At 43.2% G+C, this 576716-nt stretch overlaps 4 protein-coding genes, 2 long non-coding RNA genes, 1 other non-coding gene and 4 pseudogenes across 34 annotated transcripts; 6 read left to right on the forward strand and 5 right to left on the reverse strand.

Annotated features, from left to right (window-relative positions):
• The first annotated feature begins 69773 nt into the window (after window positions 1-69773).
• LOC120097231 (small nucleolar RNA SNORA17) lies at window positions 69774-69904 on the forward strand. The gene has a single exon (XR_015639188.1). It is a non-coding gene; the product is annotated as a small nucleolar RNA SNORA17 (small nucleolar RNA).
• Window positions 69905-98023: 28119 nt separating this feature from the next.
• LOC148001010 (ribosomal protein uL24-like pseudogene) lies at window positions 98024-98484 on the reverse strand (annotated as a pseudogene).
• A 46420-nt stretch (window positions 98485-144904) lies between these two features.
• Window positions 144905-145341, forward strand: Rpl36-ps13 (ribosomal protein L36, pseudogene; annotated as a pseudogene).
• A 35241-nt stretch (window positions 145342-180582) lies between these two features.
• Cdca2 (cell division cycle associated 2) lies at window positions 180583-227171 on the reverse strand. Of its 13 annotated transcripts, none has more exons than NM_001431437.1 (15): window positions 226619-227171; window positions 225809-225872; window positions 225547-225720; window positions 223843-223997; window positions 217545-217695; window positions 215772-215938; window positions 214262-214337; window positions 207054-207262; window positions 205663-205732; window positions 204944-205179; window positions 203724-203799; window positions 202096-202181; window positions 200944-201075; window positions 184741-184912; window positions 180583-182301 (listed from the first exon to the last, which is right to left on the reverse strand). In NM_001431437.1, the coding sequence occupies exons 2-15, from the start codon at window positions 225870-225872 to the stop codon at window positions 181121-181123; spliced, it is 2949 nt and encodes a 982-aa protein (NP_001418366.1). In that variant the 5' UTR covers window positions 226619-227171; the 3' UTR covers window positions 180583-181120. The 13 variants fall into 13 exon arrangements, with proteins under 13 accessions (NP_001418366.1, NP_001418367.1, NP_001418368.1 ...); NM_001431438.1 differs by having other exon boundaries at window positions 226613-227124; NM_001431439.1 differs by lacking the exon at window positions 226619-227171 and adding an exon at window positions 226211-226543.
• Kctd9 (potassium channel tetramerization domain containing 9) lies at window positions 226750-254471 on the forward strand. 12 transcript variants are annotated; one of them, XM_087586328.1, is made up of 12 exons: window positions 226750-226930; window positions 236751-236872; window positions 238558-238601; window positions 240991-241087; window positions 241558-241744; window positions 241932-242060; window positions 245577-245644; window positions 245752-245847; window positions 246547-246696; window positions 249819-249924; window positions 250590-250723; window positions 252494-254331. In XM_087586328.1, exons 5-12 carry the CDS (start codon window positions 241717-241719, stop codon window positions 252608-252610), a joined length of 828 nt encoding a protein of 275 aa, XP_087442454.1. In that variant the 5' UTR covers window positions 226750-226930; window positions 236751-236872; window positions 238558-238601; window positions 240991-241087; window positions 241558-241716; the 3' UTR covers window positions 252611-254331. The 12 variants fall into 12 exon arrangements, with proteins under 12 accessions (XP_087442454.1, XP_087442451.1, XP_087442459.1 ...); XM_087586325.1 differs by having other exon boundaries at window positions 241686-241744; XM_087586326.1 differs by lacking the exon at window positions 226750-226930 and adding an exon at window positions 226969-227242.
• Window positions 253699-261300, forward strand: Gnrh1 (gonadotropin releasing hormone 1). Of its 2 annotated transcripts, NM_012767.2 has the most exons (4): window positions 257091-257121; window positions 257921-258062; window positions 259654-259749; window positions 261102-261299. In NM_012767.2, exons 2-4 carry the CDS (start codon window positions 257922-257924, stop codon window positions 261141-261143), a joined length of 279 nt encoding a protein of 92 aa, NP_036899.1. In that variant the 5' UTR covers window positions 257091-257121; window position 257921; the 3' UTR covers window positions 261144-261299. The 2 variants fall into 2 exon arrangements, with proteins under 2 accessions (XP_087441110.1, NP_036899.1); XM_087584984.1 differs by having other exon boundaries at window positions 253699-258062; window positions 261102-261300.
• LOC103693653 (uncharacterized) lies at window positions 257522-260313 on the reverse strand. Its single transcript, XR_015638899.1, has 2 exons — window positions 260044-260313; window positions 257522-258015 (listed from the first exon to the last, which is right to left on the reverse strand). It is a non-coding gene; the product is annotated as an uncharacterized LOC103693653 (long non-coding RNA).
• Window positions 261301-264338: 3038 nt separating the features above from the next.
• Dock5 (dedicator of cytokinesis 5) lies at window positions 264339-443305 on the reverse strand. 4 transcript variants are annotated; one of them, NM_001372012.1, is made up of 52 exons: window positions 443024-443245; window positions 391968-392051; window positions 376048-376088; window positions 369764-369819; window positions 367792-367888; window positions 355081-355229; window positions 351892-352027; window positions 350129-350286; window positions 348495-348576; window positions 345387-345516; window positions 342575-342647; window positions 338099-338241; window positions 335401-335526; window positions 333793-333917; window positions 332509-332607; window positions 330854-330926; window positions 329914-330017; window positions 328735-328918; window positions 325554-325651; window positions 325228-325317; window positions 323791-323891; window positions 321219-321353; window positions 319471-319582; window positions 318616-318686; window positions 317988-318094; window positions 315269-315405; window positions 312620-312715; window positions 308744-308842; window positions 305807-305901; window positions 304178-304256; window positions 302366-302466; window positions 299901-299959; window positions 299357-299511; window positions 297985-298070; window positions 295287-295446; window positions 294399-294439; window positions 293675-293765; window positions 291132-291251; window positions 288585-288674; window positions 286838-286942; window positions 285350-285491; window positions 284025-284106; window positions 283364-283448; window positions 282547-282633; window positions 279918-280094; window positions 278480-278563; window positions 277476-277613; window positions 275303-275469; window positions 271245-271413; window positions 270232-270370; window positions 269464-269564; window positions 264339-268847 (listed from the first exon to the last, which is right to left on the reverse strand). In NM_001372012.1, exons 1-52 carry the CDS (start codon window positions 443064-443066, stop codon window positions 268743-268745), a joined length of 5607 nt encoding a protein of 1868 aa, NP_001358941.1. In that variant the 5' UTR covers window positions 443067-443245; the 3' UTR covers window positions 264339-268742. The 4 variants fall into 4 exon arrangements, 3 of the variants coding, with proteins under 3 accessions (NP_001358941.1, XP_087441901.1, XP_087441902.1); XM_087585775.1 differs by lacking the exon at window positions 376048-376088 and having other exon boundaries at window positions 443024-443305; XM_087585776.1 differs by lacking the exons at window positions 315269-315405; window positions 345387-345516; window positions 348495-348576; ... (6 more) ...; window positions 391968-392051; window positions 443024-443245.
• Window positions 443306-472882: 29577 nt separating this feature from the next.
• Window positions 472883-473765, forward strand: LOC148001011 (large ribosomal subunit protein eL8 pseudogene; annotated as a pseudogene).
• Window positions 473766-523746: 49981 nt separating this feature from the next.
• LOC148001012 (uncharacterized) lies at window positions 523747-528550 on the forward strand. The gene is made up of 2 exons (XR_015638335.1): window positions 523747-524299; window positions 527120-528550. It is a non-coding gene; the product is annotated as an uncharacterized LOC148001012 (long non-coding RNA).
• Window positions 528551-566497: 37947 nt separating this feature from the next.
• On the reverse strand, window positions 566498-567017 carry Rps16-ps5 (ribosomal protein S16, pseudogene 5; annotated as a pseudogene).
• Between the last annotated feature and the right edge of the window lie 9699 nt (window positions 567018-576716).

Below are 576716 nucleotides of genomic sequence, written 5' to 3' on the forward strand. Positions count from 1 at the left end.
GTTGAGGCATCTTTTGGGTATATGCCCAAGAGAGGTATAGCTGGATCCTCAGGCAGTTCAATGTCCAATTTTCTGAGGAACCTCCAGACTGATTTCCAGAATGGTTGTACCAGCCTGCAATCCCACCAAAAATGGAGGAGTGTTCCTCTTTCTCCACATCCTCGCCAGCATCTGCTGTCACCTGAGTTTTTGATCTTAGCCATTCTCACTGGTGTGAGGTGAAATCTCAGGGTTGTTTTGATTTGCATTTCCCTTATGACTAAAGATGTTGAACATTTCTTTAGGTGTTTCTCAGCCATTCGGCATTCCTCAGCTGTGAATTCTTTGTTTAGCTCTGGACCCCATTTTTTAATAGGGTTATTTGTTTCCCTGCGGTCTAACTTCTTGAGTTCTTTGTATATTTTGGATATAAGGCCTCTATCTGTTGTAGGATTGGTAAAGATCTTTTCCCAATCTGTTGGTTGCCGTTTTGTCCTAACCACAGTGTCCTTTGCCTTACAGAAGCTTTGCAGTTTTATGAGATCCCATTTGTCGATTCTTGATCTTAGAGCATAAGCCATTGGTGTTTTGTTCAGGAAATTTTTTCCAGTGCCCATGTGTTCCAGATGCTTCCCTAGTTTTTCTTCTATTAGTTTGAGTGTGTCTGGTTTGATGTGGAGGTCCTTGATCCACTTGGACTTAAGCTTTGTACAGGGTGATAAGCATGGATCGATCTGCATTCTTCTACATGTTGACCTCCAGTTGAACCAGCACCATTTGCTGAAAATGCTATCTTTTTTCCATTGGATGGTTTTGGCTCCTTTGTCAAAAATCAAGTGACCATAGGTGTGTGGGTTCATTTCTGGGTCTTCAATTCTATTCCACTGGTCTATCTGTCTGTCTCTGTACCAATACCATGCAGTTTTTATCACTATTGCTCTGTAATACTGCTTGAGTTCAGGGATAGTGATTCCCCCTGAAGTCCTTTTATTGTTGAGGATAGCTTTAGCTATCCTGGGTTTTTTGTTATTCCAGATGAATTTGCAAATTGTTCTGTCTAACTCTTTGAAGAATTGGATTGGTATTTTGATGGGGATTGCGTTGAATCTGTAGATTGCTTTTGGTAAAATGGCCATTTTTACTATATTAATCCTGCCAATCCATGAGCATGGGAGATCTTTCCATCTTCTGAGGTCTCCTTCAATTTCTTTCCTCAGTGTCTTGAAGTTCTTATTGTACAGATCTTTTACTTGCTTGGTTAAAGTCACACCGAGGTACTTTATATTATTTGGGTCTATTATGAAGGGTGTCATTTCCCTAATTTCTTTCTCGGCTTGTTTCTCTTTTGTATAGAGGAAGACAACTGATTTATTTGAGTTAATTTTATACCCAGCCACTTTGCTGAAGTTGTTTATCAGCTTTAGTAGTTCTCTGGTGGAACTTTTGGGATCACTTAAATATACTATCATATCATCTGCAAATAGTGATATTTTGACCTCTTCTTTTCCGATCTGTATCCCCTTGATCTCCTTTTGTTGTCTGATTGCTCTGGCTAGAACTTCAAGAACTATATTGAATAAGTAGGGAGAGAGTGGGCAGCCTTGTCTAGTCCCTGATTTTAGTGGGATTGCTTCAAGTTTCTCTCCATTTAGTTTAATGTTAGCAACTGGTTTGCTGTATATGGCTTTTACTATGTTCAGGTATGGGCCTTGAATTCCTATTCTTTCCAGGACTTTTATCATGAAGGGGTGTTGAATTTTGTCAAATGCTTTCTCAGCATCTAATGAAATGATCATGTGGTTGTGTTCTTTCAGTTTGTTTATATAATGGATCACGTTGATGGTTTTCCGTATATTAAACCATCCCTGCATGCCTGGGATGAAGCCTACTTGATCATGGTGGATGATTGTTTTGATGTGCTCTTGGATTCGGTTTGCCAGAATTTTATTGAGTATTTTTGCGTCGATATTCATAAGGGAAATTGGTCTGAAGTTCTCTTTCTTTGTTGTGTCTTTGTGTGGTTTAGGTATAAGAATAATTGTGGCTTCGTAGAAGGAATTTGGTAGGGCTCCATCTGTTTCAATTTTGTGGAATAGTTTGGATAATATTGGTATGAGGTCTTCTATGAAGGTTTGATAGAATTCTGCACTAAACCCGTCTGGACCTGGGCTCTTTTTGGTTGGGAGACCTTTAATGACTGCTTCTATTTCCTTAGGAGTTATGGGGTTGTTTAACTGGTTTATCTGTTCCTGATTTAACTTCGGTACCTTGTATCTGTCTAGGAAATTGTCCATTTCCTGAAGATTTTCAAATTTTGTTGAATATAGGTTTTTATAGTAAGATCTGATGATTTTTTGAATTTCCTCTGAATCTGTAGTTATGTCTCCCTTTTCATTTCTGATTTTGTTAATTTGGACGCACTCTCTGTGTCCTCTCGTTAGTCTGGCTAAGGGTTTATCTATTTGTTGATTTTCTCAAAGAACCAACTTTTGGTTCTGTTGATTCTTTCTATGGTCCTTTTTGTTTCTACTTGGTTGATTTCAGCTCTGAGTTTGATTATTTCCTGCCTTCTACTCCTCCTGGGTGTATTTGCTTCTTTTTGTTCTAGAGCTTTTAGGTGTGCTGTCAAGCTGCTGACATATGCTCTTTCCTGTTTCTTTCTGCAGGCACTCAGCGCTATGAGTTTTCCTCTTAGCCCAGCTTTCATTGTGTCCCATAAGTTTGGGTATGTTGTATCTTCATTTTCATTAAATTCTAAAAAGTTTTTAATTTCTTTCTTTATTTCTTCCTTGACCAGGTTATCATTGAGTAGAGCATTGTTCAATTTCCACGTATATGTGGGCATTCTTCCCTTATTGTTATTGAAGACCAGTTTTAGGCCGTGGTGGTCCGATAGCACGCATGGGATTATTTCTATCTTTCTGTACCTGTTGAGGCCCGTTTTTTGACCAATTATATGGTCAATTTTGGAGAAAGTACCATGAGGAGCTGAGAAGAAGGTATATCCTTTTGCTTTAGGATAGAATGTTCTATAAATATCCGTTAAGTCCATTTAGCTCATGACTTCTCTTAGTCTGTCGACATCACTGTTTAATTTCTGTTTCCATGATCTGTCCATTGATGAGAGTGGTGTGTTGAAATCTCCCACTATTATTATGTGAGGTGCAATGTGTGTTTTGAGCTTTAGTAAGGTTTCTTTTACGTATGTAGGTGCCCTTGTATTTGGGGCATAGATATTTAGGATTGAGAGTTCATCTTGGTGGATTTTTCCTTTGATGAATATGAAGTGTCCTTCCTTATCTTTTTTGATGACTTTTAGTTGGAAATTGATTTTATTTGATATTAGAATGGCTACTCCAGCTTGCTTCTTCTGACCATTTGCTTGGAAAGTTGTTTTCCCGCCTTTCACTCTGAGGTAGTGTCTGTCTTTGTCTCTGAGGTGTGTTTCCTGTAGGCAGCAGAATGTAGGGTCCTCGTTGCGTATCCAGTTTGTTAATCTATGTCTTTTTATTGGGGAGTTGAGGCCATTGATATTGAGAGATATTAAGGAATAGTGATTATTGCTTCCCTTTATATTCATATTTGGATGTGAGGTTATGTTTGTGTGCTTTCCTTCTCTTTGTTTTGTTGCCAAGACGATTAGTTTCTTGCTTCTTCTAGGGTATAGCTTGCCTCCTTATGTTGGGCTTTACCATTTATTATCCTTTGTAGTGCTGGATTTGTAGAAAGATATTGTGTAAATTTGGTTTTGTCATGGAATATCTTGGTTTCTCCATCAATGTTAATTGAGAGTTTTGCTGGATACAGTAATCTGGGCTGGCATTTGTGTTCTCTTAGGGTCTGTATGACATCAGTCCAGGATCTTCTGGCCTTCATAGTTTCTGGCGAGAAGTCTGGTGTGATTCTGATAGGTCTGCCTTTATATGTTACTTGACCTTTTTCCCTTACTGCTTTTAATATTCTTTCTTTATTTTGTGCGTTTGGTGTTTTGACAATTATGTGACGGGAGGTGTTTCTTTTCTGGTCCAATCTATTTGGAGTTCTGTAGGCTTCTTGTATGTCTATGGGTATCTCTTTTTTTAGGTTAGGGAAGTTTTCTTCTATGATTTTGTTGAAGATATTTACTGGTCCTTTGAGCTGGGAGTCTTCACTCTCTTCTATACCTATTATCCTTAGGTTTGATCTTCTCATTGAGTCCTGGATTTCCTGTATGTTTTGGACCAGTAGCTTTTTCCGCTTTACATTATCTTTGACAGTTGAGTCAATGATTTCTATGGAATCTTCTGCTCCTGAGATTCTCTCTTCCATCTCTCGTATTCTGTTGGTGAAGCTTGTATCTACAGCTCCTTGTCTCTTCTTTTGGTTTTCTATATCCAGGGTTGTTTCCATGTGTTCTTTCTTGATTGCTTCTATTTCCATTTTTAATTCCTTCAACTGTTTGATTGTGTTTTCCTGGAATTCTTTCAGGGATTTTTGTGTCTCCTGTCTATGGGCTTCTACTCGTTTATTTATGTTTTCCTGGAATTCCTTCAGGGATTTTTGTGTCTCCTCTCTATGGGCTTCTACTTGTTTATTTATGTTTTCCTGGAATTCTTTCAGGGATTTTTGTGATTCTTTCAGGCATTTTTGCGATTCCTCTCTGTAGGCTTCTACTTGTTCTCTAAGGGAGTTCTTCATGTCTTTCTTGAAGTCCTCCAGCATCATGATCAAATATGATTTTGAAAATAGATCTTGCTTTTCTGGTGTGTTTGGATATTCCATGTTTGTTTTGATGGGAGAATTGGGCTCCGATGGTGCCATGTAGTCTTGGTTTCTGTTGCTTGGGTTCCTGCGCTTGCCTCTCGCCATCAGATTATCTCTAGTGTTACTTTGTTCTGCTATTTCTGACAGTGGCTAGACTGTCCTATAAGCCTGTGTGTCAGGAGTGCTGTAGACCTGTTTTCCTCTCTTTCAGTCAGTTATGGGGACAGAGTGTTCTGCTTTCGGGCGTGTAGTTTTTCCTCTCTACAGGTCTTCAGCTGTTCCTGTGGGCCTGTGTCTTGAGTTCACCAGGCAGCTTTCTTGCAGCAGAAAATTTGGTCTTACCTGTGGTCCCGAGGCTCAAGTTCGCTCGTGGGGTGCTGCCCACAGGCTCTCTGCAGCGGCAGCAACCAGGAAGACCTGTGCCGCCCCTTCCGGGAGCTTCAGTGCACCAGGGTTCCAGATGGTCTTTGGCTTTTTCCTCTGGCGCCCGAGATGTGTGTGCAGGGAGCAGTCTCTTCTGTTTTCCCAGGCTTGTCTGCCTCTCTGAAGGTTTAGCTCTCCCTCCCACGGGATTTGGGTGCAGAGAACTGTTTATCCGGTCTGTTTCTTTCAGGTTCCAGCGGTGTCTCAGGCAGGGGTCCTGCCGCTCCTGGGCCCTCCCCCACGGGAGCCCAGAGGCCTTATACAGTTTCCTCTTGGGCCAGGGATATGGGCAGGGGTGAGCAGAGTTGGTGGTCTCTTCCGCTCTGCAGCCTCAGGAGTGCCCACCTGACCAGGCGGTTGGGTCTCTCTCTCACCGGGTCTGGGAGCAGAGAGCTGCTGCGGGCCGGGATCCGTGGGTGTGGGACTTCCGGTAAACACAGAACGTGCCCGGTCCTAGAGAAATTCTGCTTCCGTGTGTCCCAAGCTCACCAGGCAGCTTTCTTGCAGCAGAAAATTTGGTCTTACCTGTGGTCCCGAGGCTCAGGTTCGCTCGTGGGGTGCTGCCCACGGGCTCTCTGCAGCGGCAGCAACCAGGAAGACCTGTGCCGCCCCTTCCGGGAGCTTCAGTGCACCAGGGTTCCAGATGGTCTTTGGCTTTTTCCTCTGGCGTCCGAGATGTGTGTGCAGGGAGCAGTCTCTTCTGGTTTCCCAGGCTTGTCTGCCTCTCTGAAGGTTTAGCTCTCCCTCCCACGGGATTTGGGTGCAGAGAACTGTTTATCAGGTCTGTTTCTTTCAGGTTCCGGCAGTGTCCGGAATGTAAAGATTTAACTCTTTATATGCGTTATAAACATATAATAATTAAGCAATACTTAGTGGAATCAATATTTTCTGCTTTTCATTTTAATCCTGAAGATAGTATTCACTACTCACCAAGTCATGTAGAGTAGCCACATTCTACTTCCTGTCACAGTGTTCCTCCTCAAATTCTACTTCCTGTCACAGTATTCCTCCTCACATTCTACTTCCTGTCACAGTGTTCCTCCTGACATTCTACTTCCTGTCACAGTGCTCCTCCTCACATTTTACTTCCTGTCACAGTGCTCCTCCTTACATTTTACTTCCTGTTACAGTGCTCCTCCTCAAATTCTACTTCCCATCACAGTGCTTCTCCCAGCCTTCCAGAGTTCATTTATGTCCCATTGGATTTGTTTAGCTTTCCAGGAGTCACTCACAAATTAAGTTCCTATTTCCCACTAGACTTATGAATGTCCACTTAATATAATAAAACATATCCACTATGCTCATTATTTCATTGTTTTTAGAAATATCCTATTCAATGTAATATGTTTTACTAGTCCTTTGAGAATTCATGCACGTATGTAATGCATTTTGATCATATTCCTACACACACACACACACACACACACACACGTGCACACGCGCGCGCGCGCACACACACACACACACACACACACACACACACACTTCTTACTAACTCTTCCGAGATCCACTTCCACCTGCTTCTCCCAACATCTTGCCCTCTATTTTTTTTTAATAACCTTTTGGAAAATCTTGATATTCTTCCACTTCCTGCTTCTCTCTAGAAAGATTTTCTTTTAGATATGTTCTCCCTGTAAACCTCTTCACCCTAATACCAAGGACCCTTTCAGTTATACCCTGAGTTCTTTCCTGGACCATGCAGTCTCTATTATTCATCCTTTCTCCAGGGACTAGAACACAAATGGCTTCCTGTGATTGTCAGGAAAATATGAATCCTCTAAAATTGCACTTTCTATAGTTTGTATTTTCTCTAGACAAAATAAAGAATCACGAATGAGTATGAGGTCCAGGTTACAAATATCTTTACCTCAAAAAATGTGAGACAATTTTATGCCTTACTGGTTGTTTTTTCAGAGAGATTTTTCCTAATCTTATATTTCTAATGTTTAACCAACATTCATTATTTCTATTATCTTATTTTAATCTGTGAACACACACACATACTTAATGTAGTTCCATGTATGGCAAATTAGCTAACCTTTGCTCTTGAAGAACATTGTAGTAATTACGTTTTCATGTTTTCCTGGGGTTTCTACCTGGTCTCAGCTTCCTCTGAGCAACATATTTTTCCATTTATTGATGTCTTTTCCATATTGTTTTTGTTGCTGTTTTTGGTGGGTTTGGTGGTAGGTTTTGTTTATTGCTTGGTTGTTTTTTAGGTTTTCTGTTTGTTTTTGTGGGGGTGTATTTTTGTCGTTTAGGTTTTGTTTTTGTTTTTGTTTTGTTTTGTTGAGACAGGGTTTGACTGTCTAGCCCTAGGTTTCCTGGAACTCACTCTGTAGATCAGGCTGGCCTCCAATTCTGAGAGATCCTGGCTGCCTCTGTTTCCTCTGTGCTAGAATTAAAGGCATGTGCCACCATCGCCTAACTTTCACATTGGTTGTAACGTGTTTATTATCATTTTAATTAGACTTTCAGAGGAGGCTGGGTGAGATAAACTCAGTATGCTCAGTTTGCCTTGCTTAATCAAGAGTTCAGTGGTAGCATTTCAAATTGGTGAGAAAAGTCTTTATTTATTCAATCAGTAACATGGAAGTGAGTAGGAAACAAATTTGGATTTCTGTGTACCATTTATCAAAAGTGAATATTTCAAGTCAAAAGACTAAAATATGTATAAGTATGTTAATCCAGTCTTTTGATTGTTTAAAGGATGCTCTATAATCCAAAACACATGAAGGGAATTTACTATCTGAAAAACAAAATAAAACAGCTTATAAGCAGTTCCACATTTGTTTCTAATATATACGATCAACATATTGACACACAAGAAACTTCAATGAATGGCACAGAAAAAGATCCCAGTTTTAACGCAGGCAAAAGACACAAAAAGAGTGATTCATGGAAAGGAATATAAATGATAAATAAAATGATTATACATGTTACAACTGGAGCTTTCTGATTAACACTGCATAGTTTTGTCCTAAGGGCTGGTATTTTTTTTTTCCTTAAGGTTAATGGCAAGAGCCAACTCAACACAGGATAAGGATTACTTTCTGGCCAGTGTATTTGGCTCATCTTCCTACAGAGCAAAATGCTAATCTGTCTAGTAATGGCAACTTAGCATGACAGTCTATTGAATTTTAAATGTTTAATATACCCAATAATAAAAAAATCAATTTCTAGAATTTTTTGGTTTAGGAAATTATGTGTGTACAAAGGTTTTTCATTACAAAATTATTGGGGTTATTTTGTTATTTACACTCCATCTCAACTGCAGGCCCACTGCCCTCCTCCTCCCCTTCCAATCCCACCCCCACCAACCCCTCCCCACACTATATACCCCTTCTCCTCAGAGAAGGGGAAGCCTCCCTTGGATGCCACCCCCCAAAATTATTATTTTTAACAATGATTGTTTTATGTGCAGTGGTGTTTCATGTGCAAGTATGTCTGTGCTAGGGTAGCAGTTCCTTGGAACTGAAGTAAAGACAGTTGTGAGTTATCATGAGAGTGCTGGGAATTGAACCTAGGTACTCTGGAAAAGCAACTGAAACTCTTTTTTTTTTTCAGAGACAATCATTTTTTTTATTAGATATATTTCTTTGCTTACATTTCAAATGTTATTCCCTTTCCCTGTTTCCTGTCCATAAGTCCCCCATCCCCTCCCGGTCCCCCAAACGGGTATTCCCCCCATCCATCCCTCTTATTGCCCGCCCCCGTATTCCCCTGCACTGGGGGTCCAACCTTGGCAGGACCAAGGGCTTCCCTTTCCACTGGTGCCCCAACAAGGCTATTCTCTGCTACACATACAGTTAGGACCCTGGGTCAGTCCATGTATAGTCTTTCAGTAGTGGTTTAGTCCCTGGAAGCTCTGGTTGGTTGGCATTGTTGCTCTTATGGGGTTGCAAGCTCCTTCAACATTTTCAATCCTTCCTCTAATCCCCCCCAAAGGGGTCCTGTTCTCAGTTCACTGTTTTCCTGCTAGCATTGACCTCTGTATTGGACATGCTCTTGTTGTGTCTCTCAGGAGAGATCTATATGGCCCTTTCCACATGCATTTTTTAGCTTCATCAATCTTACCTAGTTTTGGTGGCATGTGGGGCAGGCTCTGAACGGCTGTTCTTTCAGTTGCTGGTCTAAACTTTGCTTCCATATCCCCTCCTATGAATATTTTCCCCCTTTTAAGAAGGAGTGAGAGCATCCCCATTTTGGTCATCCTTCTTCTTAAGCTTCCTGTGGTCTGTGGATTGAGTAATTCGAGCTTTTGGGCTAATATCCACTTATCAGTGAGTGCAAGTGTGTCTTTCTGTGATTGGGCTACTTCACTCAGGATGATAATTTCTAGTTCATTCCATTTGCCTATGAATTTCATGAACTCATTGTTTTCAATAGCTGAGTAGTACTCCATTGTGTGGATGTACCACCTTTTTTGAATCCATTCCTCTGTTGAAGGGCATCTGGGTTCTTTCCAGCTTCTGGCTATTATGAATAAGGCTACTGTGAACATAGTGGAGCATGTGTTTTTGTTGTATGTTGGAGCATCTTTTGAGTATATGCCCAGGAGAGGTATAGGTGGGTCCTCAGGTAGTGCAATGTCCAATTTTCTGAGGAACCTCCAAACTGATTTCCAGAATGGTTGTACCAGTTTGCAATCCCACCAACAATGGAGGAGTGTTCCTCTTTCTCCACATCCTCGCCAACATCACCTGAGTTTTTTATCTTAGTCATTCTGACTGGTGTGAGGTGGAATTTCAGGGTTATTTTGATTTGCATTTCCCTGATGACTAAGGATGTTGAACATTTCTTTAGGTGATTTTTGGCCATTCGATATTCCTCAGCTGAGAATGTTTTGTTTAGCTCTCTACTCCATTTTTTAATAGGGTTATTTGGTTCTCTGGAGTCTAACCTCTTGAGTTCTTTGTATATTTTGGATATTAGCCCTCTATCTGTTGTAGGATTGGTAAAGATCTTTTCCCAATCTGTTGGTTGCTGTTTTGTCCTAATGACTGTCTTTTGCCTTACAGAAGCTTTGCAGTTTTTTGAGGTCCCATTTGTCGATTCTTGATCTTAGAGCATAGGCCATTGGTGTTTTGTTCAGGAAGTTTTTTCCAGTGCCCATGTGTTTGAGATTCTTCCCCACTTTTTCTTCTATTAGTTTGAGTGTATCTGGTTTGATGTGGAGGTTCTTGATCCACTTGGACTTAAGCTTTGTACATGGTGATAAGAATGGATCGATCTGCATTCTTCTACATGCTGACCTCCAATTGAACCAGCACCATTTGTTGAAAATGCTATCTTTCTTTCACTGGATGGTTTTAGCTCCTTTGTCAAAGACCAAGTGACCATAGGTGTGTAGGTTCATTTCTGGGTCTTCAATTCTATTCCACTGGTCTATCTGCCTGTCTCTGTACCAATACCATTTATGGTACAGAGTTTTTTTATGACTATTGCTCTGTAATACTGCTTGAACTCTTAACTGCTAAGCCATCTCTCCAGCTCCATCATTACAAAATTATAAAAGAAAGTGTTGTTTTTCTTTCATTCTTTCCTTATTTATTTATTTATTTATTTATTTATTGGTGGTGTTGTGACTAGGGATCTTATGCATAATAGGCAGACATCTTTTTTTTTTTTGGTTCTTTTTTTCGGAGCTGGGGACCGAACCCAGGGCCTTGCGCTTCCTAGGCAAGGGCTCTACCACTGAGCCAAATCCCCAACCCCTAGACAGACATCTTTAAGATTGTTTTTCCCTCCCCTCCTTTCCTATATCTCCTCTCCTTCCCTCCAATCCCCTTCTCTTCCCTTCCCTTCTTAGAATCCCATTTCTTAGGATCTCTAAGATCCCTACAATACAGTCCCAGCTCACTAGTCTTTAGTCTTTTAAGAACATTATTATAATTGAACACTTTTTTTGCCATAGGAAAATGTTGGTTATATAGTGCAAATGAAACTAATAGAACTACTTTTTTTTCCTAACAACATAAAGCCACTCTGACAAGGAATAAAAGCATTTGTTCATGTGCACAGGGGAAATGTGTTCTCTATTCTCACCTCCATGAAAAAGCACCTGACAAGAGAATCTTGGGGAAGAAGGATTTACTTGGGCTCACAGTTTTGGAAACTATCAGCCCACCACACCAGGGAAACACAGTGGATGGAGCAGATAGATGGGTCTCCTCACATATCAAAGGATCAAGGAACAGCAAGTTCAGACTTGGAGAGGGCTCCAGCTATAGCCCTCAAAGGCCCTGTCCTGGAAGTCTACCGGCAAGGCCACATGTCTCAAAGATTACCCTCACCCAAAAGACAGCCATTAACTGTGAATCGCCTTGAAACACATGAGCCAACCACAGAGAGTATTTCTAGAATGTTCTAGAAAGAAGCTCATGGAACTCGGAAGATTAGCTCTCTCTGGACCTAGGGCATTTAACTTTCTTAAATTTATCATCATTTTTGGAATTTCCCTAATTGGAAATGGAATGTTCCTTTTTAAATTAGCAGAGAAATGAAAAAATTTAATAAAAATGCACTTTATCTAATATAGCACCATGGTATAAAATACTTAGGAATAAGCTGAAGAAGAAATATGAAGAGCATATCTGAATAAACTTTAAGGGAAGGACACAGGAAAGATTTAGGTCAGGATTCCATTGAGAAATACTTGACTATATGGGAAGCTAGTTGTTAAAACAGTCCTTTATAGAGCATTCTTTTGTCTATTCACAAAGAACGTTTTCTATTTCTTGTTTTTCAGTGAAGTCCCTGGGAACATTGAGACATAGGGAAAATTTACAAACTCAGAGTGAAAACAAAAATGTATTGTCTTTTCGGAGAACGACCTGAAAAATTTTAACAAAAGCTCCAACCTTAGCTTGGCATGGTACACATGCTGATAACTCTAATTGTTGGGAGCCTGACGGAAGAGGAGAAGTTCAAGGTCACCCTTCACTACAAGCTAATTTCTAGGCCAGCCTGGGATATTTGCAAACATGTGTATTAGTTGTTTTCCAGTGGTGTAATAAACTCAAGGCAACTTATAGAAGGAAGGATTTAGTTGAGTTTACCGTTCCAAAGCATAAGAGACCATCACCATCATGGCGGGTGAGCATGGCAGTTGGCAGGGCTAGCAACAGGAACAGCGAGCTGAGAGTTCACATCTTGAACCAGAAGCTGGAAGCCAAGCACGTGAATTGGGAATGGTATGTGACTTTTGAAACCTCAAAGCCTGTCCCCAAAAGACCACACATTCTCCAGAAGCCTCTCCAAACAGCACCACCAAATGGGGACCACTTTCCATCCCCCACAGTCAGGTTCCCTTATCATAATGCAAAACACATTAGTCCAACCTCAGAAGTCCCCATAGTCTTTCAGTCTCAAACATTGTCCAAGTCTCAAACACTGTCTAAAGATCCGAGACAATCTATTTACTGTAATCTTCTGTAAAATCAAAATGCAAATTATATACATTCAACATACCACAGCACAGAATACACATTATTATTCCAAAAGAGATTAATAAGACATAGTAAGAAAATAAAAACAAGTTGGAAACCCAGTAAGGCTTGCCCCCAATCTTGTAGTTATTTGTCTGCTGCTAAACTTTAGATGGTTCCACCCTTCCAGCTTTGATACCTCTTTCTTGAGCTGTTTCCACTTCCTGTGTCTAGCTCTTCCTGAAAAAAAAAACTTTTTTAAAAAACTTTTCATTGATTCTTTGTGAGTTTCACATCATGCACCCCAATTCCACACATCTCCCTGTCCTCCTGTATCCACCTTCCACCCTTGCAACCTCCCCAACCCACGCCCCCCCCAAAAAAAAAGGAAAAAGAAAAGACTCTCACCATGGAAGCTGTAGTATATCAGTGTGTCCCACAGTATATCCATTTAGCCAACCGTCTTTAAATGCAATGTCCATTGCAATGAGTCATGGGGTCTGGTTCAAGGCCTCTGGCTTGTGCTAACTACCAATACTGGATCCTTATGGGGATTCTTCTCAGATAGTCTGTTGTTCCCATGTCATGGAGACCCTGCAGCATTGATTCTGTAGAACCAGCCCCTTCACACACTCCAGCAGTTTAGAGATAGTGTGATGGTTTGTATATGTTGGCCTAGGGCGTAGCACTATTAGGAGGTATGGCCTTGTTGGAGTAGGTGTGTTACTGTGGGTGGGGTTTTAAGACCTTATCCTAGCTGCCTGGAAGTCAGTCTTCCACCAACAGTCTTCAGATGAAGATGTAGAACTCTTAGCTCTGCCTGCACCATGCCTGCCTGGATGCTTCCATGTTCCTGCCTTGATAATACTGAACTGAACCTCTGACACTGTAAGGCAGCCCCAATTGAATGTTGTTCTTATAAGATTTGCCTTGGTCATGGTGTCTGTTCAGAGTAGTAAAACCCTAACTAAGACAGATGAGATAGATATTGGAGTGGAACAACTCAAAGCCCTGGATCTGGGCCCTGGAGATGGCTGTGTTCATCAGCCCAGCAGCTCTCCTGCACCCACACCACCAGGACAAGCTCTCTGGTATTGCCCCGGCCAGCTTGCAAGTGCTACAGCTGGCAAGGATCTGGGCCAGCTCTCTTAGTCTCATAACCTCAGGGCTGTCTGCAGTCGTCTACTCTACCAGGGCCATCTTTTCTGTGCTGCCAAGGTGAGGTGTAGGCTGCTCTCCCCAGTGCTGTAGCTGGCAAGGATCTGGGCCAGCTTTCCTACTCTAATGACCCTGGGGCCAGCTCTCCCCCAACCACAGCCCCACAGCTTGTTGGGGTTGTAGAGAAGGTATCTCTCCTCAGCCCATGCCATCTCAGAGGGGCCAGCTCTCCCTTGCTCACAACCTCCAGACTGGCTTCCCCATCTCACCCCCAACCCTCCCTATTCCCTATCCTATACATTCCTCACCCCCTTACATCCCCTAAACTTCTTACTCCCCCACTCCTACAACCAGGGTCAGCTCTACTGTGCTGCTCAGGTGAGGTGCACTGCCTCCTCTCCCAAATGCAGCAGCCAGTGAGGGGTGGGGCCTGGAAGATATCTTATGGGTCTGGTATTATCAACATCTTGAGGTCTCCAACAAATCCCAGGCTTCAGTTCCAAGGTCTCATACAATGGCCTCTCAGAGACTCTTGGCGTCTTGGGGTCATTCTCTCAGGGACTCTTCCACACATTGCATGGTAGCAGTGGCTCTCTGAAACCATGGGAAGAGATTCTATTACCTCTTTTCTCCTTCAGACATCACCACAAAGATGACACTGCGGATCTTGGCTATTACTTGGGATGAAGCCTGACTCCCTTGAACCACAGTAGTGGCTTACTTGGTTTGTTGTTTTCTAAGAACAGAAAAGTCCCTAGGCTTTTCCCTTTCTCCATTTGGAAGCTTAGCAGGGTGGGATCTAACCCTGAGTGCCACTGCCTGTATTCCAGTTCAGAGCCAGTTTCTCTTATTCTTAGTCTCGTTCAGAGACAGTCTCTCTTACTCTTCTTATTTTCAATATGAACCTTGGCTGCAACAGTAAGTTTCATGGAACTCTTTTTCTCTTCCAACTATCCATTTTGTATGTCTTTATGCCCCCACTTGCTCCTTTTTATTACAGACATACATAACAGTTGTTAATTGCAACCACACTAAAACTTCAGCATTATGCTCCTTTAACAAAGTTTGTTACTTTTCAATTTAGCCTAAGGCAAGTTCTCAGGACAAGGACAGAAGGCAGCAGATTCTTTGGCAAAATATCACAAGAATGGCCTCCAGCCTAGCTACTGTTAAAGTCTTTGCTTCCCTCTAAAATCTCTTGAGCTGATTTTCTTCCCAAAGTTCCAAAGCCTTCAACATTCTTCAAAACAAAACAAAACAAAAATAACTCAGCAAGGTTCTTCTGAGCCATAGCCCACTTCCTGGCATCAACCTTCTGCACTAGTCACTTTTCTGTTGTTGTGATAAAGACCAAGGACAAGGTAACTTATGGAGAAAGGGCTTATTTAGGCTTTTACAAATCCAGAGGGGGTACCATTATGTTAATGGTAAGGAAGGGTGGTGGTAGCCGGCAGGCATGGTGTGGGAAGAGCAAGCTTCTGGAAGCAGGAAGCTCAGAGGACAAACCTGGAATGGCCTGTGCTTTTGAAAGTCCCACCCCCAGTGACACATTTCCCCATGCAAGGAAGCATATACCCCTAATACTCCAAACAGCATCCCCGACTGATGCCTGACACTCTGGGTGACATCTTATTCTAATTCCCTCACCCTGTGTGAAAACAAACAAACAACTGGTGCTATAATTTTCGCATCAATTCATCCCTGTACTGGCTGGTTTTGTGAGTCAACCTGACATCGCTGGAGTTATCATAGAAAAGGAGCCTCACTTGTGGAAATGCCTCCATGAGACCCAGCTGTAAGGCATTTTCTCAACTAGTGGTCAAGGTGGAAGGACCCAGTCCATTGTGGGTGGTGCCATCCCTAGGCTGGTGGTCTTGGGTTCTATAAGAAAGCAAGCTGAGCAATCAGGGGAAGCAAGCCAGTAGGGAACATCCCTCCATGGGCCTCTGCATCAGCTCCTGCTTCCTGACCTGCTTGAGTTCCAGTCCTGACTTCCTTTAGTGATGAGCAGCAACTTGGAAGTAAGCTGAATAAACCCTTTCCTCCCCAACTTGCTTCTAGGTCATGATGTTTGTGCAGGAATAGAAACCCTGACTAAGACAATCCCATATGAAGAACTTGTTTTAAGAAATAGTTTTTGAACTCAGGTGACAGCAAATGCTGGCGAGGATGTGGAGAAAGAGGAACACTCCTCCATTGTTGGTGGGATTGCAAACTGGTACAACCATTCTGGAAATCAGTCTGGAGGTTCCTCAGAAAATTGGACATTGAACTACCTGAGGATCCAGCTATACCTCTCTTAGGCATATACCCAAAAGATGCCCCAACATATAAAAAAGACACGTGTTCCACAATGTTCATAGCAGCCTTATTTATAATAGCCAGAAGCTGGAAAGAACCCAGATGCCCTTCAACAGAGGAATGGATACAGAAAATGTGGCACATCTACACAATGGAATATTACTCAGCTATCAAAAACAATGACTTTATGAAATTCATAGGCAAATGGATGGATCTGGAAAATATCATCCTGAGTGTGGTAAACCAATCACAGAAGAACACACATGGTATGCACTCACTGATAAGTGGCTATTAGCCCAAATGCTTGAATTGCCCTAGATGCACAGAACACATGAAACTCAAGACAGATGATAAAAATGCGAATGCTTTACTCCTTCTTTAGAAGGGGAACAAGAATACCCTTGGGAGAGAATAGGGAGGCAAAGATTAAAACAGAGGCAGAAGGAACACCCATTCAGGACCTGTCCCACATGTGGCCCATACATATACAGCCACCCAATTAGACAAGATGGATGAAGCAAAGAAGTGCAGGCCAACAGAAACCGGATATAGATCTCTCCTGAGAGACACAGCAAGAATACAGCAAATACATAGGCGAATGCCATCATTACACCACTGAACTGAGAACGGGACCCCCGTTGAAGGAATCAGAGAAAGGACTGAAAGAGCTTGAAGGGGTTCGAGACCCCATATGAACAACAATGCCAAGCAACCAGAGCTTCCAGGGACTAAGCCACTACCCAAAGACTATACATGGACTGACCCTGGGCTCCAACCTCATAGGTAGCAATGAATAGCCTAGTAAGAGCACCAGTGGAAGGGGAAGCCCTTGGTCCTGCCAAGACTGAACCCCGAGTGAACGTAATTGTTGGGGGGAGGGCGGTAATGGGGGGAGGATGGGGAGGGGAACACCCATATAGAGGGGGAGGGGGAGGGGTTAGGGGGATGTTTGCCCGGAAACCGGGAAAGGGAATAACAATCGAAATGTAAATAAGAAATACTCAAGTTAATAATAATAAAAAAAAGAAATAGTTTTTGAGAAATATAATTGATGATTTGTGCATGTGTATTTTTAACCAATAACCTTATAATAAAGAAAACAAATAATCAATGCTAGTTGCATTAAATCTATAGAATATCTAAACTGTGTCATATCTACACATGCTAATATAATTGGAAACTTGAAGATCTCTAAAAATTTAAATTACATTAAGAGAGTCATCTTTTTATTTGTTTTTGTTTTGTATTTTTTTTCCATTTGGGTTTGGCCCTTGGTAGGAAATCTACACAATATATGCAGTCAGCACTAATTGTACCAAATGTTTTTTGTTTGTTTTTAATGAGGACACCAAGTTGAATGGGTATGGAGTAAGAGGACAGGATCAGTAGACAATTTTCAAGACTCAAGTCTTTGTTTCAACCATATGGATCCTGGGGGTCAAGTTGATTTTGTCATATTTGGCAGTGTGTACCTTCTCCCACTGAACACTCTCATTGTCCTCTTGAAGAGTCAAGATGGAGTCAAGAAAATAGAAACCAAGCAATGTATTCTTAAGAGACATAATTGATTCTTACAGAATTGCTGACATAGATTTAGGAGAAATGAAAAACAATGGTAATCTCGAGTCATCCAGCCCATCGGCCCAAACCAACTCATCTTGTTACCTCCATAATGCATGCACCATAAGGTGGCAAGCTTCTTAACTCCAATTGACCTTTGACCAAGAATTTCGATCCCCAAATATGAGGAACTGGTAACCTCAAATTTAAAAAGGTCCAGGAGGTAGCAGAAGTCCAGCCCCTCAGTGACAGAGATGTGAGATATGAGTTCCCTAGCCAAGCTGTGCCTGGACCCCATCTCCCCATATTATGTTGGGATTGGAAGGAACCAAACAATAAGCTCTACTCCCAATCCTAGCAGCAATCCTACAATGGGACCAATCTAAGCTCATCCTAGAGGAGGTCCAAAGGGAAGTCCTCAATAGTTCTCTCTATGTAGTTCCTGAAGTCACACACCGCTGATAAATCCCATTAATGGTGGCCATACATTTTTTTTCCGGGTCTCCAAGAGGACCTGGATTGCTTATACCAACAACTTAACCAATTATGCTGCTTCTGAGTTGTTTGCACCACCGAAGGCCCACTCCTTTGCGTTCTTGGGTTTGCCACACCCCAGGTGTTCATCTTTAACGGAAAAGAGGGCAGTGCCTGTTTAAATCTAGATTCTGGGCTTCCCTGTGAGCAGTGAGCTGTCTCTATTTTTACTTAGTCTATTCTGAATGAAGCATTGCGGGCTCTAGGGAAGTTGGAACTTCAGCCCTAATCACAGGGAAAAAAACCTTAAGAAATTCAGTGCACAAGGAGACATTGCCGTGAGTCATCTAGAAAGATCTGCTTCCTGAATTCTGCTTCTTGTCTGGAACCCTAACTCTGCTTGAGTCTTCAGAATCACAGAGGACTAGACCTCTTTTTTATGAAACAAAGTCTCTGTATGGCACTGGGAGAAACTTATTGATTCTGTGTCTAGCAGTAACTAGACGAAGTTTAGCCATGGTAAAAAATAATAGTAACAACAATAATAACAACAACCACCACCTTCGGGGAGGGGTCGGGGGAGACACAAGGAATCTAACAACTGGTACAAATCCTGGTCCCTCTGGTCAACTACTCTACTTACAACCATAGCTGGGCCATTAATCCTTTTGCTCCTGGACCTGGGGAAAGTCCCTACTAGAGATGGTCTCTGATGGATTAGATCTTTGTTCCCACTTTGGATTCTAAGGTCAGAATGATACCACAACATGGCATCGATTGTGATAAGGTCTGGGGACCTGTTACATTCCCCATGGTTCTAAGGGCATGAGTTAAATCTTGGATTCATTTTAGGGCAGCAGATTAGATCCTCTTGTCAGCACCAGTTGTTTAACATAATGTAGTCTCTGATTTACACAGCCAAGTAGGCAGCAGAGCAAGCCCCTAAGTGTACTAACCTTGCTTTTTGGTTTCTGTAGTTTCACTTCTTGCTAACTGATGTAGTTTTTGTGCCTAATGGGCAAAGAGCAGTGAGGCTCAGGGCTGCATGGTTTAGGCTAGTTCCCTGAGAACCCTGAGGCCAGTAAATACAGACTTCCTATTGGCTTTAAGAACCTAAATGTTCTTCAAAGAACATCTCAACACAACATCAGGTTCACTTTCAAATATGCAGATCAAACAAAAACAGATTGTTCTACCTCAGAGCATTAGGTTTTTAAAGAATTAAGTGGAAGACTCTTAAGTACTGATATTTTTCATCAAAAAACATCTGTATAAGGCCAAAGAGACTGCTCAGCAGTTAGGAACACTTGATGCTCTTGCAGAAGAACCAGGTTTTGTTCCCAGCTCCAAGATGGTGGTTTGCAAGCATCTGTAACTCCAGTTCCAGGAGACCTGACATCCTGAGCTCCACGGGCACCAGGCATGTAGGGGTGTGTGTGTGTGTGTGTGTGTGTGTGTGTGTGTGTGTGTGTGTACAGGCAAATACTTGTATACAGACAAAATAAAATAAAGAGTTCTGTTTTGGTTTTTTGTTTTCTTTTGTTTTTTTAAATGGTGTTCCTACTGAAAGGGAAATCCCAGCAGCAAATATAGAGATATCAGCAACAGAAAATGGTCAACATTGTTAGCATTTCTTCTAGGCTCTGTCCCACAATCACCTGGCAATAGCCAGGTATGCCTAACTCACTATAAAAGGGGCTACTTGCCCCTTCCTCACTCTCTTGCTCTCTTGCCATCTTACTCTCTTCCCTCATTGCCCCTTCTCTCCCCATTCCCCTCTCTCCATGTGTTCATGGCTGGCCGCCTCCTCCTCCTCTTCCTCCTCCTCCTCCTCTTCCTCCTCTTCCTCCTCTTCTTCCTCCTCCTCCTCTTCCTTCTTCTTCTCTCTCTCTCCCTCTCTCTCTCTGTCTCTCTCTTTCTGTCTCTCCCTCTCTTTCTCTACTCCCTCAACTTCCCTCCCCATGCCATAAATAAGCTCTATTCTATACTATACCTGTCCTGTAGCTGGTACCTCAGGGGAAAGGGATGCCTCAGCATGGGCCCACAGAGGCACCCCCTTCCCAACTCCCCCAACCCCCGCACCATACCTCACTCTACCAAACATATCCCTGGCTTTCTTTCCTTTTTTATAAAACACAGAAAAGAATAGGTGCCTTCTCAGTGTGTGCTGTGTTAAAGGTTCTCCATTGACAATCCATGTTGCTAGGAACTCCTTGCAGTGGAAGAATAGACTGCAGGAGTAAGTATGGGTGTTGATGGGCATACCATGCCAGCTCTTCACTAAGTTAATAGTGCGGTTACTGTCTACCAGCCAATGATCTTTATTTAGTCCAAGTTTACACATCTCGGGCCAAGACTAGGGTCAGGTGTTAGAAATTTGCAGACTGCTACACAATGAGGAAGAGGACGAAATAATAATGTTCTCTGTTCAGAACTAGGAAGCAGCCATATTTGCAGACACCCTGCAAGTTATGAGACAATTGTTTGTGCTGTTGTGAGTTCAGAATTCCCTTTCCTTAGAAAGATACTGAGATATAAAGAAGTTAACACTTTAAGGCCAAAATGACATCTCCCTATTGACTTGAAAAAGACAATTCAAGAACAAGAAAATTTTAAGCTTTAAGCTTAGAATCAAAGATAAGTTAATGTGATCCTTCTAAAGTACACTGTTTATTCGGTACAGGAACTAAACTGATAGAAACCGAGGTCCAGCAGATTAATATTTAGCACATATTAAGAAGACACCTGTTCTTCTAAAGCTGTGGTGACCATGTGTTGCTGACGACTCCGTGGTCAGGATGAAGGCATGACACTAACTATGGAGGAAGGGTTATAGTCTTTCCTGGACACTAGGCTTTCGTTTCCTCTATCAGGGAGGAAATGGAGAAAGTTTATACAAGGAAAAGAAAGACCAAGGTAAAAGAAAACCAATCAAGTCTTCTAACTCTGTTATCATGCAACTTTTATGGAGAAATGATTCTCAACTGCTATGAAAAGAAAACTCTAACCCTGGAATCAACAAATTTTTACCAAGACGGAAGTCGGGAAGCAAGCAGGAAGGAAAGAAAGAAGAAAACAGGCAGAAAGGAAGAGAGGAGGGAGAGAAGCAGGGAGAGAGGGAGGGAAAAGGAGGGAAGAAAACGATATAATCTGAGAATACAGGCTCACTTGGACTACAGTGTGCACAGCAGGCTTTTCTTTCCCACAGATAGCAACAGGCACCCTACTGAGACACTGTCTGTGAGTTCCTAGCTAACAGACATCCTGGGGCCAGGATCTCTCACCTGAGTGAGTGAGTTTATATCAAAAGGAGTATTGGTGGTCGCACATCCTGCTCTCTACCTCCTCCCCTTCCTTCTTTCTGGGAATCAGAGAGCGATGAAGCAGGCTTGTACTGTGAAACCATCCCTGTCCTTAGAAAGGGCCATATAGAAGCCTGGTTTCCTTTCTTCAGAATCCCCACCATACTGTCTGTCTCTGGTACTGGGGCCTAAAAACACCCCTTAGAGCCTCCGCCATGCTCTTGTCTATCCGTCTGTCTTTCTGTGGCATTAATAACTTTTTAATGAATTCATTCCCTAAAAATCTGTCTCAGTGTTTCTCTTAAACCCTCCCCACCAGAAAAACCCTTCAGGAAACATTAACTTGTTTAACTGATTTACCACAGGCTAGGAATGGATAACCAGATTTTTTTCAGATAGATTATTAATGCTGACATTTTGCCAAAAGAAAAAGCAAGAACCCCGAAACTTGGATCATCTTTGTCATTTCTGTTTTGTTTGTTTTTTTGGTTTTTTTTTTAAGGTGAGAAATGACATGTCCTGCTATTCCTAAAATCAAGCAGTTGCTAGAGTATCAGACACAGATCTAACCTGGGCCTATACGACTTGGGAAGCTGCGTTTATTCCATTGCATGTTGGTGTGGCATTAGAAAGCTAAAGCCGGGGCTGTGGGCTGAGTTTGGGCAAGAAGACAGCTTCATGGGAAGCAAGATCTGACCTGAGCCTTGGAAAGGGCTCTGATGTGATCAGATAGCAACCACTGAGGAGTCCATTAAAAGTGGTGCCTCAAGCAAGCACCATCTCCTTCTCCAGTACAATGTCTGCCCGCACACCGCCATGCTTCCCGCTATGAGAATGATGGACTAAAGCTCTGAAACTGAAAGCCAGCCCCAATTCAGCATTGTCCTCTGTAAGAAAAGAGAGTGTGTGATGGTTTGTGTATGCTTGGGAATGGCACTACTAGGAGGTGTGGCCCGGTGGGTGTGGGCTCTAAGACCCTCACCCTAGCTGCCTGGAAGTGAGTCTCCCACTAGCAGCCTTCAGATGAAGATGTAGAACTCCCAGTTCCTCCTGCACCATGCCTGCCTGGGTGCTGCCATGCTCTCCGCCCGCTTTGATGATAATGGACTGAACCTCTGAACCTGTAAGCCAGCCCCAATTAAATGTTGTCCTTATAAGAGTTGCCTTGGTCATGGTGTCTATTCACAGCAGTAAAACCCTAACTAAGATAGATAGATAGATAGATAGATAGATAGATAGATAGATAGATAAAACTTTATAGCTTTAATTTCACTAGATATAAAGAAATGAAAAATTAATGTCCACCTTCAGAAGTTAAAAGTAATAAACAATAAAATAAATTCAAAGAAAATAGAAAGACATGATTAATGGAAGAACAAATTAATGAAGACTCCCTTTCTATTCAAAAAAGCTAAATAAATTAATTAATTAATGAATTAATAAAATCAATAAAGCTGACAGTCTATCCTTTGAAACTAAAGATGGAATTTGGGGTAGAGGGGGCTGGGGAGGTAAAACTTTTCAAGGAAATAAGAAAATCATAGATGAATAATATTATAAACTGCAAAAAGGACTGTCAGTATAATGTACTAATATTTTTAAACTTACATAAAATGGGAATTCATAGAAAAGTTTACATGACTACAAGTTATGACAAAGTTGAAGATGTTAAAAATCTACATTTATTAAAGACATTTAGACAATGAATTAAAAAAAATTGCCCACACTAAAAGTGCTAGGCCTGGACTGGAGAAATGACTCAGTGGTTAAGAGCACTGACTCCTCTTCCAGAGGTCCTGAGTTCAGTTCCCAGCAATCACACAGTGGCTTACAACCATCTGTAATGGGATTGGATGCCCTCTTCTGGTGTGTCTGAAGACAGTTACAGTGTACTCATATAAAGAGAATACATTTTTTTTAAAAGTCCTAGGCTTAGGTAATTTTAGAGGAAACTTCCATAGACCCATCCTAACAGTAAAAGGATAATGCAGAGAAAGAGTTCTTATTTTAATCCTGCGAGAACAGCAAAATTCTCATTCCCTGCATGGGTTAACATGTTTAGAGAAAGAACTACTACATTTATGAATAAAAACACAGGCCTTGCAAATGGGGGGGTTTAAAATAAATTCAACAATGCATATACACAATTAAAGTGGAACCAATTAGGACTTAACATAGCAAAACGAGTGGTTTTAATAATTTAAGAAACCAGGGCTAGCAAGATAACTCAGCAGGTAACGATGCTGGCTGCCAAGCCTGACAACCTGAGCTCAATCCCTGGAACCCACATGGTGGAAGGAGAGAAACAACCCTTATGTTCATCCTCTGTTCTCTACACGTGTGCGCACGCGCGCGCACACACACATACACACACACACACACACACACACACACACACACACACACAAATAAATAAATCTTAAATAAATCCCTACATAAGGAAGTTTTTTTTAATTATATCATCTGGTGATAGATATTTAAAATGTACCCAATAGGCTCCAATACCAACATATTACAAACTCTAAGTGAAACTAAAATAGAACTTCATGTAAGCAGATAAATGATTTAATATTTTTAAAAGCCCCAGAACAAACATCACCCTAAATTAGAAAACTCCAGAATTATTTTCTTTATGATCACAATATCTTACTATGTGTAATATTGAATAAGCTAACTTAACCAATGCACTGAGGCATAGAAAAGGAATTGCAAAAATTGATGATGGAACACAAACTTAACAATGTTTACAGATTTCATTAAAAAGTCAATCTTTTAAATTACATAACTGGTTAAATTGGCTACTGTATAGATGGTTGATCATATTTTTGTGTGTGTTTGCATCTGTTCATCTATAGTCAAAGGCTACTTGCAGTTTTTGACAGTGAGAACAAACCAGAAAGTCTAAGTAAAGAGAAGGTAACTCTTACAATAGCCTCGGAGAGTGTGAATAATCAAGGACTAAGGCTAAATAACCGCAGGAAATGAGAGATGCTACAAAGTAAACAAAAACACAATGTTTTCTTACACTGAGAAGTTCACTATGGAAATTACCATTCCAGGCTGAGGTATAGATTCAATGCAACCCCTATTAGCAGGACAAGATTCGGTTGTAAGAGTGTGGAAATTTTGATAACATGATGAAATGTATGTAAAAAAGAAAGTAATGTGGATATTTTTGAGTAAGAATTATCAAGAGTGGGCACATGTCTTCTTCAGAGAGTGGGGATGATGAAACTCAGGTCATGCATGAAGTATCATTAGCACAGAAACAAACAAAGCAATTGCAGAGTAAACTGGAAGAACTAGAAAGGATTAGGAAAGAAAACTGCAGAGTGGTTGATCAATGGAGAGAACTAAGACTTGTTTAATAGCACTGAGATCATATATATACATATGCACATACAAATGGGCATGCACATGTAAACACGCACACACACAAACATATACATATATATCTGTAAGTCACTGAGAAAAGCAGTTTGTAACACAACAGTGGGTGAAAGATGCAAGCAGGCTTTCCAGAATAGGATGTCACTGATCCACGTTAAAGTTCATCGTTGGTGATCTAGGAGATGTCAATCAGGGCCCCACTAAGGAGGAACCATTAAACACCCACTTAAATAGTTAAAAATGCCAAAAACCGAGACCTCACCGCCTGGTCAGGTGGGCACTCCTGAGGCTGCAGAGTGGAAGAGACCACCAACACTGCCCACCCCTACCCACATCCCTGGCCCAAGAGGAAACTGTATAAGGCCTCTGGACTCCCGTGGGGGAGGGCCCAGGAGCGGCAGGACCCCTGCCTGAGACACCGCCGGAATCTGAAGGAAACAGACCGGATAAACAGTTCTCTGCACCCAAATCCCGTGGGAGGGAGAGCTAAACCTTCAGAGAGGCAGACAAGCCTGGGAAACCAGAAGAGACTGCTCTCTCTGTACATACATCTCGGACGCCAGAGGAAAACACCAAAGGCCATCTGGAACCCTGGTGCACTGAAGCTCCCGGAAGGGGCGGCGCATATCTTCCTGCTTGCTGCCACTGCAGAGAGCCCGTGGGCAGCACCCCACGAGCGAACTTGAGCCTCGGGACCACAGGTAAGACCAAATTTTCTGCTGCAAGAAAGCTGCCTGGTGAACTCAAGACACAGGCCCACAGGAACAGCTGAAGACCTGTAGAGAGGAAAAACTACACGCCTGAAAGCAGAACACTCTGTCCCCATAACTGACTGAAAGAGAGGAAAACAGGTCTACAGCACTCCTGACACACAGGCTTATAGGACAGTCTAGCCACTGTCAGAAATAGCAGAACAAAGTAACACTAGAGATAATCTGATGGCGAGAGGCAAGCGCAGGAACCCAAGCAACAGAAACCAAGACTACATGGCATCATCGGAGCCCAATTCTCCCACCAAAACAAACATGGAATATCCAAACACACCAGAAAAGCAAGATCTAGTTTCAAAATCATATTTGATCATGATGCTGGAGGACTTCAAGAAAGACGTGAAGAACTCCCTTAGGGAAACACAGGAAAACATTAATAAACAAGTAGAAGCCTACAGAGAGGAATCGCAAAAATCCCTGAAAGAATCTCAAAAATCCCTGAAAGAATTCCAGGAAAACACAATCAAACAGTTGAAGGAATTAAAAATGGAAATAGAAGCAATCAAGAAAGAACACATGGAAACAACCCTGGATATAGAAAACCAAAAGAAGAGACAAGGAGCTGTAGATACAAGCTTCACCAACAGAATACAAGAGATGGAAGAGAGAATCTCAGGAGCAGAAGATTCCATAGAAATCATTGACTCAACTGTCAAAGATAATGTAAAGCGGAAAAAGCTACTGGTCCAAAACATACAGGAAATCCAGGACTCAATGAGAAGATCAAACCTAAGGATAATAGGTATAGAAGAGAGTGAAGACTCCCAGCTCAAAGGACCAGTAAATATCTTCAACAAAATCATAGAAGAAAACTTCCCTAACCTAAAAAAAGAGATACCCATAGACATACAAGAAGCCTACAGAACTCCAAATAGATTGGACCAGAAAAGAAACACCTCCCGTCACATAATAGTCAAAACACCAAACGCACAAAATAAAGAAAGAATATTAAAAGCAGTAAGGGAAAAAGGTCAAGTAACATATAAAGGCAGACCTATCAGAATCACACCAGACTTCTCGCCAGAAACTATGAAGGCCAGAAGATCCTGGACTGATGTCATACAGACCCTAAGAGAACGCAAATGCCAGCCCAGGTTACTGTATCCTGCAAAACTCTCAATTAACATAGATGGAGAAACCAAGATATTCCATGACAAAACCAAATTTACACAATATCTTTCTACAAATCCAGCACTACAAAGGATAATAAATGGTAAAGCCCAACATAAGGAGGCAAGCTATACCCTAGAAGAAGCAAGAAACTAATCGTCTTGGCAACAAAACAAAGAGAATGAAAGCACACAAACATAACCTCACATCCAAATATGAATATAACGGGAAGCAATAATCACTATTCCTTAATATCTCTCAACATCAATGGCCTCAACTCCCCAATAAAAAGACATAGATTAACAAACTGGATACGCAACGAGGACCCTGCATTCTGCTGCCTACAGGAAACACACCTCAGAGACAAAGACAGACATTACCTCAGAGTGAAAGGCTGGAAAACAATTTTCCAAGCAAATGGTCAGAAGAAGCAAGCTGGAGTAGCCATTCTAATATCAAATAAAATCAATTTTCAATTAAAAGTCATCAAAAAAGATAAGGAAGGACACTTCATATTCATCAAAGGAAAAATCCACCAAGATGAACTCTCAATCCTAAATATCTATGCCCCAAATACAAGGGCACCTACATATGTAAAAGAAACCTTACTAAAGCTCAAAACACACATTGCACCTCACACAATAATAGTGGGAGATTTCAACACACCACTCTCATCAATGGACAGATCATGGAAACAGAAATTAAACAGAGATGTAGACAGACTAAGAGAAGTCATGAGCTAAATGGACTTAACGGATATTTATAGAACATTCTATCCTAAAGCAAAAGGATATACCTTCTTCTCAGCTCCTCATGGTACTTTCTCCAAAATTGACCATATAATTGGTCAAAAAACGGGCCTCAACAGGTACAGAAAGATAGAAATAATCCCATGCGTGCTATCGGACCACCACGGCCTAAAACTGGTCTTCAATAACAATCAAGGAAGAATGCCCACATATACTTGGAAATTGAACAATGCTCTACTCAATGATAACCTGATCAAGGAAGAAATAAAGAAAGAAATTAAAAACTTTTTAGAATTTAATGAAAATGAAGGTACAACATACCCAAACTTATGGGACACAATGAAAGCTGTGCTAAGAGGAAAACTCATAGCGCTGAGTGCCTGCAGAAAGAAACAGGAAAGAGCATATGTCAGCAGCTTGACAGCACACCTAAAAGCTCTAGAACAAAAAGAAGCAAATACACCCAGGAGGAGTAGAAGGCAGGAAATAATCAAACTCAGAGCTGAAATCAACCAAGTAGAAACAAAAAGGACCATAGAAAGAATCAACAGAACCAAAAGTTGGTTCTTTGAGAAAATCAACAAGATAGATAAACCCTTAGCCAGACTAACGAGAGGACACAGAGAATGCATCCAAATTAACAAAATCAGAAATGAAAAGGGAGACATAACAACAGATTCAGAGGAAATTCAAAAAATCATCAGATCTTACTATAAAAACCTATGTTCAACAAAACTTGAAAATCTTCAGGAAATGGACAATTTCCTAGACAGATACCAGGTACCGAAGTTAAATCAGGAACAGATAAACCAGTTAAACAACCCCATAACTCCTAAGGAAATAGAAGCAGTCATTAAAGGTCTAGCAACCAAAAAGAGCCCAGGTCCAGATGGGTTTAGTGCAGAATTCTATCAAACCTTCATAGAAGACTTCATACCAATATTATCCAAACTATTCCACAAAATTGAAACAGATGGATCACTACCGAATACCTTCTACGAAGCCACAATTACTCTTATACCTAAACCACACAAAGACACAACAAAGAAAGAGAACTTCAGACCAATTTCCCTTATGAATATCGACGCAAAAATACTCAACAAAATTCTGGCAAACCGAATCCAAGAGCACATCAAAACAATCATCCACCATGACCAAGTAGGCTTCATCCCAGGCATGCAGGGATGGTTTAATATACGGAAAACCATCAACGTGATCCATTATATAAACAAACTGAAAGAACAGAACCACATGATCATTTCATTAGATGCTGAGAAAGCATTTGACAAAATTCAACACCCCTTCATGATAAAAGTCCTGGAAAGAATAGGAATTCAAGGCCCATACCTAAACATAGTAAAAGCCATATACAGCAAACCAGTTGCTAACATTAAACTAAATGGAGAGAAACTTGAAGCAATCCCACTAAAATCAGGGACTAGACAAGGCTGCCCACTCTCTCCCTACTTATTCAATATAGTTCTTGAAGTTCTAGCCAGAGCAATCAGACAACAAAAGGAGGTCAAGGGGATACAGATCGGAAAAGAAGAAGTCAAAATATCACTATTTGCAGATGATATGATAGTATATTTAAGTGATCCCAAAAGTTCCACCAGAGAACTACTAAAGCTGATAAACAACTTCAGCAAAGTGGCTGGGTATAAAATTAACTCAAATAAATCAGTTGCCTTCCTCTATACAAAAGAGAAACAAGCCGAGAAAGAAATTAGGGAAACGACACCCTTCATAATAGACCCAAATAATATAAAGTACCTCGGTGTGACTTTAACAAAGCAAGTAAAAGATCTGTACAATAAGAACTTCAAGACACTGAAGAAAGAAATTGAAGAAGACCTCAGAAGATGGAAAGATCTCCCATGCTCATGGATTGGCAGGATTAATATAGTAAAAATGGCCATTTTACCAAAAGCAATCTACAGATTCAATGCAATCCCCATCAAAATACCAATCCAATTCTTCAAAGAGTTAGACAGAACAATTTGCAAATTCATCTGGAATAACAAAAAACCCAGGATAGCTAAAGCTATCCTCAACAATAAAAGGACTTCAGGGGGAATCACTATCCCTGAACTCAAGCAGAATTACAGAGCAATAGTGATAAAAACTGCATGGTATTGGTACAGAGACAGACAGATAGACCAGTGGAATAGAATTGAAGACCCAGAAATGAACCCACACACCTATGGTCACTTGATTTTTGACAAAGGAGCCAAAACCATCCAATGGAAAAAAGATAGCATTTTCAGCAAATGGTGCTGGTTCAACTGGAGGTCAACATGTAGAAGAATGCAGATCGATCCATGCTTATCACCCTGTACAAAGCTTAAGTCCAAGTGGATCAAGGACCTCCACATCAAACCAGACACACTCAAACTAATAGAAGAAAAACTAGGGAAGCATCTGGAACACATGGGCACTGGAAAAAATTTCCTAAACAAAACACCAATGGCTTACGCTCTAAGATCAAGAATCGACAAATGGGATCTCATAAAACTGCAAAGCTTCTGTAAGGCAAAGGACACTGTGGTTAGGACAAAACGGCAACCAACAGATTGGGAAAAGATCTTTACCAATCCTACAACAGATAGAGGCCTTATATCCAAAATATACAAAGAACTCAAGAAGTTAGACCGCAGGGAAACAAATAACCCTATTAAAAATGGGGTTCAGAGCTAAACAAAGAATTCACAGCTGAGGAATGCCGAATGGCTGAGAAACACCTAAAGAAATGTTCAACATCTTTAGTCATAAGGGAAATGCAAATCAAAAGAACCCTGAGATTTCACCTCACACCAGTGAGAATGGGTAAGATCAAAAACTCAGGGGACAACAGATGCTGGCGAGGATGTGGAGAAAGAGGAACACTCCTCCATTGTTGGTGGGATTGCAAACTGGTACAACCATTCTGGAAATCAGTCTGGAGGATCCTCAGAAAATTGGACATTGAACTGCCTGAGGATCCAGCTATACCTCTCTTGGGCATATACCCAAAAGATTCCCCAACATATAAAAAAGACACGTGCTCCACTATGTTCATTGCAGCCTTATTTATAATAGCCAGAAGCTGGAAAGAACCCAGATGCCCTTCAACAGAGGAATGGATACAGAAAATGTGGTACATCTACACAATGGAATATTACTCAGCTATCAAAAACAACGACTTTATGAAATTCGTAGGCAAATGGTTGGAACTGGAAAACATCATCCTGAGTGAGCTAACCCAATCACAGAAAGACATACATGGTATGCACTCATTGATAAGTGGCTATTAGCCCAAATGCTTGAATTACCCTAGATGCCTAGAACAAATGAAACTCAAGACGGATGATCAAAATGTGAATGCTTCACTCCTTCTTTAAAAGGGGAACAAGAATACCCTTGGCAGGGAAGGGAGAGGCAAAGATTAAAACAGAGACTGAAGGAACACCCATTCAGAGCCTGCCCCACATGTGGCCCATACATATACAGCCACCCAATTAGACAAGATGGATGAAGCAAAGAAGTGCAGACCAACAGGAGCCGGATGTAGATCGCTCCTGAGAGACACAGCCAGAATACAGCAAATACAGAGGCGAATGCCAGCAGCAAACCACTGAACTGAGAATAGGACCCCCGTTGAAGGAATCAGAGAAAGAACTGGAAGAGCTTGAAGGGGCTCGAGACCCCATATGTACAACAATGCCAAGCAACCAGAGCTTCCAGGGACTAAGCCACTACCTAAAGACTATACATGGACTGACCCTGGACTCTGACCTCATAGGTAGCAATGAATATCCTAGTAAGAGCACCAGTGGAAGGGGAAGCCCTGGGTCCTGCTAAGACTGAACCCCCAGTGAACTAGACTGGTGGGGGGAGGGCGGCAATGGGGGGAGGGTTGGGAGGGGAACACCCATAAGGAAGGGGAGGGGGGAGGGGGATGTTTGCCCGGATACCGGGAAAGGTAATAACACTCGAAATGTATATAAGAAATACTCAAGTTAATAAAAAAAAATGCCAAAAACCAGCACCAGAGAAAATGTGAGGTCATACCATCTCCATACAATGCTGTAGGAGTAAGCTGACAAATACATTGTGAGAGAACTATCTCTAACACTGAACATTCATGTGTCTTACAACCAATAACTTTACTCCACAGCACACCCCAAGAGAAAGCCTTGCGCATCTACAACATAAAATGCACACACTACTCATAGTAGCAAAAGCCTGAGCCAATTGCACATCCTCTTAACAGAAATGCAGGTGAGTAAACTGGTTCATCCCCATAAGGAAGAGCACAGAGCATCTAGAAATATACATTACTATAAACAGTAAGTTTCAAAAGACTTCTTCAAAAATTACATTTACTGTGATGTCATTTTTATCAAATCAAAACCAACAAAAACTACATATGTGAAGAGATGTACTGTATATGGATTCTTATACAGGACAAGCAAAGCCATGACATGACATGACTCAACATGGGAGACATGCTATCACGTGGTACACAACAGAACAGGAAGGGACACAGGACTAACTGGCTATATGTGGGTCATATTTAACATCCTGACTTTAATTCTGAGCTGTAGTTTCAGAGATGTTTATTGCAAAATAGAAGCTACCAAATAAGTAGACATTGGGCCACCTAGGGATCAATGTTGAAACAGTAACACAAACTCAAGAGAATTACCATCCCATTTGATCATAAATAGGAGAGAATTAGGAGGCTTTATGAGTCTGTGAACAGTTGTAGCCACGAACTCTGAGATGAAGGAATCATTCTACATCTGAACAAGTAGGCCTTTTGGCCATACCACAGTGTGGCCAGTGGAACAGAGAATGTATATTTTCAGTTGCATTTAATGTGAGCTCAATAACTTGGATTTTAAACAGATTCATGGTTATGAAGGACTTTTGGTAGGGGAAGAACATAGTAAAATTCAAGGATTGGCAAGAAAGTTGGCCTGACTTAAGTAATCAGAAGTCTCCAAAAATAAAATTGACCGAAGGCATAAGTTACTAATCTTGTGGGAAATCCAGCTCAACATTCCAAACGACGTAGCATATTCTCTTATTTCTTCCTACTATCTTCCTATCCAGAGGGTATGAAAGCTTTTCAGCTCATACACCCAAACTTCCCACTTACAGTATCCATCCACCCATCCACCTACCCACCATCTGCTCTCATCCACTCACCCACCCATTTATCCATGCATCCACCACCCACCCACCCATCTATCCATCCACTCACCCACTTACTCATCCATCCATCTATCCATTCACCCACTTACTCATCCATCCATCCATCCATCCATCCATCCATCCATCCATCCATCCACTCACCCACTTACTCATCCATCCATCTATCCATTCACCCACTTACTCATCCATCCATCCACCCATGTATCCATCCATTCACTCATCCATTTATCCATCCATCCACCCATTCATTCATCCATGTATTCATCCATCCATCTACTATTTATCCACCCAGCCATCATTTAATTTTATCCCATTTCAGTAAACAAGCAAGAGTCTTGACAAACAGGCCAGTTCCTTTTCTCTCTCTCTTTTTTTCAATTACTATTATTTGAGCAGCAACTGCACATTTGAATGTAGTTGCCTCCTCTTGTTAATGGCATCCTTCAATCACCGATTAGTAGCTTCCAAGGGAGAAGATTAGAAGTGCCAAGGGAATTGCTCACTCCAACCAGGAAATGTGGGGGTTTTAGTTCAAACAGGATTCGAGGGAAGCTGGTAAGCAACAGCTGAGAAGATGAAAGATCAGATCAACGCCTCCCTTTGAAGTAAAGCCTCCTCAGACTGAGAATAACAGTCTTCATTACTGCCAGAACTCCAAGTGGCTGCTCTTGCCACATGCTTTAGGACGCATCATAAAATCCATAAAAATATCAACAAGATGCTTTCAAGTGACACAAAACAGCTAGAGTGCCCTATTTGCAGGGACACTGCTGTTTAAAGGCAATTTGCTGGATTGCTTTCCATCTGGGACCAAGGCAAGTGCCTTCCCATCTCTTTCTCTTCCCCTCCCTTTCTTGCTTGCTCCCTCCCACCCAGCCTCAAGTAGAAACTATGATTTTTAATGTGTCATTCCTGTCTTCCTTTGAGGGCCAGAAAGAGAAAATGAAGCTTTTCTTGGCTTGCTTCTCAAGTCCCCTCAGAGATTCACAGACAAAAAGATTGCTTTGGGAAAATAATAATGCCAAATGAGCATTAAAATAATAAATGGGTTTTCTGGAAATTAGGTTCTCAGAGGTCATGCAATTAAAAGTTAGGAGGAAAACACACCTCAGGCTTGATTGGAGGAGACAACGAAGAGCCAGGGCAAATATTTCCACCACACTTAAAGTTTCATTCAAGATTTTAAGTGTGGGAGCAAGTTGATTAATCTATTTGCATACTTCCAGGATTTGATAACAAGCCAGAATGCGGCATAATTTCATAGGCCTTGATTATTAATAATAATGCGGAATGTGATTAGAGACTGAATATCCAGGGGTCACAGCAGGGTGCCAGGCAGACATGAGTCAGCAAGGCAACATTATTTGAAAAATAACAAACAAAGGCTTTTCCCACCTGAGATGTGTAGATGCCCTTCAATTCCCTGACTATGGATCTGTTGACCTTTGTTGTCCCAGTTAAAATCGAGGGACTTATTTCTTCATATGGGCTTCATCTTCATGTGGGCTACAAGAAAATTCAGGACGCTTGGCCACAAACTGAGCTCTCTTCAGGGCTAAGTTTATTCATGTCTCTGTCAGTGAGATTATTTACAATATACGGTCATTGTGTCTTTTCACAGCAATAGAACCCCTAACTAAGACACCTGAGCACTCTTTCACTGACCAAGTGAGTCACCTGGTCAACCCTGACACCAATGGGGCCTGAGCATCACTGGGCCCACATAGAAGGCAGCAAGTACTATGTACTAGAAGCTCCATGCAATTTCTTCAACCTACACTGGGCCTTGTACCTCTTCCTAAACTCAATATCAACATTGGATCCTTACATCAATCAGACATACTCTTTAATTTATGGTCTGATCCCCAAAAATCTTTCTTCTTAAAAGTAAAAAATTTTGAAGAGTAAGATGCACTGTCCAACATACTTGACATTCAAGCTCTTGCGTGTTTTATCAAAAACCAAACTCCCAGCCCTAATCTTTGGCTTTCCCATCCTCCAACAAATGTCTTCACCTGGGAGACACATTTCTGAACTTGGCTGACAAGAACTCCTGGGCTGGCCTCCTGTCCTGGACACAGCTTGCCTCTTCATGAACCTCTCTCTTGTCATTGTCATCTACTGCCATTAATCCTTCTTTACCCTTAAACACCACTTGCCCATAGATGCACAGGATTTGAAATATGTAAGGCCCTTAAAGAGAAGAACTTAGTTCAGCACTTTCTAAAGCCAAAGCTCATACTGTTTTAGACATTTTGTCCCTCTGGCAAACAGGTGCTTGAAGAGACAGTGAGAAGCTACCTATGTGAGTTATCTCTCTGGGTTATTAACAATATTCATTAGCAAACTGAAGTTTCTGAGAGTTTTTTAAAGAATATGTGATTAAATATTAATCATTTTTATAACAAATGAATGCATCATAATATATATCTGTGAAATAAATTAGAGTGTGACCAATAATGTTATAACTGGGAAATAAATTAATAATTTATTCATAATTAATGAATTATTAGACTATTAGAATTTGTATTCCTGAGACAAATTTACCTCTGGTTAATGCTCTATACAACTATTATTCCCTACTACTCTCTTTAGAAAATGTTGATGCAAGCTATACCCTTCATGTTGTAAATCATATTACTGAGACCCAGAAGAATCTGCTGGTTTGTCCAAGATCACCAAGTAACTGTAGTTGAATGGAGAGAGATTCAAAATTCAATTTGGGGACTATTTCTTTCATGTAACCTGGTATTTGAAAGTAGATAGCCAAAAAAGTAATTTAGAACACCAATGTCCTCAGGTATGAGGTGAGGGCTATGCTCCTCTGTCTTAATGTTCTCATGACTGAGGTCATAATTAGTCTATAATTTTATACAGATGCATTGTTATTGCACTTGAGGATTTGGGGCTACATGTATACCTACTTTGTAGACTACAAGCCCTGTGATCAGTATCTTACCCCATTCTGCCTTCCAAGGTTTCCCTTCTGTTAGTCACATTTCTCTTGTGTCACCTTGGCAGCTGAAAGTTATTTCATGTCTGCGTCATTTTCAAGGTATATAATGTACCTTCTTTCTTCACAGCTTCAAGCACAATGAGATGTACACAGGAAGTGTCTGTAAAGCAATAAACTGAATTTTTCCCTAAAGCCACTTGGAAAATGGTATTCAGTATACAGAAAGCAAAAATTATAAAAAGGCACTAGTTCCTAAGACAGAACGCAAGACAGTCCATTGCCCTAAGACACGTGTATCCATGCAAAAGAGTTTCTTTAAAAAAGGAGATAATTTAAAGTTTGACCTATGGAGTAAGGGAATAGGAATGGAGGGAGACTTTTTTGGTTCCTTTTCTAAAAATTTTTAATTGTATTTCATGAAAAGTCTTCACAATGTGAACCCTCTATATATAGCTCCAACATACTTTAAGTAAATATACATAAGCATGTATATGTTCTATAAAAGATTCATGTTGACAGCTATAAATCCCAGGAGGGTTGGAAAATATTGAGCTTTCTTGTTTCCTTGGGAAGATATGAGTAAATGTCTATTTACCTCAACTAGAGAACTGAGAATAGACCAGAGAAACAGATCCACCCTAGTGAATCAGTGAGTTTGTTGGGATTATTTACAGGAGCATGGTGACACAAAGACAGCTGCATCACCAAAATGTCATCCTACTATGGGTGACAACCCAAGAAAAGTGCATCCCCAGGGCTCCCCTGCACAATTTGCAGGCAGTTCAGCTGTTTACAGAGTTTGCTAGTCACAGTCATCCTCACTCCTTACATAACCTTTGCCAAGGGCCTTATGATCCTTGAAAGCTTAGCAACTTTCTGAGACTTGTAAGTTTTGTTTACTTCCTGAGCCTTGTAAGTTTCTTTCCAGTTTGTAGGAAATAGCTCAAAACAATGACAAAGGGGCCGGAGAAATAAACTGATTTAGCGAGAATAGAAAATCAATGTTTAGGGGTCTGGGTACATAGTTCTGTGATAAAGCACTCTCCAGTGTGTACAAGGCTCGGTCTACAAAAACTATGTGGTTCATCTGTTATTCTTACACATGTATGAATTACGTTGTTATGGGGAGAAGCATCTTATCTCAACTACTTAAAGCCTGTCTTGTCTCTCTTGACACTTTGAAATGCTCTAAAATGTATGAATAAAGAGCATAGCCAGACAGATTAACATTTTGATGGGAGGCTTAGCTCCAAACCACATAGAAGTCAGGCACAAGGAAGGAGAGTTGGAACACCTGCTGCCCTTTGAGTCCAGGAAACAAAACCCAGGTCTATCTTCTTACAGGCAGATGGGTATCCTACATGTGTCAGCTAGAGAAAAGCTGAGACTCCTGAGGTAGCAACCATTCTGCTGTCTATACTTCAAGAACTCTACTAATAAAAAGTTAATTCTAAGACAAAGAGGTGTAAGTGAGTGACAACAGCATTTACTAGCTGTTCCTCTAGTCCTCCTACTAATGTGCCTTCAACCAATAATCTTGCCCAACAGTCCTACTCCGCTAACTCAAGTTTATCTGCATCATAACATTCTGCCTTTGTGTGGGTGGAGGTGGAGGTTACTCACCTCCTTCCTTGTCAAAGGGCCTAACAAAGTTTTTTGTTCGCTTTGAGATGGCATGCAATTCAGCTTGGTGCCCAGAATCCCCAAATTTCTGGAATTCCCAATAATGGATAGAAGTTGGAATAAGGTAGCAAATCTATTTTAATTATAATATGTCCTAGAGGATCACAAAGATCCTCTTGCAGCAGTTCTCAACCCAGGAGTCATGACCTCTTTGGGGAGCAAATGACTCTTTCACAGGAGTCACATATGACCATCGGCTAACACAAATATTTACATCATCATTCATAACAGTAGCAAAATTATAGTTATGAAGTGGCAGCGAATGGCTGGGGATCACCACAACATGAGGAACTGGAGTAAAGTGTCACAGCATCAGGAAGGTTGAGAGCCACTGTCCTATATGGTCAAACTGACCAGCTGATATTTCCAAGTAGGCTTCACTGGTATCAACCTATTCTGGCAGTGAACATTGCTAGTGCCAGAATAGAGTCAGTCACCCCACTTCCTAGAGAAGATGAGATGAGTCCAGTACTCAGAATTGTGTTGTTATCTTGACATTGGCATTGAAGAACCTGGAAATCCTTAAAATGTATTCACCCCAAAAATGTGTCAAGCTAGTGTAATATTAACCAAAGGCAGTAAATTGGATTGATTTCAGGTTAACTGGCTGCTCTCAATGACAGTACACTTGGCAAGAACAAGTCTTAGAATTGTTAGGATGAGAGAGAGACTGTACAGGTGAAGGCACTGAGCCATAGCACAGAAGCTGATAAAGGTCACACGGCCATTCAGTGGCCATGGTTAGCCTAGACCCAGGTATCTGTTCCTGGTTCGAGGTTAATAAAGCCAAGAGCAGGTTCTTCTGTTGGATCCGGGGATATTTACGTAGCTTGGGTTCTGGGCTAAAGGGCTATCTCACCCCATAGTGCTCTTCTGTCAGTCCCCGAAAATGGAACATGAAAATGGATTTGTTCAAGTGATAACCCTGAGATTCTAAGCCTTAACACCTTTTAAAATGAACAAGTGACACAAGGCCAGGTAGGATGCAACCTCTGCAAATGAATTAATTAGACTTTTCAAAAAGAGCAAGCAGGCATGCTGTGGTGTTTTATTACAGTTTCCTAAGTGGTAATAGAAAAGGAATCACTTGATTTTAAATTCTTTTCCCTGAGGTATATAAGAAACAAGCAAGACAGAGACTCCCCATCCCACCCTACCCCTGCAAAATGATTTGTTATTCTTGTTTAAGAGTCTGTACTCAGAGACCCCCAAACTTGCTTTGAGAAGTTGAAAGGGGAAAGAACTTGTAGGGTGGAGAGCCCTAGCCATTCTATACTTGAGAAACGTGGAACATCCTCAGACAGTGCTGTGCTTCTACACTACTGTGGATCAGAAGGATGAATCCCACATGAGGAAGGCACCGAGCTTGACCCTGGGACTACCTGCTGGGTAGCCTACCACCTCCTTCCATAAAAAGCTTGGTCTTGGGAATGTGTGATGATAATCCTGATTGTCAATTTGATTGGACAGAGAATCGATGAGACCTGTTAGGTGCACTTCTGGGTGTGTTAATCAGTAGCTGGGGTGACTGGCATATAGGACAGCAGCTAAAGGGAAGAGACCTGAATGTGGGCAGAAGAATCTGGTAGGCTGGAGGAACCAAGGGAGCAAAAGCAAGTGGAGGAAGAAACCCACTTGCTTTGTGCCCCTCGGCTTCCTGGCTGCTTCAAGCTGAGTAGCTTTGCTCCACTCCAGGGTCCCATCAATGGAGCCAAATGATTAAGGATGTGGTTCAAGGATTCCTCTGAAACCAGGAGCCAAGATGAACCCTTTCTTTCATTTCCTTGGGTGTTTTGTCACAGCAGCCAAAAGCTAACTAAGAAAGTCAAACCTGAGTCTCAGAACAGCATTCACATCCTTGCCCACATATGCCTTATGTGCATAACCTGAAGGTAATTTCACTTTGCATTTTGTCACATGAGTTCAGGTGAAGGAGTCTCCTTTTATGGCATCATACAGGCTCTGAAAACGTTTCAGATTTTGGAGTATTTCCAAAGGATGCTCAATCATATAAATTGACAAAGGCAAGTAAGACTGTCTACCATTCAGGAGATGGTGCTAGACTCTGTCAATAGCCTCAGGTATGTAAGAAACGGGGAAGGCAGGATCAGTAGCAAGACACAGATACATGAGGACATACCATGCTGTCTATCAGTCAGTCCCCAAGGTGCTAGGACACACATTCAGAGATGAAAGCACTGGCTGTCACCTGTACAGTCTCTCCCTTGATACTTGTCATGCCAAGTCATGCCCTCCACTTGGGACCCCAGGTGTAAGCTAATGTGGGTCTAGAAGTCAGTCACAATTTGAGTTTGACATCATGGACTGACCGTGAGCAAGTTACTTACTGTTTATTCTCTGTGTGCTTCCCTGGCCTCATCTGTAAAATGGGGTTACAACAACAGCCACCTCTTGGGTTTCTCCTAAGGACTCATTGAATAGACACAGAGAACCGTCATGATGAAGCCCACATGAGAAATGTTTCTCTCTGTGGGGCATGTAGACCATGCTACCAGATAGACCATGCTACCAGCCAGAAGAACTGGTAAAGTTGGAGGAGGTTCAAAAACCCTGGTGAATCTCATAAGTGAGGATGGAAGGCTTCGGAACCAGCTCCCAGCCAGGCTCTCCCTGTCCTGGAACACATAGCCATAAAACCCAATTGAGAGAACCATGACAACGGGTCATGTAGCATAAAAACCTAGAATTCTCCATGCTAATGAGGTATCTAGAGAGGTCCCAAGTGTTTAGCCAATAAGCTCCCCTTCTTGGGCATCCCTTCCTAAAAGAGGTATTTAATCCCTAAGTAAGACATGCATTCACATCCACCATGAATAAAGCAGTTTGGAAAAGTAAGGACTGTCTCCTTCATCAAGGATCAAGGTTCTAATGTGAGGGTGGGAGTGGGGTCTTCTTTGTAAAAAGCCACACCTAAATCTCCAAGACAAAGTCTTCTTTCTTCCAGCTCCTCTGTACTCTCAGAACTCACTCAGAACCAAACTGGATTTCACCCTGGCCCTGGCCCAGGCATCCTCTTCTTGCCTGGCATGTAGGGGAAGCCCAAACTCACCGTTCTCAACTCCTTGAGGTCCCCAGTGGTGTCTGGGCACACGGGAGATTGAGAACCACAGTATCCTTCCCAGCCACTGCTGTTTCTCATTGGGGAAATACTGCCTGGGATCCCCTATCTTGGACTCTGTGTCTGCATTCCCTGAGAAGCACGCTGGCAGTGCTCTGGCATCCCAATGATAAGGCAGACACACAGACCGACACTTCTCTAGGTGCAGGTGGTCCTCTACTTACAACAGGGTCATGTTACCAATAGAAGATGTTATAACTTGGAAAATCATTAATACACCTAGCCTATGGGGCAACAGACCTAACCATCTTAACTAGATGCTATGTCTGGGAGCCCCATGTCACCAGAAAACGTCACATACCAATATCTCAAGAAAAGCTAAAAATGCAACGTTAGGTTTCTACTGAACTTTGAAGTGAAACCTTCAAAGAGGTTTGCACTGTTGTGAAGTTGGAAATTTCTAAAGGTCACCATCAAGAGTCAGGGGCCATATATACTTGCTTTGGACTGGCTGAAGAATTTGTAGAACCTGACAGAAGAGAGAGGGTAATAGAAACAGATGGAGAAGGTTGTATTGTATTGTAGAGGGATTTGAAGGGCACCTCATAGGGTCAAGTCACAAGAGTATATTGTGGTCAAATGGACACACGTACACACAGACAAAGTGACAAGCCCACACATAGCCCCACCCCTCTTTGGTACAAGGGGAAAGGAGAAGGAAGAGGAAGAATCCTGCATCAACAGGGCACAACAAAGACACTGAAAAAGAAAAAAAAAAGCAAAAACAAAAATCTTCTGGAAGTGATTGCATTTATCTGAAAGTAATTAGGTAAAATTTTACCATGGGCGAAAGAGAGCTTAAGAGCTAAATCCAGCTCAATTGCTAAGGAAAAAGAAGTTCTGTTTTGTACACTGAGTTTGTGACTGCGCATGTCATACCCATGAGCAGGAACAAGGTTCTCACCGTCTGTCTGACTTCAAATCCTGCAGCCCCTTCCTCTGACTGACCTTTTGCCCTGACTGCTCCTCTCCTCCACTCCCCCCTACCCCCAATCATGTCATGGTAGGGGGTAATGCCCTTCCTTTTGAATCCTAAAATGGACCTAAGATCTCTTCCTCTAGTCTAGATTAGCAGTGGGTCCTACAGAGCATTCAAGAATGGTGACCTTGAATGGTGACCCTAAATCTCATGAATAACGTACTTGTGATGGTTCCAAACTTCATGAAAACAGAGATTGAAACCAGATTGCTTTTCCTAGGGATTAGAACCCTACCTATTTTGCAGGGATTTGTAATGCATAAATGAGGTAACATTTGCAAAGTATCAGGGATTGGTGGCCAGATGTCCATGGCAGGAATATGTCTTGATCACTCCTATTCCTTGAGGCAAGGTCTATCAATCAACCCCAGAGCTCGCAGACACAGCTAGTCTGGCTAGTCACTTTGCTCCAGGTATAGATAGGTTTACACCTCTCAAGACTAGGGCTATGGGTGGCTGCCTTGTTTGCCCAGCATTTCTGTGGCTCTAGGAATATGAATTCTAGTTTACCCACTTTGGTGGCAGATGCTTTAACCACTAGGTCATCTCCCGGTCCCTTATTTCCATCTTAAGTAATAAAAGAAAAGGCTGGCATGGTGGTAAATACTTATAATCCTAGAATTCAGGAGACTGAGACAGAAAGATCCAAGTTCAAGGCTAGCCTAGGCTATATAATGAGACCTGGTTTTATAACAACAACTAATAATGATAGTGGGTCTCTGGAGAACATTATTCCTTTGCAATAATATCTTTTTATTCTAAGATACATGCTCATATAGAAGTGCATAAAGAGATCTCTGAGCAAATGAATTTACACTTACCTGACTTGGGAAGGCTCAGGTGAGCTATAATAGAAAGTCTTTCCCCTGTAAAACTGATGAGCTTTGGAAGAAGGTTCTGGAAAGATGTCAGAATTCCCATTGCAAGGGCATTCCAGAATTACCTCAAATTTTGGAGACTGTCCCAAATCATCAGTTCTTTTTTAGCATCTCAAATGATTCCATTGTTATGGCAAAGTCAGTACCCTGCACACACTGTTAACTACCTGCTTCTCAAAGTGTGTTCTTGGACACCCAAAGTCACCATCTCTCTGGACATGCCTGTTTGAAACAGAGTCTCTGGCCTGGCCAACATCTGCCAAATCCGAATCTGCAGTGAAACATGGCTTCTGACACAGGTTCTACCTCTCAGGTTTATATTGTGAAGCTCCACGGAGCCCACACACAGCAAGACGTGCTGGAGAATGCTCTGGCTGGTAACCAGGAGCTCCTGTATCTCTGGCTGCAAAACCTTTGGCAGTCACTAGACCTCAGTTTCCCCTCTGGCAAAACAGGATTTTAGGCTAGACAGTCCCCAGCTTTATTCTGAGTAGACACACGTGGCTTTCATCCAACCCGCTTCAGCCTTGTGCAAGCCTCTGTCCCTCCCCCCCATCCCCAGCTGGGATCCCCAGGGCGTCCTGCTGAGGAGTCCAACCCAGGAGCGACTGAATCTGGCAAGGGCTAAAAAATTAATTCCCTTCAAATCAATAATTTGCAATTAAGCATGGAAGACACTAAAGCCAGGGGGGGGCAGGCTTCTGGAAAGAGGACAGCTGAGCACTCTCTGCCTTTGGGAAGGGGGTGGGGCAAATCCTAGCTCCAAGCAAACAAATGAACATTCAGTTCCATTGTTCAGAAGGAAGTGAGCAAGTGGACTAAGTGGAACTTGAGGAATGAGAAAACAATCAAGATGTCAGCAGGAGTCAATGCCAGGAGCTAATTTGGTTTCCACTGGGCTCCTTGCTTATACAGTTCCGGTGGCTCAGTGACCCATCTCAGGACTCCAGGACACTCTGAAAGTCTCTAGATGAGGGCTTCACAGTGTGCTGGCTGCAGACAGCACCCAACTCTTGAAAGAATTGGAAACCTGCCTGAGTTCCCTCCCTATCCCCAGCAGCAAGTGTCAGACCAGCCTGGGCGAACGCCAGGCGGGCAGTGCCAATGTGGAGTGCAGAAGACAGAAGCAGGCAGCCTCACAGAGCCAGGATTGCATGGTGTTTGATGCTACACAGTGATAGCTTCAATCCAGGGCTCAGAGCCATCCTGTAGGTCTCTAGAGATGTGCAGAGAAATGCTGAGATTCTTGAAACAAAATTGAAGAGTACTTAATGTTAGCAGTAAATGAGTGCTATGCAGGACTGTGGGTGAGGGGTAAGGTGAGGTGGGGGTAAGGGTTGAGGTGGGGGTTCAGGGGAGAGTTGGATGGGTTGAGGGTTGGGGTGGGGGTTGCCGTGGGGTGAGAGTGAAGGTGAGGGTGCAGGTGAGGGTTGGGATTGGGTGGAGTGAGGGTTGAGGTGAGGATGGGGGTAGATAGGGATTAACAAACAGCAAGTGCTGCAGCTCTGAAGAGGCAGGAAATTCAATGCATAGGGACCGGGAAACAAAACACAGATCTTCTGCATTTCCCCCAAACCACAGTAAAATGAAGGCAGGGATACCATTTTTTTTTCTCCTGTAAGTTAACAAATGACTCATCTGTGAGTCGTTAGGAGTCAGTAAGGCTCCAGAACAGAAATGACAAGAGAAAGGGATAACATTTATTAAGACCTGCTCTAGGGGCCTAGAAGATGGCTCAGTTGGTAAAGTGTTTGCCTTACAAGCATCAGGACCTGAGTTTGAACCCCAGAACCCAAGTAAAAAGCTGGTCATGGTAGCATACGCTGTAATCCCAGCCCCGGAAAGATGAAGGCAGGCAGGTCCTTGTAACATAGTGGTCTGGCCTGTCTAGAATACTATACAAGTTCCAGGCCAGTGAGGGACCATCTGAAAAGGATGTGGACAGTGCCTGACCAACATGTGGCTGATCCCCAGCCTCTACACTCACAAATGTACACACATGCCTACACACACACACACACACACACACACACACACACACACATGCACACACACACACACACACATCTCCACAGTTACTATAGAATCTAGTACTCTATAGGAGCACTTGCCCTAGTCCGTTCCCACTGAGAACTAGGGCAAATGCTAGTCCTTCCCCACAGTACTTGAAGACAAACTTGAGCATTGGCCTTCTTTTCCGGCAATTGCTTGCTCAATTCCAAAATACAAATCAAGCTCTGCTCTTTGTAAAGCATTCATTTAAACATGGAGTTAAAACAAACAAACAAACACTCCTGTGAGACAGAGACTCCATTTAAAATCTAGTCGGGAAAGCAAAATGTGCAAGTGGACCGCTAGGCTTACTATGGTGAGTGTTGAGCATCAAATGGGTGGAGGAGCAGGACACTAAAGGAAGTTAGAGTCAGAAGAAGGCTCAGGGGCACGAGTGTCAAAAGCCAGTGTAGTTTGACAGGCATAGGGAGTGGGAAGGCTGCTCTAGCAGCTAGACAAAAAGTAGGAGAACAGGGAGGGGAGGGGAGAGCAGACAGCTGGCTGTGTGAAGACCACATTTCCCTACGTTTAAAATGGTATTTGAATGAAAAAAAAAGAAAGGAAAAGGAAAACATGACTGCTCTTAGGAATGTTGTGGGAGGGGTTTACTGTAGAAAAAAGGGAGAGCACAGTTAAGAGGTGGGGACATCCAGAGTGGACATGACCAGACTGACCTGTGCCATGTGGGGAGACAGAAGGAAGGGAAGGGAGAAGGGAGAGAGGGGAGCCAAGTGCAGCAGCCGGGAGGCCCAAAGGTTCAAAGACAGCAGGTAGCCAAAATAGTTGTATTATACAGGGTTGAGCAGTCTATCCTCCAAGGCTGGAGAGTTCAGGGTAGGGGGCAGAGTATGCCAACCATGAGGGCCCTGTAACAGACTGAGGTACCAGGAGAGCCTAGTGGCCAGCATCTGCTTTGACATATTAAAGAAGCACCTCAGCCATTTGTCCTGGTTTGAAACCTAATAATATTAGGATGATCTTAAATGAGAAAAGTTAACTCTGAAGACCCGTGAGTCAAATCTTTTCAATTCTGAAAGTATTTCTAGCCCTAGAGTATCTTTTAAGGAAACTTGTAGTACCCAGTCACTCAATAGGCTCTTGCTCATCCGCTTGGATGGGCCATCGCAAGGTATCACTGGCTCAACACGTTCCTGAGATATACACCTTCTCCAGACCAAGTCTTTCACCAACTACGTTCAACTAGATCAAGGCTACTGCTCTAGTATTCACCAAAGGCTTTCTTGAGAAGGCTCCTAGGCATTTCCTTCTAATTAACTGGAGTTGCTTCTTTTGCTGCCCGTGGAACCCTGAGGTACCATGTCTTACCTGCACGTCTGCCCAAATCCAAAACCAGTGTCGCAATAGGGAAGAAGAAAGAAACTGGACCAGAAGCCACCACCCTCTATGGTTACGTTCCACAACTCTTTCCCTGATTGGATAAAGAACAAGGTAAATGAGACCTCTCTATTCTACCCCCTCTTCCCTCTAGAGAAGGAGAGACGTTCCATCTGCAAAGAGAAAGCCTTCGATGAAGTGCTTACACTCCAGAACATTCTATTAGACCGCTGTGGTGGATGAAGTGTTGACTGGAACAGAGGGTCACAGGGTACATGAATGTTGTCTAAGCATCCATGCACCCATGTTGTGAGGTGGTCCAGGTTCAAAGTCCATCTTCTTTCCTCTCTCTTCCTCCTCCTCCTCTTCTTCCTCCTCCTCTTCCTCCTCCTCCGTCTCTCTGTCTCTGTCTCTGTCTCTGTCTCTCTGTCTCTGTCTCTGTTTGTCTCTGTCTCTCTCTCTGTCTCTCTCTCTGTCTCTCTCTCTGTCTCTCTCTCTCTGTCTCTCTCTCTGTCTCTCTCTCTCTCTCTCTCTCTCTCTCTCATTAATCAGCTCCCTGCTCACCTCTGAACCACTTTCTTCCTCTGATTGTTTCTACTAAGATCCCACTGCAGAGGTGAGTCCTGAGATTTCTATGTTGAAATGAGAGCAAACAGGTTCGCATGAGAGGCCCTGACTGAAATAAGCAAAATAATTTGGAAAAGAGACTTAAGCTGGTCATTGGAGTCCTACATCAGGGCTTGCAGGAGAACGGATTGGTGGTATAGGTCAAGGCAGAATTGCAGTATTTCTGCATACACTAACCATATATAACAGTGACTGTTTTCCAATACAGTACCTTAATGAGAGCCAGCCTCCATGATGTCCCATACTCACCTGAAATAATCAACTCCCAGGACATTGAGGAAAATAAGGGTTCTGTGCAAATCCTGTTCCCAATACACTCTGTTCCACCTCAGTGACTGAGATCACAGAAACACAGACACACACACACACACACACACACACACACACACACACACACACACACACGCCTCCCACAAATTAGATTGAGACATTTCTGGAAAAACAATCCCTGGTCCTGTTTCCATGGAAGCAATCTCGAGTCCCCAGTGGCAGCAAATGGCAGGCAGCCGGCGGTAAGGGAGCTCCTGGGGCCCGCTGTGGGCCTTGTCTTCTTTGCCAAGCCAGCAGAGTGGTCTGTAGGAGAATGGGAAGCAGGGCTGAGCCTCACCACCAACCCCAAACCTCAAGGGAGACAGTGGACCCCAGCTGTGCCCCCTCTTTTGGGGCAAATGTACATCTGGGCATTCCGGGCACAGCTCCAGCCAATCAGCCAGGCTGATCCCCCTTCAGCTCACCACAAAAGACCGCTCACTCAGAGCAGATGGCTGTGCTGAGCCTGTGCCTAAACCAAGATGGAGGCCACCCATGGGGCTTGAGCTGTAAAAACAGTCACTGCTCCAAGCAATACTCCCTGACTTGGAGAACGCCCCTATGCTCTCTCAGCTTCCAGAGTGCCCTAAATGTGTTTCATGCTCTACTGGTGATACACAGGACAAGTTGAGGTAGCTCATAGAAGAACAATCTTTTAGGTGTTTTGGCTACATAGTGACAATGCCTATTTTAGAAAAACCATGATGTATGATTTCATGGGTAATTACAGCTTAGTTTAAAACCTAAGGAGATGTTAATGAAATTTCTCCATTTCTTAAAATTAAATAAATGATAGAGTAGATATTTATAGATATGGACAAAAAAATAGGAATATGCACAAATAGGACTGGTGAAGTGGCTTAGCCAGTAAAGGTGCTTGCCACCCAGTCTAACTACCTGAGTTCAATCCCCAAGACTGACTTTCAGAACCTAATTCTGAAAGTTGTCCTATGACCTCCACATGTGCTCCATGGTAAAAGTAATTATGTATGCATGCACACACACACACTGTCACACACACACTGTAAGAAAAATAAAATATTTTTAAAAGATTTAAAACTGTGTAGAAATAAAACTTGAGAAATTTAACACTCAATGTTCTCTTTTAGGGCCAGACAAATGTCTAAAAGGAAAAATTCTGGAAGTGACAGGGTGCACATGGAAGCAGAACAGGGAGGGGATCCTACCAAGCAAACTCTTCCTTAAGGACAATCAGGGTGGGCCGTCTTACACAGTCCCCAGTGTGGTTCCCAGGACTTTGAAGAGACTCTTGACAGCTATGCCAACCTGGATGCACACTTGATGGACCTTTAGTTCTAACCAGGGTCACTTTACCTAAGCTAGTGTCTTAGTTACTTTTCTATTGCTGTGATAAAACAACATGGCAAAGATCATTCATACAAGACAGGGTTCATCTGGCTAATGGCCCTAGAGGGATGAAAGTCCATAATTTCACAGTAGAGGCAGCTGATGGTAAGAAGCTGGAGCAGGAGCTGAGAGCTCACATCTCAAACCACAAGCAGGAAGCAGAGATTATGCACTAGAAATAGCACATGGCTTTTGATATCTCAAAATCTGTTCCCAGTGACAGGTTTTCCTCCACAAGGATATAACACCTAAATAGTATCACCAGCTGGAGGCAAAGTTTTCAGATGCCCAAGAATGTGGGGCACATATGGTTGAAACCACCACATTGCACTTCTTAACCCCTATAGTCTCACAGCCATATCATAATGTGAAATGGACTTAGTCCAACTTCAAAAGTTCCCCAAGTCTTTCACTGTCTCAACATTAAAGTCAAAATTTCCCTCTGGGACTCAAGACAATCTCTTAACTGTAATCTTCCATAAAATCAAAATGCAAACTATATACTTCCAGTGTACAATGGCACAGAATAGGCATTACCATACCAAGAGGGGAAATGGGGCACAGTGAGGAAATACTGAACCTATGCAAGACCAAAACTCACGAAGGCAAACTCAAAGTCCTATAAGCTCCGAGTCAAAGGGCTTAGATCCCTCTACCCCTCAAACTTGCTCCCTGACTCTCAGGTGGGCTGGTTCCACACCTTATGTGAAGTTTCCCTTAGATAATATCTCACAATTCAACTCCCAGGTTGGGGTAGAACCAGCATTTATACATCCTTTCTAGGAGCAGAAAATGTCGTAGGTCTTTTTCTTTTATAAGTTGAAAGCTTAGTGGGGTAGCATCTTCCTTTTCTTGCAGATCAACATACATCTTGGCAGAAACACCAATCTTGCCTGTGTCCTTTTCCTCTCCAAATTGTACATTTTGTATTCCTTTCTACCCCACTTGTTCTTTTTCATTTTAGACTTCATAGGAATGATTACTAATAACCATTGGGCAGAGCCAATATTAGGTTGTCTTGAAATCTCCTCTACCAAAGGAATTAGTCTATTACTTTTAAATTTAGTCTCAAGCAAGTTCTTGGGACAAGGGCAGAAAGAAGCTACATCCCTTGCCAAAATATCACAAGAATAGTTTCTGGCCCGGCTCCTATTGTTGTTCCCTCTGAAACCTCTTAAGTTGAACCTCCAGGGTCTGCATCACTCTTAGCACTTCTCTCTTCCAAGTTCTTATTATGGTCGTTCATCAAGCCCTGCTTACAGCATTCAGTTGCCTTTCTAGTCTAAAGTCCTAAAGTCTTCCATATTCCTCCAAAAACATTGCATGGCCAGGTTCTTCAGAGAAACATCCCACTCCCTGGCACCAAGATGTATCTCAGTTACTTTTCTGTTGCTGTGATAAAACACCATGACCAAGGCAACTTATGGAAGAGATGCTTTATTTGGCTTATGGTTCAAGTGAGATAATAGTTCACAATGGTGGAGTTGAAATAGCAAGCCATTGGAGGCTGGAGCAGTAGCTGAAAGTTCACATCTCAAACCATAACCAGGAATCAGAGAGTTCACTGAAAAAGCTCCATACCTCCTAAATCTACCCAAACAGTGTCACCAACTGGTGACCATGTATTCAGATGCTTGAGAATATGGGGGACATTTCATTCAAACCACTACAGTCAGTAATCTCAGCAAGTCAGGCCACACAAAACAGAAGGCTACTATTGAACCCTCCCCTGGAGCCAGCTTGAAGCCCCTCTCACACCTCACATATCACTTCCAAAAGGCAGTCATCTCCCAGCTATGACTATACTCCTCAAGGCTTTAACACATCCAAAATACTACAGCAATAAATGTAGAAAGGAAAGAGATGCTTCTATTCCTTTTTTTACCTCCACCCTGTGTCGTGTAGTGGTTCAGGGCAGTAGAACATGGTACCACCCACTGAGGGGCTTAATCACGGACTTTATTTTCCTCATAGCTGAATTTCTGAACTCAGGGAGGCAGGATACAAGGGTTCTAATGAGACCTTCTTTATGATTTCTAAACCGTCAACCTCTCTGTGTATCCTTATAAAGCACAGAAACAGCAAGCTCTCAGGTGCCTTTTCTTGTAAGGACACAAATATCCTCATGAGGGCCCCATGTCATAGCCTCAGAGAAACCCAACTATCTTCCAAAGGCTTCTGTTTGAGACACTGGGGTTGGGAGGCTAAAGTTGCAGAGTACGTGTCTTCGGAGAATACAACTCAGGTCATAGCAAGTGACTTTTCACCATCAAGTTCTCATTGTAAATCTTAAAAATAAAAGCAAAAATGACAGCACTATGACTCACTAACTATGTGAATGCACTACAGATCTACAAAATCAATATTGCTCTTCCCACCTTTGCAGCATCCAGGCTGAAACTCAGAGGCTAAATGACCAGGAACCTGAGCAGCAGCAACAGCTCTCAAACCAAGTCTCTGTCTGGGACTCCAAATCTTGTTCGATTATAGCCCTTCAGCTGCCTCCCTTTCCATGTTCTTCCTCAAGCTCCACTGTGTCCTAACTGCCTGCTAAGACCCCTCCCTACTTCCTTTGTGCATGTATTCAGAGGGATCCCCAGAGACGCCATCAACCTGAACCCCTGTAAAAGGCCACTTCCTCCTAACACACCCTGAACATCTGTGAAAACAATTTCTTCTCAAGCCCACAAATGAACCTCATAATAAAAACTCACCATCCAATATAGCCTTAACAAATGTCCTGATGGCATTTTAACTACTGGAGGGACCTGGTGATGTTTCTTCCTTAATTGTTCTGGGAAGGTGCCTGCCTCTGTTGGATAGTCTATCTACGAGACAGTGGGACTTTATTTTTCCAGGTCGGACAATTTCTTTGGTCTTCAGCTCTCCAGATTAGACTATGTTGCTGCAATAGACCCCTGATATTGAGCAGTTAAGTTTATTTCTCACCTATAAACAATCTATTCCAGGTTTAGGGGACTTCCGAGGCAGCTTCCATCCAATGGTTTCCACGATTGCCCATGCTACAGAAAAGATCGTGGAGATAGCATGTGTATAGCAGCTCACACCACACTGTCCACAGCAAGTCAAAGGCCACCTGTGTTCTGGTGATGGGAGACCCAGAGTCATAGGAGAAGTACAGACCCTCCCAGATTTCTTCTGGGCACTTGGTTAGGAGGATGGAGCACTGTCAGCAAAGGGGCTTATGGGTAAGGGATGTGGGTTAGGAGATGGGGTGTAAGAGTTTGAGTCTCTGGGACATTATAGAAGCCACTCCACATCTCTGAGTGACAGCATGAGGAGAACACTTCTTGTAACAACCTCACAGTTTTGTTGCAGTGGATAATTTGAATCAATGAAGATATTGCTCCATTTTTTCCCAAGCTACTCTTTCAAGTCTTATCTCTCAAAGAATAAAACAGTAGCAGAACCTAAAAACTGAGACAGTTTTGGCACCCTGAGGTCCCTATTGCAGCTTTCCCATCCTCCATAAAGGTGTCTGATACATCTGAGGTCCAGACAAGCCAACGCTAGGAGGGTGATGTCGTTCTGAGTACCCTTGTGAGGGGCACTGGACCTAAGAGCACCGTTCACTGTAGTGTTCTTTACAAGAACAAGTGGTTTTTATGCAAAGTATATGCTTCTGGTTGTTTGCCTTCTGAGATAGTGTCATGCTATGCAGACCAAGCTGGCCTCTAACTGCAGTGATCTTCCTGCCTCTGCCTCAGGAAGGGCTGGGGTTGCAGGTGTAAGCCACCCATGCCTGTCTAGTAAGATTTTTTCATCTCCTTAGTTGTTGGAGTCTTCCCTCCTCTTTTTCTCCTTTCAAGTTCTTAGCATGCTCAAGTCTCCCAGCCTTCAAAGTGCCTATGCTCCAACCTTACAGTCTCCCACCTCGCACCTCCCACCTCCGCCATGTTCCATACAGACTTTGCCATAAAACTTCCTAGAAACAAGGCCACACATGTGCCCAGTCCCATTCCTATCTTCCTTTCACTCTTCACGACACTTCTAACTGAACCTACACTCCTACCGTCAGTGGGAAAGGACACTGGGAAGGTCACATGTCCCATCCATTACATTTCTGTTCACCCTCCCTCACAGGACTGACTCCATGTGCACCATTACTGCTCAGGCTGTTTCTGTACGATGCCTCTGCTTACCTGGCTCTGTTGCTGAGACTCCTCTTGCTGGTCTTGCTCCTTCCCCCCCTCTACATCCTATTAAGCTCACCTGTTCCTGGCTTGAGTCACAACCTTACCCGTCTCCCATGTCACCTCGTCTCCATGCTCTGCTTCTGCTCTGGCCTAGGACCCCAATCCCCTCTTGTGTATATTATTCCCTTAGCAGCTTGACAGGTCTTTCTTCATTCAGCTATAATATCTACTTTTTAAGGCTTGTAAGAAGAAAATTAATTTATTGATTTAAAGGAAGTAGTATGGTTCTGCAGCTGGCTATATACTAAATATTGTTCCTTTTTCTTTTCCTGATTAATACACTGTCTAGTTCACTTCTCTAGACTTGATGGGCCACCATTCACCTCTAAAATCCTTCAGAGTTTCTCCATGATTTCAAACTCTAGACCTCATACCCATGCCAGACTCTCACACCACTTTTTCATCCCTATCGTAACAGATGGTTTGCTGTTCCCCAAGTGTGCCACCAACAGTCAGGTGCTTGATCTCCTCTGCCAGGAATCTCTTTCTTCTTTTCATTGCCTTGAAAGTGAACCAACCAACAAATGACCTTTTCTGCCTCTCCACATATCTAGTAAGCATTAATTCCTTTGAGAAAGGTTTCCCAACCCAACATTCCTAGCCCAGATTCTCTGGTCCAGCAGTTCTCACTTGATGGTCGAAACCCCTTTTGGGGATCGCATACCAGATATTCTGCACATCAGATATTTATGTTGTGATTCATAACAGCAGCAAAATTACAGTTATAAAGTAGCAGCAAAAATGTGTATGATTCAGGGGTCACCATAGCATGTGGAACTGTATTAAAGGGTTGCAGCGTTAGGAAGGTTGAGAACCAGTGCTCTAGACTGACCCTTCTCCACATTGGCTCCACCTTTGTCTCTTCTTAGCGGTGTAAGTTGGGTAGCATGACTAGATCAGTCAGATCACAATTAGAAAGACAGATCACATCCCAGGACTCACAAGGGGCTTCTTCCGGAAGGGGAGCACTCCAGAGCTAATTCTTTCCTGCTTCCTCCCGCCCCCGAATCCATCTCTAGTTTGCATCCCACTCTGCTCCAGCATTCCAGAGGAAATGATGTCATTTATAAAAGGATAACAAACACCCATTGATAGTGAATGAAATGGTGTTCAACCATAATGTGTAATCTGATGATTAAACATAGTCATGAAATTTGCTGTTGGTCTGTTTCAATATAGAGTCTTAAGTTATAGCTGTGGCTGGCCTGGAAATACATAGGCTAAACTATCTCAAACTCGTAGAGCTCTGCCTGTGTCTATCAGTATTTATAAAAAGGTTGAAGTCATATTATGTAATTAAAAATATTTTAAAAAGTGATTCAAGACTTAAAAACAAACAACAAAAACCACCACGGCAGAATCACCCTGGAACAGATAGGTCAGTAAGACTACATCTAGTGCTGAAACCACAGAGCATGAGGCCTATGTGTTTGAAAATGCGACAGTGAAATGTATTAGTTTACATGCTAACACAAAAACATTAACCTGTGAGGCTGAAGAGGTGGCTTGGCCACTAAGAAGGCTGTTGCTCTTCTAAAGAACCTTGGTTTGGGTCCTAGCACTCACATGGCAACTCACCACCAACTGTTAACTCCAGTCCCACAGGATCTAGCGCCCTCTTCTGGACTTCTCCAGCACTAGGCATGCATGTCCTACACAAACACACATGAAAGCAAAATATTCATAATCATAAAATAAGAATACATTTCTAACTAAAAATAAATTGTAAAAGATATCAATTGAAAGATTAAAAAACACAACATAGCATGTGGCAGTGATCTAACCTCTTTACACAAATTTCACAATCACCAACTCTATGCTTCCTGGCTCTACTCTATAAACATTTGCAGATGCTTTCTGTCAAAAATAGGACCACGAAAAGCCAAGCCCTGTTCACGCTTACATCAACAATGCTCTCACTGCTGATAGAAAAAATCAACTCGGAAATAGGTAATGCCAAACGGGAGGCTAAGCATCCTCTTGAATAACAAGAGCCTGGCTTCTCCTCTCCCTTCCCTCTCTTAGTCACACACACACACACACACACACACACACACACACACACACACACACACACACCTTTCCTTAATAATTCAGAGTTTTCTTTGCATTCTTTCTCCAAGCTCAGGCCTCAAACTATTTTTTTTTCACTCTATTCTTTCCAAGATATACTTTTATCACCATCTCAAAGGAGCGTCACATGGGAAATTTTTAGTTGATAGTTGATTCCACTATTTATATGGATTAGAGGTCACTAGCTTACTAGAATATTTTCCTGGTTTCTAGTTGTCCTGTGAGGGGTGGGTTTTCTGTTCTGTGTTAGTTTGAGTCTTTTCAAAGAATAAAAAAGAGACATACAGGTGACCTTTTATGAAGTCACTAGTCTACTAGATGTACAATCCTCACTTTCTCACTGGTAGAAGTACCCTGCCATGGAACCGGGAGGAGGAAGGGCAGGGCAGCTAGTGGGAAAACATCTCATTGGATGAAATTTCTAATGTGTGATATAAAGGCCTCTCATTGGCTAAAGGTTGGTGGCGGCCTTCCCCAAACGGAGCCCAGAGCATAAAAACTCTGCAAACTCCTCTTGGTGCCAGAAGATTCTGAAAAAGACTCGGTTCTCCCTTTCTAATGTGTCATTAATAATGCATGCGTTGCACTGACATTTCTCCAGCAGGGGGCGCGACCTGGGCAGAGAGCAGAGGTGGGACTTCGTGAAGCTCGGTGGTAGAGCTTCCTCTAACTCCTGACTATGCCTTTCCTCTACCACCTATGCTTCCCAAACGATACTGAAAAAGTACCCAAAACCAATCAAACAAACAGACAAAACCCCCAAACTCCTTAATGTGGCGCTGTCTGAAGCCAATAGAACTTTTTTTCCCTTAAAACTCCCAGTACCCTAAGGGTAATACTTTGCCTCTCTCTGTATCCACCTAGAAAGGTATAGATATTATGTATATCTACCATCTCAATGTACAATCACCACGTGATTTTTTTCCCCATTACGAAATCTCTGTGGATTTTTTTTCCTTGATATTCTGGAGAGATGAGCGCCGAGGATGCGGTCGGTCGCAGCAGCTGTTGGGGAAATATTGCCTCCTCTTTGTTCTGAATGCTGTTTAAACATTGGCAGGGGGCCTCATTAAAGATGAATCGTTGAATTAGCAAGTAGCATTGTAGCTTGAGGAGGCAGCATGTGCTCCTGTGGTGAAAACAGATTTGCACAAAGGAGGGAGGTTTAGGGGGTGTGGGGGTGGGAGGTGGACAGAGGATGAAAAGACAGAGACAGAGCAATGTCAAGTGCTTTACAATGGCTCCCTAGCCTGCCCACTGCAGCAGAGAGGCACCAGCCATGCAGAAAAGATCCCCGGCAGAGTCCCATCTTTTTGGGGTTGTGAATGTGAAGAGGAGGCCCTTTGTAAGAGGGCAATTGGGTTACTCATAACATTTTCCTTTCTTCAGATTGTGGTGAATGAGTGAGTGCCCTGTGGCCTGTGATGATGGAAACCTTGGGTACCAACAGCCCTTGGGCTTTGGAATGCCATCAGCATTAGTTAGCCAGTGACTAACTATCCCTATTCCATGTCTTCAGTCACAGAAGCAGCAAACAGGCATGAGCAGCTTGCTTGCTTTGATTTTTTCTTTTTCTGTTTTAAAGTCCTTTCTCACATTCATGAAGGTTTCCATCTGATTTGGAACTTAGAGATAAAGCAGACAAGCCTCGGGGACTCCTGTGGAACTGACTGGTCCCATTCAGGAGGTGAGCATTACCAGGTCTCTAGAGTCTGCGTCTCACCCACCAAGTAGGCTGTATTGTGAGTGTGTGGTTGCCTGCGACCCTATTCTTTCTCCTAAATTCTGATGCATTGGGTTTTGGGAAGAGGAAAGAAAGAGAACAGAGAGCAGAGAAATAAAAGGATATAAAGTGATATAAAGTCTACTACATGTCAGTCACTGTGCTAAGTGCAATGACCCAAAACATATTAATTATCTACACTAGTAGCCCATTTTACATGTAAAGAAACCAAGTCTCAGAGAGAATACCGTGCCTTCAATGGCATGGCTGATAAACCGTCCAGCTGGAATTCAAACCATATCTAACAGACTGCAGACTGGAATCTTGGATCTGCTACTCTTAATGTGCTTTTGTATACGAGGTAGGAAAAAGGATTTGTGTGTGAGAGTCAACAGTCTAAAGTGGGACTCTGAAAGGCTTCCTCTCCAATTAACTCTCCCCGGGGGAATTTAAAAAGTTCCTGGATCCTCTCAACTTTGTGTTTTGTATTTGTTGTGATGTCAGATGTATCATCTGAGTGCTATGATGAAACAATGTACCCTCAAAGCACACAGGTTTCAATCACCTTGGTCTGCCCTCTCTGAGATGTATGATCTTGGACAACTCACTAGCCTCTATCTCACTTCTGACACTTTTAAAATGGGAAGATGAAGGGTTAATTTTTGAGCAGGGCAAGAAATGACTAAGGTATTAGTGAGGGTGTTTCTATCGACATTTAACTGATGGGGTGGAAGGAAAGACCTGCCCTGGATGTGGGAGATACCACCTAACCGACTGAGATACTGTACTATATAAAAGGGGAGAGCAGAAAGCCAGCACTCCCTTTTCTCTGCGTCTTCATCTGCCCAGATGTGAGCAAGCTGCCTCCTGCTTCCATGACTTCCTGCTGTGATAAGCATAAACAAACTTTTCCTTCTTTAAATTGCTTTATCAGGCCACAGCAACGAAGATACAGTAACCAATTTAGGTGGAGACCATTATAAAATACAGGAGAGAAACCTCTTAAGGTTCTGGCTCGCAGTATGAGGGTTACAGTCACAATGGTAAGAGGAGCGTGAAGACAGGATACGCATGGCAGCAGAAGTGGGCAGCATCTGTCTACTTATTACATGATGCCAGTCATGGAGCAGAGAACTTGGGCTCGCAATGGAACGGGCTCTAGCCTCTGTGATCCACCCCACCATGAACCACTTCTTCCAGCCATGCCCACTTCCCAACGGTACCACAGCTTCCCAAAACCACCACTAGGGACCAAGTATTCAAACACACAGTCTCTGCGGCACTTGCACATTCAAAGCATCAAGTGTTTATCTATTTAAGGCTGGCACCAAGTAAACAACCAACTGAAGTGTTGTTCCTAAAACCTCAAGGAAAAAAAACCCAAACAAAACAGAAACAAACAGTAGCAAAACAAGAACAAAAACCAAAAAACCACAATGACAGGCTCGGGCTGTCGTTCTAACTGGACAATAGACACAGTTGAAAATGTTTTCTGTTATAACTGAGATAACAAACATCAGCAAATCAGAATGTCAACACAAAGAACAAACAAACAAGAAGCACTATATTGTGCACAAACACATGTGTTCATGTATGTGCAGGTACACATGTGAACCTGTGCACAGGGAGGTCTAAGGACAACCCTGGGTGTCATTATTTAATTACGTGATTTCTTCCTTTTGCATTTCCTTTTCTCAGGCAGTGAAGTCCAGGGATCCAACTCTCTCCACTCCCATCCTCCCTCTTCTGGCTCTGGGGTGATAAGAGAACACAGATCCCTATGCTTGCTCCGAAAACACTTTACTCACCGAGCTCTCTTCCCAAACCCCAGGAACCATTTTTAATAGTACAGTACACACTTAGAAATTTGGCTGTGGTTATGGAATCAAAAAAGGTGATCATTTGCTGTAGTCTATCTGGTTCGCAGAAGGTGGCAAGCATCAAAATGGTCCTCCATCAAGAGCTACTAAACGTTAAAGATGTCCTCTGATTTCTTAACCTGAGAGCCTTTCATCTCACTGTGCCCAGTTCACAGGTGATTATTTGAATTTGCTGTGTTTCAACTCGTGCTTGCCCATCTCTTAATTTGTACCAAGTATAACAAATCCATGGTTTGTCCACTCAGAGAAAGGAGACAAAAACAGCCAATCACCTAGAAGAAGAACCTAACGAATCATCTGTCTTATTCTTTAAAGATTTAACAGTATACAATTTTATAGCTCCAAAAGCATGGGGCTATTACCCTAACCAGGGGACACGGAAAGGCAGCTGGAGCATCCTGGGGCCAGGACGAATTCTGGCTTCAGGCTGGTTGTTTGGATGAAGGCCGCGTTTTTCATAAACTGACACTGCATGCATGACATCTCTAAACAGACAGGCCCTCTTTAAGGAGGTTTTGTTTCCTACCGTACCACATCCTGCCATTCCTGTACTTTCTCAGGTTGGGTCATAAGAAAAAAAAGTACTAGAAACTATTGATTTCTGTTGTGCTAAAGCCCCTGACATCGCGGTGCGATGAAGATATTGCTGTGGACCCTGCGAGCCTCTTCATGCTTCTCTTCTACTTATGAGGGTCTCTACGGACGGTATTAAGGATATTGTAGTTCCCACTCTCTGACTGTGGGATATCAGCAGGGTCTCTCCTGTGTAAAGAATAATTATCAGCACTGCTGTTACCTCTAGTAAGTGTGTAATTACATGCTCAGTTCTGTGGGCTCTAGGCTGTGCAATTTTAAATTATACAATAATGTCAAATTCTCTCCTGCTCTCTCGCGCTTTCTCCCTCTCCACTTTTTCTTTCTTTCTTTTTTTTTTAAATTGAAATGGGAGGTGGGTTTTCAGGTTTTGGGTTGTTTTTTTTTTTTAACAGAAGGGAGAGTGTGAGGCGCTTTTCCAGCTAGATTAGCAGATGTGTCAGTGGGTGAGAAGGGAAGGTCACACGCTGCCTCTTCATGCCTGGATACTAACTTAATGGAGGCTCTCAAACCAAGATGGATTTGGAAGATAGGAAAAGAGGAGAAACTAAGGCAGAGGGGGATTTAAAAACTGCTGGTGGAGGTGGGGGTCCTAGGAGGAAGGAAAGAAGGAAGGGGAAGGAAGGGAGAGAGGGAGGAAGAGAGGGAGGGAGGGAGGGAGGGAGGGAAGGAGAGAGGGAGAGAGGGAGGTGAAAGTTGGAAGTGTGGCCCAGAAGTGATAGAGTTATCAGCAGGGATAAACAGGCATTGGCTACAGTTGTCTTATCATCCATCCCTAGCCTGAAGTTAAAAGACTGAAGCCCAGAGAGAGCCACGTGAGTATTCGGTTCAGTCAGTCACACCTCTCAACTGATGAAATTAGCCTGAATGTGGTGAAAAACCAGTCTTCAAACAGCATGTCTTAAGTGTGGACCTATCGAGCTGTCAACCCACCTACCAGCTCTGTTGGCCACCGCCATACTGTGGATGCCCCTCCCAGGGGTGGGTGTGCTCTCCTGCCCCCATTCCTACCCCTGGAACCATCCAGAGAGAGCTCTTGATCCAATACCTAACTTACAGATATTTGTTTCACATTTTACTTAGCCTTCCAGGGATTGATTCTTCAAGAAACCTTTAAACATGTGCCGTGAACCTCCATTCCCTACCATATCCTGGATCCCCCATTCCCATCCACAGCTCCTGCCTCACAGCAGCACACAGCGGCATCACCCCATCACTGGAACCTTATATGAAAGACCTCTACGCAATCCCATCTTCTCCTGACCACAGTGGGTGTAACTTCTGCACCTGTCACTCTGTCTCACCTCAAGTCCTGACCATTCTGGAGTTTCACAGAGAGCAGTTGCTATTGTGTACATGCACACCCCACTCATTTCTCAGACCAGTGAAACAAGACCGAAAAGGTTACAAAGCTGTTTGGTGACAGGTCCAACAGAACCCAGTCTTCGTGTCATCAGTTCACCATGCTGTTTGGAGACCACTAGGGTATGACAATAATTTCAAGCAACTAAAAAGAGGTCTACCTGCTACCAAAGTATAGTTTAAAACTAGCATAAAAATTATGGCTTCTAACATTTTCAGGCCACCATCAACTATTCATTTGATCCTCCCAGTCACCAGTGGAGGTAGGGATTCTATTCTCTCTCTCTCTCTCTCTCTCTCTCTCTCTCTCTCTCTCTCTCTCTCTCTCACACACACACACACACACACACACACACACACACACACACACACACACACACACACACAGAGAGAGAGAGAGAGAGAGAGAGAGAGAGAGAGAGAGAGAAACTGGGGCACAGAGAGGAAAAAGTAATTTACCCTGGCCCCTAGGTAGAGCCATGACTTGAACTCAGAGCAGCCTCACTACTGTGTCTCCATGTTGAACTTCTGTGCTTCGGGCTTCCCACAAGAGACATCCGTCAGAGTGTTGCTGATGCTTTAGGACGAGTTCACAGCCTTCAGTGATCATCTGTCTCCCCTCTGTCCTGCTCTCTTCTACCACAAAATGGAACTGAACATTTCTCTCAGGCGTGGTGTCAGATTAATTTTCAGCTGAGGCCACGTTAAGCCGGTGGCTGCCAAATCCTCCTGAATGACAAGGACTCATTGAGCAGCACAGCTAAGGTAAGGCTTCCCTCTCAGAAGGCACAGCCTGCCATCAGCCCTCACAGGCTTCCTCCTCACAGCTCATCTATAAACCTTCACCCGAGACAAGAAAACTGCCTCAAGAGATCACCAGCAAAAAACAGCTCTGGTTATATACTGAGTTTTGGAATTCACTCATCACGTTTTGTGGCTCTGTAGGTCCCCATGGCTTCTGTGGAATGTGCTCGAGGTGAGCAAGCAGAGCAGGGCAAGTATCAGTTGAAGGCTGTAAATAACCCCCTGTGTTTGAATAGATGTTTTCATTTCGTGGTATTTTTACTTGTATTATTCCAGCCCATTCCCAAGGAGAGAAGTCTTCTGTTTCTATTCCTCTCTACCTCTACCTCACCACAATCTTTTGCAGAGAAGAGAAACCAAAATATTTAACGACTTGATCCAAATCCAAAATGGAATGAAATCCCAGACCTCCAAACCCTGCTAAGCACGGAATAAGAGTAATAATCAGCATGGACCTGAGAGGAGCATTCTGCAGCTTCTTGGGTCCTGCCAACCCTGCTGTGCACACTGAAGAAGAATGATTGATGTGTGGGGAGACAGATTGTACCTCCATGGTGAAGATGGTGTGGTCTTCCCAAAACCCCAAGATAAATGCTTTCCCATGATCCCATTGCCCTAACACAGCCTTTAGTCAAGGTCTTGCTTTGAGGAGCTCCTGTCATCTCCAGTATCAGAGAACTTGCCTCCTCCAACTTGCCATCTCTCTGACTTACTGAGATCATGCCGCTTCCATCTTCACAGCCAGAGTCACTCAATAATCACCTCACATCTAAAATGGGAACATGGAGCTGATCCACGTTTGCTCAGAATTCTACACAAGACGTAGAAGCAACACCAAAGTGGTGGGGGACAACATGTTTCTGCCCTCAAGAAAGTTGGGAGATTATATGACCACCAGATGAGAGCCTTAGGAGACCTGGATATAAGAGCCTTATTTCCAGCCATGCCCTCCAGGAGGGTGATGACCCCTTGCAGCAGACCTGGGACTCTAGTCAGGAATCCAGATCCCAAGAGAATAACAAATCGACAGACCAGAGCAGGCCTGAAACCAGTCACCCTTCCTTATGGAGGCAGATGTACTAGTAAGTGTCGTGACGTGCAATACATCCTCCATGGGTGCTCACACCACAGAGGCTCTCAGAGAGCTTCCTGGTTCTTGGCCCTTCGTCCTTCTAGCACTTGGGTCTTTAGAGATTGATGGCTGCTCTACTTTTTGTTCTCTCCTGGAAAGACAGAAGTCCAGAGATGTTCAGTCACTTGGCAAGGTCACACAGCTAATTAGCCGCTGAGAGCTGAGATGAAAACCCAAGTCTCTGGACTCTTAATCCACTTCTCTTCCCATGATGGCCTTCTAATTTTTCCTTTGAATGAGATTTAAATTAGAAAAGAAGTGACCTACGACCAGTCCCATGATGACCAGTGCATTTGTCTCCTCAACACTGCCAGGCATTGCTGTTCTGAGACTGGTTCACTCCTTAATCTATGATTCCTGTGTTTCGTTTTATAAAATGGGGCAGAAGACTTGTCCCAGTTAGTAATAGGATTGCCATTCAATAGCATTTCAGGCTGCTTCTCTATCCATGGGATCGATGAAAGTTTTGTTTTCTCATGACTCTGGAAAGATGAAACAGAGGTGCCATCTAGTTGTAGCTATTGTGTGACTTTCTGGGAAAATGCCAAAAAAAAAAACAAAACACCCAACCTCCCATCCCAAACAGGTCACTTAGAGCACCACTGAGTTCACTGTGGTTACTTACAGGGCAGGAGCAAACCAAAGGCAGATGCATCCCCTAAAAAGTCTCCTTAGCCATGGCAACAACTTAAAAGCTGCACCCAGGAGCTCACCTTATTAGATACAAACAGCTCAGTTATCAGAGAGTATCTCTTCTCTCCAGAAACTTCCACTGCTTATACAATTTAAGGAGGGGGTGTGGCCTTGTGTGTCCTGACAGTTCAGGAACTTTCTCAGATTTGTAAGTTTTGTTTCCTTCCTGAGTCCTTGCATAACGTTTCAATTCAGAGGAATAATTACCAACAAGGCAGGGGTGGGGTGGTGGGGTGGAGGCTATCAAAAGCAGGCTCAACTGATCCACTGCCGTGGGAGTCATCTTTGAATCTGGCTTTGCCACCTTGACCTGTGGAGTATATCTGTAACTAACTTACCCTGTCTGCCCCAGAGTCTTAGTTTCCCTCACTACTAAATGTTGATGTGAGTCTCTGCCCTGCTAGCTATGATTTTAGGCCTGAGGATTGTTTTGTGTTTTTTTTTAAGAAATAGATATTAGACCACAGTTTTCTTTCCCTGTGGAGCACCTCAGTCTCTGTCGATGAGCTCAGAGAAGCCTGAGGAGCAGCAGCATCCTTGGTGGCTGCAGATCAACAGAGGGCCATCTATTCCCAAAGTACGTGAAGACATTCAGAGATGGATCTCAGCCTTGGCTTTATTCCTATCCTTCCAGAAAAGACCAGAGATCCTGTAGGAAAGGGAAGAGAAGAAATAATAGAGGTTTAAGTTGGCAGATGGATTGTAGGGTAGAGCATAGGACAATGGGAAAAGAGATAATTAACACTAAGAACATTTGGTGGAAAAGCTACATGGAAAGCCTCAGATAAAGGAAACTCTCGCTCCAATCCTGAGGACACCCACCACCCCACAAACACACAGGACTCAGTCTTGATGTAAACAAGAGGTTTACTCAGGATACCAGTGCACTGGGGCCCCACAAGGCCCTCACACAAGAGGGACGTGAAGAACCTGGAACAGCAAAAACAGTCTATATAGTCCCCACAAGGTCACACAGCTTCATTAGCTCAGCTATTTTGGTGCCAAGGATATCTGACTAGGCAGATGTTTTTGTCCTGGAGTTCCTGGGACAAGGCCTCAACCATATCAGCGCAGCTATTCCAGTACCAAGGATGTCTGACTTGACAAATGTTTTTTCGTCCTGGGGTTCTCAGGACAAGGCCACAGCTATATCATCTGTTCTTGTGCCTGGGTAGCTTCTTGGAGAGTGGGTGGGAATGTGCTTTCTGTACTTTCTGGTCTAACGTCTAGGGCCTAAGCAGAGGCCAACTTAAAATTTTTCATTTTTAAGAAATGGCTGCACTAATGTCAAGCAGGGATCTTTCAGTATAAAGCCAGAGCTCCCACCCCCCACCCCAAAGAACAACAACAGTCTAGGGGTGGAAAAATTAATCTCAAACTGTTGTCGGGTGTGTTCTGAAGAGTCAACAAATGGTATAGATATTGACACGGCTCTTGGTTGCCCACCAGAAGAACTTAACAGGAAGATTGTGCATAACACTACATACTTTAGCCACAGAACAGAGAAATAAAGTTGGTACAGACTGGGAAGCCTTTTCAATACAGTCGAGCTTTCATAGTACCAGGAAGTGATATCTTCAATAGTTTTGTCCAGCTGTGAACTGTATGAAAACTACAATGATGACCAGTGTGGCACAGATGCTATGGGGAGCAACCAACCAATTTCTGATTGGGATTAAAACCTGTTCCTCAGGTGAAAACATACGTCTAATACTATAATTCGGCTCAAGAACTCATGGCCAGGGAGCTCACAGGCCTAAGAGGTAAACCTACGACTATTATTTTGATATGTGGGGGTAGTATTGAATTGCCATCTAAATTCATAGCTCTTGGCTCTCATCAGAGAAGTGACTTAGTGCTGTGAATGGCAGTTAATTTGAAAACTCCCAATTGATCCAATTGTAATCATACAGAGAGCATGTGTCAATGAACATGTCAGCCACAAATGGGACATTAACTTCACACCCCTTCTTCCCAAGACTCAGGGACCATCAAAGAAGAGGGGAGCAGAAGAACTGTAAGGACCAGAGGTTGGGGAGAATTGGACTGTGTAACAGAATGGCTTATACTCAAATTCCCAGAAGCTATGGTTGCCTGGACAAAAGTCACACAAGATCAAACTAGTCAATGTTCCAGCATGGAGTGGGGAGGAGCTCTCAAGTCCCCCTTCTAGTGCAGGAAACACTGACACTTGATGGCTTCTGAAGGAGAATCAGTTTTCTTTAAGGTAATGGCCCCTGGAGGCTCGATCACACTCCAATAGATAGCCACACAGCCATGAATATGTGGGCTTCACAAATTGCAATCAGTGACTTAGTCATAAAGGAAAAAAGAAGAGGATCATCAAGTCGGGTAAATACGATCAAAAAACCTGTATGCATGTGTAAAATACTCAAAATTTAATAAAATATACTAAAAAAGGAAAAGCTGTTTTAGGTGTGAACTTCAACAGCAACTGATGATATTTTCAGCAGAAAATACCTGTGAATTTGGTAACGGTTGTGTCAGTTTCTATCAGGATGTTTTATACAATCTTACCAAAACCCACAGAAACAGATGAGCACGTTAAAAGTTAATTCAGGCTCTTTTCTTTAAAATAATATTTAAGCGTGTGTGTGTGTGTGTGTGTGTGTGTGTGTGTGTGTGTGTGTGTGTGTGAATGTATGTCTGCCTGTCTGTCTGTCTTCTGTGAGAGACTATGTACACACAAGTGCAGGTGACCATGGAGACCAGAGGAAATCTGATCCCCTAACTAGAGTTAAAGGCAGTTATGAGCCATCTAACATAGGTACTGGCAACTGAACTCAGGTTTTCCTGAAGAGCACTATGTGCTCATAATCACTGGGCTCTCTCTCCAAACCCAATTCAGATTCTTGGCTACATGCCCCATAGGAAGAGTATGTCCCCATCTGTTAGGTGACTATTCCTGAGGAGTCAAGAACAAATATCTACTTACTCCGGACAAGAAACCAACAACAGACCAAAGTGTTGGTGCCACCAAAATCCAACTTGGTGAACTAATGAGTTTTACTATGATTACTTATAAGAATATGGGTAAAGGATTACTTACAGGAGCAGAAATGACTCAAAGATAGCTGCAAAACAAAAACTCACTCCAGTGTGAGTGACAGTTCATGAAAGCTGGAAACCTGAAGCACAATGAACAACCTCGGGCAGCTCCAGAGATTGGAGAGTGTCCTTTGTTAGAAGCTCAGGTGATCTGAGACACTGCTAGGCAGCTCAGCTCACATGACAGTGACTCTTAGTAATGTTTATTACACACATATTCTTGGAGAAGGAGGAGGCTACTGAATCTATTCAGTTTCAGGGTCTTCCTGGAGTTATTTTGTGTTGTTTACTTCCTGTATTAATGGAGGCTCCCTGCAGGATGAAGTGTTTCAACTACCCCTGGAACATCCTGCTCTTTTACCTCCTGTACTAAAATATTCTGTTGCTTCAATTTCTTTAACATCAGTGATTCTCAACCTTCCTAAGGCTGTGACCCTTTAATACAGTCCCTCGTGTCATGGTGACCCCACCCCCAACTATAAAATTATTTTTGTTGCTACTTCATAACTATAATTTTGCTACTGTTATGAATTGAAAACAACTGGTATGCAAACCCTTTGAAAGGGTTGTTCGACATTCCCAACAGGGTCATGACCTACGGGTTGATAATTATTGCCTTATATCCTATACCTGAATACATTCCCCTTCAAGGTGGAAGATTTTAGCCTCAGAGGAAACTTCTACAAAGTACTCCTTACTACAGATGTTCAATGTGGCAGCTGCTTACAGCAGGAACTCACAAGGTTTATTTAAGGGTATTAAGTCACTAAAATACTTGGAGGCTTGGCCCCATATTCCTCATATCTTGGGACAGTGTGCTGGATTAAGTTTGAGCTTAAAGGCTCTTGAAATCTGATTAGAATCAGGTTTTAAGGATTTGTTTCACGTCTCCATTCCATCCGGCTAGCACTTAGTACCAGAGCATGTTCTGTGGGAAGGAACACCAGTCTGTGGCATTTCATTGGAAAACATCTTTGTGGCCTCAAGTGATTTTTTTCACATACTTTTAAATTTACTCAATAAATATTTATTCATTTGCTACTGTGTTCCAGGAATTATTTGAAGTGATGGACCGACTTCTGTACAGCACCTAAACATGTCTGAGAAAGGCAAACGAGTGCAGGCAAATTTAAGTATGCTCATCTGGCCTTCAGGATGCTGGTGGAGAAAAGCTATCCTACGAACCATTGTGTGGTCGGTTGGCTTTTCAAGGCTAAACGCAGCTTGCCAGACAGAACTCTATAGCATGGGGGGAGAAACCACAGGGACACGGGGGAAGAAAATCATTAAAGAAAGAGAAGCATCTTTCCTTCTACATGGAGCCTCACCGGGGGAAGCAGGTCACTAGGGGTAGACCTTGAGGCTTTACAGTTCGTCACACTTCCTGTTTGTGCTGTGCTTCTGAGTGGGGGTGCAGTGTGACCAGCTGGCCTTCCACTCCTGCTGTCATGCCTTCCTTTCCTGCTACTATGTCTTTCCTACCCTGACAGGCAGACTGTATCCCTCCGGAACTATGAGTCTAGCAAGTCCCTTCTCTCTTAAGTTGTCACAGCATTTTATCATGGCAAAGAGAAGCTAAGACAGTCTCTTCCTTTTGCATGGTCTGGGACAATTTCTGCACCCACCCCTGCCTCCCACGCCATAGGTTTTCACCCCCTGTCTTAGAGTCTTACATTTATTATTTTTTATTTTTGTTTGTTGTTATTTTTGCTTGTTGGCTTTTCTATTAAATCTGCTTGCTTGCAGCCATGACGAGTCCCATCGTCTTTGGTGCCCACTGTTCTAGATTTCTTTAGGGATTTCTGCCCGTCTGCTCCATCTTGACGGTGGGCTTAACCAGTTCTGTACTCAAGAGTCGCAGGGCTATGGAAAGCCTAGCATGTCTTAGACCACCAGGACACTCAGCCCACCAATTCTTCAACTGTCATGTAGCCATTTAAATTCTCACTCTGCCTTCTGGGGCAAGTTTTCAAACACAGGCTAAGCTGTGTCTGCTCAGCATCCTCCTGGGTTGCTGTTCTACACTAAGGTTCTCTACCCACCTCTCCTCTCCTCTCTACCACTCTGCAGTGGCATAAAAGTTTGCAATAGAGCCCCGTCCTTTGTTCAAAGCTCTTTCTAGTGATTTAGTGATACATCCTCTCAGGAAACACTACTTGTGTGCCTGTACCTCTGTGAATGTAGGTATGGCCGACAGAGGGGGATGGCAGGTGTCTTTCCCAACTGTTTTTTATCCAATTTCTTATTTTTATGTATGTGTATTACTTTTGAGACAGGATCTGTGCAGCCCTAGTTGGCCTGGAACTCTCTTTGTATACCAAACTGGCCTCAAATTCAGGGATCCACCTGACTGCCTCCTGAGCTCTGGGAATAAAGGTATGTGCCACCATGCCCAACCAAAGGTACCAGAACCCCCACCCTACTTTGTGAGACTGGGTCTCTTACTGAGCCTGGATCTCACCAATTGGCTGGACTGGCTGGATAACAGACTCCAGAGATCATCAGTCTCTGCCTGGAGAGCACTAGGGCCCCAGATGTCTGCCACCATGCCTGGCTTTTACATGGGTCCTAAGGATCTCAACTCTGGTTTTTCTGCTTGCATGGCAGGCATTTTCTCCACTGAGCCATCTCCCTAACCTTGTAAATTAGACCTTGCCATGAGTATTTATGTAGAGACAAAAACATGTCAGTGGTTTCTACAGTCACTGCGTGTCAGAGCTTATCCCTGCTGACTGTTGGTAATCCCACTGTATGCATCGGGAGCCTGAACACAGGTGGCCAGGAGCAAAACTGCATTCCCATCCAGATGCCATCTCTAAATGCCACCCCCTAGCCCCATGACACTATACATAGTCACCTGCTGGGATGGTGCTTTGCTGCAAGGTTCCAGCATGCCGAGCCCATTGGGATATAGACACCATCCCCATGCTCCCTCTTTCTAAGCTAATTCTCAACAGAGTGAACTACTGTCTGTTGCTCATGAGAGACTGTCAAGCTGCCACAGTGACTTCCCAGGAGAAATCCCAGGGAGTCCCACTGACTTGTGTATTGAAAGTGGGGTAAGAGAACATTCCCAGGGAACAAATTTGTAATTGGGAAAGAAAGAAACAACCAAAATGTTCTTTCTAAACTCACATGCCTTGTCATTAAATGTCTCCTGGGGGACAAGGGCAGAGAAACCAGGACAGATTTGGGGAAAGGTTGGTTTAATTCTTTTTATTTCCTCATTACAGAAGTTGACTCGTTCTAAGTCAGTGGAGAGATACCATTGTTAATTGCCAGTACAGCCTTGCTCGTCATGGTGTCCCTTCCACATGTCAGTCTCCAAGAACAAAGTCATAGAGAAGAAGAGATTGCACACTAAGAGAAGACAAAGATTCCCCAGCCTGGACCATCCTTGTAGGATGGTTCACTGAGGGGCAAGGAAGTGGTAATTGAGAATACTTATTAGGACTTACAAATAATTGTTCCTATGGATTAGAGAGAGGGTTTATTGTTGCCATCTTTCTCACTTAACCATATTTTGAAAAACAGAATGGTGGAAGCAAAGATCAATGGCGAGGAGGAGGGCCACAGCTTTGCCCAGGACCAGAGTTGGAAGGGAGAGCAAGGAACATGCCTGAGAACTCTTGTTTTAGAACCACTTCTTGGGACCAGAGAGTTGCCCAATAGATAAAGTTCTTGCTTCAGAAGCAAGAATTTGGGGACAATCCCCAGCACCCACAAAAAAAGCTGAGCATTGTTAGTAGATGTTTATAAACCCAGTGCTGGAGGGGATAGAAACAGAAGAATCTCTGGGACTCACTGGCTGTACCAGTCTAGCCAAATTGGTAGGACCCAAGGTGGACAGTTCTTGAGGAATAACATCTGAAGTTGACCTCTGGCTGCCACATACACATTGGATCACATTCACTCATACATGGTCATTTATACACACACATCTATCTATCTATCTATCTATCTATCTATCTATCTATCTATCTATCTATCTATCTATCTATCTATCTATCTATCTATCTATCTATCTTCTTACCTAAGCATAAGGACTCACAGTTGTAAGCTTCACTCAAGAGATAGTAGAAGAAAGAATGACACCAGTTCAAAGCCAGGGCTATGGTGTTAGACTTTTTCCCAATGCTTCCTTCCTAAACAAACAAACAAACAAACAAACAAACAAACATTCCACTTCTTTTCCTAACACCAACAGCAGTCTTCCTGTAGTTCTCAAGCTTGGTTAGAGTTTATATTTTGGCTATTAACTTCTTTATTTCTTAATACATAAAAAATTACAAGAAGAAATATCCATCAATTTCCTGCCTCTAGAAGCATTGCAGGGGTGGCTGCTCTGTCACTGTGCATCAGTAGGTGGCAGAGAGAAGAGAGGCTATGTCTACACCCAGTGTTGTGACCTATGAACATCTGAATTATTAGTAGCCTAACATTCCCTGAACAAATTGAGTCTGAGATAATCACCAGTCTGATGCCAGAGGACTGGAAGAGCACCTAGGACGGGGATCAAGCTGGAGACTAGAAGTACCCTACCTGGGACTGTGAACCTGGGTGGGGGTTAGCCTGCCACTTGGGCTGGCAGGGTGAGGAGTGAACTGGAGACATTAGACCTGATAGGGCCTGGACAGGGAGTTAGTCTGATATGACCACCAGTTTGGCACTGCACAGGCCTGGGGGCCCGGGGGCCATGTCCTAGATGACCCCTGCCTGATGCTATAATGCACGAGCAGGGCCTAATACTTCTTAGACTACTCCTGAACTGAGCCCTGACACTCAGAGATCCCAGTTGCCATTAAAAGGAACAAGTAAGGGGTGGAGAAATGGAAGAGAAAGAGAAGGACATGGACACAATGAAGAGAGGCAGAACTGGAGACTCAAGGGTAGTGAGGAACAGCCTGATGTGAGTAGCCAGTGATGCCACCTGGGACCAAGAGTCTGAGTCCATGGCCCTGCAGCAGCAGGGCTCTGTTACCTTCAAAGACAGGAAGATATCTCTGGTCTGAGCTGCCACCTAGTGATGTCTGAGGTTGGGCAGAACTGGCCCCACCCCTCACCTGGGCAGCATAGGAGAGCTATCTTTGAGGGTATAAAAGCAGGAGAGCTAACCCCAACCCTAGTCAGCTGCAGTACTTGGGAGAGCAACCTGGAAATTATAGGAGTTATGGGTAAGCACCCCCAGACACACCAGGATACAAGCATAAGAGAGTTGACCCTACAGGGTCATTAGAGCAGGAGAGTTGGTACAGCCTCTGACCTGCTCCAGCACTCTGGAGAGCAGGCCCTGCACCTCACCTGGGCAGCATAGTAGAGCTGACCCTGATGGCAAGGGTGCGGGTGAGCTGGCCCCAAGGGTATGAGCATGGGAGAGCTGGTCTCCACAACTTTTCTGCCATTCACTGACATAGGTGAGGGAAAGATGCCCTTCCCCCAACCCCTTGCCACAGAAGAGATGGCCCTGAGGCCATCAGAGCAGGATAACTTTCCCTAAACCTCACTGGCTGTAACACTCAGGAGAGTAGGCCTGACCTTGCCTGGGCAGCAGGGTAGAGCTGGCCCTGGCTGCAGGGGTTGCTGGAGAGCCAGCCCAAGAGCAGGAGATCAGGAAAACGCACAGGCTGGCCAGCTCAGATATCTCTCAGGTCCAGATCCAGCGCAGTGAATTGTTTCATCCTAACATCTAACCCATCAATGAACTGCTGGAGTGCAGAAGGGACCAGTCCGACAGATTCAAAACTGTGGGACCTCCACAACACAAGCCAACATCAGGACATCACAGAGAAATCCCAGGGAGGTTCCAGTATTAGTAATGTAAGAAAAGCCAGAGGCATTGTCCCAGACCAACAAGTCATTACAATGAACATTTGCAAGCAAAGAAGATGGGCAGAAGGGTAGACTGTGGGACCCACTGTGATACACGGCAGCTTCCACAGTGAGGTTTTATCCTTGTTGAGGGCGGGTCATAAGAATGGATGTATGGGGAAGGGGAGATGAGATGCGCAGCACTGGGGCACACAATATGAAGTTCACAAAGACCCAATAACAAGCTTTTACAAAAACATGAAATTCCCATCAGTTGAATAAGAACCATGGAGGCATGCAGACAGCGGTTTTGATGTATCACCCATGTGGGTTCAGTGGATCACTTCGGGCAAGCCACCGAAGGCCACTGACCACAGTTATTTCACGAACAAGATGAGCACGGTTTCCTGACTTGCCCTGTGTAAGTGGTGGGAGGATTGTTCTGCTTGCTGTTCAGAATGCAGAATAGCAACTGTTCGTGGCAGGTTCCTACCACGTGCCAAATGCAAAGCAGGCTTCACTTGGGCTAACCCACGCAAAGGGGATTCTTGCCAGATGAGGTTGTTCAATCTTACAGAGGGAAATGAGGCTCAAATAGGTACTGCAAGCAAAAGTGCTCCGGACAGGTATAGGGAGCTGTAATAAAGCCCAAACCATTTTTAAAATCATCAGCATTATTATTAACACTGCCCATGATAGAGTGGCCAAACAAATTAGTAGTAAACACTGGGCCAAACAGCCTGGACAGGTCACAGGGCTCTAGGAAAGCTTAGTTTGACTGCAGACTGCACCCTTTGACTAACAGTGACTCCTTTAAGGACCTTTGGCAAAGCAGGAAACCTCCCTTCTAACCCAAAGCATGTTAGCATTCGAACAAAAGCCCATCCAAGGGTTACCCAGCCAGTCCAGAGCTTGAGGGTCCCAGTAGTGGCCCAGCCACTGTCCCAGACTACCTTCCTCCACACTCAGCTGCTCTCTCAGCGGCCTCCACCCCCCACTCTGTTGTTAGGTATGCATTTCAGATTTTGAATGGATCTCCTTGTCTGGTGTTAATTGACAGTGAAAACCCAGTTTTCAAAGCCAAGGTCCGAGCTCTGAAGGTAAGTGATCAGAAGACTGCCCTTGTAATAAATCACAGCGGTGCAGGTCACAGTTTGGAGTGTGAATGCAGTGTTCAATAAAGAAACACACTCCACCTTTCAGCTTCGAGCCGACCTGGCTAATTGACCCCATTGTCGTCCCTCCATTAATCATCCTGGCACATGGGGCAAGAGGCAGTTTCACTGCTTAGGCTCGCTGGGAGGAGGGGGACCTCCTCCACAAGGGGGTGGAGAAGGGCAGAGGGGGCAGTTATAATGGAAAAGGAAATCATAGACAATTCTGCCTTAATTAACTCATTGGATTTCCAGGTTGGCCAGCCACCCTCTAGTCCGCTGAAGGAATGTGGGGAGTAATGTGGGGGCCTTCATTAATTTCACACCACCGGGATGCAGGAGTTTGGGTCTCTAACAAAAGCAGATGTGAGCATCTGTACCCCATCCAGAGAGCCGCCCTTGCCAGAGGACCAGGGGTTAGCCTAATGCTCCATCATCATTCAGTGTCATCGATCTCCCCAGACCCCGATTAATAAATTGAAGCACAAGTCTTTTACAGCGGTGACTACAATTTTATTTCGCCTATTAGAGGCGCGTCACAAAGTGTCCCAGCCATGTGGGACTGGCTTACCTTTCCCTTCACTGCCCCCCTTCCACCCCTCAGGGCCTGGCGATGGCTCCGAGGGGGTGGTGGGGTTGGAGATGGTGGGGTGGGATGGAGTGGAGTGGGGATGGGGGAGTGGGAGGTAGTGACCACAGGGGACAGTTAAGGCACTGTAGCAGAGACCAATTACAGAGGCAGCTCAGAATTTGTTTCCTTAGTGCAACCCAACAAATGTAACTTAGGCAACTGCAGTATGCCAACACTGCACTGCACTTAAAATAGACACATGTACACGCGCACGCACAAAATACACGCATTCACATGCATGCACGCACCCACGCTCACATGAGTATCATTTGCTAGGGTTGTCCGTGAACTCAGCATTTACATTGACTCATTTATATTTTCAAAATACAAGATCCGCCCTTTTAGACCAAGCTGCTTCAAATTAGCTCTTATTAAAAGGTCTGTTTTTTCCCAATGATTAATCACTATTGTTCAGGAACACAGTAGTTTCATGGTTCACGGGGATACACGAAGCTCAGGCAGTCAGAAACTTTCATTTTAAGAGAGGGAGGGAGGGGGGCTGGGGATTTAGCTCAGTGGTAGAGCGCTTACCTAGGAAGCGCAAGGCCCTGGGTTCGGTCCCCAGCTCCGAAAAAAAGAACCAAAAAAAAAAAAAAAAAAAAAAAAGAGAGGGAGGGAGGGAGGAGAGACAGGGGAGACAGACAGACAGACAGACAGTGAGAGATTGGAGCCCTTGCTCATTTTTTACACTGCAGTCCTCCCTGCTGCTCCTCCTTTCCTTGCTTCATTACTGCTAATGAACTTAATTGCTTGGTTTAGAAATGCCAGCCTGAGGCATCTTCCCTTCCCATTCCCCCTTAGTGCTGAGGTCCCGGTCTTGCTGCTCTCCTCCGAATTAACTTGTAAGCAAATAGTTCAAGTGTATGCCCTTCTCTGACAGGCACCTGGAGGGGGTAATTTGGCCCAAAGACGCTGGACGGAATCAGATGGCAAGTTGAGAAAGACAAAGTGGGCACCTTCAGATCCCCACCTGGTGCTGTGTGTAATTTAACCCCAGTTAGCCATATTTACGGCACATCTACTCTGGGGCCATCATTGTGCCCGTTACTATGTTTACAGAGTTGATAGAAGACAGCCTCTGACCCACCGCAAGGTCCTGGTTTCTGACCAGCACATGAAATAGATCAAATTTCCTTGGTTTCTCTGTTAACTTCACAACCAGAACAATGGTTTCAAAATGCTAAGGCAGCTTGGCTCAGAGGGGAAAATGTCTCTTTGGAGTCACAGAAATGGCAATAGACTCTGGACTGTCCATTTATAGTGTGGGCAGTCTTGTTTGAGGTAAATGATCTCGTTAAAGTGTAGGGATGGTGGTGCCAACCCCCTTGTATATGTGAACATACAGACATATACATATCTGGGAAAATCTGCTTCTGCCAGAGATGACGACAATGCCTTAAATAGAAGTTTATTATTACATATTGTTACTGTAATTGTTAGTGCTATTATTATTGATTGTTTATGTGTGTTGGGGGCATGTTTATGGTATGTATACTTATTTGTGTGTGCACTGTGCATGCATCTGTGCCTAAATGTGTGCATGTAGATGTCAGATGTCAGTATTAATGTCTCCTGTCACTCTCTAAGTTTTTGAACAGTGTCTCTCACTAAACCTACATTTCAGAGATCAGTCAGCTGGTCTGGCTGACTAATGAACCTCAGGGACCTGCCTGCCTCCCTGCTCCCAGCACTCGGGTTACACTGTGCACTGCCACACCTGATTTTTCTACCTGGGTGCAGGGATTAGAACTCAGGTCTTCATCATTGTGCAGCAGAACAGGTATTTTATCAACTGAGCCACCTCTCCAGTCTGTCACATAAGAAACCTCAAGCTAGGCAAATGGTTGGAACTGGAAAATATCATCCTGAGTGAGCTAACCCAATCACAGAAAGACATACATGGTATGCACTCATTGATAAGTGGCTATTAGCCCAAATGCTTGAATTACCCTAGATCCCTAGAACAAACGAAACTCAAGACGGATGATCAAAATGTGAATGCTTCACTCCTTCTTTAAATGAGGAAAAAGAATACCCTTGGCAGGGAAGGGAGAGGCAAAGATTAAAACAGAGACTGAAGGAACACCCATTCAGAGCCTGCCCCACATGTGGCCCATACATATACAGCCACCCAATTAGACAAGATGGATGAAGCAAAGAAGTGCAGACCAACAGGAGCCGGATGTAGATCGCTCCTGAGAGACACAGCCAGAATACAGCAAATACAGAGGCGAATGCCAGCAGCAAACCACTGAACTGAGAATAGGACCCCCGTTGAAGGAATCAGAGAAAGAACTGGAAGAGCTTGAAGGGGCTCGAGACCCCAAAAGTACAACAATGCCAAGCAACCAGAGCTTCCAGGGACTAAGCCACTACCTAAAGACTATACATGGACTGACCCTGGACTCTGACCCCATAGGTAGCAATGAATATCCTAGTAAGAGCACCAGTGGAAGGGGAAGCCCTGGGTCCTGCTAAGACTGAACCCCCAGTGAACTAGTCTATGGGGGGAGGGTTGGGAGGGGAACACCCATAAGGAAGGGGAGGGGGGAGGGGGATGTTTGCCCGGAAACCGGGAAAGGGAATAACACTCGAAATGTATATAAGAAATACTCAAGTTAATAAAAAAAAAAAAAAAAAAAAAAAAAAAAGAAACCTCAAGCTGGATGGTGGTTAGGGCATGCTTTAAATTCCATCATTTGGAAGACAGAGGCAGGCAGGTCTCTGAGATGACCATAGAGCGAGTTCCAGGACAGACAGGACTATACAGAGAAAGCCTGTATTAAACCCTGCTCCCCACCAAAAAAGAAAGAAGGAAGGAAGGAAGGAGAGAGAGAGAGAGAGAGAGAGAGAGAGAGAGAGAGAGAGAGAGAGAGAAGAAAATGAAAACAGAAGGAAAGGAAGAAAGAAAATAAAAAAAGAAAGAAAAGTTGAACAAATTACTGCAGACTGCCCACCCAAACAGTATATAAGATTAAAATGTTTTGCAAAAGCTTAAATATGTCCCTTCTGTTACTTCTTCTGGATAAGCAATAAACCTTAGTCTCTGAAGCAAATACTGCATGCAGTGGCACTCAGAAAGCCTCTGGAAACAGCCCTGTCTTCTCCATCCAAACCTCACCTCCCTGCCTGTCACACGTCACCCATGACTGTGACCAGGCTTTGACTGCACTCAGTGCCGATACCATTCACTAAAGCTAAGACAGCATAGAGCAGCAAGAATTAGAGACCCTCCACTTTCTCATACAAGCCATCTCAGACTTCTCCATAGAAACAGGAATAGTAGGACATGTAGGTGCCACCCCAATTTACACTAAGGTCGTTTCCCACTAAACTCACTGTAAATTGAAGATACAGTAAGTCAACAGTGCGTTTGGCAGCCCTAATCTACAGAGTTGTGTTCCTGATTGACGGGACACATGGAAAGACTCAGTTGTTTGCCCTCTGGATGGGGGCATTGCAAAAAGAATTGGCCATAAGATGGTTTTGCCCAACATTGCAAGAATATTGCAGAGCATAACAGCAGCCTGGAAAGAAAATTGAAACCGGAAGTTCCATTTCTACTGAGTGGGCATTGTGGAATCTTAATACATAAAAGCCAGGCCAACAGTAAGTGAGGACCATCTATCTGCACAGATATATAATAAGGGATTTGCTGTGTATTGGTCATTTCAGAAGTAAAGTCCCACCTTTCACTATATGCAATCAAAGATCTGCAAAGGCTAGTGCTGAAATCCAGTCCGGTCCCAAAGCTTCAGAACCAGAGGAGCTAATGGTTTGCTTGACATTTAGTTCAAGGCCAAAGGGCCAAGAGAAGGAGCCACGATGTCTGAGGCTGGAGAGGGCAGCTGCCCAGCATAAGAAGGGGGTAAACAAACTCATTTGTCTTCTGTCTTCTGTTCTAGTTGTTCCTTGGGGGATTAGGTGATGCCCACCTACCTGGGCAAGGGCAAAGGGAGGCAGATTTGTTTTAATGTGTGTGGGTGCTTCGCCTGCATATATGTCTGTGCACCGCATTTGTGAAGCATACACAGAGGCCAGAAATGGGTGTCAGATTCCCTGGAACCAGAATTACAGAAGGTTGTGAGCCATACATTTGTTTTAGAAATTGAACCTGGATCTTCTGGAAGAGTGACCAGTGTACTTAACCACTGAGCCATCTCTCCAGCCCCAGATGGGCAGATCTTTACTGAGTGACAGATTCAAATGCTGCTCTCCTCTGAGACCTTCACAGAGACATACACTGCAACATAATAACTTATCAGCTATGTGGGCATTTTTGGCCCAGTCAAGTTGACATATACAATGAACTGTTAGAAGTGAACCAAGACTTTGAGACATTAAAAGAGTTGCTGGAGTTTGCACAGCTGGTTAGGATTAGTTTGAACTAAGGTTAAAGCTCAGATCTCTTGATACCAAATCCCTCTGCTCTACAAGGTTGCTTATATCCAATTACATCCAGCTTAGTACTTTATTCTAGGCTGCATTAAAGTGTCCTCCAGTACTTAAATGTGTTATCATAGCTTTTTTCCTAATCTCCAGGCTTCCTTCCTAATCTCCCTTAAACCAAATCTGCACATCACCCTCCCGATTAAGACACACAGAAAGGGTAGCACAGGATCAGGCTTCTGAGCTACACTCCGGTTCAATGTGGTATCTGAAACCTCAACTTGAACGCACCTCTGCCAACTTCACACTCAAGTACCCGGGCAGAAACCAAAGAGAGGAAGCAAGAGTTTATATTCAAATATGCTGAAAATCTTCCAGACGAAAGAAAACAGTTTCAGGAATAGTTGCCAAAAGTCCAGTAGGAACTGGACTATGAACCACAGGCAAATGGAATTTTGTTAAAGAAGGGCCAATGCTACAGGTGATAAAAAAAATCGCTTGGCTAAACAACATGGATAGGACTATAACCATGGCTTTTAGGGAGGTTGAGGCAACAGGATCACAATTTCAGTTCAAGGCCAGCCTGGGCTACTTAGTGAGACCCTGTTTCCAAAAAACCGTTCTATAGGTCTGTGAATATAGGTCTGTAGGAGAAGGTTCGTCTAGCATGTACCAGACCCTGGGTTCAATCCCCAGTAGTCCAGAGAGTTATAATTTTGTTTTAATAAAAGTAGGACAGAAAGAAGAAAGACTTCATAAATAACAGGAGACATATGTGCGTGCGCACACACACACACACACACACACACACGTTATTGTCACCTGACTCAGAGACCTGCAGCACTGGCTGTCAATCAGGTTGGTGCTACCTCTTAATCTTGGCAGCAGCGTTCGATTCCCCTCTGTCATAGGCTCTGAACATACATCCATCCTACAGCCATATAGACAGAGCAACTCCCAGAAAACGTCTAGAAAGAAACTGTGGAGGAGAACAGTATCTCTAGATACTAGGCCAAGTCTCAGCCAAGAGCGAGAGAGCAGAAGTAGAATAATCAGGGTGGCTATGTCCTTAGGATCAGGGCAGCTGTGGACTCCGTGAGTTCAGAGAGTCACAGTGTAGAGGACAGAGATACAATTGTTATAAAACAGCTCTGACCCCTGCTTTCAGTATGAGCAAAACCAGTGGTAGACCTATGTATCAACCAGTTTCAACCAGGCCAACAAGATAAGCTGTTTGATTAATATCACAGAGAAGAAAGGAAGTCAAAATGCATTAATAATTCAACATATATTTTGGCCAAATTTATGACAAAAATGAACACAAAATACATTTGTAATGGGAATTCTTTTAAAACACTCTCTATGCTTGCTTTGAGAAAAAAAGATTTACCCAAATTCCCAGATACGTGTATATATAATATGTAAACTCCTAAGGACAGCCTTAAATTTTAAATCTTGTGTGAGAAATGCACACTAAGAAAAATCTTTCTGAAAACAGCCATAAATGTGTATAGCAAATGTGTTCTTGTAAATCAAGAACAGGAAGGGAAAGGAGAAATGAGAGAGGCCCTGAAAGAGGCAAGTTAGAAGACGGTGTTGCCGTAAGCAGGTGTGAAAACATATTAGCAAAACCCCTTTCTTTGCAGGCTAACTGAAATAAATTTCTGACCTGTCCAAAAAACAAAATAGACTGAAATCAGGATCAAAAAAAACATACATGCAGGAAGTTTGGGTTAATTTAGTCAAATGCGCACTAAGGACCACACCCATGAACATATGGTCGGTGCTAATTGAATTCGGGGGTTGTTCATTGGGACTTGAGGGTCCCAAGAAGGATTGAAGAGATGTAGTGGGTGTGAACAAATTAAAATACATTGTGTGCACACATGAAGATTTCAAAGAATAAATAAAAATAATATTGTCTTTAACGTTGCATTAAAGAGAGGTATAACTATAGAGAGAGAAGAGAAAGTCATTTTCTGCCACAGGCAACACCACTCCAGACATCTCAATGATTGGGCTTCACAGTGACTATGTCTAGAAGATTCCAGAAGTGGTACTTCACTTGAGAACCACCTGGGCAATTTTTTCGAATTACCAATACCTTGGGGTCACCCAAGAGACTATGATAACTATTTTTTAATAAAGCCTGGCCCTGAGTGCTTTGTAAAAAGCTTCTGGGCGCCTATAATACAGGCCAGAGCCTGAGAACCGCTGGAACATAGGCACCAGTTAGAAAACCTGGTGCATGGGAGCCCTGATTAAGAACTACAGAGCACAGCCTCCGTAATATCAAAGCACCCATGTGCAATTCCACTTCTAGATGCAACTCCAGAAGTTAAAACAGGTTCAGGAGTATTTGCACGTATTCTCACAGCAGTGGTAGTCAGGCCACCAAGAGGTAGCAGCATGGAAGTGTGCATAAGTTGCACTCTGAGGCCTCCCCTGCCCAGAAGAAGAGCCTGTTGATGAGGGATGGCGCCCTTGGACTCCATTTGCTCACAGGCTCAGTTGGCAGAGACTCCCAGAGGCAGAGGAGGGCAGTGGCTGCCAAGGGCCTTCATGGATATAGAAATGCAGTTTTACAGGGTGGCTGCCCAGCAGGGCCAATGTGCCCAGCCCTACTGCACTGTATACTTAAAAGAGTCAGGAAATTTCACTTGAACGTTTTAAGCTGAGTCCAGAGGGATAGATAGCTCAGTGGCCCAAAGCACTCACTGCCCTGCAGAAAACTAGGGTTCAGATTCTAACACCAATATAGGATGGGTCACAGTCATCTTTGACTCCAGTTCCAAGGGATCTGACACACTCCTCTGGCCTCTGTAGGCAATAGGCACACACAGACAAGTGGGCACACACACGTACACATAAAAAATGAAAATTAAAAATAATTAAATTCAATTAAAAAACCATAATAAATTTTATATGATGTGCTATATGAAAAAGAATGTAAATCTTTTTTTAATTATATAAGATGAAAAAAATACTAACCAGAAAAACTTCTCAAGGTTTTCATGAGGATATTTGTTTCTTTAAAATTAATTCATTCATATAATTCATTCTAATAAATCTCAAACATATTTTTGTGACTGAATAAAATAATTCTCTAGTTTATTGAAAAGAATAAATACCTATCACGAGGCAAGAACAAAATAGGATTATAAAGGAAATTAAATTACTCAATATTAACACAGATTAAAAAGATACTATATAAAAGAATATGTTAATAATACAGGAGTAGCAATCACAGAAAAACACACATGGTATGCACTCATTGATAAGTGGTTATTAGCCCAAATGCTGGAACTACCCTAAATGCACAGAACACATGGAACTCAAGAAGGATGACCAAAATGCAAATTCTTCACTCCTTCTTTAAAAGGGGAACAAGAATACCCTTGGGAGGGAATAGGGAGGCAAAGTTTAGAACAGAGGCAGAAGGAACACCCATTCAGAGCCTGCCCCACATGTGGCCCATACACATACAGTCACCAAACTAGACAAGACGGATGAAGCAAAGAAGTGCAGGCCAACAGGAACCGGATGTAGATCTCTCCTGAGAGACACAGCCAGAATACAGCAAATACATAGGCGAATGCCATCATTACACCACTGAACTGAGAACGGGAGCCCTGTTGAAGGAATCAGAGAAAGGACTGGAAGAGCTTGAAGGGGCTCGAGACCCCATATGAAAAACAATGCCAACCAACCAGAGCTTCCAGGGACTAAGCCACTACCCAAAGACTATACATGGACTGACCCTGGGCTCCAACCTCATAGATAGCAATGAATAGCCTAGTAAGAGCACCAGTGGAAGGGGAAGCCCTTGGTCCTGCCAAGACTGAACCCCCAGTGAACATGATTGTTGGGGGGAGGGCGGTAATGGGGGGAGGATGGGGAGTGGAACACCCATCGAGAAGGGGAGGGGGAGGGGCTAGGGGGATGTTGGCCTGGAAACGGGGAAGGGGAATAACAATTGAAATGTAAATAAGAAATACTCAAGTTAATAAAGATGAAAAAAAAATAGTACAGGGGTAGAAAAAGCACATCATTTATACAAAGTAGAAAGCTGAGAAACTAACCCTGAAGATACATGGCTCACACCTTTAATCTCAGCCCACACCCAGGCAGAGACAGTGAATGTGAGTTCAAGGCCAGCCTGGCCTAAAGTTGGATAAAACAACTAAGGGTGGAACTTGGGAGATCCTTGGCAATTAAAGTCCTTGCCATACAACTGAGGTCCTGAGTTTGAATCCCTAGCACCCACATAAAAGTTGGGTTCACATCCAGCATGTGTCTGCAATCCCAGTGTTTCTCTGGAGAGATGGGAGGTGGAGACAGGTTAATACCCAGAAACCTGTGGGCCAGCTACCCTGGTGCACTCAGCAGTGAGCAATGAGCAAGGATTTGCTTTGCTGAACATGGTGTGTATGCCTTTAATCCCAGCACTAAGAAGGCAAAAACAGATCTCTGTGAGCTCTAGACAAACATGGTCTACAAAGGGAAACCCTGTCTCAAATAAATAAATAAATAAATAAATAAATAAATAAATAAATAAATAAATAAATAAATAAAAGCGTTTATGAACAAGGTGAAAGAATACATTTATATGTGGTGAACGTAGGCACACAAAAGCACATCACAATCATCATGCATATACACACAAATATTTTTAAATGCATAATATGGGACTGGAGAGATGGCTCAGCAGTTAAGAGCACTTGTTGCTCATGCAGGGGGCAAGGGTTTGGTTCTCAGCACCTATGTTAGGTGTCTTACAACCATTTATAACTCCAGCTCCAGGGAACCCAACACCTGGCCTCTATAGGTACCTGTATACATCACACACACACACACACACACACACAGTACCACCACCACCACCACCACCAACAACAACAACAACAACAACAACAAAACTAATTAATTAACTGCTTTTGATTTAAAGAGAAAGTAGCAGCAAACTGAGCAAGCAGAGATGGATTCTTTAAGGACTCACACTCAGATCAAGGCCAACTGAGCAGATGTCGGGGATCAGGCCTTAGGGAGAGGATGGCACAGCCTTGGGGAGAAGGGCTTCCTTGAAGGACAGCAACCTAGGAAGTGGGCACTAGCTCCCTCCATGAACACTGCAAGTCTGAGAAGCTCTGCAGGGGCTGTGCCTTCCATTTGCAGAGGACTCAAAAACTGCATCGTCAGTGCAGGCTACGACCAGCTTTATCCATAGTAGGCTTCTGGGAGCACCATGAAAGGAAGACTCCTGCAAGCAAGTGAAAAGCCAGCCCAGTGCTGTGCTAGATATGGTTTAAATTGTCAAAACTAATAAAGACGGTGTAAACATCACACTGGGAAAAATGCTATTTTAAAAAAGGGCAGATGTGAATAAAGGATAAGACAGAATCTGAAAAAATATGTCAAATATAGTCACTGGACTAAAACCTCAAAGAATAAATTAAGCAGCAAGCGAGTTTCAGATAAAATGAGCTTTAAAACATTGGACGTGAGTTTGGAGTTAATAACTCAGGCTGAAGGATGCAGAATGAAAGAAGCATGATATAAAAAAGTCATAAAGTGGTTAAGAGATATGGAAAATGCAGTACAGGGAGAAAGTCCAGCATTCATTTAGTAGGAGTTCCAAAAGGCTACAGGGAGGATCCAAGGGATAATGGCCAAGAGTTTCCCAACATGAGTTAATTCATATTACATACAATCTAGAGCTTTACCATGCTCCCTGCTCTGCACTGGGGACTAGGGAGAAAGGAGCAAATGAAAGGAATAAAACATTCTTAAGTTTATTTTTTAATTTTATGTGCATGTGCCTGAGGATATATGAGAATCACGTGCATGCAGGAATTCCTGGAGGCCAGAAGGGGACATTGGAGCCCCTGAAGCTGGAATTACAGGCAGTGGTAAATTACTGTGTGGTTGCTGGGAACTGAACCTGGGTCCTCTGCAAGCAGTAAGAGCTCTTAACTGCTGAGAAATCTGTCCAAATCCAGAAAAAAAAAATGAAGCACAATATAAGGCTTAATTTTAAGCATTTGCTGCATAACAAGTAGTCTCCAGGTCTCAGTGACTTACAAGGCTTTGTTTGTGTTTCATATCATATGAGAGTTTCAGGTTCCCTGCAGCTTTGTTCCAGACTGTGGGTTAACTGCCAATACCTCATATATTCCAGAGACAGACAGAAGAGTGGGTCCCACTCAGGACATACACCTGTAGTGGCAAAGAGCAAACGTGAAAAAAATGGATGTGATGGCACGCACTTGCAACTGTATGACTGGAGAGCGAGAGACAGAAGAATCCCTGGAGCTAGCTGGCCACCTAGTATAGCTTAGTCAGCAAGTTCCAGGCCAATGAGAGACTCTGTTTCAAAAAACCAAGATGGATAGCCTCAAAGGAACCACATCAAAGTTGACCTCTGGCCTCCACACACACACACAGAAGAAAATTCAGAAAGATCCAAATGTTCATCAGTTGATAAATGGGTAAATAAATAAGGTCTGCCTGTGCAAAAGATCAATATACAGCCAGGAAATGGTAATAGAGAAGGAACCCATGGTAAGGCACGATGGCTCTTGAAAACCTTTGATTGAGTGAAAGATGACACAGTATGGAGCCACTTATGTAAAATGTTCAGAATAGAAAAGTCTATAGAGACAGGAACTAAGTAAGGTACTAGGGGATTGGGAGAGACTGGTAATGACTGGAGTTTTTCAGGGTGATATTAAAAAATCCTTGTTATTAATATGGACAGTAGAAGGAACAATACCCAATTTGTTCTTTGAAGCCACAATTACTCTGATACCTAAACCACACAAAGACCCTACAAAGAAAGAGAACTTCAGACCAATTTGCCTTATGAGTATCGATGTCAAAATACTCAATAAAGTTCTTGAAAACCAAATCCAAGAACACATCAAAATGATCATTCACCATGATCAAGTAGGCTTCATCCCAGGGATGTAGGAATGGTTCAATATGTAGAAATCCATCAACATAATCCACTATATAAACAAACTCAAAGAAAAAAACCCACATGATCATTTCATTAGATGCTGAGAAAGCATTTGACGAAATTCAACACACCTTCATGATAAAAGACTTGGAAAGAATAGGAATTCAAGGCCCATACCTAAACATGGTAAAAGCAATATACGGCAAACCAGTAGCTAACATTAAACTAAATGGAGAGAAACTTGAAGCAATCCCACTAAAATCAGGGACTAGACAAGGCAGCCCACTCTCCCCCTATTTATTCAATATAGTTCTCAAAGTCCTAGCGAGAGCAATCAGACAACAAAAGGAAATCAAGGGGATACAGATTGGAAAAGAAGAAGTCAAAATATCACTGTTTGTAGATGATATGATAGTATATTTAAGTGATCCCAAAAGTTCCACCAGAGAACTACTAAACCTGATAAACACCTTCAGCAAAGTGGCTGGGTATAAAATTAACTCAAACAAATCAGTAGCCTTCCTCTACACAAAAGAGAAACAAGCCGAGAAAGAAATTAGGGAAACGACACCCTTCATAATAGTCCCAAATAATATAAAATACCTCGGTGTGACTTTAACCAAGCAAGTAAAAGATCTGTATGATAAGAACTTCAAGACTCTGAAGAAAGAAATTGAAGAAGACCTCAGAAGATGGAAAGATCTCCATGCTCATGGATTGGCAGGATTAATATAGTAAAAATGGCTATTTTACCAAAAGTGATCTACAGATTCAATGCAATCCCCATCAAAATACCAATCCAATTCTTCAGAGAGTTAGACAGAACAATTTCCAAATTCATTTGGAATAACAAAAAATCCAGGATAGCTAAAACCATCCTCAACAGTAAAAGAACTTCCAGGGGAATCACTATCCCTGAACTCAAGCAGTATTACAGAGCAATAGTGATAAAAACTGCATGGTATTGGTACAGAGACAGACAGATAGACCAGTGGAATAGAATTGAAGACCCAGAAATGAACCCACACACCTATGGTCACTTGATTTTTGACAAAGGAGCCAAAACCATCCAATGGAAAAAAGATAGTGTTTTCAGCAAATGGTGCTGGTTCAACTGGAGGTCAGCATGTAGAAGAATGCAGATTCCATACTTATCACCCTGTACAATGCTTAAGTCCAAGTGGATCAAGGACCTCCACATCAAACCAGACACACTCAAACTAATAGAAGAAAAAGTGGGGAAGCATCTCGAACACATGAGCACTGGAGAAAATTTCCTGAACAAAACACCAATGGCTTATGCTCTAAGATCAAGAATTGACAAATGGGATCTCATAAATCTGCAAAGTTTCTGTAAGGCAAAGGACACTGTTGTTAGGACAAAACGGCAACCAACAGATTGGGAAAAGATCTTTACCAATCCTACAATTGATAGAGGTCTTATATCCAAAATATACAAAGAACTCAAGAAGTTAGACCACAGGGAGACAAATAACCCTATTAAAAAATGGGGTTCAGAGCTAAACAAAGAATTCACAGCTGAGGAATGCCGAATGGCTGAGAAACACGTAAAGAAATGTTCAACATCTTTAGTCATAAGGGAAATGCAAATCAAAACAACCCTGAGATTTCACCTCACACCAGTGAGAATGGCTAAGATCAAAAACTCAGGTGACAGCAAATGCTGGCAAGGATGTGGAGAAAGAGGAACACTCCTCCATTGTTGGTGGGATAGCGGACTGGTACAACCATTCTGGAAATCAGTCTGGAGGTTCCTCAGAAAATTGGACATTGAACTACCTGAGGACACAGCTATACCACTCTTGGGCATATACCCAAAAGATGCCCCAACATATAACAAAGACACTTGCTCCACTATGTTCATAGCAGCCTTATTTATAATAGCCCAAAGCTGGAAAGAACCCAGATGCCCTTCAACAGAGGAATGGATACAGAAAATGTGGTACATCTACACAATGGAATATTACTCAGCTGTCAAAAACAATGACTTTATGAAATTCATAGGCAAATGGATGGAACTGGAAAATATCATCCCTGAGAGAGGTAACCCAATCACAGAAAAACACACATGGTATGTACTCATTGATAAGTGGCTATTAGCCCAAATGCTTGAATTACCCTAGATGCACAGAACACATGAAACTCAAGAAGGATGACCAAAATGTGAATGCTTCACTCCTTCTTTAAAAGGTTGTTCCCTTGGGAAGGACTAGGGAGGCAAAGTTTAGAACAGAGGCAGAAGGAACACCCATTCAGAGCCTATCCCACATGTGGCCCATACATATACAGCCACCAAACTAGATAAGATGGATGAAGCAAAGAAGTGCAGGCTGACAGGAGCCGGCTGTAGATCTCTCCTTAAAGACACAGCCAGAATACAGCAAATACATAGGCGAATGCCATCATTAAACCACTGAGCTGAGAATGGGACCCCCGTTGAAGGAATCAGAGAAAGGACTGGAAGAGCTTGAAGGGGCTCGAGACCCCATATGAAAAACAATGCCAACCAACCAGAGCTTCCAGGGACTAAGCAACTACCCAAAGACTATACATGGACTGAGCCTGGACTCCAACCTCATAGATAGCAATGAATAACCTAGTAAGAGCACCAGTGGAAGGGGAAGCCCTTGGTCCTGCCAAGACTGAACCCCCAGTGAACATGATTGTTGGGGGGAGGGCGGTAATGGGGGGAGGATGGGGAGTGGAAAACCCATAGAGAAGGGGAGAGGGAGGGGTTAGGGGAATGTTGGCCTGGAAACGGGGAAGGGGAATAACAATTGAAATGTAAATAAGAAATACTCAAGTTAATAAAGATGGGGGGGGGAGAACACACATGGTATGCACTAACAGATAAGTGGAAATTAGCTTAGAACTTGGAATACCCAAGATAGAATTCACAGACCATATGAAGCTGAAGAAGAAGGAAAACCAAAGTGTGGATGCTTCAGTCCTTCTTAAAGGGAGAAAAACATTCACATGAAGAAGAGGGTAGGAGGGACTTGGGAGGAAGAGAGGAGGAACAAAAGGGGAGGAGAAACAGGTATGAGAGAAGACAAGGACGTTATACAGAGGGTCAGGAATTTGAACAGAGATGTTCAAATGGGGGTTGGGAACTGGGGATAACCACCAGCAAGTCCCAGTTGCCAGGAAAGCAAGAGGCTCCCAGAACTCAACAGGGATGAGATTAGCTAAAATACCCAACAAAGGGAGGGGAGAATCTGTGGAGACCATATCCAGAGGTTAGGAATGGCCCCCTGTTGAGGGGATGGGGCCACCCACCCTTATCAAAATTTTAACCCAGAACTGCTCCTGTCTAAAGGAAATGCAGGGACAAAGAGTAGAGCAGAGACTGAAGGAAAGGCTATCCAGAGACTGCCCCACCTGGGGATCCATCCCATATGCAGCCACCAAACCCAGTCACTATTGCTGATGCCAAGAAATGCTTGCTGACAGGAGCCTGAAATCTATGTCTCCTGAGAGGCTCTGCCAGAGCCTTACTGATACAGATGAGGATGGTTGCTGCTAACCATTGGGCTGAACAAGGGGACCCCAATGGAGGAGTTAGAGAAAAGACTGAAGGAGCTGAAGGGGTTTATATCCCTATAGGAAGAACAACAGTATCAACCAATCAGACCCCACCAGAGCTCCCAGGGACTAAACCACCAACCAAAGAGTACACATGGAGGGATCCATGACTCCAGCTGCATATATAGCAGAAGATGCCATTGTCTTACACCAATAGGAGGAGAAGCCTTTGGTCCTGTGAAGGTTTAATTCCCCAGTGTAGGAAAATGCCAGGGCAGTGAGGTGGGAGTGGGTGGATAGGAGGGGGAGCATCTTCATAGAAGCAGGGGAAGGGGGAAAGGGAGATGGGAGAGATGGAACCAGGAAAGGGGATAAAATTAGAAATGTAAATATATAAAATATTCAATAATAAAATAAAATAAAGAATGAGCAGCAGCAGATGGTAGTGAAAAAATTAATATGGATGGTGGTGATAGATGTATCACCCCTGGATACACTAAAAACCATTGAATGGTCTATAGCAAGTGAATTATAGCTCACTAAAGCCATTAAAACATCCCATGGGCAGCCACTAAAAGAGTAGAAACAAAGTCTATGTTTAACTTCTAAGCCAACAGAGGTTAAGAGGCTGTTCCTTCCAGGTATGCTAGGAGAAGAATAGAAACGGCCAAGAAAGAGCTAAGAAGTAAAGACAACACAAATTAACAGGGCATTCAGAAATGCTGAAAGAAAGGGGTGATACCTTCATGCAGTGTGACACTGGTAGTCACTGCTATTCAAAGAGCTATTTTCCCTCGCTGAGAGTCCTTAGTGTTAGAAGTCTGAGGCATCCACTTGAAGCATGCTGGGGAGGGAGGTGATGGCTATGATGGGGCACTGGGTGTGGGCTTCTTTTAGTCAATCAAATACATGCTTTATTTCCTTTTGAAAAAGCAGAAACAGGCTGGTATGGTAGTACCTGTCTATAGGCCCAATACTCAGGAAGCCAAGGCAGAGAGAGGTACCATGAACTCAAGACCAGCAGCTGCTACAAAACCAAAACAAAAAGACCCCCCTCCCTGCCAAAACCCCAAACAGTAGGGTCATTGTCATTATCTATTGCATCACTTAGTACTTAAGATCTCTCTTAATCAACCATAGCAATGGCATGGGCAACACACGTGTATGTACACTTATACAGAGAGGAGGCTCTGTTAACACACAGTTGAAGGTCTTTAAATGATCACACTGTTTAAGAGGTTGAGAAAATAACTCACTTGATTATGCAGATTTTTGCTGTCCTTCCAGACATGCATGTATGAAATCGCCGTGTCTTAACATTGCAGCCATGCACCATGTCATGTCATGTGATTTGACTAAGGGGGGTCCCATACATGAGATGGTCCTAAGTCATTATATTGGCTAGTAATGTCACAGCCATTTTCGTTTTCTAAGTATAGAACATGCTAGGATCTTCACAGAGCAACAATGTCAGTCCTCTGGTGGTCCATTTCTCAGAACACATCACTGTCCTGAAGGGATGTGACTATAAGGATAGACAGATACAATGCCCATTAGTCAGACATGGTTGGGTAGTAAAATTTGATGTAGTTAATTTATATAACTAATTAGAAAAGGAGAAGGAAGGCAGACTCTAGCTTCCTAGCACTGTGTGGAAACTATGCTCCCTCTTCCCAGAAAGGCACATTTGTCTAATGCACAGATTCGTAGACCTCAGAAGGGGCCCCAGAGTACTTAGAATTCATAGCTTTGGGCTGGGGAGATGGCTCAGCTCATAAAAGTGCTTGCTACTGCAGAGTTCAGATCCCCAGAATCCTGACAAAAGCAGGAACACATGTGTCTGCAACGCCAGCTCACCCTGAGGAACCATAGGAGGCAGAGACAGGAGAATCCCTGGGAGCTGGGGAGCAGCTAGCCTGGCTTATGCAGCAGTGAAGAGACCCTGCCCCATACAAGATGGGAAGGAAGGGCTGAGTGTGGAACGGTGATCTCTGACCCTTGCACATGCACCTCGATACATGCTCACACCCGTGCACATGTAGCACACACACACACAGTTTTTAAACTAAGATGTCACAACTTTCATGTACACACATGCACATGTGCAACAGCACACACAGATATGGGTACATACTTGTAGTACTTGTACTCATGTGTGTGCATGAGTGCGTACCCAACTCTCTCTCTCTCTCTCTCTCTCTCTCTCTCTCTCTCTCTCTCTCTCTCTCTCTCTCTCTCACACACACACACACACACACACACACACACACACACACAAACTGAAGGCTGAAATGTCCTCTAGGACTCAGGCTAGTTAGATCTGACAGCCCACAATACTTTAGACTGTCAAATTAGCCTCATCTTGTTCTCATTCTGGAGGACAGGTTTCCCAGTCTTTTCTGAAGTTACTTTCCTTCTCCCTCCCTGCTAGTCCCTGTTTTCATCAAACAGGAAGCCTTGAATGCCTTTCCCTGCCAGCTATTCAGGAGGCCATTCCCTCTGGAGCTGGCGACACACAACCTATTAATAAGCAAACAGAATGAACTGGCTCTCTCTCCTCATAGCTAAATTCCTCAGCCACCGATTTCTCAAACACTTCCCTTTAGGGTTTTCCTGTGGAGTCCCATTCATTTACAGGGAATGTGGAAAATTGTTTAATGCTTCTTGTTGTAAGCAAATGCTGATTCCACGTGGAGAATCAAACACCTCCCTTCTCTGTGGCTTTCCAAACCCATCTGGTGGCCCTGGCAAAGCCGGAGCATTGCTGTGAGCATATGGGCCTCCCTTGCTGGAACGAGGAGACCGGGCTGTGCATGCAAATCTCTCATTTCATTCACATGCCTCGTGTTTGCCTTGCACTTCAGCTAAACCATGCTCTTGTGCTTTGCCTCAGTTTCCCCAACTGTGAAACAGTGGCAAGGGTCTGTTGTGTGACAGAACTTTTTCTGAGGAGACACAGTACAAACATTAATCACCCCAGATAGGAAGCCCACAACAGACCAATGAATGGGTACTGCCATAGTCTAACTTGGTGAACAAGTGAGTTTTATTAGGGTTACTTACAGGAATATGGGTGAAAGGTTATTTGCAGGGGCAGAAATGACTTTAAAGACAGCTGCATCTTCGAAGTCCACCCTGGTATAGGTGACAGCCCACAGAACTGGGATCTTGAGGCACACTGCACAGCCTGCAGGCAGTTCAACAGGTTAGATAGTCATTTCCAAGCAGCTTGTCTGGTTTCTGCTTCTTCCAGGCAGCAGATTTGGTCCCAGAGTTGTCTTTGTAGCTTGACTTGTCTGGAGAGCAACCCTCAGTCTTTATCACTTACTAGGGCAGGGACAGACCTAGTGAACCTGGTCAGTTTCAGGGACTTCCTTAAGTCATTTTGAGTTGTTTATCTTACTACTTAAGGAGCTTCCTGCTGGAAGCAATACTTTAATCTCAGAGGAAACTGTTGTCAGACAATAGGATTTCAGTTTGTTACATCTTTGTTTCACCTAATTTAGCCAGGTACAGTGACTCCTTTACACCTGGCCTGGCTGTGAAACACGGTGGAGGAGACAGAGTAGAGCTTACAGAGTAAAGCTCGAATGCTTCCTATCGTTTTAGATTCCAAAGAAAGATAAAGAGATAATGTCAACAGAAAACTCTGGGCTCTGAAGCTGTGTTCACTGGTAGGATAGTGATATCCCTACTATGAGGGCAACCAACGTTTTTCTGATTGGATTTGAAGCTTGCTCCATATTTTAGTTAGGATTTTGTTGCTGTGAAGAGACGCCATGACCAAGGCAACTCTTATAAAGGCAACCATTTAATTGAGGCTGGCTTACAGGTTCAGAGGTTCAGTCCAGTATCATCATGGTGGGAAGCATGGCACTGTGCAGGCAGACAAGGTGCTGGAGAAGAGCTGAGAGTTCTACATCTACAGAAGCTTGATCTGAAGGCAGTCAGGAAGAGACTGTCTCCCACAGCAGCCTGCAGCAAGGTCTCTTCTGCCCTGGGTGGGGTTCAAGCATAAGACCGCAAAGCCCTCCCCACAGTGATTCACTTAATAGTGCCACTTGTCACGGGGTCAGGCATATCCAAACCACCACAGTTCATGAAAGGAATTTATATTAATACTGTACACTTAGTCAAAAACCCATAGCTCAGAAGGTCATAAACCTTAGCAGGGAAGCCTACTACTGTGTTTTTCTAAACAGTTATGCAAAATAGTGTTCTAAATATTTGTATTTGTACCTAGGGAGTAGGGCGGCTCTCAGTCTTGGTCAAAGAAGCTTCTGTTTGCAGTGATGGTTAAGCCAAAGACTCCTAACTGGTCAATGTGCTAAGAATAAACAAGGGCCAAGCATTTAGCCTTAAATGAGACATCTGTACCTCTACACCCACCCCAGGTTCAGAGAGCATGGCAGAGAGGGATAGAAAGATGAAGAGTCAGTGGATGTGGAAAACTGCTGTGAAATACTGTCTTCCGAACATGACACAGCTGCTACACTTGTGAACTAACAGCAGCCATGGCTCCCACGCAAGACTAAGCCACTGACGTCCTATTATGGATTGAGGAGGGGTTCAGGAGGCCACCCACTTCCCTGAAGAGCTAATGGGCTATTAATGGTTTCTGATACTGGTGGAGTGGGGGCTCATTCATTACTGTTATGTATCTGGGACTGGTGTCTATATGTGTGGGGGGAGTCATAGTCATTAGTGTTATAGCCACTGGTAAGTTGCTGTTTCTCAGGTAAATAACCCCTTACTCACACTCATGGAAGCAACCATAATTAGATGCAGTGAGCTACAGAAAAAAGGGGAAAGTAGGGGAGGGAACTTGCTGGGGAGAAGAAAGGGTTCAATGGAAGGGAGAAGGGGAAAAGAGGGTAATTGAGGGGCTAAGATCAAAGCAAGCCATGTGTGTGTGTGTGTGTGTGTGTGTGTGTGTGTGTGTGAGAGAGAGAGAGAGAGAGAGAGAGAGAGAGAGAAACAGAGACAGAGACAGAGACAGAGAGACAGAGAAATACAGACAGGCAGACAGACAGAGACAGAGAGGGGAAAAACAAAGGCAGAGAGACACAAAGAGAGATTGTAAAAGCCCAAAGCCTAAAGTAGAGGTGCATACCTTTAATCCCAGCACTTGGGAGGCAGAGGCAGGCAGATCTCTAGTTTAAAACCAGACTAGTCTACAGAGCAAGTTCAAAAACAGCCCTAGTGGGCTACATAGAAAAATCCCTGTCTCAAAAAAAAAAAAAAAAAAGCCTAAAAGAAGAGAGAGGGTCAGTTTCTCAATTCTGAATTGCATTCGTCAGCCTGGTGTCTTCTCAGTTTGGTTAAACAAAGCTGAGAATTCTTCCACCAGAGGTAAAGGACGTGAATCTAGCCAGTAGAAGGCATTGTATCTTAGTACTGTTGAGCTCGTTTTGCCTTCTAATCTTGATTTCCGTCTTAATGATTTGTTTCAGGAATAAAAACCCTCTGCATCCATTCTGCTCATTTTCTGTCTTTGTTCCGGTTTCAGTTGGGCCAGAAGGCACCTTTCTTCCTGGTATCATCATCAGTAACAATAGCCTCTGAGCCTGTATACTTCGGGGTGATCTGGTCAGCAGCGGCGCAGATGATCAGACGTATAATGGCCAGATCGATATACCCATGTCATTTTCGGGATGCCGGGGCTCTGAGATACGCTGACTTCCCTTGGACAGTTTCTTGTGCCAATGCTCTGTGAGCCCTTCTTGCCAGGCTTCATTTTGGGAAACATACCGAGCATGGTTATTACGTGAAGAAAGCACAAGTTTAGATGATTCCTTGGTGTGAGAGGCGACTCTAACTTTATAATCTAGTATAAACTATAAAGTAGGTTAAGCTCCATCAGGTTTCCTCACAAGGCGGTGATTTCTGAAGCATTCATTGTGCTCCTGTGGGTCTGCTCGCTTGAACAGAGACACCACAGTCCTCCTGCTTTCTCCTCCTCCCAACTCCACTAGGAAGAGAGAACGCGGCTTCATTATATAATCCGCTCGTCTGAAAAAGGAAGCACGCTCAATCAGATCTCACTTTGCACAGTAGCAAAGGGTCAGGAAAAATGCCTTGCTTTGTGAATTCAAGTAATATGCGTGTTTATTTTATGTGTATGGGTACTTTGTCTTTATATATGTCTGTGCACCCTGTGTATGGCTGGTGCCCTCAGAGGCCGGGTTGGGCCTGGCAAATTGAACTCAGGTCATCATTCTTAGTGGCAAGCATCTTTACCCAGTGAGTCATCTTGATCCTTTTAAATTATTGATTTAATCTCCTTATTCGTTATTAGCCTGTTTACATTTCCTGTCTGTGATTCAGGGTTTGTAGAGTGTGTGTTGCTACAAATGTATCCCATTACTTCAAGGTTGTCCCTCTTGACTGATTTTTTAATCATGTGCGTTGCTGTGGCATTGGTTCTAATGTCTCTTTTGTTTCAGATCTGTTGTTCATGCCATCTCTCTTTTACTCCTAGTTAATTTTGCAAGAGTTTTGTTGATCTTTCAAAACACAGCGTTAGGGTGATTTTTCTTTCAGTTTTCCATTTTACTAATTTCCACACTGGTCTTTATCCCTCCTTCCTTCTGAGAGCTGTAAGCTTAGTTTGTTCTCCTCCTGGTTCCCTGAGATGTGAAGTTTCAGCTAGCTTTCTAGTTGCCTATGAGTCAGTCTTTGACTTGTTGGTTGTTTAAAGGGGCATTGTCCAACTTCCACCAGCTTAGGGATTTTCTGGTTTTAAATCCTCATCTTGCTCTATTGTGACTAGAAGGTATTATTACTTTGTCTAACTGCAGCAGCTCCTGGCTTTCCTGGAGGGCGATTGTAAGTCTGTTTGCTTGCTTGGCTTTCACTTACAGAGACTTTGTTTTCAGCCCAGTATTTACTGGCTCTTGGAGACTGGAAAACATCACACGTTCTGCTGATGTTGGCTGGGATACTCTGTGCATGGTACTTAGGTCCAATAGATCTGTTTCCTTTTTGAGTCCAAGTGTCATGTATACCAGGCTGGCATCAAACTCACTATATGGCCGAGGGTTACCTTCATCTTGGATCCTCCTGCCTCCCCTTTCCAAGTCCTGTTATGGCAAACATGTGCCATTAGATTCAATTTTATGCCATCCTGGAGACTGAACTACTCCATGTTTAGCAAGCACTCTAAAGAGTGAGCTATACTTACAGTCCCAGAGTCCTCCTTTTGAATGTATCTTCTCTTCGGTTGTCTTATGTTCCTTTGCGAGCAGGTTATTGAAGTATCCTACGTTTCCTGCGTGGCTTAGTCTCCTTTAGACTCAAAGACTGCTCCGTACAGTGAGACTCCCAGTGTTCACACACGGATATTTGTACCTAGATATAGTATCATATATTCATGAGCGTTTGACCCTTTATCTTTAGAATACATCTTTCTTTGTATAACAGCAATGGTGTTACTGAAAACCTACAGAATAGTTTTTCCAGCTCTGTTTTAGTTATGGTTTGCTTCTGCCGTAAACAATCTTAAGTGTCAACTCAGATTAAAAGCTCCTTGGTGATTGCTGAAGCGCCCTTCTGGTGTGGCTATGATGTCATCTCTGAGGTGAGTACATCATGAGTGCTTTGCTTCAATCCGCGCTCTAACCCACTGGTGGGTTAAAAATTAGAATCAGTTATTGGGAAGGGAAGTATTGGGATAAATATATTGTATTTCTTTTTATTCTGTCTTTTCATTGAAAATAGATTAGTCTCCCCTCTCCCCATACCTCCCAGTTTCTTCCCCACCTCCCCTTCTGATCTACACTCTTTCTGTTTCTCCGTAGGGAAAAAACCAAACAGGTTTCTGAAGAAGAATAAATCCTAATAGACAGTGTAGAGCGGGCGACTAGGCCCTCAAGGAGCTGCTTCTTTCTGTTTGTCTGATCCTGCTGATCTTTGACTGCAGAGCTTAACCCATTTACATTCAAACAGTAGCTGACACCAAAGATTCATTGTTACCTTTGTGTTGTTTGGTCCATCAGCTTCTCGTCCACCCCCTCTTTCTCGCTGCTTTCCTTTGTGTTCTTCTAACTTTTGTCATCAGGAGCTTTTATTTCACTCTCAATTTCCTTTTATGAATAGCCATACCTCAGAGATATTGATGGTTCCGTTCCAGACCACTGCAATAAAGTGCACATTGCAATAAAGCAAGTCATGTGGATTTTTTTATTTCCCGATGCAAATAAAAGTGATGTTTATATTTCGCTGGTAGTTTATTAAGTGTCAAACAGAATTGTGTCTTTAAAAACCATACATATGCCTTAATTAAAAAACACTCTGCGGCTAAAAATACCAATGATCATCTAAGTCCTTAGCAGATTGTACTCGGTTTTGCTCCTACAGTGATGTTACTGACTGATGGCTGGGCAGGTGCTAGGGATGACTGAAGTTGAACTAGCTGTGACAATTCCTTAAGAGAAGACAACATACAGCACATACCTTGGTTGCCAGACAGAGAGAAAGCAGTCTTGAACAGGCCAGGAAACCCTCCCTGGTGGCCAGCTTCCATGGTGCTAGGATAGTTGCTGTGGGCGAAAGAGCACTGATTTTGTCTTACCCAGCTCTGCATGGGTGTAGACTCACCTGCCAGGCAAGCTGTGCCCACTGCTGCAATAGTGGCATGACCGTTTATGGGGTAACTAACCACTCTCTTGATTGGATTTGAGGCTTCCTCCATGAGAGAACCATACCTAGTACTATAAACACTGTCAAAAATCCATGGCTAGGGAAGCCAGAGGCCTTAGGGGAGAGGCTATTGATACAATTTTCTAAATAGCCATTTTGTCAAATTGCCTTCTAAATATATATGCTTCTATCCACAGATGTGTGCTATTCTCAAGCTTGGTCAGAGAATTGTCTCCATCCAAGAATAAGCCATTGAGAATGTTCAGCAATGGATGGAACTTCTTTTTTGTTTTTTAATAGATAGCATTTATCAAACACATTTGAATGCTGCAATTTAAAAATGTATTACTTTTGAAATCATTTAGTTTCTCTTAGCCACGGGGATATGTTTAAGTTCTGCCCTGCGCAGGACAGCAGACAGCATGGGCTTCTACATACAAGCTTTCCCCGCAAGCCTCTGAATAAAGTGCTTCAACAAGAACAACAACAAATCATTTAGCTTTTTTCATCTTTATTAACTTGAGTATTTCTTATTTACATGTCGATTGTTACTCCCCTTCCCGGTTTCCGGGCCAACATCCCCCTAACCCCTCCCCCTCCCCTTCTCTATGGGTGTTCCCCTCCCCATCCTCCCCCCATTGCCGCCCTCCCCCCAACAATCATGTTCACTGGGGGTTCAGTCTTGGCAGGACCAATGGCTTCCCCTTCCACTGGTGCTCTTACTAGGCTATTCATTGCTACGTATACAGTTGGAGTCCAGGGTCAGTCCATGTTTAGTGTTTGGGTAGTGGCTTAGTCCCTGGAAGCTCTGGTTGCTTGGCATTGTTGTTCATATGAGGTCTCCAGCCCCTTCAAGTTCTTTCAGTCCTTTCTAGGATTCCTTCAACAGGGGTCCCGTTCTCAGTTCAGTGGTTTGATGATGGCATTCGCCTCTGTATTTGCTGTATTCTGGCTGTGTCTCTCAGGAGAGATCTACATCCGGCTCCTGTCGGTCTGCACTTCTTTGCTTCATCCATCTTGTCTAATTGGGTGGCTGTATATGTATGGGCCACATGTGGGGCAGGCTCTGAATGGGTGTTTCTTCTGCCTCTGTTCTAAACTTTGCCTCCCTATTCCCTCCCAAGGGTATTCTTGTTCCCCTTTTAAAGAAGGAGTGAAGCATTCACATTTTGGTCATCCTTCTTGAGTTTCATGTGTTCTGTGCATCTAGGGTAATTCAAGCATTTGGGCTAATAGCCACTTATCAATGAGTGCATACCATGTGTGTTTTTCTATGATTGGGTTACCTCACTCAGGATGATATTTTCCAGTTTGGATGGAACTTCTACATCAACCCCACCCCCACCCCATCTCCAAAAGGCTCAGGAAATTTTGCAGAAGAGGAGGAAGAAAACAATGTTCATAGAGAGTCACTTTTTTTTTAAGCTAAGCAGTCTTTAATGGAAGTCCTGCATGCAAGTCCTCTGCTCCTGCATCTTCTCCATCATTTCTTCCCTGCACTTTCCCTTCTCCTGTCCTCCTTGTCAGGACTTGGCTTTCCTCTCCAGGATCTTCTTTCGGTCCTTGTCCAGCTTTAGCCTGGTGATACCCACCTTGCTGGGGTGGATGCCCACATGGGCAGTTGTGCCATTATCCTTTTTCTAACTGGATTTGTTCAACGTAGATGATGTATTTCTTCCTGGACACTTGGACCACTTTGCCATCTTCTGGCATTTGTAGTGTTCTCAGACAACCTGAACTTTATCCACCTTTCGAATGGCTATAAACAGAACACTGTACTTCAGTCTCAGCTCTTTGACAACTGGAAGACGTGATCTTCCTCTGAACGTGTGAGGTGCACTGAATGCTGTTTGTGGTTCTGGCTTTGGTCAGGAGTCACAGAGGGATTGAGTTTCATTTCGGCAGCTGTGATCCAGCAATGGCCGCAAAAGGAAAGACGAGAGTCACATTTCCTTAAGAATGTGTAGGTTGAGCATGCCCCAGTGGATGAGGTCATGTTCTGGTGCATATAAAAAGCACATAAACTGGATCCAGCAGGATAAGAAGAAAACAGGGGGAAATGAGTTTGCGAGGAAAATGTGGTCTTGGGGGGAGTTGGAGGTGGGAAATGAGGGATGGATACAATCAAGACACATTGTATATATGCACGAAAATTTCAAAGGATAAATATTGTTTAAAATTGACAATGAAGTTTGACATATCAATGGACCCCTCCTATCAGGAAAGATTATTTCTGTGGTGTGCTATGCTATTTGAGAGCAATTTACTCACAGAATTTCCTTCAGAGTCTTCTCTCAAGCCCTATCTCTGCCTTCCTGTCTGAGTATGTAATGCTCTACATCTTTTGCTGTCATTTCAATCAAGTCCCTAGCAGTTCCCAAGGAACAGACACCTTCTGACTGCTCATGAGAAGCACCTCATCAGCCACTAAAGTTTTACAGTGAGATTATAGCAACCGTTCAGTCATCTCGCCAGGACTCATTTCTAACTGTAGGTGTCTTTAGTTATTCTCTCCAATATAGCCTTGAACCCCTATGAGTGTTAAAACTTACTCAGCCAAACTCATCAATGTTGGTGATTTCACCTCCTCTTCTGCTGATTGGATCTGCTTCATGCAGAATGTGTGTGTGTGTGTGTGTGTGTGTGTGTGTGTGTGTATGTGTGTGTGTGTGTGTGTGTGTGTAAACTTGAGAGTGAAATTAAAAGGTATGACTTGACTATTAGCTTTAATTGTCAACTTGACACCTGGGAATCACCCGGAAAAGAGTCCCAATAAAGGACCGTCCACATTGAGTTGTCCTAGGGGCATGTCTGTGAGGGATTGTGTTAAATAAATTAATTGATATGGGACGATTCAGCACACTGTGGGCAGTATCATTCCCTAAGGAGGGGCTTCTGAACTACATAAGAGTGCAAAAATCAAGCTGAGCACACATAAGTAAACATTCATCTGCTTCTTTGCTCTTGACTATGGATGTGATGTGACTATGGGCTGTTTGAAGTTCTACAATAATGTACTGAAACCTGGATTTGCAAGCCCTTTGTCCCCCAGCTAGCTTTTTGTCAAAAATGAAACCAGGACAGCCTGTATATTCTATTGATAGTTCTTTGTGGTTATTGTTGCAAGCCATAACATGTTAAAGTTACAACTGACTATTTAAACTTCAACGGCATACAAAACTTCTATTCCCATATGCTTGGTCTACTGCCCTATCTTATTACATCTTTATATATGTGCATACTCACTAACATAGATTTATAATTTGTTTTTGTCATTTAAGTTCATTCATACAAGAATTAAAAGTGAGTGTGTAGCAAAATTACCACACTACAATTTACTGTTTGTGTGTATAAATTTATTCTATTTATCAGAATTTGATTTGTGGGACTGTCTGTCATCCATTTCTTCCTGCCAAATGACTTCCTTCAATGTTTACTGCTGAAAAGGTCTTGCAGTAATTAACTCCTATAGTTTTTGTTTACCTAAAGAAGCTTTAAATTCTTTTTTTTTTTTTAGTTGAAGAACACCTCTGGCTTGGTTTCCAACACTTGTTAATAACACCCCACCCTATCTGGCCTTCTAGGTTTCTGCTTTGTGCTTTAGCAAAGCATACCTGCATGCAATGAGCTGTTGTCTTCTTGCCCTTAAAAAAATGTTCCCATTTTTTTGTCTTGGAACTTTAACTATCCAGGTCTCCTACCTTGTTTTCAGTGAAGGTCTTAGGTTTCTTGGATGTGCATGTCCAGTTTTCCCTCCTTTAATTTAAGAAATTTCTGGCCATTATTTCATCAAATAAGTTCTCTGCTTCTTTCTTAGCCTTCTGGAACTTTACTAATAATGCACTGCGCTGAATTCCTTGGCATCAGCATCCTACCAGCTCCAGCATCCTACAGCTCCAGCATCCTACCAGCTCCAGCCTCCTACCAGCTCCAGCCTCCTACCAGCTCCAGCCTCCTACCAGCTCCAGCCTCTTACCAGCTCCAGCATCTTACAGCTCCAGTGTCCTACAGCTCCAGCATCCTACCAGCTCCAGCATCCTACCAGCTCCTTGACTCTGTTTGCTCTTTCTTCCTTTCTCCTTTTTCATTGCTGTATGAAGTTCCTGATCTTTCCTCTTCCTGACCCAGTCAGATACTGGGATGCTTTCCAGAGACCTTAGTTCAATTACATTTCTTGATTACAATTTGTGTTTGTTTATTATTTGTTTGTATAGATTGTCCCTTGGTTACTTTTCTCCTTTTGCAATGCATGCTTCACCCAATGAGATTTACTCATCTGTGTTTCCTTCTAATACTGGATTTTTTCTTACTGTTTGCTACAATGTTTGTTAGGTGGTTCATCCATCTGCATCTCTCTCAGGTCAGGCACTGTGGTTTAATTTCTGTCTTTTCATTATACCATGATCCTCTGTGTGCCTGATCATGATGTCAGTGGTGATAATGAGTTTGGCATTTGGAAAAAAATGATAGCTTGCCCCTCTTGGACTTTATCAACTGGCCTCCTGCAGCAGGAGTTGGGTTGGCATGAGGATGGGAATCACACGAATCAATCAACCAAGGTACAGATTCTGGGGCCTCTCAAAACTTTTCTGACCAGCATCTGTTCTGGGGATGACTTGTGTTTTAGGCCTTTTCAAATTCCCTTAGCATGCTTCTTGAAAGCCTTTAATCTCTTGCTACTGAGGGCATCTGCCTGTGCAAATGCAATCCCAGTATGCCACTGGGAGCGCATGGCTTGCAGTGACTACCAGTCCTGTTAGTTTCAGAATCAGGTGACATAGATACAGTCCCCTGAATGGGCTTAACACTGAACACAGTTCCCTTTTGTTTCTGCTCAAAGAGACATTAACCTGGTAGAGGATGTTTTCTCTCAGTGGCGTGGTCCTGGGTTAAGGACATGGGAAGTAGGGGCACAGATTAGGGTACAAAAGCTGCCATCTTTCTGGTCCTCATAACTGGAATCCCTTCCTGATTTGTTGGGATTATATAAGGATGCTGAGACCTTGACTGATCTCTAGAACGCTGACTGCTTTTCTCTCAGCTTGGTGTCTCTGTGGAAGAAAGCTCACTTTAAGTGCTGTGTTGTTTAAGACTGAGAATAAAATATTATATTTCCTACGAGAAGTGATTCTCCATTTCCTGGGTATCTCTTTGTCTTTCACCTGTCACATCCAAAGACCTCAGCTTGGATGTCTCTCTCATTTATCACATCTACCTTTACAATTAGTTCCCTTAGACAGACTGCATCTCTCCCCTCTAGATTAAAGGTCACCAGACAGAGAAGCTGAGTGAGAGACTTGTGAGTCAGTATGTTACAGCTGAAAAGCAAATGACTGAACTAATGAATGGGTGAGTGAATGAATGAGTGAATGAAAAGGTCTTCAAATAACAGGATGAGAAATGTAATGAACTGAAGACAAAGAGTCAGGAATAGGTAAGTCAGGGTCCTAAGGGAAAATGATAAAGACCCAGAGAAATTTGACAGAGGCACTCACAAAGGAGCAGGGAAAATCACAATTCTATTTACATCTGACAAGGCCTGTGAGTGCCGTAATTCACACATTTTTATTTTAATTGACATGGAAATATGAGCACTGCCGCTCTAGAGTGCTTTAAAAATCAAATCTATAGCAAGCAAGTGGCTTTCTAGAAGATTACTCACCTGGGAGATGCTAAAACATGTTGACATAAAACAATAAACTTCTTGGGCTTTCACAGAGTCACATGAGCAACTGCGTGCTGACCACCCGTTCTCAGAACTGGAGTCTTGTTTTATTTCCCATTTCCTGGTGCTGAGAACTAAGACTCATTTAAGGAATACTGTAGGGAAAGTGGGAGGGAGAAGAAAACACCCACGGTGTCCTTTGCATTGTTCCTCTGGCATCCGGGATGGACCTATGTCCCAGGGTTCAGGACCACCTGACAGTGAGCACAGTCACCCACCTCTTTTACCTTTTGCCATAACCATGCTACTCGAGTGCTTACTTACTGAGTTCTTAGCTTACTTACTAAGCCTTGGGTGGCAGATTTCCTAATAGCTGGGAAGAAGTAGGTTTGGAGGTATGCGGTGTGGGGAATGGTGACTTGGTTTAACAATTGCACGTTCTAGCATCAGTGGCCAGCATTGTGACACTGCTCTCCAAAAGGCCCGAGTTATTAGCCTGATGTATGAAAAAGTTGACATAAACACAGGGAAGCAAAAGCAATCACTCCAAGTCTAACAAAACACCAGGGACAAAGAGCAGAGCTGTAGAAAAGCACCTTAAGGCTTGGGAGCTAATAACACCTCTAAAGGGTCTTCTCGCTGTTGTTTCAAATTTGGCTAACATTTGGCCGCTCTTACTAGAATGGAAATGCTACCTGCAGTTGCTGTCCCCTTCCCTATTTCAAAATGTTTTTTTAAAGCATGATATGAATACATTAGAGACTCTTTCAGTTCTTGCAGAGGGAAAGTTCAAATGCAATTTGAACATATATTCTACATAATAAAGCCTGCCCAGATATAACAAATGGGGCTGTCAGATGGATTCTCACTTGAGACACCAACTGTAGCTAATATTCCTAGATATGCAGATGTTTTCTGTCTCTTTCTCTCAAACCAAAAAAAAAAGGCATTTAATGGGAATAATGATAAATTGGTATTAATATGAAAAGACTCTGCCGCACTGTGACAAAGGACCCTACAGGTCAAGGTTGGAAGCGCATGTGAACAGCAGAGGCCTCACCTCTGTGCAAGGCGGTCTTGGGGAATTTATGAGCTGAACTATTCACTCTGTCTGAAGACCACACAACATTCTTCTTTTGCAAAGAGAAAAGTAAGACCCTGGGCTGGACTAAAAACTTCTGTTGGAAGAGACAGGATCCCCTGTGGTGTCTGAAACACACTCCACTGTGCTGACACACATAGAAATTAAGGGCTCTGTAAAGAATCAATGTGCTCACACAAGTCTGTCAAGGGCTAAAATATGTAAAACAAATCATGACCATTCTTTAGTCCCTGTACTGGAGCCCACATCTGTGCTCAGCAGGTTACAGTGTCCCTAGACGCACCTCTGCTCTCCCTCCTGGGATTCCATTTCTCGACATCCACAGTCACCTCCACATTTGTTTCCACTTAGGCTTTCCCAGGCCCTCCCCTTCTTGTGCATTTGTGTGGAGGCCCTCAATCTATGGAGAAATGTAAGGAAAACCTGCACTTAGTTTCTTCTGCATAAAGGAAGAAAAGATAGGAAGTAAAGGCTAATTGTCTGATGAGGCCTCTCCTTGATGAAAATCTACTTCCCAGAGAACACTCACTAGGGAAACCCTTACTTGAATGGCTTGGTAGTCATCAAATGCTCTCTGCAGACCTGGAGTCTGTAAAGGTAGAGACAGCCTTTTATTGAGCTTCAGAGAATTTACTTTGGACAAACAAGTTAGTCCCATGGCTGGAAGGGTTGGGGAGGGAGTTAATTTACCTGAAATCACATGCTATGATTTCCAGGCTGCACGTGAATACATGGAGCCGACTTGACTTCGCTGACTCTGCACCTATCAAGAATAGAAATCAGAAACTCACAGAAAAGTGATCAGAGTATTTACCTATCAGGCTCTGAGTGGCCACACACTTTTCCGTTGAAATGATTTAGGCAATTTATGATAGCAGTCTGCCTCCAAATTATGCTGATTATGTTTCAGAACCCAGCAAGAGACTCCCTCTTTCCTCTTCTTCCACGTTGATTCAACTTTTTTCAGGATGATATGACATAAGTGTTTGCTATTATCAAAGATTACCAAATCTCTGTGACAGCTAGCCGGATTTCCTGTGTCATGGAAACCAGATGGAAATGGTGGATTGCTAGAGGGGATCAGTTAGACAGAGAACACTGACTCTGGTGCAAGGATGACAACAGGCACTAAAGAAAGCTGAGCTTGTAACTGATCATATTTACATGTAGCCCACAGGAACTACATTGCTCTTCTCGGTCTCTGACAGACGTGAACGGTCACTTGAATGTGGTTCCAGATTACAGCACTCCAGAATCAAGTCTATTGCCAACAGTTCTGCACTGAAATCTTTGCCTCGAGGCCAAGGTTCCCCTTACAGGCACATACGCTATATGCTATAGTTTCATCCTCACTGTCTTGGGTATCCCGGCTGCTCATGCAGAAGCAGTTCTTTCCAGGACCACCCTGCCTCTTTCTTTTTCAGTGAACTTTGAACTGATTCCTTGCACACAGGGCAGCTTTACATCAATGGCTCACATCATCCCATGAAAGGGCTGATGGGAAGCTCAAGCCCCTTTTACTTTCCTAAAGTCTGGCCCATTAGCTTTCACAGTGCTTCCTGCTAAGACACTGGTACGCTGAGTCCCTCCACCACAGTCCCTCAGCTGTAGCTACATCTAGCAACACTGTGACCAAACGCTGGCTACAGTGTTTACTAACCATGACCTTGAGCACGCTATTAGGAAGACTAAATGGCAGGATTCAAGGGAAGCTTTGAGAATGGAGATGCCATGTAATGAGTACTGAATAAATGTCGGCCGCCATTAAATGTCCTTGGAGTTTTGAAGAGAATAAGAAGATAAATTCGTGACACTGCTGCAGAGATCCCCTAAAAGTGTAGTTTCGAACACTCTGCTCCTTGACGGCTCACAGAAAGTGAGCCTATGGCTTCTAGACAATGTGGGAGACCCTTTGTCATTGTTTCACCCGTAACTTCCTTTTCATGAATGGTTCCCAAGATGACTCTGAAGAGAGGATTTCCCAGGACCTACAAGTAGAAAATGCATTTCTCACTTCTATAAGGCTTTGACCAAATGTACCATGGCTCTAATTTTTATGGGCCTGAACAAGTATCATTCCTATTCGTACTGGGGATAGGAGTCAAGGCCTCGTGAACACAGGACTAAAGCGAAAAGATAGCAGGGAGGACAAATAAGCTTGTCTTAATCATTTCCTTGCCAGTGTCCTCTGGTGCTGGAAACCCATGTTCCCATTCTCCCCTTCCTCCCCTGACCTCAGCACAACTGATTGGCTAGATACTAACTGATAAAAAAGTAGACTCCACATAGAAAGACTAACAGCACTGCCTTCTTCACAATGCATTTACAACATAATTGAGCAAGAACTTGGTTTTGTTTTCATGATTCTTGTCTCCAAATGAAGGTTTCTGAAAGCAATCTAACCGTTATTTATACTGATTGGTGATAACCATGTGTGGAAGCCCTCAATATCTGTGCCTCGTGAAACAAAAGCAAACTGCTCACAAATGTTCACAACATTTTCCTCTCCCCGGTCTTTCCAGTCTTTCCATAATACACAGAGTACCTTCTATTGAAAAAAAAATATTAATTAACGTGGACAGAACTGTAGAAGTCATGTAGGTGTTTGGTACAACACATGGGCTGAAGGGGATGTCAGGACAGCAGTTACAGGGGACACTGATTAGAGTCTCACTCAGCCCCATAACAAGCTCTTCAGATCAGCATAGTTTGTCAATAAGACAACAACCCAAAGAAAAGTAAAATATGTCCTGAAAACAAAACAAAACAAGCCAAAAACCTTGCCATTTCACAGTTATGTAGTAACAGGTCTTCACTACATTTAAATGTGCACTGAGCAAAACATATCTCTCTCTCTCTCTCTCTCTCTCTCTCTCTCTCACTCTCTCTCTCTCTCTCTGTGTGTGTGTGTGTGTGTGTGTGTGTGTGTGTGTGTGTGTGTGTGTGTGTGTGCACGTGTGTGTGTGTAGAGTCACGGGACAGACATTCTTCAAGGCCAGGTCAATACTCCTACAACTCATTTGTCAAGAGACACATGTTCACTGACTTCAGGAAACACCGGTTCTGGGTGCAAAAATAAAAGGTCATTCATTTCTCAATCTCACTAGGAAAGGTCACTTTAAAACCCATGAGCCAGAAGGAACAGACTGGTAAACAAGAGACCCAATTGTCTTCTTCATCCATCAGCTTCTGCTGTTTATACTATGAGTAACTCCCGGACTCTATACTTACTTTTAAACATCCCAAGAAGTGAAATGAACCCTTGGTTAGTGGTCAAATTAGGAAACTGAACGTTGGAATTGGAGAGATGGTTCAGTGATCAAGGGTGCCTACTCCTCTCACAGAGGACCCTAGTTTGACTCCTAGAACCCGCATGGGAGACATAACTATCTGCAACTCCAGCTCCAGGGATCAGACGCCCTCTCCTGGCTTCTGTGTGTAGCTGCACATATGTGGCATACATTCTCACTAACACATGACACACACATGAATAAAATATATTTAAAAAATCTTTAAAAAGAAATTGGTTGTTTACTTTTCCTTTTTTTAAAATCAAGAAGAAGGGTATGAGGTCCCAGAAAACGTTTTTCTTTCTTTTTTTTTTAAGATTAATTTATGTATTTAATGTATGTGAGTACACTGTTTCAGACCCACCAGAAGAGGGCATCGGATCCCATTACAGATGGTTGTGAGCCACCCTGTGGTTGCTGGGAATTGAACTCAAGACTTCGGGAAGAGCAGTCAGTGCTCTTAACCTCTGAGTCATCTCTCCAGCGCCCCCAGCCCAGAAAACTTTAAAACCCTAATTTAGAAGCTGTCTAGACATGAGGGCTTTGTGCATTTATTTAATTGGCATTTACTGCACCCCTGTTGAGTGAAGAGTACTGTTAAATGCATAAGATACAATCCCCACCCCAAGGAAGCATTTCCTTCCGACAGGGTGACAATTCAGTTGTACAGCTGGGGAGAAGAACGTGCCTAGGTGAGCTTGGAGATATCTGGATTCCAAGCCTTTTCCTGGCTCAGAAGCATAAGGCTGATTCCACTCAGTACCCAGTTTCTGCTGTAAACAGAATTAAGACTGTGTCTCTTCATAGGATTGCCACGAGTAGTAAATGAGATGGGATGGGGCTTTCAGAAAACAGTTCATCAAGGGCTTGGGAGCCAGCTTTTCTGTGAGGTGATTGCCTTGCTAGCATGAAAACCTGAGTTTATCCCCCCCCCAAAATAAACCATTATAAAAAGTTGAAGTATGGCACACACCTCTAATTCCAGAACGTGGGAGTCAAAGGCAGACAGATCTCTGAGTCTGAGGCCAGATTAGTCTATATAACAAGTTACAGGGTATCCAAGGCTACAGTGTGAACATCTGTCTCAATAAACAAACAAATAAAAAAAAACATGAATAGGGACAAAAAGAAGGCTGGATGAGAGAAAGATAAAGCTTGGGGCTGGATGGCCAGATATCCTGTGCAAATCAGCTCTGTTCAGGCCTGTGAGAGACACTGCCTCAAAAAGACAGGGCAGGAAGCATGGGAGGAGCAATACTTGAAGTTGTCCCCCAGCCCCTACATGCACACATGTGCACCCATCCAAACATGCGCATGCTTGCATGCATGTGAGCACACCACACATACACAGAGAGAGAGAGAGAAATAGAGAGAGAGAAATAGAGAGAGACAGACAGAGACAGAGACAGACAGACAGACACAAAGACACAGATTAACAAATGATACAAATGAAAGATGCTACCATTGTTGTTGATAAAACTTTCATCTTTAAGACTCTATAAAAGACACTGTCAATGGGTTTTAATTTTTCTTATGGCTGCTGACTTTGACTCTGCGTGCATCTGAATGTGAGACAGCTGAGTAGCATGAAGCAGGGATAAATAGCATTTTACCTGAGACCATTTTCCCTCCTGAGTAATGAGAGTTTGTGAACCAGCCCGTCTTTGGCCCTTGGCTTCTCTTTCATGAATGTACCTTTCATTTCATGTGTTAAGGAACTTACAAGTCGTCTGCTTGGGTCCCTGGAGAAACTTCAACAAGGTGTTTTGAGGAAGAAGATTTTTGTGTCATTTTCTTCTAAATGTGTCTTTCTGGAAACTAAAAAGATCCATCTCAAGGACATCATACTGAAGCAGTAATGGTTTACACAACTCAAAAAAATCTAATAGGGGTGAGTGGACTTATTAATTCAGTAGCTTATCGAAATGCCCCAAACATCCTATGTCACTCAAATCTACATGGTTGACTGTTTTCTCTGGATATTTGGTTTTGCTTTTTCTTAAACAAAATTAAGGATTAGGCTACATTAAGGCAATTCCACTTCAACATTTGCTTCCGCCCCCGCCCCCGAGACAGGGTATCTCTACATAGCCCTGGCTGTCCTGGAACTCAGTATGTAGACCAAGCTGGAACTCACAGAGATCCACCTGCCTCTGCTTCCTGAGTGCTGAGGGTTGGAGGCGTGCCACAACCACACCAACTTGAACTTTCATTTTCAACTATTGTAAATCTTCATTCCTTGTCCAGTCCGTTCTTTATTTGAATTCATCAAGTGATGTGGTACCCTGAAAAGAATAGATGATGCCCATGACTTCCATTTGCACTGTAGTCCCTTCCTAGCCATGATTTCAGCTCCCACAGTCAGCCAGGGTCTGGAAACACTAAGTGGAAGATTTCAGAAATAAGCAGTACGTATGTTTTAACTTGTGAGTGTTTTAGAGCTTAAGAAAGGTCGCATCATTCTGCTCCGTCCTGCCATCGTATCATATGTGAGTGATCCTTTGTTCAACGTTGGCATGCTGTGTATACTATTTGACTATTAATCATCTCTTAGCTATCTGGGTTACCATATTGATTGCTCATGATGCAGGGTTTGTGTTCAAGTAGTCTATTTTTTTCCCCAAAGAAACAAGAGCAGTGATACAAAGCAGACACCTGAGAATGAAATATATAAGGATGATGAACCAGTGTGGGGCAATGGTGGGCACAGAAAAAATAAATAAAAATAAAATGATAGCAAATACAGAGGTGAGTGCTATGTGCTATTTTAGGTATCTACTGAAGGACTCAGAACAAATTCTCCAAGGGCATGGAGGACGACTGCACTCTTCAGCAGGGCCTTTCAGACCCAGCCCTTGACTTCCTCTTTCCTCTTCATAGCCCTCACATTATAGGGCAGGAAACTCCGCATAACCACGATCACCGCTGTACTCCCTTTATGGCACACACTTTCCTGTGCCTATGTACCATCTTTATGTTCTCTGCCTGCAGTACCCTTCCCCCACCACGTTCTACTGTCAAAATCCTTTAGCAGGCCAAGTGCCTTTCCTGAAGGGTCCCTGAGCTTCATCACTGCCTCAAACACTCTCCCTTTGTAATCCTCCTTGATCTCTGCCTAATTTAATGTACTCCTTTGTAGGTACAGTGGAGTGTCCTCCTGAAGATGTAGCCCATGTCTTCACTGCACAAAGCAGGTAGAATCCTGGAGGTCATTTGTGTCTCACTTTTCTTTGACTCACTCATTATATAGAGAAATGTTTCCGTCAATGGAAAAGGAAAAGCGTTACTTTGAGTGAGTGAGGTCAAAGACATCATCAGTTCTAGAAATGTGTTAAAGAGGGTAGTGGAGTGGACGGTGAGACTACTAAGAAGTCCTGTTTTTTCTGGGGTTCAAGGACAGTCTCTACCATCCCATCAGGGGACTGATCCAGAACCTGCCTGGCCCAAGTCAAGTGGAGAGGAGGACTGGTGTGTACAGACCCAACTGGCTCATCCTTGGAGGCTGCCAGACGAATGAGTGAGAAGAGTTAGAAGAACTCAATTTGGGGAAGAGAGTGGGCTGGATTTACCCTCCCCAAAGAAGCCACTCTGGTCTGCGCCCATATTCAACAGTGGCACCATGTGGCAGCAAGGAGTAACCGCAGGGCAAAGACAATGGCAGCCCATGGACAACCTGTAGGCAGTGGGCATCAGGAGGATCTTTACCAGAGGAATTTTGGAAGGTTCTGCAGAGAGGAAAAGGATTTTTTTTTTCCCGGAGCTGAGGACCGAACCCAAGGCCTTGCGCTTGCTAAGCAAGCGCTCTACCACTGAGCCAAATCCCCAAACCCAAGGAAAAGGATTCTTAAGAGAGTGATGTTGGCCTTCTGATGAAGTCAGTGAGTAGGGAGAGAAAGTGAGGGACAGTTAATTTAATCTAATTAACTGATTGTGGAAGAGTCTTTATGATCCTGGCAGCTCTTGAAGGACAGAGCCCATTCTCATCCTGGTGCTTGAGGCAAGTACATTAAATGAAAAAGAAAAATGTTTACTTTGCATTTAGTTGAAGACAATAGACCCTGGATGGAAAAAAGGAAGAGGAATCACTTTCAGAGAGTGCTGTCTCCAAATGTCATTCACTTGACTTCGATCATGGATGGCTGTTTTGCCGCTCCTTGGATGTGCACGCACATCAAAATGTTAGCTAGTTGGCTGCTGTGGTTATTTTTCATGAAGGGCTGGGAGTTATGCTAACCTGTTACATTCTTCTGTGTTTACTCAAGATGTACTTGCTGCCTTCTGAAGATCTTTCCTGCTAGGTCACCCCTGACCCGCTAAAAGCAGTTTCCCAGTGAGACCTCCTCCAGCCTGGTCCTCAGCACCTGCTGACCTTCACTCCTGACCTTCACCTGAGTCAGCACTAGCGAGCATTCCCTCCTTCATCCACTGTAGAGACACCACAGTGTGCAGATCACATCCTTCCCAAGAGTTAACTTTCATTCAGGATGCCATGGTTTTAGAACATAATCCTTTCTTTTCCCTGGATTTTGTACACGTGAGCATCAACTGATGGCCTCAGTCTCAGGAAAAACCATTTCTAGAAGACGAGAGGAGTGGGGCTTGAATTATAGAACATGTTGTCATCCCCTCTTGCACGATAAATAGCTGTTATGGTCATTTATCGTTCCCACGTTCCAAAGTCTAAAACTGCTTTACAGATGTTCTGTAGCCCAGCCTCCCAACATCTGTGCGAGGAAGCCTGGGTGCACAGTTACCAGCCCCATTTTGCAGATGAGAATAGTTACAGGAGGCCCAAGGGGCACTGACTTGACATTTTTAGGACGTTGTGATTATACTTATTAGCCTTTACTCATAGCATGCAGGAGTAGCAGGTAAGCAGCATGTGTCAGTGTCCAGCACAAGTCATTCTATAAAGTCAAAAAGTGCTGGAAACAGAACCCAAGAGTTAAGGACTTGCTAGCTCAAGTTGCATTCATTATTTTCCTAAGCAAAGGGGCATGCACATAATCACGGGTATGTAGATATACCCAGGAACGCAGTAGCATCCACAGTTGCACAAGCCTATACAATGCAGCCATGTGATTTTTTTCTCTCTTTTTCTTTTCTTTTTCCCAAGGAGCAAAGCAACTTGCTCTGCCCTTCTGGGTTCTTGGGATGCCTGACCTCAATCCAGGGCACTGCCTGAATGACATGGTCCCTTCTGTCTTCTGGGCCTCTAAGATCTCCAAGGACTATGAAGTAGGAGTATACTCTTGCTACATATTACTGGGATCTATCCAACTAGGATTCAAAGGGGAAAGGTAATATAACGTTATGCTGTGATTCCATATCAACACCAAGTTAGTTAGACTTTCCCTTTTTTTCCCCTTCTCTCTAAATGAAGTCTATTACCTTGAGGTATCTCCTGAGATGCTGTTATCTGATGTCTAGATGAGCACTGAGTACTTAGAGGGCCGGCTTGGGTTGCACTGTGCAGATGGTTGGAAAACCACATTAACCTGTGTCCCGAGGTGAAATAGCAAAGTTGCCCTGGAAGCATTGGGGAGAACACCCCATTTCTAATTATTTCCCTTTGCCCTCCTCCCTGAGGTACTCAGTGCTCACACTGTGCATCACCTGGAAAACCAACTGGAGAAGCATTTTTGAGGAGGCTGCCTTCCGCTGCTCCCCTACACCATGAACTCATTCAGTCCAGGCCATCTCCGCCAGGCAGGCTGTCATGTATCCACAGGGGAAGGTAGAAGGTCCCACTGCAGACTGGAGAAAATTCCCAGGCACTGGGTCATTCCTCTCTTAACCCTGATTCTAGATCTCAGGTCAGACTTCAGCAGGGCACTAAGAGCTTGGGCTCTGCGTCTGTGCCACTACTTTCTAAGAGTCAGTGTGGGTCTGGGATCCAAGAGCCATTTGCTTTCTCCTAGATCTTCAGTCTACTGTTAGAGTTTAAATGCTGACCATCACGCCCAAGGCCTGTGGATTAAAAACCGGTGCTACTGGCAGGCAGTAGAACCATTAGGAGACAGACTGTAGGAGGGGGGTTCTTTGCCCACTGGGAGTGTGTTCTTGAGGGAGATTATGGAGCCTCAGCCCCTTCCTCTTCTTGTTCCGTGGAATGATGTTAGTGGTTTGCATCACCACACAGTCCCTGGTAGTACTGTCGCAACCATGGGCCTGGACCTCTAAAACCATAAACACAAGTCAACCTTTTCTCTATAAGCTCATTCTCTCTAGCATGTACTAACAGTGACAGAAGGCTAAGACGCCTGCCCTACCATGGGGGTACCACTTTGTGAGGCAGAGCTCTCATGGCTAACCCACAATCTGAACCAGAGTCTTAGCTAAATTCAGACACCTTTTACCCAACATGAAAACTCTGTGTTCTTTCATTTGGGAGCTCAGCTGGGCATCACCAGAGGGCTGTCCTTAGAAGCCATACTCACAGCTCTTTTTATTGAGTTCTAAATGTCAACTCTTAAAGATTAAATCCTTCTAATAGCTTCATTTCCACTGTTTTTTTTAACCATCTCTGGTGATTTAATCGATCTTTAATCTATTTCCTTAAGTTTTCACCCAAATATTTCTTCCTAACTCATCTTAAAATCTTCTCTCCCCCTTCCACCCCTTTTCTTTGAGAATTTCATTCATGAGTGCCATGTTTACACATGCCTACCCTCCCTCTCTCCTCCAATTCTGTTCCCCCAGCCCCCACTACAGAACTCTCTCTCCTGATCAATTTTTCTAGCAGAGAAAGGCATTAGGGTTGTTTGAAGCAACAAGGAGGTGGGAGGTATTTATTTATAGCCTTGTTTTCTACCTCTCCCTTCATCTTCCAAATGCCTGCTCTATACCCTGGTCTCTGCTGGGCTAAGTCTGGTTTAACCTAAAGAACAGGCTGAGTATTCCCCCAGGAGAATGATGGCCCCTGCTAACAAGAAGGGAGAAACTTGCTACCTGGCTCTGTTAGGTATTAGCCAAGCCTCCTGTCATTTGTAGTAATCAAAAGGAAATGGTTTTCTGCTCCCCAGTGGAAGAGGATTTTTAATGGAAGCCAACAGTGGTTTCATCACTGCACCCTGAAGCACACATTTCAGAAAAATTTCCTCTTGTTTTTGTTAGTTGCAAAACAAACACCAAAGGTTAACTGCTTCATTTTCTGGCAATCTTAGCACCCGGTCCTGTAAGCTGGTACTTATTCACTAGGCTTTGGGTGAGGAGAAGACTTTCTAACTTGGAACCTGTACGTAGCCAGCTTTGATTTTTTTATCACGTGCTGTTAAGAATGTTTCTACAATACTTAAAAACCAACAAACAAAAAAAACCAGAAAGCACTTTAATAAATATGCTTTATGCCTGATGAGAAAAAATTTTCTAGTCCACAGCTTCCAACAGGAATCCCCTTACATTGTGTTCATAATGAGAAGCCATTTGTGTCATATGGATCCAAATGGATGCCTACCATCCCTGACAGCCCCTCTCACCACATCATTGTCCCCTCAGTATTGCCTCTGGTGGTCCAGTGGGTCACCAAAATTCTAGGTCATTAGTCATGCAAAGACTCTACTTTTCCTAAGATGCATACAATGGTGACTTGGAAATGTTTGCTAAAACTTCCTCATGACAACCATTTGGCATTTTGGTAACATCAAACAAGCAAAGATCTCTGTAGAGCCTTGATGGGTGGTCTGGCACTCTACCATAAAACCAAGAGGTACCTGGAACCTTTCTATGCCAGAAATGGTGCTGGAAGACGTGGGCCTCCTAGGGTTCTGTGATAGAGATGTGCATGATTCTGTCCACAAAGTTGGTCAGCTAAGAGCTAAAAACACTCCCCACTGGTTAGTATGCCCTCTTTTCTACCTTAGCCCATGGGAGCAAAGCTGAGTAGAGAGCTGGAGGCAAACCTGGCCAGGGAGAGCTGAGCCTTGGCACCAGGAATCCCTGGTAAGAGATGTTGACACGGGGGCTGGGGATTTAGCTCAGTGGTAGAGCGCTTACCTAGGAAGCGCAAGGCCCTGGGTTCGGTCCCCAGCTCAAAAAAAAAAAAAAAAAGAGAGATGTTGATACATTGTCCCAGAGGTAAAAGCTATCTCACAGGATGAGTTCCCATACTCCCTAAGGAACCCCTGCATTTGCCCAGTGGGTCCAGCTTTCAAATGGGACCCAATTTCTGGGTGTATTCAAAGTAAGAGAGGAGAGAAGGGTGGTGGGAAAGGGAAGGAAAGAAACAGAAAGGGATGGATACATGTGAGGAACCTAAGACTCGGTGCTTCCCAGAAACCAGCACACTGTGCTTCCCACCTCCCATAATGCCTATCATCAAGGCCCAAAGTATACAAAGTCAGGCTGTTTTAAATACCTCCTTTCATCTGGGATGCTGCAAAGCACTGGGAACCTGCAGCATCCTCCAGCCATACCCCTTTCCTTTTCTTCACTACCCCCGCCTCTAACATTTAATTTTCCAAAAGCAAGAGAAAAACCCTGCAAAGACAAGGAAGGAAACCCTTCCAAACTTTGGTCTATGCCATGGAGCCTGAAGAATTTTTGAGGCATGAAGTAATTAACCGATCACCACCTCTGAGTGTTAAGAGACACATGCTACTGGCGTCTCCTGTTTTATAGCCAGCATGATAGAGGTGAGCCCAAGTTTAGAGACTTTTCCACGGTACCAGAGTCAATAAACAAGAGAGTAACACACACTCCCTCTGGCCCTTCCTGCTCACTTCCAATCTAGTCATTTACTGTCAAATGCTTGCTTGGTTTGTTTCTCTCTAATCCCCTCACCATTAACATGGGAGCCTGGAGTATGTTGGCTTCTTAATGGCTTACAGGACCACAATCACTTAGAAACCATAGAAAGCAGCATGGTATCCTCACAAGGGATAATGGGAGGTCACCAAGCATGAGCGCCCAGTGACATCCTGCCAGGTGCCATCTCTCCTTGATCCCATCACCCTGCTCACTGGGTCTCTGCTCTAGGATGATGACTGATCTTTTTTTTTTTTATGTTCATAGCATTTTTATTCTTAATTGCATTTTTTAATTTACGTTTTAAATGTTATCCCATTTCCCAGTTTCCCCTCCAAAAACCCACTATCCCACCCCTACTCTCCAATTCTCTGAGAATGCTCCCTCACCCACCCACCCACTCCGGCCTGCCTCCCCGCCCTGACATTCCTCTACACTGGGTCCTTGACAGGACCAAGGGCCTCTCCTTCCATTGATGCCTGACAAGGCCATCCTCTGCTACATGTGTGGATGGAGCCACAGGTCCATCCCTGTGTTCTCTCGGGATGGTGGTTTAGATGGCTGATCTTTATTTGAGTCTATTGCTTAAGATCAGTTTCTGGTCTGATAGAGGGAGGAATTAGCTTCCAAGCTTTCGAGTATCCCTCATTTCTGTACTGGGCAACATGGTTCTTTTATTCCTGTCTCCTATAACCCAAGTTCCTAGGCAAAGCTAAAGTCTAGTTCAGAGCAAAAATAAGAAAGTAGGATTTGGTATAGATGGCCTGTCTTCAAATTCTGACTCCATCATTCCCTGTAGCTTTAGCCCTTGAAGATGAGTCACCGAATCTCTCTAAGATCCTCTTTCCATCTTAGATGGGAATGACAATGCCTAGTACAAAAGACTGGTCCAGGGGATGGGCCTGGTCTGAGCAGCCCAGACACGTGCTGACCCAGTGTGGGCATACACTGCTTCTTCCTGCTTGCCACTTGGGAGCAGTGCAAACTTGGTTAACGTGGTGCAGAATCTCTTTTTGTTCTTTCTCCAGCTGTAACTAATTGCCAACGAATAGTATTCTTCAAGATAATAATGTTATTTTAAAACTGGGAGGAAGGAGAGAAAGGGGTGGGCAAGAAAGAAAGGGCAGGAAAGAGAGGGAGTTGGGAAGGGACAACATATGGAAGGATTAATGGAACAATAGCTAAGTTATGGAACCACCCTAAGTGCCCATCAAGAAATGAATTTAAGGGGATTTAGCTCAGTGGTAGAGTGCTTGCCTAGCAAGTGCAAGGCCCTGGGTTTCAGCTCTGAAAAAAAAAAAAGACAAAATAACAAGAAATGAATTTAAAAGGAAAATGTGTATATGGGAATATAGAGCTGACTCAACAGTTAGGAACACTGACTGCTCTTCCCAAGGACATCAGTTTGACCTCCAGCACCACATGGCAGCTGGCAACCATCTACAGCTCTAATCCCAAGGGATCCCAGGCCCTCTTCTGGCCTCTGAGGGCACCAGGCACATATGTAGTGTGCAGTTATATGCGTAGGTATGACACCATACACACAAAATAATAAAAGTGTATAGACATTAAATGAAATAAAAGAAAACGTCTATATGCACAATGAAGTTTCATTCAGCCACAACGGAGTGTGATAGAACTGGAGATTGTTGAGTTAAACAGAACAAGTCTGGGGAAATGTTACATGGTTTCTTTTGCATGCAGCACCTTTATATCAACAGATACAGAAGGACACGGAGAAAGGAGTGGGCGGCTGCTTGGGGAGAGGAAGAAGCCAGTGGGAAGGGAGAACCAGCGAAGGTAATAGAGGGGTGAATATGACCAGAGTTCGTGGTATACACATGTGAAAGACCACAATTATTTCATACGATTGATATGGCATAGTAATACAAATGGCATGAAGGAGTGCACGTGGGGAGGAGTGAGGAGGGAGGGGAGGGAGGGAGAGGAGGAAGAAGAGGAGGGCGGGAGGGAGAGAGATGTCTGCCAACTGCTCACACTGTACAGTGCAGCATGCAAAGAGTGGATACAGATTTACAAAGCAACCCATTTTGAAATCTTGTTCCCTAATACATGCTACCTCAGTGACCTTAGGCAAGCTCCTAGCTTCTCTTGGGCCCCCAAATCTTTTAAATACATTTATAATAAGAACCTCTGTCTCGTGAGGTTATTTTAAGGATTCAATGTAATAATGGTCATGAAGGTATCTAGCACACAGGGTCTGGCCTTCGATAAATGCAAAAAAAAAAAATCACAATAAAAGAAGAAAAAAGCTGATTGAATTTAAATGTCAATCCTAAGATTATTCACCAGAGCCCTCCTAGGGAGCCTAACTCAGTTTCCTCTTCTGAAGTAATCAGGAAGGCTGTGCCCGCCCGCCAGGGTGTAAAGCGGGCAATGTCCTAGAGGGATGAGAAAGCTTCGCTCTTCTGGTGCAATATTAAGTTGTTCTGATTAGAATGAGCTCCCTGAACTGCATGGGGACAGAACGAAATCCAATCCACCTTCGGCAGGGCAAGCAGCAAGCACTGTTCCCCAGCAAGAGCAATACGTAATTCAGCAACGTGGGGGTCAGCCTTCTCTGATCCTTCCCTTCCAGCCGCGGCTCCTGCTCACAGGTTCCGGAACCATAGAAGGCATAAACTCCCCAGAAAGGGAGTGGAAACCCCCTAAACCAGGAAGGCAGGGGCATTACAACAATGTTCTGCCCTAACTAAAATCCCTAGTAATCTCTTCCTGGACTTGAATCCCTTATGGCTGGGTCTCCAATGCGTAAACCTTGTTACTGGAAGGGCTGTTAAGGCTCCTAGAATCCTCTTCATTAAAAACAGCTCTCTCACTCTTGTCAGGCATTTGTTTTTGTTCTGGGGGTTTGTCATTGTTGTCGTTGTTGTGGTTGTGGTGGTGGTGGTGGGGTAGTTGTTGTTGTTCTGTTTTTCATTAAATTGTCACACTGTCTTCTCAGTTTGTGCTAACATTCCCAACTCACAGATAAAGACTGGGAATGGCCAATGCCATGTGCTAATAGGTAGCATGCCTAAAATTGAACCTAGATACCCTCCTCCCCACTCCTTGGTGCTTTTTGCTGCTACACCATGGACCTCTAGTCAGCCAAGGGCCATTTCACTCCAAATACTTTCCCCATACTTTCTATAATAGCACTGGAATTAAAAATGTGGAGTAGATGGTTAGTAAAGTGTGTGTGTGTGTGTGTGTGTGTGTGTGTGTGTGTGTGTGGGCATGTGGAGGTCAGAGGTCAAGCTCAGGGTCATTCCTTAGGACACTGTCCATCTTAGTTTTTGACACAAGACATTTCACTGGCCTAGAGCTCACTGCTTTGGCTAAGCTGACCAGCCAATGGAGACTGGGGGTCCTTTGATCTCTGCTCCCTTGTGCTGGGATAACTGCCTGCCATTCCTGAGGGAACAAGCTCAGGTAACAAGTGCTCATGAAACAAGTGTTTTACCCCCTTATCTGTCTCCCTAGGCCACCTCTCCCCTGCTTTTGTTAGCAAAAGAGAAGAGGCCAGGCTTTAGCAGTACAGGGAGGCAGTGATTCCAGTCTGAACCGAAACATCCTTTATTTTCATTACCTAAATTGTTACCTTCCCCCTAGAGCAAGTTTCCCAGTAATGGCAATGCTATAAAAATTTAAATGCATATATTTAAGTTTAAAGAGACACACCCACTCTCACAAGTTATCCTCTGACCTCCACATGTGGGCGTTAGCATGCATGCACGCTCACACACACATGCACATGCATGTGTAATAGTTTGTTTTTAATTGCATTCGAATTATCTGAGTGAGTAGACAAGCAGGCTAATGGGTTAAAAGGAAGTTCTCCCTTAAAAAAAAATTGTGAAAGTTGTCAATGAAGGTTGAGCATCACAGCTTGTGGTCTGTGAGGACAGACAGACGTTCACGGAATTGGCCCAAGGAGCTAGATAGGGAAGCCCCAGAGGAGGCTGGGAGGATTAAGCAACTGCTAGCTGGGCTCCTAAGAGCTGAGCTCTTGGTCATGTGACTGCAGAAGAGGAAAAACCAAAGAGAGCTGCAGTTACCTGCAAGCCTCCTGGGACTGGAGCAGCCTCAGGTGCCTGAGGAGAGCACAGGGTAGCAGCAAAGATGAAAGGCCTGGATAAATAGAAAGGCCTGGAGGCTGGGTTTCAGACAAGCCCTACGTGAAGGCAGTAAGCAGGAAGAGAGACTGCCCCGGGCACCATGGGGAGAGCTCTGATTCTGGCGTCAAGAGCCTGTTCTTTGGTTCTGACTGTGCTGTCTGTGTGGCCCAGTACAAGACTCTTCCTGGGGTTCAAGCCGTTCACCTTAAAATGCCCCTTCCAAGTACCCATACTCTGTTCTTTAACGCAGACATTAGCAAAATTTCTTGTTCAGTTTATCTGAAATACATTCAAAGGAACAGTATGTTTTCCTCCAAAAATCCTTTCCTCTCACTAGATCTCCCTCCGATGAGAACTGGGTGTACTCATAGAACTACACACACACAAACACACACACACACACACACACACACACACACACACACTCACACTCACAACCACATCTAGAATAGCAATCATTTGGCTGTTGATATAGTCACAGGCAAATGCTGGCTATAAATATGAACATGAACGGGGTCAGAGTCTCTGGTGGGCATTGAGGAATGTGCCTTGTGGGTGGTACAGGAGCCACTTTTTCACGGATGTGCAGGAAAATTAACCAGCCGTCTACCACGGAGGCTCGCAAACAGCACAAACTCTTCCCACCCAGGTCCACAAGCCCCACTTCCCTTCTGAGGAATTCAACTGGCCTCTTGGCTAAGTTCTCTGGTTTTCAATGTCACATAAAATCTCAATGCTTCTCTCTGGGGAAGTTCAAAGGCTGAAAGGCCGGGTTCTAACTATTGTCTTGGTAAAAAGGAGGTGCAGGTGGCTTTTACGAAACTCACCGAGAAAAGTCTGGATTCGTGTGCAAGCCACAGCAGGGTGAGGGTGGGTGTTAGGACGGCCTACTAGAAAAGAAGGGCATAAACAAAATACACTTAGCTGAGCACCAACTGTTACCTGTCCATAGAAAATTTAAGAAGGATCTGGTCTCAGATACCTGTGGTCCAGCTAACAGGACTAGCTATCGTGAAGGGAAAACAGGATCAGAGAACACAAGGCAGAGGGCGTCTGTGTGCACTGACTGCAGACGAACTGACCGTGCACACCCTTGCCTTCCTTCACCATACTAAAACGATTTATAGCAATTAGTTACATGGCGATTACATTGTCTTATAAGTCATGTAGTAATGATTTGCCATATGCTGGAGGGGCTGTGGACATGGCTCATGGTAGGCGTGCACACTTTGAAAGCAAGAGGGTCTGAGTTCAAATCCCCAGCACCTACATAAAAAGTTGAGATGGTCACATGTGCGACAGGGAGGTGGAAAGTGGTGGGTTTCAAAAGCTCAGTGACCATCCAGTCTAGCCTAAATGGTGAATTTCAGGTCCTATGAGAGAATTCCCTGCTCTGGCCCCCACACGCGTACTAATAGGTTCTGGCACCCATACGTTCACATGCATACAACAGATGCACACACAATAAACAAATAAAAAATATAGTGTAAGCTACATGTGAGTACTTTACAATTTTAAAGGTGCCATCCCTGATTTTGGTATTTAAGGTGTCCTCAAATTATATACTGAGGGACAGCCGTGTAATTGGACTTAAAAATAAATGATTGCCATTTAAGAGGATGGGACCTTGCACTGCCCCACCCCAATCCATTCTCTAGACCTCAGGCAGCAAACACTCTTTCCAGAACACAGATCCAACCATGACACTTCCCTGCCGGCTACACCCACAGAACAGACCTGCATTCTTCACTGTGTGATGCAGGTCACCCAGAATGTGGCCTCTGATTTTCTCTGGGGGTGAAGTTTGTGTCATTCTCCTTCTTCTCTGGTCTTCTGTGTGTGCCCTGAAGTGTGCACTGTCACTAAAGTGTCAGGGGTCATCCAAGCATTCCTTTCTAGCGTCCCTCTCTCTTGGGCACCCGTGTCTGTGAGTCTCTCAGCCCATTTGCACCTCAGCCCACTTGCACAGCCCAAAAGTGCTCACCCTTCAAGCTTCAGCTTTAAGCCTCCCTGCTGGGGCTTCGTCTGTTCCTGTAGCTTCCTGCCCAGTACATGGCAGCATTCAGGAGATATACAGTGTCTATTCAACTGGCCATGGCCAACATTGTCCTTCAGGACCCAAGGGGTCAGGAGCCACAGTTGTCTTAATTAACACCACAATCCCCTTTCCAACACAATGCCGATTGGAAGTGCCCCTTTCGTCTGGCTGAATGAATGAACCCAAGATGTGGCTAGTTGGAGAAAATGAAAACTAATGAGGACCACAATGCAAAAGAAGGGGAAAAGATTGTAAGGAGGAGGTACTACTTGATTTCGGGTGAGTGGGACTCTGAAAAGAGGCAGAACGGATTAAATTATGGTCAGTGGTAAAGGTATAAAGGAACCATAATAAACCCGTGGATGTTTAACAAATGGTGTGAATACCAATGAGTAAGATAATTAATAAACTAGAAATGAATAAATGAATGGCTTTCTTGATGAAATGTATAACAAATGACAGGAACTAGAAACATTTTTCTAAAACTATAAATAGTTTAGCAATACCCCGAAGCATATGGTAATTGTCTGTGTGTGTGTGTGTGTGTGTGTGTGTGTGTGTGTGTGTGTGAGAGAGAGAGAGAGAGAGAGAGAGAGAGAGATGATGATGATGATGATTGACAAGTCACAAACAGCTCTTCTTCTTTTTCTCTGTCCCATGTCATCTTAAACTTCTTCCCGCTCTCTCTTCACCTGTGTGTGTTGCTATTAGTTTCAGAACTCCGGGGAAGTCTAGAAAGATGATGGCTCAGTAGAAAAGAGGCTTGCCACACAACCATAAAAGCCTGAACTCGGATTCCCCAGAATCCAGGCCTGCGTGGTGGCTATTACCCCAAAGCTCAGGAGGCAGAGACAGGAATCCTTGAGGCAAGTTAACTAGCTAAACCATCTGATGAGGGAGTCCTGGGTTCAGTTGAAAGACTCTGCCTAAATAAATAAGGAGGAGTAATCAAGGGAAATGTCAACTTTGAGCTTCTATACACATGCACTCATACTCCTGCACACACAAATGTACCCACATAGTATGGACATGTGTATACACGTCCTGTCTTACAACATACACATACATACAGTACCAGTTAAAAAGTCTATGCATCTAAACCTTGACACACATGGCCATAATCCCAGCATGTAAGAGATGAAGAAAAGAGGAGCAGGAGTTCTGGTCCAGCCTGGGCTATATGAGAGCCTGACCAAAATTTTAAAAAGATGCCCAGATCTAGAAAACTACCTCCTAGTGACTTCCAGATTTTATATTTGTTCTTTTCTCCACATACATCTTACCTGAACACAGGACGAGTCTTGCTAAAAAGACTGTATCCAGGGCCAAACAAATCGACATAGACCACACCAGGCTCAAGACTAGCTTTCCAAGGGATAGGAGCTAAGACTTGCCCTCTTCTCAAACATTGTGCATTATCCTGGAACTTTTTTTCATTTGCAATTCTCCTGACTTGAAGTCCTGATTAATAGGGGACACAGAGCCCTGTTAAGAAAAATTCAATACATTATGCTCCAGTCTAATCTATCCTGCACAGCTCTGTTGCAAAGTCACATTGCAGCGTTCACAGAGCTGCACTCCTCTGGGGCTGGAGAGGCCAGGGAAGGGAGAAGTAGGGGAAAGAAATTCCGTTTCCCTGCAGCTCCTCAGCAGTAACTCCAGCTCCTTCCCTCTGCATGCCTGCATGAGTGCAAAACGCACACGCACACACGTTCACGTGCACATGTGAGCATGCCACACATACACAACAAGAAAGCACACATAGCTTCCTGAAAAAATTGGATAATATGAAGATTTGAGAACGGAAATTTCCTCACTTTCATTTCACCCCAAATACCTTGGGTTTGAGTATAACTTCCCCTCACCTCCAGCGAGTAGGTTTTTTTTCTTCCTTTCCTTCTTTCCTTCCCTCTGTTATTTAATCCATTTTGATTTAACAAGGTCTATATAGCTGTGGCTGCCCTGGAACTCACCACGTAAGCCAAGTTTGACTCATTGCCATCCTCCTGCCTCCAGCTCCCAAGTGCTGGCATTGTGGGGATGAACCTTTATGTCCAACAATAGTTTCATTGTTTCAGACTGGAGAGTGGGAAAGGAGAGGGGGTTTTGTTTGGTTGTTTGTTTCTTTTTTAAGCATAAGCAGGGCAACTGCTTATGGAATTGACTTATGGAACTGCTTATGGAACTGACGGACTGGCCAGCACTGGATTCCAGTCTCACCTTGGTCATCCATGGCACCAGCTACCCCAGCTTCCACGAAATCAGATGCTAACGGACGATTCCAGAAACCTTCCAACATGTAAGCTGGAAAATCAGAAGGAGCCTGAATTCCAGCTCCCGTCGCCAAGAAACTCTATATGGTGCAGGTGCACGGCAGGTTTTTTTCCCTTCCTCTTTTAAATTCAGACTCATTAAAATATGTATTTTGCAAGGGGATTAAATTCAAACATCTGGGAAAAGGAAGAAAAAGTCTACAACTCCAAAATATTTCTTTACTTGGCTTTGGACTTCCATTGTTTCATTTCGTTTTAAGTTGGGGATAAGAGGCTGCTCGCTGGTGAGATGACAGAGGGGCATGGAGAGGGCTAGAAAAGGACTTGGAAGGGTCCCTGACTTCATCAGCAGTCATAATTGTGGGAAAAGAACCCGAAGATGCCAAACAACAGGAAATTAACAGAAGAATCTGTCAGCACAATCAGCTGCTATTTTCATTGTTCTTTGGCAAATTTATACGCAGTTGGGAGCACCTGGGCTGGCCTGGAGCCCAGGTTTGACTAATTGCCAGGGGAGAGGAGTCCTCATTTGTCTTCGGTGGGGTTTCCTCCATTCGCTCCTCAAAACATGTGGTTTCGCTTTTCCCCTCTCTCTGCAGGAAATGGCAGGACAGTGAGACACAAAATAAATGAGTTCACTTCCAAGAGGTTGCGTCCTAAGAGGCCACTCCAAAAATAACTGTCTTGTGAGACGTTGTTAATAACCAAGGTTCTATATGCTGTCCTCAGAAAACAGCGTTTCAAAGGCATGGTGATTCCCACCCCCACCTGCATCCCTGGCAAAGCACAGTGCACATTAAAAATAAAAGCGTGAGGGATGAGAGAAGAAATCAAGCCCAGTGTCTTCTGGAGGAGGGGAACGTCACCCCTCACAGGTTTGCAAAGCTCCTGTCCGCTGAGCAAAACTGTCTCCAAGGCCCATTCTCCAGTAAGTGAAGGGTGCAGCTGGGATAGCAAATCCCACCCCGATCGCAGCTCTTGCTCAGGGCTGGTCACTGACTCCCCTGAAGTAATCTCCACTTAAAAACTTTTGAGTGGGCGGAAGCTCAGAGGTTCCTTGAAGGCACGGATGAGGCCAACACCATGCCCACTTGTTGCACTGTTGCTCACTGCATGGTGGAGAGTTGATGTGACATCGGAAAGGGTTATACAAAGAGTGCGGAGGTGTCTGTCTGCAGTAACTGCCTGGCGAGCAGCTTGCTGTCCAGGGTGGGGTGTAGATAATTTGAAATATCTTAAACTTCGAGAGATGGCTTTTTTACAAGAACCACCTGCCAGAGTGACAGAATTCTTCTCTAACTCTGCTCCACTCTCTTTATAAGTTACCATACAAAAGAACGTGTATACACCACACGTGCACACACCACACACACACACACACACACACACACACACACACACACCCCTCAACCTCACACTCCCTCCCATCATTTAAGCAATAGCTCTAGCCAAGATACTCTACTCGAGTAGCCAAGTAGCAAAGTCATGTTTTATAACCTTCCCTGCAACCAATCGAGCTTTCTAACTTAATTGCCCCAGTACTTGCAAAGTGCTGATTGGGACATGTCACGGTGACAGTGTGTTTCATATTGAAACGTACATCCGCCTTTGGTATATTTTCACCTGCGACGTGTTCCGTCCCTCTGGTGATTTAGGGGTCCTGGCAACGTGTCAACAAAGTGTCGGCTGCTTTTCCTTTCTTCCTTTCTCTCTTCTTAAAGCATCTAGAGTACCCGGCACATCATAACTACCTTCGACGGAGCCAGCAACATTTGGGTTTGATTTGGTTTCTGTCGCAGACCCCTCTCTCAAAGTTGAGCTGAGCTGTAATTCTAAACTGACCCACCTTCCCCCTCGAAAAGGTGAAAAAATGTTATGGACCGTTTTACAACCCGCAGCCCATCTTTTATGCCGAGGCTCTGGGAGAATCCAGACTTGGCTTATTTTCCCTAAATCAGAGATGTTTTGACATGTTTATTTGTTTAATTTGTTTATTTTGACTAGCTCTGATTATAATTGGCAGCAGCGGGTAGAATTAACATTAGGCAGTGTCTTAGACTTGTCTGTTACAATAACGGGGAAAGAATGTGAAGAGAAACCTACCCAGTGTTTAACAATAGCAAGCAGGCAGGGACGGACATGGGGTTTCTTTCACAGCAAGAATTGCAACCCGGCTTTTAAAAGTGCATGCTGAAAATCAAACAGATTGTCTTAATTCTTTTTCTTCTCTTTAATAAAAAAACAAAACAAACAAAAAAAAAAACGCCCCTCCAGTAACACTCTTGGATGAAAGTTACTAAAAATAAAAATTAAAACAAAAGAAAGTCTATTTCACCCTAGAACTTTGTTTTCTGGGGTTTTTGTTGTTCTGTGGCTCTTTGGAAATAAAATTGCAGTAACTGTTCAATAATATTTGCGGTAACATCAGAATGGTCACCCCATATCTAATGTCATGGTGTGGTTGAAAAATGTACTTTCTGGATTCTTTGTCTAAAAATACCCAAACTGTGACATTTACATTAAAAAGCACAGGGACTTATTCCACTCTGGTCATTTCTCCTGCCCTGTGACGACGGCTGCATCCTGTTAACTTCCGTCTTTATGCTTCCAAAGGCCCACATAAAGCCCGTTTCCTAGGAATGATCTATACGCCACATACAAGAGACATATAACCCACTCTGGGTAGTGGGGAACTCTGTGTACATTGCCCAACCAAATCACATGTCAGTAGGTGGCCCTGTTCCTTCCAGATTCATTCCAAATCAGTGGGGCACTCACTCATCCCCCACTCCTTATCCTTAGGTTAAAGACTGCTTGCTCTGTGAGGTCCACTGCAGAGAGTGTCTGACTATGGCTCCTGTAAGGAGTTCATTCCTCTCCATAGTCTACTGCCAATTACACTGAGAGCACAAAAAAGCCTTCCTCACATTTATTATCCTCTAAATATTTGCTCCCACCTCAGCCCCTCACAGTGTGGTTGATTGCTGTGTGCAAGCCTGACTTTGAACACCATATGCACTCTGATGAGGGCCAAGTTCAAGTTGCCATATCTATGCCAAGCAGCCTAGAGGTTCCCCACTATGGAACATTTGCTTGGGGAAGCCTGGAGTCTCTAGGCAACTTCTCCTTCAGCTCGTCTTTCATTTTAACTTAAATGAGTCTGGTGCAGGGCAAGAAAAATGACTATAGGATCAGAGAGCTGATAACTATTTCTCTGCCCTGGTCACTTTTGGGCCTGGTTGGATTAACGGCCCTGGGAAGGTAGGACTGAATAGGTTGAGGGGTTTCTTTAGAGAACTCTGAAACTGTATTGGTTTTCCCCAACTTAAGAAGCATAAGAATTGCTGAACCACTGGGCACTGGAAATCAGTCACCAGTGGCAGCTTTAAAAAAAAAAAAAAACATATGGAAAAAGAACAGGCCAAAGTTCTGCTTTTCTCAAACTGCACCTTGATTTCCCAGGAGGTAAAGGTGATACCTGGTAGAACGGAGCAGCAGGATGTGGTGGTGGTGGCACTACCAGGCAGTTGAACTCTTTTGACTGAGAAGCTGCCAGGCCAAGACTCCATGAGATAAGAGAGAAACTATGCTGAGGGACACAGTCTCTCTGTCTCTGTCTCTGTCTCTCTGTCTCTGTCTCTCGCTGACACACACAAGCACACGAGTGCACATGCGCACGCATGCGCGCACACACACACATACACACACACACACACACACACACACACACACAATACACGCACGCACACATGCCAGCAGCAGACTTCCAGAATGTGCTAGGTGTAGAATTCAGGCTGACACCCAGAGAGCAGAACCAGGAATGTCCCGTCTCTTCTCTTGGACATCTTAGTAAGCCTGGGACTGAAAAGCCAGTCCCATCAAGAAGAGTCAGCTGGGTCTCCAGACATGGACTAAGCTGCCAGACAGAAAGGTTTGCTATGCCGCACTCGTTTACTGCTTCATTCAAATCACAGCCACATCTGTCCCCAGAGCACTGGGCTAATTGGGACTTTCCCATAGACAAGGCCCTGTGTTGTTTCTGTCAACATCTTGGGAGAACTAGCAGGACATAAAGATAAAGGATACTGCCTTATATCCAGCATCCGGGGAGTGGGGAAGAAGGGGTGGGAAGTAGGGCTGGGGGATGGGTGGAAGGCGCTTCTTTTTCCAATCTAAGAAGGGGTTAAGGGAGAGGGCTGTGACTAGAATGGCAAAAGGAAGTCACTTTCTCCCGTCTTCCTTTAATTTACTGCCCGCACTCAGGAATGGAATGCTGAGGTCTGTCTCTGTTTTCCACCTTGCCCCTGCCTTACTGTGTAACTTTCAATTAAACACGTGCTTGATATCTTCCTCATATTCTCTGGTAGTTTCAGTGCCCACATGACAGTGGGCTCCTTGGAAGACGGTATCCTACTGCCAACTAGCTATGATATTTTTTTTCTACCTTCTAAAGGGAGCGCTTAAATTGTTCATGGGAAATAGGCTGGCTTTCTTCTTCTTTTGGTTAAACTCAGTAATGAAGCATGGGCCATAAGTGTTTTCCAGCTCCTTGAATATGGAGGTTATATAAATACTAAGCAATATTATTGAAATGAAACTTCTTCGGGGCGTATGCCAAGGGACCTGGTGTTAAGAATATTTTACATGAGAAGATTAAATGAGGAAGTGTCTAATGAAGTCTTGCTGCAGGCAGCTCCATCAGGACCCGTTCTCAGTCCCGCTGGGGAGCACAGTGATTTAGAAGAACAATCACATAGTGGCTAACTTGAAGAAGAGTCTAAGAACCATTTTACTGCCTGCCAATGTGACTGTATGGCTTCAGACATTCCCCAAACTCACTGCACTAAAAATGATCAAAAAAGGAGAATCGTTTGGAATGAGAATACCTCAAATCCATTCAAGTTAAAAAAAAAAAAAACAACAAAACAAAAACAAAAACAACAACAAAAAAACAAAAAAAAAACAAAAAACAAAAAAACCTGATCCCTTCAGATCGTCCACCAGGTAAAACCCCTTGGCTTTGAGAAACCAGATCCCATTGTTTAAGAAGAAATTCTTGGGCTGGGGCTATAGCTCATCCCGTAGATCTCTTGCCTAGCATGCACAGTGGCCTGGGTTTGATCTCCAGTACTGCAATAAAAACCAGGCAGGTGATGCACATCTGCGATCCCAGCACTCTGGAAGCGAAATTGAAAGATTCAGATGTTCAAGGTCATCCTCAACTATACAGTAGGTTAGCAGCCAGCATGGATGTGAGACCCTGTATCAAGGGGAAGTCTGGGAGAGAATGGGGGGGGGGGTAGAGAGGAGGGGGAAAGGAAAAGGGGGAAAGAGGAGGAAAAGAAGAAATTCTTGTAGTGTGTTGCCTAGTCTCTTGAAGATACCTTACATGCACAAATTCCAGGGAGAGCAGAGTAGTGAGCTGTGACCAGAACCAAAGTCAAGGGCTTGCTGCAGTCCTGGAAAGGTGGAACTAGGTTACAATTCTCCCTCTCCATCCCCCTACCCTGGAATCTTCTCACACACTGCTAAGGATAGAAAGGACATCATGACATGGCTCTGATGCTGCTTTATAAAGGGAGACAAAGAATAAGGACAATGTTAAAAAGTAAAAATAAATATTTACTAAAGCAGCTTATAGATGCATGAGCCCATAAATTATGCAAAAAAAAGTTGAGCTTATGTGGTGAAATAGACACTGGGTTCAGAGACACAAAGCCTTTCTTTTAACACTGCACAGGCGACTCTGGTTACTTTCCGAAATATCCTCATTTGGAGAGTCGGAAGTGTGAGCAGAGCCCTCCTGACAGGGTAGTAGCTGCCTGGGTCAAACAGGCATAGTGAGGCTTTGGAGCGTTTCATGTCCTATACCAGCGTGCAGTATCATCTTTGTCGGGTACTGAAGCAAAAGCTCAAATCACTCATTCGAAAAGCAAGAGACTGAGAATCGGCTCATGAGTGGCTCGTGTCCCCAACACTGCCATCCAGGAACTGTTTTCAGCGGCCATAAGTGGGTGCAGAATGGCTTTAAAAATACAAGCAGTTTCTTATTTAATCCAAAGATAGCCCTGGATTCTGTCATCTCGCCTGAGAGGTTCCCTCTCTTGTCTTTTCAATATGCTCTTGGCCCTGAAGTATCTTCTTTTGTTTGGCTTGTTATATAAGGTTGTACAAATAAAAACGGATATTCCTTGATTCAATGAGAACTTACATTCAATTCAAAAGACATCCCTGGAGAAGTCCGCTCCTTGGTTCTGACTTGTTTGGACCTCCCAGTTGTATCTTTTGAAGACTCCCACTGCAGTATTCAGGGGCCTTGTCTTTCTTCCTTCTGGTTGTGTCAGGACTGCTTCAGAGGCCACACAGGCTCTGCACTATCCTAGACCCCTCTGTGGAGCCTCCGGCTACAGGCATGAACAGCCAGCAGCTGATCCTAGGTGAGGTGGTTTGGGGATCCCAGGTGAGCTTTGTGCTCCAACTCTCAACTAAGCAGAGACAATAGACAGGGTTTGGGAACTTTGTGAGTCCCAAAAGAGGCTTCTCAGGCTACATATCCATCAGCCTCTCTGAGGTTAGCCCAGGGACCTCTGAACTTACCAATGGTTAGCATCTAGCTCTGCTCATTCCCTGCACTCAATGGGGCATTGAGGGTACTCAAACAGGAAGCCAAGCAGATGGCCCTGGGTCTGATGCTCTGGGCTTCTAACCAGGGTGGGTGACCTTCATCATAACTTTCCATCGTCTTCCACCCCCACCCTTCTTTGTCCTCTTTCTGATCTTCTTGATCCCCTACGTTCTCTTTCCCCTTCTCTCCCACACCAGAGGCAAGCTTGCAACAGCTGCTCTTTGCACAGTGAACTCAAAGCACACTCCTGGCTCTTTTGGTAACATTGTGGTTACCACAGAAGTCTCATTTTCTGGTCTCTCTTCTTTTCTCCATATCGCCTCACCAATTCTTTGAGCTTTAGATCAGTGTCAACTGCTGGGCGCTGGGAGAACACCAGCTTTTCCAGGATATGGTGTTGAGTGGATACCGCAAGTTTCTTCTCCCACTATGTGGAAAGCCATGTGAGCACTGTTGTTTCTCTGTCCACTGCCCAACTCCATCAATATTCTGCTATCCTCCAGATACTCAAACCAATCAGTGACTTGCCCAGAGTGGGAGGGTCACCATGAAGTCTGACCAAAGCCAAGTCTTACTGTTGGCTTCAGTTTCATACCCAGTTACTACAGCTACTTGGTGAGAGAGGGGAGAGAGGGGGAGAGGGAGAGGGGGAATATTTTCAAAGCAATACATTTGATCAAAAGCGGAAATTTGGCTTTGCAGTTTCCTGGGAAACACAAGATGGTGCAGTCATCCTTTGGTATCCACAGAAAGTGGTCCCTGGAACCCCAGACACCCAAATCCATTGATGCTGAAATGGTCTGCACATCACCTCTGTGCAAACTTCATGTAGAGTAACTCATCTCTGGATTATTTCTAACACCTAACAACACAATGGAAATGTTATGCCAGTAGCCATGATCCCATGTTCTTTAGGCAAAGATGACAAGGTTAAAAAAAATCTGTATGTTCTGAGTATATATACAGATTATTTTTTATTATTTTCCATCTTCTGCTGGCTGGATATGAAGATGTGGAACCCACGAATACAGGGTGCCAGCCTTATGTGCCAAGCTCATTGTCCTAGTAAATAAAAAAATACAAACATGTCGAATGTGGAAATGTAGGTTAACTGTGGAAAAGCAGAAGTGAGGCAACCAAGAATCAAGTTCTTCTTGGGTAAAATTCTTAGTATTGTTCCACTAGAAAGACAGGGGACATTCCCCTTCAGCAAGAGGTAAAGATATTCCAAGCACAGGGACCAAGGCATAGATAGCTCTCTGTTGCCATCCAGTGGAGCACGGCTGTAAGATAGCAAGATTCTTGGCTGGGCTGATGATCCAGTGCAAAGAATCCCAATTTGCATAAAATCATGCTATCTCCTCCAAAGAATGAGTAAAGCTTCCAGAACTCACCCCCTCCCCATCCAGCCCTCCCACCTCCCTCATTAGCTGCTTTTGTTTGTCTTTGAGATAAAGGGATCTTGGCTGGCCTCTCCTTGTTGACTGAAAAACCCAGTGCTCAAAAAGAACAGCTTTTGTGGTACTTGGGCCAAACCTAGTTCCCTAATTGGTTTAAAAGATGGGGAAGCAGGGTGTGGAGAGAGAATAAACGTGAACCAGAGAAAAAGAGAGAGAGTACACAGTGCTGGCGGGTAAGTGCCAAATGGTAAATACGTCCTTTTTATAGACTCATTTGGCCTCCGTGCTGCAAAGGCTTCCTTAATTGAGGGAGGAAGCAGACTTAAGGGCAGTCTTAAGTGATAGTCAACTCTTCCTGCAGATTGCTAAGATCTGTGACTGATCTGTAAAGAGATAACACGGGTTCTCCTGCGCCCTTGAAGTCTGAGGGTTAGTTAACCAGGAGGAAGCATTTAGCTCCAATTATCCTGGAATTTTCCTTAAGCACACACTGGGCTTTCCTTCAATGGGCTCCTGTCTGGAGTTCTTGCTCTGATCAACCCAAACAAGGCCAGTGGTCAGGTTGGTTACCAGTGGTCAGATGTCAATGACACAGACCACATGGCACTGTAGTGAGTCCGGGACATACTACAGGCAGCTTCAGCCTGTGAACCTCTGGGCCAGATTGTATGGGAGTCCACAACTATCCAGTTCAAGTATCTTTAAAACTGAGGTTTGCCTTCCATGGAAAGTTAAATGGACTATCAAATGTCTCATATGTCAAAACTGAACATATCAGAACAACCATAAGCTAACTGTGGTGTCTGGACTTTTTGCAAACTCTGCCCTCTGCATAGCTCCTCCTGGAACACTGCATGTGTGTGTTCCTTCTGCATGAGCTGATTGCTCACTGTGACTCAGAAGAAAACAAAACACAAAAACCAAGGAAGAGACACCACCCTCCATAAGCAAAGATCTCAATCTCTCCCTCCCTCTTCCCCTCCCTTACCCTCTCCCTCTCCCTCCCCCTACTTCCCCCCTCTCCCTCCTCCCTCTCTGTCTCTCTGTCTCTCTGTCTCTCCTCCTCCTCTTCCTCCTCCTCTTCTCTCTTCCTCTCCCTCTCTCAGCACAAGCCCAAGTCCATTTGCAACACTCAGGAAAGCCATGACAAGAGTGAAGATAACATTATATCTGCAACCACATCCGTATACATTACACATCTTGGGTGCTTTCTCATTTCACTTATCACTTAGTGATAAAGATTATTAACAGATTTTAAGTTTATTAGTTCGTAATTCATCTTTATTTTTCTTTAACCCAAATCTTTCTCTTTTGGGCTCTGCACCAGTGTATTTGAGGAGTATCCAGAGATTGAACGATGAGCTATTTACTTTAAGTCATTACCATTTGCAAATGCTTGTTTGTAAGAATGAGAATGCTCTCAGTTCCTTCTGCTAGGGCAAAACAGAAAACTGGGTGAGGTGGTGCACTCCTCTAATCCTGGTGCTCAGGAGGGGAGAATCAGGAGATGGAGGTCGTCGCCCTTGGTTACATAGCAGGTACAAGGCCAGCCTAGGTTCTGTTCCTGTTTCAAAAACTGAAAGAAGATCCTACACTAATAAATCCAGAATAAGTATCATATATTTACCATATATAATGATAGTGATATCATATATAGATATTGGTATTGTATCACATATATGATATTACATATATCATATATTATAGGTATATAATGTATAATACATCATATCATATATGTGATATACATAATTTTATAACCATATATACTTAACATCATATTTTTAAAAACATAATAGTGGTCTTCTGTTAACTAGAAGACAAATAAGCATTTTTTGGTAGGTTATCATGGACTGAATTATGTCTCTCCAAAGCTTTAGCCCTCAATAACTCGTAACCTAACTACATCGAGCGAGAAAAGAAGGGCCAAAACTGAAAAGAGGCTGAGGGAGTCCTGGTCCCAACTGAGTGGTATCCCTCTAAAAAGTCATGAGGACACAGACATAGAGAGATGGCCACAGGAAGACCAGGGAGGGAAGGTGACCACCTTCAAGCCAAATCCTAAAGCCTCCAAAGAAAACAGTCCTGCTGGCAGCAGCCTGGTGTCAGACTTACAGCCTCCAGAACACAAGGACATAAACACCATCAGTGGAAGCCACTCAGCATGTGGTGTTTTGTTATTACACCCTGAGAAACGGAATACAGAGTCCAGATCAGTTAGATCTGAAATTTCCCACCATTCTGCATCCTTCCTTCCCAGCCTTGGTTTACTGTTGTATTTTGTTTTTGCTTATCAAGATATTAATTCACACAGCACAGACTTTGCATGCCGTGGGTGTATAGTTTAATGATTTTAGTACGTTTACAGAGTATCGTATAATCCTGACCACAATACCACATAATCTTGAGAAGGACACTTAAGCCTTCTGGGCCTCAGCTTGTTGTCTATGAAATGGGGCTAATACCTTCCTATGCATTTGTTTAGATGATTGAAGGATGATTGAAGGCTCCAATCTTTGCAAAACTTCACACACACACACACACACACACACACACACACACACACACGTCCCCTTCTTTCCTACTTTCTGCTCCATCCCTAAGGTTTCAGAGTCAGCTTTGGGCCCCCACCTGATGTTTTTCCTACATAACAGATGGCTGGCATGATCCATGCTTGTCCTATGTAATTCCCACCCCTTGAATGGCTGCACCTAGTGGCTCACTTCTAATAAATGGAACCCAGGAGAAGTGACAGGAAGCCATTGCTGAGATTAGGTGACAGAAGGCCAGTGGCTTTCCTATGACTCATTCTCGCTCACTCACTTATTTGCTTTGAGGGAAGCCAGCTGCCACATTAGGTACTGTCCTCAAGAGAGCTGTGTAGGAAGCTTCTCAGCAGCAGCAGTGTGGGTGAACTTGTCTATAGAAGCCCCACCCCACCCCAGTACACCACAGACGTACACCATTGGAGCCAGCGTGAGACTCAAGCCAGAGGCCACAGTTAAACTATCTAAGGACTATTGAATCCTAGACTGTGAGTCATGGGCTGCTGAGTAGGGGAGATTGGTTACACAGCAGTAGATAACCTGCAACCCACCTCACAGTGAAGAATGAAGAGGATTGTAGCCAGACTGACCAGTCTTTGCACAGTTCAGAGCCTAGCACCTTGTCAATGGTCAAGAAACTCACCAAATCCAGCCTGTAAGAATTTCCTATCATTTTTGTCTCCTTAGAAGGGATTACTGCCTTCCAGACCCTGGATTTCCGTTCTCATGACATCATGTCCTCAGCTCTCTGATGGCCAAAAGGAGTTATGATTCTGTGAATGACCTCAATTTTGCCTGTCATTAGCATAAAAGAAGAGTTCTCTGATGGGTCTCTGACTCTTAAGTGGAAATGAAAGTTTAGACTAGGTTTGTACTCGTGTGAGTGTGAGTGTGTGCACTTGTGGGTGTGCAACTCTGCATTTCAGTGCGTGTAGCTAAATTCTGACATTGTGTGTCTTCTTCAATCCCTCTCTACATTAGCTTTGAGACAGTGCTCCTCTCACACTAAGTCTGGAGCTCAACAATTAGTCTAGACTGACTGGCAGTGAGCCCCAGAGACCGTCCTATCCTTACATCCTCAGCACTGGGGTTACAAGATTCATATTTCCACACCCGGCTTTTTCACCACACTGGTGCTAAAGATCAAATTCAGGTCCCAGGCATGCGGGGCTAGCATTTCACCAGCTAAGCTATTCTCTGAACCCTGAATTTGCATTTTGATCCTTCTGATTCACTCTGCTCATCTGTGAGCCAGCTTCTTCATCTATTCAAGAACTTTCTAGGTGATGATGCTTATGACAGTGGCTGAATTTGTCAGGATGACTTCTTAAAATCGTATGTGTGTTATTCTGGGTTCCTTTGGAAGACTCCAATGTCATGCTAGGCTCTTGGCAGATAAGGAACTGATCAGTTAGGTCTTAGAGCAGTAGAGGAGAACTGAGGTGACTCTTATGAATTGTAATTGCCATGATTCTCCCATGTCCAACACATACTAAGAAGCTACAAGAATAGACACATAGCCCTGTCAACCTTAGCCTTTAGGCTCTCAGCTAATGGCATTTGTTCTAAGAGGTAGACTTACTAGACTTTCTAGATGTAGACTAGACTGGTTCATGTGAGGATTCTGGAGATGCCCTTCATGTGGAGCTGGCCAAGTTTGAGGAATATGCACCAAGAAAAGCTGCAACCACCTGAAGAGAGGCTCTCTAAAGAGGAAAGTCGCACAAGGACAGGGGAAGAGAAGGTGAGGGACACCCCTAGTGATATGATACCCCACTTCTGATTCCTAAGAGGCTGATCCCTAACTCAGGAGCCTTAGGCCCTTTGCCATGTGTCTGAGTCTGTATACCAGGCTGGTTAGGGGTGAGGGTCCAGGCCTCACAGCTGTTAAAACCTGAGAGTGGAACAGTAAGGAACAGTTCAAACAAGTTCAATAGGAAGTAGTCAGTCAGGATGCTTTCAGATGTAGGCTTCAGGGGACCCAGGAAAAGCACCTTGAGCTTAACTCCTGTCAGTAAGCACTTGGCTATAAATCACCAACTTCTTAGGAGCTGGAGAGAGAACTCTTTTACAGAAGATTCTAGCCACATTGTCAGTCAAGAGGGTAACATGGGACTGGATTTGAGGAGCAGGGGGTGTTTTGTTTTTATATTGTATTTTTTCTTTTACTGGAATGTATGTTTATATACAACATTCTTTCTGTGCCAATGGAAGAAAGAAGAGGGTGTCAGATCCCCTTGAACTGGAATTACAGACAGTTGTGAGGGGTGGGAATTGAACTAGGGCCCTCTGGAAGAGGAACCAGTGCTTCTAACCACTCAGCCACCTCTCCAGCTCCTGCCTTGTTTTCAGGCAAGTCTGTAAAAACCAATTAATGGAGTGTTATATCCAGTGAAGTGACTTGAAATCCATGCAGGTGGCTGCTGTCTCCCAAGGATAGTCCAGGGCTTCAGACAATGTCATCAACTGGATCACCTTATTACAAAAGTCAGCTCTGAGAATATTTAGTGCAGCGGCACTGTGCAAGAGGGGAAAGCAGGGGCATTGGAAAGGCGCTAAAATTGGAGCGCCACCATACTCTCTCACCCAATCTCTACTAGGTGCAAGGGTAAAGTGTCACCTCACATTTGGAGCCATGAGACGCTAACAGCTCCCATGAGGATGGAGCCAGTTGCCTTGACCATGGTCTCATTACTACCAAGTTGTAGCCAGATGAATCAATCATAGAAAGTAACACTTGTCCATATCGCACACGTTTTCCCAAGGTGCTTAACCTCAGTTTGAAAAGGAAGCTATATTAATAGCAATCATCCAGATTTTGACCGAAATTCTCTACCCTCCTTTGCTCCACTCAAATCCCAACTCCTTACTCCCTAGAATTGGGAGAATTTTGTGATTCACAAAACTAAAGCCAATATCGAATCCCTGTATGACACCACTCCCCTGCTCTCCCCGACCCCAGCCCACCTGCCACCTTTCTTTTGCTACCCCTTTAAGGTTATAAAAGTATGAAATGGGATATACTGTTTTGCCCTTCAGCTGCCAGCACTGCACAGGAGCAAGGAAAACCCTTAACTCCAAACACACACATACAGAAACTCCCTGATGCTGTGGGCACACACACAGGCATACAAGCATGTACACATCTGTGTGCACTCTGCACACATACCCTAGAGACACATTCTGCCAACAAAGCAGGGTATGACACTTGTAAAATGGTTCACTGAATCAGGTGCTTGCAATCAAGCCTAACAACCTGAGTTTGATCCCCAGAACCCGTGTGAAGGTCGGAAAAAAGAACGAAATCTACAGTGTTGTCCTCTGACCTCCACAAGTGCCCCCACACTAATAATGAATGAAAATTTTGGGGAGCAGGGTGTTATGCCCCAGCTCTCTAGGAGAGATTTCATTTCACGTGCTTCTTCCATTTATCTTATTTTGTGTGTATGGATGCTTTGGCTCTGTGTATATATGTCTGTGCACCATGTGTGCACCTGTGCCTTCAGAGGTCAGAAGAGGGCATTGGATCTCCCGGAGCTAGGCTTGCAGATAGTGTAAGCTGCCATGTCAGTGTGAATACTTGAACTCAGATCCTCTGGAAGAGCAGCCACTGCTCTAAACTACTCCGGCCTCCTGGCCCCCTGCTTTTTCCATTTCTATACACTGTTCCTTTCTTTTGATTTCCTTAGGATGTGAATGCATGGTGCTGATGGGAAACAAGCCTTTCAGACAACCCCAGCATGATCTCCTAGGCCTGCACTTGCCTTCCTTCACCTTCCTACTGCCTGAGTATTCACCTTCCACCAGCCAAACAAACATCTCTTCCCTTTTGGGCAGCAGAACCCTCGTTGGAGTTCTGCAGTCAACTGTAGCCACAAAGGTTATGTTTCCCATTGATGGTACAACTTTACCAGTTTACCCAGTTCCTAGTTTTGCATATCATTATGGGTAGCATAGGTAGTGACACGGAATCTAGGGATATATGGAAAACTTGTACAGCTGTACAGGATTGCTGCTGCAGGTTACCTGCAGAGGTACGTGTGTGCCCCACTATAGCTCAGTCACAATATAGTAGATGTAAATATGATAGGATTAAGTGTTTGTAGAGAGGCTGGAGCAATGGCTCAAGCAGTCATATGCTTGCCTTGCCAAACGTGAAGACCTGAGTTCAACATCCAGCACACAGACAAAAAGCCAGGCATCTGTAATTCCAGTGCCAAAACTGGGCCATGCCAGAACAGAGACAGAAGAATACCTGGGGCCTAGTGGACAGCCAGTCTAGTTGAATATCCAAGGTACAGGTTGGCTGAGAGACATTGTCTGAAGAGAGAATTTCTGGTTTTGTGGGAGACTCGATTATGTCGTGCAATGTTTTTTTCTGGAAGCTGTCTTATAAGAGGACGTTTTGCTGAAGCAGACACGTGAGGGGATGTTCTGCTGAAGCAGACATGTGGTGTTTTTCTGGAAGCTGTCTAGTGATGTTTTGCTGGAGTGGATGCTTGAGAGGACACGTGATATTTGCAAAGAGTGTAAGTATCACCCAACGGAGAGTGGGTGGCACTCTGGCATTGGTTCGCCTTGCTGGTCTTCATTGGACTTTGCTGATGCTGGTCTTTGCTGATGGCACTATTGCATTGGTTAACCTTGCTTTCTTCTCTGATTATCCCTTCTCATGACTTTGTAGAGAGAAGTGCACCAAAGAACTTCTGGTGGTAAACAGCTGATCTTGATATTTCAGTAGATGCAAGGAGATTGGCAGAACCTCATGGTTTCTTCTGGATCAAGCCACTGCAGCTCCATTGGTGTTTTGCCAGTGGACTGGACTACAGACAATGAAGATAGAAACTTCCCCAAGGAACTACTTCTACAGGTCCACATCCCCCTTGTCCTATTAGCCATTTTCCTCCCCTACCTTTGGTTGGTGGGCTATAAGGGAGGTTGAAGTGTTTAAGAACCCTTATAAAAGTAGGTTTTGAAAACTATAAGCTAATGTAAATACAAAAAAATATCCAAGAAAAATAAAATTTAGAAAAAGGAGAATATAAGCCTACAATTGTCTTAAAACATAAGGTCCAGCAGTATGATTCAACAAATAAAGACACTTGTTATGCAAACCTGGCAACCTGGATTTGATCCCCAGAACCAAATTAAAGGTGAGAGAGGAGAAGTGACTTCACAAAGTTGTCCTCTGGTGTCCACATGTACCCACACACATGTCGGTGTATACAGATACAGAGTAATAATTAGTAAAATAAAAATAAGGTGGTGAATAATTAAGGAAGACACCTGACATCAGCTTATGGGCACACACATGTGCACACACACGCCCACACACACACACACACACACACACACACACACAGAGAGAGAGAGAGAGAGAGAGAGAGAGTATTTTAGAAAAAACTGGAATTTTCCCTGTTTCTACTGTAGAGATCTGCATAAACCATGAAATTATATGTAATGTAATATATATGAAATTATATGAATGTAATGACAGAATGTAATGTAACAGAGACAGTGGTTGGGGCTCATATAATCCATTGAGTTAGGAAGAAGTTTTTTACTAGAGACTTCAGAAAGACACTGACAATTTGGTAACTTTTTAGATTCAAATTCAAATCCAGGTCCTGAGGCTGCTTTGTCCTTTAACCCTGTTTTTAGGGACTTTCTTATACCTTATTCTGTTTAATCTCCATGATTAATCTGTGAGCCAGGAGGCAAAACATATTGCTTTCCTTTTTGTTCTTCCAGTACTGTGTTCAGTGTAAAAAATACAACAAAGAGACATTTAAAACATAAGTAATATTTTGAGGCATAGCATATGTTTTTCTATTATCTTTGTCTACGTACATATAATTTATACCAACATAACTTCGAAGGTGCTTTTTGTCTTAGCAAGAATAGTGAATTTTTCCATAATATGAAATACATTCCTTTCTATAATAAGCCATGGTTATAAGAAGTTTAATGACACATCATGTACCGTGATGTTTTTAACCAACTCTCTATTGTAGGAGACATAAGATGTTTCCAACTCTTAGTTATCAGGAAACTGCTTTGATCTGCTGTCTGACAGCAAAGTCTTTGCACATCTTCATGATTAGTCTTGTTGGATTGATAACTGCAAGTCGAATTTCTGGTCACAGTACATGTAACATTTTAATGCTTTTCTTCTTGTTGCCAAGTAGCACTCTAGAAAAGTTATAGCAACTTGCAAAACCACAAATGATATTTAAAAAATTACTCACTTCTCTATGACACTGCCAGCATTTTTATCTTTGACAGTTTTTTGAATGAAAAATTAGCTTTTTTTTAATGTGCAATTATTTTTACATTTATCAAGAAAGTTAAATACAGTTCTCATTGATTTACTGGCAGGTTTTTTTTTTACTGGCAGTTTTTTATGTAAAACGTTCCTTTCTTTTGTTTTCTAGTGAGCTGTTCATCTTTGTCAAGATTCCTTTTTTAATGCATATGTGTGTTTCTATGTGCACATATGTGTGTACATGTGTGCACATATGAAAGCCATATGTTGACATTGAATGTCTTGCTCAATCAGTCTCCATCTTACTTTTTGTGACAGGGTCTCTCACTGAATCAGGAGCTCATGGGGGTTGACAGCAGACCTGTGAGCCCCAAGAATCCTTTGTCTCCACCCTCCCAGAGCTGAGATTACACATATGCACTGTCCCACCTGGCTTTTATTTGAATGCTGGGGACTGAGCTCAGAGTCTCAAGTTTTCATAGCAAGCACTGAACCACTGAACCACCTATTTCCCCAGCCCCCATTTTCTTAATTTCCAAATGGTTCCCCCATTTACCTTTTGTAGGGATTTAAATACAAATGGGCCCCATAGGCTCGTATATTTGAATACTTGGTTGCCAGAAAGTGGAGCTGTTCTAAAGGATTACAAGGATAAGGAGGCGTGGCCTCACTGGAGGAAGTATGTCATCAGGGGTAGGCTTTGAGGTCTCAAAGTCTATGACAACTCTCTCTCTCTCTCTCTCTCTCTCTCTCTCTCTCTCTCTCTCTCTCTCTCTCTCCCTCTCCCACTTCTACTAGCTGATCAGGAAGTAGCTCTTAGGTACTTCTTCAAAGCCATTCCTGTCGCTGCCATGCTCCCATGTTCCCTTCCATGATGATAATGGACTTAGCCTCAGCAATTGTAAGCCAGGCCCCAGTTAAATGCTTTCTTTTTTAAGAGTTGCCTTGGTCATGGTGAATCTTGGCAGCAGTAGAACAGTGACCAAGACACTTTTTAATATTACTTATTAGTTAATATAAATACTTGTTTTCACAGTAAATTTAATGGAATCGTATTATTCTACCTTTTATGATTTTGTTTTGTTGTTTTTCTCAAGACAGGGTTTCTCTGGGTAGTTCCACCTGTCCTGGAACTCCCTCTGTAGACCAGGCTGGCCTCAAACTCTGAAATACTCCTACCTCTGCCTCCTGAATGCTGGGATAAAAGATGTGCACCATCATTGTCCAGCCCTTTTATGATTTTTGTACCTTTTTATATACCTATAAAACCCTTACAATATGACTTGAGAGATGACTTAATTACCCCCTAGAACTATAATGGTTTCTCTTCATATTTCAGCCATAACTTTGGGTGTGCCTGAAGTAGGAATCAACCTCCATCCCATGGCTGGTGGCTCTCTGTAATAATTATCCCACAGACTTTAAAATGCTAGTTTCTTTACACATGAGAACTCTATTCTAGTTCCTAGGCAGAGCATGAGGGGCCTCTTAACACCCAAAGCACTCTTCTGCTGTGAGACAATTCATCCCTTCCCTACTAAAAGGAGAATTCATCCCCTGTATTTAGATTCCTTGCAAAGCAAGGGGTCAAAATAATAATTCACTATGGGTATCGCTGTAAATTTGTTTTTGTCTTAATCAAAGAATATTATTTCACAGGAATCTCTTGTCATGTAGTGGACTCTGACCTGGTGTTTTTGTTGCTGTAATCCATTAGCAGCTAGCTGGGGTTGGGGCTCCTGTTAGAAGCCTTGCTCTGCCTTTGTTAACTCTGTGATGCAGGGAGGACCATGTCAGGAGTGTGGACGGAACCTCGGTGCTGAGCATCTGTGGGCAGCAGTGGAAGGTAGGACACTGTCCATTGGGACGTCCCATCTGCCATCCCATTACCATGGGAGAGTAAGAATCCACTTCCACCACTGGGTAGTGTAAATAGGCCTTTGACCCCACACCCATGGCCTCTCTATCACTCACTGCTCTGAATCTGTTTCTGGTCAGCTCCATTGGCTTGAGTGTAGCTCTAATGAGGCTGAGGTCATGGGTTCAGGACCAGTGTGGTCTAATTACCAATAAGTCAACTGTTTGGGGACCTTAGCTTGTACTTCCAAACCAAGCCAGCCATTCTGCATATGCTTAACTTTGGTCACAAAAGGGGGACAAATGGGATACCCAGAGATAAATCAGTACAAATCTCCAACCACGCTAGGATGAGCACTTCAAGCCCAGCTATTGACAGGTCAGTGGCAGGGTTTGGACCTGAGCGAGAACACATTCTTACACTGGCACAAGGGTCATCAGTAATTGACATGTGTCCCCCTCCTGTTCTGTGGAGAGACTGCCAAGCTTTGGCCTCAAAGGGCTTATTATTCTAATTTAGAGGAGAGGCGGAGAGGAGGAGGGGTCCTAAGCCTTTTCATGAATGTTTTCAGTTATCAGGGATTTTTAGGGGAACTGGATGAAAAAAAGATGAAAAAAATTAAAGGAAGAGGTAATAGTCTTGTTTAAAACAATTACATCATGAGGTAAACAATATATTAAAATAATTTGGAAAATAAGTCATAGAAGAAAATAACCAGTGTCAGCACAATGTGTGGTCCTGTTTTCAGACCAATGATATTTTCGTGTCTATTTTAATTTATTGTGCAGGTAACTTTTATATGAGAAACAAATGCCTGTGGATGAAATGAAAAAAAAAATCTAGCATCTCTTACAAATCTATCATTTGAAATGTCCCCACTGAAACTTCTAGCCCTGGCTCACAGAAACATCACACTTTGAGTGGCTCCTCCTAAGCTGAGGTTTTCAACCTGACAGGAGCCCCACGATGAAACTCCCCCAGGAAGTAAGAGAGTCCTGCGCCCTCTCAAAACCACTCTCCCTTCCCACACTCGAGAATTTCCAAATAGCCTGCATTCGCCACACTATCATTTGGAAAACATCAAGAGAGTGACCTTTCCGCTTGCCTAACGAGAATGCGGAGGGATGGGGTGCTTCCCTCAGGAACAAACTGTAATTTCTCATGGAAACACTTTGTGAAAAGCCAGTCATATATCGTAGCCCCTAAGTATGAAACCACGAGTCCCTCTAACCACACAAAACATCTGTGCCCTCCGCAAAAGGTCATCTGCCACAGTCATGTTTCTCTTTACTTTTAAAGAAATGTCAGCCCGTGTTTTATGCACTCCTTCTGACGGGGCCCTGTTTATTGTATCACCAACCTGCCATAACTTCAGAACGAGGAAACTGCCATTACGCAGAGAGTATATATCTTTCTGACTCACAGGAAAGATGAAAATTAAGAACGGCCCCTTTTCGGAGTGGCCTAAGTATTCTTTGACAGACTCCTACGATATTTTAAATATCTCGGATTCATAAAACCTGATGCTTGACTCTCTGAACCCATTGGAGCCCCGGCCGGAGTGACACAGATCGAAAGGACAGCGGACTGGCTCTGCTCTCAGCAGGTGATCTGATCAAGTACTTTAAACCAGTTTGTTTGGTGCCCCCCCCCAAGGACTCCAGGGCACAGGTAAAGACACAGGTCATTAGGAAATAACAATGGCTAATGTTTAGCAGGTGCCTGTCCCGTGTCAGGCATGGGACATGCATTATCTCAACTTGTCCTCACATCTCTGAAAAAGGCACTCTGTAGCTCCATGACATGGATTAGGAGAGAAAGATCATCAAGAGACTTGTCATGCGTGAGTGCAGGGCCACATTGTGGGGACTCCAGGGCATCTTAAGATTCAAAATCTGGGGAAATACATCGGTCCTTGCAAGCATGGGGACCTGAATTCCATCCCCAGAAGCGATATGCAACAAAACAAAGGAAAACAGGAATTGGATGGAGTGGTGGTGGCTGTGGTGTGCTTTAATCTGGCTCCAGGGCTGGATTCCTGAGGCTGCTGGCAGCCTAACCAATTTGGCAAGTTCAGAGACAGTGAGAAACCCTGCCTCTAAAAAGCAGGTGTGGGGGGTGGGCACCTAAGGAATGGCAGCTAAGGTAGTCCTCTGCCTCTGGCCTCTACATATGGGCACACACGCAGGCACACAGGCATGCACTCAAACACACACACATACATACACATGCACACTCTCATGCACATGCACAGAAAGAGAGGGAGAAGGGGGTACTTCATATCCAAAAGCTTTGCTCAAAACCACACATGTAGTTCACCTTCATGGATCACATGTCACTCTCTTGGCACCATGGTTCTATGCAACATTTAGTGTCTTTACCGTCCTTACCTGCAGCTAATACTGTCTAAATTGACAGGGAGACAGCAAGTATCCTAGTCATAAAAACACAAGTACTCTTCCTGTCTGACTGACATCGGAGAGCAGCAGCCATGGCTCTGAGCTACCCCATGGCCCTGGGCCTCAACAAAGGCCACAAGGTAACGAAAAACCGAAAAACCGAAAAACCGTCAGCAAGCCGAGACACAGCAGGAGCTGCGGGCGCCTCACCAAGCACACCAAGTTCGTGTGGGACATGATCCAAGAGGTGTGCGGCTTCATGCCCTACGAGCCGCGTGCCATGGAGCTGCTCAAAATGTCCAAGGACAAGTGTACACTCAAGTTTATCGGGAAGAGGGTGGGCACGCACATCCGCGCCAAGAGAAAGCAGAAGGAGCTGAGCAACCTGCTGGCAGCTATGCAGAAGGCAGCGGCCAAGAAGGATTGATGACCCCTCCTCCAATAAAAGATGGTTCTTACAAAAGAAAGAGAGAGAGAGAGAGAGAGAGAGAGAGAGAGAGAGAGAGAGAGAGAGGGAGGGAGGGAGGGAGGGAGGGAGGGAGGGAGGGAGGGAGGGAGGGAGGAAGGAAGGAAGACAAGTACATAATAGCCTATTTGAAATCGGATCTGTGTGACCTTAAACCCCACACTCCTATGCCAAAGTTCTTGAACTTCAGAGTTTTCTAGAAGCCAGGAGAATGTGAACTATTTTCAAACCCCTGCTTTAATTCTTGATTGTCTAGGATACAAGGAGGTGGGGCTTAGGGATGAAATCACTTGCGAGATCTGTTTAAAATCCTTGTCAAAGTCTGTTTCGCTGTGTTTTTATACTCTAGGCCAGGTGAAATTGTAGGAATGTCAGGATGTTTCAGCAAACAGTCTAGACCTGGAGCAGGCTGACGAGGAACATGTGGCCACCACAGAACACGAAACCTGTTTCTGTGAGTTAGTGCAGAGGTTCCTAACAGGTTGGGCAGTCTGACCCTGGCCTCCTGCCAATTAGAATTTGATATTCAAGTGGAAGGGGGAAATGCTAGGGGTCAGACCATGTGACAGAGAAGGGATCCGGGGACATAGGAGAGAGGAAGCTTTAAAAAATTAAGTATCCATGGGAATGCCGTAAAAAATTTCAGAGTGGGCAACAAAGGAACTGTCAGCTTTCCTCTGCCTAGAGGGCACGGGTATTCAAAACCTGGGGAAATATTTCAGTCCTCACAAGCACGTTCACCCTGCAAAGCAAAACAGAAGAAGCTAGATGTGGTAGTGGTGTAAGATAGAGACACAAATGGACTTCTCCTCTACACACACACACACACACACACACACACACACACACACACGCGCGCGCGCGTCTTTTCTCTCCTCCTCCTCCTCAATACATTCTGGACACTATGTGGAGGACAAAGTCTGGGTGGGGAGCACTGGATGGTGGGCTCTCTTCTCTCTCTTCTCATCTTTCCTCTGATACTCCTGAGTTCTGTGATCTTTTTTTTTTTTCTTTTTTTCGGAGTTGGGGACCGAACCCAGGGCCTTGCGTTTGCTAGGCAAGCGCTCTACCACTGAGCTAAATCCCCAACCCCGAGTTCTGTGATCTTATTCAAGTCATTTATCCTATGCCTTTCCCCCTCAGTTTTCACACACACACACACACACACACACACACACACACACACCTCTCCAGGCATGCATATACATACTTGTGCACAAACACACACACACACCAGCAGCACACACAAACGCACACCAGCAGATTTGTATTGAAAACCAGGCAGAACGGTCGTATTTCATCCAATAGCATGAGGGTATTCCACCAAATGGCTGCTACGGTCCTTTTGGGATATGATTCTTTTGGGATCTGGAATGCTGTGACACAGTGCCTTTTCCCTCTCTTCTTCCTTTACTTCCTGTTCTATGTCTCTCTGACATGACAGCAGACATTCATTTATAGGTGTGTAGAATCTCTCTGTGTCTCCCCAACCCCCATTCTCTCCCTAGCTCCTTGACCCTCCCTCTGCTTCCCTTTGTGTTTTGAAGCAGCATCTCACTAAGTCACCCAGGCTGTCCTTGGACTAACTTGGCTTCAGGAATGCTGAGTTTAGAGGTGAATACCTACACCAGCCTCTCCTTCCCCCTCCCCGCTTAACAGCTTAACACGGTAGCACTTTTCTTTGAACTGTGGAGGGCACTGTTTCAGACGCTAAGGAGCCAGCTCTCAGCCATTTCTTGATTGGAGCCAGCACCTTGAGCCCCTATAAATGCTAGAATTCTGCTGTGCATGGTAAATGCAAGGCCACATGGGAACTCAGATACTGGTTTCTACTGGTTTGCAAATTGTGGATCTCATGAGGAACAAAGGAGCCTTTCCAAGGACTGCCTAAACTAATCACTTGCACATATAAAAGCTCCCCTCAGCAGGAGCCTCAAGCAACAAACCAAGGTAGCAATTGTCAGAGACACAAAGACACAAGAGGATCCCAGCAGCATGCAAAGGCAGTGGCGCAGGCCAACTCTGTGTGTCCAGTCACTTCATCTTCCTTCTGGAGAGGACCACCTAGCCCAGTGCTTTCTGGCAGAGCTTGAAATATTCAGTGTCTGTGCAATCCAAAATAGACCCAACAGCCATGTGGTGGCTGAGTGCTTGAAACATGTTGTATCTGACATGCCAGCTTTCGTAATTCTCTAATCTTTTAAGTTTAAATAGTCATATGAGGCTGCTGGGCATTCCATGGAACGGTGTAGACAGAGAAAATCAGAAAGAAGTTCATGAGGTGACAAATGCTTCTAAAGAGGACAGACTATGTTATGCAGAATAGAAGTTGGATAATGTCCTTTAAGATATTGAGGAAGTGAAAGGCAATAAAATCCTGTATGGTGGAATTTTTTTTAAATCTTTTTGTTGTTGTTTTATGATGAATATGTGTATGCGTGTATGGTGGGTGTATGAGTATGTGTGTGAATGTGTATGTGAGTCTGTATGTCTCTGAGTGCATGTGTGTGTGTGTGTGGTATGTGTCTGTATGTGGTGTGTGTACATTGTGTGTGTGCGCATGTATACACACATGCATATACAGTCACCTCAGTGTCTGTCTTTGCCCTCCACCTTTCTTGCTCACTGATGCACACCCCAGGCTAGCTGGCCCATGGACTTCTAGAACTCTGTAAGATCTTCTGTAGGCTTTACCTCAGAAGTGGGAAAATCCTTATTTTAAAAAAAATATTTATTTTTGCTTATGTGAATTGGCATTTTGTCTACCTGTAACTATGTGCATCATATGTGTGCTTGGTGCTTGTGGAGGTCAGAAGAGGGCATCAGATTCCCTTTAACTGGAGTTACAGCCTGCCGTGTACTGCCATGTGGGTGCTGGGAATCAAACCTGGGCCCTCTGGAAGAGGAGTCAGTGCTCTTGGGCACTGAGCTATCTCCCCAGCCCAGGAGGCTCCTTTCTGAAGATAGATAACAAGTTTTTTTTTTTTAAAGAAAACCTTGTGCTTGGGGTTGAACACTAATTGGTCGTGGATAAAAATAGCTTCCATTTCTTTTCCTTTTGTCTTACCTCAGAGTGCCTGATCTTCCTAGGAGAAAAGAAAAGGGGAGCATTCTGAGAGGAGAGAAATAGTTAGCTGCTTCTTCTCTCAACGAGTTAATTTTCCACTTGGGTCGTGTAGAAATGATAACATTGAAATTTTATACATCCTTTTCTGTTCAACTATGAGAGTGACAGGGGTCTCAGTGGAGTGGAGAGGGCTATATCTGTCTCAGTCTCCAAGAAAAGGCAGAAAGAAAATATTCTATAGAGATGAGTGGGGCTAACTAGTATAATCTCCAGAGAACCATCTTAGAGGACTTTTGGAGAGGGATGAGCCAAAAAGTGTTTGGTGCTCAAGTAAGAGGAACTAAGTTCGATCCCTCAGAACCCTAATAAAGAGCCTGTAGTCCCACTACTGGGGAGTAGAGATAGGAGGATTCCCTGGGGCTTGCTGATCAACCAACCTGACTTAGTCAGAATATGAGGCCAGTGAGAAAGCTTGCCTCAAGGGTAAACAAGAGAGAAGGTTCTTGAGGGGCAACACTAAGGTTGACAGGCCGCTACCCGCCTGTATCCATGTGTGCTTCAACAAAACTTCTGATGGAACCTCTCATTTCATCATTCTGGACACAATTTAGAAATCTGAGCAAAACGCTGATATCGTGAGATGGACTCTAAGCCCTTGGATGGCTCAGAGAAGTGATTCATTGATGACTGTCAACCTGAGGGGAGGTTTTCACACTGTGCCATCGAACTGTCTGTCCTTGGCCTTCGCTACACATTTGCCTGATTTAGGTGGGGACAATGATGACGTGTTCACTAAATCAGCACATGACAGGCAACTAGGAAGGACAGAGAACAGATGTTAGGCCCTGAATCTGCTCATCAGGTCTGAGACAATGGGCCAGCTTTCCTAATTTTGCAACCTGAAGCTCTTCTCTATTCCATGTGGAGAAATAAAGTTGGGCTCCTTGAAAGGTCAGGCAATGGTGCAGGAACTCTGTTGTGGAACTCTGTTCTCAGAGTATGGGGGAACCACTGTCAACCTTAATTGGGACAGCTGGGACTAGCCACATTTGCAAGGCTGGGCCTGCTGATATGTCCTCATACAAGAAAGGAGTGGAAAGGGTCACTAAACCTAAGACTCCACCCACTCAGGCCCCTCTGACCTCCTCTCCCAGATGTATAGAACTATGTTGTGCTACATGTGATCTTGGGAGATGTATAATTATGTGGACAGAAGAAAGATTAACTGAAGGGGGAGGACAATCTATGCCACCTCATGTGGCATGAGATGTTTCAGTGGCACAGATTTTTTTGGTATCATCGTGCTTCTTTAAAAAGTCCTATAAGTTCACTGGCTGGCTGAGCTGCGCGCGGATGGAATTAATTGCTCCTTGAGTGGGTCATGGGTGCTTTTTCTGGGGTGAGTAGATGTCTATGCACATCTCTACAGGAAAAGTTAACACAACTAAAGCCTGCTCCAGTGATTCAAATTCACAGTCTGGCATGGGCATATGAGCCTGTAATCCAAACACCTCAGGGCAGAGGCAGGAAGATCTCAGAAAGTCAAAAGCCAGCCTGTCTACACTGGGAGTTCCAGGTCAGCTAGGGCTACACAGTGAGATCCTGTCCCCCAAAACCACCACAACCACAACCACCACCACTGCCAACAACAACAACAACAACAACAACAACAACAACAGTAAGAACAAACCAGCTACCCGTTTCCCACACCAGAAACAATTTGGCTCCTGGTCTTGTCCTGTCCTGTCCTGTGGTCAATATAATATATACTTCTTACCATGCCTCACTTTGTCTCGTCCCTTGGCTCTTGTTAAGACAGACCATATGGACTCCCCAGTCCCTCTTCCCAGTCCTCCATTTTCCTGAAAGGAATCTCTAAGTCTAAACCCATAGGTTTTAGCCTCCTTCTTGGAAAATGTAATTCCTTCAGTTTGCCTTGGAGGGACCTAGTGGACCTTCTGCCCCAGCCTGGAAGATCTCAGATTTGTTGTGATCGATGTCTCTGTTCAACAGCATTTAAAGGGTTCGAAACCATTTAACAAGGACACTCAAAGAGCAGTACACCATGCTCAGCTTATTAGGAACAGAAAATTCATGGACTCTTGGGCTTGTTGTCCAGAACAGTGACTCTATCATTGTTTTAGTGACTTTTCCGTTGCTGTGATGCAACAGAACATGATACAACCAAGGCCAAGGCAACTTGTAGAAGGAAGGGTTTACGTGGCTTAGAGTTCCAGAGGGAGAGGAGTCCATCATGTTGGAAGGGAGCATGGCCACAAGCAGCCATGGGGCTGGAGCAGGATGCTGAGAGCTTACCACTTGAATTACAAGCACAAAACAGAGAGAGTGGACTGGAAGTGGGTGAGGTTTTGTTTTGTTTTGTTTACTCTCTTGGGCCCACTCCGAGTGATGTATTTCCTCCAGCCCTAATTCCCAAACTTCTCCAAACAGCATCATCAACTGGGAACCAAGTATTCAAATTTTCCAGGGAGCCCACATGCCCTACCTGATCTGCCCACCCAAGACTCCCAGCAACAGGGAAGACAATTCACAAGAAGTGAAGAATGAAACTCCAGGCAGGACTTTCTTTGCAGGCACCGGGTTCATGCCCTCCGGGGACTGGTCTTGCGGTTTCCTTTCCTTACACACTTAAGCATAGTAGACTTTGTGATCTTTGACCTTTAGAATAAGAATGAATTCTACTGGCTGAAAAACAGAGCTCCTGGCTAGAGCATAGAGGAAGAAGCTGTGATAAGCATGAGGAGAGATTTTGCTTTTGAAAGATATGGAATACGCGGGGACTCCCTTCACGGAGTTGGGTTCTATTCACCTAGAGAAAAGCTCAGGGTATTGAGGGAATTCAGCAAGAGGCTGGCTCCTAATAGAATAGCAGAGGATCACCAGGCTGTCTGACCATGCCACTCCAGCATGCCAGGTGACCAGACACCATTCATTTCTTTCCCTTGAAGAAAACAGGGCCCATGACTGACAATCCTGGTTTTCCCAATACTTCTAAGCTGTGCTTCCTACAAAAATCCATGAGCTTATGGTGAAGAGTATCATTCATACCCCCACAACCATTCAGGAAACAACTGTCTCATTTCCTCTGTGCTTATTAGCTTCTGCAAGATACCATGTAGGGAAACAGTAATAAAATTAAACTCCTTGGAGAAGAAGGTCTAGCTAAATTGAGAGGTTTAAAAACATGCTAAAAGAGCTGGGGGAGGTGGGGTGGGGTAGTGTAGATCCCTTAGCAGAGTGTCTGCTTTCCAAGTACAAAGCCTTGGGGTCCATCCTGAGTACTGTATATAAACTGAGTATGATACTTGGGAGGTGAACACAGGAGAATCAGCAGTTTAAAGTCAGTTTTGTCTATATAGCAAATTTGAGGCCAGCCTGGGACACATGAGACCTTGTCTCTGAAACCAAACAAAAATAAAAACCAATGAAATCATGCAAAGCCCGACAAGTTTGGATATTTAGCTTTGAAATGCTCCTGTCACGATGTATGAGTTTGCAGGCTTGCTGTGAAGAAGTTGGAGTTATTCTATTAGATAAGGATGGAAGCTACAGAAATCACATTTCATGCGATCGCTAACAGTTGCAACCATCTGAGCCTGGGTAGAACAACCTTAGGACACTCTGAAGTCCCTGTTATTAAACAAGCTATAAAAGGAACTGTTCCCTGTAATGTTATAGTAAGAGTACATGAGCCAACATGATACCAACTAGGAAATCTTTCCAGCCCTTTAAACTGCACACTTACAATGTTATAGCTATACATCTGATTGAACTAAGCTATTCCCCCTTCTTCTCATCTTCCCTTTTAAAAGCATGCATTATGAAGAAGATACTGTCTCTTTTTTAAGTTTGCAAGGCCAGATAGAGAAAAATTGAGGAAGACCAGGAGTTATTCTTCTTTGAAGATACAGCTGGTAAGCATCTTCTGGGGTGTCCAAAATTCTCCTCTTCTTTTCTAACAACCCTATCCCTCACCCTAGTTCCCTTGGGTTCTGTGAAGTATGACTTCAACCCCGTACTGTTATCAGACTCGGTATGACAGATCATTTTGTCTTCCAAGCCTTCCCCTTCTCAGATGGGAAACAGTCCAGGACACTGTGGCCAATCTGGTGTAGGGGCCTCTCTTAGTCAGGTCACTGAAGCCTGCATAATGATCTGATGGGCTCCGGCTAGTCCCAGGATGAGAAGGGAAACCAAAGAAAGGGAGGATGATGGAGTGAAGTCTGTGAGACACTCACACATGCCTTGTTCTGTGCCAACCCATGGTTGTCCTACTGCTGGTCTCTCCCCATCCCTGGGTCTAGCTAGGTCTCTGATCTAGCAGCTCTAAGGGAATTCCTGCCTCTAACTCACCTCTGGTTGTCTTTCCCAGATGAGCAAACTGTCAGAACAGTGGTAGGTCCCTCCAGAATCACATGATCCCTTGTTAGAAAAACTCATTTAACTCTCAGACTGGAAGGTGTTTTCAAAATGTAATATTTACATTAATTCTTTGAAAATTTCATACATGTACACAGTATATTTTGATCATATTCACCTCCTACTCCTCTAGCTAACTCCTTCTAGATCCATCTACCACCCTTGATCCCCACAACTTTGTGTACTTTCTATTTTGAATAACCTACAGAGTCCAATTTGTGTTATCAGCATATTCACGGGTATACTGGAGTGTGGCTGACCTGTTGGAACCTCCATTCTTTAAAGAAAATTGACTGTGTTCATCCCAGAAGCTGTCAACTGTCAAGAGTTCCTCAGCTAGGGATGGGACTCATGAGGCCCCTTCCTGAACCATACTGGAATGTAGATTGGCTTGAGCTCATGAAAGTTGTGTGAGGCCAACCCGAGCTGCTGCGAGTTCATGATGCAGAGGTCTGCCTTATCTTGAAGAGATTCTTTTTAAAGTTTTCATCATTATTATCACTATTTCCTAAAGACATATATATGTATATATATACATTGTACATGAATATATCATATACATATACATGTATCATATACATATGCCCCCCCCACACACACATTTGTGGTTTGCCCTGGAGTTGTCTGTATTTTGATGCTAATTCCACTGCCCCAAGGACAGCTGCCTAGTCAAGGACTCAGAACTCAGGTGACTTCACCAGAACCTTCTCCCCATTGAATTTGTAAAACACAGGTGAGGGCAGGTACAGGATAAAAGGAGGCCTGTCATTGGATGAGAAGGAAGGATGGGCGAGAGAAGAGTCTGAAGGAAGAGGAGGAGATGGGAACGGAAGAGAGAAGGCAGAGAAGCAGTGGCGGGACAATATGGAAGCTGACGGTAAGATTCCAAGCTGTGCCTTTTCATGAATGTTCTTAAGGGATGGATGTGTACAGGGCTTTGTATGTTTAGGTGGGCAATTATATCTTATCACTTAGATCAAAGGTTATTGTGTTGTATAGTTTTTCATGTGGAAAATTGACTGCCTAATGTGATGGGGGAAATGCTCTCCTATTTCTATCAAAAATTCATCAAGGCTCTCATTGGCTCCAAAATCTCAACTCTCAAACCATCTGAGTCAGGTGTAAGTGAGGTTCTGATCCTGCAGCCAAATCCCTATCTATGGACCAGTGACACTGGAAAACAAGTTATCTGTCCTCAGTGTAAAGATGGGTGAAATGGTATAGAGCACCAGCTACAGACACTCCCATTCATGCCATCATTGAAAGGACAAGTTGTCAGTGACCCTAAGCAATTCTAATATCCAGAAAGACAAACTCCATTTTAAAGCCTCCAAACAATTCCCCAGGGTTGATGACCCCCACCTCTGAGACCAGGGTTCTGCTCTTAGGCCAACCTTCCTTTATTATGGAGGACAGTGTTATGTCTGTGGCTGAGTGGTTCTGTCAGTGTGTGTCCTGTCCTTTCTTTTGGCTTTCTCTTCCAGATATCTCAATCTCAAAAGCCAGTGTGTCTCCTGGTCATGTCATGGAAATCTACTCCACAAGAACAAAGACTCCTCAAGTCGTCACCAAAGACTCTCGTTTATGCATAGACTCTGTAGAATTGGCACAAGGGAACTGAAAGCCACATGCTTGAACTGTATGACTGGATATTTGGATTTTTAACAATCCTTTCTAGGTGTGTCAGCAATTGGCTGTTAGCCACAGTCATGGTCATCAGAGGACCACTTTCCTGATGGTGATTTTCCTAAGTTTAACAATGTTTGAAATCCTCTCTGTGTGTGTGTGTGTGTGTGTGTGTGTGTGTGTGTGTGTGTGTGTGCAAATCCTACACAATTAAGATTGCTGACACTGTATTAGAAGAATACTTTTCCATGGGGACTGGAGATATGACTTAGAAATTCAAATCTCTTGTTGCTCTTGCTGAGAACCCAGATTCAGTTCTCCACACCCACGTGCTGGCTCACAGCCAATACTAGGTTATCAGATGACCTCTGCTGAACTCTATACACATACCTGGTGCACATATATGCCTGCAGGCAAAACACTCATACACACAAAATGAGAAATTCTAAAAATAAAAAAAAATTTAAGAGGACTAACTGGGCCTCTGTTTTCCAAAAGCATGGTCCTCATTGCCTTCTACATAGTTCCCATCAACACTTCCTACCAACCTCTGTCTGCAGGGTGGATGTATTCTTAGTTACTTCCCAGCCCGTGCAGAGTCATCCTTTTCCGGATCAGCCTGCTACTAAAAGGAGTCTGGGATTTTCCTATCATGTTCCTCAAACTTTCTCTGTCCAGTCACTTTGATATTATGCTACCATTACAGTGGCATGCAATTATTCTGGGTATAAACATCCACATCAGGGTGCATTCTGCTTCTATCCGTGTGTCTAGCAATCTCTTTTGTCTAGCAATGCTGAGTACTCTGCACATAAAAATAAAGACGTCGGATACTTAACCCAACAGAAGAAAGGAAAACAAATAAGGGACTTCATTGACCAGAGCAGCATGACAACATCCATGCAGGATCTTTAAACTGGGTGGGAAAAAAGGTGGCAGTTGGGACAGGAGAGGAGGAGCTAAGCTACAGGGATTGAAGGACAGGATCAACAATGGACCCTGTGGTCAAGGAAGGTCAAGGATAGAACTACGTGTGCAAGAGCTGGGAGGTAGAGAAGGCTTGGTCAGGGATGAGATTGGCCACACCCAGCGTAAACACTCATGGGTAAGATGTGATGGAGATGAGGGGTCTGATGAGGAACAGAAAAAGCATCACCGAGATGAACAAGGCTGTAAAGGGAAAGGCAGAGGCCGTGTCAATGATGCTATCCAGGGAAGGACATTCGTGAGGACTGCAGAAGATGAGAATCAGAAGGGTAGCCCCACACCAAAAAGCCTTGGAAAGGACAGGCATAGTGATGCATGCCTACAGTCTACTCTGGAGTCTGAGGCAGGAGGATTTTGAGAACAAGACTTCCCATTAAAGACAGAGACCTGTTTCGAAAGCTAACAAAATGAAAAACAGCTGTAAGTAAACAAACAAATAAATAAAAACACACACTAGAATTACGTGCTGATCCCCACCCCCACCTTCAGGCACACATGAACTCAGAAGATAAGAACTGCCCCTTTGGGGCTGGAGAGATGGCTCAGCGGTTAAGAGCACTGACTGCTCTTCCAGAGGTCCTGAGTTCAATTCCCAGCAACCACATGGTGGGCTCACAACCATCTGTCATGGGGTCTGGTGCCCTCTTCTGGTGTGTCTGAAGACAGCTACCGTGTACTCATCCTATATATAAAATTAATTAATTAATTAATTAATTAATTAATTAATTAAAAAAGATTTCTTTAAAAAAAACCTGCTCCTTTGAGGTAGCAGTGAGAGGAAGGAGCACACTGATGAGACAGCCTTGTCTTAGCAAAGCTGTGAGAACGGAGAGGAATGCGGTGGAAGGTGGGATGAGACTGGGAGCCACTTTCCTGTGGGTCTGTAGGTTAGGAAAGAGCCACGAGAAGATGTATCAGAGAAGCACAAGCAGAGAGATGAAAGGTGAGAGAAAGTATTGGGTGGCGAGGGATCTTGGATGTCGACCAAGAGCAATGGGACAGTGGGGCCTGGTGGATTTGCTGCTGTCAAAGTTCCTGAGAAGCAAATGACTGAGGTGTCCTGTCAGTAAGGCGAAGGACACTGTGTGTGGTCTTGAGTCACCTCAGGGCCAGGGAGATGGACGCTGGTGCCTGCTTTTTCCTTTTCAGTCAGTCTAAAACCCTAGTCCCTTAAAAAGGTACTTTCCACCTCAATTAAAGCATTTGGAAACTTCATGAATATATATCCAGAGATTTGCTCCCATGGCGATGCTTATCTCACCAAGCTGATATGATTAAACATCACACAACTTCTTCCCTCCCTTCCTCCTTCCCTTCCTTCCTCCCTTCCTTCCTGCCTCACTTCCTTCCTGCTTTCCTTCCTTCCTTCCTCCTTTCCTTCCTCACTTCCTTCCTGCTTTCCTTCCTCCCTTCCTTCCTTCCTTCCTTCCTCCATTCCTTCCTTCCTCCCTTCCTCCCTCCCTTCCTCCCTTCCTTCCTTCCTCCCTCCCTTCCTCCCTTCCTTCCTCCTTCCCTTCCTTCCTGCTTTCCTTCCTTCCTTCCTCCCTCCCTTCCTCCCTTCCTTCCTGCCTCCCTCCCTTCCTTCCTTCCTCCCTTCCTTCCTGCCTCCCTCCCTTCCTTCCTTCCTCCCTTCCTTCCTTCCTCCCTCCCTTCCTCCCTTCCTCCCTTCCTTCCTTCCTTTTTTATTTTTTGTAATCAAGTACACGGTATTTGAGCATGAACTACGTAGATGACCATCAGGTTGTAAATGGTTGCACAGCCCTGGCACACTCTGAGGAGCAGGTATTCCTACTTTTCCTGCCTAGGACCGGACAACACCATATGGTGCTAGGATTCAAACCCACACTCCTCATCCAGTCTTATACTGTCAGGGAAAACAGCATTTGAAAATAAAGCACTGTGTCTACTGGGGTACAGTAGCGGAGAGTGGTGTGCAGACAGATGCAGGAAAATGCAAGAGATGCCCATGATGCAGGAGATGTCCACAATGACATATGCAAGTAACAGACTCCAGGTGCACACATCCTAATTTATTACAGAGTAGCTTCCTGACAGAGCTTATCCTTTTGTCTTTATTTTCTTCAAAGTTCAATGTATGTGGGGGGATCAAATTTATTTGAGTTTAAATTACTGAAAGTTTTGTACTATCTACTTTTTCTTTCTTTCTTTTTTTAAATTTACTTATTATATTGTAGCTGATTTTAGACACACAAGAAGAGGGCATCAGATCTCATTACAGATGGTTGTGAGTCACCATGTGGTTGCTGGGATTTGAACTCAGGACCTCTGGAAGAACAATCAGTGCTCTTAACCACTGAGCCATCTCTCCAGCCCTGTACTATCTGCTTTTAATGGGGTTTTAAAAGAACAACTTTAGCACTGGGGAATTTTCCTCTGGTCGTTTGGCATTCCCACAAGAAATTTTTCTTTTAAAATAATAATAATGGCCATAATCATAGCGATTTTTCTTGTTTTTCTAAAGTGGACTCCTTGGACCACAGCAGCTGGAACACTTGTAAAGAGAAAGATCAGGGGTTAACTTGAGTCCTCTAGGGTCGTGAACACTAACAGGGGACTTCAGAGAAACTATCATCCAATTTTTTACCCCAAATTAAATCAAGAGCATTGATAATTAGTTTCTACCAAAGTCATCTAGGGGGAAATGAAAGAAACTGAAAAAGCCATAGCTGTCTTTACTTCTTCATTAATATTTGCTCCCAGGTGCGGGTCAAAAAACCACTCTCACACTTTTAAATGAGCTGCCTTAAAGTTGATGAATTGTTTTCCTCTTTGGTTTTCCACCACCCATGGAGCCAGTTATTCCCACTCCGGCTCCCTCCTTTCCTTGAGGTTTTAGTCCAACAAAGAAAGTCAAGCTCCTTTCCCCGAGAAAGTGAACCCCATTTGCTTTCAAAGGTGCCCCCACTATATAGCCAGCTCCAGAGGAGAAGTCCTCACAAACGAAATTCCTGGCTCTCACAGACAGGACATGAGACTGATGGAGAGGGAAGCCTTCAGGAAGTCAGAGGCTGGAGCCGGGAGGAGCTGCACACACACATCTGACACGACTAGAACCCTATTGATGTCCCCTGTTTGAGGCTTCCTTCAACTCCATGGCACCCCAGGAGAACCCATAAGGGAGAGAATCAGAAAGGGGATGGAGGGCCCCCTAGATGCTAGCAATCCAGGCTCTGGAGGTCTACAGAGAATTCCACTGTTCAGTCAGTCAAATGTTATCTGCATGAACAAAGGGTAAGAGACCAGGGATGGAACCATACAATCAGGGGGTGATGCCCAAAGCACACACAGAGGCAAGGGCAGTCCCACTACAAACAGTAGTTACCCAGGACAGGAGGCTGTGGAGCACTAAAACGTCTCACCCCACTATAGGAGAAGGACCCTTAGGAAATACTGCTTCGGTCACATCAATGGGCCTAGGGATCAAACCTTTTTAGTAACAGCAGTTCCCTAGACAAAGGTCAAGGGTGACTGTTGGAACACGGCATGAAGGTACATAGTACTCAATTGAAAATTGTCTGGACAGGTAAAGGTGAAGAAATATACAACAAAATGATGATATTAAAAACAGTTACTTCTAAGTGATAAAGATGGTTAGCATCATTAGAGAAATGAAAAGAGTAAAGATGCATACAACTGTCACATACACACACTCATACTCATACACACACATATATACACACACATACACTCACTCATACACACTCACACACACTCACTCATACACACTCATACACACCTACACACACGCATAGTGATAAATGCTTTTTCTTAATATATATATTTTTAAATATTTATTTATTTTATGTGTATGAGTACACTGTAGCTGTCTTCAGACACACCAGAAGAGGGCATCGGATCCCATTACAAATGGTTGTGAGCCACCATGTGGTTGTTGGGATTCAAACTCAGGACCTCTGGAAGAGCAGTCTATGCTCTTAACCGCTGAGCCACTCTCTCCAACCCAGTGGTAACTGCTTTTAATCTCAGAATTTGAGAGGAAAGATTTCTGTGAATTCTGGGCAAGTCTGATCTACATAGCTAGTTTCACCCTGTCAGAGATACATAATGATACCCAGTTTCAAAACTAAGAACCAAACCCCAGACTAAAACATATCAGTAATGATGAGGCGGGGCAAGACTGCATAAAGGTCCTCCATCTTTATTCTTGCTGAGGCCGATTCAGGTTATGAAGAATTCTCCTTGATGGAGAATCCCGTGGAAAGTTACCCAACTCTATTCTAGGACTCCAAAATCAGGATGTCCTAGCTTAACTTATCTTAGCCTTTGTTAAAACTGTTGCTTGTGCAGTGCCTCCTCCAGGTGATTACTTAGCTTCTGTTACAACTTCTTCAAACTGCTTATGCAAAGTGCTGGGTGAGGAACCTGGATGAGGTCTCTGCCCTTTCAAAAAAAAAAAAAAAAAAAAAAAAAAAAGCCTGTTTTCTGGACACTCCAGGGTCCCTAAACACTGTGATCCAGTAGACGGGAATAAAGACTTTTAATTGGCTATACTCTGTGTCTGAGTGGGCTTGTCTGGTGAGCACCTTATAAACAACGAATCTCAGATTCAAACCTAGAACTCACAGTCTCTCTCTTTTTTTTTAATTTTTAAAGATTTATTGAATTTTCTGTGTATGAATGTTTTGATCACTATACATACCACATGTATGAAGTACCCAAAGCAATCAGTAGAGGTCACTGGATTCCAGATGGCAGTGAGCTGCCAAGTGGGTGCTGGGAATCAAACCTACAAAAACACGTGCTCTTAATCGATGAGTTACCTCTGCAGTCCCAGTAAACACACTCCTAATCCTAATTTTATACTACCAGGGGACGGTCAACTCTGTACTCTTAAACACTTTTATTCATTCAGTTCATCCCTCCAGGCCACTTCAACACTCACTGTTGGCACACCATGTCTTACAGATCAGTCTGGAGCGCCTCCACAAGCATCACATTGTAGGGAGAGACTACTGTCCTTGGTGTCTCTGGACTGACTTAGGGTATTGGTGTTTTCCTAATGCCTGAAGACAGAGTTCTAAGAGGTGTCAGTGGACTGGATGGTTACCTAACTTTTAACCGGAGAGTCTCTTGGCATGCTGGGAACAACTTGGGTCCCACACAGTTTCGCTATGCTCGTCATAGAACACTCCTGTGTGTCGACGCAAAGTCACCATGCTTCTTTGTAACGAATCGTGGACTTGTGGCAGTGAAGAAAATGGAAACTGGCTGTGGAGACAAGAAGCAGCCATTGAAAAAAAAAAGGAGAACTGTGCTTGGCAGATGCAGGTTCTGTAATGAGGCAGCCAGGCACTGGAGATACAACTGATTCCGTTTGAGTGGTCCCAGGAAGCTGAGACAGAATCCAAAGCACCGGTGAGGTTCATCACTCCTTCCCAGGCAGCGTAAGCCCCAGCCACAGTACTGGGACTATCATTCACCCAGCAGAGGATCAGAGCCAGTCCCAGGGCTGGTCATGAGGGCCTTAACCTTAAATCTTTCCATTGCCATCGTGACCTTGATGGGGCCGTGTTCTTCCCCATGGGCTAATACCCAGAGGAGCTTCATGTGTTGAGTTTGGAGAGTCCAAATGGGTGTGATCCTCCATCTCCTGCACTAGGGATAGTGTTGGGTTAGGCTGGCCTCTCACCGCCTCCTCAGAAATGGCCTTAACAAGGCCCTTATTTGTTTTGCTGAGGTGACAATCTAATTCATGAGTAGGAAGAGAGATTTGTTGAAAGAGAAACACGTCCGTTGCTAACTTTGCCTGCAAAGAAGACGTTTTATGTGACTGCCGAAGAGCTTCTTTTGTGAGCCACTACCTTACTTAAAATCTGTCTTTTCCAAGACGGAAAAAGTCTTTACATTTGTAAAAACGAGGTTCTACTGAGCTACTCTTCCCACGGCTGAAGAGTTTTTATTCTGAAATTCCTTCAAACCCCATCTTTTAAATCAAACTTCCCCTAATGTTTCCAGCATCCCGAGATGAATTCTTTGGCAGGGCTCATGTTCACCAAATCTGTATTTCTTCTTTCCCAACCAAGGTGGTGGCCATTCATGCAAGAAGGAACTATTTCTCACCAGCAGGCTCAGAGGGGGCTGCTCACCCACAGAAAGCCCCAGGAATCTCAGCCCTATTATAATGTAATATGAGTGTATACATTATGGGCATTATGTGATAGCTTGCTCTATGTTATATTCCTGGGGTTAAAGGTATGAGCCGTCACTCCCAGTTCAGGCAACTTTAGTATTAACAACCTTCAGAAGGGACCATTATAGCTGACATATAATAGGTTACTCCTCACAGGAGCAGGCTGTAGTAAGAGAATGAGTCTGATCTCTGTTGCCTGCTTCCTCTAAGAATAGCTCGAACCTATAGTTTTCTTTCTTTCCTTCCTCCTGCATTTCCTACAATGTCCCCCAATTGCCCAGTGAGGAGACAAGGTTCCCTCTGGCCAATATCTATTTTAACAGATAAAACAGGACTTTGGCAGATAGAGGAACGAGTGAGCTGATACCAGTTGAATTAAAGCATCTATTAGTGTATTAATTAGTATTATTAATACCTCTAGTGAGGTATATAATTATCTACATCCTACATTATAAAAGTGTCCAAAAAAAACCCCCAAAAACCAAAAACCCATTTGTTCTCTGAATAAACAACTTTGAACATAACACTGTTTTCTTTATATAAATTCTTTTATAAAAATTATATATACATACATATATAAAGGGCTGGAGAGATGGCTCAGTGGTTAAGAACAATGGCTGTTCTTTCCGAGGCCCTGAGTTCAATTCCCAGCAACCACATGGTGGCTCACAACCATCTATAATGAGATCTGATGCCCTCTTCTGGTGTGTCTGAAGATGGCTACAGTGTACTCATATAAATAAATAAGTAAATAAATAAATAAATAAATAAGTCTTTTATATATATATATATATATATATATATATTTCCAAGGAATGGCTGCTGTCTGTCTGTATTTTTCTGACATAAATAGCAAGCTAAGCACAGCTCCATTTCACAGGTGAGAAATGTTGGGGAGAGAAAGCAAATGAAGGAAAACCAGGCTGTCCAGAGGCCGGAGCGGCCTTCCCTTCCACTTAGTAACACTGCCTTGCCAGCGCAGTCTCATCTCTCACAGAGACAAAGAGCTGGAAACAGGGGCAGGAGGAGAGGAGCAGGAGGAGGGTGAAGAGGAGGAGAGAGAAGGAGAGGAGGAGGGAGAGGAAAAAGAAAAGGGAGAGAGGAAGAGAGGAGGAAGAGGAGGAGGAAGAGGAAGAAGAGAGAAAGAGCAGACTTTCCTCAAAGCCCACATTTTATCACCATGAGGCCTAAGAGCCTGGACTGCAGAACACCTCAACTCTGGCTTGTTGGTAACATCTGATACTGTAACTACCATGAAAGAATGAAAAGAGGCAAAGGGACATTCTGTACTGTGTCTTCCAATCAGTGGCTCACTGGACATGAAGTGTCCAGAGTCCCCTATATCCTCCCCCTGGCTCACCCTGCTGGTGCTGGGGAAGGCTCAGAGTAGGTAGAGCTCAGGAAGGGAAGGATCCTCTCACCAGCTTTCAGTCCCTTCTTGCTTCATAATGCATCCCAGGCATTGTGTTTGGAGCTGGTATTGACATGACTGTGTGGGTTATTTCCAGCCCTGGCTATTACCAGTGAATCCAGTGACATTAATATGAGTAAATGCAGGATAAAACATATCCTATTGAAGGAAATGAGGGGCTCCTTAAGAAAGGAAAACACACAGAGGAAGGACATGGGCATATCAGGATACAAATAGGCCCCTGGGGAGCCGTGGATTCCACAGGCATGATGTTATTGAAGTACTTGATACCGGAGTAAGCACCTGCAGAGATGAATTACATCCTTGTTCAGACCACTAACATTGGGTACTGACATCGCAGGAAGCGCTTATGGTATATTTCAAATCCCTTGCCCACTACATAAATATCCAATAAATCAATCAGTGAGAAAGGACACTAGCTAAAAGGCTTAAAATGCTGAACAAGCCACCTCCCCTCCTCAGAGGAGCCTGCCACCTTTAATTTATTAGGGGTTTCCTAGTCACTCACACCTCCTGCTCTGGAGAGGCAAGATGAGTGATTAACACCTTCAGTGCTGGATTGTAGAGAGGTGGGGAAGGTTGGCGTTGGGCATGGATTTGCTGGGTGTTTTGGTCATTATTTGTATGTATTTATAGGGCACATTACGGTAATTTAATATGTATGCACAGTCCATAGTAATCAGAGTAGTAAGCACTTCTGGAAATTACTAATACTCATCTTCCTCGCCCCTCCCCCTTAACTTAGTTGTACAGTTACAAAGAAGGAAATCTTTTCTTCTGGGGAGACAGAGCTGGGGTCCATGTTCCCCTTTTTCAGTTATTGTAATATCTCATATACACAGAGTGGATTTTCTTATGATCCACAAGTGGGAACTCAGAGGCATTAAGGGAGTCTTCATGCCTCCAATAAAACAGATAACATGAATGTTCTCGCCAAATACATTGATCTGTGACGAATCTGAAAAGAAAATGACTGTTAGGAAATGTGCCCCAGTTGTGGTACTGATCATCTTTGGGTGACAAAACTTGACATTTGTCTTCTTTTCTCCATTTCCCAAGTATTTTGTCCAAGGACATTGTGTTGAGGGACTGTGGAATGTGTAACTGCCCAAACTCCTAGTGTAATAGGAGTTTAATGTGTTAACACGACCAGGTCAAGGGATGCTCAGGTATTCTATTGAACACTATCCTGGGCATATCTGACAGGGTGTTTGGAGGTAACATTAATATTTGACTAGGAAGATGAGGAAGAACAGAGGGTCCTTTTGTAGTATGGGTGGGCTCCATCTAATCAGTTGAAAGCCTGAGAGCAAAATGAGGTCCCCATAAGAAGTGAGGCCCTCCGCATTTGCCCATCTCCAGCTGGGACACCAGTCTTCCTCCTCTGGACATAGACTGGAGCAAACATCACTGGCTCTTCTGGGAGCCACCTTTCTACCTACAAACATGGGGACAACTCACCCTCCACCTCCATAGATCCAAGAACCACTTTATTCTAACTTGATTCACACTCCTGCTTCCTGTTACTTGTTTCTCTGAAGTGCCCTCACTAATCCAGAGTCAGGTGTTTACACATTTTTCTCTCCCATCGCTTCTATACCTCAAAAGCAATTGTTAAAAACCATGCAAATTTAAGTAGTATTTAAAGAAAACCTAACACAATTAATCCCACCAAGAGCGTTAATATTTCATTTCCAGTTTAATTTTGATATTTCTACAACCACATAAATCTCAAAGCACTCCAAAACTATGACATCAATATCACTTATGTAAAACCCCACAAAGCCTTGACTAGTTCCAAAGGCATGTTTTTCATGTGTTTAATGTTATTGCATTGAAAATGAAATTAGCTTCAATTCTATGCCTATGCTACTCTTTAGTCATTTTTAAATCGAGAAAAGGAAAGCGCTTTAAGTCTGTGCGTAAGAAAAGGATATGCCAGAACAAAACCTTGTTGAGTACTGCGTGGTGGGAGGCTCCCGGAGAAAGACAGTGAGGAACACTATCAAATGCTGATGAGTTCCTCCTCGACACCCTGGGCTGGGTGCTGTAGCCAATTCATTTTGGAGAAAATTAAGGGTGTCTGGGGAGTAGTCCCTTGCAGAAGGGCACATTGGCAGGCCCCGACAATGCTCATCTCTATGAAGTGGGATGCTGTCTCCATGCTTGAAGAGTCACTGTCAAGCCAAGATGGATATCCAGGAAACCCAACACAAGAGTATATATGATTAAGCATTAAATCGGAGTGGTATTTTCATTGACTTTCATCAATTACAGCAAGTCTTGTCTGACTTGTTCCGTTTTCAGAACTGAAGTTCAAAGTTGGAAAATAATTCACCCACACAGTTAGTGGCAGACCCAGAAGGAAAGTCCTGAAATGATGGCTTGTGTTCCTAATGAGGCATAAACACAGACATAGCTCCAGTTTGAGAAACTGTTTTGAAAAGGTCCAAGTAAAGGCTGTACCACCCCAGCCCTGCCTGCCCAGATGTTCAGGAACACAGACTAAAGTGATTCTAGGGGGAAAAACTTTTGTTTGACTGCTTTTGTGAAACCTTTAAGAAACCAAAGATTCTCTGTGTGAGCCTCAGCATCAGGGATGTCTTCTCCATAGAACACTGAGAACTAAATGTTCTTTGAGAATTACGGGCTGGTGAAGGACTGAGGTAGTAGGGGAAGGTAAATTGGGTGTTAGAAGAGACAGGAAAAAAGAATAGAGAGACAGGGCAAAAAGGAGCAAAGAAGAGAAAGGAAAGGAGGGCAAACAGTTTTGCTTCATTCAACGTTTTTTTTTTTTTTTGGTTCTTTTTTTCGGAGCTGGGGACCGAACCCAGGGCCTTGTGCTTCCTAGGCAAGCGCTCTACCACTGAGCTAAATCCCCAACCCCCAACGTTATTTTTAATGATGTCACTGTGTCTTAGCTCGCTATTACTGTGAGGAAACACCATGATCAAAAGTAACTTTGGGGAGAAAGGGGTCTAATTCAGTTTACAGCTCTCAGCTAACCATGAATCCATCAAGAGAAAAGTCAGGACAGGAAGTCCAGGCAGGGACTTGGAGTCAGGAACTAAAGCAGGAGCCATTGAGGAAAGGCTGCTTCCTGGCTTGCTCCTCATCACTTGCTCAGCCAGTTTCCTTATACAGCCTACAACCACCTGCTGTGGGTGACTCTGCTCATCATGGCCTGAGCCTCCCTACATCAACTATCAATCAAGAAAATGTCCTAAAGACTTGCATAGAGGCAATCTGGTGGAGACATTTTCTCACCTGGGGGTGTCCTCTTCCCAGATAGTTCTAGTTTGTGTCAAGTTGACAAAAAAAAGAGAAGCAGATGGGGGGACACATAGTATGACATTTTCCTTTTCTTTTTTTAAATACAAGTACACTGTAGCCATCTTCAGACACACCAGAAGAAGGCATCAGATCCCATTACAGATGGTTGTGAGCCACCATGGGGTTGCTGGGAATTGAACTCAGGACCTCTGGAAGAATAGTCAGTGCTCTTAACCACTGAGCCATCTCTCCAGCCCAAGAATCTTTTCTTAATTCTACATATGTGCATGGTTTTGTGTGTGTGTGAGCATGGTTTCTGTGGATGCCAGAGGTGATGAATCTCCTTGAAGCTCGAGTTCTTAATGGCTGTTGAGCCTCTGATGTGGATGCTGGGAGTACTCAAACTCAGGCCCTCTGAAAGTACACTCTTAACCCCCAGGCCATTTCTCCAAACACAAAGTAAGAGAATTTTCTAAGGACCAGTGTTTGTCCTAGATTCCTTGCTTACATTCCTTGAATAGAAACATCGATATCACTTCAAATGATGAAGTTGGGATTTACTTGCTCAGGGGCACTGGGATCTGCATCTTGTTCAGGGGCCTGGGATATAGTTTAGTTGGGTAGAGTGCAAACAGAGTCTTGGGTTTGGCCCCCAGCACAGCATAAGCCAGGCCTGGTGGTAATCCCATAAATCAGGAGGTGGAGGCAGGAGGATCGGGGATTCACCCTCCCTCAGCTACAAAGCAAGTTCAAAGCCAGCTTGGGATACATGAGCCCCCTACCCTCAAACAAAATATACACAAATTCACTTCAGTCTAAACCTACATCTGGAGGTCTGGACCTCCAAATAGAAGCATTTCCACACTCAAGCTTTATAGATACAGACCATTTCGCCACCCCAATATTCCCCGGTGCCTTTCTCAGCTTGACCAATCAGTGGTTCCCAAGCTACTTGAAGTTCATCACGTTCACAGGCTCTCAGTTAAAATTCTTTTCCCATTGAATTTTCATGTAACTGATAGCTAAGACTGCTGATCCAAGCACAGGATTATATTGAAGTAGAATTAATGTTGATTCTAGAAGAGTCCTGCCAGATTTCTACAGCACTTGAAACTCCCCAAAGGATATATCAGCGCAATAAACTGTGTTCCTTCTGCTGTTCTCTGTCTTTAGGCACAAGAGGATTGGGTCAGACCAGTGGAAACAGAGAGAATCAGTTGGCAGCTCTGATTGTCCCCTACTCTCTGAGCAGAGGCCAAGGTAGGCCAGCACCTCCAGGTCTGAGAATGGGAAGGCCCCCTGCCCCCAGTATCAAAAATACCATCAGCACTACCTGGGGAAATAAACCTTTATTTCAAGTATGAACTTGACTCGAGGTAGCTGAAGATAAGAGTTATTCTGCAGCCAGCAGTGGGACTCTGAGAAAGAATTGTAGTAAGACTGAAACAGTTCTGCCCAGATCTTCAGAATTAAGAGGAACCAGGAAAAGCAACAGAGCAGTTCAAGGGTGTGGCAGCCTGGCAGGGGGCTGGTGTGCATCGACTCAGGGCCAGGGCCCCTCTTGTTTTCCTTCTAGTTTAATGCTTTGATTTATTTTGCAGAACTGGAGACTCGAATCCAGGATTTTATACACGTTAGGCAAGCACTTCACCCTGAGTTATATACTATCCCATTTCAAGGATTGAGTGTGATTGTCAGTTAACTAGGCAGCAAAAAGCACCACCAGTATCCTTGTTGTTGTTGTTTTGGAAAGAATACCAGGACTGGTGGTAATCCAAGGGCCTGGGTTCAAATCCCATTTCTACCACTTCACTAAGGTCCTTCCGGCTGTAAACAAAAGTCTTCAAGTCTTGATTGCTCTGATCTTTGAAATGGAAGGATTAATAAACCTGCCTCAGTTGTTGTGGAGAGAAACATGTCAGACTGTTTTCCCCAAAGCATCTAGCACTGGGTGTGATACTACTGCATGCTCAGTTCAAGCTGGCTTGGCTGTGTACAAATCACACTATTGGAATGCTGCAAATTCTTTCACTGCTTTAATCAAATAATCACCTCTAGAGCTGTTTAAGACTTCAGGAGACAAGAATTCATCGTGATGGATGCATCAAGCCCTCTTTTTTTTTTTTTTTTTTTTTAAGGTCCACATCAATAAAGAAAGAAACTTTTTTCCCCCGGTTTTTTTTTCTTTTTTCTTTTTCTTTTCTTTTCTTTCTTTCTTTCTTTCTTTTTTTTTTTTTTTTTTTTTTTTGAGACAGGGTTTCTCTGTGTAGCTTTGGCTGTCCTGGACCAGGCTGGACTTAACTCACCGATCTGTCTGCCTCTGCCTCCTGAGTGCCAGGATTAAAGGCATGTGTCTCTGTGGCTCAATGAGTCAGAGACTTCCATCAATCAAGTGTCTATTTTTCTGTGTCTATCATCGTATATCTATCACCCGTCATTCTTCCATCTACAAAGCTGTCAGTAAAATGCTAATGTCTGCGGGAATCTTAGTGAACTTCTCTTTATGTGTGCTTGTTTTTTAGTAACAGTCTGAAGTTACATCAAACTGAAAAGAAATCAAATCTCTGTCACATGCCAAGCACCGAACTAGGAACTTCACATGCATCACTTAACCTCACACTATTAGAGAAAAAAACCTATGCCTGCGCTAAGGGGAGAATGCGGTAGAAATAATGCAGTGGTGGATCCTACTTATCTGCCCCCCCACCATGACTGTTCCAGGGGTGTTGAACCTGTCAACTCTGCACTATGGGGGACACAGATGACTGACACAGCTCCTAGCACAGGCACATCCTTACAATGTCCTCTTCTAATGTGTCCAGCAGTAAGCTGGTTGCTGGGCAGATCAAACAATGATCAGACATAAAATATCAGAGCTCACATATATGTAGCACACAGAGGGGAAACCAGTGCCCTCCAATCAAGAGACTTGGTTGCATTGTACCCTTAGAAGCTGTGTAACCTAGGGTGAGTGACCCTAGCTCACTAGCTCTCTGCTCATATTTAAAGTGACACAACTGGAAAAACAGTACCCTGTTCTCATCTCAATTGTTCCAGTTATATACAATTGCTAGGTTGTCTTCAGTCTTCCAAAGTGCAAGAACAAAATAATACATCCTAAAACCTTTAAACTGGGATTCTCCTGTGGGTCAGGAGAACACTGGATACATTTCTTTGTGGAAGAGTATGGTATATGTGTTTGTGTGGAGGCCAGAGTCAGCATTAGGTTCCTCTATCACTCTACATCATCATCATCACCACCACCACCATCATCATCATCACCACCACCACCATCATCATCACCACCACCACCATCATATATTATTATTACTTGATAGACTGTCTTACTGAGCCTTGAGCTGCCAATTTGGCTAGATTGGCTGGCCACAGGGGTTCCTTCTATCTGTCCCTCAGCGCTGGGGTTAGGGACATGTACCAATGCCCAGTTAGCATGATCTAAATTCAGCTTCTCATGTTTTTGCACTAGGCACTTCACCAGACTAAATATCTCTCTCACACACACACCCAAAGCGAACTTTTAAAAAGATATATCCCCAAGTGTCTTTCAAGAAGCTGTTAGAGAACGGAGAATGGCTTTCTCTCAAAATTAAGAGGCTAATTTCTTTTAGAAGTCTCTAGCTCTTTCGGTTTCCTGGTAGCATCCTAGCGCCCAGAGCAAGTTGCTGGAGAGACCCCTTTGCTTTAATATGCCTTTCAACTCAAGGCAGACATGCCAACTCAAATCCTGTTGCACTCACTGCTTGGCAATTAATACTTTGCAAACATTTCTTTTGGCACTTGCTGCCCTAAGCTCTCAGGACAGAACCATGCCAGCACCAGTTACACCTGGACCTCCCAACAGAAATGGCAAAAGTGGCCCATAGCTTACAGATCTCTTCCTGGGCTTGGGGGTCCTGCCTAACAGGATGTAGGGGTGACTACTCAGCTTAATTACTCTGAGGACAGGAAGGACCCCTGATGGCAACTTTGTTCTTCTGCCAGCCGCTGGCAAGTAGCTCCTAGCTTTTCTGTCCTGGTTAACACACACACACTCAACTTGGCCTGCCAAGCCGCAGGTGGACACACTTAGGATAGCAGAGATTCAGGTGTTATAATGTCTATGGCTGGGGAGAATAGCAAGGCTAAGAGTTATCAGTAGACAGAAGAAAGGAACTGAACACAATGGTACATTACTGGATCTCAGCACCCTGGAGGCTGAAGATGGATTATGACTTCAAGGCCAGCCTAGGCTACATAGTAAGACAGTGTTTCAAAAAGGGGGGAGGGTAATAGTTTAGCCAAAGCTGGTACTCAATACCAGAATACACATATAACCTCTGGGGAATTGGCTGAAGACACTCTTAAGTCGGAACAGCTGTGTGGTGGTCGGCAGCACATACTAATGAGACCAGTGACTGCCTTGGGAGATGGTAGGATGGGGCTGAGATAGACAGGACAATCCCCTCTCCTCCCTCAATGAAGCAGTGGCAGATCAGGCCCTAGGAGTCCTGACAATGGAAGCTCTTCACTGGACAGTCTTACGGACACCAGCAAGTCCAGCATATCACAAAAATCCCCATCTATGTGCATGGCTCCTCTCTCCCACCGCCCCACACCTAACCTTCCTCCAGTGACACCATTTGCATCCAAGGGAAACAGGCTGGAGAGGCAGGTGCACTCCTAAGCCAGCCTTCCTTCCTACAGATGAACTCTGTGATCCTGAGCAGGTCCCATGGCCTCTAAAGGTCTCAGCTGCCTGACCTGGAACATGGGGACAATGACACAATGGCAAACAATGAAGGCACCTGGGGGAAACGTCTACTAGCTGTACTGACAGGACCGTAGACAAACAGCAGCAGAACAGCCTTCTGCTAACTCTCTGTCCAAAGGAAGTGGCCACCTGTAACACAGCATGATCTGAAAAAGACAAGATGTGCATCTGGATAGTTTTTATTATTTTTATATACTCTTTTGCAGTGCTAGGGTCCATCCATACCCAGGACCTCATAGATGCTAGGAAAGACACTCTGTCACTGAGCTGTGTGCCTAGCACCGCAACCGCAAAGTATCATTAACATTCTCGTGTTGCTGGTAAGGTCACTGAGGTTAACAAACTGTGATGGTTGTTTTAAGCACTTTACTCTCTTGAGGACCATTTTTATTTTGAAATGATTATATATCCAGTTTCAAAAATAATAGGGGTCCCTTCCCTTTGGTATTCACCCATCTTTCAGGTGCATAGCTCAGAAATGGAGCTGGACGCTCTAGGCTGAGACAGGGACTAGCTGGAGCCACGGAAGGATTGTATTGGGATAAAGGGATATGCAGCAGTGCTCTGGGGAGGCTCTGCTAATCTGACTGGAGATTTATGAAACAGACAATGGAGATTTGCTGACATGCTCAGGAAAGCAACACCCCACCCAGTTTTCTCAGACACTTCCAATAGAGCTGGCCAAGTTCTTCAGAGCCCAACAATCTGTTAACTGGGCTCTAGACACCGTTGAGCTTCCAGTTGCCAGCTGGGTACTTGGTGATGAAAGGCTTTCTGGTCTGATAGGCCCTTGGGTTCCTCAGCCCTTGAATACAGTCTTCATTTCAGGCTACCATCTCTGTGACCAAGTCTTCCTGTCCCTTCTCTACTCCACCTTGGGAACTTGGAGGACAAAAGAGCTCCCACATTTTTTTTCATTGCACTGTTTACTGGATGGGAGTTATTTCATCATTAACTGATATCACTCTCTGAGATCCAGTTCCCAAGAATGAGTAAACTCAATCCCCTTCCTCAGTGATGGAGACTGCCTACAAGTCACTCTTGTCACCAAGGCCATGGGACTCAATGCCTTCAGATGCCTGAGAGTGTTTGTTCTTTTCTGTTGGGCACAATACTCCAGGGCTACCTAAGAAGAAGGAAATTAAATATAGCAAGCACTCACCCCTACCTTCATGGTTTCCTCTGCTCCTTCCTTAGTGTGCACTTGGAGACCAAGTTTATACATGAGAAGGACACCTGCGTAGCTGCTGCAGACTAACCTGTCCTAGGGTCTGGTGATAGTCTCTGGCACCTGAGCAAGAGTATTAGCAACTACAGAAAATACTTGTATTCTTTAAAAAGGGGGGAACCCTTACCCACTCAAACAAAAAGCAGGGGTGGGGATGAGGGAGCTCCTTGCTTAGCTGCATGAAGGGAAAAGGTTAAATGGACAGCATAGCAATATATAAGGAGTTTCTTAGTTTTCTCATGGGAATAGTTAACCACCTCAGAATGTTTCCCCAAGAGGTAATCTATTATATTTTGTCCAATTTCTTCCTCCAAGAACTGAATCAATTCGTGATGTAATGCCCAGGGGAGAACAATCTTTTGGAAACAGAGTATCTTTCTGGGGACAAAGTTGAGGAAAACATCTTAATATTGTTACAGTTTTTGGCCCTGGGGCCCCAGCCCTTTGCTGGTGGAGAGCTGAGTAGAAAAGGGTCAGGCAGGGGCATGTGACAGGGACACCACCTCCTGTCCGAGTGCCAGTAGATGCCTAGGATAGTTTTCTTGGAGGATTATAGGAGATAAATCCACTAGGACATTTACCGCATGGCTGTTGCACTGGGTCCACACGTGAGCTTGAGAGGCTGAGATTGCTACTCACTCCTACTTGGCTCTGATAAACACAGGGCTCCTTCTGGATCCTTTTCTGAGCCTCCCCCCCCCCCCCAAAAGCATTCCATTAAAGAGTGGCAAATTATTCACCATCTGGTTAATGACAATAGATATGATTTTGGATCATTTCTGAGAGATTCAGGGCACTCAGCTGTAGCTGTAGATGGAAAGGTCCAACAACTAAACTTTCACAGAATAGCCTTCTAGGACCCTGACTTCCTTAAGCTCCTACATGCTAGGTAGAGGCAGCAGCTGAAGGTAGTGAAACCAGCCTGCTCCAATGGTTCCCAAGCTTTCTGGCCTGTTACTGCCTCAGTTGTCCCATTTCATTGTGTACTTTGGACAACACAGGACAGTTTCTTAGATGTCCTGTATGTTTTATTATAACGTTGGATGCCAAACAACAAGAAAAGATTTAAAAGGGCAGGACAAAGCTTCAAATAAGGTCACAAGGTTGTTTATTTAAAGGGAAGATGGGTTATTTCAGAGGGAAAGACAACAGTGGGATTGGTTTAAATGGATCTAATTTGACTAGGTCAATTGTTTTAAAATCCCCAAATAGCTTACTTAGAAAAAGGCACCCTATAGCTCTCAGAAGGTTTAACAACAAGTAAGAGTTTGGATAAACAAATCAATTAGCCCCATGTCACTCAAGGATACTAAAAATTTAAAGGGGCATTTTAAAGTTGGAATATAAATGTTTTACTTGGGGCATTTTGGATCTTTGCAATCACATTTGTCTGACAGCTAAACCACAGAAAACCTAAACACCAACGTTACAGAATTTGTCTCTCTGAAAGAGACCAGTTGGGCTCCTCTGCTGGAATGTAACTGAACTGGCAAATCTAAGGAAGCTACAGCTTTGCATGGAAGTGCACTGCTAGGTTGCAAGACTGCAGGCAGAGATCCATCTGTAGTTAGCAGTTGATGGGTGGTGGCTGCCTTCTTTCCCATTCACACAAATGTTGATAGTACTATGCAAAATACTTGGTGGAAGAGTTCAGTTTCAAGGGAGCATCTGAAAGGAGGGTTGAAGTCTTTCTTGCCTGACAAGACTGCCTGGCTTACAAATTTGTTTCCACTACGTCTTGGTTAAGACACAAACTGGGAAGCTGTGGATGCTAAGTAACCATAAATCCCAAGTTATTACTGTGATTAATAATAAGCGTACTTTGTCAGGGTCATGAAGCACAATGGCACATTACAAAATGAATTATCGACTTTGTACAATGCCTTTTCCCTGCGGAGGCAAAGGGGTACTTAATGGCAAGTGGGGGTGACTGGAGTCAGTACACAGTGCCTCATAAAGGAACCATTGATGCTTCTTAGAGGGTATTCTTTGGTGGGGTGGGGAGTGGGCATAGAAAGGTACTGTCAAGGGACCTCTAGTGCATATTTGCTGGGTTAGAATTCTCAGATTCTTAGTGGTCTCTAAATGTTTAAATACTTAAATGCAAGCATTTATCACTCTTTAGGGACTTCTCTGGAATTATTTACATTGGGAGTTAGTATTATCAGACAGTTCATTCTTAAAATATTAGCAAAAGTTGTCTAGTTAAAAGTATCACCACAAATGCAGTTCTTTAAGCCAAATCTCTAATGTTTTAAGAAAAAAAAAAGATACCTGTAAGCTGTAAATATGTGCATTAAGTTTCTTCCATAGTATTTGCTTTGGCTGTGACCTCTCCTAATATTTAGTTGAACAAGGGCTAAAAATTGTCAAACCAAATTCTTGTCCTGGGAGCTGAACTCTGCTGCTGGTTTGAGAGAAACACACATCCAGGGTTAGGGAATCTGTTGTGTTTGTTTTGGCTATGACACAGGGCAGAACGGTTTCCATCCCATTCGAATGCATTCAAGAGAGTTTGAAATATTGCACAATAAAAGCCATTCATTATATCTGTCTCCTTTCCCTTCCAAAAACAAAAATGGCTGCCCAGTTCCAAATCGACACAGGGGGCAGAAAGAAGGAGGCAGAGGGTCATTGGAAACCACCCAAGACTAACACCAGGTTTTTCAGGTTTGAATTGGGGAATATTCTTAAAATCTTCATTCTTAGATTTTTAACTTTAAAACAAGAAACGACAATACTGGCATGAACAACAGAAAATAGGTATGCTGTATTTGGTCAAATGTCAGGTAGAAAATCACACAACTTACCTTCTGAAAAAAATAGTTCCTTCAGTTTCTGCTAGGAAATTTCATCTGCCTAATGTCAATTTTATAGTGAAAAAATTATTCTACTACTTATGCAGGCATTTGGAAGAAAGTTTTGTAAACACCCAAGGCACTTTCAGTGAAGGAAATGACATTTAGTTCTGTTTACCACCAGACACCCAGAATATCAAAAAACTGGAGATGCAAGTGTAGTTTTAGATGATAGTGCCTCTCTCAAAGCAGAAATATCACCAAGCAACAGAAAAAATTTAAAGCATATTTAAGTTGGGTGACTAAGGCCAAAAACTTTAGAAATTAATAAACAAATCTAATAGCTTCCTTGACATCATAGAGAGCAAAACCTTAGGTTTTGGAAATCTGAATTTTCCTTTATTTAAACCTAAAATACCAGCTGCCTGCAGCTCTGCAGAGTATTCTTTTCTCACAGTGCAAACCATTCAGTCAATTTAAACATTCTGGACAAATGAGAACGTAGGAGCCCTAAAGGAAGGTACTTTCAACTAGGCATTGGGAATCTTTATGATAAAGTTCCAGCTAACCCTTACATAACACAAACTATTTTTTTTCAGGACTCATATGTTCATTTTTTTCTTTTCATATATAGCATAATGCTTAACATACTAAAACCTACATACTTTCAGAAAGATCTAAATCCCAATCCCTTACTTCTATAATACATATTTAGGCTAGCAGTCTTTAGGGTCTGACCTTAGTTGAAGACATAAGAAAAACAATGTTCATTCAATGACAGTTATTACTCATCTCCTTCAACAATTAGGTTATTGCTGAATCACTAAAAAAATTAAAGGATTAAAGAAGCCCAAAAGTGACATACTAGACATACTTGAAATTGTTAGGTCATGGCACACTATGTTCGGTTTATGTAAGGTCTTGGAATTTTCCAGTGAATTTAAGAAAAAATTGTGTGTATGTATGTGCATAGCTGTTTATTTGAATTTAATAACAACTTCACTTCATCTAAAACTTGAAACCCAGAGTATGATTTGCTGGGGCCGAGATGTGACAGCAGGAGACTTTAAAAGGTGTTAGAAGATAAGACGTGTCTCTATATTTTTATTATGCTCAATTCTGTACTAGTCTTTCAAATTTATGCCCCACTAAGATGTACTCACTGGTTAAAACATAAGAGAAGGGGAAAAAAAAAAACCACAACAGAAGCCTATAGGAGATGAAGGCAGCCTGCACTCTGAAGAAATGCAAGGGTGTTTGTGAAGTATGAGCATTTTAAACACTTCCTAGGAAGCACAGGAGCCTGCCCCACAGAAGCTGGTCCCAGCTGGAGGGCGGAAGGGAGCTGGGGACCCCTTTATAAGCCCACCCTACACTGTTACTCTGCCTCTTGGAGAAAATAGAGCATCCAAAGTCTTCAAAACGCCTGCATACAGTAGCTGCTGAATAAATGCTAGAATGACTTGGTGCGGGGCAATCTGCCTCTGTTAAGAAACAGTTCTCAAATCTTAAGGTTACTTTTTGAGCATGGAATGACAGCTTTCATATTAAACCAAACTATAATGCTTTATGAAAATAAATGAAACACATTTACCTTTTGTAAAAAAAAAAAAAAAGGCAAACCTACTTTTGAACTTTGATGTAGAAGTCAATGTCTAAATAAAGCTAGTAACCTGGAAACAACGGGTTGAGGACAGAAGGTCATGATGCAAATGAACTGCAGTAAACCTTCACTGGGCTCAAGACCAGGCTTCCAGGGAAGCTGGCCTCCCACCCTTTCTCTGGATGCTTCTAATCCTGACTCATGGTCTCCAAAAGGGAGTGTAATCTGGGTAGAATGAAGGCCCCAGAGAGATTTGGTTAACCCTTTGCTTCATCTGGCTTCTAGTCCATCCCCATTCCCATAAGTAAACAGGGATACACTTCACAGCCAGAAGAGCCTTCAAGATGTTGTGATATTGGTAGAGTAAACACACAGACCAACAGAATAAGGCCCAGACACAGATTCATGATTTCAACAAGGATATCAACAATAGGTATCCAAGATGAACGGAAGTATGTATTTGTAAAAAGAACCATCTGGGGGCTGGGGATTTAGCTCAGTGGTAGAGCGCTTACCTAGGAAGCGCAAGGCCCTGGGTTCGGTCCCCAGCTCCGAAAAAAAAAAAAAAAAGAACCAAAAAAAAAAAAAAAAGAAAAAAAAAAAAAAGAACCATCTGATAACTTTATCCACAGCAAAGATGAGCTTTTCAACAAATGGTGCTTGCTGATTTCCACTTAAGAAGGCTACCCCACAACCTATGGCACACAGAAATGAACTCCAAGTAGACAGAAAACTGAATTAAGGAATATAACCATGAACCTTCTAGAAATCTTTGTCCTTAAGCTGGAGAAATGTTTTTTGTTTTTGGCTTTTTGAGACAGATCAGAAAAGGTTGGAACTCACTAAATATCCTAGGCTACCTTGGAAATCACAACAATCCTCCTGCCTCAGCCTCCCCAGTGCTAGGATTACTGACATGAAATACCATGCCTGGCTATCCTTAGGACACAAAAGACATGAATCATTAAAGAAAAAAGAAAGAAAGCAAAATAAATTTAAACTTCAACAAAATGAAAACCTTTTCTTCAAATGACAATACAAAGAAAACAAACAAACAAAAAAGAAGCCATAAACTGGGGAAAATATTTCTAAGAAAAAACTTAGTAAAGGAATTGTATCAAAGTATGGAAACTTTCAATTCAGCACTAATAACAAAGATCCTGGGTAAGACAACTGACAAGAATACGAGGAGAGCAAACAAAGCCAAGTGCTCATGATTCTCAGCCACTGGGAAATATAAATCGAGATCCAATCTCTAAGCAAGTATCCAAGATGAATGGAAGTATGTATTCATAAAAAGAGCCATCTGAACAGTATATAACTTTATCCACAACAAAGCCCCAAACCTTATAACCTAAATATGCAGAGTGAAGTAATATCGAGCAATAAACAGTGACAACCATTTATAACATGCAGCACAGATAAATCTCAAAAGCATCATGCTGTTTAAAAAATAGGCACAAAAGACTGATCAATCAATCAATAAATCAATCAATCACCTGAGATTCCATTTCTGTGACATTTTAGAAAAGGCAAAAGTACAACTGAATTCTAATCAACTGTAAAAGCTAGGGGTGAAGGTTAGATTGTTAGACATACTATTACTCTGCTGTCCAAATTGTACGCAACCATATACATTTTCTAAAATTCAGACAGTATGTTCTTTTTAAAGTCAGCTCTTGCAAGCTGTTTTACTTCAATAAACTGAACTTTTAAAGAAGGCTGAGATACTAGCTGTATGTCAGAGGAACTTTCCAGAATCTACAGAAGAGAACCTAGCTCCCACTTCAGCACTGGCATCATCTCGCAGAGCCTGTGACAAAAGCAGGAAACAAGTCACGTCCACATTCCACATGTCCAAATATGTAATGCCACATAGGGCTGAAAGACTGAGGGGCATCAGCGCTATCCATAGGAAGACTGACAGTCATGGTACTCTGTGGAGTAGAGGCTGCAAAATAATGTGTGTGTGTGTGTGTGTGTGTGTGTGTGTGTGTGTGTGTGTGTGTGTGTGTGCATACGCACACATGCATGAATAGACCACACTGACAGACCATACTTGCATGGGCACAAGAAGTCTGGAAGAGGCACAGCAGCTGAGTTTCTCTATACAGAAAGCTGTTTATATTTCATTTAAATTATGTTTCCTCTGATTTCTCCACACATGATCATCAATTCCTAATAAAAACCGACTAAAAATACTGGGAAGTTCAAGCAACAGTAGGTACAAGAAGCCCCAGCCTTCATGTTTGCACAGGGAAAAAAATTGCAGGAACCACACTGCCATCTTCTGGAAGAAATGAGAATACCTTCAAGGACAGAATCAAGGAAGACCAGAGACATTCTAAGCTAAGGATCCAGGGTTAGCTACTTCTAGAAAAAAAGATTTAAGGGAAAGAAAGTGTTTTCAGTTTACCACCAATGAAAACACATGGGGATGGGGAGGGGGCAACCGTGATCAGACACAGAAGTTAACTTTACACTAAGCTTCTGATACAGGCAAGATACAGATTATATTCCTTAATATTCCTTAAGAAACTAAGGCAGTGGTTCTCAACCTGTGGGTCACAACCCCTCTGGGGGTGAACAACCTTTTCACAGGGGTCACCTAACACCATTGGAAAACATTTTTATGATTCATAACAGTAGCAAGATCAGCTACAAAGTAGCAAGACATTAATAATTTTCTGGTTGGGGGTGGGGCATGAGGTTACAGCATTAGGAAGGTTGAGAACCACTGTCTAAGGGATATCTATGAATATTAACCAAGCCATTCATTTATAATGAAATATTTTAGGATGAACATAATTTGTAGAGTGGATTTACAGTTTTAATGTAGGTAATGGGAAATGAGACCAACTTTATTTACATTAGACAAACTGAGTCACCATCAGCTAGAACTTGGAGAACTCAGTTTGTAAACTGTTTCCCATCAGATGAAGCTGAGTTAACAGGGGCATAACAAAGAAAGGGAGGCAAACAGCAATCAATAAATAGCTTTTGAGCTTCATCCCAAACAAGGGCAAAAGACTAAAATTGTTGTTAAAACCTAAGACATGTTTCTAAGTTTGTTAAACATATTTCTAAGTTTGTGTTTGGGACCCTTACCCCTTTTAAAAAAAATCACTCAACCCAAAGTTTCTAAAACAAGCTAATTCTTTATCTTTTAAAGAGTGTATTTAGTGGTTCTGACTTAGTGACTACGTACACGGAAAAGCCCATACATGATTTACATGTAGAGATAAAAGAAAGTTTTGGACAATTCAGCCTTGAGCAGGAGAAATTGGGGATCATTTTGCCTGTTAATGTAAAATCCATCAGTTCTTCTCAGCAGGGACTCCAGACCTGGTGGTGCCAAGGCGGTAACAAATAGCTCCACCACCGAGGGGGAAATGGGCCGCCCAGCAGGAGCTTTCTTCCCCGAGTGTTATTTATAGGAGTTCTATTTGTTAACATGTTTCTGCTATCAGGCTGAAGGACAGCTAACGATTTAAAGGATTGCTGGGACCATTGTTTAATGATAAGACGATTTATGTACAGTTGCAGATTCTAGGTATACCTGCAGTTTCGGTATTTAAACTGTTACCGCCAAGACAAGGGGGTTGTGGCAAGCTTGGTGCTGAGGGAACAGGCAAGCAGTAGTAGAGATATTAGGACGACTGCAGGAAAATGCTCTGAGAAGAAATCAGCGACCTACACCAGGCTTCAGGTTGGCAAACACACATATTTTCTAGATCACTTTTAAGTTTCTACGTAAAATTAAATTTAATAGGAAACAATGAATTAAACTCAGAATTACCTGTGGTTGATTTGAACAATCTGAAAGAATGATTGCACAGTTATTTTTAATTACATATCCATTTACAATATTTTATCTATAGAGTTCCAGTCAATGAATTAAAATTTCAATACAGGGCCTCATTTTCACTTAATTAGCAAAGGAAAACTGATTTGAGACAATGAAGTCATCAAAGCTGGTCAATTTAACCAAAGGAAAGAGTAAGTCATTCTAAAGGATGTTTTCCAGAGCAGTCTAAGACTTTAGTGGTGAATGTGCACTAAAAGGAATAAAACTGCAGAAACACATTGTCGGATCTAGAAAGGAATGTTTTAACAAAATAAAGGCGAAACAAAAAGACAAATACATTTATAGAGGGAGAAGATAAGAAATTCACCTATTTCTACTTAAAGTCATCATAACTCAAATGATTTTTATTAGAAATGTGCAATGCACTGAAGTTTGAATAGGGATGAAGTAGAGCAGACAGGAAGCTGGGTCCCCTTCCTTAAGAGCCATCGTCAGGGGAATTGTCCCTGCCCTTGTTCTCCTGGGCCCAGCCTCCTCAGGGAAGCTGAGTGCCTTCCCCCTTCTTGAGAGAGGGTTTTCTCTTGAAGTGTGGTAGCTGAGTCATACTGTTACCATCTGAGAGGGCAGACAGGCAAAAGCTTTTCCTCCTCTTCCTGGGTAGCTCAGAAGAACCAACACCCTGGCTCTCACTGCCTGAGATAGATGGCAAGGGCCCTGGATTTTGTCCTGAGGATAGAGTCTCTTCTTTGGAGGATGTACTTTCAAATCCCCTGCTGTCTAAGGTACAAATTGTCATTCTCCTTTTTGTTTTCCGAAAAGTGGAAGGACTTGGAGACAGCCATACTAGCCCTGTATTTTCCAAGTCTTTCTGGAGCCTTGTGCTGCGTCTCACTTTGCTTTTACCCCTTGGTCTCTGAAAGCTTTGTTCTATGGTGTTAGACAGCTCTTCAATCAGCTGGGAATTCCCTAAACCAATCCCTACAGAGTTTTCCCCACTGCAGGAAGATGCAGGGTTCCTGTTTTGATCCAGGTATGAACTCTGACCCTCACAATACATAGTGTGTCTTCTCCACTTCCTTTCTCTACCACTAGCAGTGCTGCCATTTTCTGCACATTTCCTTCCCGCATTCTCACTGTGGCTTGTAGATTCTTTTGTATTTTCAATGAGGACATCTTCTGAACAGTTATGTTCTCTTTTTGAGTCAGTTGAGAAAGGGCTGCCCTGCAGATTTCCCTGTGGAGCTAGGCATTCACTCTCTTTCTCACACTTTATATTCATACTCTCTGAAATGGTAAGGATCTCACAAGGATTTTCCAAACTTTGACCAGCCTTGAGAAAGTCCTGGCTCTGAAGGCTGCCCAGAGGCTTTGGATTATTGGACACAATGTGACCGTGGTGGGTCACAGAAGCACAAGGCGCAAGACTGCTTTCGGTCTTAGTCCCGGTTTTTGGCTCCTTTGCACTTTGACGTTTACTCTCCGCTCTGTCTGCTCTGGTGTTCCCTTCACTGCCTGTGTCTCTGGTACCGGCATTTGGCCCTCCCTCAGAAGCAGCAGGGAGAGGCAATAAGTAACAGCACAAGTCAGAGACAACAGACTGATCAGGAGCTGGATCCAGCTCAGGTGGATCCTCCTTCTGTGGCAAGCATCTCTTCCTTTTCGTGGGAATTTCAAAAGAGGTTCCTTCTTCCAGCTCACCACGGATGTTGAAATCATCTATGGACATATAAACACTTAGATTCAATTACAAAGAACAGCGCAATGCCTGTTAAATAAGCAGTGTTTCACGTACATGAACGCACTCTCTATAACACTGTTGTTTTAAGCTTTCAGAACTTACATAGCCTACACTCATCACCTGGCCCCTGTTCTCATGCCTTCTCTGTCCCTCTTACTGTGCTGTTCTTGATCTCATCTGTCACTTTGTCCCTCTTACTGCCCTAGACCATAGGTAAAGAAAACTCTTCAACACATGAATTCTATATAAAGCATACAACTTCAGATTATGAAAACGAGACTGCTGTCCTAAGTAGCTTCCTTGTCACTAATGTGCTTCCATAGCATGAAGCCCAATAGTGTGAGACATTTACTATTTATCTGAAAAAAAAGAAAGGACATTACACCTTTCAAATTCTATGAATGTCTTCTTGAAACAAGGTGATAAAAATTAGAATTCTTAGGTACTTGAAGACAAAGCACCTAAACTGTATGGTACTCATGTTTCCCAATAATTCCTATATAATTGTAGACAGAGCCATGGGCCACAATCTCCAAGTCCAGCCCTTGTCCTTCTTTCTGACTAAATAAGCTTTGTCCTCTGGGTAGGAACATCACATGTAGCTTTGTGTATGTACTTCATGGGTGAGAAAACTACTAGTAAGGCTTGAAATTAACAAAAAATATGCTCTACAGCAGTGGTTCTCAGCCTTCCTAATGCTGTGACACTTTAATGCAGGTCCTCATGGTGTGTGACCCCCAACCACAAAATTATTTTTGTTGCTACTTCCTAACTGAATTGTGCTACCATTAAGAATCGTACTGTAAATATCTGTGTTTTCTGATGGTCTTAGGTGACCCCTGTAAAAGGGTCATTTGATCCCCAAGAAGCCTGCTGCAACTCACAGGTTAGGAACCACAGTTCTAGAGTAATACAGTTCTTAGGATTTTAAAATCAGTGCTATTAGATTCTATATCTATTATCCAAGATAATGTTTTTTAGCTCATCATTCAAGTAAATATAGAAAAGGTTTTAAATTAAACCAAAGGTGAAAGATACATAAAAAATAGTTAAACCTAAAGTTAAAAAAACCAGTTTCAATCTGAAAACACACCCATGCTGAGAGCAGGTAAAATACTATGTAGAGATTCATACAGCTCATGATTTACAATGACTACATGGGCAAGGTTCTTTTATAGCTTTAAAATTGGTACACACAAACACACACACACACTGTGTGTGTGTGTGTATTCCAGTATACAAGGGAAAAAAAAAGAAGAGGTTTTGGGGAGAGAAAATTACAGGAAGAGATGGAAAAAACTGGATTTGCTTCAAACCTTCTTTTCAGGTGACAAAGATTAATTATAGATTAAAAACACCATCGAAGTATTTTTTGGTGATGGAAGCAGTTACATTTTAATACACAAACAGAAATAAGGCCAGGTTTAGCAGGTAAAAATGGCAGACATCCTATTCCAAGGCAATCATCCTATGAGAAGGAAATGAGCCTAAAGTGAGTTATTCTGAGTAGCTGTTAAACTTTTGCTTTGTACTCATGTTGAGACACTGGTGGAAGCCAGAGTCCATGGTGATATACATAATTATTCTTGAATTCTCTAAGAAAGTAGGTAAAGATCATGTGACACAGGACAAAGGTAGCTACTTTAAAATGCTGCAAACAAAATTACCATGCTAAATGGAGGTACTTTTTTTTTTTTTTTTAAAAACAGTTTGAGCAAGAAAACTCAGTTTAAAACTTAGACATTCTAGGGACTAAAGAGATAGGTGGCTCAGTGGTTAAGAACATTTGTTACTCCTGCATGATGTGGGTTTGGTTTCCAGAACTCATGGCAGCTTACAACTATCTGTAACTCCAGTTTTGGGGATCTGATGTCATCTTCTGGTCATAGTAGGCACCAGGCATGCATATGGTACACATCCATTCAGACAAAACACTCATACACATAAAATAAATAAATCTTAAGATATAAATCAACTTGGTCTTTACTTGTGAATCACTTTCATGGTAATCAAGCTCAACTTATACATATTTCTATATTATAATTCTAAACAAATGTTATGAGGCAAGTGTTTTCTATTTTTTGTTATTACCATGCATTAATAATCAGTTATTTTGTGATAACACAACCAAACATAATTCATTATAATAAAATGCTTTAAGAAGCAAAAAGTAGATGAACAAAAATATCCCCCAAAATTGCATGCAAATTTTGTGTCTGGATTCTCTGATAAAGGTGAGAATTTCATCAGATTTTGAAAGAGAGTCTAAGTTCCTCACAGGTTCTAGACTTCAACTTCCTATACTGGTAACAAATTCAGTCTTATCTGTAAACGCGAATGGGAAATGGGAAGAGACAAAGAGTACAGTGGTTACAGAGAGGATGGGAGAGAAGATGTTAGAGGCTAGAGAGCAGCACCTGAGCACGTCCTCTGTGTGCAGTCAGCCAGAGGTGTCGCCTCAGAGACTTCAGGCAGCTCAGGAATGGGGCTCAGGAGTGGCTTCTTGGATGCGATGTCTCTTTGCCCATATAAGCACTTCTCAACACCCTTTTTCCCTTTTCTTTTCTTTTTTCTGTAACTTTTTAAAACCTGAAAAGATATGTATTAAGACACTGTAACTTGAGAATAATGCAACAATATGATAGACTCTAGCCTTTTATGTCTAAGATATTTCTTATCATTTTTTAAAGTCTGTGAGCTTTATTTTAAACAGAAAAACTTAAAATCAGTCATTCTGTTTAAAAAATTTAGGTTCAAATGCCAGAAAGGTAGCTTATATAAAGTCAGATAATCTATGAATCCTAACTCAATATTGTCCAATGAGCATTTGCCAAAGTAAAATGGCAGATTAGAAGCTATACAGTTGAACGAAGCTAATTTATAAGATTATTTATAACCGGATGTGATAACCTAAGATTAATCTAGCATGTAGGGTCTGAAGAAATGGCTCAGTGGTTAAGAACTCTGGCTGCTCTTCTCAGGTATCTCAGTTCAATTCCTAGCCCCCAGCATGGTGGCTCACAACTGTTTGTAACTCCAGTCTCAGAGGGTCCAATGGAACCAGGCACATATGTAGTCATATACACAAGCAAAACAATTATACAAAAAAAAAAAAAAAGAATCTAGTATGAGTTATCTACTGAAGTGCTATAGGAGCCTGCTCTCTGTTCATAAATCCTGTTAAAGAGAAAACAGGTGTTTAGATAATATTGAAAGGTAATATAAATCTGGATGAACTTCTGAAAGCAATAAATGAATTAATGATTAGTATAACAAGATCACACAGGCTTAGGATATAGCTTAGTGGAAGAGTACTTGCCTAGCTTGCAAAAGGCTCTGGGTTTGAGCTCTAGTAAAAGAGTCTAGGCCAGCACAATAAGAAGACAGCTGACTCTAAAAATGTGAATATCCACAAAAATTTTAAGTGTCTTAATAATAACTTTTGGAATGCAGGATTATATTTAATTCTGAATGCCCTACCAGCACTGAGAAATAGTTTTGTTTAAAAATGTTCCACATTGGGGGAAAAAAAAACTAACTTTAGGGAAATTAAAACATTATACTGAAACGAAGGAAGACTTTTAATAACAAAAGAAATGAAAGATACATTCAGACTTTCAACAGAAAACAGGTTTTGATAATTAATACTTCCAGAAAGTGAGTCCATCTAAACACTTAGGGAGGTAAAGCCAGTGGACAACATGTGTGCTGTGAGAACTAAAAGTAAATAGGATGTGGTATTTAAGGACTCTTGGTTTAAGAGCAGTTACTACACAGTCAGTCTCCAGGCACACAGGCACACAGGCACACAGTCAGTCTCCCGCCGACAGGCTCTCAGGACAAAATGCAAAGAAAGAACAATGTCCCACTCTAATCTTGGGGGCAAGCGCTCTAGCAGCAGAGTAAAAGAACAGTATTTGTAGGCAGTCAACAACAGATCACAGGCAGAAGGAAGCTGGCATATACGGCCCTGGCAACCATGCTGGGGCAGCTGCTAGTACAGCCCTGTGTAATACAGTGAACCCAGTCAGAGCAGTGTTGCCTGCATACCGAGGCCAGCAAGCACCTGTGAGCTTAACCTGAAGAAACTGCCCACAGGATTTTAGGTGAAACGATTGGTGGAAAGGAATGGCTGAGATTCAAGAACACAGAAACGGCACAGAACTCTATGTTCCTTGAGGTATCTATAGATAACTTGTAAAAACAAAACCAAACACAACATTCCATGCCAAAATAACTCTAGAATGCTATAAGATGAATGTTGCCCTTGGTGATATGCAATACATATTGAACATGTGATTTTGTGAGAAGTTCTCAGCATAAATAATCTCTATGCACATAAGTAAAGTGCTGGGTTAAATATTTTTTCATTAAACTTTCTTTTTTATGGAACATCTGTTGACATTTCATGGACTAGATGAGGAAATGCTGGCTTGGTCAGTGGATGTAGAAGCCAAGAGAAAAGAAATATTTTAAGGTGGGGTTCACAGATGTGTTGTAGAAGAGAAACATTTGGCCTTTGGGTTCAAATTCTATCATTTAACTGCCAAGTATAATCAACTGAATATCTTATTGTCCTCCCCCTGCAGAATGGGAATCACAGTAGAGTCCCCTACAGAAGGCTACAGTTATGTTGCCAAGATAGTATGCACAAGACCTGCACAAGTCCAAGGCAGCAAAATCCCAACATGAAGGAAGGGAAGTGGGCAAGTCCCATCCCTAGCCAGAAAGGTATTTACAAATAGTTGGTAGGAGTGCTATCAGTTTTCTTCAAAGAACAGTGTGTATGTAAACCACATGGCAGGCCTCATGCTATGAAGCAGACAGACAACAAAAATCAGACTCCATGTTTTTTAGTGGTGTTTTGCTTTTCTTACTTTTTTTTTTTTTTTTTTTTTGAGAAAGAAATTCTCAAAGAGGGAGCTCAAATGTGAATTGGTTAACACAAGACTTGACCATGTCCACCAGAGTTGGGTGCTAGTTATTATAAATCTTCCAAATTCTTTCCTGTTACTTTGAGAGGAAAAATACCTTAAGGAGATTTTAAATTGTTAAATAAAAGTATCTCTGGTTTACAATGTTTGGTAATGTATATTCTGTGCAATGGTTCCATCAAGCGAACAGCACAGCCATGACCTCACATATTCTAAAAACATGAATGTCAAAGAACATGAACTGTGTTGAGCTTACCTAAAATGTCAATGTGCTAGCTACTTTTATGTCAACCTGACACAAGCTAAAGCCATCTGAGAGGAGGGAACCTCAGTTAAGAAAATGCCTCTAAGGGGTTGGAGATTTGGCTCAGTGGTAGAGCGCTTGCCTAGGAAGCGCAAGGCCCTGGGTTCGGTCCCCAGCTCCGAAAAAAAAAAAGAACCCCCCCCAAAAAAGAAAAAGAAAATGCCTCTATAAGAGGTAAGCCTGTAGGGCATTTTCTTAGTGACTGATGGGGGAAGGCCAAACCCACTGAGGAACATACCATTCTTGGGCTGGTACTCCTGGGTTCTATAAGAAGGCAGGTCAAGTAACTCTCATGGAGCAGCCAGTAAGCAGCACCCTCCATGGCCTCTGTACCAGTTCCTACATCCAGTTTCCTGCCTTGCCTGACCTCTTTTGATGAACAGTGATATGGAAGTGTAAGTCAAATAAACCCTTTTCGCCCCAACATGCTTTTAGGTCACGGTATTTAATTACAACTATAGAAACCATAACTAAGACAAGTGATTAAGGGCTACAATTCTGTTTTAAAGTCATAAGCTAATAGACCAGCAAAATAAAAGATCTATCTTACACGTATATCTAAGCACTGATCTTATCCATAAGATCTGATCAGCTGACTAAGAACTGGCCCCAAACTGGAATTTACTTGAGTATAAAAACAAAAAACAAAACCACCTTTCTTACAGCACAATAACTAAAGATGTATGGAACCTTGGCAGAAGCCATGTGATCTGAAATGGTAAGGTTGGTTCAGGTCCTGGAGTGGATGGAAGACAATGGAAGGAACTTACCTCTACTTTTTTTTTTTTAACTTTTTTTTCCTTCTCTCCAAATCAGGTACATTTTTAACACAGGTCAGAAGGCAGAAGTAAATGTTTTTAATTTTTTCCAGTCACATAATTTATTTAAAAATGTTTTTAAACTTATCAAAAAATAGTCAGGGGAGGTAGCTGGAGAGATATGGCTCAGTGATTAAAGGCCACAGGTTATTTTTACAGAAGACCTGATGTCATTCCCAGCTTTCACATGGCAGGTCACACCCTACTGTTACTCCAATCCAGGGGATCACACCCCCTCCTCTGGTCTTAGGGCACCAGATACACAGTTGGTACACATCCACAGATGAATGAGCCCATACACATTTGGAAAAAAAATAAAAGGTTTGATGTGCTATCATGTGCTTCTAGTCCCACAGGAAAAAGGTGGAGGCAGGAGGACCACTGCGGCCCAGGAGTCCAATGCTGGCCTAGGCAGCACGATGAAATGTAATCTCAGAAGGAGACTGCAGATTCACTGCATCCTAGCACATGTACAGTCGACAAAACTGTACATCAAGAAGATTATAAAGCCCTGCTCTGATGCTGACACGGCTCCAATGAAGCAATGCAGTTCTTATATTTCTTTCGCTCAAAACACTCTGCTGCTGTCCTTTTAACTTCAAATAGCCCATGATAGAGAGAACCGTATACCGAATCCCATGTACCTACTTCAGCAATTAGAAACACAGAACTTAGGTTTCATTTATAATCCCCTATCCTTGGATTTTAATGGATATCACAGGGTATCATTTCATCTGAAAGAATCATTTTCTTATTAAAATAATTATAATAAAATGCAACAAGAAGTATTGATATAGAAAACCTAGAAAACCACTGAGAAAACCATGCTGTCTCAAAAATATGTGTCTCTTATTTACATAACCTCAAATAAAATGATAGTGTGGTTGTTAACAGGGGCTGTGGATAGGAAGGGGACAGGGCTATAAAACCACAACAGAAGAGGCTGTGTGGGTAACAGGTCTGGTATCCTGACTGCATTTGCACGCTAGCTGTGATCCTTTATTAGTTTTGCTAAGAGTCCTCATTAGGGAGAAGTGGACAAGAGCCCTTGTCATCCTTCCTTATTTCTTACAACTGCATATTTCTGAAAGTGATCTCAACGTTAAATACTCACAACTCAGCAATTTCCCCTAACTGTCTCTTCAATTTGTGGACTTCTTAGCTGGTTAAAAAAAAACCTCTTACAGTTGCCCAATTCAGGATTCCCATCAAGTCTACATAAAACCTACTTGGTTGATAAAGCTCTAAGTTTCTCTTACTCTGTGGAATTTTATTTTGGGGATACTGGTTGTAGTTGGCTAGTCCTGGTTGTCAACTTGACTATATCTGGAATGAACTACAATCAAGAATTGGAAAGCTCACCTGGGAACTTAATCTTGAGGCTGAGAGATACAAGTTTCTGACCTGGATCTTGGTATTGAGGCTATGAATCCCAGCAGGCCAAGGCAAGGAGATCTCTGAGTTCAAGGTCATCTGGGACAAAGCAAGTCCCAGATCCAGGCATGGTGGTACACACCTTTAATCTGGGACACATCTTCTGCTGGAGACCAGCATCACTGAGATGAAAGCTTCTGGGAAGTGTTTTCTGAGAGCACAAAGAAGCTGTGTTCCAGAGGTAGCCAAGGCTGTACCTCACGCTGCAGCTTTACTTGGTGCTGTGTAAGAGTCATCTAGGTGGTACTGGTTTTGAAGGTATGAAGGGGTTATGAAGAGCAGCTGAGGCTTGGCACTGTGAGAGACCATGGAAAGCCATTGGTGAAGGTGCAGCCTCAGTTGTAGTTGATGGCCCAGAACTGAAGGGGTCATGCAAAAGATTTTAGGCTTGGTACCACGAAGAGACCCTATGAGAGGTTACTGGTAAAGCCTGGTTGCAGCAGAAGACCCCAACATATCGGAGATGCCAGTACCATGGGATGATCACCAAGAAGAGCAGCAGCAATGAAGTAGATCAACCTGAGCTTAAGAGTACTAGAGAGGGCAGAGCTGGAGATGTGATGCCAGCCCTTTGGAGGAGCCCAGAAGATCATGTGTGGATCCCAGACATTGGAACAAGAAGCTGTAAATTGTCTTGGAGATTCCAAATTGTTCGAGATGCCAGGGTTGTGGGTTAACTGCTGAGGAAAGCTGCTAATGGAGTGGAACCAGCCCAGGAGAAAGGACTTTGTTGCAATCAACAAAGATGAAAAAGGCGTTGGAGATCTGAAGACTGCTTTGCCATCAGACATGGAGGTGCAGAGTTTGGAATTTGCCAAAGTGGTTTCCTGTCTTGCTTTGGGGATTACAGTTAAGTGATTGGATGAACCTCAGAAGAGACTTTGAACTTTAGACTTTTAATATTGTTGAGACTGCTGTAGACTATGGGGGCTTTGGAGTTGGAGTACAGACTGAGCCTGCATAATGTCATCGAGAGGCTTTACCCAGCAACTGATGGTAACAGATGCAGAGACCCACAGCCAACATTAGGCAGAGCTTGGGGAATTCTGTGGAAGAAGGGGTCAAAGGATTTAAGGAGCCAGAGAGGTCAAGGTACCACAAGAAAACCTACAGAATCAACTAACATGGGCTCAAAGGGGAACAGAGACTGAACCACGAACAGAGAATATGCATGGGATGGACCCAGCCCCTCAGTACATAGATGCTGATCACTTACTAAATGTCCTGGAAAATGATCAAGTTATGTATATGAGAAATGGTCGCAGACCTTGGGGCAAAGACAGATCACATACATGAATATTTAAGCAGAACAGTGGTGTGTGATGAGTGCCAATTAGAAGACTGAGCCATTATTGAAAACAGAAGGCTTGATGATCCAAGTAAGTCAGCATCAGGTTGGGTGCCCGCATTGTTTGTTATGTATGCCTCTGCCATGCATGAGGCATGTCCCTTTGGTGTGAAAAACTATTCATTTGTTGGTTCATTGAGGATGCTCTGACTGATTCACCATGGTGGGTCTGATTGAACTGTGGAAATGATGGAACATTCAATCAATAGCTGGTCAGCTGGCCACTATTCCTTTGCTAAGTATGCTAAAGTATGCTATTAAGGCTCTTTTCAAAGTCCCGTGCTCAACAGACTTAAACCCTTTCCAGAGAAATGCAACATAAATTAGGACTTTAATTTTAGAATTTTAGTAAATATTCCTTAAATACGTAAAAGACAATCAAATTTGTGAATCAGAAGACAAAAGTTATTTGCAAAAACCAAGCCTATTTAATTGGCTTTTATACTATAGTCTTTTTAAGTAGGCAATTGTTTAATATTACTTTCAATGGGTTTCACTGTAATGTAATAGGAGCCTTCACCACACTAAATGGATGATATTTGCATACATTAGAATATAGAAAAATCTCAATATTATTTGGCCCACGAAGGAGACATGATTCAATAGTATTCAGCCCACAAAGGAGACAGTGTCTAGAAAGGGGGAGAAGGATTCTTTGTTGTTACTGACACACTGAGGGTAATGAATTCATTGTGTTGGTTATCTGGGTTATAACTTCTTTTGTTGTTCAGATTTTATTTTCATGCCAGGGAGTGGCACTATTAGAATGTGTGGCCTTGTTGGAGGAAGTGTGTCACTGTGGGGATGGGCTTGGAGATCTTCCTCCTAGCTGCCTGAGGATGCCCTGTCCCTGTCTTCCTTCAGATGAAGGTGTAGAACTCTCAGCTCCTCCTGTACCATGCCTGCCTGGATGCTCTGCCTTGACGATAATGGACTGAACCTCTGAACCTGTAAGCCAGCCCCAATTAAATGTTGTCCTTATAAGAGTTTCCTTGGTCATGGTGTCTGTCCACAGCAGTAAAACCCTAAGACACTGGAAGAGGGAGCTTTAAAAGACCACTTACTTGATGCGTAATTCTCCCAGAATTATCTGAAGTCTGGATTTGGGTAGCTATAGTCATGGTGTATCTTTACGTACCTATGTCTACTATAACATGGTTTCACTAACTTTTGACAAACATTAATTAACAGGTACAAACTGTGTAACTGACAAATTACAATTGCATACATTATGGTACACAATATATTTTGATATATACATACATCTCACAATGATTAAATCAAGCTAATTAACAGATCTGTCACAAACTTTCTTTGTTGAGAACACTTAAGCTGTGATTAGGAATTTCCCAGTTGAGTTCTTTACCATGGATACCTTGTGTGGTTTACTTCAGAAAGGACCCCTTCTTCCTTTTAGATGGGGCCTCAATATATATATAGCCTTGGTTGGCCTGGAGCTACTTGTGGCAATCTTCCTGCCTCAGCCTGAGTGCTGGGATTACAAGTATGTGCCACTCTGCCTGGTAAATTATACTCTTTAACAAGTGCTCGATCTGCACTAACCTACAGCCTTCACCAATCAGTATCTGACTCACTACTTCTGAATCTAACTTTTAAAATGTCAGACTCTGCAATTGTTTCTTTGTGTCTGCTAATTTCAATTAACACAACATCCCACAGGCTTAAAACATGGTGTTGCAAATGACAGTACTCCGTGTTTGTGACCAGATAGTTTTACAGTGACTAAATACACCTTCTTTCCCATCTGTCCTTCCATGTACACTTGGGTTAACTACATGTTGGCCATTACAAATAACATAAGCATAGGAGTTTAGCTATCCTTTTGACAGCCGACTTCATTTCTCAATACCCAGAAGTGGGACTGCTGGGTCACAGTGTTTTCTACAATGGATATCTTTCTTTAGATTCTCAACAAAAAATCCACCATCACTCATTAGTAGTACAGGCACAATTTCATGTATATGTTGACTATTTGTATATCCTCTTGAGAAATATTATCCATGTCCTTTGCTCATTCTGTCTGTTTCTCCCTCCATCCATTCTTTGCTCATTTTAAAAGTCAGGGTTATTTCTTGCTTTTGGGTTCCTTAACTATTTTGACTATCCTTTGTCATATATAGTCTGGACATACCTTTTAGACCCCACAATGCCTCACACTTTGCTAAGTGTTCCTTCTGCTATCCCACCAACTTATTTAATAATAAATTAGCAGCTTAGACAGACGACTTCTCACTCACAACTGAGCTGAAACTACTCAACTATTTGCCTGCAATGGAGTGCAGGCTTTATTCTCCATTTCAGAAGAATGAACTGGAATGCTAAATGCACTTCTGGACCAGGCGTTATTACCAATTTACATGGTACTCCCTGTCCCACGCTCATCTTTCGGTGTTCTGTAATGACTTCAGATAGCAAAGTCTCCTTTAATAAGACCTCAGTTATTTGGAGCTTTCTTGTTTGCACTAGAGCATAGACCCAGGCTCACTCTCCACACATGCTGCTGTAAATCTGAGAATCCTTTCCTCCTTGGAACCCAGGTCTCTTTTACCTGGCAGGAAGGTACAGCAGTGGGACCAGGGAGACTTGTTCTTCCTTATTATCAATAGAAAATTCTTTTAAATGGAAAATATTGATAAACCCATACTGATAACTTCCCTTTAAATTCAATGGTTTTTTCCTTTTGAGATGAGGTTTCTCTGTGAAGCCCTGGCTGTCCTGGAACTTACTCTATAGAACAGACTGGCCTCGAACTCAGCCTCTGCCTCCCAAGTGCTGGGATTAAAGGCATTTGCTGCTGCCATGACCACCATCTGGCTCCAAACTTAGTCTTAGTCATACATAGAGAAGTCATAATTTTTTAACTTTTTAAAAAAAGATTTATTTTATGTTAGTCTGTGTGTGGAGACAGAGTTGCAGTTAATTTGTAAACTGCTATGTGGGTGCTGGGAATTGAACCTGGGTCCTCTGGAAGAGAAATCAGTACTCTTAAGCACTGAGTCATCAATCCAGCCCTGGGGCATTAATTCTAAATAAAAATAAAAATTGTTTATACCTTAAACTAACTTCTTCTATTAGTGTCTCACACTGTTTCTTTGTACTTTTAGTCCTTAATTATATTGTAACATATTTAATTTCCAGCTTTAAAAGCTTTTTAAGGTTAAGCTACAAACTTGATATAGCAAAATTGCTTCATTCTGATCCCAATTTTTAAAAGAATTCTGTTACTTATTGTCATATAAAACATATACATGGCTCCAAAGCCTAATCTAAAAAATTGTATGTATTCTCCTATTCTAGTTACCAGCTCCTATAGGCTAATGAGCTTACATTTTTTTCTTTAAAAATCACAGTGTATGTGTATACATGCTATAGCATGTATGTGGAGGTTAGCACACAACTTTGAGGGGAACAGATTTTTGTCTTCCACAGGTAGATCAGGTAGGTCAAACTCAGGTCCCAGGGCTTGGTTTGACTAAAGTCCCGGGACCTGAGCCAGCCAGGTGACCTTATCAGGTAAGCACTGCTGCCAGTCCTGAATAAACTGGGTTTGACTTCTTTTCTTTTTAAAGGAAATAAAAACAAAAACCCCACAACTCTGTATTATGTGTGTTTGCATTATATATACATATTCTTGTTTCCTTAGATAATGGCAGTCCAGCTATTAGAACCAATCTACCAAAGTCATCACAGGCTTAGTAGGTGTAGTGGTTTGAAAAAGAATGGCCCCCACACTCCTGTATTTGAATGCTTGGACTATAGAGCACTTTTGGGAGATGTAGTATTGTCAGAATAGGTATGGCTTTATTGGAAGAACTGTGTTGCTGCTGGCGTCAGTTCAGTAACACACAGTTCTTTTCCTGCTACCTGTGGATCAAGATGTAGAACTCTCAGGTCCTTCTTCAGCACCAGGTCTCATTGCATACTGTCATTCTTCCCGCCATAATGGTCTAAACCTCTGAAACTAAGCCAGCCCCAATTAAATGGTTTCCATTTTAAGAGGTGCCACAGTCATGGTATCTCTTCACAGCAATAAAAGCCCTGACTGGACAGTAGGCTAACATTATTTTCATCATTCTAGATGCTTCAAGTTTAAGATCAATGTGTTGGCTGGTCCATCCTAAGTCCTAGGTCCCTGGTTTGCAGATGGCCTTCTGCACCTGCACATTGTGTTTAAGAACCACTGGTGTTATATCTACATTTTTACTTCTCATAAGAACAGTTAGATTTGATTAGAACCTATCCCCAATGACCTCATTTTAGCTTAACTTCTATAAAGACCATTTTAAGTGCTACATGAAAATGTGACTTAATGAGAGAGAAGTGGTAGAGCTTAGTGGTAGAGTGCTTGCCTAGCAAGCGCAAGGCCCTGGGTTCGGTCCCCAGCTCCCCCCCCCACCCCCCCCCAAAAAAAAGAAAAAAAAAAAGAAAATGTGACTTAATGAGAGAGAAGCAGTAACTGTTTTCTTAAACAGAGTTTATAACTTTTTTTGCTAAGTATGTAAGTGAGAATATTCTGGCATCATTCCACAGTAGCATATGGGAGTTCTCTTCACTATTTTTTACAGCTTTGTAATACTTACTCTGTGGATAGTCTATTTTATCAATCAAATCTCATATCGGGTGACATTTGGTTTGTGCTTAATCTTCTGCCTTACAGAGATAAGATAAATGACTTTGGACACATCTTTTTGTGTTGATGTCAGTGGATCTTTGAGACATTCCCAGAATCAGGAATACTATGTCAAAGGGTAAATGAATATTAGATTCAGTCAGATCCTCCCAAATTTACCTCTGCCCAGATCTACATCACCCAGAGAAATTTGAGCGTACCTTTTTGTCCACTGCTACCAACTTCTAAATCTCTGCTAGCCCCTGCTACAGGGGACATTCCTTATTCCAATGATCAAATGGTTGCTGAAAGTGTAATAGTCTTTCCACACCCAGAAAGCATTTTGATTTCTGCGAAATGTGATGCCTCTTGGACTGTCTTTCTACAAGCAAACTCCACTCTTCAATCATCTGTGTGCTTTAGTTTCATACTGACATGTCTATGTCCTGCCTGTCTACTGAACCAGGAGTGCTGGTTTGTATGAGATCTCATAGAAGTTTCAGAGATCTGAATACTTGAGTCTCCTGTTGGTAGCTGTTGGGGAGGATTAGGAGGTTAGGCCTTACTGGGGAAAGTATGTCATGAGGGTGGATTTTGAAGTTTAAAAAACAAAACAAGGGGGTTGGGGATTTGGCTCAGTGGTAGAGCACTTGCCTAGCAAGCACAAGGCCCTGGGTTTGGTCCCCAGCTCTGAAAAAAAAGAAGAAAAAACAAAACAAAACAAAACAAACAACAAAAAAACCCAACAACATCCCACACCATTTGGACTTAGTTCTCTCTGCTTCCTGCTTACAGATGGAGATGTGAGCTCTTGGTCTCTACTCTAAGTTCCTGCCTATCTAGCTTAAACTATCCCTATGGAACCTATGACCAAATAAATGTTTTCATAAATTACCCTGGTCATTGTGTTTTGCCATAGCAACCGAATGGTAACTAAGAGAACATGGATTCTTAGGTTCTTTTAAAGCCCTTTTGTATTTTTTACTTATCAATTAAGATTTCCTCCTTCCTTTCTGAACTGTAGTGAAGTCCCTTGGATAGGTTATCCACTTCTCCTAAGATATAAGTCTTTCTTACACTCTACTTTTTGGAAGTTCCCTTCTTCTCCAGTCTGACTACTATTATATATTCACACACGCATATAAATATATATAGATCTGGGGAAGAATTGTGGTAAAGACGGAGTTATCTTTCTTTAAATATAAGCAAACAGTGAATTAATACAATATTGAACAGCCTCAGATTGACTTTTCTTCAACCAATGATGATACATACACAATTAAACAAGCACAAAAGTATTTCCTACAACCTATCACTTAGCACTGTACATATACAAAAGGCAAGGCCTCAACAACTACAAAGCCATTCTATTTCTGCTGTTGCTCTTTTAAAGTTCTGTATCAGAGTACAGATAGCCATTAAGCCATCTGAGATGAACCATGATGGGTTTGAGATGTAAGCTACTCATCATGTTGATAAGAGATAGCCCAGGAACACCTGTGCTCAACCCTAGGCTCAGAATTAATAAGGGAGAAGCTACGATCTCTCTTTTAATGCTTCCCTTAGTGATTATGTTCTGTTTTACTTCAGATTGGGTCTTTTATTTAGATTTTAAAATTACCCATATGATGGCAGTCATTATACTAGAATATCCCACAATAGGCTCAAATATACAAAATGAAAAGAGAACATGAGTGAGCAAAGGCAGCCAGTGGTCAGTTACCCACCTTACACAGGTCCTGTGGGGATGTTTAGAACTTTATAGGCATCAGTGACAGAAAAGGTCAAGGGTTCAAGGACAACTTTTATCTCTAGGTCTGATACTTCCTGGACAGTTGCTTTCAATGTTTGTACATTTTTATTCCACACAGCTTCCTTACTAGAACCCCAGCAAGACTTTGTGGACAGTTAAGTTTACCAGACCCAGTGTCTAGCTCTTCCTGCTGCCTGCTGATCTGGATGTAGATCTCTTAGCTGCTCCTCCAGCACCATGTCTGTCTGCATGCTGCCATGCTTCCTGCCATGATAATGCAAGAAACCTCTGAAGCGGTAGGGAAGTGCCAATGAAAAGAACTTTTTTATAAGAGTTGCCTTGGTCAGAGTGTCTTTTCACAGTTACAGAACGGTGACTAAGACACTGACCTTCTTCTTGACCATGAGGAAATAGTGCCTTTTCCTGTACTTGGGAACCATCCAGGTGTTTCAGGACCAAAGTGTAGCAATTCCCCGAGTTGAAATCATCCATGCTACATTGGAGGGGAATGTCAGCTCTTAGCCAGCTGACCCACCTCTGCCCTGGTACGGATGACATATGAGCACTGTGGCCATCTGTCCATAAGGGCATGGACCACTTACGAGATCAATGGCCCAGCAGCCTTAAGAAGTCAGAGGGAGGTGCACAACCACCTGCAACCTCCCAAATCTCAATTTTTATAATTATTTTTCTGTCCGCTTTTTATAGAATCCCTTTAATTTCTTTAACCTAACAAAATATGCATGTTTCTTCTAGTCTCTGAGGTCAAGCTTTTATTTTGTTTGTAAATTATTAGTATTGCTCTCTTCTATTAAACAAATTGGTACCAGTCAATGATCAAATTCTTCTTAGGAACAGATTACGCCCTAAAAGTGTTTCCTGTGTACTCCAGCTCAGTGTCTTTACTCTATGGCAATTTTCCTTGGGAACTTCATGTGTGGTCAGATGGGGTGTGGCAGGGCAAGGTAGGGCAGCTGCAGCTTAAGTCTTGGGTGTTAGGCTTTGTGTTAGGGTAAGAGTTGGCTGTCAAGATTGTGGGAATTTACAAATACCAGAATAGGGCTTTAACCTAGATGGCAACATCTGTTCTTAACATCAGGGTGGGAAAGGGGGATTGCATGCCAACTGGTACAGACTATTTCATATATAAGACGTTAATCTTTTTTTTTTTTTCAGTACTACTTCTCACGCTTCTCATCCATTGTACCTGCCAATTCTGGGCCAGAGTCTCTTGGGATTCCCATAGGCAGGCTGGTTCCCAGATCCCTCTAGTTCCTTTCCTAGCACATTCTGAACTGTAAATCTTTCCACCTCTTCTATCCATCAACATGCTCCCATCTGCCTTGTCTTCTAGAGATTCATTGAAGGCTGTCATCTGTTGCTTAACACCCCTTCTCATTGCTATTCTACCTCTACTGCTTATCCTACATCAATTACAGTCATCCAGCAGGGTCTTAGAAGGGATTAGGGCAATCTAATGTTGATTCCTTCCTGAATTTTCTAGCCAGTGCTAGGAAGAAATACATATGCACTTTTTGTAACTGTGTTTTTTAAAGCTATAGATTAAAAAAAAAATCAATTTTTTTTGCAACAAGTGTCATGTATACCATTGAATGAACACAGACTTTTAAAGCAAGATAATCTTCCATCATTTCCCTAAGCCTAAAAAAGAAAAGCAGGAAAATGCAATTTCTTCTGAATTTGATGACTCAGAGGTATTTGTGCTAATCAATAAGGAAAAGTAATCTTTTTGTGTCATGGAACAAGAGAGAAGTTCACAGAATTTTTATGTGGTTTTCCTGAGGAGCTGGACTAATTTTAGAATAGTGACTTTAGATGGGCTTTAGAAGGTGTGTAGAATAGGCATTTGGACATAAACTTACAAATCAAGAAGACATGGTTTTAAAACTTGATCATTAATAGCCATGCTGTATAAGAAGTCACAGAAAGTAAATGATTTACAAGGGCAGAGAGTAGAATTCTAAGGAATACATATGCTAAGAATGTGTGCAAGAAAAATCAACTTTTAATAAATATTACAAGTGAGTGTTTTATTATGTTAAATGCTTTTGAAATGTCTATTGCAAGTAATACCATAAAGTTTGCACTGATCTTAATAATTAATAACTAAATGACCATATTTATTGGAAAAGTTATTCAGGCAAAGTGCAAGATAAGATTCAATTTCAGGTAACATCTGAAGCCATGACTTCAGATGGAACCACTCCCACACCTGTATCTCGGCAGTGCCAATAGATGGCAGAAGGAATAACTAATGTGGAGCTGAACTGTTGCTAGGTAGACCAGCTGGCTGAAAAGGACACAGAAATGCAATTAATATAAGAACGGATGAAATAGCTCAAGAAATTCAGGAAACCTAGGAAGCAAAACTGTGGATATCTGAAAGCTTAAGAGTAGCCAGAGAATCAGGATATTATTATTGGTAGAATGACTGTGTAAGTAAGGGACGGGATAAAATGGATGATGGATAGACACAAGGCTCAGCTTAGAGAGGAGGCTAGGTATTTCTGAGCAAGCATCACCAGAAGGCCAAGGGGAAAAAATGGTATTAAAGATGTTGAATCAGCTAAGCACACAACAGTGATAGCACCTGCAAAGTTGGCTTCCAATCTTTTCTTTAGATAGAGGTGACTTAGAGGCTACAGGTCCAAGTAGCAGCTGATTCACTCATTCCTCCTACCAGACACCAGGCAGGTACCGGCCAAGTGTAGCCAGTGTGCATGTGCATGGCCAGTTACAAGGAAAGTTTAAAGATGAAGGAGCTGAGGGCACCGAGTGTCAGGGCTGCTATTATTATGCTGGCACGGTGCAGCATCATATCCCGGAGCAGCTCACAGTGCAGGAGTTATGTGGACCCCTTCACAGAGGACTGGTCGGTCCTACAGCCATTCTTTTGTGGTAGCCATTCTGTCACTGTCACAAATAACAGGCAAAGTTCAATGAATATGTGCTTAAAAACCTGGCTTGAGTATAGCCTGGCTGATTGTACCTGGGAGAATAAGAAAGCAACTTTTGCAGGTGCCCATGCAACCTTTTCCTGAGGATCAAAAGCATTAAAGGTAAGATATGTACGTCCATGAAGACTTTTAAGAGCTGGGCACGATGCTGAAGTTCCCAGCACTGGGCATTGAGGGAGAAAGATGGTAGATGCAAGGCCAACCTGGGCTACATAGTAATACATGGGAAAAAAAAAAAAAAAAGGTAGACCACTTAAGGTGAATAATCCCTCATGTCTATTGCTCCTGTGCTGGATGACATTAAAATGAAGAGGATGCAGAGCTAGCCTCAGGTAATTAGCAAAGACACTTCCCTGATCCTTCATCATACACCAAGACATGGAGCACACCATATGTATTAAGATGTGGAAAGCATTCTTGCCTGTTTCTTTTTAGGAAGTGTTTTGCTTGTATGCTTTTTTTCTTGAGATTTCCTCCTGTTTATCTTCTCTTTACAGGGCTCAGCTTGTGTAGTGTACGAGTTGCAAACACCTGTTCCTGCAGAACTCAGCAACTGGTATAAAGGGAACAAAGTAAGGACAAGTAAATAAAACGGTCAGTCACCTTTCATGATGTGGCCCAGTTTTCACTTTAACCTTTTTCCTATGATAGGCCCATCCTGCTTGCCCCCACCTTCAGTGCTTGGTACTAAGACCCAGACTGGGTACCCACTCTATCACTGAGCCACACCTCCTATCCACTTTTATATTTTGTTAGAGGTACATTAACCCAAATTAAAAGAGGGAATTACTAATTAACATTCGTCAACTTATCAAGCATAGAGTCAGAACGATATTATATTAGGAAGAAAAAAGTAGTAAGAACTAGTGGCTTATTAATTCACCAGGTATTTATTTACTGTTATTATCTTGTAATAAATTAGGCTAGACCATACGATTTTCATCAGAAGACCCAATAATAGTGTATGTATGCTTATATACAAAGATATGGACAAAGATCCAATTACATGTAACTTAATGAACAAAAGACATGTAGCCAATGCGAGTGACACCTACATACTGTCAGGTGAATGCCACCGTAGAACACAAACTAAAACAGTTTAAACAGGCATGTACTAGAGCAGGTGGTAGTGGTACACACTTTTAATCCTGGCACTCAGGAGGCAGACAGGCGGATCTCTGTGAGTTCAAGGTCAGCCTGGTGACAGAGGGAGTTCCAGACAGCTAGGGCTACACAGAGAAACCCTGTCTTGAAAAACCAACACCTCCCCCGGTCCCCGACCCTCCCTACACACAAAGCATGTACTTAGTTACTTTTTGGCTCTTAATTTTATGTGGATCTTTTCATACAGATCTAAAACTAAATTAACAAGTAGCTTGCTTTTCACAGTCATACAATTCTGAAGGGAAGTTCTTGTTCTAGTGGACTTTCGTACTAGAATTAAAATCAAATTAGCAAGGCATGATTGCAGGTTTCAGAGGAGTGAGACAAAATACTAATTCTTAACAGCACCCATCAAAAATCAGAATTTTCTCCATCACCATGAGCACGAAGATTTAATATAAGCATTTACCTTTCTTCTGTGAGAAGTCCGTGTAGATCTACCAACACTATAGACTATTTCTTCATCCTTATTTAAAGGACTGCAAGTGTTAGTGCCTGATAACAGGAAACAAGCAAAATTAGGTTCTTAGCACAAAACCAACACGAATCACATGGATAAAGAACTTTATAGTGTTTTTTGCATCACATTTGCTCTTAAATGCCATATTTAGGACAGATAATTAATAAGAGCAGTGAGAGAGACCCAGATGAGGGTTTAAAGAGTTGCTGAATACACAGACTGAGTACAATAAAAGCATGAAACAGAACACACAACTGCACCTTACACATGCCTGACATTTAGAAAAGACAGTGTAATATGTTCAAAGCTTAGAACATGACAGACTAGAGTCAAAACTTTACCTGTGACTTAGTAATTTACAGGTTTAGAGTCACAAACGCAGGCTACAGCAGTAAGAAGACATCGAAGGATCTCAGAAAGGCGGACACATGAATACAGGGTCCATAATCCAAGTACTCACAGGATGGCTTTGTCAGCCAAGTGTGGTATGCCAGAAAAACCAGGAAACATTTTTGTTTTATGATCACAAAAGACATATACTTGGTAAGTATATGCAATGAGAATGCCATGCTAATGGTGGATAAGACTTTTGGCCATTTAGGAATGGTCCTTACAGTTCAAACTGTTTCACTTCCTCAGTTGTACAATCAGAGAAATCTATTATTGATCCTAGGTTGGCTAAGAGATCAGCAGCACTGTGCATTATCAACTTGAAGCAGAGAAAGCCCATTTAAGTTCAATGAGGATGATTATCAAGTATGACACTTGCAATAGAAAGAAGGGATAATTTTTCATACACAGTATTTGATTTTCTTAAAATCAAGAACATACTGTTGTACCACATATAAAAATTTATAAGAATAAAGAGATTAAATTTTATGTGCTAAAAAGAATTAAGGCACTAGGGAGGCAGCTCAGTTGTCAAAGTGCTCCTTGAGCAGGAGAACTTGGGTTTGATGCCCAGAACCCATATAAAAAAGCCAGGTATTGGGGGTGGAGAGATGGCTCAGCAATTAAGAGTATTTGCTGCTCTTATAGAGGGTCAAGTTCAGTACCCACACCGGAAGACTCATAACTCCCAGGAGGATCTGCCATCCTCTTCTAAGCCCTGCAGGTATGGCATACATAAACATGGGTAGCAATACATATAAATATAAGTAAATCTAAAACAAAAAATAAAAGGGCATCTTATGGCAAAAGAGCAATCTGAAGGCCGGGAGGATTCTGACATTCCAGATAAGCGGGTTCCTAGAGTTTGCCAGACAACCATCTAGTCTAATAACCAAGCCCATCTCAAAAAGCAAAGTGGGTGCTAGGCAAGGCTGCACGTACGCTTAATAATCTCAATGCCATGGGGGAAGTGAAGACAGGACGATCACTGGCACTTGCTGGACACTAGCTGAGCTTCAGATTCAGTAAGAGAGTCCGTCTCAGAGGAGTAAAAGCAGAGTGGAAGCAACAGCACAGGACAGATAATGCCCCACTCCCTGCACGTGTATACACACACACACACACACACACACACACACACACACACACACACGCTACCCCTCACAAAAGACAAACATAAATAATACCTGGAGGAATCTCAGAGAATGAGGATTTAGTAGGACTCAGAATTGCAAATGATCCCTGAGGTGGTGCTATGTTTTCCTAAGCAAAGGAAAAAGTACAAATTAGATACCATTAAGAACAGGGAATGAGTAAATGATGTGCCTTATTTTAGAAGAGGAATTCTAAGCATAGATTGGAATTTAAAAAAAAAAAAAAAAAGAAAAAGAAAATGAGAAGGTCTAAGCTAAACAAAGTATAACTCTGAGTGGTCACCTTCACAATGCAAATGTATTTGCCAACACAACCACCCCAATAAAGGGTCATATTAATCACTGATTTGGTTTATTTAAAATTCCATTGTCAAACTTATACAAAGCAGAGTAAAGAAAATCATTAAGAAACACCATCTAGTATTATAATATTTTTCAATGAAACTCATGGTAAGATGGCAAAATAAAGATTTCAAAGCCTTCCCATATAATTGTAATACAGTAACTATTGTTAATTTATAGAAAAATACGACAGTTTGAAAAATATCCCCCTTTCATACCAGTTTGCTCACAGTTTTGATATTTAATCAGAAATGCTCAATTTCATAAAAACACCTTTTCTGCATGGACTGAGACGATCACAGCGTTTCTGTTTTATTTGAAAGTGTGCACAAAATCAGTTTTACAGCAAAATTATAACTGTGAGACAGGTTTAGTGACAATTTGAATTTAACATAGGGCTAATGAAACAATGCATTCCTTCTTATGTGAAGGTTGATGCTTTATGTGTTTCAAAGACTGCACATGGTTTATCTGAGCTGCTAAAATGTCAGCTGAAGTTGCTGATAAGCTCCTACTGTCCTTAGACTCTTGTTAGGATATAGTAATGTCACCTCTTTCTCCTGACTGGTCATTTTTCTTTCTTTATCCCCCTGAGTTGATCTGAAGATTTACTAAAATGTGTCTCCTACTACGTGTTTTTTCCTCTTAAAAACATATTATTTCAGTTCTAAGATGGATATTTTTTCATATTTTAATGTCTCAGATACCTGCATTTCTTTTCTTAGTGATACAAAATAGGCACATCTTACAACCAATAGCACTTAGGTTTAATGAAACTACTATACGTAAGACATTGAATTGTGGCATGTCATCTGACCTACTTCATAATTTCAAATCATAATTTTTATGCAAAAACAAGGGAAGCCTGGTGGAAATAGGAGCATGCCTTCTCCTGGGGTTTCCACACTTACGAGATTCTCTTCCTTGTCATCAAAGTTTGGCTGAAGGAACTGCTCATGAACTGGGGACTGCAGGGGACTGGTAGTGATGCTGACGTTTCTCGGATGAACAGGTGTTCCTCCTTTACACAATGGAGTATTGGCTGGTAAAGATTCATCAAACACTTCAGGGCTTAAGTCTTCTCCAAAAGTAACTCTCTTCCTCTTCCTCAGATTCAGACAGCCTGGTGTTTTACAGTTTTCTCTACCTATAGACAATGAATGAGAATATGCTAAAACTTAAGCTGTTTTTCTTACCTAAAAGTACAATAGATTGTCTGAATTTGGCATATTCCGCTGCTATTTTTATAACAACACAATTTGTAGAGAAAATTCAAATGGGTGAAAGCCACACTTTTGACTAAAATGGTACTGACTTTCAAATAAGGTAATTATTTCAAGTATTAATAAAATTGAAGCATTTGAAGTTCTTTACAAGTTCTGTCATTAAGTCAAACTTGATAGGCAACAGAGATCACCTCTTTCTGTATGGTGCTGGGGATTAAACCCAGTTCTCTCACCCACGTCAGGCAGATCATCTACCACCGAGTACACCTCAAGCCCAAATGAGGCTTTCTAAAGACACCTTTCCCTCCCATGCCCTCCACTCCCAAGTCATTTCAGACATGGTAAAGCTTGAGCAGAAAGAGAAAATAATACGCTTAATTTAAAGATGACTGTGAGTAACATACCCGCTCCTCCTTTGCAACAGTTGGACGGACATGTGATCAGATGGGCCTGGTCATCACAGGGGTTGTATCCCTAATCAGAATAATGACCGATCAAAGATTTACTCCTTTTATAACACACAAAGTCACTAAAAAGAATGGGACTGCTGAACTTTTTTTTTTTAAAAGGCTACCTTTTTATTTTCTTACTTGTTTTAGCTTTAAAACACCATTCTGAAAAGGCCCAAGTAAAAACTTCTCTCATCTTTTATTTTTTAATATTTATTTTTAAGTGTATGAATGTTTTTGCCTGTATGTATTATTGTGGGCTTGCCATGTAGGTTCTAAGAACTGGACTTGGGTCCTCTCTGTAAAGAGTAGGAAGTGCTGTCAAATGTTGAGCCATCGTTCCAGTCCCTGGCTTCTATATTTTAATAAATAGTATTGTGAGCCAAAATTGAGAACAGAAATTGCTAAGTATGGGTTAAAATCATCCCATTTTGATCCAGCAAGCTAATAAATGTGCAAGTGGTTAAAGTTATGGTGTGTTCTATTAGGTATCAGATCAGCCAGGTTTCAAGGTCCAAGCATGAGAGCTGCACTAACACAAAGAGACACACCAGGTCAATGACATCAAGGGGAGCTTTGCCATAAGGGTGAGAACGGTACTTTTAACAAGCATGGGATTTCCTGCCTGAATTACCATGTTCTTGAGGAAGAAATCTGTGTTTATCTGAAAGATTACAGAGGGCACAGTATAAAGGAATGGATGGTCTAAGCCTGGCAGAACAAAGTCAGGCCTGCAGGGGCTCACCACACCACCCAGCCAGAATCCCTGTCAGCCCATGGTCTGAGTACTACTCACATTCCAAACTGTAACCACCCCAAGAACTACTCTGCCCCAACCAAGCCTCCTAATGAGCAACTGCCCGAGTTAGTCCTTTCTAACACATCCATGCACTAGAAGGGGGGGACTTGCACAACAACAATGCATTCTTACTGTATGAATGCCAAGGCTACTTACGGAGCCACTCACACATGCTACCTATTTCCTGTAGCTCCCTCCTGCCTTAGGTTACTGCACTCACAGAAACATGGATGGTTGAAGACACAGTTAAGATCCACACATTTGGAATGAGTAAGCCATGGACTGAGGCACTGATAGTGAACTAATTTGGCAATGCAGTTAATTATAATTTGGATTAACTTTTAGACTTATATAGTCTACTACATTGAATTTTGAATACTACATAATATTACTTGAAAACAGAACCGATCTCAGAATAGTAATGTGACTTTACAAAAAGAAAAACAAGTGAGGGTTTCCCTGCATACCAGCATGACACATGGATTTCAGTTACTACTCTGAAGCAAATGATTCTGAATTCCTTTGCTTTAGGAAGTGTAACTCTTACCTTTCCATTCTCTGAGAATGACTGACAAGGTTTCTTCAACACAGAACGAAGCACAAAGGTCTTAGTAGATGGATTGCTGCTCCCGCACACAGGAATTAGAGGAGTCCTGGTAGTAGTGGCTGTGCCTGAGCTCAGTGGTGTTGCCGGTGTGTCAAGTGGAACAGCATCAACTGATCTTGTGCCCTCTACACAGTCAGTCACTGCAAGTCCTTCAAGGGAAGGAAAGATGAGACTGTCCAAATATGCTTTATCCAGGCACAAGATATTCACCACACTTACCAAGACGGTAACATGGTATTTAAAAATAGTGAGCCTGGAACTCAGGAGACAGAGGCAGGAGGATGGACAATTTAAGACAGCTGGGGCTATACAGTAAGATCCTGCTTCACAGACGCCAAGTGCTTACTTAAAAGTCTTAGTTAGGGTTTTACTGATGTGAACAGACACCATGACCAAGGCAACTCTTATAAGGACATTTAGTTGGGGTAGGCTTATAGGTTCAGAGGTTCAGTGCATTATCATCAAGATGGGAACATGACAGCATCCAGGCAGGCATGGTGCAAGAGGAGTTGAGTGTTCTACCCCTTCATCTGGAGACTGTTAGAATACTGACTTCTAGGAAGCTAGAGCAAGGGTCTTAAAGTCCATGCCCACAGTGACACACCTACTCCAACAAGGCCACACCTCCAAATAGTGCTACTCTCTGGCCCACATAGGTTTGTTCAAACACATGAGTCTATGAGGACCATACCTAACCTTAGCATAATAAAAATGTACATTTAGCCTAAATTCCAAAGCCTGGAGAGCCTATAGCAGTATCAACAATGTCAAAAGTAGAGAGTTCAAAGTATCTTCTCAGATTCATCCAATCACTTAACTGTAATTCCCAAATCAAGACAGAAAACCAGCTGGGAAGACTCCAAACTCTGTACCTCTATGTCTGATGTCCAAGAGGTATTCAGATTTCTACTCCTTTTTCATCTTTGCTGACTACAATTAAGTCCTTTTTTTTTCTCATGTTTTTATTGGATATTTTCTTTACATTTCAAATATTATCCCCGTTCCTGGTTTTCCTTCAAGAAACACCTTATCCCATCCCTCCAGCCCGTCTCCATGAGGGTGCTCCCCATACCCATCCACCCAGTGCCTCCTGCCTCCCTGTCTGGCATTCCCCTACACTGGGGCATCCAGCCTTCACAGGACCAAGGGATTCTCTTCCCATTGAGGCCCAACAAGGCCATCCGCTGTTACATATGCAGCTGGATCCATGGGTCATTCCATGTGTACTTGTTTTGGTGGTTTAATCCCTGGGACCTCTGGGGTGTCTGTCTGGTTGATATTGTTGTTGTTCTTACGGAGTTGCAAAGCACTCCAGCTACCTCAGTGCTTTCTCTAACTATAGATATTTCCTGAGAGGCTCTGCCAGAGCCTGACAAATACAGAGGTGGATGCTTGCAGCCAATCAATCAACTGAGAATGGGGTCCCCCATAAACTTCTTTCTCCTGGGTTAGGTCCATTTCTGCAACAGCTATCCCAAGGTTCTGGCATCTCCAACATCTTGGGGTCTCCCAGGCAACTTCAACGTTACAGCTTCTTGTTCCAATGTTCCAGTATGATCAGACACATGATCTTCTGGGCTCCTCCAAAGGGCTTAGGGCACATCTCCAGCTCTGCCCTCTGTAGCACCCTAAGCTCAGGTTGATCCACTCCACTGTTGCTGCTGTTCTTGGTGGTCATCCTTAGTACTGGCATTTCCAGTACACTAGGGTTTTCGACTGCAACTAGGTTTCAACAATAGCTTCTCATAGTCTCTCTTCATTATGCCAAACCTCAACTTCTTTGCAGGACCCCTTTAATCGTAGGCCATCGACTGCAATTGAGGCTGCACCAAATGCCAATGACCTTCCCAGGTTTCTCACAGTGCCAAGTCTCAGCTGCACTCCATGACCCCTTCATACCTTCAAAACCAGTATCACCTGGGTGACTCTTACACATTACCACATACAACTGAAGCACAAGGTACAACCTTGGTCATCTCTGGAACACAGCTTCTTTGTGCTCTCAGAAAACACTTTCCAGAAGATTTCACCTCAGTGATGCTGGTCTTTTCTTAATCACCACTAATTTCTTAGCTCCATCTAACCAGCATCAATTGTCCCAGTAGTCCCTTCTAAAGCCAGAGACACATGGCCAAAACTGCCAGAGTTCTGCTGCTTGCTGAGGCTGAAACATGGCCCCCTTGTTCTATTACAGTATCACCAGTTTTCTGTTTTTCAACTCCTTCACTGCCTATGCTTGGCTATCCTAGAACTTGTTCTGTAGATTGATCTTGAACTCTGAGATCTACATGGTTGTGTCCTGAATGCTGGGATTAAAAGTGTGTACCACCATGCCTGGACTTAAGTTTTCATCACCTAATACCTGCTCTGTCCTAGGCTGGCCTTGAACTCAGAGTTCTGCTTGCCTTTGCCTCCTGAGATTAAAATTAAAGGTTTGTACCTAAATGCCTGGACCTAAACTTAGCTAGATGGGATCTTGCCCCAAGGTCACCACTCTCCCTTAATTCAATTTAATATCTGTGAACACAGGATTCAGCTCCATTTCACTTCCTGGTGCTCCTTTCTATTTTTTCTTTCTTAGCTTGCTATGCTTGTTCAAAACACTCTTCATAAGACTTAACCAGAGAACAAAGTCTATACTGGGCATTTCTGAGACTTCCTTTTGTCAATGCAATTAATATAAATCTCTTCACCTTAGCTTCAGGTAGACTCTTCAGACAAGGGCAAAACAGCCATATTCTTCACCAAAATACCACAAAAATAGTATTTAGGCCACATACTGAAGTTCTTCTCCACTGAAACCTCTAGGGCCATGTCTGAACAGTTCAAATCACCCTTAGCAACAAAGTCTTCCATAGTCTTACTAGGATTGTCCATTAAGCCCCACTTTAAGGATTCCACTGTTAGGTACAAACTCCAAAGTCCCCAAGTTCACATTCTTCCAAACAAAAGCATGGTCAGGCCTATCACAGCAATACTCCAATCCCTGGTACCAACTTCTGTCTTAGTTAGGGTTTTACTGCTGTGAACAGACACCAAGACCAAGGCAACTCTTATAAAGGACAACATTTAATTGGGGTTGGCTTACAGGTTCAGAGGTTCAGTCCATTATCATCAAGAGGGCATGGCAGCATCCAGGCAGGCATGGTACAGGTGGAGCTGAGAGCTCTATATTTTCACCTGAAGGCTGCTAGAAGACTGGCTTATAGGAAACTACCTACGGTGACACACCTACTCCAACAAGTCCACATCTCCAAATAGTGCCACTCTCTGGGTTAAGCATATACAAACCATCACACCTAATATGCAAGGATCAAACCCTAGCAACATAAAATAAAAAAGAAATTCAACTCTAAAATTCCTTGCTCATAGACTTCATGTGGACATGAACAGAAGACAGAGAAGTGACACTGGTCACACACCGTATAACATGGCTATCACAAACAAAGATAAGAGGTTTTGGCTTTTGCAGACATCTGCATCAGAGGATGGAAAAAAGGTCGGGAAAGAGTCTTGTGCTGCTAATGGACATTTTGTTAGAATACCTATTATTTGGAATATAGAACTAACCTGAGCCAAAGCTTGATAAGGAGTCATTTTACTATTCAAAATGGAGGCATTTCAATATGTAAACACTGTGGGAGTGAGAGAAAGGGATGAGGAAAGAATCAGCTCACACAGAAGCTGCCCACCAAACACACAGGGTTCACATTGCCTCAGCAGTGAGGCAGATGCAATCTGTCATAAGGGGAAAACCCTGTATAACATACACACTAAGACATGATTTGTGCTAAATGAAACATGTTCTAGCCATCTAAATCTGAAGGCATTTGTTTGTGTATTGTGGAAAGGTTATCCTTGTGTTATTCAATTGCTGTGTTTTCTGCCCTCATTTTGTCTTAATCTGGGCGCAGCACTGTAATGTTTATAACAAGAATTTCTTGTCTTAAGTTTGTATAAAGTTTTTATCATTTATTCTCTGCTTTGTCAATAAATACTGATCACCCAATGGTTGGGCAGAAGAAAATTAGGATGGAAGTTTCTACCAGTCGAGGGGTGGAGAGAATGTTTCACACCTGCCATGAAGATGAGGAGATGAAACAAAGAGACACCGGAAGAAAAAAACATCTGAAGCGCAAAGACCCAGATCAATGATAATACGTAGATATCATGGGATCATGGCTGGGAGGTAGCCAGATTAGCATAGGGGTTATTATAGGGGTTCCCTATAATTATAGGGGATTTAGCTCAGTGGTAGAGCACTTGCCTAGCAAGCGCAAGGCCCTGGGTTTGGTCCCCAGCTCCCAAAAAAAAAAAAAAAAAAAAAAAAAGAAAAAAAAGAAAAGGGGTTATTATAGATCATTTAACTATATAGATATAGATATGCAGCTTGAAATAAATGTTGGTTCCTCTGTATAGTTATTAGGGGACTAGGAAGGGTAAAGAAATAGAGCTGATGAATTAATTCACTGTTTATACTTATACTAAAAATAATTTATTTTACATAAATCATGATTCTCAACCCTCCTATTGCTGAGACCCTTTAATATAGTTCATCATGTTGTAGTGACCCTGACCATAAAATTATTTGCATTGTCATCACTCTAATTTTGCATACTGTATGAATTGTAATGTAAATATTTTTTGTTTGCCAAAGAGGTCTCAACTCACAGGTTGACAACGACTGAGCTAAATGAAGATTGGCAGGGGAAGGTATGTTGAAGCATGATTGCTAGGGGGAGGAGCAAAGCCACTAAGCAGCAATGCTGAGCACTTGCATGGAGGACCAGTGAAGTCATTAAAATGCCAAACTCTTAGTAGCATCACAGCACCACAGCAGACACAGAGACCTACGTACATGACAGGTCTTTCAGCCAGAGAAGCAAGAAGCAGGAAGTGGAGAAGTCAAGGAAGGGAGCAGGTGCACTGCATAGGCTTCTTTTAAAGGACATTACCTAAATTTGTGTTGTGTCTATATGTGTGCATAAGAACATATGTGCAGGAGTCTGTAGAGCCCACAAGTGCCAGATTCCCTTGGAGCTGAGTTACAGGCATCTGTGCACCACCACACAGGTTCTAGGAGCCACTGGAGCCTCTGGTGTGCGGGCACTCTGAATAGCTGAGTAATCTCCTAGACTAACAAAGAACTTTCTAACCTGTCTGATCCATGGACAGGTTCATCAAATAACCAGGCAGTTTGAAACAGTAACAGGTGTTAGACTAGATTAACAAAACCCCATCACCTGTAGCATCATTTCTGTCCCTGTTCTGGGTAGGATTAAGCAGGGTACTTAAAAGGAACATTGGCCCTTGTTATGATTTTCCCACTTTAGATAGGTTGTAGAAGTAAAAAGGCACTAAGTCTCATGAGAACAGAACAGAACTTCCAGGAAGGTGGCAGTACCTTATTTTATCTAGGTGACAAACATAACCTGGCCTTGTGCCTTATCTGCACAGGCAGAAACCCACCCATCTACCTTAGAATCAAAAATTCAAAACCAGAAAAGATATTCTCTACAAGAGAAGAGGAAGAAGTTCACTTGAAGCTGAAGGAAAGCTCCAGGGAGAAATTTACACCATTACTAATGAATACGAACGAACAAAACTCAGGAACCAATGGAACAGAAAGAGGTGTAGAAGAAGTTCAGTAAATACGGAAAAAACCAAACAACCCTGTTTCCTCTTAACTTACATGAAACATTTGATGGTTTAAAGCAAAAATGGTAACATGCATGGGTCACAACCACGTAAATGTGTGTGCCATCTACTGTAAAAGGACTGTGAGTCCCAGGGAGGGAGGGAGGGAGGGAGGGAGGGAGGAGGAAGGAAGGAAGGAAGGAAGGAAAGAAGGAAGAAAGGGAGGGAGGGAGGGAGGGTGTATCAGCAAGACACAGGGTGTGTAAACGTGTGTTTTATGTAGAGCTGTACATATGACCAAAGGACCAGGAAGAATGTGTGCTGGAATCCCAGAGCAAGAGAACAAGACAGAACGAAGTACAGCTTAAAGATAGTAAATGCTAATTCATCAACACAGAACGCTTTCCCTTTGTTCAATATAGAATAAGAGTTTATTCAGGGCATGGGGAGGGGAGTTAGGAGGGTGGCAGAGAGAGAGAGAGAGAGAGAGGGGGGGGGGGGGGAGGTAGAGGGCAGCCATGAGCATGTGGAGAGAGTAGGGAGGGGAATGGAGAGAGGGCAGAAACAGGAAGGGAAAAGCAAGAACAGGAGAGGAGCAAGAACAACACAGAACTCTTCAAAGTAAATGAAAACAAAGCATATGGCAAAATAGTAGATGTAAATCAAGCCCTATTTATAGTTACTTGAAACCTTAGTGGGCTAAAGCAGGGTGATTCTCACACTTGCAATCCCCAAAATTATGAGGTAGAGGAAGGAACATTAGGAGTTCAAGGTTATCACTGGCGATGCAGTGAGCTGAATGCCAACCCAGGCTACAGAGGACCCTAAAAACATACGCACACACAAAAATACGTAATAAAACACAGATTGTATATAGTGCGTTTCTAACAAAAATAGTTACTAGCAGTTGTAGACCTACTTTTATTCTCCCAGTCAGCCCCAGTAAAACAGGATCTCACTGTTTCCCAAGGTAGCTCAAAATTGTATTCTATTTCAGCCTCCCGAGTCCAGGGTTTACAGGAATGCATGTACTGCCAAGCCTTGCTGGCCCTACCCTTATACTGCTATTATAGTAATATACATTATTTATCATTATCATTCTATTAGTCCACCAGCTTGGAAGTGCATCGCTAATTTTACTTTAAAAATTAAGAAGTATTTATCGATCTACTGTGCATGTTTACTATTCGAATGTGTATGGGGTATACATGGAATCCATGTGGAAGTCAGGAGGGCTTGTGCGCAGCAGTTCTATTTTACCATGTGGATCAGAGAGATTGAAGTCAGTTGTTGGGTTGGCAGTAGGCACCTTCTCCAAGCCAGCTAGCCTACCTAATTCTCTGTGATGGCAGTAAAACTAAAGGACAGTCAGAGCACAGTGATCCCAGAACACTTCTACAGTTCCCATAACACAAGAACCACTTTCCCTCATTGTACCTTACAGACACACTCATTACAAATGTCATTGAATGAAGCAACCTCCGTTTGTACTAAGGAAAATACAAACTTACCCCGTGAAGCCTGCCTGAGATCTGGAAGGGGAGTAGCCATATATCCAGACTGGGCTGAACTGATGTCAGATGACTTCTGAGAAAAAAAGACAAAGGAATCAAAAGCACAACATTCATTACTGACGTACTGCTAATACTGCCTTTTAGAGATTTCGGTAAGCATTGCAGATAACTGAAAATCTGCTGTTCAACTGATCTCATAAGCAGGACAAAGAACACAGGGAACTAGCAACAGTACTCATCCCAGCAGCATCCTGAACACCCCACAAAATTATTTTCAACCCCATAGGTTATGTAATTCATTTTTGTTGCCTACTGAAGTCTAGAGAACTGTGTTATATGCTATCCTCTAAATCGGAAATTCTCAAAAAGCATATCCATGTTAATTCAGAAATTAATTCATTTCTTCTTTGTGATTTATGTCTAATGAATCGAAGTCGTAGAGAGAAACAATTACTATTGCTTTGGCCAAAAGATCATTTTATATTAACCTGAATAAAGCAGAGGGAACTAGAACCATAAGCCGGTTCTTGTGTTATGGGGACTGTAGAAGTGCTTTGGGATCATTGTGCTATGACTGCCCTTTAGTTTTACTGCCATTGCAAAGTATTAGGTGGACTACATGGCTTGGAGAAGGTGCCTACTTACTGCCAACCCAACCTGAGCTCAATCCCCACAATCCAAAACAACGCAGCTCTCTTCTGACCTCCACATGTTTTCCATGATACTCAATGAAAATAGCTGTGATGGTATGAAGCGTCTCCTTGGGACTGAACAAAAACCTCTGGTCACAGAATGAAGACACAAAGCAAGAAGAGAGGGTCATGTGCCCGGCTTTGCAGCAATAGCTGCGCAAAGGTCACCAACTCCAGTAGCAGTCTTTGTCCAACTTTAGTAAAATTCACATGGGTTTTTGCCTTTCTACAATCTTGATAGACTTTAGATTGTCACAATCCACAGAAATCCCTAATGCTCCTTGAAACTAGTAGAGGAGCAAAGATGAACTACAGAAGAGCTGCTTCCTAGGCAGTCTCTCGAGAGACTGGGCAGGAAGGGAAATGCAGTGGGTGAACCTGGGGAGGTGGGCATCCCCAGTCTTAGGCACTGATACTCCAGTTGGTATCTAAATAATCTGCTCAGGGACTTGTGCTCCCTGGATAGACATAAAGCTATTTCAGGGCACAACTGGAGAGCTCCTCATGCAGAAGACCCTTGAGCTTACCCTCCCATAAAAGTAATCAAAAGCAAGCAATCTTCCCAGCTTCTAAACCAATAGACAACAAAAGTCTCACAAAAATATAAGACACAACACAAACGCACAGACATACACGTACGCACACATGCATACGCACGCGGACACACACACACACACACACACACACACACACACACTCACTCAACTATAGCAACAATATGGTGAAACTAGGAACTAATATCACTGGTCCTGACAGTCTTCAAACTGCCTGTGCAGAAAGCCACAGCTCCAGTTCTCTGTGGAAAACACAATTACCTCAGCAAGATCTGTGGAGGTGGCCCCAGCACATGCTCCATCAGCAAACATTTTGGTGCCACTGAGATAATCATCCAGGATGTCCTTGGAGGATAGTCTCCTCCGCTTTGAAGAGCAGTTTATAGGGAACCCAGACTGCTGATATTCAACAAGACCTTCTTTTTTGGCTATATGCACAAAAAAAAAAAAAAAAAAAAAAAAAAAGAAACAAAATGACGTGGGGATAAATGTTTTTTTTTACATTTAAAAATATCATCCATTATAACATAATGCCAATTTAATGTTTATATGTACATCATCAATGAAAACAAAATTCTACCTGATTTCAGTCAAAAAGGGAAACCGAAAGGTAGGTGTGGTGGCACATACCCATGTAGTGTTAGCACAAGGGAGGCTGAGAGGAAACCAGCAAGCTCAAGGCCAGTCTGAGCTATAAAGCAAACAGGAGACCAGCCAGGGCTACACAGTGAGACCCAGAGAGGGCTGAGGAGAGCAGTGCTGAGCTCACCCACCCATTTCACTCCCACTGCTTGGTGCAGCTAGCTGGTTGATATAACCTTTGCAAGTGCCATGAGAACCAGCTTCCTCAGCTTCCCAGCTTGGGACTGAAGAACAGTGTTTCTCCTCTTAGAATCCTCTAGAACCTCAGCTCCACACTGGTACTTACAAGGCCTGCAGCCATACGGACTGAGCAGCACCAGGTTCTCATCCACTTCAGGGTACAGCCAGCACCTGATGTATTACCCATCCCACAGCATGCAAGCCAGTCCAACAATCAATCCCTGCTTAGTAGATCTCCACTCCCACTCTGTTCCTCTAGAGAACCCTAAGATCTTATCCCCTTGGAGCATTTGCCTGCAAACCACATGCTGGTGAACCTGAAAGATACAGGTTCTTATTTGTACTTGATTTTTGTGCAAAAACCAAAACACACATATATACACAAAAGAGAACACACAATTGCAATGTGCTCAATTACATCTTTATATAAAAGGATTTTAATGACATCATAATTACAATAATAAAATAAAAAAATTGAAATCTGGACAGTTCAAGTAATAGGTAACTTATAAACTACGAATTAGGACTCCTAAACAGGTACTGTATTGTGCAACAGATAAACTGGAGTCTGTTAAGTAATTAGAGTATAAAGTACCAGAACTGCAAGAGAGCCAATGTTCTGTCAACTACTGGTGTTTAAAGGACTTTGTCACTGAAAAAGGCAAATGACTGAAAACAAACCAAACTAAATGAACTATATGGACACGGAGAAGAATACACGGACTGTCAACACATTAATCAAACTGGATACATCTGTGGGTAACATAAGGGCGGGGTATTTGCTATTCATATTATGTTTTTTCAAAGTTTAACAATAATTCTATAAAAGTCGACATAAACCTAAATTTGCCACAAGTCCTTTTTGATGCCTGGCATAAGCTAATTGGTCCTGGCCTTTTAAAATTCAAAACAATTATTAACTATGGAAATAGAGGTAAGGGTTTTTCAACCGAAACCGCTCAGTTGTAAAGCACCTAGGACATTTGAGGCTTTACCCTTAGTACCACCAAAATAAAGCAAATAAACTACAAATAAACAAACCAGAAGTTCAGATTTCTGTGTGAAATACTACAAATTCTAGGTATAAGTCTCCATTTACAGAAACAACTATGCTCTGAAACCATTGCTTTCGCCTTGTGGAAATGAATCTCTTCGTCGTAAAGCTCATCTTGATAAATACAAAGTCAATCTTGGTGAACCCCTTCTACTTACTCAAATCTGTTATCTTAGACTCTCCATCTGCCTCTGATGCTGAGGGACCACCAGCCATCTTCTCAGTTTCCTGTATGGAGTGAAAAGCTGACCGAAAAGCAGACATTCGCTCTCTTAAAACACTGGCATTTCGATACAGTCTTGGGCTACCCTGTGAATGAATGAACATAGAATCATTCTAAGTCAGTTTCCCTGACTCTAAAACAAAGCACACGAGAGGCTTATGAAGACAAGTTAGCGTGAGAGCACCTCCTTTCCTTAGATACATATATTCTGTCTGAATATCAGGTGTACAGTCACTATCTTAGTGCTCCTCTGTTCCTGTTTTTTAAACCCTGAGCAAAGACTAGCTAATGACTATCCACAGATAGGTACCCGACATGACAGCAGCCACTGAGCCAGGCTAACAGAAACTTCAAATGGGTAGGAAGTGTTGTTACAGGGGCCCAGAACAAATGTATCCAGTTATGAGGAGTGTAAGTCACTCTGAAAAGAGTTCAAAGCAGCTTACAAAGAATCTTGGCAGCCATCACCTGAGACAATGTCAATAAAACGCTATCAAAGGGAATGAGAAAGAAGTTAGGAATGAACCTGTGAAGGAGCCAACCAACCTCAGAGCTGGAGAGCAAGGAGAAACAGAGAGACCCTTCCTATCTGAAAGTATACAACGGAAGTTATCAGGTTTATCAGTACACTGTCTCCAATGTACTATCCTCTATGCCTAGATGACCTCTACCCTGCAAAGCCAGAACAAGACAAGGATGTCTCCTACTAGTTACAACACATCATTTCCCCATCCTTCCTGCCTCTTCCTGGCTAACTTCCTAATTTTGTAAAATCTGGAGGATACCTGCTTCCTTATGGCTGAATTCTTGCCCATGAGGTTCCATACAAAGATAAACAAAATGAATTTATACTACCAGATAAAGATAAATGACATATAAAACACAAACTATTGATCAAGCACTTTATACAGGCCTTTTCTTCTCTTGAGATACTAACATAATAAGGAACCTGTGGCAATTTTAACATTTTAACCAATAGGGAAGAAGAAAAACAAAACAAACAAATAAACAAACAAACAAAAAACTACCTCCCTTTAGGATATTATATGGAGAAAAAGCTGTTAAAATCCTGAAATCATGTTTGATGATCTGTTCTTCTGATCTGATTCTATTCCCAGCTAGGAACATTCAAAAAACAAACTGTCTACTTCATAATAGTGGGACATTTGTAACTGAAAGGCACTTGATGATGCAAACCTTTATGACATAAACAGCACACATTCCCAACAGGCTGGGGAGGCAACTTATCTGCACACAAAAGATTACCTGAGAGCCACACCAGTTATTTTGAATGTGCATTTTGTGAACTCATTTGAATGTGTCAGGGCTGGGTTTTTATCCCAGGAACTCAGAGCACTTGGAAATGTTTAAACTAAGTTTCCCTAATTAAAGGTGTTTCCAATGGAGGAAAAACAAATGAAAACTGCTCTGAGGCTTTTGTCCCAAGAATTCTGTTCTATTCTCTGAACAGACATGGCTCCAGGTGCTCACTGGGGGGAGGGGCAGAGCGGAGAGATACTCCAGAGCGAGGTTTAAAGACTCATTAAGGTGGTGTGGAGAAACCACCACTGTGGCTGAGACATGTAATATGTTGCACTGGCAGTTTAGGAAAGAAAGATTCGAGTGGCATTTGGATTGAAACCACAGTGAGAAGTGGTCTGACACTCGGGGAACAAGGCATATAACAAAACCAGGAGCAAGCAGATGAGAGCAAGCCCACACATGCCCACAGACTGGCTGAAGAGGAGGAGGAGGCCACAGGCAGACAGGGTTCAGACAAGGGGAACAAAGATACAGGCTTCAAAAAAATAGATGGGTTTCCACTGGAAACGTGGGGAAATTAAAGCAGCAGAGGCAATGCTGCGACTCCCCCTAAAACATCTTTGTTATTTGTAATAGTGAGTGGACTGGGGAGGAAGGAAAGGAGGTATTGGCCTGAGTGGGCTGGATAAGGGACGGAGAAATATGAACCTATTGTTTAGCCTCAGTTATTATCATGGCTGATCCTGATAGCCAACTTGTTAGGATCGGAACTATGGAGGAGACAACCTTTTGAGCATGTCTAGAAGGGAATTTCAACAGTAGAGGGAAGGCTTAGCTTGCACATGGGCTGTACCATGCCATGGGCAGGAGCCCAGACTATACCAAGAGAAAGGGAGTGGGCAGCTAGCATTCACACACTCTTGTTCCCTGACTGTGGATACAGTGTGACCTCAAGAGATCTCCACCGTGCCATTATGACCAGGATGGATTATACTCTAAACCTGGGAACCAGGAAAAACTCTTCGATTCTTAAGCAGTTTTTCCCATGTGTTTTGTGATAGCAAAAAGAGAGATAACTCACAACACTTTCACTCAGTACTCAGGGTGACAACACAGGCTGCTGCTATCTAGGTCTGAAGCTCTAAAGACCTCTGGGCTGTAGACATTTTAGAATCAGCACATAGATGGTACTCAAAGCAAAGAGTGGTAGAGAGATCTAGGCACACCAGCATTTCTGAGGGGAAAACTGGAGGAATCCGCAAAAGAAACAGAAATAACCAGTGACCCAAGAGGAAAACTAGACAAATGTGCAATCCTATGACCCAAATGAGAAGGTGTCTCAATGCAATCGAACACAGCCAAAGCCACTGCAAGTCCAAGCAAGGATAGAGTGGCCGGCAGCAAGAGAATGGCAGGGAACCAGGCGTGGTGGCATATGCCTGTCATCACAGTAACTGTGAGTTTGAGGCAGGAGGGCTGGGTTCCAAACAAGCCTAAGCTATGTTCAGACTCTGTCTTGGGTGTCCCCCCCAAAAGGAAAGGATAGCCAGGGAGGAGTCAAAGCAGTCAGGCAGAAGAGATGGGGCACTGAAAAGGAATGTGGTGGTTTAAATGAGAAATGTTCCCCATAGTCTTGGGGATTTGAACTTGGTCCCCACTGATGGCACTATTTGGAGAAGTTATGGAGCTTTTAGGAGGTGCAACCTCACGGAAGTACAGGAGATGAAGAAGCAGCTTTGAGAGCTTATGGCCTTCCTAGCTCCAAGTCTGCCTTCTCTGTCCTCTCCATGTGAATAAAGAGATGACCTATTAGCCACTATGCCTCGCCCTCTGGTATCATAAGCTAAAATAAACCTCTTTTTCCTCAAGCTGCCTTGATCATATTTTACTATAGCAATAAAAAGAAACTAATACAGAGATGGAGAACATAGTAATCTAGTACCCCAAGGAAAAGAGGGTAAGCTAACTGCAAAAGAAAATTCAGCTCAGAATAGCACAAGGACCACAACAAAGTCATGTAAGGGCTGATATAACCAAGGTACTGGAGCTGAGAGAAAGGGAAACATGAGCAGAAAGTGGGCCATTTCCGTACCTTCCATTGTGGGATGTGAACAGCCAGCACAGAAGCAAATGGTAACAGAATCTTTGTTATTAAAATGCTCAGGGGCCCTAGAGAAGATGGTGCAGTACTGGCCGCCTAGTGTAAGTTCCTAGCACTTAACGGCAGAGCTTAAGTGTAGGTTGATGTCATTACGCTGGTGAAGGATAGAATGAGGCCTGTCTTTGGATGAGAAGGATGGGCAGAAGGAAAGTTTTAGAGAGGCAGAGGAGGCCAGAGCAAGGGAGAGGCAGCCGAGAGAACATGGCGGCGGATGTTAAGATTCTTCTCTGCACATTTACAGTTTGTTATGACTTCCAGTGGCTTAAGTGTTCTTAATGGATGAATGTGTACAGGATTTTGTGTATCTAGATGGGCAAATTATATCTTATCTAGTGGACAGCTTATATCGTAATCAATTGGTTTTAAGTTTATTGTGTGGATGTATTGTGGAATGAGAATTTAACATGTAAATCTGATTGTTGGGTTACCATTTGTTGAGTTGATTTTACTGAGCATTCCACGTTAGCAGAAAGTCACCAAGAGAGATACTAATCTGAGATAAAGTAGCACTGGTTCAAATGGCCCTCTGGAGTCAGAACTATCGAGAGAGCGCCCACCAGGGAATGTATGGGAACCAGTTCCGTTGCTTTTTTATTTTTACCACAATACTCTGTAATTCCAGTTGCCGGTGATTCAATTCCCTTTTCTGACCTTTTTTGGCACTGCACACATGTGGTACTCAATTATTTTTTTTTCAAATACCATCTTTAAGTAGAGAAATTCAGGGCCTAGGGAGCTGGTTTAGTGAGCAAAGAGCTCGCAACACAAGCACAAGGCCCTGAGTTCAGATACCCTACCCCCTATAGCAAAAGCTATGGATGAAAGCACACATCTATAACCCCAATGCTGGAGGGTGTTACACAGAGACAGGCATATTCCAGAGACCTATGTAGCCAAGATGGTAAGCCTCAGGTTCAGTAAAGAAACTGTCTCAGAAACAAAGGGCAGTAAAGGAACAGACCTGATGTCTATACATATAACACTCAGACCCACATACACGAAAATGAATCTATCAGCCTACCTTGCAATGTGGGATATCTTTTACCTAAAAGGTTTTGTAACCATAGGCACTGATCATTTGGGAAATACTCAATTTCGGTGTTAATTCACATTTCCCCAAAAGTGGTTCATTTTAGGCAATATCAAAGTATTTTATAGTCTACCCACTGATCACTCAAGAAGTTGTCAAGTGCACAGTTGTGGGTACATGCTGGAGCAGGGTCTCATGCTGTGTATTCAGATGTTGACTTCTGTGCCATGAGATCTAGTTAGTTAAGATCTCAGTAAGTTAGTATACAATAGTAAGGATACAGGTAGTGTCATGAATATTGAAGAATCTCCTCTATTAACGTGGTGTAAAGCATGCTCCCCAATGATCTCTGATTGCTTAATCAAAGGCTGAACAGGCAATGACTGGGCAGAGGAGAAAGGCTGGAGCTCCTATCCCAGGCAGGGGTCGAAGAAAATTGCCAGTAGAAAGAGTTGGCCTTGAGGCAGGTGAGGGTCCAGGAAGAGAGGAAGAACCACAAGGGGAAAAATTGTGGGGAGACCATGTAGGTCACCAGGAGCACTGACATGAGGACACACGAGAAGAGAGCAAGGCAGGCTAGATTCAAACTGCAAGTAACACAGGGCCTGGTGCTAGGATGTATATAGGTTAGACCCTCAGACCCTGCCCGGTGTAGGCTTACAACTTGTTAATAAAAACACCAGGTCTGTTCCTTTTATTTAGGAGCTATATGGGCTAAAGTGGGCGTAGAGGCACCCTGCAGATATCTGGGAGCAAAAGTAGGCATAGAAACCTCCCCCAAAAATACTCGTCTAGGTACATGTTTTCTAAAATCTTAATTTCCTCTTAAAAAATGCAATCCTCCTTACTGGTAAGACATTGTTCAGTTTCAGTGGTAGGTTCAGTGTCTATGTCATTACAAGCCTGACAAACCACAATTTTTCTATCAGTCGTTCTATCAAGTAAAAATGATGTTCTGTAAAAAAGCAGCCAGGTCAGCACACACAACTCGATCACACACATTTCTAGAAACTTCTGAAATGTTTGATGCAGACTTTTTACTTCATTATATACAATAATTGAGGAGTGGGATATAGCAGTGAAGTTCATCATTTTTAATTCTTCAAAGACATTTAAAAAACTAAAACTATTTTCTCTGAGTGACCAGAATTTAGTAAAATTAGAAGAACAGTTTGACTTCATGGAACTTCAAAACGGGACTCAGGGAAACCCCAAGGTTGTTTTATTAGTGAACAGGAAATTGTCTTGTGCACAGACCACATTGCACAGCACAAGAAGGAAGTGGAAACAACACAAGTGAATGGCTCTAGAGTAAGAATGGTTTCCTTCGCAGGGTGATAGGCGGGACCTGTATCTTTCCTAAGTCTTTAACTATTTCACCTGCTAGGGCATGCACTAGTTTAATAACATCTGAAAAACCAGGAGCTAAGCACACCAGAAGACAAGCCATTGTTTCTCTTTCTCCTCTGCCCAACCAGTAGTTATGAAAACACTAGAAATAGAGAAAAGCCACAGGAAGAAAACACCCAAGGGATGGGAGCTTTCCTCATTCCATGAAAATTTTACAAAACAGAAATCCTCTCCAGAAAGCCATTTCTGTAAAGACCACTAATCTCACTAAAGTTACACACCCAGCAAGTGTGTTACCTGCACAGTCCCTGCAAGACAGGGAAGGCAGTCTCCCCCAAGGTCTGAGTAGAAAAGTGCTAGAAAGTAGAAACCTTGACGAGTAAAACCATTTCCCTCACAAAACTCAGGAGCGTGCGGGAGGAAACATACCTCTAAGTAGGGATCGCGGGCCATTGGAGACCTTACAGCCTTCTTCAGGCTTCGCTGCTGAGCTATGAAGCGGATCAAACAGTTTGTTTCTGGAGAGCCCCGCACACCAACCGTAGAACGGCGTCTGTTCTTCTGAAGGGAAGATGATGACTTTCCTGCAACAAAACACTCCCATAAATCAGAACGGAACATGGCAATGGCTGGGTCCTGTGCTGGTGATGGGTCACCATAAGAGACAAAACAGAGTCCACACATGTAACAGAAAATTTAGTGAAGAGCTACTGGCAACGCTGCACGAACTGTCACTTGACCACTGATTCAACTCACGTTTCTAGATCAGCACTTGGCACACAGAAGGCCACAAATACTCCTTTAGTTTTCATTTGTGCCCCATAGCTCCAATACATAGAGAGGGCAGGAGTAACAGCTCGATGCTAAGACTCTCCTCTTGTTTATAGCAACAACCATGCACCTAAACTACAGTATGTTGTGGTTTCACTTACTGTAGCCATCCGGACTTGAAAGTATCACACGGGAACAGTTTAAAGCGTACCATTGCAAGCAGCACACAATCCACTATCTACCAACATCTAACCCTGACATGAATCTCCTGAATGGGCATGCTATATACCCTAAGGTCACTCTCTGGCTATCTGGCTGTGAGAGAGTCACTGTTTGGTACAGTAACTGTGTTCTTGCAAACGTTATTTTATTTTGGCCAACCCTGGCCTCAAGAGCAGTGATACTAGCAATTCAGCTAAGCTAAGAAGTGCTTCCTGTAAGGGCCCATAGGGTATTTGAGTAGAGAGAGAATAGTTTGTAATGGTCAAGCTTGATTCTAAACTCAACTAGTTTGAGGACATCTTGGATAGGGTGTGTTTCTAAGAGCCTGTCCACAGAGAAGTAGGCCACATCTCTTACTGTGGCCAATTTATAAATTAAGCATGATCATTGGTATGTATGCGTAGCAAAAATTATCTTTATTTTATGATTTATTCATAGTTTTAGTTCTAAAAACTTGCTGCAGCCCTTGGAACAGAGCTTCCATATAAGTTAGGACTGGTGAGACACACTGCTCATATTTTTTCAAAATTCTTTTTACTCTGGGATAAGCTACTTCACCTTCAGCATGCCATCCTGAATTTTGCTCACACAGCTATGTACACAAAAATGGATCTAGTCTTTAATGTGATAATTCGGAGCAATGCAGAATGAGTGTCACTTTGGCTTTGCCTAGTTCATGCCTTACACAGTATCACGGTGTGATTGGCTCCCCCAGTGTCTCATTATCCTTCTTTATAATCACTGTTCTAGAACCCAAAGGACTCTCTTCCTATATTTCCTTTGACATTGGGAATTTCATTCCTGAGGTTGAAGAAAACCAATATCTGGGTCTTTCTGTTTGGGATTTTTGAACGAGGCACAAAGCCTTGTCCCTTTTAACTTTCTTAACTGCCTTTCAACTTCCTCTGATTTTGAAATACACTGGTGGGCACAAAGCACAACTGATTCAGAAACTGTGTCATATTGGAAGCCCTAGGACTTTTTGATCCCTGCTATATTTGCTGAAAAGTCTCCCCAAACAAGCAAGTCTGCATGGTCAGTATAAATACACACAGAAAGAGTCAGACAGTATAACATGTATAATTCAGGACTACTAGAGTTATTGTTAAACTTGAAAAACTATACAAGAGCTTCTCTTACCTGAAGGGGTCTTAACAAAGCTTTCAGGTGTAATTCCCAACTGCTCTACGGTTACTGTGGAGAAGTCCAAAGGTGACTTAAAGGTATCAGGGGTGCAAAGATTAGGAGTCATGTCTGCTGCATGCTTCTGAGGGGTCACAAGCGGCCCGGTACCCAAGATAAAAAAGTCATTTTCTGAAAACGGAAAACACGTTGGAGGGTTAAACAATACATTAAAACACTCAAACCTTCCACTTAACGAGGGCAACAGGTCACCACATACCAGAATTATGACGGACACACTCCTTGGATTCAGAGAGAGGCTTGTTGTGTGAACTCGTATCCATCTGGAAGATGAGGAAGTTAAAGAATAAAATGTAAAAAATCTCACTACAAGCCAAAAAGAATGCGACGGAACTCTAACGCAATTAATACCACGGGAATACAAGCTGGAACGTTCTGATTAAAGAAACGGCGGGAGGTAGTATTGACTAAACAAAGCGGACCGAAATGATTTGTCCCGGCTTTGCATCCCTGAACCCCGGACGCATAGCAAGCCTACCTCTCCCGCCCGGGCCCCGCGCGTTCCCTCAGACGACTACGACAAGCGTCGCGGAGGCTCCGTTTCAGAGAGCACCAGAGGCCCGGGAAGAACCGGGAGGGCTTCCTGCAGGTCGCTGCACACCTGGACACACCACGTCCGGAGGAGGCGATCAAGCTCCGCTTGCCCGCCAGCAAATTCAAACCGCGGCCACGCCCCCGCGGAGGGATCTTGCGGAACGGTGGCCCACGTGTGTGTGCATCCCGCTCCCTCCAGACCTTACTCTCGTGCTCTCGGACGGAGCAGGGAGACTCTGTGTGTTCCGGAAGAATCACAGACAGCCATGAAATGACCCTGGAGAGACGAAGCTGAGGCAAAAAGGTGTACTGGGGACTACCGGTGAGTTCCGCGGAGCAATACTTCAGTTGCGAACAAATCCCGCCTCTAACCTTGGATTGGCTGCTGGAAACTTCGAAAATGAATCACCTGACCAATCGTGACAGAACCGCCGGATAGTTTACTCTATTAGCCAATCCAGATACCAACCGTTACCTCGGTGGGTGGGTGTAGTAGGAGGAGCTAAAGCCCAGCGAGGAGTTGACTGGTATATGGGACTTTGGCGTCCCGCCTCTTCCTTCTCTTTATGCAAATAAGCACTCCTACACTCCGACGTGCGCCTGCTCAGTAACGCTTAGAGCGGCCCTTTGCCAGTAGCTTCTGTTCTGATTCGCAGATACTCCTTTCCGTCAACCAGCTTTCAGCCTCTCTTTCCTTTCACCGCCGTCTAGTATTACTCTGAGCCCACCCTCCAACCGAACGCTGATTGGCTTAATGCTGGCCAGTGCGGTCCGTTGATTGGCGCAGGTCAGTGTCAATCTGGGCGCGCGGTTGGGGGAAGGGCCGCTAGCAGGCTGAGGAGCCTAGGGGCGGGGTGGGAAGGAGGATCGGCCAACCCTGGGGTGTGGGACAGAGGGTGCGTGCGTGAGGAGTGTGGGGCCGACCAGGAAGGTGGCGAAGGGCGGAGAGTCCGGGTGGGAGGCGGGAGGGGTCTCGCGGGCGCGGAGCGCGGCGGGTGGCGGGCCGGGAGAGAGGGTGGCGGCTCCCTCAGGACCCGGCGCGGGCGGAGCGATGCGGCGGGTCACGCTGTTCTTGAACGGCAGCCCGAGGAACGGCAAGGTAAGCGGCAGCGGGGGCGCGACCCGGGGACCCCCGCAGCCTCCGACAGCCCCGGGCAGCTCGGCCACCGGAGCTCCGAGGCGCCGCTGTCACCTGAGCAGCTGGCCGAGGTCCCCTCCCATCTTCCCGCTGCGCCCTCCAGTCCTTATCCGTGCTGAGTAATGCTCAGCCTGGGGAGGAGGCAGTGATCACAGAGGCGAGTGACCCTGGCCAGGTCGGGAGAAGGAAACTCCAGGGGACAGTCGAGTGACATCCTCAGAATGAGGACCTGGTCTGGACCGCTTTCCTCATCTCTCAGGGTGCCCCGGGCCCCTTGCCCCACCACTGTGCAAACTTTTATACACGTTTTATTGTGTCGCCTTGTTTTGGTTCCTTAAAGGATGATGACAGCAGACTTTCGGAATGACTTGATTTGACAGTAGCCTTAGCTGCATTTAGGCCTCCGTGGAGGGCGTGGTGCTAAATATTTTTCCGATGTTGCAGCTGCCTCTTGCCCCACCCTTGAAAGTTATTCTTTGGAAAATATTGGCTGTTTCTGGCGGACTAGTAATGTGTGGTTAAATGATTGCCCCACACATTAACTAAGCCTGTTTAAAGTCTCAAAAATAATGAACCTTTTTAAAGTTTCAGTTCAAGGTACATCGGCCAGAGTACTCTGATTCCCCTACGTATACACAGCAGAACTATTCAAAGGCATTAAAGTTGGGGGTTGGGGGGGGCGGAGTTTTTCAACCATTCTGCAGTTTTGAATAAACAGATTCTGGAAATCTGATCCACAGTGGGGTTTGTGCTCTGATTTTAGTTTCCTAAAAGATTTGATATTCACACAAAAATAGTGTTCACATTAGCTCAACAGTGCTTCAGAAATACATGCTGAAAAGCTGTCAGTTCTGATCGTTAACTCTTCCTTAACCAACTCTGGAGTTGGCTAGTAGTCTGTGTCGTTTTTTATTGAAAGATTTAGTGTTGCCAGTTGTATTGATATGCACTTTCACCAGTGTCAACTCTGTTGTGTGACTCCATGAAGTCAAAGCGATTAGGGTTCCTATAAGTCTTCAGCTCTTCTCTAAATCTCTTCTGAATTCACAGAATGCTATTGTCCAAAAATTAAGGGAGTTGCTCTTGGTGTATTTTTAAATTTTTTTAAAACTTCTAAAAAGTTAAAACTTTGACTATGAGTTTCCAGGTTAGTATTATTTACTTGAAAAATGTTGAGACTCAGAAGATTGGAGAAAGTGCATCTCAAATGATTATGGGTACTTATGGTTTACAATGATCCTAAGATTGAAATAAAAAATATTAACATTTAATATTTAAATGCTAATATCCTAAGCTATAGAATATGTTCCAAAGCTATTTCCTGTCCTTTCAGCTGATGGGAAAATATTAAAATGACTCTTATTTGAAAAGATCACAATACATACATACCACCTGCATTTATGTATGTGGCTATTTAGTGAAATCATAGTCACTGTATTTAGTCAGGATTGTTGTAAACTTGATGTGGATGCACATTAAAATGTTCCCAAAGGAAGTGCTACTCTGAAATAGTTTGCTTTCCTGTTTGTAAGGTAGAATATATCATTTAGATTGTCTCCTTGCTTACCTGGTGTCTATTTTTAATCCCCTAGTCATGAGAATTTTGTTTGACTGCATCTCCTTCTTACAGCTTGCTTTGTGGCTATTAGGCCATGCATGGGCTGTGATGTAGAAAGGCACAGTTTCTTCACCAGGCATCAAGATATCAACATGCATTTTTGATTTGTGTAACTGAATAGTGCTTTTTTTTTTCTTTTTTCTTTTTTTCAGAGCTGGGGACCGAACCCAAGGTCTTGCGCAAGACCACTGAGCTAAATCCCCAACCCCTGAATAGTGCTTTTAATGTTGATGAAACAGCCAATTTTTTTCTAAGTGAAAAGAAGTACATGGAAGATATAAGATGATCCTTGGGGGTTTAGGAAGGGGTGCATGTTATTTATATTTTTATTTGAAAACAAAATAATTTAAAAAAAACCTTGCTTTTTCTAATCTGGAAAAGCATGGGAGCCTCTACTTCCTGAACCTGTCAAGCTGGTCTTGTTTTCTTCCAGAACACAGGTCTTCATATGTAAATAGACTGGTAGCCAACAGTTCATTTACCAGTTGGTTCTCTTTGACATAGGATGTATAGAAGCCTATAAGTACATTACAGAGATTTACATCACACAGTATTAATGGGATTAGCCATCAGCTAAGTGCCAAGTGACTTTAAAACCTAAAAGAATCTGCAGATTGAAACCAGTATTAATTAGCAAGCACAGTAAACATTGGGAAAGTAGCAAAACTGGCTGCTTTTCCTAGCATCAGCTGTAAAGTTAAAAAACTAAAAGGCTCTCAGAAGCCAAAGAGTGCCATGTTTTAAGAAACTCTTTGCTTAATAACTGCTATAGTCAACTTCTTCCTTAGGGTATATTGTTCTTTGAACTATTAACCGGCGATATGATGAGATCATCCTCATCATGACATGACCAAGACATGAAAAGAGTATTTTCCTATGCATGCAGTCAAAGGTCTTAGATTTTTTTTTTCCTTAGTTTTTAAAAATTTTTTGGATTAGGGAGATGGCTCAGGAGCAAGTGTGAGGATCAGAATTGGGACCCTAAAAAGCAAATGTTGGGTAGATATGGCAGTCCACCAGGAATTCCAGGCCCTGAAGGCAAAGATGAGGGATCCCAGGAGGAAGCTGGCTCTTTATACTGGCCATGTTGGCAAACTCAGAGATTAGTGGAGAAACCCCCGCCTCAATGAGTAAGGAACAGAGCACAGGAAGAAGACTCTTCAAATCAACCTTGGGCCTCAACATGCGTGTGCACACAGGTACATGCACACCTGAACACACACATGTGCCTACACACATTCAAACACACACCCATGAAAAAGAATTAAAACCTTCATTGTTTAAAGGAAATCTTACATGTAGTAGAATCTCACTAAATTTAATGATAAATATATAAAAGATTCTTGCTGGCCAATTTGTAGTCTGAGTAAATAAAAGTCCTCATGTCATTTAGGAAAATATTTCTGACTGTGGCACACAGTTTACAATTAAATAAATATACAACTGATTGACGATAAACCCAGAAACATTCTACCAATGGACTTTGAAGATTATACTACCAAAACATTTGATGTGTTTGAATTGTGGGGGAGGAGGAAGGAACTGATATTGGTTCCAGAAAGGTCTGCTGTGCTTACACCTTTCATCTTTTCTCTCTCTGCCTCCCAGTTTCCTTTGATCTCTTTAATATTCCCGTAAGGGTTAGTATTAAGAATATGTAATGAAGATTCAAACATCTAAATAAAATGTGTGGTTGTAAGCAACCCTGCCATCAATAATGAGCTGGGCAAATCATAGGCTTTTTGGTTTAGCTACCACTTCACAAGTGCTGTTTGAGTGTGGGCCTCCATGCCAAATGCTGAGACTCAGTAGACTGGGAAATGCCTGTGTTCTAGACTGATGTCTGCATCCTTAATTCAGGAAGTCACTTCTCTTCTAACTGGGTATCAGGTCAGAAATGTGCTGTTGGTAATATACATCCAGGCTAGAATTCATTACATTATTAGAGCTGGAAATCTGACTTATGGAATCTAGCCCTTAGTATGAGCTTTGTGTTATTCTTTTTTTTAAATATATTTGATATATATAGAAGATTGCAATATAAAATATTGATGGTGCATCAAAACAAAAGGAAAATACTAAAAGCCATTTTCATTAATTTTGTTTCTCTTTGTTGCTTTTCAGTCTTTCCAAACTTGACTGTTTTCATTTAATATTTCTATCACTTAGTGATAACATCTGCATTTCGATGCCTATTGAAAGCCATATTTAAACACTACCACAGTTTATCCACACCAACAGGCTGGCGTCATATACAATACTGTGTGTGTACTTTAGCATAAAGAACAAGAATTTCCTAGAGTGCTTTATGCACAGAACCACTGGGAAGACTTGAAAATCAGTGTTGTCTTCCAACCCCAGTAGGTCTGAATAAGGAGGCTAGGCTTTATAATTCTAGCACAGCTCTGGTAATTCTTACCATAACAGGCTTTGGGCTGTAATTTGAAAACCATCTTTAACTCATCCATTCCCACTCCATCCCCTGCTGCCTCTCCAGAGAGATGGCTCAGCAGTTAAGAATATTTCCTGCCTGTAGAAAACTGGTGTTTAAATATCAGTACCTATGTCAGGTGGCTCACAATTGCCTATAAGTTGAATACTAGAGCTTCAAATGTTCCTGGTTTTCATAGATACCTGCCCTTATACCTCTCCCCAACTTGGATATATAATTCAAAAAAGTAACCCCCTGAGTTTGATTAGTGCTGCTTATTTGCTTGTGGGTATGGGGCCAACTAGTTGAGTATGGGCAACCTACCACCAACCATGTCTTAAAACGGAAAATGACTCCTCTAGCAGCCTCAACTGTTAATAGCTGCTTCACCAAGGCCTTACCCTTAGGGCACTCTCCCTCATTCGTGTTGAAAGTTTGACTGGCTTGGTGTGGAAGACAGGTTTTTGCAGGAACTGTAGCTCATGTGAATTGGTGTGATAAAGTTATGTCCAGAAGTCAACGTTTCTCAGCACTCCTCATGTGCTAGCTCTTCCGTTCTTTCTGACCACTCTTCCTAGAGACTTCCTGAAACTTGGATTGGGGAAGTTAATATACATGGTTCATCTACAGCTGAGTGCACATGGTCACTTAGACTTTGTTCTCTGATTAGTTTTGAGTCTGTCCATTAACAGTTACCTACTGCAGAGAAAAGCTTCCCTGTCCAAAGTTGAGAAATGTTACTCTATGAGAATAAACATAAATATTTAATAGGTTCCTCTCTAAGGCCTGTGAGCTTTTGACTATGTTTATGGTACCAGGCATGAAATCCGCCCTCTGGAGCAGGCATCATATCCCATCAGAAAATGGTTGGTTATCCCTGTAACTGTCACTATTATACCAGTGGCACATTCTACCAGGCAAGTATGTATTGTATTAGGATGTCTGTTTTTTTCTTCAGCGTCCTTCATAGCACCTTTTGACACTTTGTAAGCTAATAAGTAGGAAGAGTGTTTATCTCTCAATCAAGGTTGATTTCTCTATGTTCTAAAGCTACAATGAGTGATATCATCAGCAGTAGCTTCTTACCATCTAGTTATGGTGGATAACCAAGAGTGACCATATGGTTGACCATAGCCTATGGTTGTTTCAGTTACCTCTGAGGCCTCCTAAAGGCCCAGATAACTAACTGGTAGGAAGGTATACTTTACCTGACACTAAGATCTGTATTTAATGACCCATGTGTTCTTAAACAGCATTGTCCACCCATGCAGGGTGTTCCTATAAATGTGTGTGTATATACATATATAGGGGATTTTTTTTATTTTTTATTTTTTTTATTTTTTTATTTTTTTAGCTTATAAACTAGTAGATTTCTCGAAGGCCTCTTTGTAAACCTTAGTTTGAGTTAACACACTCCTACTGCTTCTTTCTCTACCTTACCTGCCTTCCCCGTTCTATTAACCCTTTCATCAGAGTACTCCACTCCCATCCTTTCATGTTGCCTGTGTATCATCCACTCTGATTATACTGTTTACTTGGGTGGCAAGATCGTAGCTTTCCATACAGCTTTTTCATAAACTCTTGGTTTCAGTTAAGTCTTCTACATCTCCATAATTCTCCACCTCCCATCAAGCATCCAGTTTCATAAGATCATTGCAGATTTTAAAAAGTCATCGTGGTTGCTTATGTTCCCACCACTAGTATATGAGTATTCCTGTTGATTATGTCTTTCCTAACAGTTAATATTGTCAGAATTCTCTTTTTCTTTCAAGACAGGGTTTCTTAGTGTAGCCCTGATCGTCCAGGAACTTAGTTATAGACCAGGCTGGCCTAGTACTCAGAGATCAGCTTGCATCTGCTTCCCAAGTGCTGGGTTAAAGGCATGTACTACCATCACCAGCTAGAATTTTCAATTCTTAATATTGTCCTTCTTGACCTCAGGAGTGTTAGACCATTGTTTTAGAAATAAGATCATTTTCCCTTTGAACTTTATTAGAATTGTATTAGGTGAATTGAGCTATTTTAGGTAAGAGTTGTTATTGGTGCTTTGGTTAGACAACTCAGCATGCATAATTTAGCCATTTTGTATTAATAGTGTGTTATGTAAAGTATTGTGAGAATATGTGTGACTTTAAATTGATAAACAAATGTTGATAGTAACTCTCCAAGTATATTGGCTTAGTATAAGGGAAAAATTTGAGTTTATAGAACTTTTCAGTTCTTTATTTTTTCTATTGATGATCGTTTGCTTGTCAATATTTTTAATTATTAGATTGTCAACTATAAATTTTATTTTTAAAACTAATATCAAAAGCATGGGGACTTTAAAATAAATTAAAAATTTTCCCTGTCCCTGTGTAATACAGGTTTTTCATAAGTTTGGAAAACAAATTTAAAGATTATCAGTAGTCAGTCATAACTTCATTATCCAAACATATTCACTTTCAACCCTTTTCTTTTTTTTTTCTTTTTTTCTTTTTTTCTTTTTTTTTTTTTTTTTTTCAGAGCTGGGGACCGAACCCAGGGCCTTGTGCTTGCTAGGCAAGCGCTCTACCACTGAGCTAAATTCTCAAACCCACTTTCAACCCTTTTATAAATAGCACTTTCAAATTGCAATTATACCATATATTTCATCTTCTGATGTAAATTCCTGTGAAAAACTTAGATGTAACTGATGTGACCTAGTTCAAAACTCTAAAAACAATGACATTTTACTCAGAGATTTGGAACCTACTAAGAAGCAAGTAATATAACATTTAGCCTAGGACAGTCTTCCATTTCAAAGCTTAGGATGACACCTCCTTTCATTTTGCATCTATGCTTTCACCGTGTAGTCTACCCTGGCCTCAGACTCCGTTCCCCAGCCTCTTTGGTAGCAGAGTCCGCCATCCTGTTACGTGGTTAGTGATTTTGTTTTTAGCTCTGCTCATTAGCTGTACCAAGACTAGTTGGTTGGTATTCTTAGAATATATGACAACTTTTGATAACTTACTTTGCCTTTGAAACTTTATAAGGTTTGGGTAGAAAGGTATTTAAATTAATTTATAGATACTACAATAAAAGTTGGATTCAATTTATACCTTGATTCCTTAGTTTTTCTAAGGAAAACCCATCTTGTGTATAGGCGACTGTGTGGGAGTTTTCTGTCATATATTCAAAGTTGACTCCATGGCAGGTTGAAAGCAGGGTCCCTGTTATTATCTTGATTACCTTTCTATTGACGTGATCAAGTGCCGTATCACACTGTGACCAAGGTAACTTATGAAAGAAGTATTCATTTGGGGCTTATAGCTTCAGAGGCTTAGAGTTTATGATCTTGTGGCAGAGAACACAGCAGCAGGCAGACAGGCATGGTGCTAAAACAAGAGCTACCTGGGAATGGCATGGCCTTTTGAAATCTCAAATCCAGTGACTTCCCTAGCCCCAACAGGTCATACTTCCCAATCCTTCCCAGTTTCACCATCTGGGAACTAAGCATTCACATAAATGGTCCTCTTGGGGCCACTTGATTTTGAGTCACCTTAGAGGGCAGTAAGCCTCTCTTCATTAGGTTGTTGTTTCCTAAGTATGATAGGTATTTCAGCATTAGTTTGCTTTACCCTGTTGCTTAGAACAGCATTGTCCAGTAGAAGAGTGGTGGTAGAAAGTTCACATGTGTGCTGTTGCCTTTTAGAAACTTTAAATTAAGCTTACTGAATTAAAGTTTAAATTTCCTCATTTTGTCAATGTAGCACTGGATTGTGGTGAGTGGCCTTTCTGTTCATTAGGAAATAACCAAGGCATATGAGAAACCACCTCAATTGAATGGAAGTAGACAGCAGTATAATTTGATTGATTTTGAAAAAGGAAGTTACATAAAGTCTAATGCCTCTTATTTTAAGCTGGGAGCTTAACATGAGCAGATATATTCATCTTGCATGAAAGAATTGCTGCAAGAAAGTTGATGTCAGGGAAAGGAGGAGATGTGAGGCCAAGGAGAGCCATGGAGAATACCCAAAAGGCAGAAGAGAAGAAAGGGAAGGACTTAGAGAATTCCTAGTGCTGTAGTAGCAAGGACAGCAAGAACGAGGGTGCAGATCGCAGGAGGAGATGCTCTTGTCCCGCTTCCCCCAACCATTTTGCGTGCTGTGGTTGTCTTTGCCTTTCTGTGTTACAGTTGTGCTTTTCCTAGCATCCAGAGCCCTTGGCTGACAATGCTGCCATTGGGAATTAGCCACTGGGAAGCCAGTAAGAGCTGACTAGAGCAAAAGATCATGTACCAACCAATGCTCAACCCCTTGCTAACACAGCTGGTGCATCATTATATGTTAGACACTCCTGAGTCACTGCAGGACAAACCCATTTCTTATACAACCCAGCAGTGTTGCATTCAGAATGCTAGATGCTAAAATCTGGATTTCATAAAATAATAGTTTTTGAAAAATTAATGAGGTGGGAAATTGTTACCTTCTCTATGATGGCTGATGTAGTGAATAATATGCTAAACAGCAGAAAACTATTGCTATTACAACAAAGAAAGGAAAGGAGCCATTCCTACAAAGAAATAACACAAGAACAACATAATAAGGACTTCAGACTTAGGCAGTTTACTAAGCTGTAGACATCAACTCATTGCCTCATAAAACTAAGGTAGATAAAAATGGTTTTTTTTCATTACTAGTTAAAATTACAAACCATAGAGTTTGTCACAAGTTGACTGATAGAAAATACTAATCTAAATTTAAGTTCAGATCTATCTTCAGAGTTAATGTTGAACATAAAGATTCTATATTAGTTTTGTTTGGCTGTAATTTCTTTCTTATTATTGTTAAAAATAGATTCTTCTCTCATATAATACATCCCAACCGCAGGTCCCCCTTTCTCCCCTCCTCCCAGCTATCTCCCACCTTTCCCTTCCTCCAAATCTACTACCCCTCTGTTTCCATTCAGAAAAGAGCAGGCCTCCAAGAGACAAGAACAAAACAAGATATAGTAAGACAAGGCAAAAGCCCTCATATCGAGGCTGGGCAAGGCAACCCAATAGGAAGAAGAGTCCCATGAGTATGCACAAGAATCAGAGATACATCTGCTCCCACAGTTAAGGTGCTCAAAAACCAACCAAGCTAACGGCCATTGACAAATGCAGTAGACCTGATACAGACTCATGTAGGTACCATACTTGCTGCTTCAGTCTGTATGAGCCCATGTGAGCCCTTAGTCAGTTCTGTATGCCATGTTCTGCTGTCCTTCCTTCCCTCTGACACTACAACTTTTTCCTCCTCTCTTCCTGCAGGCTCTTTTCCAGTTTTGAGTTTGTTACAGTGGGAGGCACAGAGTAATTGTCTATCATCAGGCAGTGCTCTGAATCTTCTAAATGATCTTTTAATCTGTAATGTCAGTGATTTATTGTATATGTTCAAATTAATCTGGTCTGTTTACAGGTGGTTGCTGTATACGGAACTTTGTCTGATTTGCTCTCAGTAGCCAGCAGTAAACTCGGCATAAAAGCCACCAGTGTATATAATGGGAAAGGCGGACTGATTGATGATATTGCTTTGATCAGGTAACTTTCTCTTTATAAAGCTCTCAGTAGTGGACCCTTGCTTCTTGCTGTTGTGCTGTTACTTATGCAGTAGTTTCACTGCTCTTATGAAAGCTGGGTTTTTGCAAGGGATTATCTGGAAGTCACTTGAATTTAACGTCTGTTGATCAGATAGAGAACCCTTACTATAGTTTAGTACCTGGATAGTCTACATTGGTCATATATGGCACTGAGAATTTCTTCTTTATGGTAATTTAATGATTTAAAAGTTTCTTACATCCCCTTCTTTATTGTTAAATTTGTTTTTAGACAAATTTCATAAAAAGCACTAGTAATTGATAGTAAGTACTGCAAAATTCTAGCTAGAGGTAGCACCAGGGTCTACATAATATTACCTTTTAAAGCTGCTTTTTGTTTTTTTAGTGTCCCAGGTAGATTATCCCTTGAAACAGGTATCAAGTTCACTTCACTCCTCAAAGGATGAGACAGTTGTGAGACAGGAAAGTAGTTGAGCAGGAAGATGATGAGGGAGACATTCTAGGTAGAGACCACACCAACAGTGCGTGGTCTCAAGCTTTGCTTGAGTTATCCATCTGCTTGGCAGAGCATAAGTTTTAACTTGATGGTGTAAAGACTGTGATGCTTTAAATGACATTGTATATGATGATTAATCTACATCTAAATCCAGAGCAGGGCAGGGCAGAGTGACTCTCCAGTCTTCCTTTACAAGTCATTGGTTCTAGTCATTTTAAACAGAGAGACCAAGCATCTGAGAAATAAGGGATCTTACAGGGCATAAAGGTTCACAGTTTGATTTTTGTCTGTGAGAACAAACTTTCATTCTAGTCTAGAAACATTAACTAGCAAACTGAGCAAGTTGAAAATATAAATTGAAATGTAAATCTAAATAAATTAGAATTTTTTTAGTGTTTTTCATTCTCAGTTTCTGTGAATAATTGGCCAACATCACTGAATATATCAGTCTAATTTTTATTCATAAACTCTGTTCCCAAAAAAAACCCAATGTGTCGTATGTTCCTGTAAGTCAGATGGAGGTGACTGTATGTGTGTGGAGAGGACAGAAGTGTATGAGGCTTACACTGTGCTTTGGCTCACAGTAGTGCCTCTGATCATTGAGTTACAGTAATGGTGCAGGCAAGGGTGGTCAGGAGGAGTTATCCTGGTAATTCAAGAGGACAGGCGAGCTGAAATATTTAAATGTGGTCATGGCAGATGTGTAGTGAATAGATGTTTAGAACGGAATTGCTCAGGGTTTCATATTTTTCAGGATTTATTATGACAATTGGGTTTAAAGTGCCTGGATGCTAATTATTTGAGAAAGCACTCCAATAATTTACTTAAGAGGTAAAGAATTAATTTAAAGACAAAAGTGGACTGTTGCTTCAGTCATGTCTTTTGGATATAAAATAGTACATTCTTCAATTAATAATAAGGCCAAATTCATAAATTTTGATAGTGAGTTTTGTTTTGTGTCATTTTAAAAAATACTTTGATATACAAGGTCAGTTGTTTGATTTTAGATCTAGTCAGGGTTAAACAGAACCATGGAGACAGTTTCCTTGTAGGTAGGCTGGTGACAAGGCCTGTCATCTGTGTAGTTCTGAGGAATAGTTCAGATAAGTCACCACTTAATTAACATGCTTTCTGGCTTTTGATTGTGGCTTTCTAAAATTTGGTTTTCCCAGGGATGATGATGTGTTGTTTGTGTGTGAAGGAGAACCATTTATTGGTAAGTAACTTTGTTAAATACCTATTTTATCTGCCACAGTAATAAACATGAAATGGTAAATACAAGGAACTGTATGATTTAACATGAAAAATCATGATGACTAAGCTCAGGTCTTCACATTTTTTATTCTTCACTGACTTTATGTCATCTTATACATATTTGAATTATAATTATAGTCTGTATATTTGCTCCCTACATGTCTTTAAGGTATCCTAGATATGTACATTTGTTACCTATAACATGATAAGGTAATTGATTTTAGAAATAAATTTTCTTTGAAAGTAATTGTTGGAGTTTCCTTAGTACTGTATTATTTACTTGTACCCATGTATTCCTTGAATAGTGTTGACTGTCCTTTACTGCCAGTCAAATCTTAGCATGAAAGCATGACTTGGCATCAGCCACTAACCTTTCATTTGGAAGAAAGCTTATATATTTGGATATCTCAAAAGAGAAGACCTAATGCATAAGTAAGCAACTGTTCTTTAACGACTATTTAATTTTGTTCCTTGTACTCACCCATGGGTGTGTGTTTCAGTGTTTTAAAGCTTTATTGTCATTGTGTTTGATGAGTAGAGGGGATTCTTATGAGTTTTTGCTTCAGGCAGTAGCCACATTAGAAGTAAGTGTGCTGGCATGTTAGTACTTGCTTAGGAAGCAGAAGCAGGTGTTTCTCTCTGAGTTCCAAGTTGCCTGATCTACACAGTGAGCTCCAGGCCAGCCAAGGCTACACTGTAAGGTTCTTGTATCAGAAAAACCAACAACAGAATAAATGTATAGCCTCTTCTGCCTCTACCTTAAACTCTGAGCAAATCTTTTCTCCACCATCCTGTCCCTACTGGCCTTACTGAAAGTGGCTACTCAATTGATTCTTTGCAGACTAGCCATAAAAAAACCATTCATTAAGTAATAGTTAGGCTGAGGTTTAATTCAGTAATAGAACCAGTGACTGCTATGTATAGAGGTCTGAGTTCAGTCCCCTACACCCTCCCCCCAGTAACAAAAAAAAAAAAAATAGTGCTAAGATTTTTGTTTATTCCTGTAATTTCTTAGAATATTTAATAAGTTTTCATCCTCTACATGTATTGATGCCCTCCAAAGTCTCATTGGGTCAGTAGAGTCCTTTTTGTCTTTTTAACTCAATGTCACTAGTTTTTCAGGGTTTCGTCACCCTCTAGTGCAATAAGGTATTCATCTTATTCTTTTTTGTCACAGACATGGAACATGATTGTTAGGAGTTGATGTCATGTTCAAGATACAGGCTGGGTTTATAATTGCTATAAGGCCTTTTGATGACTAGAGTTGAATATATATATAATGTAGCTAGAGATAAAATTTACATGTTATACTACCTATCTTAAAGTTTATCATATATTATGAGATGTTTATGTTCTATAATATGATATAAAATAGCTCATGGGTTCATACTGAATCTTTCAGGATATTCAGGATTATAAAGTTTTACTTTCCGTTCTTCCATATTTGTTAACCCTGATTTCCAATTATTCAGAGAGTGATGGAATTATAATGTCACATTATTGTACACCCGTTAAATGGATGGATCCTACTCAAAAACCACATAAAACTTCAGAGGAATAATCAATATTTCAATCCTAGTAGGGTCTGCCAACAGCTTAGCATTTTTTATATAGCCTCCTGCCTTTATCTTTGTGTTTACATGGTTGTGTTTCCACATTGTCAAAGGTACATGCAGCATGTACTGTCTGTCCTTCCTAAGCTCCATCGATGGTCCCTCCTCAAGTGCACTAATGCTTGTCTTCAGTGCTTGTGCCATTCTTTCTAGTGATTGTCTGAAAGTACTCTAAGCGGTTCTTTCTAGTCTTTGTGACCAGTTCTCTCTGGCATCTTGCAAGCTATACAGTTTATGGCTCTGTACTTGAAAGTCAGATGTAGAATCATGACAAAATTTATCAAATTATAAACTTTAGATATGTACATTTATGTCAGCTTTACAAAGAAGCCCTTGAAAAATTGTTGGTTCACATTTTCTTTGGGTATTGTAAGTTATTTCACTTTGTTGTGACATAAAGGGTGGCATCAAGAAATCTGGTCTTAAATGACTATTCTTGGGGTTGGGGATTTAGCTCAGCAGTAGAGCGCTTGCCTAGTGAGCACAAGGCCCTGGGCTCGGTCCCCAGCTCCGAAAAAAAAAAAAAGAAAAGAAAAAAAAATGACTATTCTTGATCACCCACAGGACTTTCCTTCCCTTAGTCTAGCAGCTTTGTGTACTTTTTCTTGGGTCGAATCATCATGGTTGTCATGGAACTTTGATAGATTCTTACAAGGTTTTGCTTTGAGAAATCATTTCATTGACTTTCCAGAATTTTCAATCTTAATATTTCTATTACTTTTTACATGTCATCTCTAGATCCTCAGACAGATGCCAGACCGCCTGGAGGATTGCTAGGATCTCACACAGACTGGCTTACATTGAATGTAGGAGGGCGATACTTTACAACAACAAGGTAGGTAGCCCGGGGTGTGTGTGTGTGTGTGTGTGTGTGTGTATCTGTGTGTCTCTGTGTCTTAAAGGACAAAACAGAATAAACAGGACTGTGTACTGATTCCTTCAATTTTTTAATTTCCTTACAAGATTTTCAAGTGCTTCCTAAAAATTTGTGAATTGAGACTATTTTTAGAAAGTTTTTAAAGAAAAATTTTAAATGAAGTGAAGCTTTCCTTCTAGAGAAAGCATAAATAAAGCATCATTTCAGCTTTACAGTTGCTTTTTAGATATGTAGTAAACAGATTGCACAGAGAAATTAGCAGTGTTTCTAGAAGCAGCAACTTGAAGATCAGATACTGTAAGATCAAGGGTATTGTAATAAAATGTCTTGCTGGTATTTAAATGAAAAGATAATAATGCACATTAAATCAAAGGAATTGCCAGATTAGAAGAGATTTTGGCAACTTACTGCACATTTTTGTTTCCCAGCGTCACCCCTACCAGGTTGTAGCATGCATCTCTTTGAGAGAACAGCTGAACTCAAGTATACTCTTGACTTAAGTATGTTTGTTTGTAAAGACACATGAAGAAATCAATTTTTTTCCCTGAATTCTTAGGAGCACTTTAGTGAATAAAGAGCCTGACAGTATGCTGGCGCACATGTTCAAGGACAAAGGTCAGTAGAACATGTTCTCACTGTTTGGGGGTCCATTTTTATCTGAGCTGACTTTGTAACTCAAGTGGGATAAAGTAATTTTTATAGGAGTAAAGACATGATGCATATTCTGTGACTTTTTTCTTCTACAAATTCTGACTTTATTTTTGCTTATGGGGGGATTTTCTTTATTAAAATGCTATCACAGGTGTCTGGGGAAATAAGCAAGATCATAGAGGAGCTTTCTTAATTGACCGAAGTCCTGAGTACTTTGAACCTATTTTGAACTATTTACGTCATGGACAGCTCATTGTAAATGATGGCATTAACTTATTGGGTAAGTAGCTCACAGGAATATGAGTATTGTAACTATGAGAATGTAAGTATCAGTACGGATAGGTAGTCTTTCTGACTGGGTATCTTTGCTTATATGTCTCTTTAGCCCATAAATTTTTTACTTGGATTCTAAGTAGATTTAAATTCTATCACAAGGGACTTTTATGGGTTGGTATTGTTTCTTTGGATTAATAGCTGTTTCTTTACTTTCTGGACTTATTATACTGAGTAGTGAGGTCAAAGGAAGAAAGTTGGTTTGGGTTTACAGTTCTACAGAGTCCATCATGGCAGGAAGCCATGGCAGCAGGCAGCTGGGGCAGGAAGCTGGGAGAGCACTGAAAATGAGAGCAGACCTCTTGCTTTCTAGAGGCTCCACAATCTCTCAAACAGTACGACCAGATGCGGGATAGTGTTCTAATATTTGAGCCTAATAGACATTTCTCATAAACACCTCTCATTCAGACCATCACAAGGACTGAAGTAGAACCAAACTGAGGAAGGCAGATGGGAAATGTTCTATTTCGTGTCTGGTAGCATCTAGGGCATATAACGTGAACTCCCAAAGGTTTAAGCACCTCTACCCTTACCATTTGTATTCCCCATGGTTTCTCTTCTTGGCTGACTTTACTTGCCCCCTGTGGCGTTCCTTGGCAGACCATTCCATGTTCCTGGTATCTCTAACTTCCTGCTTTTGAAATCTGGATAGAACCCTCTGACCCCAGAATCTTTACATTCTGTATTCGTGCAAAAACAGTTATTATGTGAATGTCTACCGCCAGCTCAAATGTTAGTGAGGTCCCCTTAGATCAGGAGTTCCCAGCCTGTGGATTGAAACCATTGGTGGTTGAATGACCCTTTCACTGGAGTTGCCTAAGGCCATCTGTGTATCAGATGTTTACATTAGGATTTGAAACAGTGAAAAATTACAGTTATGAAGTAGCAACAAAAATAATTTTATGGTTGGGGGTCACCATAACATGAGGAACTGTATTAAAGGGTCACAGCATTAGGGAGGTTGAGAAGACCTGCCTTAGACTGTGGTATGGAATGGGTGCTTGAGTACCTGCATGGCTGGATCTGAAAAAACACGTTGCTAACTGTGCACCTGTCTTCTCAAAGCGAAGTCTTTCAAATGAATTCAGACCTTCATACCCTTGATCCTGTGGTGGGTAAGGGCTGGTCAGATCCTGAAGTGTCCACTGTTAAAGTGCTTGATCTCTTTGAGATGGTAGTAACAAGCTGCCCTTCTCGTCCACAAAGTTAAAAACACTCTTTTTTTCTGAACAAAATACTAGTTTTTCTAATCTCCTTTTTCTGGTTTGTGCTTCCAGTTCTCAGTGTAAGCCCGGCTGAGAGTAGCCAGCTGCCTGTGCTGCAGCTTGAAATTCCCTCCACCCGGCTATTTGAAGTTCACTCTCACCCACCTTCTTGGGTCGTGGACAGAATACAAAAATTCCTTGTCAGAGTATAATGTGAATGCCTGTATTCTAATCCTGGTAGAGTGCTGGTCCAATCTGATGTCCCCTGAGCCTGGCCTTCATTGTCTGTATTCCTGCTGGTCTGGTGTTCTGAGCTTGCAACAATATTGCCTATTAAATCCACTTTTAAGAGTTTTAAGCTTTTTTTACGGTGCTTTTCCAAATATCCAAATTCTTCCTACAAAGAAATTTCAAAAGCATAGATCCTCATGGTTCGTAGTTGTCACAGCCATCATTTCACTTCTGTACTCCCATGGTTGGTCATCTTTTCATGACTGGGAGTGAAGAACTCTCCTGGGTTCATTTTGTACATAGTTATTACTAAGTATAGTTTCCATCCATACATTTTAGATTGCCTCCAGGTCCCCCAAGTCTTCTAGTACTTTAAAAATGATCTTCAGTAAGTTTTTCTGAGACCGAATTGGAGTGTGGAGCTAGAGCAGGTGTTGCTGGTGCTAGTAAACATAGACTGAGTAGCCTTTCAACTGACCGTATGCAGGCTTCCGTATATGTAAAGCTTGTCTGCATGTTGTAAAGTTTTAGTCTAAACCTATAATTAGAAAAGCAGCCATACCACATTCCCCAAGAGGTTTGATTTACACAAAGGACCTTGGTGAACTTAGCATGAGGGCAAAGAAAGTCTCCTTATTTGGGTTTTATCGGGGTTGATCCTTACACTGCCTCTTGGGAGGGATGCAGAGAAGTTGCCCTGAGGCCAGGCAGGGAACAGGTGACTCAGGGCATTCTTGACTCAGGGCAGGGAACACCTGCCAGGTGGCTCGTGAGTATGGTATGTGCCACTCAGAGCTTTGCCTCTCGGTTGCATGACTGGAAGTGGAGATTAACTTTCATAGGGAAGATTATTTCCTTTCTCCCCATTAACTGCTTGGTCTTTCTTAGTAGCTTAGAATCTAAAGGGAGGGTTTATGTCTATTAATTTTGTAATTCTTGAGTCAGTTTAGCCAACCAAATAACCGAGTCCTCATTGGGAACATAGAGCTTACCAGTACTGTTACTCACATGCAGACGTATGCTTATTTAACCAAGCCTATGATAGAGAAAATCCCTTTTTCATTTAGAAATAAGAAAGTTTAAGTGTCTGAATTATACTTTTGAGTTATTTTTGTGAATTTGACTTAAACTGTTACTCATTTTGACTTAGCAAGATATTGATAGCAAGCCTAGTCAGATTATTCACTGTATTAATAAAGTAGATGAATTGTTAAGATTAAATGAACTAATTGTTTTTAATTAGACTTACAGTAAATAGAATCACTACTAAATTGACAGTTTTAGGAGTGGACAGTGTTAGATTTTTTGCTCATGGCCTACTTAACTACCAACATAATCTAGAAATGTGCCAAGCTTTTGTTGTCACTTACTAGTTTTCTAGTTTTTTCCTTTGTGAAAAAACTTGTTGGTTCCCCCTCCCTCTCAGAGTTTCACTGTGTAACCCAGACTTGCTAGAAAACTGTTCCAGACTCTCCCCCAACTTCAGTATTCCAAGTGATGAGATTATATCAAAATATAGCTCAGAAAAAAAAATTTCAAAACATTTGCAACATTCTGTGGGAACATTCTAAACTACAACTACTTGTTGCTACTGACCAAGCCTAGGGAGATCACAGTCTTCTAGTAAAGTGCTTGCCTTGTAGTGTTAGGACCAGAGTTTGGTTAACTGGAGTGGGTTAAAGGCCTAATGCAGAAGCTGGGAATGGCAACCTGAGTGTAATCCAGCAAGGACTGGGGCAGCAGGGAGGGAGTCTCCTGGGAGCTCACTGCAGAGCTATGCTAGTGTACTGGGTAAATGAGAGATGTTCTCTCAAAAGGTGGTCAGCACCTGAGGAGTGACTCTTGAAGTTTTCCTCTGGTGCTCTCCCTCCCGCATGTACATGCAAGTACACACAAGTACACACAGAAATAAATAAGTAATTAAGCCTACTTGTTTAACCTCAACACTACTGGAGAATTTAACGAAAAAATATGTAAAAGCCAAAATGAATTGTTCTATGTGAAAGTCATGCTTTGTATTTTGATAGGTGTTCTAGAAGAAGCCAGGTTTTTTGGTATTGACTCACTGATTGAACACCTAGAAGTGGCCATAAAGGTAAGGTAGTTTTTTTGTTTTGTTTTTATCTTGGTCAGTATTACACTTATCCTAAGTATCACCCCAAAGACCCCATTGATTTTTTTTTTTTAAATATTGTTTTCAAGAATTCCCAACCACCAGAGGATCATTCACCAATATCCCGAAAGGAATTTGTTCGATTTCTGCTGGCCACTCCAACCAAGTCAGAGCTGCGCTGCCAGGTAACTGAAGCAGACCATACCCTGCATGACCTGTGTGTATCAGCAAGTCTAGAGTAGTTCCACAGCCTTCAAAGGTTTTTTTCTTTTGTCTTATTTTTCCTTTTTATGCAAAATAAGTTTAATAATGAGCCATGGCTTTGATTTAAAGTGACTAGTGCAGATGAGATAGAATAGCCTCTTTTACTGTCTAATTGTGCTTTCTGTAGTGGCTCTTGAGTAACATGGAAATTACAGCAATTTCTTTTAAAGTTTATGTTCACAGTTACTATGTGTGTGGCTGGTCAGTGACAGAAACTTTTATGTGTTAGAGCGTCACAGGTTTTGAAGACACCACAATATATGTCTTTTTTCCCCTTAAATAAGATGATTGGATTTTAGAATTAATAAAGTAATTGTATCCAGTTGATCATGGCCATCAGCAGGTATGTGACTAACTATGGTCCCACTTTAGGCTGTCCACCTGTCAGTGCAGTGTAGCCATCTCTGTCTTAATAGGTAGAGATGGAATTTCTTTACAAGAATCCATGAAAGCCACGGACGCCATGTACTCTCAGTTCCATTAGCTCATGCTGATAATAAATAAGCTATTGGACGGAAAGGCCAATAGCTTCTGATAATCTCGGTGCTTAGTTACAGTGATTAAACTCAATTCAGACAGATGGTTTCAGCATCATGACAGTCTGTGCTTTTTAATTCCAGGGTTTAAACTTCAGTGGTGCTGATCTTTCCCGTTTGGACCTTCGATACATTAACTTCAAAATGGCCAATTTAAGCCGCTGCAACCTCGCACATGCAAATCTCTGCTGTGCTAATCTTGAACGAGCTGATCTTTCTGGATCAGTGCTCGACGTAAGAATCGTTCTTTAGTCATAAGGAAAACCAAAATTTAGGCTGTTGAGCATTCTCAAAAGCAGGAATTGTATGTCTCTTGCAGAGTTTTTTATTTCAATATAGATAATTGACAGTGTGGCTGACTTTGGAGGGTCTAAAAGTGGAATGGGTTGGTTTTATGACTTTCATATCCTTTGTGAAACATAGACCTAAAAGTTTAAATCCTAAAGTGAGGTTCTGAGCGCCCCGAAGTAGTAGACTAAATTTGTGAGAACTTTATTATTTGCAGTTGACATGTAAAGCTGAAGAGAATGGGAAATTCATTGAGCCTCACTTATGATGAGAAAGGTGCTGACTGGAATATCTGGAGAAGGGGTCTGAAGTGGATGTGGTAGACATCATTCTAGAAGTTAACACCTCAATGCTTTTTCTCTCTGCACATATGCAAGACTATGTCATATATATGTTTGTGTGTGTGTGTGTGTGTGTGTGTGTGTGCGCGCGCGCGTGTGCGCATGTGTATGTGTATGTATATAGTAGTTACCAGAGTTATTCTGGGATTAGAGGATATACATAGGATAGAATTAATAACAAATTAAGTTTTTTATGTCAGGACTCTAGTCTGTTTTATTAATTGCACCAGATATAGCATTTTGCTTTTGATAGTCATTTATTGCATTATTATAATTTTGGTTTTATTCATTAGTTCAGCCTGTTTCCCACAACTTTTCTATCAAATCTAGTAAAAAAAATCATCCAGTACACTTTTTAGATACTGCTACTTCCTCCTTTCTATCTCAGGATGAATGGGTCAGGCAGCTTCAAAATAGGCAAAAGACAGACTAACAGCATAAAGACATGTTTGAAAGACTTAGCCTTCATTGAAATGTTGGAAAACTGCTTGGTTTGGGTAGGGACAGAAAAAGATAAAGGACAGATTTAATCATTATAACACAACTGTGTTTTGAGATCTATTTAATTAAGATGTTTTTGTGAACATCTATACCCAGACTCTGCCTACCTTAAATGGTGCATGTCAAGACCAATGTAAATTCCCGATGAAGTAAAATGTTATAGGCCTGTAAGTTAATTACTGCTAATAAAATGGGCTTATATCGAGGAATATTGCTGAGCTGTACGCTATGAGGATCAAAGCTAATTTCTCATTGCCTTTGGTATGTGAAAGTGGTGGTTGATGTACAGCCATGTATGTTGCAGTGTCAACAAAGTGTGTGCCAAGCTTTCTGCTAAGCGTGCTCCTCTGGCTTCCATCTTTTGCCGAGCTTCTCACCCAGTTTATAATTTTGCTTGTTCCCATCCCAGCCCTGAACCTTTGTGGAGAGATCCTCCACTTTGACTGTAAACCAAACGTGATCCCTCTTGTCGTCACTGTTCAGGGTGTCATGCTTTGCCTAGCTCTGTCTGCTCGGTCACCGGGACACATAGAGTTATTAGAATAAGAACTGCATTCTAAAGTGTGTTTTCTTTGTATTTTTTTCTTTTAAAAGGACAGTTTCATTTGGAAAATTCCAAATATTTATAAAAATATAATAATGTAACATGCTCCATTTTATCTTTGTTCATTAGCCTCAGCAAATATCAGCATGTAGTCAACTTTCTTTTATTTGTACCTTGCCACAGTATGTTTTACACAGCACATTACTTATGTATATATTTCAAAATATATAAATTTTTATCTCTTAAATATAAGTGTCATTTAATATCAATATATGTGTTTTAAAATAAGAGTAAATAACCCAGCTGCTTTCATCAAAACACATTGCCTCTTTTGATAACACAAAACAGTTTTTATTCCTATGATGCTGGTGTTCTTAGCTGATACTCTCAGCATTGGCATCCAACTCCATTGAGGAGGAGGAGGAAGTGCTTTATTTATTTGGCTAAAAATCAGAAATTTTACTACTGCTTCTCCTGTATTTCTTTATGAGATCCCAGGGTAAACCCCGAGTGTGGACCTTATCTGCAGAAAAACTTGGGAAATCTAGGTAAATTTTGCATGTCTTATTTAGGACTATTAATTAAAAAAAACAACAACAACACAAAAAATTGGCATTTATTTGCACATGTCAACTTCTTGTCTTGTTAGATTTTCAAGCACATCAATCTAGTCATCCTTTAGTTATTTTGGTCTTTTAATGTCCTGATACCATCGACCTTGGTAGACCTTGTATAATTCCTCATTAGGGCCCAGGCATGGAGAGATGGGAATAAACAACTATTTGCTCATTGACTGTCAGTGGGATGACCTCTCCTTTTGCTGGGGGTGTCTGTAAGCTGGGTAAAATTGTACCTAGCAACCAAACGTCTTCCTTGATAAATATGTTTATAGCATAGCTCAATCAGACTTAGGCTTTTGGACAAATAGAGTTATCGTGTATACTCAACCATGTAAATTTTAACACTGTCAGCTTCTGTTTTGTTACAATTGTGAAAACTATATTAATGTCAATTTTACAGAGACACTTACCATTTTAACTCACAGAATTCAGGGCTGGATGCATTGGATCCCTTAAGAAGACTTACCCCTTAAAACTCGCACATGCATTTTCTAACTTTCTACTTTCTTCATTATACATTGTGCTCAGGGTTGGCAGTGCCATGTAGAGTCGTTGATACAGGAAGATCCAAGAAGTAGGTGGTTAGTATTGTGTAGGTAATGGTGAGGTTATTGGTGGCATTAGTGTCCTGGCCTCTGAAGTGATGGGGCTCCAGGAATTTCATTTCTTGATTCCTTTCATGATTCAGAAGAGAAATCCTGTTCTTTGCATTTATGCCTGCCTTATTTATTTCATGAACATTTTGAACACTTTTTCTAATGTCTAGGACTATTTATAAAGATGGAAATGGGCTGTCATAGTTCAGATGTACAAAGCTTCTTTATCCAAATTCATGTCTATGTAAAGCGATGTACTGTTGTTATTTTGCTGTTTCTTTCTTTTACTGTAGCTCTTCCAAAAGTTCTCAGCTCTTTCTGAGTTTCATTAAAGGCATCTTCAAGATAAACAGAAAATAACTAATTACAGATGTGTTGAATTGGACCTTTCCTATTAATTTCTTTTTATTGCTTACACAGATGTTATCAAGTTTAACCCTTACAGCCGGGATTCTTGTGTTCACAGTGTGCAAATCTCCAGGGAGTCAAGATGCTCTGCTCAAACGCAGAAGGTGCATCCCTGAGGCTCTGTAATTTTGAGGATCCTTCAGGTCTTAAAGCCAACTTAGAGGGTGAGAGACTGTCTGCCTATTTTTGCTTGGAAACCATTAAATAAAAGCTGATGTTAGAGGTGAATCAGGACGGCTCTAGGCAGAGCTTCCTCTGAGGTCAGAACTGGAGAGTCACTTTACTTTGGCCTCAGTCATTGGCAGAGGCTAGACTAAACAACACCCAGGACACAGGAAATAATGCCTTAGAAGCTTAATTGAAGTGTTAAATATCAACCTTTTAATTTTCAAATAAAATAAAATATTTGTATGCTGACAAAATTGAAGAATTTCAGTTAAGCCTACAGTGTTTGTTAGGTCTTAATATTCCAGCAGTGTTTCGTTATTTGTGAATTGGACACCTCATTTACCTGAATTTAGGAGACATGGTGCTTGTGTGTTCCCCTGATTGTGCATTTATAAAGGCATATTATAGAAGTGCTAATTATCAAAAGAAAATATTGTGTTCTCTAAATATTGCTAAAACATTTACATTTATGCCATAAGAAAATAAATTACCACCATTGAAATCTATATTGCAGGTTGGTTGAAAGATAGATTTTAAGTTTATTTCTAAAAGTTGCATGGCCTTTTCTCATCCCCTCTGTAAGATCATCTCATGTGTTTGCTTCTAGTGGCTAACTATAAAGTTTTTAGGTTAAACTCCTTCAAAAACGTGCTTCTTGCAGGTGCTAATCTGAAAGGTGTGGACATGGAAGGAAGCCAGATGACAGGGATTAACCTCAGAGTTGCTACCTTAAAAAATGCGAAACTGAAGAACTGTAATCTCAGAGGAGCAACTCTGGCAGGAACAGATTTAGAAGTAAGTCTCTAGACTGAAGTCTCTGAGGAATTTTAATGATGAGAATCACTGGTGGGATCATGCAAACTGCTGAAATTGTAAACAGAATAATTGTCTGTGAAGCTCCACCTAACATGGCTGGGCAGCTGGAAGGCCACTGTCCTTTCAATTGCCTATTCAGAAAGTGAGCATGGGGACTCATAACTGGAATCCCAGCTGAGGTGAGAGGAGTGGGATTTCTAGCCTAGACTGGAATTATCAGTGAGACCCTGCACCCTTCTGCCCCTCCAAGAAATGAGGTAGGGGGAACATTCGCTTGTTGAATGACTTTTAGTTCCAGAGGTCGATTTGATAACTAGGTAGACTGTGTTACCTAAGTCATATGTGCCAGTTCCAGATGCAGAGGGAAACAGATATGGTTTTCTGTCAGCCTTGATTTCATTCATCTCCTTTTCCTTGGGTCTCTCTCAAGCATATTGCAGTCTTAATAGGTTTAATTCCAAACAGAATTTAATGAGCCAGATTATTTCTTGAACCACTTGAGAAGTTTAAATGATTTCTGTGTTTAAGATTGGGCTCATGAAAAGCCGTTTTAACTTGGCATCATGCTCAGTTTGGATCTCAGCTTGAGATTTTTAATTTGGTCTATGATTTTTCGTTAAGACCTGTATTCTATGTCTTCTCAATTTGTAGACTTAGGTAGTCGGTTTGTCTGTACAGAAGAACTCATTATACAGCAAAGGCTGGCCTCAAACTTGTGATTTTTTTTTCTTCTCAGCTCCCACCATGCCTGACTCAGTGGCTGTTGTCTACATAATGCTGTCAAGTGCTGCTGCTTGCACTAAGGAGTGTTTTATGTATCTGTTCTGTTAATTACAGTCGCTAACAACCACTTAGTTGTTGGATGACCTTTGAGCTTGGTACAACTGAGACACTAAACTTAAAAAATATTTACTTCATCTTAATTCATTTAAACTTAAATAGCTACAATTTTCTGGTGGCTGTGTTATATTAAACAATGTGGCATGGCACAGATAGAATTATAAATGAAAATTTAGCTTATCTCAGACTTTCTGTTTTGTTTTGTTTTAGCTTTGATCTCTTGATAGTTCTTAGGAGCAGAGCAGTAAGTTCAACTAAAGGAAAAACTTGCACCAAAAAATGGCTTTGCACCATTAATGTAGCCCTTCCAATTCTTTTTATTTATGTTTTATGAGTATTTTGCCTGCTCCATATTCCCTGTGCATGCCTGGTGCTCACGGAGGTCAGAAGAGGCCATTCAGGATCCCTTGGAACCTGAGTTCAGATCATTGTGAGCTGCCATGAGTACTGAGGACAGCATTTACCTGGGGGCTTACTTATGTTTTCAGAGGCCCATTATCATCATGGCAGAGTATGGTGGCAGGTAGACACAGTGGTGGAGAAGTCACTGGGAACTATGTCCTGATCCACAAGCAGGGAGAGAGATGGGCCTGGCACGGGCTTTTCAAATCCCAAAGTCCTTCCCCGGTGACACACTTCCTCCAACAAGGCCACACCCCCTCCAACAAGGCCATACCTCCTAATTCTTCTAATCCTTCCAAATAGTTCTACTCCCTGTGACTAAACATTCAAATATATGAGCCTGTGGGGGTCATTTTATTCACATTGCCACAATGCATTAGTAGAAGGGTTCCAAGAATGGGAATACTTGGGAATATTGTCCTGCCATGCCAAGAAATCATTTTGTGGGGGAACCAAGTCAGATCCTAAATCATTTGAGCTCCACGAGTCTTGTTTTTTGTCTTGCAGAACTGTGATTTGTCGGGGTGTGACCTCCAGGAAGCCAACTTGAGAGGCTCCAACGTGAAGGGTGCCATATTTGAAGAGATGCTGACACCATTACATATGTCTCAGAGTGTCAGATGAGAGTGGCAAGAGCTGGAGGAAGATGTCCCAGATGAAAACGTTTCCTTATTTTATATCTCCCATCTATCAAGTTGTCTAGTGGAGAGAAAACTGTAAGGGAATTTAAGGCATATGTTTGTTCCCAGAGGTGCATAAGGGGAAGTAATTGCATTTCCCTCATTGTGACTGTAACAGAAGAACACTCTGTTCATAGATGTAGGGAAAGTAGACCATGCTGCTGCATTTTGAGTGGAGTTGGGGCGTTTGTCTGGTTTCTGACCAGGAGTAGTAGCTATTCTATTTGCTTTTATTTAGGCATTGTATGGAAGAACCATCTTGGTTTAAGATGCATTGAGAGTTTTAATTTATGAAAAGCACAACATATGCAAATATATTTATTGAATACCTAGATGCAGTAAGGATGTTTAAGTTGTTAAACGTCTTGAAGACTCTGACGAGTTGTTCGGGTTTATAAATAGCTTTAGTAATGCCTTCCTCTTCAAACACCTATCCATCCTGTGAGGGTGATTAGTTTAAGACTCCCTTGGCTCTTTTGAAATTCATTTCTGTAATGTTTACTTTTAAAGAAGAAAACAGCAAACTTTGAGTCATAGTCTGTTCTCACATTTTGAGACACAGTTGGAGGAAAGCTCGTGTGTATCATTCTGCAGGAGAAGGAAGGATTCCCAGTCGCTGCAGTGGTCTAGTGAGCACGCGTCAGCTTCACTATAGGCAAATTCCATTGTGCAGCAGACTAGGCTACCCTGTCCCGTCACTAGTTAGTTCTCATGCTCAGTTGTCACAAGCATAGGAAGATACTTCAGAACCAAACACAGCTTTATCCTGACCACAGTTCGTGTATGCCAGTTAGTTTATACAGAACCAGCTTAGAATAGATATTCAACTAAATCTACTGCATTTGGAGCTAGACAGTATGGATAAATCCTGCAGTCACCTACAAGAACGCAACATCAGATAACTATAGCTAAAACCCTATGGTGGGGACTAAGAAATTCTGAACTGATGGCTTGATTATAGCCACCAAAACAGCTGATGAACACAAATTAAGTGTTTGGCCAGCACATGCTGTACTGTGTCAGTACCTGTGGCTCTTTTTTTTTTTAAATATTTTCTGATGTTTGTCTTGTTTTTAAGTGAAATTTTGGTCCAGTTTTCTTGAGTCATTATTATCTGTGAACACAGCAGTAGGGTCTTTACCTTCCTAGTGGATGTCCCAGTGTCCTTATGTGTTTCCCAAGAGCAGGGAAGAAGCTGTGTCCAAATGGGTTCTCAATCCTACAGGCTGGTCAGCTTGAGGCAATGAATCCTTACAGATGACCTTGTCTCCTTCAGGAGAGTGGCTTGTCTTCATTACTCTGTAGCTTATTCTTATATCTACATATGCAAAGCTTTCCTTCACAGTAAAGGGCTTACACGGGGAGGAGAGCGCCCCTTTACAGGGAAAGGAAAGCAATTTTGAAAATGAATTATTTTCTTTGTGTTATTATTTTTACCAAGACAGAGAAGTATTGTATTGAGAGATACCTATTTTCATAATCAATGTGTGCCTAAATTATATTTAACTCATTTCACTGCACTCTATTTTCAATAATTATAGCCTGTATGCATTCACTGAATGGTCCTCTGCAGACAGAGGAGCTGAGAGATGCAAACAAAGTGTGCTTGGGAACTGCGGGGTTCAGCTCTGATGTAAACCGCATTAATAAATGGTGTGGACCGCTGACCGGCTGTTTCGGCTCTTGCTTTTATAAGTCAGCAGTTTCTGCATTTCCCACAGTTTTCCATGATGGTGCCATGCAGGAGTGGGCCGCACGGTGCTCTTAATGAATTAGTTTTGTTGAAAAAGTCATTAAAGCAAATTTACTTCTTGGGTGTGGTTTCCTGATTGTCTTCACAGACCACCATGCTCCAGCACTTTTGGTTCTACACTAGGGAAGACACCCTGTGACTTGTATTGCTCTGTAGCTGATGAATATCACTGCTTGTTTGCTGTGTTGAGTGAGATCTAGGAGAGATTTCTAAGGGAAGGCGTTCCACATAGTAAGACTCGCATTATCTCTAGCATGAAAGTGTGTGTATGTCAGTTAAAATAGAATCTCATGGGAGGACTGCAGAAAGGTTCTCAGCCTAAGTCAGCTAGATGATTTCCATTGATAAAATTCAGGTCTCTACTGGAGTAACTGTCTGAGACAATACATGTCAGGCTCTTATGTAGTCAAGTTCCTCGGAAACCATTTGAAGGGATTTTGAATAAAAAATGTTGTAAAGTCCTTATTATGATGGCTTCCATTATTAATCAAGACCTATTTTTCCCCAGTTCATTTTATGAATCTGTTATTTATGATATAAGTCTACCTCCAGGTGAACTTTAAATCATCTTTTATACATGAAGAACTCCAGAATTATATTAAATTCCCCAAGGAGGTAGGTAGTATCTTTAAAATGAAAAGTATCAAACTACAAAGGAAAGTGGCTACATTATTTCAGAATAAAACATGTTCTCCAAGGCTTTATTCTCAGCCTTTTACTGCCTGGCTTATTAGCCCAGTGAGCAGCAGTTAGCCCCACAGTCCTCCTGCTGAGATTTTACATTAGGGCAAGACAGAGGTTGTTCACCTATCATTCAGGAAGGTTACAAAGTCATCACTGCTATCATTTTGAGCTATTTTAATGTTGAAAATGAAGCAATTTTCCTATAAAACCACACTTTTGAATTTAGAAAATTGTGACAATTATAAAGCCCAATTACTTAAACCCAATTTGTCAATTTCAGGTCTTGGGTAAATTGGCCTAAGCATGCAATCATGAGAGATCTAAAAATCTACCATTAAAGCCTCAAAACCTCACTGACTGCTTAATGGTTTAAAAGCCTATTTGATGCTGTCGGAAGTAAGGCAGATTTGGTTTCTGTTCTTAGACTCTGTGTGACCTAAGACAAGACTAAGTGTACTTAGGCGGATCTGAAGTTTTGAGTCTTGTTGCCCTATTCATAAACTATTTGAAATGTTTTAATTTTTTTTTAAATCAATACAGAAACACTGAGGTAAGCAGTCCACTGACAACAGGGCTCAGACATCCTTGCCACTTTGTTAGTCCTAGCCAGAAACCACAGTCTTTCTCTTAAGTGACATTTAGAAGCTCATCTCTAATAAACAAAATACAGTGGACAGTTTAAACCAAAACTGTTCAGACTTAAGGAATTCTTGTAGAAAACTAGCCTTACCCGCACACTTCAGAGAGAAGAGGTTCTTCTGCTGTTTGTGTCAGAGTTAGGGAATCTACATAAAATGATGTAGTCACCACAAAGTCCCTCTTCCCTACCCTGTCCTCAGGACAGAGCACAGATGACCTGGGAAGCCAATGCTGCTTATTTAGGCCTGATGTTATTACTCTTTACTTGAAACCCTTGCAAATGGAGTTATTTCAAAGAACACTGAGCAATGACGGTAGGAGTGTTGCCAGTAGTGTTGCTGATCTCAGCTGTAAAAAGATCAAATATTGTGTTATTTTTACAGTGTAGGTAGTGAAGAGATTTTTACAATGTATTGTACACAGAGGTTTCATTCTGAAATAGAGGCAGCATCTGTCAAACCTGGTTATTCACTCAGTGACTCATCGAAAGCCACATATATATATATATATATGACTAGATGCAAAGAACTATTAATAGGCAGATAGCTTAGAAACAACTTTTGTGGATTATAGACAGAGTAAAGATAGCACAAATTTCAGAGGCAGGCAGATGAACTTCAAGTTCAAGACCAGCCTGGTCTACATTCCAGGATAACCAAGACTACACAGAGAAACCCAGTCTCGAAAAACAAAAACAAATTTAGTACATTTGTGTGTGCGCGCGTGCACTTTTCAGCACAGAGGTCAGAGGACAACTTGAGAGACTTAATTCTCTTACTCCACCTTGTGGGACCCTGGATTGAATTCAGGCCGTCAGGATTGGCAGCAACCTCTAACCACTGAGCCATCTCACTAACCCCTCAGAGTTTTTAGATTGGGAACAACACTATGATTATCTGATTTAAATGTTTCCTTTTACAGAGACCCAAATGCTAAGACTGGTGCTCAGGTACTTTGTCTCAGCTTTCTGTATTATCACCTAACTTCCCTGTGAGTTTTTGAGTGTGTGTTTAACTTCACCAATCCCAGGACGTCCATTATCCTTGAACTTTCCTCAGCGGGGAATTCAACATGTCTGGGTTTTAATCCCTTAGAATGGTGGCTTCAGCTGTGAAAGTTTTAGCTAAGATTTTAATGACCAAGTTTAAGAAAATGCAACAGATAGACCAGCAGGTGTTCCAATTACATTCCTCATTAAATGGCTTTTTGTGAGGGTTTAAAAGTTACTATGGTCTACGCTGCACTATGGTCACCAGCGGGGAAGACTTCAGTGTCCCAGAAAAAAGAATCATAAAAAGAAAGCTAGACAGACAGAAACATTGAAGTACTCAACCTACTGACAGAAGCTTGGTATCCCTTTGGCTTTCACATCCAAACAGGTAAAATTTTTTGTTTTTCTAGCATTGTTTTAATGTTGCTCGTTACTGTATGTCTAAAGGGTATCTTGGGTCAAGTTATCACATGCCTTGTGATGGTATCCAAGGAAGCCTTGCCCTCTACTGACTGACCTTATCACCCACCAGCCTTGGGGGAGAGCCAACCTTTGAGGAACCTAGCAGTGTTGGACATTGACCTTTAGCCTCATTCTCATCAGATGAAATTAACTTGGAGGCATGTTTTATCAACTAGCTATACACTTAACCTGGCGAGGGGGGCATCCGAGGTAATGCCTTCCCTAAATGAGTATTTAATTCTCCCTCGGTCTTGAAGCTGGTCTGACCAGCTATAATACTTCAAAGACTAGATGACAGACAGAAAAATGTCAACAGTGCCAAAGGGTAGCAAATACATGCAACCTTTTATTAGCCAGAGATACCCAGTAGGTAATTCTTTTTTCAGAGCAGATGGCCTAGCTCTAACTTCATGAATGACAGAGTTGAGAACTAATTTATAATGGGTAATGCATGGGCAAAGTTTCAATTTGGTAAGGGATGAATTATGGGTTCTGGGTAACCCAAATAAACAAAAAGTGGACTACATTACCACAAAAAAAGTACTGAATATGCCAGAATCTAGTACAGGTGCCTGTCCCCAGTGTCCGTAAAGCTTAGGACAGGCAGATGCCCCCATTTCCTTGTCTCTGAACAAGCTGTGTGTCTGCAGTTTCTGTGGAGTCAGTGGTCCGGGTGCTGGCTTCTTTCCAAAGTATTCTTCCCTCTGTGTCTTGATGTCCCTTAGAATGGAAACGATCCCCAAACTGATGGCCGCTGTTGTTCTGTTGACTGTGTGTTTGGAAGGCTGCTCCAGCCAGCACTGGTCCTATGGGTTGCGCCCTGGGGGGAAGAGAAATACTGAACACTTGGTTGATTCTTTCCAAGAGGTAAGTTTGCCAGCACCAATTTGACTTGCTTCTAACTGCATGAGCCATAGAGTGCAAGCCTCAGTGGTACTTCTCTGAGCTTACCCTAAATACTGACTCTAGTGAGACAAGACTTCGTTGAGTGGAAGGCAGATTCCTCTTTGCACTTTGGACAGAGACTAAAGGAAGCAAACAGCCAGACAGATGTGAAGAGGGTAGGACACCAAGTGCATTACAAGGCACCATGCTTTCAAATATCTATGATATCAACAGTCTTATGTAATTTGCCAGTAACTATTGGTATTAAGGACATAAGTGCCATTATTTCTTGTTACTGATAGAGACATTTAAGCAAGGAACTTGGAGAATGTTCAAATCCATGAATTATCAAATGTAAGATTGTGAGGTAGAAAACATACTAGATGCAATTTCCCACAGATTAAATTACAGCACTGGCACCAGCATTAATGAGGGACACTTGCTTTTTCTTCAAACTTCACTTCTTAAGGGTGGGGAGGATTACACAAGAGAAGCCATTTGCATTAGCTGGTTAATCCAAAAAATAACCGGGAATGGGAAATATAGCTGAGAAACTCAAAGCCAAGGCAATGTCTGGTTTTGAAGAGTCACTGGGAGCCCGAGAATCTGAAGACTTTGCTCTGTGGATTATTTGAGAAGCAAACTTCATAGAACTTGGATGTAGTGAAAACCAGAAATAAATCCAACCTAGCTAGCTGGGTATGGGGCTCACACCTGTAGCCACAGTCCTTTGGAGACTAAAAAGGAAGATTTCCGTCCTGGCTTCATTTCTATTGTGATAAAAAGTAATTTAGGGGAAACTGGCTTATATGGCTTACAGTTCCAGGGATTCATCATTGTAGGGAAGGGAAAGTAGGAATTCAAAACAACTAGTTATATTCATAGTCAAGAACAGAGAAAGAATAAATGTATGCATACCTAGTACTCAGCTTACTTTGCAGGACCCAAACCTAGGGAATGGTGCTGCCCATGATTGGCTCCATTTTCAATATCAGTAAACATTCAAGATAATACCTCTAGACATGCTCACAGGCCAATCTGATTTAGACAATCTCTTCCCAGGTGATTCTGTATTGGGTCAGGTTGACTATTAAAAGCAACCATCACTTCTCCACCCCTTGTCAATTTGAGATGCAAACCCACCACTTTAAGCTAGTTCAAGGTTATACCAGGATACACAGTGAGTATCAGAGCAATCTTGGGTACAGAGTGAAATCCTGATTGAGATAAAATGAAAGAACAGCAGTAACAAAGCCAGTGTAGCAAACAGAAACCCAGGCCCATCAGGACTGGAGAGCTCTTGCACTTTTTGTGTACAGTCTGTTCAGGCTCAGAGCACTTCACTCTTGTTGTCTGGGCGAACATGATCTCTTACTGTCTCCATCACCTCCTAAACTCCAGTTCATTCATTCTTTAAAAGTGAATCCTTAAAATCCCTAGACCCTACAGCTCTCCAAGCCTCCCACTCAGCCTCACAGTCCCCAGAACCCATTCTCCACAGACAAATCTTGGTCCAAGTGAAAAACTGTTTTGTTTTACCTTCATGTTTGAGAATCTCATTCTTTATCTCCAGATGGGCAAGGAGGAGGATCAAATGGCAGAACCCCAGAACTTCGAATGCACTGTCCACTGGCCCCGTTCACCTCTTAGGGATCTGCGAGGAGCTCTGGTGAGTTACAGTAGTCACCACATAGAGCTAGAGACCTAAAGGACTTTGGATGCAGTGATCTGCCAGCACCACAGAGCCACCTGACTCACTCCTGCAGCAGTGCCCTTGCTATCTCACAGCATGTCCACTCTGCTTAGAGAGCACTCATGTTTGGGAATTATTTTCTTTTGTAAATTGATTCAAATATGTTTATATAATATACTCACTGCAGATTCAGCCTTTGCAATGACCAGCAGATTTCTTCCTACTGTAATCCTCCAGTTCTTAAAGGATACTCAATCCCCAACTACTCACCTCTGAGCCGATTCCTACTCCGCCCTTGACTCAGCCATGGCTCGCAGTGGGAAGGATAAGAAAGCAAGGACAAGGCTCTAGGTCATCCCTAACTTGGATTTCAATTAAGTTGTAAACTTAGAAAGTTTATAACTCAGAGCTACAGATTTGACTTCCAGTTTTGGTAGGCCTAAATGCCCACCAGAAAGGAAATCTCTTGGCCTCGTATAGCATTCCTTCTCAGCCTCTCCCTTCTCTCCTCTTTGTTGTTGATCTCAGACGAGAACATGTGCTGGCAAGCACTGTGCTGCTGCAGTATATTTTTAGCGTCCTCCTATTTAAACACACAGACAAACAAACAAACATGCTTTATACATTGTGGGGCGGAATCTCACTAAGTTTCTCAGGCTAGCTTCAGACTTGCTGTGCAGCCCAAGTTGAACTTGAATTTGCAGTTTGTTCTTTCAGCCTCCAGAGAAGCTACAATTACAGGGGTGTGTTACCTCACCCTGGCAGTGATACAGGTTGTTCATAAGAGCACAAGGATGAAACAGAGGAAAGTGAACCTAAAGTTGAATAGCAGTGTTCTTTGAGCTACTGTCCCACTTACTCGTGGCAGTCAGAAAGCATGAGGCCAACAACTGGTTACCCAGAGGAACGGAGAAATCCTCAGTAAATCATACATGAAGATAAGGTCGATTTTTAAAAATGTTTTTCTCTAGTAACTTCAGTTTCCATACCCAATGGACAGAGATGAAGGTGGGCAAACATCTTTATTCCCTTTCTAGTTCTAATTTTGCTTATAGGCCGATCAAAATAACAAGCACCAAAATTCCCCAGGCATCCTGAAGGATCCCAAGGCTGATTTGACTCAGTTCTTTCTCACAGTGTCATCTTTTAAGTGACCAATGCAGATTTTATGTCAACAGCTCTACAAGATACTATCTGCTGCGTCTTCTAGCACTTGTGAGTGATGACAAAGGCACCCATTCTTAGATCTGGATTTTAGAAAACGTCAGAAACACTGAAATTCTTCAGCTTGTCAGTTCAACATCGATAAGCATGTTATGTATTTCCAGGAACGTCTGATTGAAGAGGAAGCTGGGCAGAAGAAGATGTAATGCACTGGCCCAGAAGGATCCACAACATCCGAGTGTGACATTGACGCTGAGATCCATGACCTGTTACAGCTCTGTAATTGTGTGGGCTTCCGCATTTCTATACCCAGCAGCGTAGATTTCATAATAAAGTAATGTGTTGTGGATCAAGACCTGTAAATGTGATGTGCCTCTGACTCTGAGCTCTGGGGACAATTCTTTAAATGAGGATGACATGGGACACATGGGAAAGAAAGCACAATGACATAAGTGTCTTGACCAAGAGACACAGTTCATGGCTCACACCCACCCTGCATTCTCAGAGTGTTTGCACACTGGTCGAAGCCAGACAAAGCTGGTTCACCTGGCTTTTATAGGATTAAAACTGCATCTTTGACCTTCTCTAAAAGACATACAGCCATGGCCATGGCTTCCTGCTGCTGGGGAAAAACTCTCCTTCTTTTCAAAGTCAGCTGGAACCCAAGTGAAGCAGAGGGGAGGCAGAGCCTTTTGAGCTCTTAGTTGTGCCTTCTGGCCCCGCCCCATACGGCCTAGCCAGGTATGAGGTTTAGAACTGTTCTATTTCTATAGCAAAATCCCCGAGGCTAGGTACTTTTTAAAAAATTGGATATTTTTTATTTACATTTCAAATGTTATTCCCTTTCCTGGTTTCCCAGACATAAGCCCCCTCTACCATCCCCCACTCCTTCTATAAGGGTGTTCCCCTCCCCAGCCACCTCCCTTCCTCCTCCCCACCCCCCAACATTCCACTACACTAATGACATGACCAAGGGCTTCTCCTCCCATTGGTGCCCAACAAGGCCATCCTCTACTACATACGCAGCTGGAGCCATGGGTCTGTCCATGTGTACTCTTTGGTAATGGTTTAGTCCCTGGAAGCTCTGGTTAGTTGGCATTGTTGTTCTTATGGGGTTGTAAGCCCCTTCAGCTCCTTCAATCCTTTCTCTAATTCCTCCAGTGGGGACCCTGTTCTCAGTTCAATGGTTTGCTGCTAGCATTCGCCTCTGTATTTGACATGCTCTAGCTGTGCCTCTCAGGAGACAGTTATATCAGGCTCCTGTCAGCATGCACTTCTTAGCATCATCAATATTATCTAGTTTGGGTGGAGATATACATATATATGTACACAGACACACAGACACAGACACAGACACACACACACACACACACACACACACACACACACACACACACACACACACACACACAGGCTGTATACCCATGTGGGGCAGGCTCTGAATGGCCATTCCTTCAGTCTCTGCTCCAAACTTTGTCTCCAGGTACTTGATAAGGAAAGTTGGTTTCTTTTGGTTCATAGTTTGAGAGGCTGAATAGTGGGTGGGAGGTCCTATCTGTTGTGTTGTATCATAATCTGGCCAATGGTATCATGTCATGAAACCACAATATCTCAGTGGTATAGATGTTCACAGATGCCAGTACTGGGTGGTCTCATTTTATAGCCACCTACTGAATCAATTACTATGAGAGGGGGTGTTTATAAAGGGAGACAATTGATTCTGTCTCATGGGACCTAACTCACTTTCATGAGACACGTTCATCCATTCTAAGGGTGCTTTCACCATGACCCAAAGCCACACCTCTTCATAAAGATTTAACAACCTTGGGAACAGACTTATATAATTTGAATCTTTAGGACACATACCACATCCAAAGCACAGCAGGGTCCATGGCTTAAGACTGTTTTCCTTCTCATTGTTCATTGGATACAGAACCTGGAGTTCCCATGTCTTCTTGGCCACATTTTATCCTCCCCAAGGGCAAATTCACACTTCATCCTCAATCTACATACATAAAATCTTCAAGCAAGATGGGAAATAACCATGATTGTCTACACCTTGAAGTAAGAAAACCTTGAGGCTCAGGGTGTAGGGAACCACTCAGTTCTGCTGGATCTGTGATTACCACTCCTATACTGCACAAGGAAGAGTCCATGAAGACAGATGCTTGAGACATGGGAGGGTTTGGAGGTTGGAACACCGAAACAGGCAATTAGGCCTCATAATCAACTTGGTTCTACTGTGGCCAAGTCACAAGGTCCTAGACATGACAACGCAATTCTCATAACTTTCAGATAGCTTTGGGAACTCTGGAAAAACTCAGATTTCAGCAATGTCCACTAAAGATTCTAAATTTGATGTTTTTTTTCTTTTTTAAACAAAACTGTGATTAGAAGTAGAAGCCTATCATCTTTTATGAATGTCTCAGTTTGTTTTATAGACTTATGTTGTTCAAACTGGCCTTGAACTTGCTATTAACAAATATATTTTTTTTAAAAAAAGCAACAGCCCTTATGTTATACATTATATTTGGAGCATTGGGTTTTTGCTATCAAGTCCCATTTCTGGGGAAACTTTTGGAGCCAGCAATGGGTTCTTTGAATGGGATAAAAAGGTGTTCCTCCAGCTATTGCTAGGGTTACAGACTTAAGGTGACACATGGATTTGCAAGGCTATTGGTTCCACTTAATGGACAAATAGCCCAAAAGACCAAGGAAAAATGGAGAATCTCCAAATCATTATCCTTACTGTCAAACCTTTCTCCCCATCTGAACACTTTACCTTTCAGTGTAACTTGAATCAACACGTGTGTGTGTGTGTGTGTGTGTGTGTGTGTGTGTGTGTGTGTGTGTGCTCAAGCATGGGCATGTGTGTTTGTGTAAGTGCAAGAACACCCAGATGCTGACAGAAGACAGAAGCAGAACTTCTCAGATGGAATGCACCGAGCCTATACACTCACTCATGCCTTGGGGAAATGTTACCTGTATTTTTAATAAGCACACAGGGCAGTGATTCTCAACCTTACTAGTGCTGCAGTCCTTTAATACGGTTCCGCATGTTGTGGTGACTCCCACCCATAAGATTATTTCATTGCCACTTCCTAACTGTAATTTTGCTATTTTGAATTGTAATGTAAAAATCTGGTGTGTGACCTCTGCGGGGGCTGTGACCCACAGATTACAAACCACTGACATAGGGTAATCCTTAGCCACACAAATAATAGTACATTAGTAGTTTTTAAAATTAATAGATTAAGTGGATGGGGTCAGATGCTCTTATTTATCCATTTTCATGTGCCTACTTCACCATAAAGAATGCACAAAGAAGCTGTGTATGTGAAATGAATTCCCATAAGAAAACTTACAGCTCAGACAGTGATGGCTTGGATGGGCAGGGCAAATAGAAATGAGCAGACTGCAGATTTTATTAGTTCTGTGTAAGACAGACACTGGGATCCCACAGTAGACATCTCAACAGGCACTCGTAATGGAATGAGCCCAAGGGGTCCTGAGGGTGAAGGGTCCTGAAGGAGCTGTCCATAGGGAAAACCCATACAAACTCCATGATCTCATTTTATTAATCTAAGAACAATAACCAGCTATACGTAAAACAAACTTTTAAAATACATTTCCATTTTTAATTTACAAAATAAATAACAGCAAATATGAACAAAACTCTTCAACACACATCTTCCTAACTGCCCACGTATAAAACCCCGTTGGTTATAAACTCCAGGTGAAGGGATTTTGACAGGGTGAGCAACTTGCAAGAGGCAACTTAAGAGATGAGCACAGGCGTGCATGTGGGAGTCAGAAGAGTCAACCAGAAGTAAATACCCCCAAGGGAAAATTATTTCTTTTGTAGCTAACAACTGATGGCTTGACGCCGAACCCACCCAAAGAGACGCTTCACTTTTGCCAACATTCATTCCTTCAGCTCTACGGAGACTAGATCCAGGACCTCACATGAGCTAGGTAAGTGAGCTACGCCTTCAGCACATCCCATTTAACATTCTGAATAACAGAATGGAGGAATGAAAATGTCCAAGAAAACAGGAGTCATCCACTTCCCCAAAGTACACAAGGGAAGTCTGGTCCTAATGAGGAAACAGAGATCTAGGCTCAGCCAGCAGCCTAGGTTAGTGACTCTGAAGAAAACTATCCACAGGCTGCTTTGAGAACTAGGACAATTTATACCAATACCTCAAAAATAGATTTTAGACTCATCGATATCCACAAATCTTTTGATCACAATAGCCAGGCATGGAAGGCTCAAAGCACCAGTAAGGATGAGAGATGTGGATTCCAGTTCATAGAGCAAAAGCCTTTGGACAGAAATCTTGCTTTGGTTTCCTTAGAATAAAGGATGCCAGAGCAGAGAAAACCTGGCCACATCCTTGCAGTCTCAGACATATAAGGAAGTGGACTCTCGACATGGGATACCATCTCTGCCTTCTTGTGTTGATGGGTGGGTCTTATCCCCTGTTCATTATACCTGAGAAGTGTGAGGGATAGAGGCACAAACTCAGAAGGACTTGCCTTTCACAGAATGGTGCCACCGGCACTCAGGCACCTTCTGGGATATGGGACTGTGTTTATCTGAGAAAATGTCACCTGTATGTCTAGTTATGTGATGATGTCTCTGTACTCCTGTGCCTTGTGTATTTACTACATGTAAGTTGCCTTTGAGTTGCAAAATGAAAACCTGCCCCTCAATCCAGAAGCAACTGGGAGGAAAAGACTCAACTTGGAAACAGGAACAAGGTGGTTATCATCTGTCCCATCTCAGCTTCTGAGACATGGCTTGCTTTATCCAAGGGATCTGCAATGTGGCTAACTGTATAATTTCTCTGGCTGGAGAGATGAGTTCATTTCTGGAGTCAAGGAAGGGGTAGAAGTAGAGGGAATAGACAGCCCATTGACAAGCAGCCTTATTTCGGGCTTCTTTCTCACACACTACTGACTTTCTGATCCTACAGCACACTAGAGTGAATAGCAGAGCAGACTGTTCAATTGAGTGTATCAAGGAGCTAGAACTGCGTCTGGCCTTCGGCACATGTATGCTGAATGAAATCTTACCTTAAAAGAAGAAAAAAAAATTCTCAAAGCAAGACAAGTCACCATAGCAGAGAGGGAAAGAAAAAAAAAAGAGAGAGAGATGTAACAATACCACAAACTTACAAGCCAGTCATCAATATTCATTCATAAAGATTGTGACATTCTTGGAGCTGATTCCAGTGCCTTTCACTACCTCAGAGTTCTTAGCAAGGGCAATAAAGACTGGTTCTTCCTGCCCTGCCTCTTCTTGTCCCTTCTGTATTCTTCCTGCCCTGCCTCTTCTTGTCCCTTCTGTATTTAATGTCATTGAAGACTTCAACTTTAGTACTGACTAATGATTCTTCTTTTAATCAAATTAACTCCTTCATCCATAGCTTCTGGGCCAGCTAGTTTTTATGTCAACTTGATACAAGCGAATCATAGCAACAGAAGCCCTAAGACAACTTCCCAGAGAGGTGAATCTCCCAGCCTTGTAAACTCGCACTTATGTACATTACCCAGAGTCCTTTGTGTCGAGGCAGCTGAAAGCTGCTCTCGTCCTTGCTAGGGAAAAGGAATCAAGGAAAAATGCCCGACAAGAAAAGGGAGTTGGCATATCTAGGCACTGACCGGTCCAGCTCTGCTCAGAGACCACATTGAGGACTCACTTCTGCTACTGTTCACTGCAAGAACAGGCAGAGGATTTGGTTTGTCTTTTCCCACCCATTTCTGTTCCAGTAGCAGCCCACAAAGTATGGTGACATCTCCAAATCCTTTTTCAGTCAGTCTGCTAGAGCTCTTCTCAGAAGCCACAAGCTCCATGGAAGCCCTCTAGCACCCTTCTGGTTCCTTCTGCTTCTCACCAGGGCCTGGTTCTTTTTACTTAAAATAATCTTCAACTCTTATTAACCCTTCCACGCAAACGGTGCCCCAGGCTGCCATCTCTTTTTAGGGAAGATGCATATCTGAATTCAGCCTCAAAGACCCTGAAGAAAAATAAACCCTATCAGATCTTCCCCAAGTCTAGAAAAGAAAGTCACTGACTGCACACCCCATTCTACCCTAATTGCACCCCATGACCACCTGTGTAGGAGGGAATATTCCCCACCTTGAAAAGTGAGAAAACAAACAGTGCAAAGTTGATGATGATGCCTGGGCTTTGAGACCAAAAAAGTTTAAAATTTCAGAGCCCGCGTGTTTTCCATGGCTGCATGTGGGTTCTCCTTGATGGAAGTAAAGAGATTCCTGTGGCATTTCTGGGATGTGTATCCTAACTTCTCTAGTGCTGGGTCAGGCATGCCTCTGTGTTTTCCTCCTTTGATGGCTGTGATGAACCAGGCACAACTCCCTTATCAAAGGCGGTGGTGAGAGGAGACGTGCAAACGAAGAGGCAGGTGTGCAATGGCAGATCCTCACGGCTGGAATCCCCCTGCTCAGTTGAACTTGGAAGGAAAGATTCAGGGGAAGGCCACTGGAGAGATTTGAGAATGCCCAAGGTATACTCAACCCACAGCCAGAAAGCTTTCAGCTTTGCTCTCAACAACCAAGTCTGTTAGAATTATCTGGGGCTTTCAAATACCATTCTCACTGGGGCTAGGCAGCCAAGACCTTGTTAGAGATGCTATCTTGGGTACATTGCATGTGAGCAAGCTGGGCTGTTAGTAAAAGCCTGTAGTCCACTTTGTGTGAGAGGCTTTAATTTCCTTACCTGCAAAGTGAGGTAGGTGTGTGTGTGTATGTGTGTGTGTGTGTGTGTGTGTGTGTGTGTGTGTGTGTGTGTGTGTGTATGAATTTAAAAACCCCATCTAACTCAAAACATCAGTAACACCTTGTGGTCATCTACATCAACATAAGATTTGGACATCCAAGTCATCCTAATTTTTCCTTCTGAAAGGAGTATGGCCATTAGTACCATTAGTAATCAATCAAATTCACTCTATGATCAAGAGGAATAAATAATCAATCACTGTATTCTCCAGGATAAAATCAAGTAGCAAGCAGGGACCACCTCGTCAGTCCAACAGGGTGTGGAAACGTAGCCAGTAGAGCCAAGGCTCCTATGTCCTCTTAGAGCCCAGGATTTGAGCTCAAAGGAAGAAGATGAGAAACAAGTACCAAAGAGCATCAATGGAATTCAAGGCACAGCAAGTGACTGCTGTATGGTATGGTGAGGGCCATTCTTCAGGAGGATGTCAGAATGTGAGTCTGTGGTATCTCAAGAGAAGCCATCCATACCTGAGAGTGGCCCACCTCCTCTATGCACATGGGCTCTTTCCCTCAAAGGAGACAGTAGACATTAGGGAAAGAGAACCATTGTGGCTCCTGGAGTGTACTTGGTAACTGGTCACGTCAGGGATGCAGGCAGGAAGAGAAGGAAGGAAGTTTTCAGCACAGCTGTCCAGAAGCTAACTGAGAAATCCACACAGGAGTCAGTGCTGGAGCTGTCCCCCACTCCACTGTCCCTGTGTCACCGCAGGCCAGAGCATCTGCAGGTTTAGCAACTCAGTGGCTGAGGCCAACATGCCACCACGGGAAAGGGAGAGTACTAGTTTGTTCATGCCGACAGATGGCCAGTTCTGGACGTTCCATGGGCTGAAGGGGATGAGACTCAGCATTCAGACAGACAAGACAGTTCTGAGTTGGGGAACCATCTCAGTGCAAGAAGCAGCACTGCAAGGAGCCCCGTGCCACAGGCCACCCTTCCTGGGCGCCCTTCTCAGGAAGCAGTGGTCCAAAGCACTTGGAGGTACAAAGCCAGGGTGACAGCCTCACTGAGAGCCTGGCTCAGAAGAGAGGATGCTTGATTTTCGAGCCTTTGGAGGGGGTGGAGGTGGGGCTTTGGCATCTCTCCGGACAGGCAGCGGGGGAGCAATCTGGGGAGAAGACACATGGAATTAGAAACAGTTCCTTCGTTATTTCTAAGTCACCCTCCGACTCCATGCATCTGGGTTACTGTCAAGTTTGATGTGCATTTATTTATACCATCTGTATGAGAGAAAAAGGGAACGGTACTCATTTGTCCTCTTCCCTTGAGCTTGATGAACGCACACACACACACACACACACACACACACACACACACACACACACACACACACTTACTCATGGCTGCATCACTAGTGTTTGGGTAGCTCGAATGTACTTAAGAAGCACTTAGTAAATATTTACTGAAAGGAGGAATGAAACCCATCTGAGTCTACTGCAGAGCAGCCGCCTGTCATTCAGAAGCCAGGCTTTGGTGTGAACTTATCTCACCACCAGCTGTGGGAAGCAGAGAGCGCGGCTTCTCTCGGTCACTTGACTATGTGAAGCAGGCCTCTGGCATGTTTCCCTTCCCATCTCCCGAGGCTTCAGGAGTGAACCAGGCACTGGATATATAATGCCATGTGTAGGGGAACCCCTTCCCACTTCACAGCGTGGACAATCCCGTGATGTCTTCCCAGGCGTTGTGCTTGGTGGCCACACTGCCAGCAACCTGCAGGTTCCTACCTCAGCCGAGTTCCTCTGACTGCTCTCGTATGGTTTGTTTTTGGGGGGAGGTGGAGGAGGGACAGAAGCCATCAGCCCATCCGTCTGCAAAGATGGGGAGCCTGGACATGATACAAAAGAGACGGAGTGAGGACTTACTCAGATCCCACATTGCTGTGGACATTTCCGAGGTTTCTATAGAAAGAATGGAGAAGATCTTGTACCCACATGGCCACAAGTGCTCTTTAATCCACCAGAAAGCCTCACATGGAATTCTGATGTGCACACTCCTATGCTTCCTCTTAAGTGGACGATGAGAATATTTTCTAACCTTAGGAACTCTCTGACGAACCCCAAGTATTTAGGAAATACACAGGAGCTGCAGGAACCTTCACTTGGCTGTACCTAACTCTTGATCATTGTCCCTATTTGGCACTGGCAGATGTGTGCTCCCTATGCCTCTGTGCCATGGGAACCCTTGAGTTTGTTCCAAGTGCTGCAGTTGGTTGGTCTCAGGTTGACAGAGGTTTATTAGGTGGGTCTGTTCATTGCCCTGAATGGGTCTAACTCTGCTCTTCGTGGTTGGAAAGGGTCAGCAGACCCTTAGGACTGCTACTGAATAAGTGTACCCCAAATTCCAGTCCTTTGATGATTCCAATGGCCACTGGACGGAATCACCTCTCAAACAGCTTCACACAACTTGTGACTGCTTTGATTAAGAAGTGCCTGGATTCATGGCCCTTCTCTATTCCCTAGCCGAACGAATCTAGGAGACATAGGAAAACTCACTTAGGGTTCTCATGGCTTTGGGAGTGAGTGGAGGTGGGCTCAAGACTGTAGACTGCAGAGGTGAGGGACTGTGGAATGGTGTCAGCCGGCTGTCCACCAACTGGAGACTCTTTGGCCTTTGTGTTTTTTTGCCTGGGCTCTGAAGATGAAGGGAGAAACCAAAAAAATTAAACATGGCGGACATGGCTGACCTTAGTAATACCTTAGATGCTAGGCAGAAACTAACAGAAAGGGTTAATTCCAATGGCCTCTTCTTTCTGTTCTCAAGTGTGTGTGGGTGCAGACACATGTGAGGGCCAGCTTCCCTGGGTTATCTGACTCTACTATATAGCTGAGCACACCGCTCAGTGTCTTTAGCCAGGCACTGAAATTGCACGCAAGCCGTGACATCCACCCACTCCTCACACTTGCTGTGGCAAGTGTTTACCTACTGACCCTCCCCACCCTCTCCAGTGGTCACTTTTAAGGTTACTGCATTGTTACATAGTAGGCGCTTGGCAGAGATACTTTCTGGGAATGACTCCAAAATACAGGTCAGTTCTGGCCTGGCCCCTCCTTGATTGTGACCACACACACTGAGCCAACTAAGTTGGAAACTACCTTGACTCTCAGCAAAAGCTAGGTCTTGCAAACACAAGAACTTGACTATGGAAGAGGAAAAAGTGTCTGTTTTAAAGTTCAAAAGTGAAATGAAAATGTTTGCACTGACTCATGGAACACAGTGGCAAGAGCCACAGTTTCAAGAGCAGCCCATGTGTTTCCGCTGTGGGGATGAGACCTTGTGCAGTGTTGACTTGGAGACTTGAGCCTCTCTGTGTATGCACTTCTTCCTACCATCTGTGCTTTGACACCAGCACAGGCTGCTGTGTCCTAAGACCAGCTGCGGCCAGGTTTTTATCTATAATTCACTGCTGTGCAGTGAAGGAACAGGTACCAGCGGTGTTTGCTTGCTCTGATCCCTCCCTCCTTCCCTCCCTCCTTCCCTCCCTCCCTCCCTCCCTCCCTCCCTCTACCATCATATCAGGTTCTGGAGCTTTCTCTGCAATGACTTGTGACTTGCTCAGACTCCAGTCTTTCCTCTTGAACTTGCTAATCCGGTTCTCACTGTCTTCTTTGGGTGGCAGATCTTCAACTCTGGCACCTGATGAAGCTCTTCGTTCAAACAGTGGTTCCAGGATGGAACTGTCAGCCGGGAAGGTCAAAAGTCACAAAACATTAATCCCAGTAAAAGACTTCATTCCAATGCACTAGCAAAGCCCTCAACTCCGTTTTTGCCTAGCTTCTCAGGTTCCCAGAGTCTGATGACCAAACAAACAAGTCAGGGTAAAAATACAGAAATGAGATTATCATATGAAAGGGAGAAAATATTAGTGAATGTTTACTGTACTGGTTGGTTTTGTGTGTCAACTTGACACAAGCTGGAGTTACCACAGAGAAAGGAGTCTCCCTTGAGGAAATGCCTCTATGAAACCCAGCTGTAAGGCATTTTCTCAATTAGTGATCAACGGTGAGAGGGCCCACTGTGGGTAGTGCCATCCCTGGGCTGGTGGTCTTGAGTTCTATAAGAAAGCAAGCTGAGCAAGGCAGGGGAAGCAAGCCAGTAAGTAACATCCCTCCATGGCCTCTGCATCAGCTCCTGCTTCCTGACCTGCCTGAATTCCTGTCCTGACTTCCTTTGGTGATGAACAGCAATGTGGAAGTGTAAGCTGAATAAACCCTTTCCTCCCCAACTTGCTTCTTGGTCATGATGTTTGTGCAGGAATAGAAACCCTGACTAAGACATTTACCCTCTCCCCTGTGTGTTATATATTTGTTCTCTTGTGGGTATGTGCACATGTGTACATGCCACATGCAAGCATCTGAAGGTCAGAGGTCAGCATTGAGTATCTTCCTCTATCACTTTCCACCTTACTTTTCAAGACAGAGATGCTCACAGATTGGCTGGATTGGCTGGTCAATGAGCTGTCAGAATCTGCCTATCACCATTCAACTCCAGCACTAGGGTTCTATATGTGTGCTGTCACACCTGGCTTTGATCTGGGTGCTATGGATTCTAACCCAGGTCTTCCAGCTTGTACAGTAGGTGCTTTACTGATGAAACCATCTCAGGTCCTATCAATATTTACTCTTTCCTGGGAAGAGAGAGGGACAGGACCCATAGAGTACGAGTGGCACATATCTTACAGCTCTGCAGTGTGTCACAGCTCGTGTTCTGGGGCAGGGCCTCTATCAGTTTTACCCACATTTACTTGCTGGGTCCCCTAGGCACAATTCTTAAATGTGTTATTTGCAAAAATGTTTGGCTCCAGTGAGTGTTTGAAAAATGTCCACTAGGTCTAATGATAGATTTTCAAGTCCTATAATGAAAACTGGTCTGCTCACAAATCATGGTCAAAGAAATACACACAGGGGAGAGTTGGATATGGTAACAAGCGTATTTTAGGTGAGGACAGACATCTTTGCTATTCAAAAATAGAAAGAGCACCCTAAATTTTTTTTTAAAAATTAAGACATAAATGGGTATTTAATGAAAAAATACAAAATGGAAAGTCCAAAAAGCTTAAAATTTGGTTTCACTCATTACTAAATAGGTTAAAAAAAATTGCATCTGAGGATGATGGCTTGTGCCTATAGTCCCAGGAACTTAGTAAGCTAAGGCAGGAGGATCACTCCAGTCCAAGGGTTTGGAACTAGATTGGGCAAAGTATTTGTTACAGTATATTGTTGAGCTTGTGTACAGGGCCCTGCCATCAACAACGATCATCTCAGAGCCGGTCTTGTTTAGTCTACATACCAATTACAGTCCTCACCCTTAACTGAATGACTTGGGAAGGGTTGCCTGGTGTCATATCTACCATAGTTCCAGAGGGCATTTCTATAAGACAAGGTCTCGTTTTCATAACCACAATCCCATCACTCCCTAATCTCATGCAACACTCTTCAAATTAATTTCCCGATTCTCATTTTAAATGGTGGCTTGACTGAATTAGGATCCAATTAAGAGACACTCTCTGTATTAGTTGTACACGTAGATCACTTTAAGATCACTTTTCAAACTCTAGATCCCCGTTTTTCCAGCCCAGAATTAAGTATTGTTTTCACTAGCTCTGAGGATGCAGGACTGACAAACTCTAGGGAGGGATGCTTGAGGCAGCACTGATTTCCATGGCTGTGCCTTCGGACTTCACATTCCTCTTTGTAGGGTTTTATTTGTTGGTTGGTTTAGTTGTTGTTGCTTTTAATCAGGGTATCTTTCTGTAGCTGTGGTGGTTTGCATAAAAATGGCTCCTACAGGCTCATATAAGTTTGAGTGCTTAGTCGTTGGGAGTGACACAGTTTGAGAAGGATTAGAAGGTGTGGCCTTGTCAGAGGAAGTATTATTTTCTGGGTGGGCTTGGAGGTTTCAAAAGCCCACACCCAGCCCACTCTGTCTGTTTCCCTCTCTTTCTGGATCTATTCTGGATCCGAATAAAACTCTCAGCTATGTTCCCCACACTACACTGTGAGTGTCACCAAACTCCTACCATATCCCTGCCATGCTGATAATGGACTAACCCTCTGAAACTGTAAACAGGTCCTCAATTAAATGTTTTCTTTTGTAAGATTTGCCTGGGTGTCAGTGTCTTTTCACAGCAATTGACTAGGGACCAAGACAATAGCTTAGGGTCGTCCTGAAATTTGAGACATCCTCCTGTCTTCAGCCTTTTGGGTGTTGGGATTGCAGGCATGAGCCATAACACCTGTCTGAAAGTTCTTTATCTCATTTCCTTTTAAAAGTTCTACCTAAATATCTGTCTGTCTGTCTGTCATCTATAATTTTATCATATATCAACAATATCTGTCAGTATGTCTGTCCACTGGACTGCCTGCTTGCCTACCTGTCTACCTCCCTCTCTCTCCCTCTCCCTCCCTCTCTCCCTTCCTCCTTCCCTCCCACCTCCCTCCCTCCCTAATACTGCATATACCTAAATGTTTTCTTGGGGCATTTTCCAGTTGTTAAAGTTTCCATCTGAACTATGTACTTACCTCCACTTCCTACTCATTCATTCATTCATTTGCTGAACAAACTTCTATACTTCAATTTTGTAATTTAAGAATACTTTTTTTTTTTTTTTGGTTCTTTTTTTTGGAGCTGGGGACCGAACCCAGGGCCTTGTGCTTCCTAGGTAAGCGCTCTACCACTGAGCTAAATCCCCAGCCCCAATTTTGTAATTTAATAACATCCTTTAATGTTAGGGTCCCCAAAGAGCAGACCCTTTCATGGTTTTCCTTGTTTTAAGGAGCCCCCTTAAGGGACTGCTGTATAAATAAACATAGGAAAGAGCGTGCAATCAGGCACTTGACTTCCTAGAAAGAGCTACCCTGGGCGCTCGAAAGCGTCTGAGTGGTCACCCCCATTCTGAGGTGGGAGGCGGTCTGGGTGGTTAGAAGCCAGAGAATAATATGAGATTTGGGGGGCTGGGAAGATGTCTTTGGTGAGCCAAATACTTATTCAAGCATGGGAACTTGAGTTCATATCCCTAGCACCCATGTGAAAAGAGCTGGGCAAAGCAGTGTACACCTTTTCCTCAACACTGCAGGCAAGGATGGGGCCTGGGCTCACTGGCCAGTCAGTGTAATCACAGAGTAAGTTCCAGGTACACACACACACACACACACACACACACACACACACACACACACACACACACACACGACTGTCCACTGATGTTTCTAATAAGCTGAATGTTAAAAACTCGTGAAGAACTCTGTGTGTGTGTGTGTGTGTTATCATTTTCTACCTTTGGAATTTTGTTCTAATACTGTTCTCTGACTATTTGATGATGCAAACTAAGTTTGAAATTGTTTTAAACATGGTAACTGGCGAGGAATTAAGCTGTGCCTACCAGGCAAACTGTGTTCAGTAAGTGGTAAAATATGACCTTTTCATTTTATTTTTATTTTTAGGAACAGTCTTGTCAGGGATAGTCCTCGAGAATAGGAGCGGTGTGTAAACACACTCACGTTGGTGCCCAAAGCTAATGTCACAAGATACCATCCTACCCTCACCAAGTGCAAAGATCAGCCTCACCCATCAGATCCTGGCCTGGAAGGAGCGTTGTCTGAAGAGTTGGAGGAGGTTGAGACCACTGAGGAAGCCACCGAGGTGACAGACAGCCTGCGCAGCGTGGAGGGCAGGATGTAGGGCAGTACCATGGAACCTGCACGGCTTGGCTTCCTCTCTGTCATGCTGGGTGGCTGAAACACAAGCAGCCCCTCAGGGTTAGCAGCCTGCAATGCAGCCAGAATGGTCTGAGGCAGCCACCCTGTAGGTCTTATGCAAACATGGCATGTTGACTAAGGTGGCCGTAGAATCTAAGCTGGGCAGGGGAGTCTCCAGAAACCTAGGATGCTACGAGAGAATCAGCGTCCCCCTGTGGTATCCTATCAAATTTGATTTCTTAGCCCAAAAGCTTGAATTACCCAAGGTGCAACGCACGGACCACATGAAACTCAAGAAGGATGACCAAAATGTGGATGCTTCACTCCTTCTTAAAAAGGGGAACAGAAATATCCATAGGAGGGGATATGGAGGCAAAGTTCAGAGCAGAAACTGAAGGAACAGCCATTCAGAGCCTGCCCCACATGTGGCCCATATATATACAACAACCAAAACTAGATAAGGTGGATGAAGCTAAGAAGTGCAGGCTGACAGGAACTGGATATAGATCTCTCCTGAGAGCCACAGCCAGAGCATGTCAAATACAGAGGCAAATGCTAGCAGCAAACCACTGAACTGAGAACTGGACCCCCATTGGAGGAATTAGAGAAAGGATTGAAGGAGCTGAACGGGCTTGCAGCCTCATAAGAACAACAATGCCAACAACCAGAGCTTCCAAGGACTAAACCACTACCCAATGACTATACATGGACTGACCCATGGCTCCAACTGCATATATAGCAAAGGATGGCTTTGCTGGGCACCAATGGAAGGAGAAGCCCTTGGTCCTGCCAAGGTTGGACTCCCAGTGTAGGGGATTGTGGGGGGTTCGATAAGGGGGTGGATGGGGAAGGGAACACCCTTATAGAAGGGGAGGGGAAGGGGCTAGGGGGCTGATGGATAGGAAACTGGGAAAGGGAATAACATTTGAAATGTAAATAAGAAATACTCAATTTAAAAAAATGGAAAAAATAAATTAAAATAAATTCACTTTCTAACATTGGCTGGATTCTAACAATGATGGAGAGTAGGTTGAAGGAAAGCTTAGTCTTACAGTCTAGGAACGTGGGCACAAAAGACATAAGTGTGCCTAGACAGCAGTAGGGGGAGGCAGAGTATCAGGAAGGGAACTGAGTTGGATATTTTTGGTGATGGGGGAGCGGCAGAATCTAGCTAGCTATGTAGCTCAGTCTGGCCTCAAACTCACAGGCATCCTTCTGTCTCAGCCTCTTGGGTACTGAGGTCACACGTGTGCATCAGCACACCTACCTGCCTGTATACACAATGATGACTAAAAGAAGTGAAGCGGTGGGAAAGGTCCTCTGGGGGACTTAGTGGAGAGGTGTGCAGAGCTGTGATTGGAGGAAAGAATTTGGAAGTCAGGGGTTCAAAACGAGGCTGTTTAAGAGGGAGAGGTGAACTTAAGGACAAAAGAATGCAATGAGCCAGGACCAGTGACACCATCGATTGAGAGGGGAGAGGTTAGCAGCTTCCCCTCAGCACTTGGGGGTGAAGGGGTGGGAAACGCAAAGAGAGACAGCCTCACAGAGTGTGTCAAAGATGGCAGAGGAATCTGTCAAGTGCCCAATACAGGTTACAACTGTTTCTTGCCGCAAAAGGTCAGACGATCAAACTTATGCCAAACAGAAAAAGATCCAGAAAAAAAAAATCTATAAAAATCAGGCAGGACTGGAAGGACTGGCCAATGTGTAGGACAAGGAAACTGACGTGCCCCTGAGTGTTCTCAAAGTGCCCGCCCAGTCCAGCCACCTTGGTGTTCAGTGTCATCAGGCCATTTGTTAAAACTGTAAACTGGGGCCCCAGAGCATGCCTAAAATCTGAAGCTAGTTCTCTGTGTTTCATAAACTCTCTGTTCTGAAGGTCAAGCAAGTTTGGGACTCTCTAGCTCAAGGATGGTTCATGTTCCTGCCGGTCCATCTGCACATCATACCTATGCTGGTGTGACTCATCAGGCATCTGAAACCCTGGGTAATACCATGAGAGAGACTCAGGAAAGTTCAAGGGTCAATTAGTCAAAGCCTACCAGCGTTATAACCCCATAGAGCTTCTCTACTTTCTCCTTGAGTTCCCGGAAGCATGAAGATAGCCGGTCATGCAGTGGCTTGAGCTGCTCCGTCAGTTTCTCCCCATGAATTCGGATCCCTTCTGCGAGCAGAGGTATCTAGAAAAAAGGTTAGAAAGGAAAGGAGACATGGTTTGGGAAGGGAGTCAATTCAGATTTGGAGTTTTGGGCAAAGGGGTGGGGTCAGAGAGGCTGACTGACACAGAATTATCTAATGAGAATGTCACTTGTTAGTCAAGGGCTTGGGAACTCTGTCAAAGGAACAGAGAAGATCCCAATACTCAGATACTACAGCTGAGCACTGGGGTAGTCACAGAGACAGTTTGATGGCTGTTTTTCCAGAAGAATTTACTGTAATGACAAGAAAAAGAATGAGACCCATACGTGTCAGCAAGAAACACAGGCTAGGAAACCAGACTGCAGAATTTCCATGTGTGTGCTGGTGTGTGTGTGTGTGTGTGTGTGTGTGTGTGTGTGTGTGTGTAAATGTGTGCATGTATGTGTGGAGGCCATGGGACAACCTCTGCTATCATTCCCAGATGCCTCCCACCTTGGTTTGTTTTTTGAAGAAAGGGTCTCTTACTGGCGTGGAATTCACCAACTGGGCTAGGATGGCTGGTGACTAAGTTCATGAAATCTGCCCTAATACTACAAGAGGGTGCTGCCACACCTAGTCTTTCTCTCTCTGTTTCTCTCTGTCTCAATATTTCTCTTAATCTCTCTCACACACATATACACGCAGAGAAACATGCACACACCCACATACAAAGGCAGACAGACACACATACACACACACACACACACACAGAGAGAGAGAGAGAGAGAGAGAGAGAGAGAGAGAGAGAGAGAGAGGTGGGGGGGAGGACCCCAGAAAGTGGCCTATAGCTACATTTAAGCTATGTAGCATGCCTTAGGGCCAAATGCAGTGAGCACCCAAGGAGTACTGTGCCTCCTAGCCTACATACTTGTAAGGCAATCAGCCGCTTGAGGAGCTCCACCTTCTCCTGGTCTTCAGGATGTGCTTGTAAGTATTTTTCTGTAAAAAAGGCCTAAAAGGAGAACACGTGTGAACATTACTTGTGACACATCTCTGATCACAGAGAGAGGCGGACATCTTCAAAGGGGAGAAAACGTCTTACATAACGACTGAACATCCATGTCCTTCACAGGACCACCTTACTGCCCAGTGAATAATGAAGAGACAGACATTAAACAAAGTCCTGTCTCTCTCTCTCTATAGAATGGCTTCTCTAATCCCTAAACCCATCCCCTAAGTCGGGAAGTTTCCTCACTGCAGCTCAGAGAGGTGACACCTGTGTCCAAGAGCATACAGTGGCCGGTAGAAAGCCAGAATGAGGTCACAGGGCTGAGAGGCCACACAGCCTTCGCTCTTCTGGGATACTGTACACAAATGGAATTGAGAGAACAGTTCATGTTCCACTCTTTCAGGTTCCTTCTCTCCCTGTCCCATCTTCTCCCTCATCGAAGGCGTTTCCGGGCCACATGTTAATTTATATTCTGGAGGAGGACTCAACCACTGAACACGTACCATAGCAGCTAAGATTCCCATCCTTCACCTAGACTGAATTCATGTCCTCCCATATAAACAAAACTCTAGTCAAGTCCTATCCAGTGGACTACACGTGGCCAGTATGCCTCTTTTGCCTTTTCAGAGTAACAGATGTAGCATCCAGTTAGACAATGGTGAAGCTGTGTGGCCGACTGAATGGCCAATGTCTTTGAAAACTTTGAGCCCTCAGCTGGCAGTGCTCCATGGAGAGGTTATAGAACCTCTAGGAGGTGGAGCCTTGCTGGAGGAAGTCCATCACGGGGATGAGATCTGAGAATTTAGTCCCACTCCATTTCCTGCTCCCTTTCTGTTTCCTGAGCATGGATGGAAATGTAACCAGCTGGCTTCTGGCTCCTACCACCATGGCACATCATTCTTTCCCTGTCATAATGGATTCTATGTCTCTGGAGTCATAAACCAAATAGACCTTCTTCATTAAGTTGCTTTTGGTCACAGTGTTTCATTACAGCACAGAGAAGTAACTAATACAAGCTAAAATATCGTTTTGTCCATAGTACTTGGCTCAAGTCAGGCTGGAGATTCCTGGAAACTCACTCTACATAAAGTATCTATGCTTTTTGGGAAAGTGGCTCTTCACCGAAGTGCATCCTGAGCTTTGAGAGCACCCTGAGCTGTCTTCCTCCCAGAGGATAGGATAGCAGGTACATCTGCCAGGGGTACCAGGGCCTGGCACTCTTCCCCTAAAGGCTTCACAGGGCAATGTGAGGCCAGGGACATCCTTGTGTAATTCCACATTCCCATTCAGAGAGGAGAGTGGCACATGACACAGAGGGCGGCCTGTCCTTCTTGTGAGATTCAGGAGCTGGATTTACCTTTTCATAGTTGGAGAATCCCCCCATGACAGCTGGGTCCACAATGCCATTGAGCAGCATGGAGAGCGGGTGCACAGAGAGGGAATGGTCCCAGGCATGCTGTTGTACACAGTTGCTAACCCTCTCATTGGTCAGCTCCATGGTTTCTATGGCATTCTCCAAAGGGCTGATTTCTTCCTGAGGAGTGGAGCAGATGGGAGAAGGGGCCAGGTGAGCTCCACTCCAAAGACTGAGATAACCTGATCATTCTTCTCCGGAGAGGGGAATTATCCACAATTTGCAGGAGCATTCAATTGTCAGGACTCTGTTCATTAGCCTCCCCCTGCCCCCATGCTTTTCTATTGGTTAATTACAAAAATTGGCTATTGAGAAATCTTAGGGAGTGGGATGTAAAATGTGGGCTGTAGAAAACACTGTTTCTTGGAGCAAAACATCTAAACAAAATGTATGAAGACATCTGGAGCCGTAGCAGCATTGTTTCTCAGGCAAACACATCTGAACGGCTCTGAGGTCGCTGGCTAGCAGATCTGAGACCATTCTGTACCCCTGACAATGGAAAGTAACCCTTGGAAAACTCAGGTAAGAAAAAGCAGGAATCTTGGAATCTCTATATCCAGACCCATGCCTTATCTCTTTGGGGTAGATCCTGTGGTTAATGAAGACAGAAAGAACAGGATGACTCAAGAATGATGAAAAAACAATCACAGGAACTAGATTCTTCCAGAAATGTCCTCAAAATCACTTTTCCCAAAAGGCCAGCACCTACATTTCATCCACTGTTGGCCACACAACACCTATCCCAGATTTTATTCCTAAATCCCTACTCATAAAGCATGCTACATTTAAATAAATGATTTATCATTAGCACCAAGAAATACATCAAACTTCAGGTCATAATGGCCAAGAAATAGTCTCCTCTTCCCTTCCTTTTTCTTCTACACTTTCCTTTCATTGTCCTCAGACAGGGTCTTATTACATTGCCCTGGTGCCCTTTAACCCGTTATGAGGACTAGACTAGCCTCAGACTACCACTGATCCTGACTCATCCTCCCAAAAGCTGGTACAGGAATGTATCACCATGTCCAGCTCCAAGAGTTGTCTGGGTCCCAGAATTCCTCTTTCCCTCTTCTCCCCTCTAGTGAGTGTGAAATCAGGGTGTGCACTTCACACTGACTATACACAATCAGCTTGGGAATTACTTTTCACATACCTACTTCATGCTAAGTGCCATGCTGAACACCAGTTACAAACATAATAAAACACACAACCAGCTCAGAAACATGTAGCAGGACTGGTTCTTGGATCTTTGAGGACACCAAAATCTAAGGGTGCATGAATGCCTTGCTTCTAAAGTGGTACAGTATTTATAGATGGTCTATGCATATCTCTCTGTATACTTGACTACTTTATTGGAAATAGGATCTCACTCTGTCCCCCTGAATGTCCTGGAACTCACTATGTAGACCAGGCTGGCCTTGAACTCAAAGAGATCTACCTGCCTACCCCTTAGGTGCTGGGATTAAAGGCACATGCTACCACATCTGGCTTTGAATGACTGCTAGGATCTATGGTTATAGCAGTGAATATTATATATTATCTAGGGAATAAGCCAAGGAAAGAGTCTGTATACATTTAGAATAGAGAAGCAGCTTGCTAGACCTAAATACACAGTACACCATCTACAGCCTATGGCTGGCCGAGTTGCTGAGACTGGACCTACACATTTTTGTGGGTACACTGTATCTCAATGCTAGTAGTAGTTTTATGGCTTTAGTAGAAACTCAAGACTTACAAGTAGAGTAGGTTAGAAATATGCCCAGAATGGTATGAGCACAGACACTACAAAGGCTATCTGCCCATGACTGGGTATTCTAGAGCTGGCCACATGGAGAAGGTGGATCTCACACTTTAACTTGAGGGATAATACTGAGCAGTGGTCAGGACATTGAGGCCCACCGCCTCCAAATGACCCAATGTCATTCACTACTTAAACTACCTAAGTCTTAGTTCCAACAGCTTCTCTCAGAGATGGAAGGAGATGGATGAAGGTGGACAGAGGGGGAAGACGATAGGCAGAGGTGGAGAGAGGAGGAGGATGGCCACGAAGAGACATAAAGGTGAGGAGTACAAATGGATGGGAGTGGATGGAGATGGATGGAGAGAAAAACAGTCGATTTTGCTCAGTGGGATCCACACTCTGAGGTAGTGAGGAACACAGCTTTGGGAAGCAGCGGGACAGGGGCTGCGGCATCAGTGATGTTCAAGCTGAGAACGAGAGGGCTTCAGAAAAGATGACGGGGTAGAGAGGCGCCTCTCCAGAGGCATCCTGGCACTGTTCCTGGGCACTGACAGCATTGCCGACAGATGGAGACAACGCCTCTCAGGCCACCAAAGAGTCAGTTGCTGAGTGTGACCTTTCAGGTTGGTGTTGTGACATCAGTTTTACAAAGCGACCCTATTGCACAATCGTGCTTTTTATTTCGCCTTTAAAAAACAAAGTTGGCCAGAGGGAGGCAAGCCAAGCTGGTGCAGGCTGTCATAGAACAGAACAAAAGCTGTTATTATTTCTGCAGACAGAGAGTTTCCCACCACACACCCCCTGCTGGGGTTACAACCTCAAATTACTCACTGTTGAAATATGTTTGACTTCAAACCACTTGAGAATCCCAGGGAAGGTATAGGCTGTTGTGTATGTGGTCCTTTCAATCCACATGGTCTGGTGCAAGGAAGAAAACACAAAATGAGACAGCGGCCAGCTTCCAGGTCACCACCGACCCCAAACCTTTGGCTCAGCTGGTGAGACTCCATTCTCACGTCTTCTGGGGGTGAACATATTCCTTATAAAACTCAAGGATCATGGGCTTTGGGTCTGCATGGGGTTTGACTCCTCAAGACCTTTCCTTCTAAAGATGGACACCTGAGGTTCTTGAGGTGTAACTCGCCTACATATGTCATGATAACAGCAGAGCCCAGATCTGGATCCTTCAGTCTGGAGATTTCCCACTGAGATGACAGCCTGTTTGTCAGTAATTAACAGGTTACTCTCTCCACAGGGGAAGCTCCAACCCCCTGTCTTAGCCAATGAGGATGAGAGGGAAGACACTGGAATTCACTAGACACGGGCTAGAGGGATGGCTCAGGTAGGGAAGTCAAAAGGACCTGCAACCAATCCCCAGCACTCATGTACAAGGCCAGGGGCAGTGGCATAAGCTTGTAGTCCCAGGGCTGGAGAGCAGAGAGGGAGGAAGATTCCCAGGGGGTCACTGGATGGCCAGCTAAGCTGGGCTGGTAGGCTGCAGTCCCAAGAAAAGACCCTCTGTCGCAATAACAAGGTGGGATACTCCTGAGGAATGACACCCCAGGGTGACTTCTAGCCTCCAAGTGTACACGTGCACCCCGCCCCCACATGCACACAAGCACCGAGAAAACAAGCCAAGTGGACTCACGGCAAACTCATTTTCTGGGTCTTTTTCTCCTTTCCGGAATGGCCGGGAATACCTGAACTGCTGAACTTCATTAGCTCTGTAGTAACTGGGAAAGGACAAAGCAGATGCAAGGGACCTCAAAGAGCCAGCCCACAACCCAACCTGTGACACACCAGGCACCGAGGTTTATCCCTATGGCCGACAGGGCCAGGCTGAGCTCCCAGGGTTTCATACCACATCTTATTTTTTGTACTTGAGAGTTTATTTTACAGCTCACAGCTTTCAAAGGTACGTATAGCCACCATGTTTGTGGTCTCCTTTGCATAGCTTTGCCATGGTGCTGTTAGTCAAGCTCACTGACATGGAGGCAACCTCAAACACTGACACAGGCTGGTCCCTAGTGATACATCTGAGCTAGAGAATCCTGTGCTCAAGTGAAGTTTACCTTTCCCTCAATGATAAAATCCATGTTACTTTAACTTACAAGCTTCCATCTTGAATGTGGAACAGTAATTGGTCTTCCAAAGTATAACAAAAAGCTGTGCTTTTGACACATTCCCAGTAAAGTCTTGTTTTGTAGCCCAGACTGGCCTTGAACTTTCTTCTCCCCCCCCCTCCACTTCTATGATGACAAGAGGGTACCATGCCCTGCCTGATTGTTTCCTTTTTAAGAACCACTTACTTTAAGATCTGCTCTGGAACCGGTTTGTCCTTGTAGCTGGGCGGCAAGCTCATGACAGGCTTTACAGTGAAGCACTGCAGGTCTGAGGGCTTATTGAGGAAAAAGGCTAGCTTTGAAGGTGCCACAGACTGTGAGGTCTCTGCTTCCGCTTCTCATCTACCTTCAGCCGGTGCAGGGCTGCACTGAAATGCGCTCCCATATGCCCTGTCATGATGGGACACCTCATGTGGCCAGACACTTGGCAAATATCATGGCCCCATGAAGTAAGTGTCAGGAAAGTATAAGGAAACAGATAGCCAGACATGCTTTTAATATGCTTTTTGGATATGCATGTCTTTGAAACAGCTGGACTCCAGAAGTCAGGGAAATACAACTGCTATCTTTTTAGGTGCTACTATTGATGGGGTGAGTCACTTCACGGGGACTAAGTGTTCTGAATTTATCTTTCAAGCTCACAGAAAAACCTATAAGACAGATCATTCTTTTTCAGCAGAGGAGATCATGGAGGTCGAGAAAAGTGAAAATTCAAGATTCCACAACTGGGGACTAAAGTCAGACTCCAAAACCAGTGTGGGGTAAGGGGTCTTGCTGGGACAGGTCAATGAAAAGTCCTAGGAAGGGCTTCTCCTGGTGCCCTTACCAGTGCAGACATAACCTGTCCTCTGTGCCTGCAGGTTCTACACCTAAAGAGATAACCAAGTGAGAATTTTCTTCTGTACTGATGCTATACAGACTACATTGTGATAATATTTACAGGACATTTACTGTATCTGGGTGTCAACTAGAGGGGCTGGGAAACTGGCTTAGTTGGTGAAGTGCTTGCTATACAAGCATGAGGGCCTGAGTTCCAATCCCCAGGACACGGCTAAACACACACATGCACACTGCAGTATTTGGGAGAATGTATATGGGTTATTTGCAAGTACAATGCCATATACATGACTGGAAAAGCTGCAGATTTTGGGATCCATGCATGGTAGAAAGGGCAGACCAGGAGGGTGTCTTGGAGCCACTGGCTGGGAGGCTATCCAAGAACGCAGTTAGACGGTCTTAAGTGCATGGTTTTAAGACCTGTAACAGAATCCAGAACTTCCTTTAAGCTCCCCATCTGAGTATAAAGATTGTTCATTCATACTCAACACTTACTGACCATGTCTTCCCTAAAGGCCTGGAAGACTTCTACACGGAGTGGTTGAAGGCATGGCTGGAAAGATTGGAGCACTTCTGCCAACAGAGGAGGAGCTGCAACTCTTAGTTTATATGGCTTGGCCTGGCCCATCCCAGGGTAAAGAGTCACCGAGCCAATGTCCCCATGGCAAGGATACACTGCTTTGGAGATGACCTGATGTCTTCTCCTGGTGGTGTGGTACTGGTCATCTTCTCAGCATTGGGGAACTGCGTCAGCAACCTCAAGCTGAAGTCTTCTCGCCTCTCATACTCCTTACCCCGGTAGATGAAGATTTTGTTCTGTAGGTCAGGGAAGCCAAAGGAAGTCATTAGGTATGAAGGGTGAAGAGGTACCTAGAGCTGAAGGTAGAGAAGGCCACTGTGCTTCTCCATGGAAGCTAAATCCACAACCATGTAAGTGCACAGTGAACATCATTTGCATACTCAACAGGTAATGAGCAGCATCTATTGGGTAGATAAAAGTTTATCCCTCCTTTCCCCAGTTGATGGACATGCAGGTTGGACACAGGCTTTGGTGGTTATGATCAAGGATGCCATCCCTACAGAATGATTAGGTTTCTCTTCACTTGAGTAAATACTTCCTGGATGCAAGGTTTCAGCAACGGCCATTTTCCTTGACTATAGTTCAAATTTAACATTCATATGTTAATATTTAGCTCCCGACCTGGTCCCCCATTAGCTTGTAGACACACTGAGGGCAGAGACATGTCTGAGTAACGTCAGGACATTTCTGCTTCTTCCCAAGTGCCTGGTACAGAGTAGACAACAAGCAGAAACTCACTGAATGAGGCTCCATTGCTTTCTCAGTAAGCAGTTAGGAATAGAACTGGCTCTCTTTTGTGGTGATTGGTTTTTATTTTTTTATTGTTGTTTTGTTTTGTTTTGTTTTGGTAGCATAGTCTCAAGTAGTCCAGGCTGACCTCTAACTCTCTATGTAGCAGAGGACAGTCCTGAATTTCTGATTAGAGAATCCACCGTGAGTGTTATGATGAGAGACGTATTCAAACACACCCAATTCATGTGATTCGGGGACTGGAACCCCGTGTTTCATGCAGGCTAGTCAAGCACTGAACCAACTGAGCTACATCCCCATCTCATTCTGTGGTTTTCAAATTACGAGTATGGGAGATAATATATATTTAAATAAGGCTCAGGTCTGAAGGAGTTCTTTCTAAAGTCGCTGTGCCAGTGTCCGTACTTTTGAGAGGGCTCTCTCACCCCTGTCGGTATGACAAAACTGCTTTTACTCTGGGGAAGTGTTTGCTGCCTTGTTCTTGGGATATTTGATTTCAAAGTGGCCCTGACTGGAAATAAAATAAGCTTAACAAAACACATCCATCCACACTCATCCAAGTTTGGGCTGAGGATGGGGCCAATTCTGTTTTCCCTTCTCTCTTTGCACCTGGGGAAGCCATTGCACAAAGGGTCTGCCAGAATACCAGTGGTGTCAGAGGCGTGGGGTAGAGAGGCCAGCATTCAGGAAGAGGTCTCTCTCCCTGACCTGACCTCCCACAGTGGGAACACAGGCCAGCAGCTGCTGCCCGCCATCTGGAAGAGAGATAAGTCTCCCCTCTTTCCCAAATCCCACTCCTGATGGCTCTGGGGACCACCCCCAGGCTCCTCACCCTCAGGAAGGAAGGGAAGCCCTGCCCGTAGTATCCCACAGCAAAGTACTCAGGCTGGGGCCTCATGGCCTTAATGATGTTCTCGTAAAACAAGGCTCTTTTTTTCTGAAAAACAAAATAACACATTTCATCTGGAGGTTACTGGGAAGCTGTCAGAGGAAGAAATAAAAAAGAAAAAGGTCAGCCCATTCTCTCTGTTTTCCTCTGTGTGTCAGATAAATGGAAGGTCTTTGGAGGCCACCTTGTAGGCCATAGGGTGACTGTGTTCCGTGACCTTATGTTTGGAACTTTGGTCCAGGACGTGCCTTAGAGCCCTCCTCGGACTTTTGAGATCTACAGTCGGTATCTAAACTTAACCAGGCATGTGAAAGTAAATGCTGAGAGTTTCTGTTCTGAGCAGGTGATTTTGCAGGGCCCCCTCAGGCCCTGATGACCCTAAAGTAAGTTCTACCAGCTCTTCACCATCTTCTTCCACTTCTTTGAATGCTTTACTATGGGTTCTTTGAGACAGTAGCTCAGGCTAGCCTCTGACTCTCCATGTAGCTGAGGATGACTTGTGAACTCCTCATACTCTTGCCTCACCTACCCAGGTGCCTCTGGAATTACAGAAATGCACCAGGATGCCTGGTTCTATGTGGAAGCAGGGGTGGAACCCAGGGCTTTATATATGCTAAGCTTGAGCCAAGACCTCACACAGCCTCCCAGGCTGCTTTACCTTGCTCTGCAGGCCAGGCAGAGCTTGGAACTCTATGTCCCAAGCATCTGGGATTATCATCTTGTATCACACCCAACCCAACCATGGTTGAAAGAACTCTGTGACCGCTCTAGGCATCAGTCTGTCAGAACCATGCTTTCTTAGTTTGGTGACTGGTGGCCAGCATCTTAACTCAAGCTGGCTTACGAAACTATTGAGTGAATTAATTTCCAGTCTCTCAATGGCAGAAGCTGGTAAAGTCAATGAGTTAAGTTTTCACTAAGAGCTCTTGACAAATAGATCCTCAGGAAAAAGATTAGTCTGTGATAGTGACAACCTAACCTTTCAAGGCTCCTGCTGTAAAGTTTCTCGCCACTGCTGTGCAGTGGGCATGTGGGTGGTTGCACGTGTGTGCTGCTTGTTTGTGAGAGTTGAACTGTGCCTGTAGCTGGGCTTGATATGCAGGCTTGGGGAACTGTCATTGCTGAGCTTTTCTCTAAAGGCTCCAGACACCAGAAAAGGTGGCAAAGACCACTTAGATTCTGATAGAAACATTCACAGCTTGTCCTGGTGGGCACAGTGGTATTCTTGTAGGATGCAAAGTCAGCCTCAAGGATAGGCTGTCCTCTCATTGTAAAATAATATTTTATTAAGTGTGAGCACACATGTGTCATAGTCGATGGTCTGAGAACAATGGTAGGAGTGTGTTCTCTCCTTCTAACATGTGGAATGTGGGGGCTGAACTTAGCTTGTCAGGCCTGGCAGCACAGCAACTCACTGGCCCAAGACAAGGGAATTTTAATGAACAGACAATGTCCCACGGTAGCCAGGATGGGGCATGATCGCCCAGGCTCAGTGTTCCCACCTTCCCCAGGGTAGTCCTCATTCCCAGTCCCAGAGGACTTCTTTGAGGACCACATAGAGAACAATGGGGTTATACATCTTCCATTTTAAAGTAAGGTTTACCTTACTAGGCAAAGTATCCTTGGTTCTCTTTCCAACCCGTATACCAAACTGTTCTCAGCAGTGCCCACTTCAGCAGCCCTCGCTTACCAAGAGACTGCCTAGGCCCTCGTAGTCAAATACTTTGCTCTCGTAGGTCTCCGCCAACTCTTTGCTCAGCTTGATGGCTTTCTCCCACATCTTCAGAAGAAGGAAAGCAGGGTGAGATATGGCAGCTGCTACCTCCCCAGAGAATAACTGAGACCAAGCGGTCAGTGGGCTGAGCATCTGAAAGGGACCCTGACTTGTGATACTGCTTAATCAACTAACCCTTTCTTTCCTGATGTTTTAAGGATACTAAAGGTTGAATAGTCCTTTTCCAAAATGCTCGGGACTACTGGTATTTCCAATTTGGATTTTCTTTTTCTTTTTTGACTTGGGTTAATTTCCATAGACATTACTGGTTAGGTGTCCCTTCATCCAAAATGCTCCAAAATCTGAAGCTTTCTTTAGGCAACCTGTGCATCTTGGATACGTTGTCAAGAGGTACTTCTCTGAATAATCTCCCAGAACAGGAGAACATGCATCTCCACTGAAGCAGTTTGGAGTTTAAAGAGCCAAGAACCAATGGGGGGGGGGGGAGAGAGAATGAATTCCTAGGATCCCAATGTGGCTAGTCAGTTAAGGTGGCTGGTGTGGGACTCCACTCTGGGCTGTGTCTGTAGGTGTAGATGTTTGGGTGTGTACACACTCATGCAGGTGAGCTGTTTGCAGTGACAGGAAGGGGCCAAATGGCAGGTGGTATGGAATTTAGGAAACTTCTTCCAATAGGAGTCAATATTGGTTATAGCCCTGTGCAATAATTCTGTGTCCAGGCTAGTCCACTAGTGCCCAAATGGAGTCCTCTCACCATTCCGGTATGTGTCTCTTAGATGGGCACTCTCCAAGACACTCACTGCTAATCTCATCGTTTATTTTCTCTCTGATAAACAAGGGACTAATAGTAAGGTCAGGAGGCAATGATGGAATGTAATAAAGAAGTGGTCTTTTCTGCCTCAAGCCCTTCTAATCAAGGAAATGAATTCTTTATTCCTGGTGCATCCCTGTAGGCTCCAAAATCTATGCTAAGAGGTGACTAGAGAGGGCTACCCCACCCCCAAGTTTATAGGGATAATGCAATACGAAGATGCCCTCTCGGCAGAGTCAGGAAGACTATGTGATTAAAGAGTTGGAGCTGTAAAGTGAGCCCTACTGCTCACCCTGGAATTCTAGCACTCTGGAAGTGGAAACAGTCAGATTACAAATTCAAGGCCAACCTGAGCAATTTAGTAAAATTCTGTCTCAAAAGCCATGATATAGAGTTGTAATTTTGAATGACATATTATCAGCCCTGATTCAAGAGTGGCAAAGGGGGCTAGAGATTGAGTTCAATTGTGTAGTTAATAATTCAATCATGCCTACGTTATGACAAATTCTGTATAATTCAAATACATGGATTTTTTTTAAAGGGTGTATTTGCTATGTTGCCCCAGGCTGATCTCAATTTCCGAGCTCAAGGAATCATCCTGCCTTGAATCGCCAGAATTGTAGGTACTTAGTGCCACAGCTGGTAGACTCTTCAGTATTCTAGAGAGGTAGAGGACACTGGGCCTCTAAGACTGCCCTAGACCACACCTTGGGTATTTCACTGTTCGTCAGATCCCGATTTGTACCCGTTACAACAATACTATAATAATTAGATAGAGCAATCTCCTGCATTCTGTTATTAACCCTGATGGGGACACCCTTGGCTACTCAAAATTTTAGCCAGCTCATTAGAAGTGTGAATGATTTGGAGCCCCTGACACTTCGGCTGCCATCATAAGTGGGTACAGTTTTGGAAAAAAAAATGTGTGTGTGTGTGTTTGTGTGTTGTATGTAATTTTTATTTGTGTATGTGAGTGAAATATATGGGCATAAGTGCATGTGTGTATTTGTGTATGTGTGGTGTACACATGTATACATACATGTTGGTATTGCGTGGGTGTGCCTGCCTGTATAGATGTGTGTGGAGGCCAGAGAGCAATGTTAGTATGTCTTTCCAAAATCACTTTTTTTGTTTTGTCTTAGATAAGGTTTCTCTGTGTAGATCTGGTGGTCTTGGAACTCATTCAGTCTGTAGACCAGGCTGGCCTCAAAAGTCAGAGATCAGCCTGCCTCTGCCTCCCAGGTGCTAGGATTAAAGGCGAGTGCAACCATGCCCAGCTCCAAAATTACCCTTTTACCTTATCTTTTCTTGAAACAGGATCTTTTAGTAAACCTGAAGTTCACCATCTTGGCTAGCCTGGCTGACCAGCAAGCCCTGGAAAACTGTCTCCTTCTCCCAATACTGGGGTTACAGGACCATGTCCCCATGGCCTGCGGGGGACATGCTGGGGATCAGAACCCAGGTCCTTATTCTTGTATAGCAAGCACTTTATACACTGAACCATCTCCTAAGCTTATGTCATTTTGCTGGGGGCAGTGCCCTTATCCTGTGTGCTCTGTGCAGACTTAGCACTCAGAATTAGAAATGTATTCAATTCAAATTTTTCTCTTTCTAGTAGTAAAAAAACAAAAACAAAAAACCAACAACAAAACCCAGACAACAACAAATGAGATCCCCTCCTTCTTACTCACTTTGCCTTTATCAAAATAGGATATGATCTCTTGATATAGTTTCTCTTTAAGCTCCTGCTGGGTATAAACATAGTAACTATCCCTCTGCAGCAAATGGGGCATACAGGGCTTGTCCGACCACTACAAAAAGAAAAAGAATACAGGTTTAATGAGGCAAAACTTCACACGAAAAAAGTCAGGAATCTACTTCCTTGGGTGCCGTCAACTCACCCATATTGTGTTTTAAGTTATTTACCAAACACAAAATTACATACGCGAGGAGGCCCATATGTCAGTTCCGCTCTGAAACAAGTGTCACGCCAAATGGCCAGGCACCTGCAGTGTTCCTCAGCAAGGGAGGAATGGAGAGAGGCTGCTACCCCAGAGCAATACTGTATGGAAGGCATCCTGAACATAACCAGATGAGAGAAACACGCTAGGCCCACAGCCATGGAGGAGCAGCTAAAACTATGGCTGTCTGCAGACAGTTCCTTCTCCATAGTACACAGCAGCTCAGTGCAAAACCAGCTTGGAGAACTCAGAAGCCAAGGAATAAAAAACGTTTGAGGATGGACCTTGGCTACAAAGCCACACAGAAGACATCGGAAACAACTGTCCATCACAATAAAGCCGTTAAACAACTCTTCAGGATTACACAAGACCCCACCATTCAAAGGCACAACTGTAGCCCCAAGAAAAGGGAAACTCTCACTATGCCTTGGGAGGGGAACACCATTTCATAAGCACTTAAGTTCTTACTAAAGCCCTCCCCCAGCCCCTCTGCCGTTCTTTGGTGGTGGTGTGAATTGGACCCGGTGTTTTATGCATGCTAGGTATGTGCACTCCAACTGAGCTGCACCCCAGCCCTATTTATATATTTCTAAATTTTTTGACACTTGAGGTCTCACTAAGTCTTTCAGGCTGGCCTTCAAGGCAGAATCCTCCAGCCTCGGCCTTCTCCCTACCAACTACAATTACAGGTCTATCTTGGCAAGCCCTGCAAAGTTAGTTCATTTCCCAGTTCCCTTTCCGATTCCTTCCCTTCTCTTCCCCTCTCCTCCTTGCCTTCCTCTCCTTTCTCCCCTTCTTTCTTGGGCCTGAAAGTAGGGGTGCGAGCATGCCAAGTGAGTGCTCCACTACTGACCTATACCCTGAGGGTCAAGTTATTTGAAATTCCAGGATTCTAAGGCCCAGATGGAAAAATACAAAGGAATGAGAAACAGCACTGGTGGGCATGGGGGCAATGAGGAGTAAATATGCCTGAGATAACATGCTGTACGGAATGGATCATAACAACAATGTAGCCTTAGTGCATGAACAGAGGTCCACATGCAGGGAGATTACTAGAACGGAATCTCCTCCCGCACAGAGATAAAGCTGGGATCTCAGGCCAGTGGATGAAATTCAGATTAGATTTAACAAATACCGTCTCTACTGAGTAGCTAGCTGGGAAGAAAAGCCGAATCCACACTTCTTACCTTACCCCATATCAGGACAACTTAATGTTCTTTTTCTTCACTTTTCAAATTTTTGGTAATTTCCCTATGAATTACGGCTCTCCCTGAACTTACCATCCCCCGTTCTCAGCTTTCTAAGTGCCAGAATTATAGGTTTGCACCACCATGGCTAGCTTGAGAGTTTAATTTTCTGGGCAGCAAAACTAGAAAGACCTACAGGGTTATCTCTGGGAACCATTCTCTGATATCATGGGTAGCAAACCGTACAGATGCAGAAAACCCCTCAGTATTCCAACCTCTCGGGGACTCCAGTGTTTAGCTGCTGAGAATGATGCACGGGTAGACTTTTAGAATCAAATCGAATCAAGATAAACTACCTGTTTTAAGAATGAAAGCAAGAGGTTTAGGGAGAGGCCAGTATAGTACTTCAGGGGGAGAATCAGGGGCCTGGACACGGATGGCAGCAAGGGCTTTTTTTTAAGTAGAAGATAGATTTAGGGCACATGCTATTCATGGAGAAGTAGAAGGCAGCAGCTAAAAGCGAAGGGTGGAATGTGGCTAGGCCCCTGGGCAGAAGGGGAGATCAGAAAGAGAAGGGGACGAGCAGAGTGGGGTCAAAGGCTTGTGGTTTGGACAGGTTGAGGCAGTCACTGATGCTTACACAGGAATCCAAAGGAGGACAGGGCTTCAAATAATTGCCTGGGATTTGGGACAAGCAAAAGCACTGATATCATGCCCCACTATAATTTTATTTGGAGAGGATGGATGGGTTATATAGGCGAGTCCTTCTCCCACCTCTCTACCATTTTACTAATCTCTTTACACATAATGAACATCTATTTAACTAATTAGAATGTCAACCCTCACAGAGGCTGCTGGGTTGTGCCCTGCTTTCCAAGGAGCTTTAAACATCAAATGATTATCTTCCCAGTCTTGGTCTGAAATGTGACCCTGTTTATCCAGAACACAGGAAGGCATTCCTAGATGACACACTATATCCCTTGAGTAAGCTTCTTTCTGGCCCATATCATGAACTTGATGGAATTCAGACCCAGAGGACTGAACACGTGGGATACCCCGTGGGTCTTTTACATAGGACCCATTTACCTGCAGAAGCTCCGCATGTAAGAGGAGTGTGTAGGCAGCTTCTGTGTAGTTCTCACAGTCTCTGTGCAAATCTCGAAGCTTGTATAAATACCTGATAAGACAGGAGAGAAGAGGCCCTTTGTCACCAAGGAGATGAACCAGTACTCAGCATTCTCCAGTTAGGCCGCAGCCTGCACATAACCTTCTGCTTCTAACAGGAACACCTCCCTTCTCTTAGGCAATAGACTCACCACCTCCTATTTCTCTAGCACATGGTACCTCTTCCTGCCCTGTGGTTTTCTTAGCTCTTCTGTTTTGTGTTCTTAATTATTATTATTATTATTATTATTATTATTATTATTATTATTATTATTTTATTGATCCTCTTTGGGATGTGAGGTAAAGCTTTAGAAATTCTATTAACAAGTTGACTTCATGGTCGGAGACTCATGACCCTCAAACCAAGGGGCCACTATGGGTTATTTCTCTTTTCTGTCCAGTTTAGTCTCTTCTATCCCTCCTTAAATGCTGATGACTCTCTTGATGCTATTACACACTCCCTCAAACCATATTTGTCTGTGCCTCTGTCTAGAGAGCTCAGCCTCTGAGGCAGACTGCACACATCCTGTATTTGCAGGAATCTATCTAGGCAGCAATGGTGCTTTTCGGGCAGTGTTTTCTGATTTAAAAATATACTGCAAACCCATGACACAGATAGCAAAACCAAGGCATTTCCTTCACTTACCGTATGTATATGTCCTCTCGCTTCTTTTCTTTATAGAAATTCTGCCAAAAAGAAGGTCACAAAATACCAACATAAATTAAAGGCTGTTGATGAACTTGACACAAAAATAGCCAAAGCATGACTGCTCCTTTAAGTGTTTGAGCGTGCGAGCATAGTTGCCATCAGAGGCCAGAGGAGGGCATCTGGAGCTGGATCTACAGGAGGTTGTGAGCCAACTGACACATGTGCTGGGAACCAAACTTGTGTGTCTTCTAGAAGAGCAGCACACAGTCTAAACCATGAAACAACTCTCTACCCCACCTGCTGCTTTTCCAAAAAGACATCGTCTCCCTTAAGAATTTCCTTTACAAATATGGGAAGCAATGGGCTATAAAGAACTAGAGAAATTAAGACCACACTTCTGAGAAATGTAAGAGATTTTCTATGGGAGCAGCAGGTGCTTGTCTTATTCTGAAGCCACCTGGTACACTTACGTCTCTGGCAGTCAGGGAGATGGGATGTTCTTGGTTTATATTAAGCAGAGGAATACATACATAGCAACCTAAACCTTGGAGGTCTGTGGTTCCAAGAAGAGGGAAGACTAGAGTTTTACTGTCAGGAGAATTGCACAGACTAAATCATTTCATGGCATAGGTTTCTGTGTGCTCCATTACAACGGGAAAATAAGTACATGTAAGACCAACAGCCAGGCTGAAGAAGTCTCTGGGAAAGGCTAGAGTGTCAAGATTGTTTCCAGGTACCTAAAAGTCTGTGCCTGCTATCTGTGAGTAGGGCATGAGCTCCTGCCCCAGGGTGACTGGGCATCTGTGCTATCAACTTAGAGCTGAGTTGGTGGAGCAGGGGTGGCTGAGCTGAGCCCACTCACAAGCCCAGGAACCAGGCCCTTACCAGAACGTTTACTGTACAGCTCATGCGGTTCTCCTTGCTTTCATCGTGCATGATGATGGTTCTGTAGTCCAGCAAGTTCTCTAGGAGGCTGCTTACCAGAAGCGCAAAGACTTCCCCAGAGCTCGAGAGGTATTTATGTTTCCGGCAATGCTCTAAGAGTCTGGAGTGGGGAGAGAAAATTTCTGTGGCTCACCTAGCTGCTGTGGGCCCCAACCAAGTCCAAGCAGCAAGAGGCTCTAAAGATAATAGACATCCCCTGTGGAACCCAAGGTGCCCTCCCTCAGAATTTCAATAGGACTCATATTAGACCTACTATTTTCTTAGGTTCAACTCTTTTTTGGGAACACAGTCAATTCCCATCAATTGTTTAGAACTCCAGGTCACAATGTTGTTCTGAACTCTAGCTAGTCAAAAATTTCTTTAGTGAACATTGCAGAAATGAGAGCCCTTGCCTACAGTGTTCATACACCCCTCAGCAATATGGCTTTGTTCTTCCAAGGGCCTGGCATTGAACAGATGGTCGGAAAAATCCCAGGTAGAAGCCAGGACTAGAGGAACTTAGTAGACATTTGGATAGGTCTTCAGATAGAAAGGCAGAACTGGGAGACAGACTGGAGCTACACCTCAGATCCAGCCCTCCCCTTTTGGGGACATAGAGAGCAAAGTTGTGGAGCTTCTTCAGTAACTAAAAGAAAATTCAGAAATTGTTATGCATCTAAAGAATCAACCCAGACATGGGACTGGAGAGATGGCCCAGTGGTTAAAAGTGTAGACTGTTCTTGCAGAGAACCTGAGTTTGGTTCTTCAGCACCCCTGTTGGGCAGCCCATAACCTCTTGTAACTACAGCTCTGGAGGATCTGATACCCTCCTTAGAAGGTACCTGCACTCATGAGCACATCCATATATTCTCTCTCTCTCTCTCTCTCTCTCTCTCTCTCTCTCTCTCTCTCTAGTAAATATAAATATATAATAATTAGCCCAGATTCTAGGGGTATTTTTAGGTGTTGGAATTGATGTAGTTATATTTTTCTGAGCCAAGGATCCAGAAAGAATAAGGGAAACAAAGTAAGATCTCTCCATGAAGGTGTTGGGATTTTTTTTAATGTGTATTCTATCTTGTGTTGTGTTGTGTTTGTGTGTGTGTGTGTGTGTGTGTGTGTGTGTGTGTGTGTGTGTGTGTGTGTGTGTGTGTGTTGGGAGGGTTCTACTGATGAGCTATATGTCAACAGATCTTTTCAAAAGCAAGAATCACACTTTGCAGAACTGGCTGGCCTGGAACTCACCATGTAGACCAGGCTGACTCTGAACTCATAGAGATTCTCTAACCTCTGCCTCCAGGGTGCTGGGATCAGGTTCCACCACGCCCAACTACCCCCAAATCTTACATCTGTTTCTATCTCTGTGTAACTTCCAGACAAATCCAGGATTTCAAAAGCTATAAGCTAGGAGCGTTTGAAGGTATGAGACCTCACGGAAAAAGGATAGAAAGATCACTTTATTCCATCTGTAAACAGAACAAAGACATTCAATTCTTGAGCTCAGTGTTTTGGCTCCTACTCAGGATATCATTAAGAGATATGATCAAAGTTTGTGGACTCTATATTTGCGTTCAGACTGGTTCAACAAAGTTTCCCCAGAATAGGAGAATAACCAGTTTACATGACACAATGTGTGACCTAGGTGGCCGGTTGTCAAAGTTCAGACAGCATGAGAAACCAATGTGAATAGCCATCTACACAATGGGATGAGAAGACAATAATTACAGTCAATCTTAAAAATAACAACAAAAAATGCATATCATCTCCTGTGTATGTGTGTGGATACAGGTACATGTTGCAGCACATGTGTAGAGGACCTCAGGAGCTGGTTTTCTCCTTCTACTGTGTGGGCCTCAGGGATCGAGTTCAGGCTGTCAAGTTCCCTGGCTGGCAGAGCCACACTGCCCACCTGTAGTCAAACTTTTTAAAGTGTGAACTGTGCAAGCCACACTCTGTTGGCATACTGCCTCACTTACTCCTGAGAATAGGAGTAGAGAGTAGACACTACTCTTACACATGGAGGTGGGGTGGGGTGCTTGATCTGAAAGACTGACTCACTGGCTGCAAAGACAAGATCCAAGAACGTGGTGAAAAGAGGGTTTGTACTTATTCCTGCCAGTCTAGTAGCCGGACACTTGCACCACACAACAGCCCTGTGGGCAGCACGAAAGGACGGATTGTGCAGAGGCTGAGTAGGGGAGGCAGCAGACGAAGTGACATTGTGGGCTCAGAGATGTTGTCTTCAAGGAGTGCAGCACCCCAGCTGGCTGAGAGACAACTTTTCTGTTCTCATAGTTCTTTGATGGCATGCAAGGTATTTTTAAGTTTAAAGTCAATCTTAACTTCCTTTAAACGGCTGCTTTGAAGTCACAATTAGAGGTGCCCCACTTCTGCTCAAGTTCATAATTAAGACACCAGGCAGGATGCCATTGCTGCGTGTGTCACCTCCTAGCTCCCCTCTGCTATGATCCCCAGGGCCAGGCTGGTTAGAGAACCCCAGCATGGACTCCCATTGGTTAAGCACTACCTGCTGTGTATATTCCATCCACACCACCAAGGACCAGTTGGTGACTGGTGACTTTGAACCTGCCAACCCACTGCTGGGTGGACAGTTGCTTCTGTCTACCTCTGGCCTGAGGTGCTGTTCTGAGATACTCACAGCTTTTCCAGAAGAACCTTGTATTGTTCATCTCCTCGGCCACCTTCTACTTCCTGATCCAGCTTTGTGATCAACTCATTCTCAAACTGAAATGGAAGACATTTCACAGGAGGATGTCAGATCCTGAGAAGAGGGCACGGTAGGCAGAGGCCATTGTTTCCAGATCTGGCTCGACCCCTTTCCGATTTCGAGCTGCTCCCAAAGAGCATGGGGTTATCTGTAACGCCCCTGCTAACAGTGCTCCACAATGCATCAAAAAATCACAAAGCAGGTGATTTACATTTACATTACTTTACATTTAACAGTCCTGAAAGCTTATTTCATTTACTACTATGGATATAAAATAAATTCATAACCACTGTTCCCTTTGTACTTGATACTGCATAGTCCTATCTGGCCAGAAACTTATGACAATTCTCCTGCCTCAGATTCTTAAGAACTAGGACTATAGCTATACATCACTATCCTGGGCTTCTATCTTATTTTTGTTTCTTGTCTGAGTATTGGTAATGGGATTATTTTTGCTCCACATCATAGCTACAAAGCCTTCCTTTCAATACTAATAGATCTGTAGATGTTATAGATGTGAAACCTGCACATTGTTCATTTGGATAGGTCTGTAAAGGTATACGAGGGGAATACTGTCCCCAAGAGTGGTCAGGCAGTCAGATGGGAAAAGCTGTTTGCCTGCTGTTGCCCCTTCTGGTGAGTGCATCTACCCTACCGCTGTCAACACTTCCTACTGTTGCCGCCAGTGCCACCATCTTTGCTGTATATGGGACCCAGTGTCTTTGACCTTCCAACTTGGACTGAAGACCAGAGGCTCTTCAGGAATCCTCCAGGCCTTTGGCTCTAGATCAGGAGTGCTGAGGCACCCAGCCTTAGGGGCTGAGCAGCCAAGGAGTCTCAGCTTCTCTGGAGTTCAGACAGCCATTGTTGGACTATCCAGCCTGTGCTGTGTAAGCCAATGTAATAAATATGTTTTGCGGTCTGTACTCAGCACACCCCTTCTGTTCCTCTCTGACTACTGCCATATATGGTAAGCCTAGAGAAAGTGCAGGCTAACTAAAGCTCTCAAAGGTAAGCAGGGATGCCTGGGAGCTGGGCCTGCATCACCCTTCCCTCAGCTGGCCACACAGGTTCCACCCTCAGTTCTGGAGTCAGATGTATCAGGCCAACTTTTCATCTTCTAGCTTCTGGGCCAGAAGACCCAATCATATGTCTAACTTTTTTTTTTTTTTTACACAATGAAATGTACAAAATAAATTTTAAAATGTGTTTTTCATTGAAGCCGCTGCCTCTTCATTGGGAGATATGGTGGCAAAAGGTTACTTGTCACATGGTAGTGAGGTCAGGGCCGTCCCCTCCTTACCATGTGGAAGTTGCCATTTCCACTCAAATTGAACTCGCACTGCATCATGTCAAAGAAAATGGGGATGGTGGCCTTACGGAGCTCCACTTCAGGGGTTAAAGTGACTTCCAGGATGGGGCCCACCATGGATGGGATGAATTTGATTTTGTGTGGTCCTGGAAAGAAAGCATATTAGAATACTCCATCACTCTCTGTCTCATGTAACCAATCTTCCTCCACAGGGGCCAGAAGAGAGGAGAAAGTTCACGTGACACACCATGTCAATCACAGAACAATTACAGAACGCCCCCTTCTGATAGCATGTGGCTGGTGCAACAGCTGAGGGCTCATTGCCAATACCACAGGTGAGAGGGTAAGGAACCCACAAGTCTACTTTACTTCTGGACACACATGCAGACAAATATCAGGGCTATGTGAATTAAAGTAAGAATTCATCAAGGGTGAGTATTTTTAATATAACCTCTGCTGAGAAATCTTTCCTTTAGAACAAAAAAATGAAAAATAAAGCAGTCACAGAGGGGCCTGTTCAAGGTCGGACACTCACCCAGGTTATACCACATGTCGCGGATCCTAAAGCCGATTTCCTTTCTCATGTCCCCATATCTAAGAAGAAGATCATAAGAACAGCATTTGGAGTGCAATGAGTTGTGTGTAATATAGTCGTCCCTCAGCATGGCAGGCACTGTTTCCAAGCTCCTCAGACCCCCAGATCAGTTCACGTCCCTTATGCTTAGGGATTTTACATATCAGCTAGGCACAGCTTCCCTTCAAACAATCTCTTTGACGGCTCAGAGTATCTAACCCAAAAGCCTGGGGGGTGCTGCCTGATGGAAGAATATTTGCCTGCCATGTGTAAGGTCTTGAGTTTGATTCCCAGCATCAAAAAGAAGACCCAGTAGATAACTGCCATGAAGGGGTGTTTTCCAGATGTGACAGGGCCATTGACACATGACCTTACAACCACTGTAACTGAGTGCAGGAGACCTACACAAGACCAAGCCAGCCCAGATAGGAGGAGGGGATCAACACCAAGTCCCACCATCCCTAGGAAGGGCTAGTGGCAGCTAATGGATACTGGGAGAGGGGTAATGTTTCTTCAGGGATTTAACCCCTAATGCGATGATGACCACTTTCCAGGAGATGGCTCTACATGCATCCACAAGGAGAACTAAGTGGGCTCAGGAGGTTTTAACATGCACATGAAGATAGGAGGGAAAGTGTATTGTGGGGGTACGTAGGAGGAATTGGTAGGGAGAGAGGGGGGTGGCTCTGATCAAAACACATTATATGTATGTATGAAATTCTACAACTGTAAGCCTAAAAAAAAAAGAAGGAAAATACCAAATCCAACATAAGTGTTTTACAAATATAGGCTATGTCAGATTCACTGGAAATAATGACGAGAAAAATGTCTGTATACATTACATAAGATGCCATTTCCTTCCAGGTGTTTTGGCCTGTTTGGGTGGTAGATGCGGAGTTTGCTGGCATGGAAGGGCAAGTATACAATGAAGAGAATAAAAATAGAATAGTCTCCATCCCTCTGGGTCACGGGTAAGGCTTATCTGTAAAAGATAAGGCTAGCACCCAGAGAAAACTTCAAAAGAGAAGTGAGCCACATCGGGGACGGGGGACTTTTGGAATAGGAGGAACCAAAGACAAATGTGGAAAGAGAACTGAGAAGATGTTGTCAACTGTCCGTCCAGTGTATTAGAGGGAAAGAGGATCCTGTCTCCATGAGGCAAAGAGACAGACAGCTGAGTGAGGAGATGCATGAGGTCTGAGATAGATGAGGCACCATGACTGACGGAAGTTGATGGGCTGGGCTGGGCTGGGCACTTATGCCTTGGCTAAGGTAAGTCCTCACCAGAGTGCCCTTCATGGGTCACATATGGGCAGGTCTAGGCCATGCATTCTCAGTTGGGACAATATAAGCTGCAGACAGTTTTTAAACCAGTTTTCTGGTTGTGGCAGGGTATGACTATAGCACTGGAGAAACTGAGGCAGGCAGATGAGTTTGAGGGTAGCCTGGGCTATATAGCAAGAACCCTGTCCTATATAAGAGGACACTTACACAGGGCACAGTCCATACCTGGTCCTAAAATCTCTCATAACTTACCCATTAGGGAAATCTATGAAACAGGCATCTTCAAACATTGTATCTTCTAAAACAGTCTCTAAATCTTAATCCTTAGTTATTATTACTCTTGGCGTTTGTTTGTTTTGTTTTGTTTTTAGGGTGGAACCACAGGCTGAGGAAGGTTAACTAATTTGCCTGTTTCTCGAGTAGAAATAGCTGAAATTTCAGTCTTCCAATAAATTCAGACTTCTATACAATCACAGCCTTGGAGCTTCCAGGCTCTCAATGAACTCTGAACCAGACCTGAGAGGATGCAGTGAAATGTGTAACCAAACATGTCATTCCTGAATATAATTCTATTTTGAATTCTAAGACATGAATCTCGAGGATAGCTTTAGGTTATTTTGGAGTTTTCTCATTTCTTTGCAGAAAGTTAAGGCGGCACTATGCTTGCAATTTCAATGAACTGACAGCAGGTGGCAGGAGCTCCCAGGCAAGGGCCCATACTCCATCAATAGCATGGTGTGGCAAAGGAGGGGGTGGAGGTACCTTAAGAAAAACAGTAAAAACCTGGAGAAACTTCAGGTCTATCAAGGGATTACAAATAAAACACACACCATCATCAACATGGGCAAGTTCCTGTAATTTCTAAAGGCAGGCTTTTTTGTTTGTTTTTCTTTTCTTTTTTTGACTTTATATGTGAAAGTATCCAGAAGAGGGCATTGACTCCTATTACAGGTGGTTAAAAGCCACCATGTGGTTACTGGGAATTGAACTAAGAACCTCTGAAAGAGCAGTCAGTGCTCTTAACCACTAAGCCATCTCTCCAGCCCCTAAGTCCCTGTAATTTCTATGACAACATCATATTGCTGAACATAAGCAGATGTCTCACCTTCCTAACGGTCACGGAATCTTTGAAGGATACTTACTTTTTCACAATTTTGTTGCGCTTGGCTTCCGAGAAAGTTTCAAGCTGAAGGGACTCATGGGTGAGAAAAGCTACAGCCAAATGGAAGTAATTGTTCCAGAGCTTTGCAGGATGCATGAAATGGGCGAGGCAAAACAGAAAGTAACACCAGTGAGGATCCAGATAAAACACCCCCATGCGGGGCACACTGCTGTAAAAAACCTCAAATAAAACCCACAGGACTTCTTATGCTACCTGGGGGTTTCAATTATTCACTGCTGAAAGTTTTGAGACTTAATATTAACCTTTAAAAAAACAATCCAAACTTTACATTTTTTTTACCCTGGGGGCACAGGAGAAGGACTGCCAAGAAATGTACCTATTTATAGCAGGTGGTTTGGTAATGTGTATCAAGAGCCCTCCAGTTTCTCCTAACTTTTGAACTGGTAAATACTTTCCTGATTTTTTTTTCCCCCTGTGGCTAGTTAAAAACATTTCAACCAAAGAAGGCCCTCACAGCTATTTAATGTCACAAAAATTAGAAACAATCCGAATGTTCTTAAGAAGAATTTATTCACTATATCAGAGACCAGCAGCACAATGAATCATATTCAGCCATTAAAAGTATTATGAAAATGTTCAACATCATTGAAAAGAGGTCAGAGGTGTGGAAAAAGTAAAGAAAGTTGGCCAGTGAATCATTAAAGAGTTACAGGGTTCTTTTTTACTTTAGTTTGTACATGATATATTATATAGCATGATATATATATATACATATATATATACAATTATCAATTAATATATATATATATGTTTATATATCCTCCTCTAGTTACATGACTCTCTGGTTTAAATGTTTGAGATAAAGACAGCAAGCATACAAGAAAATGGTTCCTGAAACTTAAAGCCCCCAAAGAGCTGGGACCTAGTGGACCTTTACTAGGTCCTGCTGGCTGTACACATAAATATCTTTCCATTTGTCACATGAAGGAATGAGTGAAAATGAAGCTATCACATACCTGGGTTTGTTTTGTTTAATTTTTGCAGGCAGGGTCTCATTATAGCCCAGCCTGACCTGGAACTCACTATGTTAGACCATATTGGTCTAAAACTCAAAGATCCACCTGACTCTGCTTCCTCAGAGCTGGGCTTAAAAGTATATATGCCACCACACCCAGGCTTTGACTGTTTTAAAAGTATCCACACGATAGTGACAGTGTGCTTATGAAACTGCTTGTGTGTACATTCGTGTCTGTGTGGAGAGAATCAACACAAAGCCTTACTCCTGAAGGTGAGGACAAGAGAAGCTTCCTTAGCCCTAGCTTTGCCTCCTGAAACTTCAGGACCTTTGGTCCACTGTGGTCTGAAACCATTAGCACCTTACTTGACTGTAGTTCACACTGACTTCCGTTATTCTGTTGACTGCTCATTGTCAGTGCTGTGACCAAATGCACAAACTGACCATCACCTTGGGTCTGTATGCATAGGAACATAGTAACGAGAAGGCTTAGCACTGGCTGAAGACTCAGGCGTCCTCTGGTGCTCCTGGACTGAATATCCGAGGATTAGGGAGACCACTGTATTAGCACTTGCATTTAGCTGTGCTTCCCGTGACAGTGTTCCTCGTGTTTTCCTTTACATGTTGCCTTTGTGCAGTGAAAACCAAACCATTTAATGTGTTCAGAGAACTCCGTTTTGGGAATGTGTGCTTTAGGGAACTGGCAGGCTCCTGAAACCCTTCGCTAATTGCAGTGATAAAATCTGAAATGGTGCTTTCTCAGCTGACACAGCCTCTTGCTCTAACTGAAGGCCTTCCATGTGGGTGGATGCTTACCTGAAGTTCAAAGCTTGTCTGGTCCATGAAGCTTTTGGTGAGAACTTCAGCAAACTGATTAATAGCACGGAGGAAAACTCTGGAGAGGAAATAACAGATAAGGAAGGCAACCCCATTCCTCTGGACATGTTTCCCTACACACTCTGGACACAAAGTCAAGCACTCCGGGCATGGCTGGGAAAGACAATATAAATGCACATTCTCTCAGATCTTGGGGACTGAAGATGAAGCAGAGACTGCAAGACCAGGCTTTCTGACCCCGAGTCTACACTTGGCTATGACGCCTACCCTCAGAGGCCAGCATTCTCATGGAATTCCTCTTGAAGCTGTTATCTAATTGGGAAAGATTTTCTGACTATCAGGACCCTGGGAAGTTGACTTGGCTTATGATTTGGTTTATGTGGCTCACTGGCAACATTCTAAAGCCATAATACATTGCAATGCAATATTATATATTCAGTTCAATCCCCGTCAATTTGCAAGCATTCATTGCTAAGCAACAATTCTATGACACCAACATAGGCACCATGCCCAAAACCTAAGTCCTGGTCTTTAGAAGATTACAGTACAGTAGTGGGTACCCCCACTTAGACATCTAGTTGTGTTCCAATGGAGACCATGACAAAGAATTATGTGATAGACTTTCAAAGAGATGCAGGAAATCAGAAGGAAGAAAAGAAAAATCAACAGCCATTTCTGAAAGGATGGGTATCGAAATGGGGTCCAGGAAGGGAGTCCTGTGAGGAGAATTTTGAGTGTTTATGAGGGTACTCTAAGAAAATAAGGCAAGAGTCTTGTGACCTCAGTTTCTTCAAAACACAGAATTGTTCTTGGAATGTGTATTCATGCTCCTCCCACACATAGCCAATGGGAGTAAAGTTCGCATCAGTTACGCTTTATTGCTTGCTACTGTTTAACAGCAATAACATGCTTAATCTTTTATATGCCTCTATGGAAAAACATGTTTTTGCCACATGCTGCTTGTCTTGTGACCGTATGCAGCTTGAATTTGTGAGAATTTTACCCATGTGACATTTCTTATCCCTCAGGATATAAACTGTCTGGAGCTCTGAATAACGTTGGCTATTGTATGAGACTTTAGTCAAGTCCCACCACCTCTCTTTAGAGCAATGACAACTCAGGGCAGAGGTTTCCAGTGGAGGTGACATTTCGGAAGGGCCCTGTGAATGGAAGGACAGTTGACTTCCAGGGAGGATGGAAAAGTCAAGGCAGGCAGAGGCAGTGACTACAGAGGACACATTTAGGAATTAGAAGTCTGACTGGTACAGGGGATACATGCCTAAGGAGGCAGTGGCTGGAAAAGGCAGGCAGGACTTTGAATACAGAAATGAGGAACTCACACGGAACCACTGAGAAGGCATGCAGAGCTGATGGCCAATAGACATTAACACAAGGATGGTGGAGGGCACTAACCAAGGCAAGCAAAGACAGCAGAAGGGAAGAAATCAGTAGTCTATTGAAAGGGAGTTTCCAAGCCAACACACTGGGGTCAGGAAAGGGGTCTTTTTAAGTGCCAGGATTGAGGGATAAAGATTTAACAGCACTTAAGTATGCACAGCAGACCAGCACAAGTTCAAATGCTGCCAGAATAGCCGTGGGCTCCCTCACCTGCTCTGGGTCATATTCATGACCATCCAATCTTTGGCATACACATTCTTTCCAATCAGATCCTTAAACATAATGAAGGTTTCCATGAGAAAGTCCTGTGGAGAGCAACAGAAGAATGGTTAAGAGATAGGATCACTCATAGTCTTTCTCTCAGCAAGTGGCACAAGTGGGATAACACATTGAAGGTCCCCTAGTTGTGGCCTTTCCCATAAAGTTATTACAGACAATGCATTCTTCTATATAACTGTTGCATAATTTGATTTTGCTTTGGTTTTGGTATCATGAGACAAGATGCAATCTAAACTTGACCTCCTGACTCACATTCCCAAGTGTTGTGATTACTAGTGATCAATCAATAGTATCCCTGGCCAGTGATAGATTTTTTTGTTTCATAGCATGACTCTATAATAAAAAGAGGGACACGATATTATCCTTATTTTACAGATGGTTTCACAAGGCTGAGAAAGACTAAATGGCCACAGAAAATAGGAAGCAAGATGGAGGCTATGGACCCCATGTTTAGAACCTTCATCTCTTAGTCCTTTGCTTTGTGCTGTTTGAATGCATCTCTTGAACTTCCAAAATGGCTAACAGCTGTTTTAATGAAGACCTTTTTATTTCATGTGTATGGATGTTTTGCCTACATGTATATTAATATTCCGCCTGTATGGCTGGTGCCAATGGAGACCAAAAGCTGGTGTCAGATGCCCTAGTACTGGAGTTACAGATGGCTGCATGCTGCCATGTGGATGCTGGGAGTTAAAGCTGGTCTACTGGGGAAAATCCAGTCAATATCCTCAAGTCATCAATTTTTTTTTTTAAACAGATCTTAGTTCAAATCTTGACTAGTTAGAACAGGGGGAAAGTGTCTCACAAGCAGGGCAGCCATAATTTTGCAGGAAAGGTGGCATCACAGTGTCTCTTGAGAACTGCAGTAAGGAATATCAAAGGGCACAGAGCACAGGGCAGTAAAAGTGGCTGGTCTTGTCCAAAGGAGGAGCAAGAAATAGAATGGCCCAGCTTAAAAAAAAATGAAAGGCTCTGAAACCATTTTTGTTACTTAGTTAAATTTAGACTTTTTCCACTGAGATAGCTGAAAAAGAAAACCTAATTGTTTACTTCTCTGACTCTGTGTGCACAGTCCTGTGGGAAAAAACAGACATTGGGCAGTGCTAAGAACACAGTGCAGATGGATGGATGGATGGATGGATGGATGGATGGATGGATGGATGGATGGGTGGGTGGATGGATGGACGGACGGACGGACGGACGGGTGGATGGGTGGATGGGTGGATGGATGGATGGATGGATGGAGAGATGGATGGATAGAGGGATGGATGAGTGGATGAAGAGAGGGATAGAGGAATGTATGGATGGAGTGATATATATCTATATCATCAATTTTGAGACTGTCTCAAATAATCCAGGCTGATGTTGAACCAGACTAGGTAGCACAGGATAACCTTGAATTTAGACCCAAACTATCTGCCTGTGAACTCAGAGGATCCCTACTTTACTTGTTTTCCGTAGGAAGTTAAAAAAAAAAATCACTAGGGTATTTTTGTACAGCCCCTAAGAATGGAACTATTGATACAAATATTTGCTCCTCATAGGCTTGAACTGCATGCACAGCATAAGGCTAGGCATCTCCATGCATGGATTTAATCAGTGCTCACAATAAGCTTCCATATAGACAGGGTCTTACAGACAAAGAAACTGGTTCAGCAAGACTAGGTAGCTTCTGTCAAATTTCATACAATAACTCAGAATGGTCACACTTCAAACCTGTGCTATCTGACACACCATCTGGACTGAAGGAGAGCACATGGCTGCTTGAGTGTCCTATACCACCCCCTTCCTCTGTCTGGATTCCCCTGAACAGGTCACTGCATACATCCCCATATGGCTGATTCCTGAAGCATGCTGCCTCTTCTTGGGCTCCTAGCTTAAGCTACGTGGACCAACACTATGAAGTCATTGTTGGACTTAGAATGATACATTCTCTCTGCTTTCTAGTTTTGTCTACCATGTGGGCATTATAGGAAGGAAGATGGGGGTGAAGGAGTGTATTCACATTGGTACATCAGCTACTCATGCTCAGGATGGTGAGGGTAGAAAGCAGAAAAATGCAGAGTGCATGGATGACAGGAACCATTTGATCATGTTTAGCCCATGTTCGACCATCTTTAGTGACAGCTTAATTCCACTGTTCTCTGAAGACTTCAGAGGATGCTTATAGAAACTATGGAAACACCTTTTCTTTTTAAAGCAACAGGAGATCACTTCCACACACTGTAAGTCGTAGACGGGTAACCTTTGTGTGCTTACCCCAGAAAGAGGCAACTGACCACAGTTTGAAAAACCAGCATGCTCAGTCAAAGAGACTCCATGCATGGTTCAAGGAACCAGTGTGAGGGACCTTAAATGAGGAAACAAACTTTTCAGGCAAAAAGATGTCTGTTTCAGAAGAAGGGCCCGCACGAAGTCCATGTGTGACGACTATTTGATGCAGGTGTTGAAAACTTTTACTTAAACTCTATCAGGTTGGAGGAAGCATCTACTTCCTCTTGGTGCCCTCTGTGGACAGCCATTCTAAGTGCAGTGAAGGGAGCTTTGAACTCTTGATGCTCAGCTTCCGTTACCTGTCATTATATGTAAGAAATTTTCAGATGGATCTAGCTATGCTCAGGCAGTGAAGCAGGAGGATCATGACTTTGAGGTTGGTCTGGGTTACTAGACAAGAAGTGTCTCAAAACTCTCTCTCTCTCTCTCTCTCTCTCTCTCTCTCTCTCTCTCTCTCTCTCTCACACACACACACACACACACACACATCAACACACATGCGCACACACTCAAGTGCACACACATACATCTAAGCACACACACACACATTCTTTAGTGTTGCCAAGATGCCAAGACCCAAAGCTGACAACTTACTATGATATCCTGTCTGGTTTTGAAGGTGCTGATGTAGAGGCTGTAGTGGCTGTCCTCCATCTGTCGTAAGACGGCAATCATGCAAGCCACAAAGCTGCCCTGCAAGGAAAGAAGCAGAGTCGGGGTTCCTTAGAATAACTGGTAAGAGACTTTGGGCGTAATGGATTTTGGGTTTTCTACCCATTGAGCTCTATGTAAAAGACACTTGGAACTAGAATATTATTTCCAAAGGTCCAAAGGTATATGCTTTGCAATTCTGCTTCAAGCGCCTCCTAGTGTGAGTTAGAAAACAGCTACAATGTTTGGAATCCTCCAGGTCTACAACAATGGATCTCAACTTCCTAATGCTGCGATCCCTTAATACAGTTCTTCATGTTGTGGTAACCTACAACCATACAATTATTTTCATTGCTACTTCATAACTGTACTTTTGCTACTGTTATAAATCATAATATAAATATCTGACCTGCAGATGACCTTAGGAGAACCCTGTGAAAGGGTTGTTAAAACCCCAGAGGGTTTGCAACCCATAGGATGAGAAATGCTTGTTTAAATCTTTAATGCATTAAAGATCTCAACTAGGTTACCTGTTAGGATAAACTAGTTTGTGGGTTCTGAGTTTCTGGTTGGGGCAGAACTGAAAAGACACTCTTGGGACAATGTCTGGAGTATACGGATGAATCAATTCTGAAGGTTGGAAGGAGGGGGGAGTAGAAATACAACAGAAGGCGCTGGGAAACATCTTTCAGGGAACACCTGAAATGCTATGGGTAGTTTTAGGTTTCTGGAGCATTTTGGATTTGGGGGTTTAGGAGTTGGAAATGCCCAATCAGCAAAATCTATGCAAATGGCCAAAATTCTAAAAACCACAAATTTTGAAATCCTTTCATCCCAATTATTTCTTATAGGGGATATTTAACCTGCATCAGTGCTGAGGATGAGAACCTTTGCAGGCCATTTCTCTGACTCTAGAACCCTTTGGACATCTAGTCTTTGAACCACAGGGAACTCTGCACCAGACACTGAGTAGGGAACAGAGAGATCCACGAGGACTACAATGTTTACTTGTGAGGTCTAAGCTACACTCAGGGTGCTCTTCCCTCAGCTACACAAATCAGAGTCACACACAGACCTCATTTTCTTGTTAGAGGGAAAGTGTACCACCCTTTGCATTCATGTAAATACAAAAGTCATACAAATTTAAACTAATCGGGCACAGAGCTGTGGGCCATTCTTAAGGAGGGAAGAGACCTCTCCTATACCTCCCTCTGATAAGGAGGGAAGAGACCGTCTCCCTCTGAATGTCTGTCTTAGATTCTTTACGGAAAATGTTTATTCTTCCTACCCACAAGCCGACGTAAACTTCATTGAGCTCTGGACACATTTTACAAGTTATCACATACTCTGCATTTATTTAATAGTCAAATGCTATTTGTGTCTCTGGTCTCTTGCTTACTTTGGATTTTGAATTTAATCTCGATTTTGTTTAATTTGCATTACTTCGGCTCTAAGTTAAACTTTGCTTCCATATAGTTTTAGTCATCTTATGTTTATTTATTTCTGAGAGAAGGTTGCTAGTAGCCCAGGCTCACCTGCAACTCCTCACGTAACTGAGGACAACCTTGAACCTCAGACCCTCCTGTCCCTGCCTCCCCAGGGCTGGGTTACATTTACAGGCGGGGATAGGCGTGCTTGGTTCATTCAGTGCTGGGGAGCAAAGGCAGGACTGGACGCACACCAGGCTGGCAGTCGCTCAACTGAGCTGTGTCCTATCCCATTCCTTCACATTCTTTACATTGTTTACTGATTTAACTAAAGCACTACTATTACTGGCTTGCAGTAGTCTTTGCATATTAAGTCTATTAGTGACTTTCCACATATGCTATATGGCTCTGAGATCACATACCTATTTCCAAATACAAGGGTTACATTTTTATCAGGACAAAAATCTAGTTTTCCCTTGTTTTTAATATTGGAGACTCAATAATCTTTTCCTATAGGATCAGGTTCATATTCATTTATGCTTTCTTTCAGCTGCTCTAGCACTCAATTTTTCCCATAGAATTTTTAATTCCGTTTGACATTTATCTTGAAGGCATAGAACCAAATGAAAGACAAATAATTTTCTCCAAACTTCATTTGCTTTCCAGATATATAGTCAAAATTCTACATGTAAACTCCCTTGGTCTTGCCTTTAGGAATAAACACACACACACACACACACACACACACACACACACAAAGCAAACACACAGTATACACAGACATGCATTGATATAAACACATACATGCATACACAGACATACACAGATAAACATACACACATACACATACATACACACATACATAGATAGACACACACACACGTATACACAGACATGCATTGATATAAACACATACATGCATACATAGACATACATAGATAAACATACACACATACATAGATAGACATACACACATGCTTTCAGCTGCAGCAGTCTGACCAGATTTTAATTATTCTCTTACAATATGACAAGTTATTGCTAATACCAGACTGCTCATTTATGTGCACCTCACTGTTTTCTACTCTCATGTTTGTGTGACTCCAGGGTATGAGAATTTTCCTTTCAATCTCTAATTAGCTGCTACCCACAGAAAGGCCATTGAACGCGGTTAGTTTTAAACCACCTTGTTTGTAAAGAGCACTTGAGTCCCATCAGCCTTTCAGCCAACTTTTCCAAGTTTCAATGAACCGCTTGTCATTTCAGCTAAAAAAATAAATGATGACTATTTAAAATTAGCCAAACCCCATTCTAGACACTGAGATGTACCAAGAACACACAATACTGCCTAGACGCTGGCCTGTTAAATTACAAATGTCCTCCAAAGTCACTATTGCCTGGGGCAGGCTGTCTGTGCCTCCAACTCTGTATTTTCTCCCAATAAGGTTGTTGAAAGCCTTATATCCTTGTGCTGGCAAGGTGGCTCAGCAGGTAAAGGTGCTTCAAGAAAGCTTGATGACCTTGGGTTAACCTCTGGGACCCACACAGTGGAAGGAGAGAAATGATCCTGAAGGTTGTTCTTTGACCTCCACACATACATCATGGTACATGTGTACCCTTTTACACACACATACACACACACACACACACACACAAAGCTAGAAAATCAAGTACATTGAGCAGGGGTTGTTCTTTTACTAATGTTTACTATAGGATATGGAAATGCCTCAGGGGAATAAGAAGCCAAAAGCTAGACCATGGAAGCTCAGTCATGGAGAGAAAGCTCCATCTCTTGGAGAGTCCACACTGACTATCTCAACATCACCAAGTAATTGCTGCTGGATGCTGATGAGCCTTCTATTTGATGTCACCACTGCTTGCTCTCCCACCGGGACCACTCCAGCTGCCTGTGCTGGATGCTATAAAGTCTCAATTGATGATATCTTGCTATCAGTCTGCTGCCACTCACTATTTGCTCCTTGCAGATAAGTCAGCTATTCAAAATCAAAGTGTGGCTATCTTAGATCATTCTTTGGACCATACAGAACAGTCCTCTAATCAAAATCTAACCTCAGCTTTTGGTGTAATCAATAGAAGCCTTTTCACTTTAATCACGACACCATTCAGTTTGTCATCATTACTCTGGCCTCAATTTTGTCCTTTATTGACAACTGTGTAGGCATTAATGGACGGGCTTTCCGAAAAACGCACTGATCACTAATTCTTAACAACAGCTGCCTTTTTCCTTCAATGAAAAGGACCTCATGATCTAAAAGATCTAGAAGAAGCTGAGATATGCTTATACCATGTAACTTTGATATGGGGGTCTACGTGGGCTCCGTGTCGAGCCACTGGTATAATGGAGTGAGACCGTGGGCTACCAGGAGAGACTCACAATGTGAGGAGACTGTCGGCTCATCCCAATCACGGTCCGGTTGATCCTTCTCAACAGCCTCTCCATGATCATCTGTACATGTGCTGAAGTGGGGCCCTGCGGGAGAAACACAGCTGTGACATTCCCAGCTAACGATGCCTAGCAGATGAGGGTACCCAGGGCAGTCAGGCACATACATGGCAAGGGAAAGGAGAAGCACAAAGTTCTTGATGCTTCTGTTCAGGGGCAAACAAACAAACAAACAAACAACAACAACAAAAGAATCCCCTCCCCAATCAGACCTCAAGGTTCAGGGTATGTTGTGCAATAAATGTTTGTGATTCCTTTTCAGTATAAATGTTAAATCCCTAACACCCAACAATATCAGAGGACCCTGGAAGGTCATTAAAGTCACAAGGGTGGGGCCCTGATCTGAGGGGATTAATGCCCTTATTAGAAGAGACACTGAGGGGGAGTGGGTGCATTTTCTCTTATACTCTCTGCCTCTTGCTGGTGTAGACATGGAGTAGAGTCCATGAGAACTCACAGGGAGAGGGTGGCCATCCATGAGCCTTGAAGAGTGTCCTCAGCAGAGTTCAACCCTAACTTCAGACTTTCAGCTTCTAGAACTTCCTAGTAACTAACCTGTTTAAGCCCCGCTATACTGTGGTGTGGTATAGAAGACTGGACATCATCGCTCTAGGAGTTAATGTTCTAACAGTCATGAGTGACTCAAAGCCATTATTCCTCTTCACCAACCTTTAGTTCTCATAACTGGTAAAGGAGGAAGGCCACAGTGCTCTTAAGGGACTGAACTGAAGTAAAGCAACACAGCACCGAATACATGTGCACACTCTAATTCCTTCCCTTCCTGTAGTTGACGTTACATTCCCTCAGTTTCTGGGTATTCATTTTTCCTTTACCAATGATGTCAACTGCACATAGCTTCTTGTTAGGGTTGGGAGCCCACAGTCCACTTGCCCTTCTCAGTACTGGGACCCTGTCTGGCTTGAACCTGTGCACACCTTGTATGTGTGACCACAATAAGAACCACTAAAAGAAAATGTTATACACACACACACACACACACACACACACACACACACACACATACATACATATGTATGTGACATGACTGGTCACATGTTCTATTCACTACTAAATTCTTGGTTAGAAACCAAATTCCAAATCATGGCACTACTGGGAAATGTTTACAACTTCATCATGAGGTCTCTATAGGGATGTGTAAGGATAAAAAGGGGATGGATTATGCATCATGAATAAATATCAAATGAACTGTACAAACAGTACTCAAACTCCTGAGGCTCAAGGATATGCAAAGACAAGTTTAGGGCTTAATCGGAAAACAACAGTATCTTCACCTGCTTCTGAGGCTGAGGATGGCACAAAAGAAATACAGAAGCACCCACGGGAATGCTGTGCTGAGGGTAAGGTGGGCTGCTGAGCTGTGTGTGATTGAGCAAGTCAAGTGAAGTCAGACTTGGCTGTGAGACACAGAGAGAGTATTTCCTGTGTCTTTTGGCAGAATAGGCTCTAAAGATACTGCTAAGAGTCACAGGCAAAAGAGCACAAGTGGTCCCCTGACTTGTGGGAAGCCCTGCCCCTGGCAACCATTGTTTGTTTAGGGCGAGGTTCTTTTTCTTCTGTGCCATCAGTGTTCAAGAGAACATGCTCTGTGCAGTTTCCCAGCATCTCCAGAGGAGCCTGAACATAGGACACAGGAAATCCAGGCAGGTTCAGCTCCCGTTCTCAAGAGGTGGGTTAGGGGGCTAGATGACAGAGAATACCAAATTTAAAAACATTTCTAATGGGCTCCAGAGATGACAATGATGTCAGCGAAAGGGTAAGACCAGAATGCAGAAGCTCAAGAGGTTTCTTCAAAAGAATCATCTTAGCGGGTCTTGGCAGAAGTTGGTTCTTTTCCTTCTTTAAGGTTTGGGTATGTATGCATATGTGTGTGCATATGCATGTGGAAGCCAGTGTCTTTTTCTTTCTTGCTATTTTAGTTGCTGAGTTAGAGTCTCCCACTGGATCTATAGATCACTATGTTGACTAGACTGGCTGGCTTGTGAGCCCTGTTATGCCTGTCTCTACATAACAGTGCTGGGGTTACATGTCTATATGTGCAGCCATACCCAGATTTTACATGTGTGCTAGGGAATCTAAATGCAGGTCCTCACCCTTGTATAGCAAGGTCTTTACCCCGTTGAGCCATCTTCCTAGCCTATGAACTTACAGATCTGTTTGATTGTTTTTTGAGATGGGGTCTCAAGTAGCGGTGTCTGGCTTGGAACTCACTAGGTAGATCAATCTTACCTTAACCTCAGAGATCTGCCTACCTTCGCCTCTTGAATGCTGAGATTAAAGTGTGCACCATCGAGCCTGAGCAATGTAGAATCCACAAGAGTCCAAAGACCTCAATGGTAAGACAGTTAGGAAAAGCAGTCCACTGAGGCCCTTGCACTGAGCACTTTGCTTGTCTGTCCCAACCTAATATGAGGTACATCATGTTTAGTCCATTCTAAAAAGGCACAGTTTTCTCTATTACCTCAGTGCTCCTACACTACCTAAGATGAGGAAGACCACAGTTTCCTGCTGGGTGCAAAGGAATCAGCAGAGGCTCAGGCCATAGGAGGTGACTGGACTCACCACATCCGTCCTGTCCAGCACCTCTAGTATGTTGCTTAGAAGCTGTGAGCTCGCCTCATGGTCGGGTTTGGTCGAGTGGTCGTCCAGCTGGCCACTTAGCTGGTCTGTCAGTAGCGGCAACAGCACCTCCCTGCACTCTGAAGAAGAACAGAAAATGGCTTGCATGTGGCTACCTGCTAGCTCTCTCTATAATTCTACTTGCTTCTGAAAACCCTGCAGCCAGCCCAGCCAGAAGAGCACATGGATTTAGGCATGAAGCTTCAACCTTAACTAAGAAACTCCTAGCACAGGTGGATGAGACGTGAGCACTCTCTTTTCAAAGATGGGGATGGAGAGAGGGCCTCTGCCTCTATGGCTGAGACACAGACCTAAGCCCTAACAGTGTGTAAATTATGTAGCAATTTTTCCAGATTTTAATTTTCAAAATTGTTTATATTGTATGCATATGCATATGCACATCCACTTGCTTGGGTTCAGGTCTGCCAAATTCTAGCAGTGGCTCACCCGTGGAGGCTACAAGAAAGCATTAGATCTCCTAAAGCTGGTGTAACAGATGGTTGTGAGCTGCCATTTGGGTATTGGGATTTGAACCTGGGTTCTCCGCAAAAGCAGCAAGTGCTGTTAATTACTTAGCTATTTCCCCAGCCTACCCACCCACTCCCACTTTTGTTTTAAAGTTTTAATTTTCTGCTTTTTTTTTTGATGCTAGAGATTGAAGCCATGACTTTACACATGCTAGGCATTTGCTCTACACCACCAGCTCCTCTATAGTTTGTCTGTTTTTTAAATGTTACCACCAACACGAAGTTACAGGAAGTAGATAAAGACAAAGACAACCATGTTGTCAGACAGTTCCCATCTGACCAAGACAGTTACCAAGTTCCTGTGGCTCCCTTGTCCACTGCTAGCTCTTCTGGCTCACATCTCTGTGGATGTGTGGCTTACGGAGAGTGTCACTACATCCTTCTCTGGGATCTCCACCGTGATGGTGCTTCGTCAGGGTGACTCTAAGTTCTCCAGACATTATGAAGGTGACTGTAACCAGTGATTTTACTGCCATCAAGTAGAACTACCTTAACTGATAACTGGCAAGGTGACACTTGAATTTGATCCCCAGAACACACGTAGTGGAAGGAGAGAACTAATTCCCACCAGTTCCTCTGTGTGGTAGTATGCATGCATAAATAAACACAAGCATATGCATGTACACACACACACAGAGGATGAGAGAGGGAGGGAGAGGGAGAGAGAGAGAGAGAGAGAGAGAGAGAGAGAATAGGAGAGAGAAAGAATAAGAGAGAGGATGAGAGAGAGAGCAAACATAAAATGCAAAAGGATAAAATAAGATAAAAGGACGAGTACTGTCTGTTTAGCTGGGTGTGGTGGTATATGCTTACAATCCTAGCCCTTGAGATAGAAGAGTTAGGGTTTGAGGTCAGCCTGGACTGCAAAGAGAAGACCATTTCAGTAAAAAGGGGAAGAATCAACAGTAACTATTAGAAATGCTAAACCAGGTTGGAGAGATGATGGTTTGGCAGTTAAAGAGTACTTGCTGCTTTTCCAGAGGACCCAAGTCTGGTTCCCAGTACGTACATCAGGTGGTTCAGATCCAGCTGCTGCTCCAGCTCTAGATCAGACACCTCTTCTGGCCTCCTTGGGCACTTTTATGTACACACACACACACACACACACACACACACACACACACACACACACAAATGGAGGGGGTGGGGATAAAAAAAGAAAACTTAAACTGACTTCAGCCTCTTTAACCACTTTCCCAGGAAGTCCTTAAAAATCAGCAAAGTAGCTGGCTGTTAGTGGTGCACACCTTTAATCCCACTGCTCAGGAGGCAGAGGCAGGCGGATATCTGAGTCTAAGGCCAGCCTGGTCTACAGAGCTAGTTCCAGGAGAGCCGGGGCTATGCATTAAACAAACAAAACAAACCAAATAAATAAGTAAAAATGAAGAATGAATAAAGAGTCAGCCAACAGTCAAGGGTATTCAAATCAGAGAAAGCAAGAAACAAAACCCAGGCAAGGAAGCATTGACTATCTGCACATCGGAGTGGCCTGGGGGCAGTGTAGAGGCTGTGGACTCTTTTTCCTGCACTTAACAGTTGATTTATACAATTTCATTTCTAAGTCTCCTTGTTAAAGCCTTTTCTCACTTTTTGGTGGAGGCAGAAAGGCCAAGAATTTAAGGTCATCTCCAGATATATGGCAAATCTGTGGCAAGTCTGACCCTAGTTTAAATATCACAGACAGAGAAAGGAAGAAGGGAGTGGTATAAAATATATTGGAATGTATGTAGCTTATAAACCAATAATATTTTATATAGATTACTTCAGCACCAACAAATTTTGGTATCCGTATTCATGAATGTCCTAGAACCAGTCAGTCCTTCATAAATACCAAGAAACAACCAGTTTTCTTTTTGGTGATGTCTGTCTCTCTTCAGGATTGGATTAGTAAGTTCATATAACAATAAATATCACATAGACACGCTACCAACAAACTGTCATGTTCAATTTAAACTACTTGTTATGATAGACTAATCTACTCTCAGCCAAACAGCGACTAGAGAACAGAGAATTAAAGTACCAGACTCAGGAATGCTTAGTGTAACAGCATGGCAAGCTGCCGTGGCACACAGCCTGCTCCACTGAAAAGCATCCGACTTCTTCCCCAAACACCGAAGGTTCTGAGGGAGACTCACCCGCCTGCTGGAAAAGGCTGCTCTCCACTATCTTGGTCATGCAGTTAAGTTTCTGCCGGACCAACTGGTTGTCAGGAATGCTTTGAATGAACTTGCAGAAGAGCACGCTGGAAGAGAAGTGTGGGGTCAGTGCGTTCCCTTAGCCCATCTGAAGGCATCCTTATACACTTCTCTACTGAGAGCTGAGCAGGAAGAGTAGTCCCCGAAAGCTCACAGATGACCTAAGGCTTGATTTGAGAGTGTCTCTGGGGCTGTTTTCCTGTTCCCTAGAGGGTTCTGAGTTTGCCCCTGGGAGATGTAGCACACCCAAACTCAACATCACTTTCTAGACCTGTCTGTTGCTTCAGCTTCTGCAAAATGCCTTTTTTAGCAGTCTCCTCTCCAAGAGCCACTATACTCTGCATCCCCAGGCTACTTTCTTTTGCATAGCTCCTTTCCCCATAGAGAGTACAAGTCTCTCCCAAGGGCCAGCTGTGTGTGTTCTTTTATCTCTTCCACGGAACTGAGTACAACGAAGTACTCCTTCCCTTAACACTTGTTAGAATAAAAGCAAATGCAGGGTCCAGGTCTGCCCAGCATTGGGCTGAGCCCCTTAATTTGGAGGCACAAATCATGTTCTGCTTCTCACCTGAGCTCCATGGGATCAAACACCAGCTTGACATCATTAATTATGCTGGGAAGGTACTTCAAGGCTGCCCCCTGTAAGAAGCACAAAGGCAGTCAGTGCCAAGGCAGACAAAAGCCAAATATAGCACCCTGTCCCAAGAGGAAAGCGCAGGACTTGGGGTTTAAATAAGGAACTGGAAGCAGGTGCCCTTGCCATGAGATACTTGTGTTTTAAGAATGGCCTCCCCACCCCCCCAAAAAAAGAATGGCTTCCTTCTGAAAATGGAGGTCCAGGCCTTGGTCTTCATGACCAAAAGGTCCTATGCATATTTTGGAGGCAATTCAAGTTTCTTTCACCAAGTTACGATTAAAAGTAAGGAAGAAACAGTAGCATTCAAACTGGAGCCCTCAAGGATTACATGCTTCCCAGTCTAAAAACTGTTGCTGCTTGTGACTTTGCACTTGAAGAAAGAGGGGGGGAGAGGACAGAAAAGAGAAACAGCCACCTGTGACAGCAGGGGTATCACAGGCCAAGCAGGATTTATAACAGCCATTCACATGATATCTGAAGAGGCAGCCTGTCTTTGGTGAGCTGATGCTTGAATATGCAACTGTGTGTGGAAGTCATAATGTGGACTTATTTACTTTTATTGTGTGTCCCTTTTTTAGCAGTGCTGTGCATAGACCCCAGGACCTCATGCGTGCTATGTAAGCATTCTACCACACAGCTGTAGCCTTGTGAACTTTTCCTCTACTTTCCCACCCATTCTACTCAGCTTCTTCCGCTTTTTGTGAGCCTACTTCACATTTCCCCTCCTACCACATCACATCTTCATGAGGGCCTTCAAGGGGTCCCCCATAAGGTCACCAGGCTGACCTTGATCTTGACAGCTTCTTCCAGAGGCCTGTCCATCAGCGTGTTGAAAGCAAGAAACAGCTGGCGGATTGAGTTGTTAAACTCGTCTCCATCTTCACTCTGACCATAAAATCTGATGAGAAAAAGAAAATGGACAGTAGACTTGTGGTCTCAAAAAAACGACACTAGAGGTCAGTGCCTTGCTAGTCACCATCTGTAACTGTGCAGAAACATAGGAGCACCCAACGACTGTCATCCCAAATAGACTGAAATGACATCAAGACTCTGATAAAAGCGAAGTAGTCATTTGTAGGTAAGGTCCTAACACAGGGTCTACAGCAGGCTAACCAGAACTGTCATCTGGAGCTATCTGAAGGGCCTAAGCCTGGAGATGCCTTTGGGCCTGGTAGTTTGTAGGTCCCACCTGCAGGAGGAAAACAGCAGAAAGTCACTGTGCAGATGCAGCAGGTGGAGCTGAGCATGGATGCCTTCCTCAGCTCATGATCAAGGACAAGAGGCATAGGCTCCCAGAGCAGACACCTCTGCTGTCTGAATCATCCTTGTCCAATCTCTTTCAGCATCCCTCCTTTTTCCTCCCTCCCCACTATCTCAGCCTTGATATGAGCTGAGGTCAAAGTTGCTGTGGAGACGCTCCCCAACCTTGTCTACAAATCCCAGCCAGCTGTTGCCCACTTTCTCCATTGTACCTCCCAGAGACTGCTGACCTGCTCTACTGTAAGCATTTTGAATGCTACTGAGGAGTGCTTGCTTTTTATAAAGCATTCTAATTGCCTTCCTAAGATACATGCCATCAACTCAGAAGTATCTGGGTAGTTTCTCCAAACAGAGACTCCTCAAGAAGAATGTGCACTAGGTCACTGACAACAATGCCACTAAGTACTCAAGAGTAGGTATAACAAATTCAGTACATAAGAACACATGCAAACACAAACACACACACACACACACACACACACAAACACACACACACACATTCTGCTGGTCTCCTACCTTCACATGAACACACTGACTCTTTCTAAAGATGCTCTAAAATTTTAATGAGTGCTGGCATGAAGCTGCATGTATAAAGTTCCCCATCTAACTTTACATAAAGGGTCAGTCAAAATGTACATGCATGAAGAAATTGTATAAAATTACCTTAAGTCCCAAAGCTGCTCAAAATCAACTCAAATAGAACCCACTTTAATTCTGTGCTCAGTTCTCAACTGTTCTTGCTTCAGCATTGCTGCCCAGCCCGACCTCAAGATTGTCTTTGGTTCTTCTCTTTCTATTGCTGTCCCATCAAGTTCTACAACAATGCATTTGTATCTGAGGTGCACCCTCAGTGTCTCATCTCATAGCACCCAATCAGGTGGTTACTCACTTTCTACCCAGGAAGTGAGATGATCATTTAGAAGCCAGAGATGATTATCTCAGTACGCCATCATACTTAGATTACACCTAAGCGCCTGGCTTGTCACAAGACCTGTCTCTCTTAAAGCCATTGTCACCAGACAAGACTTCTAGAGCAAACAGCAAATTGACCATCTATACCCATGAGTCCTGGTGTCATTACTGCTTTAGGATTCTCTAGATGCAGAAGGACCTCAGCAAACCTTCTCCAGTGGTCTCATAATTCACCTCTGAGTGACCTGGTTTCGTTGTCCAGCCATGACCGGCCAACTACTCACAAAGTTGAACACAAACAAGCATGAAGAACAAGGGGACCTAGATGGGTACCAGCAGCATCCTCTTACTGGGACCATTACCTCAAATAGAGCACCCGAGACTGGATGATGAATCGAAACAGGTACTTCAAGGCTTTCAGAGCAGCAAATAACAATTCCGTCTTGCTAGGGTCCTCCGCATTAGCCACATAAAAGTTCAGTACCTTGGAGAGTTTCCTAAAAAGGTAAGAAAGCGATGTTGTCATGTGCAACACAGAGCTTGCAGACTTAGGGTATGTAACACAGAAAGAAACGGTGGTTGCTTGGGAAACACAAGGCCCAGCTAAAGTAGCTACAGTCACGAGTTTGGGGGCAGTGATCCAAGAAGACTGTTTGATATCAGCCTTGTGCCTTCAAAGGTAAATGAACACAGAAGCACACACATGTGCATCCACATGCATGTACACAGGCATGTCACATACACAGATGCATGAAAAGGGGGAAACTGGAATAAAAAGTTGAAGAGATTTGCCTTCCTTATGGGGGTATTTATTCTTCTGGCATATAAAGCCATGTGAAGGACAGATGCCTACTGCAATTGTGCCTAAGCTAATTCCTTCCCACCTGCTCCAACCCTTTGAAATCAATGTGGTACCAGACAGAGACTTCACCAATGAGAAAAGTGGCCACAATCTGACTCTGTATCATCCATTATTCTGAACATGCCAATAGGCAAGCATCTTCTAGGATTTCATGTAGTTTTACATTTTATTATGACGTGTATATGTATAGGTACATGCTTTGCACATGAGTGTGCACTTGCAGGTGGAGGCAAAAGGTCAACCACAGAGGTTGTTCTTCACAATGTCCTATTTATAGAGACCTAGTCTCTCACTGAATCTAAAGTCACAGCTTTGATTAGGCTGGCTGGCCAGTGAGACCCTGAGATCTGCCCATCTCTGCTAACCTAGCACTGGGATTAGAAGCATGTGCGTGTGCCACAACGCCCCTCCTTACTTAGGTTCTGGTGTCTGAACTCTGGTCCTTAGCATTGAGCAAGCACTTTATGGACTAAGTCATTTCCCCAGCACCATGACTTTAGGGTAAGTCAGACTTTTGAAGGCACCTATATTTCAATTTGTGTGTGTGTGTGTGTGTGTGTGTGTGTGTGTGTGTGTTTAGCCCCAAATCCAAGTGCTGCAAATAAAAGTATGCTAACTGCTACTCTCTGGCAGGTAAGCATCTGACTTTGAACCTCTTACTGGCCTTGTCTATGGTCTTGTGTCTGTGACTATTGAAAATTCCCTTAGGAGGTAGATAAGAAAGTGAGAATCTATAATTCCAGCTCTTGGGAGGCAGAGGCAGGAGAATCAGGAATTTACGTTTGCCCAGGGCTCTCATTAGGCTCAGGGTAATTAGACTACACTAGATACCCTCCATTGTAGCTGCTGACCCCTTGGAAAGTTAAGGTGCTGGGTGGAAATATTCCGAATGCTAGTGTGTGTGCTGCTTTCTTGACCCGTGAGGCAATCACTGATCACAAGGTTAGCTAGTATGTTGTATAACAGCTTCTTTGTATGTCTTGTGTTTCTGTATCTTCATGGCACAGAATGATCTGACCTGGCACATCAGAGAGCAGTAATCAACCTGATCTGGCATGAGCCCCTGTCCAGAGGACAGTTAGCCAATTCCAGCTACATCCCTGTGGATGTGGTCCCATTGCACACTAACTGGAATTCAACACTGGGGGTGGCAGGCCACATGCAGTACCATGGAGAGCTGAGCACCACAGGGAGAGACAGTGACCATGACTGGTTGGTTCCTCTAGTCAGCAAGCCGCAGACTGCATACTGAAAGACTGCTGTATGCAAAAGGTTAAAACTATTGCTTGTTGGGTAAAAGGAAAATAAACCAAATTACCCAATGTCCTACAGGAATCAGTTCCCCAAAGCACTGTGGCGTAGGGCTGAGGGTGTGGCCCAATCTTCTACCAGACTTGGTTTTGCCTAGTTCACTGTCAGACCTTTTGGTGCCTCATGATCATCTCACTTATTGGATTCATAAGTCCTGAGTTTGGCCATCTGTTTTACAATTCTGTGCCTGTCTTCATCTCTCCATTGTATGCCCTTGGGTTTTGTCTTTTTGGGTTTGTGTGTATACATGCATTTGTACATGTGTATGTACATACGGATGGGTGTGAGCACATATGTCTTGAGGTCAGAGGTCTACTTCAGGTGTTTTCCATAATTACTCTCCACTGTTTGAGACAATCTTTCTCTGGAGCTCACTAATTCAACGTAAGTTGACCGCCAGCAAGCCTCAGGAACCCTTCTGTGTCTTCCTCTTCCAGGGCAGGGATTACAGGCATGCAATAGCATGCTTAGCTCTTTATTGGGGCTTGGGGATCAACCTCAGCTCTTTGTATGTAAACAGAGAGCACTTTGCCGAGTGCATCATCTCCCCAGCACACACTCTGGGGTTTAAAGAAGGAAGGGACTTTGTTTAACACCTTGTCCTACTGACATGTTATTCAAATGACCTCTTTCCACAAAGCTTCTCAGAACACAGTCCCACCCTTCAGCCATGCTGACTACATGAGGTCCCCTCTTGTTTCTCAAGCATCCAGCCCACCTCAAACAACTCTAACAACACAGGTTTCCTGAGTCATACTTACACGTGTGCCAAGGTGGCACTGAAGTGCTTGTAAATGTAGGTTTCGAGTACAGGGTTAAAATGCTGGAACTTGATGTCTCCTATCAGGGAAATGATGAAGACCTGCCGAAGCGGGGGGCGGTGGGAGGGCAGCATTAGCAGCAGTAATGAACAGCCCCCCAGTGTGCCTCTACCCATGAGCAAGACTCTAACCTCCTGGTGCCCTTTCTTTCCCAACCATTTTTACATTTAGTTTCTACTGATCTAGCTGAACAGTAAGTCTTAGGGTACGTATTTAACATAGAGAGATTACATGTCTCCAGCATATTGCTGAGTAAACTGATCCAGGCCATCACCACTGGCCATGGGAAGCCAATGTCTCAAAGGAGTACTGTCTGTCCAAAGGTGACTTAGGTCATAGAAGAACACCGGAAAGGAGGAAGGAAGACAGAGAAAGGGGTTTGTGGGAATTGTAAACTAATGCAACTTTGCAAAAGATTTTCCAAGTGGAGTTTGAGTACCCCCGTGAATTTCTGAATCTGGTCTCCCCATTTCTTCCCTATGTGGTACCTTATGTCTGTAGAACTTAGTTATGTATAGAACTTACAGTGTCTAAAAAGAACCACAGTGCACCAAGAATGTACAAACGAAGAGGCCCCTGGGATTGCTATTGATGCCAACAGCCAGCTGCCCTGTCCTGCTGGGCCTGATGTGCATGGTCTCTAGTCAGCCTCTTTTTCCTATAAGCGGGACCATCTCAAGCTGACAACATTGCCTATCTCCATCTTGCAACATTGACTTAGATGCCCTGAACCCTTGCTAAACTGACCAGTTTCCCGACACTGGTAAACACCACACACCTGCATCCTACTTAGCTCTTTAGCACCAGTCCTCAGGTAAAAATTCTGTCCTAGACTCTCAACAGTGAGGAAACGAGGCTGGGTTTAGATGTGTTGGCTTCCTCCCACTGACAGGACATGTCTGCATCTCCCAGCTTCCAGTCATTAACATCACTGCTCTGATTTCAGTTGTCAGAATAGGCATAGGTAAGCCCTCTGTGACAAACTTGTCTGCTATGGTGCTTATCATATATAAGGACACGATGATTCATCTCTGGTGGGTGAGTGCAGCTTCCCTGACATAGCTGGACATGGACAAACATCTTTCTTTATCAAAGGCCCCTCCTGGAGAATGATAAAGTTAAGCACCTGCTGATCCTACTGTAATTAAGCACACTCTTTTCCCTAAGGAGGAAGTGTAAGTATGTCACACAGGTGGAGATCAAATAGAGAACAAGTGCTTGGAAGAGAAGACCAGTTCCTGATTTGGTGTCTGAGAGTTCAGGCTAAAGAAATACTCAAGAGAGACGTATATGAGTAATTTTGCTCAATGATATCTGTAGTATTTTAAAAGCAAAAGATCGAAGAATGGACACGGGTCAACACGAGAAGCTACTTACCAGGGCGTCGAACACAAGGAAGTCGTATGTTTCATTGTCTGACATTTCCATCATTATGTTAAAAAGTGCATCTAGTGTGTCCTGCAAAAACTGAAGGGAACAGAGAGGTTGTTTTGCTTCCGACCTGTTAGACGTAATAGAAGAAAAAGGGAGTCGCTGGATTCTAAAGAATAGATGTGAATACGAGACTTTCGTAAGACCGAAACACTGGCTTAACCATGCAGATACTAAGTTTTGGATTTCCAGTTGGTTTAATGGAAGTTGTTGAACTAATGACACAGTAAAGTAGACTTGTGGCTTCAGACATGTAAGACACGTCAACATACCTTAACGATCTCTCCTCCATCCACTTCCATTAACTTCTTCAGGTTGTGCTTAATGTTCTGAGAATTGGAACGCCAGTTTAGTAAGCCTAGCAGGTCCACTGGGAAGAACAAACAAAAAACCACAGACCTTAGAGGACACAGCTACAGAATTTTCTAGAGAAGATAAATGCTGCTTAGCTGGGGAGATAGTCAGGGGGTAAAAGTGCTTGCCACAGAAGTATAAAGACCTGAATTCAGATCTCATAGACCTCATCTGGAGCCCCTCCCATTCCAGGGCGCCTCCAGTGAGCATGCCTGGTCTACACAGTAGCAAACACGAGACCTCGTTTCAAACAAGATGAAAAGAGAGCTCTGACATTTGAGGTTGTTCTCTGACCTCAACATGTACAATGAGGCATGTGTCTAAACGCACACATCTCATGCACACACAAAGATATTTAAAAGTTAACCGCTCTTAATGGTATCTAATTTGCCAGACGTGGTGATGCAGGCCTTTAATCACAGTTCTCATGAAGCAGTGGCAGGTGGATCCCTGAGTTTGAGGACAGCCTGGTCTATAGAGTGAGTTCCAGGACAGCAAAGGGTATACAGAGAAATTGATTTTGAAAAACCAAAACAACCAAACCAAAACAAAACCACAACAAAAAACCCTGCTACTTTAAGAAGTATCTCGGGTGTCATTGCAACTTTTGAAATTGATTATTACTCACATAAATGAGAGAAAACCTGTGATCCTCTTTATTCCCTCAAAGGAGGGGGGGAAAAAACCCAATCAGTTACTAATCTGCAAGAGCATAAAATGACTGACTGGAACTCATGTTTTTCAAATGATGACATCATCATCGTAAAAGTAAACTTAGAAAACACTACTAACCAATCTCCCAGTATCCAACTTCCTGCCTCATGGCTATTCATGTTTGGGCAGATCTGGAGGGAAGGGACAGCATCCAGACACATCATGCCCTTTGATAACACAACTGTACTGTAGCGAGTTTTTCAGAGGAGAAAAACAGGCTTTGTGACACTAAATCACTTGCTCTAGGTCACAAGACTACTGAGTGGCGCAGGAGTGGGGTTTAACTACCTCCATCTGATTCTAATCATGGCAGGTAACAAATGCACACACAGATGCACACACTAATGTACACACAGATGACTTTCATGACTTTCAAGAATTCCTCCCGGACAGCTTACTCCATGTGTGCAAAAAAAATTTTTTTTTAAATTCTGAAATTGGTCCAAAGTGTTTCTAGTTCCAAGTATTTCCCATAAGGGATATTCAACGTGTACTATTTGTTACTCTTGTTTACAAGGTGGGGAAACCAAGTCACAGGGAAGTCACTAGGGCTGTGACTGCCAGAGGCAGTCTAACTGCAACTAGCTTCCAAACACTGAAACAAAATCAGAAGCATATGCAGAGAGTAAAGCTTACCATGCCATTAAGTATGTTTTAAACCTCAGTATTCAGTAGCCAAATACAATTCATTATTTAATTAAACTCTAAAATTTATATGGATTCCAACCACCAGCCATTTGGGCTGCTTCCAGCCTGCCCACATTATAAACGTCAGAAAACATTCACATACCTAATAGGTGTTGTACCTCTCACTGGTGCCAGTTTGAATTTCTAAGAGTCACACTCAGCCTCTGTGAATGCTGTGCCTTTAACTCTCTATCAGCAGTGTGTTATATTGTCACACATCCCCCAGCCCCACAGTTAGGCTTATGAGACTGACATAGTTCTTTGTGTCTTCTATGAATCTAAGAACACTTTCTGGCTTAAGAGAGTCTGCCTTCTCATGTAGATTAGCTCTGAACTCTAGTCTGTTGGGTCCAGCCATGAGTCCAAGTTGAAACACCACCCATATTCTCTAGCAAGTCAGGATTTGTCAAAACCAACCCTAAGAGTACTGACTCTGAAACAGCAATCAGGAACTGAGTATTGAGTGTGCCTTCTCTCTGCTGTGTAGCACCCCTAAGAGAGTACTCCTATTCTGCTCTACGTCAACTCACCTTCCCACTCACAGGGCTGATCCTGTGAATTCATACCACCTCAGAGATGGACCAGCTACGGTAGGACACCCGGGCAGTAAGGGATCCTTCTACATGACACACGTTAGCTGAGTAACTGCTGCTTTTGTCAAATGCCATGTTAAATACAAGAGCTTAAAACTGATGTCAGAAGTTTGACAAGAAACAAAATGGAGCCTCGCTTAAACTATGCTGCTGATTTCATGGAAAATTACTGGTTTCCTGGAGCAATGGAAGGGGGAAGACTGGAGAAATAAGGACTCTACTGGAGGTGGGGGTTCATATATGTATGCTCAGCAATTGGAAAGTTGAGGCAGGAGGATGACTACTAGTTCTAACCAACCTGGGGTACATAGTAAGACCCTGCATCAAAAAAGGTAACAGAAACAAACAAGCAAAAGAACCCTAACATTAACTCCTGTTCTCTGCTGTCCCTGTTTGGGAAGAGATTGATTACAGCCTGAATCTGCCCCCTTAATTCAGACGGTTCCCGTACCATCTACATTGAAGAAAACAGGATCCCCAGCGATACCTTTGAGTCCTTGAAGGAAGGTAATCTGAGACTTCTGAATTCTACCTCTTCGTGAATACGCTTAGGTTTTATGATATGAAAATGCACTTGTGACAGCTAATTATTTTAATTGTCAGCTAGACAGGATCTAGAACCACCTAGGAGATCAACCTCTCCTAGTATACAGGACTGTGAGGAAGAGGAAGTTTCTAGGTTGTGCTCATGAAGGTGGGGAACGCCACTTAAAAGGTGTGTGGTAAGCAGAAAGGGCGTCGAACAGTAAACATCACTCATCACATTCTGCGTACTGACTGTGTGACCAACCACCCCATGCTCTTGTACACTCTGTCCCCTGACAGTGTGGCCAACCACCCTATGATTTTTACTGTGATGGGCTGTCCCTGTGAACTAGGAGCCAAAATAAACTCCTCACTCAAATTGCCTCTGTCCAGCATTTTCTCACAGCGCCTGGAAAGGTAACTCATACAGCACGGCGAACATCACTGGAGGAGTAGAGTCTACTGACAAGCATCCTGTCTCAGAAGACCTTGCATCACCTGGCCTGGTATCATGAGTCCGTCCGAGGAACATAGGAGGACCAGACCAGGACCACCCATGTCCATGTGGTCCCACACCTACCGTTCTGGGTAAGCTTTGTGGAGCAGATGAGAGTGGCAATCTGAAAACTGTCCTTTGTGCTATCTTTGCTGGGTGTAAAGACAGAGGGGTTTTTGGATGCTTGGAGTTCTTTTTCTTCCAGCTCTGCTTTGGTCCCAGGCAGAGTCAGATAGTATTTAGCATCTTCCATTTTCTTATTATCACCCTGAAAGGGAAGTGAGTTAGAAAATCTAGAATCTGGGCAATATCTCTCACATGCTAGTAAAACAAACAAACAAACAAACAAACAAAAAATCCTGCCCCAGAAGAACATGGTCGTTCTTAGCAGATTTGAGACTTTATCAAATTATATTTATGATCCCCTATAATTCAGACATTATCTTCCTATAGAATTTGCAGCAGAAATAACTTTATCATGGAACATAATGTAGTGAGTTGTGAGGTAGAAATAAGAATATCCTATTCTCTGCCAGAAGTAAACACATACAGAATAAGGTTGAGTTTGAGTCTCTTGAACTTATAAATGGTCAACAATGTATACTTTACTAGGCCAATGGAGAAAGAAGTAGCTGCCTACAAATTCCAAAACAACTCACAGACTAAAGAGATGCTAAGAAACTGTTCATTGATGAGGCACAACTCAGACCACTGCCCACTATGCATCAGTCACCCTCTGCCAGCCATTACTGAGGAAATGAAGTCTCCCAGCATACACTTCGAACTCTAAAATCTCAGTAGGTCAATCAAGGGCTCAGAACAGTGTGCAGGGTGTGCAGACACAAAACAGGAAAAGCAGCAAGGACCAGACAGTAAGGAAATGGTGCCTAGGTAACAATGATTCAAAAACCACATCCTATAATACCCACCAGGCTCTAGCCAGGGACCTCTGCAGTGTCTGTGCCACTTGGATGGCGGAGAGCAGAACCAAGGGCCCTGCCCTTTACTAATCAGAACCCAGGCACACCCTCTGCCCCTCAGTGAGATACTCCTGGGACACCCAATAGTCACTGTCCTGTGAGAGAGCTGTAAAGCCACTAAGGTATGACCAGGGGCCCTTTAGACTAAAGAGGGCAGGCTCCTGTACCTTTCAGTAGATTCCTGAAGTTTATACACATAAATTTGAAAGGAGTCTGAAAAGCTACATTGTCAGGGCACAGGGGTATATTGAGACATTCTGAAGCCTACTTCCGTGAGCATCACCTTGTATACCACCAGGTCATGCCTCCCGTCCTGCAGCGTGGTGCCGTCCGCATTCATCAGTTTCACAAAGGCCACCCCAAAGGCTCGCTCTGATTTATCTCTGGCTGAAAAGACAGAAACACCTGCCTGAGCTGCGGATGGACAGTAGGAGGTGACGGCTACAGCGGTTAATTCCATGTTTGCTCTGGGGTGTGAAGTTCAGCCACAGTGATGAACGGAGGTCAACAGGGAGCTTGTCTATGTCACAGCAGCCCCCAAACTGAGAATGCCTGATAGTTCACATAGGGGATGTTTTCTATATTACCTGATGAATGAGATTACCATCCACTAAATCAGAACAGTGGTACCGACCAATCTCGGCCCGGTCAATCAATGGCAGGTACAGCATATCGATGTAGTATGACCCGTTTCTCTCTCTCTCTGCTCTGTTTCTACCCAAGGCCCAGACCAGCTCACCACCACATCTGTTATCTCCACAAACCCTTCTTTCTTGAACCCTCTTCACACAGTAGGAAGGAGAACTCCCAAATCAAACTCATTCATGTCAATTCCCCTGCTTCAACCCCTTTAATAAAGTTGGGTGTGGGGCTCATACTCATAAAGAACTCCAGCTACTTGGGAGACTGAGGCAGAAAGAATTCGAGCTTGAGGCCACTGTGGGCTGCATATCAGGACCCTCTCTCAAAAATACACAGCAATGAAAGTACAGGGTAGGGGGATGTACCTTACTGGTGCAGTACATATCTGTTATGTTCAGGGCTGTGGGTTCAATCCCCAGCACTCAGAAAAAGAAAAAAAAACACTATTCTATTTTCCTGATACCTATGAATGCTGAGTTAAATTTGTCAAGTATCAATTTTTCAGGTATCAAATTCTCAAAGCACACCAGGAAACCATACATCTTTAAATGGAAATGGGCCACAGCCCTCCTAATACTTACATTCTTGAGATGACCTGTGTCTGAAGGTAAATCTTATGTGGCAGCGTGTGACCTCCTCGATAGCAATGAAGACCTGCAGAAGGGAGGGGAGCCGGAAGGCAAGGCTCATTTGGAGTCATTCCTTTAGCTGCAATGCACGCATATCCTGGACCATATACATTTGCATGGTACAGCATGATGTCTTGACTTTGCATGTTTTATACTGTTCAAATCAGAATAATTAGCATATCTATTGCTTTACCCTTGGCTCAGGGTGATTATATTAAAATCCTCCCTCTTAGCTATTCAGAGAAAAAGAGACTTTAGACTTGGCCTTTATATTTTATCCTAGCACAAGTTCCTTGTGCTAGCAGGCTTCCTTCTCATAACCACTCCCAAGCTGAAAGTGTCTCAGAGGGAGATGGCTCTGCTGTTTATCACAGTTTCAGAGTTAAGACACATTATGCGCCTGGCATCCAGAGTGATAAGACCTGATTTTTGAGGTCTACCTCGGACCCTTCCAAGGGGAAGTCACCTGCAGATACAGTGGTTACTAGTATCTGTGTGAGGAGAGAAGATACCTGGGTGGGGACATTCTCTGACGGTAGTGCAGTAAGTTACAGGAAGACAGGGCAATAGCACCAGTCTCTCTATTAGTCAGGGTTATCTCTAGAGTCACTGAAAACGTATTTCTGAGGAGCTCACAATGCCCAAGACAAGTAGCTTTAAAAACCACAACACAGCCAGGAGCGGTGGTCTGTGCCTTCAGTCTCAGTGCTTGGGAGGCAGAGGCAGGTGAGTCTCTGCCAGTTCAAAGGAAGGCTGAACTTTATGGCAAGTTCTAGGACAGCCAGAGTTTACAGATTGAGAAATTGTTTTTCAAAAACAGCACAATATGAATTCACACGAATAGCACAATAAAAAACACAGACTACAGAGGGATGTGAAAAATAACCGCTACCTAACAGATATTTGGACAATGTTCAGTTTCTGGAATTTTCTGCTTACAACTCATAGGACCCTGCCAATGCTGACAGTAGGCGCTACAGCAGCCCAGACTTCAGATGTGACCTGTTTTAGGTTGACCCCAAGGTGCTCCAAGATTTGAGGTGTCACTTCTCTTCCTAGGGTCTGCTGCCTCTTCAAAAAGAGGTCAGAGTAATACCCGACTGTCCAGTTTCAAGGCCACTGTGAGCCCACAGGGGATTCAGGATCTGAAAGCATTCTGCAATTCATGAAACCCTTCCTTACAGCGAAGAGGCCCAGAACACTTGGACAGGGGCCAACAAGAACAACATGTTGGGAAGCCGATGATGGAGTGCGCACATCTTAGCTTGTCTGCAGCATCTTGGCAGCCCCTGCCTTATTATAGCCACAAGTTTTTCTTGTCCAGTCGCTATACGTTTGTGAATAAGAATACTCTGTCAGAATCTTGGGCTTCATAAAATGGATGCTCTAACGACCTCCTAACTGCTGATTCAGCTTTTGAAAAAAATTAGTTCTTTGAGAATCTCACACGATGCATTTTGATTATATTCCCCATTCCAGTCCATCCCCGGTTTATTTCTTTCTGCAGACAATCTGAAACTTTCAGATATCTGAAGACTGACTTGGGGTTTAAAAAGCGGACAGGAATCTAAACAAGGGTCAATAGCTGAAGGAGTTAGAATTCTCACCTTGACTGTCTCGTACCAACAAGGTTGCTTGACTTGATAATACACCACGGACTTGTACTCTGAGACGCCTTCGTACCCAGCTCCAGGATGAATGGCTTTCTTTGATTGGAAAGACACAATTAGGAGATGATACTAGGTCATCTAGTATATGAAAAACATGGCAACAGAACAAGGTCTCTGAATGTATATCATCCAAAAATTAACCCAAAGTCAGGGGCTTTGATGATGATGAGTTTGAGAAGTCTACCAGCAGCCATCCACACTATACTGCGAGATGACACTGTGGCAGCAGGTGTATGCTGTTCCTAGCCAGCAGTCATGCCACTTAATGTTAACAAATGCCACATGGGTCCCTTCAGCCCCAAGTCCTGCATACCATGAATTTCAGGGTTTTTACTGAATGTGTACAGTTTTCTGCTTTTAAAGAAACATAATGGTTGAATTATGGACAACAAGGACCGAACATTTGGAGAGCATTACTTCAGGACATCTAGAGAGCTTCAGGAGCCAAGACTTTCACTTGTACATCTAGAGCAATTAGATGGAGGTGACAGAGGCTTCTGGTGGCCACCCGGTGCCTCCCAACTCTCTCAAGTCAAAACCAAGATGTCCAGAAAGCTGCCAGAGGCAGAGAAACTCTTCGACTCTGTCTCTGACATCTGCAATTCCAGAGGAAAGAACTCTACTCTGGGTACAAGTTCCCAATGACTAACACTGGAAATCAGCATTGCCATCCTACACCAAGGGTGCCTTTAGTGTCACAGTATTCCTTCAGATAAGTCGGTGTCCATGGGCTCCACTGGCCCAGGTGATGGCAGTGTGCCTGTCAAGGCCTTTGGGACACCTCTGCATGGTGCTCAAGCTGAGATTAGCCATACCACTTGAAAATGTCAAAGGTCCTAAAGTTTAAGTGGCCCATGATATCTCTCTGCACAGAGAAAAATATCAAAATATATCTAAGTAGCTCCCGGAGTAAAAATAGCCACTGAGAATCACGGGTTTATTAGTTTTTATATATTTTTTCCTTAAGAGAAAGTATTGAACATGTTGGTACACGCCTGTCATCCCAACACCCGGAGGCAGAGGGATCACAGGTTTGAGGCAGCCTCAGCTACCTAATGACACCCTTTCTTACAAAACAGAAACTAATAAAAGTAAGAACAAAAACCCAGATAAAGAAGGACCCTCCCCATATGGGGAGAATTGACAATAAGTTGGACCAGCGTTTGGCTGCTACCACAGAGCAGGTGCGACGCGATGAGATTTGTGGGGAGTGCTACATACCTCTAAAAGGTTGCCTTCCTCATCAAACACAGACATGGTCACCTCCACATTCTTGGGTGTCTTCTTCTTCCCCTTATCAAACTCCCCATGGATCAGGGTGACATAAATATCATTTCGAACATCCCCTAAAACACGACAAGCCTACTGTGAGTGCTGCTGAGAGAAACTCACTTCAAAGTTAAAGTTCCATGATTTAACACACAAGGACTAATGTAAATATACAACGGTCTGCTGGTAATGGCCTGCTGATTCCACGTAAGTCTTGACTGCTCTCTCAGTCCACCTCTCACTACACATCAAGGTGTCTCTGATGTGCATGCTTTTGTAAAAAATACCTTTTTTTATAAGTGTGCACACACATACATGTATATGCCACAGCATGAGTTTGTGGGCCAGAGGATAATTTCTCTGGAGTCAGTCTTCCCCTTCCACCTATTATTGAGGCAGTGTCTCCCTTGCTATTTCTACTGCTGTCCGGCATTCACAGGCTTTGAAGAGATTCTCCTGTTTCTGCCTCTGCCTCTCATCTTGCTGTAGGACTGCTGGGATTGCAGCTATGAGCCACCACACCTGGCTTTTTTTTTTAATGTGGGTTCTACAGATCATTCAGGTTGTATGGTAAGAGTTTTTAACCTACTTAGCCACCTCAGAGATCCAATTCTTTGTCCCATTTAGGATACATGTCTAATAATAAGCATACATTAGATATTGCTAGGATATCCAGCAGGTTTTTAATAGTGTCTTTCAGGTTTCTTGTTCATGCAGCTAGCTGGATATGGGCACGGTTCCTGAGGAGACACAACCCAGGAATGCCAGCAGTGTATTCATAGGCAGTTGAACACCGAGAAAGAGATAATTGGTTAAAAGGAAAGAAGAGGGTGATCTATTGGGGGTGTAAGAGAAGGCAGGAGTCTTGATGGATGAAGTGGATGTCTAGATGGCTTAAAGTCTATAGGAGTCTTGTGCTACAGATGGGGACCAAAGATAATTTCCCCCAAAATTTGGTGTGTCTGAAGTTAGTGAAAAGAGCTTTGTGATGGATGAACCTGCTCTTCTGAGAAGACACAGCAGCCCCCCTTTACAGCAACGTTTATTCATCCATTCTGAGTATTCATTAAAACACCCTCATTCTCAGGTAATGGGCGTGTGGAAAACTACTACTGCCCCTTGACTTCCTGAAGGAAAGAAAAGATCCCATTGACTCTCAGAAAAATCTGTTCTAATGTGCTACATGGCAAATTGGTTTTCCAGAGCTTTCCAAATGTGATGTGGTACCAGCTGTCCACAAGTCTCTTTGTCATGGATTAGTTCCTATGAACTGGGCCACCGGGTTGTTCCCCGAGAAGGAAGTCAAGTTGGGGAAAACATCTGCAGAGCAGGATGGGAAAGGGTGAGCTGAGAATGCTGAGGTGCTGAGTGGCGTTTTTTGGGTCCTGCATCCTGAACAGTCCTTGATGGTGCTGTGACTCTGTCACCAGTTTCTTGATGCCATTAACCCTGAAAGACCTCCTCTTAAGGACCCATACTGCCTCAACTGTCCGAGTTGAGGTAATCCTTTCTTCCGCCATGGAAAAGAAGCACAAAATGAGACTTGGGCAAAGTGCATACCTGGCAGGATTATTTCTGGAAAGCCCATCTTCCGAGCAATCGCTGTTGATCTGTCCACCAGGTGTGAAAAGTTCTTCTGAACCTGTGTGAGGTCACCTGGCAATAACTTTAAGGACACCCAAAGACCTGTAAGGGGGAAAAAGAGGGACAACCTTCCAGTTCACCATATAATCTTTGCAACAGGCTCATAGAATAGAAGCTTGTATGAGACCAACCAGACACCTCATGACCAACATATAATCCTCCCCGGGTAGAATCATTTCTATGATGCTTCCTTCAAACTTGTAAGAGGCCTTACTTGGGTAGTCAACAGATATAATTGACTTCAGTAGAGAACAAAATTGGTAAAGATTATGCCAACTGATACCAAAGTGGCTTGTTCTAAGTCTAAGAGTATGTGGTGGTGCCAGAAGCAATACAGATGTTAATGGAAACTGTGGGATTACATACTTACACAACATGGCAATTTAATACGGGATGGCAGGGGCAGGGCAATTCACGAAGAAAGAAATGAATGTCAGGGGCTAGAGACTTGGTGCAATGATTAAGACCTCTTGCTGCTGTTCCAGAGGACCCGAGTTTGAATCCCAGCACCAGGGTTGAGCAGCTCACAATTTTTTTGTAACCCCCAAGGAATCTGTTACCTCTCTTCTGGTCTCTGTGGGTAGCCACACTTGTGGCAAATGCTCAAACACACAAACATATACATAATAAATAAAAAAAAAATAAAAATGCATATCTTTAAAAATCTAGCTCTAAAAAGTACTTTTCTTGGCACTTAAAGCAGAAGCAATTTAATGTCTCATATTTTAATTAAGGTAAATTGCTAATAAAGAAATAAGTAGGGCCAGAGAATACTGAAAGGAAAAAAGTGAACAGCTGTTAAATCTCTGCGAACTACGTGATTTATTTATTGATTTTTACTTTAGGTGACTGAGTGTTTGGCTTGCATCATGTTTGTCCGTATACAACACGATGACTGGTGCCCTGGGACAGCTGAAGGATCGTAAGGTTTCCTCGAACCGAGGTTACAGACGGTGCAGGTTGCTGTATGAGTCCTGGCAACTAAACTCAGGTCCTCTGCAAGAACAGAGAGCGCTCTTAGTTCCCGAGCTACCTCTCCAAACCCTGAATCAGTCACTCTTAAACAAAAGAAAAGTTCATGGACGTTTTGTGAAACAAAAACTAGGAAAAAATGTATTTTAAAGAAGACAGAAGAATAATTATCTGTTGGGGTTGGTATGGTGCTGCTGTGTACTCAAACATTGGCCCCCAAGATCTGGTTGCCCTAAAAAGAGTGAATTCTCACGTACACCAGCTTCTGTTGTGCAAAGCTTGCTCCCCGAGTAAATTGGTCAATAAAAGGCTAAAGCCTGTGATTGGGCAGTAGGTGGGACTTGAGGATTGAGTGAGGAGTCTCAGGAGAGACCGGGATGGAAAGGACAGGGGAGACCTGCATAGGAAGAGGCCACCATGAGAAGAGATGGACCATGAGCTTGTAGCCAGGAGAAAGAGCAAGCATCAAGGGGCATATGGCTGGGATGTAGGTTAGAATAGTTCTAAACCTGCCCATAGGCCTACAGCTGTAAATAAAATATCAGGAGTGTGTCTCTCATAGGACTAGCTAGAATATATAATTTATTACAATTATCTTCCTTAAAAAAATGAGATGGTAGGCCAGGAAATTTATGTATCTCTTAGACAATACAGACTCGAGGTGCTTATTTAAATACATGAGGACTACTTGCCACCTTTCAGACAGGGGAGGATATGCAGGATGAACACTTGGCACTGAGGACAGGCAGCACAGCACCATATGTCTGGGATGAGGCTTGTTCTCACCACTGACCCAAAAGTCCTACCACTGAGAATTCCTATGCAGTGGTCCTAAACACAGAGAAAGCTTCACTACAGAAACAGTCACGGCAGCGTGGCTTAAATTTACAGTAATAAGCTATTATACAACACTTAGGTGCCACAGAGAAACATATGTAAAAGGGGGTCTAGTTAATGTGTACACAGAGAAACGTATGTAAATCTAGTAATTTGTGTTCCGATTCTGTGTGGCTCTTACATCTCTCTACCTGAATAACTGTGAACATGCAAGAAACCAAACACCCTGAAAACCGTGCTTCCCTGATGGCTTTCATTTTGAACAGCAGTCACAAGGTAGTGAAAAAGACCCGGTGCCACTTTGAGAGCCAAGTCTGGGCCGCCATCTTGGAACTTGAATTTTAATGCTGTGACTATTTTTCCTTACTGTTTTAATTTGAAACATTTCTCTTAGCTGGAGCTATGGAAAGACAGGTACAGCAGGTTCCAGAGAAAATATGAAAGCTCTGCAAGGAGCCTACAAGTTCATATTGATAGATATTTGGATCGCTCTGTCTCTTAGTTTTGGAAAGCACACTTAAGGGGCAAGTTTATTGCAGGAGCAGTGCATATGACCTCCCGAGCCATTTTCTGTTGGCACCTTTACTTCAAGGAGTTACCACTGGGAAGAGGGGGCAGCAAAACAGTCTGTTGCATGGAACTTACAAATTCAACCCTGATGCCACATGGGAGATGTCTGAGAAGGGCAGTGTCCAAGGGAGGCTGTTTGGTATCAGAAGGGATGGTGAAAGGGCAGAGACCTTGCTCTGCATGTTCCCTCCCCCATCCCCACCAAAAGTCCCCTCACCCAGGGTAGCCTGTGTACCTTGTCCTTTGTGATTCACTTCCTTGGCAGCTATGACTTTATTTAGAACCGAAGTGAGTGGCTCATTCTCTCCAATCACATGGGAGGTTATCAAGGGTGACATAATGAGCTGTCTCTGGCGGATGTAGGTTTCCATGGCAATTCTGGGGAAGACAGGAGAGGTAAGGAGGAAGCTGGAAGTAGAGAAAGTCTCTAAAGTATGACCGAGAACATGGAGGTCTTACAGGAGCAATCTGGAAACACAAACCTCAGCAGAGGGCTCTGGGCAAACCACTGCTTTGGACTATGTTCCTGCATGGTCCACCAACAGGACAAGCTAAAGTTGACAAGGACTCTCTCACCATGGTGCAAATGCAGCAAGGCTTTGGTTAAGTACAATATCTCTCTTCCAAGACATCAGCACAGAGCAGGAACAGCTTACCCTCCCCCAAAGGGGCTGGATTCAGCAAGTATGCCAGTGAAAGTCCTCCAGAAAGGTTACTGACAAAAATGACCTGAAGCTGACCCACCAGTTAGCTGCCTTCTGTCTTCTGTCCCTGCTGTAGAGCAATGACTAATCCCATGTTTGCTTTCCGCCTCTGTCCTCTGCTTGGCTCATTGGAACACTTATTCTGTTTTATGGTATGCAATGTTGCCCAATACTTATAATCTGGGATTGGGCAACAGAATAGGAAATAAGGTCAACTAAGTAAATTGCTGTGATTCTGTCCCTGATACATTCTTCCCTTCATTCTCCCATTGACCATATATACGTATGTATGTATGTATATGCATATGTACACACATATGGGAATATCATATATATTGAGATTGTAATCACATTTTTTCCCTTCCATGTTCTCCTTCTAAATCCTGCTACATACCCCTCCTTGCTCCCTCTCCTTCAAACTCATGGCCTCTTTTTTCACAAATTGTTAATGCATGCATATATGTACATACATAGAATTCCTAATACCCTGTTCGGTCCATATAACTCCACCTGTATGTTTACAAAGCTGGCCATTGGGAACTGAGGAACAATGTGTGTGTCTTCCGAGGGAAGAACAGCTCTCTGGCCCCATTTTTCTCAGCTGCCTTTAGCTCTTTGTATAGTGTTAAGGCCTTATAGGCTTTTGCTCTTCCACTTGGGCACGTCCATTGGTGTCGCCCTTGTTCAGCGCATGTCTGGACAGTCCTGCTGATAAGGCTTTAGGGGTGCAGTTCCCTATTTATTACTAGGAGACACAGTTTCACAGCAAACTCCCTGATCCTCTGGCTTTCATGATCTCCCCATGTCCTCTTCTTAAAGATGTTGTGGAAATGACAAGACAATAAGAAAGTGGGCAACAATGGCCAAGTGCTAAAGCCCTGAAGTTCAAGGGAATGACTAAGGACAGGTTAAGCCATTAAAGTCAGAGGCATTTAGATGTGGCTGCTCAGATGGGACAGAAGGAAGAGCCAAAGGACAGGAAACCTGGCTCCGGGACTAGCTCCACCTGACTGAGTACTCTGCAGGATCCTATTCCCCTCGGAGGCCCACATCCACATGGACATTTGATATGTGTGGAGGATACTGGGAAGGGGTTTGGAGACACGCAATGACTTTAAATTTAGGATTGCAGTGGCCAATCAGCAAATGAGATCCAGCTGAATTAGCACATCGGGTAAGGTCGACAGAGGGGGAGGACAAAGGATCAAACACAGCCCCTATTCTCTTAAAGTTGTCACCAATAACTACAGTATCAGCCTGTTGCCACACGATTCAGCAAATGAGATCCAGCTGAATTAGCACATCGGGTAAGGTCGACAGAGGGGGAGGACAAAGGATCAAACACAGCCCCTATTCTCTTAAAGTTGTCAGCAATAACTACGAGTATCAGCCTGGTAGTGTTGAAAGCACTACCAGGATGCTTTCTTTGTGTACATCCTTTTCCGGATGATAAAACACACTGAACAGGGGCTAGAAATGGGGAGCCATTCTCTGTGAATGACTCTCCTCAGGTGGACTAGCAGAATTCACATATAAACCCTGCTCATCATAAGCCATTGCAGCTTAGGGAAACAGGAGGGCAGGCCAGGGGTTGCAAGGGGGAACATAAACATCATTTTACAGTGGCAGTTTGCTGCACACTGAGTGGTAATCAAATTAGGGATCCACTCCTTGGGGACTTTAAGGAAAGCACATGCTACTTCCAGCAGGACTATCTCAGAGTTCACTGCTGCTGTGTGGACGATGGTTCAGAATTTGGACAGAAAGGCATGACAATGAAGGAAGAAGCCTACTGAAAAGGGGACTATAAATAAAGGAATTTTTCAGATAGTCTTTTTTTTGTCTGTGAACACAGAACTTGATATGGTTATATATGTATGAAAAAAGTGTAGTATTCATGGATATGAAAGTTATGATATCTGTCTTATACTTGTCTAAACATATTTATATATGTCACAGAACACACACACTGCAGGTACCACATTTCAGTCACCCGTGAGGAGCTACATACTTGAGTGGTGCCATAAGGCCATAACCAGGTGACACTGTAGCTACCTTTCATTATAGAAGTATACTCTGTCATGTGACACAAAGTCTCAGATTGTCTAAGGATGAATTTCTCAGTCCATGTCCCCTCATCAAGCAGCAAATACTGTGTGTGCAGATTCATCTGCATGCACATGTGTAAGGAACAATCTTTGACCATACTGTGGTTTTCAGATAATCACTGTCAGCAGCAGGCTTTGTGAAACACTGTTATACACATTCTTGGAGTAGGCTGGAGCTCCAGTAGGCTGGAGACTATTAAGTCTATATTTTAAAAAGTATTGGTAGCAGCCTCAGGAAAAGAGAAAATCTACTTGGCATAAGTTCCCATAGTATTAACTTAGAATAGTGCAAAGGTACAAGGCTTAGGAATTCTTCCATTTTTAATATAGTTGTGTATAGTACATTTATTGTGGAAAAATAAGAGTTAACAAAAACTGGAGTAAAATCCTGAATAAACCAAGAGATACAATCAGTTAATTAGGTTCTTCACAGAATCTAAGATTAAGGCTTACAATTTTTATTTATGTATTTTTAATGTGTGTGTGTGTGTGTGTGTGTGTGTGTGTGTGTGTGTGTGTGTGTGTGTGGTGTGTGCCATGGCACTCACGTGAAGGTCAGAGTAGAACTTGTGTGGGTTCTCCTTCTGCCTTGTGGGACCTGGGGTGTGAACTCAGTTGCCCAGTGCAGGTGGCTTTACCAGTTGAGCACAGTGTAACACTGTATACAGATGAGGAATGTGGGTTTCCTTTCAGTCACCAAAAGAATGCCCAATATTCTTTTAAAACCTGATCAAGCCCCAAACTTAACTTTGCTTTAAACTGAGCTCCACGGATCCTCTGAATTTGTGTATCATTTCTTTATGGGCTTATTTCCTTATCAGGACCTAATTAATCTCTATTAATTCTATATGTATAACAAGAACACTTTCCTACCATTTGTTGCAAATATTTTCTTAATTTTTTTTCCTAAGTTAAAAATGGGGGTAGGTTAGCTCATGGGTTTTTTTTTTAATTGTTTTATTTTCTTTTGTTTGAAAATACTGATGTGTGACTTTAAAATAGCTTTCCAGAGCTCACTATTATATATTATTTTTATTGTCCTGTAGATATTAAACTGTTCAATTTTCTGCTTAATTATTTGGAGTGTGTTGGTATACGTCCTGATGCTAGAGCTCCCCATTTGTTTTTTGAAACACTGAACTACAATTTAAAAATGCACGTCTCTTATATAGTTATGTCCTTCTGTCCATTTGCGATTGGATTTGCATGTATGCATGTGTATAAATGATACATTTTTATTTACATGTATGAGTCTCGGTGAGTTTCTGCGCATGCGTGGAGTTGTCCGCAGGATCAGCAAAGGCACATGAGACCCTCTGGAGTTACAGGTGCTTGTGAACCATCCAACGTAAGCTCTAGGGAGCAAACTTCAGTCCCCTGGAAGAGCAGCTAGTGCTGTTAACCACAGAACCATCTCTCCAGCCCCATCATTTGCATGTAGTTTTTAAAAGATCTTTTCACTCAAATATCCTCACAGGCTGGCTTCTGAAAAATCCATTTGTTCTGTCAATCTGCAGTGGCCGATGTAAGTCAGAAGAGACAATGTGCTATAATTGGCATTGACCCCTGTTAGGGGTCATTTCCAGAAACCTTTTGGCCTCTTCCTAGACCACCATTTATCTACTGGATTCCGGTGCAGGTGGACCTGGGCCCTTTATGCTATATTCCCCCGGTTATTTCTACTGAGTTAGGAAATGCTTGGTTTACCCTCTTTGAGTCCAATGTGAAACCCCCTGATTAAAGTCTTCTGCATAGGGACCCAGGTCACAGGCTTCCAGCAGAACTACCTTTATGACTCCAGTAACAGAAAGGGTCCCTCCCTCCTTCTTCTCCAGTCATGCCCCACTTGAATGGCTAAGCTGTACCTCAAGTCACCGGGGATGAGTGCCAGATACTTACTGCTGAAAGGGGATAAAATGCTGCTTTTCTTCATCATCCACCTTCCCATGTACGATATCACTAATATCCATCACTAGGAGAGAGAGAAATGTCATTAGAGACACTAATGGGTTCATGGCTTCCTGCCTCCCTGAGCTGTATCAAAGAGGATGGTGTCAGCAACATAGACCAAGAAAGGGACCAGGGACCAAGCAACAACAATCACTTACTATACCACACCCAGCAGGGCAACAAGCCATGAAAGGATCAGATATTTTATATCCAACCCTACCGGACACACCTTCAAAACTCTGCAAGACTCAGTAGCTATGTTACTAGAAAACTTAGACATTGTTACTATTATTATTACTATTATTATTTTGATAAGCATTTGCTGAAAGACATAGAGAATGTATATTTCTAGCAGGTCTGCCTAGAGAGAAATTCAAGATTTGAAGTGGCTACCTGTGTCTTTGATTTGATATATTCTTGGTTTCTACACCAGCCTTAAAAGCATCAGAGAACAGACTATCAGCAATTGACACACACACACACACGCACACACACACACACACACACACACACACACACACACACACACAAACCCCATTGCAGAAGGGTACTTCAGTACAGACTTGCTCACAAGTTTTGCTTTTGTTGTTGCTTATCTGCTCTGTCTGTGTTGTTTTACAGGGACAGAACTTAACCCAGGACCCAGGACGTGCAAGGGAAGCAAGGTACCACTGAGCCCACATCCACACAGTTACTTTTAAGTTTTTAGCAAAGCCAGGGTATGAATTAACAATGAGAACTGTAAATCACATAACCATTAGGCTCAGCTACATAGAGGATTAATTAGGAATCTGCAATTCAGCTGGCTGCCATGAGGTAAGAGGTGAAACCGTGGTTAATAAATCACAGTCTGACCATAAAACACATTAGCAATCCATTTCTCCACGACCCAGATAGTTTGTCTGTAAACAAGAGAAGTAAGTACCGAGAAACACAGTAATACTGAAAGAACTAGACAACGCAGTCCGCCAGGCCAGGGAATAATGCTTGCATTGCCCGGGAAGGTGCACACAGTTGGGTATCACACGCAGCATGCTGTTAACACCTAACAAGACCTTATAAAAACTGCACCAAAAATCACCAAATAACCCATTTGTCAGTGTCATCATCTCATGATACGTAACTTGGGTTAATGATCACCATCAGGGTTAAGAATGAATTCATCTTCTCTGTATTCAGTACCCACCACTCCCCCACTCCCATGCACACATACACATGCTAACACAGAAATGTGGATGAAAGCCTCAGGTTTAAGTGTTAGTTTCTTTGGCTTGTTATGAATGGCAGTGATACATCTTTCTTGTACAGACAAATAAATACATTTACATTGCCGTGTGGATGACTAACTAGGTCTGGCTGGGTTCCTTTTATCTTTTGAGACTCAATTTGAATGCTTGACAAAGTAGCAACGCTGAGCAAGTGGGGAGAGCACTTACCCATTAGCTCAGTACTTGAAAAGCTGAGACAGGAGTATCTGTACGTTCCATGCCGGCCTGGGCTACAGAATGAGACTGTGTCCCAAGAAGTCAGTAAAAAATGCAACACTGCTTCCCTAGACACTCCTTGAGCAGCAGGTATGGTGGAAACAGTCAAAAAGACATAGTACATAGTCATATGGGACAGAGAGGCTATCTCCTTATCACAGAAGCCCCAGGTTTGACTGAAGAACATGGAGTATCTGGCCCTGGTCCCAGGAGCGAATTTTTGACATTTCATTGATGACTTTCAAAAAGTGTTATAGAGGCAAATCTAATAAAAGATCAAATATCTGTTCTTGAAATTTAAGAAACTACAAAGACAGAGGACTTCTTGGGACATCCTGAGGAGTGACTGAAGCTAAGGACCCTCTTCGAAGGCCCTTAATGGCACAATGGCCTTTAAGAAGTGAGTCTCCTAAGCAAGGGAAACACTTTGCAGTGAATCAGAGGGCAGCAGCAGAGCACACACTTGCAAGCTGTCCTACTATGTATGGGATATGGTGCTGGGTGCAAAAGGGAAACACAATCAGTGGTTACACAAAGAAACAAGACTTAGAGAGCTGGCCGACCTGGGGCATGAATGTCGTGTGCCCAAGACCAACCACAACAACATGACCTATTGCTTCAGTCTTCAGGGCCCTGTCCTGCTATCTCTGTCTGCCTCCAGCCATCCATCCATCTTTCTCTCTCTCTCTCTTTTCATTGCTCTAAGTGTGGTGTAATAGACACCATCTTTGGGTGGTTAAGAGGAAGCAAGTACACGCACCTTACATAACCACCACCATCATCCACCACTAGAACGCTCATTTTCTCAAAGGGAACCCTATCCTCAGAAGCGATTCCCTCTTCAAGCCCTGGCCATCCCATTCAGTGGCCTCCGACCCCGACTCTCCTTAGCACCTCATATAAATGAACCCTGCAGTGGCTTGTTTTTTGTGTGTATGGCTTATTCTACTTAGCTCAAGGTTCACAACATGTAGCAGTACTGTGGCGTGAGTCAGAAATTCCTTCCCTACTAAGGCAGAATAAAACCTCCTTTCCATGGCTGCGCCACATTGATTTATCCATTCATCTACTGATGCATGCTTGAGTGACATATTCCCCTTCTGCTCTCATGAATAATCCCACTGTGGAAGTGGTGTTTCTTTAAGACCTTGCGTTTCGATTCTTTTGGGAATATGCCTAATATTAATCAATTATGATTAATTGGTCTACAGTTAAGTCTTTTAGAAACTGCTGAGAAGAGGGTCTCATATTCCTTGGACTCTGGGCTTCCGTCGTACCTGCTACTCCAAAGGGCCTCCGGAGCCCACAGGTGTGCTTTTTGCCCTCCTTCAGTTCCATTCGGCCCACCCGGACGATCTGGCACACGAGGCTGATGCGTGGCCGGATGAGGTCTGTACTGCTCAGGTCCTACAAGCATAGAACACGTGAGAGGCTGGCTGCAATGTCCTGCCTGGAGCACACCACCCCATGCCAAACCATGCCTCTCTTTCTCTCTTTTCTTCCTTGGTTCTTACTTCAAATTTCAAGATTAGATCAGACTCAGTCTAACACTTCTAGGTAGAGAGGTAGGGAGCGGGGCAAGGGGTTAAAAACCAGGATGCTCTCTGATGTTGTGGGTCCTTCTGCTTCTTGTCTTAATACAAGACACATGTCAGTGTCAAATGACATAGAAACTTGCATGATGCTGACGTCCACTGGGCATCCACAGAAGCCTGTAAGGGTCCAGGCTGGACTTGATCTTGCTGTGTAACTGAGGCTGACCTTGAACTCCAGATCTCCCTGCCTTCACCTCTTTAGTGCTGGGATTACAGGTGTCCACCATCCCCCCTGGCCCCACTCTTCAATCTCAGCTCATCTTCTAAGCAATTCCAGAGTCAAGTGTAACCCAGGCATGGTTTTGTGAGGTTCCATTAACACTGAATAGCAGGAGGTGTGGGGGTAAAATTGTTTCTATTTGGAGCTGAGGTTCCTGTGTGTGTGTTCTTAAGGAGAGGCAAGCGACCTAGAAATGAGTTCATATATCTCATTCAGTTAGCATCAAAAATAACTTCATTATATCTCAGAACCTTTTCATGAAACAGCAGCCCCAGCCTTCTTTCTGAATCAAGAATTACTTTTCAAATAATCACTCCAAATCTATGCCCTGCAATTTGGTAGAGACACATCACTGAGACAGCAACATACACCAGTAATCACCTGCCCTGATTCTCTGCTTGAGGTTCTGCAAACCTTCCATTAATAGAAAACTGAGTCACTGGGTGGCAGGTTCTAGAGACCGTAGCATATTGATATCATTAAATAATACACATTTATAAATGAGTTCTGAAGGCTGTTTAATGACCAAGGAAATGGCCACCACATTTTATTTAACCAAAAAGGCTAGACATGAAATTTACAGACTAGATGACCCTCTGGCTGGCTGGAAGAGAGCGGGGATGGGGGAGGAGGAGGGGAGGAAAGGAAAGAACAATTGCAGCTGTAGTAAGTTATGACTGATTAGGACAATAGACCAAAGACTTAACAGTGCCTTGCAGGACTAGACACATGGCCTGACAAACACTATTATTGCAGGGAAAACCTCACTATTTCAAAACTGAGCAAATACTAAAGTCTTGGGGAGGGGGCATCTCAGAAAGTTCTGTGCCTGCGCTTGCAGAGGTGGAGATAGGAATGGCTCCGTGTATGGACAGAGAAGCCTGTGTGTGTCCTGGAGCTAGGAGGCTGACAGTGGGGACAGAGACAAGAAGTTAGGTGTCACTAGAACTTGGGCTCAGTTTTTCCTCTCTTGGACTTGGAAAGAAGAGGAGATGAAGCACTTGTGTGGGCTGATGGGAGACGGAGCTCCCTCTCTATCAGAATTAGGGACCTATACACCAAGGTTTCCCAGGGCCCCTGGTAGCCCCAGGGTGAGTCCTTAAAAGGAAAAGGGGGAGGAGCTCAGAAAGTTCAATCTATAAGGAAGACAGTTGCCAGATCCAAACTACAGCCTCATACACTGCCACGCTCCTGGGCTGCATGCTGCAGCACCAGGCAGAGAGGGAGACTGGGTCACATTTGCCCTCATTGTGATCTTGCTTTGGAAGCTTGTCTTCTAGTTAGGAATCGGGACAGCTGATGCTCTTCAACCTCTCTGTCTTCCCTAAATGTCTTCTATTTTATGTATTTTGGAATGCTGGGCACTAAAATCATGGCCCAGTGCTTGCTAGAGTGTGCCCCTACCACAGTTCTTCACACCCAGCACTTAATCTATTTAAAACACTAGCTTCAAGGCTGGGGAGATGGCTCAGTGTACACATGCCATGTAGGCATGAGAAACTGAGTCCAGATCCTCAGAACTCATGTAAAGCTGGGTACGATAGCACACACCTGCAACCCTCATGTTCCTAGGTAAGATGGGAGACAGACACAGGAGACTCTTCAGAACCGTTTTGTATATGTTATGACAAGCAGCAAAGACACCCTGGTCCTAAAACAATGTGTGAGGTGAGGACAGTAAGAAAACACCAGAGGCTATCCTCTAACCTCTGCACATGAATGATGACACCTGGGTTACCAGGGGAACACACACACACACACACACAAAGTTACAGATGCTACATATATGCATGTAGCAACAATTACAGGGGAGAAAAAGAGATCGTGAATTTTAAAGAGAGCAAGAAGAGGTATATGGGAGGGTCTACAGGGAGGAAAGAAAAGGGGGTAATAATGTAATCACATTAATTTCAAAAGTAAAAAGAAGAATAAGAGGAGAAAACCATTGTCATAATAAAATCAGTAAACAACTATAAGGAAATTGAGAATGAAATTAAATAAATAAATATACAATTAAGGCATAAGCACATATTCTGGCAAAGCCCCTGGAAGCACTTCAGGACTGCTGGTGCTGTTTAAATTTACTGCTTGTGTCATTATTGTCTATGTTTGTCTTTTCCACCAGCACAAACACTGCTCAAGAACATAGTTTCTTTCCCTGTTTTGTTCACGGATGGTCAAGTGTGCACATCAGCATGTGGTACCTAGTACGTGTTCACTAAGTGAATAAATGACTGGGCTATACCTACTCATAGGACAAGGATGTCCTACCCTTTTTGCCTTTTATGTTTTCCATATATTTACCACTATATCCACTATAAGAAAACATTGAAAACAGAAAGTGGGGCTGGGCTAGTAAGATGATTCCACGGATAAAGACACTTGCTGACCAGACTAAGGACATGAGTTCTATCCCTGGGTCCTACCCAGTGGAAGAAGAACCTACTTCTGCAAATTGGCTTCCTCCCTCCACATGCTTAGGCCACAGCAACACACCCACACGCATACATAGACATAGACGTAGAAAATAAATGAGCACAGAAACATCTTATGAAGAAGGCAGGACTCACGGTGAACACTGCTTGGAGGTTATTGAGCTTCTCTATCTCCTTGGGCATCCCATTACTGCCCCAGCGAATTAGGTAGTTCTCACTAGCAGAAAAAAAGAAGAAGAAATTACCCTTAATCAGAGGCCATCTGGGACAGATGCTGCTCACAGACTGACTTACAGGGGTCAAAAGAAGGGACAGAAGTGTCTCATGGCAAGGCAGGTGCTGGGGAGCCACACACACTATACCCATGGGGCTTCTGTCTTTGGAAGAGTCCCTGCTATGGGGAACATCCTATACAGAGGCAGTTACTGCTCACAGTGGGCCAGACATGGGAGTTTTATAAGATTCTTTTGTCTGGGATCTTTGTCCTGCCTCAAATTTCTTGTATACAAGCTTTGGCTTTGCTCAAGTGAGAGTTTGATTTTAGAGTCAGGCATGGTGGCTCTGGACTGTGATCTTAGCATTCTGAAGGTTGATTGACATTATTTAAAGCTAGCCTGGGCTACATAGTAAACTGATCAGTCAGTAAACTGAGATAGCCAGTGAAACCACCTGTCAAGAGGCCACATTTACAAAAAGCTTAGTTTGGTAAGTCATCCCCAATCCATGGTCCACACCACACAAATAACTTAGTAACTATTTTTTACTTTTTGAGAAAGGTTCTGATGTTGCCCAGACTGGCCTCAAACTAACTATAGCTGATCCTCCTGCTTCCACCTTGCTGGTGCTGGGGTCACAGTCAAGTACCACCCATCTGGTTTGTGCAATGATGGGGCTTTGTGTGTGCTAAGCAAGCATGTTACCAGCTGAGCTACACCTAGGCCCTAGTAATTACCTTTCCCTACCTTCTTTAAGATGAATCTCCATTTCCTAAGTTCTGCTGGGGCTCAACCATACCCTGACTCTACCTTAGAGTCTTGAAACTTTATGTAAACTTTTGTTTCCTGAGTAGTTTTTGGGCTCGTGGTTCAGAGTTAAGCTGCAAGCAGAGTTCTCAAGCACACAGTCCCTAACTACCTAGCTGTCACTGCTGAACTTGCATGGGCACATCATCATCCATCCCCACAGCCTACAGCTATCATGAGAGTTCACAGCAGGTAGAGCGTACTTCATGGGCTTGGATCAACGTAAAATAGTGGGCAGTCACTAATCCAGTGTTCTACAGCTCAGTCTCAGGGCCATGATCCCCACTGTGTTCTACTTCATCTCTTGTCCCTCCTGTACGGTCTTCTGAAGTCTTTATCCTTGTCTCTGTCCTAAGCAGTTTTATTCACTCTTTTATTGTTGTTCTTGTTTCATTTGTTGAGACAGGGTTTCTCTGTGTAACCCTGGCTGCCTTCCAACTCACTCTGTAGAATGGGCTGGCCTTGAACTCAAAGATCTGCCTGCCTCAGCATCCTGGTGTGTACCACCATGCTCAGCTATTTTATTCACTCTGAAAACCCCGCAGATGTGTAATCTGAAACTGCATAGTGCTAGCACCCATGTACAAAGCCTACAGAACCCCAAAGGACTATGTTTTCTACTGTTGGAAGTGACTATACCCACCCTCTACATCTCCCTGTCTTAAATCCAGTGAAGGGCTCCTAGAGAGGGCCAGGTAAAGACTGTACTTTGCAAGGCCAAGCATAGGTGACAAGAGTCTCCATTACCTGATGAAGGTGGACTGGTCTGGGTCATACAGGGCTATGAACAGCTCCGCATCCTCCCCAATGTTACAGACAAAGTTCTTGAAGTTCACATAAAGACCATAGGTGTGGACAGTACTGAAGATTGCCTGACCTCTCAAGTCAAGGTTCTGCAAAATGCTCTGGGCCAGGGAACAGGAAAGAAGATTTGAGCAAATGGAGGGGGCGGGGGAGGCTGACAAAGTAATCAACCTACAAACAAGGGACAGCTACCACCACCAAGGAGAAACACTTGGTGAGAACTGAGCAGATGAGGACCAATCATCCCTCAGTCCTACAAACACATCAGCATCATCAGATATCCCAAGTGGTCCTGTTCAGGGCCTTTAGCCCTGATAATTCAATAAATGCTTTCCAAGAGGCTAAAGAGATGGCTTGATATATAAAGTGCTTGCTATGGAAGAACAAGAACCAGAGTTCGGATCCCCAAACACCATGTAAATCCCTGGTGGGCATAGCAGCCCACCTGTCATCCCAGAGTACAGGATGTAGAGATGGAATCTCGGAATAGGTTGGGTGACTAGACTAGGCTGCCTTGGGAAGAATCTGGGCTCAATACGCAAATGGAGCATGATGGAAGACGGTACCCAATGCCAACCTCTGGCATCCGCTTCCATTCACACATACATATTCATGTGGGCCCACACACAATCGAACAGATATGCCTACATGCGCTCAAACCATATACATACACATGAAAAATGAACATATGCTGTCTACGGGTGACAGCTCAGTTTGCAGCAGACTTGTAAAGCTTTCGTGTCCTACCATGGGACACTGGAGGAAGCATCAAAACACAAACACTTGGCCCACTACCCAACTTTACAGGAAACAAAGGCTCCATAGAAAACTTTATCCTGGGTGTGGTTGTCACACATTGTCATGGCTCCGCCCCAGAAAGCAAAAGCAATGAAAAACACAGAGACACATCTTTCTGCATCCAAACAGAAAATAGATCAAAATGTCAACAGGACAGGGCAGCGTGGTCTGAAGATGGTTGGCCTTTTTTTTTTCTTCCTCTTTATGATTTTTCTTTACCTTTCTAAGCTTTCTTTACTTTTAAAACTTCCCAAACATGCTATTTTAAAAAATGTTTTATTTTGGAAATCACAATATTTATACCAAATACAGAGGATTATAATATAAAAAGTCTTTCCTTTTACCCAGTTCTCTTTCTCAGGGGCAGCTTTATTTTTATTTTATTTTTTTATCTATTTTCTGTGTATGAGTGTTTTGACTGCATGTATGTCTATGTACCATGTGCATGCCTGGTATCTGCTGAGGTCAGGGGAAGACACAGATCCCTTGGAACTGGAGTTATGATTGGCTGTGAGATATTATGTGGGTGCTGAAATTGAACTCAGGTCCAGAGAAATGTTTTAATGGCTAGTTTATGATCAACCATTTCAGTTACTTTTTGTATAGGCAAGCATGAAGTGTGTGAACCCCTTTGTATGCATTTTTAAATACAAATACTATCTTACACAAATAGTTCCTCATCTTTCTACACACACACACACACACACACACACACACACACACACTCCTTTGTTCCCTTTCCAAAGCAGAACACACACACTGGCCTCATTCTTTCTGCCCACTTTTAAAATGAGGTCACAAGTGATTCTTCTAGGCATTGAAATTCCTATTCTCTATTACTCATTTTTGGCATTAAAAACCAAAGCAAAGAATGGGATCCTAGCAGGCTGACCCTGGAGGATGCGTACCTTCTCCTCTTGGATCTTTTCCTCTATTCTTTTGGAAGCAACTTCATGGGCCCGGAAGAGGGCAACAGTGCTGGTCTCATCCGGATCTAAGATGTTTCCGTTGTCGTCCCGCACAACCAGATCCAGCCCAAGCATTCTGGAGAGAAAGAAGGTAGTAATTACCTTTCCCCTCCACCGTTAGACTCCTTATAGATGAACCTGTATCAAAAAGCCCAGGGGACCCAGGAGAAAAGGGCAGGGGCTGGGCACAGCCTGGGAGTTTCCCCTTCCAACCTCTACCTCCTTCCCACATAGCAATCATGCTGCACAGCTTAGTGGGCCACCTACCCAAACCTGTGTGCATGTGCCAAGGAATGGGCCCAAAACAAGAACAGGAACATTGGCAATGATTGTGGCCAAAGCCCTCTATACAGTGATTCTCTGCCCATCTCTTGTGGTCTGGCATGGCAACAATCATGGAGCCATGCACCATCCTTCAAAGGCCTGCTTTGGCATCCTTACTCAACCCTGTCTTAAAGGAGGGAGCAAACCCCGGTTGCTACCCTCTCATAATCCATCTCTATGCTGGCTCTTCAGTCATTCGCACTATAGTCCGAACCTTAGCTTTGATAGCTGCTCTCTTGGATCCCTTCACTCTGGACCCCTTCATGTATAAATGTTCCCTACCCTTCAAAGTTACTGTAGGAACTTAATTAAGATAACGGCCATAAAGTATCTACAAAACCTCACATACAATAAGCACCGATAAATGTTTGCCCTGATTGCAGAGAATGGTACAAGAAAACTGGCAATGAAAGCTGGGGGCTACATGGAGGCAACCACAGCCTTCTCCCAAGACATTTGTGCCCAATGGGCACAGAATTAGGAAGAACCATGATTAGTTCTAAGAAGGCAGAGACTGATGGAACAAAATTACCCACTTGGTCCACAATCTACTACATTCAAGGCACCTGCACGGAGAGAGCAGTGTTCAAGAGGTAACAAGCAGAGATGCCAAGTTCTCGGGAAGAAAGCAGACAAGGCTCAGTTCCCTCCTCCCTGCTCTACAGCAACTCTGGATGAGTGATCTGCACTGGCAGCTTCCTTCTCAGGGCAGCCAGACTCATAGGCCACCCAGACCTGTGAGAGACAGCATGCTGGCAGAGCTGGGTCATGGGTATATTGGTAGAAAGTCTCTGTTTCTTGAGCTGCTTCCAAGGACAGCTGTGGAGAAAGCAGGCCTGCCTGCTATATGGGAGACATTAACGTGTTATGTCAGGCTTTGGGGGAACCTCCAGGACAATGTTACTGTGTCAAGATCATAAAAGGACAAAGCCTTCTACCTCAGCTGGCTTTACAAAAAGTCCCAAGACCCTGCATGAGAAGCTGTATACCTGCAACAGTTACTGGCACCCAGGGTCTAGCTCGTTCACTTTTCTTGCTGTTATGACCAAAAAAACCCCAAAAACCTGATAAATACAACTTAAAGGAAGAAAGCCTTACTCTGGTTCACAGCTCAAGGGATGGAAGAGCAGAGGGCCTGAGATAGCCCATCACATTAAACCTTCACTTAGAGCCAGGTGCACGATGCTACTTAGCAGCTTGCTCTTCTTCGGCCTCCCACTCCATAGAGTGATACTGCTTCTCATTCAAGGTTCCCTCCTCACTTAACCCCATCTAGAAACCACCTCACAGACACGCCCAGTTATTTGTCTCTTAGGGGATTCCACATCCTGTCATTAACATTAACCATCACATAGGTCAGGTATGAGGGGAAATGATTCTCATCTCAACTGCAAGAGAGTCAGACCCAGAGCCGGGGCCCTGTGCTCAAGTTACTGCTTTCCTATTGCATTTGTGGGTTGGAAGGATGGCTTACCATACCAGGGATTCTGAACTGCTCCACTGCAAAGAGTGGGCCTGATCCCAGTTAGGAGAGGATGGGGGAAAAAGAAAATGGTGTCTGACAGCAATCAATTTATTACCCATTGTTGGAATAAAAACATAGTCCCAGGCATCTGAAAGGACCATCCGTATGTGCCTGATCACTCCTGGCTTCTCTGCCAATGAAGAAGCTTGGACAGAAAACCCATTTTCCTTCTTTTGTGTCAATGGGATCAGAAGACCAACACAGCACCTGACCTAAAGAGGGAACTGTGACATTTTTCAATGAAATTGTGTATTTTCTAAGACACAAAGATAATAAGTAGTAAGCATTGTTATTTGTTGACTCTAAGATCAAACATTTGTCATGAGATTGGGGGGCTGCAGAGACATGAGGGCCGGGGGTAAGACAGGAAAACCGTCTCTACATGGTCTTGTGATTGAACACTGGTCAGATGGTGGCACTGTTTCTGAGAGGTTCCAAAAGTTTTGGGATGTAGTATTTAGCGATAAATGTGGCTAATAGGGTTGGACTTCTAATTCTAGTCTGGAGAACTCTTATCTTCCTGTGTGCTGGGTAAAGGAGCTCTACCATAGAATCTTGCCACCATCCAATGGGCAGGAACTGCTCTGCAATGCCTTCCCCATTACAACAAACTATTCTCTGAAACCACTAGCCAAAGTCAATCTTTCCTCCCTTTAGCTGCTTCTTCTATCCAGTATTTGGCCACACACTAGAACTACCTTGGACTCCCCAAGAGTCACTAACACAGGAAAGAAGGCAGTTAATTGATACAGTTGCATAGGAAGAATAATATCTAATTTCCTGCTGCACAGGAGCATAACCATGGTTGGCAAAAATTAACTTTAGATGTCAGAATATCTAGTAAAGATGAATTTAAATGTTTCCAACATGAAAAAAATGTTGATTGCCAAGGTGATGGGCATGCTATTGAACCTCATTAACCACCCTTACATATAAGTACTGTAAATTATGTATAATGTGTAAGTACTTTGATTTTTAGACAGGGTTTCATATAGCCAACTAGCCTGGCCTTGAACTTACTATGAAGTCATACATCCTCAATGAGAACATCTGATTCCCCTGCCTCCATCTATAGAGTCCTGAGATCAGAGCTCCTACACCAGTTTACACAATACTGGGGCTTTGTGCAAGCTCAGCAAACACTCCACCAACTGGTCTACCTCCTCAACCCTCCATTTGAAACCATTTAATGCATTTTTTTTTAAGTTTCTGTGAACACTATCTAGTGTGAGAGTGTCAGTCACTCCCCACGTCCTCAGTGTAAGATGGTCCTGGGTTACCTGTTCCCATGGTCGATTTTGGCCGTAACCTTCTTCTTCAGCTCTGCAAGTTCGTCCTTGGGGAGTGTCCCAGATAGGATCTGGGAGCGCCACTCGATCAGACTGTATGTCATTTGCTGCAGCTGGCGGAATAGTGTGACCTTGTTGTTCTAAAATGGGAAAGGGGAGAAAAAAAGGACAGAAAGAAACACAGAGATGTGATGGAGAGAAGGCATCTATCTTTGCACACTCTGTCTGGAACTTTAAAAGTGGGTAAAGAGTTACAGATGGGTCCTAAATCATAATAAGCCCATGGAATCATGAACACGTCCTAAAATCCTGACTATACACCTCTGTTTAAAATCCTTTAGACATTCCCTCCAGGTATAAGAGAGTCTGCGCTAAGTCCTTTGGTGGCTGGTCTGGGCCACATTCCCACCTACATTTCAGGTCACTGTGCATCACAGAATCTGTGCTTCCTTTATACCCAGCGGTGGTCATTCCATCAAATATTCCAGAGCCTGTCATGATTTTCTCCCCACACAGCCACACTGCCCTTCACCTTTCAAACCTCGCTTGTGTGTACATGTTCATATGGGGGGTGTACATGCGCATGTGTGTGTATACTCAAGTAGGCTCAACATTGGGGGGATTTCCCTCATTTGCTTCTCACCTGATTGTCTGAGACAAAGTCTCTTGTTGAACTGGAACTCAGTGACCTAGGCAGACTGGCTGGTCAACAAGCCCTAGGGATCTGCTGGTCTCCACCTCCCTGATGTCACATCCAGCTTTTATGTAGGTGGTTGCGATCTGAAATCAGGTCCCCTGCTTACATAACTGGCACCTTATCTACTGCACCATCTCTCCAGCCCTATCAGATGCCTAATTCTGACTGCAGACGCAACTGAGAAGACTTAGCCCACGAGTCTGCCATGCCCTCTGTTGAATGGAATTAATAACCCCACATGAGCATACAGAAACCTGGAAGACTGGCCTGGCCAACTCTCTCATTCCTTTTGTGTTTGTGCCTGCAAAAGACACTAAAGGAAGAATAACAAGTGGAGAAATAACTAATTCAGGGATATGGAATATTGGAAAAATAACTTTAAATTTTATTTTTTTAAAAATTTCTATTCCCCCCAGCAAATGGACACTGAACTATCATTTGTAGCTCAATCATTTTGAAAGTCAAATGCTTGATATCTGAGCCCTCACCATCTCTGTTCTAAATGGTTGATTGGATCATTATTTACTCTAAAAAACTAATGTGAGAATGAACTGGAAATAATGTTCTTGTTCTGGAGAATCCAGCATTCTAAAAGGGGAGGAAAGTAACAAGTGGGCACACATATGCATGTATTTATCATGTACTATGTTATTGTTTTTCTTGGCAGCACTAGGATTGAACTTGGGGCCTAGAAAAGTACTCTTACTGCTGAGCTATCTACAGCCACACTTATGTTACTGTATCTATACACATGAGATAACCTCAGATTATGATCTCAGATTATGAAAAGTAGGAAAAGGGAAATAATACAAAGAAAGAAATGAAAAAGCTGGATATATATTGGTACACGCCTTTAACTCCAGCACTTAGGAGGCGGAGGAAAGAGTATCTCTGTAAGTTCAAGGCCAGCCTCGTCTACATAGTGAGAACTTGTCTCCAAAGAAACGTACAATATATATACATGGTGGAGGAGACCACCTTAGACAATCAGGGAAAGTATGCCATATGCCAAATGTATCAAATAAAAACGTGTCGTGTACATTACCACTCATTACTTAAGACCTATAATGCTAGTGTTTCCTTGTTTGCAGTAAAGTCATGATGCTGTTTTAGGACTCTGTATTTCTGAAGTTCATTTACAACTCACTGGTTGTGTGACAATTATTATAAGAGTTCAATAAACATCTAAGCCATCACAACCTTGGTTACACCTGAATGGTTGACTGCTCCATTACATACAGAAGACATAGACGACAGAAGGGGAGGGGGGGCGGGAGGCAGACGCAGACACAGACACAGACAGACAGAGACACAGAGACAGGAGAGACAGAGAGAGGTGAAATGAGGTGGAGAAGACAGGGGCTGGGTAGAGACATAGCAAGAGTATGTTCTAATGGCTGCCATTATTTCCCTCTTGTTGGTCTTCTCTGACAATTCCAAAAACAGATTCCCAGGCAAAAACATCAATCAGTGCAGAACTGAAAACATCCAAGGTACTCCGGAGCAAAGCATAGATCTATAGAACAAAGGACTGGACCTACAGGTGTGGCAATGAGAGTCAAGGATAAGATTAGTAAATTTTGATAAAAATTCTAAACAAGTTCAAAGTTCAGGGGAACACAAAGGAGGAGGAGGAGGTGCCCAATCATCAGCAAGGTAAAACCCCTGCCTTCTCAGTTCCATTCTACACAGAATGTTCCCATTCCATTGTCTTACAAACTGAGGAGGGGGGGGAGGAATTAAATCTACCGACTTTGCCTTCCAGAACTGTTGGACAATAAAAGGTTTTTGTTTTTTTTGTTTTTTTTTTTTCCTTTCCTGTGACTCCTCCACTCCCATAGATTTTAGCATCTTCTAGCTGTAATTAAGGTATTATTTCCTATACTCTGAGACAGAAAGGGTTCAAGGGGCCCAGGGAATCCTCAGCATGAGGTGATGTTTTGTTTGGGGTACAAGCTCACAAGTTCTTGGTCTCAATTATATCAGACATTATCCAAGGAAATTTAACTATTGCCTGTCCATATCAGCCTTGTTCGACACGTCCGTCCCCCATAGAAGGATGAAGACAGCCATTATTCTCCTGCTCACTGTGCCAAATCAATTCTCAATAGACAAGCTGGAACAGGCCAAAGGAAGTGAACTCCCCCACTTACTTCAAGGAAATGGGCTTTGTTCTGGCTGCTTGGAGCTAGGCTGTCTACATCCTAGAAGCCCCTCCCCACTCCTCAGACACCTCATGCATTTTGTGGGGTAAGCATGTAAGGCCAGAGGAAGCTCCAGCACTCTCCAGTAGAATGAGTCTGTTACATTCTTCGTGTCTGTCCTGTTGCCTTCTTTGGTGGTTTGAATATAGCTTGTTTTCCCCAAGGGGACCTGTGTTGGAGGCGTGGTCTGCAGAGCCATGATATGCCAATGGCTGACTTTATGAGTGGCCCAGTAGGAGGTAATTAAACCACAGTGGGTGCTGCTCAGTGGAGGGGATTAAAGTCGGCCTCCTGGACTAAGCTAGTTCTTAAAACAAAAAAAAAAAAAGTATTCTTTGGTAATTTCATACACGTATACAGTACACCTCAAGCAAATCCTTTCCCCAGTCTCCTTCCCACCTTCATGATTTTTGCTGATTTGTAAACCCACCTCGTCCAGGTAACACAGCTTGCTGAGCAATGCTGTTGGCTTGGTCCTGAATAGGTTTGGGGCAAGTAGCCACAGCTGCTGAGTTCACGAGGGCAACGGCCATAGCACATCCAGAAGACAGCATTTCACACACTCCTCTCCATCCTTCTTAGATTATCTCTGCCCCCTTTAACAAGGTGATGTTTCCTGAGCCTTGGTGGCAATGGCAGTGTGTGTGTGTGTGTGTGTGTGTGTGTGTGTGTGTGTGTGTGTGTGTGTGTGTGTATGTGTTTGTGATACAGTATAGATAAGAATATAGAATAGTATAGACTTATAGATAGATATAAATCTATACTATAATATAGATGTCTCACTTAGGGTGAGCTCTCTCTCTCTCTCTCTCTAAAGAATTATTTATTTTATGTATATGAGTACACTGTCATTGTCTTCAGACACACCAGAAGAGGGCATCAGATCCCATTTCAGATGGTTGTGAGCCACCATGTGGTTGCTGGGAATTGAACTCAGGACCTCTGGAAGAGCAGTCGGTGCTCTTAACCACTGAGCCATCACTCCAACCCCTAGGGTGAGCTCTCAATGACAGCTTCTCTCAGCTCTTTGACTAATTGCTGACCACTGCAGAAGGCAGCTAGCTCACTGGCTAAGGCAGAGGACAGTATGCTTGTTCTTGATAGAGCTGTCAGGAAAGACTGTGGACCTGGACTCCAAATCACTCCCACCTCACCCTGTGAGGGACCCTCCTTGCACGCAATTCTATCGTGAAGCAACCTTCCTTGAACAGGGATGAACAGATACAGATGTCTGATCCTGAAAGTTCAGCTTCCAACACTGGGAGCAAAACCTTTTCTCTTTATACCGGAGCTGTGCTCAAGTGTTTTGTGCTAGGAGCAGAAAATGGACTAACAGGCCCTCCTTCCTGGCCTCTGGTTCCTACAGCCTACGTAGCCTGAGTCTGCCCTTTGCAGATCCTCTCCTATCTCTAGTCTTCCTTCACCAGGTTAACCTTTTCTGCATCATCAGCTACTGTCACAGCATTAAATAACTTCTTTGACCTTCACTGAAAAAGTCAGCACGGGGACTGGGGATTTAGCTCATTGATAGAGCAATTGCCTAGCAAGCACAAGGCCCTGGGTTCGGTCCCCAGCTCCAAAAAAAAAAAAAAAAAAAAAAAAAAAAAAAAAAAAAAAGAAAGAAAGAAAGAAAAAGTCAGCACAATCTTGAGGTTGAGTAGGAACCTGGGAACAAATCTGGTGGCTTCATCTTTGCACACAACAGCCTGGTTTGAATTTGAGTGAAGAACAGGCACACCCCAGAGACTGTTTTCTACCAGGCAGTATAGATATCCCTGTATCTCATGTGGTGTATTTGCAGTCCAGATGTTTATCCCTTTTCCTTCCTTGTTAGAATTTCTGGAGATTCTAACAAAACGAAGTCATAACAAAAGGCAGCTATGCCTCCCGTAGTGACAGGAATGTATAAGTCACCCAAGGAGGGTTTCAGAAATTTGGAGGCTCTTCAGATCATGACATTGATTGATTGGGTGCCAGGGAGGGAAAAAAAAAAACAAAAAACAAACCAAAGACACAGATTATGCTCACCTCCTCTCCCTCCTCTTCCATGGGGTTTTACGCTTTAGAAGGGTAAAGAGAACATATGAGAATGCTGGCTTCTGTTTCTAATTCTATCATTAATCTGCTTTGTGACTTTGGGCAAAGATCCCCGCCCGAAGTCATCTTCCAGCCTACGACAGTGTTGTTCGACTCACTTAATTCTACAAAACAACTTCCTGATTGGCTGTGCCTGGCTGTCTCACTTCTTTGCCTTGTTCTGCCCACTCAGCAGGAATGATACAAACATTCCCTGAGGAGGGAGCTTGGCAATAATCTCAGAAGTCTTTTCCAAACTCCTGGGTCCAGAATGAGCGTCAACTGGTGATCCAGCCATGGTTCCTGCTCATCCTCACTTCCTCTCACCACCCCGGAAAAGCTTTGCCTGCCTGGCAAAGTTTTGACTTTTAAGGAAAACATTCCATCATGTCCATGTCATATCCTGCTTCTTGACAAAGCCATATGGGAGCAGAGTTTGTAATTCAGGGATCACACGTCCTGCCCGAAGAGAAATTTGTTTTGGCAGCATACCAAAGGGAGGCCAACTAAATGTACCTCAGAGTGCCCTGCCGCAGCCCATCAACGACTGACTGTACAGAGACAGCTTACATCTACCTGGATGAACAGCCAACCATGGGTGTGGGGACAGGAACAATAAGTTACTCAGTGTGCCCTACACCTTCCCTACCCCTAAAGCAGGTACAATGGTTTATTTTGGAGCAACTTTCAAATGAAGACCAGTTTTTCTTAGGAAAACATATTAATATTTAAACTCCCTGATTCAACGGTGCATATTAATCACTCTTGTCACCAGACTCTCCCCTTTCTTCAGGAAGGAGGAATATACTCCAGCTCCAAAGCTTATAGAAAGAGTCAGCTGCCTCACAAAAACTTCACTGAACTTCCAGTGGGAAGAGGGGAGAGGCTCTGGGCTGCACCTCACTGAGAAAGATGATAGATGGTTTGCTTATGATAATCTAATTTCTCAGCCTTCCCAAACAAGTCCTATATTCGAAAACACTTGCCATTCTGTTGCCACAATACAGTCTGGCTGGGTGACTTTCAATTGAGAAAAATATCATCCCCATGACTTGGGATGTACGACTGTTCAAAAGGTAAAGGCTAGACAGACCTGGCTCTTACAGAAGATCCGAATTCAGTTCCCAGTCCCCGTGTCAAGAGTCCCCCAGCTACCCCTTGTGATTCCAGCTTGGGCAGATCAAAGCCCCTGGCCTTCACAGGCTTCCATATTCACATGCCCACCCATATACATGAGCACACACCTTTAAAAATAAAAAGTAGGGCTGGAGAGATGGCTCAGCGGTTAAGAGCACTGACTGCTCTCCCAGAGGTCCTGAGTTCAAATTCCAGCAACCACATGGTGGCTCACAACCATCTGTAATGGGATCCGGTGCCCTCTTCTGGTGTGTCTGAAGACAGCTACAGTGTACTCATATAAATAAATAAAGAAAGAAAGAAAAAGTAAACCTTTTTTTAAAAAAATGTGTTAACCAGTCAGGTATGGTAGAACATACCTATCTAAGCATTCAGGAGGCTGAGGCAGGAGGATCAGGAGCTCGAGACTTTTCTTGCGTGTAAAACTAACTGGGTATAGCTAATTGCTACTTTGGGTCTCAAAGAGATGCACCTAACCACATAGCAGTGGGGACTCGTATGGCAGTGGGGAGAGGTGCAACTGAAAGGGTAGAGGCCAGAGATTCCCTGGTCCTGTGTCAGCTGGGGAACACAAATCTCAGGCAGCAGGGAGAAGGATGGAAAGCATAGCTCCACCTACCGGGAGGGACTGAGATATGACACAGCTGTAAGGGAGCCTTGATAGAATCTCTGTCCCTTCAACCCGGAGTTGCAAGATGAAGCAAAGGCCACAACTGGACAGACAGACAAATTCCAGTGTTTGTTGGGCAAGTGCCGCAGTATGATGGAGATGCCTTTCTAAACTCAAGATTCTTGGCACTCTAGACCCATGGACCAACTCTCACAGTGAATGTTCAAGGCTCACATGATATCTAATGGTAATTTTAGGAGAGGAGATGAGAACCTGGGAGGTCAAGGACTTTTCTTAAACTGAAAGATCTGCTACCAGTCTTCCGAATTTATGCTTGTCTCTATTAAAGGGCTGGCTGTGTCCAGTGGCTATTATTGGGCTTGTAGACTTTTCTGAGGGTAAAAATATATATTCAGTGAGGAAGGGAGCCCTCGAAGAACTGCTTGGTCTGTCCAGCTCCAGTATCTATTGCCTTGGCTCATCACCAGGGGACCTCCCTGATCAAGACCTGGAAACACCCAGTGACCGGCTCTGACTGAGGGGCAGTTCTTCAGGCTAAGCTTACCAGGTTACTGCTGTGAATGTGTACTCTACACACTGGAAATGTCTGTGCCTCCTGGACTTGAACATCAACCAAGAAGGCTTGCTATCTACAGTACCTTGCTCACTAAGTGCTCAAGGCCACTCTGCCCAAGACAATTACAGGAGAGAAAGGCAGCGAGCGGCCTTGGATAAGTGTGGCACACAGAATACAGCTCCTGTATTCCTGGCAGCCACAGCTGGGTGACAGAGCAGCTCTGAGTCAAGGGTGTCCAGTGGGAGGATATCCACTGTGGCTACTGCTTCCAACAGGGGCAATATCAACCATCACAGGTCTCCACCAGTGGAGGCCTTGACTGCTTATCTGCATGCAGGGTAATTCCGTAACCACAGTTCCTTTCCATGCTCTCATAGCTTTGTGAAGCTAGGATAGGAAAATACATACTCAGAAAGGGGATGGCATTCTGTGTCACTTTTATAAGGTGTTAAAGTCCTTCAGAACTTTGCAGACTCTGAATGACTTTAGATCTCGGAGCTAGTCAGGGCAGGGCATGCAGAGGACTAACAGGCCTTTCCCAACTAACAGGCCAGTGTTTCGCTCCTAACTAACAGGCCAATGTTTCGTTCCTGTAGCTTGTTTCCTCCCCACAGCATAAGGTCAACATCCACCAGAAAAGACAGCTGAAATAAAATCAGGAACAATACTCTCAGGAGAAAAGAGGTACCATGAAGAAACCTCTTGGGGACAGGCATCCTCTCCTCTTTCCCCTCCAGATGAGGGGTCCCCTCTCCTCAGTGTGAACATTTTCCCATCCCATTGTGACATATTTCTTATGGCTTTACTCTGTACGACTGCTAAAACCAGGAGATGAACGTCTTTTCTTTCTTGAAGAATCCAACAAATTCACGGCTGGGCTTAAATGTGTTGGTTGATTGTATTTATCTCTCTAGGAAACACTGCCTCGACATGTAGATCTCCAGTGAGATTAGACAGAAAAGAACAGAATCAGGGAGCAAACTTAGAGATAGACTGTTTCTAGGGCACCCTAGAGGCGGTTAGCAGTCACGCAGAATGTTCAAAGTTTGTGAAAGGAATTCCTGCAGATGTGATTTGGTGGTAGCGACCTTGCCTAATATACACAGAGGCCTGGGTATAATCCCTACCTACAATCAAGAACTAAAAACCTAATCTATGTGAAGAAAGAGATGAGCGTGTTGATGTAACAAGATATGCAGGCAGAGCCCAAATTTATGTTCACATAGATGGGAGGACAGATTTGGAAACTAGAGATTGAAGATTAGAGGGTTTCTTTCCCTTTTAATACTTTCTGGTGAAACACGGTATCTGAGGTTTGCTACTATTTAACATGAGAAAGAAAATCAGAAATTCTGCCTGAGGTGAACTGTCAATGCACTGGGAAAGGGGTTGGAGGGGCCTGCAGGTGATCAATATCAAACTCATTCTATGTGGACTACTCCTTAGTGGATAAGCAGGTATCAGGAGCACAATTGGGCCTCAGCCCAGACAATGACAAAGCTCTACCTGCGGTCAACACCTTTCACAGCCAATCAGTAGCCGCTGTAAGGTGTTTGAAAGTTATCGCCTCAGATTTCTAAGATGAGAAAAATATGCTGTCCTCTGGGAGGGGATTAAAAAAAATCAATTAATTTACCAGGCTTTGTACTTAAAAACTCAATTCTGCTACTAAATGGGGGGGGGGTGCTTAAAAAGAAAATGCTCAAAAGTACTTATCAGCTCATCACCCTGCAACTACTGGGGGTTGGGTGACACCCTCCCTCCCTGCCTTCCTCCCTCATCCTCCCCCACCTCTATTCATGTTTGTCTGTGCAAACGTGTGTGTCTATGTGCATGTGTGTGCGCCAGTGTGTGTGACTGTCTTTCTGCTTGGGTACAGAACCCTGGGCACACCAGGACAAGCACTCTACCACTGAGCTACACTCCTAGTCCCATTTCTTAGTTCTTTTCCTTAGAAAACTAGTCTTGATGATACAGAGAGGACAGAGTGAAGAAAATGAGCAAGGACGTTATCTATTAGAGAGAGCAAAGGCCTTTCTTCATTCTGCACTTACATACGGCACAAACAATAACAAAAACTCCTTCCACAGTACAGGGTGAGAACCACTAATTCAAAATGCGTGGGATAAGAAGTTTTCCAATATTTTAAATAAATATTTACATAGACTGAACGAGATCTCTTATGGATGGCACTTAAGTCTAAATATAAAATTTGTTTAGGCTTCATCCTCTGCTTCTCCAACAGCCTCAAAGTAATTTAACACGGCCTCAAGATGGATTTTTATTCAGACAGAAAGCTTCACAGATGAGGTCAGGGCTGGGGTAGACTTTTCCACACGTGTTATCATGAATGCACTAAAAAAAAACACTGGATTTTTGAGCATTTTGGGTGCTTGAATTTTAGATTAGGAATGTCATGGTTTGCCTATGATAGAGCTTGGGTCATGTGCTAGATAGCTGGCCTCCAGTACAGCGACATGAGGAGGTGGTGGGATCCAAAGGAATGGGGATTGGCAAGGGAGTACTGGAAACCATCACCCACAGTAGATATCATGAGAGGGTTCTCCTGCAAACAATGAGGTGCTTCTCCATGCTCTGCTTTCCCGTCACGTCATGTTGGGTGTCCTTTCAGATAAGCTCCTGTTACTGTTAGACAATCTACCACGAGGAACCCACTGGAGTTAAGCCCACTTCTACGATCCTCTAGGACTATGGTGCAGAGCTGTCTCTTTTCTTTATAAACCACCCCCCCCACCACACACACACACACACACACACACACACTCCAGGTATTTTATTACAACATCAGAACACAGGCAATGCAGAACACTCCACCTGTACTCACCCGACTCATTTCTCCACTCAACAAATTTCCACAATGAACATTAAGGAACAAACCCATGTCCATGCCATTTCTCACCCATCAACCCTGCTATACCCATCACTCAACAATCAATGAACCCGAACTAGAGTGCTTTCAATGTAAGTACAAGTTGATCAATGGAGGCCACAGGGATGACAGTTGTATCCTTCCTCTCCCAGAGTGCATGATTTAGGGGCTCAGAGTTAGTGTTCTCATCAACCAAGTCTGAAGAGATCAAAAGATCACCTTCAATATGGGCATAACATCCCAAGGGCCAGACCACGCATGCATCAGTTAAGTGTCCGGGAAGTCAAGAAGAGAACATTAAGGGTGAGCTTGTTTAGAAGACACATTATGAAGAAGAAAGGACACAAATGAGGCTTTGAAGGGCGGGTAGGCAGAGAAATACGACAAGCTTTCCACACAAAGGGCTGGTGATTGCTAAGGCAATGACTCATCCTGGAATATGCAGCCCTGAACTCTTACTGCTGATGCTGGAATGAGGTTGGTTACTGCTTCAATACACAGAAACAGGAATAGGGATATTACTGTGACTTAGTAAGACTGACCACATAAAGAAAAGGTAATGGGTTGGGGATTTAGCTCAGTGGTAGAGCGCTTGCCTAGCAAGCGCAAGGCCCTGGGTTCTGTCCCCAGCTCCGAAAAAAAGAAAAAAAGAAAAAAAAAAGAAAAGAAAATAAAAGGTAATGGCTACTAGGTGAGGAACCTACTGGGATTAAGCCCACTTTCTACAATCAGGCCCTTGAGCCTTCAGGACTATGGTGTAAAGCTGTCTCTTTTCTTTGTAAGTCAACCCCCCCCCCCCACAAGCCTACAACCTCATGGACTCATTCACATGTCTAACCAGAGAATATATTTTGCTTACCACATGATTTCTGTCACCCACAGAAGGCTGGAAGTCCCCTATATAGGCAAGACCCACTGGTGCTCACCAACTAGCTCTCCAATGAATCAACATTAGAAAATGGTCTATGGGTTTCAGAGTCAAGGAAAGAACTTCCTAGATTGAAGGAGAGGCCTCCATGCTGGCAATGAACTTTGAGCATCTTGTGCATTTGCAAAACAGCCATTTCTAGTCAGATAAGGCTAAATGCTGGGATTCCCAGGCCCTAGTCCTGACATAACAGGGTGGGTGTGTTTTAGGAAAAGATACCTCTTGGCTCCGTTTTTAGAGCAAGGCTGAGAAGCTAATGTAACAATGGCTTTCTTGGTGAGACACACAGTTTGTACATATGTCTTCTGGTCTCTCTCCCTCTTTATATGAAGCAAGTGGTATTCCACCGTGAGCTTCCACAGTAGTATTCTAATGGTCTCCTTGCTACTCTTCCCAGATCTTCTCCTCTAAACACTACAAGTAGATTAAATTTCCACTCTTTTTTTAAGATTCTTCCCCTCACCCCAGTTCTATTTATGTGTTCACTTGGGGCAGGGCACGCATGCCAGAATGTTATGTGGGGGCCAGAGGACAACTTATGGACATTGGTTCTCTCCTTCCATCATGTGGGTCCAGAGGACTGAACTCGGGTTTCTAGGCATGGACACAAGTGCCTTTACTTGGTAAGTCATCTCTTGGTCCTGGTCTCCATCCTCTTTTTTTTTCCACATGGAGGAGGCTTATTGGAATGGCAGAGATGGAGGGTTGTAAGAGAGGGAGAAGAAAAAGAGAGAGAAAAGGAGAAGTAGAGAAAAAGAAGAGTTGAGGCTGGCCACAAGCTTGAGGAGAGAAGGGGGAGGAGAATGGGGGAGAGAAGGGGCAAAGGGGGAAGTGGGTAAGAACAAGAGAGGAAGAGCAAGAGAGGTTCTTCATCTTCCTAATGCTCCACCACAGATTAAACTCTAACATCAACTTCAGAAAGGACAGATTACATTTAAACCACAAACTCCAAGTCGTGACTGTACAAATGACTATGGTTGTCATGCAGAGGATGTTCTGGTGCCTATGTGATTTCACAGAGAACTAGCATCTGTATTAGCATTCTGAGGGCAAACCAGTGTGAGGACAGAGAATGCTGCAATGAGCCCAACCTCAGCCTAACACTATACCTGGTCTTGATTCTGTAAGGCCCACTGGTCATGGTTGAGAATGCCCCTCAGAAGCTGAGCACTGTGGTGTTTATAAATGCCTGCTTGTGGGCTGGCACACATGAAGATGCTAATAGCAGGTGCCTCAGCTTCCCACTAGAATATTAACAGTTATAACTGCATCTTCTCTATAGTGATGTTGTGAGGCTTCATTGTTTGAGGCACCCAAGAAGACCTGGGCAAGTCCTGGCAGTTATAACTCACCGTGAAGCACACTAACAATCAGTAGGACTAAATGAGATCACACTCACTTCCCTCCACAAGCCCCTTAGCAGTGGTCCAACTCTGGAGAAATGAGAAGCTTCCAGCACAGTGGGCTCCAGGGAAGGCTCACTCAACCCAGTGCAGAAGACGGCTCTGCAGCCCAACAATCAGACTGAGCATCCAGAAATGGCACCCAAGGCCACCACCAGGGGAGCCCCAGGGAAAGCTTACCACATAGAGCTTGCGCCAGATGACGGCCCATTCTCGTAGAGTGTTCGTAAGCTCCTGAACCAGGGGCAACTCCCCCGGAATCACAGTTTCATGCTGCCTACAGGGAACCAAAAGGATGCACACTTTACTGCACATGATAGGAGCTGTCTTTCCTGAACACCACACCCTTGACAATCCAATGAAGGAACATGGCAGCTGTGGTTTGAAATAAACCAATCTGCCTCTGGAGAGGGGGCATATATTTTAGAGAACTTGAACACAGGTAAACATGAGCAAAAAAAAAAAAAAAAAAAAAAAAGCAAGGAACTGAAAACAGCATGGTCTACAAACTAAACTAAGGTTTTGTTTGCATGGCACAGGCTAGGTCCAGACTCTACTTCCTCCTGTTGATTCTCTCTGAAAGTGCCAATGACCAAGCCAGGTTATTGCTGGTTCCATCCGGCAGCTGCTTTGTTATGCAGAGAGGTAAGCAGTATATGACCTCACCCAGTCGCCCAAGGACTGCTCCATGCCCTCTTCTAGAAAGAATGGGGGTTTCTTCTCACCTATGCTCCCCAGCATGACAAATGGAGACAAAGCAACTTCTTCACATTAGGGGTAACCGTGTTTACTGACATAAATCCCCCTACTGTGTTCCTACAATCATCAATAGGAGAAAGATAGGAAGGATATTCAAACAGGTAGAGTATTCAGGGAGAGTAAGACAATATATTAAGGCAAAAGTGACTCGTGAAACATTTTTTACAGGTCAACTATGGAAAACTTCAAGTGGTCCATGACTTAGGGGGTGTTCTGATTTTGCAACCTAAAGATGGCTGCAATGTGTAATCTCATAGGTACTGGCTTTTTACTTTCAGCATGGTGTTGAACCCACCGCATGAGGTACGCACTACTCTCTCCTCCAATAGGCCTCGTGATTCTGTGCAACTGCCAGACAACATAAACATTCTGAGTGTACTAGAAGTGGCTGGGCTGGGCTATGTTTCATAATGTAGGTTAAATAAATGCATTTCTTGTTGTCCTTTCTTATTAGCAGATATTAGTGGTATAGAATGATGGGCTTTCCTGTGACACTGGCTTGTGAAATTTTCGACTCTGGAGAGTTTATAATGATGTAATCATGAGCTCAGGAACATCTGTATATGCTGACTCAGTAACACAGTAAACTGGGTATCCTGCCTTTCATCTGGCAGATCCAGTTAGAATAGGGCTCCTACTTGGCCTTTACAAGTGACACTCCATAGCTGCCCAAAAATGGCCCACTGGGAAGAGGATTTCTCTAGAAGATAGAGGAGAATATTCAAAGTGCTGGGTCTACTGTGAAAACTTGAGCACCTCTCTACCCCTTGTCTTAAAATGTGGGTGCCGAGCTTTGGAATGTCTCAATAATGTCCATCTAGTTCAGAAGTTCCAGGATTCTGGGACAGCCTCTCTGGCACCAGCCATGGAATCTAGCTCTACTTCTTAATTCTCTCTTCCTGTTTTGAGTGTCCTGTTTTCCTCAGGTGCCACAGACTCTACGTTTTGCAGGACAAATGACACGGACAAGCATGTTCCCACTCACTGCTTCCATAGCATCTCATGCCAAGTGTATCACTAGTGTCTTCCTCAGGAAGCTGTGAAAACTCCAAGGTGAACTTGCAACTTCATGATGTATTCCAGGTTCAGAGCAGAGGGGGCAGACTGATGTCCCTCCTCCCCAGATGTCCACATGGACTCACATTCACATTCCCAGTGAGCAATTAGCAACTCCAAGAGGAAACAGGAAGCCCTCAGAGTTCATCATTGCTGTCTTTACTATTCTGGGGAAAGGTATCATGGAGGAACAATTCTCAAAAGAGAAGGCAGAGGGAAGAATTATATGAAGCAAGTGAAATCAATGAGAGGAGAAAGACATCAATGGGGGTAGGTCCTTCTTTCATGGTCATCTTACATCTCCATTGCTTTAGTGTCATCCTGGATGGGAACTCACCCTCCATCTTCCACAGTTGCCTCCTTCAAATGGATGTATGTTTCAGGAAAAATGCCCTACAGAAAGAGAACATTTATTATACAGACAGTAAAAACAGTCAAGAGCATGAATACTGCAAGGCGGGTTTCAAACACTTTGACAAAAGGAAATTCCTGACTGAGTTGCCAGGGCACCACTTATAATGACCAACTGCATTCCAACAGAGGAAGGATGGAAACACTGAAACAGCAGAAATTAAGATTTGGGCTCAGGGGCTAGTGAGATGGCTCAGTGGTCCTGAGTTTAATTCCCAGCAACCACATGGAGGCTCACAACCATCTGTAATGGAATCCGATGCCCTCTTCTGGTGTGTCTGACAGCTAGTGTACTCATATAAATAAGATAAATCTTAAAAAAAAAAGATTTGGGCTCAGGATGCATGGACAGGATGTTTTGAAAATAAAGAGTAGAAATGGTCCCATCAGCTCAGAAACCCAACAATGACAAGGATCAGTAATACTGAGGACCTAGAATCTGTATAGAGGCCACGAGACACGGTGCATCCATGAGTGAGGTGGAGCAGCTCACACTTTAGTTTCCTACAGAAATACCCATCAGTGCCGTCACTGACAAGTGCACACCACTTTTAGCTACCTGACCATTTCGTCACTGCATAGTCTCTGATGCTTCTCCACTTTACAACCCCAAGAGGCATTTCTACATCTATATTATGACACTGCTCACTAAAGAAAGTACAAAAAGGTCCCAAGCCAAGGGAAGGGCTGAAAACCACTGGGTGGGAACCAGAGAGCTGCAGGAAGGAAGAGGTTTCTCAGTCGGCAGGAACCATTCACGTGAGTTCTCTTGAATACCAAAAGTCTGTGCCTCATTGCACAATACTCTCAAGAAGCCACACAGGGAAGGAGCCACCGGGTTTTGCTTTAGAACCGTTTACATGGCAGGGCAGATGAACCAGCCGGCACCTTAGCTCAGTTACTCCTAGCCTTACTCATAGAAGGGCTGGTACGCTCTCTGTGGACGTTACATGCCAGGGATTGCTGACCACACAGGTGGTGGTGGAGGCAGCCCACAGTCTACGGGACCACAGTTGAAAATGTGCATGCACCCTGTCATCCTTAATAGGACAAGGAACCAGCGGACTCAGATAGCATCTGCTTCTGTGGCCAGTTTCATGCACTGTGTTTGTCGATGTAATACTTTCTCCTTTTACTTCCTCTGCTGACAAAACAGCGAATGGCCAGAACATCAGGGATGAAGCTGATCTCGGCGTGGTGACGACAAAGGGAATCCTGCAACTGCTTTAGGCAGAAACGAAAGGCCCCATCTCTTCAGTTAGACAGGGTGAGGCATTAGAGAGAAGGCATTGTCAGGTCCCTCCATTGATGAGACCAACGCTACACATACAGATAAGGTGACCTTGAGTTTCTTCGGGTGCACAGGTTACAGAGTGATTGGGGGAGATTGATTAAGTAACAATGAAACACAAATTCAATTATTACACTGAAGCCACAAGGCCACCTTAATATCTAAAAGGGAAACAGCTCTGATGGTGACATGGAGACAGTGAGAGACACACCAGACGCTGTTATAAGGGGTTTGCGTATACTTGGCTCTATCCGTTTTCAAAATGCTCTTAGTCAATACATGATTGAACACTTGCCCACCACCTTGCCCATTTAAGGATCTGCCCAATTACAGAACTTTCAAGTGTAATATGTTTTTATTCTCGGTTTTAATATGTTTAATTGACAGTGTTTAAATGTCTTCTTCCTATTGAAATTATCTGGAAGTAGTCATATCTTTTAAAAGACCTGTCACTAATACCTAAAGAAACTGGAGCTAGAGAGATAGGTCACTTGGTAAAGTGTTTGTCATGCCAGCTTGGGAACCTGAGTCAATCCCCAGTACTCACATAAAGCTGTGCATGATGGTCAAGCTGGTCATCTCCTAGCTAGGGAGGTAGGGCTGGATGGCCGGCCAGTCTCGCTGAACCAATGAGTTCCAGGATAGCGAGAGAATGTGTCTCAGAATATACCATGGTGGATGACATCTAAGGAACACATACTGGGGCCACACACTCTGGCTTCCACATATGCACGCCCATACATGACTATAACAGTACATTTTATGATATCTAGCCTTTCACAAAGAGTGAAGAATTCCTGAAAAGAGTGAAGGGATAAGAGTAATAAGTTTAAAATAGTAGTTATGGGCTAACAAGTTGGATCAGTGGGTAAACGTGTTTGCCACCAGGTCTGACAACCTGAGTTTGAACCCCAGGACCCACAGGGTGGAAGGAGAGAACTGATTCCTCCAAGTCTCCTCTGACCTCTACCTTCAGGCTGTGGCACGTGAGTGTGTATGTGCACGTACACACATGCATAGACACAAGCACAGATGTATGTGCTATATGACATCACTGAGCTAGGTGTGTAGCTCTGGGACAGAACATGTATTTAAGATGTGGGACGTTTTAAACTGAACTTGCCTCAGTCTCTGAAGTAGCTCAGATGACAGGTGTGCACTGCTGTTCGGGATAGTTCACATGATTTGTCTGAGAGAGTTTTCTGTTCACTTTTTTTATGTACTAAGAAAAGAAAGGACTGAGAACTGAGTGACCTGGGTATTCTCTGTCTCTCTCAAACAAAACCCCCAAATGTAACACTGCTAATCCAAAGAAAAATTCTGGCAAAACATTTGGCAAATCAAGAAGGTTTAAGAAAAAAAAAGTCTGAATTCATAGTCTGGTGACTGGTCCCTACTAATCCCTGGGAGCCAGCCAAGCCAGAGGACTTGGAAATATAAGCCAACGATGACTTTGAGCCCGATGCTGACCGCTGCAGACAATTTACTCAGGCATAAACGTGTTGACATTCAGAGCTCACGCATTTTGTCATCCCACTGTGCTGTAGTCTGCAAGCCTCATTGTGTCATGGTGGCACTAGGCCATTTATAATCATCTGGTTTCTCTTATGAGGCCAGAGCCAACCTGGGTCTCGAATTTCCAAAATGCAGCCCATCTCTTGGTTCTGCCTTTCTTTTCTCGATGCAACCTACTCACTAGAATAAAATGATTCTATTTTATTTCAACTAATTATTTTCCCTGTTATCCTGTCCACACACTCATGATCCTGCCAAGATTAAGGATGAATTTCTTCAAGGCTCCAGCCTTGTAAAAGCCACTAGCTTCCCTTCATCGCCACTCTAAATGGCTAGGTTGGCTCACAAATGTCACCAATAATTTCCACAAAACAATAGGCCTTTCAAGTAGCTCTTCCCTTAAGACAGGAAAAGGAGGGACCAACATAGGGCAGCATTCCATATCAGGATGCATCCCATAATGAAGGGATGTCACAAACCCAGCAAAATTCAAGGTTGATGTCTTTAATTCCATCGTTGTTTCTTGCAACCCACACGGAAAGATAATTTAGTTTAAAAAAAAATCAAAACACATCAATGTCCAGCCAAATTATTCATGTCTCTCCCCGCTCCCTGCTCCCCGACCCTGCCCGAGACAGGGTTTCTCTGTGTAGTCCGGGCTGTCCTGGAACTAGCCCTATAGACCAAGATGGCCTCAAACTCAGAAATCTGCCTGCCTCTGCCTCCTGAATGTTGGGATTAAAGGTGTGGGCCATCACAAGTGGCCTTGTATTTTTCTTTAACAAAGGACAGAGGAGCTCTTACTGAAATAGTTTTCTCGAGAAGGTGAACTTTTTAAGATCACAGGTTTTGAAGAAGATTTTAATTAAGAACAAAACAAACAAAAGAATCCCAGGAATAGGGGGCGCACACACACACACACACACACACACACACACACACACACACACACGGCTCAGGTGATGCTAACTGGACCATTTAGTATTCCAATCAGACTCACTGGAATTTAGTATTCCAATTAGTGGTGGCAGGCACCATGAGCTAGAGGGATGCAGACATATTAGGAAAACACAGAATGCCTTAAAAGACAAGGTCTTCCACGCGGGAACAAATCCTTATATAGGGTAAAGGTCTTGTGACATTTTTTTAACAGTACCTACTGGGTTTGGTTGTTGGTTCTGTTGTCGTTATTGTGGTGGTGGTGGTGGTGGTGGTGGTGGTGGTGGTGGTGGTGGTGGTGGTGGTAAGATCAAACTCAGGGCCTCTTGTATGCTAGGTAGTATCTGCCATTCAAATAATTTGGAGACAGGATGCCACGAAGTTACTCAGGCTGGCCTCGAACTTGCCTCAGTCTCCTAAGTAGCTGGGATGACAGGCGTGCTCTTCCAGATGCCCCACCCCCACCCCACCCCCAGCTGTCCTTGATGTTTCTTAGGATTTGTCTGGAAAAGTTCTCCAGTTCATCTTTTTGTATATTAAATTAAAACCGGAAAGGTACAAGGATAAAGTGACCTGGATGGTCTTTGTCTCTCACAAACTCAGAGCAAAAAGTTGTTAACTTGTGGTGGTTGGGGGTGGGGCACGGAACTCTGGTGGAGGTCAGAGGGCAACTTTCAGGGGTTGCTTCTCTCCTCCCACTGTGGGATTCTGGGATTGAACTCACAGGTCACTGGGTCTGAGAGGCAAGCACTTTCATTTGCTGAGCCATTCTGCCAGCCAAGTCATTAACTCTTACTGTTTTCTGGAAAAAAACAAAAAAAAACCAAGAAACCCAACGTCCACAATGGTGAGTAAAAATAACTAGTGACAGGGCTAAACCCACACACAGCAGGAGTGGGCATGCCAGGCACCAGCTCCCTCCCCACCCCCAGGCCTTCAATCTTATGATACCCTCATCATGACACACATCTGACTGCCACACTGATCTCTACTGGGAAACTAGGGATGCTGAATCAGCAAGAGAAGAAGCAAAACCAACCCAGTTGGAAATGGCATGTGGCACAGGGCTCTGACTGTGGGCAGAAAAGCTCAGCACTAGGGCATAGTGGGAACACCCCAGGGGGGACTTGGCACCTGCAGGGACAACAAATGTTCTTTTGTTAGACTGTGAGATCATCAAAGTGAACAACCTGTGTGTCTGTGTGTGTACACAAATGAGCAAACACTAAGCTTGAAGAGTCATCAACTTCAGCCATACTTGTCTTTAGGTTTCTGTAACCTCTAGCTAGTAGGCAGGGGTCTACTGAGATCTAGGGGTTTCACTGGCCAACCTGCATGGACCTATCTGGCTTGTGGTGTGGTCAAAGAGTAAGAACTATGAGTTTTTCTACTCTTTCTGCACTGATACATTCAAGTTTTTCTCACCCTCTGCTACTGGCACTCCAGCTAACTGTGTAATAATAAAGCCCTATCAACGTTCCTGCAGAAGAAAAGTGCTGGCACATTATGAGGCTCCACAAGCAACATCAAAGGAAAAGTGCTGACAGGGTCCACAGCACACCCCGGAGCACATTAACATAGCCAGGAGGCTTTGTTTAGTTTGATGATGAACTGCCCTGACACAGCGAAAGGAAACAGTCCAGGCCAGTGTTTCCCCCAGTTCTGCCCATGGTGAATCATAACAAACACAGTTATAGTCCAGTACCACACACACACACACACACACACACACACACACACACACACACACACACACAGACAGGCAATAAAAACTATGAACTAGATAAACATAAGGGGCTGGAGAGATGGCTCAGCGGTTAAGAGCACTGATTGTTCTTCCAGAGGTCCTGAGTTCAAATCCCAGCAACCACATGATGGCTCACAACCATCTGTAATGGGATCTGATGCCCTCTTCTGGTGTGCCTGAAGACAGCTACAGTGTATGCACATAAAAAAATAAGTAAATAGATAAACATAGATATCTGAAGTAAATGTGTCACAAGTGTGTCTGTTTTACAGCCTTTTCTGTTACACATTGGTTAAAATCTACTAAAATGCCTCCAAGTTACTCCATGGGCCTCGTAGTGTGAAACCACTACTCTGGTTTGATGGGATGAGTCAGGTGACCTGACCCTTCAGTTCTGGCAGTGTATGATTGGAAGTAAAGAACACAGGGAGAAGTGGGTCCTGCCCCTTCCTCCCTGACAGAGGTCCCTAGAGCACTGTCACTGTCCTGCTGCCTTATTCAGCTTCAAGAGGAGACAGCAGGAGCCAGCAGCTGGGAACAACCGTGGATCATACACTATGGCTTTCGGGCACTGTGGCCAAAGTATTTATTTGATTTCAGATCAGAGGAAGAATCTAGAGCAAACTAGCACTAGAGACAGCAAATAAAGGCATCCCCACAGCACAACGCAGAACTGGTGGGCAGAAGGGGAAGAACGAAACGGAACAGTGTGCCATACCTTCTTAGATCTGTTCTGGAGAGCATATCCTCTGTACCAGCCTGTGCGGGGTAAGAGAGGGGAGAGAACAGAAATCATTTTATGCTTTCTGAGAGGACAAAAAGGCATCAGTAACACACACTCACATGCTCTCTCAGCAATCCGCAGCTGAAAACCAAGAGATGACTATCAGTGAACCTACAATAGTGGTTCTCAACCTGTGGGTGGCAAGTGCTTGGGACCCTTTAACGGGGGTCGCCTAAGACCACAGGGAAACACACATATTTACATTACAATTCATAACAATAACAAAATTACAGTTTTAAAGTAGCAATGGAGATAATTTTATGGGGGAGGGGACCATAACTTGAGAAACTGTGTGATAAAGGGTCCCAGCATCAGGAAGACTAAGTACCACTTGCCTTAGACTGTGAACTATCCTGTTTCTTACACAGTAAAGATCGATTTTACAGCCATATTCTCTTATTAGCCAGAAGACTTAAACTTTGCACGGAGGAGGCTGAGAGATGACTCAGCAGTTAGGAACACCTGCTGCTCCTGTGGGGGACCTGGCCTGAGCTCCCACATACTGAGATGACAGTTATGCACCATACACCACACCAAGCTTTAATTCTTCTGTAAAGTTTCACTAAGGTATTTATATAGAGACATTTTCTCATTTGTCGTGGACTACACAACTTAAGGAGTCCACAGACAAGTATAAAATGACTAAACACTTGGGTGTTGTTGTTGCTGTTGTTGTTTTTATAGCCATGGCCGCCTAAGACATCAATGTGCTCAGTGGTCATCTTGCCTCGGGAAGTCTACTGTAAACACAATCATGTAAATAGACACAATCTGTAGTTAGAATTTCAGGCATCTGCCAGTAGGCCTCTAGAGCTCCCTCATGTTTGTTATATAAGATCAATCAGAAAATAGTCTCATACTCTGTTTTTACATGTTACAAGAAGAAGATTGAGCTAATCTATTTGGGTACAGAGTAATGTTTTCACAAATTTTAAATCATCAGTGAAACTCAAAAAATTTAAAGAATTTGCTATATGTTGGAGAGGGGGTGGACAGGTGGGGCTTTGGTATGAATTATAGTCTGCATCATGGTTGAGAAAACACTGGTCTCACTTTAGGAAGCCAATGTGCAAGAAATCAAGTTAAGCTGGAATACACCTCCCATGACTCAAGGGTTTACGGTCCTCTGTATTCTTGACTCTGCTAAGATATGAAAAACAGTTTTGGGCAGATGGCTGGCTTCAACATCACCCTGGATCAAGGGCAGAGCAGGAGGCCACGCTGAGAAAGAGCAGGTGAGGACATTTTTACTTTTCAGGCCCTATAAAACCAAGAAGTCACAAGACAGACTGATCCACTTACCAAGAAGAAGGTAGCTTGCATGTCTATAAATGGAGTTCCACACGGCCACTCATCACAAAATTATGCTTCCTAAACAGGTCATCTGGGGGTTGGGAGGGGGGATATCCATATAACCTTCTAAGAGCTTGTCTCTAGAATCACAGTGTATGTATAATTGCTAGGAAAAATGAACAAAATTATGATTCTAGACTTGTCCCAGTGAATACTCATCTTCTTTGGCAGCAGGGACGGTAGGCACCTAGTCTACAGCTGTGAGTTTGATGGTATTAATGTCTGTCAGAGCTAAGAATGCAACTACTAATGCTTGCTACTAACTCCAAAGGCTATGACCATGGTGCACAGTTGTTTGCAAGCCCTATATTATAAAACTGGGTTGTAATACCAACAAGAACAGTTTTCCTATTATACCTCAACACCTAATATAAAATCATAATTAAAGAGTTTGCAGTTGTCATAGTTTGTATATGCTTGGCCCAGGGAGTGGCACTATTAGAAGGTGTTTCACTGTGGGTATGGGCTTTAAGACCCTCATCCTAGCTGCCTGGAAGTCAGTACTCTGCTAGCAGCCTTCAGATGAAGATGTAGCACTCTCAGCTCCTCCTGCACCATGCCTGCCTGGATGCTGCCATGTTTCCACCTTGATAACTGGACTGACCCTCTGAACCTGTAAGCCAGCTCCAATTAAATGTCCTTATAAGAGTTGCCTTGGTCATGGTGTCTGTTCACAGCAGTAAAACCCTAACTAAGGCAGCAGTTAACCTTCAGAACACATTGCAATGCAAACAGACAGTAAAGGGTGTATCAGGAAGTAGTCCTTAGTCTCAGCAGAGAACAGGGAGAATGAAATGGCAGGTATGTTCTTAAATTATCAGGTAATTACAATGAGAACAACAGGCCAGAGGGGGAGTCTGAGCTACATTTTAATGAAATAAATCCCCCAAAAAGTAAATTACAACTACCATGACAAAATGGGTTGGGCTTCTGGAGTAAGAAATCATTTCAGTGTCTCGAGGACTGCCTCAGTCCAGGATAAAAACATCTCCTCTCATTGGAAACTATCAAAGTTGTTAATTCCATGGGCAAACTGGCTCGGTGTATCTAGCTCTATGTAATCTTCACTGGTCAAGACTCTACCATCTGCCCACTTCATTCACTTGTCCAGGGATGGTGCTGTGTATTTTGTAGCTACCACTTAACAGTGTCCCTACCTGGTTCTTTTTCCTCTGTGGTAGTTCAACAAATATTAACTGTGGAGAAGAGTTGTTATCACATAGATTCATTAAATGAGCAGAGCTGAGAATGCAGTGCTAAGAGCATGCACTCAGAGAGCAGTGTCTGGGGACATGGGTATTTGATTAGATAAGATGATCAAAGACAGATCAGTCTAAGAAACTGAAAGGATTCAGGAGGGCAAAATGACTGGGAAACAAACTTCCCAATAGGAGCAAATCTAATGAGAAGACCATGAGGCAAGAACTCTGCCCAAAGACAGAAAAAGCTCAAAGTGAGAGAGGGTGACTGGGAGCAGGAAGCATAGGTCAGACAGGAGTGTGGGCCACCGTCCCGGGCACCCATTAGACTCACCAGGGAAACTTATTTTACTTGGTTCCTGAGCAGCCAGGGTAACTTACTGATGCCTGGGTCACCTCCCCAATATTCTTCATCAAGCTCAGAATTAGTGCTTCTCAAAGGATCCCTGGTGACACTGAATAATTGGCAAAAGTGTCACCCCAGGCAAAAGTATCAAATACCGTGTGAAACCCGAGCCTTAGCCTAAGTAGGACAGCAAAGAGTAGAGGAGAGAAGAATGCTTAACATCATCATGTCCTGTGCAAAACAACAAAAACAAAAACCAAAACCAGACAAACGAAAACAGTCGTTCTGGATGCTACACAGGAATGGACGAAGGGAGGTGAGAAGCAGCAGAAGCGGGGAGGAGACTCGTGGGTACACTGGAAAAAGGGGAAGCAATGAGAAGATGACCAAGGCTATATTTAGAAACAGCTAGAATTGCTCATGGCTTCACTAGCAATGGGCAAACAGGGAGGAAGAAAGGGTGTTTGGCTCCTGGGCCTATGCAAGTGATGCATAGAGGTTTCCTACCCTACGATATGGGAAGATTTAAACAGGGAAAGCCTTGGAGAATGGTAGAAGGCACATGCAGCATACCCTGACCCTTAGGCTTCCCTTCCTGAGCAACTGAGTCCTATAGGTATGACGTGGAACTCTAGCTATGTGTAATGGGGGACGGGAAATCAGAGGGGTCAGACCGGCATGGCAGCTCAGAGCCCAAGTAGGATCACAATGATGAGCGTCATTTAATGGCGACCTTGTCACTGAGAGGGAATCGTTTCTGTCAAATACCAGGATATGAAACAAAGGTCAGCCCAGAGAGAATCAGGATGAGAGGGATTAAATCTAGCAAAAACATGTGACCAGGACCCTGCCTTTTACCACCAGAACCACAGAGGCACAGTAATCCAAACAACATGTGTTAGAAATGAACGGCTACAATGGACCTACCTATATTGGGTTACCAACATTGGTGAGGCATATATGAGGGGCTAGGTTGTGATCTTCCATAGCAACAGGTTAGTTAATGGGGTGGAAGATGGAAATGCTAATTCTTAGTTGGATAAAAGACTAGAAAGAGTTCTTTGGAAAGAACTGAAATGTCTCAGAAATGAGGAGGAGTTAGAAGGAACTGATGGTTTTCATTACAGACTAGTAAAAATAACTAGGGACAGAGACATGGCTCGGCGTTTAGGTTACAGCGCCTGCCAACAAGTCTGATGACCTCAGTTCAATCTCTAGAACCCACATGATGGAAGGAGGGAACACACTCTGGCACCTTGGCCCGTTACCATCACATACATGCTGGGACACATGCATGCCTAGACAAATAGAGAGGCAGGAGGGCAGGCAGGCAGGCAGGCAGACAGACAGACAGACAGACAGACAGACACACGCAATTTAAAATATAATTTAAAACTTTCTAAATGTTTAAAGTTATATGTCTTTACAACTGGTATAATTTTCAACTGACAAAAATATGGATAACTCCAGGCAAAGGTAAAATTAAAACAACAGGTAAGTCTATTTTTATAGTGTGGAGCTGGCTGAAGAGGGAAATAAGACAATGTGTATAGGGAAGCTGGGGTGGGAGGGGTCCTAAGATGGTGTGGAGGTTTGAACACGAATGCCCCCATAGCTCATGAGTTTGAATGTTTCAGTTTGCAGCTAGTTGACTATTTGGGCAGGATTAGGAGGTGTGGTCTTGTTGGAGGAAATGTGTCACTGAGAGTGGGCTTTGAGGTTTCAAAAGCCCATGCCTGGGCCAGTCAGTCTCAGTCTGTGAATGTGTCTGTCTGTCTCTCTGTCTTTATCTCTGTGTGTCTGTCTCTGTGTCCCTCCCTCCCTCCCTCCCTCCCTCCCTCCCTCCCTCCCTCCCTCCCTCCCTCCCTCCCTTCAACTTGTGGATGAGATGTCAGCCCTCAGCCACTGCTCCAGGGCCTGCCTGCTCCCTGTCATGATGGCCATGGACTTACCCACTTAAATTACAAGCAAGTCTCCAGTTCAATGGGGTTTCACCTCCGCCTCCCCACCCCCGAATTAAGTTGCTTTGGCAAAGATATCTCATGACAACAATGGAATGAGTAACTAAGACAAGTAGATTAATTCTGCTTGCATTTCCTGTTGACATGCACTTGTCAAAACTCATTGAATTATATCTTAAATCTAGTGAGTGTTACGGAATTATACCTTTCATTTTAAAAGATACAATTAGATACCACCATATACCCACTAGAATGACTATGGTCAAAAAGACTGACTGTGCCCACAGTTAGCAAGGGTTAGGAGTAACTGGGCCCTTGTGCTTGCTGGTTCTGTCAGCCTGACACAAATCTAGACCTATCTGAGAAGAGAGAATCTTAAGTGAAAAGAATATCTCTGTAAGATTGGCCCATGGGCAAACCCCTGTGAAATTTTCATGAGGGTGAGCTCAGCTCACTGTGGGTGGTGCCACCCCTGGGCAGGCGGTTCCAAGTTGTGTAAGAAAACAGGCTGCAAAATCCTGTAAACAGTGTTCCTCCATGGCCTCTACAGTCCGTTCCAGCCACCAAGTCCCTGCCTTGAGTTTCTCTCCTGACTTTTCTTCCATAATGGACAGTGGTGTCTTAACAGAAGATGACATAAATCCTTCCCTCCCAAGCTGCTTTGGGTCATGGAGTTTGATCACAACATAAACCCCCAACTACAACAATTCTCTTTAACCATGTTGATAATTTCTTCTAAAGTTACACATATCCTACCCTTAGTAATACTCCTATGCCTAGGAATTTACTCAAGGTAAATGGGAACTTACACTTGGAAGAATGCTTTACAAGAACCCTTACTGATTCTTTAATTCTTTCAAGCTGAAGGCAGGATTCAATGAAAGGCACACACAGCAATGTCTAAATGAACAAACCACGGCACGTTTCTGTAACGAGTACTACTCAACAAGACATAAAAGTTCCCTAGGTAAAACCTTATGAGTGAGTGAAGGAATCCAAACAATTGACATGTATAACGCCACTAACACAGGGTTGACTAGCAGGTAGAAATAATAATTGGTAATGAGATAAGAACCAATTGGTTGGGGCATTATATGTAAGAGAGAAGCTCGGGACCCTTGGGATGAGGTATACAAGCTTTGTCATCTGATAAGACCTATTCTACTGTGTATCTAGGTGCATTTTGCAGCATATAAATTTTGCCCTGGTATCTGATGTCTTTAAAGGAAAGAGAAAGGAAGGAAAAATTATCTAGTGAGAACTACTCTACGAACTAATCACTCATATGTGGTTGAGAACTTTTATTTGCCACCACCTATAAAATGAGTTTGAGTTGGGTATGAAAAATAAGACACCTTTCTCTGTGGCTTTACTTTTGCCTTGTGTCTCATCAATGACATTATCCATCCTAGTTACTCCCGGCATGCTCCCAGATTGATTTCGAATGAGTTTGTACTATTCTAGATGTTCCAGTGCGGACCGCAATTCGTTTATTCAATCAGCATGTTAGGAAACCAAGACATGGGGTTTTTCCCCTGCCCTACTTTTTACTTTATAATGCAAAGGAGGAAAACCAAGAGAGCTCACAGTTACACAGAAACAACATTTCAAGCAGGGATTCACATCAAGAAGGAATAAAAGCCTATGAGCGGACGGAAAGCTGACTTCAGCAGATGAAGGAAAGTGTGGTTGAAAGGATCTCTGAGGAGACCCATCAGGGCTGAGGTTTATACTGCTCATGTGGCCGTTCATTCATTATACATAAAACGCTTCTTGAAGTGGATGCATCATCTTTAAGGAGGAAGGGAACAGATCCATAAACAAGCAACCAAATACAAAGGGTCTTTTAATGGAACTGATGGGAGACTCTGGTTCACAAAAGAGCGTGTTATTAATGTGCTCCAGACTCAGGCAATTACTGGGGAATGCTGAAGACATTTCGGGCATCGAAGAATGGTTCAATGTGTGACTTACAGAATGTTCCTCACAAGCACCATCACAAGATAAGCGTGCTCTCCTGCTCATGCACATATAAAACATCAATAAATTATGTTTATCCTCTCAGAAATGAAAAGCCAGGAAACAGGGAGGGAGCTGCTGTTTATAGCGTCCACATGACACAGGGGGGCAGAGAGGAGGCAGCAGCCACACAGGAGGAGCAGGTGCTAAATCCTGTTGTTTTTCCTTTAACTGTCTCAGGCTAGCTAGCTTAATTAGGGGCCAGAGTCAAAGGTTGCACCCCTGTGGACCAGGTAAACATGTCAGTTTCCAGGGCCAGAACCCAGTGAGCTACCCTTCAAAAACAGAGACTTCCCTGAACCTCCGGGGATCCTGAGCCAGCTGGGTGCCAGCCCTCACCGGATGGAGAAAGTCTCAGTATGAAATCGCTCATTACAGAGGACAGTGGCCCACCTTCATCCGTCCCTGCTGCCTCCCAGTACCCTGAGTCTCAGCTGTTTACATGGAAAGGCACAGGGCTTTCACGAATAAGCTGCAAAGTTAAAAAAAAATTCAAAGGATGTAATAATAATACCAGAGGTCAATGCCATTCTGTTGCTTCTTTGCTCAGGATAAATCCATCAGCCTTTTGATAAGCAAGGACAACAATGGAAGCTTGAGTTTGAAGGATTCCAAGCACCTGAAAGCTAACAGCTACATAAAAATAAATATGCAATCTGCATAGGTAAACACACGGTTGTTTGTTTGTTTGTTTACCCCTTACATCAAGCTGCCACCATGCCTTGCTGTGAGGACAGCAAACTGGACACTCAGAACTCAGTCTTTCAGACGAGGCAACCTTAGTCCTGGACCTGATCAACATGAGAAATACACATGCTATCTGATCAAGAAACACTATTGCTTTCTACTTTAATTCCATTTTTGTTTTGAGACAGGGCATCATTTAGCTCAGGCTGGCTTAAAACTTGATATGTAGCCTAGGATAGCCTCGAACTCCTGAGCATCCTGCTTTGGCTTCCTGGAATTGCAGGCATGCTCCGTCAAACCCAGCTTCAACTTTCTTCTTTTAATTTAATTTAGTTAATTAAATCTGTTTTGACAATTTCATGCATGGATATAATGGATCACTTTTGCTCACTTTTTACTTTTTATCGTTTTTAATTATATATGTGTTGTGTGTGCATGTAGGTCTATGAATGTGAATACAGGGGTCCAAAGGTCAGAGGCATTAGTTCCCTCGTAGCTGCACTTCCATTTCTGAAGCCACCTGATGTGGGTACTGGGAAGCAAAAGTGTTTCCTGGAAGAGCAGTACGTGTTTTAAGCCACCGAGCCATCTCTTTAGCCTCTTCAACGTTTATTTTAAAGTTAAAAAGAATTCTTGTTTGCAGAGCCTGGCATGCATCAGACACTCAGGAAACATCTGGTGCTTATGTTAACGACAACACAAAGTCTCTTTGGCCTCGATTAGACGATTGGATGGAGTGTGAAATAGTCTGTACCTGCAAACCACACAAATGTAATGTGAGAGTGGGTAGAGCTGGCAGGACTGTCAGCGACGAAGTCTTGCTTCCCTCACTAATAGAACATGCTGGGCTCTGGAAGTCACTACCAATCTAATACCATAAAGCATCACTCTCTTAAAAGCCATTCTTCAATAAGATCGAATTCACACACACCCTTGCGTTTATGGCCATTCCAGTATAAACTCTAACTCTGGCTATAAACACCAAGAAGATTTTTTTTTCTGCTTACCTAGAACAGAGGGTAACAGAAATCAGAAATCTCTATTTTCTACTAAAAGTAACTCCATAGACAAGCAGAGAGATCTGCTCCAGATGTTAGGATACCTCCAGAAGGAGAGCCAAGTCACAGTGAACAGACAAAAGGTGACACATCCAAATGTGTCCAGTGTCAGAAAAGGGACATGCCTTGCCTTGGGGGCCATCACAGTACTGTTCCAGGTGGATCAACGTGTTCACTCTGATTTCCATGTCCTTAATCCTTAAGTGAATCTTGGTCCACTTGGGGACCCGCTCTCTACAAATCATTTTTTTCTTTCTTTACAAAAGGCGAACGGCCGGGCAATCAAGGGCACGGGCAGAGTACAAGGAGCTTGTCCTACTACTCCGTGCCTCTTTCCCATCCCTTGATCTAGGCAACATCCCTGGAGAGCAAAATCAGCTGGGCAGGTTGCTGCTGGGAGCATTCCTTTGAGGCATTCCAGAAACTTCTTTTGTTTCCAGGTTCTCTTGTCTCTGTAGATTCACAGGCAACTGCCCAAATGGGTAAATGCCAAGTCCTTGTGCATGGTGGCGAATGGAATGAGGGTACTACTCAGGAAAGAGTTGTAAATTCTCCATCAGAAGGCTGGACAGACACATGTGTCCAAATAACATGTTAGGATGTATTTCAGGAGCATATTCAATCCGTATCTTGAAAGAAAAAATAGAAGGCATTCTCCATTGTAGAAGGCTTCATCTAAAGGCTGGGGGATAGCTCAGTTAGTAAAGTCCTTCCCACACAAGCATGATGACCTAAGATCCCTCCAGAGCATCCATGTGAAATGCTGGCAGTGTACCAGTGTACGCTTATACTATCAACACTGGCAGAAGACAGAGGTAGCCAGCCAGCCAGCCCACCAGCCAGCTTAGCCTAACTGGTTAGTCTCATATCCCAGCGGATATCCTGTCTCAACAAAGGTGGGCATTGATAGAAGTTGCCGCCTTCTTTCAAATGTATGTGTGCAATTATACCTCCCCCCCCACATACCACATGCATATCCACATGCACACACACACCCACACACACCCCACACTTGAAATCCACGTTCGTTCTGAGAGAAGACATTTCAATGGCTCTAAAATCTAATTAAGGTCTCTCTCTCCTAAACACACTCCTACTACCACACGCTGTCTTTATAAAAACACAGTTCAGGAAAGGATGTTCCCAGAGGTGTGATTGATGACAAGCTGCACTGAGGATAAAGGTCAAGCAGATGTGGGAATCGACCACGCCCGCATGCACCCTCATCAAAACACCATAATGCCTGACCTGCTTCTCAAGCCATAGCCAAAAGTGTGCACGGAGAGCTTGTAGACAGATTCCGAGCTGCTGGGCTCAGTGCCATTTATTTGGAAAGGCAGCTGTTTCTATGACTAGGTCACAGTGACAGTGTGGATTAAGAATTATAACAAACCTCCCAGGATCTTGACAAAGATGGCAATAGAAGTGTTACAGATATATGGAGGAATCTAATGCACCTTTCATCTAGTAAATTTGAAGCACTTGTGTGTGTGTGTGTGTGTGTGTGTGTGTGTGTGTGTGTGTGCGCGCGCATGCACTCATGCTTTTTGTTGTACAAATTGAACATTCCTTTAAAAAATCCAAAATGCAAGGCTCTAAAATTCAAAACTTGCTGGACTCTAGAATGAAGTCATAAGTAAAAAAAATTACACTCCAGACCATGGGACAGGTTCCACTCAAAAGGTAGATACACTAAAAGAAATACTCTATAAAATTACCTTCAGGTTTTGTGTAAAAGGTATATATGACACACAAATGAATTTTGTGTTCTCAATTGGGTTCCCAGAATGTTTTATGATATGTATGTAGTATGGAAATAAAACAAAAAATTAAAGCAAAATCCTCTGCTTCTAAGAGTTCTAGATAAAGGACGCTCAGCCTGCATATGAGAATGGACTTTCTGATTTGGGTGGAGTTACACTGGCCTTGTTCCATACAAAAGTGACATGTAAAGAAAGGGAAGCCTTGAATGTCCACCCTTCTTACTCCTTTCAAAGTTCCAGGGCTGCCCCCATCCCTAACTCCTGTCCAAATATTTATGTTAGTCTTTAAAACTTACTTTGAATACAGAGCTTCACTCTGTGATTGCCTCTCAGAGCCCAGAACACCTTTGAGACACCATTTTACTTGGCGATCTTAGAGTGCCTACTAATATCAGCCATCTGTGCTCCTGAGAACGTGAATGGTTTATAGAACCAATAAATAGTCAATCAATGGATATGAACTCGGCACAGAAAGCCAAGGCCAGAAGTACAGCAGGTCCTGGGCTCGAAGCCATGTGTAGTCACATAGATTAATCACAGGAAAGAAACACTCTGTGGTGACTAGAAGCTGACACCTTATGCTTATAATGTAATACTCATATTTTTCAATGCACTGCTCTCTAATTGATCACTTCCAAGTCAATGAGTCGCTGGAACATTTGAGACACTGTGACAGCTGAAGAGCCTTGTCCAGGGACACTTAACTCAGCCGAGAGTGAACTCCCTAATCTAACACAGTCTTCCATCGGTCTCTTCCCCCTGTGCTCTCAGCAACATCACCGTCTTCTCCCCATAGTGAGCGTCTATTTTTGTATTTACTTTCTTGTCTTGTCTGTCTGTCTAGGCAAACACTACGAGAGGCAGCAGCTGGCTGGTTTATCATTCATTGGACCAGAGGTGACATCTCCTGTGCTTAAATGTACTGGGCACATGGTAGGTGTGGAGCAGGTGTGGCTAAGAATTACAAGGGGACTGTAGCTGAGGGCCCAGTGTCTCTGTCCACATTCTCACAGATCTGGGGCAGAAAAGAACATTGATGGGGGAGGATGCGTGCTTTGTACCTTCCAGGGTCTAAGAAGCAAAGCAGCAGCACCAACGATAGGCAGACAGGTGCCAAAGAGGAGGGACAAGGGGCACTGGCTTCAGCTAGCATTCTCTTCTCTCACAGTCTCTGAAGACAGACAGCTCGGGGAACTACAAACGAGAAGCAGTGCGCTGCCTCTCTATCAACTCCCTTCCTTCTTTCTCCTTTAAGTAACATATTAAGCTGGGGTCAAGGGTGGTCACAAGATCCAGGGGACAATTGAGAGTGGCTCTCTCATTAAAGACTAAAGTCTAAAGTCAAAGATTAAGCAGTCTTGGAGTGTCTCGAACATTTAAATACAGAGTCAGAATATGAGAACAGAGCAGTCATGGCTCCTGGTGTCTGCCTAAGGGAAACCAACACACACATCCTCACAAAACTGGCCTGTGAGAGTTCACAGCAGCATCATGGTTGAAAGATCTAAACAGCTCCGATATATCCATCTGATCATCTGACGATGTGTGGATGAGCTGTGGTGTGTCCATGCACTGGTGCTAACTGAAAGAAAAGGAAATGGAGTACTAATGCTTGCTATAATGTGCAGAAACCCTGAAAACACTGCACTAGTCAGAAGAAGTCAGCCACAAAGCCCCCCACACACTGCTTGGCTGCATTACTATGAAAGTCTAGCACAAACAAACTCACAGAAGCAGAAAGCAGGTATGTGTTTGCCTAAAGCCAGGCAAATGCCTGACAAGTGGAGGGGATGGGAGTAATGAAAGTAGACCGTGATTGGCAGTTGCTCAACTCCCTGTATAGTAACGCTTAGTAAATAACCCCGGAATCGTAGATTGTGTGTTGGCAAACTGTGTGGCGTTTGAGTTGAATCTTAATAAAGCTTCTGTTTCTGATTAAAAACAAAAGCATATGCACTAAGCAAATCCTCGTGCGGCTGTAGAGGGCAGCAGATCTCTTACCTCACCTGCATTCATTCGAGGCTTTTGCTGAGGGCCTACAGCATGTCAGAAGTTATGCTGAGCACCTGGAGGTTAAGCAGGAGACAGCTGTGACTCTGCTCTTGGGGACTAACTCGTGGAACCAGCTGGCAGGAAGCAGCCATGGAGAGTCCTCAGTGGCATTCTGTTGTGGGTTGTGGGCTGAAAAATGTCTGGGAGGACTCAGCTCCATGCCAGAACAGCACACAGATATCAGGTATGCTTGTCTCAAAGGTGGGGTAGGGCAGAATGCAGAGAGGGAGAGTCCCCACATCACCAACAGGAAGCTGCAAGATATAAACCCCCGGAGGCCAAGAAATGGTGCCAGCCTTGCCCTGGCATTCTCTCTGGCAGCACCATGGGCGTTTCCATTCTGTTTATTTGTTTAAAAGGAAGATGGGAGCAGGGAGGAGGAACGCACACAAGTCATTGCTCGGCATTTCCTGCAGGTCTTATGTTTGCAAAGCACTCCTGCCCTGGAGTCTTCAACTGCCTGAAGTAAAAAAGGAATTCAAGACTCAAGCCAAGAACTCAAAGTACTAAGATACAAGAGCCTTCCCCTGAGTGTTGGACACGGCAGGCACTGTTTAAAAACGAATCCAGTAAAAGAAACACTATTGGGAAAAGAAAAATCCAATGTCAAAATCCGTGTGAAACTGACATGTCACTTGGAGTTATTCACTCTCTATGTGTTCTGTTTCCTCACTTGCACCAGGACACAGGTCCACTTTGAAAACCCAGTAGGTGACAACCTTCTCCAAGAGCCCAGCATTCTGCGACTGACATTCAAATGCTCCATGGTAACAAGTACAAGAGTTCTTCTTGCTGGCTGGGCCTGACCATCCCCATCATGCAATGCCAATGAGGCTTTCTGGGTGGTGCTCACTGCATGCAGCACTTCCTGTAGGCACACTGGACAGAGCTGCAATACACTAGGAGCACCTTGGGCTGGGATTTGGAGGCTCAGTTACACAGGATTGGAAACAGATGGGATTTCTGTGTCCGTTTCATGTAAGTACCCCATGAACATCCCTAATCCAAAACTCCAAAATCCAAAACGCTCCGAGAGTCGACATGTTCTGAGCACAGGCGTGATCTCACAGGTATGATCTCACAGGTGGACTACATGCAATAGTAAAATTATTTAGAACACTGTATAAAATTATCTCCAGGCTATGTGCAGAAGACATATGTGGAAAAAAAGGAGATGAATTTACATCTAGGTACTATGCAGTATTTCACTATGCATATTCCAAAATCCAGAACAGTCTGAAAGCATAGACTTCCAGTCCCAAGCACTCTAGATAGGAGATCCACCAGACAAAGTATAAGAGTGAACGTACTCAAAACCACTACTAATACGGACTCTGTGAGAACAGCGTGCTTCAAATAGCTACCACAAAATATATTAGAGCCACATTAAAAACTTTCCAAACCAACCTCTTTTGAGAAAACAATCTTAAGAATGCATTTTGGGGGTGGTATTAACTTTATGTCACATCAACATCAATACTCTATTCTTCTCTGATGTGATCTATAGGGCAAATAGGAAGCCCTCCCCCTCCTCACCACCCTCAACACACACACACACACACACACACACACACACACACACACACACACACACACCCCACAAAGAGAGAGAGACACAGAGACGAAAGAGTTTTCATGAAAAGAGGGAAGAATTTCCACCCAGCACTTGTGGTGGCTTCTTGCCTGGGGCATTTGCTGATGTAAGAAAGGATGCCGGAGTGGCTTAGAGTAGCATTTCTAAGGACCTTATGGGGCCAGCAGGACAAAAATTAGAGAGTTGAGCCTCACAATGAGTTGGCTGTCATTTCAGTAAGGCATAAAGCTTTAGCATGGGTGAAGACAGTGATAAAAGGCTTAATAAGCAGGGCTTCAAATGAGATGGTTAGCACAATTCTAAAACAGTAGGCATATATATGGTAAAAACAGGTTTGAGACTGTATAGAGCGAAAAGATTCCCGTCTCTACAGAGACAGAAACTACAATCATGGTGAAGAACTCAACACAGTAACCAAACAAGGCAGACAAAAAGTTAGCACCCAGCAGCCTGAAAAACAGGTACAAGTAATCTGGATCCAAATGTCACCATGGAACTTAGTTCTCAATGATCCTTAAGCATATACTTCTTTAAGCCCACGTGGAAGGTATCAAAGTTGAACGTGTGCTTTTTACTTGCACAGTGGAAAAGTATGTCCACAAACAGCACAGTATTTGCTTACCTGCCCCTCTAACAAAGGACTGATCTAGTAAGGTCTAAGAGGACTATGGTTTCCAGACACAAGAGTCCTGAAACATGTACATCAGGTGTCATAAGCAGAGCCCTAACGCATGGCTAGTGAGGTCCGAGGGTGATAGTTAAAGCAGGAACACAGCTGGAAGAGTCCACATGGCCCTCCCCGTCTACTTGCTGCCCATGGGAGCCTAACAGCTACAGTGGAGCTGTATGGAATGGAAAGCAAAGCCTGGTGTAAGGACCCATGACAGCAGCGCCCCATGCAAGCCGGCAGATGAACTTGCTTCATCATTGCCAAATCCTGCTTCCTTTTCCCCTAGGCTTCCCATCTTTCCCTCTTCTTGAATCAACCAGTCTTAACCTGGAGATCTGCACAGGCTTGTAGGTGACACTGTCCCAGAATTTACCAATGCAGAGTGTCTTTCCCAATAAGCTTGGCTCTAAGGGGAAAAAAATCTTCCTAGCTTCCTGTCGCCATCTCTTAATCCTAACTTTCACTGGGTTGCAATGAACTGGGCTCAAAAGTTTGTTCTCTGCCTTGCTCTGGAGCCTTAGTGGCTTGGATATACTTTTGTTGTTCCAGGGTTTGGGACTAGAGATGTGGATTCCTGGAGGAGGTCTCCTAGGATGGGAGGTAGATGCAGGCATGCTCTGTGCTTTGCACAGTGTTAAGAATTGCTCTGGTTGGACAGAACCGCTTCCCAAGCCTAAGCTAACTGGAGGAAACAGACACACACAAGCAGGACCTGCCGTGATAGTCCTGACCTAATTCTCTCAGAGAGTCTCGGTACTACCACAAAGCCCTGCCCTCATTCTCCCCCAACCTGGAAATGCTAGGCACCAAATAGAAAAAGACAGCCCCGAAATGGCGATGCTTCCTGCCATCTACCACAGGCCTGATGCTCTGAGTCTGTGTGTCTCCCTAGCCATCTCTGCAGTTAACTCTTCTGCATCCAGTGGCAAAAATCTTGATTCTGGTGTCTGGGCATACCCACATTCCCATGAGCTGGCTGTGTTGAAAAATACCCTCTGTACAGGACTGTGTGACTTTAGGTACTTCCCAGACTTTCAGGATTGGCCCCGCAGCAGGAAGAGTAGAGCACAGGGATCCTAACACTAAGTGCTTACTAATGACCTCCTATTGATTCTTTGTGGGCCCCGCCCAGCAGGAGGCCGCTGCACTCACCCTCATACATCTCCAGGATGTGGACGGTGTCGCCGATCTGCAAGGACAGTTCCACGTCTTGAGATGCATTGTAGTTATAAATTGCTGTGAATGAAGAAAAAAGGGGAGGGGAGATTAGAAGCCACACACGTTTAAAAGTTACTGCCTGATAAATTCGTTCTAGCTCGCTTCTCTGCTATCAGGATAAAATCCTGACCAAATTTACAATCCATCTTCTGGAGGAGCCAAGGCGGGAGCTCAAGGCAGGAACCTGGGAGCAGGAATTGGAGTAGAAACCATGAAGGAACATTGCTTACTAGCTTGCTTCTCCTGGTTTGCTCAGTTACTCTACTTATACGGCCCAGGCCTACCAGCCTAGGGATGGTACTACCCACAATGGGCTACCTTCCACCAACCAACGAGTTCCCAGACCAAACAAATGAAGAATTCATCAGCTTAGGTTCCCTCTTTCCAGGTCTGTCAAGTTAACCCCCAACACTATCCATTACAGTACTGAACAAGGCAGCACATCTGCTGGATGATTTCATGTTATCCACTGTATGGGAAACATTAAACTGAGCTGTATGTCCTCCAACATGCTGACTGGTTGCCTAATACACACCACATCCTGTGTCAGATAAAAAAAACATAGATGTCGCCTCTGTTCCTAGGAAACATGATAGTCTAGTGGGAGGAAGAAAGATATCAAACGTACAATCCGGATCCCAGAAATAACTCTTTAGTTAGACTTGGGACAACACTACCAAAGAATCCAGGCTCAAGAATACAATGAGAACTTCTGTAGGTCAGTCCCCTTGTCCATGAGACAACAACCAACGTGAAACTCATTCAAACTTATGGTCTTTTAGGGCACAGGGGGAGTAGTCTCTGGGCTTCCCTGACATGGTGCTCAGCAGTGACTTGAATGCATTTGAGTGACATCTGCCTCTAGTAACGGAGTGATAAAGGTCACAATGCAGGGATGGCACCTTGTCCCAGGCCTCATACTGTAGTGACCCTAGTACTCCATAATTCCGAGGACCATGTTAAGTCCCCAGAACAGAAAGCAGCAGACTAAATCATGACTAAACTGGGGAAGAAGAGGCCAGAGCTTTACATAGGTGTTTTACCATAACTCCACAGGAGTGACTAAGAAGCATATGGAAACATGTTCAGTGATATTAGTCATGAGGGGAATGCAATTCAAAACCGCCATCAGATGCCACATACACACCCCCTAGAACGACTGCATTTAAAAGGATGTTTGCCAAGACAACACAGCATCTGGAACTTACAACCTTGGCTGGCAGGGCTGCAAAATGGGAGCCCCTTTAGAAACAAGACAGGCAGTTTCTTAAAAGTTAAATAAACTTACTAATTTATTTAAATTTGTCTAAATTTAATTTATTTTTATTTTTAATAAAATTAAATTTATAAGTTACTTAATAATTAAATTTAAATTAAGAGTAGATTAGACTCAGCAAATCCACTCCTAGGAGAATGACAGAAAGAAGAAAAACTACATCGCACCTACACAATACCCTTAGCTCAATGTTGGTAGCTGCTGCTTGGGGAAGAGATTTCCAAACCAATCTCCAGCAGCTGTGTGTGCTGCTTCATCAGGCAAATGGAGCTGAGGATCCTTAGTTACTTAGGGTGTTTTTTTACAAGTTGAAGAAAGATGAGAACGCATGGAAGCTGAGATTTGCTGTGACCTAACTAATTGGAACGGCCAGCCACCACTGGGAGCCAGCAGTGGAATGGGCTAGACTCTCCTGGGGGTCTTCAGGGGCATGCAGACCAGTCCACACCTTCATTTCAGAACTCTGGGCTCCAGAACTTGAGATAACACATTCCTGTTGTTTCGAGCCATTGAATATGCCACCATTGGTTACAGCAGCCACTGGAACCCAACGTGGCTATGCTGTACACAACAGTAAACAAGATGAAACACCTCAGCTACGGCTGGGTACACAAACTATGTATGGTAGCATGTGCTGTGATGTCTGCACCAGGTACACTGTACAACCCCATCCTGTGAGGAGAGGAAGACTCAGTGCTATTCAGTCTGTTACAAACCGTGGTGTGGCCCAGACACAGCCTAAGCAAGCCCTCTCCTATATTGTTACCCCAGATGACTGACTGACCTAAAATGATGTAGGTGCTAGCAGGCAACACCTGCATTGTGTCACTTAAGAAACACGGCCTGTAAAGTTTCTGCCCCATCAACATGAGGACCTGACATTGGAACCCCAGCACTCATCTTCAATGCCTGGTGTGGGCACAAGTGCACCTTGCATAGGGTACGTGAAGGCAGGAGGATTCCTGGGGCTCACTAGTCAGCCAGTCTAGCCAGTCATGAGCTCCAGGTTCGGTGAGAGAACGAACCTGTCTCAGAAAATAAAGCGGAGAGCAATGAAACAAGACATCTAACGTCGATTTCCGCCCTCCACACACATTTATCCTATATGCCTGCACATGCATGTACACATGAACACATACACTATACACATACATATACACACATGCACACACACATGCACACCCAAAAAGAGAAAACGAGAACAAAAAAAATACCAACACATATTCAATGGACACGGTATCTCTTCCAAATAGTTCTGATCTGAAGTGAATCACACCTTGTTAAACAACATTGAGTCCCATTCCCACCACTAACCGTATCGTCTGGTCATTTATTTTGTATCACAGACTGTCCTAGAGAGTAACAAACACAGCGATGTGGCTCCTGAGCCCTGGTTAAAACAGATGGAGGGCTGGCGGTAATTCAGTGCAATGGAATACTATACAGCAACAGAGAAGAATGTATACAGACACACGCCACAACCTGGGTAACCGCAAAGTACACTAAGCAAAAGAAGACATACATCCCGTTTGTCTCTGGAATGTTCAGAACATGATGATCTGTCAGGCATTACAGCAAATGATGGGCTGCTCTAGCTGGGTATGAGAACGGACACTGAGCAACCTATCCATTCAGGGACTTCTTAGGGCAGTGGACACACCCCAGACTGAACTATGGCGACAGTTAAATGGTTCCATCATTACTTAATAACATCACTAGACTGGGGGCTGGGAGAAAAGCTCAGTGGTTAAGAGCTCTTACTGCTGTCGTAGAGGACCTGGGTTCAGTTCCCAGCACCCATACCCACATCAAGCATCAGGGGACTTAACACTGTCTTCTAGCCAGATACCTGCTCAGAAGTGGTACACATAAATTCACACAGACACACAGACACACACAAACAAATAAACATTTCAAAAACCCATTAGGCATTGAAAATACATGGATGTGACCGTCTATATATTATGCTTCAGAGAAACGTTCTTTAAATAGATTTATTTCTTGTCATTATTAATGGGTAATCCATATCCGCGTGAGAAAAAAGTACGAATGTGGGAGATTCAGCTATAAACAAGGAATTCACTGTAGGAGTCATTTCGACAGGTCTGAAGAGCAGGATGGCCATCCTCATATCCTACCCAGTTACGGGGAAGAAAGGTGTCCCATCCCTGCCTGTGGTGGGCACATCCTGTTCTCCTCTCCCTGGGCTGCAGCCCGGCTCCTGTCAGAGTAAACTTGTCAGTGACAGAAGAGGATGAGCACACCACTGGGCTCCTCTCACAAGTGGCCTCTCCTTTATGAAGGAGGTCACAGTTCCAAACAGTGTCCTTCTGCAGGGCACTTGGAGAAGTACCCTAGCAGTCATTTTCTATTGCACTTTCAGAGTAGCCTGTGGTTTTTGAATAAGGACTGGCTGGGGAAGTGGGTTAGGAGAAATGACACAGAACGCAGGAGGAGCGAGTTCAGGCCTCCCAGGGCCTGTTGGTGTGTCCCCAGCCTCCAGCTGCTGCAATTGCACAACAGCTCAACTCCATCTGACTGCTACAGCTTGCTCTAAGGGTTTACCCTTGAAGCATGTGGTGGGTTTTCTACAGAAAACATGGCTCTTAGATTCCTGACACCACCTAGACTCCATTCACAGCTATCCACTGAAATGCTTCTTCCTGTCACCCCTCCCCCACGGAAACAGGAAGTAGTGAGGCCACTTTGTCACAAGCTGGGTAATGACCATCTTCATTCTTCCTGATTCTTAGTCATGGGAAAGCAAGCAGAGGATCTCAAAGGCAGTCTACTGCTGTCGGCTCCAGGTAAAAGCACCTGCCCAGGATGGCTGGAAACACAGGCATGCATATTTACAAATACATGTGCATGTTCACATGTACATGCGCGCGCGCGCGCACACACACACAGGAATGAACCTAACCGCACACACAGGCACAAAGACAGACACATGCTCATGCATGTACACACAAGTGTGCACACACACACACACACACACACACACACAAAGACTAGCAATCTCCAAACATTCCAGTCTTTTTTTTTTAAGATTTATTCATTTATTATATATAAGTACACTGTAGGTGTCTTCAGATACACCAGAAGAGGGCATCAAATCTCTTTACACATGGTTGTGAGCCACCATGTGGTTGCTGGGAATTGAACTCGGGATCTCTGGAAGAGTAGTCGGGTGCTCTTAACCACTGAGCCATCTCTCCAGTCCCAAACATTCCAGTCTTAATTATGCACCTTTTCTTCTACTGTCTGTCAAATTCATCCTCTTCTCTAGTCAATACTCTTCTCTCAGGGGCTGGAGAGATGGCTCCGCAGTTAGAGAGCAACAGCTGCTCTTCCAGAGGACCTGAGTTCAATTCCCAGCACTCCCAAAGGCGCTCATAATCATCTGTAACTCCAGTCCAAGAGACGGATGCTGTGTCCTCTTCTGACAAACTCGGCACCAAGCACATAGTATATAGAGACACGTGCAGACAAAATAGCTGTGCACATAAAGTGATTATTTTCTTTTTGTTATTTTGTCTTTTTTTTTTCTTTTTTCCCCGGAGCTGAGAACCGAACCCAAGGCCTTGCGTTTGCCCAAACACTCTACAACTGAGCTAAATCCCCAACCCCGTGATTATTTTCAAAAAGACTTATATTCTCCTTAAAATTCACTGTTCAACTCCTGTCTTAACCATTGCCTCTCTCTTTAGAACAACCCAAATCTCACATCCACAATTCAACTCCACCAAACAGCCCCCTGAGCACCCCCTCTCCACCCAGCATGAGTCCCTCTTCTCTGAAGTCTCACAATTTTCCCCTTCCAGAAATATGAGTTAGTAATCACAGATAATCTTCTGCAACTGTCTGCCATAAGTAGGAGGTGAAGCCCTCCCAAATGTAGACCTGGCTTCAGGCTGCCTTTGGTCAACTACTCATGAATCACAGACATAACCCAAAGAGTAATCCAAGGTACAAATGACGACTCTTGTTTTATTTTGAGCATCACCCTATGCCATGTTATCTCTAACTCTTTGCAGCTTTGCCGCTGTATCTCTATATTCCCCATCACCCCAGGGCTGGCATTACAGACTTGTAGCCACCATGCTCAGTGCATGCGATGCTGGGGATATAACCTAGGACTCTGTGCGTGCTCAGCCAGCATTCTAATGTCTGGCCATGTTTCCACGCCTATCTTACATTTTAAGCAGATGCTTTGTCCTTTTTTTAATACCCCATTAGCCTATTTTCCCACCCCCACTCCTCCCTCCCTGGTCCCCTTCTTCCTTTCAAACACTCTTTCTACTTTCACATTACATATACACGCATGTGGTATATACATATATACACATATGTGTCTGGACTCTGTCATTCTCAGGCTGGCTATTGACACAAGGCTCTACCTTTGTATCCATCTCCCTGCAAATACATAATTTCATCCTTAATTTTTAATGACTGAATTAAAACCTCCATTATATATGCATACATTTTCCAAAAAATTATTCGTAAATATTATTTGTAATCCTTCTACAAAACACACAGAACATTCAGCCATCCGCCACTTCTTCCCCCAGTGCAACTGTGCTTCTGCTTCTCTTCAAAATGGCACTCGTGGTTTCCCATGGCATAGCATCAGGCTATCAGAAATCACCTCTCCAGACGCTTGGTCACACAAGAAAAAAAATATATATTTCTTTTCAAAAAATAAAACAAAAAAAAAGATGTATATTTCTTTCCAACAGAGGCTGTCAAAGAGATTCCTACTGGGAACAGATTCCTTCAACAATGTTCCTATAGAAATGAGCCAAAATACCAGTGTGCTCTACCCCATTCATGTCTCTGGGTAGAAGTGCAAACACGACTGGTCCATCTCGCCACTGCCCTCACCTGAGGACACCTCAGATTTCCCCTGGAGCTGCTGAACCACACAGTTCTGCTGAACCGCACAGCTGGCAACTCGAGAGCTGAGACTACCAAGGGCTAGATTCAGCTCGGCAACCACAAAGTTCTTGGTGAGACTGCCCATTCTCCTCTGCTCAGGATGGCCAGTGACAGTGACAGTGTTCCCTGGAATAGTCTCGAAATAGAGATGAACCAAGACTCTCTTGCTAAATGGAAATACTAGCTCTAAAGCCGTCCTTGGTCATAAAAACCCATGGCTGGTGATCATCCTGTGCTAACCTGATGCTGTTTTAAGAACAGGATAAAAAGTAGTGTGCTAGGTGAGAAACTAATGCTTTCATTCTAGAACATGAAGAACATGAAGAAATCAGGGGACTGGTGAGATGGCTCAGTGGTTAAGAGCAGTGGCTGCTCTTCTAGGACCTGGGGTCAACTCCCAGCACCCACAAGACAGCTCACAACAGTCTGTAATTCCAACTCCAAAGGATCCAACACCCTCACACTGACATACATGCAGACAGGACATCAATCAATGCACATAAGATAAAAATAACTTTTTAAGATTTATTTTTATTAATTTATATATCTGTGCCTGTGCATTGTATGTATGCTCTAAGCCCCCATGTAGGTGGTGAAAATCAAACCAAGGTCTTTCATAACAACGAGAAGTGTCTTTAACCACTGAGCCAACTCCTCAGCCCATAATTTAAAAAGACAGGGAGAGAAGAAGAGAGGAAGGAAGGAAGGAAGGAAGGAAGGAAGGAAGGAAGGAAGGGAGGGAGGGAGGGAGGAAGAAAGGAAAGAAGAATGGAGGGAGGAAGGGAGGAAGGAAAGGAAGGGAGAAAGGAAGGAAGGAAAGGGAGGGAGGGAAGGAAGGAAGGAAGGAAAGAGGGAGGGAGGGAAGAAAGGAAGGGAGGGAGGGAGAAAGGAAGGAAGGGGGAGGGAGGGAGGAAAGAGAGAGGGAGGGAAGGAAGGCAAGAAGAAAGGAAAGAAGGAGGAAGGGAAGAAGGAAGGGAAAGAAGGAAAGAAGGAAAGGGAGGGAGGGAAGGAAGGAAGGAAAGAGGAAGGGAGGAAGGGAAGGAAGGTGGAGGGAGGGAGGGAGGAGAGAGGGAGGGAGGGAGGGGAGGAAGGAAGTCAGGCAAATGCTGGGGATGTAGCTCAGGTAGAACAGAGCACTTACATACGTGGCCTGGGTTCAGTCACCAGCACAACACAAACCAGGCATGGTGGTACAAGCTGTAATCCCAGTTCTGGTGAGGTGGAGGCAGGCAGGAGAATCAGTTCCCCCTTTCCTACACAGAAAGCTGGAGGCCAGACTTGGTTACAGAAAAGCCCTTCTCAAAACAAAACAACAAAACCTAAAGGGAAAAGAGAAAGCTAGGGACAGGGGGAAGCTAGGAAATCCTAAAATTAAACAGAGCAGAATTCGAGACTTTCTTTTTTCTCTCTCTCTCTCTCTCTCTTTTCCATTTGCAAACAGCATGCCTTTCAAGGACTTAACTTAATCTAGACCTCAGTTTCTCATCTACAAAACAAGAACCAGACTGGATGACTCAAGGGCCCTTAGCTCCAGCCTCCTGATTCATGAAGTGACAATCCAGGCCAGAGAAACGCACTGCTTTGAACTGGCAGGCACCACCACAAGCTCTTGTTTTGTCTGAGGAAATTAAACAAGAATAGGGAGTCTGCTGCATAAAAATTGCTTCCCTGACTGCTTAGTACAAGGTTGGGAGAGACAAATTGCTGGAATTCTTCCCTAAGCAGCTTACTGTTTATACCAGGAAAGTGTAGTAAGGCAGAGCCAAACAGACAAGACAGTGTGTCTACAAATGTAAAGTAAGTTTGCTTCTCACCAAATCCTAGATTTAGCTTTTTCTTTGAAACTAGGATTATGAGGGGGGGCAGGAGGCTAAAGATGAAAGAAAATTGAAAACTGCATAATAAGCAACCAAAAGAACACTTTTCGAAGCTACAAAGAGGATCAGTTTTAAGGAAGGAAAGTCTGCTGGCCATGAGCTATAAATCTTTCTAATGAATTGAGATCTTTCATGAGTGCCCAAATTATAGTCCCCCGAGGAACAACTGGAACATTTCATTTTTTAATAGATAGAATCTATAGAAGTATAATAAGCAAAGGATACAGTCCCAATCTGAGTCCTTTGTTACGCAGAATATTAAGGTGACTGATTTATTCATCTCTGTTTTTGAACCTGACGTATGTCTATGTCTCTGACTCTCTATCTCTGTCTCTCTGTCTCTCTCAGTCTCTGTTTCTCTGTCTTTGTCTCTCTCTCTGTCACACACACACACACACACACACACACACACACACACACACACACACACGGTCTCCTGCCTCAGTCCCCAAGGTAGAATAGGCGTGTACCACCACACTCCTGTTTTTTTTTTATTTCATTATTGTATCATCTATCTGGGTTTGGCCATTAGTTCTATCAAGACTAAAGATTCACAACTATCTTTGACCTTCACTCTGGCTTTAATGCACTAATATTCTAGATGACAGGCAAATGGATTTTTTTTTTAAATCTTAAATATAACCTCACAATAAGGGTTAGCTAGTGTCAACAACAGGTACAATACCAAGAAGTACAAAAAGTCTATTATTTCACACCAACAACCAGGTTTCAAACCAGCCTATGTGCACTGAAATAGCCATGTCCCATCCTGCTTGATGTGCCTGAGCCAGGGGTTTTCAATCAGAATGCCTGTTGCAATTCTTAACAACAGTGCCCTTCCCAAAGAGGAGCAGGAGTTTCTAGGCTTTTTACTTCCTCAACCCTTCAAAAGAACAGAGGCTGTCATGACCAACTTCAGAAGTCTCTTTTTTGTTATTATTACTACTTTATGTGCAGTAGTGTTTTGCTTCCATATGTGCCTGTGTGAGAGTGTTAGAGCCCTGGAACTAGAAGCACAGACAGTTGTGAGTTGCCAAGTGGGCATGGGGGATTGAACCCAGTTCCTCTGGAAGAGCAGCCAGGGCTTGTAACAGCAGCGCCTTCTCTCCAGCCTGAATTCCAGAAGTTTCTAATCTGAAGATCCAATGTAAGTTTATAGGTTGAATGTCTTGATCTAGATAGATATTAGCCCAACTATAGTTTACTGACTGGGTCTCTGGTACCAAAAGCCCACGAGCCACCTCACCTAAACTAACAGGGGATTATGTTTAATCTTTTATGAGAGGAGAGCTGAAACACAGCAATTCAAAATTACAGAATAAAAAGTCTGTAGGATACGAACACGGGGACTTTCCCCCCCACAGCTTCCTCATCTGAAGAGCAGAGGTCACAGCCCATTATTCATATGGTTTGTGGGGCCCAGAAAGGGGAATCTGTGCAGTGGCCCTTGGATTGTGACTAACACCTGGCAGGCACCGACTACAGGGCAGTCAGTCACCTGCCCTCTCCTTTGTCCCCTTCCTTTCCCTGCTCAGCTTCCTACTTAGAGCACAACCTCATCAGCATCCTTAAGGATGGACACTGTCATGCTCACCTGTGTTAGAAGCCACAGAGTGAAAACTGCCAATCAAGAAGGACTAGAGTAATCAGGGGACAAGGTAATCTTCAAAGTCCTTCCCGGGCTGCAGGACAACGGTCTGCATGTGATTTGGGCTGGGAATGCATTTTACTGCTGGCAACTAAGAGTTACCCTGGAGAAGTAGCCCTTCCATCTGGGATGTTTTTAGATCTAAGCTCTCTCCCTTTTAATCTCTTCCAGGCACTTCTGTAATGACTCATTGGAGGAGCCATTGTGTGGGTCAGGTCGGCAACACTCTTAATCACACCTCTCCATCTGAAGATCATTGATTGTTTGTCTCTCTGTTTCATTGACCTCTGTTCCTTTTCACTGAACTCCTTCTTGCTAATCAAACAAGGAAAAAGGAGAAGGAAAAAGAGAGTGGGGAAGGTCTGATTCTAACTAACAGTTTTAGGCACAAGTGAGAGAAAGCAGACCAGAACGACTATATCAATCACAATAAGACTGCATCTGAAGAACCAGGCTCATTAGCATATACTTGGAGTCTCAGCACAAAGGAGACAGGAGCAGGATTACTGACCTGAGTTCAAGGACAACCTAGACTCTACACAACAAGAATCAGACTAGCCACTGCTACATAGTGAAGGTGTGTCAAAATAAACAAGCGATTGCTCCAGAGACAGGTTCTTAGTAAATGAAAATTAAGAGATCTATGATTAAATCAGTCATATCTGGGATTATTTTGAGTTTACTGCATCCAATAGAAGTCATAAGTGAGGAAAAGAGTAAGAAGCTAGAGGCCAGAATAATAGAATCTAGGAGAAGACCTTTGAATGACAGTTAATGATGCCAATGGCTACTTTTCTCCATAAGTACAAAACAACTCTAAGACAAACCTCATTTCAATGAGGAAAACAATGATCCTCAATGGAAATCTGTTCATTTCTGCTATCTACCTGGAAGGGTGAGGAATCCAGTAGCAGCTTTTAAGGTGAGCACACTTCCCAGCAGAGCTTGCAGCCCCACAGCCTATCCAAAGACAAGGGATGCCCTGCAGTCCCAGTATCAAGCCTGGGAGGCTCCTAAAACTGACCCCAGCTTCTTTGACATTACAAACAAGAGGGCCCCAGATGACTGACCCTCAGTGAGAAAATAGATGGATGTGTGTGTGTGTGTGTGTGTGTGTGTGTGTGTGTGTGTGTGTGTGCGCGCGTGCGCGCATGCATACATTTCATGGAGGTCAGAAGCCTCAGATTCTCCTGAGCTGAAGTTACAGGTGGTTGTGAGCTATCTGATGTGAGTGCTAAGAACTGAACTCAGGTCCTCTGCAAGAGAGGTTTGTGCTCTTAACCACTGAGCCATCTCTCCAGCTCTGTAAGTGATCATTATAAGAAGCTAGAATAAACATCATCCTGTATTTAACTATACTTCTGAACAGAGAAAACAGCAGAGACATAAAAACAAATGAGTGGACAAAAAAGATGGATAAAGGTATACCACCAAGCCTGACAACCAGAGTTCAATGGCTAAGGCCACAGAATAGAAGGAGAGAACCAACTCCTACAAGTTGTTCTCTGATGTCTACTCAAGTTATAACACTCATGGAGACACATGCACACACACGTCCATGGAGACAGACACACACACCCATGGAGACACACACAAACACACCCATGGAGACCCACACACACACTCATGGAGACACACAAACACACACACACACACACACACACACACATACACACACAGTATGAAATTTGAGAAAATAAAAACAAATGAGCAACTGCCATTTATGTAAGAAATAAATGATCTATAAATCAGAAAGCAAGCGATTATCAGATCCATGGTTGTGCAAGAAGCTCATCCTTTTATGTTTATCATATATGTGTATACACACATATATTTAGCAATATATATAATCTTCTTATGTTTATCATATATGTATATATGCACATATATTTAGCAATAATATAAATAATCTTTTTCAATTTTACCTTCTCCCAGAACCTAAAGGCTCATACAATACTTCCATCCCACATACACACTCTACATCCCACAGACACTATTTCATGATAATCCCTTATGTTTCAAAAAATTTCACATGCACTCCATTTTCTCCTCAAATACAGCTAATGACAACCAAATGTAACATTATAAAGTTCTGCAATTTCAACATGCCTCTTGACTTATCCCCAAAGCTATAAAGTATTTTTAGGCATGAATACTCATAAAAGGAAAATATAGTTCACAAAAAAAAAATCTGACCACTAAACTCACAACACCATCTAAACATTAATAGGAAAATCATGTTTCAACAGAGAAATCTAGGCTTGATGGCTTGCTTGTCTTCTGGCATTTAAAAATAAATCCAATCTAAAATAAGTGGGAAATCTATCTGCTATTCTTCCACATTTCAGTACTATACTTCATTTTCATACAAGTCACTCGGATGACGTGGGGTAGCAGCGAGCTGCAGCCACTGCCTTGGCAGAAATGGAAAACCCAGCAGTTCCAAGTTCTGCCTGCACCCTGTATACCACTATGGGTAGGCTTCCTACAGACAAAGACATCCTGTGTCATGAGTTGTGTATATCCTATGTACATGCTTCATTCACCATTCACCCCTCCAACCAATCTTTCTGCTCTATAGTGAAACTTTTCAGAATAACAGATCATAATGCTAGATGAGAAAAGGGGAGGGGAACCAGACTAAGAAAAAAACAAAAGATAGTTTCAACAGAGCGCTGGGGACACTTGGCTTTGGTCACTCAGACTCAAGGGTGAAAGAGTCATCTCAGAGGTTCCATTTTCATCCTACCTCAGAGCCTTCTTGCCTTGTCTGAATGCAAGATAATCCCCCTGTGGCCTTGATCTCGGTCATCCTCCGTCCACTCTTCCCACAGACAATAAGAATCACATCATGGGACGGCAGAGATGAAGGAATATTCCCAAAGCACTCACCAGGAAAGAACCAGTCATGAGAGGCTTCACAACACTCTTCTCCACTCTTCCCCCTTACTTGCTAAGAAGTCTCAACCCTCAGGGCCCCAAACACACCATTCTCTAGAGTCCTGGCATTCCAGTAGCTCTTTGAACACTTCATACAAGGTCTTATTTCTCAAAATCTCACAATACTTCCCTGCCTATGTTTTAAGAACTTCTAAAGTTCCTTTCTAAGAGTCTCTTTTTGTAATTCCCAAATAGGGCTCTGGCTACTTTCCTCCATCCAACCTAATGCTAACCATAAATTAAATTTACAAAAGCCCAATTCAGCCGCAGCGTGCTCTGGATGACAATTCTAAGCTACCTAACTGAGCTGAGTCAACCTTCTTAGTTACTATTGCTGTGGAGAGACACCATGGCTAAGAAAGTACTTAATTTGGGGGTTGCTTACAATTCCAGAGGGTGAATTCATAACCATCATGGTGGTGAGCATGGCAGCAGGCAGGCAGGCAGGCATGGCACTAGATCACTGGCTGAGAACATACAACTGACAAAAGGAAGAAGGGAGACAAAGAGAGGGCCTGACTTGGGCTTATGAAACCTCCAAGCCCCACCCCCCACCCAACAGCCCCGCCCACCAAGCATCTTTTCCCACAAGGCCAAACTCCTAATCCTTCCCAACAGTTCACCCACTGCAGACCATTCAAATGTAGGAGCCTAATAGTGGCATTCTTATTCAAACTACCACAGCAATGCAACCGGCTATGTGAAGTGACCTGCCAGGGTCCCTCTCGGGGCAAAGGGCCGCCTTCAACCAGGCCTCACATTGGCAAAATCTATTTGTCATGGGCTTTTGGTCCATGGGGCTTCCCCAGGAGTCACCAGAGGACCTGTATATATCCATTTCTATCTGAAACTGTTAAGACTTTTCTTCCATGCTGAAATTCTCAAGTGGAAGTTAAAGAATATTGGTGAAGCATCTTGTCTTGTCTGTACCCCATAATGGTGGTTGTTGGGGTAGAAATCTAGCCTCGAGTCCGGACAAACCACACAAGGCCAACATGATTCCACGTGGAGTGATTTAATGAAAGGACAAGACAAGGGACAGGGAGGAGAGAGAGAGAAAAAGACGAGAGGAGTGGAGGCCAGCCATGAGCACGTGGAGAGAAGGGGGAGGGGAATGGGGAGAGAAGGGACAAAGGGGGACTAGGATAAGAGCAAGAGAGCAAGAGTAAGGGAGTGAGGGAGGGGGCAAGCAGCCCCTTTTATAGTGTCAGGCATACCTAGCTGTTGCCAGGTTACTATGGGGGTGGAGCTTAGACAGAATGCTAACGGTGGGGGATAGAGTTAATGCCATTTTGGCAACTCCTTGGCTCTTTGAAGGAACTAAGAAGGGTAAAGTTAGTTGTCTAAGTTTAGAAGCAACTAGATCCCTGCCACATAATGGAGGAAATATAGTAATATGGAAGATGTTTCAACATTTAAACCATCTCAATTTATGCTTATCTTATTTTCTTCTGGACTGAAGAGGTTTTATTTGAATTGGCCTAAGATTGGAAACAATCCAAAATTTCTTCAACTCCAGAACAAATAGACTGTGGTACATCCATTGCCTAGAAGAATTGCACTCGGTAATGGGAAAGACAGTTGCAGTTGTACACAAGGTGTTTAAGGAGGGTGGGGGAGCAGTTCAAGTAATGAAGCCAGACTCCAGAGGATGCACAGGGTCCTGCACTGCCCTGTGGTTATAACATTCTGGAGGAGAGAAAACCAGAAGACAGGAAGATGGAGTAATGCTTGCCAAGGGCTAAGGCTGGATGATGGCTGATGATGAAGGAGCATGTGGGGACATCGGGGACAGAGGACTGAGCTCCCAATTCTAGCTGCTGGGTGCTCCATGATTGTGTGGTCTGTCGAATCTCGAACAACTAAGCAGGACAGTAAATGACAAGGCCAGCAACTCAAACATAAAGTAGAACTGCTCGCCCATTAACGGTGTCTAAATAACGACTTACTGGGTAGAGAACCGAGTAAGTGTGATGCATTCCCACACCATAGGTGAAAAAGAAAAAATAACTAGGGATTTAATTTGAAAAGAAAATCCTTAAGTACTAAATTTTTAAAAAATTATAAATATTTTCATAATTTTGGAAAAATCAAAATTTCCTCACTGACAATCAAGTGGAAAAAGTTAAAAACTACAGGTTTGGTCCTACAAAAAAATTAAAACTCCCATTGGATAAACAGCCCACGACAGAAAAATTCACCACAGAAAACATGTGACAAAAGATATAAATCACCAACAGTCAAAAGAGGGAGAAAAGGAATGCTATGAGGTCAGTGAGATTACTACCGGAGAATACATGCAGGTCAGACCCAGAAGCCTCAAGCCCGTGGGGCCCATAAATGATGAATGAACTTCACTTTCACCGATATGGATCAAAGTAATAAAATGTAAAATGTGGCAGTCAAAGGTGGAAGGAAGCATGTGTACGAGATACACCCTGCATCCAGTACAGACTGGACAGAAGAGTACAGAAGGACTCTGCATCCTTCCACAGCCACATTTGCCCAACCACATTCATTGCTGCTCTGTTGATCATAGCCAGAAATCAGAAACAACCTAGCTGTTCCTCATCAGAAGAACAGAAAAGAAACTGTGGTACGTTTACACAATGGAGTACTACTCAGCTGTTATAAACAATGAACAATAATGGGGAAACAGCCCCAACTCCTGTCACCAAAGTTTTTAGTACCAGAAATGGATTACATCTAATCGATTTGTTAGCCAAAGGGACCCCAAGAGAATTCCAAAACAACCCGGGCTGTTGTCAAGACTATGGGTTGCTCTCCACAAAGCGGCAGCAAGGTCCCATTGCTGCCACCACCTCCATCGCTCATTGAACATGGAGAAGTGCAGCTGGTCCTACATAACCCCTATATTCTAGTGTTTTTGATACAAGAAGGTATTCCACAAGCTGTTAAAGGAGAAACATAAACATCGACCCAGCCACAGACCCTTTCATTCCCCATGGTGCCCTGCCTGCCATAAACTGGCGCAATGGTGGCTCACAGCCTGCAGGAGTAACCACCTAATATCTGATTTGCCTGAAGGCCCACTTCACAAGATGAAACCCATATCCAACACTGCTTGGGTGACCAAGAACCCAGAACTAGATAGCCCAGGGACCTAGGGTGACAATAAATAATACTGGCCAAAACAAAAATAAAACAAAAAAACAAAAATCAAACAAACACAAGTACAGCAGATGGGAACAGATAGTGACCCAAAGCCTTGGAACACTCAGTCCTAAATGAGATAATTCCATCAAATACCTCCCCCAAGGGCTCGGGAAACCCTGTGGAAGAGGAGGTAGAAAGAGTGTAATGGCCAATGGGGACACAGGACACCAAGGAAAGAAGACCTTCTAAACAGTGCTGGACTGATGAACCTATAAACTCAGGGACTGAAGCAGCACAGGGCCTACACAGGCCTGCACTAGATAGGGTCCTGATGTTGAAAGAACAACACACCTACCCATCCCTAACCCAGAAGCTGCCGCCAATGGAGAACCCCTTGCAAATGAACATTTAGTTTTCTCCAAGGGAGTCTCACTGAGGAAACAAACTTCTCTCAAGGGTAGTCCTGCTTGGCCAACAGAGAAGAAACTCAACGGCATCTTGGGAGGCTCCTCGGCTCATAAAGTTATGCCAGAGCTTCTCTTTCCACATTCTTTCATCTGTATTTTTTAATGTATATGTACTTTTCCTCTATATGCCCTACAGGTCCTTTGTATATCTATCAGCTCAGTGTTTTTATGGAATTCCTGAGTGTGCTAACAGGTGGGTCTCTGTGTCTATATCTGTGTCTTGTGCCTTTCCTTGGACTCTTTTCCTTCTGTTTGTTTTGTCCTGTTCCAATGTGTTAAGTCTTTTTTATTTCATTATTACCCTTAGAGGCCGACTTGCTTTTAAATGAGACACACAAAGAGAGTGGACATGATTGGGAGGAGTGATGGGATGATGTATGAGGAACGGGGGAGGGGAAATGTAATCAAGATGTATCATGAGGGTGGGAGCTATTTTTAACCAAAGGTGTGGCGGAGGGACCAACGATGTCCAGAGGGTACTATCCAGGATCTTGCCTCCTACCCCAACCCCAAGTGTGTGTGAACAGAATGGATGAATATGTTTGTGTGTCTGACTCTGCGTGTGCTGGGGATGAAACCAAAGACCAAGGCTGAACCCACTACACACAAGCTGACACCTTGTTTTCAGAAGCCCGTTCTGAAGATAAGACATAGCATTTCAGCTCTGTGAATTATGAAAAAATGGGCACAAGCACGCACATGCAAAAGCCACTCACATAAAATTAGCCTGGTCATAGAATGGAGCACAGAAACTTCAAGAAGTCCTTGTGCTTCATAATCCTTTTAAAAAGAAACCACTCTTGTGACTGTAGATGGCGACCATTTCAAGCTTACTTCGAATCCTTCATTACCTGTTTTTAACCTGTCTACTGGATTAGAGTTATTGATAGTCTGCATTAATTTTTCCAAACTAGCAAAAAAGCATGCTGTAATATTATATGTATCATAATCCCTTAAAATATTTTGTCTGTCTGTCTATAAGGTATGCGGTGTGGTGTGTGTGGAAGACAGAGGACACTTTTTATGAGTCAGTCCTTTTTAGGATCTGGGTTCCAGGAATGGAACTCAGGTCATCAGGCTTGGTGGCAGGCATTTTTACCAGCTGAGGCATCTTGCCAGCCCATCATTTTTGGTTAAGTGAATAAATGAGCTTCAAAAGTACAGAAATCTGTGTCTAAGGCTTTATACTAAATTGTTATCATGTGTTCAAAAGAACAGAGAAAGCATGAGCTACTTATTTTCATTTGATTACTTCTTTGATTATAAAAAGCAATTTGTGGCATACAAATACACCTCTGATTATGCAGATTTTACACAAAATAACTAACTAGATTCCAACTGGCTCTTCTAAAAGAACTGAGAAAAACGGTTGGAAAAAAGATGCATAGAAGGCAATGTATCTGAACACTGACAAGAAGCGCTGAAAAGAAAACTGTCGGGGATTTTCCAAGACCTTCTGTGCATTTCCACAGACTCGAAATAATCCAACGGACACAAAATTAGAGAATGAATCTGAGGAAGCAACCTAGAAAAAGACTTACAATTATGGCAATTTTTGTTTTGTGAGGAAAGGTATGTCAATAAGCAATGTTGGTACACTGGGCTACATATGAGAAAGAAAAAAGGAGAGTTCCTCACTCTATATACAAACAAACGTGTAAATAAATGAATATGTATATGAGTGAGTGAGTGAGTGAGTGAGTGAGTGAGTGAGTGAAGGAAGGAAGGAGGAAGGAAGAAAAACAGGAAGGAAGGAAGGAAGGAAGGGAGGGAGGAAGGAAGGAAGGAAGGAAGGAAGGAAGGAAGGAAGGAAGGAAGGAAGGAAGGAAGTCTTGAGCCTGGGCACTCAGTCACAAAGTTTGAGAACCACAGTAAGCAGCTTCCAACAGCAGTCTGCAGTGCCAGCCCTAGCAGAGAGGTCAGCACGCAGGACTCTCACACAAGCTGGCATGAATGCCAATGGCTCTCAGTGTTGTGGGGAATAATCTGCCCAGCAATTAACCTTTGACCTCAGTAGGAATCGGAGCATCTGTGTGAGGAAACAAACAGAGCTGTTTGCTACTGGTCAGCTTGTAGTGGTCATAGAAGCAGAAACAAATCTCCAAAGGCAAGAAAAGGAAATGAAGTGTATCCTGGTACCAGTGGAGAACAGTCATCTTTTATGGGCAGTGAGTCAGGACTCTATCACTGACCTGGAAAGGTGTCCATGATACATTGTGATGTGGATTAGGAATGGGAGGGGAGACAAGTTTCTAAATACTGTGATATACTATGAACCCTTTCCAAATAGTTAAAGGAGCAAACTGCAACCTATGTGCTTAATTTATCTTTATGAACAAAGAAACGTGGTTGCTCTCTCTGCTAGCCTCCTTTTAAACTTTATTTTACATCTTTTCAAATCTGTAATTGGTTGGGACATGATGGCGCTTGCCTTTAATCCTAGCACTCAGGCAGCAGAGGAAGAAGGTTCTCTGTGAGTTCTAGTCCAGCCTATACTACAGAGTGAGCTCCAGGACAGCCAAGAAAGACAACATAGAGAATTACTAACTCAAAAAATAAATTAGTTAGTTAATTAATTTGTAATTAGGAGCTGGAGAGATGGCTCGCTGGTTAAAAGCACTTGTTGCTCTTGCAGAAAACCCAGGTTTGATTCCCAGTACCCACACACTGCCTCACAGCCATCTGTAACTCCAAGTCCAGGGGATGCAAAACTTTTTTCTGACTTCCACGGGCACCAGGCACACACATGGTGCACATACACACATGCAGACAAAATACCTGTACACACACACACAAACCATAATCTAACAGTTTTCAAAAACTAAAATAAACTTCTGATTAAATACATACAACATAAACATCACCACCTAAGCTGGTATACACTCCAGTAGGTTAGAGATATTCACACTGTTGTGCAAAATCAGGACCTTTAGTAATGTGTGACTGTACTTAGGAAGCACTACCTCTGTGGCCCTTTAATTTCTGTGTCTTTGAATCAGACTATTAAATGCATCTCAACAAAGAGGGAAGCACAGTGTATTTTTCATTTTGTTCCTTGCAGAATTCAAATATTATTCCATCCAAAGCCTCCCATGCTGCAGCATGTATCTGAAGTTCCTTTGTTCAAGGCTAAGTAATTTTCCATCATACACACAGGCACACACAGATAAACACAGGGTACACGCACACACAAGGTGAGAACCGAAGTTAAATGCTGGAGGCAACTGTTTATGCTTTCATTCCCTGAACAGGTTTGTTTGACTCAGCTGCTCCTCAGGTACCTGACTCAGGGAGATGCATAGGCAGGAAGTACGTCAGTATATACACTTGCCCTCGATTGCACCGAATGGGAAATACAGTGGCCATTGGAGTTGCTTTTTTAAGCCTCTGCAAAATGTGACTTGTGACCGTTTGGGAACCCAGGAATGAAGCTAGCCAGACTCCATTATCCTGGCCAGTATTTAATTAAAACTTGCTTCAAATTTGGCTCAAAAAAAAATTGTGGAACTGGTCTTTCTCACATGTATTCTTGGCACATACCTGAAGTTCCTTTTTTTTCAAGGCTAAGTAATTTTCCATCATACACACTGGCACACACACAGATGAACATGGGGTGCACACAAACACCCCCCCCCCACACATCTATTTTGCTTACCCATTTATTTAAGTGAACTTATTGACTAACCTGGATATGCAGTCACCTCTAAGAGACTTTCTATTACACCCAGAAATGGATATGAGAATACATGTTAATTTATTTTTTCAGGAATCACCATAACTGCTTTCCACAAGTGTTGCATATCACCAGAAGCACCAATTTCTACCCATCTCTGGCAACACTTCCTTTTCTTTTCATCATTCATTCATTCATTCATTCATTCATTTTGGAGCAGGGTTCACTCTATAGCCTTGGCTCATTGTGTAGATGAGGCTGGCCTCACACTCATAGAGATCCATCTGCTTCAGCTTCCTAAAGTGCGTGGACTGAAGGTGTGCATCAGCATGCCTGTCTTCTTTTCTGTCTTTTTGAGAGTAGCCATACTAATACGTGACAGGTGATTAAAGCTCGGGCTTTTGCTTATTTGCTTGGTTTTGAAGACTTCTATCATTTTATGTTATGTGAGTGTTTCGCCCACACGCATTTCTGTGCACTGTGTGCACATGTGGTACCCACTGAGGTCAGAAGAGAGTGTCAGATTCCCTGGAACAAGGCTGTAGGGAGCCTCTGCTGGAAGCCAGAACAAACGACAATGTCAGAGAGGAATAATTTCTACTACACTAGTAATGCGGCAATGGTAGGACTCCCGGTCTTCCTCCTATCAGATTAGAGGGTAAAGAAAGAATTTAGAGAACACTTTATTGATTCCCATGGAACTTCTATGAAAGAGTAAGAGTTGGGAATATCATGCTTTGATTTATATCTAAGAAAATACAAATCTGAGTCCAGCAGATCTGGCCATATGTTTCTGAAGAAAACTCTTACATACTCCATCTCTGGAATATATATGACATGACCCATGGGAATATATTTCCATTCAATTCTATTCTGTTTTGTTCTGTCTTGTCCTGTCCTGTTCTGTCCTATCCTACCCTATCCTATTCTATATCAAGATAGGTTGGAACTACTTATGAGTGACAATGCATACCCTTGGGCTTGTGCTCGCAGATCTTTTCTGAAATAAGATTGGAATAAATCAGAGAAGGAAAAATTGGTATTCACCATAGAATCCCAACCAAAGAACCGAAAGAGTGGAGAGATTATTCCTGCTCAATGATACTGGAGGGCAGAACAACATGGAAAAGGCAGGATGTCCAATGTATCATTTCTTTCCGAGGGAAGAGCATCCTCCAAACATCAGGATCTCTAGTAGGGAGCAGTGCTACCTGCCACAGCAAATCGAGGAGGAGATGGGGAGAACCCGTTTTCCGTTCTATATAATGTACTCTATATTCTATCTAGGAGCCTATGTCTACCCATAAGCTACCAATGTTCTCTGTTTGTACTTCCCCATGGGATCTCCATCAGTCTCACATGGCTATTATAAATTTAACTTATTAGACAATTATGAAAAGCCATGTCCCAGAACTCTGTGCTTCAAGGGCTCAGCAGCAATCTGAAATACTTTTGGGCTCAAGCTTTTCAGATAATGGGCACTTCCACACCCATAGTTATAATCACTGATGGGCACTGGACCATAATACTAGCACTCCACTGAGACTGGCCAAGCCAGAAATGCTGAATGGGAATTTCTTCCTCACTGTATGATTCAAAGGAGTCTTAATGCCATGTCTAGCACCTTCTAACATTACTTTAGGCTCTCTGACATGAGAGACATGGTTCCCCTCCTGAGAGCTACTCTGAGGAAGAACATATCTTCCCTGCCTTGAACCACGATTTTCCAGAACTGAATTCTACCCATGAAGCCCCAGCTGCATAGCTGTGTTCTGGGTCATGGGAGCTAAAGACGCTAGGACAATAAATACTACTGACTCAGGATGCTTGCTCAATGCCATGACCTTTGCCATACCAAGAACCTCAACTTCTCAACAAGCTAACCCACTCTTCAAGACAAGTCCCCCAAGTGGCAAACTCAGGAAATTGAGGTGAACAGGAATCCCAAAATCAATGGCTACAATGGTCATCACTGAGACCTGTAGAAATTTTCCATAGTCACTTGTTCAAACGCAAAATTTTCTTTATTGTTTTTTTGAGGCAAAGTCTTCCTACATAGTCCTGGTAGGCCTAGAGTTTGCTATATCAACCAGGCTAGCCTCAAACTCTCAAAATCTACCTGCCTCTGCCTCTCTAGTTCCGGTATTAAAGGTGTGTGTTACCACAGTCAACCACAAAATGTTATTAAGTATCATCTCTTGGTTATATCAAGTTACATATCTATTTCCAGTATTTGAAATAGCTAAGAAAATATGGTTTACACACACACACACACACACACACACACACACACACACACTCACACACACATACTCACTATATTTACATCATTTCCTCCCCCCAACTCCTCCATGTCCTTTCCACACTTTTTCAAATGCATGACCTCTTATTCTTTTGATGCCTTATTTTTTACTTACTTTCTAGTTGAGAAATTTTATTTTCCTCTTACTTTTTTTTTTAAAAGAGTTTCACTCTGGAGCCTGGGATGGCCTCGTCCTCCCCCAGAGTTCTGTGATTACAGGGTGTGAGCCATCAAACCTGGCATTGAGTGATGATTTCAAGAACCTTTTCTTTATTGCAAACTGAGAAAGTTATAGCAACATTAATAGGTGTGACTTCTACTATTTATTATTTTTGAACACAGAATGATACTGCTATAACAATGATCTTTTATGTTTTAAGCCAAAAATCTGAAGTTTGATTTGGTAATGCGCCCAAAATAGTAACAACAAAGTCCAACGGCTTCAGTTGCAGTAAATTCCTTCAGGCGCCCTGTAGAAGGATACTGCCATCCTCCCTCACAGGAAGTGACACCATAACATACAAATCTTCATCTTTGTCCAAAATGATGAACAGGCTAAGTGAAGCACCTGATAGACGAACTCAGGGTTCAGGATACACAGTGATGGATACTCTCTTGCTCAAAGCACTTGGGCCACACAGTCATTCTGGCTTATCGATGTTTTGAATGCCAAAAATCAAAGTGGTCACCAAATTCCCCATACTTTTCAAATAAACACAAAGAGTAGAGCCAGGCCATTGTGAGGCTATTCCCTAGACTGGAGAACCATATCCTAGCTGTGGACAAGTCAATAGGAGTTCAGGGTTCCCCAACACTATGACTGGCATGCTTTCTCATATCCCTAGTCCCTGGTCACACTGTGTCCCTTGAAAGGCTCCTCTGCTGATAGATGGGGAAAACCAGGAGGGTACTGTAACATGTGGGTGCTCTAACCTCATTAAAAAAGGGAGTGGAGGCAGAGTATTTGCACATAAGCCACACACATTCTTCCATGGGCTTTAAATTATCTCCAGATTACACAATAACGAAACATACCATGGGTGCTATGTAAATCACTGTTGCACTGCACTGTGTATGGACTAAAGAGAAAGCCCAAATCAAAAATCTATACATGCTAAGTGCGGATGCAAACACACTGGCCTTCCCAGGCCAGTGTACAAATGGGCAAGCACAGATGCAGGTGGCCCACAGCATTTCCAGCCAGGCTTAAGTGACATCTTTCATGCTAGTCCCTAGCTGGGTCCTGGCAAGAGAGAACTAGGCAGACAGACACACAGCTGGCTGGCACCCCTGGTTCTCTATGCTATGCATCCATATCACAACCCAATGATCCACTCCTCTGTGCCCTCTCACATTTATAAACTGGGGGGTCAGGGAGCGGAGTATGGGTTTGGATAGCGACAGAGTTCCACAGTTGGGTCCCTTTCTATGAGCACTCACAACCACTACCTAACTGGAGACACTTAAGACGGATGTTATGCCTATGCGACTTTCTCCTCAGGGGTACACCTGGGGCTCCAGCAGATATCTAAAATAGATTGTACTCAACCACAGAGAAATGGAAACATTCAACTTCACTGAAGGGAAGGAAACACTTCATGGGTTTTTGCTTGGTGTCTCTGAGTTGCTGCCATCGATATTCTTACACACTCAAGCCACTGTTCATCAATCAATTCATAATTGAACATTAGATTATATAGAAATTATCCATTATCTACTAATTAGTTAATGAGGACTACTTAACCACTACTTATCCACTCTGATGATGAGACAGTCAATCTAACAAACAGGGTGGCTACTAAGTCACTAGCAGTTGGGTACTGTATACAGCACAAATCTGTTGGACCAAGGGTCAGATTCATGCCCTTGATAAGAAGGAGCAGGATATATAAGAATCTACTGTGCAACTTAAAGCTCACAGTTGACATCTGGAATTTTCCATTTAGTAAAGTCTAGGGTTGACTGTGGATAGCCGAAACCAGAGGAAGTAAAACTGAGGATAAAAGGGAAATACTTATCCGTTTGAATACGATGTATGTTCAGGTGTGAAAATGCCACTTCTCCTTCAACAGTGGCCCTCAGAAAAGGAACCTTCACCCTAGGCTACTTGAACCCCTGCTATTTCCCACTCCCACGGGCAACACAGAGTCCTAGCCCATCATCTTTCTCTGTGCTGGGTTTTCTGAACAATGAAGAATAAATGCAGGTTAACATCAGAAGAGCAATATCCCTGTGAAGAATTCGTTCTCTTAGAGAGGGTGGTAGGGAGAATCAAGACCCTGGCTTGCTAATCAAAGGCTCAGCCTTGCCTCACCACTCTTTCCTATGGTGTCTGGGGCTGGGAGTGGAGCAGAGTAAAGAAATGTAGCATGCATGAGGCCCTGGGCTCCACCTCCATCACCAAACGAAAGAGAAAAAGCACAGGCTGCTTTGTCAAGGCCATGAGAAGCAGCATGAGTGTTCCGGGCGCCACTATGGTGATGTTTATGGCATGAGGTTTACAGGCTGAAGTTCTGAAAACTGGATGTGCACAACTCCGCTGCACCACTGCTTCCTTGGAGGTGGAGACATGCAGATGAAGCTGACTGCTAGCTGAAGAACTCTTGAAGGATGTTAGTAACTAAGCTACTCTAAAACCCGTGGGAAAGGCACACCCCAAACTAGGCCAAACCTCTGGTCTCCGGTTTCTCCCATTTTGGAAGCCTTTAGGGAAGAGCCACAACCAGACACACAGCACAAAGGAAAAGTTACAAATGACTTGGCCAGCCAGACAGGACTGGGACCTAGAGATTCCCAGTTTTGTTTCTGCTTCATTCACAGCACTCCTGACTTTCATGTGGAACAAAGCAGTCTAGGTGAGGAGAGTTTCAGATACCAGAGAGACCCCAGGGAAGTCACCCTACCCATGCCTGCTCTGCCATCCTGCCAGTTCATGTCAGGCCAGAAACACAAAGCCTTCCTCCACCTCTGGGCCTGGGCCTGGGCCTGATCCACAGGAAACTTGTTGATTAGGCTCCCACTGAGCCCAGGGTTTTAACTTTCCATCTTTCATTTCCCACCCACACACACCACTCCAGGGGTTCAGGCAAGTGGAGCCGTCCACACAAACTTGCCCACCCACAGCTACCATGGGCTAGTTCCAAAACTCACTTATACAACCTACTGTATCTTTTTCTGGGACTCGAGCTATTAGCCTTCAATCCGTCCAGGGAATATTCTCTAAACAGCAGACTCCTCTTCGTTCAGGATTTTACAGTTAAAATACAGGGGTCAATTAGACACTCCAAGCTTCAATGCCTGAATCCGAGTCACATCTCTCAGGGATTTGAATGCAAAGTCTGGATAGATCGAAGGATGGTGTTGGCCCCAGTTGACTAGCCTGGCCCCGCATAGCTGTCAGATCTCCCTATAGGACAGACAGCACAAAGATTTTCAAACCTCTCTTGCAAGCATCAACACAAACCAAATTATTCAGACATTCTTAACTACTCCCGGATGACTGAGTCCGGGTCACATGACACATCTGGGTATTTCCTTCCAACATACTTTCCAACTCAAATGGAATCCAGATGTTGTTGGCAAGTGTAGATCCAGTCTCCTTTCCAGGTGCCACCTACCCCATGAGGCCCCAACTCCATTTGACTCTTACCTGTAGTGTTAAATTCCTGTAATACCTGTAGTATTAATTGCCCATTGTTTTGGCCTATGGTGAGTCCTTTAAAGCTGATCCAGTCGATGAATTGAGTAAAATCAGACAATGAAGAGGGTTTGCATGTATCAGTTAAACTACCAACTTGTTTCCAGGTCAAGATTACACAGATGGGCTTAGGTCTAGAAAATCTTAACCCTCTTGTTAATTAATTAGTTACTCAGAAAGTTAACAGATTTTTTTTTTAACATACTGGTGTTTATATTTGAGTAATTCTTTATATGGAAATTAAAAAAATTTTCATGGATGACAAATCATACCTGTCACTTTTTTAGTGAGTGTGGTGTGTGTGTGTGTGTGTGTGTGTGTATGTGTGTGTGTGTGTGTGTGTGTGTGTGTGTGTATGGAAAGCCAGAGGTTAACCTCCTGTGTCATCCAGCAGATGTGTTCCACCTTCTATTTGAGTTCCAGAGTCACTTTTATCTGAAGTTCAGCAATTCAGCTAGGCTGGCTCCCTGCCAGGTCCCAGAGACCTCCCTGTCTCTGCTTCCCCAAGGCAAAGATGCTACTACTTCCTGCCTTCTGACCAGGCTTCAGGGCATCACTCTTGGGGCAGGGATGGGGGATGGGGTCTTTCAGGGCAAGTGCTTTGCTAATTGAACCATTTCCCCAGCCCTGACAAGTCATTTCATATTTCCTAAAGTCTCACCATTCTAACTACAACGTATTTTATATTGAGCACTTTACTGCATGAGTGCAGGCCCAGTTCAGATCTCACCCCTCAGCCCTGGTGAGATCTAACAGCACCCAGTCTCCCAGAGGATGAAAATGGCCACAGGAACTTCCCTGATCTCAACAATGCAAAGTATTCACACCTTCTCCCCTTTGTGCTTCTCTTATAAAACACAGCTTCTCCTCCTCCTACACAGAATAATCCAGGCATCCTTTGCTCCCAGAAGATAGAGTACCTTATTCTAATGGTTTAGTACCCACCCACCCACCCCCCAAAGGAGGTTTTCCTAGTTTTCATTTGGTTGTAATAAAATACCCTGACAAAAAAACAATTTAGGTGATAAAGGGTTTATTTGAGCTCATGGTTACACACCACCATTGCAGAGAAGCAATGGGTGCTCCAGAGAGCTGGCCACATCAATCTACAGCCAACAGCACAGAGAAACGAATGTGTCCATGCTTGATGCTCCGCTAGCTTTCTCCATTCTTACCCGGCTCTCAACCTAGATCCTGGAGGCCTGGGGGGTGGTGGTGGGGGTGGGGAGGATGATGCTACCTTCTTTCAGCTGGGTCTTCCCACGTCAGTGAAGTCAACCAAGACAGTCTCTTGCCAGACATGCCTGTGGACCAACCTGATTTAGAGGATCCCTCATTAAAACCTTTCCCAGGTGATGCTAGGTTGTGTCAAGATGACAATGAAAACCAAGCATCACCCTGGCCAGGGCCCCTCCCAGCAAAATCTCCCCTGGAGAGTTTTGGAAACAAAAGGAAAGTGTGGGCCTTGTATCCAGGAGACTCAGATCTTGATAGGAGCTCAGAGCCTTTCTCTTTAGAAGGCTTCTCAGATGCTGCCTGCACACAATCAAGAATGCTTACCCTATTGCTATTCGGCCAGCTCGGAACCTTGCCATTGTGGGTAAAATTCAAGCTTATACAGTAAATGAATGCCCAGATTAATGAATAACTACTATTAGCTGTTGTGCAAGCAGAGACAATTGTGTTTCGGTGAACACGGTGTCCAGTGTCCTAAACCCCACCTCCGCCGGCCTCTCCATCCCTTCCCTCCCCTCTCCACTTCCTTCATTCAGCCTTAAACACACTGGCCAAACCCTCCTTGTACCCTATTATCCTCCTTGTTATTATGGCCTTAGTATTATTATGGTCATACCACCACCACCACCACTGCTACTGCCGCTGCTGCCGCCGCTGCCACTGCCACCACCACCACCACCCAATAAAGACAGAGTTTTGCTAGCCCAAGTTGGCCTTGAACTCACAGAGATCCACTTGTCCCTGAATACTAAATTACCAGTATGCACAATCATGCTGGGCTATTTGCTTCTGCCTACTTAGAATTCACCTCCAATCGTCTGTGGACTCTGAGGAGAGACACGCCCTGCTTTTCGCCTCCCTTCTACAATGCTGGAAGAGACAGTATGCTTCTTGTAGAAAAACAGAGGCTTTCCTGATTTCCCAGGTAACTTCCGGGATCCCGTCTTAGAAAATTACAGCAGTGGAGAAAAGAGGTTAGCTTTCAATGCATTCGCTCATCAACTTCTTCAGGTTGTATGTGAGATGTCAGCTCTACACGTCCTCTTCCCCTCGCGCCCCGCCTCACAACAGTGTGGGTGAGTGTGTGAGTGTGGGTGTGCACTTGCAAGCGTGTACCTGCCAGAAATTGATGTCAAATGCCTTAAAAAAAACTTTCCACCTCCCTGTATTTTTTAATACAGGGCCTTCTCACTGTGCCTGGAGCTCACTGAGTCACCTACACTGGCTGATCAGCAAGCCCAGGAACCCCCAGTCCCCTCTCACATCAAGACTGGGATCACAGGCATGTGCAACTTTTGTGTTTGTTTTTAATGTGGCTGTCAGACATCTAAGCTCAATCCTTACGCTATACGGCATGCATTTTTACCAACTGTGCCATCTTCCTGCCCCACACTGAACCCTTACTAAAATTCAAGTACCTTCACTCACTGGGCTACTCTGCCATCCTAGCCCGCTTGACTAGGCTGTGCTACTATTTGTATGACTAAGCTCCGGGCCCTAAACAGCCAAGGGCAACTTTCCCCTTTCCGACAATTTGATTATTCACAAACTTTCGTGTGATGAGAACATTGGGCAGAGAAAAAGGCCCCCATTCGCCCTAAGCTTCTCACGTCCCTTCATACCAACGCAGTCTGTGCAGGGCATCTCTACAGACCCGCCTCTCCAGATGCCCTCAGCATGAGAAAGACCTCATTCTCCCTCTTACAGCAATGGCCCCGATTGTCTCAGCTTCCTCCAGCAGTCGGCATCAACACTTACCACACCACCACATGCCACTGACGACTCTCTTACCATCATGGATCCCAAGTCGGGCTATGATGGGATGAGAAGGAAGGAAATATTCATAGCCACTTGGGAAGGGTATGAAGAGAGGAGAACAGGCAGCAAAATAAAGATGAGGGCTTATCTGAATCTCAATGCTTATCTGAATCTCAATCAGACCTACATGATCCCTTCCTTTCCCTGGAAACTTGTCACGGTGTTACAGTTCTAGACAGCTTATAAGTCCTGTAGACCAGGCTAGCCTCAGCTTCATAGATATCACCCTGTCCCTGCTGCATGAATATGCTGTCACATCTGGCCTACCATGTCCTTAACCAGCTCAATTGCCCTAGGTTTCCTTCCTGCTGTCAACCGTGGTCTGCAAATATTAAAGAAAAAAAATGCCGGAGATGAACCCTTCATAACTTTTCTTTCTCCAGGTAATGGTAACCTAATTCCAAGTCTCAGGCAGGCTAGCGGAGTGCTCTACTATTGAGCTACACTCCCAGCAGGTAGGCTCTGAGCAGCTATTACCACCATGTACTGAGATAACTGTTCTGTATTACCAGTTGTTTTAGTCTTCTGATGGGTCTAGATTATGTATTACACAGGTCAGAGGGTAGTACAGGAAGCAGTTGGGGATGATGTGCGAGGTATCCACAGGGATCCTGGAACAATTCCCTTAAGGATGCAGCTGAGACTATGTCCATGGAAACTTCCCAAGGTATACCACAGAACCAGTAAGCTTGTCTAATTATGCCATTGGATTAAAAGTTACCTCAGGGTCAGAGCCCTGGGCCCCGAGCTCGTGTTGTACACCATAAGGACTCTTTCCCTATCAGCTCTTTTCTGTCCACTGTTCTGCTTCTTCACAGTTTTTCTTTCTTGACTCTGGATATCACGTGGTTTCAACTTGTTGCCTGGATGCAGTATTCCCCATTAACCTTTTGCCTCTGTAGCAAAACTGCCCCTGTGATGTCTTCATCAAACACCCAAAAGAGAGAAGCTAAACGGTAACTCACTTGTTTATGTTAAGTCATACGTCCTTGTTCTGGTGTCCCTGGGTGACAAGCCCTCACAGACCAGTCAACCGTGGCAGCAGGTTTCTTATAAAGGGTAAGAACAAGATACCTAGATCTCCTAGAAGCTACAGGCTAGCAGCTTTAGTCACTGCTCATGACACTAACCAGCCTCTAGAATCTCACGCTGGATTAGGCCTGCACTGTTCTCACAGCCAACTGTTAGATGTTGAGGAATGCTTCGAGCATCCAGCTAATCCGCTGCTGCTCTGAAGTTGGCCACAGTGGAGATATTTGCACTACAGATGCTGGCACATGCTACAGATTTGGGCTGCTCTGTTTAACACCCACTGGAGAGCAAGCTTTCCAGCACATCAAGCTTCTGGGCTGAGGGGGAAACACCACAAAACCTCAAAGCACAGAACCATAGATTAGGAGTCTCCCCTAATCTGACACAATCTATACCACCTCCCTCTCCCCTTCCTCTATACTTTGTTCCTGACAAAGGGGGCAACTTCCTCCCTCTCCAGTTGGCAGAGAGACCAGCACTTGCTGTGCTGAACCAGAGATCCCATCTTCACAAACCAGCACGCTCATTTCACGGCCAAGTTCTCTGTAGTCTCCTCAGTAAAAAATGAGCTGTTTCCCCAAATTCCATGCTGCTCACCTGCCCAGTTCATGCCCTTCCTTCCATTAGAGATCCTGTCAGCTTTAGAATTCATAAACCTCCCACAAAGAGTTTTTATGTTGGCTTCGCCAAACCCTCCAAATGCTGAGCAGACTCCTGGCTGATCTTGCAATAAATTAGCCGGTTGAGGATGAACAAACTCAGAAATTAAGTTTTTATAGAACATCTCTCTCTCTCTCTCTCCCCTTCCTGCGCCTCTGACTCCAGACTCCTTGTTCAGGAGTTCCCCTAACCCATCTGAGCCTTGACAACCAAATCAGCCACAAGATTCCAGGCCAGGAGGCTGCAAAAGTCCTCGCTCTGAAACATGTGTGAATTATGCCTGTATGTGAGGGGAGAGGGTTCAAAAATTAAATGACAAAGATTAAACTTTGATTCAGGGACAGTGAATTCATAATTCGGTATGAATCCTGCCATGTCTCAGGCAGTTCAGCCAGCCAGAACAAAATGCCACAGACTTAGACAGAAGACATTTATCTTCCTGCAACACTGGGGCTGGAAGTCTGAGATCAAAAGCCAGCATGGATCTGGGGTACACTTCTCTGGGCTAGAAATGGCCCTGATCTGTCTGTGTCCTCTTATGGCACACAGCAAGCTGTCTGGTCCTTTCTGATCAATGCACTAATTTCGCCATGAAAGTCCCACCTCTTGACGTCATGAGCACACCCACCTCCCGAAGACTCATCCACCTCAAATACCGTCGTACTTGAATGTTAGGATTTCAATGTATGAATTAGGGAGAAAATCCAGTCCCCAGCACTCAGAAAAAAAACAATCTCCTCTTAAATATTTTTAGGGAAGGTCACCGGAGGCTTTGTGGGAATCTCAACCCTGAAAAAAACATGAGCAAACGTGTAACTTCAGTATCAAGGGGGAACACTTGGCCCCTCACATCTGGGGTCATTTACCAGTCTGAAAGTATACAAAAGCTACTAAGACATTACCAAAGGGGAAAAAAAAATCAGACTACAGTGGGCGTGAGACTCAGGCTTTGAAGTCATGGGGTGGTGATGGTTTAGCGGCATCAAAGCCACCTTCAAGACCAGTGGTTCTTTATCTGTGAGTCGTGAGGCCTTTGGTAAACCTCTATCTCCAAAAATATTTACATGATTCATAACAGTAGCAAAATTACAGTTTTGAAGTACACACACACACACACACACACACACACACACACACACACACACACACAGATAATTTTATGGTTGGGGGGTCTCCAGAACATGAGGAACTGTATTAAAGGTTTTAATAGGAAGGTTGAGAAGCACTGCTCTAGACAAAGCATTCTGAGGAAGCCCTCAGAAGTTCTATGATCATGACATTGTGGGGACAATGACCATGGCCTCTCTGACACTGGTTAATTTGCAGAAATGTTCAAAAGCATCTAGGTGCCACTTTGGAAGCTGGGGCAGAATGATTCTAATGGGCTTGAGGCCAGAAAGAGAAAAGAAAGGAATCGTCAGAAACTGAAAATTCTCCACACTCTGAAAATTAAGAAGTAGTAGAAAGTATCATTCAATTTTTTTATTTATCTTTTTTTTTTAATTTACAGGATCTCTACCTGGCTGTCCTGGTACTCCCTCTGTAGAAGCTGACCTAGAACTCAGAGATCAGCCTGCCTCTGACTCTTGGGTACTGGTATTAAAGGTGTTTGCCACAGTACCTGGCTTCTGTTTTACAGAATGGGGGAGGGAGGACATCAAGGGAGTAGGACAAGGGGCTGGAGAAATAAATTGATCAGTAAGTAAAGTGCTTGGAGCACAAGCAGGAGAACCAAGAGTTTTGAACCGTCGCACCCATGTAAAAGATGGAGATGCCCATGTAATTCCAGGGCTGGGGAGCAGACAGGCCCCCTGCAGGAGCTCACTAGCCATCCTAAACAAAATGACGAGGTTCAATGAGATGTCCTGCTTGAAATACTTGGTGGAGAGGGCTGAGGATTGTCCTGGTGTTGTTTGTATTTTGATGTTAATTTTGCTTCCCCAAGAGGGTTTATCTGGGATGAGGAGGGAGTCCTGTACTCGGGTGACTTCATGTGAACCTTCTCCCCATTTTAACTTGTAAAATAAAGGCAAGAGGTGGTGATTGGACAAGAGACGGGAAGATGGAGCTAAAAAGTTTTAGGGAGAACGAGGGGAGGAAGGAGAGAGGAAGACTGAAGAGGAGGAAGTGGAGCAGTAGCACGTGGCCTGGAGAAACCACAAGTTATAAGGGATCTCATAGCTGGGGAACACAGTAGTGTAGTGGTATATCTGCCCAGTCTAGGCATGCAGCTTGTATTCATATTAATTGAGTTGTGTTTTCTTTGTATGGGCTTCTTTGGTTGGAGATTTACTGCAACAGGAGAGTGATAAAGACACCCAAACATCAACCTTGGGCCTCCACAGGTCCCACACAGTCCAAGGACTTCTGTTAGTTTCACCGTCCCTTCAGCCCCCAGACCTAAATGTCCCTGAATATAAAAATCAAATAACCTTTATAAAATGGAAAATCCCTAATGCTAATCTATTCTAAACTCATGCTTGGGAAGAGGCAGGGGGGCTGCCAACGAACTGTAAGAATCTCATGGTTATAACATTTCAGCAAGTAGAGAGAAAGCACGGATAATCTTCCAAAAGAATGAAACTTGTCACTCAAGGCTACCGACTCATTCAGGAAGATCGAGACACATACAACAAGAAGAACAGAATACAGGACACGTTACAATCCCCGTATCTCTGTTTTCTTTATTGTTTTTAATGTCTTTCTTTGTGTGCACACGTGTACAAATACATGTGCAGGCCACAGGATGGCCTTGCAGTTATACCTCAATGGCCGTCCACCTCCTTTAGGATGGAATCGCTCACTTGGACTCTAAAGATTTCTGATTCACCTAGTGATTCATGGGGCACCAGCTGTCTCCATCTTCACAGTGCAGAGAGGAAACTGCATGCCACTATGTCTAACTTTGTGACATGCGTGCTAGGATCTAACCTGAATCTTCATGCTTGCAATGTAAGCACTTTACAGACTAAGCCGTCTGTCTCCCCAGCCTTACCACTTCTTGGCAGCAGTGGTTTTTCAGAAGGGACTACAGGGATGCAGTTCCTTATGTCCCTGTGCTCTCCCTGAGCATCACATTTTTAGTATTTGGAGCAGAAAGATTGGCTTTATCTTCCCTTGGTCTGAAACCGTCTTCCCAAGTCATACTCCAAATGCCACCAATGGGGAAAGTGATGGAGCTACTGGTTGCTTCCGGATGTAAGCCATTTGCTTTGAAAAGAAGTCATACTGTCAAAAGCTGAACTGAGCAAGCCAACCCATATCTAATTAAGGAAAGAAAATATCACAGACAGACTCAGTATTTCCAAGGCACTTGGCTAAGGCCAAGGCTCAAACATGAAAAGAATTCTACTGCAGGCTCTGGTCCTTCCTGAATTTGTGATCTTATGTGAAGACCTCCCCAGAGTCATCAAGCAGTTGGAAATGGTCATAAGCAGCGATCACTGCCACTGCCAAAACCAAACTGGATCTCAACCTCTCCTAGAAACGTCCCAACCTTCCAAGAAGTGATTCTGGACCACTCTACACTCAGACGACTCCAGCTTAAGTAGACATCAGTCTTGAGACAGGTTTGCAGGCACGTAGTTCTTCTGCCCTTGGGTTTTATGATACTTCAGGTGGTTTGTACATAAACAGCAGGTCCTGGACCCCTGGTTATAATGTGTATAATTCCGGAGTTTGGAGATTTATTCTGCGAAAGAGAAAGAAGCTAGCCTACTGTACATGCTCTTACACATTCTGTATATATGTACATGCATAGCATGTATGTTCACATGTGTGTGCGGGTATGCATACAAGTGGAGGCCAGAGGTCAGTCAGGTGTCTTCCCCGATTGCTCTCTACATTGTTTGTTTGTTTGTTTGAAGACAGAGTCTCTAGAAGATGGTTAAGAACAGAGATACCTGTCTCACTTTCGCACCTCCAAGTGCTGGGATCAGAACTCACCTCCTCAGTCTTTATACAGTCTTTATGTAATGTTCCTGCCCATTCAGCATGCTGCTGCACATTAAGAGGAAACAGTTAATACCATCTGCCTCCAAGCAGTAAGGGAGAAGAGTAGTCAGTACATGGGGATTCCTGGTCTAGTCAGCATGATTCAAAACACCCATGTGACTTCACTGTGAGTGGATCGACTCACTCATTCATTCCTCTTAGAACTCCAGCCTGCCTCTTCTAGACCAGAGAGTAACTGTTCTTCTCCAACCAGACAACAAACCTCATGTAACCTCTGGGAGCGATTACAACATTTTCCAAGAAGATTCTTGCAAGATCAGGCCATTTCACGATTTAAAAAGATTGGAAATTATTAGAATTTGGTCTGTGCCTATGAACCTCGAAGAAGGATTGGAGCCAAGCACTATTAACTATACCTAGTCCTCAACCAAGGGCACCCAGTCACCAGGGCAACTCGACTGACAGGCCAGTATATGCTCAAACAGCTGTACCTTGCATATCGCCCCATCCACATGTCATGTATATAGAATCTTACATCCACCTTTTGGCATAGGGCCTTTTGTGACATCAGAAATGCAAAGTGCTCTAAAAGTTAGCAGACTTGGACATCAAAACCCACAGCCTGAAGCAGCTACTCTGCAGCAAAGGCTCTCAAGGCTTGACCTTTGACAATTCCGATTTCAAGCCAGGTTCACCTGCAGGGCACCCAGTGGGCAGAACTAACAGTGGTAGCTATGGTTCTCAAACTGGCTTAGCATGTGTCACTTAAGCAAACCAACATGCGTCTCACTCTTCTTCAGCAACCCAGACATGTTTCTTCTAAAAAGCATGCATTGACAATGCCAGGTTACAGTAATGGCTGCATATAGATGTCGTTTCCCTGTGGATGCTTTATTTTATGTAATACAAAATGAGATAATTATGTCAGATTTAATTGCCTTTCAATCGAGAGGAGTGGAAACCCCCAAGAATAATGCTTCATCCACCATGAAATAGCTACTCAGAGCTCTGAAACAGCCAACAAATTAAAATTAAAATTAATGAGATGTGACTGTAAGTTTTATATTTTAGGATCAGAAACAGATGACAATAACATTGCAAATTCCGTTTTTCATTATGTGCAGCAAAATCCTGGCTCTTTCTCTTTTGAGTACAATTAAGAGCTGGAGAGCACAGAGGCAATCGGCTGCGTGGAAGGGAGTACAGCAAGCGCAGGAAGAGTTCCTGGAGTTCTTGATGGTTATATATAATATATAATTTATCGAGCTATAGTTTCGCCAGAATGTACAAGTCAGCATTGGGAGAGAGCAAACCTTCACACTGAACCCACCTAAAACATCCTGTGTGGTTTGGGGCAAACCTCCAAACACTTTTTGGTTGTTGGCTCTCCAAGGCAGAGGTGACTGCAATGGCTTCCTTGGGTCACAAATGCCATTAATAAGAGCAGAGCTGTCGAATTTATTTGTTTTAATTTGTAAGCCAATGACAGCATACAGACTTCAAGAGTATGAAGAGATTCTATGAGCCTTCTGGGGCTCAGTGGGTAACTATGCTTCCCACCAAGCCTGAGTACCTGAGCTTTGTCCCTGGGACTCTCATGGTGGAGAGAAACACATTGTCCTCTTACCTCTACATGCACACATAAAAACATACCCACATACATGCACACCAAATAAAAGTGCAAAATAGCAATGAGGCCTTCCCTTCTGTTGCTGAAACCTGCCCTCCTGTACCCTTAGGAACCAACTGTGGACAATTATTTAGGTTTGATCTGCGTGCAGAAAAGGATATCAACTGAAACTTGTCTATTTCACTCAAGTTTCACAAAGTGAGAACTCACCTAGCCAATATCCACTTTAAGAAACAGCATAAGGGGGCTGGAGAGATGGCTCAGTGGTTAAGAGCGCTGACTGCTCTTCCAGAGGTCCTGAGCGCAAATCCCAGCAACCACATGGTAGCTCACAACCATCTGTAATGAGATCTGATGCCCTCTTCTGGTGTGTCTGAAGACAGCTGCAGTGTACTTATATATAATAAATAAATCTTTTTTTTTAAAAAAGAAACAGAGCATGAATAATGTGCTCTTTGCTTGATAGCATCTGAGTGCTAGGCCATCTTTATCAGCACCATGCATGGCGATGCCTGACTGCCTTTAAACAGCTACATTATATTTTATCACTGTGACATGTCATAAATTATGGAGCCCAGCTCTAGCCAAGTGAAGCTTTTCCCCGTTTTCACTATACTAGTTGAACAAATAACCTCTGACCTCCTCACTATCCTCTACCTACTGGTAAGATAAACTCTTTTAAATGATGTTGAACAATCAAAGGCTACATGCATTTTCAATTTTAATCATTCCTTGCTGGAACCCATGTTGGCAACATTGATTGCCAAAACCATTACGACCCCAAAGTATAGTCAGCAGATAAACTGCACTGTCGTCTCGAGCACGCCAATCCCCAGGACGTTGGGTCCTTGGCAAAGGCAGTAGCCATGAAATTCACATCCTACCGCTGAATCCTGCAGGCTGGAAAGGAAAAACTTATCATGACCCATGCCATCAGGATCTGACCAGCAGTCCTTTGCTCACCATATCACAGAGCAAGGGCAATGTATTCTTCACTCCTGCTCTGAAGGAAGCTAAGGTCCTGCAGCAGAGCCTCTGAAACCAGGCAGATGAATGCGCCCACTCCAAGAGAAGTTGAATCCTGAAGAGCAGCATCAGCACATGCAAGATGTGAGGCTGCATCTCTTCACCCAGGGTTAAGCCATCCACTCCCCATCAGAGAGAACAGGACAGGAGGAGCCGATTCATGCATCTGAAGACTTCAGAAGGTAGCATCCTCATTGTGCACAAATCCATTTCCAACATGTCCAGCCATTCTCCTGATCATCCCTCAAAAATATACCCTCCATTCATCCCTCAAAACTTCATCAAACAGTGACAGCCATTCTCAAACCTGCCTGAGATGTGGCAGGCAGCAGCCCTACCTATTAATTTTGTGATGGAAACCATGTCACTGTCACTATGCTGTGAACCATAGACTCAGGATCCTAAGGCAGAGGCCTGACACCATGCGAGAAGTCTGTGGTCAAACCGTGGACAGCACCCTCATCCACTCTACAGGCTCAAAAACACTTCCTTCCAGAAACTCTGAAACAGGAAGCTATTTTGGTAGTACCTTCCTGTTTCAATGGTAGGAACTTGAGTGGCAGGAAGGTGGTGTGGCTTTATTCATCCATGGTTGACTTGAATGTTTGCAGTGTCGAAGCAGAACACACACAAGACAAAGGTTCCACCACTGAGCAGCAACTACAACTCCTGGGTCTTTCCATTGTTTTGTTCCCTGAAGCAGAGCTTCATGTAGCCCAAACTAGCCTCAAACTCATGTATCTGTGGCTGGCTTTGAACTTCTGATCCTTTTGCTTCAGTCTTGGGCACACCATCGCACATACATGGTCTCTGGATCTTATTTATAATGCTGCCTGGACAGTACACAAAGAAGAATAGGCATGTTCTTCTTGGGATGCAGATCAGATGAAGACATTTTCTCTCCTCGTGGATAAAGAAAAATGGACCGAGGAACTAAACCCTCATTCCAAGGCTCAAGGATCTTTGTGGCAAAGAGGGCAGAAAGAATGAAAACCAAAGGAGAGGAAAGACTGGAAGAGCAAAAGGTGGTAGGTAATGTCAATGAAAGAGTGTTTTCCAGACACACATGCGCACATGTGAAAACATACAGACAGTGACAGCATGTACAAGACCGTACAACAGATGGGGGATAATAGTTATGTAACCTCACTGCCAGCTGAGCAGTCATTAGCATTTGGCAGCTACTGGCAGAGGAAGAGTCAGTTTTGTTTAATGTGACACCTGAGAGGCTGACCACATGTCAGGGCAGGTCCCAAGCCCAAGACTATCCCAGTTACATAAATGGACCCCATGGAGACAGGGGGAAAATAGGTTTCCTCAAAGAACATGGGAAGACATGGGATGCTAAGCAAGGAGAATTGAGGGGAGTGAATATGTTCATTTTTAATTTTAATATTTAATATATTTGAAGATCAGCTTCTATCAGCTATCAGCGGTGTGACTCTGGAAAAGTCCCCTATGCCTTTGACTCTCTTTCATCTCTAACATGACAGTGTTGCCCAAGAAGTTGCATTGCCAGAATCCAGTTCTCAGGACTTTATGCCCCATACCCAAGGTGCAGAACTGTGAGGTCTTATAACACCCTTAGGACTTGGTTCCTCAATTGGCCTCTTGAAGGAACTCCTGGCATCTTGGTTACTTTGCTACTGCTGTGAAAAGACACCATGACCGAGGCAACATGTAGAGATAAGAGTTTATTTGGTTTACGGTTCCATGGTGGCAGAGTGAAGGCATGATAGTAAGAACAGAAGCTGGGAGCATGCAGGAAGTAGAGAGAGCAAACTGGGATTGTAACAAGGCTTTGAAACCTCACAGCCCACCTACACTGGTGTATTTACACCAGCAAGGCCACACCGTGTAATCCTACCCAAATAGTACCACCAAGCAGGGACTAAGACCAAGTATTCAAATGTCCAAGACTGTGGGGGAAAATCTCTCAATCTCTCTCTCTCTCTCTCTGCGTCTCTTTCTGTGTGTATGTCTCTGTCTCTCAGCCTCTTTCTTCTCTCTCTCTCATTTGTTGTTTGTTGTGGGGTTTATTGTTGTTGTTGTTGCTTGAAACAGGGTTTTTCTTTGTGGCCCTGGCTGTCCTAGAATTCGCTCTGTAGACCAGGTTGGCCTCGAACTCAAGAGTTGGCATTTTTCACTCAACCCACCACAGCTAGGATATGAGGGTCACACAGTTCATAGAATACAGAGTGCCCAGAAGACAGAGCTACCACAATGTATGTTCTTGCTCATCTTGACTGAGTCAGAAACAACCTGATTTCCAGAGAGAACTCATCTCCACGGCGATCTCCTTCCCTCACATTGCCTGCAAGGACAGCGAGCCTAAGATCTTTAGGGGAGGTGACCAGGAGTTCACTTGCCCCCTTCTGTGGATAATCAAAGTTGTTCCAGGCTTGAGAATGGGAGAGAAGATGGCTCGACCAACACAAGGCGGATAACAATTCTGACACCATTAGAACCACTGGGAGGGGCTGTATGAAGGCTCCAAGTGCAGATACAAAGCCCACTTGTCTCTTGCTGGGATCGAGGCTGCCAGCAATTCAGTCACTGGATGGGGTCTGTCAGCCTGGGCTCAGTGAAGGACACTGGACATTACTTGGAAAAACACAATGAATTCATGCACTTTTCGGCTGCTTTCTCAGTCCTGTTTCTGCCTCCACACAACCTCATCAAAGCACTTCTTGAGGCCTCCTACCAAAACCCATTAATCCCAAAGCAAGCTGAAGCTAATTATAAACCAAGGTTGAAATACCCTTAAAGAACTCTCCAAAGCCTTTAATGCCCACAGGGAGAAAGCCCATTGTTGGTGGCTTTACCTCTGCTATAAGGGGAAATGTACACTTCCCTCCATTGGGAAGGAAATGGTGCTATCTCTGAGACAAGGTCTCCTGCTGAGTAGCCCAGACTGGCCTCCAACTAATGGCAAACCCTCTGCTCCAGCCTCTCCAGGGATGAGATTTCTGGTGTGGATTACCACACCCAACTCTCCATTGAAATACTAAGGTACTATTTAACTCAGAAATACAGGCGAACGGTCACGTTCATTAAAATTTCAAAGTACTGGATCACACCTTTATCTACCTATCTTCTTCCTTCTTCCTTCCTTCCTTCCTTCCTTCCTTCCATCCTTCCTTCCTTCCTTCCTTCCTTCCTTCCTTCCATCCTTCCTCCTTCCTTCCTTCCTTCCTTCCTTCTGTCCTTCCTTCCTTTCTTTTTTGAGACAGGAGCTCTCTGTGTAGTTCAGGCAGGTCTTGAACTCAGGACCTTCCTGCCTCTGCCTTCCCAGCACAAGGAATATAGGTATTTGCTACCCACATCCAGCTTTTTTTTCTTTTCATTCTTTGAATATACTAAAAACCCTTTATAATAAGTAAAGGACTAAGGTTGTTATGCTATTACATTGAGTATTTCTAGAAATAAGCTAACAGTTGAAAAAACGTTTGCTTTATAAGAAAATTTGATATTGAAAGACTGAATTTCTTACCCTTAACCCCTCTTGTTTGTCTCTCAAAAGTCATCATGGGAAACAAGAAGTTCATGTAAACTCTCAGCTACTCTGGATGTAGTATCACACTTAGACCCAGAACTGAAATTCTGGTAAGTGTTTGAGGAGTAGGACCTAGTCCTATCTCCCAGGTGGCCTTGACTTCACCATCCTCCTACCTCAGCTCGCCTACAGTCAACAGCTAATAGATGTTGCTTGTCAGTCTCCATTTTCTTCCCCCTGCTCCCTACACTCTCTCGCCCTTTCACTCCAGTGTCTATATTCCAACAGGAAAGAACGAATCTTCTTTTGTGGCACCAGAGGCAAAGGGTTCTCCACATCTCCTTTCTTTCCAAGGACCACACCTTTCTTTCCCAACTCCTGTTCAACACAGCGCCCATCAGTGACTCAGACCTGCCCCCAAAGTCTACTCAGTGTCCCCAGCTTCTTCTATTTACCCAATCCAGCCATGTACCTCCATAAACAATGGAGAGGCCCCTACTTTCAAATTTATTAAGATTTGCTGTCTGCTCACACACTAATATGTGAGGTCAGCATCTCTCTGGTTTCTAGCATCATACCCCAGCCCGGAGAATGCTACCTGGCTTACAATCAGCATCCAGTGACTATGCAAAGGCATGGGTATAGTCTCTGTGCCCACTAGCTACCAAACTCTGCCTGCTCTACTCACTCCTCAGAGAATATGCATCAACATGCCTGCCACAGGATGCATGGCAGTAGGAAAAGGGACATCTGATCAGAAGAGAGTGCTGCTAATGCACTTTATAATCACAGGGTTATGTAAACTCCAGGATAGGAGAGGAACTGAAATCATCAATATTGTGACATGGGCTTGACAGGCAGAGGTGTGAGCAGAATGGTAGGGCTTCTGAATGAGGGACCTTAGAGGCGACTCTCTGAGTTATCTGAAGGAAGACAGGATAACCAAAGAGAACTGGATTTATTTTAACATCCCAGAAGCACATTCCACAAGAGGGAGGCCCAAGTGCCAAGGTCCTGAGTCAAACTGAGCTTGCAGAGTTCAAAAAAACAGAAATGACGCCAGCACGGTCAGAGGGGAAAGGGAGGCAAACAAAGATCTTGACACAGGCTCCAACCAAGAGGCCCTGTGTCACCAACCACACCTGTAAAGTATGGAGGACATTTGGAGGGAGGAGACATGTTGGAATCTTACCTGACTGGATAAGGATTAGAGAGGAAAAGAGCAAGAAGTTAGAAGCCAAGCAGGCTTGTAGGGAAAAGGAAAGCATCAAACATACTGTGAAGTGGTAGTCTGAGGATCACTATGGAGGAAGGACAAAACTTAGTGATAGGAGAAACTTGGGATGACTCTCAGTGCGCAGAGATGACAGAATTGGGGGAGGTGTTTCCATGGGGTTTGGTGTGCTATTCCAAGACCTAGGAGAAATGCCTGCTGTAAGCAGAATGGGATGGAGAGGTGCCAGGAAGAAGCTGGCAGGGGTCTAAATCTGGAGGGAAACAGATGTCTGTCAAAGGAGATAGAATGAGATCATTGGTTATCAGGAAGATAAAGAAGCCACAGAAGCCTGTTGGGCGTGGCCAATGCTCAGATGAAGCAAGAGGGCAGGGAGGACAGAGGTGAGGACACGGGGGTGGGAGAGGGAGTTATGAAGAGTTATGGGGTTATGGGATGAGAACAGATGGACAAGAAAACACTCCTGGAGTCATCCCCCCACCCCACCCCCAAGGTCAGAGCTTCCCCGGCAAGCACAAGATTCAAGCCCCAACCCTGCATGGTGGTGGATGCCTGTCAGCTAAGCATTCAGGTGGCAGAAGGAGGAGAAACCCAGACTTTAAGGTCATCCTCAGCTACACAGTGTTTCATTCAGGCCAGCTTGCAAGACCCTATCTCAGAAGTGTGTGTCTGTATGGGGGAAGGGGGTGTCAAATCTGTCAAAACAAAACAGAACCAAGTCTACATGGGGAGAAAGTGAGTCCTATTTCCAACTCTCTACCTAACTACAGCTGATCTTCAGCATCCAGTCTCCTCAACATTCATTGGTAACTCCCTCATCCATCCTGCCAGTGGTGTCACATCCACAACAAGTGAGACCACCCATGGTGACACCCTGCCTTCTGTCAGGGATGCATTCCAAAACCCTCAGTGCATCCCTGAAGCTTCAGACAGTAACAAACCCTCATATACTAAGCTTTTCCTATACATGCAGAGTGAAGATAGTTTGACTTGTAAGTTAGGCACCGTAAGCAAATATATAATAAACTATAATAAAATAGAACAGACATAGCCATATACTTGGGTAAAACTGTCAGGATTATTATTCTTGTGCTTTGGGGTCCTTAATAAGCAAAATAAAGGTCACACAGACACAGCACTGTCATACCCACAGTGAATGGCTCCTTAGTGACTAACAGGTGGGAGGTGCATACAGCATGGACATTAGAGACAAAGGGAGGTTGACTGTCCTGGGGGACAGACTAGGATGGAGGGTGGGTCACCATGCTATGCAGAACAGCATGCAATGTGAAGCAAACACGCAAACACAAAACTCTGTGCATCACTCGTTCTGTAGTTTTCCACTTACTACAATGATGATCACAGATAACCCAGACTGCAGACAACAAGCTGTGGGAGGGACTACTCTAGTCACTAACTCAGTGTGTGCTACAACATTACAGAACACTACAGGATGAGGCCATTACACAGGTGAAGGCAGGTACAAGAGAGAATTAGGCCTGTCACTGGACAAGAAGGAAAGGTGGGTGGGAGAAAAGTTTTAGGGAAGAGAAGGAGACTGGAATGAGGAAGAGAGGCAGCCAAGAGAACATAGAGGCAGATGTTAAGATTCCACTCTGTACCTTTAAAGGTTGTTATGAATATTCTTAAGGGATGGATATGTATAGGGCTTGGTATGTCTAGGTGGGCAATTTTATCTGATTGGATCAGAGGTTATTGTGTTGTGTGTTCTTTCATGTGGCAATGAAGTTCAAAAGAGTATATGTGGTGGCTGGAGACACTGGCCTCCACAGAATTGGGATTTTTGGCATGGTGGCAACTTGCCTTGGGAACTAGATGGGTAGAGAGATTGTTGCCAGGCAGAGATTAAAGCCATCGGCAGAGTGATATGGGATAGAGCAAAGTGGGTGAGAGGCTTTGCTGACTGAGATGAAGGTATTTACCAGATATCTTGGGGCACTATGGGGCTGGACCTAGTGTGGGATAAAAGACATCATTTGTTTTTTTATAATTTTGCAGCAACAGAACACAGCTAGCACAACTACGGGGACTAGAAAGATGTCCAAAGACTCAGTCGGGCAGGGGCCTCGACCTCTTTGGTAAGAAGCAGGCAACAGTGTCCCATTTGTCTATTTCATTTCTATTCCCTATTTCTGTAACTGGGCTTTGTACAGCAAACAATGAGAAGGAGGAACCGATCTGTCAATGACTGTGTAAGTGTTCAAAGAATAAAAAAGCCAGGCAAAGAGAGAAAATGCCACATTAAAAAGAAGTGTGTTAAAAGCTATTGGCTATTGTGGCTTAGGACATAAACTTATCTCCCAGTTAGTGATCTCCAACAGGGCAAGAATCAGAAGGCATAAACGACTAGAGTCCAGGGGACGAGATACAGAGTAAGGAAGTTTGGTTTTGGGGTGGGACTGTAGAGGCTTAGAGGAGATCCTGGAGCCTGTTTGCTTCCCCTGGAAAAGAAAGTTTCTCACAGCTCCGTTCCAGTAGTCAGTTACAGGATGCCTAGAGAGACATGTTGGCTGAGAAACCTTTAAAATAGGAACCTCATAAATGAAGAATTTTTTTAAACATAGATTTAAAATCACTGTATGGAGACCAATACATGGGAACATCAACATATATTCTTTAAGGAACAAAACATTCTTTTTTTTTTTTTTCGGAGCTGGGGACCGAACCCAGGGCCTTGCGCTTCCTAGGCAAGCGCTCTACCACTGAGCTAAATCCCCAACCCCAAAACATTCTTTTTCAAAGAAAAGACGCTTAGAAGCATGAATCTGGAATATTTGTGGAGCTTTAATTTTTTTATGTGTGTAAGGGTTTGCCTGCATGTATGTATGTGCACCACATGCATGTCTGGTGTCCATGGCAGTCAGAAACAGGTCTTGGACCCACAAGAACTGGAGTTACAGATGTTGGTGAGCCCCCGTGAGAAGTTCTGGAAACTAAACACTGGTCCTCTCCTAGAGCAGTAAGTACGCTTAGCCACTGAGCCATCTCTCTAGGTCTCTTGTGGATCTCCTTAAACCTTCACAGGTGGCATCTGATCCACCGCCACATCATACTTAACATCTGGGCGAGTTCCCATGAATACCCACACAGCATGAGGATGAAAAGGGGTCAAGGATTTTTCAGTATCACTCTGAAAAACTTCCAAATCTCTCGAGCCTCTGAAAACATCTCTCCAGACCCCTTCACATCCCTGAACCATACAGAAATAGCATTCAGAACAGCACTTCTTTGGAAAACAGCACCCCACAAGTTCTGAGCCATACTGATTCTCTGAATTCTCTTAGCCTCAGTGTTAGAACACGAACACAATAAGGATGGGTACTTCCTCGAGTGAACGCAACTGTATAATACCTAACATCATCACAGGCGGTGACACGGTTGCCAAGTCTATTTCTCAGATGGCTCTACAACCGATCAATTGTGTGAGCCTGAGGCAAGGACTCTATTTGAACTCAAACCCAGAAGACTGGTAGACTCAAGAAGAACGAACGTTCCCTCTGGATTTTCTACTCTTTTTTTTTTTTTCTTTTTTTCAGAGCTGGGGACCGAACCCAGGGCCTTGCGCTTGCTAGGCAAGCGCTCTACCACTGAGCTAAATCCCCAACCCCCACTCTGGATTTTCTAAATGACTCTCAGAATTGACTTTAACTGAGTTAGGCCAGAAGTCATGGTTGGATTAGTAGAACCCGAGGCATTCCCATTAACAGACACTTTCAGATCTACTGAAATTACCACTATATGCATAAATCCATGTGACTCATCGATAAGTCACAATAATTATAACTATCACTGGTGCACTGTTACTTAATAAAAGGATAAGGTATCAAAAATGAGAAATCAACTGACGAGTATTTTAGTACAATGAGTTTCACTTTCAGTCCCCTGTAATTTCATCCTGTGGACAAGATCTGAGGGCTTCACCAGACTGCTAAAGGGTTTCCTGTAATCCTGAAGTCAAGAACCTGTGGAGTGAAGCCATTCACCATGCCTCTCTAGGTACCAATTTCCTCTCTTTGAAAGGAACTGGAGACACTGGGTGGTATGGAGCAGTTGACAGAGTGCCTTCCTAGCATACCCGAGTCCTTGGGTTTAATCCTCAGCACCGCCATGTACCAGATGAAGTTACCTATAATCTTAGCACTTGAGGTGGAGAAAGTTCAAGGTTAGACTGGACTGCAAGAGACTTGTGTCAAGAAAGGAAATTAAAGCTAGGATTATAGCCACCTATAATCCTATCATTCGGGAGACACAGGTAAGAGGACCCTGAATTCAAGGCCAGCCAGGGCTATTTATCTCAAAAAAATTTTTAAGGGGCTCAGAGATTAAAGGGGTGCATAGTTCTCGCAGAGGACCAGAGCTCAGTTCCCCGTACCCACACCGGGCAGCTCACAACCACTTGTAACTCCAGCCATGCATATGCACCCACACACATATAAACATGACTACAGAAAATAAAAATATATCCATTTTAAAAAACCAACCGAACCAGTCACTGTAAAATCCACTCCCTGGTGTCACACCCCAGCCTGAGGAATAGTGGGCCCATGGTGAGGCAGGATGGCAGGAGCAGGACACAGACTGAAAGCACCAGAAAGACCCAGAGTCTGGCACAGGCTTTAAATGGCATTTGAGGATCTGCTCTACAAAGCCTGATCCTCAAGGCTAACTGGGGCAACCGCAACGAAACTGTTGGAGAGCTGACTGTGAAAGCCAGTGTCTCCCTCCAAAGGTTTCCTATCACACTAGAGCTATAGATACCGGAAATCCCAACATGTGTCAGTGCACCGCTCTGCAAACCAGATACAAAGAATATAATCTTTGTTCTCGACATAAATGGGTGGTGTGGAAGCTGACTTAGAAATATACTTTGGCTGAGAGTCAGGGGCTAAGGCAGGAGAATGGAAAGCAAGTCCCAGGCCTGCCTGGGTTACAATAGGGAGACCCTGACTCACAGCGAGACAGAGACTGAGAATGATTGATTTAAAAGTTAAAGAGTGACAAGCATGTTTGTCATAGATATGTGCTTCATGTTCAAATATTAGCATTTTACAACTCTTTTCACTTAAACAGCAAAAAGGGAAAGCACCTGGTTCTGTAGATCTGTGAATTCAGTTACTTGGAAGGTTAAGGTAAGAAGATGGTGAGCTCAAGGGCTACCTGGGCTGGGGGAGTTCAAGGCTAGTCTGGGCAACCTAACAAAACTCAATAATGAAAATTAAAGAGGCTGGGGGTACAGATCAATGGCGGAACACTTGCCTAAAACTCACAGGGCCCTGCATTCAGTCACCAGTACTGGTAGTAAGGAAAACAGAAAAAGAAAAGCGAAGGGAAACCTAACATTGCCTGACTTCAGAGAATACAATACTTATCCCTAAGTACTTAGCACTCGGCTCTAAGCACCTCATTCTGGAGTACTAATGTTGAGTATTCGAGTACTTACTCTAAAGAATTAAGTCCACCAATCACCTTTCTGGATAACACTGATATACACAATGACCGCTTGAGTTCACTTAATCCCAGAAGCTGAACTAGTTAGTACTGTAGTTGAGAATTAGGAACTCCTAGACATGTTGAAAAAACAACCAAGAGGGAACCAAACATAGAAGGAGACAGAGGGGACTGTTACCTTCCCCAAGCACAATTCAAGTGCAGATCACAGCCCCATCCTCATCCAGCCTTAGAGAAAACCTGTTTCTTTTGCTTCAAGTAGCTGTGGGAATAAGCCCTGAATCACCAAAAGCCTCCAAATGGTTACCCCATGGCTTCCTTCATCATCAGCCCTCAGAAGTGACAAGTCCCAGGGCAGTACAGCCACCATTAATACATCCAGCGGTATCCAGACAATTGGTCTAAGGAATCCTGCCTCACTTCCTCAGCAAAACAGTGCAGACTCTTAACTTCTTCCAATAGGACCCATGTTGGGGTGTCAAGTTTAACTGGAAGGAATCTCTAGAACAGTTATGTTAGCTGCTTTACAAGGGAACCCCAGCATCAAGGGTGCACACGACTAAACACACTTACAGAGGAGACCTCCTACCCATAGCAGACAAGCCCAAGTACATGCTCGGCATGAATGCTGATGAGAGGTTTAATTGATAGATTGGGCACTGTCAGACCTGGAACAACAGCTAGTAATAAAATAGAGTAGAATAATGTAGCAAAACATAAGTTGTATGAATGTGTTCTCGCTCTCGCTCTCTCTCTCTCTCTCTCTCTCTCTCTCTCTCTCTCTCTCTCCTCCTTTCTCCCCTCCCTCCCTCTCCTATCCCATATCATATTGGGACCTCGGTTGACTACTAATAACTGTAACTTCAGAGAACGAAACAGTAAGGAGGACTACTGCTTACCTGGCAGAAATAAAAAAAAAAAAAAAACACAACCTTTGTTTGCCAGAATCCTTCCCCATGGGAGACATAAACAAACATCCATCTCCTCCTTACAGGGCACTAATGACAAACCAAAGTACGGTTCCATCAAAAGTTACACGTGGGGGAACCGATGAGTTCACTGGGCTTCCTTAGAGAGTATGAGAAGAGTAGGTGACCCCAAAGCAAGTTCAGCACCAGAAAGTCTCACCCCAGCGTGGATGAAGGTCTCCCCCTTCCAATACCCTTGCACCCTCTCTGTATGTGCAATTAGGGAAGCAGTAATACAATTAGCCATGCTGGGAATCGTGACTTTAATCTCAGTACTCAGTGGGGCCAGGTTCAAACACAGGAGTTCGAGGCCAGCCCGGTCTACAAAGTGAGTTCCATGTCTCACTCAAAAAACCAACTAGTCAGAAGGGGTCAGAGGGAAGGGTCAGGATCCCAGAAGAGACACCAATGACCCTCCCTAAGCCTTCCTACATTAACAGTCAATAAAGCTGATCTCCTGGCTGCTAGCAAGCAGTCCCAGCTGTTCTGCCGAAGAGGCTAGCAGTCCCTGGTAGGGGAGATGGGATAAGGCAGAAAGTAAGGGATGGCACAAGAGATTGCAGTGAAGAGCTGCAGAGTGAAGGAAGGGAGCGGAAGGCAGAAGTGAACCACAAGGAAAAAGGCTGGAGTGTGGGGTGCAGCGTTTGGCTGGTGGGGGGACAGTCCTGCAGATGGGGCACAAGCACAAGAGAGTGAAGTCACAGAAGTGACTCTCCATGGAATATTGAACCACAGAGGTGAGTGGACTCTCTACAGTGTCACAAAAGGAGGATAGGGACTTCAGTGTGGGTGCTCTGACAACTCAGGGTCTCCTGCAGCCCGGGAAGGTTTCCGAACACAAGAGCAGAGACACCCCCCTCCACACACACACACACACACACACGAAAACTCATGCCTGACTTGAGTGCATAGTCTGTGCTTCAACATCCACACCTACCTGCATCTGCTGTGTTTAGCGAAGTAAATGTCCCAGATTACACCCTGGAACAACTTTGCTAAGCTCTGTCCCCTGGAAACACTATTCAATCGCTTTCAATGCCCTCTGATAAATAACCAAAAACCTGACTACAAAATATGGGAAAATGCAGGAAACATTCTTACTCCTGTGCCTATGACTATATACAGCACACCATCGGAAACATACTTGCTGGGAACAACTTGTAACCCAGGTTAAAGTTAGAAAGCATGTCTTATTCATTAACTAGTACTCTATACTGCTTAAATAAATTAATGTCCTCTTGTGGTGCAGAAGATGGAAGCCAGGGCATGCTCTCTGATTGTCACATATTTCACTTACACAATGACCAGCTACTTACTAGCAGGTATCTAGCCAAGTACTTATCAAGGATAAGTCAAGACCTGGTGATCTGGGACTGAAGAAACCTCACCTATCCATATGGCCTGCAGCCATGCGGAGGAGCAAAAATTCTAAAAGTAAAGCCAAATTAAAAAAAATGTTTTGGGAATATACACATAGATATATATTTGCAGGCTTTCAATCTGCATCAAATTATAATATACTAAGGACGGAATTAATAATATACTAAAGCCTGAGTTCTGAGTCCCGGTTACATAGGCACATAGGATTATGTGTCTGAAATGAGTTTAGATGTCACAGCAGACTAATAACTTTAGGCAGTGTTCTTGCAGGTCTGGGATGTGAAGGAAAAGAGGTGCACTGACAGAACGAATTAAGGGATTACATTTCAATCGTGCCAACTGGGTGGACCTGGGAGAAAGTGATAGAATTCTCACACAACACATTTGTTTATCCCAGAGGCTCCATTTAAAGTCCAATTGTCATGGCAATCGTCCTGCTAAAGGTGAGTGCTTCCTCCCTGACCTGGCTCAATGAAAAGTGAAAGTGGAAAGTTTTCCCACCTGGGTCCAATCTCTCAACGCCACGGTTTCAGATCCAAACCCAGAGGCCAGAGTTCAGAAATGACGCTGGAGCGCTAGCGTACTGTGAACACAAACGCCACGCGCTAGCGCCGGACCTACCCCTTTCCTGCCCCTTAGGGAAGCTGTGTCACACCTCTCCCTCTATGCTAGTAGGTCAGATGGCTGTTCTCACACACAGCCCCCGGACCCTCTTGCCCTCCTTCCCACGCCACACACTTCCTGCCTCTTCCATCACCTCCACTGGCAGCTTCGGCTTCCCATTTTGTCTCTGACTGCTGTCGGGACTGGGACTGCAGTCTTAGGGAGGGAGGGAGGGAAGGAGAGGGACTTAGGGGCTTCCGAGTGGGATCTGGGAAAGGACGCTCGCAAAGCACACCATCCCACGTGCGGCCCTCGCTGACCACCTACGGCAGTGGGGACCCCGCGCGCTCCCACAGTGCGCGCCACTAGAGTTGGGGTTCGGACGGGGAAGGATCTGAGTCCCCAAGCCTAAAAGCACTTTTACATCAGAGCGGGTTGAAATCTCGGGGTTGCAGCACCGGGACCGAGTAGCCGAGTGTGCGCCAGCTCCGCGGGGCCAAAGTGGACTCAGTGGCGCTCAGACGAGGGTGGGGCGGGGCAAGCACTCACCAACCCCGTACTTCTGCCTCTTGGTAGGGATCCAACGGGCCATGGCGACGACTTCGCCCCGCGGCGCTAGCGGCTACAGCCACTCGTGCTCGGAGCGCCCCAGCGCCGGTCGGACTCCTCCGCCATGTTCGGGCAAAACTTGGGCGACTTTGGCGCGCCGGCCGCGTCCACGCCGTCCCGCCTCGCTTGCGCCCGGTGCCCCGCACGCACGCCCGCTCGCCCGCGGTCACCTGCTGGGGCCGGCGGTCGTGCAGCCCTGCGCGCCCTCCCCGGCGCCGCCTCGGCTCCTCCCGCTGGCCGCGCCCTCTGCGCCCCGGGGCCGCCCGCCTCCCCCGCCGGCTCCGCCTCGCCCGGCTGGAGCCGCAGCCGGGAGCCGCCCGCCTTGTCTTCCCAGCGTCCGCTCTGCGAATCCCCAGCGCTCCCGGGCTGCGCTGCGGAGCGCGGAGGAGGAGCTGGTGAGAGTTACTGGTCGCCTCCGGACCTCAATAAATATTTGTTGAATGAATGAGCCGTGTGCTCCCGCCTTCGCCTCCGGGAGCGTCTGCAGCAGCCCTGAGAGCCGGAAGCCGAGCTTCAAGGTCCGCAGGGAACTGTTGAAGGGGACCGGGGCGCTTCGGAAGTATCCAATCTAGGGGACCCTCTGTTAGGACACTTGACAAAGCTCAACTCTGGAAACCCCAAACACAGGGACTTATTTCTCCCAGTTGGAGCAACTCAAACTTTCACACTAGGGGAAGAAGTCTGCTCTAAGAGGTTCCCCTTTCCAAATGACTCCCTGCCCAGAAGGCTTCCTTGTGTGGAGGACGCCAGAACATCTACCACCCCTGACAATCCCCTTTCCGGGTCCTTTTCCAGCCTGGGACTGAGGACTCCAAAAGGCAGCTGTGTGTTGAACTGCTCAGGGGTGCGCTTGGCGCCCTCTGCCTGCGGGTAGACGCGCTTCCCCCTTGGAGAGGCCTTCAGAATGAAGTAGAAGCTACTTAGTAAAGGGACACCTCACACTTAGAAGTAAAATATCAAACTAACTAACCAGTTAGCTTCGCCATCTGAAAAAAAAAATACCTCATGCGGGAAATTGTGTTGTTTTTGGGATCTGTGAATGTGAAGGCTTTCTTGCCAGTTTGGAACCTGACAAGAACAGAACGTGTAATTAAAACACAGTAAAAGACAGTAACGCTTGATTAGAGATGAGTGAACTCTGGTGACTTTTTGCAAACCATGTCTGAATATTTTTTTTTAATCCTGGTTTTCCTCCTGAGAAAGTAAGTTATGAACTTGGAGCCCTGGTTGAAAGAAACATAATAGGTACCCATTATGTGCCTCGGCCGTCTTAAAGTGGTTCGGTCACAACTTTTTTAAATGTCAATTTTTATTCTTGATAAGGGCGAATTTAAAGTTAAGCATGATTACATAATGTGTCATTTATTCCCTTTGTAATTTAAAGTTACATGTTCATTGTGTACGAAATACTGAGTGCTTAAAAAATATAAAATCACCAAAGAATTTAAGCAGTAGGAAAACAACCAACCAAACTACAAACTGAGCTATGTACTAAACAGTTCTCAAAGGAAGAAATTAAAAATGGCTAAGGAAACACTCTAAAAAAGAAAGAAAAAGTTCCAATAGGAATCTATTTATAATACGCAGCAAGACTTATTTCCATCAGTGTAGACCTGACATCCACAAAGATTTCCACCATCTTCCCAAAATAACTTCTTGGTCAGTGACTTAACCACCCAGGTTAGATAATTTCTTCTTCCTTCCTCCATAAGTGACCTACTATGTGTTGGGCACTGTTCCTGGAATGGAGTTTCAGCAATGAGGTAAATGACACTCCTACCTTCACGCAGCAGTTGGAAGAAGTTAAGACTTGAAATGCATACCAAAGGAGGCTAGGCCCCCAGAGAGAAACACTAGCCAGGAGCGTGGGGAGTATGGGTGCCAGAGATTTACACAGACGCATCTGGAAAGACATCTGAGATAAGGAGAGACTGAAAGGCAGAACTACCGGAAGTGAGAATGACCCCATGATAAAAAAAGGGAAGTGTTCTGGACTGCCTGAAAGGCAAACGCAAAGGCCACGGAGCAGGTCTAACAGGCTCCAAACTGGCAGAGTCCTGGACAGTGAATGATGGGAGTTAGACAGGAAACTTGGTTCAAGAGGCAGAAGTAAAGGCCATGACCCGGACGAGGACTTCCTGTGTTATTACAAATTCTAAAGGTTTTGAGCTTGTGTTGGTGGGGATACCAGACACTTTCCAATTGTTTCTGCTGTGCTGTGAACCAACTCTAAAGGGCTAAGGGTGTCAGTTTAATGGAGACAGCCTGGGATGGTAGGCAGTTGTGAAAAGGGCCGGGAGTTCTAGACATAAAGTGAAGGGGGCGCCAACTAGACAGTGCCAGCAGAGAGGGATTCTCAGTGAAGCTTACTGGCCTCTCTGCTTTAGCAACAAGTGATTCTGGAAAAAGCATGGGGGAAAAAAGTGCTTCTATTTTGTTGCTTTTGGGTTTTCATTTTGCTTTGTTTGTTTGTTTTGTTATTTTGTAATCTTTTCTCACTCGGTATTCACATAGGCTCTATAAACCTTGGCTTTGGGGTGTGAGGAGCAAAGTATGACCCCGGTCTTGAACGACTAGTGATCACGGCTGCCATTTTTATTGTTGATCTTCCATGATATCATCCTTGTTCATATTCTGTTTTGGATCAAAGTTTTCCTTTGAATATTTTCAAGGACTTTAACTTCCTCACCCTTTCTCTGCTCAGCCACTGCTCCCCCTAGACCCTTAGGAGCTGTCAACCTTGGTCTGGAATATAGATCTGGGCTGCCCTGGAGCAGGAGCTACCCAGATTTCCCTCAGTCACCTATGTGCAGGGAAATGAATCTTTGTTCTTTAAGCAAGCTTCCCCCCTCCCCCAACATTTAATCCAGGCTAGAGTGTTAATCCGTTTACTCTGTGGAATTTGGTTTCAACCAGTATCATTTCAATTGATTCATGCTTTGGTGTCCTTATACGTTCTTTCCAAAACTCCAGGTTTGAATTTGAACTCAGGAGATTTCAGGCTTTGCAACCATTGATTGCTTTTAAGAGAGTTGGAGGAAAATAGAAAAAAAAAATCCAGTGTGTTTTTTCTTTTCCCTCTACTGACTGAAGTCCACCCACTTTTGTTATATCAGATGGTTCTATTCTCAGTTTGAAAGTCCACTTAAATCATAAAAGCGCAGCTATTCAAAGTCTTGTTATTAAAATGAGGTTTAAAATTAGACAGTTGACCAGATGGGTAGGTGGAATGACAGCATGTTTCCCAGAATTATCTTTTTCCTCTTCGCTGGTGTCTTTTCAGAAAAAAAGAAAAGAAAGAAAGATATCTCACAATTGCAGCTATCTAGATTCTAAAGCCCTTAAAGATTCAGCAACTCTTGGACACAAGAATACTGTGCTTTGGGAGCTCCAGAGACAGAAACGAGGAGAAATGAATTTCCAGGCTAGGCTAATTGACTTAAATTCTGTAGCCATCCCTGACAGTACCTAATATAGGATACCAAGACATCTGGACAGGGCTCTACTTTCCCCTTTAACCAGGTTTATTTTACAAGTTTGACACAACTTTCTTGTGAGAAGATATGGATTCTGTTAAGGACAGTTTTGTGGGTGTTGTTTTTTTTTTTTTTTTTTTGTTGTTGTTGTTTTTATTTTTTTCTATATAAGGAAATGAGTTGCTGCTAGAACTACAAGGAAATCATAAGGGATACTAGGGATGACTGGTTCTGAGCAGAAGTTTGTGGGTATTTACAGGCAAATGCAGTGGATCAGGTGATATGCTGGAATTTGGGACCCCTGAGCTGAATGGGCAAAGGGGCTCCTCTTCCCATCCCTGGAAACAGTTTCTCATACATCCCGGAGATTCTCACATGCCTCTATAACGCCAAACGGCACAGAGGCTGAGTATCGCTGGATCATTCTCAGGTTTGCCAGCTGGCTTTGTCTGGGGCGTGGACCCCAATTGTTAGGAAGACAATAATCATGGTTTTTATACGATTCCTTTCTTGGTCCCCCTCGTGGGAAGATTTATGCCTGGCCAGCACTTTAACCTTTTGCACAACAAAACAAGACACTTTCAGTTGTACTTCTAGGATGTTCCTTTGTCACAGACGTCTACATGAGTTGGCCCCACCTTGCAGAGGAAATTGATGATGTGAAATTTAAGAAATCAGTAGTTTGTTTGCTCAGTGGCAGACATGGCACCATGATGTGCTGTAACCCCAGCGACTCTATAAGGTGACCTCTACATATAAACTCTCTAAGGAGGAAAACACAGGAGCCCCTCCTCCCCCAAACTTGCAGGCCAGATAGCTGAAAACTACAAAAAAAGAAAAAGAAAAGAAAAGAAAACCCTAACTTAAACCAAGAATAGGGTAAAGACAGACACTCAAGGTTTCTTTTGACTCCCACATGTGTGTGTGGTACACACACACCAGCACTCACATGTACATGAATGTGTACACACACATAAACACAAACAGAATTTTAAATTAATCATTAGTGCATTGAAACTATAATACATTCACAGTCATGTGAGGCAGATGGAAGCTCTTTGATTTCAAAAGAAATACATTTATATAGTTTTAAATATTATACATGGTTTTTGAAAAGTCCATGTATGGGCAATGACAGACATACATCCCTGTAATCCCAGCACTCAGAAGATGGAGGCAGGAGGATCAAGAGTTCAAGACCATCCTAGGATACATGAAACCCAGTCTCAAAAAACAAAAAACAAAAAGTGGGAGCTGGAGACATAGTTCCATGGTCAGGAGCACTTACTGCTTGCAGAGGACCCAGGTTCTGTTCCAGCCACACAAGGCAGCTCACAAACATACGTAACTCCAGTTTCAGGGCATCTGACATCTTCTTCTGACCTTTGTGGCTTCCTGCATGCATGTGGTACACAGAAACATATGGTGGCACACCCATAACATAAAATAATGAATAAACCTTTTAAAACAGACTTAGTAAAACTGTTCAGATGAGATAAAAATGAAAAGCAGGACATAATATGGAAAGCTCGTGGGAAAGCAAGAGCTGGAAACTCTGCTTAAACCTGACCTTGATCTGTGATATGAGTGAAGGTTCCCCATCAGTTCTTGACCCCACTGACACTTGGACGATATTGTCCTCCATGACTGTCACATCTAGCAGTTCTTCCTGTCACTCTGGCACAAAAAACAAAACCTTGATCTAGAAATTCTATTCAGTATGAGAACAATTTTGAAGACACCATCATAGAGCAATAAGGAATCTGTGGGGCCAAGCTTTATACCTGGTTTCTTTACTACCAATGCAATCCTTCCAGGCAGATAAAGTAGAATGGTTACAGACACAATATATGCAGTAACTCGATGGTTCTCACCCTTCATAATGTTTCCACTCTTGATTATAGTTCCTGATGTTGTAGTGACCCCCACCCATAACATTTTGTTGCTACTTCATAAGTGTGATTTTGCTACTGTTATGAATTATAGTGTGAATGTCTGATATGTGACCCCTGCGGGAGTCATGGTTCACAGGTCGAGAACCACTGATGTAACTCTTGTTTTCTTCACCTACAAATGTGGGAATGGTAGTTTAAAAGATGTAAGACATTGCCTGCATAGTTAATTTGTGTCAGACAGAAGTAAATCCAAACCCAGAGCCCTGCTGGAAACTGAAGATCATTGACCTTTTTCTGGAAAGGTGTGTGTGTGTGTGTGTGTGTGTGTGTGTGTGTGTGTGTGTGTGTAGGGACTTTGTTGCAATGACTTGAGTCTACGATGAGACAGGAAAACAGCCACAGTCAGTATGTAAATGAATGCCTATGGCTATATTTCAATAAAACCTTATTTGTATCCAAAGCTCACATAATCTTATACGCATGAAATAATCCTCCTTTGGATTTTATTCCACAGTCATTTAGGAAAGTGAAAGACAGTTATAACTCCAGGCTATGTAAAAGCAACAGATAAGCTGACTTGGCCCTTGGGCCCTTACGAAGCCAGGCTCACCACCGCCCTTAGGTGGGTGGGAGGGCTGCGTCACATCTAGGAGAAGGGCGACAAAGGAGGAACTTTCTCATTGGAAGTGTATGCATGAGTGTCTGCGAGAGAAGTCACTGGAAGGAAAGCTCCCTAAGTAGTAAAGGTTGACTTAGAAATCACAAGGCAGGGGGCTCTGTGGAGGGTCATGAATACGTAATCCCAGTGCTCTGGAGGTGGAAGAGGCACAGTCAGGGTAGTCTGACCTCTGTAATAAAACCTTTTCTCAGTGAGAGACAGAGAAGATGATGTGGAAGGGTTAGGGGGACAGAGACTGTGGAGAGTCTAAGAGCAATGAAAATCCACATTTTTTTCTTTGTTTTTGTATCTTCCAACCCCTTTGAAGCCCCTTTGAAGTCTATACTGAATGGTTGCAAACAATGAGTGTGATGGTTTATATAGGCTTAGACCAGGGACTGGCACTGTTAGGAGGTGTGGCCCTGTGGAGTGGGGGTGTCACTGTAGGTGTAGGCTTTAAGACCCTCATCCTAGCTGCCTGGAAGTCAGTCTTCTCCTATCAGCCTTCGGATGAAGATGTAGAACTCTCAGCTCCACCTGCACCATGCCTGCCTGGATGCTGCCATGCTCCCACCTTGATGATAATGGACGAACCTCTGAACCTGTAAGCCAGCCCCAATTCAATGTTGTCCTTATAAGAGCTGTCTTGGTCATGGTGTCTGTGCACGGCAGTAAAACCCTAAGTAAGGCAATAACGATGGTGATGACAAGCAAAACCCAAACCTCTGTGAGACAGTGGCACACACGAGAGTGCTTTCGTAGCCATAGCGGACACCTCCAGAGCGCACAGGGGCACCTCAGTGGATGACCCAACCACTACCACCACCACGAGAGACTGGTATTAGAAGGAAATGTCACAATACCCATGACTAGACTAGAAGGGCCAGATGGGTGTGGCGATTTCACCTGGTGAAGGCTAGGCAGAATTGAATAGTGAGGTTGCTATAGGAGTCCTTAAAAGAATGGCTTGGGGTCTTCCAGAAATACTTGAAAGGTAGAGTAGGCATGTTCATGATCAACTGGCTGGCAAAGGCTACTTGTTACTCTACCTGCTCTTTGTCCCGTGTGTGTGTGTGTGTGTGTGTGTGTGTGTGTGTGTGTGTGTGTATCCTTTGGGAGAAAGGCCAGATAGGGTAGAATTGTTACAGACACAATAAAAGTGACTCAGAGCTTTAGAGGCTGTTAATTTACTCAGCAAGTGTTTGAATTCCCTTATCTTGGAAGTTGCTCCTTGAAACTGTGTGCTTGCAAAATCCTTGAACAGTGTAACTAGATATAGGTTAGAATGCTGGCAGTGCCAGGAACTGTCCTCCACCTAGCTTTATCCAAGTGCCTCACTCTATTTGGGCGTGACTCCGGGACTCCGGAACCCTTGTCTTTCAAGATATCCAACTGTCTTCAAGTACTTTGCAACAGTTGCCTTACTCAGCAGGGTAGTCCTGGCAGACAGATTCCTGGAGTTCATTACTTTTGTCGTCGTTTCTTAGTCACCCTACTGTGGCATCATGTTCTTATGTAAACAGGCCCATCCCTCTCATAATATTACACCTCAGGGTTTGTTCTCTTAAACATTGCATGCCACATTTGCAGAGAGCCCCCGAGGAGGAGAACGCACCTCAGTTGGTCCTGGATGCCAACTCCACTTAGAAATGGTCGGTTTGTTAGTGCCTGCCCTTGTTAAAATGGTCTTGGCACACTCAGGCAACTCAGGGTTGCCAGGCAAACCCTAGGAGGTGATTTTTATTTTTCCTGTGATTTGCTAAAAAGAAAAAGTCCTCTCAGAGTCTCAGTCTGTGTGTTTGCAAATTGCTCTTGTAATTCTTTGCCTTGGTGCAAACACTAGAATTCTTCAAGGTGGCATACAAATTTGAAGAGAAGGGACTACGTGCCCAAAAGTGAACAACTGGATAATTCAAACAGCCATGTAGTTAGCTCAATCTCCTAAAACCTGTTTTAAGTAGAAGCGTACTAGTGAGAAGAAAGGCTTAGGGAATTTATTCAAGAATGAAAAGAAAAGGGCTGGGTGTGATGGCAATTGGGAGGGAGAGGCAGGAGGATCTCTGTGAGTTTCTGGACAGCTAGGGCTACATAAAGACCCTGTCTCAAAAGAAGTAGGAAGAGGAGGAAGAGAAAGAAGAGGAGAGAAAATGTGAATAAAAGGAAAACATAAGTACACATATTTAGAATTAAAAAGGATCTAGAACCACAGGTGTAGGGAATCCAAAGTACATAAGACTATATTCATGCATAAGTCTTATAAAACAAATTGTAAAGAATCACAATGTAAAACAATTCCCTGGGAAATGTAAATTTAAAATATTGACCCAAAGAAAGAGAGAAAGAAGAAAAAAGAAAGAAAAGAAAGAAAATCCAAGCCCAAGTTAACTAAACGGCAAAGAAGAAACAGGAGCAAAAATACTACGTGTAACTAATATGACTAACTGGAGCAGCAAATACTTTTTGAATACCTAAAAAAATAAGTCAGCTAAGTACAACATTTTCACTCTGTATCATTCATTTTTTTCTGTTGATGTGATAAAAACAACATGACTTACAGCAACTTAAGGAAGGAAGTGTTTTTGTAGTTCCCTAGGGGTAAGAGTCCATGATGGCAGCAGGCATGTTGGTGTGCATGGCGAGGAGGCATGGGGCAGGCATGGTGGCAGAAGGAGGAAGCTGAGAAATCGCATCTGAAACAAAAGCTGGAAGCAGAGAAAGGGGAGGGAGGGAGTAAAAAGGAGAGAGACGGAGACAGAGAGCGAAGTAGTAAGAGTAGGGCGAGGTTTTATAATCTCTCAGCCTGACCCCAGTGATGCACTTTCATTGCCAAGGCCCCACCATCTAAATCTTTAGCACCAACTGGGAAGTGTTCAAATTCCCTAGCCCATGGAGGGCACCTCTCATTCAAAGCACCACACTATCCATAGGAAAAGGGCAGAAATCTCCAATTTGATCCTTTGAGACTACCTTAACCCTATTTGAGGTTAATGTTTTGATTCCAGGAAAGGAGAGTCATGGAAGGCTGGAAGGTTGAGAACAGGAGGGAACTGTACAATGGTAGGTCACACTTTACTCACTCTGGGTGAAAGCCACTAATTCTGGCAGCGCCTGCAGGTACCAGGCAAACACAGGTATATATCCATACAGCAACAAGGCAGCACATAAGCACACAGGCAAGCCCACAGACAGACAGACAGACAGACAGACAGACAGACACAGGCTTGTGAAGGCAAAGATTCAAGTCTTAGTGTCTGACCTCAAGGCTGTGTTTATACAGGACACACACACAAAAGTGACATTCTTCCAGAAATGGTTATATAAGAGATTACATCACTGTTTTATTTGGGGTTCCCCAGGCATCCAGTGTTGACTCACAGCCCCCCGCCCCATGTCCAGTGTCAGCCGTATTTTAACTAACTCATACAAGAGATGTGTCTCAGCACTATGTTGTCTGATCATAACCGATTCTTTACAACCTTCTCTTCCTAACACCCTAGTAGTAAAACTTGTTAAAACATATGGCATAAAACCAGAAATGTGTATCTCTATATGTATACAGAACAGAAATACCATCTAGCAGAGATCCAGAATAAAATACTGATGAATCCCACCAGGCAATGGTTAGAAGGAGCAATATAGAATGAATTATTGAATTTTATTCTAATAGAATACAAGAAATCTGTCAACAGAATATCTTATCAGAAGGTCAATAGAGACAAGTCCAAGGATCAGCTAAGAGATGTGTAGAAGACATTTACAAGGCCCAAGGGCTAAAGGCTTGGTTCTCAGCTCAGTGCTATTGGGAGGTGTTGGGACTTTTAAGATGATGAGCCTAGTGGGGTTGGGATGGGAAGGGACTGGGAGGCGGGGGTGGAGGTCGTACTTTCTAAGAGGATTGTGGGAAACTGATTTCTTCTCTCTTCTTCCTGTGAGGTCTTTTTTTTTTTTTTTTTTTTACCTCACAGAAGCAGTCACTTCATAGATTCATACTCCCGTGGTGACAACAGTAAAAGTAGGAGGTGGGGGCTGCTTGGAGGAAGTACGTGACTACAATCACCGTTGACAAAGGCCTGTTGTCCCCTTCCCTGTCTCTATCTGTCTCTATTTACTCTCTGTCATGAGTGAGCTGGTTTGTTCTATACCATAATAATCTGCCTCCTCACAGACCAGAAGCAAAGGATCCGGCTGGCCAGGGAGCTGTGAACTAGAATAAATCTTTCCTCCCTTGAAATGATTTCCCTCAGGCATATTGTCATTGTGACCAAAACAAACAAACAAACAAAGAACAAAACTGGCTAACATGGCCACATATTAATAATAAATGGCAGCACACATCTCTAATTCCAGGAACTGGGATATTGAGGCAGGAGGATCCTAACTTTGAGGTCAGTTTTGGTTACATTAGAAAAACATTAAAAGATTCTTGGTTAGAGTCAGGCACAGTGGTGCACACCGTTGATCTCAGGACTTGGGAGGCAAAGGTCAGTGGATCTCTGAGTTCAAGGCCAGCCTGCTCTATAGGGTGAGTGTCAGGATAGCCAGAATTACCCAGAGAAAACATATCTGGAAAACCAACCAACCAACCAACCAAACAAACAAATAAAATTAATTAAATAAATGAAATGATCCTTGGGTACATGGTAAATTTGAGGCCAGGCTATATCTAAAAGACCCTGTCTCAGTCACCTCCTAAATAAAAACTGAGGGAGAGATTGGGGTGGGGGATTCCCTGAAGCTAGAACAGCTTCTAAGAAGCTATGTCTAATGAAAGGGGAGACATGGGAACTGCATGAATGGGAGTAGTGCAGATTGCCCTTACTTGCTGACGACAGAGGTGACTGAATTGACATTTTTAAATGAAGCAAAAATCACATGAAAGCCATGGCTTGACAGTCCCTTCCAAAAGGCAAGTGAAAATTTAATGGCCATGGTTATAGCATGGAGGTGGTCAGCTCACGGAAATTCTGCATTTAAGAATCTTCAATATTATTATAGAGGGCAGTTTCTTGAAATGATAAGTTTGCCTCTTTGGGTCTTTGCTGGATTTCCTCTCTTTGCCTTACGACATATCATGGATTTCCATGCCAGGGGCTGGCTTTGTACACTTGGACTTCTCAACAGAGCCATAAACAATAAACTTTGTTTCTTTATAAAATACCAATTCTGTAGTAATTTGTTCCATGAACAAAGCCAGACAAAAAAGTTCTAACACACTTCCTCCCATGGGTACCAACAAGCACTTGCGTGCACACACGCGCGTGAACACACACACACACACACACACACACACACACACACGGGTTTGGTCACACATGCACCAGCCCCTTCATTAAATCTCCTACTACATTGAAATGATGATCTACTACTACGATGATCTTTCTGTTCCTGCAAATTCTGTCCCTCTCCCCCACAATGTTCATAAGCAAGTGCAGAAGAGAATCTGACTGCCAAAGGCTATTACTTGATTTGTTACAGAAGAGTCTAAACAGACAGAGCCGGAGGGTTGTCCTTTGCTTGTCAATGGGAGCTCTCCTGGGTGGAAGGAGCCTTGTAGTAATGTGAAGTGTCATTTCCAGTTCTTCCAGCAAAGTGGATGCCATGACTGCCATAGAAGGCGTTTGCAAGGCCTCAGCCTTCACCTCTCCACCCAGAGCTGACAGCCCTGCCCCTGTGGTAGAGGTGCTGTCGTGATCTCTGTCAGCATTGTCTTTTCTGTAAAAACCACAGGACTCTCTTCACAAGTAAGGCCAAAGTAGTTGCACAATAGATTTTGCACAGGGTTTTCCTACCATTGACTCTCAGTGAGCATCTTGCTGAGTGGGTGCCCAAACCCAGTGTAAGAGGGACCCTCGTTGGAAGAGGTCACCTGTGGCTTCCATGGTAGGGTGGAGAAGGAGCCATTACTAGTTGCCGAGGCAGGAGCGTAGGAAATTAAATACAGGAAGATACTTGTAAGAGAATGAAAAAAAAATCTAATTTGAAAATCTAATTACCATCATTGCTAAATGATCCAGGAGCCTGTTCATCAAGCAACAGGGGGATGATCTTGGTCTGCGTTGTCTGAGTTTTCTAACAAACATATGACCTGTAGTATCCCAGAAGGACATGGCATGACCTTTTCTAGGATTGCAGAAGACCACAGATATGGAATATTCTTGTCTCCCTGGCACATAGTAGAAGAACACCATCAAATTTGGGGAATAAGCTACAGTAAGAGGACTAAGCTTCAAAAGAGATTTGTAAATTTCAGGAAATTGGTCCATAGCAATTTGTGCCTGCGGTTTTTGAATAGCAATACTTCACTATAGATTACTGAAATTAGCTTATGAAATTATGAAGGAATTGCATACTGTGCTATGGAGGAATGGCAAAAATCAGCAGATCAAGGAGGCAATGTTGCTATTGGAAAAGAAATGTCGTTTGGAGGAGTTGTTATTTAAAAAAAAAAAAAAAAGGGCCAGGCACAATGTAGTACCAGATAGATATGGTACTAGTGCCACCTGCTGTTGGAATTGCAAATCGCAGTTCTCCAACAGCTAATTTCATCTGTTGCCCTGAGTGTTGAATAGTGCTGGGGAGGGTTATGGGAAGGGAGAGGGGAAGTAGACTCAGGGAAGCCGTATGGATCAGATCTTCCCTGTCATGTTCTTTATGACCACAGGGTATAAGAGGGGTTTACTGGGCCTGCCTCTGTACATGGCTTTCTGGCAGCAGAACGCAGCCACCAACAGCTACTAGCGCTATGTTCTAAGGTGGCAGTTCTCAACGCTCCTAATGCCATGACCCTTTAACACAGTTTGTCATATTGTGGTGACACACAACCATAAAATTATTTTCGTTGCTACTTTATAACTGTAATTTTGCTAATGTTATAAATCATAATATATTTTTGGTGATAGAGGTTTGCCAAGCAGTCGCAAGCCACAGGTTGAGAGCCACTGCTCTGAGGGATCCCAAGGTGTATTGCTAAATGTAATCCTATTTCCTACAAAGCTGTGAAAAGACAAAACAAAGGGCAGGAAGCAGTTGAGAAATTGAAGAAATGGTGGGAATGGCAGAGAGAGCAAACTGGAAAGAGACCATCAGGACAGCAGATCCAAACAGCCAGGGGCAGTCAGGTCTGGGAAGTGTAGCCAGAAGCCAGTTATTGTAACCTCAGGGTATCTCCATGCGCAATACAGGCAGCTGCTCACCAGGAGTCTAGGCTATTTAGAGGCAAGGGGTCAGGGCTCCAGGACAGTTTGTGTTAGTCCCAGAACATCTTTGAGAACAAACAAGTCAAAAACAGAAATGACGACTCTGATCTACCCCATATCTTTGGTACAAAAAGACGCTGCCTGTGGCAGGCCATTCTGGGCAATCTGCTTCAGTCCCTCTGTCCCCCTCTTCCTCTAAGCCAATGTGACCTTGATAGCAAGGTAATTTAACCCATTTGTGAACAGTTGACACACTTAGCTGCTGAGTTGCCTTTTTGTGCGCAAGTTGAAAATGAGACAGAAGGCACAGACAGGGACAGGGAGCTCCCGGTAGCACCAAAGCCATGCACCCGGCTTAACAACAGGCTCTTGAAACCCATCAATGTTTTACCATGAGATGGTATGTTTTTCCCCTGGACAGAAAGACTGTATTCTGTGTCCACTCCTCTATTGATGGACGTTGGAGTTGCTCCCACCCCTCTGCTGTTGTGAATAATACAGAGGTTAGCATTAGTATGTAGCTCTTTCCTTGATTAACACACACACACACACACACACACACACACACACACACAGACCACTCATACAATATACACACACTCACACAACATACACACACTCACACAACATTCACACAACACTCACACACACATTCACACAACACTCACACACTCACAAACTCACACACACACACTCACACACACACTCACACACACACTCACACACACTCACACACTCACACTACACACACACACCACACACACACCACACACACACTCACACACACACTCACACACACTCACACACACTCACACACCACACACACACTCACACACACTCACACACACTCACACACACTCACACACACACCACACACACACCACACACACCACACACACACCACACACACTCACACACCACACACACACTCACACACCACACACACACACCACACACACACACACACACAAACTCACACACACACACTCACACACACACTCACACACACTCACACACTCACACACACTCACAAACTCACACACACTCACACACACACTCACACACACACTCACACACACTCACACACACTCACACACCACACACACTCACACACCACACACACACACCACACACACACACACACCACATACACACACACACACACACACACACACACACACACACACACACACGACACTTTATGACATTACTTGTTTGGTGGAGGTGGGCATGTATTCCACTGTGCCAGCATGGGAGGTCAGAAACAGCTTGCGAGCTGTTCTCTCCTTCCATTCTGGCTCCTAAGGGTTGAACTCAGGATCTTAGGCTTTGGTAACAAGCACATTTACCTGTTGAACCATCTCAACCATTCTGATTATTGTCACTTTTTTAAAATCCTTATTTTTTATTAGTTCTTTTAGACAGGAATGTGATGTGTTTGTATTCACTCCTCCCCTCCCCCCACATCTACCATCTTTTATTTATTACCCACCTAATTTTGTGCCCTCTTTCCCCCCCACCCCATCAATCCAGTTTGTGCTGCTCATATATTCCTGGATGTATGCCCTCCACTGGAGTTTGGTCAACCCACTTGGCAAAATATGCTTGAAGAAAGCTGACTCTCCACTTCCGGTAGCTGTTGATTGCCAGCCTCTTCTCTTCTAGGGGTCAGACTTTGTGCGCACCTCACCTCTCCATGACGGGATTTGCTCTGGCTTGAGCTTGCTTGAGGTCTTCATATACTGTTATAGTTAGGTGTTCATAGGTGCAGCTGCCCTGCTGTGTTTACTCTGGTTCTATCTAAAAACCGAAGTTGGAGCTGGGAAGATGGCTCAGTGGTTAAAGTGAGAGGACCCAAGTTCAGGTCTCCAGAAGCCACCTGAAAGCCGACCACAGTAGCACACACCTGCACCTCCAGCGCCAGGCATGCCGGTACTCTCTACATTTTTCCTCTGTGGAAGCATTTCTGGGTACCTAATTTTTTTTGTCAGAAATATTGTTGATTCCATATCGTTAAAAGCCCTTTTCTTTAACTGCAACAAGACGGCCTGTGTGCTTTGTCTACAGCAGCAGTCCTCAACCTTCCTAAGGCTGAGATACTTTCCTCATGCTGTGGTGACCCCTTTCCTAGTTAGGAGTTTACTGCTGTGAAAAGAAACCATGACCAAGGCAGCTCTTACAAAGGCAAACGTTTAACTGGGGCTGGCTTACAGGTTCAGAGGTTCAGTCCATTATCATCATGGACTGGAGGAGCCAAGAGTTCTACAACTTGATCTGAAGGAAGCCAGGAGGAGACTCTCTTTGATACTGGGCAGATCCTGAGCCTAGGAGCCACAACTTCTCCAATAAATCCATTCCTCCTAATTATCCACTCCCTGTGGCCAAGGATTCACACACATGAATCTATGGGGCCAAGCCTATTCAAACCACCATAACCCCTAACCATAAAATTATTCTCACTGCTACTTCATAACTGTAATCATGCTACTGTTACGATTCATAATGTAAGTATCCTATGGTCTTAGATGATGACTGTACAAGACTTATCCAACACCCAAGGGGTCACCACCCACAGGTTGAGAACCCAGGCCTATGGACTGCTTCTGAGATTGAACAAAGATAAATGGGAGTTTCGGTATGATGATTAGAATGGTTTCCCTATTAAGTCTCGAAGATGCAGTCTTGTTTTTCATTCAAAACATAACTTGAAAGAAGTCCAATTTTTTCTTTTAAATTTATTTTTATGGATATGAGTTCTCTATCTGCATGTACGTCTGAGTCCCAGAAGAGGGCATTATAGATGGTTGTGAGCCACCATGTGGTTGCTGGGATTTGAACTCAGGACCTCTGAGCCATCTCTTCAACACCCCCGCCCTCCTTCTCTTTTTGTTTTAAGTCCATTTTTTTTTTTTTGGTTCTTTTTTTTCGGAGCTGGGGACCGAACCCAGGGCCTTGCGCTTCCTAGGCAAGTGTTCTACCACTGAGCTAAATCCCCAACCCCTAAGTCCACGTTTTTAATGTCTTTACATTTTGTTTACATTTTTCCTAGAGTCCTTTTCTATTATTTTAGAATAACTCCATAAGTAACTTTTTTCAGAAGTTAAGCAATGAAGAATACATTTCTGGGCCTTCACTTACTTTAAAGTCAGTTGAGTGTTTGGCTAAATATAGACTACTCCGTGCAAAATTAAATCTCTCAAAAATTAAAATAATGTTCAGGGATATTCTTCCTGTCTCATTGTCTGCAGCTTTTCATGTGTCCATGCCTGACTTTGAGACTAGGAAGTGTAAGCCCACAGCTATGTCCTCCGCCCAAACTCTAGGAGTATAGTTATTACAGCCGCAGCTAATTGGTGGACAACTAGTCTCTGGAGTGCCATGTCATGTCCTGTTTCTCATAGCACACTGGCCTGAGCACGAAGTTCAGCACTGGAGCTGCTCTGGACGAGAGACATTCCTCATGGGCTTAAGGAGCAGTCATTTCCTTGCCTGCTGCTAGGCTTTGTGGAAGTGATTGGACCCTGAGGACTTTGATTTAATTGATGCATTAATCCATTGATACCTTTATATTAAGGTGGAATTGCTAGGATGTGAAAACTAGGAGATAGGACCAAGTTATAGAAAGTCAGAAATCGGGGGCGGGGACTGGGACAGAGGCAGGGTGGGGGTTATGAGCTCCCATTTCCCCCTGCTTCCGTTCCCTAGTTATTCTGCTGTCTTCTATAAGGTTGACAGTCTTAGCTACTTTCTATAAGTGAAAGTTTGAACTATTTGTCCTCCAGTGGTTGACTGATTTTAGTTGGCAAAGTGTCTTTCTTGCAGGTCTGTTACACGCTATAAGTGACAAAATCGCCTTCCTTCATAATACACTATTGTATATGCCCACCGCGTGTTTGGTTTTTGTTTTAATGTGCTCATCTACAGGTGGACATGGGGGCTGTGCACACATCGTGGCTGTTGTGAATAAAGCTGCAGCTGACAGGAACTTGAGAGCGTAGACACCTCACTAGGGTCTGCTTGCCACTTTGAGTAAGCACCAGAAGTGGGGTTGCTGGATTCCCTGGTAATAACACGATTTCTCTGTCTACCCGCTTCTGAGTCCTTGACTTTTTACCATTGTCTTGTTGCTCTAATAACCACGCAAGCTGAATTATTTAGAATGTTTGCTAAAAGGAACATTGTGGTTCGGATAGAAAGTGTTTCCCCAGAGTGTTTCTCTGCAGGACTGTGGTCTTCAGGGCTAGTTGACAGGTGACAGTGCTGTGAGACTGCTAACTTCATTGGTGGGATAATTCATAAGTTAATTAATACTGAGTGGGCTGTGATGCGGTAGGGCCAGAAAGGAGGGAATAGGCCACTGTGGGTGTGACTTTGAAGGGTGTCTCCTGTTGCTGTCCCCCTCCTGTCTTGCTTAGTTGCCAGTAGGAGAGCCTTCTTTGTCACATCCTATTGCTGCCATCACGGTCTACCTCTTCACAGGCACAAAGTGATGGAACCAGCTGACCATGGCATGTAGCTCTAAGACAGCGAGCCAAAATAAACCTGTGTTTCCTTTAAATTGTTTGCTCAGATATGTTGTCATAGCAACAGAAGGGAGTGACTGACAGAGGAATCTACTTTCCCTCTAAAATGAGGTCAGGGTCAGACATTCATACCCAGTTCTGAGTCTGTATCTAGTATAAAAGCAACTAAGATAAAATAAATAAATAAATAAATAAATAATTTAACAGTGAGACTATGAAAATTGTTTTCTTGTATACATTTATTATTATTGAGGTGTGTTTCTGTTATAGTTTGAAAACTACAGCATGACTTAAAAATCAATGATGTTTTTTCCCCTAAAAACTGGGAACATTGTGCAGATGAAGTCAAGATGAGCTTCCCACCCGCACCTAATTGCTAGCACACTAAGCGCTTACCATGTGCAACGAAGCTCACTGGCTATTGTACATGAACTACTCATTCAATACAACAGCAGGCACTGTCTTGTTCCTTGTGGTTTCTAGACAATGAAACTCAGAGACCTTACATTATTTGCACAGGCTCACATAGCCAGCGACCATCAGAACAGATCATTAGAGCACAGTCTCTGAAACATTCTCCATATCAGTCCTTTTTCATCCAAGAGGTTTATATTATCCTCTGGTTAAATTTGAGAATGAAGAAATTAGTTTAATTTGACATTGTTACATGAACACACTTTGTTCTTATTGCTGCCCCTTCCCACTGTCCTCCCCTGTCTCCCTGCTCCCTCTCACTGGCCCCTCCTTCCCTCAGCAGCGTGTCTTCTGCTGTCATGTCGCATGCATTTCGTTATTCTATTACCTTCTTTTTCTTCTCTCTCCCTCTTCCTTAAGATTTCTTTTCCATCTTTCATGGTCTGCTTTCTAGTTTTATGACTTTACACACAGACACACACATTCACACACTCACACACAGACATACCATGCTTGCACATACATGCATACACTTGCACATACATGGACACACACGTGCATGCATTCACACATACATACACATACACACATTCATACACATGCATGCCTGCACATTCACAGGTAGATACACCCACACACACATGCATGCTTCTCTCTGTCTCCCTCTTGCTTGTTGACTCTTGTTTTCTTTATCTCTTCCCCCAGCCCTCTCAAAATTTGCATATGAAGGAAAATACATGGTATTTATCTTCCTGAGCCTGGCTTATTTTGCTTAACATAATACTTTCTGCAAATGCTGGCACTGCATTTTTCTTTGTGGTTGAATAAAATACCATTGAACATACATTTGCTTTATCCATTCATCTGTTGACAGACATCTGATGGGGGAGTGTATGGGTTACTTTTTCTTTGCTACAATAAAACACGTAACAAAAGAGCAACTTATGAAACCAGGGATTGGTGGCACACACCTTTAATTCCAGAACTTGGGAGGTAGCAGCAGGTGGATCTCTATGAGCTTCAGGCTAGTCTGGGATACACAGTGAAACTCGGTCTCAAAACAAAAGAAAGAGTGAAAATATGTCATATACATACGCAGTGCAAAATGGCAGAGGTAACTCAGTAAGCAACAACACTATAAAGTGACTCTTGTCTTTGTCACTTCTGTTTATAGGAAGTGAAACCAATCGAATGTTTACATGCTGAGGAATGATAGTAGGAAAGTCCTTCACTTTCTTTTTTTTCAATTATTTATTTATTTATTTATTTATTTATTTATTTATTTATGTATTTATTTAATGTGAGTCCACAGTCTCTTCTCTTCAGACACACCAGAAGAGGGCATCAGATCCCATTATAGATGGTTGTGAGCCACCATGTGGTTGCTGGGATTTGAACTCAGGACCTCTAGAAGAGCAGTCAGTGCTCTTAACCACTGAGCCATCTCTGTAGCCCATCCTCCACTTTCTAAAATGAATCGTTGTGTCCCCGGAAAAGTGGAGAACTCTGTGTGTGCAGTAACACACTGCAGTCTATACACACCATCAAGGCTGTGTTGAGCTGTTTCAAGCAGTGTTTACTGGAGGCTTGGTGCAGGAAGGATGCATAAGGTGAAGTGGATCAATGCTGCAGTGCAGACAGATGGCCCCATCAACACCCCAGATTCATTACATAGAGATTCCAAATTCATTTTTCACCATGGTGCATTCAAAATTTTGTTGTCATTTTTTTCATGACTGTGAAGCACAGTTTGAGAAGCTGTGGCTTAGACTATTTACTTTGTGTCTAATGCTTTGTTGCTGCTGTGACAAAAAAGCCAGAACAGCCCAAGGATGAAAGAGCTTCTCTTAGCTCAGTTTGTGGGTGGAGTCCATTTCAGTGGGGAGGCAGGCGGCAGGCGTGTGTGACGGCAGCTGTCCTGATGCTCAGCCTCAGCTTTCGGTCTCCTTTTTCTCCTTTTTGCCTTTTTTGGTTTTTTTTCCCCTTGCTTTTTTTTTTTTTTTTGGTGAGTTAGTTTATGGCCCCAGCCCATGGGATGATTCCAGCCACATGCAGGGTAGATGTTCTCTTCTCAGTAAACCTCTCTAGAACCCCTGTCAAAGACACACCCAGAAGTGTGTCTCCTAGGTGATTCCAAGTCAGGCTACTTCCTATGCAAAGTGCTTTCTGGATCATAATACTATTTTAACTCTCTTATAAGACTCCTGTGATGGCTACTCACATGGACCCATATATAGGTAAGTGGACTCAGGTCCAGGAAAGCTAAGTAACTCGATAGGGTTTGTACATCTGGTACTGTGGCAAGGCTGAAATTTGAACCTGCATGGTTTGGGTCCAGGTAGAGGTGCCTAAAAATTCTTTTCTTTTTCTTTTTTCTTTGTGAGGCAGGTTTTGCTGAATCTGCCTGCATCTGCCTCCCAAGTAGTGAACCACCACTGTTAGGAGCGGCTAAAGATTCCTAAATATTAACATAGGGCTAAAAATTCAGCTCAGCCATAGAACACTTGCCTGGTATGTTTGAAACCCCTAAGTTCAACACCAGCACCTACAGAACTTGCACTGTAAGTTAGAAAGGTTGTCCCAGAAGAAAGGGTGTACACAATCTGTGTGTGTGTGTGTGTGTGTGTGTGTGTGTGTGTGTGTGTATGTGTGTTGGGTCTGGGGGGGGAGGAATCTTTGAAGAGATTAACAATACTAGGGCAGTAAAACTAGTGAGTATTCTATTTCTGCTTGGTCATTATGTGTGTTGTGTTGGTAGAAATGAACTTGTCTTCCTAGATTCTGTGGAATCTAGCTGGGTGAGTCTGTTCACGAAGGGCTGGAGGGCTGCAGGGAGCCTGGGGCTTGAATTACAGCAACCTGAAGAAGTGAGACCCTGCTTTGGAAAGTAAATACCGGGATGCTTACTCAAAAAGCAAAGCCTGGATTTGTTGGCCTCTCCTGAGAGACACCATCATTATGAAGGCCTGATCCCAGTTGGCTTCCTGCAGGGCAGAGTTAATGATGCTGACAGGTCACGTGAGTGTGTGCTAATGGTTTCACATTTTATTTATTCAGGTGCTGATCTGACATCGCTCAGCTCCAGTGAATGTATGGACTTTGGAAATAACTATATATATATGCTGTGATGTTATCTCCAAAAATCAAGGAAATGAGAAACAGGAAAGGCCTGGATTCCCCACAGATAGCTTTCATGGCTTACCGTAAGAATTCGGATCCTACATAAGGCATTAGGCAGCGTTCAAAACACAAACCTTCACTGTCTAAGGTGATAGATTGCAAGGGGATTTCTGGCACCGAGAGTTCATTCTTTAAGCAGCACTTCCACACAGCGCCAACTAAATAATGTAACAACATCTGGACTCCTAAATCGAAGATGGAATTATGTATTCTCCCATGACACAGAGGACACCAAAGTGCAGTATTTCCTAAAATAAAAAAAAGGGAGGGGGAGTGAGAGCAGTGCCTGAGAGGACTCTTCTGTGCTTGCTTTCTGCTTGTCGTTGTTGTTGTTGTTTGAAGAACTCCCATTACTGAAGTAACACATACACAGAAGAGCAAGAGTAATAGATGTGTGCTACAGCCCTAGTTCACCCATGCCTACCTAATTATCACTTAGTTAAAATAAAACCAGGATGCAACTACAGCCTAAAAACGTCCTTTAAATCTCTTTTCTCAAAACTGATCATGATTCTGATTTTTTAAAAATTCAGTAGAATAGCAGAGATCCACAAATGGCAAGCAGAGGAAAACACACACACACATGTGATATATATATATGCTATATGCTAAATTTAGCATATATATATATGCTAAATGAGTGTGAGAAGGTAGTCCTGTGTCCCCACAAGAAGAAGAGAAACTGGGACGTCTTACATATACCATATGAAGAGGCAGCAAGAGTAACTGTTACTGGTCAGCATGACTCTTGCCTGGAATCAAGCATCCAGAAAGATCACTGTGCATTTCACTATAGCCTGATCTACATGGAGAGTTCCAGACCAGCAAGGGTTATAGAGAGACCCAATCTTGTTGAAAACATAGGGTGACTGTAGCCAAAGTGCAAGCCCGCAAGAGAACTCAAGCTCACCAACGCCTGGATGTCCAGCCTCCAGTACCCAACTGGGTGGATGTCTGCTGGGAAGACACCTGCTTGGGGTATATTTTCCATGGCAGCTCTAGGGGACTAGTTCAGCACCTCAAAACATCAGCTCATGTCAGGAGCCACACCTCCCTGCCGAAGGCAGTCTGCGTTTAGCTCATTCTCTACCCTTCCCTTTATAGGTTCTCCACTCAGTTGTATATGAACAATAAAGTTTACCCTTTTAAAAATAAATGCCATTTTACTATCTTCTAATTTTGAACTCCCCCCTCTGTGGTTAACTTTCACTTGTGCCTTGTGTTGGTCGAAGAAACTTGACCTTGTCCTAGTTTTTTTTTTCCCTCATGGCAGGAAGTGATCTGTTTGGAGATTTCAAATCTGAATCTGGCCAAGTCAGTCCATCCAAATGTCAATGGCACATAGACAATGAGGAGGACAGAACTGTTAGTTCGGATCCTCATCTTTGCAGTTGACAGGCTGGTCCTAAAATTCACACTGGAATGTTAGACACTGAGAAGAGCCAAAATAATCTCGAAAAAGAATACCATCAGAACACTCACAGTTCCTGATTTGAAGGCTTAGCACGGCCAGAAAAGGTGCTGCTTCTTTGAAGTCTTACTTTGGGACAGGCTTGATGACACTGGCTAAATGGCTGAAAAGGAGAACTTCCCACACCATCATGTAATCCTTACTGATGGAAGTAGTACATCAATATCAGTGGGAGAGACTCAAGGGTCTGGAGACAAAGCAATGCAGTGCTGGGACAACAGAATATCCACATGTTTACTAAAAGGCAATTGGGGGCTGGAGAGATGGCTCAGTGGTTAACAGCACTGACTGCTCTTCCTAGAGGTCCTGAGTTCAATTCCTGGCAACCACCTGGCGGCTCACAACCATCTATAATGGAATCTGATGCCCTCTTTTGGTGTGTTTGAAGATAGCAACTTGATACTCCCATATAAAATAAATAAATCCTTTAAAAAATTACTTTGGATCTCTACCTCATTTTATACAGGAAGTTGGCTCAGAATGAATCATACTCTTGAAGGTGAGAGCTAAAATAATTAAACTTCTAGAGTAAAGCATAAGGGTAAATATAAATATTTGTGACTTTGAACTAGATAGTGGTGTTTTAGATCTAACACCAAACATGCAAGAAACGATTAAAAAATAAATGGGACTCCTTCCAGATGAAGCCGGTGTGCATGTCATCTACAGACTGACATCATGGCCACAGGTAAGAGGGAAACCCATAGCAATGGAAGAATGACTGAAAGGGAGATATCTGATAAGAATATAAAAACAAACAAACCAGCAAGCAAACACATACAAACCCAACCAAACAAACAACAAAACTTTGACAACTCAGGGCTGGAGAAATGACTGACTCAGCAGTTAGGACCATTGGCTCCTCTTCCAAAAGACCTGAATTTGATTCCAAGCACCCACATGGCATCTCAAAGCTATCAGTAATTTAGCTGGACAGTAGTGGTGGTACAGGCCTTAATCCCATCACTTGGGGGGCAGAGGCTGGCAGATCTCTGAATTAAGGCAAGCCTGTTCTATGGAGCAAGTTTCAGGACAACCAGGTTACACAGAGAAGAAAGCCTGTCACAGAACAACCAGACAAAAGTCAACCAAACCAAACTAACCAACCAACCAACCAACCAACCAACCAACCAACCAACCAAAACGCTCAGTAATTCCATTTCAGGGGATTGAACACCCTCTTCTGGCCTACGAAGGCACTGCACACACATGCAGGTACACACATACATGTAAGTAAGAATAAATAAATCCTAAACAATTCTACAAGTCAACAATTAAACCAACCAACCTAATTAAGTCCTGGATATAAGACTAGACCTTTTCCCAAAGGTGAACACTATCCAGTAAACACATATATAGGTGCTCACCCTCATTAGCTGCCACAAATGTAAATCAGATTCTGGTGGTCCATGACCCTGTACCCTAGAAGAGCTGTAATAAAGACAGTAGTAAACACTCAGCCATGTGAGGAAACTGGAACCCACCTGCTGCATTGGTGGGTTTAAAAAGGGGCTCAGCCATTTGGGAAAAGAGTGACCATCTTGTAAGATCAATCTACAGCGAGAATTGTAGATTCATTGGTGGAACCAAAATTGCTTCTAGGAAAAGCAAATGCACGTCCACACAAAACACACAAAAGCTGAACAAGAGTGTTCACGACAGACCCAAACTGAAAACAATGAAGATATTCTTCTACTGATAAATGGATAAACCATGTGCGATAGATTCATTTAGCAGAGTATGTCCATCTACAAAGAAATATTATAGCAAAGTAGTCACACGTGCCACAGCACTCAAAAGCCCTGGGAAGTATATTACGTGCAAAAGAGACTAGTTACAAAGATGGCACAGTGTTGGACCATGCCTCCAATGGAAAAAAGATAGCATTTTCAGCAAATGGTGCTGGTTCAACTGGACGTCAGCATGTAGAAGAATGCAGATCGATCCATGCTTATCACCCTGTACAAAGCTTAAGTCCAAGTGGATCAAGGACCTCCACATCAAACCAGATACACTCAAACTAATAGAAGAAAAAGTGGGGAAGCAACTCGAACACATGGGCAATGGAGAAAATTTCCTGAACAAAACACCTATGGCTTATGCTCTAAGATCAAGAATCGACAAATGGGATCTCATAAAACGGCAAAGCTTCTGTAAGGCAAAGGACACTGTGGTTAGGACGAAACGGCAACCAACAGATTGGGAAAAGATCTTTACCAATCCTACAACAGATAGAGGCCTTATATCCAAAATACACAAAGAACTGAAGAAGTTAGACCACAGGAAGACAAATAACCCTATTAAAAATGGGGTTCAGAGCTAAACAAAGAATTCACAGATGAGGAATGCCGAATGGCTGAGAAACACCTAAAGAAATGTTCAAATCTTTAGTCATAAGGGAAATGCAAATCAAAACAACCCTGAGATTTCACCTCACACCAGTCAGAATGGCTAAGATCAAAAACTCAGGTGACAGCAGATGCTGGCGAGGATGTGGAGAAAGAGGAACACTCCTCCATTGTTGGTGGGATTGCAGACTGGTACAACCATTCTGGATATCAGTCTGGAGGTTCCTCAGAAAATTGGACATTGAACTACCTGAGGACCCAGCTATACCTCTCTTTGTCATATACCCACAAGATGCCCCAACAGATAACAAAGACACATGCTCCACTATGTTCATAGTAGCCTTATTTATAATAGCCAGAAGCTGGAAAGAACTCAGGTGCCCTTCAACAGAGGAATGGATACAGAAAATGTGGTACATCTACACAATGGAATATTACTCCTCTATCAAAAACAATGACTTTATGAAATTCATAGGCAAATGGAAGGAACTAGAAAATATCATCCTGAGTGAGGTAACCCAATCACAGAAAAACACACATGATATGCACTCATTAATAAGTGGCTATTAGCCCAAATGCTTAAATTACCCTAGATGCACAGAACACATGAAACTCAAGACGGATGATCAAAATGTGAATGCTTCACTCCTTCTTTAAAAGGGGAACAAGAATACCCTTGGCAGGGAATAGGGAGGCAAAGATTAAAACAGAGGCAGAAGGAACACCCATTCAAAGCCTGCCCCACATGTGGCCCATACATATACAGCCACCCAATTAGACAAGATGGATGAAGCAAAGAAGTGCAGGCTGACAGGAGCCGGATGTAGATCTCTCCTGAGAGACACAGCCAGAATACAGCAAATACAGAGGCCAATGCCAGCAGCAAAACATGGAACTGAGAACGGGACCCCTGTTGAAGGAATCAGAGAAAGGACTGGAAGAGCTTGAAGGGGCTCGAGACCCCATATGAACAACAATGTCAATCAACCAGAGCTTCCAGGGACTAAGCCACTACCCAAAGACTATACATGGACTGACCCTGGACTCTAACCTCATAGGTAGCAATGAATAGCCTAGTAAGAGCACCAGTGGAAGGGGAAGCCCTGGGTCCTGCTAAGACTGAACCCCCAGTGAACGTGATTGTTGGGGGGAGGGCGGTAATGGGGGGAGGATGGGGAGGGGAACACCCATAGAGAAGGGGAGGGTGAAGGGCTAGGGGGATGTTGGCCCGGAAACCGGGAAGGGGAATAACAATAGAAATGTAAGTAAGAAATGCTCAAGTTAATTAAAAAAAAAAAAAAAGAAAAAACAAACAAGATGACTAAGAATGTTAGTCCATAGGAACAGAAAGCAGGTGGTCCCCTCAGGCCAGTATGAGTGTGCATGCATGTGCATATTGTTGTGTACATATGTGGGCATTTCATAGGTAATCTATTCTCCTTAGGTTAGCTTTTGTAATTTATGTCTTTCAATATACTCATAAACTTTGTTTAAAATTTTCAAAATTCTTGTTTTACATTATGTAATCATTATATTATATTGTATTTGTAATTATATTATATTATATTAAATAATTATTCATAACTTGGAATAATTTGGCTCATTGCATTTTTAGGATCTACTGACTCTACAATGGCGTCACCTTCCTATCTGATCTTGGTAATACCTGCCTTTTCTCATAGGTCTTTTTGATTGTCCCAATCTATCTGTTCAGAGTTTCTCAACATGTGTTGTGGCATATTCGAACTGGCTAATTCCTGTTTGTGGAGCTTTCGTATGAGCCAGTGCTGTTGGTAGCCTTCCTGGCTTGACCCGCTAGCCCTCCAGAGGCCAGCACCATTCTGATAGTAACACGTTAGACTGTGCTAATAGAAGTCACACCGACCTCTGAGGAAAAACACTAGGTGAGAGATTTATCACTTTCATTGACTATCCATCCTCCCCCCACTATTGGCATTTGACCCTAATGGTTCTAATCTTGTTCTTCTCTTTCCTTCTGTTCTTCCTTACTTTTTTCCCTCCATCCCTCATCCCTCCGTCCCTTCCTCCTTCCTTCTTAACTTCCTGTCTTCCTTTCTTTTCTGGTTTTTAAGGCACGCACTACCACCCAGCTTCTTGCTCTAATATTCACACAGACGGAGCACAGAGACCACGCCTCCTCTCCCACCACGTCTGCTAACTCCAACATCTCTCCAGTTCTCCGTTGCTTTTCTTCTCATCTTGGGTCATTTTCATTGTCCATGTGTTTCCCTAGTAAGATTCGACTGGATACCAAATGTAAAATTTACCTTGTTACTTCTGGGATATATTCTCCTGCTGTAAAAGCCCCTGAAGTGCACAACCAAGTTCCATGGAAATGCTCGGATTCTTTTGCGTTTTGCTTTTCAGATTTATTAGGTAGGAGAGGAGCTATGTAGAGCGAACCATTCTCCCTGCGCTCTGCCTAATGCGCGCGTGAATTACGAGGTTTTCCGGTGTGCCTGTTACTTCCGCAGTCCCACGTGAGCTCCGCATACTGCTTCCTTTATTTATGTCAGGCCATTTTTCCTCTTTGGTTGGGATAGTTCTCCCACATATTTATGTTGATATATACTCTGCCGTCTGATCCTCTGCAGATCTCTGGAACCTTCTTTCTCTTCATACCTACTGCCTTCTTTCTGGTACCCTGCCCATAAACTCTGGTACCCTGCCCATAAACTCTGGCTACCTTTGTCTCCCTGGACTCAGCTCTGCTTTCTAAACACTGGGAGCTCAACTCCATGTGGGATTTCCCACCTTGAGCTGCAGACTGGAAGTTTTCTCACGGCCCCTCACTACCCACAATTCCATTTTGTTTGCTTTCATCTCTGGGAGGCCATGCGTCTTCCTTACCCCATGTCTGGCATGTTAAAAGTTTGGCCATGAATTTTGCCACTACAATGATTTCAGATGTCCTTTTATTCCAGATAGACCATAACTATGAAGTTTTATGAGTATATTTTGAAATCTGAAGAACAGTGGCTGTGCATTTAGAAAAACTATCACTTGCCCAATTCAGGCTAACAGTAAGAAAATATCAGAAAAACACATAATTAACTACTAAGTAAATAAAAACACAAATCTCTATAGAAATTAGCATGAAGATCAGACAGACTTGTCAGCAATATGAATAGCATTCTGGGAACAAGCAATTCAAGGGCAATCAGAGAACAGAAAGCTTGAAGTCAATCTTGCTATGAACAATCTAAACTTTACCAATGTGCATTTTCAATTTTAAGAATTTTATCTAACATTAGTGTGTGTGTGTGTGTGTGTGTGTGTGTGTGTGTGTGTGTGTCCACACACACATACATGTGTGGGAGGTACATACAGGCAAATAAGTATGGAGGCCAGAGACCTTCCTCAATAGTACTCTATCTTGATTTTTTTTCAGTTTATTTTTGCCATTGTTGTTTGTTTTGAAACAAAGTCTCACTGTGTAGCTCTGGCTGCCATGGGACTCCCTATGTAGACAAGAACTCATAGAGATCCCCCTGTCTCTGCCTCAAAATTTTTTTTATTTTTATTTCTTGTCGTTTTTGAGACAGGGTTTCTCTGTGTAGCTCTGTCTGTCCTTGTCTGCTTTGTCCACCAGGCTGGCATTGAACGTACAGATATCTGCCTCCTTCTGCTCACCAATGCTGACACTAAAGGCATGTACAACTACTATGGACTTTTTAAAATATTTACTTATTTATGATGTATTCAGTGTTCCTCCTCTCTCTCTCTCTCTCTCTCTCTCTCTCTCTCTTTCTCTCTCTCTCTCTCTCTCTCTCTCTCTCTCTCTCTCTCTCTCTCTCTCTGTGTGTGTGTGTGTGTGTGTGTGTGTGTGTGTCTGCAAGCTAGAAGAGGGCATCTGATCTCATCACAGATGGTTATAAGCCACTAAGTGGTCGCTGAGAATTGAACTCAGGACCTCTGGAAGAGCAAACAGTGCTCTTAACCAATGAGTCATCTCTCCAGACACCTCCCCCACCCGCACTTTTTAAAGACACTTTTCTTGTACATAAAGTCTACCTCTTTGGCTAGACAAGCTAGACAATGGGTCAAGTGGTCCCTTCTATGACTTCAAGTCTATGGGATCATAGGCATAAGCTGCCTGAGTTGGCTTTTATGGTGGGTTCTAGGAATCCAAACTCAGGTCCTCATACTTTTATGGCAAACACTTTATCTCTGTAGCTCCACTCTGTCCCTGTACCATTTTAATCTATTTTTCTTTCTGCTTAAGTCAGCTGTATTTGACTTCTGTTGTTGCAGCCTAGACTTCTACCTGATATGTTGTCATGTTCCAGGAAGCATATGCCTAAGATAAGCAAATAAGTAGATTAGCAAATAAATTCCCAAACCTCGTAGAAACAGCTTTGCACAGACGCTCATTTGACTTGAGCTTTTTTGTTTTGGTTTGGTTTTAACTTTGGGATAGTGTGAAAAATGATAGCCACCCAGGAGAAGCTGCCTTCGGAAATTTCAGTTTTGATCTTTCCCAGGCCTCATCATATGTAATATGATCCTCACTCTGCCTGGTGTTGTTGGGTAGGGCCAGCAGCATCCGTTTAGCCTTGCAACCAGCAGGCTCAACAAAACATTTTGCAGCCCTCTGTGCAGCTCATCAGGTTAAGAATGAATAGGACAGCTCTCTCTCCTCCAGCTGAGCAAGATGCCCAAGGAAAGAAGGCCAAGGGGAAGAAGGTGGCCCCGGCCCCCGCCGTGGTCAAGAAACAAGAGACCAAAAAGGTGGTCAATCCTTTGTTTGAGAAAAGGCCTAAGAACTTCGGCATTGGGCAGGACATCCAGCCCAAAAGAGATCTCACGCGCTTCGTCAAATGGCCCTGCTACATCAGGCTGCAGCGGCAAAGAGCCATCCTCTATAAGCGGCTCAAAGTACCTCCTGCCATCAACCAGTTCACTCAGGCCCTGGACAGGCAAACAGCGACTCAGCTGCTTAAGCTTGCCCACAAGTACAGGACAGAGACAAAGCAGGAGAAGAAGCAGAGGCTGCTGGCCCGCGCTGAGAAGAAAGCTGCTGGCAAAGGGGACGTCCCAACTAAGAGGGTGCCTGTCCTCCAAGCAGGAGTCAATACAGTCACCACTTTGGTGGAGAACAAGAAGGCTCGGCTGGTGGTGATTGCCCATAATGTAGACCCCATTGAGCTGGTGGTTTTCCTGCCTGCCCTGTGTCGAAAGATGGGGGTGCCCTACTGCATCACTAAGGGAAAGGACAGGCTGGGGCGCCTGGTCCACAGGAAGACGTGCAGCACTGCTGCCTTCACACAGGTTAACTCGGAAGACAAGGGTGCTCTGGCTAAGTTGGTGGAAGCTATTAGGACCAATTATAGTGACAGATATGACGAGATCCGCTGCCACTGGGGAGGCAACGTCCTGGGTCCTAAGTCTGTGGCTCGCATTGCCAAGCTGGAAAAGGCAAAGGCTAAAGAACTCGCCACTAAGCTGGGTTAAATGTACACTTAAGTTTTCTGTACATAAATATAATTACAAAGTTAAAAAAAAAGAATGAATAGGACAGATTAACAAGACCTACCCTACCTCAGCTAAACAGGATCTATACCTGGATGTGAGTCTCGATTGAGCTGTCACGTTCTGTGCTCAGTGTTGGCTCTTTTTTATGATGTTAGGGCTGGGTTTTCTTGAAAGAAGGGAAGCCAACTTTATGTTGTTACCACAAGCAAAGAAATAGGGGTTCTCTATGGTCTCTTCCAGAGTCGCTTCTAAGCCATAGTCCTTCTTCATTTCCTCTTGACTTATAGACAGTTCTTTCTTTTTTAGTTTTGTGTGTGTATGCGTGTGTGTGTGTGTGTGTGTGTATGCATGTGTGTGTATGCATGTGTGTGTGTATGCATGTGTGTGTGTGTGTGTGTGCATGCACATGTGTGAGTGATGGGGTTTGTCTGTGTAGCCCTGGCAGTCCTGGAACTCACTATGTAGACAAGGTTGGCCTCGAACTCAGAAAGATCCACCTGCCTCTGCATCCTGAATGCTGGGATTCAGGGCATGCACCACATGCATGACTGCTACAGAACATCCTTTCAATGTCCTGGACTCAGGCTGACATTCTTACAATTTCTGCTTTTCATTTTCAAAGCCTCCCTGCTTTTCTCCCTACTGTACCTCCCTTCCAGTCTTTGGCAGGTCAGCTCTGCCCTCAGTCCTGACCTGCAACTTGCCTGTAGGCTTTCTAGGGCAGGGTTGCTGGTCAGGGGTCCTGTTGCTGCCCTCACCTGACTAGTGTCTCATCAAAACTGGTCATACCAAGTACTATGTACCCACTTCTGACAAGCACCAAGGACATGTTGAGGCTACGGAGCAGACTTGTCCAGAAGCTTGCTGTGACACATGCCCACCCAGAAGGCAGAGCCCAGAACAAACAAGGCTGAGAAGAAAAGTAGTGTCTAAGAGTTTCTATTTCCCTTAGATTTCTTTAGGCATTAGAAAAAAGGGAATAAAGGAAGTAAAAGAGAAATATCAAAGAAAAGTAGGCTGATAGTGTGCTCCAAACATCAAATATCCAATCTCCCATTCACTTCCAGATATCCCCGTGGGAAGTTTATCCATTCTTAATTGCTGTTATATTAAAAAAATGAAAAGCAAAACCACATAAAAAGGAAAAACCATGAAAACCTGAGTACTTGGAAGAAGTTAGAATTAATTATTTCTGTCTATAATCATCAGTAGTTAGCATCAATTTTTCTACTATGATTAGATCCCTGCCTGCAATGTAATTCAATATTCAATATTATTAATTCATTATTATTATTAATATTAATATTATTTAAATTTTACCTTTCATTTTATGGGTATGGGCAATTTGCCTGCATCTATGTCTGGTGCCCAGGGAGGTTGGAATAGGACATGGGACACCTTAAAACTGGAGTTTCACAGACTTGTGAGTGTTACAAAATATAATGTGGCTTGGGGATACCATGGCAGGCCCATGAAAAGGTGTGAGCCTGAGAAATTACATCATGTAACAGATGTGGTATAAGGAAGTTTGTTGAAGAGTGAGCACCTGGGAAGGAGTAGAGGTGGCCAGTCAGCCATGAGGGCAGAGAGACAGGGAGGGAGCAGATAGGGAGAGCAGGGGCTTGGAACAGAAAGGAAGAGAGAGAACAGAGAAAGCAAGAGAGCTGGGGTAGGAGTCAATCCTTTTATAGTAGCACACACCGATTGTTAGGTCCCTGAGAGGCGCCTAGTGGAATCATCTGGGAGCTAACACTGAGCTGCTATGTGGGTACTGGGACTCAGTAGCCAGTGCTTTTAATCATGCTTAACCACTGAGCCATCTTGTCGGCCCCCATAATCCTTTTAAAATTTACCTTTGAGTCTGAACCTTTCATGGAGAAACGTTCAGATAGCACATGTCAATATTTAGTAGGAAAAAGAAAGGCGAATGCAGTAGCCTTCCGTTCTGTATTATTTTGATTGTCTTGGCTGTAGGAGTCTTTTCATATGTTTAGCTTGGATGGAATCAGTTTAATGAGGTGACACCCAAGTAATTTTAATTAGTTGGTGTGAAGATGTAGGTGTCTCATGCTGCTTTGTGTGGGTTTATTTCTGAGAAAAAAAGCAATGCATCTTTTTCTCCCTAAAATTTCCAGTTACCCAATTCTCAGTGCTGTAGGTCTCATATCTGCTTATTAATTCCATCAGAGGAAGTTGGATGGAGTCACCAGCAGGTTTTATAAGACGCTCACAATTCAGATTGCGGAAATTCAATACAGTAGCAACCGAGGAGCCTCACTGCTAGGAAGTTTCAAATGTTCCCCTAAAAGTTGTTCCCAAAATATCTTTGCTTGTTGGAATCCACCAAAGCCTGTTTCGGGCCAGACACTCTGGTTAAGAAGGAGACTCCTGGGTTTCTATTGCTGGAACACACCAGGCTGAGAATAAATTGCTTCTCAGAACTTGGCCAAGTTTTGCATTCTGCAGCAGTTTTTAAAGTTGCCTTTATTCAGAGAGTTGACTCAAAGAGCTAGCTAAGCAAATCAAGGGGACACTACTGCCTTATCTACTCAGGAATCATTTTAAGACTGCTTTGAGAAACTGTGGAAAAGACCACAGGAGTGTCTAAAGAAAGTGCCTTTTGCATTTGATTAGCCCAAGTCAAAGGCTGTGGTTCTCTCAATCCTCAAATTTCTTCTTGTTTAGATTCCTACTTCCACTCTGATTCTCATGGAGACTTCTCCTACTGAATTTCTGTTGCTGTGATAAAAAACAGTTTAGGAGGATAAAGGGTGTAGGGTGTATTCTAGCTCGTAATTACAGTCCATCATTGCAGAGAATTCAAGGCAGCAGGAATTTGAAACAGTAAGTCACATTACAGCCATGGCCAGAAGCAGAGAACAATGAACCCATGCATGCTCACTTGACTGCTTTCTTGTGCTCAGTTCGATTTCCCAACCATTAATATAGTTCAGGACTTTCTGCCTAAGGAATGGTGCCACCCACACTGGGCCGAGTCCTCCCACATCAATTGGGTCCTCCCACATCAATTAATTTATTAAGACTGTCTTAGTTAGGGTTTTACTGCTATGAACAGATACTGTGACCAAGGCAACTCTTGTAAGGACAACATTTAATTGGGGCTGGCTTATAGGTTCAGAGGTTCAGTTCATTATCCTCAAGGCGGGAGCAGAGCAGCACCAGACAGGTATGGTGCAGGAGTTGCTGAGAGTTCTACATCTTCATCTGAAGGTTGATAGCAGAATACTGGCTTCCAGGCAGCTAGGATGAGAGTCTTAAAGCCCATACCCACAGTGATACACCTACCCCAACAAGGCCGCACCTACTCTAACAGGACCACACCTTCTATATTGTCACTTCCTGGGCTGAGCATATGCAAACCATAACAAGACAATCCCTTATAGGCATATTCATAGGCAAACTCAATTTGTGTCAAGTTGTCAGTTGAAGCTACAGAGATTCCTCTGCTGTGCTAAGCAGATGTGTCAATTGTAAGAAAGGGGTCTGGTAGCTCACAGAAAGGATGAAGACCAGAAAGGAACAAAATTCAAATAGTAGCCAAAGGGAACCAGGGAGTCAGGACCTAGAGCTCACCTCAGCAAGAGACTCCATATCTCTGCGGCTTCTGTAAGGCCATGCTGAGAAATGAAGTGTCATTTTAAGCTGCTGCTGACCCAGCCACCAAGAGGTCTTCTGACTCCTTCATTCCTTGATTCATTCAATTCCATGGAAGACCTTGGCTGAGGTTTCAGTCCATGCCAGGCCCAGGAAAATGACTGTGTACATGTAGACTTTCCTAGGTGGGTCCTACCAATTGCTAAGAGTCATACAAGAAAAACTAATGAAAACAAGGAATGAACAAAGACCAATTACTCCTATAGGGATTAAGGGAGGGTGAGTGGCTGGAAGGTTTAAATTATGTCTTCAAAGGGTCTGGAGGGAGCCAGCTCAGAATGCCCCTGATGCTTCTAAAGTGGATCTGGGGGAGTATAGTAGGAGGATCGCAGGCATGAAGTAGAGAGCCACCCTCTGGGACAGCAGGCATGGATGGCAATGGTGGATACTTAAGCTTCATGTATCTCACTCTGGGTAGACGTCCCTTCTGTTTGAATTTAATTGCACCAAATTCAGACCACTCCCCATTTCCCTAGGGCGTGTGTGTGTGTGTGTGTGTGTGTGTGTGTGTGTGTGTGTGGTATCTATGTATGTATTTGCATTTTTGCATGTCTATGGGCACATCATGTGTGCACATGTAATTGGAAGCTGAAGGTTGACGTAGAAAATCACCCTCTGCTCCTTTTCCGTTAGTGAGGCAGGGTCTCTCAATCAAACCTAGAGTGCACCAATATAATTAATCTTGCTAGCCAGCTTACTCTGGGGATCTCTTGTCTTTGTCTTCCCATGCTGGAATTATGGGCAGGCTGTGGGGCTCATGCAGCATTTATCTGAGTGCTGGGGACCTGAACTCTGGTTCTCATTGTTATGAAAATATAATGTGGCAAGGGGGTATTTTTGGCCGCCTGAGCCAAAGTGTACCTCTGAGAAATTACTCCATGTGACTGATATGGTATAAAAGAGGTTTACTGAAGGAAGGGAGGGCATTGAGGAGCTGTGGGATAGTCAGACAAGTGGACATTTAGACAGGCAGAAGGACAGGAAGCACTGAGAGAGGCATGAAGGCAGAGAGAAGGGCATTGGATGCGTGTGTGTGTGTGTGTGTGTGTGTGTGTGTGTGTGTGAGAGAGAGAGAGAGAGAGAGAGAGAGAGAGAGAGAGAGAGAGAGAGCGAGAGAGCGCGCACTGGGGTGGCTGGCAGTCCTTTTTCACCTGTAGCTCACATCTGGCACACCTGGAAGCGCCGGCTGGCAGGTGATGGCAGCAGGTGAAGTAGTTGCCACTTCCTGAGAGCCAGTGGAATCACCCTTACACTAACAATCATGCTTTTGTGTCAGGCACTTTAACATGGAGCTCTCTTTCTAGCTCTGATCTGTTTTCTCCTGTCTAATGTGTTTTCTAGTTCCTTCTTAGATTTTGATTTTTGTGCTGTTTTTTCTCTGACAAGTTGGCTATAACATCCAGTGGATCCTTTTGGCTTTCCTGTGTTCCTCACCTTCACCAATGTCTTGACCACAGTAAAAGGACTTTAGTACTCAAAAGGATGGGTATTTTTATTGGAATAGCTGTGCTCCTTCAATCCATAGTTCGGAACTCTGACTTCTATTGTTGTTATGGTTTCCCAGCAGAAGGAAGAATACCTTGGTGAATCAGTCAGGAGGCCAAAGAGTGCTGCTAAGATCCCACTACATATCTCACACAGGAGATTTATTGATGTAGGAGAAGCAAAAGGCTGCCTCAGAAGTGGGGACAAGAGAGGGAGAGAGACACAGATGGAGAGAGAGACACACAGAGCAAGAGACAGAGGGAAAGGAACAGAGAGACATACAGAGAGGGAGAGACAGAGAACAAGGGCCCTGATGTGAGACTTTTTAAAGGCTATGGGTATTGCATTTGGCAGCTGATGATGATATGCTTGCTGGTTCTGAGTCACTGAAGGCAAGCTAGAGGAATACCTGGTTCCTAACAATTGTGACTGTACACCTTCTGGGAAGGGTCTCATAGGCAGTCCCATGATTGTGCTCATGCCACACAGCTGCTTACACAGACTAAGATGGCTCTGATGTCACAAGGTGTGAGAGTTAATCTTCATTGTCAACTGGATTGAGAGTCACCAAGGAGACACACCTCTGGGTACGTCCTTTATAGAAGTTTAAGGGGTAGGGGGATACCCACCTTGAATATTGGCGGCACCCACCCATGGTCTTAGAGTCCCTGACTGAATAAAAAGGAAAAACAGAGAAAGGCAGCTGAATGCCAGCATTTTCCGTTTTTGGCCTCCTGGTCCGCTGAGATGTGGAGGAGCAGGCTCACACTCATCACTAGCTCTAAGCCCTGCTCCCACAGCTGTGCCTTCCCCACCATAATGGACTGTATCTTCTTGGATCTAGAGCAAAAGAAACCCTTCTTCTCTTAAATAGCTTTGTGTCAGGTATTGGGGCCCAGGAAGGTGAAAGGTAACAAGCACACTTGGTGGTACACTGACACACTACTATGAGACCACTGCATGCACAGTGTGTCTGAGTGAAAAGTCTGCAGCATGAGACTCTGGGTGGACCGGTGAGGAGATGGTGTAGATTAAATGAACCACAAGGGTGGGATTCTGATCCCTGGTTCTACAGTGACCATAGGAAGAGGGAGAGGACCCATCAGTGTCCTTTATCCATTCTCAAGGCTAAGAGGGAAATCCTCAGTAGAAGCCTCGCCTTGAGTGGCCTTCGTCTTACACATTGCAGCTCCTAAAACTATTAGGAAATCAATTTCTATTATTTCAGGCCTACCTTCTTTGGTATTTTGTTCTAACTAATTCAAAGGACTGGGATATTGTGCTTTAACTACCTAATATATATAATATATAATACGTATTTTTCTCTGCTGGTCCACTGGTTTCTTTGCAGACACTAGACTTACTGAGAAATTACTCCATTGCTCTCTTTAATTGTTTTTTTCTGGGTACAATTAACACTAACAAATATTTTTAAGCCCCATTGGGTCTTTATTCATTAGTAATCTTGTATAATACAATTGGATATGAGCAACTCATTGATGATAGATCCTGATGGAAGGATAAAATGAAAATTGTAATTAAGTAATGAAGGCAAGACACTCAAGAGATTGTTGGAATCTTTTCTTTTTTTAAAAGATTTATTTATTTCATGTCTATGAGTACACTGTAGTTGTCTTCAGACACACCAGAAGAGGGCATCGGGTCCCATTACAGATGGTTGTGAGCCACCATGTTGTTGAGTATTACTGTGGCCCTGGGAATTGAACTAAAGACCTCTAGAAGAGCAGTCAGTGCTCTTAACCACTGAGCCATCTCTCCAGCCCCGAGATTGTTGGAATCTTAAAGACATGTAAGTTTTAGGATACTGGTGGCATGCTATGTAACATGCAAAATTTAAGATATTTTATATAATAATCATTCATGCATATGGAATGTTTAGACTAAACCCAGTCCTCTATTTCTTACCTCTAATTCATCCTCTCCCCTCATAACACACGAAGCTCTGTGACTTTTCTCTGTCTTGTGATTCCCGGGATTGAAGCTAGAGCCTCACACATGCTGGACAAGCATTTGCCTCTGAGCAGTATTCCCAGCCCATCTGTATTCTGAGCAAGGGTTTTGGTAAGTAGCCCAGGCAAGCCTTGAACTTGAAGGCTTCTTTCCAGCCTCATGAACAGTTAGCATTTCAGAGTGCTCTCAACAGGCCTGTCTTATGTGACCAGTTTTCTGTCTTTCAAAAGTTACCAAAGTATGAATACATTAAATGTTTTTTTTTAAAAATATGCAAACATTAGGGATGAACACATGAATTACAGCAAAGATGTTAAATATCTTGGAATATTTTTTGGATTATTAAAGGCAAATAAACTTACATTCCTTTAAAAAAAATTAACCAGGCATGGTGGTGCATGCCCTTAGTCCCAGCATTTGGGAGGCAGAGGAATGAATATCTCTGTGAGTTCAAGGCCAGCCTGGTCTACAAAGTTCCAAGATAGCCAGGGCTGTTACACAGAGAAATCCTGTCTGACAAAAAGTATAAATGAATAAACAATTTATTGTGTGTATGGTGTGTGACAACCAGAAGACATTTGCAGGATTTGATTCTCTCCTTTTACCATATGAACTCTGGGAGTTGAACTCATGATGTCAGACTTGGTGACAATTGCCTGTATTAAATAAGTCACCTTGCTTGCCCTTAAGGAATATTCTTCATAGATACTTTCATCTTTCAAGACAACTGTTAAAAATTGGAATCACCTAAAAGTCACTTGATACCAGTGATGTAAGACACTATACTGTATACATGATATTTATCCACAGAAACACGATTGTGATGGAGTTGGTTGAGCTGGTGTGTGTGAACCTTCATGTATGTGTGCACATGTATGCAAATATGTGCACAAGTATGTGGAGGCCAGAGGAAAACCTTAGGTGTGGCTCTGGAGGTGTCCCCATTGTTGAGGTGTTTGTGTTTCACTGGCCTGGAATTCACCACGTAGTCTATGCTGGCCAACCAGTGAGACCCAGAGATCCACTTGTCTCTCTGCCTTTCCAGTGCTGGGATTTCCAGGTTTTTAAAATATGAGTTCTTGGAATCAAACTCAGGTCCTCATGACTGAGCCATCCTGCAATCTGTGATCTCTCATTTTAAGACTGGGTAATTTTCCATGGGAACAAGGCATGGGATTTGGAATGCTTTTGAGATGTCTACTTGGTGAATCAAATCAAAACCAAGCAGGCTCAGGGCTCTAAGGGTCTCCTTCTCTCTTTCTTCAGCCTGGATAAACACTTGTCACCTGTTTTTCATTGTTTTTAGACAGAAAAAGAAGCTCTCTTGAGAGACTGAATGCAACCTTATTGTGGATTTTCCACATGTCCAAGTCTTTAATCAGCATGGTCTTGGAAACTAAGTTCTGTTGTTGAAAAATTCACACACTTATGAAACTAAGAGTGGGTTCAGAAATAGCGTTGTGCCTGACATTTTAATATAGTAACTGATATATTTTCCCCAAATATATTCAGTGTTGCAAAAATGACATGTTTAATTTCATAGCCTGAAATAATTTTTATATTACCATCACTAACAAGGAGATTTAAAAATGTGGGTCCAAGGACTGGAGATGTAGTTCAGTTAGTAAAGCTCATACCTAAAACCCTGGGTTCCATCCCCAGCACCACAGGCTTCATGGGTACATCTGTTACCCCAGCACATGGAACGTGGGGGTCAGGAGGGTGAAAAGTTCAATGCCATCCCGGCTACATAGTGTGAGGTCAGCCCGGGATAGAGGTGAGCCTGTTTAACAACAAAATGAAGAAAATCAAGAATAAAACAAAATGAATCCAAGCACAGACTTATACCCAAGTTGGCTTCTACTTTTGTTTAAAGAATTGCAATATTAAAACTGAAAAACAAGAGCTGGGAGACCCCAGACTGAATGCAGAGAGGTGCACTGAGAGCCTGATCCATCCTGCGCTTACAGTCTGACCCATCAATCCTGTCACCCTGAGCTGAGCCCCGATTTGTATATGGTGGGTAGTAACTGCATGAGATTACCTTGTCTGCAGTGAGTCATGGCTTCTCTCCTCCTCTGATGTCCTATTGCATGGTAGCAGTCACCAAGTGGTGCTCCGGTGGGACCCTTTTGTTTCTTGCTCCCAATTGGCATCCTTGCAGTGTCAATGCCAGCTCCCAGCTTCCAGCTTCTCTCAGTCTTTCTGGAGCCCCCTGTATGCTGTCCTTCCCTCAAGTGTTCATCATAGCAACTGTAAGTGTTGCTCCCTTCGAATTATAATCTAAGCAGCAGGAGAAATAACCACTCTCCACGCTTCTGCATTTTCCTCTCTTTTTCATTTTTGTCCCCTCACTCCTAGGAATGTAGCTGCTTCTTGCTGTTTTCCATCTATGTTGTCCTGGCCTTTCCATGTCTGCTGACCTGGTCCCTGATTAAAGCCTCTCACTAGGAAAAGCCCAGGGTAGTTTGTGATTTTCTCCACTCAAACCTGAAGACTACTGTACTACTATACATAGACTTAGGATTTGTTCACTATACGTTCGTATATGTGTATATATTATTTGTAAACATGAAAAATAATAATGGAGGAAAATTATCCAACACTAATTGACGTTAGGAAGGGAAAGCTCGATACATATACATTTAGCCTTTGTCTCCAATTCCTGACACAAAACTCTCAAATCCCCTTGAATATCCGTTGTGATAGGATTATCTTTTATTCTAATGAAACCCTGTCCAAGGCGTGATTATCGGGTTTAGCCCAGACCTCCTGGGAGAGGAGAGGGCTGGAGATTGAGCTAACCACCCGTAGCTAATGGTTCAAGCAGTTGTGGCTGTGTAATGGAATCCCCCCTAAAACATTAAATTATGGAGTCTGGAATGCTTCCATGTTTTCATAGCTCAGGGATATGGTGTGCCTCCCAACTCCATAAAGACTGAAGCTCTGGCCTGTGGGTTCCTTGGGACTGCATGAGATGGAGATGGGTCCACACAGAAGCATGGAAAAACCTGTCGATCTCAGGAGCGTGAGTGGGAGGAGAACATGGGAAGGCCAGTCTGGGACTGGTGGGAAGAATTTGGCCTCAGTGGGAACTACTGTGCACTGATGCAGTAATTACAATCTGGTGTTCATTGTTGAGCTCAAAACAAACAGTTTAAAAACAGAAATAAGACAATCCCATCTGGGTTATGGGGCTGGGAAAGATGGAGCAATGAGGAGGTGGGTCTTCATGACACTTTAAAGAAAAGTTTAGAATCCCCTTCTAGATGCCAGTGTGTACACTCATGTTTGTAGACATGGGTATACATACCTGAGCACACATATGCACTTGTTTATGTATTGAAGTGTGTACCCGTTCATGCATGTGGGTGTGTGCATGTGTTGTGTGCACCTGCTAGTGAGTGTGTACAGCCATATGTATGTTTATGTATGTAGAGTAGTGGAGACAAGGATGGAGAAGTTAGGTAACTCCCTGAAGTAACAGTAAGAGGAAGCTTGCCTTACAGTGATAATTGAGGGATAATATGTCTGACAGTTAAGATGGCTAGCCACTGATGCTCTGACAGCCCTGGTCCTTGAACCTGGGACATCCACGAGGATACACTTTTACTTATGCAGACACTGTAGTAGCAATTTCAGCTAAAGACAGTGATAAGTAGGATAGAACAATAGGTCAGATCTCATCTAGTTTGATATAAACACTTCTGTAAATTACAAGTGGCTGTCCCTGCTCTTTCAGTAATGTGTTACTCAGATATAAATAGCACTTAATCCTTGATCCTGCTCTCTCTTCATATTAAATTAGCAGAATTAGCTGCTGTCAGAATCGTCTTTCCACACATAGCTCTGATGACAGTACTTATGTACTTAAAAAAAAGGGAGCATTCTCCTCCCTCTTAATGAATAAAATCAAAGGTCATGCCATGGCATTTAGGGTCACTGTGAGCCAACTCCAGACTACTCCAAATACTGACATGAGCGTCTTATGATTAGAGAGAAAAAAAAAGAAAAAAAAAAGAAAAAAAAGAAAAAAGAAAAAAAAGAGAGGATGTGCCGAATATGTAACAATTGGATAAATGTGGGTTCATGTCAGGGTGGCCCCTGGTTATTGAGCAGTAGGGAAACTGAGGCAGCTTGCATGGCAGCTGGGATAGTGATGTGGACAGCCCAGAGGAGAGGATCATGGACTCCCTGCAACTAGATTCCACGTTCTCTGTTCTTTGAAAATTTTACAGAACTTCCGCTAGGCACAGCTCGGTAGAAGTTTGCCCTTGCTCCCTCCATCCTGGAGACATTGCTGCCATCTGATTCATAGTTTGACTTCATGAACTGCAACAAAACCAAATAATTATGGTTGACTGACAAGCAAATCTGTTGCCTCCGTTGGTTAACAGAACCATGCGTGTTACCTGTCACAGCCCGATTTTCTACGGAAAAGTCATTTAAATATCCAAATACTGAATGATCTCCAGAGACAAAAATTTTAGTTTTTATTGTGTACTAATGCAATTCAGATGTTTATTTGAATGAAATCTTTGTAAACTTTTGGATTATATTTTCTTTTATAATTTTTATATGTCTATTATTTCATTAATTTGCTACTCTAATAGATGCTATGTAATATATAAAATATAATGCTTTTATATTAAGATGGCATGCTGTATTTTTTTAATACATTTTTCTATTTCTAGACTCTGTGGGACAATGACCCGTGCCAGGAGGTAGATGTAGACGGTAGGTAGAGCAGGTCTGAGACCCCAGAAACTCGGGTACACATCTGAGACAGAAGGAGCCTCTACTAGATTCCTGGCCAGAAACGCCTGCCACACCCCCATGCTAATGAAGTACCTAGAGCCCCGGGGTTTTAGCCAATAAGTTTTCCTTCCCAGATATTCCTCCCAGCAAAAGGTATTTAATCTCTGGTTCACCCTGAGAAATTGGTCCGCATCCATTTTCCACAACGAATAACCAACAAATAGGTTGGAACCGAAGACTCTTGCATCGAGAACTGAGAGGCCTTCGCCTACAAAGTAGCAGCCTAAGTCTCCCATAGAAGGCCTCTCTGTGCTCCCAGAAAACCGTTGCCAAGCTAAGGACAATTACCGATGAGGTAAGCTGGAGCTACCATTTCTCCCAACCCCAGGTTAGATGCTGCCCTCAGCCTGTAGTCCCCAACGGTCCCAGCCTCTTCGTGGGTCTGTGGACCCCCATCCTTTGTTCCCGATTCCTCTGTGCGCCATGTCAGGGGTAACTGGATTCTGGAAACTCCAGCTTCGCGTCCCCCCACCCCCCAACCCCCTCCCGTCCCCAAAGCATCTTGGACTGCGTTTTCCCGGAGTAGTGCTCGACTCTTCGCCGAAGCCCAGCACCCAATGGCAATGGGGTGGGATAAGCATAGTCAAGCTTCCCAGCGGCTGTTCCCACACCACAACGGCAGGGAGGAACCCAGACCCACATCGGTTTACATTTTTTCTCTATTATGATTTTTTACTTCTCTGTAGACACACCTATGTACGCAACTACTTCTAACAAAGCCCTTGTAAATTCTGCATTACAAACCCGTGATTAAAAGCCTTATTGCTGGGGCTTGAGAGGTGGCTCAGTGGCTAAGAGAACAGGCTGCTTTTGCTGGGGATCCAGGATCAGTTCCTGCACTCATGTGTGCACATGCACACACATGTACAAGAATGCTCGCACACACACATCATGTTTTAAAAAAGCTTCAGTATTGCTTTCATTTATGAGCAGAAGCATGAATCTGTGTCTTAGTGAGCTTTTCCTGCTTGAAGCTCATGACAATCACCTCGCTTAGGAACTCCCTTTGTCAGAGCGCATGTCACATAGGTGAAGCAAACCGGGGTCTCTGGAAAAAGGACTCAGGTTCCATATTTTTCCCAGGTGGTACTAGCAGGCTGGCTTGATAAAGAATGGCTTAGCACACCTGATTTTCATTCATCCTGTATAACTTTCCCAGAAAATCAATTCACTATAGAAGGATGTTGCCTCCTTTCTGTTAGATAATCGCCGCTTTGATACATTTCAAATGAGCCAGAGCATCCCTGTTGTGACTATGGCAACACATTTTATCATTTGTGCTTAAATGGAATTTCATAATTCTCAGCCCACACTTTGGCAAATTGCTTAACCTTCTCCCTGAATAAGATTACAAATAAAATTTCCATTATTATCATCATCAGAAATTACACATTGTAACACTGGTTATTTTCTTGGTAGTTGCTGTTAGGAAATTAAAATGATTCAAAACCTACTAAAATAACTACATTTAATTTCCTTGTAGGAGAGAAAATTCTCATTAATTAATTACTTTATTAGAGATAATTTTTTCACATTTCGTTAAATGACACTTTAGAGAGGTTAAAAAAAACCAAAACAAAATTAAGCTCAGAGATGGAAATGGATAAAATTGAGTAAACTTCAGACCGATTTTTGTTACCTGTAAGTTCTTTTAAACAAATGTTCTGTAAAAGAGTAAAGCTTTTCTAAAGAAGGCCTGATTTTGGGCTGTTCAAAGATTGAACAAGGGGCTGGGGATTTAGCTCAGTGGTAGAGCGCTTACCTAGGAAGCGCAAGGCCCTGGGTTCGGTCCCCAGCTCCGGGGGAAAAAAAAAAAAAAAAAAAAACAAAGATTGAACAAGATGGTCAGAAGTCAGAGTGAAGAAACCATTGCTGTCTCCACGTTGTCAGGATGAGTTTTTGAGAGCACAGACTTAGCTTCATTGGACTGAGCAGCAATGATTTCAATGAGCGTCATTCACCTTGCGATCATGTAACAAAAGTCTGCTGGGCCGGACATTGAGCAAGTGACCTTGCACAGTGGCCTTTGGACTGTTCTCCTGGAGCAAGCCACACTCCTGTGAAGCAGGGTTAGTTTACTCCATACATCTGGCTCGCCCAGCCTTTTTTCCTTTCTTTTTCTTTTCATTCATTAATTTATTTTTTCATTTTATATCCTAATACCACCTCCCCCAGCCCCCCTAACAGAGCTCCTCCCCCACTCCCACTCCCCTTCTCCTCTGAGAAGGGGGAGGGCCCCTTGGGTATCGTCCCATCCTGGGATGTCATGTCACTTCAGGACTAGGTGCATCCTTTCCCACTGAGGCCAGACAAGGTAGCCTAGGTAAGGAGAACAGGATCCTCAGACAGCAACAGGTTCAGCAGCAGTCCCCACTTTAGTTGTTATTGTCGGGGGGGGGGGGGTGGCTCCTGAAGATGAAGCCGCACATCTGCTATATATCCTACAGAATTGCCTAGGTCCAGCCCATGCTGGCTCTTTGTTTTGGTTGGTGGTTTAGTTTCTGGTAACCTCCAAGGGTCCAGGTTAGTTGACTCTGCTGCTCTTCCTGTAGAGTCCCTATCCTCTTCTGATCCCTCAATCCTTTGCCCAACTCTTCCACAAGCCTCCCCGAGCTCCAGCTAATGTTTGGCTGTGGGTCTCTGTATAAATGTCTTCAACATCACCACTATGGAAATTCAGTGTGAGTAACTGAATTCTGATGCTTGGAGAGGTGTAGTACCTTGAATCTTATTCTAGAGGATTGAAACAGCAAGCTAAGAAGAGCTCTTCTCCAGCTCCATGTCTCTCTCCCCCAGCCACGCCCTCCTTTGAATTTCTCCCTGGCTATTGGCTGTTGGGAAATGCTGGTTGCCCTCATACCTGAGGTTCCAGATACATGGGCTAGGGTTATTCCCTCTCCGTTTTTACTTTAGGAAAACTGTGTAAAATGGGAGATCAAACTGTGCTTCTGTAACTCCTCATTTACAGGACTATTTCAATTAGCAAACGGATATGAACTCTCGACACTATATTTAACATGTGCTACCAAAATCTCAGTTGCTTTCTAGATAGAAAAGCAAAGCCAAGCAAATATCTTAGTAATAGAAAGAAGACATTAGAATTCTTTTGTTGAGTCTGTTAATTAATATTAATTGCCATCTGTCAAATTACCTTCTTAGAGTGGAACTTTCAAAAGGACAGCCTTGACTGTGTGCATGGTACCTAGGTTCTAGGCAGCATTGAGTTGAAATCGAGAGACTGATGCTAAGTGTTTTTGATCTCTCTTTCCTCTATTTATACAAGGCAATAGACAAGGAACAAAGCATAAATAATTGCTAAGTAAAAAGGATCCAACAGGAAGTAGGAAATTACAAGAGGTTTTTGGAAGAAGGAAAACAGATGAACAAATGGTGAGCAGCTTAGCTGACCCCAAGGAGCTGCACCCAGAGTGCTAACAGAGCTAGCTGCTTTGTTCCAGACAGTTGGGGAGAGACTCACAGCAGGCAAAATGTGGAGGACAGGAGGGATGGTTTTGTGTAGTTGTTTCCTTCAGGTTGGACATGGTCGTCACCATCTTGAACCAGAGCAGCTGTGATGAACCGCAGGAGACCCTCATGAGATCTGGGCTGTTAACACTTCCTCCTAGAGGGAGCAGAGGATTTCAAGGCTCATGAACATGACTAAGAAGACTCACAAGGTCCCTCTTCAAGGCTGTATATAAATGGTAAACAATTGCTGGAGAAAGGGAAGATCCTTTGGTGGCATATTTGGATTTTATAAAGGACTATTTATTTCACTGCTACCAAAATGATGTTTTTGTTTCTACTACAGCTTCTCATTAGCTGCTGACTGCATATATGAAGGTTATCAGAAGCCAGAGGTCGTGTTTTGAGAGTCTGTTTCCTTTTCGAGCTCTCTTAAGGACTATTTTGTGACTTAGGCTAACCTGCTTCATTTACATATCTTACTAATCCTAACTAGTAGATAGAGCATTTTTCCCCCTCAAGAATTTTTTCTTGCCATTAAAATATTTTGTTACTACCTTTGTGGATAAAGCAAATACACACACACAGATATGCACACGTGTATACCCACACATCTACACATATACCTGGGACTCAGAAGTATCTTCCTTTTCCTTAGTCTGAGGATTTACTTTCTAACAGCATAGAGCTGTTATTATTGTTTTCTTATTAGAACTAACACTCATAACTCCTGCTAATGAAGTTTGCCTGGTTGGGCAGATGAAACTATGTTATGTTTTTAATATGCATTTTGTAGCATAATGATGAGATTTAACATGTTAGAATTATTTATTTTTATAAGTTATTTTTAAAGTGAATTTGACTGAACCAAATAGCACTCCATTATGATATTTTATGTGTGTATACTATGCATTTTGATTATGTTCATTCCCTATTACATTCCACCCATGTTTGCTGGCCTCCTTCTTTCTCCAAAATTGATCTTTTTTCACTTTTGCATCCCCGCAACACACACGATTTGGCATGTATGTATGTAGTTACACCTGTGGGGAAAGGTCTTCATGTGAATGGCTTGCATGTGGAGGTGAGATGACAATCTTGGAGCCCTCCGACAACCTCCATGTTTTGCTTTAGACAGGGTCTCTCAGTGGCCTGGGACTTCACCACATAGAACTGGGCCTGCTGACTACAAGGTTCTGGGGGATCTTTCTGTCTCCAGCCCCATCTCACAGTTCTGTGTTTACAGGCAAGTGCTACTATGTGCTTGTTAAGGATCTGAACTCAGGTCCTCATGTTTGTGAATTTCTATGTCCCCAGCAATTCATAACACATGAAATAAAAACCTTCATTCTTCATGGGAAACAAAGTGTCTGATATTTGCAAATGCCATTTTTATTTCCTTAGATAAAGGAATGAGATGAGAGCCACACCCAAGTTGTGGGAATACATGGCTTGAACTGAGCCCTGAGTGTTTCTTTCTCTGTCTAACTATTCCTAGGCCTAGGCCTGGAAGCTTCTAGTTTCTGTACAAACTAACCTTCTAAGCTGACTGATTCAACCTGGCTCCTCTTAGCTTCTGGCTGAAGTGCTTTGCTTGGTCTCTGGCAATATGTTTTAATCTTCTGGTTCCTTCTCATTCCCTGCCTTATTCTGTCTTCATCCATGTCTAGCTTGTTCTCTCTTCAATTAGTCTCTGTAAATTGCCCTGGTTAAATGCCTCCACTTCCCGCTTTTACAAATCTTCTCTTTCTTATGCTGTTCTCATCTGAGTTGGATGTAACCTGACTCATTCTGTCAAATCTTTCTCCGATTCACCACTTTATCTGCTCCTCAGTTAGAGGTCTCTCTCTCTCTCTCTCTCTCTTTAAATTCACTTATTTATTTAACATATGAGTGCTCCATCTTCGTGCCAGAACAGGGCATCAGATCCCATTACAGATGGTTGTGAGCCACCATGTGGTTGCTGGGAATTGAACTCAGGACCTCTGGAAGAGCAGTGAGTGCTCTTAACAACTGACCCATCTCTCCAGCCCCTAGACATCATTTTCAAATATGGCTGCGTCCTTCTACAAACTGACCTTACTTTCATTGTTAGGGATTAAGGGACTATACTAAGGGTGTGTCTGTATTCCAGCCAGATTGTAATACAGGGCATGTCTGCTTTCTGGCCAGATCATATAGAGTTAGAAGGTCTTTGGATGTGATCACTTGCCAGAGCAGCCATGTTGGTCAATTAAAATTCCTCTACAGATGTTTGTTTTTCTGAATTTTGTTTCTTTCTTTCTTTTTAATCTTTATTAACTTGAGTATTTCTTATTTACATTTCAGTTGTTATTCCTCTTTCTGGTTTCCAGGCCAACATCCCCCTAATCCCTCCCCCTCCCCTTCTCGATGAGGGGCCGTGAGAAAACTTCCAGGCTGCAGCTCAAGGTGGGAAATCCCACATGGAGTTGAGCTCCCAGTGTTTAGAAAGCAGAGCTGAGTCCAGGGAGACAAAGGTAGCCAGAGTTTATGGGCAGGGTACCAGAGTTTATGGGCAGGGTACCAGAAAGAAGGCAGTAGGTATGAAGAGAAAGAAGGTTCCAGAGATCTGCAGAGGATCAGACGGCAGAGTATATATCAACATAAATATGTGGGAGAACTATCCCAACCAAAGAGGAAAAATGGCCTGACATAAATAAAGGAAGCAGTATGCGGAGCTCACGTGGGACTGCGGAAGTAACAGGCACACCGGAAAACCTCGTAATTCACGCGCGCATTAGGCAGAGCGCAGGGAGAATGGTTCGCTCTACATAGCTCCTCTCCTACCTAATAAATCTGAAAAGCAAAACGCAAAAGAATCCGAGCATTTCCATGGAACTTGGTTGTGCACTTCAGGGGCTTTTACAGCAGGAGAATATATCCCAGAAGTAACAAGGTAAATTTTACATTTGGTATCCAGTCGAATCTTACTAGGGAAACACATGGACAATGAAAATGACCCAAGATGAGAAGAAAAGCAACGGAGAACTGGAGAGATGTTGGAGTTAGCAGACGTGGTGGGAGAGGAGGCGTGGTCTCTGTGCTCTGTCTGTGTGAATATTAGAGCAAGAAGCTGGGTGGTAGTGCGTGCCTTAAAAACCAGAAAAGAAAGGAAGACAGGAAGTTAAGAAGGAAGGAGGAAGGGACGGAGGGATGAGGGATGGAGGGAAAAAAGTAAGGAAGAACAGAAGGAAAGAGAAGAACAAGATTAGAACCATTAGGGTCAAATGCCAATAGTGGGGGGAGGATGGATAGTCAATGAAAGTGATAAATCTCTCACCTAGTGTTTTTCCTCAGAGGTCGGTGTGACTTCTATTAGCACAGTCTAACGTGTTACTATCAGAATGGTGCTGGCCTCTGGAGGGCTAGCGGGTCAAGCCAGGAAGGCTACCAACAGCACTGGCTCATACGAAAGCTCCACAAACAGGAATTAGCCAGTTCGAATATGCCACAACACATGTTGAGAAACTCTGAACAGATAGATTGGGACAATCAAAAAGACCTATGAGAAAAGGCAGGTATTACCAAGATCAGATAGGAAGGTGACGCCATTGTAGAGTCAGTAGATCCTAAAAATGCAATGAGCCAAATTATTCCAAGTTATGAATAATTATTTAATATAATATAATATAATTACAAATACAATATAATATAATGATTACATAATGTAAAACAAGAATTTTGAAAATTTTAAACAAAGTTTATGAGTATATTGAAAGACATAAATTACAAAAGCTAACCTAAGGAGAATAGATTACCTATGAAATGCCCACATATGTACACAACAATATGCACATGCATGCACACTCATACTGGCCTGAGGGGACCACCTGCTTTCTGTTCCTATGGACTTACATTCTTAGTCATCTTGTTTGTTTTTTCTTTTTTTTTTTTTTTAATTAACTTGAGCATTTCTTACTTACATTTCTATTGTTATTCCCCTTCCCGGTTTCCGGGCCAACATCCCCCTAGCCCTTCACCCTCCCCTTCTCTATGGGTGTTCCCCTCCCCACCCTCCCCCCATTACCGCCCTCCCCCCAACAATCACGTTCACTGGGGGTTCAGTCTTAGCAGGACCCAGGGCTTCCCCTTCCACTGGTGCTCTTACTAGGCTATTCATTGCTACCTATGAGGTTAGAGTCCAGAGTCAGTCCATGTATAGTCCTTGGGTAGTGGCTTAGTCCCTGGAAGCTCTGGTTGATTGACATTGTTGTTCATATGGGGTCTCGAGCCCCTTCAAGCTCTTCCAGTCCTTTCTCTGATTCCTTCAACAGGGGTCCCGTTCTCAGTTCCATGTTTTGCTGCTGGCATTGGCCTCTGTATTTGCTGTATTCTGGCTGTGTCTCTCAGGAGAGATCTACATCCGGCTCCTGTCAGCCTGCACTTCTTTGCTTCATCCATCTTGTCTAATTGGGTGGCTGTATATGTATGGGCCACATGTGGGGCAGGCCCTGAGTGGGTGTTCCTTCTGCCTCTGTTTTAATCTTTGCCTCCCTATTCCCTGCCAAGGGTATTCTTGTTCCCCTTTTAAAGAAGGAGTGAAGCATTCACATTTTGATCATCTGTCTTGAGTTTCATGTGTTCTGTGCATCTAGGGTAATTTAAGCATTTGGGCTAATAGCCACTTATTAATGAGTGCATATCATGTGTGTTTTTCTGTGATTGGGTTACCTCACTCAGGATGATATTTTCTAGTTCCTTCCATTTGCCTATGAATTTCATAAAGTCATTGTTTTTGATAGCGGAGTAGTATTCCATTGTGTAGATGTACTACATTTTCTGTATCCATTCCTCTGTTGAAGGGCACCTGGGTTCTTTCCAGCTTCTGGCTATTATAAATAAGGCTACTATGAACATAGTGGAGCATGTGTCTTTGTTATCTGTTGGGGCATCTTGTGGGTATATGACAAAGAGAGGTATAGCTGGGTCCTCAGGTAGTTCAATGTCCAATTTTCTGAGGAACCTCCAGACTGATATCCAGAATGGTTGTACCAGTCTGCAATCCCACCAACAATGGAGGAGTGTTCCTCTTTCTCCACATCCTCGCCAGCATCTGCTGTCACCTGAGTTTTTGATCTTAGCCATTCTGACTGGTGTGAGGTGAAATCTCAGGGTTGTTTTGATTTGCATTTCCCTTATGACTAAAGATTTGAACATTTCTTTAGGTGTTTCTCAGCCATTCGGCATTCCTCATCTGTGAATTCTTTGTTTAGCTCTGAACCCCATTTTTAATAGGGTTATTTGTCTTCCTGTGGTCTAACTTCTTCAGTTCTTTGTGTATTTTGGATATAAGGCCTCTATCTGTTGTAGGATTGGTAAAGATCTTTTCCCAATCTGTTGGTTGCCGTTTCGTCCTAACCACAGTGTCCTTTGCCTTACAGAAGCTTTGCCGTTTTATGAGATCCCATTTGTCGATTCTTGATCTTAGAGCATAAGCCATAGGTGTTTTGTTCAGGAAATTTTCTCCATTGCCCATGTGTTCGAGTTGCTTCCCCACTTTTTCTTCTATTAGTTTGAGTGTATCTGGTTTGATGTGGAGGTCCTTGATCCACTTGGACTTAAGCTTTGTACAGGGTGATAAGCATGGATCGATCTGCATTCTTCTACATGCTGACGTCCAGTTGAACCAGCACAATTTGCTGAAAATATTGTTTTTTTTCCATTGGATGGTATTGGCTTCTTTGTCAAAAATCAAGGAACCATAGATGTATGGGTTCATTTATGGGTCTTCCACTCTATTCCACTGCTCTCTCTGCCTGTCTCTGTACCAATATCATACAGTTTTTATCACTATTGCTCTGTAATACTGCTTGAGTTCAGGGATAGTGATTCCCCCAGAAGTCCTTTTATTGTTGAGGATAGTTTTAGCTATTCTGGGTTTTTTGTTATTCCAGATGAATTTGAAATTGTTCTGTGTAACTCTATGAAGAATTGAATTGGAATTTTGAAGGGGATTGCATTGAATCTGTAGATCGCTTTTGGTAAAATGGCCATTTTTACTATATTAATCCTGCCAATCCATGAGCATGGGAGATCTTTCCATCTTCTGAGATCTTCTTCAATTTCTTTCTTCAGAGGCTTGAAGTTCTTATCATACAGATCTTTCACTTGTTTGGTTAAAGTCACACCAAGGTATTTTATATTATTTGGGACTATTATGAAGGGTGTCGTTTCCCTAATTTCTTACTCGACTTGTTTTCCGTTTGTGTAGAGGAAGGTTACTGATTTATTTGAGTTAATTTTATACCCAGCCACTTTGCTGAAGGCATTTATCAGGTTTAGTAGTTCTCTGGTGGAACTTTTGGGATCAGTTAAATATACTATCATATCATCTGCAAATAGTGATATGTTGACTTCTTCCTTTCCAATCTATATGACTTTGATCTCCTTTTGTTGTCTGATTGCTCTGTCTAGAAATTCAAGAACTATATTGAATAAGTAGGGAGAGAGTGGGCAGTCTTGTCTAGTCCCTGATTTTAGTGGGATTTCTCCAAGTTTCTCTCCATTTAGTTTAATATTAGGTACTGGTTTGCTTGTATATGGCTTTAGTATGTTTAGGTATGGGCCTTGAATTCCTATTCTTTCCAGGACTTTTATCATGAAGGGGTGTTGAATTTTGTCAAATGCTTTGTCAGCATCTAGTGAAATGATCATGTGGTTTTGTTCTTTCAGTTTGTTTATGTAATGGATCACGTTGGTGGTTTTCTGTATATTAAACCATCCCTGTATGCCTGGGATGAAGCCTATTTGATCATGGTGGATGATTGTTCTGATGTGCTCTTGGATTTGGTTTGCCAGAATTTTATTGAGTATTTTTGTGTTGATATTCAGAAGGGAAATTGGTCTGAAGTTCTCTTTCTTTGTTGGGTCTTTGTGTGGTTTAGGTATAAGCGTAATTGTGGCTTCATAGCAGGAATTCAGGAGTGTTGCATCTGTTTCAATTTTGTGGAATAGTTTGGATAGTATTGGTATGAGGTCTTCTATGAAGGTCTCATAGAATTCTGCACTGAACCCATCTGGAACTGGACTCTTTTTGGTTGGAAGACTTTTAATGACTACTTCTATTTCTTTAGGAGTTATGGGGTTGTTTAAATGGTTTATCTGTTCCTGATTTCACTTTGGTACCTGGTATCTGTCTAGGAAATTGTCCATTTCCTGCAGATTTTCAAGTTTTGTTGAATATAGGCTTTTGTAGTAGGATCTGATGATTTTTTTGAGTTTCCTCTGATTCTTTTGTTATGTCTCCCTTTTCATTTCTGATTTTGTTAATTTGGATATACTCTCTGTGTCCTCTGTTTAGTCTGTCTAAGGGTTTATCTATCCTGTTGATTTTTTTCAAAGAACCAACGTTTGGTTCTGTTGATTCTTTGTATAGTCCTTTTTGTTTCTACTTGTTTGATTTCAGCTCTGAGTTTGATTATTTCCTGCCTTCTACTCCTCCTGGATGTATTTGCTTCTGTTTGTTCTAGAGCTTTTAGGTGTGCTGTCAAGCTGCTGACATATGCTTTCTCCTGTTTCTTTCTGTAGGTACTCAGAGCTATGAGTTTTCCTCTTAGCACAGCTTTCATTGTGTCCCATAAGTTTGGGTATGTTGTACCTTCAATTTCATTAAATTCTAAGAAGTCTTTAATTTCTTTCTTTATTTCTTCCTTGACCAGGTTATCATTGAGTAGAGCATTATTCAATTTCCAAGTATATGTGGGCATTCTTTCCTTATTGTTATTGAAGACCAGCTTTAGTCCCATGGTGGTCTGATAGGAAACATGGGATTATTTCTTTTTTCCCCCACATTTATTTATTTATTTATTTATTTATTTATTTATTTATTTATTTGTTTGTTTGTTTATTTATTTAATTAACTTGAGTATTTCTTATTTACATTTCGAATGTTATTCCCTTTCCCAGTTTCCGGGCAAACATCCCCCTAATCGCTCCCCCTCCCCTTCTTTATGCGTGTTCCCCTCCAAAATGGCAACCAACAGATTGGAAAAGATCTTTACCAATCCTACAACAGATAGAGGGCTTATATCCAAAATATACAAAGAACTCAAGAAGTTAGGCCACAGGGAGACAAATAACCCTATTAAAAATGGGGTTCAGAACTAAACAAAGAATTCACAGCTGAGGAATGCGAATGGCTGAGAAACACCTAAAGAAATGTTCAACATCTTTAGTCATAAGGGAAATGCAAATCAAAACAACCCTGAGATTTCACCTCACACCAGTGAGAATGGCTAAGATCAAAAACTCAGGTGACAGCAGATGCTGGCACGGATGTGGAGAAAGAGGAACACTCCTCCATTGTTGGTGGGATTGCAGACTGGTACAACCATTCTGGAAATCAGTCTGGAGGTTCTTCAGAAAATTGGACATTGAACTACCTGAGGATCCAGCTATACCTCTCTTGGGCATATACCCAAAAGATATGAAATTCATAGGCAAATGGAGGGAACTGGAAAATATCATCTTGAGTGAGGTAATCCAATCACAGAAAAACACACATGGTATGCACTCATTGATAAGTGGATATTAGCCCAAATGCTTGAATTACCCTAGATGCATAGAACACATGAAACTCAAGATGGATGATCAAACTGTGAATGCTTCACTCCTTCTTTAAAAGGGGAACAAGAATACCCTTGGCAGGGAATAGGGAGGCAAAGATTAAAACAGAGGCAGAAGGAACACCCATTCAAAGCCTGCCCCACATGTGGCCCATACATATACAGCCACCCAATTAGACAAGATGGATGAAGCAAAGAAGTGCAGGCTGACAGGAGCCGGATGTAGATCTCTCCTGAGGGACACAGCCAGAATACAGCAAATACAGAGGCGAATGCCAGCAGCAAAACATGGAACTGAGAATAAGACCCCTGTTGAAGGAATCAGAGAAAGGACTGGAAGAGCTTGAAGGGGCTCGAGACCCCTTATGAACAACAATGCCAAGCAACCAGAGCTTCCAGGGACTAAGCCCCTACCTAAAGACTGTACATGGACTGACCCTGGACTCTGACCTCATAGGTAGCAATGAATATCCTAGTAAGATCACCAGTGGAAGGGGAAGCCCTTGGTCCTGCTAAAACTGAACCCCCAGTGAACATGATTGTTGGGGGGAGGGCAGCAATGGGGGGATTATTTCTATCTTTCTGTATCTGTTGAGGGCTGTTTTATGACCGATTATGTGGTCAGTTTTGGAGAAAGTGCCATGTGGTGGTGAAAAGAAGGTATATCCTTTTGTTTTAGGATAGAATGTTCTATAAATATCTGTTAAATCCATTTGGTTCATGACTTCTCTTAGTCTGTCTATGTCTCTGTTTAATTTCTGTTTTCATGATCTGTCCATTCATGAGAGTGGGGTGTTGTAATCTCCTACTATTATTGTGTGAGGTGCAATGTGTGCTTTGAGCTTTAGTAAGGTTTTTTTTTTTTAATGTATGTAGGTACCCTTGTTTTTGAAGCATAGATATTTAGGATTGAGAGTTTATCTTGGTGGATTTGTCCTTTGATGAGTATGAAGTGTCCTTCCTTATCTTTTTTGATGACTTTTGGTTGAAAATTTATTTTATTTGATATTAGAATGGCTACTCCAGCTTGCTTCTTCCAACCATTTGCTTGGAAAGTTGTTTTCCAGCCTTTTACTCTGAGGTAGTGTCTGTCTTTGTCTCTGAGGTGTGCTTCCTGTAGGCAGCAAAATGTTGGGCCCTTGTTGCATATTCAGTTTGTTAGTGTGTGTCATTTTATTGGGGAATTGTATCCAGTGATATTGAGAGATATTAAGGAATAGTGATTGTTCCTTCCTGATATATTCGTGTTTGGATATGAGATTATGTTTGTGTGCCTGTCTTCTCTTTGTTTTTTTGCAAACGATTAGTTTCTTGCTTTTTTAGGGTGTAGGTTGCCTCCTTGTATTGTGTTTTGCCTTTTATCATCCTTTGTAGGGCTGGATTTGTAGAAAGATACTGTGTAAATTTCGTTTGTCATGGAATATCTTGGTTTCTCCATCTATGTTAATTGAGAGTTTTGCAGGATACAGTAACCTGGGCTGGCATTTGTGTTCTCTTAGGGTCTGTATGACATCTGTCCAGGATCTTCTGGCTTTCATAGTCTCTGGTGAGAATTCTGGTGTAATTCTGATAGGTCTGCCTTTATATGTTACTTGACCTTTTTCTCTTATTGCTTTTAATATTCTTCCTTTGTTTTGTGCATTTGGTGTTTTGACTATTATGTGACGGGGAGGTGTTTCTTTTCTGGTCCAATCTATTTGGAGTTCTGTAGGTTTCTTGTATGTTTATGGGCATCTCTTTCTTTAGGTTAGGGAAGTTTTCTTCTATGATTTTGTTGAAGATATTTGCTGGTCCTTTGAGCTGGGAGTCTTCACTCTCTTCTATACCTATTATCCTTAGGTTTGATCTTCTCATTGTGTCCTGGATTTCCTGTACGTTTTGGGCCAGTAGCTTTTTCTGTTTTACATTATCTTTGACAGTTGTGTCGATGATTTCTATGGAATCTTCTAGTCCTGTGATTCTTTCTTCTATCTCTTGTAATCTGTTGGTGATGCTTGTGTCTATGGCTCCTTGTCTCTTCCTTTGGTTTTCTATATCCAGGGTTGTCTCCTTTTGTGCTTTCTTTATTGCTTCTATTTCCATTTTTTAAAAAGATTTATTTATTCATTATATGAGTACACTGTTTCTCTCTTCAGACACACCAGAAGAGGGCCTCAGACCCCATTACCGATGGTTGTGAGCCACTCTTTGGTTCCTGGGAATTGAACTCATGTCCTCTGGAAGAGCAGTTGGTGCTCTTAACCACTGAGCCATCTCTCCAGCCCCTATTTCCATTTTTAATTCCTTCACCTGTTTGATTGTGTTTTCCTGTAATTCTTCCAGGGAGTTTTGTGTTTCCTGTCTATAGGTTCTGCTTGTTTATTTGTGTTTTCCTGTATTTCTCTAAGGGAGTTCTTTATGTCTCTCTTGAAGTCCTCCATCGTCATTATCAAATGTGATTTTAAAATTGTATCTTGCTTTTCTGGTGTGTTTCGATATTCAGTGTTTGCTTTGGTAGGAGAATTGGGCTCCGACGATGCCATGTAGTCTTGGTTTCTGTTGCTTGGGTTCCTGTGCTTGCCTCTTGCTATCAGGTTGTCTCTGATGTTACCTTGTTCTGCTATTTCTGACAGTGGCTAGACCATCCTATAGGCCTGTGAGTCAGGAGCACTGTAGACCCATTTTCCTGTTTTCTTTCAGCCAGTTATGGAAACAGAGTGTTCTGCTTTCAGTTGTGTAGTTGTTCTTGTCTACTGGTCTTCAGGTGTTCCTGTGGGCGTGTGTCCTCAGTCCACTTGGAGCAGAAAAGTTGGTCTTACCTCTGGCCTCGGGCCTGAAGTCACTCCTCGGATACGGGTTTCAGCTCTCCGTGATGGCAGCAACCAGAAGGGCCGGCTCTGCCTTCTCTCAGGAACCTGTGAACAGGGGGCCCAGATGGCACTGGGTGTTTTCCTCCAGAGTCAGAAATGTGGGCAGAGAGTAGTCTCCTCTGGCTTCCCAGGCGTGCCTGCCTCTTTGAAGGTCTAGCTCTCCCTCCCATGGGATTGACTGGGTCCCTTCAGCTCCGGGTGGAGTCTGGACTGCAGCGTTCCTGCAGCTTGAGAGCTCCTATCTTTCTGTTCCCAGAGGCCCTATACAGTCTCCTCTTGGGCCAGGGATCTGGGCAAGGGTGGGCAGTACTGGCGTTCTCTCCTGCCCTGCAGTCTCAGGAGTGCCCACCTGTCTGGGCCATGAGCTCTCTCTCCCCTGGGGTTTGGGAGCAGGAAGCTGTGGGCCGGAATCAGTGAGGTTCGGGCCCAGCTCCCATGGCAACTCTTATAAAGGAAAACATTTAATTGGGACTGGCTTACAATTTCAGAGATTTAGTCCATTATAGTCATGGCAGGAAGCTTGGTGGCATCCAGGCAGACACGGCATTGGAGGAGCCAAGAGTCCTACATCTTGATCCACAGGCAGCAAAAAGAGACTGTGGGTCACACTGAGCATAGCTTGAGCATAGGAGACCTTAAAGCTCTCCCTCACAGTGACACACTTCCTCCAACAAGGCCACACCTACCCTAACAAGACTTTGCTTATACCTCCTAATAGTGTCACTTCCCATGGGACAACCATTCAAACACATGAGTCTATGGTGGTCATACCTATTCAAACCACCAGAGTCATCTCTGTCCCTATATTATGTATACAAACTTCTATGGGTTGTATTTCTTAATTAATAGTCCAGTAAAAATTTCCTGATGACACAGTAAAAAATGTTTGTACATTTTTGAAATTGGAAAAGCACCCTAAACATACTTTATGCTACCGTGCAGATGCCTCTGTGGAGGTAGGTACTATCTACATCTTTGAAAGTGAAGATTTTCTACCTGAATATGCTGACTTGGGGAGGCCTCAGCATCCTGCAGTGGTGCCATTTGACCACAAGGTGGCAGAACCCTCCAAGCATTAAGAGATCTGGGCATTCAGGACATTTACACGAATCCTACCCATTATGAATCCTACCCATTACTGGTCAGGCTGCCTCATTTTTCAGCTCCCATTCTGTGGGCACTGTCATTGGCTATGGTAAGACTCAATTCCTACGGTCAAATACTCAAATAAAGCCGAACTCTGTGAGATTCTTACCCCTTTCTTTTCTGCATGATGCTTTGCTTCCCTCTTAACAGGACAAGTATGAGGGAGCCGCAATCTTGAACGTCCCAGAAGGGGTTAGAATATTTGGCTCAGATGTGATAGTTTGATAAGCTAAATGATGATCCAACAGGAATGCGGGCATATTAATATCTTTGTTTCCACTTTGGGCCTTTTCTTGCAGGTTGTAAGATACAGTGCTCTGTAGCAGCCTACACAGGACTATCACAGAGCCCTGCTATTTTAATCGGCCTAATTGGGTTTCTCATCTCTGTTAGGAGAGCTGGAAGGTGTGGGAAGGTGGAAGAGGCGTGGAAAGGCACTTAATTGGCTCTGTGTTCTACATATCTTTATGTAATCCGGAGGAGGTCTTATATAAAGAGCACGAGGAGAAAGAGAAAGGGAGTAGGGGTAAGGTCAAAGGGTGGACCCTCTCCTCTCTAGACACCCAGCTTATATGAAGGCTGGAGTCAGCAGTGACAGAGCAGAAAAACCTGCCTCAGAAGGCGCATGCCTCCTGATCTCAGACAATTCGCATCACTTCTACTTGTGAAGATTTTGCCACACAAGATTAAGTAAATCTTGGCAAAACACCACAAGCATAGCAGAAAATATTCCCCGTTTGTGTGAAAATAAGGAAGTGAAGCCATATGGATTCAGGACGTGTGTGTGTGTGTGTGTGTGTGTGTGTGTGTGTGTGTGTGTGTATGTGTTTAGGGTAGAGTTTGACATTAGATATCTTCCTTTGTCCCCTCCTACTTTTTTTTTTTTTATTTAAAAGACAGGGTTTTCCCCCAGAGACCCTAAAGCTCTCAGATTGAACTAGACTGGTTGGCCAGCATGCCCAAGGACCCTCATGTCTGTGTCTTTAGTGCTCGGATTACTGGCGCCTGGTAGCATTCGTAGCTTTTTAATGTGAATTCTAGGCTGTCAAATTCAGGTCCTGTGATCAGCAGCACTTCATCAATAGAGACATCCCCCAGGTTCAAGGGCTTTCCTGAATATTCCGTAAATATGCAATGCTGTGTCTGTCTGAAAGCTCTTTGACCCGAGCTTTAGGGATTACTTGTTTCCCATTAACCACTTTGCCTCTGATGAATTATTGAAACAGTGTCTTTTTTAAAGAAAGCAGAATTTGCATCTTTTCTCCCCCATGTATTCATCTGAGGCCATCAGGAGCTCCTAAGGTAATCAAAGCTCATGAAGGCCTTGCTGCTTGCAGGTTGGGAGCTGCTTGAGACACTGGGTTCAGGGGAGTTGCTGAGATGGCCTTGGCTCAGCCAGGCACTGCACTGCAGAGTCCACTGCAGCACAGGCTGCAGCACAGACAGCAGCAGGCAGGCCAGGCCAGTTCAGCCCTGTTAAAGTCACAGCACTGATTTATCTCCCTAGCTGGCCACACCCAGGAAGACACTAATGGTTGAAGAGCCAACTTCCTTTGGGACTTTCAGGTAATCAGTCCTAGTTCCAGGGCTGTAATCTGAGAAGGGGGAAGGAGAGATTTTTAGATTGTATTTCTTATCAGCACTGTTACACCGGCCAGGCTGCTATAAACTCAGCCCTATTTCCAGGGTAAAATTCTTCTTATATTTTTATCTATGTAGTAAGGCTCATTTGAACTTGTGTGAGGACCCCTAGAAAGAGCTGTACTTCCTGAGTTAGTGACTTTGGGCCCAGTAAAGTTATCTGTGACAAGGGAACGGGATCTTGTTATTGGTTGCTGAGTTCCTGAGCAGGAAGTCCCTTTCACCATTCCCACATTCATGTCACCTGTTCCTAAGCTAGACCATTGCGCAGTCCTGATCACAGAGAAGAAGCAGGGACCAGCAGGACTGTTTTTCTCTCTGTGGTATTGCAAAAGATGCAGAGGCCCAGCAACCTTTTTTTTTTCTTCTTCTTCAGTAGGGAGTTAGGTAAATGCTAGTATACTTACATAACGCAATAGAACTCAATCATCAAAAAGCTCTCTTTTACGTTTTTCTTGAGAGTCTCATGTTCATATACAACAAAACATGATCATGCACACCCCTTTATTTCTTCCCTTAAACTCTCTATACCCCTCCCCACCCCAGTACTGCCTCTCCCAGCTTCCTGTCTTCTTTTCTCTCTGTGTGTGATAACCCTCTAATTCCAATTGGTATCCTCCATATGTGCCTGGGTATGGGGCTACCCACCGAAGCATGGGAAATCCACCAGCGGCCATATCCTTAAAGAAGAATTGATTTTCCCCTCCCTAAGCATCTATCAACTGTCAATAACTCTGTAGTAAGGGGTGGGGCTTAGATAGTCCTGAGCTCTGAATACACTACTTTCCCAGTACATACCTGTAATGAACTTCCACCTTTTTATTTGTTTGTTTGTTTGTTTTCTGAGACAGGGTTTCTCTGTGTAGCCTTGACTTATCCTGGAACTACCTCTGTAGATCAGATGTCACAGAGATCTGCCTACCTCTGACTCTGGAGTGCTGGAATTAAAGGGGTACTTCACTACTCCTGGATGAACTTTCATCTTCTCACTTAAAAGTCTTTTCTTGGCATATTCAAATTGCCAGCATCATTTTTTTCTTGGGTGCTTAGGAAATTATTAAGCAAGATAAAGTTTATTTTATTATAAGCACTGAGATACTGTGACAGTTGGATAACTCTTGTATTCTAGCCCATCAGGGGGGGTAGTATATACAGGGTGTACACATTGAAACAGGAAGATTATTCGTGTCCTGGGCAAGTTGGAGTAGTATGTCTTGAGATTCCCTTGTGATATTCATAATGTTGTGTGATTTAAAGCTTAAGCAGCAGGTTATTTCTGGAAGTTTCCATTTGATATATTCAGACTGCTGTGATCATAGGTGACTGAAACAGAGAAAGCAAAAGTACATATAAAAGCCTAGATTGTAGGCCCTCTGGTTAGTTTACTAATTTACAGCATGCCCTTAAGTAAATCAAACACATTCTTTCATAGACATAGAATGCACAGAGAAGGCAGGTGTTGACTAATGTAGGCAGAGGAAAGAACACATCTAAAGTGGAGCTTGTAAAGAAGGCCTGGCATGAAACATTCTTACCAAGGGAGGAATAGAAAGAAAGCTTCTAGGACCAGGGTTTGTGGATGGCTTTGAGAATGTGGAATGGAGCTGGATAGACTGGAGGGCTACCTGCTACAGCTTCTGTGTTTAACTCCTTGTAGCAGGCTTAGGAAGGTGCAACTCACAGTAACCCAGACTTTAGGCCCTCTGGGTAAGGCCATGTGTTGATGGAAAATCCAACTATAATTAGGAACATAGACAATCCTTTGGTGATTTACCATTGTCCATAGCCCTGTGGGCCAGGCCTGGCAGAGATTTGAGGTGCCAGCCCTGTAGATCTACGATAGCATCTAGCACTTGTATCCCATTGTCTGAGGTGGTATGAGGGCCCATATGGAGGATAGCTTTGACTTGTCACAGTAACTCATTAACTCCTCAGGAGAACTAGTATCAACTCCACTTTTCAGGTGAGGCAAATACGATCAGAAGGTCAAAGCGTTGTTCAAGGTCAGAGAGCTAATATGGACTAAACTTGGATGTGAACCCAGCAGCCTGATGGCAGACCAGAGTCTATGGTATGACATCCAGTCTGACTCCATACACATAAGCAAACTTTGAGGTAGAAGAAAGTGGAGGCCAGGAGAAATAACGGTACTGTGAGAGGCCAAGGAGGGGTAGACATTACATTTAAGAGAAGGGGATTTTAAAAATATGGAAAGATCAAGTTGGCACTTTGCCTGTTTCCAGGGATGCAAGCCTTTATTCAGGCAAGTTCAAAGTAGAGAGTCCCAAGGGAGGGCTCTAGGTATGTACCTTCTATATTCAGATGTCAGCATGCAGGGCTGGGTTGTCTGCCATGATGTTATCCACTTCTTTATACTTCAGTTTTATCTCCATTCCCTCTCTCATTCATTTGTTCACTCATTCACCCATTTGTGAATGCATTGGTTCACACAAACTGAGTGCTCACTACATGCCACACCCTCTGCTGACTCCGACATTGGCAATGGGAGCACAGCTTTTAACAACGCCTTGGTTTTTCTCTGTAAATAAATACTTCGGTCTCTCCTCCTCCCTTGATGAGCATTAATCCTGCCTCCACCCTGACCCTTAAAAAAACATAATTAAAAAGGGGGATGTTCTGATGAAGAGCCCACTTCCAATCTTGTCTGTGCTGAAACCAGCATGACTCTTGCCTTCAAATAGCGTCTTAGGGTTTTACTGCTGTGAATAGATACCATGACCAGGGCGAGTCTTATAAAGGACAATATTTAATTGGGGCTGGCTTACAGATTCAGAGGTTTAGTTCATAATCATCAAAGCAAGAACATGGCAGCATCCAGACAGGCAAGGAGCTGGAAGAGCTGAGAAGACCTCTTCATCTGAAGGCTACTAGTAGAAGACTGACCTCCAGGCAGCTAGGGTGAGGGGTCCTTATGCCAACACCCACAATGACACACCTACTTCAACAAGACCACACCTCCTAATAGTGCCACTTCCTGAGCCAAGCATATACACACCATCACAGATTGCTCACAACTTTGATTCAGTTTTTACCTAAGAGATAAGGAACTAAATCAAGAGCTATCCATGTCATAGCATCCTTTTATTGTTGAGTTGAATATATGATTGGATACAGAGAAGTACACTATCAAGTATGTGAACCAAACATGTCAGTATGTTAAAGAAAGTTAGGAAAGAGAGATCACGAAACCTCTAAGTGGGAGAGGGAGACAGCTTGGAAAGCATCCTCCGAACTAATTGGAGATCAAGGAGTAGGCCATGGGAGGTGGCAGGTTGGGAAATTGTGGTGAAAAGATGGCCAGGTCAGAGGCAGCAAGATTCGGTGCTGTTAAGGTCACAGTTGACCCTGAAGGGTGGATGAGAGAAGGGGTATGTCTTTGTGTGTGTGTGTGTGTGTGTGTGTGTGTGTGTGTGTGTGTGTGTCCTTAAGCCAAGAGGAGAGCACAATAAAAACAATGCTTTTAAGATGATTGATCTGGTGCTGCAGCACAGCTTCGATTACGGAGGAAAAGAGCTCAGCTGGGAAATTACTGCAGCAGTCTAGACAGGAGATGCAGATGCCCTAAAATACACATGTGCTTGTGCTCAGCATCAGCCCAGTTTCTGACCGCCCATTGTACTGCCAGATCCACCGCACAGGCCTTTCCTGCTCATCTTCATAAGTCACAGGAGGAAACTTTACCTTTCTTTTGGAAATAAAAAAAAATAAAGGCTGAGTGTACTGCTCACTGGTAGAGCACTTGCCTAGCATATATGAGTGTTGGATCCCCAGGGTCAGTCAGTCAATCAATCGATCTATGATTTGGGTGAGTTCTTCCAACCGAGATGCTGGTATCGGATCAGTTAGTTTGTGGCCTGGAGCTTTCTGTATTACATAATAGTTGTCTTTCTTAGTGAATTATACTCTCTCTCTCTCTCTCTCTCTCTCTCTCTCTCTCTCTCTCTCTCTGTGTGTGTGTTTGTGTGGTATTTACATAAAACTGGTGCATCCTTATTCTGAAGATTGGAAGGCAGTGTTAGGAACTCAGTATTCAGACCGAGCTGAAAGAGGTGAACATTTCCACGACTGACAGAAAGACAGTAGATTCAGAAGATGAATACACTTTCCAAAAGATCTTTTGCTCTGGAGCATTCATGAGAAATGATCTGAGGACAAATAACTGAGGAAGAATTAGAAACTGTTGGTGCAGCCCATCAGCACTCTGTGCTTTAAAGAAGTGTGTGGAGGGGAGATAAGGAGTGAATCTAAATCATATCCGAATCCCAATAGCATAAGAATGGGAATTTAAGTGCTCTGAGATGCCATCATAGAGAACGTTTCTAGTATGAAGGTTCCTCCAAAGACCAGGAGATGCTTTGTAAGTTGGGATGAAGAGAAATATAAAGAGGACCAAACTTCAGGAAAGTACCATAGCCTAAATGGCAAGCTTTCTAAGCCATCCTCCAAGTTAAAGACTAAATACCTCTTTACCACCTGAAACCTCCACTTGTGGACCCTTTGAAGTTTTTACTCCATGTCATAAAATACGTGTAACCTCAGCCCCTGTTTCTTCAGAATTTAAATATATCAAGACAGAAACGTTTTGGAATTTAAATTTTTTTTAATTTTAGGCTTAGAATGCTCAATAAAGGAAGATGGATGCTGGCAGAGGAGTTGGAACATTGCCTTGTCTCTTCAGAGTATTGGATTTCGTGTCAAAGAAGAAGGATGAATGTGTTTAGCGGAGTCTGAAAGCTGAAGGACTAATTTAGTGTGCCCTTAACATAGAAAAATCTGCTTTATCCCCAAATTTAACTGTCTTGACAAATGTGTGTGTGAGTGTGTGTGTGTGTGTGTGTGTGTGTGTGTCTGTCTGTCTGTCTGTCTGCACACAACTTTGAGTATCATCTTCAGAAAGTTGGTCTACCTCCTTTGAGAACCCTTTCATTGGCCTGGAGCTTACTAATTAGCCTAAACAGGATGGCAAGTACACCCTGGAGGTCCTCCTGCCTCTGTATCCCCAGTACTAGGGCTATAAGCATGTACTACCATGTCCCCTACCTCATTTTTTTTCCATTTTTTTTTCGGAGCTGAGGACTGAACCCAGGGCCTTGCGCTTGCTAGGCAAGCGCTCTACCACTGAGCTAAACCCCCAACCCCCCCAACCTCATTTTTAAAATTTGCATTCTAGGGATCGAACTTAGGTCCCTATGCTTGTATAGAAAGCACATTGACTGAGCTATCTTCCTAGGTATCCTTGAGAAGCATATAATTGAGTCTTCATAAGTGTGTTGCATTTAGGTAAGAATGTATATTTTTTGACTTGGAGACTAGTAAATTGGTGGTAAACATGAAGTCTCACAGGGGAGCGTGGAAGTCTTGGCCTCTCCACTATCCACTATATACAAAGCTCTTAAAATCTTGAAAAGTCAAGACTTAGGAAAAAAGTTGGAAGTTACTCACGATGTGCTGACATTATAATCAGAGTTCTTGCAGAAGTCGATGCAGCCAGTTACCCTGCTCTCTGTCACACCAAACAGGTCAGCCATCTTGGGATTCATCTCACAGGCTCCTCTCTACTTGACCAGTGTCATTCATTGGTCCAGGCTGGAGAAAAAGGTCCAGAACCCCAACTGTATGACTTCTGTTTTTCCACAGGCAGAGCTGCTCACTCTGAGTCTGAAAGCTGTAAGCTGTCCCAGTGTCCTAGCTTTCCAGAAGGGTGTCCCTAGTGTGTGTCTTGTAATATCTCTCTTTTAACCACATTTTTTTTACTGTTTAAAAATGACTTAACTTGTAAGTTTTCATACACATATGTATTATGCTGAACATATACCCTATACCTGATAACTCCTTTCTTTCCCCTCCGCTCCCATCTTATTGCTCCCTTGGACAGGTTAGCACCTGTTTTCATGCCATATATACATACATAGTCTCATGTATGTGTATCAAATATAGGAGTCACAGATGAAAGAAGAGATATCTGTCCTTTGGAGGAAGCCTTGATTTGCTTAGTATGATAATCCTCAGTAACATTCACTCCTGCAAACAACATAGCTTTATTCATTTTTTCTGTGGCTAAAACACTCCATTATGTATGTGTCCATTTTTATGCACTCATTTGTTAACACACACTTAGGGTCGCTGCATTTAGCCACTGTGAATTGTGGAACACTGATGTTCAACTCTCTCTGTGACACATTGGTGTGATGCCCTTTGGGTAATACCCTTTGGGTAATGCCCTGAGGAGTGCTATAGCTGGATCAAGTGGAAGATCTGTTTTCTCATTGTGTCAGTTGGGATATGATTGGTATCAATTGAGATCCTCTAACCAGAATAGACAGAAAGTTAGGGAGCCCTTGCTCTGTGCCCTCTTGCTCTTTGTTGGCACTCTGTTCCAGTTTTTGGAGTCAAGGGGTGGGGTTGGGGTCATTTAGTAATTGGCACTCAAAAGGTATTTTAGGTGTTTAGGTGTTGACCGTACCATATCTCATTTAATTTTATATTAGTTACTTAATAAAACCCCACGAACAAGGCAACTTATAGAAGGAAGAGTTTGTTTCGGCTCATGATTCCAGAGTGTTACAGTCCATGATGGCAGAGTGGACGCAGTGGGCAATGGGCAAGATGGCTGCAGAAGAAGCTGAAGGCTCACATTGTGAACAACAATCACAGGGGAAAGAGGACAAACTGGAGACTGTGAGCATGTTTGTAACTTTCTGGTGACACACTACTTCTAGCAATGCCACGCCTCCTAAACCTAGCAGAGCAGTGCCAGCAACTGAAGACAAAGCATTCAGAGATCTGAGCCTATGGGGGCATTAACAGTTAAACTACTACAGATCTGCTCTTTAGCACCATCTTAGGTGATGAACGAAATGTTAAATGCCTGCCCTCAAATGACTCTGTAGGTGTTGATTGAAAATTGAAGATGAATCCTGAAAGTTTTGTTACCTTGCTATGTACAAAAAAATAAAACCTAGGTTTCACAGAGGTTTAAGTCATGTGCTGATAGCAGCTTGCTGTCAGTGGACAATCTTAAATTCAATCCAATGGGTTGGGGGTGGGCTGCTGAACTGTGATGCATTCTCATGATACCAGGGAGAGAGAAACTAAGGCATGGTTTCCCACAGAGTGAGTATCTAAGAATGGCAATAACTCTTCAGAGCGCTGAAGCATGTTCGTCTAGGAGACACATGAGCTATATGTAGTTATAAGTTGGATTAATAACAAAGAGGTTACAAGGCAGAACTCCACGCACCTAGAGAAGCTTACAGGAAAAATGTCACCACCATTTGCTTGGAAACTTCTGTGTTTCATATTCTTTGAGAATAGTTTCCATGGCAATCTCAACTGAACCTTAGGACCAGATTGTATCTTCGTGTGTGTGTGTGTGTGTGTGTGTGTGTGTTTGTGTATGTGTGAGAGTGTACGTGTTTATATACAGGCCAGAGGACAATCTTGGTGTCATTCCTCAGGTATTATCTACTTTTTTTCATATAGGGTTTTTCATTGACTCAGGACCCACATTATAGGCTAAACAGGTTGGCCACTGAGCCCCAAGAATCTGCCAATCTGTTGTTTTGAGATTACAGGGGTGTGCCATCATGTCAAGCTTTTTTTTTTATGGGTTCTGGGGGCTTGAACTCAGGCCTTCATACGTGACAAGAAAGCCCTGTACTGGGTGAGCCATCATCCTAGTCTTCCAGGGCTATTTCTAAATAAATGATGTGATTGCACTAAAATAGGACATCTAGCCTCTAGCTTGAACCAAAGGACCTCATTCAAGTAAACCGGACAAACATTTATTGAGCATCCACTGACAGTGGGCTAGACAGTAGAAGAAAACCAAAGGTAAACATGATGTTAGAAGGGGTACAGTGTGGTGACATTACAGGATCTGACATGGAGTACATGCTTAATAAATATTCATTTCATGTAGGAACACAGGAAGGATGAATGCTACAACTGTTATGTAGAATAAACTCTATTAGAAAATCTAACATCAGAATTTATGAGAGGAAGTGCAGGGAAACTCTGAGATCACATTCAAGAAGGGATATTAACAAGCAGGTGAAGGACTAAACCACTAACCAAAGAGCACACATTGGAGGGACCCATGGCTCCAGTTGCACATGTAGCAGAGGGTGGCCTTATCTGCATCAATGGGAGGAGAGGCCCTTGGTCTTGTGAAGGCTCAATGCTCCAGTTTAGGGAAATGCCAGGGCAGTGAGGTGGGAGTTGGTGGGTGGGTAGGTAGGGGAACACCCTCATAGAAGCAGGGGGAGAGGAAACTGGGAAAGGGGATAACATTTGAAATGTAAATAAATAAAATATCCGATTAAAAATAAAAAGAGCAGGTGAGCTGACCTTTTACTTGTGAGCTGAGAAAACAGGCCATAACAGTTTGCTCAAGGTAGCAGAGCCTGATTGTGGCAGTGCCTATGGGAAGGCATCCTTACTAATCCAGTGCTCTGGGCTTCATGTTTTCCCTTTCCTATTGGCACAGCATCAAAAACCTTACTTTAGTTTCTCTTTGTAGGGAATCATGCAAGCACTGTTATGTGTTTCCTTGGACAGTATCTCTATGTTCCCCAAACAAGGGGATGTGGGCATTAGCCTAAAGGAATTTGATTATGTATTAGTCATAACAAGAAGGTTCTTTTGGGAGAAATGAGTCATTCTGCAGACTGAACTTTTAATACAGAAAGCTTGCTGATGACTTTTATGATTCTCCTAATACCTCTGAACACATGGTTTGTACACACACATGCACACACAGGCACACACACACACATCTATTGAGATACCCAGTGATTCATCTGCCCTGAGGTCAGAGGGTTACAGAATTCTACACAGCAGCAGCCATAAGGATGCTCACGAAAACTGCCGACTTACCTAATGACAATGTGGCTCTCCATCACCCTGTATCTTTCCTCCTTTCTTATCCCTCCCATTCTTGTTTATCATCTCCCAGTCACCCTAATTAAGATTGTTATTGGGGGTACCAGGAGTTACATTTGATTCTGCCACAATCCCCACTATTTTATTTCTACAACACAACAGAACAAATATTTAGCAAAACAATATATATTTTTTTTACTAAATATCCATACTAAACAGTTTTTTTTCTGAGGAAGCTATGGAGGCCTCAATTGATTCTTTCTTCATTACTGTATGATCTATGCATCTGCTTCCTAGGACAGGAAGCCTCGGGAATAAATAGTCAAGACATTTATTGACATTTATTGTTTAGTTATTCCAAATGAGATCACTATAACAGCCCATGCAAAAAACTTAAAGCTGGCAGACTCAGACTCAGGGAGAGCTTCGCATTTCATTCCAGTTCACAGACACACATACACATGCACACACAGAGAGACACACACACATACATACCCACATGCACAAACACACACATACTTACACACACATGCACACATAGAAACACATACTAAAGGCTGTTTCTCTGTTTTACACACACACACACACACACACACACACACACACACACACACACACACAGAAGGTTGTATGTCTGTTACATGCATATGCCATTTAGCAGAGATACACTGAGAGTCTGTTGCTACAGTATGTCTGTGATCTGCTCCTATCAGAATCCATCGCGATGGTTAGCTTTAGGAGGTAATGAGGTCATGTGGGATCTATACTCACGGGAGATTATTGTCAATCCTGGAGGCCTATGTCAGCTACCGTCCTAGTCCATACACACCTGTTTTCTCTTTTGCTCTTTTGCCCTTCATGGAGCACATGTGTCCTTTCAGAAGTAGAAGATACTGACACCTTTCGAGCTTTCAGAACTGAGTCAAAGCAAAACTTTTTTTTAAAAAAAATTATAAACTACTGTTCTTGAGTATTTTTCTTTAGCAACAGAAAATGAACTAACAGGTTCATATTTTGGTTTTGAATAATATTTTAACTAAAATATTATTAATTAAAATATATAAGCACATAAACAATTCAGACATAACATGGTGGATTATTTTTGTTTTTCTTTTGTAAAGATTTATTTTATGTATATGAGTACACTGTTGCTGTCTTCACACACTCCAGAAGAGGGTATCAGATCCCATTACAGATGGTTGTGAGCCACATGTGGTTGCTGGGATTTGAACTCAGGACCTTTGGAAGAGCAGTTGGTGCTCTTAACCATTGAGCCATCTCTCCAGTTCCAACATGGTGGATTCTTTTTTTTTTTCTTTTCTTTTTTTTTTTTTTTTGAAAGAAAACCAACTTACTTTATTTGATACTGACATTATATCTATATCAAATTACGTTTAAAGCCTACAAATTACTAACAACTGTTACTCATGCTTCACAAAGGCCTATTCCACATAGTATGCCAAAAACAACAATCAACGTTAGATAGGATGAAAATAATAGAGACTTTTCTGTTATTATCATATATATATTTGCATTTCAAATATTTCATTAGAATTGGACTCTGTCTAGTGATTACAGTCAATGTCAAGCAGGATATGTAACATGTCTTCTGTTTTTACATTTAAATATTGAATATTGTTTATAAATACATTTTTAGATTTTTTTCATTTAATATTTTCTAAGCAACAGACTTTCATTATATCCTTTCTCCTACACCTCCTTCTTGGTCCTCCTCAAATCCTTATCATAACCAACATGGTGGATTCTTAAATATCATCTTATACAACAAATATCTCCAGGCAGCTGGGCAGCCTGGGAAAGGTAGGAGTCTTGGAACAGGTGTGGATCCACCCTGGTGAAATCTGTCTCTAGGGAATATATAGAGGTCTTTTTTTAAATCCTGGAGAAACCTTAGGAGAAGTGATCTCACCCCATTCAGGCAGGAACAGGTTTTTCATAGCGTGAACGGTTGGTGGTCTGGGTTACTTTCATATTCCACAGCTTTGAGATGAGGAAAAAAAAATCTCCATTCTCTCTCCTTTCAAATGAACTACACAAGGTGTATTGTGGGAAAATAAAACCACAAACATTTCCACAATTGAATGAAGTCCTCTACACCTGACCCATGCTTGCACCTTCTTATGTCACACTTGACCATTCCACATACCTAACTGTAGTCCATTTAAGACCTACAAGAAGGAAGACTACAACCACTTTCTGAAAGGACTGGCCACAAGCTCCACCCACCAGGATAATGAACCTCTGAGGACTGGCCTTCCTTTGTGTTGAATAAACTGTCCAATGGGAAAGGTTGAAAGTTTTTCTTTAACCTTTGGCTCTATTGATTCTAAGATGTCATTAACCCAGGAGAGTGAGTAACTGTAAGTCACAGGATTCCACAGGGAATAGATAGAAAGATTCAAGTCATTGTGAAAAGAGAACTAAGTTGGAAGACAGACAATGACAGTTCTCAAAGGAGTCCAGCCAATGGCTCACACATGGATGCCTATGGCAGATTCACTCAGCCCAATCTTGGAACTAGCCAAGACATCACAGGAAAGTGAATGAGCATACTGTAGCATGTCCAGACCACAGTGTATTGCTTGGGCCGTGGAGATGGTGGAGACAAGTATGAAATCCTGAGTTCAGATCTCCAGAATCCACTTAGAGTAGGATGCAGAAGCATGCAGCTGCAGTCCTATGGCTCCTATGGTAAGATGAGAGGCAGAGACAAGATGGACGTTTACAGGGCAACAGGTTTGGCTTATACCTGTAGCAAATAATAAGAGATCAGAGAACCTACCTCAAACAAGATAGAAGGCAAGGACAAACACCTGAGGTTGTCCTCTGACTTTGACACATTCTGTTGTAGGTACATGGCTGCACACACATACATGAACATGCACATACATGAAAGGGGATATAAAAAAGACATAGAGTGATTTTAAGTGAAAGAAGCCAATATGAAAACACTACAAATTATGATTTCACCTAAGTGACATTCTTGAAAAAGTATGGACACAGGAAGAAGATAGTTTCTAGGGATTATGAGGGAAGGGGAGGATGAAAAAGCAGCTCAGAAAGGATTTTTAGGACAGTATTGCCAGGAGTCTGCCTGAGAGCCAGTTCTCTCTGGAAGGCAGTGATGGGGGCAGCTTTGGCAATTTTGGGGGGCAAAATTAACTTTTGTGAGGGCTAAAATGTTGCTCATTTTGTAACATTTATCTGGAACTCTTTGTTATTCCGAGACCAGAGCTGCTGGCTTCAGGTGATTTAGTATTAAGTAAAGGATTTATTGCTAGGACTCCATTCTCTCCTTGCTGGCCAGGCAAGAGGCTTGAAGCTCATTAACTCTCTGTGAACCAGAGAGAAAAGAAAGGAAAATAGTTTAAATCTTTTACACAGGCAATATGCACAGACTTATACATGCAGACACACACACACACACACACACACACACACACACACACACACACTCTGGTTGGGCTCTACCACCTGTCTCATCAACTCCACTAATGTTCATGCATACTTACATACATATATTAGTCATGGTTTTCTAGAGTCACAGAACTTATGGAATGTCTCTCTATATTGAGGGAATTTATTGTGATGATTTATAATCTGAAGTCCAACTAACTCAACAAGGGGCAGCTGTGGATGGGAAGTCCAAGAATCTAAAAGTTGCTGAGTCCCATGAGGCTAGTTTTTTCCGCTGGTCTTCTGTAGAAGTAGGTTCTAACAGATGTGATGGCAAGTAAATGCAAGCAGGTGAAGAAGAGTGAATCTTCCTTCTTCCAATGTCCTTATGTAAGCCTCCAGTCGAAGACGTGGCCCAGATTACTTATGCGAACCATCACACCTGGATCTGGGACTTGCTTTGTCCCAGGCTAACCTTGAACTCAGAGTTGTCCTTGCCTCAGTCTCTGGGAATTAAAGGTATGTACCACCTTGCTTGGGCCTAAGCTTTTCATGGCCACTATGCCTCAGGATCTCCATGCCACAATCCAAGTCAGAAATTTGTATCTCCCAGCCTCAAGATCTGGATCACAGGTGTGCCCTCCAATTCTGGATTGTAGCTCATTCCAGATACAGTCAAGTTGACAACCAGGAGTAGCACACATATATCCACACACATATGAATAGACATATACATATATACATTTGATAGACAGGGCAAAGCTTCTCAAGCCACACACATACATTTGATGGATGGATGGGCCACAGCCCCAGGTGCCACACTTTATTCCTCTCTGGCCTTCTTATATCTTCCTAGACAAAAGTTCATTAGAAAATTACCTCATTGATAAAATGTTACACAAAAGGGGGGTTGCAGAAGAATGTTGATATTAAGTTTGAAGCAGTGTTTCATTCTATAAGTTCATTATAAGTTCAAATCAACAGTTTCACATGGCCTTGCCTTATCAAAATGCATATCTGTGGCTTCATCCTTGGCTCTGACCTAGAATTAATGTTTTTCCTTAATCACAAATCTGTCCCAAGCCTATTTCTCTTCTAGTGCAATCATGAGAGCTCATTGTATTCCTTATTATGCAGCCTTTACTTACTATTCTAGGAGGAGTGAGTACATTCTAATCTTGATTCTATCTTTATTATATCTTTCTGGAAAAACAACTAAAACCATCTATTAAAACTTTCTTCTTAAAATTATTTGAATCAAATCAGGAATTCTATAAGATCATTAATTAATCTAAACAGCACTAACTCATGAAAATCCATCTTTATGTTGATCTGCAGGAAATCTGCCCAATAGGGGTGGTCTGATGCCCAGGAATCATTAGACTGTGTGATAGTGATAAGAAAAGGCATATCAACTGCAAGAAGCAATCTTGAGATGAAAGCTCTTGGGACCTTGCCTCTCAGACCTCACCCATCATAAGCTATGCAAAAGCAGTGGGCCAGCTAGCTGCTAGGCTAAGATTCTCCCAGATGGCTCCTGACATCCTGACACAGTATGGTGGTTACTGTTGATTGTGAACTAGAGACTAAGGAGGCAAACCTCTGGGTACATCTGTGAGAGATTGTCTAGATTCAGTTTGCCTGTTCGTATGTGTATGTGGCATTATCTTGATATGGTAATTATGATGGGAAACTCTGCCCACTGTGAGTGACACCATTCCCTACACAGCAGATTTTGAACTGTAAAAGAATCAAGTGAGCTGAACACTGGTATGTATATATTAGTCTACTGTTCTCTGCTCTTGAATGTAATAAGACCAGTTCTTTTAAACATTTGCTATTGTGATATCCCTGCTGTGATGGATTATATTCTGGAGCTCTGAGCCCAATTGACCCCTTTCCTTCAAATTGTTTCTGTCAGAGTATTTTAACAACTGGAAAAGAAAGTAGGGTAGACAGTGAAACTGTTCTGTTTGGTGATCAGTCCTAGCCATTTTGTGTGTTAAAACCTCTAGAAGGTGCAACACTAAGACTGGGCTGCTGTGTAGCTATTTTCTTCAGATTAAATGTTGTTTCTAGAGGTAGACTATGACTCAGAAAACTCACTAGATAAAGCTCAGAAACTTATAATTCACATAGCCCCACCTCAAGGTTATAAAAAGCAGTGAGCTATTATTGGGGAGAGGAGACTCTTCAGTGGATCTGCCTGCAAACTGGACCCACAGCCCCTGGAGTGCAGTTTTGTAAGTCATCAACTATGCTGAAGTGGTCTTTTTGATGATGCATCTACCTTTGACTCATCTGTGCTCTTGCAAGTAATTTCAGTAAACCCATTGACTCACTAAGATAGACTTTGGTGGAACTGTTTCTTTAGTCTGTTGCTAGTGCTATATTTAGGATGGATAGATCTCTTCAGAAGTCTCACAATAGAACCCTAAGACACACTATGGATCTGGGCTGATAGAATCATCAAGATTAGATTCATCAATTGAAACAAATATACCATGCTTTGCGTGTTTTGGGCCAGGGAGTGGAGAGGGACTCTGTGTGTTCTAATCCGTTTTTCTGTGATCTCAAAACCACTCTAAAGTATACATTTCACTAGAAAATGTAATGTAGATTCTATCTTTTTCTTTTGCCACAAGTCCTTGATTTAACAGCCCAATAACGGAATCTGTTCTGGTGTCTCACTTATGATCCATCCCCACATCCCACTCTCCTTCCTTCTATTAGGCTCCTTGAGTCTCTCTCAAATGAGGACTGCTTTTTAAGTGCATCCATTGGTTGTCAAAGATTGTCAGCAGTGCCCTTACCTCGCTAAATGCTAGAAAACTTTGCCCTGTTTTCTTGTGTATAGTCTGCCATGGACACACTTCTTTCAGGGTTAACTTTCATCTGTCTTCCTTATGGAATCTTTTATACTGCATGTTTTAAAAGCCCTGCCTAGAACAGCAAGCTAGATGGTAGTTTGCTGCTGGAAGCCATTAGGTATCCAGGGAGGTCCCCTGACATCTTCCTTTAGCGACATCTTAGAGCCATCCATGAAGCTGTTTGTTTTATCCCAAGAGGAGGCTCGGGATTTGGGGAGTGCAAATCTGGATGTCAGAGAGTATTGATTTCAAATCCATTAGCATAATTCTGCCTGGAGATATTGATCGCTAGAGATGTTGCATTACTTTTGCTTAGGATGGTCAGAGAGATGAAAAAATGGGGCTCCATAGAGAAGAAATACCTTTGCATTGGAGTCTTAGATGCAAGAGGCTTTTTGCATTTAAGGCCGAATTGCTTATGGTAGGATGTATATTACTTCACCGCAACAGAGGCTGCAGTTTGCTCTGTTCAGAACAAAGACAATGTGATCAGCTTCACAGATGGCTCCCTCAGGCTTTCTCTGGAAAGCCCCTGAAATCCATCAGATTCTGTCTTCTCTCCTTATTCTTTGATAAAGAACCAATCTAATAACCCATCTCCTGTCATACTCCCTTATTGTTAATTAAATGGGAGTTGGTTATCAACTGGTCTGGATTAACATAATTAATCTTTAAATCATACATATTCAAAAGGCTCTAAGAAGCATTTGGGTATTTTCCTAACAATTGCTAGAGATGATCAAATTAATACCAGCATACTGAATTAGCTGATGTCTTTGAGAAAAGCATCTCCTCAAAGCAGTATCTTTAAAGATAGGAAATCTCATTGGCATTAAGGGAGGATGGATATTCTTTGGGAGAATTAATTGTCAAAAAATAATATTTTTACCAAAGAATAAAATCCTCTGCTGGGGTTCCAGAATCAGCAGCAAAGCACAGAAACCTACCTGCCTTTGTCTTTTTAGTGCTGGGCTGGCCTTTAATGGCTGAGCCATCTCTCTAGCCTGCCCATGCCTGTAACTGCTAGCCCACTAAGGAGCTTTTCTACCATACCACTGTGCAGATGAAGAATCACAAGCAGCCATTTTTGAGTCTCCCATTTTCTAAGAAACCCAAGGACCAATGACATTACCTACACACACTTGACTTTATGCTGTTTGGACACAGGCTTACCACATTAAAGACTTATCCATTCTGTTTTGTAGGCACTGAAAATGGGGGGTTCTTGAGTGATCATTGAGGCTGAGTTGCAGGAATCAAAGCAAAAGGCAAAAGACAGACAGACAACTACAATCCCATGGATTAGGAGCTTGCAACGTTTTATCCATCCTCATAATCATCAGGTTTGAAGTAAAGGGTCATTAAGAACGTGTACCTGTGCGCTCACCCTTGCTGTCCCTACTTCCTCTCTCCTAAGATGAAGACATTGACTGGTATGTGCTTTAATTATCAGCTAAGACCTTCTGTGATCCCTTTCTTCAGGCCAAAGTCAGTTCCTCTGACCTAGTAGGGTTTTCATCGCTGCAGTCATCCCTGGTCTGCAGGAGATTTGATACTGAATGTTAATAGTATGCAGTGCGAGAGAGAGAGAGAGAGAGAGAGAGAGAGAGAGAGAGAGAGAGAGAGAGAGAGAGAGAGAGGAGCTGGAAGAAGCCAGTTTATAACAATAGCTTTTGTTTATCCAGCAATCCTCTGGAAGAGCAGGGGCTCAGGAGCTAACCATCTACATATCAAAGCAGCTGGCTTCTATATCAACCTGCAGCTCGTTCAGTTCTCTTAGCCACTATTTATGGAGGATTTTTAGCTCGAGAGAAACTTTAAATAAAGCTGCCGTTTCAGTCATGCTTTTATACATAATGCCTGTACTCTTTAAGTATATGGTGTGCGGATATGCCCCACTTTATCTGGATGATGTAGATTTTATTTTATTTTAATTATTTTATTTTTTACCTTTTTATTGGTTCTTTGAGAATTTCACACCATGCACTCCAATCCCACTAATCTCCTCCTCTTCTCCTAACTGCCCTCTACCCTTGCCACCTCCCTCACAGCAGAGAAAAAAAAATCTCATTGTGGAAGCTGCAGTGTATCACAGTGTGTCCCACAGTCTACCCTTTGTCCATACTTCTTTGCTTGCAAATGTTCATTGCAATGACTTGTTGGTCTGGCATGAGGCACCCTTTGTTCATGGCGATCCCCTTGCACACTGAGCATTATGTAACCAGTGTTTTATAATCCCCTTTCTAAGTATCTGTCCATCTCATTAGGCCGCGGACACACACAGGGCCAGTAATTTGACCTTCAGCTCCTTTTACAGAAGTGTCTGTCACACTGGAGGCGGGTGTGCGCTGAGTGAGTCAGAAAAGGAATTTATGAATAATGTTATGAGATGAACAATGGGTGTCCTCACAGCAGTTTGCCTTTATCATCTGCCTCCACAGTGGATAAAGACGCCTCCAAATAGCAGGAGAAGGAGTTCTCTTTGTTATTTGTCTGCTCTCTCCTAGAATGGGCTTCCTGTTTCCTCCAGATACCGACAGGCAAAGGTAGACTTTGTACATTGCCCTGCGTTTAGCTAGGCAACACTCTAAAGGGTGTCTGTCCCACCACTGAGAGCACTGTGTATACATTCAGACTCAGGATCCCCGGACATGTATTTTCTAAATGTAGAGGCCCAGAACAATACTCTCACAGGGAGCAAAGGAGACCTGTGCATGCTCAGTAGAGGCTTCATTCTCCGGAAGACTCCTTGATACTTGTGGTATCAGTGAGTTCTTTTGTCTTTTGATTCCCAGCCCACTAGAGCCTAGAAGTAAGGGTTTGCATAGGAGGCGAGGCCACAGGGAACTGCAGGAGGCATTATAAGGAGGGTGAGAGATGCTGTTCTCCAGGAGCTCTCTGTTGCTGCTTAGGGACAGTGTTCGGTTTCTTTCTGCAACAGAAGAGCTGAGCTGCCTCCCAGGTACCCTTAGCTAATTAGGACAGCTATTCCTGGCCCAACATCTAGTCATTTTAAGAGGGAATACCAGGAATCTGTGGTTAGAAAGTAATTGTTATCCTAAAGCAACTATATACCCTTTCTTGCTCATCTGTGCATGGATGCTTTTTGTTCTCAGCTCAGCTCTGCAAAGAAACTGCTGATACATCTCCTTCCTCTCCCGTCGCCAGGGTGAAAGAGTATAAATAATTTACAGTAAGATATGAAGACAAGCAGTGGTTTTAAATTTGTTGCATTCTTGGCCCGAATCGCTTTCGTGACAATGAATTAAACTAAAAGGGCCATCAATGGCTGCTCTAAGCATTTTAATGTGGTTGGAACCATCCCCCTTTCTGCAAAGTCCTAGCTTTAAGGTCAGGAAGTTTTATACTGCCTTTAGTTGGGTGTGTGGAAACATACATACATACTTACATACATATATACATATACATGCATATACTGTGTGTGTGAGAGAGACAGAGAGACAGAGAGGGAGAGAGACAGAAAGAGACAGAAATATAGAAAGAAACAGAGACTGAGAGACAGAGACTGAGACAGAGACAGACAGGCCTCAACTCTCATTTCTTAGGTGCCACCCGCCATCAAGCTTTTGAGACAGGGTCTCTCCTTCAACTGGAACTCACCATGTAGGCTAGGCTAACTGTCTAACCCCAGGAATCCATCCCTTCCCACCTCTACATAGCTGGAAATCCATGCCCCAGTTGTATGGACTGAGCTATCTCCCCAGCCCAGTGTTAAGGTCTTAATGCATCTTGTATTAGAGAAAGAACTCTTTCATGGGGAGATAGAAGAGGGGTGGTGCCTTTGCCCCACGCCCTCCTCATGCGTGGGCTAAAGGAGCTCATCAGAGGGCACCGCCTGATGAAGAGCAGACGCTCAGAAGTGTCAACACAGCTGAGTAAAGAGGGAGCCACTTTGTTAACCTTAATTAGATAATTTTGGTGTTGATTTCAACTACACAGGGCATCACTGCAGGCAGCAGCAGTATAGAAGGGAAGGTTTTGTTGCTCCAGGTTAATTGTGGGCTCATGTTGGGATAATTATCCCGAGTGCCTTTCCCTTCTACAGAACTTGCTTTACTCAGGTGGTCTGACTCATTTACTGGTGCCCTCAGAGTATTTTGCAAACAGCTAGGCAGCCGTTGTTCAGGGTTGATAATCCTGGTTCGTGTCTCCTATTGTCATCAGGAGTCCAAATCCTGCCATTTTAGATCAGGTTACAGTTCCATTAATATATATGCATATGTGTGCATGTACATATATATATGTAATGTATGGATATGTATAGTTTATGTAATATATATGCAATGTATATATGTGTTTGTGTATATGTTTTATATAAATGAATATATATTATATAAATGTTATATATAATGTTATATATAAATGTATAATATTGTACAGATTCATTATGAATTTCATAGTATGACATTTTTAATATATGTCTACTCCCCACTATCTTCCGCTAATTCCACTGAGATGCACCCCTTCTTCACATTTTCCTCTCACTGTTGTTGTTTAACCCCCCAAAATGCAATTTGTTCTGCCTATATCCCATAGGTATGATAGCATCCCCGGAGCATGACTGACTCTCCCTGATACCATCAACTGGCAATAGGTCCTTAGTAGGGTCCACAGTGTCAAAACAGTCCCCCTAGGCTTATTTTCTGCACTTTGGCCAATTTTGTTCCGTGTTAATCTTGGTCCTCTTTGAAGCAGCTCCTTTGAGGATCTCACATGAGCTTGTAAATCACAGGATGTATTCTTAGCTCAGAGTTATCTCGGACTCTGCTGAATTTGACACTGTGGATGTGTGTTTCATTCACACATCCTGCCCACACCTCTTGCCATTGTGGTCTGTGAAACCCTATGCTAGTGTCACTGCATTTCAGTCTCTGGTTCTCCTGTGACTCACTCTGTGCCCTCACTCTCCAGGCTTCATGCTCTGTATTTGCTTAGTGTATGCAATAACTGCAGGTGCCATCACTACTCCATCGATGTTGAAACACAGAGCTTGCTTCTACTCTGCACCTATACTGACTCTATGAGAAACAACACACCGAGGCCATATATTTCTCTGTGTAGCCATGGCTGTCCTGGAACTTGCTCTGGAGGCCAAGGTGGCCTTGAACTCAGAAAGATCCACCTGCTCCTGCCTTCTGATTAAAGGCTTGTGCTGTGGGAGCTGTATTGGATTTGGGCCTGGTTGCTTTGTCACTGTGTGGCACAAGAAGTTTACATTCACAGAATGTTGTCAGCCTGAGCCAGACCCTTCTGGGTCTCCAGCAAGGTTTGACCCCTGCTGAGCCTTGCCCTTGCATGTGGAAGCCTTTTGTCCCCAACTGGGAACAGTCTGGCCCGGTACTTCTCACCTGAGTCAGAATTAGGCTGGCCTTCCTGGTTATTTCCCTAATTTATTCAGGCCACATAGTCGGTCCTTTGTTACCGAAGTCTCAGCCAGGGTTCCCCACTGTGCTTGACAGATACCTGCTAAGTGGTGTTCTTTGGATATATAGTTTGGTCAATAAAGAAACCAGGAGGCTCTCTCTCTCTTCTGGCTTGACACGAATAACCTGTGTGTGTGTACTTCTTTCATCCCACAGGCTTTCGCCCGATTCTCGGTACCGTGTCGGTGCTGGCGCCGACAAATGGAGGTCCCACCGAGATCGGAGAAGAAAGGAGTACTGTTGGGACGTCCCGGGAGCCCGGCCGGCATAGAAGCAGGGACGGATTGGGGTAAGATGGGCCAGAAAAGGCCTGGATGATTTGGGCTAGCCTGAGTAAAACTTGTCATATAAATGGGACAAGGTAATAGTAAAGCGTTTTTACATATGCGTTCTTTTAGAGTTATGTTTTAGTCTTTGGACCCCGACTAGAGATAGTTTACACCCTAGACATGAGAGAGAATGGGCTTAGAAAAACAGTCCTACCGGACTCTTCGCAGATGCTTTGGAGAAAGAGAAAAACTTTTCAGAGCTCTCCTGGGAACAGAAGAAAGGCAGGAGACGTCCTGCCTCTCTGCTGGCTCCTATTGGAGAAATGCTTATTTCTGGTTCTGGGTTCCATAGGTAGGATATGTGGGTCCCTTCGGAGGGACACCATCTAGAATTTTCCCTCTTTGTCTATTGTCTGTCCCTGGTGCACCAGGCTGTCCATGTCTGTCAGTTTATGTCTGTGGTTTTTGTTTCTCGTTGCTTAAATGTTTTATGTTTCGTGGTCAAAAGAAAAAAATGGTAAAAACTTTATCTGCCAGTCGTTCACACCTTGACTTGGTTTTAACTCATTTCAAGAAGAGAACAATAAGTAAAAAACAGTTTCAACTGGCTTTTGGAGCCTACATCTGTAGCTAGAAGCCTAAGTCTGCTGGACAAGCTCCCCAGGGGCTGGCTAAATGTTTATACTAGCCTATCCTAAAGGCACTAGGAGCTTCACAGCTTCTATGATAATAAAACTGAAAAATCTTTGACTGTGATTATTGGAATCAACAGGTGACATGGTGCTTGGTGTAAATATTAAAGACATGTGTAGCCACTTCAATTTTGTTTCTGATTGGTTTTAAATGTATAACTATGCTGCACATGCCTTGGTTATGTACTATTGGCTTTTAAGTTATTAGATATGGTTAAAAGGTGTAACATTGGTAAAAGAAAGTTGGCTTAAAACTGTAATTTGGATGAAGTCATTCTAGATAACATGTGATATGAGCCAACCTAGGGAAACAGGTCTAAATTGAGGTAATATTTTTATGGAATTCTTATCCTAGAAACCAGGCTTCTAAAAGAATTTAGGACATTGTCTATTCATATATAAGAATTCATATATAAGAATTGACAGTCAAACTTTGTATCTATATTCTGATGATAATTCCACTGCCCCAAGAACAGCTGCCTAGTCACATACTCAGAATTCAGGTGACTTTCCAAAGTTGTGACTGTGCTCTGGTGTTACAAGGAGAACTTAAAGATTGTGATTAAAGATTGCCAGTGTTACGTTGACTAACTCAAACTTATTTATAATTTAAAAAAAAATCAAACAGGTAGAGATTGTTACAAGATTTATGAAAGATTGATGAGGTTTTAGAACTTGTGAGAACATTACAGCCAGTTTGCTTACTCCAACGGCCATTCCAAGATAGATTTAGAGGATTATTTTTATACAATTTGTTTACATCCTGGTGATTGTGAGTTTTCATTTCGTGAGCTTGCTTATAATTTTAGAGAGCCCACAAAGTGATATCATTAAAATTTTTACCAAAGAATGGCTAATAGCCTTATATTATGTAATTTTGTTGCTTCTTCAATGTAAGAAGTTAGAACTTTAAATCTTTAAGTGTATATAGAAATTTTTACTACAAACCTTTGCTCTCAAAATGAGCTTTAATATTTGGGGAGTAGCTGTTACACTACTCCAAAAAAGAATATTTAAAGCTAATTTTAAGCTTCTAAGGATATGTTAGTTGGCTAAGTACCTCACCTTACCAGAGGACTTAAGCCTTCCTTTGTTATCCTCATTGGAGATAAAGCTTCAGATGTGTTAATACAGAACTGTAGACTAGAGTCATGGAAGTATTTTAAAAAAGAAACCTGGTAAAACATACCTTATTCCAAACAGCAATTAATTGGTTATTACAAAATAACTGATATTTGGCCTATCACATATACAAATTTTTCAGACAAAGTTGATAATTTTACTCTTTGGAAATGCGCTTACTGTATTTATAGGTGGTTCATCTAATGAAAAGGCTACATGTATGATTAGATCACTTGTTTATTCTCTTGAGTTTCTGTTGCTTCAGCACAGATTATTAGATTACGTCCTGTAGCCACTGTTTTTAAATCAAGCCTTCTATTCACATACTGATAGCCAATGTGTGGCTTGTGTTTTACAATTGATTTCAATTACTTAATGCTTTATTAGAGCAAGTTTTCTACATGAAATCAGTGAGTGATTTCAGTGTAAATTGTCTGACAACTCACTGTCCTTTCAGTGCTCTGGCTCAGACAACTAAACAAAACCATAGACCCAGCTCTTTGAAAATGATAATAGAGTTGATATGAAAAGAGAAAGACTCCATTTGCTTACTTTCAATTCCCAGCCTCGCCCTGCCAGCTCAGAGATTTCTAATAGGACTAAATTTGGACGATATTTACAAGATTTGACATTTCTAATTAATACTTATGTTTAGGTAAATAAAGTTTGTGAGGTGCTAGAGAGATGGCTTAGTGGTTAAAAACACTAAGCTGTTACTTTATAACACATTTAAGAACTCAAACTAGATTGCCTAGACCCCTTAACAAGGGAGGACATTGATACTAGACAGTTTATATCTTAATAAATAAAAAGGGGGAGTTATCCCTGTATGCTATACAATTATTTAATAATACTCCTTTTATTTCCAATTTTAAAATTTGGGTGCCAAGGAACACTCTTGAGTGTTTATGACACCCTACAACTAGACATATTTCTGACTAGGTAAAATAGAAAGATTCACATATTGGCATGATCCTGTTCAGGTATTTTTATGGGGAAGAGGGAATGTTTGTGTTTTTTCTACAGGATGCTACAAGAGTGTGCCAGCTGCCAGAGGTGGTTGCTGAGACTTGCTGATCCTGGTTACAAGAAGATTCAGCTCTCGTGATTCGGGTCCCTGGAGTCATTCCTCTGCCCTGAGAGGAAGATAGAAGATCCCCCCTCACTCCCCTGGTGACTCTTGCTGCCTTAACTGGTGTTGTCATCTTACAGTCTATAGCTTCACAAGAATGCCATCTGCGTGAAGCTGCTATAGACTGGGGAACTCTGCCCTGTTTGTACAGATCTCAGACATGGTTCCCTTGCCTGCTGGTTGTTCAGAGAAGAATGGCTGATCCTGAACTGTCCTGGCTATACGTTATTTTCGCTGCTATTGTAGCAGCCATTTACTGCTGCAGACATTGTGTCTGCAGTGTCTGAAGTTACCCTCCCCCCATTCTATTGTTAGACAAACACAGTGGGTGAACTTTCTGGAGTAGTTGTTTACAATTGGGAATTCTAAATTGTATTACAGGTCTAAATTTTATTACAGGAGCCGCTCAACAACGGTCCTTGTGCTTCTTTTCACATGCTGAGGAGAACCAATAAGACAATATACTTGATTAGGTGCCCACTACTTATCAGGAGAGGCTCAACTTCCACAATCTCCTAAATTATTATCATCTGGCTCCTACTCTTTCGCCCCTGGGCTCAAGTAAGAGGAATGAGAAGATGACCTGATGTAGTTTTCCTCAGCGACGGGCAACTTCCTCTGACCCTTGACCAATCTAGACACGGACCCTTGAGGGCGACAAGGTGATCCTATGTCAGAGAGGCTGGGGTTCGAGAGGTCGATCCTAAGACAGAGGTGACTACGCCCCGTTTAAATGTACGGGCCGGTCAAATGCTCCTCTGCCCAGTTTCTCCCACACACACGGTTAGCCCAGAACGGTGTGTTACAACATAATTTCATTCCTAGCCATTGGGGTGCAGTCCTAACTGCAAGAGTGGCTCGCCATGGCCGAGCTGGGCACTCTGTGAGGCATGTCTGATCTCTCTCAGACCACTACTTCCACCTAATGGTCTTTTATAAAAGAAATACGGAGGAGTTGTGGGAGCTGTATTGGATTTGGGCCTGGTTGCTTTGTCACTGTGTGGCACAAGAAGTTTACATTCACAGAATGTTGTCAGCCTGAGCCAGACCCTTCTGGGTCTCCAGCAAGGTTTGACCCCTGCTGAGCCCTGCCCTTGCATGTGGAAGCCTTTTGTCCCCAACTGGGAACAGTCTGGCCCGGTACTTCTCACCTGAGTCAGAATTAGGCTGGCCTTCCTGGTTATTTCCCTAATTTATTCAGGCCACATAGTCGGTCCTTTGTTACCGAAGTCTCAGCCAGGGTTCCCCACTGTGCTTGACAGATACCTGCTAAGTGGTGTTCTTTGGATATATAGTTTGGTCAATAAAGAAACCAGGAGGCTCTCTCTCTCTTCTGGCTTGACACGAATAACCTGTGTGTGTGTACTTCTTTCATCCCACAGGCTTTCGCCCGATTCTCTGTACCGTGTCGGTGCTGGCGCCGACATTGTGCCATCACCGCCCAGCCAGATCTCAGTCCTATATCTTTAAGAACCCAGGGTTTCTTCCTTTGAGAGTACATAATGCCATCCCAATATCATAATTGCATTCTTTCTTGCTTCTCATTTGTGGCATTATTTCCAGTTCCTCAAATGACCTTTTCTGACTTAGTCAAGTGTCTTATCTTCTCCGCCAGTTCCCCATCTTACTTACATTGTTCTCAACTAGACCATCTCATCCACTTGCTCCAATTGCAATTGTCGTATAAAAATCTGTTGACATATGTTATCTTCTATCATTCGATAGTGACGCCTTTGATGATGATTCTCACGCCATTAGTCACTGTCACCATGGTATTCACTATTCATTGTCTACTAGCCCTAGGTATGGTTAATCCCATCTCTCACTCACTATTCATTGTCTACTAGCCTTAGGTACAGTTAATCCCATCTCTCACTTTAGTCGTGAATTTACTTTGCAAAGATCCTCTTATCCAATCCTTGCAAATGGTATGTGCTCAATAAACCTTTCATTGATTTACTATTCCTCAATTTAACCGACACCTATTGACTGAATAAATTATCTGGTGAATAAATCAAATTTGGTTGATTGACTCATTGATTGATTCTATTGATTGAATGCAATATTGTGCACAGTTCCCTGCATTTTAATTTGAGGGGTTAGTAAAACCAATATTTTATTTCTTCCCACCTCCCAACAATTCCCGGAATAGAGTCCCATAAATAAACTCTTGGGATCAATACGTCTGCAATGACTTCCTGGAGCAGTTATGGCGAGCAGAACGTTAGTATCTGAATACTAATGACATCGTGAACCTCTGTCCAATGATTTTTGCTTTGAAACATCAAAAGCATGATATAAATCTCAATGGAAAGGCAAATTAAAGCCTGGCTTTCTTCCTAGAAGTGACACATTAAAAACCATATCATTTTTCTCTTTAAATTGAGAGAAGCCAGAAGCCAGGGCAGAAGAGGTGATGTTTCCAGTCTACAGCCTGCTTAGTGAAAGTCACTTGTTAAGGATTAAATGAGAGGCAAGAACATTTTTTGCTCATATTGGTCTTGAAGGGCGTAATGTCTTTCAAACTATACTGTCTTATCTGGATGTGCCAGGCACTGCGGTTTGTATGTGTAGTGCAAGCATTCAGGTGGTGGAAGCATGAGGATCAGAAGTTCAAGGCAAGCCTCTACTACTGAGAAAATTTGAGGCCAGCCTGTGTTTGAGAACCTGTCTCAAAAATTAAATAAATACCCCTCAGAGTACACAGTGGAGAAGAGGAGGAATAACTTGAGGAGGAATGCTGTCTTTGGAATATCGCTTTACTATTAGACTCCGGATCACGCAGTGGTGATTACTGGTGTGTGACCTGTAAAGGATTGGGCCATTAAACCCTGCCATGTGGGGTGGGGAAAAGAGCTATGAGGACTGCCCATCCATCCTTAAGGACTTGTATGTAGATATGGTATGAGGTATGAGGGGTATCACATGGACCCACTCATCCATGATTGTTTGAGAAAGAAGAGACAGTTTTCTTCAGTGGTGTGACCTATGGAAAAGGGCCATGAATCTGCTAACAATCCCTCACCCATGCTCCTGTGAGCATCCCTCCTAAACACCTTGGGTGGGGGTGGGGGTGGGGTAGAGAAAAATAAAATCAAGACAAGGGGAGGTAGCAGTGAGAATGAGATAAAAATAAAATACATGAAAGTGTGATATTGCAACCCATCATTATGCATAATTAACATATGCTATTAAAAATAAACAGCCATTTCCCAAACAAAAAGCAATCTGCATTGTCTTCCAGAAATAGCTAGGCTTTGTTAAAACCGCTCTCTTATCTATTCAACCACATCTTTCTGTAATATAAACCCTGCTAGTGATGGAATTATGGCCCTCAACTCCATACCTTGCAGGCCTAACCCTGCAATCTTCAGAATGTGGTTGAATTGGGAGACAAGGCCTTTCAAGGGATGACTAAGTCAAATTACATCTTTAGCTTGGCCTTGTCTAATATCCTTACCAACACAAAGAAGCCCTGATAGATAAGGCCAAGTTGACCACCTGCAAGCTGAGGGGAGAGTCCCCAAGAGAAAGCAACCCTGGTGACACCTCGATCTTAGACCTCCAGCTTCTGCACATAAGGAAATTCCATTTTGAGGCTGAGGCCTTTGCCAATGGTGATTGCCATGGCAGACCAAGGAAACTGTGGATCTGAGTGGAGAAGCACCTCAGTCTCCCCACCAGGCCAAGTTGACTGCTCATGGGCCAGGCTTAAGTAAAAGTGTGTCTTTCACTAAGGTTTGTAATGCTTCACACACAGCTGATAACTGAGCTTCCAGAGTGTCATGGAAATGCATTTACACCTTGTCTAGGCTTAATTAGAAAGCTCACTGTTGGAAGGCATGTCCTGGATTTCCATATGCTCAGTATTGCTTTGAACACTTTGGTTAGCACTAAAGACACAGATCCTGTTTCCAAAGAAAGTACTTTGTATGGACCCATACAAAATGAAGATCTGGCAGTCTTGTAAAGATATGCTGTCTAGGTGGTTATATGGTATAATATTAGGTTAAGATACAGCTCAAGGAATGGAAAGACACTATGGTATAGGAGATATATGTTTGTGACTTTTCAAATGCAAGGTCAAAGATCTTGTGACTCCATAGTTGCCGACTTAAGCACTGATCTATGAAGTTCCACAGAAAAGGACATGATTTCTGCCACTCGTATAAAACCTGCCCATTCTCAGTGACCCATGCCATGCAGGGGTTAACATCCTTTGAATCTCACTTTGGACTATCCCTGTCTGTACTTATATGGAAAGTCTCCAAGTCAAGTCAGTAAGTAAAAAAAAAAAAGGCATCCCACAAACTAGATGCTTGAGAAAGAAAATTAAATTACAGATATATGTAATGTGCTGCTAATTTCAGCCACCATGTGCACAGTAGAATATTAGACTTCCTTCTGCTGTCTAAGTGAGATTTTGTATTTACTGTACATTTCCTCTCAACCTCAGCCTGATTCTCTCCTCCCCAGTTCCTGGTAATCACTCTGCTTTCTCCTTTCAAGAGCCCAAACATGTCCAGATTCCACAAGTTAAGAGGAGAGGTTGGCCAATGGCTACAGAGTTGGACAAGAGGCAGAAATTCTATGATGCAGTAGGGTATCTAAACAGGGCAGTAATATGTAGTTTATAGCAAAGTGGCTCTTTGCCAGGAACTATTTAAATTGAGAGATCCAAGTCATAGTGAGGTAGACAGATATGCTTACTTGAAATGGGATAGATAGCACCTTCCCATGTGTTCCTGCCCTGATCTCAGCCACCTCAGCAACCAAGGAAACTATGTATGCACAATTCAGTTCAAGTGTACAGGAGTCAAGGGCTGAGAGAACTCAGCCCATGCAACTGTAATTTTAGGAAGTCAGAGGTTGTATTGTGTAAGACAAGCTCTGGTAAAACACTGGGAACCCACAGGACAGGGGCTCCAGATCCTAGGAATGAAGAATTAAGAACATCATTGATGAAAATTTTGAGTGACACTGGCTTCCCAGGTATCCAGAATGTCTATATACTAGCCAGTCTTTCTGGTACTATCTAAGGGAACCACATCACTGGATAGTGTAGATTAAAATATGTCTGATCAGAGATGGGTACCAACCATCTGAAAATTCCCAAAGCTAAAGGAGACAGATATGCTGGAGCAATTAAAGAAGGGGATACTAGTGGCCTCCTCTGTTGTCACAGTCATCACGATGGTATACTGATATGATAATAATGGCAATTGTGATCATGACAGCTTCCTCCTACATACTTGATACCATGTATACTTTGCTCATCACTGCCAGAATTATAGGCTATGATGAATTATTTGGCCAGTGTTTTTAGTCCAGCATGGTGGAGAAGTCAATGCAGTGGAAGCTTGAGGTAGTTGGTCCCACCTGATACACAGACAAGAAGCAGAGGAAGATGAATGTTGGTGCTCAGCTCACTTTCTCCTTGTTATTCAGTCCACAACTCCATAGTATGGTGTTATTTTCAGGGTGAGTCATCCTACCTAAAGTAACCTATTATAGAAATTCCTCACAGACATGCCAGGGGCTTGTCTCCTAAGTGATTGTAGATTTGTCAAGTTGACAGCCAGTGTTAATGTTCACATATATGAATTCCTTAATAAATCTAAAGAATAGGCATTATTATCCCATTTTGATAAGGAGATGAGGAGAATTAAGATACATAGCAAGTATTTTTATCAAGGTCATGATTAGAGCTACTATGTAACTTTGGCCCATACCTAGACCATCATGTGTGTTTGTTAATAAAGTTTTATTGGGATGCAATTGTGTCATTTGTTTATTTTCTTTCTTTTATTTTCTTATTTTTTAGATTTATTTATTTATTTTATGTATATGAGTACATTGTAGCTGTCTTTAGATGCACCAGAAGGAAGCATCAGATCCTACTACAGATGGTTGTAAGCCACCATGTGGTTGCTGGGAATTGAACTCAGGACCTTTGGAAGAGCAGTCTGTGCTCTTAACCACTGAGCCACCTCTCCAGCCCCCTGTTTATTTTCTTTATTTGTCTTTGGATGCTTTCATTCTATCAAGGCAGTGCCAGAAACCCTCTGGTCCACAAACTGTAGAATATTTACAATTTGGTCCAAAATAGGAAGAGGTTGCTGATTGATGGATCATTGAAAGCAATCTCAGTTATTTTTCTGTTACTATGATAAAATACTTTGACAAAAGCAATTTAAGAGAGAACAGATTTATTCTAGCTTCCAGTTCAAGGGTTCAGTATACCATGGTGGTGAAATCATAGTGGCAGAATCTTGAAGCACCTCATCACTTGCCATCTTTGGTCAAGGAACAGAGAGTGAGGAACACATCCTCAGTCCATTTTCATCATTTTATATAGTCTGGAATTCCTTGTAGAAGGAATGCGCTCAATTAACATGGGGCTTCCCATATCAAGATAATCCCCTAGAGGCTTGCTCAGAGTCCTATCTCCCAAATGATTCAAGGTTCTAACAGGTTGACAATGAAGACTAAGCCTCACAAAAGCCCATGGGCTCAATGATGCTCTCCATACATTTCTAGACTCTCCGTTACCTTTGTATCTGTCAGTTCTTTTTCTGGCCACCATCTCAGGATACAGGATCTCTCCTACCTTAGGATGCATTTCTTTAGAACTTCCATTGTTATTGTCTGGGGCTGGACCAAGAGTCATACACCAATAGCCAGGTCCAAGGTCAAATGCTACAGTTCTCAGGATAACGGAGCAACCAGGCTGAAACCAAGGAAGCAGAAAAGCACAGTCTGATCATGGGAGTTGGTTAAGACTTGGAGGGAGACAGAGACACTCAGAAAAGCTCAGTGGAAATGAGCAGAAAATAAGAAATAAGTTCCAGAATGTAGTGGCATGTTTTTCTAGAAGTTCAATCAGATACCAACAATCCAGAGATCGAAAAGAGCCAGAGTAGCTGCTGGACTCACCACGAGCTTCCCTGAGGTGCCAGGCGCATGGTTCAAAGTTGATTGCTACTCTGATGAGATGACAGTGATTAAATCCTGCTTTGTCTTTAATTTCACTACTAAAATGCAGACAAACTTGCTCTCACAATGCTGGAGGCAGTAACATCTTTTGTGAGAAGAAATTCTCTATTGATGTCCACTAATCAGCATTTCTGTAGTCATGGCTGACTGCTCCCTGCCTTACGTCTGCTTCTGAGAACTGTGTATTACAACATAACTAAACATATTGGAAGCTTTCTTGCTGACCTCAGCATAATGCCTTTGAAATTTTTCTGACCTTTTTTCTTTTTTCTTTTCTTTTATTTTATAAGGCATTCTCTTTATTTATATAGCACGGTTTATTTGCATATATAAAGATAATCTGGGGATATTTTTATATATAAAAATATTTTGGCATTTAAATGTTAAACTCAGCTGGTGTCACATGCCTATAATCTCAGCATGTGAAAAGTTCACAGAATAAATTAATAAATGTTACATTTTGATGGTTATTGAGAAATCTTTCACCTTTATTGAGATCCTCAAATCAATAATAATAATAATAGTAATAATCATAATATATCTGTGCATATAACTAGGTAAACACCTACCCCACACCCAAAGAATGACAAATTGGTGAATTACCCCATTAGAAATCTCTCTCCTCATTTCATTTTGAAAATAGAATAAACAAAAATCAGGTAGCTACATCAATAGCACTAACTACTAAGGACTAACAGTGACAATGTTAATCCTTTACTCAGTGGCATTATCTCTGTCCCCTCTGAGACAGAGATAGAAAGTAGAGTAGGAAGAAGAAAGTTTTGAAAGCATCCAAGAAAAAGAAGGCAATTCCTCTGTTGTGAGCTATAAAAATAAATAGAGTAAAATGTTGGTCTCTTTAAGAACCAGAGTAGTTATTTGTGGTGAAGCACATGTGTAATCCCAATAGCAGACTGACACTGGAGAATCGGGGGTTAGAAGTCATTCTGGATTACATAACAAGATTCTGTCTGAAAACAGTTTTAACTAAAAATATTAACAAAAAAGTACTTAATTCTCAGTTCGACTTCATGCAAAAATGTAAATAAACAGTCAGTAGGAAAATGCTTTGCATTAGAAGTCCAAATAGAAAGGAAAATATCTTTGTAGATATCTGATTGGATAACAGGCAATAGACAAATACATTTAGAAGCATTTGTTAGACAACCATTTGTATGAGGGATTGTCCGAGTTTTGCCAAGTTGTATAATAAAAAAGGGAGGGTTCACAATACAAGATTTGATCCCTAAGCGAGTGTTCTTCTTTGTGTATTAATAACAGGTAATGTTTCTTAGGGTTGCAGAGACGGGAGTTTCCAGTACTACAGTTGCCAAACTTGCAGGAAACTCTCTGGAAGAGTTGGAAAAATGAAAATCAACCAGGTAAGTTGGGAATAGAGCACTCTTGATCTGTTGGAAGCGGTGACTAAAACATCTGTCACTTGGGATGTAGTCCATATTGGAGCATATTACCTTTATTGTAAAGAACATGCTACTGGGATGGGTTCTGTCTGAGATATGTTCAAATTAATATGTCACTGACCTGTTTTCATTCTCTACAAATTAAAATGTTTTCTTTATCCCCTTTCTTCCTCAATCTTTCAAATAACTCTCTAGGATGTTATTTTTATCTCTTGTCTTCTTCAGTAAATTATTTTAACAGAGACAAAGTGCCAAGGCCACCCGCACTCCATAAGGGAAGCAGAACTATAGAATCTGAACAAGGGAAAGCAAACATTTCTCTCAGCCCATCCAGCTTAGGATCAAGAGCTATAAGACATGTTTTGATTGTGTCTTAGTTAGCTTTTACTGCTGTGAACAGACGCCATGACCAAAGCGACTCTTATAAGGATAACATTTAATTGGAGCTGGCTTACAGGTACAGAGGTTCAATCCATTATCCTCAAGGTGGGAACATGGCAGCATCCAGACAGATATGGTTCAGGAGGAGCTGAGAGTTATACATCTTCATCCGAAGGGTGCAGAACACTGACTTCCAGGCAGCTAGGATGAGGGTCTTAAAACCTATACCCTTAATGACTCACCTACTCCAACAAGGCCACACCTCCAAATAGTGCCACTTCCTGGGCTAAGCATATACAAACCATCACAGATTGTCTGGACTGTCTTGCATGCAAGCTAGATGTTTTTCAAGTATTTAAAACTCAAGGATGTGGCTGGAGAGATGGCTCAGAGGTTAAGAGCATTGTCTGTTCTTCCAGAGGTCCTGAGTTCAATTCCCAGCAACCACACGGTGGCTCACAACCATCTGTAATGGCATCCAGTGCCCTCTCCTGGTGTGCCTGAAGACAGCTACTGTATACTCATATAAATAAAAATAAATATATATATTTTAAAAATAACCTCAAGGATGGAGCCCTTCATGAATAATGCACTTCATATAGGTAGCACCTGAGTGAGGTAGGACAATGCTTCCAGAATCCTGAAGTTCAAGAAAGTGCCTATGACTGAAACACAAAAGATGGGGAAATAAATACAGTGAATTCATTCAAAGAAAATAGAGGAAGAAAAAAAAATCAATAAGGGACATAGCAAACTGATAATTAAAAAACAACAATGAAATATATTTGGAATATTTAAAAGTCCTGTAGAATTGGCAAAAAAGAGAAAAAACACAAAAATTTCATAATGATAGTAGTAAAAACAATAAAAAACAATGAACATTTGGGTAAAAGAACATACTATAAATTCTATAGATGTTAAATAATAAAAAGAAGACATTATAAACTATTTTGAATAAACTCAACTAGAGTAAAATGCAATTTTTTGAATGAATAATTTTCTGCAATGCACTCAAGAAGAAATAGAGAATCTGAAAAATTCTCCATCTATTAAATAGAATAGATAATTTACAACTTCAGAGAGAAGCTTTAAGTCAAAATTTATTTACTATAAACACTATAAAAACAACAATAACAACAAAAACAAATCAAGCCAAACAAACACTGAATGACAGACGAGACTCTGCCAATTTCACACAAATTATTTTTGAGGCTGGAGGGAGACTATTTCTCAAAGGGTTTTGTACAGGTGGTATAATTCTGATACTTAACGCTGACAAAGTCATCATAAAAAAATTACAGACCAATATTCCTTTTGAGTGTCACAGAAAAGTCATCAGCTATCATTTGCAAATCAGACCCAGGAATAATACCAAAAACATAATATGTAGTTTAATGGCTACTGCTGGCTGTCAACTTGACTATATCTGGAAGGAACTACAACCCAGAATTGGAGGGCACACCTGTGATCCAGATCTTGAGGCTGGGAGATACAAGTTTCTGATGTAGATCTTGGCATGGAGATCTTGAAGCACAGTGGCCATGAAAAGCTTAGGACCAGGCAAGGTAGTACATGCCTTTAATCCCAGGAGATTGAGGCAAGGAAATCTCTGAGTTCAAGGTCAGCCTGGGACAAAGCAAGTCCCAGATACAGGCATGGTGGTACACACTTTTAATCTGGGCCACACTTTCACCTGGAAGCCTACATAAGGACATTGGAAGAAGGAAGCTTCACTCTTTTACTGACTGCTTGCATTTACTTGCCAGCACATTTGCTGGAACCTACTTCTACAAAAGACCAGCTCAAACAACTAGCCTCATGGCTACTGAACAACTACTAGATTCTTGGGCTTCCCATCCATAGCTGCCCATTGTTGTGTTAGTTGGACTACAGGCAGTAAGTCATCACAATGAATTCCCTTAATATACAGAGATATTCCATAAGTTCTGTGACTCTAGAGGACCCTGACTAATACATGTGTTTTTCACATGAGGCTTATCTTAGGAATAATAGGTGTGTTAAGAGTTATTAATCAATGTACTTCATTGCACTGACAGAATAAGAAGGAAAAAATGTGCAATTCCAATGTATAGAAAATCATTTGATAAAACCCAATGGCTGTCCCTGGTTAGCTGTCCCATTGTCTTATTGATGACAGGAAGGAAGGAAGTTCTGTCAGTAAGATAGAGAAGATCCACTAAATGCTCACAGTTGTATTAGTGGTAACACTGAGTTAGTACATGCTAGCACGCAAGGCCTAGAGAAAAAGCAAAGGAACCACGTTCACTACCACTCCTCCTAAGTGATGTTGTATACTTTACTGTCATTCCTTATATGTGATGATGTACAAGTAGATTTATCTCTAGCGGAAAGTACCCCTTTCAAGAAATATCAGAGCCAAAAGTTGGAAAGAAGGAAGAAAAAGTCTTGATTTCAGATTTATCACTAGGGTATGTCAAAAAATTCTATGGGATCTGTAAACTAATTGAACTAGTGAGTACATTTAGCAACACATAAAAATACACATTATTAGTATTCAAAAAATCTCTTATTTCTATGTACTAGCAACAAACCACTGAAAATGGAACTTTAAAGAATGCCATTTCTAACAGCACCACCCCCACCCCACCTCTAATCCACCACACTCCTCAGTATCTGGGAACAGAGCCATCAGAGATGAGTAAGACCTCTATATTGAAACTATACAATACTGCTGAATGAAATTAAGTAGTAAGGAAAATGCAATTAGTGGAGAGATATAATCCACTGATTGCAGAAGTTAAATGTTATGTCAATTATTTTGTAAGTTGTGTTTTATGTTTATGGGTATTTTGCCTATATGTGTGTCTATGCATCATGTGCATGCTTGGTACTCTCAGAGGTCCAAAGAGGGCACTGGATCCCCTAGAACAGGAGCTGTAGACAGCTGTGAGTTGCCATGTTGGTGACTAGTGTTCTTACTCACTGAATTGTCTCTCCAGCCCTTAAGACATCAGTTCTTGCCAACTTGACTTCTAGATACAATGCTATTCTATACCAGTTAAAGTCCCAGTAGACTTTTCATCTGTGTAGAGATTGATAAGCAGAATCCAAGGGCATAATGAGATGAAAACCACATAGAACAACTTTGAATGAGAGTGTGGTTGGCAGACTTACTCAGAAATTTGAAACTGGCTACTGTCAATTGGATTTTGTTGAAGACATGGAAGCTAAATCAATAGTGAACATTCTTCAGCAAATGGTACTAGAATTGGGTAATTGTATGAATGACTTTGACCTGTACCCCATTTCACATATAAAATTAATTTAATATGAGCCATACATTTATAATTAAGAACAAAATAATGTTTTTAGAGAAGAATTTAGAAGAATATCTTTGGGCAGCAAAGATTATTCAGGACATAAAAAACACTAACTGTAAATGAAAAAATATGAACTGCATCTAATTAGTAAAATTTATGCTTGCCAATAGACAGATAGTTATAGGGCAGACAACAAAATGAGAAAGAATTTGGAATGCGGGAAGTTGAAAGTGCTTGTGTTCAAAAGTCCATGAATGAAAGGCAACTGATGTAACAGAAATGACTAAAAGACTTGAAAAAACACTCAACAAATAAAAGTGGCTAAAAGCACCTGTAATCCTATAGCTTTGGAGTCAGAGACAGGAGGATGGTTGGTTCTTGCTGGCTACAAGTCTGGCTGGAGATTCAGATAATCCACTGTTTCCAGGCAGTCCACCTCTTCCTAAAGGCTTCATAGCTCTATTAACAAGGGTGAAGAATTCAAAATGTCTACCCATAGTGGACGCTGACAATTCAAACCATAACAACCTACACAAAGTTGTTGAGATTTCCCAGTTCTTCCAACCTGTTTCCTATGGTTTAGATATAATTATATAATCTAGCAGAAAGATAATTCATTTTTTTCACTTCCAGAGAGCGAACCTAGGACATCATAAATACTAGCCACTCAAGAGAAAGTGGTTGTAAGTGACAGAGCATGTCACAGTTAGCTTCAGCTGTTCACTTAACACAAACCAAGAATTACTTTATCAGAGTGGTCTGTGTCTGTGTTTGCTTTGTAAGGTATTTTCTTAACTGCTAGTTAATGGAGAAAGGCCTAGTCAGCAGAGGGATAGTGTCATCTCTAGGCAGGTGGGCCTCAGCTGTATAAAAAAAGCTAGTGGAGCAGGTCAGTGGAAGCAAGCAGTGAGCAGCATTCCTCGGTGCTCAAGCTCCTACTCTGGCCTCAGCTTCTCTCCATTTGGACTTTAACTTGTAATTCAGATAAAGTCTTTCTTCCCCAAGTTGGTTTTGGTCTGTAGTTTGTCTCAGTAACAGAAAACAAGCTAAAGCAGAATGAGATATCCAATGTCTTCCTCTGGCCCCTGCATTTGTGAGCATGTTCATCTGCATACTCAGGTGTATCTATACCACACTCATACATCACACACAAGGTTCTCTTTTTAATGAAAAAGTAAAGTATCAAAGTATAGACTTAAGCTCTGTAAAGTATATAGCTTTCACTGCATGTACATAGCTCTCAAATAAAATAAAGAATTTCTGGTGGGTGAAACAAGCCTTCCACAGTCCACACTGCAGAGGATCAGAGAGAATGACTCAACAGGAAGGACCTGTGAGTAAGCTGTAGCACGTGGGAGAAGAGCAGAGCCCTGTAGGATGACTGATATGCTCAGGGAAGGGATGGCGCTTGTAGGTGGTTTCTCCCAGACCAATAACCATCAGCTCACAGTAAAGCCCTGACTCATCAGGAGTCTGTGAACCACTTGGAAAACAGGAAAATAGAATATTTCTTTTTTTGCAGCTAATTTAAATTGACAAATGTGTTTAATTTTTTTTGGATTGACTCAAATAACAGATACTTGTAACAGCTATATTTAACACTTCTCAGGATCTGAGTTTATTATGAGAGTTTTTTAAAGTAGCATAAGCTTTTATTTCCAACCACTTAGGAGATTGAGGCAGGGGACCACAAGTTCTAAGTCTGTCTGGAATTCAGCGTAAGTTCAAGAATGTACTGGGCAAATTAGGGGAACCCTGTCTCAAAATTAAAAGTGGACAAGAGTTGAGTTGTAGCTCACTTTGGTAGTATGAAGTGGCTCACATGCAAGAGGTCCTAGGTTCACTGTATGGAACTAAAGAAAAAACGAGTTATCTTTCTGCTCAGTTGTATAATAACAATATCCAAGCAATAGGAACCAGGTTGGAAGAACTGGGAAATTCTTAACAGCTTTGTGGAGGTTGTTATGGTTTGGATTGTCAACGTTCACTACAGGTAGACATTTGAATACTTGATCCCTCAGTTTATAGAACTATGGAGCGGTTAAGGAGGAGGCTGCCTGGAGAAAATGGGTCATTAAGGATGGGCCCTTTGAGGTTCTACTTAGCCCCAGTTTGGCCTGCTCCCTTGAAGGCCAGCGGAGAGTATTTGCTGCAGGGTACCTCAACCATCACCAGCATCCCTTCCTCATGAAGGTGTGAAATCTCTCTGAAACTGAAAGCCGTGTCTTTTATGCTGCTTGCAGAGTGTGCTGCAGTCATAGCATCTGGAAGTAATGAGTATAGGGGCAGAGGCCATTTACGTTCCCAGTAGATTAGAAAACGTATTGAACACACTGCTTGCATTTTTTGTTTTCTCATTTTAGGAATTGGACTTTGAGTTCTCAGTTTTCTTCTGCTGCTAATGATACATCTGGACAGCTCTAGCTTGCTGTGTATTTGAGTCATGTCTTGATATAGGAGAACCTCTATTATTCGGTCCCAGGCCCCCTTACCATTTAAATCCTTCTTGTTTATGAAGTTACCACATCTCCATCCTTTCTTACACAGCATCTCTCTCATTGGAAAGCAGTCTCCTTCTGTGGTGGTTTGAATATGCTTGGCCCAGGGAGTGGCACAATGAGGAGGTGTGGCCTTGTTGGAGGAAGTGTGTCTCTGTGAGGGTGGGCTTTAAGACCTTCTTCCCAGCTGCTGGGAAGTCAGTCTTCTCCTATTTGCCTTTGGAATATTATGTAGAATTCTCAGATCCTCCAAAACTGTGCCTGCCTGGGTATGCCATGCTTCCTACCATGATGATAATGGACTGAACTTCGGAACCAGTAAGCCAGCCCCAATGAAATGTTCTCCTTTAGAGAGTTCTTGGTCATGGTGTCTCTTTTTAGCAACAGAATCTCTAAGGCACCTACTAAAATGATGTAGCTATTTTCCCTGTCTATTAAATCTCCCTCACTCCAGAAGGTCCATCAACAACGGTGTCTTCACCATAATGACTACTGTCTTCTGCTTCCATTGTATTTGTGGTTGCTATAATCTATTTGGAAATTCCATTTGCTTCCTTGTGTCAGTTACCCTTTAACATACCTGTGTCCTTTCCTGTCCCAACAAGAATGTACCAGGATCAGTTAATATAGACTCTGCCCTCAATTTTACCACAGCACTGGTAAACAGCTGCACTGTTTTCACTTAAAAATATTTACTCTATTTTTAATTCTGTGTGTGCATGTGCACATGAGTTCAGGTGCTTCTAGAAGTCCGAAGACGTGTTGGATCCCTTGAAGCTGGAGTCGCAGGCACCTGTGAGCTACCTGACATGGGTGCTGGGAACCAAACTCAGGTCTCATAGAAGAGCAGCAAGCATACTTAGTTCTTGGACCACCTACTAAACCCCACTTGGGGGCTGGAGAGATGGCTCAGTGGTTAGGAGCACTGACTGCTCTTCCAGAGGTCCTGAGTTCAATTCCCAGCAACCACATGGTGGCTCACAACCATCTGTAATGGCATCCAGTGCCCTCTCCTGGTGTGCCTGAAGACAGCAACAGTGTACTCACATACATTAAAAATATTTTTTTTAAATCTGCTCATCTAATTTTTAAATAGCTGTTCAAAAAGTTCCATATGATTAAACATTTTACCCACCTTTAAAGGAACTGTAAAATGCTCACACTTTTAACGGAGAACCTCCCTACTTATTATAAACTGGATTTGAACTCACATCCGTTGTCTCTACCCCCCAGGTGCTGGGATTGCAGGCATTGCATTTAGGGGGTGGGGAGGAGGAAAAGATGCTTAACTGTGTATAAATGCAATTGCCCAGAGGAAGACACATTTATTGGAAAACATGGTCTCAGACATGGCTGTATTGAATGTGCCATGATATTGATGGATAAGAGCACACTATTAGCAATGGCAGTCAAGCTAAATCACAGACCAAGAAGCATGATCTGCTTTGGCATCGGGTAAGCATCAGTCAGTTAAAGTTTAACAGGGAATGGCAAGAGTAAACGAAGGAGCTACATGAAGGCTCGTCTTTCAATGAAAAGGACTCCGTGCAATTTGCAGGCTACACTTGATGCCCTTTGGATACCAGTCAATCAGAAAGTAAAACCAGCTCCTGGACACTTTGGCTTGCTTGTGGCTCTGCCGAGAATAGATGCTGCACATACAAGAAGAACTACTATCTGGGTGTACAGAGCATTCGACTGTCTGAGAATTCTAGTGCCAATGAGATGGTCCTGTGCATAAAATGATTGTCAGGCAAACCCGATGACCTGGGCTCAGTCCTTGGAGCCTATGTAAAGGCAGGAGAGAGGTGACTCCCAACGAAGTTGCCTTCTGCACTTCACACACACACATTGATGGATAAAATAAGAAATTTAAAACTCTAGTCTAGCATCAACCATGCTGGGTAGATGGAAGCTAATTGAGGGGACTTTAATAATGCCTGCTTTCTGCTTATAAATATCTTCTTCTTCCCGGGCCCTTACTACACTATTCTGACCCTTTGCCTTCCTCAAGGCCTGGCATGAGGTGCCTAGGTCTATTGACTCTTCTAACAGTTTTCCTGTTTCCTTGTGCTATCATCCAGTTGTTCTTCAGTTATAAACTATACTTGTCTCCCTGGCTCAGAGCCTTAGCAATAATTTCTTCCTTTTATTTGTAGCACTCTACGACTGTTGGCTCCATCTGTGTATGTGTTCGTGTCACTCTCTGGGGATGCCTCAGGATGTCCTTTTATCATATTGTCTCGAGGCAGGAGGTGCCTCAGCTTCATCCAGCAAAAGAGAAAGCAGAATAAACTAAGTCCGCACGCAATTTTTCCTTGACTATCTGCCTTCTGTACTGGAGTTTGCTCAGGGTGAGTATTCTCTTCTCTGATCTCCTGTTTCCAGAGTGCACAGGCCTTTCTCGTCCTTGTGAGCTCAGAGCTTGAGAAACAGAAAAAGGGTGTGGTGTGGCTTACCTTCGGCCAATGCTGATTTGCATTGAAACAGAATCACTGACTACTACATACACAGGGAAAGAGAAAGGAAGAAAGGTCCAGCAGGGTCAGTCCCCAGGTGGAAGAGCCGATAGAATTCATCAATACCACTGTGGACTCTTCGGTTTTTATTCAGAGGCTTGATGTTTTAGCCTTGTTTGGCACAAAACTCAAAAGGGAAAGGAGAAGAGGGGACTTTGGGGAAAGTCCTGATAAATGATCAGCTCGCTTTATTAAAACACCAAGGATTAGCACCCAGCTCAGCTCTTTAATTATTTATTAACTGCATGAATTATTTAACCCCACTAACTGCTTGCCTTAAATATAAAGTGGTGCTTATGCCTACAAATCTAGGTGCATTTTGTGGGTTTCCAAGACACTGAGTTAAAGTGCTGAGCACCGTCTTGGCAGGGGGTTAAGGGCTAAGTTGGTGGTAGTTATTATCTGCCTGAACTAACTGAGAAGAATTCTTGTTTAGAGGTGTTTGCTTCAGCTCAGTGTTGGAGCAGTAACCCCTCCCTTATCACATCAGCTGTCTTTCTCCTCCTGTCTTTGGAATTAATGATTTACCACATGACTGACCTTCGTGCCTGTCTCAAATGGCACCGTTCTCTCCCTCTTACACTCCCAACTATCACTTGCATGCCAGAAGAGGGCATCAGATCCTAATAAAGATGGTTGTGAGCCACCATGTTGTTGCTGGGAATTGAACTCAGGACCTCTGGAAGAGCAGTCAATGCTCTTAACCGCTGAGCCATCTCTCCAGTCCCCACTCCCAACTATGATCTATAATAAATGAATGGATGCCAAATAATTTGGGGTCCCCTTTGTGGTTCTTAATATCATTAAAAAAATAACTTAAGAGTGGACTCAAATAGAAGCTTTAGGAGAGTTTTATTAGCATTTAAAAGGAAACCTCCCAGAGCAGAGAAGCTAGAAAAGGAAAAACCAGCCATGTCATTTAAGTTAACAGGAAGGTCAGCCACTTGGCAGATGAGCAGCCACATGGTAGGGAGGGGACTTTTAGAGAAAGAGAGAGGAACCACGAGACAAAGTCATCCTCTGACCAATATACACATTTCGTGGTGCACAAGCACATGCACAGGAGTCCTAATAAATATATTTTTAATTGAAAAGAAAGAAAAGACTTGTTTATTATGTTTTTGATGCTGTGAACCAAATTTCTGACAGAAATTACACTGCGAGGGGATTTCGGTCCGTGGCAAAGTCAGGAAGTCTGACAGAGCAGCTCCTTCTGTGGTGGCGGCAGCACAGAGCAGTGGCTTGTTCACATGGTTACAATCAGAAGCAGAAAGGAGGGGTGAGTATCTCAGCAAGCAAACAACCAATGCAATCCAAGCCAAACCTGATAAAAATAAAGCAAAACAGCCCCAACCACAAAAATAAATGAGCCCATTGGTAGGCAAGTCACCTTAAAGCCTTAACAGCAGAAATTTGCATTGCATCGTGACAGCACTAGCAGGCTGTGCTCCTGAGCCACAGGGTGAATTTCCTCAGCAGGCTTCCTCAATGTAAGGGCAAATGGCATTGTGGAGCTCGGGCATTGTGGAGCTCCAGCCTTGTGGAGCGGGGGCATTGTGGAATGTGGAGTTCAAAGAGAGGGTCACATATATCTCCATCATAGATGTGAATTGGTAGACACTAGCTAACCGGACTGAGCAGTGCGTAATGTCCGTGGATGGATGTCAAATCATTCCCTGTGAATATGAACTGAAGAAGGAGGGAGATGAGGGGTAAAGAGGAGAAGGGGGAGGGAAGGGAAAGGGAGAAAGAGAATAAGAAAAAGACAGAAGTGATGGAAAAGGAAGGGGAGAGGAAAGAAGAAAGAAAAGGAGTGGAAGGAGAAGAGAAAAAAGAATCCGGCCGTGCTGCTATCCATCCAGGATCTGCTAGGAGCCTGGTCAGGAGCAGGGGCTAGAGTAACTTGGTCCTCTCTCCAGGCCTCTGTTTTCTCACCAGCAAATTGAACCGAGGCATGGATTCCAATTTTTCTGCCAACTTTGACACTGTGCCCTTAAAATATGCCCGTGCCCGAGAGGGCATGGAAGCACCGTAGCTTACCCACGGCCAGCCCAGCCCACCTCTTCGTCTGAGCTATTGTGATATCCTCACAGAAACTACTGAAAGTAAAGAGAAGGACAGACAGCTGTCCAGTTAATTAAGCTCCTTATAAATTATGATAACAAGGGAGGTTCATTTACATAATCAGGGGGTGATCTGCAGAGACAAGCTCATGACTAGCTTGGTGATGCTCACCTGACAACCCGCTACGGGCAGTTGCTTATTGCTTCTGTGCACAGCACAGAAGCTAGGAGGACAGAGCAGTGCACACAAAAGCCTGAGTCACTCATGGGAGTGAGGGATCCAGAATCAATGGTTGCAGGGAGGGACTCAGCTGCTGGAGATCCCCACAGTCTACAGACTCTAACTCCCTTATGTCTGCTGCCAAAATACCTTAGATTCTTTTTTTTCTTTTTGGAGAATATAAAACAGGCAGGGGTTTAGGAGTGTGTGTGTGTGTGTGTGTGTGTGTGTGTGTGTGTGCGCGCGCGCGCGCGCGCGCGCGTGTGGAGGAGGGTGGAAGAAGAAGCCCATAGTAGCATACATAGGAGAGAATGTGCTACAGTCACATGTAGAAAATTTCAAACAACTTCTTCACACAAAAATGGTGAGAGGGGATCAGAGAGGGGAGCATAAAATCAGGTAGCAGAGACTAGAGCTCAGCGTGTCTGCTTTAAGGTATGCACAATGTTTTCTTGCATTGGCTACCCCTCTATATCACCATCTAAATCTATCATGGCTGCCTACCCATACCTCTCCCAACTGAAGAAGGGAAAGCGAGACTCCTGAAAAACAACAACAACAACAAAACAACAACAACAACAACCAAACAAGGCTCCAAGGTATTTATTTATTAATCTAGTTTGTTTTAGAAGAGCAAACTTTTATAGTTCTGTATTATCTAGTCTCTAAGGTCAATGAAAAGAAAAATAAAATATAAGGACAGAAGAGAAGGTTCAGTGGGTAAAAGTGCTTGTCACACAAGCCTGAGTTTCATCCTTGGATCCTACAGCAGAGGGAGAACTGACTTCTGCACCTTGTACTGTGACCAAACACATGCCCTAGTGTGTACACAGACACACAGACACAGACAGACAGACTGATACACACACACACACACACACACACACACACACACACACACACACACACGCACGTTAAAAGCAAACAAACATGTGAATAGCTATGTTGTATCTCTCATAAAGAATCCAAGAACTGAAAAGAAAACGAAGCAATAACAAAAGCCCTTGGCCTGTTCGTCAAATTCTTTGTCAGTCAACTTGCAAAGCTCGCGGCACTAAAGCCTTCTCCACAGATAAAAATGCACAGTCATTGCCCAGAGGCACAGAGGAAGAATTTTATGGTCTCCTTTCCTGCTAGCTGTGTGGTTTTGAATAAAAAGACCTTAGGAGTAACCCTATTAGTGTCTGGCTCAAGTTTGGATTAGTAATGTCGTCACCTGATAAGGGTTCAACTGGCTTATAGCTTGTTTCTAGGTGATACTGGTGAAATTGGGGTAGTCCCTTGGTTTTCTTAGTCTCATTGATAGAAGAATTTAAGAATGGACTCAAGTGGAAGCCGGGAGGATGATTTTATTAGGGTTTAGAAGAAAACCTGAGGGTAGGCAAACTGCATATCTCAGCAGCTGCCTGTAGGAGGAGAATGGACACACACAGACACACACAGACACACACACACAAACATACACACACACAAACACACACACAAACACACACACATACACACACATACATACAGACACACAAAACACACACAAACACACAAACACACACATACACACAGACACACAAACACACACACAAACACACACACAAACACCCCCCCACAAACACACACACACACACACACACATACACACACACACACACACACACACACACACACACACACACAGCCATGCCTTTGGAGTTCAGCTGGCATGCAGTTGGCAGCAGAGATGGCAGGAAAAGAGATGGAAGGAAGTTAAGCTTTACTAAGTAACTCAGAAAAGTGGGCAGATTTATGACACCAAATGACTGTGGCCCTATTAGGTACTATACCGAAGGAAGCAGGAATTCTGGGAAGGAACAACACAGCATCAAATTAAGTGGTCGTTTTTCCACCCATCTCTTCCCCATAGCTTAAGGAGAACCCACTGCCTGCTGCCCGCCCCAGCACCCCCCCCCCCAACTGAAGGAGAGAACTGGGGGGAGAAAGCACAGACAGCTAAAACAGTAGGCTACTTATTTACTTATATCTCTCAGAAGCTAAAATTTTTAAACAGCTTTTCAATATCCAGTCTCGAATTTGATGAAAAGAAATGTAAAATTACGAAGGGCTGACCAAATGGCTCAGTGGGTGACTAACATGTCACACTAACATGATCCCACAGTGAACAGAGAAATCCAACCTCTGAACGTTGCTCTCTGACCTTTATATATGTGCTGTGGCTCTGCACCCCAAGTACAGACACAGATACAAACAAAAGTAAAAATATTAAAATAAAAAGTGAATAGCTATATTGCACCTCTCATAGAATCCAAGGGGAAAATACAGAAGGACAAAACAGCCTTTGGTCAGTTCATTAAACTCTCCTTCAGTTTGCATAGCCAATTGTGGGTGATGGGATTCAGACACCCTCTAGCAGGTGCTACTTACCGCAACCTTCCTAGTTTCTAAACACGGGACTCTATACTGCAGGAGAAGGGTTCCAGACCTTGCTCAGCACTGCTCGTCTGTACCACATGGAGGATCGTACAACACAATTCTGATATGAAAACACCTGATGTGTGGCTTCTCATTTGGCACTTACACTCTTGTTATGAGGATAAGACTTCTTGGTCCCAGGAACTACCATAGGTCAGTGTGGTTCTCAGCTACCGAGAAGCACAGAAATGCTCTCCCTCATCTCTCAAGCAAGGTCCCAACCCATTCAGACACATTATCCATCTTTTAAACAGATACCATTTCCCCTAAGTGACAAACTTTAATAGAACAGAGCCATACATCAGCAATCAAGAATAATGAATGTCCTATTCCTGAGAATTTACCAATTAGCCCAGAATGGTATCTTTATCATTTTGCTAGCCACATAAGCATCAGGCATACTGGTGGCTTTACATGGTGTGGTGCCTGTTCTGCAGCCGTGGGCTTCCATTTTGTACCCAATGCTTTCTGAGTTCTCATGGTCTCATTTAAACAGAAAAGCAAAAAGAAACTTAAAAGTAGGGACAGGCAATGCTGCCTTGGCTTATAGTCGGTTTATTCTTGTTGTCCTAGCAATAAATAGTAGCTAGAGACAAAGCCAGCCACGGGAGAGCAGTATTCTTGGGTTTGCATGGGTTTTGAAGATTAAACTCCTAAAGCATCTGCAATGTCTCTGCACAGCCCCTGCACCTCCACCTAGAGGCTCTGGTTGCCATTTTCACTTTGTTACAGAGTTGCTTTAGGGAGGGTTTATGGGCAGCTCTGTTTCCTGTCTGAAAATTCTTTCTCCCAGAAGCAAAGAAGAGAAAGAGAAAAAAAAATCAGAGCCCTCCTTCCACAGATAAAAGCAGACCAACCGTATTCGGTTTGAGTCAAGAAAAATTTGTACCTGTGCAGTGCAAAGCCTATACATACCGGATGTGTTGGCAGAAGGATGGAGCAGAGCTCTGCTGTTAGATTCTCAGAGAGTCAGTGTTCCTCGAATCACACCGTTCAGGTTTTCTCTCTGAAGTGATGAGTCATGCAGAATCGTGATTCACTCCCGAGCATAACTGGAAGATTGGAACCATGTTAGTGACGCCTGCCTCCTATTCTCCACCAAAGTCACAGCTCAAATAAGTTTGGTTAAGAAATGCATATATCAGTTTTTCTCTGTTTTGATCTAAATATAAAGATAAAGGATTTAAGGTTTCAGACGACAGCTAATTTTGAAAGCGGAATGTATGTGTAGTAACCCATTCTGCTTCCAGTAACAGAAAAGATTCTGACATGACTTACACACTCACACACTAATCCCACACACACACCACACATACAAACACATACACACTCACCACAAACACAAATACATGCACACTCACCACACACAAATACACACACTTACCACACAAACACACACTCACCACACACACACAAGCACACACTCACTACACACAAATACTACACATACAAACACACACACTCACTATACACACACAAACACACTCACTACACACACAAACATATACACACTCACCATACATACACAAACACATACACAAACACATACACACTTACCACTTACACAAACATGCTCAAACACACACATACACGCTCACCACACACACATAAACACACATATACACACCACACACACACACCCTTACCACACACATATACTCATCACACACACAAACACATACACACCACATATACAAACACACACAAATACACAATTCAACACACACAAAAACACATATACACTCACCACACACACACACAGACACACACGTGCCGTCTCTAGGGCTCATTCCTGACTCAAACAGCTGGTGTTAAAATGATCCCACGTGATGAGAGAATCTGCATATAAACAAGTAATGCCAGAAAACACACATAGTATGCACTCATTAATAAGTGGCTATTAGCCCAAATGCTCGAATTACCCTAGATGCACAGAACACATGAAACTCAAGAAGGATAACCAAAATGTGAATGCTTCACTCCTTCTTTAAAAGTGGAACAAGAATACCCTTGGGAGGGAATAGGGAGGCAAAGTTTAGAACAGAGACTGAAGGAACTCCCATTCAGAGCCTGCCCCACATGTGGCCCATATTTATACAGCCACCCAATTAGATAAGATGGATGAAGCAAAGAAGTGCAGGCTGACAGGAACCGGATGTAGATCTCTCCTGAGAGACACAGCCAGAATACAGCAAATACATAGGCGAATGCCATCATCAAACCACTGAACTGAGAACGGGACCCCCGTTGAAGGAATCAGAGAAAGGACAGGAAGAGCTTGAAGGGGCTCGAAACCCCTTATGAACAACAATGCCAAGCAACCAGAGCTTCCAGGGACTAAGCCACTACCCAAAGACTATATATACATGGACTGACCCTGGGCTCCAACTGCATAGGTAGCAATGAATAGCCTAGTAAAAGCACCAGAGGAAGGGGAAGCCCTTGGTCCTGCCAAGACTCTGGGGGTAGGGCGGTAATTGGGGGAGGATGGGGACTGGAACACCAATAGAGAAGGGGACAGGGAGGGGTTAGGGGGATGTTGGCCCAGAAAGCGGGCAGGGGAATAACAATTGAAATGTAAATAAAAAATACCCAAGTTAATAAAGATGGAGAAAAAAAAATGATCCCACATTCATGGAAGAGACTCTCAGTTGAAGGCTCTGTAGCCATTCTCACCACAGAGCTGGTCTTGGTGTGGCCTGTCTCCCTTCTCTTTAGGAGGCCGTAGTAGACCTTGGATCCTACCCAAGAATGGCTCTAAGCAGGGCGACTTTCCCCCTTGCCACTCACTAGACTCCAGACTACTGAAAGTCTGCCAAGTTTCTTGGCTTTGTGAAAGTTTTCATTACTTTGAAAAGTGTTGCCATTCTTCAATGGTTTCCTGCACAACTTCCCTTCCTGAGCTCTCTGGAGGTCTATTGTAACTTTGTTTTACTGTTGGGGACACAGTTTCTTAAATGTGTGTCTGTTTTTTTTTCTTTTTGTATCTTTAGATTAAATAGTATGAGTTCATTGGTTCATTGTCCCCAAGTTTCTCCCTTCTGTTTCTCATGTCATCCCAATAAGCTAATCAAGGCAGAAAACTGTCATGTCAACTATTTGTACTTTTTAATTCAAGAAATCTGCTGTGATTTCCTGTTTTCTCTGTCCTTAGAGCGTGTTTGGTCCTTCCATGCTTCGGTATTTCTCTCCTTTGTCCCAGCGTACTTCTTACAGCTAGTTTTAAATGCTTTCTTACTCGGTTCAAGCAGTCTTGGCTTTGATAGTGCTAACTTGATTTTCTGCCATGGATCATGTTTCCTTGCCTCCTGAACTGGCTGTTGGCTTTTAAATAAAGCAATTGACATCATAAAAAGCATATTCCGAATCTTGTTTTCTTCCGAGGTGTGTTAGTCCTTGTTCAGCAGACCCTGCACCATGGCCTGACAGCTTCACTAGTTTAACTTTAGTTTTGTACTATTTACAAGGTCTAGGAAAGTCCAAGATGTTCCTCCAACCCCTGTGCCTTGCTGAATGAGGCTCTGTGTCATTATTATAGCTGGTCTGCAATGGTCCTTCCTCTAAATGTTTGCAATATTATGCTTCTAAAAAGGATTTTATTTTTAACTATGTGTCTGTGTGGGAGTATTTTTATGTGACTGCAGGTGTCCATCACTTGATTAAAAACCAGCCATCCAGGCCCGAGGCAGCTGATCATCTCAAATTGGAGTTACAGGATGCCTACATAAGTGATGGGAACCGAACCTTTGTCCTTTGCAGGGCTCTAAACACTGAGCCAGTTCTTCAGCCCCACTATGGTATCCTTTATAGAGAAAGTTTACTGACCTAGAAAAGTAGTCCTTGTTCCTAAAGCAAACCCCTTCTGATATGTTTACTGGATTCTGGGGTTATTGGCAAAGTGTGGTTAAGGTATCCCCACTCTTTGGGGATCAGAACTATACTCTGGACATAGGTCTTCCCCGGTACTGTTATAACTTGTAGTATGATACCTCTGCCTCCCACTGGAGCAGTAACCTGATAAGCCCCTATGCTCTCCCCTGCTCTCTCCAGCCCAGCCTTCAGTCATGTCTAGTGAGGTGTCCATGTGGACCCTGGGTAGCTCCTTATCTTGCTAAAGTCCCACATTGAAGATTCAGTCATTTCATCTTGGCCAAACACTATTTTGTGACTCTTGCTCTCTCTTGCTCTCTTGCTCTTCCCCTCTTCCCCTTTGTCCCTTCTCTCCCCATTCTCCTCCCTGCTTCTCTTCACATGCTCATGGCTGGTTTCTACTCTGTTACTCCTCTATTTCTCTACTCTCTCTTTTTCTCTGCCCCTGCTACCCTCTTAACTTCCCTTCCCATTTCCTGAATAAACTCTATTCTATATTAAAACAAACAACCCCCCCCACACACACACCATTTGTGTGTATTGAGCTCAGTGTTGAGGCCCTGCCCCGGTTTCAGCTTCATGTGCTGTGACTAGGAAATTGGTGATTTCCAATTAGGTGATTTGGATTTACATCAGAGGATTTTCTCTTGAAGTGTTGTCTGTAGTCAGCTGCCTACAAATGGTTTATGCACACTCACTCATTTGGTTTTGTAGTTTTCAAAACTGTAGTGTGTGTTTTACTCCAACTACAACCCTGAGCCCTTCTTATCTTTTCCAAGCTTCATCACTTTCTTGGAAGATGATACTTCTCAGATCCCTGTGGTTCAATGTCTTATTTCTCCTCCAATTCCCAGCTCCTCGCATCTCCAGGTTCCCTTAGGAATGGGACAGTGACTTTGTATTTTCTCTCTCAGGAACAACTGCAGTGCACAGCCCATTAACAAAAGGAGCCAGTAAGAAATAGGGCAGGCAGTGATTGACCGCCCTTTCAGACTCAGCTCCAACCCTTGCTTCCTCTTTTTCCTTAGGATGACTCAGGACAAAGTTCACACACCCTTCACAGTTCTGAGCTTTTAGGTTATACTTCACAGCCACAGAAACCATATTGGTATGGATACAAGTTCACATTTTCTGCTAAGGAAGAGTGGTTGCTTGCAGACAGATGTTGCAAACCCATCAACTGATCTTCCAGTCAATTCTCATCACAACCCAGGAAGACAGAAAGATGATCTCACCAAAGAGGCTGGCTCCTCCCATGGGCACATTTTATGATGTCTCTAAATCTGCCCTTGGTTCAAGCTAATTAGATAAAAACGTTGAGGATGAGAAATTAGCATGTTCTGTGAGTTTTAACCTGCAGTCATCCTGTCTGCACAGGAGTGCAGAAGCCAAGAAGGCATATATGAGTAATGTCAGTTTAAGAAGGCAAATTTCCAATGACCTTTCTCTAATCTTAGGGCTAATAGGAATTAACATCAATTAAAGACATTCTTTGTGTGTGAGCATGTGTATATGTGCCTGTGTGTATATGTGAGTGTGCGCATGTCTATGTGTATGTGTGTGCCTCTGTGTGTACGTGTGTGTGAATACACTATTATGTGAGGCTGAAGGATGACCTCTAGGGTTCTTCTCCATCACCCTCTACCTTCTTTATTTACATGACAAGACCTTTCCCTGAACCTGGAGCTAGGCCTCACAAATCTTCCTGTCTAGCTACCGGCAGTGCTGGAGTTAGAAGCTCACAGGGCCTTACCTAGCTTTCTATGTGAGATACAAACTAGTATTCTTACCCATTGAGCCACCTCTCCAGACCCAACTCTCTGTCTTGCACACTGAGACATTGTGAAGAATGTATTTTTGATATGCATCATTCAAAAAAAATCTTAATAAAATTTGGGAAAATTAATCCCCAGCCAATGGTAAGTTGCAGAGTCAAGGTTTGCTCTGAATGTTAGATTTCAGTTTGTGCTTTAAGCCTTTGTGCTATCCCAGTACCTAACCACATCTATCCTAAACCAGATGATTCCATAACGCTGGGGTTCTAAACAATTCCAGGTCATTTTGACTCTTTTGAGCCTCCAGACCAGTGTATCTTTACTGACAACGAAAGGGCTTTCAAACACTTCATTCAAATCCTGATTTTAATCTCTTCAGTAAAGATGAGGACATTCATTTTTATTTTGCTGGGACTGTGAGGGCTAAAACATTTGGGATCCCAGGGGAGGCCATCATGTTCATTTCTGCACTGCATGATCACAGCAACAAACAGACACCCTGAAGGTGTGTGTGTGTGTGTGTGTGTGTGTGTGTGTGTGTGTGTGTTGAGCTGAGTACAGATCAGCACAATCCTATACTGGAGACTGCAGTATTTTTCAGTACAGGGCATTGCAGTCTTCTGCAGTAGTAACCAGGATGTCAAGTGCATTGTGCTGGGGTTGATCAAGAGTGGCTCAATAGAGAAATGGCAGAAGTTATTAACAAGCAAAACAAAACAAGAAAGCAAAGTTAGATGCTTCCAGCAGCGCTAGAATACTCTCAGTGGGAAATCGAATGCAAGACCTTAGCGCCCTTTCCCCTCTGCAGTATCCTTCCTTCCTTCTCCGAGAGGGGTTAAGCTCCCCTATAGTCCAGCTCCCATTCCACACTGGGGTCCCCTTGCAGTCCCGGGCTTCCAGGCTCGAACTCTAGCCGCCCCCCCACCCCGCCCTGGGGGGTGGGAAGCCTAAGGGATTCTGCTACTGGTGGAAGATAATCACGCACAGGGTGGAGAGGCTGCGGCTAGGGGAAGGAATGACTCAGCATGCGGCAGGGAGAGCAGGAGGGGCACGGACGCCGCGAGGAGACCCAGCTCCTGGTAGTGTGAGGACCTCTATCCTTGATGTATCTTTTGATTGCTCCCCGTGACAGGTCACGGCCACGGTCCTTGTGCAGCTTGAGTCACTTATGCTGTGCCCAGAAATTTAGTCTATGAAGGTTGCTAGACATCCTAGCAGGAACGCCCCACCCTTCTCTAGCTGGTGCCTCCGGGTCGCTAGTGGAGGAGGATAAGTACCATGCCACCATCGTTCAAAGATTTCCCCTTATATTTCTGCAATGCTTCTGGCTCCAGATCTCTCCCCCCAGCCTGCTTTCAGCATTAAAACAACATTTTAGAAAAGTTACAACATTGAACTTAGGAACACTGCAGCGTCAGCTCCCCCGCCCCGCTCCCCTGCAGGAGGAGAAGAAAACTTGAATGTCAGAAAAAGTGAAACAAAGATCCATCGAACTGCTCAACTACCAAGACCCTCTATTCTGGGAACATTTAACTGCAGGCCACGCCCTAGGAGGCTCTCGCAGTCCCGCGCTGCACCAGGCCACCAGCAGGGCGCTGTAGGAGCGCTGAAAGAGAGACTTAAGTGGAAGGAAGATTGGATTCCTTCCACACCCTCAGGGGTTCAGGAGAGGAGGACACCCAAAAAGTTCTTCCAAAAGAAAGATCTTGGAGACATATCTCTCTGTCTCCCATTTATTCGTCTGTCACCCCTTGAACTTAAAAAGAAAGGCACACAGACAAGTGTCATAGGCGTAAAATCAAATACTTCTGAATTATGCCGTTTTCTCCACTATTCTCCAGTGTCCTCTGAAATATATATAGAAAAATTCTATTGATTTCTATGATATCCATACCCGCACTCTTTAGACTTTTTTTTTGTGTGTGTCTTAGAGCAGGATACCCCTCTACAGTTTGTTTACTTCATTTTCAGGCTAAGTACAGAGGAGAAAGGGTCATTCGTTTATCTATCTTTATTGCCACACTGCCTTCTGCAGCTCAGACCCCCACCCCCCGGGCCCTCTTTTAGAATAGAAGTTTGGCTCGTTTTCTTTCACTACTTGGCAATTCGTGATTACATCATGCTTGTTTGCCTTCTGCCTTGAATTGGTTAAACACAGCCTCCTGTTTGCCTTGTCCCCACAGCAAGGTTGCTTAATGACAGAGCAGAACTATAAAACCAAACGGGTGTCAATGACAAAGCAGAATTTCAGTATTTGGAGACTCTTAATGAGACATCATTCCTGCCTCTGGCTAGAACTGCCGATGAGGTAATGTCTCTGGATGAGAAGAGCTTAGTCTGTAACCTGTTAATGGCCAGAGGAGCTGAAGATCTCTGTGTACTGTTTCTGGGACAACTCTGGTCCATGTGGGTGCTGGGGGTTTGCTTTCTCTTGCTGCAGCTTGGAACAGGAGATCCACTTTGAGAACAGCAAGGGTTTGTACAAACCTGATCCTACAGTGCTGTGTAGCTCAGGTGGGAACAGGCCTTGGTGTCTCGGTTAGGGAGAGAAGCCAATGCTACGTGATAGGAAGAGAGGCAGTACCTGGGAGGTTCCTTGCTCTTCAAACTCCTCCATTAGCCTGAGATAGCCCGGAGACCCCGCCCTTGGGGAACATTCTCCTTTCTTCGAGGGGAAACTGAGGCACAGAGAAATTGGGTTGTTTGCAACTTGAGGATCCAAGTCTCCTGATACTATGTGTAGTGTCTTTGATACCTCACAGAACTTATTTTCCTCATATTTTTTGTGTGTATGTGCATATTCATGTTTGTGTGTGCCCACTGAAGCTAGAGATTAATGTTGAGTGTCTTTCTTGGTCACTCTCTACATTTATTTATTTATTTTTTGAGGCAGGGTCTCTTCCTGACCCCAGGGCTTACCAGTTTATCTAGATTGCTGTCCAGCAAGTCCCAGAAACACCCCTCTCCTCATTTCCCCAGCACTGTGATTACAGATGCTCTACTGCACACTGCTTCTGATAAGGGTGCTGGGGATCCGAACTCATGCTTGCACTAACTGAGTATTTCCCCAGATGCCAGACCTTCAGTCTTTTTTTTTTTTAAAGATTTATTTATTTATACACTATAGCTGTCTTCAGACACACCAGAAGAGGGCATTCAATCCCATTGCAGATGGTTGTGAGCCACCATGTGGTTGCTGGGAATTGGACTCAGGACCTCTGGAAGAGAAGTCAGTGCCCTTAACCACTGAACCATCTCTCCAGCCAGACCTTCAGTCTTAAAAAATATTAACAAGGATTCCCTTTTATATGCCCCCTACCTCTCTTCTCCATTTGGGAGAATTCGTAAGCTGATGATTTAAGATCTTGACATGAATTCTTTTTGTATTATAAGTAAGTAAGTCAATAAAAAACCACCTGGAAAGGAAGAGGGGAGTTGCAGCATTGTGTGAATAACTAATTTATAAAAAGCTGTGGCCATGGAATCCAGAAGGGAAGCGGGAAGGGTAAGAAGGGAAGCGTAAGAAGGGAGCAGTCTGGGGGACAGCATCTGCCTGTGAAATGACTAATGTGACATTGTCCTATTCTGACTCCATCTTTTGTTTGCTTAGACAGTTCTCAGCCCTTTAGCCAATGGGCATGCCTAAATTGGCAACATCTTTATGATTTCATGACCTTGACCATGGTTTGGATGTATTAACCAGGATGATTGGCAAGTTATGTCCAAAATAACTGCTATGCTGTGCCAGGAAGGAATATTTCAGAGTTACTCCGATCTCCTCTGAGTTTGATGTGTCATTACGGTTTTTACCTTTAAAAAGTGTATACCTGGGGTTGGGGATTTAGCTCAGTGGTAGAGCACTTGCCTAGCAAGCATAAGGCTCTGGGTTCAGTCCCCAGCTCCGAAAAAAAGAAAAAAGAAAAAAAAAGTGTATACCTGAGCTAGGACAGCAAGAGACTTTTTGGAGTCTCAAGGCCACTCTTAAAAATCTAGCCATCAATGAAAACGACTTAAAACTTTTAATTGGCTTAATCGGTGTGCATAGTTCTCCCCTTTTCCTTTTTTTTTTGCTGTTTTTGTTTTTGTTTTTGTTGTTTGCTCGGTTTTGTTTTATTTTTCGGAACAGGTTTCTCTATGTAGTCCTGTTGGTACTGGAGATCTCTCATAGCCCAGGCTGACTTCGAACTCGGTTCTCCTGTTTCTCCTCCTAAGTGCAATCAGTATGGGTTTCCATAACTATCTGGAATGGATCATTACACCGTGGAGTGGAAGAGAAATGAAACATCTCTCACTGTGGGTCAGCACACAGCTCGGTCGCTCATTCCATGCACCCAAGATGTATTGTTTAAGAGCCTCGGTCCACTTTGTCTTCCTTCTCACTGATACTTCCTTGTATGGGGCGCTGTGAGGGATTATGCAGCCGGGAGTTGCGCAGTCAGGAAAACACCTTTAGTTTTCAATTTAAGCTGTCTGAACGCCGGACATTTTAATCCATCTAAGAGCTCTTTTCTAAACGAGCAAGCCAGCTACAGACACTCACTGTCAGTTTCAGGCTGAGAGCTAAGGGGAGAGATGCTGCCAAAATAAGTGCAGTTGGGCCTTAGAGATTTGGGACTAGGGTCTGGGTAGGGCTGCTAGTTGCAGGGAGCTGACAAGAAGAGAGCACGGGAAGTGGGGGAGGGGGCGAGGATTCTGAATTGTGAGGCTGACTTTTTTCTCAGCAATTTGCCTAGTCCCTGATGTGTATTTCCCCTGTTTCAGCGAGTCTGAGTCTTAGGAACAATAACGAAGAGCTAGATCTCAGCCCCATAGCTTTATGGGGTTAGAAGGAACTGGGGAAAGCTGGTTCACAGTGTAAGAAAAACAGGGGCCTGGATCACTACAGAGTTTCCTTCTTTTAAAACAATAAGCATAAAGACATCGTTGTCAATAATTCATTGGTACTTATCCTGCAGCCATTACGTGCCTAGTCCTCGAGGGTCTTGTAATGTCACCCTGCTGGCTAGAATCATACATTCGTGACTCCTAGAGGTCTTAAATTGCACCATAATTCTTTCCTCTAAAATGCACAGTTTATGGGTAGGGTAGAAAGCATGTGATGTAAACTTAATGCATAACGCAGCCACTGAGGCTGCTGCGATTTGGTTTGGCTGGAATATGGTCAATTTCAAAGGGTATTTGATGAGGGTGTGTTTTTCAAACGTAGAATAAGAATCTCACTAATCATGGAATTTTCCAGAAAGAATATTAAGAGATGCAAATGATGGGTTGTTATTGAATTCTGTTTCCAGCACACACATATGGCAACTCGCAACTACCTGGAACTCCAGCTCTGGCAATCTGACTCCCTCTATGCATCCCCTCCCATCCCCACAAGACACACAAATACACAAAAAATTAAAAATAAAATAAAAATAAACAACAACAAAAAGACAAGGGGCTGGGAGAGCTTCAGCAAGTAAAGGTCCTTGCTGCACAGGCCTGATGATCTCCGAGCCTGTTCAAAAGTGCAAAGAGAAGAATCACAAAGTTGTCCTCTGGCCTCTGCACATGTGTTCTAGTACATGTAGGATCACACACATGTTATGCATTTAATAAAGCCTACAGAAAAAGAACAATGGTTTAAGAAACTAAAAGACAAAATAATGGGGCTGGAGAGATGGCTCAGTGGTTAAGAGCACTTGTTCTTGCCAAGGTCTGGGTTGGATTCCTGGTACCCACCTGGTCGTTCGCAATGCTCTGTAACTACAATTGCAGGGGATCTGATGCCCCCTTCTGGACTCTGAGGGCACGAGGCACGCACATGGTATATATAGATACATATAGGTAAACACTCAAATACTTATAATAAAAAATAAATGTAAAAGGACAAAATAAATGCTGTAGCTCACTGTAATCAGATGATAATCAGTTAGAACAGTGCCAACCATGTAATAGAGCTTTAAATATGACTGCACTCAACACTGATGAGACTCTGGGGTTTTCACACTGCTGGAGACCATATGAACTTAAACACTGCCCTTGTGCATGGGATATGTTCTGTGACTACTGCCTAAGGACATGCTACAACATGGGACAAACTGTATGTCTGTGCTTTGCCTTATGTGGGTTAATAAGAAACCTGGAATCTATTTTCTCAGCCAACTGGATGACACACATGTGATTCATACCTTTGGAAGAGTATTAAAGAGTCTTTCAAATGAATTGTGGACATTTAATGACTTGAAAACATCTTATACATATACACATACATATGCACTGTATATATATACATACACACACATTACATATATAAAACATCACATTGAAAATTGGGATGAATGATTACATAGAGCATGATCCCACTTTAGATAAAATCTTATATAATGTATAATGCCCCCTTCTGGACTCTGAGGGCATGAGGCACACACATGGTATTTATATATATATATATATATATATATATATATATATATATATATATATATATACAGGTAAACACTCATATGCATACAATAAAAAATAAATGTATAAGGACAAAATAAATGTTTTGCATTTATTTCACTGCATAAATGCAATGAAATAATATAAGCATATAATATGTAATTAAACTTATTTTTATATAATTTTTTCCCATTTTCCTTATAGATATTTCCCTATATCAGACAAGTGACATTTTCAGAAATTCTACGTAGATGAGGAGGATCTTGCTTCCACCTCCCTTGTCCTAGTGTGTGCCACTATCTGGATTTACACTGTGCTGGGAATCAAAGCCAATCACCCAAAGCAAGCAGGTGAGCACTGTGTGGGCTGAGAGAAATCCCAAGGCTGGACACAAGCATGCCAGCAGACATTTGCAGACAGGAGACAGCAAAACAAACCCAGGGTATTTGTGTATTCTGGGTTTTTACTAGGGTGTTTGCTACCAAAGAAGATTGGTGGCATCTCCATGAAGAGAGCTCTGGGGCTGAGGGTTCCATCCTTCACACAGGATAGGCCGACTGCTGTCATTGAAGCTGTAACACACAGGCTTCTGTGATTAGGCTCTCTCTGGTTTCCTCACCTTCTCTTCCGTTTGCTTCATGGACACTTTGTCCCACAGGCTGTGAATATACAGAAAGGCTCATGACATCACTGAATGTCAAAACATGTGGCAAAGAGTATGTGCTGAAACGCGGACTACACAAAACACATTTCGGTAAGTGATAAAAAATTCCTATGTTGTACGATTTCCTGAGAGCCATCCTTGCAACTGTTGGCTAGAAAACACATTAGCCATGATGGAAGGGGTGGAGGTGGGGATACAGTATCTGTCTCTCTTCTGTCTCCCCAAACCCTCACTTTCAATATCACATGGATGGATGGAAACAGCAGGGGCTCAGCTGTAATTACCTTACAAATAATGAATAAGGCACTATTATTATTACTTAAAAAATCCCATTTTGGAACGAGTCTCCTGATAGTAGCTGAGGCTTAATTTAGCCAAATAACTATTCTGCATTAGCTAATGTGGCCCGTTATTTTTAGGTTCAATAGATATTTCCAGATGTACTGTGACAGGGGTGATTTATCACTGTCCTGGGGGGGGCACAGTCATGGAATGCCTCGGCTGGATCCAGGTTTATTAGTAGTTTCCACTGAGACACCTGGCTAAATTAGTTTAGTAGTCCATTGTCCATAGGGTGTTCTGTTGGAGAAGCCATGCTAGTCTGTGCAGTGTTGTCTGCATTTGCTGAGTTCAAACTTCGCATTAAACCCCCTTTAAAAATACTTTTGATATGATGTTATAAAGCCATTGGAAATAACTAGGTGAAAGATAAGAGAGTCTTAGCTTTGCATATCTTCCTTGTTGATTTTAATATGCTTGTATTCAAAGACAGCCGAAATAATGTGATCACTTCTGAGTGAAGAATTATTAAAATCATGCTTTTCTCCCCTTCTGGTTATATCTCTGTGTTTTCTGCTGCAGGAATATGTCAACTATTATACCCAGGAAGAAATGGTTTCAATAAAGCATGTCATTTTGAGGGCTTTGCCCTTGTCTCTCAGAATGAATTAAGTCACTTCCATGGTATGCAGAGAGATCTGGTGATCTGGCCCTGCAAATCATCAAAAATAATTGACTGAAAATGTAATTCTTGGAGCGTAATTACATCTACCCTGGCAGCTGCAGCTCCCAGTGGAGAGGAGAGAGCACCGAGAAGTTTACCCTAAGCAGTCTATAAGGTTCGTTCTTATGGGATCAGGAACCCATACAGTATGCAAGCTATCAGAAGATACAGAACATACTGGAACCTAAGCAGGTGACACAGGTGCCTCGTAGTTCTAGAACTGTCTTTTGTGCTATTCTGCAGGTGGTACATTTCTATTCTGAAAACTCCCACCCTGCTCATAGACTCAAAGGTGGAGGAGTCCTTAGAAGCAACTCTGACTCGATAATGCAGTAGACAGCCGCCAGCTCCCTTTGCTCATACTGTACAGGACACTTGCTGTATAAGCATTCAAAACAAACAAATTTGAGACAGGGTCTCGTGTAGCCCATGGTAGCTTCAAACTCACAACATAGCTAAGGATGACTTTGAATTTGTACTCCTCCTTGCCTCCATCTCCTGAGGAGAGGACAGGCTTGAGTTGCCGTGTACTGTTTATGTGGCCCTGGGATTGAACCCAGGGTTTCATACACAGGGCCTCTACTGATCAAACATGTCCAGCTCCCACGTAAACCCTTTATCAGTTAGTAGCTCCAGAAACAGACTCAAGCCCATGGCCCCCAGGGTTAAAGATGCTCTGCTCTTTTTGTTACCATGTTAACTAATGGGATTTCATGACATCCTTGGCTCCTTATCACATTGTATATAGATCTTCCAAGTCAACTCCCCAAGCTTCTGAAGAGTTGTCTCTATCCTTGAAGCCTGTCTGTAGCTGGACCTGCTCTCATCTTCCCTGTGTGGCCTTGACCTCTAAGGCTCAGAGCCTTGGCTTCTGTTTTCTTTCAGACTCATTCATCTGTTAACATCCAATGTCTGAGGGTGTTCTTTTCTGTCTACCCGTAAAAAAGTCTTCATCCCCTGATGTTTCTTCATAAAAAATGGCACCTTGCCAGCAGCCCCCAGGAGAGGGCATTGGAACTACACCTGGAAGGAAGTGGGAAGGAATTCCAGAGAACAGGAAATAGAATGGAATGTTTCAGAACAGAGATTGGAGCTTGGCGTGGGGACAGAAGCTGGACTGAGGTCGAGCTAAAGAGTAAGACAGATCACAAAGTGTTTCACTTGAACTGTTACCCGCCACTGACAGCGGCTAGAAAAAAGGTATCTAAAGCATGCTTCATACTCTCCCTACATTTAAGTTTTCACTCAGATAATTTCTGCTCCTCTAAGGAAAGCCCATCCTACCCCCCACCCCCTTACCCTGTGGCATGCTGTCCAGCTTTAATTTTTCTTTTCATTTGTCCATAGAACATTTCAGACTCATACATTTTTGGATTTATTGCAGATAGGTAGATTTTATAAGGTTTATATTCTGTCCCTTCAAATTCTAGAAAGTCCTCTTGAGAAGGGCAGGGACTATCAGGTGGTCCCTGTACTATTCCCAGAGACTGAGCAAGACAGAGCCACTGGTAAGTGCTTTATAGATACATGTCCATTGGGTTTCTGCTACAAAGTAATGCCCCCCGCCCCCGGGCTGGCACACTGAACTAAACTCTGGAATCTTCCGGGCCAGCGCATCCCACAGTGCTCTTCACCTTCCAGGGATGCCTGTATTCCTCCTGCCAGTGCTGAGTGTGAATGTTGAACCTTCTTGACACTTTGTTAGGTCCTCCAGCCCCAAGTTCTCAATTCTGTGAGTTCCTTTAGCTCACTATTTCTACACTGTATTTCAGACTTGATAATATAATTACATACCATAAATTCTTTATAAATAAAGTTCTAGGAGAGTGATGGGGATACTTCATAAATAGGCATGGTTACTTCGCATCCAGGAAGATTCTCACCAGTGCTCAGTGAGGGTGATTGGTGTACAAGAAGGTCCAGGGACTCAGTTCTGAAGCATGTACGCAATTTAAATATTTGGCTGCAGATATTTATTTTTTAAAGGGTGCTGCACATCTTACCACATTGGACTCTTCTGTAATTTTGACAAGTGACTCTTGACCCTTTCTCCTCACTAGGATTAAAATGACAGCCGAGATGACAGGAGAGATGGCTCAGTGATTAAGAACACTTGCTACTCTCACAGAGGATCCGGGTTCAGTTCCTAGCACCCACACAGAAGGCTCACGATTACCTACAACTCCAAATCCAAGAGATCTAATTCCTCTTATGGCCTCTGTGAGAATCTCCACACACATGGCACACATACACCTCCCCAGGCACACAAACACGAATACAAACAGCAATAAATCTCCAAAATAATGTGTCACCGGGCAACTGTAGAAGTTGCCTTAGTGGTTGCAAGGTCAAGAGTACCAGTTGCTCTGGCAGAGAAGCTGGCTTCAATTCCCAGAAGCCACATGGTGATTCACATCCATCCCTGATATCCTCTTCTGACTTCTGTGGTACCGGGCATACACATATGGTACATGCAGGCAAAACAGGCACATAAAATAACTTTCTACCGGGGAGGAGCTGTGCCTAGGATTAGATGAGAATTTCTAGGGCAACAAGAAACAGCTGTAGTCATTCCCACTCAACAACACATCACTGAGCAGTGATCTCAGGATGTGAGGCACTCATTAACCTGCTAGTGGAGTATGTGAGACAATGATACTGTGTTCATCCTTACCACATAGCAAGGTCTCCCTGACCCTGGGTGTTAGAGAATAGCTTTGTATGTTGAACACTGTACGAAATGGACGCTATATAGTTCTGATAGGATTTGGGAATCTGAATTGTAACTAAGGCCTGGAGTTTCATTATCACAGTGGTGGTTGTCACAATGGGCCACTTACCGTGTGATATATACCATTGGTTGGAGGAGGCATTATGGTCGACCCCACTGACAGACCCAGAGACAAAGGCTTGAAGTAGCTTGGTGTCCTAACCCAGTGCAAGGCATGTAAAGGGAAGTGGGAGAGGCTGGCACTGAGTCTGGCCAGCTGCCTGCAGAGCTCTTATGACTCATCTGCATGCTACAGACTTTGTTGTGAAATGCTCTAGACAGGAGAGGGAGTAGGGACGGAGATGGGGTCTGGTCTTTGGCTTCTCTCAGCTTGGCGGAGGAGAGGGAAACTGCATTAGATATAGAAATCTGTCAAAATTATGTTTCAAATCTAATGCTTCAGTAGTCTGATATTTTATTGTATGCCTTCATCTGCAAGTTTGGAAATTCCAATTGACCTTTCACAGCATAATTAGTTCAAGTGACAGCTTTCGTGTTTTAACGCACTAAACGGGAGACACACGCCAAGATTCCTGCTAATTGTCTTTCTCTCAGGGGTCATGGGAGCTTTTGTGGTGAAGTATACTGGATTACTCCCCTTTCTAATTTATTTATTTTATTTTTATTTTTAGGAATGGAAACTCTTTAAACAGACCATCGGGAGAAAGAAAGGTCAAGTCTCACACCACTAAAGATTACAATCAACAAGTTATTGCATATTTGAAAATCTCCAAAGACAGGATTTTTTAATCCAAAGAACTGATAAAAGTCTAGAGAGATAGACCTTCCAGGTGGTTTGATCATTATTGCATATTGAAATGTCATATTGCAACCCAAGACATGTGTCAATTAAGATATATTTAAAAAATGCTATCGTTAACATCTACTTAGTCCACATTTTCTTTTTTTCTTTTTTTTAAAGTCCTAGGATGTTTATTACAAAGGTAAACCCTGATCCTTGAGAGTGGCTTATCAATAGGATTTCTGGTACCGGGCATGGGCACTAGGACCGCCAAACTTTTTGGATTTGCAGCGACGGGAGTCAGCTGCAAACAGGATCAGATTGTACTGAATGAGGATATCTTTGATATCCTTCTTAGAGGCTTATCCACATAATTTTGGTAATAAACCATCAGGGCTTTTGAGATGGACTGCCGGATAGCATAAATTTGGGCCACATGACCACCACCCTTCACATGGACCTGGATATCCACACCAGCAAATCTCTCCTTGCCCAGAAGCAAAACAGGCTCCAATAACTTGTTTTGAAGCCTGAGCGGCTCGATCATCTCCAGGGGACGTCCATTCACCTTGATGAGCCTATTTCCTCGTTTGCAGTGGGCCACAGCTCTGGCTGTCTTCTTTCGTCCAAAGACTTGCACGGACTGCAGCAGACCCTTGGATGGCATAGCTATAAGTATGAACAAGGGATCCTCACCACGCAGCACCGCCACCAGAAAAGGCCTACATTTTCATAGTAGAAAAAAACCCCAATGCTTCCAATGCAAAGGATTCTAAATATTCATATAATGAAACATTACAGCAAGCTAATAGATACATATTATTATTATTATTATTACTATTACTATTACTATTATTATGTGTGTGTCAGTCATCAGTAGTGCTGACAAGAGCATGATGGGAAGGCTTTTGCAGGCAGATGTTGGCTGAGCCTCCATTCCTGGATCTGGGTGTTTTCCAGTACTCTAAAAACATCTCTTTCCTCCAAACTCCTCACCACTTCTATCTCCAGGCCTTTGAATATGTCACTTTTTTATTTGAAACATCTTCCCACATTGACCTGGCCGCTGGCTATTCATAGACTAAGGCTCAATGTCTCTCAACCTCTGGACATAGGTAGAATTAATACAGCATGCTGGTGAAACCCCGTTGACTTCGATGTCATAGACCACACAGAGTTCTGTCCCTGTGACTCTAACTTCAGGCACATCTGTTTGTCATCTATTCAATGAGGCTATGAGAAGAGACTTTACATACGGTGGCTGTTGGGACTAAATGGCACAGCCATGTCCACTGGAAATGGCAAAGGTCAGGAAGCCAGCACAGCTGTTGGATGCAATTCCAGTGAAGCTGAGCCAGTGCTGTGAGTGCTGTCATTTTGTCTCTCAGTTTTAGGTTTTGGCCTCTGCGTGTTGCATTCTTATGGACTTTCTGCATTAGGAGTAATTTTATGTCTTTTCTCGAGAAAAATTATGTCTGAGTCTCTTTAGAAAGTCCTAAACGTACTATACCTTCTGTTTTTCGGGAAGTAGCCTTTTCTGGTCCTATTTGGAAGTCTTATGTCCTGGAGATCATGATAAGCACAGATAATCACACAGACGCTAGGATTTCTTTATGAGACCGTGACTCCGGGGATCTTCTCTCAAACAGTGTAACTGGAACAGGGTGAACTTAGAGATAGTTGATGAACTCCAACTGGCCAGGAGACTTGGTAATAGATTCAAGGCCTCTTTTGACAATGCACTTAGAACTCTCTGAAAATGTAGCTTAAAGATAGAGGATCATACAGGGTATGCCCCTGGAGGAATAGAACTCAGTAAATGAGATAGAGTTACTAGAATAACTTTTCCTACTTAATCGTATAGATGAGAAAAGGATAGAAATAAAGGAGTCAGTATTTGCTATTCATAAAAAGGTATTTCCTGTTTGTCTAGTGTGCTTTCAAATCGCAAATGCTGTCAGCCTGAAAGCAGGCTGTCACATAATGAATGCATTACTTTGGTAAGGACTTTTCTTAGATTCTTTGAATTGGAGTTATAGGATTGATAATGAAAATGAAATCTGTTCTATGTGTACTTTCTAATTATACATGTAATGCCACATATACAATGAAAAATGAAACACATGTCCGGAGACAAAATGGTATAACCTATATTTTTTGGATAATCACTAGTCTGTCCATGTTCTGTGAAACCTGTGTAAATAAAGAAGCAACCTGATTGCTAGTCAGCCAGAGGTGCAAGATTCCTCTGACCACCGTGCCCAACTTACTTCACTCCCTGACTTAATTTTTTAAAGATTTATTTTATACACACACACACACACACACACACACACACACACACACACACACACACACACTGTAGTTGTCTTCAGACACACCAGAAGAGGGCATCGGATCCCATTACAGATGGTTGTGAGTCACCATGTGCTTGCTGGGAATTGAACTCAGGACCTCTGGAAGAGCAATCAGTCCTCTTAACCACTGAGTCATCTCTCCACCCCACCCTCTGACTTTTTATTTCCTCTTGGGAACCCTGTCAACTGCTGGGGCAGGTGCCCAAGCAATTAAATAATTCATAGGAAAATTTTTACCAAATTAGGAAGTGGACATTTGGTGGGTGCTGGCTGTCATGACCTTAGATGCCTCCCCTGCTCCTCCTGCGCCCATCCTTAAGCTGGTTAACAATACCATTGTCAGTGCTACCACAGCACCTGCCATATGAAAGGTTGGCATTCTTTTATGTTTCCTTTTATTTTGATTTTAAACTCTCCAAGGACAAGGGCTTCTTCACTTTAAGTGCATGGTGCAGTACCTGGTACACAGCAGGCTTTTAATAGATGAAAGAAGAAAGCAAGTTATGAAGTGCCTCTATTCCTCTGCTCATTGCCTGTGATACACCTCAGTCTCAGTTGAAATCATGTGAAAAAGGCATAACAGAAACATGTAGCTGAGGTCAGAATCAGGCATATGCCCTTTGGTCAATATTGACGAGTTTGGCCTTTATGGCAGATGTGTTGATCTGTAAGACACTTCTTATAGAAAGGCCAAGAAGAATGCAGAACAAGAGCGTGGGTTTAAAGGAATCTGCTATGCCTTGGGCCAGAGGAGTACTAAACATCCCAAACATCTTTCCTGGCCCTTACAATGGGGTAAGTTAAACAATCTGTTAGGACAGACTAGTGCCAGGCTCACTGTGGCTGATGACTCTGTGGCAGTCCTTATAATAGACATGAAACTGAAGCCTTCAGTCCATCACAAAAGCTCCAGAGCACATCACGATCTTTGTGGAACACTGTCCCCATGGACATGGCATGGCTGCTTTCTGTCTGTCTGTCTCTTTCTTTCTTTCCCTCAAATTGCCTGCCTCTGTGACTGTCTCCATGAGAACTGCATAAGATTGGGTTCATTATTATCCCATAACCATGGAATTTTATGAGCCCACATATCCCTGAGGATTTATAGGCAATTCTGAGAATGAGGAAGGCATTTTCTTCAGTAGTATGGCCGCTCAAAACCTGCCTATTCTACAGCCAATAATCCTAATTAAACTCTTTAAGCTTTTCACTAAGTTAGACTTGGGTGAAATAATTTTGCTTCTTTGATTTGTCACTGTTGCCCTGTCTGGGGTGAATAGATGTTCGCTTTCTTCTCCAGAAGTTCAGAGGACAATCTCTCAACAGCTAGTCTAATAGAGCCAGACAAGCCTGTGAATGAGTGTGACCCATGCCGCCAGGTCTGCATCCTAGATACTTGGCTGTGAAGCGAGGGGAACAGGCTTTCTCACAGTCTCCCCCTTCCCATCTCTCATCAGGGTTCACTCTAAGCATGGGTGGGGCCACCTGCACCGCAAGCTCTCGTCCTGCTCCCAACAGTTCTAATCAGGCCAGTCACAGGCAGTTTCCCTTGGCATCTCCAGTTCAGCTCTTCCTTTGTCCTCAAATGGTTCTACAGATTTAATACTGAACTGAGCCATTCGAGCATATCCAAGAAAAAAAAAGCCATGGTGATGTGATATTATGGAAATGTCCCTAACGTTCTAAGAGACTAGAACTTTTGCTGAACTTGCAGCCAGGGTTGGTAAGCCATCATGTAGTTGTTGGGAATTGAACTCAGTACTACTGAGCCATCTCTCCAATCCTGCAGCCAGGGTTCATGATATAACTTGTGGTCACTTAAGAGTTAGAACTGCTGTCCTACTAAGCGCTCAACCTACCTGTCTAATCTGCCTTTAAGAGAACAATGTAACAATTGACCTTGCTTACCTTGGAGTTCCCACTAATCAACGTTTACAATCCAAGCTAATGCATAGCTATAATCTTAAATTATGCACGTTTATATCATCTATGCTTGCACCCCACAGTAACGCATGTGTGTTCTGATAGTCATTTACAGACTCAGTAAGTGGCTGAAAGCAGTTCTTATAAATTAATATCCACTGTAGATATTGAACAGAACATATGGATGTTGCTGGATAAACAATTCCATTTGTAGTCCTGTGCTCTCAGTGTCTAAGTCTCTATTCATGGAGTGAGAAGGTGGCTTACAGGTGGCTAAGAAGGAGAAAGATCTCCAAGTTCCAGAATAGAGGTGGAGAGATAGGGCAAAAGGAATCATTAGTGTCATAGGCTTAACCCTCCCCCACTGCCTTCCTCTTGAAAAAATTTATGCATCAAAATAAAACTGACCCTGAGACGTAAATAATGAAGAGTACATCTCATAAGGGCTCCAGGTGAATTTTGTAAATTCCCACAAGATTTTGTAAATTCTGGAGAAAAATATATTTTTTGTTTGTTTTTGCTAAGGCAGTCTATGGCCCTAAAGTTGACGTATAAATTAACTAACTCCTCAATGAGAAGCTTATTTTTACATCAAAATTAATTTGAAACATCGTGAACTCTGATCTATGTTAGCAGCACTAGAAAAAGAGAGAAATTCGAGCTGTATCTTTTATATTGATATAAGATCCTCCTGAAATCTGACAGGATAATTGCCACCTTGATGAGCCTTTGGAGAGAAGCGGGGTGACTATTTCCTTTACTACATAAACTGAGCACCCAGACTTCTACAAGTGACAGTTTTGTTTTGCAGGGTGCTCATCCAGGTACTCTGGTTTTTGAGAGAGAGTAGGTTGTTTCTGGAAATCTTCAACACATTCCTTACGATCTGGGGGTGAACTCATACTGCACTGTATGGCTTTGACCACTAGAGGGTGGTATTGTGGCACTCGGGAACAAGTTAGGCTTTCGGGTAACAAAGTTAAAAGTGCTATTAGATAAAGCATAAAAAATTCCTTTAAAAAAACCGACCTAGTTACTTGCCTGTTTTAAAAAATAGTAATTAATTAATTTGTTTGTTTATTTATGGAGGGCGTGCATGCTAGAGTGTGAGTGTAATCAGAGGCAAACTTGTTGGGGTAGAGAGAGTCAATTTTCTCCTTCTACTTCTGGTCAGGTGGAGTCTAGCTCAGTTCTACCACTGTGCCATCACATCAGCCCTTGACTAGTTAATACATATCATGTGATATTGTCAGGGACCTCTACACAAATTAATCCTGTATCCTGGATGCTTTGTTCCCTGTACTCTGGAAACAGAAGACTCTCTAAGAGTGCAGAAATTTGAGGTCAGTCTGGAAAGTATAAACACAATATAAAATAGAATAAATAAACTACATCACCATAACTCAACAGCTCCAAACCAAGACATCCCAGCCTAGTGCTTCCTAAACCAATCGGATCCACAGTCAAAGCCATACATGGATTACCTGGACCATCTGTGAAGGGTTTGACAGAATCTAGACCTCACATGCTAATATCCTACGTCTCACAAGTTTGCTCAAAACCTTAGCTTTTCAAGCTCATCCACACTGAGCTTGCAATTAGCTAATTGGTGTCTACTTGAGCAGTTCACCTTTTTTTTTTCTTTTTTTCGGAGCTGGGGACCGAACCCAGGGCCTTGCGCTCGCTAGGCAAGCGCTCTACCACTGAGCTAAATCTCCAACCCCAGTTCACCTTTTTTATGAAATTCTCTGCTCCCATTCCCCAGCCAAGTCAAATACTACTACTACTACTACTACTACTACTACTACTACTACTACTACTACTAATCATCATCATCATCATCATCATCATAGTGTAAACTGTAAAATGAATCTGTCCCTTGTTTTGTGGGTTGACCAATTGTTTGGGCCAGCAGGACAACCCTTTATCACTTATAACTACCTAGCTCTAATTATGAATCTCTGGGAAGCTGGGGAGAGGATACCACCCATTACGGAAGAGCAGGGCACCAGTGAGTTGTACTGTGAGATTCCATATCTTAAGCTTATAGGTTGGAAAGCAGAATTCCTTTCCACCAAAAGAAACCCAGAATGATCCACAATGCATAAAGAAAACAACTCACAGAAGCATTAAAACATAAAGCTGTTTTCACTTGGTAATCTAGGACTCAAGATTAAGACCTTGAAAATAAACAGACTGTGGAACTGCCAAACACAGTCTATCATTAGTCTCCCAGCAACGAGATGGTCTACATGCATTGCCTTCTTTCGGCCTCCCTGCGTGTGGGCTGGGCCTATGTGATTCTGCTTACACATTAGAAAAGGAAGTCTGCTGGCTGGAACCTTCCAGTTAGCTATGGTGTTGACACCCCTGGTTCTTTCTGCCTCCCACAACTAACTGCATAAACGTGGGCACTGAGGAACAGCAATACATTGATTGAGTGACAGGTGACTAGAGGGCACCGAAGGGCAGGATAAAATCAGGAAAAGCAGAATGCATGGAAGGACTTTTAAGAATGATGGAAATAAGCCATGCGTGGATGCGCACACCTTTACTCCACACACAGGAGAGGCAGGGGTGGGCAGACCTCTGTTATTAAACATAGATTTAGATCTGTGCTTACATCTATCCACCTACCTCTTTGCTACCTGTCTATGTCATTATCTCTGTCCGTCAGTCTGTTTAACATCTATCTACCCATCCATCCACCCATCCATCCACCCGCCTATCCATCCATCCATCCATCCATCCATCCATCCATCCATCCATCCATCCATCCATCCATCCTCTTCTAACTCTCAAGCACAGGATGTTCAACATTAGAAAATACGCAAATATAATCCACAAGATTTAAAGAATAAAAGGAACAGATTTGTGATATTAAAGTTGTCACACAAAATTAATTCATAAAAATTCATTGTAAATTTCTTAGCGAGTTAGGAATGGAAGAAAACTTCCCTGCTTCCTTGTGTTTGCTCTTTGTCGATGCTAGGGGTTGAACCCAGGGCCTCCTGAAAGCTAGAGTCCATCAGAAGATAATGTTTCCAACCCAATAAATCTGATTCCCCCAAACCTACAGATAAAAACTTGAAAAAATTCTTTTAAGTTGGGAAAGAAATGGAAAGGCATGATCTTATAGCGTTAGGATTTGAAAGAGTACAACACAATTGTGTTACTTATTATCCACAACCCTATATTGTGTATTCACATAGCCTATAGATGAGTTTCAATAACACACAAGAGAAAGAGTAGCACAGATGCAGCCTGTCACTTGTCTCGGGACAGGGAGGCAGGAGAGGAGCAGAAGGAAGCTCTGCTGAATTCTCTCATTATGCCTATGAAGTTTTACAATTCTAACTACATTTAATGAAACCTTGGCAAGCAGGGATAGGCTATATGGTGTTTATTTATAAAATATTTACTATTTTCTACAACTTCAATTAAGAAATAATCTTTGCAATGAGCTTCCCAGGTCTGCCTCAAAGCTTCTCGATGAAGATTGCTAGTCGTTTTTATTTTATGCATCTACTTGGGATCTTTGAGGTAGGGTCTTCTTTGTAGTCTTGGCTGATTTTAACTTGTATGATCCTTCTGACTCAGATTCCTGAGTGCTAGAATACAAGCCCGAGCTGTCACTCCTGACCATTATTCATTTTATCATCACCTCATCTTGAATGAGACAGTGTGGTGAATGAGTACAACCTTAAGATGCAGGCACAAACCTCTGGGGGAATGTACATGAGGATATATATGTGCATGTGCATATCTTGGACTTATGAAAAATGTGGGTGGCAGATGGAAAACACTTTATAAGGAAATTATGTTTAAATATTTGAGAAATATAAGATAATATGGCTATCTGATTTAACGTAGAGATATTTATCTTGTGTATTGAAATGCTATTAAAATGAAAATTAAGAAGCGAAAAATATATGCTTCACAAGTGCTTGCAGGGCAGGAGTGAGAACGTACGAGCATGGTGCATTTGTGAAAGTTGTTTGTAGAGGAAAGGGTTTGACCTAAGGAGGGAAATACAGAGAGGAAGCTCATGATTTGTGTGGAGAGTGCAGAAGTGAAGGAGTTGCTGAGCTGATGGGTGGAAAGTACTCTGTGGAGAGAGGGCAGGCGGGAGGGGTGCAGGGGGGAGCTCTGGGAAGAACAGGGGCTTCTGGGTACATCCCTATCTCCCCCTCCCTTACCATCTCACCAGAACTACTGCCATTTGGACATTTGCACCACATTCTCTCCTCCATGCCAACCCTCTGTGTAAGGACTAAGAGGGAAAGGACCTTGTTTTCCTCGAGAAACTGACCAAATTGTGCCAGAAGGACTACAATGAGATCAAGTCCCTTTTGCCATTTGGTGGCAGTGGTGGCAGGTGGCATAGAAGCAAGCATGAGGACCTGAGTTCAAATCCTCAGCACCCATCTGGTCACTTAAGAGCCTATAACCTCAGTGCTGTGGAGGATGGTGGGGATAGGCTGATAGCGGTGGGTCAACAGCCTCCAGCTTAGCTCCAGATTCAATGAGACACTGTCTCAAGGGAATAAGTCAGAGAATGACAGTGCAGGACACTGGAATCCTTCAGCTTTTGTGCAAAACACACATGCACATGCACATGTACATGCACGATATCTGGGACATCTGCATCATGAGACATGAGAAAGTCATTTCTGCCTCTACTAAAATTCGTACCCTGATATTCTAGACTTGTAGTAATAGTGCCAAGTTGTTTCTTTGGAAAGTGTTAGTCGCAAAGTCAGATCTCACATGTGTGGATTATCCCCCTCATTAGAGAAGACCTGGATGTCTGTCCCACCCCTTCCTATGCTATGGAGACACAGCATAAATGACAGGAGTCTACAATAAAGTGTCTCCCTCTAAACGGAATCCACTGACCTGTGATACTCTAATTCTCAGGAACTGCAAGGAGTATCACTTTTATTCTTGATAACCCACCATGTTCACAACATTTATTATTAGAAATCTGAGTGATCTAATATGCTAACACTATAGAACAAGAACCAGATGTATGATGCGTTCAGCAATCTATTAGAATAGATTTATATATTAATTAGAAGACACAAATGACCTAGAAGCACCAGGAGATGTGTTGCTTTGTAATATCTATATATCCAGTGAATGCTTCAATGTAATAGGAAGGCAACCAGAAGCATTTTGAGACAAGCAAGTTGTCAAAAAATGCTTATGAAATAAACTGGAAAGTGTTTCAGCACTTTTACTGAGAAATAAATTGGATTTGACAAAATACATTTACTCTATTAAATTACACAACTTTGAATATCTTCATACAATTGTGCACCTACCCAAATAAGCAAAACGTGGAAAATCTTATGACTTGCAAGTCACCTTGTGAGAGCATTTCCTCCTCATGTCCCCTCTTCCCTTCAGTTAAGTGCACGGTTCCAAACTATGTTTTCAGAAACAAATGACAAACCCAAGTGCTAATCTTTCATGAAAGTTTGTCTTGTAAGAGGATCGTTTTTAAGGGTAGCAACGTTTCATTTTGCTTGTGGATGGTGTTTCTAAAGAACTATTGCGTGGCTCCAGACACCAGGTGATTTATTAAACAAGATGGATTCCACAGGGAACGCAAGTGTCAGGTCCCGTTAACTGGTAACTGTTCCAAGAGCAGCGCACGGCCTTCCAGCTCCTACAGAAGGTTAGTTTTGTGCAAGAATACAAGTGACTGGGATTGCACATGCCTGTAAACCCAGTCTTGATGCAGGCAGATGCCAAGTTCAAGACCAGCGTAGGCTAGGTATTCACGAATTAAATAATTAGAAAAAGGAGACTACAACTGGCTGCTTGAGTCGTCATTGTGCCTGGGAACCTATGAGAAACTGGTCCAGGCTCCCTAGGGCCGGTCCACTTTGGGGACAGTTGTACGTGGTTATTGGCAGAGCTAGGTCTAGGGTCAGTGCCTGAGCCCTTATCTGTATTTCAGTTGTATGCTGTTGCTTCCCCAAACTCTGAAAGAGACTGTGGGAGAAGTTTATTAAAATATGTGAAATATATATATATGAAGCAGTCACAACAAAACTTACCTTTTTGAATAATGAACTCACACTGAAGAACAA

This window comes from Rattus norvegicus, chromosome 15, assembly GCF_021556685.1.
Source record: "Rattus norvegicus strain SHRSP/BbbUtx chromosome 15, alternate assembly SHRSP_T2T, whole genome shotgun sequence".
In the NCBI taxonomy this organism is placed as follows: domain Eukaryota; kingdom Metazoa; phylum Chordata; class Mammalia; order Rodentia; family Muridae; genus Rattus; species Rattus norvegicus.

Excerpts from the sequence above, each read along its gene's own strand:
- Cdca2 (NM_001431437.1), bottom strand. The coding sequence starts at position 225,872 with ATGGATACGAGTTCACACAACAAGCCTCTCTCTGAATCCAAGGAGTGT. Across the intron at positions 202,182-203,723 it reads ATTCTCTGAGATTCCTCCAG|GCACTAACACTTGCAGTCCT; the intron begins GTATTATTTATG and ends TCCTGTTATCAG. Across the intron at positions 201,076-202,095 it reads GGACTTCTCACAGAAGAAAG|TTGCTGAGTTCTGCAGGAAC; the intron begins GTAAATGCTTAT and ends CCTTTATACCAG.
- Kctd9 (NM_001108871.1), top strand. The coding sequence starts at position 227,195 with ATGCGGCGGGTCACGCTGTTCTTGAACGGCAGCCCGAGGAACGGCAAG. Across the intron at positions 241,745-241,931 it reads GCACATGTTCAAGGACAAAG|GTGTCTGGGGAAATAAGCAA; the intron begins GTCAGTAGAACA and ends ATGCTATCACAG. Across the intron at positions 250,724-252,493 it reads TGGCAGGAACAGATTTAGAA|AACTGTGATTTGTCGGGGTG; the intron begins GTAAGTCTCTAG and ends TTTGTCTTGCAG.
- Gnrh1 (XM_087584984.1), top strand. The coding sequence starts at position 257,910 with ATGTCCCTTAGAATGGAAACGATCCCCAAACTGATGGCCGCTGTTGTT. Across the intron at positions 258,063-259,653 it reads TGGTTGATTCTTTCCAAGAG|ATGGGCAAGGAGGAGGATCA; the intron begins GTAAGTTTGCCA and ends CTTTATCTCCAG. Across the intron at positions 259,750-261,101 it reads GGGATCTGCGAGGAGCTCTG|GAACGTCTGATTGAAGAGGA; the intron begins GTGAGTTACAGT and ends ATGTATTTCCAG.
- Dock5 (NM_001372012.1), bottom strand. The coding sequence starts at position 443,066 with ATGGCCCGTTGGATCCCTACCAAGAGGCAGAAGTACGGGGTTG. Across the intron at positions 305,902-308,743 it reads AAACCAGACAGGATATCATA|GACTTTCTCATGGAAACCTT; the intron begins GTAAGTTGTCAG and ends TGCTCTCCACAG. Across the intron at positions 286,943-288,584 it reads AGGGCCTAGGCAGTCTCTTG|AAAAAAAGAGCCTTGTTTTA; the intron begins GTAAGCGAGGGC and ends TTTGTTTTTCAG.